General features: G+C 35.2%; 9 protein-coding genes and 1 long non-coding RNA gene across 12 annotated transcripts; 5 read left to right on the forward strand and 5 right to left on the reverse strand.

Annotated features, from left to right (window-relative positions):
- The first annotated feature begins 90,005 nt into the window (after positions 1 to 90,005).
- On the forward strand, positions 90,006 to 105,483 carry LOC123553330 (uncharacterized). Its single transcript, XM_045343068.2, has 6 exons — positions 90,006 to 90,180; positions 91,231 to 91,423; positions 91,738 to 91,857; positions 102,336 to 102,464; positions 104,765 to 104,876; positions 105,228 to 105,483. Exons 1-6 carry the CDS (start codon positions 90,130 to 90,132, stop codon positions 105,247 to 105,249), a joined length of 627 nt encoding a protein of 208 aa, XP_045199003.2. The 5' UTR covers positions 90,006 to 90,129; the 3' UTR covers positions 105,250 to 105,483.
- Positions 105,484 to 115,929: 10,446 nt separating this feature from the next.
- Positions 115,930 to 117,864, forward strand: LOC123553329 (alpha-(1,3)-fucosyltransferase fut-5-like). The gene has a single exon (XM_045343067.2). It carries the CDS (start codon positions 116,022 to 116,024, stop codon positions 117,453 to 117,455), a length of 1,434 nt encoding a protein of 477 aa, XP_045199002.2. The 5' UTR covers positions 115,930 to 116,021; the 3' UTR covers positions 117,456 to 117,864.
- Positions 117,865 to 134,391: 16,527 nt separating this feature from the next.
- Positions 134,392 to 149,800, reverse strand: LOC123551383 (uncharacterized). The gene is made up of 5 exons (XM_053542117.1): positions 149,759 to 149,800; positions 149,533 to 149,719; positions 148,013 to 148,080; positions 139,822 to 139,938; positions 134,392 to 134,460 (listed from the first exon to the last, which is right to left on the reverse strand). Exons 1-5 carry the CDS (start codon positions 149,798 to 149,800, stop codon positions 134,440 to 134,442), a joined length of 435 nt encoding a protein of 144 aa, XP_053398092.1. The 3' UTR covers positions 134,392 to 134,439.
- Positions 149,801 to 149,946: 146 nt separating this feature from the next.
- On the forward strand, positions 149,947 to 165,296 carry LOC123551382 (acetyl-CoA acetyltransferase, cytosolic-like). Of its 2 annotated transcripts, none has more exons than XM_053540865.1 (9): positions 149,947 to 150,093; positions 152,923 to 153,057; positions 154,588 to 154,769; positions 155,674 to 155,791; positions 156,723 to 156,866; positions 157,869 to 157,991; positions 158,339 to 158,493; positions 162,851 to 162,961; positions 163,591 to 163,839. In XM_053540865.1, exons 1-9 carry the CDS (start codon positions 150,045 to 150,047, stop codon positions 163,822 to 163,824), a joined length of 1,251 nt encoding a protein of 416 aa, XP_053396840.1. In that variant the 5' UTR covers positions 149,947 to 150,044; the 3' UTR covers positions 163,825 to 163,839. The 2 variants fall into 2 exon arrangements, with proteins under 2 accessions (XP_053396840.1, XP_045196222.2); XM_045340287.2 differs by lacking the exon at positions 163,591 to 163,839 and adding an exon at positions 164,835 to 165,296 and having other exon boundaries at positions 149,948 to 150,093.
- A 3,065-nt stretch (positions 165,297 to 168,361) lies between these two features.
- Positions 168,362 to 351,999, reverse strand: LOC123551381 (diacylglycerol kinase zeta-like). Its single transcript, XM_053542118.1, has 29 exons — positions 350,878 to 351,999; positions 302,947 to 303,052; positions 301,117 to 301,200; positions 296,485 to 296,559; positions 274,981 to 275,007; positions 269,498 to 269,566; positions 262,975 to 263,007; positions 255,862 to 256,014; positions 254,974 to 255,230; positions 252,238 to 252,412; positions 242,625 to 242,695; positions 238,177 to 238,325; positions 233,374 to 233,429; positions 230,983 to 231,045; positions 230,188 to 230,261; positions 225,137 to 225,245; positions 224,121 to 224,320; positions 219,199 to 219,223; positions 215,187 to 215,219; positions 214,827 to 214,859; positions 214,092 to 214,214; positions 209,285 to 209,357; positions 207,668 to 207,917; positions 206,628 to 206,705; positions 201,868 to 201,971; positions 201,187 to 201,345; positions 189,577 to 189,613; positions 185,759 to 185,922; positions 168,362 to 179,444 (listed from the first exon to the last, which is right to left on the reverse strand). Exons 1-29 carry the CDS (start codon positions 351,993 to 351,995, stop codon positions 179,392 to 179,394), a joined length of 3,951 nt encoding a protein of 1,316 aa, XP_053398093.1. The 5' UTR covers positions 351,996 to 351,999; the 3' UTR covers positions 168,362 to 179,391.
- LOC123557831 (uncharacterized) lies at positions 323,067 to 325,983 on the reverse strand. The gene is made up of 2 exons (XM_053540866.1): positions 325,616 to 325,983; positions 323,067 to 324,901 (listed from the first exon to the last, which is right to left on the reverse strand). The coding sequence occupies exons 1-2, from the start codon at positions 325,731 to 325,733 to the stop codon at positions 324,360 to 324,362; spliced, it is 660 nt and encodes a 219-aa protein (XP_053396841.1). The 5' UTR covers positions 325,734 to 325,983; the 3' UTR covers positions 323,067 to 324,359.
- Positions 337,806 to 343,446, forward strand: LOC123563786 (uncharacterized). The gene is made up of 3 exons (XR_008370542.1): positions 337,806 to 338,592; positions 341,498 to 341,588; positions 342,949 to 343,446. It is a non-coding gene; the product is annotated as an uncharacterized LOC123563786 (long non-coding RNA).
- A 162,364-nt stretch (positions 352,000 to 514,363) lies between the features above and the next one.
- On the reverse strand, positions 514,364 to 536,021 carry LOC123551379 (protein downstream neighbor of Son-like). The gene is made up of 10 exons (XM_045340272.2): positions 535,598 to 536,021; positions 534,633 to 534,755; positions 533,841 to 534,026; positions 529,154 to 529,269; positions 528,209 to 528,265; positions 527,590 to 527,765; positions 525,133 to 525,235; positions 524,350 to 524,475; positions 521,846 to 522,041; positions 514,364 to 518,266 (listed from the first exon to the last, which is right to left on the reverse strand). Exons 1-10 carry the CDS (start codon positions 535,874 to 535,876, stop codon positions 517,820 to 517,822), a joined length of 1,809 nt encoding a protein of 602 aa, XP_045196207.2. The 5' UTR covers positions 535,877 to 536,021; the 3' UTR covers positions 514,364 to 517,819.
- A 53-nt stretch (positions 536,022 to 536,074) lies between these two features.
- LOC123551380 (microsomal glutathione S-transferase 3-like) lies at positions 536,075 to 549,301 on the forward strand. Of its 2 annotated transcripts, none has more exons than XM_053540869.1 (6): positions 536,075 to 536,266; positions 541,081 to 541,148; positions 543,903 to 543,960; positions 546,226 to 546,298; positions 546,454 to 546,567; positions 547,860 to 549,301. In XM_053540869.1, exons 1-5 carry the CDS (start codon positions 536,141 to 536,143, stop codon positions 546,558 to 546,560), a joined length of 432 nt encoding a protein of 143 aa, XP_053396844.1. In that variant the 5' UTR covers positions 536,075 to 536,140; the 3' UTR covers positions 546,561 to 546,567; positions 547,860 to 549,301. The 2 variants fall into 2 exon arrangements, with proteins under 2 accessions (XP_053396844.1, XP_053396843.1); XM_053540868.1 differs by lacking the exon at positions 536,075 to 536,266 and adding an exon at positions 536,323 to 536,508.
- Positions 549,302 to 553,896: 4,595 nt separating this feature from the next.
- Positions 553,897 to 562,083, reverse strand: LOC123551376 (uncharacterized). The gene is made up of 2 exons (XM_045340262.2): positions 561,922 to 562,083; positions 553,897 to 555,544 (listed from the first exon to the last, which is right to left on the reverse strand). The coding sequence occupies exon 2, from the start codon at positions 555,461 to 555,463 to the stop codon at positions 554,138 to 554,140; it is 1,326 nt and encodes a 441-aa protein (XP_045196197.2). The 5' UTR covers positions 555,464 to 555,544; positions 561,922 to 562,083; the 3' UTR covers positions 553,897 to 554,137.
- Positions 562,084 to 576,716: the final 14,633 nt, after the last annotated feature.

Genomic DNA, 576,716 nt, shown 5'->3' on the forward strand with positions numbered 1-576,716 from the left:
TCTTTGTTTACAAATGTGCCGTGAAAAGACATTGGTCGAAACTGTATTTTCTAGGAACAAATAAATCACTCTTTGTATTTCTGACAGTTCATTCTCTTCAATAAATTATAAAAGAATCGCTATTATGTGGTGGCACATGTGGTATTGCCTATATTAATCTTGTCTTTGCAATTTCAATTATAGGGAACAAATTAGAAAGCAGTAAAATCTTTCGACGTTCAATATCATTTATAGCATTATTCTGAACATCAACTTTTTAATAGGACAATAAGCAAATGTATAAATGTTAGCCTTTACATTTAATATGTGGAGATACGAGTTTCAAGAAGGTTTAAATCTGGAATGCAATTATTTTCATAATTAAATTAACAGCCTTCATTTGACCTTCGTTCTAAGGCCCGATCTGTTGATATTTTTCAATGAATCATGACATTTATAACAAGTCTGAGGTTCGCTTTCTCTTTCTGTAAAAGGTTCTGAAATCAAAGCGAATCAGTTGTAAATTATCCGGAACGTTCTTGTGTTATTTGATAAGTAATGTGCATAAACAATTTCTATATAAATACTCTGAAAGATGTACATTTACAGATAATCTCATACCGCTTAGTATGTATACCTAGAAATGTGATGTTTCTGACAAATTTTCAATAACGATCGAAGCTAAGTCTGAGCTATTAACCTGCAGCAATATAGAAAGCAATGTATATCTCTATAAGAAATTCATTTGCCCGACGTGTCTTATTTTACATATTGAGTTCTGACCTTTGTGTCGTTTACAAGTATTTAAATGGTTTAAGAGCACCATGTCATTTAGAAGCTTCTACCTCTTACATTCTTTTCTACAATAGGATAAGTTTTAACAATTGATCTTTGCAAACGTTTTGATTTACACAACCTTCTTAGAGAAAGCGAGATAACTGAGATATTTTGATCGAACCAATAAGGCACTAACTGCATGGTTGAATGCTGAGCGATAACTCACTTTATAATTGGACTTTAAAAAGTTATTTTATCCAATACAGGAACATCAGCGTGCTGCCAAGCAAAGGATATTCACAATCAAAGAATTTTTCCTATATATTTTTCCAAATTGTGACAACATACTTATTTCACTTTAAAACCATTTTTTCATTTATTTTCAAAGTTATGACTTCCCTTTGGTCGTGAACTAAAGGTGAAATGCATTATTGATATCTGGCAATTGCAATTAAATTACTGTAGGCAAAACTGTCATTACTTCCAATTTATTTTTATTTTAAAAAATCATTTACTGATATAAAATGACTTTAACAAAATTCACGTTTCTTTTAAACCATAACTGGTAACAGAAGAACAAGCGATCATTTTTCAGATATGGTAAATGGAACAATATACAGTTTATTATCCGTAATATTTGTCTTTACAGGCGTGTGAACAATGTTAGATTCATCTTTTGCTACATAAAATGATTGATAATTGTTCCTAAAAAGGACTACTTAACCATGCAATAACTGTGCATCTAGACTAAAAATAGTCAGATTGTACGGAAAATGATTGAATAGTTCTTCTAATCACTTAAGACATGAGACTGGTGTATGGCTTCTGTGTCATATTAATTCCAATCGTGATGTCTGTGACAGATGATAATGACTTTTGTTATGTCAACGACATTGCTTAAGAGACTGAAATATACTTATACAATATGTAGGAGTTGTATAAAAATTAGCATTGCACATCATAACACAGTACAAGGTTATTGTTATTTCACGGAATATCGTAGCAAACATGTAGCATAAATTCTGAAGATAACTGAATAATTTATCGTATCTTAATACCTACATTCATCAAAATATGTTTAGAGTTTCTTTTGATTAAGGTACCTAATGTGTTTTCTACTTAATAATACATTCTGTTTCTGTACAAGATCATTAAAATTAGTAAAAGTAGTTAAATGCTACCCAGTATATCCTGTTGGTCTTATTTTCTTGTACATAATATAAGATTAAATGCAACGTTACTTTTAGGTGACTGTAGTATATAATTATATAAAAGACCATTTGTGCGTGTTTATCATGCACAGGATGCTTTATAGGTTTCATTTATCATGGTAGTTATGTTTAAGCATATGGAATTAAAAACATTACTGGAGTCAGCTATATTTTAGAAATTCAAATTAAACGCATTTAATTGCATTAGCGAAAAATGAAAAAAAAATAGTGTTGAACATGTTGTTGGTTAAAGCCATCTTCCTGACTATTTAATTGACATTTATAAAACATTTGCGAGAAACAGAACAAATTATGTTACGTGTAGAACATGTGAATGATGCATAATTTTGTGAAATCCTGCAGCACGTGACAGTGCTCTGACTGATATAAGTGCAATTGCAAAAACAAACAATTTAATAAAATTTTCAGAAAGGCATATCTACATCTTTTAATAATTATTATAACTTTTGTTTCCACAAAAATGCGATAAGTAAATCAAATGTGCACAATATCTGTAGAGATGCAATGAAGCATGTTCTTTCAAATTTTCTTTTCAGACTAAATCAATTGATAAATTACATTGTTCATTACACAATATCTTCAAAAAATAATTAAAATCTGGCAAATAATGACATGACGTTGTAAAGGAGGGAAGCCACCCAAAAGTAAAAGAAGAAGCTACTTTGACACGATGGCTTACTTAACGCTACATTTCGAATTGATATAAAATGGATTTAGTTTGAGTTGGAGAAAGGTAAGTATGATTAGCCTATTTTTTAATTCATTAGAATTTTTAAAAAAAAGCTATTGATATCAATTGTTGCAAAAATCACATGTACAAAACAACAGGTTATTTCCCTAACACAACTTCTAAGAGGCAGAGGAAAATAAAACATATTCATTCGAGCCAAACGAGAACATTTATGATAAATAAAATGTTTCGTAAATAATCGCAAAAGTCATTATTGGCTGAATGTCTTCTAAATCAACTGAGTTTTGGTATATATATATATATATATAAAAAATTAAAAACTATTCCTTTTTTATGTTTTCTATTGTGCAGTCTGAAAGGTTTAACCTTCGAACTTGTTGCAGTTATATTGCTTTAGTGGCGTGATTCCGCTTTTACCTCATTGTTAACAACTGTGTTCTAATCCTTCATCTAACTTGAACGATAAAGACATGCGAAGATTGGATTCAATTTTTTAACTTCCCTCATACGCTGTTCAGATGTATTTTACATTTCTTTTGAAATATCATTGATTTTTTCTGTTGTGTTGACCATTTCATCTTTAAAACATTACCTGATTAAAGCTGCATTACTAATCAGTCTGAGTACGATTTTACAGCGTATAATATTGTAGACTTAGAAAAATAAACTACTAGTAGCGTAAAACATGAGATCCTACAAAAAGGTAATAGGTGAGGGTAGATTTCTCGGAAGCACAGAGCACCAAAAACATTAAAACTGTTAGAAATAGAAACTGATACTAACTCAGTATTTCGACATTTGAAAATGTTATACCGTGTCATAATAGCATTTATCTTTCATTTGCATGGTTAAAGATATAAAAACTTATTGACTGTAAGGAATGTAGAACAGAACCTTGAAATAAAGTATTTAAATATGTTTATTTTCATTCTCATGCATTACAAATTCTTCTTTCACTGCATTTAGTTATATACGTTTGCGTCAACACATTAACTACTATAAAATTTAATCATTTTAAGGAAACGCAGTCACAAGAAGTCATCTAGAATTTAGAGAAGAATCAATTTCAGAATTAAAAGCAAGACCAATTATATATAAATAGGCCTGATGTGCCTTCATGACAACGACTTCCAGACATTTGCACTAAACCTCAGAAACATATAGAATTGCATGGCTTCGATAAAATAAGTGCCTACTAATGGTATATTATAATAAGTCTTCTGTCTAGATTAATAAAACGGTTATTTCTCTGTAAGATGTTTGGGATAAAAGCGACGTTGTCAATTTATCTTATTCATTGATAGAGCTGGATAGCAAAGGGAGACATTACGATTTTCTTATAGTTTGGAATAGTGTACAAGAAACTATTATGCACAAAGTTGTCAGTCCTATAACTGAATGGTAACTGTCAGTTTCTATCTGTTTAGATGCACATGAGAGACGTGTTTCAGAAACGGTTTGGCAATTCCATGTTATTAGCCATATGAGTGATCGGGTCTGAAACAAACGTCTAGATGTATTAAGATTATGTAAAAATTGCTTCTTTACTAACACTCTTGTTCATTTTACAATCATTGACATGAATTTGAATTGAAAACACATACGAAGCCAACATTCTTAATTACATATGGAATATTTTCTGACATTGTCGATTGTATGAAATGTAAAATAAGCAAAAAGACAATAAAGGCAGTTTGAATCAAATGGAGAACGATCATATTTCCTCAGGAACTTCAGAAATAGACATTCTTTTCACTGTCCGAAGAAATCCGGCTCTGAAAGATATTAACTTTAACAATCTATTTGAAGTATTTTAGTTTGACTGTATAACTAAAGCAATATAAATCGTAATGAAATTTGACGCTCTGTTAATACCCTTCAACAATATTATATTTTGTGTCTTATTTCATTTTAAAAAACAAAAGCCCTGTCTCCAACAGGAGAAAATAACAAGAAGCAAACATTACGCTTTCCTTTCAATTTAATAATTTACGATTTATGGGAGTGCCTTGAGACATGAGAAAGAAATTAAATTCATAATAATGCTGTACGCCCTGAAATGTTATTCTAACTGCTTCCGATATGTAACAAATATCTGGATTCTGTAGCGTGTTACTTAACATCTCTGTCTCTCTGTTCAGACGTTGTATTGCTTTCCTTTCTGAGATTCAATAATCTTTTCTGTTGTGTTTTCTGAATTTCTTTATTGCTTGATGTAAGAACCAATGTTGCTTATGTTTTTCAATATATCTGCATGCGATCTTAAAATTATTTCTTTATTCTTTATGTCGGTAAAATGGCTTCATGTCATTCTAATTTACTTAACGATACTCAGTATAAATTATGCAAAGGATTAATTTACCATATCATCCATTATTACACTATACGTGTCCATCGAGTACATTACAAATGGACAAAATATATCTATATATTATGCACCTACACAAAACCATGAATAACCTGCAACTGGGGTATCTAGTTCAATATCAAAATTATCGCTGGAAACCCGTCCGATTAGTACATGTTCATCTTCTAAAAATTTGCCAAGAGAACGCCCTATCGAATAATGTAATGGAATCTTGCATATTTGGCTCTTTTTCCAAACCGTGACTTTACAGAGACTTTGAAGTATGCCGCAGAATCCATATTTGATCTCGATCATGCAGATGCACAACGAAAATTATCGACAGAAAGGACTCTTTTTAAATGGAAAGATGTGCATTTGTAGGGATTTTTCTAGAGCTCTAAAAAAAGGCAGGGTGTTACTAAAAAGGGGCAGGGTGCATTTTGCGCATTGCACACCTTTGTCTACAAAAATCAAACGGTAGATTGCCATGGTTTTTGGTTACAAATGTCTATTTTGTAAGTTATTACATTGTATATAAGGGTGTGCAAAACAATCTTTTTACAGAACTTAACATTTAACGATATTTCTAATCAAGAAAACTTGCAAGACGAAAATAATGAATGTAATCATAAAGCAGTTTGTATTTATTAACGATAAGCATGTTATATAAACAAACAGGAATAATGTTTTGTTTTTTCAATGAATGTCATTTATACATTCATCAAATTACTGAACATACCGTGGATACTCATGTAAAATGCGCAAGTTTATGACTCCCGGGACCCCTCCCGAATCGTGAGTGCGAAGTATTCACGGGTTTGGACAATTTTCCACCTTCAAAATAAGTCTATTTACGATTTTCGCCATTACGGTAAAGGGAAACTACTCTCCGCGGTAATTGTCTACGCGTAAATCTAAGATTGCCGTTACATTCCGTAAAACATCTAGTGTTTGTTGTTTTTATTAAACAATTTTAATTTCATATAGATTTAATATTATTTTGATGAACGAAAGATAATTTTTTTTAGATATTATGATACTAATTAAAGATCGAGTGTTATCTCCAACAGAGATCAAACTGTGAACAACAAAAATGACACGAGGTGTCACGCTAATTGCCGGTAATTACTGGCCATTTTATAAACAGCAGGCTGTGTTTTCATTTCTGTTTTCTCTCCCTTTTTATTCTGTTTTCCAGTTTGCTTTGATTGCAGACCTCTCTAATTGTTGACTTTTGCGCTTCAGTTGGTCATCTTGATCGTTTTATTACCGTTACTCTGCATACATGTCTCGGGTAAATACACAGCACCTGTGTGAAGTCGCCGAGTGTCATATCTGCATATCGAGTGACAGTTTTTTAGACATCTACTTTTTTAACAAATAATTGGCGGGTAATTCAAAGGGGTGGTGCTGAAAGGGCAAAATGGCGCTGAAGAAAGGCAAAAGGGCGGCGATTCGGGCAGAATGGCGGCGCTATAAAAGGACAGGGCACGGCGCTTTTAGCGAAACGAACGAAATGGCCGTTTACAATTTTATTTTCTCTTGTGTTCACTCCGGACTATCGGCGGGGAAAATAAAATTAAAATTAGCGAAAATCACTTTTATTTTTAATTCAAAATCGAAAAAATTGGGTCGGCGCTACCGAGAACCAGAAGATAAAAAATAAAGGCCTTACTATCATGCAGACATAAACAATGAGAAGCAGTTATATGTATTACTCATGATAAGAAATTAATACTGGCGAATTTATCGATTTAACTAAGCAAATATTGTCAGTAAGAAACTATTCGATAAAAAAAGTCGGGACATTAGGTATAGAACCCTTAATGCTATGAATCTTTGACAAATTTTTACAAACATTGTACGCTGGAGAAGCGGAATACAAATGAAATAAGTCAATGAGCCCTTTGACTATTGTTTGATGTATATTCAGGCAATGTTCCTACTTTTTCGTATGCTGACAAACGCTTGGAGTATTAATTGCATCCAAGATAAAAGCTGAACCATGCTGTAAAAAGCTAAAACAATTCTAATATGAAATGTAGGAAATCCCCCGAAATTGCTATGAAATATTTATAAAATGTTGTATAAATATGTTGCGAAAGAAATTGTCAATGACATCGATATATTGATAAAGTTGTGTAATTAATCCTAATAGTTTTAATTTGAACTTTCCTACTTTCTACATTAACCAAATAAACGTGTGGCCATCTCATCATACGAAGTTAGAGTTGTTTTAGAGATCTCACCCATAGTCATTTCGAATAAAATAATTCATCTTATGCATCGGTGTCAGGAATAAAGATCATTTATTTTCCTTTAGAAGGAAAGACTGTTTCAAGTTTCAAGTTTATTTACAAATAAGCATGAGTCCCACTTTATGTGGGCAGCATCAGCATATACATTTCTATAATACATACATTCAGTAATATATCACATGACAAAAAGGAAAACGGCTACAAATTGTTCATATATAGGGCTATATACAATGATTGATTTCTTATATGTATACACAATAATATACTTTACAGTAAAATATCTTCTTTGCTCTATGAAAAATAATTGTTTCTCTAAGAAAGAATCCGTATGTGTTTCTTCTTATTATTATTGTTGTTGTGCGTATCATTATTATTATTATTTAAATGTTTACTGTATTATAAATATGCTTTATTATAAATATGTATTGAACTCCTAGCTGCCTAAAAATGAAGAGACGAAAGCTTTAGACGAGCAAGAAAGTTAAATACAAGAGAATAGTCTGAAATAACTTGACCAACTGTGAAAGCAGTCTAACTGTACAATCGAAAGTCAGGCTAGACTGCTGATGTAGTCAGTTATTTTCTACATGTATATTTTTAAAAAGCGCTAAATAATATATACTTAACTGATGAGATATATATATGTGTGAAGTCAATTGGTCACAGGTATGTTTGAAAATTAATTAGATATTTCATTATCTTGTCACACATTATACTAAGTTTTTTCAGTTTGATATGGTTATCTGTCGTAAACAAGTCAATAAACTTTATCATATTAGGTCTTGTTCTTATATGTCTATCAATATATTTATCTCGATCAATATTAAACAATGGACAAATTAAAAGATAATGGTACTCATCTCCTATTTCGTGACAATTTCTACATTTTCTTTCGTTTTGTGGTATATTTCTCCACCGACCAGTTTCTATTGGTAAACGATGATTTCTAGTTATAAATCTGACCAAAGTTTTACTGAAGTAAAGTGATAGTTTACTAATATATGGGCTACGAGAGAAACTTGTTTTATAATATTTGTAAATGTTGGTTGCTGAAGTATTATTTATTTGTGAAAACCAGTTTTGAATAAACGTATCTTTCAGTTTTTGAAAAGTCGCCCTAATAAGCCATTTACTATTGATAAAGCTCTGACTGTACCATATTCCCGAAAACCCAAGACTACATAAGTTGTGTTTAACATTGTCTAGCCATTGTGACTTAATACTATTTTGTGAGTGTAGTTCGTATATAAGATTGTAAATTTTTGCTGCTAATTTAGTAGTTCTGTCGCTCTCAATATTTTCAATGAGTCTTGCCCAGTATGCAATAATTCTGTTTTTAATGTTAATTGAAAGTGGGGTAATCTCTAGTTCTCCGTATATCATGTACGATGGGGTCGATTTCTTTAAATTAAATATATACTTATAAAACTTAAGTTGTACTTTTTCTAATATATCTATATTTCCATACCCCCATATTTCACTTCCATATAGAAGTACTGGTTTTACTGTTTTTTCAAATAGCTCTATTTGCATATCATAAGGGAGAGAAAGGGATTTTATTTTTCTTAGCAAAGAAAACATTGCTTTTGTAGCTTGATCTGCTATATATTGTTTTGTTTTATTGAAACTGCCATTTTTTGTGAAGAATAATCCAAGATACTTATATTCAGTTACTGTTTCTAATTCTGTGTCACCGATTTTAAAATTAGCATTGTGATACTGTCTCCCTTTATTAAATATCAGAACTTTTGTTTTACTGGTGTTAATTTGGAGTTTCCAATGGTCACAGTATTCCTTAAAATTATTTAAAGCATGTTGCAAGTCGTTATGGTTATCACTAAATAATACAGTGTCGTCAGCATAAAGTAGAATAAAAAGTTTCAGGAATTTACGTGTACCCTCTTTTATATAATCCTTAGAGACACCAGATACATTTCTATCATTCAAAAATTGTTCCAGATCGTTTAAAAATATAGAGAATAAAAAGGGGGAAAGGTTCTCGCCCTGGCGTACACCAACTAAACAATCAAAATATGGTGTTGATCCTTCTGAAGTTGAAACTTTTGACTTTATATTATTGTATAAACTGTAGATTACTTGAAAACATTTACCATTGATACTTTCGTTTCTAAGTTTTTGCCAGAGACCGACACGCAAGACTGAATCAAAAGCTTGTTTGAAGTCAATAAAACAACAATATAATTTTTTCTTTTCAGAATGTACAATATCTATAAGGCTTTTAAGGATAAAAATATTATCAACAGTAGAAAAATGTTTTCGAAAACCCGCTTGTGTTTCATTTATCAGATTTGTTTTTTCAGCATATTTGTTTAGACGATTGTTCAAAATACATGTAAATAGTTTACCAAAACAGCTTAACAAAGAAATGGGTCGATAATTCTCTGGTTGTTTTGGGTCACCTTTATTTTTATAGATTGGCTTAATTATTCCGACAGTCCAATTTTCTGGGATTATCCCTGTATCAAAGACAATATTGAAAAGTTTCATATAAATAGGCAATATATATTGCAGTGAATATTTTATCTGTTCGTTAATGATATCATCATTTCCTGGAGATTTATTATTCTTCAAACTTTTCACTGCTTGCGTAATTTCGTATTCTGTTATGGGACAATTAATTTCATCAGTATGATTATTGTTATTATTATTATCATTGTTATTATTGTTATTATTGATATTATTATTATTATAATTATTATTATTATTATTATTATTATTATCACCATCATTATTATTATCATTATTATTATTATTATTATTATTATCATTGTTGTAATTGTTGGTGGTGGTGGTGCTACTTCCTGGGACATGTTCATTACTTAAATTTTCATTAATATTTCTGAAAAAATCATAAAAGTCAGCTAAAGAAGCACTTTGTTCTACCTGTTTTGTTTGCGTGTTTATTATGTTCCAGTACTGTTTGGGATCTTTAGTTTTTAATTTCCTCAGTTTCTCAATTCTTGAAGCATTAAACGTATTATTTGCTTTCCTTAAAGTAGTTTTATATTGCTTACTCACGTCTTTTAAAAGATGTTTATAATATAGCGTTTTATGCTTATTATATAAAATTCTTGTTTTGTGATAGGTGTTTCTCGCAATTCTGCAATTTCTATTAAACCATGGTTTTTTATTTGTTGTGGTGTGTGTATGAATATGCATTTTTTTAGTTCCAAATGATTTCCTAGAAGATTCCTTAAACAGTTTGGATATATCTAATACTGTTTCGTCAATTTCATTTTGTGATATATTATGTTCATTTGACATTTTATCGAGTCGAGTTTCTATTTCGGATATTTTAATTATATCTAAATTTTCTATAAACATTTCTGCCTTTTTTGTGTCCCAAAGTTTTGTTTGTTCAACATGTTCTGTGTCAAATGTAGTTTCATTACACATAGATATTTTTGTTTTTAAAGAGATATGAACAGGACAGTGTACATCAGAATATAAGCTACAAAAATCACCAATATTAAATTCGACGATATTTTCAAATACATCAGAGGATGATATAAAGTAATCAACAGTGCTGGATTCTTTACATGTTAATTTCGACTTTTATGGTCCGTTCCCACTCTGCCATTTAAAATGAACATATTATTATTTTTGCACAAATCTATCAATTGCTTACCATACTGATTAACAGTTTTATCAATACAGTTTCTGTCTATAGGAATATTATATAGCTCAAAATTCATAAAAACATTCGATTCTTCATTCTGTATAGATTGAAGATCGTACATATCAGAAAAAATATCATCAATATATGTATAATCGGTTAAATTTCCACATCTTGCGTTATAATCTCCAAATAACAATACATGATTACTACCAGCACAGTATCTAAATACCTCTTGTTGAATTTCGAAATAAGGATCAGTGTGCGAAAATTTTGAACCCGCAGGCGGTATATAAATAATACCACATTTCAGATCTTCGTTACTTTTACTAACATTTCGTCCGTATATTTCATTTGAAATTGTAAAAAATTTTATGAGGTTACTTTCCGAATAGTTTTCGACTTTAACATATGGAACAAGGTTATTTTTTATCAATAACGCTATTCCACCTGAACGGTATCTAGAAAGCTTTTCTCTACTAAATACATAGGCTTTAAAACCTGGAATATCAATATAGTCTGTATCATCAGTTTTTACTTCCTGAAGACCAATTATATCAAAATTACTAATATACGTTACAAATTCTGGACATCTCAATTTAGATATTAAGCCACATACATTTAATGAAAGTATTTTCAAATAATCTTCTAAATTATTTACAGATGTATACTCATCACTGCAATTCATACTGCAATTTTCTTGCACAGAATTATTTACAGTATAGTTACTATTCGCAGTATTCGATATAGTTTGCACAGAAGTATTTACAGAATTACAACTATTGTTGATGTTCGGTCTATTATATACAAAGTCGTTAACATTCCCTCTCTTATAACAGTTACTTGTTATCAGTTCACAAGATATGTCACTATTGTTATGGGCACTTAAGCCGCTTTCCACTACCCGTTATAATTTGGTCACGTGTGACCTTTCACCCGGGTTATCTTGTACTGGTGTAGTAGATTGCTGGTGCGTAGCCAGAGTGATACATGGCGAAGCGGGAATAGTAGTTGTTACTGCATATGTAGGAGGCTGTGTGCTGTACACCGGAGGTGGGGTCTGTGAGTTATTTAAGCTTCCATGCGTGAAGTTTACTGCACTATTGTAGTCCATTTCATTTTCAGATTGGAAGCTTTCCTGTTCATAATGTTGTTTTTTAAATGTTTGATCATAGTCTATAGGAGATCTGGCTTTTGTTTTACCAGCGTACACACCTCGTTTGTTTTGTGGTGTGTCTTGTCTTGAAAACGTTGCAAGTTTAAATCCTCCTTCCAAGAAGTCCAAATTTTGTTATAAATTTGCTTCGTGAAACAGGATGATATATCTTTACACCCTGCTGTTATAAAACAGGGAAAGCCAAGCGCGGCTTTCAATAGAGCGCCTCTATGTCTCACCTCACATCACATGTTTAGGTTGCATTTAATATGCTTGACTTAACTTGATTAGAATGATTATGATTAAAATATCACGCTAAATTACCTAACAGTTTTTCTCTACCGATCTTTAATTTGTACTTAATCATCAGCCAAAGTATGACAAATTATGTATTTTATATCGTAAAGAATTACACAGTTATTTGATGGTGTAATTTTGTTGTTTGTGAGAAAAACCCAGCTACTTTGATTAATATGAACGGACTATGCACGTGTAACCGTTTAGATTCCACTGTAATTTTAAAATAATATGGCGTTTCTTCGTAAGTTCATATAAGTAATTCAGGGCAATAAAACGTTTGCAAATTAGATAACTTTTACTGAGAGCATTGTTTTCAAATGAGATGTTTAACTACTTCCTGTCTGATTAAATACCAAAATGCTCAGAATGTATTTTCAGGATTTTGAGGATCTTGTTTAGTAAAAATTAATAAAATATTACTACCAGAGAATTCTGAAAATAGTGGCAATATCTTTGGTCGGTTACGCGTGACAACCGTGTCACAACAGCTGTGTTTTCTGCTCAGGATGCAAAGCAAAGATAAATTCAAAATTATGAATACGCTACGTGTTCTGCTCTGTGTTCTATTCGATCTGCCCTTGGAACACTAGGTCGAATTATTTCATGTACGGATACATTAATCTTGGTGCTCGTCCATACTTGAAATTAGGCCTGCTGTATGATACTTTTACAGTGCTGTTGCGAGCTGTTTTATGAAAATAGCTCAGAGATATTAACGTCACTCTTGTCCCTGAACGATAAAGACCAATTATTACCATGTTCTTGATAGTACAAATTATGTTAACTCTCCACAGACAGTTGGTAAAACATTGTTTGCCAATTTGGCCAAGGAATTACATCGAAAAAGCTTAGAATAATCTAAAGCCTTTTTCCATAGCATCAAAACATCGTTGTCAAGAATTTTCTTTGATAGATGGTGATTCGTCTGTTTCATTTACAAAGTGTAATTTATTCGAAACAAGTACTAGGCGGTACCAGTAGGGTGTCTTTGCCAACTTCCTTTCGATACATACTGGTAACAAAATTAACTGGAATAGGTATAAAAAAACAAAAAGAACAAATTATATATATAGCAGTTATATATATAGCAACCGGTGCAAGGGGGCGTGAGAGGTGTTGCACATTTCATTACCTCTCATGAACAGACTCAGTCAAACCGAGTCTGCTATTATTCTTCTTGGTTGCATTCTTTGCTTCCAATGGATCTTTTTACAAATTTTATAAACTATCACAACAGCAATCTTAAAGTGCCGTGTGGTGGCTGTAAGAGGTATCCCAGTACTTGGATTCAGTCCTGTTATATTTCTGGTCCTTTGGGATCATGGAGTCCATTCAACATATGTTGAATAGAGTTCCGCTTGAGCCGGTGCTAGGGGGCGTGAGAGGTGTTGCACATTTCATTACCTCTCATGAACAGACTCAATCAAACCGAGTCTGCTATTATTCTTCTTGGTTGCATTCTTTGCTTTCAAAGGATCTTTTTACAGACTTTATATACCAAAATTATTTAACATTAAGTGGTAATGCAGGAGATTACATTTATTTTAAGAAAGAATAACCCATGTCAATGGTTAATATATTTACAAATTGAAGTGTTTAAACGGGATATTTCACACACGTACGTTCCAGCTTTCTCTACTTTCATAAAGAACCCAAGAAATATTATTTCATGAAATAAATGATCGCATGCAATTTTCTGAAGGGGCATGACAGAAGCATCCAATATAACTCTATAATTCTTATGATCTCATTAAATCTATAACACAGTAACGCCATACAACTATCAATTAAATTCATTACTTTTGTTATCTGCCAGAATATGTTACATTTTTACGGTGATTAGACTGATTCATTTTAATTTCCATTCGAACATGGGAAAACTAGTTAAAATGTCCAAATTTCAAATTGTTACGTTGAGGAAGACTCTCAAGAAGCATAATTACTCTTGATGTCTTGATAGCAAACATCACCTACAGATAATACTGTAAGTTTGGAATCTCACTGGTGTTGTAGATCTACTTCGTGTGAGGACGTAATCCAGTTGGCTAACGAAGTATCAATGGTTCTACTCTGGTGTCCATCAATGTCTGAAATAATACTCGAAAGGGCACCTGGGATATTCAACCACGAAGAAAAGTAGCTATAGGACTTAAAATTGTGATGATGTATGGTTAAACCCAACACAAACTAAAAGATCTGCAAAATGCACTTCAGTGATTGAGTTTTCTTAATATGACCATTCTTTACATGCACGCAGATGTCCTAAAAACTTAAAAGTACAAGAGTCGGTCCTGCAGTAACCAAAATATTACGATTACTACAAATTACACAGTTACATTATTTTTACAAAGATTAGTAAATCAAGGGTACGATAATAATAGAGAGGTTACTGCAAGAAAGCATAAATGATCAAGGTACTGTTATATATAAAACTGCCAACAGGAATGACCGACAGCAAAATGTTTAGGAAGTTTGATATTCATATATTTCCACCGTCAGAAACTACTTGTGTCGGGAGATGACAAAGTATTTATTGTAGATTTTACTTTCTGAAATAATCATCGTTACTGATAGTAGTCAAAGTAACTGACGTGGTTAAGGTCGCTGGCTTTGAATCACTTGCTCCTCACAGATGTAGGTTCAAACCTCTGTTTGGTTGTAAAATTCTTTGTGTGAGGAAGACATCCAGCTGGCTTACGGAAGGATAGTGGTTCTATGCACGTGCCCCCTCATACTTGAAGGCACCTGGATAGTTGCCACATAACCTAACTCTTAAACCAAGCAAAACCAAAGAAAGTAACTGACAAATCGTTGCTATTTGCAGCGTGTAATATAACTTGGTTTAAGACCTAAGCTCTTACAGAAATTGTAAATTTCTATGTCTATTAAAAGATAACTATATTACATCAAGAAGGATTCAACGGAATTTATCATAGTAATGCCAAATGACATCCAAAACTTAGATAATAAGAGACAAACATGATTTTCATTCTGCAAAGCATTGCTTTTTCGGCCATTATGAAATATCCACTTGTATTGATCTTCATAGTAAAAGTATTCGTTGTAAATGGAAACGTTTTTTGTTATTTCCATTAATCTACGGAGTACTCGTATTTCCATGATATGACAGACGCTTCCTGAACTTATATTTTAACTAGTTTTGAGTATTTTAGCGATTGGAATTACTATGACGATAATTGCTTTTGTGTTTACAAGATAGTGATGTATATTTAAACAGACTTAAACCGAACCAACATATTAATCTTATGAGATTTATATTCTGTTTAGCGGGATTTATTTGTTTTGAATACATAAACACTCAATATGGAAAGAGATGAATTGGTAGAATAGTACCATTTAGGGGGCTAGTTGAATGGCACCTTAGATATGAAACTTATATTTCTGAGATTGATATTTTGTTGCAAATAATGTGCTTTAAATACCATATTTGAATTTCAACGAACTCGAATTTTTTTATAAAAATAATATCATTGCATTACCTCATTTTGTTGACATTTCAGTATTTTATTAAAACATATTTTGTTAACGTGGGAGAAATTCATAAAATGTATCATTTGTAACATGAAAGATAATGCAAAAGGGGAGCGTTAGAAACTTCTTTTAATATATTTCGGATTTCAATACATATAAACGTAACATTAATTATTTGTCCTCAAAAATAACATGTTACTAATTTATCTATACCAAAACTATTTAAAAACCTAATTATAATGTCCGCATGTTATGATGAAACCTATAGCATATCTGGACACATCAGTTTTAGATATTGTCTTTGGCAAATTAATAAATCTGTCATTTTTCCAGTCTAGAAAAAAGGATAAGTACGCAAAAGAAAAAAACACTTTCAAATCGTAACCATACAGCAGGGTTTGTATGAAAGTGTACATGATATTTGCATATAAAATGCATACAGATAAAACATTAAGACAACAAAGATAAAATGAACAAAACAAGAACACAGTGGGGAAATGCCTTAGAAGTCCAGACATGTCATCCATCACATCTTTCAGCCTTTATATTGTCTAAGTTGAATCATAACATAGAGTAAGTAAGTAAGTAAGTAAGTAAGTAAGTAAATTCTTTATTTATAGAGGGTGACTCATTTAGCTGACGCTAATCTTCCATGAGGACCTCTTATAGTACAAATATTTACAAATATGGTTCAAATGAAAACAGAAAATAATATCATAAGTACCCCATTAGAAAGTAAGATACACATGTATAACAAAACTAGAAAACATTGCTATTCCATAATCAACATTACATACATATTTCATGGCATATTTATCCATTTACTACATTTTGATTTAAACACTGTAGTGAGCTGGACGCTTTAATATCTACAGGTAAGATATTCCAGATAACTGGACCTGAATACAGTAAACTTCGTTTGAACATTTCTGATTGCGTATTAGGTATATGAACATTTCTGTTCGTGTTTGATCGTAAAATTAAATTGTACATATCACAAATATAATTTGGTAACAGATTATTTGCGAATCTGAACATAAATCATGCCCTCTGATAAAACAGACGCTGATCAAACCGTTGCATGTTCAGACAATTTAGAGCAGTAACTTGATCCTAAAATAGTTCTACATGCACGTTTTTGTAATCTAAGAATTTTCTGAATATTTTTATAAATTGTACTTTCCCATAGTATACACTGTCAGATATAATAATTATGCGGTTGAATATAAGCTTTATAAAATAAGATTCTATATTTTATATCAAGAAATTCCCTTATCCTTGATAGTAACCAAAAGTAAGAGGATATCTTTTTGCAAATTACTTTAAAATGCAAATCCCACTTAAGATCATGCTATATGTAAATACCAAGGAGTTTTTCACTTGTATATTGTTTTAGCATAACTATTTTAAACAAAACTGTTAATTCCCTATTTTCAAGAAAGTGCCGCCTTTTAAAACAGAGAGTGCGGAATTAAGATTTGCTTCCAAAACACTTTTTTCATTTTGTATATCGTATAATGTTGTATCTTCTGCATATAGATCTGTAGATGATACTATATTTCCAACTGTGAGCGGCAGGTCATTTATATATAAAAGAAATAACAGATAGAGGCCCTAAAATAGACCCCTGTGGCACGCCGCATGTAATTTCATTATAGAATGACAACAGGTCTACAAAAGAAACTCGAAAATATCCAAACGTTGATCATTTGTTTGTTTTGTTTGTTTTGAGTTTAACGCCGTTTTTCGACAGTATTTCAGTTATGTAACGGCGGGCAATTAACCTAAACAGTGTTCCTGGATTCTGTACAAGTACAAATCTGTTGTTCGTAAGTAACCGCCAACTTCTACACATGAATCGGAGGTGGATGACGAATGATTTCAGAACAATGTCTTTTATCAAATCGTCACTGGGAATATATGCTTCGCCCGAGGATCGAACTCACGACCCGGCGATCCGTAGATCTGCGTTCTCCCTATTGAGCTAAGGGGGTGCTCATGCTTTATTGTAGTCTGAATGTTCCTGTAGTATTACAAACAATTCTGTTTTTTGTTTTATTTTCCTATTTATAATATCTAAAATGTCCAGAGAGGATTTTAAGAAATCAATCGAATGATACGTTAATTTTATATTGAAATTAATGGTAAACACAACATATACTTTGAGTGTTGAACAACGCTTTTGTTTTCCTTCCGTAATTAATCGCTTCCACTGAGTAGTTTATCTGAAGGCGTTAGAGTATAGTCTCTTTTTATATGATATACTTATAAGCGGCCAATTATGTTATTTTAGATTTAAATAAACTTATGGCTGGATATCATTAAATTTGCCTTCTTAAGAAAATATCGTCTTGCCAATATGTTTTCATATTTAACACTTGCCTGAGTTTAGTTAATGACACGAATTGTAGGCGGCCGAAATATGTTGTCTGACGTCGATATCAATGTTAACTAATAATGCATGATATTGATCCAAATTTAATAAAAACTTTTCAGTGCAGATTGCCACACATGGCTTTTATTAAATATGGAAAGACGAAAACTTGCGAACAGTATACTTACCAACTTTCCAAACATGTTTAAAAGATTAAACTGCCATGTGTAATAAAGAATAAACATACATGCTATGTTACTTTAACTAGACATAATATTATTGCTTTTAGTTCAATGATTATGGTCATGTAACAATTTGATGCGTTGCTTCAGATATAAAAAACTTATACTATGACAATCTATCTCTGCAGAAACGACACGAGGACATCATAATGTAGGTATAAAAATATGGTATCGAAAGCATACAACAGATTGCTTTCAAAATGTAAAACATCTGTTAAGAAATAAATAGATGTGATAAATGTAAAAACCAGTAAAACTTAAGCAAACCTGGGAGATTTGGCGGAGCTTTGGTGCATCCATTTTACTCGTTGTAATCAATGCATATATTGTTGTTCCAAATGTTTACACTTGTCGATCACATTTGTCTTCATTGTAAACTTATATATCAATTTTGGACAGCATATTATATCATCGATTAATTATGATTGATCTAGAATAAAGCAACCGGCAGCCATAATGACAGCTATTCTTTTAAGATAGATGTCTTTAATTGATAGACATGTAATCTGTTTTAGTGAAATCGGAACTTTTCGCATGATACTAATTTTTCATTCTTTTACATTGATAAGTTGAAATCCCAACGAAGTAGCTGATTTAAACAAAGCTAAGATTTTTCTACCCACGAAATTAGAATATTCACAGAAGATATACACTTGTGCGCTCTTTACAATTTGCGAGTCTGTAACTTAAGATTTTTAGTGATCTGGTAATATATTTATTACAGAAAGAGCATTTCCTTTCCTTTGTTAAATATCTCGTTTATTAAAACATTTTACTGTTTCGAGGTAAAGGGCTGTACGAATAAATATTCAAGGCCAACTAGTGTATTGCTCTTTCATGTCGGAATGTGTTAAGAACTCCGACAATTATAATGATAGTATTACTTAAACATTCTATCCTTATTACGTTATGATGATGTTGCACTGCTGTTAATAGATCTTTTGGCATTCATCAACTACCTACAACAAGACGAGTTTGTCATATTTATATGTTTGCTAATGGGCGTAAAACGTTTAACATTTCTTATATACACCAATATACAGAAAGGTACTGCATGTATTATGTTCCATGAGTTTTAAACAAAGAATATTAGCGCCCATTAAACTGAAAATTATACGTATAGGAGCTCATCTCTGTCGGAAAATGGAATTGATACCCCGTTAATCCATCATATCTTAGGCAAATATCGGAAGTAGCGTGTGGTATGCAAAGCGTCCAAAATAATTGCACAATACATCATAAAATAAAAGCTTATGCTTGTATTTCCCCCGGTGATCTATGGAAACATATTTCAGCTTTTCTCAGCATCTATTGTCATAAATCATTTTGCAAATAAATCACAATATCATAACTTTCTATTTATTGACTGCTAAATTAATTATGAACCAAACCAAATTATCCTAGTATTTAATGAATTTCTGTAACCGATGTTCAGATCATTATTGCCTAGATAATATATCAAAATATATAATAGCCAATTTGAAACAATAAAAAATAAGGGTAGATTTTCCGAAAGCACTGTGCACAGCAAACACAGCCGATCACAAAAAAAAACTTTAGGTATAGCACACGGATTGCTTCAGAAATCAGCAACAAGTACATTGAAAGAAATAGATAATGCGAAGAACTAACTCCAGAAATATACTTTTTACTTCAAAACTAACATGTTTCGTCCATTGGACTTCATCAGAGTATAATAACAAAATAGTATGACGTCACAGGAAAGTACGACGTCAATGACGACGTCAAAAGACGTTACCCATTTTGGCGTAATATTCACATATAGTATAGGATCAAAAATAGATACTTATTCCCTGCAAAAATTGCAAAGCAAAAATAATATTAATACAGGCAAGGAAAACTAACTTATATGCAAAAATACATTAGGAAGAATCTGTGTGAAAAAATGAAAGACTAAAATAACATTTTAGCATTCATGCCATGAGGCCAGGCTGTATTCAATGTATGAATCCAACGAGTCTCTTTCAAGAGCCTAAACCAGTCATTTTTTACCAAGTCGATTGGCATGAAAGAAAAATCACTAACAGAGTGATTTTCAGAATTGAAATGTTCAGATACATTTGTAGGAGTATCAGGAAAGTGTCTGATATCAAATTTATGGCTGTTCATTCTTTGAGAACATTTCTGATGTGTTTGTCCCACATATTGTAACATACACTTTTTGCATGTGATTAAATAGATAACAATTTCAGACATGCAGTTAAGATTTTGTTTAACATCGTAAGTTTTTAAAGTTTGAGAGCTTGTAAACTGTACAGATTCAGTGATATTAGCGCAATGAGAACACCGTGTTCTATTACATTTAAGAACACCACCATTTACATCCGAATACATCAGGCTACTGTGAACCAAGATATCACTAAGATTTGTAGGTCGCTTGTAAGCAATAATTGGTTTGCATTTAACCAGGTTGCGTACACTGCTTTTCTCAGATAGTTCAAAAAGCCCCCAATATTTATTAAGGATCTGACCAATGTTTGGTAGGGATGGGTTGTATACGCAAACAAAGGGAATAATATCATCTATGTTCTGCCTGTGATTGGTCATGGCTTCTTCGGTTGACAATGTTGATGCTTTAGCTAAAGCATCATCAAGGATATGACTTGGATAATTACGATTTTGGAAATACGTTCGCAATTTCTCCAATTCATTTGTGAACAAATCATCATTAGAAGTGAGACGCCTGTATCGCTTAGCTTGGCTATACGGGATCTCTCTTGCATGAAAGAGGGTGACAGGATGAAAATTCAATGTATTGATGTGTATTGATTGCTTTTTCATGAACAGAAAAATCAAAATTACCATCTCCTGTTCTACCAATATTAACATCAAGAAATGTAGCTGTATCTCTTGAATAACTGTGGGTGAATTTTATATTGGGATGGACATTGTTTAAACTGTCAATAAATTTAAGTAGGTCTGCTTCACTGTGTTCCCATATAAAAAAATGTCATCGAGGAAACGTAACCAAAGTGATGGCTTAACAGTAGTATTAGCTAGGAAATCGCTTTCCAGTTTACCCATAAAAAAGTACATTGTAATCAACAAACAACAGCAGTGAAAGCATGGACGTGTGCAAAAACAACACAGATGCGCGAGCGCACACTCACACACAAACATGCGCGATCGCATATTTTAATCCAACACTTTGATATCTGTTCAATTTTCGTATCAATACAAAATATATATTAGACTGTAACACTGGACATATTTTACACAATTGACCATATATTTTTATCTTTGTAAAATTGTAAAATTTAATAAGAAATGCTTTTTTTGTTGTTGTTCTGGTGCATATTCTGAGTTATTGACATAGACCTATTTGTTCAATATGTAACGGCCCATTTCCATTAACGTAACATTCGTAAAATTGCTAATTTAGTATTCCTACAAAGGCTCTTTTGTTGTGCTTTCTTAAGAAACTGCTATTCATTGCTGTCTAATTCGTATTGATCTAGGGTAATAGGAGGCTATCTTTTATGTTTTATTATAACAGCTTGTCATTTGTGTCAATATCAGTATAGACTCGTAGAAGGAAGTATTGCCAAATCTCCGGTAGATTATGATTATAACGTCAAAAGCATAAGATGTTTGGTATTTTCAGAATATCATGTTGGCAGGCTTAAATTAGTTACACTCACTTCATGATGCATACAGGTATCACACTGTTATTCACTGGTTTATCTTGACAAAAATCTGACTTGCTACCTCTTTGCTTAAAGCTAGTCACACATACGGATATGTCCGTGCGTTGAGGTACGGTGCGGATGAGATTGATCTGTGGTGGGGGCGGACACGGATAAGTACGGTGCAGTACGTCTTAGTACGGGAAAAATGGTGAGAAACGGGGAACCAAAAAAACAGGACGCGAATAAGTACTACGTTGAACTGCGTTTTACTGCGTCTGGCAATTTGCCAGCGCGTGGACGGGTCTGTGGTGGACTATGCATTATTACGGGCAGCCTCGGATAACTACGTTCAGTACGGATAACTATGTTTTAGTACGTTTAACTACGGATGAATAAGTTGCAACCAAGTTGGACTAAAAACACGCTCAAATGGCTACAGATCGCTCAAACTTTTGTGCATGTTCAAAAGTTGGAGAAACTTGCAAGTTTGGGATAAGTCTTGAATACGCTTTTAATAATTACTTTTGATATAGCTGTGTCCTACTTAAAATAAAGATATGGGTTTATGGGCTTATGCTACTCAAGAAAAGGGACATTGAAGACCGTTAAGCCTGATTATGTTGCTGCAGATCTATATGATATAGCTGGTGCGCGTTTTTCGACATGCAAATGATCACTACTCTGTATTCTTTAAAGAAAACAGAAAAAATTCTAAAAATATCTGCCTAGACTGTTATCAGATTTGTTCAATAAGAAAAGTGCATCTAATCATTTTGTTCTGATGAGTTTTTTCATACTTGCTTTGAAACCATAATGCGGTATTGATAGTACTAGTATGTTTATTCATTGCAATTGTTCGCTTATGTATAACCTTACGTATAAGTAGCCTTTTCAGCTCAATTTCATTGTAACAATTGAAACTGGCGTAAATATGACATGCAGTTATTATATGTTTGTGTGTGTGTGTGTTCGGGTTTAACGTCTTTTTCAACATTTTTTCAGTCATATAAACGACGGTACTATATGTTTGTATCTGGAAGCGGTATCTGGAAGCGGTACAAGTAAGACTGATAAGGAATAAGGTCAGTATTTTGGTCGAAAATGTGCTTCCGTGATGTAGACGAAAGAAGTCTAAAGTAAATAGATCCTAACTTCCCCCTTTTTGCCCAAATTCGTTCAAAACATAGGCTTTAATCACACTTTAGCACTGCTAGAGTATATCTGCATATGATGAGATGGTTTTCATATCTATACTCCAAGGAGGGCAAATTTTGCTGATCAAAACGAAAAGCAGGAGTTCATTGTGCGGACATGAGAAAATATGCACCATGTTTTAGGGTAGCAGAAAACCACTGACTGGCATTTCACTAGGAACTACTCAACCCCCTATTTTCTTTTCATTTTTTCGTTAATTTATGATAGAATTTCCATGAAAAATATGTGTAGGAAAACGTGGTTCTTTGAATATACGTAATACGACCTAAAGTTGTTCGAATTAGTGACCTTCAACCTACATGTATAAAACGTCATTTTTCGAAACACATCACAGTTAGCCTTAATAGTCATGAGTCTGTTGTATACGTTATAAAATGGCATTTCCAGTGCAAAACAATTTTGAGATTTGAAATCATTTGATTTTTGACCATGTTTTGGATAGGTGCGCCTATTTCTGTTGTGATTTCTGGGATAACAAATGCTATTTTTGTCTCTAGAGTGTCAGAAAATTTCAATAATGCATCAATCTGGCTCGTATTCATAAAGGAATGATTCATATTTCAGAATGCAAGCAAACAAATTCGAACAGTTGACACTTTTACCAAAAAATACAATAAAACGACCATAGGGCGTATATTTAGCCCAGTAAAAAGTAATTAAATGTCTATATTTCTGTACAATATTGAATGTGCACGATGAAACTTGGTAATATGTATGTCATTACATCTTTCATGAAATTAAAGCTGAAAAAAGTATAAAATTTGATAAGAGATAGCTTTATAATTTTACAATATTTTAGGCCGAGTATTACACTAATGAAAATATTACAGAGCTGACATCCTGTAGGCTCGTGATGACTCTTGACATAAAATTACATGCCGTAATCATGACATAAAGTTACATGCTGTAAATATGACAAAAAGTTGTTTTCTGTTATTATCACATAAAGTTACATGCCATAAATACATAAACTTTTAATGATAAATTTACATGTATTAATTATACAAACATAGGTTCCTTAATACCATTATAACGATCACCTGTCCGTAACTAAAAACATAACAAATGAATTACATTTCATATCTTCAATAATTTCTACCTTCGAATAACAGCCTAAACGATTGACGATTTCCAAAACTGATATGCAGTTTGTGAGAAAGTAAATAAAACCGGTTTATATTTCCCAGCGTCGTTGATACGATTCCAAATAAATTAACAATCGGACATGTAACGCACGTTTCAATATATTAAATTTTACTGTTATCAACGAGACATTAGTTGTCTTCTTTTTCTTACGTCGAATTCGAGGGTATACACTGGGTGTAAGCAATGGGCATTTCTTCATGGCATTACAAAGCAGGTAAACAACTTTAAATTGTATCGCAACTTTTATGCTGCAAAACGCGACTTTAATAAGGATGAAATAGACGAAGATACAAAAGTTTATTTTCGCAAGAAAACAAATTCGACCGTGGCATAGCATTTGAAACAAATGAATGCATAAATAGCATAAACAGCTGGTTAACTGCCTTCCTTATGTACGATTTTACTCCTGTTAATACTTCACGGATGCCGTGAGAAAAGTAGTTTTTCTGCAAGTTTTTATGACTATTATTTATTTCATTCAGATATTTGCTGAAGAAAAATATTACATGCATTAATTTGTTTGCATAATAAATAGAATGCATGGATGGAAATCTATATAGACTAGTGTTTCTCTGAAGAATTATTATTGCAAATAAAGTCTAGCATGTTATTTGTTTTCTCATACATAGTAAGGCTAGTGTAAAATGAATCAGCAAAAACATTATTGCCTCAGTCATTAAGTTTTCTACCAGACTGCTTATTACCATGTACATACAATAAATCTTATAAACGCCACAGACGGAAGCTAATAGTTGTATGGTTTGGATTCTTTAGGGATATTTCTTTCTATGGAGAGTTATTTCCATGAACGGTTATAACCTCTGGTACAGTACTTCATTAATAGCCTTGCATAAATGATTTAAATCCTAATGTCTGTACATTTCCAACTACAATGACTTATTGGTCCCTTAAGATTCTACTGTACATAATGATTGTATATTTTAGCGCATTCAGCTATGTGGCACTAGAAATTAGAAAAAAATAATTTGGTCGATGCTAAAAGGGGCCTGGAACAACTGATACGGGGACTCGTATTAGACCTTCCTGAAGGAGCCTAAAATAAGAGATAAAACATTATTTTGGGTATGAAATTATTCTTGTGATATTCAGCGCTTTCGGCACTAAATATTCGAAAACAATGAATCCGGTGAACGCTAAAATGAAGTAAAACATTATTCAGGCTGTAAGATTAACCTGTTATCCTTGTGATTTTCAACGATTTCCATCTAAGAAAATTTCAAATATTTCAAACAAAAAAATGGTATATTCTCCTCCGTTTTTTAAATGTCAGTTATCATTTCTTTAATTTACAGAAATTTGTATATTCTCCTTAATCATTTCTTTAACTTACAATATCAATAACTTTTGAAATATCAAATAGCTACATCAGTTACAAAATTTAATAATAAATATTATCGTTAATAAGCTTGATTATTGTTGATATATATAAATAGAATGTAGATGACATCTTTTATTATACCTTATCGCTCAGAAATTAAAATGGGGCGTACATATTCGAAGAACAATGTAAAGAGGACATTTTTTTGTTTTAGCGTGAGATCAGAAACACTGAGTGCAATAGGCCTATTTTATACGAGTGACGTAGCCAAGAGAGAAAATGTTAGACATGGTGTTCACTTGAACTGGAAGATAAAACAAAACACATTTTATTTTATTTTTACTATAGTGTACGCATTTTAGAGATTTTTTTTGATTTTTTTCACAGTGAAATAACTATTATTTTTCACTCTATTTTTTGATAATTCACACTGAACATGTATAGGTACAATTTATGTGTATGAGATAAACATACCTTCAACAACCGGCAATTTGCGAACAGGTGAAATTTATCTCCTTGGTCGTACGAAGGTCTACGATATCGTGCGACGGTCGTACAAGGGTCGTCTAATGGGCGTACAATGGTCATCCTAGACCTTCTTTTCAACATTTCAAAACATGATTTTTTCAACCTTTCTCTAGCCTTGGAGACCAAAAAGAAATGTTTTTCGACGCATACTTAGTTCCAGGATTCTCCACGATCATCCACGATCCAACCAGCGCAGACCATCGTATACAAACGCAGGCTCTTTGGGACCAAGTTTAAGTCGATGCATAGGGAATCAACATATTATTTCAATCCAAAGACTGAAGCAGCTATCGATTCAGTTTAAACTTGAAAAGTTAGGTTCCAACAACTTAAAGAATAAACGTTTTCTGTATTCTATTTGCTTAAGTTTGATATTTCGTTTTATTATTTACTGACCAAGGCCTATCTAAATGTTCTAGTGTCATATGCACAAAATAAAGACGGTTTTAATTTATTTAGTTATATTTACATTCGCCCTATTCTTTACCATTGACAATTGTGACGTTCATTTCGTATGAACAGCAAAAGTAAAGGCGCGAAAGTAACGTCATCTCTGCTTAGTGATAACCGACCGCTGTTTTGACGACGTTTGCGTATTATCAGGGAGAACGTTCCTTAGATGACGTCGTAGTTGTTCCGTCTGGTGAACAGAATGGCCGGGAAGCTGATTTTAATGTTGAATGCCACAAAATATGTGCAATTTATGATATAATCTTGTTTATAAATGGAAAGGAAATATAATGTAAATATAAGAAATTAAACTATATTTTTCGGTGTTCATGAACGACAGAATAGGTTCGGCAAATTAAACATGAATCGCTAGCGCATGGATTTGCCGATCCTGTTCTGTCGTTCATTTCGCATGAACACCGAAAAAAATCATTTCATTTCTTAAATAATTTGTGTCGGATCTCCTAATTAGGACAGTGATACTCCTAACTAGGACTCAGTTACTCCGAATATGGACAAAGTAACTCATATTTAGGTTTAGTATCGCTTAATTAGGACTGCCTTTCTGCTAATAATACATTGTAACTACATAATTTCTCGCAGTTAGGAGTAAATTTCTCCAAATTATGATTTACATCTACAATGTATAGCACTAAATATCTCATAAAAAGGACATAGTATGCCCTATTTAGAATGTAGTATCTCTTAATTAGGACATAGTACTTGGTTTCTTTGTGATTCCAAGGCTAAGAGATGGATTGTGTTGTCAGCTGGCCTCTGATACGCCTGTTTAGTCGTGTGTCAACGTTGATGCTGCCGTCGATAAAGCGTCAATATTTCAGTCGGTTTCCATGGTGTCAATGTTTACTTCGTGTATATTAGTCGTCTACTGTGCTCTCATATAAGCATTTCTTTTGGAAAATCTTCAAATGTTTCTGCATGTACTGACATAAGAAGATGAATACATGCACTTCGAAACTTTTATCTTTCTATTCTCAGTTTAATGATTTTACTTTTTTTTTTAATTTATATACAATTTATCGCAGGGAGACAAGTATATCGATGTAATTAGTACATGTTGTACACATGTCAATCTTCTCAGCCAGATCATTGTAACTGTTGTCGTTGAGATGTTGTCACGTGTTATCGTTTTTGCCTGACACGTTGTAGCGTACCACTCCTGCCCCCCCCCCCCCCCCCCCCCCCCCCCCCCCCTTTCCACTAACGTTCTCAAGTCAAAGTCTCAGCTCAAGTCTGACAAAAATCTCAAGTTTGATTCTCAGCTTGAGACTTTTCTCAGATTGGCTTTCACTAAAAATCTCTCAGTGAAATCTCAACTTCCGCGCTGAGATTTTTTCTCAGATTTCTTGAGACAAGGGTATGGCTGTCTCAGAGCTTTTCTCAAAGAAACAAAATGGCGACTTTCGACGATACAATATACGCCGCCGCCGTAGTCGGTGCCAGTTTCACGTTGAGTTCACCAACATGACATGGATGACAACAAACTTCGTCGGAGACGGTAATTTCTTAATTTCAAGGGAAGTAATCCAAGTAAAACTAAAATGGCCGATTGTTACTAGGGACACTTTGTACGCTTTTAAAACACATGCAGCAATTAATTTACCACAAGAACAACATTTTCAAACCTTTTTTACTGTCTCTAAAATGTTTCTTTCTCGTCTTGAATGCTACACAACTTTGAAGACAACATTAATTAAGTATGATTGACATTTTACTGTGCCTATGTTTCGTACCAAAAACGCTCGTACCGAGATATATTGTGACTTGTGCAGTAACGTCACTAGAAGTCCTTATTCCTAGCACACAACAAAATTATGAAATTTTATTTCACAACTTGGCGGTTATTATCAAGAGGTGAGAAAAATGAGCTGTTAGTCGTTGGCGCAAAGCCGGGACCCCTTGTTTACATGGTGTGCGCACTATCAACTGAAGTAACCAGCTGCTGACACAATTTTCCCGTTTGTGGTAATTTAGTCCTGTACCATAATAAACTCCCCTGCTATATAAAAGTCGTCCTCTTATTTATTATACAGTCGCAGTCCAATGTTGTGCACCTAGTTAATTTAACGGATTGAGTAAAATGTGCAGTCAGTCTACTGTAGGGCTCAATCTTGGGGACCCCCTCTTAAAAAAGGACGTACTCTACCAACTAAGCTAACTTACTGCTTAAACAAAATCTCCACTTTGTAGTAATCAAGTCCTGTTGTCTCAACGGCCTCAGTAACCAAGTGGTAGAGGGCCCACCACTTCAATGGGAGATTGTGGGTTCAGTCTCTGGCCATGTCGAGTGACACTCATTAGTAAGCATTTGGAACTACTAGTATTTTGTTCTGCATTTTGAAGTGCTGTTAACTATTAACATCTATACTTCAGATATTTCACATTTAGCAAGTGGCAATTAGCATGATGTAATTGAATAAAAAGCAGAAAAACTGATGGACACAAAGACAATGAAAAAGTTGACAACAGTTTCATTCATTTATAAATAAATATGGCATTTCACAATTTGATCTAAAATATTGGTTGAACATTTAAAGTACAATGTTTTTCATATCTTTTCAAAAATATCAGAAAATCTTAACTCTATGCTATTGATAAAAATTTTATTACCAGTAAGTTGTTAGATTTCAGTATGTTTTACAACAATAATTTTAAGTAAAATTTTATACTTCACTGTCATTGTCTTCTCAGATAAATTTGATTTTTTAAAAGAACTATGAAATGCCAAAGAGTACAGGTTTTCATTTATATTATAATTTTCATTTGACTGAGGGCAGGGTCAATGAAATCGATTGTGTGACAACATTTTCAGATTACAAAGTTAAATATGATTGGATATCGCATCTGTAGATATTCTTTCTCCTTACTGCTTGGGTCTGTTAAGCAGCGAATCAAAATTACCTTCAGAGCAACCTGTCAAACTCGAACTGTTAAAAATCGTCCGAATTTACCCGGACGCCCCCTAAGTCTCGACAATATCGTCTGAACATTTCCTTAAGATATTCTTTGTCGAACTTTTCTTTTGAAATGTCAGATATTGTGCTCTGGTATTCCCATGCGTTTATCTCATTTTATTCTCTGTTGAAAATCAAAGAACACATTTTACAAACTAACATGAAAATATTGTTTGTTTGATTCTATAATTTGACAGTTATAAGTCATGGTTCGTGTGTCAGAATTGAAGCGTTGATTTCAATAGTAATGGGGAGCCAGGAATGTGTTAAGCTTAATAACATCAGGCTTCAAAATGTTTCTATATAAATCTAACAATGCCGTTTTACTATTTGTAACGACATGATGTGTGTATCATTCTGCATATTTTTGCAAATTAACGTAATAAAAGATATACTCAAATGAATAGTACTTAGTCGCGATTTATTGATTACATTAATCAAACTGTATTTTTATCTGACATATGAATATTTTTAGATTGAAAGAAAATTGACATCAGAACATAATTTAATCACAAAAAGCATGAAAAAGTCTTACAGAGTTATTATTGACCTATCATCCTAAAGGTCTATGGCCATAGTTTAAAATAAAAATCATCTAAATATATTCGTGTTTTAAATGTTAAGGGGTGTGTATTTCGAACGCATCCATGTAGTACATACCAAAATGGAAACTACTAATTTGATATTTATATCATATAAGTACATGTTTTTATTTGTTTTTCTTTAACATTGTTTACACTGATTCAGTTTTGCATTACTTTAACTGTTTTTATAGATAAACATTTCAACTTACGGCATATATTTATTCTAGCATGCATGATCATGTCTTATGACTAATGTCCAGTGTAATCACAAAAGAATGACGACGCGACGTCTGTAAGCATCGTACATCAAAACGTTCTGATATTTGTAGCCCCGTTTTGGAAAGCCAATTAACTTCGGTAGAACTATTTACTTCATTTCATTTCATCAAATGCAATCGTTTTAGAGTGCTAAGTTGTGTAAAAAATGCTTATGTTCATCTTACATTCCCTTTCATTAAGCAATAGACTGTGGTTAGTTGATATGAAACATATGGACGTGTTTCGTTTATAGAGGGCGGTAGTCTTCACACGTGCTTTACATAATTTATTTCATACCAAAATATAAATTTGTAAACCACGAGGGTGATGTGTATTTTTATAACTACTACTTGAAATATTCAGTCTAATTTTACATATTGTGGGAGTTATAATTCTCGGGGAACCCAACAGCAAATGTATTAATGTGATGTCACAATGCAGTTTTCCCACTGGTCACATCCGGTAACATACACATTTACCATACCGCAATTGTTCCACCTTTACGTAAAGTCGTAGTAATGTACAAAGGTTTATCGTTTATAATGCAGAAGCAATTTTAACTTATACTAATGAGGTAGCCTGTCCAAATTGTAATGTACTTTGTTGACTTAGAAACATATGTAAAAGTACATTTATAAATATTTTGTCTACAGTCATACGAAAAACTAGCACAGTATATCATCTCACTGGTGAAATGCAGTTTGATATAAATATGTTAGATCAAAGTCGCCACACAATAAAAAAAACATTAAGCAAGCATACTTTTTTTTCTCTCATTAATTTATATAATAAAATAATGTATCTTTGACAGGTAAAAACACCCCAAAAATGAAATTTAGTAAGGAAATCGTTTCAAACCTGCGCAAATGTTCATTCATCAGTTGAAAAGTATATTCGGATGAGTACCCTCCCCCTCTCGGCCCCCCCCCCCCCGCCACACACACACACACAAACACACAACACACCTTCTTTCCGGATATTTTACTTTATCGGGATCAACTTGCATTAGTCCCTGTCAAAACATTATCTCACATGCCACTTTTAAAATGGAGTCTTAAACAAATGTTTTAAATGACTACAATAAACAATACAATATGAGCTAGAAACTTAAATAGATGTATTAAGTTTTTTTTATTGAGCTGTTTCTAAATGGGTTGAGGCATTGATGTGAATAAAAGTATTTAATATTGCATGTTTGAATTAGCTGTAATTTTAACCTTTCACTAACAATATACTTTTCTAAATGAGTAAACATATGTGCGTGTAGTAATTCGAAATTTGTTTGAAAAAGTCTTAGTATTACGCTAGAAGATTTGGTAAGTTCATGTTGTCATACATACCGTTTACAGCTGTATGCAACATCGCGGTACAAATAAAATCTCTCTGACATATCCCTACAAATATTCTTTAAGCGAATATTTCTTCTTTCAGTTTTATATACGTTCCTTGCTTTTTAACAATTAGAAACAGTCTGCTTTTCTTAGTACTTTATATGCCATCCCTTAGCCTAGCTCTGTTGCGAAATAGTCATGAAATTAACCACTCTACATAGTCCTTCATTATGTTATATCAAGTAATATATCGTTGGAAAAGTATAGAAAAGTATTTAATTCGAATTAAGATCTACGTATGAATTGATTATTACATAAATACGAGGTTTAGTTCGTATCCACAAGAAAGAAATATACAACATTTAGAATGAGCAAAATATGAGGCATCTCTCCCGTATGTGTGGACAAGTTTAAAAAGACCCGAAAAGGCATTTATAGTCTGAAGAATTCTAAAGCGATATAATCTAATTATGAACACATGCTCCTTCTTTTTCATAACACTATTTTATAAAAATGTTGTCTTTGTTTGAAAACAAGATGTAAAGTTTACGAAATGTGATACGTCGTTTTAGATAATTTATCCCTGTTCGTACAATTTGTACAAATTATTCCAAAAGTTACCTTTCTTTTAAAATAATGTAACTTTGAGAAGCTCTACATAGCCTAATTGATTTGTCACCAGGTTATTAGAAATTTCGAAAAGGGCGATAAAATGTTATACGTTGCTGAACATGATCAAAATATTTTTACGAATTCAATAGTCCTAATGATGACGTCATAAAACAGTTTGCCCATGCTTTCATGGTTGACTGATTCGAGTGTTCCATATCCAGAATTTATCTTCTGGTATTGTTCTTTAAGAAATGTATTATCTTAAGTCTCTACTAAAATGTGCAAGGTTCGGCCATATTTTAGGATTTATAAGCCGGGCTATTAATAGTTAAAAGTGGTAATTTTATCGAATCACATAAATAGTTGAATGTGACACTCACAGTCTAATCTGTTCGCTTATCGGTTAGTTTAGTTTAGTTTAGTTTATACTAATTCATTTTAGTTCGATTGTGATGAAAGCTTCAGGCTTATTTGAATCACTCTCGAGTCCGCTCCCTGGAAAATCCAGTTCTGGTGTCATATGAGAGGGCGTGGTGACCCCAGTAGGTTAAATACAAGTGCTGACATTGATACACGAACAGTATGGATTTGGGGATAAACGAACATTTTGTATGTGCAGTTAGTGGCAAAACCTTTGCTGTGGTTTTCGCACAGCCGGTGCTTGTATGTGTCGTTCAATAATTTAACACACATACAAAATATTGCAAAAGATGTTGCCAGCCTTTACACAAAGTTAACTCAGTTTTACAAGAACAAAATATAACTATTTTCCAAAACGTCATGAAACATGAAATAGATATCCACTGATGGGGATCACAAATATTTAAGTTTATCTTGCCTCCTACAAGTTTCTTGCATTTCTATTGGTCAACAGACGTCACGTGGAGACAGGATATATTCCATATCCTGCTAGTATGTTTCAGATATGAATTTTGATTAAAACAAAATGGCTGCCACACTGCTGGCTTAATTGAATCAAGCCAGATTATTTGTTAGTTCCAGTGATAGTATCGTTTCCGAGAGTAAATTTAGTGTTTTCTTGCCGATTTACTTAAGTTGAGGCTCATGAAGTTTGACAAAAGTTAGCCGTAAAAGCGGAATAACTACTCTGTATGGAATACACGGACGTTGAAATCTATCTTGTTTTGGAAGTTAAATAGTTAAATCATCGTGAAATAAAGGAATTGACAAATTTGTTGCTCAGCAGTTTGTTGTAGGATCATTTAATCTACGTGTAAGATAAATGTTTAAAACGGGAAACGGGATGAAAGCCGTGTATCAAGACATTTATGACATCGTGATATCCGGTAACTTTCGAAGGGATGGAACAAGAAGTTCTTTAGTGTTTCTGATCTAAAGCAGTTCATAACCTGTGTAAATGAGCTTTTGTGTTTTGTGATTTAACCAAAACACAGGTCATTGTGCATTTTATGGCTGGTGTAAATCAACTAGTGATGACCAAACAAATGACTTGTAGGATTCCAGTCTGCACTGTAAGTAGCTTTGTTAATTTACAAAATGTGTTGATTACTGTATAGCATGTAAGTAAAGGGTAGTCGGCAAGATAAAATCGTTACACTGCTTGTTGGTGACAGGATACGGGATATACGCTGTCTCGAAAATCCATATCAAAACGATAACGATACGATATAATACGTCTTCATCTTTTGAATTTAATTTACGGAAACACATACGACGTGCACTGGTATATCTCACTTGTTATCTTAAGATACAGCAACTGTGACAGTGTATAGGTATAAGACGACATATCACATTTTCACTTGAAATGAAAAATTAAGAGCATGTATTATCTGTGAAATCTATAGGAGTTAAGTAACACTACAGTAACTGTAATTTAGCACATATTTTCGCTGGGTCAAAATTTCGCGAGTTTGAAATTTTGAGAATGTTCGCAAAGCTTAATATTCGCGAAATTATAAAAATGGTTTCATACTTGAATTAGAATTATGCTAATGGTGAATAGTTCCGCGAGGATTAGTTTTCGCGAGATGTAGATCCTCGCGAATATAGCGAAAATTAAACCCTCGCGAACATTTCTGCTTTTACAGTATACAGGATTATGTACCTTTTGATGAATATATTTCGTTTCAATAGTGAAATTTATAAGCGTAAGGAAAGGTCCACAAGTGCATGTATTATTCCATAGACGAAGTATTATTTTTTCATACTTGTATTTCTCTTTAGACAAATATAATGATCGCCAGAATTTCATTTATTTAAGAGCAAGTTAAACTGCCTTATTCATTGGAAGGTATTGAAAAAAGGCATCTCTATAGTATGTTTTTATTATCATTTGTGACTAGCTACAGTATATACAAGCTTACAAATGCCTTAGTTAAAATATGATTCATTAAATGTGCTACTTTATATAACTTTGCGAGACCAAAACATTTAAACCATGGTATTCATGATGTGTTACGCACTTCCTTGATATGGCTAAAGCCAGTTGTAGCGATAATTTATCGTACCAGATCGATAATATCCTTCCAGAAAGCGACTTTACCTCAAGAAATTCGTGATTGATATTCATAACATATTCTACTTTATCGAACTTTTTTTTTTCTAAAATACTAGTACAGAAAAACTGATCAGCGTCGAATCGAAACCATTGCTTCTAAATTTGAAGTTATGTCAATCAAGTAAGCAGTTTTCATTTAGAAACTGTCTGTCTTTTTCAAAATTGTCAGAGATTGGTGCATTTAAATCTCCTCAATTCATTCAAAACCCTGTTATTTCACATGAATATGTTTACCAGAACGTACTTGTGATCAGATCGAATGTAATCTATAGTAATATTGACATAAATGATGTGGTGTTATAATGAAAAATGGGAAATAGCCTCTTGTTGTCCTAGATCAATACGAATTTGACAATAATGAATAACGTTTTCTTAAGATGGCAGTATTAAAGGGCATTTAGAGGAGAACCAAATGTAGAATTATATAAAATCTATAAACTGTTTTCAGTTGGTTACTGCCGCGTTATAATATGGAATTGACCGTCAGATATTGAAAATATCAATATCAAAAAAGCCTAATTTGTTATGTTATGTACAAGTATATTAAATGAAACAAGATCTAAACGACTGAACATTTTTGCAGACTTTTTAGGTATACAGGTATATGCTAGAGATTTGAGTTATTTTACTAAAGGAAGGGTCACATACCCATGAGTTAACATGGAATTGAAACTGTCTTTAATATAATAGGGTTATTTTAACAGATTCTTAATCTGCAAGGTTGCAAGGCACGATCGAATTTGACACATAGAACGTCGAGACGCCATCATTTAGTAATTTCTGACATCATATTTTACGCCAAAACTAAAGCAAGTAGTATGTCCATTGAATATTTTCCGTATCCGATGGGAGTTAAGTACAGGGTTTGTATTCGTTAGTGAAATACAGGCTATATTTCAGATAGAACCTTTGTATGTATATAATAAATACAATCATATTGAAGATATCATAATTACAGGAGTTAACGATAATCACAGATTTTGATTATCAATGTATATTTTCTATAAGCAAGCAAAGTTAATGATACAATGTACATGTAGTAGAACTTTGCCTATAGATAACCTGATACACCATTTCCAATACGATGGTAAAATTCAACAACAACACGTGAATATTTATCTTTTATCAACGTTTCGGCGCTTACGCCTTCATCAGGATAAATACATAATAAAACAACGGACGTGACGTCATGAAGTAAACGTTACGTTGAATGGCGGAAAAACGTATACCGTTTTTTTTAAATATTACATAAATTAGTGTGAATAATAAATAGCAAGTTTAGTACATTACGGATATAAGAATACAGGATTTCCTATAGCAGTATATATAAAAAACCATAAATAGGAAAAAACGCAATAGTACTAAACAAACACATATACATGTAAAATTCATTACATATTAAACAATGTTTTTGAATTAAGTCCATCAGGATTGAGTGTTTTTAACTTATGAATCCAGAATGTTTCCTTGCATAACCGGTTAATTTGATTATTTACTACATCAATAGGCATAAATGTGAAGTCATCAATACTATGGTCATCTTGATTAAAATGACCAGCAACCAACGTGGAATATGCAGGATCTGTAAAGTTAGATATGTCAGATTTATGGCTATTCATACGCCGTGAAACCTGTTGCATAGTCTGCCCAACATATTGCATATTGCATCTTTTACACGTTATTAAGTATACAACATCTTTAGATTGACAGTTTGTATCATATCGTAAAGAAAATGTTTCTCCTGTAACTGTACTGCTAAATGAGGATCCAGAGTTGATTCGTAGACAGTGGGAACATCGTTTCCTGTTACATTTCTGCGTGATGTATGTTTCAGTGTTCAGATTGAAGTCGGAACTTACTAAGTAGTCGCTTAAATTTCTTGTACGTCTGTACGCCGCTATAGGTTTGTATTCGTCATGAACAAATTTAACATTTGTATTCTTTGCAATGTTCAGAAGATCCCAATACTTGTGAATTGTTCCACCTATATTTGGTAATGATGGATTATATTCTACGGTGAAAGGAATAACACTTGTTTTATTTTTATCTGAAGGCGTCAGGGCTTCGTTTTGTGACGACTTCGACACCTTATTGAATGCACTGTCTATCACAGAATCCGGAAAATTTCTATCTTTGAAGTAGCTCCGTAAATCATTAAGAGATGAGTTGAATTTTTCGTCATAAGAAATAATATACTTTCTAAAATAATGTTTTAGAACTATGCACACATATATAAAGATATGACATCACCTAAAATAATAGACATTTTTATTGACATTATTTGAAATTGCGGGAGATGTTAAGAAATATAAAAATTACAGGTTCCTAGAAATTTCATCTTTTCAAGGCACATTGAATTTCATACTTTATATATAAATGATAAGAAGGTACTAGTATATAAAGTCGATATTTCATCGACCACAATTATGCTATGGAAGCCGTTATTCAACAATACGCAAAATCGCAAAAAAAAATTGAAGTTCAAAGAAATATAGTAAATCTAAAAAAAAATTGGCGACAAAGTAAGAACTATTCAAAGAGGAGTTAATATAATATTAAGCTGACAAAATTTAAAAGAAATACACCTGGATATCATCCTTGTTATAATAAAAGATTTCTGTTATGTGTCTGCCAACAAAATTGACATGAACACGACAGTAAACTATCTAGACATCACTTTTCCCCTCTTTAACACTATTCTTATTTAAAGACGATCTGAACATATTCTTATTTAAAGACGATCTGAACATATTATTATTTAAAGACGATCTGAACATATTCTTATTTAAAGGCGAATTGAACAAGAATCTGAGAAGTTAAATTTAGTTTTATTTGCATAACAGATAACATAAATATAATTTTACCTTTACTAATCTTACTTGTCCTGTGTTAAAAAAACGTGTTCTATTGTGACGTTTTGATACAAGCAAAACTGTATTATCTTCACTATAAAATACTAGTACTTATTGGTATCTTATTTTACCATCGGCATGTTAAAAGTTATTTTACCAGAAGTAAGCTGACAAAAACATATGAAGCAGATTTCTAAAATGGTAGAAGAAACGCTTATGAATATATCCTAAAAGTTTTTATTGTGTAAAATGTATGATATTGTGTCTAAAACCGTTTTCATTTTCCACTCAACTGTGTAATTGCATGGGAAGTAAACTAATGGACAACTCTGCTTGTAAATACTGGTCTAAGACAAGAACTGTTATATTTTGCGGCGGATCACAACTTTAAATCAAATGTTAAAACTTCTGTTATTGATATAAACAAAACTATCATAAATTTCTCATTTGTAAAATCAATTATTGGTTATTTGAAGGACTTAGAAATCAATTTTTACACATTATCTAATGTTTTTCTATCTTTTAAAAGTTTAGGGTCTATCTCTATCTTATGTGTATCCATACATAATCGACTTCACCGAATCCACTTCTTTTTCTAAATGTGTGTTTTGCCAAACTGTCATATCAGTGTGCATAACAATATTGAAATCAGTGTTAACTGTTTCTATACATGCAAAATTTATATTGATTGTCGTAGCACTTTTTTCAGAATGTTTAAATACAATAGAACATTAGTCATGAACTTCTGAAAGCTCAAAATAAGCTCACTCGAAGGTAAAACAAAATGTATAAGACTTAATTCACGTCCTTTGACCTCATATACTGTAAGTTAAACTCCCGCTTAGGTCTTTACTAGTCAGTACCATGTGTTCTACATTTCATGTACTCTCGTGAACAAACTCATCCAAACAGAGTATGTTATTGCTTGCGCGTTTAGATTTGCTTGTCTCCCAGTGTTACCATTCCCTTCCCTCCTCTACTCTTGTAAAACTGTGAATTATGAATTATGAATATACAAATTTCAAGCAGCATCTATGTTTTCTTACATTCCATTCAGACAAACATAAATAATTTACCATCTAGCACCAGTAACCTTTGTACAACAAGAAATATCTTTTAAACAGATGGTCGGCGAATTGTATTAAGACAATAAGGTTATGAGGTTTTCATGTCATTTGTGTTATTCTGTCATCTATCTAACATTTTGAAAATAGCAAAACTAAACACAACACTTAAACAATTTAAATGGTTCTCTTATAATTTTTCACAAAGGTCTCGTAACGGTGCAATATTGTTTCGTTTTTTTCTATGTCGAATAATTACAGCAGTGGTCTTGAAGTCACTTCTCTACCTAGTAGACATTAATCGATCGGCTAATCACACCCTCATTCATGTGATACGCAGACCGTATTCAGCTCTCCCTGTAAATTGATACATATTGGAATTTGAACAGGTTTCTATTACATTTATTAAACTTACTTATCATTTTAGATATATCAATATTCTTGCTAAATAGATCTATACTGGGCGAAGCGTAGCTTTAAAACTGTAAACAGCGTCATTAAACACTCCTTGTCTGACATTTCACTTAGCGTTGCACAATCAGGAGAGTGAAAATCAAGAACAATCTTTAAAAAAGATTGTCGGCTAATTGTAGTAAGACAAGAAGTATATGAGGTTTACAAATCGTGTCATTCTATCATCTATCTAACAGTTTGCAAATAGCAAAACCAAACACAACACTTAACAACAATTTAAATGGGTCTCTTTAAAATGTTCACAAAGGTTTCCTTATGTGCAATTTTTTGTTTCGTTTATTCTACGACAAATAATTACAGCAGCGGTCTGGAAGGCACTTCTCTACATAGAAGACCCTAATCACACCCTTATTCATGTAATACACAGACTGTGTTCAGCTCTTTCTGTAAATTGATATATGTTGTTATTTGAACAGGTTTTTATCATATTTATTAAATTTACTTATCATGTTTTAGATATATCAATATTCTTGCTAAATATACTGAGCGAAATTTAGCTTTAAAACTGTGAACAGCGTCATTTAGCATAAATGCTTTGTCTACATTTCAGCCAGCGTAGCAGAATCAGCAGAGTGAAACAAATCGACACTCTCGTCCAATCAGGCAAAGTGTTGCATAAATCTTTCATTTTGATAAATTATCTATAATGCGTTATCGAGTAGTCTAATTTGCAAACCGAAATCACGTGGCATGATCACGAATTCGTTCTTAATACGGCATTCACCGAATAAACAACAAACAATAAAGAGGAGCAGTCAACGAGCAAACTTATTTATTTCAATTATGAACATATTAATCACTCTTACATGATGGTATTGGATGTAAAAAATTATATATCCGCAGAATGTGTTAAGCGTGTCCATGCACTTATTCAATTAAATCATTCTGAATAAAAATGATACAAAGTGTATTAAAAACATCTGTCCTAGTATACCATCATAACTCACTAAACACATTTAAATCGATGGCTTCTGTATCCAAGAAAACACTGGCTGTGTGGTTCTGTCCGTGCACTTAACACTAATCGAGAAATAAAGCTAATGAAAATATAATAAATGAGCCGCACGATGAGAAAACCAGCATAGTGCATTTGCGACCAGCATGGATCCAGACCAGCCTGCGCATCCGCGCATTCTGGTCAGGATCCATGCTGTTCGCTTTCAAAGCCTATAGCATTAGAGAAACCGTTAGCGAACAGCATGGATCCTGGTCTGGAAGGGTAGGGCGCGGGTGGTGGGGTGTGGTAGGGGGATGAAACACTTGACAGATCATCCGTATGTGATTTAAAATAGGTCAAAACTGCTTATGCTTTTCGACAAATCAGGTGAACTTATCAACTACTATTGAAGGTAAAATAAATTTATTTCGTTGTCTCTACCTTGTCACTGTATTTGTATTTATGAAATCTCAGTTTTGTTAAATAAAGATGAGACTAGACAATAAGGATATTTACAGTTTGCCCAAGTTGCTCTGCCAATGAAATTGCTCCATTTCATTCAAATCTGGCCATTCTATTTCACATACAGTTGTCACATCAACTGTTACGATTTAATAGACTCCGTCCAATAACACTGTAACTGTAAGCCGGTAAAAAGTGGAATAAAGCAGTTTTTTATAGTAACTACCTTTATATATAATAAGGCGTTATAGATTATAACCAAGATTACATTTTTGTTTTGTTTTTTACTTTTTGCCATCTTTTCATTTAAAATAACTATCTACACTGTCATGTGATACTGCACTTGCTTACAGACGCTTATCACTGGGTAACTGATTCTGAAAATCAGAATTCGGGTTGTAGATGAAACTGCCTTGAATTCCACATGATATTCAGCAAAGGTTGTTCGGTTTTGGATCAAAAGAACTTTGTCATATTGGTTTTACTTTATTATTGCATGAGCTAGACAAGAAAGGTTTCGTGAGTAATACTAGGGATATTTCATGAGTTATACTGAATTACTTGATGTGAAACACTGAATACTGAGGATAGTTCATGAGTAATACTGAGTTACTTGATTTGATACACTTAATACTAGGGATATTTCATGAGTAGTACTGAATTACTTGATGTGAAACACTGAATACTGAGGATATTTCTTGAGTAATACTGAGGATATTTTTATTGGTATAAGATAATGGATAAATATTCATTTTTACTAAGGGTGAAGTTACATTCAGTGAACTTAAAATATGGTATTTTGGTAACGGGTGAGGGAAAAGAGAATATAAGTTCTCTGGCAAGGATTTTCGCACTACATCTGCTTAAAAAGTACTTTTGGCGAAATCTATTCAATGTACAAGTGTGTGTAATATAACACTTGACAGCTAACCAGAAACACATCTTTCTACTGATTGATGAAAAATGCGAAGTAGTCAATTCTGTCTCGGCAATGTCGTTTAAATATCTCTTAAGATTTCCGTTTTCTGACAGTTTTTCATATTTGAAAGGTCATCTTTCACACTTATGTAAGAGCAAATTGATGTGCATTGTGGCCTGATATTTCCCTTATGTGTCTGCGTCTCGTTTCAAACCGTAAATATTCAAATAACATAGTATGTTTGCATTTGCATTTAAATGGATGAAAGACATAAGATTGAAGGGCGACTGGATTAAATTGTATATTTTGAGATTTTGCAACAGAATAGCGGTTTATCTGTCAAAACTGACGTGGTCATTGAAACTGTTATATATTCAGCCTTATGCGACGTGGAAAACTAGTAAGTAGCAAATATGGATGAAAACATTTGTTAGGAACAATATTTGTGCGTTGTTATTATTTTCGTGCCCTTTTGGTATCAAGAAGTTCATTCAATGCTTATATGTTAAGATATCGTTGTGCTAAAGCTGAATAAACCGAGTCCAACCGTGTCTGCTTTTATTTTTCTCTGTTACTTTCTATGCTTCAAACGCATCATAACATATATTTGGAAAATCTTACGAAAGCGTTTTAAGTTATTCAGTTTAAAAGAGTGTAGAAGGGAAATTTAATGATGTAGAACCAATAGAAATCAAAAACATGCTACCAGACAATTCGTTAAATGTTTCAATCATGTTGTAAAAGAATATTGTATTTTATTAGATACCTATATAAATTCTGTTAAAAAATCGGCTTGTACAGTCCCTGGCTCGCGGATTTTTCAAAGTCCGCGCTTCCCCCCGATAGGATCATTTATGAGCCGCGGGGATGCGCGTTTTTTCCTGCATAGAGAATGACGATATAAATGCTATATACAGTGTAGAATGCATATGAACTGACAGGAATTTCAACATTAATTATTTAGAGGAAAAATGAAAAGTAAATGGCTTTTCATCATCTTTAATAATAATAATTTCAAACATATTTTGCAGAGATTATTTCAGTTATACGTGTTTTCATAATATAAAATTTATCTACTGACAAGATTTGATAAAAACTATCTTTATATAAAATAATGCATTCTTTGTCTTACCATTTATAATATGTTAAGTTTGTTTTTTAATGTGGCCGTATTATGTCACAAAAAAGTAAATATCTGCATATAGTGAAAACTTTTTTTTTTTCAGTATCATAATTAAATAATGTAAAAATGTTACGTCAGTGTAACTGATTTTTTTATAACACAACAGGATAAGATCAGATTACTGAGTTTCACCTATATATGAAATGTTATAACTGACGATAATAAATATGAATGAATAGGGAAGATAAATCGCATATATATCAAAGAACCTCTCTTAGATTTATGATATGTATGCAGTTGCTTTAAACTGCAATACGAACAGTCTATGCGCTTTTAAAATTAAATCAGTGAATGTAATGTGGCATTCCGCTAGATACATGTATAAATACAATTATAATTAAATTTACAATAATTGGGCAAAAGCAAACCAAAATTATTACAAAATTTACATTTGACAATTAAAAAATTATTATTAACTAAATTTTAAGGTAGTACATCAATATTACGAAATGAAATAATCTCTAAAAGTTTAAAATATAGAGAAAATTTTGAAATAAAGGAATGTAAAATACAAAAATACCTATTAGTAACATTTTTTTCTTTTCTTGTTATTGCAATAAAATAACAAGGTAAACCTTAAATTTGGCGCATAAACTCTTTGTTTTTGTATAGGGATGTACTTGTTGAAATGATAAACAAAATTATAAGAAAACGAATCAAAAAATTGCACGAATATACGCAAGAAAATCTACATGCAGGCGTTAAATTGTCCTTTTAACTGAATACGTGGTTGATAGATAAATTCAGCAGTAATATTATAATATTTAAGTAAGTGTAAATTCTGCAGGTTTGTCAGTGTACTGTTACATTGTACATGTATTAGACCGGCTACGTGTTTTACCTTTCGCAGTGACGAGATATTTCAATGTTGTTTTAACGCGTGTCAATATATAAGGGGTTAATTGACAACTTTTGCCGGTATATGATAACGTTTAAAAAAAACAGATACACGTGGTATGAAATGCACATTTTATATATATATATATATTTATAAACTGGAAATTACGTATTAACAGTGTAAAGATTTAATTGGTGTTCAAATTTAGCTTGATATAATATACTGGTTAAATTAGTATATATAAGAATCTATTAAATGTTAAATCTAGATACACTATTGAATAACTTTCATCAATTCGTAATGTGTGATTTGTTCAATTATAGCTAAAAAAAAATAATGTTGCAGACCGTTCTTTATATTTATATGAAAATAAATAAAATACTACTTTTATATACCAAATATAATTGTAGCAAACCAATTTTAAAGGAAATAGACTAGATTTGAAATAACGGCGCCGCTTTATTTTAATTCCTATTATAGTCTACGTTTTCGTTATTAAAGTAAAATTATCATTTTAAATATTATTGCATTTAAGTTATAAAAAGTGTATTTAATAAAAGTAAAAGTATATAAAGACACATCAATTAGTTTTTAAGATATTTGCAATAAACGCGGTTGCAAATAGTTCGAAAATATCATTCGTTAAGTGTATAAACGCAGTCAAACCTGTTTTAAAGACCACCTCTGAACAGAGACCACCTGGCTCTAAAGACCACATGTTTTGTTTCCCATTTAAACATTAACAGTGTATTTTAACCTGTAAATAAAGACCACCTCCCAATAAAGACCACATTTTGGCTCTCCCAAGGGTGGTCTTTATAGACAGGTTTGACTGTATGCGCCTTAGAAAACCTTACCTGGATATCGTGGCGACTGCCTGTGATTCGCCGCGATCCATCGCAATTCAGCGCGACCCGCTGATATTTTTCATCGCGGGTCGCGGTGGAAACTTTATCTATAATAGATCGCGGGGTCTTACAAAGTCATCGCGATTTATCACAGTCTTCATTAGTGATTCAATGTGAAAAATCATCGCGATTTTCACTCAGTGTAAATATTTGTGCCGGTGATAACGCGGAAAAAGCAAAATCCGCGAGCCAGGAACTGTATTTAACAATTAAATATGAACAGGCAGAAAAAATCCGTATTGTACCTTTTAATATCCGTATTATACCTTCCCTATTTTATGCTGCCGGACTACTTTTATTAATATTCATGACCTGACACAGTTCTATAAATAGCGCGCATAAAAACTTCACTTATTTCCATTTTAATATCGATAAACATTGAAGATTTAGTTCAATAACAAAACAACAAACAAAAAGATAGAGCTAGATTGCTTGCGCGCCTCGTGAGCTCCGATCTGGCAAAAATCCACTCGAGCCGAATAGAGCTACTGTTAAAATATTAATAACCCTATTATATTGGTATTTCATGTGCTTTTACCCAGGCCTGAAGACTCTAAATATATTTATAAAAACTAGTGATTCGTGCTTTGATTATATATTGTTTATGTAGAATAGGGCGAATGTTTCGAAGTCAACGACCTAAACAATTCATCCAAGAAGGCCCATTTTCACTGAAAATGTTGAAATGATTTTTAGGTAGAATAATATAAATATTATAATTTATACCGATTCTTTGAACTGGGTAGGTTAAATATCTCAAGATGATGAACAATTATATAATACATGACTCACATTTAAGCACAATATGCGGTCAAATATCTTTGCTTTAGAACAGCATTTTGAATTTTTAGCGGCATTGGGTTTAGCTTTCTTTAATATGTCTCTGTAATAATTCACAAGCTGTATAAAGTCAAAACAATAATGTATATGCACATTCCTGAGATAATGAAATGGAAAATTGCAACTGTTGAATGCCTAAGATAGTGAGAATAGAAGACACCATGCAACTGATGAATACAAAATACGATATATAAGAAGATCTTTTGGAAGCATAGAATGCAAGCAAACAAACCGATAGCAGACTTGGTTTGATTGAGTCTGACAAGAAAATATAATAACACAGGATCCAAGGATGAACAGATAGTAAAATATGATTAAGTGCTTATATAGATTATCATATTTACGTTGAAATTATTTTTGTCAGTGTAGCAAAGAATGCAAACACTCACCTATTAGGCGAAAACAATTTGTATTGGTTTATTTTTATAAAGACTGAAACAGCTTGACTCTAGTTATTCCGTACATAAGGGATAAAATGCTATTTCTGTTTATTCTACTTGAAAGCAATAGCATTAACATGGTTAAATATTGGTACAGAATTTATAAATAAAGTAGTACAAGAATTGATAAAATAACAACCTTCTCCAGCATTCCATAGAAACGAACATTATCTTTCTATGCAAAATGTATATGAGCCGTGCCATGGGAAAACCAACATAGTGGGTTTGCGACCAGCATGGATCCAGACCAGCCTGCGCATCCGCGCAGTCTGGTCAGGATCCATGCTGTTCGCTAACAGTTTCTCCAATTCCAATAGGCTTTAAAAGCGAACAGCATGGAGCCTGACCAGACTGCGTGGATGCGCAGGCTGGTCTGGATCCATGCTGGTCGCAAACCCACTATGTTGGTTTTCTCATGGCACGGCTCAATTATAATGAAGAATTTCCTCTATTTATTTGCAATTTTGATTAAAACCTGTTTTGTTTTTAGCTGGACATCATCCTTCTTAAAAGATAATTAAATGCCTAAGATTAAGGACGTATGCTAGAATTTGGTGCGAAAAGTTTCCCAATAACAGAATTTCTTCAAACTTTGGATGTTGAAGGACAATCATCTAAGAAACAAAAAAATGCAATAAAGATCATAGGTCACCAGTATCGAAAAAGATTTATCTGCCCTTGAAAACGGCATTTCCTCCAAAAATGACGTTTTCAAGGGCAGATAACTCTTTTTCGAATCCGGTGACCTATGATTTTTATTGCATTTTTTTGTTTCTTAGATGATTGTCCTTCAATATCCAAAGTTTAAAGAAATTCTGTTATTGGGAAAATTTTCGCCCATCTCATATACAGGGAATTCTAGCGTACGCCTTTAAAGAGGAAAAACAGAAATATTTGGCTTAAACCTCATTGTTGAATACTCATAATTGTATGACAATTGCACTGCTTACTCAAATCTATCTGCATTTCAGAAAATAAACATAGTCCATGAAAATATAATACTTGTTTTTTTTTCTTGATATTGTTAAACTTTCGGACATGCCACATTGTCTATCTCAAAGAAATATATATACATATATACTTAACATATGTCGACTGTTGATATCAAATGCAAGTCATAAACATAAAGTAGTTACGTTATTTCTTATTGTACATAATAGATACCTCATTTCTTTGATGCGTTTCAGAATGATCATATACATGTATTATTATGCGCATTGTTAGTCCTTGTTTATTCATCAGTAAGATCTCAGACTTTTCTCCTAAAGCCTCGAGAAAATTGATGGCATATGGTTAAACATTTGGAAAATTCAGCCTCTAATTCCGGATTCCAAAGTCTTTGATTGGGCTGACATGTTAATTCCATAAGACATAATACAATGTTTATCTAAGCGGAATGAATGCGATATTCGGATAACACTGTTATTCGTATGTTGTGATAATGTAGGGCAAATCTATATAGCGAGAAAAGTGTGTTTGTATTAGAATAACCCTGAAAAAAAAATTGGAAAATTAAGTTTAATAAAAGTCTGCCAAACAGTTTGTTGATTTATAGTTTACATCATCATTTCGACAATACATAGACACAAAAATCTGATAGACACACAAACTTGATATCAGAATCCAAAAAAAAAAAGAAAAAGTCAAACTGACAATTAGAATGTTACTTGAAACTGGTTTACTTGAACTTTTTAATTTTAAAGTAGATAATTATTAATAATATTGATTGGGAGCTTCCTATGATCATAAGGCACTTGAGATCTGTTGCTAAGACATCCATATTTACCGAAAGAAATGAGCTTTTTCCTGGTTTGTCCATATTTAATTGAAGATGTAGTATACCTCGCTATAACAATAACACTATTTTGGAAGATTATTTGATCAATAAACAAACAGTAAGACCTTAAGCAAATATTGCATACATTTTTGTCTTGGCTGCGCTATACATCATAACATAATTGCTCTCAACCAAATATCCCGAACTAATGCCAACATGTTATTCCATTTGGTTACTCATGTCAGTGACAACTAAGTTATAAACCATTCTGGAAAATAAGATCAGCTGCTGGCGTATCAGCTAAATAGGCACAAGACCACAGTTACGGAAGTGGTTACGCGGAAAATAGTTCCTCTGTTTGATGGTGAATATTGGTGAATTTTTGAGTGAAAGACCTGCAATAAATGGCATGATTTAATAGAGGAGATATGAAATAGTAGGTACATGTACAATTTGACAGAATGAAAATGTCAGAATATGCATAACATGACTTTTTGATAGGGCCTGATTTGCCTGTTTGCGGCCATCTAGAGAGTATTCTTCATACGCATGTGATTTGGTTCAAAATGATGGAAAAAAGAGCCGGTCAACCCAATGTTTACTGCGGCTGGAATGTTTTCTCTTGAATAGTTCTGTTGAGTTCAGGTATTTTTATAGGGGTTGAAATTCATGCAAAATTGCTATAGTGTCCAGTGCATATATAGAACATATAGTAAAAATAACTGTGGTCTTAGGCCTGATATAATGTCGAAATATTGTTTATGCAAATTTGTCTCAGTATTATATTTGAAACCATATTAATATGTAATACGGTTGAACCATAGTAGTGTTCCAGTATTCCCACCTTTGATACATACGTGCAGCATTTTTCTGAATTCCGTTTTTACAAAAAGACGCTGTTAATACAAGTAAGCAGTTTTATAACAGATAACATACAGTACTTCAAACAGCAACATTAATTTAATTTTTCTTTCTCTCTTACTCATATTTCATATTACTCAAAACCTTCAAATTTATACGCGATTTTTATGAACCTTTAACCATAAAATTCATTTCCGCAACATTCAAGACTGTATATGCGAAATATTCGTCTTGTCGTCAGTTACATAACATTTCAGGAACAATAACCATCCCAAAAAGTATATACAAAAGGATAAAATCAATAGAGCAAAGCTTCTCTGCATTCACCTAACAGGCAAAAGTAGCGTTTGTTTCATTTTATGTTGCATGAAGTTGTCAAAAGTAATTTTCGTTGCTGATGGAAAATTTAATAGAAATAAACATAGATTCTAAAATCGTTGCGCGATTCAACAAATTGGATTTAATTTGGGTTAAAAACTAATGAAATGTGAGAGCACGTAAGATAAATTTCTACGAAATTGTCTAGAATAGCGTGACTCATTTGTAGCACGATATTTCAATAAACTACATTCCAAGTTTTTATATACACTGCAATTCTAATTCTATATAATTTTTGTCGTGGAATTTCCAGTTATATATTTGTCCCTGCTATCATAAGGATTTTATATTGCTTTCTACGTGTTTTGTCGATTCTGTCAATTAATTATAAAGTAGTAAAATGGAAGATATAGGGAACATAAAAGACGTTATTCGTTACAATAAATATCAAACAATACATAATTATGTTTTAGTATGATAATGACGTCGTTTGTTTATTCCTAAAGAGAAAAGAATTCTTTGGCACTTATATATGGCACTTGTTTCATGTAAAATGACCGTTTTTCTCTACAAATTAACAAGCAGTAGTTTATGAATAGTACGATGTTTGCCAACTGATGAGCACACTTCAAACAATACTTATAGCTGTCAAATTAGCATATGTTCCGGTATATTATATTAACTGTAGTATTTGACTGATGTCCACTGAAAATAAGAAACATCGATCAGACTGGAATACTCTCTGTCGGTATATATACACAAAGATATAAAGACATTAAAGAAGGTATTCGTAACAATAAATGTCAAACAGAAAATGCAAGTTTGTTGATGACGTCGTTTTTGTTTATTCCCCATTTAGAAACGTCATTTGTCTTCTGTAAAATGACTTTTGTTCTCTACATCGTCTTATAAACTCACAAATAGCAGTTTCTGTATTTTTCTTGAGGAGTGAATTATTCTACGGGACATAAATCCAATTAGGAGTGTTTAAAAACACCAGAACATAGGTCAACATTTTATTTTAATTCAAATATGTCTTTTATGTAATCAAAGAAGCACTATTTCTTGGCGCAAGGAGTAGGTCGACTTGACATCAACGTGACTATGTTTTAATGATAATAAAGCGCAATTATTAAGGTTGCGTAGACGTCTATTGAATAATTCTGTGTGCCTGATACATTGTGTAGTCGATTCAGTGTTTTGATTAAATGTTACACTGTTCCTTAAATAAACTGCACGACACAAAATAATATGTCGATGTAACGTCACTATTGTCGTGCTTTAATAATAGTTTAATATACGGTTTGATTGTGCCTTCATGTAATAATGGCAACCCTAGTGTCATAATTGCTCGACGGCTTTAGCCCGAAGGCAATTATAAAACTATGTGTGCGGTTATGACTGGAAGGCACGTACCATCTGTTTATTGACCAATCTTGGTATTTCTATTTTATATATTTTCTACATTTTAAGCAGAATTTATACTTTTCTGTAATCAACATTGTCATCCTTGTTGTAGAATCGATCTGAAAATGATTTTAGCATTCTTTCACCAGCCATAATGCTTCATGACGCCAACGTTAGACAGTGCTGACGTTCCGGTTGGACGAGGCATTATGATTATGGCGCGCGAGGTACACTGCGCCATTATGGATCTGTCAATGGCGGCCGTGATTTTACGTTATTACGCCTTTTTGGTACTTTTTACGGTAAGGTATATGATAAGTTAACAAGATCTTTTAGTATTGATTATTATTATAGTCAAATTGTTTAAAAAGCCGATAAGAATTTTATTTGAGTTGTATGTGGTGTGTATTACTTGATTTAATTTCATGCCATAACATTTTTAAATGTTGGTACTTTTTATTTTATTCAAACAATAAAAAAACTGATCGCAGGACTTATGGTCACTAATGGAATAAAATGGCTTGCCCACTAGTAATATATGCACAAGGCTAGCAAGAAGGAGTATCTCCTATAATCTATCCCCTATAATCTAAAGTATTGCTGCATTTTTACTTATCCTTGATACAGGGAACACTGACGAGGAAAACAAATGTTTCAATCGTTATAAGGGGTTATAACCATTTACTGGTTCAAGCCGTAAATTCGGCCACTTTTTGTGGTTGTCATAAATATTTCGTTCTTTATACTATTGACTTATACAATATTTCTACCATATGTGCTTTAATATAAGCAACATTGACTGTTATCATTAACGGCCATTTACAACATGGTAAACAATAAAACCGTGCTGCAAATAGCGGACAGGTTTATCCTCCAAATTCTACCTTCTAGAGGTTGTAAATATTCGGCCACTTTTAAACATAAAGTTGGTTATATTTTCAACATTGTCTTGGAAATAAATTGTACTACAGCCAAAATCGTTCTTTTTCAACAAACTGCAATAAATTTTCATTTGGATACCTCATGGGAAATATTTGCCGACAGAGATTTAAAAAGCGCCTGTTATCCTTCTCACACCAGCATGACGTAGCTTAATTTTTACGTCACTGTTTATCACACATTCTAGCATAAAACTGCTGTTCTTTGTCACTTTTCGGTGTCGTTTTAACAGGAGAGTAAAGAGATTCTCGCGCTAACGTACGTGCTGTTATAACACCTTTTTATATATGCGCGTTCCATGGCAAAGCATAAACGTATTACGGCCCCAAAACGAATAATTCAAAAGGAAATGACGTCAACGTGAAGAAACAACGTAGACACGGAAATTCAATGACGTTGACGGACAATATATTCATTTACTTGGTTTTAACGCGTTTAATGCTAGTAAGCGCATGTTCTTTTCGTGTTATAAAGTTTAGATTTGAATAAACTCTAACCACGCCTCAGCATAAACGAGCGCGTCCGATGACGTCACGCGACCCGCGAGACAAAATATTTGCTATTTAGAGTACACAACATTTTGGAATGAAAACTTTTTTTCTACTCACCTCAACTTGTTGTTTTTTGCCGACTTGTTGCTAACGCAAGTGCTTGTGATGACACAGATGCGTTTTCAAGCATCTGGCTCGAAAAAAAGCTTTAAAATGGGCGGCCGAATATTTACGACCTGGGCGAATTTACGACTCGAACCAGTATTGATATCAGCGCTCTAAGATACAGTTCCCTCCAGCATTGAATGCTGTTTAATGCGTTACACATTACGGTCTTCCGAAAAAGTAATCCTTGATTAAATAAATGTTAATGATGTGTAAGACACCTTATTCCCATTAGTGATCTATATCATTTATATTCATAATTATTATACCAGATTTGTATAGCGCCCTTTTCATGATCAATTTCACGTTCAAAGGCGCTTTACATAGTTCAAATGTAGCCACACAGGGCGCATAATTCATCCTCTACTAGTCCAGACACAGAGCGATCTGACTAGAGGTACAGAGTGAGACAAAGCCCTCACGACAGAGAGATCAGAAATGAGATACAGGCTTGTCCGGCTAACTTAGCCTAGCTCGTTGCGAATAGACAGCCTGGTTCTTTAACGTGTCCAGTGATACACGCAAGGATTGCCTGGGTTTCTGACCAGTACACCTCTAGCTGGGTGGGAAAAACTGAAAAGCGTTTCTGAAAATTCCCGAGTAGCTGCCGGGGATCGAACCCCCGACCTCAGGATTGGAAGGCCAGTGTGCAAACCACTGAGCTATCCGTCCACCACAAAAGCAAGTACTCTGTATAAATGGACATATTCTTTTTTCATTGTTTATATTACTCTTGGGACCATCATCTGTAGACTCTATTCCTCAAAGTAATGTTCAGCATTTGCAATCATAAAGGATACAACATTTTATTTGTTTAAGCTATAAACTGTTAACGTGTTTAGTTAACTCCAATATTAAACGTAACTTTCGAGGTATTAAGCGACAATCTGTCTATATAGTCTACGTTTGCTCCTTTCCTTGACTTACTACTTAATAAAATATGTAAGATTTGGTTGGGTGTTTTTTATTTTGTGGGGGTGGGGGGCGTTTAACGTCGCACTGATACACTTACAGGTCATATGGCAACTTTCCAGTTTTGGTGGTGGAGGAAGACCCCATGTGCCCCTCCATGCATTATTGCATCACGGGCGGGCAGCTGGATGGCTTCAGAACTCAAAGCCCCGAGTGAGGCTCGGACCCACATTGGTGAGAGGCAAGTCATTTGAAGTCAGCGACCTTCACCACTCGGTCACGGAGGCCCTAATTATGTAAGAAAACCCTTTTGAAGTGTTTAATGCAACCAATCAAATAATAGCAGACTCGGTTTGACTGAGATTGTTCATGAGATGTAGTGGAATGTTCAACACCCACCAGCTTAGGCTGATGCTAGGGGCGTGAGTCGTGTTTATATTTCATAACCTCTCGAGAACGGACTCAATGCTGGTTTTATGCTAGGTTGCGTTTTATGTCTGCATAAGATCTTTTTTAAATTTTATTTACACTTATTCATTAAGGACAAAAATAAACACTTAAAACAATATCACTATCAGTACTATAATTGCAAAGTTTTATATACCCCATTTTATCTAACGTTGTTCAGTTTTTCTGAAAGGATTTTTTATAAAATTATTGTCATTTATATAACTTTTATTTTCAAAAATCTTTCAGTTAGCTTTGATGGCATATTCCTGCAGAGATAGACTGTAATCGATGGTTGAAGATAGAACAATCCTTTGTTTACTAGATAGTGCCCTGACATCAATTGATATTGCGTGAACATTCCGAAATGTTCCCATCTAATACCGCATTTCCTTTCCTGATAAGCTTGATTGGTTAATTTCGAATGACATAATACAACCAGATATGTATTTAAGTGGATTTTCCACGGTATCTCAGATTACTGTTACTCCTTTTTCTGGAAAAGTAGGTCAAAGCTTTTGGTTCTGGAAAATTACACTATTGATATAGCTGTCTCAGTGTGATTTTTAGGAGAGACAAAAGTAGGAAATGAAAACACTGCATATAAGAAAGAAACAAGAGCTGCTTTTGAGAAAAGCGTATGTCTCCTACAACTGCCTACTTTATCTAAATAGTAGTATATGAGTCAACCATACACCAATACCTCAACTGCCTAATCATCTGACATGATTAGGTATTTGGGCATAAATGACTCGTATACTACTATTCACATTTTTAGTAGTATATGAGTCATTTATGCCCCAAGACCTGAGCGAGTTTCTGTAATTCAAGGGGCATAATTGGCTAGTTATCAAACTTGGCCGAGGACTTATTGGCAAACACATTTTGTTCAAGTTTGGTGAAGATCGGATGAGAAATGTTCGACTTAGAGTGCGGACAAGATTGTGAAAGACGGACACGCACGCACGCACGCATGCTCACACACACACGCACACACACACACAGAGGAGTAAAGAGTGTCTCCCATCACAGTTTTGTGGGGACCCAATAATGACTAAAAACAAAGGAGCTAAATGCACCATTTTACTTAGACAAAACATGATTTAAAAGCTATAAAACTCTACAATAAATGACTTGTAAACTTGTAAATTGTATACATTAATATATAACTTCAAAAGGAATATTATAGATTAAAATGATTATAAAAATTTAAATGTAGTTTTGCATATGTGTGCATATCTAATGCTGTTATCATGATTTTGATGTCTTAAGAAGAAAACAAGAGAAACACAATATAGGGCAGGATGAGATTGTTCAGAAAACAAGTTTGCGAGCGACTGCAAATGGTCTTTAAGAACTCTTCCACTTGTTCCTTTAGACACAATGAAAGGCAAACATTGCTAGTTGATGGATATAGAAGAAAACTATATTTAGATCAAAAGTTTTTCAAACTCCGCTAAACTGAACATTTAATACGGCTTTAGTAATAAGGTGGTTCCAAAATCAAAGCGTACTAAACAATTATATAGGAGATACTACTTGTTCAGTAATTTCCGTTTGACTTATGGAACGCCAACCTTGCCTTTCAAAGAACATTTTAAGCGTTTAAACTATATGACAATTATGCAAGGATATTTTCAACATAATTCAACATGTCTCTGTAAGCATTCATCAGCTGTCTACAACAAGCAAAAGCAATAATTTAAATAATCACATAAGACAGTAAATATATAGGGGGGGAAATGTGCAACTGAAGAGAGCGAAATCAATTTTGTTCTGCGGAATGTAGATTAACAGCTATTCGGTCGAGCTTTGTGAAAGAAAACTTTGTACATTTCACATATCAGAAAAGGATTCAGTTCATGTGTTCAGCTTCATCTCTAGCTTACCGGTATAATCTTAGAGGTAATAAATAATACGTAACGCATAATACATCACACATAAGAGGTAATGCATAAAAACTAAGACAAAATATCCCTAATAGGCTTCCGTACTATTTTGATAGTATTGTCCTCCTTTATTCTTTAGTTGATCCTCAGATATTCTTTCTCTAAGCCCCGGGACAATTGATAGCATAAGGTTAATCATTCAGAAAAGTCTATGTCTAATACCAGATTTCGAATTCTTTGGTTAAGTTGACTGGTTAATTCTGTGAGACGTGGTATATCCTGATGTTTATCTATTAATAACTGAAATCAATACGATATTTGGATAGCTGTTATTTGTATGTTTTTGGAATATGTTGCATAGATTTAAGGCCAGAATATATATTTTTATGCCCCCCTTCGAAGAGTTTGCAAATGTCGGTCGGTCGGTCCGTAGACTAACCCGTTTACGGATGATATCTCAAGAACACTTTAGCCTGGGTTCATGACATTTGATAGGTATATTGGTCATGCCCAGCAAATGATCCCTTTTGATTCTGAGGTCAGTAGGTCAAAGGTCAAGGTCATAGTGACCCGCCACAGTTAAACGGTTTCCGGATGATAACTCAAGAACGCTTAAGCCTATGACCATGAAAGTTGAGGGAGGTTACTTATGACCAGCAAATGACCTCTATCGATTTAGAGATTAGTATGTCAAAGGTCGTGGTCACAGTGACCCGGAACAGTTAAACGGTTTCCGGGTGATAACTCAAGAACGCTTGGGCATAGGATCATGAATATTGATAAGGAGGCTGGACATGACTAGCAGATGACCTCTATTTATTTTAAGAACAAGGTCACAGTGACTCGGAACAGTCAAACCATTTCCGGACGACAACTTGAGAACACGTAGACCTAGGATCATGAAACTTAATATAAAGGTTGGTCATGACCAGCAAAAGACCCCTATTGATTTTGATTTCAGTAGGGTTAAGGTCAATGTCACAGTGACCCAGAACATTTAAACCGTTTCCGTATGATTACTCGATAACGCTTGGGCCTAAGATCATGAATGTTGATAGATAGGCAGCTGACCCCTAATAATTATGAGGTCAGTAGGTCAAAGGTCAAGGTCACAGTGACCCGGAACAGTTAAACCATTTCCGAACAATAACTTGAGAACGCTTGGGCCTAGGATCACGAAAATTGATAAGGAGGATGATCATGACCAGCAGACACCCCCTATTGATTTTGAGGTCAGTGGATCAAATGGCAAGGTCACATTGACCCTGAACAGTAGAACATTTTTGCCGAATAACTAGAGATTGATTTGGTCTAAGATCACATTAGATACGAAGGTCAATTATGAGCAATTATTATTGATTTGAGGCCCGTACGTCAAGCGTCCAGCGCACAGTGATCAAATAAGTTCTTTTCCTTGTGCAGTTACTGAATGCATCAAGGGGGCATTTCGTGTTCTATGAGCTCTTGTTACGTAGTTACTTTAGCAAAGACTTTTTCAATCCCCCGCCAGAGTAGCGGGGGTTACAGGAATGGTTTCCGTGCGTCCGTCCGTCTGTCCGTTCGTAACATTTCGTGTCCGCTCTGTATCTCCTAAACACCTTGAAGGATTTTCATGAAACTTGGGTCAAATGATCACCTTATCAAAACAATGTGCAGAACCTATGAGTCAGCAATGTCGACTCAATGTCAAGGTCACAACTCTGTGTCAAATGTTTGAGCCTTCCATTTTGTGTCTGCTCTGTATCTCCTAAACCCCTTGAAGGAATTTTAAGGAACTTGGGTAAACTGATCACCTCATCAAGACGATGTGCAGAACTCACGAGTCAGCCATGTTAGCTTAAAGGTAAAGGTAACAACACAGGGTCAAATGTTTGAGCCTTCCATTTTGTGTCCTTTCTGTATCTCCTTAACCCCTTGAAGGATTTTCATGAAACTTGAGTCAGTTAATCACCTCATCAAGATGATGTTGGCTCAAGGTCACAACTCAAGATCAAAGGTTTAGGCCTTCCTTTTAATGTCTGCTCCATATCTCCTAAACCCCTTGAAGGATTTTGATATGACTTGTCTGTAATATTCCCCTTATCAACACAATGTGCAGAATTTAAATTTCACCCCTGTCAGCTAAAGGTCAGGGTTCCACCAAATACCATACAACCTTTCACTATCCATAACAATGACGGAGATATAGCTGTCTTTCAGACTGCCGTGTTAAAAAAAGAAAGACTTACCTGCATTAAGTTGGGACATTAAAAGTTTACATGACACAAACATTTGATATCGGCGTCCCAAATGAACAGGCCCATAGTGCAAAACTATTATTCTGAATAAATTGGGGGAAAACCTTCTGCTTTGTGTCACTGTATTCCTTGTCATATTGTAACCTAACAGGTAATGTTTTTGTACATGGACAGTGTTGACTGATCTTAATGTATTTGAGCAATCGCTTAATCGCATTATTTAAAACATTTGAAGGAAGGTCCTATGTGCCAAGACATTATATTATAATATTTATCATAACATCACATACAATCAATAATACTGGATCGTGACCGGCAGATATGACGTATTATCAGAAAAATAAATTAGTCGTTTGTGACAATCAGTCATTTCATTATAAATGAAGTTTTATTTTTTTTTTTCGCTGCTGTTTTCTTTTTCTTTCTTTTTTTTTCTTCTTCTTAATAATCAGGGTCACACATATATTATAAGGTCAGTTTATGGCTCAGCTGGAATAAAGGAGTATAATGTTTTGCTATTATTTACAGCCTTATTTTTCGAGGGCATCGATATAAAATACTTTAATTAAACATGTGACATAAATTGTGTAACTTTATAAATGATTCTACAAGCAGAAGTATCTGTACTGTAAATGACTAATCCTTTACTGTTTTGATTTATCAGGAGCTTCATTTTCATGGTTTTATATTCTAATACTAAGACATTTACGTTTTCTGAAAGAAATTAGACATTACTGAGTGTGTCGAACGCTATAACATAAGAAATGTTATCGATATAGAAATAGACACACTGTAAGCAAGTCCGGGATAAAGGTCGACTATAAGAATACCATACATCATAAGAAATTGCTCTAAACGGTATTTCCCGTGGCAAGATAATTATTCCTCATGGGTATGCTTGTCAATGTCTTTTATTGTCACTTTAAGGTAAAGTAACGTACATCATTTTGGAAATTGACTATAATACCGAACGTCTGTCTTTACCTGTTTGGATATTAAGATTGACTATATTTGTATGTTTGTTTGTTGGATTTAACGTCGCACCGTTACAATGTACGAAATATGGCGACTTTTTGAGCTTTGAGTGCGTAAGGAAGACCCCAGGTGCCCCTCCTTTCATTTTATCACGGGCGGGCACCTAGATAGAACCACCGACCTTCCGTAAGCCAGCTGGATGGCTTCCTCACATGAAGAATTCAACGCCTCGAACCCATATCAGTGAGGGGTAAATGATTCGAAGTCAGCGACCTTAACCACCCGGCCACAGAGGCCCCTAACTACACTAATTTCAAACTGATCTAAGCATTATTAATTGAAATTTTAGCGATTATTATAAGTGATCAAGCTGAATAAAATGCAATTAGCATTATATGCTTGCTTGAAAAAGATGTAGATATGTAATATATTTTGCTTTATACCATATTGAAAGTAAATAAATGTTAAAGGAACTTGGCTTCTTTTGTAATAGACTAAAATACAAGTTTGAATTCTTCGTATTCTGGACTTTTCGTATTTTGGTTAAACTGACGCATATGGATTTGTATACAGTTTCTATCTTGCAATCACCTACAATGTACGGCGTTCATTGTATGAGCTTAACCCTTAGCCTGCTGCAGGCGAATTTAACAGCCTATGCAAACAGCTTGGAACCAGATCGGCGTCTGATCAGGTTCCAGGCTGTTTGCTACTCTGATAATATTTCTTCCAATTTTGGAGCAAATTGAATGAACTTTACAATTTTAGCAGACGACATTTCCAGCAGACGACAATTTATCTGGCATGCTAAAGGTTAATACTCAACAGGAAACTTTTCTTTAGCGACAAGCCAATGACGACTCCGTGTAGCTTATTTCTGCTTTTCCCAACGCCACTTTTAACAAGGAAATACAATGTACAGGTATGCACCTATGAGCAGTATCACGTAAAATATGAAGTATTTTTACTTGGGTACCTTTTTTTTAAAAGAAGAGATAGGTGTGTTGTATACGCATTTATATTTAATTGGCTATTTATTATGTTTGTTGAACTAAAATTTCTCACGAATGCGGAAGTGTTTAGTAAAATAAATTAATGCTTGAATCAATTTCTCCAGTCTCCTAATGACTCAAAAATATTATTTGAGATATTCGAAGCTGCTCACAATCGAAATGATCATTCATCCATCTACATTAATCACAAGTCAAATGTGCGAAAAAAGCAAACGACATTTTTTTAAACCATTGTTTACGTCTTAGTCTCTTGCTATTAAATTATACATAACTTATAGGTCAGTCACTTGCAGATAATATAGGAAAAGTTTCACTTGGATTCAATTTGGACCATTTGTACCTCAATTTAGTGTCCTGAAACCATATTTTACTTGTTTTAATCGTAAAAAACATCGGAAAGTCCTTCGATACAGTGCAAAGTACATGCAATATATAAGCTGGTAATTTTCAAAATTGTTTTTATTCTATAGATCTAGTTTTGTCACATCAATTATATCAAAGAATTTCTCAGAACTTTTAATTTATAATCCCATTCTCCCCATAATTTACATGTCCTGAGTGTCTTATTTACATTCTAATATTCTGTAAACAATACTTGCCTGTCTGCAAGTAAAATGGCCATATAAAAAATTGTTTCCAGCGATTCAAATTCCAAGAAGATTACAATTATAAATTTACTTCCATGATTATGAAAGCTTTATACTCATATGGCTGTCCTTGGCTCTCCCTTACCTGTAGCGCAAAATCAAAGATGTCACCGTGTAGCTTATTCTTTTCTCTTTTCAATGACACCTATTGCATTTAAAAAGACGTTTGCATTCTTTAGCAGTTTTGCGTGAGATATGGCGTATTTTGGTCAGGAATCGTTTTCTTAATAGAAGAGATGGATGTATTGTATACATGTACGCATTTATACTCAACTGTTTATTTTCTTAATGAGTATTTGTTTTGTAAAATAAATGAATGCTTGAATCGAATCACATAGCCCCGTAATCACTTACATATCTAAAACATATTACCAGAGGTATCGGAAGCCTGTCAAAACGAATCAATTATCCATTCGTCTACATCAAGCACAACTTGCGAAAAAAATAAACTGTAACGAGACACGTTTGTTAAAAACATTGTTTACGTCAATTAACCCTTATCCTGCTAAATTTCTAAAATGGACTGGTCCATCATTCAAATTTTGACAATACCATTTATTATTCAAATTGGTGTTCACTGAAAATTTACTGACTGAATAGCGTACAGTGCAGACCATGATCAGCCTGCACGCACGTGAAGGTTGATCTTGGTCTGCTCTAGTCGCAAAGACAGAATCACTTGCCGCCAGCAGGCTAAAGGTTAATCGACTTCATATTCAGTTTATACCTTGTCAATATTGGCATTTAATATTGGAATGAATTTGTATTTTTATGCACGTGAGTAGTTGCAGATGACTTTTTTTTATAACTGCCTGTTCAATAATTAAATAAGCAGCCTATGTTAATGTGAAAATAATGGCAAACAGGATGAATAAGTTCTTTAAATGTGATTATCTTCTTTATGTTTTTTCTTCAAATAGAAAATCAAACATGTATTTTTTCAACTCAAGTGAATAACGTCCTCTGATGCATTTCCGCACATTATTTCTGTCGCAGGTGAGCACCTGGTTAGATGCAATGATTTTACATTCGACAAAGGTTAGAGGCATGTGATTCGGAGCCATTGAACACAACCATTGAGCCACAGAGACTGTATTTCATTTCCTCATATATTTATTGATACCATTGAAATAACTCATTGAACACCTAACATATTTCAATCGCAAAATAAAACATTTATTGAAAATATGACTATTAAAAGTCTCACCATCTAATAATTGTATAACATCATCAAAGAAATCAGTTAATTCATAGTTAACTATAATTCAACAAAGGTGTTCAATTGTTCATCATGTCGACCATGCATGTGTCTGAAAAAGTAAATCAACTTGAAAATAATTAAGTGTTATATTTCTGTCGATTACTAAAAACATAAACACTTCTCTTCTGAATATTTAACAATCAAAATATTTGAAAATCCCTTGAGAGCTCCGAACACGACCAAACACATAAACGCCGTTTGAGTAAGATGTAGCTGAAAAGTTTAACAGCCCGACACAATGATAGCAATTAACCGCGAAAATGTGACAGAGATTCGAGTAACATAAACATCATGGTTTCTAATGATTTATACAGTATTTGAATATACAGCAATATATGTTTCAACTGCACTAGTTTTGAGAAGAACAAACTGTCAGAGGAAAGATATTGTATGATCTCTATGAAGCACTACGTCAAGACATGGCAAAAACAAACAAAATGTATGTGGACCAGCAATTTACAAATGGATGCTCCTATAACTGGTATAACACAATTTTTTTCGTACAATTTAAACATTCCTCAAACCTCAAAGTTCAAAACTTTATGGTGACTTCTATTAAGCTTTCATAGATATTGCGTTCATGTTTGGTTCTTGCAATATTGTAAAAACTCAGGGCAAACACTTTACTTGAACATTAACTTCACCCCCTTTATAGATACTTGTGTATAAGAAATAATTCGTAAATTATTGTCAATATTTCGGGAAGAATAAAATTTATCCGATACGGTTTAGACATGTAGGTTAAAATCAATAGGACAATGCGCCTATATCTAAAATATCTACTTTTAAATTCAATCAGCAGGCAAAAACATTATTTGTTTTATTTAATGCTCCATTAAGGTGTCAAAAGTAATTATCATTGATACTGGAAAATTTAATAGAAATAAACATAGATTCTAAAATCGATACGCGATTCAACAAATTGATTTCAAACAAATAAAACGTGAGAGCACGTCAGGAAAATTTCTTAATCAATCTCATTTTTTACATAGCAACATAGAAGCATTCTGGTACATAGAAGATTTGATCTGATACAGAAAATTCTTAAGAATGGCATATATTCATGGTACTCATTTTTTAAATAATTTATCAGGGATGAAAAGGATGTTCAACACCTAAAGACATAATTATGAAGTCATTTTTGTTGAGATGGGGGTTAACGTCACACTGACACAAGCAAAGCTTATTTATATATGGACTGTCTTGCTTTTTTAGATTGAAGAAGACCCCAGGTGACCCGCTGGGAACTACTTCATCACGGGCGGGCACCTGAGTAAAACCACTGACCTTCTCAAAGCCAGCTGGATGGCTATAAATCCATTAGTCAAAGAGAAATCATTGTTCTGGTACGTCTCTATGGTTCATTTTTGTACTATACGAAACGAAGAATATCCTTTATGTCTTGTTTATTTACGAATTTAGATAAAATGTGTTATTAACTTAAAACCTTTGCTCTAAAGAAAATGGTTTATTTTCTACAAAAATTGAAAGTGTGAAGGGTTATGTAAATAAGATATAATTCCTCCTGCTCTTGATTTATATTATTTTTTTTTAATATATATTAAATAAATCAGAGGAAATCAAAGAAACAAACAAAAAATATTCGCCTTGCTTGAAATACAAAATGAATTATTTTAAATTGTTCAAGACCTATGTTCAACCCGAAATTTAATATTTCAAAACCTGTGTCTTAATTATGTTACTTTCGTGAAATTTCAGAAAAAAAGATATAACACCAGATTTGCTTCCATTGCAATCACATAAACCATACATTACCTTGTTCATAGTAGACAAAAATAATAATTGTTACTATGCAAATCAATGCAAATACGAGCGTTTTGTAAATGCACTCAGTTTCCATTACTCTGGGGACCAAGACTTGTAGACATTTTTACTCTCAAGGTAATTTTTTCCAAATTATTTTGTGAGAGAATGCAGAACTTGGACGACAATAGTTTTTTAACTTTGCAAATAATAAACAAGCCACAAGCTACAATTTGAAACAGATTGGAATTTAGCAAACACGATTTTGAGTTATTTAGAATGATGGCTTATGTGTCACGCCATATACTGGTGATAAAACTGTTAGAATTAAGAACTTTGACATCTTATTATTATTAAAAAAAGTTTACTCAATTTGGTTAGATACTGCAGTAGTAGATTTTGAGATAAACTAACTCTGAGCCTGTTTACTCAATTTGATTATAAATTGCTATAATAGATTTTCAGATAAACTAACTTTGAGCCTGTTTACTCAATCTGATTATAAATTGCAATAGTAGATTCAGACTAACTCTGTACCTGTTTACTTAGTTTGATTATAAATTACAATAGTTGATTTTGAGATAGACTAACTTTGAGCCTGTTTACTCAATTTGATTATAAATTGCAATAGTAGATTTAGACTAACTCTGAGCCTGTTTACTGAATTTGCCTATATTGCAATAGTAGACTTTGAGATAGACTAAAACTGAGCCTGTTTACTCAGTTTGCCTATATACTGCAATAGTAGATTTTGAGATACACTAACTCTGAGCCTGTTTACTCAATTTGATTATATATTGCAATTACAGTAGATTTTGAGATAGACTAACTCTGAGCATGTTTAATCAATTTGATTATAAATTGCAATAGTAGATTTTGAGATAAACTAACTCTGAGCCTGTTTACTTAATTTGATTATAAATTACTATACTAGATTTTCAGATAAACTAACTTTGAGCCTGTTTACTCAATTTGATTATAAATTGCAACAGTAGATTCAGACTAACTCTGTACCTGTTTACTTAGTTTGATTATAAATTACAATAGTTGAGTTTGAGATAGACTAACTTTGAGCCTGTTTACTCAATTTGATAATAAATTGCAATTACAGTAGATTTTGAGATAGACTAACTCTGAGCATGTTTACTCAATTTGATTATATATTGCAATTACAGTAGATTTTGAGATAGACTAACTCTGAGCATGTTTAATCAATTTGATTATAAATTGCAATAGTAGATTTTGAGATAAACTAACTTTGAGCCTGTTTACTCAATTTGATTATAAATTGCAACAGTAGATTCAGACTAACTCTGTACCTGTTTACTTAGTTTGATTATAAATTACAATAGTTGATTTTGAGATAGACTAACTTTGAGCCTGTTTACTCAATTTGATAATAAATTGCAATTACAGTAGATTTTGAGATAGACTAACTCTGAGCATGTTTACTCAATTTGATTATAAATTGCTATAATAGATTTTCAGATAAACTAAGTTTGAGCCTGTTTACTCAATTTGGTTATAAATTGCAATAGTAGATTTAGACTGACTCTGAGCCTGTTTACTGCATTTGCTTATATTGCAATAGTAGACTTTGAGATAGACTAAAACTGAGCCTGTTTACTCAGTTTGCCTATATACTGCAATAGTAGATTTTGAGATACACCAACTCTGAGCCTGTTTACTCAATTTGATTATATATTGCAATTACAGTAGATTTTGAGATAGACTAACTCTGAGCATGTTTAATCAATTTGATTATAAATTGCAATAGTAGATTCAGACTAACTCTGTACCTGTTTACTGAATTTGCCTATATATTGCAATAGTAGACTTTGAGATAGATTAACTCTGACCTGTTTACTCAATTTGATTATAAATTGCAATAGTAGATTTAGACTAACTCTGAGCCTGTTTACTCAATATGCCTATATATTGCAATGTTAGATTTTGAGATAGACTAACTTTGAGCCTGTTTACTCAATTTGATTATAAATTGCAATAGTAGATTTTGAGGAAGACTTACTCTGAAAGTGTTTACACAGTTTGAATATATTCTGCAATAGTATATTTCGAGATAGGCTGACTTTGAACGTGTTTTCTCTATTTGATTATATACATGCATAGTAGATTGGGAGACCAATTAGGAACATAAGCTATCCTTTTGTTGAATTGCATTGTGCCCTAAACCTTTTTGTCTAAACTGGTCATAGCGGCATAACGATAATACTTGTCATAACAAATACTTTTCATCTGAATTTCGTGACTAACTAACTAACTAACTAACTATATGTATATTTTACTAACTCCGTCAGTGTTTCTTCACCTCAATTTTATGACAAACACAAATACCAACCATTGTCTTCTAGTATAGGAAGGGAATTCGTACAAGACCATTCTTTTTTATTTTAGGGTTTGGAAAAAATACGGTTATAAGATACGAAAAAATATCATAAAACAGTACTGTTTGGACAGTTAAGTATTTACTTGATTTCATGTTCATAAACGAACAGCACATTTCCTTGCCATTCATCCGAATGGTATTAACTAGTTTTAACATTTTAGACATTCACCATGTAATGGTATGTTTATTAAGCGTCAGTTTTCTGCTTTTATAAGGAATGAGAAGTATAACCCCCATACATGTATATCAAAATACAAATAGTAACTGTTTAGGGACTGCTCTTGCATGTGATTTGAATCTTACGATAATTATTGTAAAATCATTAACAACCACTGTGCTATGTAAGCCTTCACGTCATTAGAATACCTTTGAAATGTTTCTAACATATAGATCTGCAGTCATCTCAGTATGTATGAAGAAAGGAACTGTTTCCTTTTTACTTTTGAGATTTTGATTAACAGTACTTATGATAACAATTACCTCCTTTTGTTAATTTAAGATGATAAGACCAAGACTGTTACATTCCCGCTGAGCCCTTTAACCGCAAGCCTATGTTCAAAACTGAGAAATGACAAGAAGCCACAAAGGAAACAGCAATGTTAACATAAGTGTTAAGAAACTGTTTCAGTTACACAAAAGACTAAACCGAGTAAGTATTTAAGTAGATTAGTTTGTAAACATATTTAGATAACTGACACTCTTGGGTAATTACAATGTAGGCCAATGCTTTTATTTCTGAAAATTTCCACTATTCGGTAAGTTGCTCACAGGGGAGTTGGACAAGAAGGCAGAAACAGAAAGTAATTTAAACAAATACTTCGTAAGATGTAGAACACGTCCCTAGCTATAACGTTTACAAGTAATTATATCGTCGTGATGAATGTACTTTATCTGCATGTTGCAAAACACAAAACCTATTGTTACCATGACTTTTCTTTCATTGTTGTTATGTCAAACCTAGCTGCCTAGTTTAATCGCTTAATTTCACAAAAAAAAGGACTTTATACTAGGCATTTGCTGATTTATAATTGTATGAAAATGGGCACAGTGCTGTTCAGCTTTATTTTGTTTGTTGAATGCGTTGAAATTAACTAACTCGTCTATAACATAGACAGTAAGATAAAGATTTATCAGTTAGGTAAACAAAGAATTATATCGGAATAAAGTTAGAGTTTAGAACACTAAAATGACATGTGTTATCGGCTAATTCTTATGTTTAGGACATAGACCGTTGTACTAATGTCATTATTTTGGTATAGTTACAATTAACATAAAATAAGTATCATTTTATACGTAAGTTGATTAAACCAGAAAATGTATACATCGCAGACACATACTATTTCAACGTAGTCCTCGTTTGTTCGGTCCTGAGACAATCGATGGTATATGGTTAAACACTATCTAATACTGGAATTAAGATTATTTTGCTATGGTCGGCATGTTAAATCATTCAGACAAAAATATAACTTAACGTTTATTTAAGTAGAATGAACGCGATATTTGGATTACTGAGAGTCATATGTCTTTACAGTGTAGGATACAGCTTTATTGCAAAAGCATTCAGTTTTCAATGTAGTTACTGCCAGGAAGAGTCAGAATAGAGAATAAAAGTCAGAAAGAATTTTGCTTTATGGTTAATATTGGAAATTACCAAAATACATTGACAAAGAAATGTCAGACGAAAACATTTCTATCTTATAAACGTTTACAGGAAAAAGTGTCTAATGATGTTGATATTCATATGGATACATTTAACTATTTAGATGGTTTTCATCATTCCGTTAACACGGAGAGTCAAAATCAAAGTTGTTGCATCGTCCAATATCAAATACAGAAATATATTAAATGGTCGGGTCGTACAATTTCGAATCTCTAATATGTACAGCATAAAGCATATTTTTACTAAGTATCCACAAAACCTGATTAGCGACAAAACAAAACATTTGCTACAAACACTGTACAAAAATAAATCGATATAAAATATATACAACCATGCTCTAGCTGTCACGTAGAAAAGTCATTATTTGGAAAATATTCCAAATTATCAGAAAATGACCCCTTTAAAGTACCAAAAAATCTTCTTAAACCCTCTGTGATTTCCGTTAGACAATGGGCCACAAAAAGCTAGAACGCAATAATTCTTCATTATCTACTATTTTCTGATCAAAAGTAATCTGTTTTGATATTGACACATGTGACAGGATGCAATAATGAAACATAGAAATTACTATTGCCCTAGATGAATATGAATTGAACAATTATGAAGAACATCTCTTCTGAAGATGCCGATATTTAAGACATAATGATTAAAAGAAGCCGTTTCAAAGACAACAGTTGTACTAAGAAAGTCGTAATCTAGATATATGCAAAACCACGAAAAGAAAAACGTTCAGTGAACATTCTAATACTCTTACAGGGTTTGACAGCAGCATAAGGCTCTATCGAAAGATAAAAGCGTATATTTCAATCTACAGCTGTTGCTCTTTTACATCATCGTAACCTTTCAATCATTGGGTAATCGCTTCTGAAAATTACTGTTTTTCTGCGCAGAGTTCTGGTTGGAGGTCAAAAGGAAATGATCCAGGAGAAGTTGTCTTAAATACTATACTATGGTCCAGTGAATATCTTAAAGTTTCCTTAAATACAGAGCAAGGCGCTTGTACAGTCCATTGCATGTGGTCAACACATGCCTGTATTACAGTGTATTACAAGGAGACATTGGTTTAAGATAAAATGTCGAAATAAATTCCACTGAGTAATTCCTAATGCAGTATTTTCACAAGTGACGGACTAGTGTCGCCATCGAGATCATGTAAAAAGACTAGAACAGTAGATAACATTAATTATATTATTTATGCAAATAAGTGTTCTTTTTATTCCCATCTTCATTTAAAATGAAATAAAATATTGTAATATAATCCATTGTCACATCTCGGCAAACCGCAGAAAAGCATGAAAACTGGACACTTCTAGTTAAGTAAGAGGCGGAGATAATGTACCAGTATGATGAAAACAAAGATATGATACAAACACTGCGTGCAAGCTTCAGTACCGCTTAACAGAGTGAAATATATACACTGTTCAAATGCATAAATCATTTCACTTGACAGCCAAGAAGTAAGAACACAAATCGTTTCTTCTGACTGAATGAAGAATTGTAAATTATCAATTCCGCCGTAGATTTGTCGTTTGAATATCTCTTAAGACTTCCGTTTACTGACAGTTTTTCGTACTTTACGGTCATATTTCATAGTTAAGTAAGAGTAATCAAATGTGTATTGTGATCTGGTATTTCCCGTATGGGTCTGCATATTAGTTCAGGCCGCAAATCACACAAAGAACACATATTTAAATAGGAAGAAAAGAAGATGCAAGTATGATTTGATTAAGTATTTATTGTGATTTGATTCAATAACAGTTCATCTATCAAAACTGACACGCTGATTGGAATAATAACGATGACTGAGTGATGCATGCCATCATGCAAAATGCTTGAATTTTTCCTAATTCAACGGTATAGGTCAGAGACAAGATGAAAGTGAAATATATCAAGATAAAATAGTTTTTACGTTGTTATCATTCCTTGTCTTTTGTGATCACGGAATCCATTAATCTATACTTTGTTCTATACTGGAGATGTGTGGTTGATTCTGTCTTGCATGAATAGAATCGGCCAACCCGAGTCTACGTCAATTTTTTTTAAAGGTTTTATTAAGCTTCAAAAGAGCAATTTTTATTTATTCATAGATTTGAATAACTAATCTTATAATAAGTTTCTCATTTGTAAGTTACACTAGTGTTTAGCAGCTTGCCAACAGGTTGAAGGGTAATATTGATATATGGAGCACTAAGTGTGATATATATATTTATTATATACCTTTACAAATTCAGCTTAAAGCACAGTTTGTGTTTCACAAGTAAATATGAACAGGCAGAAAAAATGCGTATTGTAACTGTTGTATTGTATGTTGCCGGAATACTTTCATTTAATATGCATGACCTTGCACAGCGCACAAAGCGCACAAAAAAGCTATACTCATTACTATTTTATCATTGAAAAAATTTCCGTAACAAGGTTACGAACAACAAGCAAAAAGGTGGAGGTATATAACAAACTGAACATTACAACAATATATATATATGTTTATTTTTATTTCCGTCTCTTCTATATATGTCATTCATAGTAAAATACAATAAAACAAATAAAACACAGTATATAGCCGTATTTTATAAAAAGCTACAGGAGACATGTGCACCCCAACACAATTACAAATGCACTCTTAAAACAGCATGTGTAAGTAACTTTTAAAATGACAAATAATTAACATGGAAAACAGTTGCATGCATTTACAGAAGTCAAATGGTAAAGAATATTTACATTAAGTTGAAGCCGCTGGTTTCCATGCTAATTCTATACAATAAGAAAAGAAAATGATATTATATCGATATGATACCATAACGTTTACTGCCTAATCCCTTGGTCGGTATTACGGCGTCAAACAAATAGAAAATACTAAAATCTTGAATAAGCTAAGAAGTATCACCGGGCCATTTCTATCAAACAAACTAAACATGACGTTCTTTGACCCCCTATTAATAAATTCAAAAATGAATGTACAATTGAACAATACAAAACGGGAAATGGTTCAGTCATTCCCGTCTCTACATTTAAAAGTGTATACATTTGTCTTGCCTTCAACCGCCAAAATGAAAAACAAAATTTTATTATTGTGAACATTTCAGGAAAAATATTCATCTAATAAAGTTTATACAAAAGGTTAAAATCAATAGAGCCAAGGTTATTTAAGTTCACCCCGCAGGCAAAAATATCATTTGTTTCATTTAATGCTGCATTAAGTTGTCAAAAGTAATTATTATATCCACTGGCAAATTTAATAGAAATAACAAGAGATTCTAAAATCGATACGCAATTCAACAAATTGGTTTCAATTTGAGTTGAAAACACATAAAACGTAAGAGCAAGTAAGACAAATTTCTGCGAAATTGCCAGGAACTGACTTAAGCAGGATATTAATAATTCATGTCGCCCTCTGTAATTTCATTTTTTATATAGATTATAAAGATAGTATGCATCTGCTGTTGTAAGACAGGGTTTTCCATACCTGAGAGACAGTTTGGAAGAATAACCGATCGTTAACGAGGTTTTTAGCCACTGTCCCCGAGGGCTGGGAAGACAACTGGCATTCACAGATGGACATATAACAATGTAAGGTATCATGTTTCCTGCCCATCACGTTCAAAATAGATCTCCATGACTAATAGATTTGGGTATTTTGCTGGCATTACTTATTTAGCAAATGACGTCAAAATAGTGCTAGTATTAGATCTATTTGCGACACAAGTGCATGTTATTTTAGTCAATATTTTCCCTAGAGAAAGACTGGAATACATCTATCCCAGGTACGTGATCGGACAAAAATGTACTTTCACCGCAAGGTCGGTATGAATATATAAAAATGCCCAGCTGTCTTTGATAAACTTGTTGATAGACAAAGGCTATTTACGTTATTTTGGTACATATAAAACGTCTTTTTGCCTATCGTTCATCTCATTGCAACACATTAAAAACATGGCGTACAGAGCTTGCGACGTCACTATTTGCAAAGATAAGATGATCTCCTAGGGCAACTTAGGTAGGCAAGAAATTCAACATAGGCTACATATGCATTTTTTTAACACCATTGGTAAAATAGCTCTTTTGACATTTTATGTTCCTGGTTATTGACAAAACACTACGGACTTACTAAATCAAAGCATGTATGCACTTTTTCTATCCCAGGCAACTGCGATTAGATATTAAAGACTTTATTACCTGATAAAACTAGAAAACATAGAATTTTTAGACTGAATGAGAACAGATTCTCCAAAAAACAATCCACAATTAGTTCCAAGGAATGATTACTGATAGCACTGAATATAGATTTTCAAATGTATTGTTGCACTATATCCCCTCACATTAAATAAGGAACATGTTTGGCTGTCTGAAAAAACCTCCAATGCTAACATGTTTCCATTAATTAACCTTTTGGATCATTCAGATATGTGACACAACATCCAAACTACACAAAAATGTTATATTATATATATAGTGAATATGACACTATTACATTGAATGATACTCATTCTTTCCATTTTCGACAAGAAGAGTTATATATTGCTGTCGTTATCGACACCGTGTCGTTCACATTTTGTTGAAAAACGCATTGAAATACTGAGCAGAAATGCACAGCCTGGACCGACAAAAAAACTGCAGTTCATTGTTTTGTTTAATGTTATCATTAAATATTTAGGCTTCGGTTTCAAAACATCTAAATGAAGCTTTATTTTCACAGAAACATGCGTGTTCATATTTTTCATGACATGAAAGTCTAAAATATCACATTTGTTCCCGATTTTGATCGTGCTTAAACTTTTAATTTCGGGGCTTCGGATTAAACATTTTTTCAGATTAAATTTTGTTTTTAATTAGGCTGGGGAAAATGCCTGAAGTTATTTTATTGCCAAGTTTTATGAAGGATTTTATTCGCATCCAAACGTTCAAATGCTGTGAAAATTAATTGTAACAGCACGCATAATCAGTTTCGAAAAGAATAAAACAATGCAGTTTTGTTTTACACCCCATGAATCTGATTATAAAATCAGTTTGAGTTTAATGTTATCAGATATAACAATTATAAAAATCAATTCTTCATTAATTTCCAAAAAAAAAGAACAACATAAGGATATTTTTTAATTTGTTATTCATTAATTCTCTGCATTCTTATCTGACATTATATGTCCTTTAGTTACTTCTATGGACTTATTGCACATGCTTAATTCTGACTATCTTGATACAGAAATTCGAAGAAGTGTCCAAAAGCTGAATTAAAAAAAAATATTCGTTCTCGAATTTGTACAATTTCTCAAGTATAGACAAACATAGCGGCTGTATTTTTGGATACAAAATCCCGGATTTTTTTGTTATTTACTTAGATCTGTGTGTGCATCCAGCTACGTAGGTGTAATGGTCATCTGCAATAAACTGGCAGCCATTTTCAATGTTTCCTACACTGCTTTCCAGAAGCTATTTGACAATGCTATTCATGAAGTGTTGAAATCATACAGACAAAATTAAAGGCAAGTTCACGTGAGCTGCATAAGAGGAGATGTTAAAGCTTCACATGTAAGATCCAAACAGATCAGGTAAAACACACGCGATAAGGGAGCAAAAGCAGAATATTAGCAAGGCAATCTCTCATCTTCCAACCGCCATCTTGTCATCCTACTGTTGCTATCCTACCATCGCACCGGCTTGGTCGATAAGCGATTGAAGGGAATGAACAACAGGCTTGCGTAGGGTAAGTATTTGGTTTAAATCGTATTGTAAACTTCGCCATGCTGCTAAATCAAGAGCATAGAACTCAGAACACCTTGTCTGTCCTGGCCATTGATCGAACATGACCTTATAGGTACGACCAAAAATAACATTCTGTATAAATGAAATAAAAGTTCCCGAATCTCACCCATAATTATACTCGACCGAGATTTTAAGGTAATTCAAATTCTATCTAAATATTTTCATAATTTGTGAAGAAGAAAGGCACATTCGTAGTAGCTGGAGTGTATGTGTGGATGGGGATGTGTGGATGGGGATGTGTGGATGGGGGGGGGGGGCAGTAAGGTTTCCCTCAACTATTCATAACTTTTTTGTTTAATATTTTCATTAACTATTGACTGATTGATGATAACGCTTAAACTGAGGGAAATGCATCGCGTTTCTGGAAAAGAATTGATAAATTACCGCTACAAACTACTTAAATGTTGTTGTGACGTCATCGACGATTCATGGAAAGGCAAGTCAAACTGTGTCGCGCGAAATTAATTAAGATAAATCAGCTTTGTCCCTGATTTTGTTAATTTTGTTATCTTGAAAGCAAGCTTTTAGATAAAAGAGTATTTCAATGATTGTTTCTATTAGACTTTGAAATTGCTTTGTCACAACTTACATCGAAAAAAAGTTAAATCGAAGTTTTATTCAATTTTCTTACAAGTCACAAATTGTCTAACGTTCACATTGACTGGTATTTGTGAACGCAACAGTAGGTGCAATTTTCAATTAGAAAGTTGAAGTAAAGCTATGTAACCTTTCTATCCAAGTTGGGAAAGTTTTTGCTTTTGCTGCGAAAACAGGTTTTGATTTAACTTTACAGTATGCAGAACCTTAAATGTATTAATTTTATGTAATTGCTGATTGCGGGTTTTTTAAGATGATTTTATATCTATTTATTTCATAACATGTGATTGTCTGCTTATATACTAACTAGCCCTAACTAAATATAACAATGTTGATATAATTTCCAACACAATATAGTTTAAATTAATTGTTTAAATACAAAATTAATACAAAAGAAAAATCTCAAATAGAAAGAACGACATTAGTAATTAACATAATGACAGAGATGTTATGCATGACACGTCGTCTCATTGTGAGTAACATTTGTGCCACGTAATATTAAAATCCTGAATACATGACAAATTTTTGGACCGGACAGGAAAACCCCCTTTTGACCGTTACCTCCAAGTGTGACCTGGACTTTTGAGCTAGGGGTCCGGGTGTTGCGCAGTGCCACCTCAACCGCAATCTTCGGGATTCCTTGCTCACATCTAAAACATCTTGTCAAAACCATTCAGTTATAAAAACAATAGAACATGTTATACAGACATACTAAAATAAGCACGTTAGATAACTATTGGTTTGATTTTTGTCTCAAATTATGGCCCTTTTCAGACTTAGAAAAGTTGGTGGAGGTTTTTCATGCAAGTTGTTTTCATTTCTATAGTAAAGTTAAACTTTGTCATAAGATTGTAATAAAATAGTCAAGTATATTTTCAACTAGCTCATATCATGCCAAAAAAACATATTAAAATATTCTGCTTATATAAAACATACAGGACACAGAGCTCGTTCAAAACAGCTGTTAGATTTTAGGATGTTTTCATTCATTAATTAATAAAAGTATACATATTTTTTGTAAAAATACAAAAAGGCATCTCCTTACAATCCTAATATGCCATAACAAATGTATTTTTCCAGAAATATGTATGTTTTGTATACTTTTATTGATGTCATTTTTTTCAAAAATTCAAATCAATAAAAGACTTGAATTCAAACATTTTTCTGATACTGTTTGAGTAGGCTATAGAAGAGAATGTGATTTCATAAGAAACTGATATATATATATATATATTAAAGTCTCAGCCATATACATTCAAGTTATAAATAACATTTCAAGACATGGACAATGTACATGGCCATTCCAATCGGAATTACAAGAGACTATGATATACAGCTATAAAAATCACCACATATTCAAAATATCACAAAAAGCTCTCATATTTCATACAATATACACCATTTATATTATGCACATGCTTACAGATAAAAATGAAAAGTCAAAACTGACACAAACTTAAGAAGTGTTCTAAAACTACTGCTCATCCCCAGTCAGATCAAGGATAACTAAATTAGCAGTTACTTCTAAAGTATAGTAAAAAAGTTTTAGTTTTTGTAAAAACAGAATAACTATTTACATGAGAAAAATTGTCTTCTTTGAAGAATTAAAAAACAGGTTTTGGCTAACATTCTTTATAAAATAGCGAAAAGTGGAAACTTCACAGGTCGCTCAACACGATAAAAACGAAAATGTTGCAGGCTCGGTTTGATTGAGCCTGTTCATGGACGGTAGTGGAAATGCATGCTACCGTCCACACCCTCTAGCCCCGGGTTAAGCAGAACGCAACATTTACACATGCTAAAAGTACAAAAAGCAATGTAGAGACATCCGCAGATGTATTCAAACGGCGGTGAACATGGAACCTTCAATGATACACGTGTTGAGGCGTGTAATTCCATGAAGAGCAGCGTTTGGTCCCCAGATAAAGTAAAGTGTTTGCCCCAAACGAGAAAACAATGGGCAGAAGTAAACAAACTGGAATTAAGGAAATGGATCTGAGGTTATGGAGCCTGCGTACCACAGGAACTGTCAAAAGACAAAATTAAAAAGCAGGCACCATAACCAAGGGGTGATTAAACAATACCCAAGGCTATGAAAGCGGGAGTATTGGAACCACCCAGGCCGAAATGGTCATTTTGAGAAACTAAACAGTACCAATAACACGACATAAAAGTCGTGCTGAACAATCTGTGAAGATCGAAATATAACAGCCCTGATTGAATGTACGGGGAGACATTTTACGGCCGCCACACGGCACAAACAACGTTGCTGTGATAATAAAATAGCGAAAAGTGGAAACTTCACAGGTCGCTCAACACGACAAAAACGAAAATGTTGCAGACTCGGTTTGATTGAGCCTGTTCATGGACGGCAGTGGAAATGCATGCTACCGTCCACGCCCTCTAGCAGCGGGTTGAGCAAAACTCACCATCATTTGTGAATAAATATTTAAGTTTGTCACCACTAGACATGTTCAAAAAATTTGGAGCAGAAACTTCAGCTTGTTCAAAAAGGGCATTTCTCAGATCATTATACATGCGACATTCTAGTAATGCATGACCTTCTTTTTCAATTGTGTTGACTCTACAAAATGGACAATAGCGTCTGTCAACAGGCAGACCTTCATATCTTCCTGTCTCAACGCGTAGTGGGACAACTCCACACCTAAATTTACACAATGCAGATCTATGATTCCTAGACATAATAGATGTGCAGTAATTCTCTACAGAGTATTCTTGCTTAAAAGTACAGTAGTTTCTAAGCTTATTTCCGCATCTACCAGAGGTACAAGTATTAGAGTTTATTTTATCTAACCACTCAAATTGTACTCACTAAACATAAAACTTTCAACACATTTAACAATATCATACTTAGAGATCGGTCTAGTTAACTCGGAATAAAGAACAAGATCACAATGAAATAGCTGTTTACGTTCAAATGAAAAGCAACTTTACAACTTGCAGGCTTGGTGTTGGCCCATAGTGCTATCCGTTTGTTTACTCTTGAAGAATTGGTCGTAGATAACGGGGCCCAGTAATTAGCCACAATTTTCCGTTGGCGAATCAAAACCGGAGTCCAACCCATTTCTCCTGAGGCAACCAAATTAGGAGTATATTTGCCAACTCCAAGATAAAACCTCATTGCTCTGTTTTGGACCGCCACTATACAGGAGAAAGCTTTGTGTCCCCAAATAGCTGCCCCATAAGCTATTGCTGGCCAAACCAACGGTTCATAGAGTTTAGTAAAAACATTGTACGGTACGCCACCAATCACTTTCACTTTGGCGATAAGCAAACTTAATGCCCGAATAGCGCTCTGGGCCACCATCTTTGCAGTAACTTTAAAATCTAAAAATTCAGTTAAAACCAAACATAGATTTTTATAGAAGCTAGCATATTCTATAACTTAGTTACCACATGTAAATACAACATTAGATCTAGGTACAGATTTTGTACGAAAGAGAACAATATTGCTTTTGTTTATATTGATATCCATACCATTTGAGCTACACCATTCTTTCAGTGCATTTAACAGAATTTGAAGATTTTGCTCATTGTCAGCTAAAAACACAATATCATCAACATACAGTAAAACATATACAATATCATCACTAATTTTAACACCAATATCTATATATAAATATATCAAAATAAGCAACTGAAAATGATATATCAATACCAATATCAAAATAAGAAACTGGAAAGTGATATATCAATTAATATATTAAAATATATACAGATCAACAAACGACATATTATTAATATATGATATGTAGTTGTTGTTGTTTTTTCTTTTCTAACCAGTATTGCACTCTTCCTGACAAAAGCAGTGGTTAAAATGACAGTATTTTTATAAACATCTATAAAACTGATGTTATATTATATACACACTCGGTAGACTGAAATGACATGTCTGCTGACGGCAATTTTACTTATTTTCAAGACAACATGCAACTCCTGTTTAATGCACTATTCTACCATCATTAAATATTTAAAGTTTTGCAGCGAAATTTTGGAATAACGAAGCGCGTATTTCAGAAATACATTATTATTTTGGGAAACAGCGATGTTTACGTGAGCGGATCGCCTGCAACATTTCTGCATTAAGAAAAACACATATATAATTAAAGTTTACAAAAACAAATTTAAACAAAATGTATGCAGACCTCAAGCGCATATGTTTCGTTTTTAAAACCTTCCCTAGATGAGTAACCTCTCTTTAGTGACAACAGACATGTATGTGCGACAATACCAACGCAAATATATTGCTCATTTTCAGTTGTATGATTTATTGTGCGGATAGAAAAAAGTCTACTTAGAGTATGTGTATGTGTGTATCTGTTGTTTAGAATCTTTTTTCAACACTTTTTCGTCATATAAACGACGGTGTCTGCATGTAGCAGTGAGCACAATGCCCGACTTTATAGTGCTGCCTCACTGGAATATCACGCCATAGACACTTGACATGATACCCCAACCAGTCACGTTATACTGACACAAGACTGCAGGCCCGAATCCAAGGCTGGGCCCAGGGGGGCGTCCATTCTTTTGACATGAAGGTTCCTAAAGATCCAAAAATGCTCTAAAGCGGCAGGAAACTGAAAGGGAAACTTGCGATTGTATTTCAGTGATCGTGTGTCATGTTAAAATTGACAATGACACAACTTAATCCCAAAGGAAGCTTCTTGCACTGTTTCTTCCAACATTGTCACGCCAGATATGATTCCTTTAACATCAACTTTGCCTCCGATTTTGAGATATTTAACCCTTAGCCTGCTGGCGGCAAGTGATTCTGCCTTTGCGACCAGTGCAGACCAAGATCAGCCTGCACATCCGTGCAGTCTGATCATGGTCTGCACTGTTCGCTATTCAGTCAGTAAATTTTTAGTAAACACACCTACAAATGATAAATGGTACTGCCCATATTGGAAGATGGACCAGTCCATTATAGAAATTTAGCATGGTAAGGGTTAATAGGGTACTCAGTATTATTAAAGCGTTAGCTTTTAGGTATTTTCCCTTGAGTTGTTTTCACTCGATGTAAGCTGAAATTGTCATTAAGGGGTGGATGTCCTTTTGTAGTCTTCATTTTTTGGTATGAAATACTTTGGTGTCGTGTAATTAATATCAAAACGGAAACAACAAAGCCCAGAATTCATCACTTACATTATATTTGCAGTTTTATTTTCTCTTTCATTTTCTTTGTTTTAACTTATCCAATTCTGTTTGCCTTTGAAGTAGTCTTAAAAAAGCAATACAGTTCCACTAACGACCATTGTTGGAACACCTCATGTCCAAACGTCGCACAACATTGCAAGGTTCCATAGGCAACGTGCGGTGATTTTTAAACAAGTAATACCAATCGGGAGTTTTTGCCTCAGAAAAGATCAAGTATAATGCAATATGTGTGTATATTTTCATTGATAGAAATGCATTCTAACTGAAAATGTATGGATGCCGTGTGCAGTTCTCATTGCATTTCAGTTTTTATCGATTGTCATCTACTTTCACTTTCTTTTGAACAATCTATATAAGTGGATACTTGGAAAGTTTTAGACTATTTTATAACCACAAGATACCGATATTTAAAGTTTTGCAGTGAAATTTCGGAATAAAGAAGGCGTATTTAAGAAATACATTATTATTTTTAGAAAACAGCGCTTTTAACGTTAATAACGTGGTCTCCGGCTAAAACAAATAACGTGCCCACCACAGTTCTGCATTTGTGAAATGTATTTAGCTTGAACATTTAAATATATATATATTAAGACCTCCTCAACGGCATATGCTTCGTTTTTACCTGTCTTCTTAGCAACGAGAGAAATCAAAATTTATATTATTTAGTGTTACCAACGCGATCATATTAGTGTGCTTAAATTGTTCCCTATATACAGTATGATTTTATTGTGCGGATAGAAAAAAAAGATTAATTAGAGGTGAGGTTCAAATTATGCATATTTGATATCTGAGTGATACATATATTTCTGTATGTTTAAATGTAGGCATAAGGATCAGTCGTTTGTTATAATTCCTCAGTGATCACTCGATATGCAGTAAGTCCTCTTCTCAGTTTACTTTCACCAGTTTCTTGATTTGATACATGTATCACGTCAGTAAAAAAAAACTAAAACAGCCTCATGTGCTACAATAATCATGACTGTGCACTCATTGACAAGAGCATGTTGCTATTAAGATGTTTTCCCTGCGAGTGATGAAAAATGAGAATACCATCCTTTGAGCTATAATTGTTTTTTCAACATCAGTGGTTTGTGGGCATTTCTGAAGACCGTCATGCAACATAAAAATTTGATTTACGATCAGTGTGAACGTTAGAATCATTTCTCTGAATATAAACAAGCACGAACTTCCTGATTAATTCTTGGGGGTATTTTGGTGCACAAATCTGCTTTTAAATTAGCTTAAATTCATGCTATTTGATGCAAGAAAGTTCTTCATTCAAATTTCAAATATCAAATATTATACACTTTTTTCATTGCAATATGTCTTTTTTACGAAAAATGCAAGACAGGAAATATTCACGTAAATTTTTTCTTCAGTAATATTTTAGTTATGTAATACAGGTAATTAACCTAGAACAGTGTTCCTGGAGTAAGTATGAATTTCGTCAAAAGAATCAGCATAAAAAAATAGCATTGTCAACACTTAATTAAACCAACATTATGCTAAATTTATTACTTATACATTTTACTACGTTTAAACTCAAGAGTTGTCGCAACGTAAGCACAATTTAGGGCAATAATGCTTATGACGCAAATCTGAATGGTGTTCTGCACAAAATTCAAGTAAAATTAACATGTCTCACTTCTGTGGAAGCTATTATCCAAATACTATACTCTTTGTTTTCCCGTAAGTCGAATTCTTTAGAAAAAAGAAGAGAAAATGGGCTTATTACCAAGACAAAGGGCAGACTGAAATTACACGACGGTATGTCTGTCAACGTCGTTCATAAACTCATAATCTTCTAATTTTTAAATTTTAGGATGAAGAAGACAAAATGAATTTTCTCTACATCACCTGCTTTTTACCTCGAACTGCAGTCCGTTGCATGTGAAGAAACTAGAGCACAATTTTGCAGCTTAGCCTTTCATGACTGATTATGTGTTCTGTTGTTTTCACGATTACGTCGTCTTCGTTTATACCAAAGGTCAGAACTGAACCAGAATTGATTTCTAGTGCACTTGATTGGAAATATCAAGCAATCCCATTCTTTCTTAAACCACTGACAGAAGAAATAAGCTCTTGCTGCACGCTTTTAGTCGTAGAATATAAGAATGATGATAAAAATCTTTCGACCAGTTTTATGATCCTAGTTAGTGTATACTTTCTTCTACAAATTTTTCGACCTTGACATTTTACAGTTTCAACACGATATGACCTAACAATAATCCAAAGTTTTAAGCCTGTTGGCGGCGATTATTTCTGCCTTTGCGACCAGTGCAGACCAAGATCCGCCTGCACATCCGTGCAGTCTGATCATGGTGTGCACTGTTCGCTGTTCAGTCAGTAAATTTTCAGCAAACACCCCTTCGAATAATAAATGGTACTGCCCAAATTGAATAATGGACCAGTCCATTTTAGAAATTTAGCAGGGTAAAGGTTAATGTGCTATTTGTATAGCTGAAATATTTTCATCAACAAAATATCAAAAATGTTTTAACTCATTTTCACTTCCGTGTCAGGAAACTGAAGGGGAAAGCTGCGATTGTATTTCAGTGATCGTGTGTCATGTTAAAATTGACGATGACACAACTTAAGCCCAAAGGAGCTTCTTGCATGTTTCTTCACATTGTCACGCGATAAATTCCTGAACATACTGCCAATTGGATATTAATAGGAAAGTATTTAAAGAGATTCTTTTAGGTATTTCGCTGAAAGTTGTTTTCATTTGATTTAGCGAAATTGTCATTAGGGATGGATGTCGCTTTTGTAGTCTTTATTTTTTTGGTATGAAATACGTTTGTGTCGTATAATTCATATCAAAAGGAAACAACTAAGCCAACAATTATCAATAAATATGTTGCAGTTTTATTCACTTCTCTTTCCTTTTCTTTGTTTTAACTTATCCAGTTCTTCTTGATTTGAAGTAAGCAGTCTTAAAAATCAATACAAATGTTCGCTTACCACAGTTGTTAGAACACCTCACGTTCGAAAGTCGCGCCACGACGCACGGTTCCATATGCAACTTCCGGTAATTCAATACATAAGTATCATTTTAATCCGATTTACGTGTTTACCAAGTATCCGAACAAGATATATCAATCTTGGTAGTTTTATTATAAAATTATGCATGTCGCATGAATTCTTGCATGCCGGACAGGATTTTCAGTGTTTGCGGGTACTGAAAAAAAAATCGTCTTAAACCGGGTAATACTCACGACTGTATTCATGACATGAATGAGTAATTAGCTAGATAACAAAAGTGCACTAAGGTTTTTTATTTTTTCTAACTAATGAAATGAGTCATGCTAATGAAAAAATAATCTATCACATCTGGATCTGTGTAATGATTGCGGTAATCGGCAGAACTCGTTAACGCCTTAACATACCTTGACCAGATATTTTCTACTCAACGTGCTGCCGTTGCGCTTTCATGCATTTCAGTTTTATGACTTATTACTTGATGTCTGCTATAAGGTGTGACTACCAAAAAGATACTGATTGAATAGCGAACAGTGCAGATCTTCATCAGACTGCACGAATGTGCTGGCTGATCATTATCTACACTGGTCGCAAAGGCAGAATCGATCGTGTCCAGCATGATAAGGGTTAACTGGAAAATCGTTATGATGCAAATCATGTATAGGTATTTAGTGACTGACGTATGATAAACATTTTGAACAGTACATGATGGGACAAATGGTAACATTCCTAACAGCAATCTTTCTTTTTATGAATATTACTTATCTATACAAAACAACCATAATACATCCATAATGAAACAAATCTGACCAAATACTTGGAATATTATATATATTTGTGTTATCATGTTTTAAGAATTAACGCTTACCCTGCTAAATTTCTACAATTAACATGTCCATCTTTCAAGTTGGACAGTACCATTCACTGTTAAAAGGGGTGCTTACCAAAAAGATACTCGGGCTGACTGAATAGCGAACAGTGCAGATCATGATCAGACTGCACGGATGTGCAGACTGATCATGATCTACACTGGTCGCAAAGGCAGAATCAATCGTGTGCAGCATGATAAGGGCTAATAAAGATTTTGATTTGAACAGTGTTACTGAAATATGTAGTCTTGCATTCTAATATCTTATAATAATAAAAAACGAAGGGTAAAAAACTAGGGATTCTCTTTCGCAATCGTGCCTGTAAGTTGGCAGTTTGGTGATATAATATTGAGAAAAGATGCTGGTTTCCTAGAAACAATAGTGTTCAATATTGTTACGTCAGAAAAAAGTCTCTTAGGATCAATCTTGCTCTCAGTTTGTTAACACCTGATAGATTGCGTATAACAGTTAATGGAAATTTGTTTCTAAGCTTTGAAACATGTTTTGTTTTAATTATTCAAAGTTTCAAGTATAATAAAACTATCCTTGTGTTTCGTTTGTTAAGGTTTTCGTCCAAATTCGAAAGAAAATAAGTTTTTTTATAGCGATACAGATATACATACACTGAACTCTTCTACAACCATTATCCGCTTACTTTTAGATGCGAACTCTGTCTTACTTTAACATTGTATGTGATTGGGTATCTAGAAGCTATTAATTGACTATTATAATTTTTTACTTGATTTAATGCGTAGAAACTAACATTAATAAAATTGTAAATATGCAAGGAAAATTTGTTTCTTTCAATAATGCTACATTATTTTTCGGTCCGATTTATATATTGTATACATGTAGAAACTTCCTAGTTTTGATCAAACATATACCTCAAGTTTTTCCTACGCATATCTCTTAATTTTGTTATCTCCCTTATTTTTTAAAATTTATTTCTAAAGGTTTTCGTCGTACATGTTACCAACTGCATTCTGGCATAGAATATTGGTGATTTTCCTCTGAATTATCTTTTTTTCTTTTTTTTTCTTTTTTGCAAGAAAAAATAATCTGTTTCAGGAGATAAATAACTTGAAAGAAACTTCTAGAGAACTTATATATATAAAGATCAAACCCTTGATTTATGCTGCCTCAGAAATTAGTTCCTTGGTTTTTCTATCTATTTTCGGAGCCAGACGTTCGAATGTAGTCATAAATAAGGAGCTAAGTATTTGGTCTGATATATAGGTGTACTTGCCGTCTGCAATGATTTCAGTTCAGTGTTCTACTCCTACGAAACTATATATTTGCATGTGTATTTCGTTCGAGTCGTGTCTGGTCACGTTATTGCGTAGTCTTTGGTTACAAGAGTTAGGGAAGTTAAAATTATATTTTTATAAATAATTACAATTGTAAATAATACATGTAACGAAAACACTGTAAAGATATATATATATATATATATCCATAATGTTCGTTCGGACTGAGTTTTTGAAATTTTCAGTAAGCCTCAAGTATTGGCGCTTGATTTAATGACCTTAAAACAGTAAATTCCATGAAAGAAATATATCCTGTGGTCAGATGACTTTCCACTGCTGTAAGTCTAAGCATTCTCCAGTAATTTATCGTAGACCGTTTAATCCCCGAGGTAAATGAGGCCTTGAGTTCTGTAAAGCAACAAGAGTAAATTATTAATAGCAGGTAGTCAAACTATAGGGTTAATAGTCCTAGGACCATCCGTTCTTACGTTTTTGATCGGCCCCATTTTAAGTCTTGAATATACTACAACCTTGACCTATGACTTACTGACTCCAAAACAACAAGGGTAACTTACTGACCACTTGCAATCATCCAATGATGGGCCCGAGCGATAAGGAACCGTTTTCAGTCTCGATGTTACTTATTAAACGCAGGAGACATTTACTGATCAAATAATTTAATCTATGAAGCTTGGTTGAATTTTAGCCTTCTCAAGGTATTGACCGGAAACCAAATGGCTTTCCGAGAAACTGACCGGCCGGAATGAGCAAAACAATACATCCCATTGTCTTCGAGAGAAATAATATTCATATTACCTCAATATCTTATCATAACGAATCTTTGCTGAATTGTGTTGTTTCCTCTTCCATTTCTTTCCTTTGTCCTTAAACCCCTACTGATTATTGTTTTCTTAAAAGATAATTTTGATAGTATTTTTGTAAAATTTCTTTCTCGAAACACATGCCTTTGTCTCCCATGGGAACACCAGGGAAAAAAGAAAACTATTTGTCCGAGGTATCCGCTAAACAGTTCTGACGAGTTGTTTCCGAACTGAAAAGTTTACGTTATTTAATTGCAACAAAACAAAAGAAACTAGAGAAATGGACTGATAAATTCGCAGGTAACAATGCAAAATGGTGAATTTCGTCATAAGGCATTTAAATCTTGACAGATACAAAATTACATATTTATCGTGTCATATAATAGAAACAAATTTCAATTCGGAAACTTGACGATGTAACAGTAAAGATTCAATATTTGCACCTCTTCATCTTCTAAATGATATTTGCTCGTTGGATAAAACATGCATCCGTGCTTTTGAAATATTGGAAAAGGTCATAGAATGAATAAAATGATATATTTGTGCTATTCTATTATTTAGAAATTTTCAGATATTTTTAATGAGAGATAGATATCTAAGAAATGTCCTAAATGCTCTATTATTATTTAGAAATATATTACCAAAACTATCAAGTGTGCGTTGGAAGTTTCGATAAGTCAATTTGAAGCCATATATTTTAATTTAGACATTTATTTGGGCGGGCTGTATATAGCTAGAGCCAGGAATGAAACCCAAACTGACACAACAAAATACCGCATCTTTGTAGCACTGTCGACTATTCTAACGATTGCTTTACACACCAGTTGCCTGAAAATTGTTGCATAAATACCATATAAAAGAGTATCATTTTACCGACATGATATTTTATAGATGCGAGGCGGCCCTATCCTTTTGGTTTAATTTAGCTTTATATGTCTGGATGGGCGCTGCAGCATTCTTGTGAATGACGTTAAACGAAAAGACGATATCAGTACGAAAATTGCTAGAATAATGAGTATGTCAAAATCATTTCAATCTGAAATAAACGCAACCAAAATATAAGATAATGCATAAAAGACTTCGAGAACAAAAATCTCTCTCGACCTTTCTTCTCCCTTTTTTCTCTCGATGTGTTCTCATAACTGTTGCTTACTGCACAGTCTCTTGCGCAAAATATGTTAATTTAGACACATCTTCTAACTGTAGCCTCTAGTCATTTATTACTTCATGGCGAAGACATTAGAGAGAGATCCTGGAGTTTTAATGTGTTTTATGTCATAGAATCATTAAATATTTACGGTTGTGCGACAAAACTGTAAACAAATTGCCATTATCTGCGGATACTTTATGATTAAGAGGGGAAATGCAGTATATTACTTGACATTTTCTACAAAGAGAAAACACGCAGATAATAAAGCTGTTATTAGAAGAAATGTTTCAATAGAAAGATGGAAATGAAAACGTTTTTGGGTTAAATAATAAAGAAATATGCAATACGGAAAACACTTCCAATATTTTCATAATTTCTCTGTGATTGACAAACATACAACTTGTGCCTGTTATTTTTTAAGTTAATTTTATCCGAATGTACATATATCCCTTTCTTCATACTAACGAAAATATCTAAAATATATTGATTGTTTTTGTATGGTCCTACTTTACTTTTTCATGTTAAAGTATTCCAGTCCAGATGTTTTATCAAACAGTTTTTTTTCTCATAGGATAGTGGCTATGATACGGCTTTTCGACTTGTATAAATAGAACAGCCAAAAAGACCCGCCAATATTTAATTGTAATTTGCCTTAATCTGTCTCTTAATAAAATCCGCCACTGTGAAAAGGCTGATGTGTATATGTTGTACAATAAATATCTTGCATGTGATTCGTTGAACAAAATTTGACAAAAGCAACTACACGTGTATTGGTACAATCCCGCCGTTACATGACTGAAATACTGTTGAAAAATGGCGTTAAACCCAAAACAAATAAAACAAGAAATATCTTTAAAAATGATGGTCGGCGAATTGTATAAGGAAAGAAGTTTATGAATTTTTCATCTAACATTAATCTTTCATCTAACATTTTGCAAAACTAAACACCGCACTTTAACAATTTAAATGGTTCTCTTTTAATTTTTCGCAAAGGTTTCGTAGGGTTGCAATTTTGTTTCGATTATCCTTAGACGCATAATTACAGCAGTAGTTTGATGAAGATTCATGAAGCGGTTCATGAGAAGAGGTCATTAAACGTGTTTATATTTTTAGCTAAATTGGTCCCTATCCCCATTTGTAACAAAATAGCAAGAGACCTTACGATATTGTTACACATCGAGTTTGATAAAATTCCATTACATTTTAGTGGTTAATGCGAAGAAAGGCATATCTACTTTTAGCTATTGTGGTCCCTAATAGGGCCCAAGTTCCTATATAAATAAATTTGGAAGAGGACCTTATAATGATGCTCCAGACCAAGTATGACAAAGATCCACCAAGCTGTTCATGAGACGCTGTATAAAGGCATTTCTAGTTTTAGCTCTAGCAGCCCCTAAAAGGGGTTAAATGTCCCAGCTGAACAAAGTTGGCTGCGGGCCTAATAAAGATGCTACAAATCAAGTTTGATTAGAATACATGAGAAAAAATCAATTAAAGGATTTTTTTATTTATTATTTTTATTTATTTCTAAAATAGGCCAACTGATCCCGCTTTAACAAATGCATATTCGCTATTCATGAATCTTTGGACAATGACGTCACACCTATAAAAAAAAGTGAAGGTCAAGCAAAACATACAATTGTAATTATTTCAATATTTCTGTTTCATAAGCAAGTTTGACCGTAGCCATATCACATAGATAAACTGTATGCAGCGTACCTTCATTTCAGTGTAATGAGATTCAGTCATTATATAGCATATATATAATAAAACAGATTTCAACTGAGTTCAATATTTGCATACCATACTAAAGAAAGATATTCATATATAATAAATCAGTTAAATAATTTATAACAAATATATCAAAGCAAACAAGTACTCAATTTAATATGTAATCTGAATAAGTCACAAAAGCAAGAAAACTTTTCATATACAGACGACAATTGTAACAAGGAAAATCTTTTAAAAAACACTTCTCTACATAAATGACTTTTATCACACCCTTATTCATGTGATACGCAGACCGTATTCAGCTCTTTCTTTAATTTGATATATGTTGGTATTTGAACAGGTTTTTATCATATTTATTAAACTTACTTATCATTTTGAGATATATCAATATTCTTGCTAAATATACTGAGCCAAAGTTAGCTTTAAAACTGTGAACAGCCTCGTTTAGGATAAACGCTTTGTCTACATTTCACTCAGCGTAGCACAATCAACAGAGTGAAAGAAATAGACACTCTCGTCCAATCAGGCAGAGTGTTGCATAAATCTTCCATTTTGATAAATTATCTATAATGCGTTATCAAGTAGTTTGATTTGCTAACTGAAGTCACGTGGCATAGGTAACGAAAACGAATTTAGACGGCGTCGCCGAAAAATGTATTGGTAGAAGGGAGACAACTCTTAATAGATCATTGCGAAACGAAAGATGAATTCCGCGCTTTGTACAGAAAAAAAATCACTGAAGCAGGCAAAGCAAAATTCATTTTCAGCATCTGAATAAGCATGCAGAAGGAATAGAACTAGATAGGGAAACGAAGTTGTTTTGCTTGCATATGCTTACAAGAAACAGTGTAACAATGATTCAGTAGTGTTGTTATTTCTGGTAAAGTTTGAAGTCATAAAAGAATGCCTTTGAAGCTGGTGCTAGTAGGATAGACGGTGTTGGGAATTTTGTTAACTCACATGAACATATTCCATCAAACCGAGTCTGCTATATTACACAATAAAGTGGTACTACAATTTGGTACCTAAATGCGGCCGTACCAAATTGCGTTGGAAAGCAGCATACGATCTGTCAAGAAACGTGGAACGTTGAATGAAACGTACTTTGGTACATGAAGGCCTACAGCTTAGATATTTGACATGTAACATTGTGTGTAGTTCTCTGCCAATTTTGTTCAAATCATGACTCTGAAATCAAATTTTGCGCCGACCAGCGGTTTGTTTGTTTTTGCATAGACTTATGTAGGAAAAAACTTAAAAATAATATCCATATCTGAAACCGGTATTAGCCATGTAGAATGGTGAAAAGGTCCTCAACCATGTTTGTTTAAATTATATCACTGGGGTCAGAATTGGCCCCACTTGTGTATATGAAAAATCTTTTTGTTTACTAAAAACTTGAAGCCATGGACCTTAGAACTTTAGCTTGTAGCATAATGTAGTGATCATCTAGTTTTTTCAAATCAAATCTCTGGGGTTAGAATCAACCTTCTACCACTTGTTTTACCTACACTTACATAAGAAAAAAAAAACATAAAGGTCTTCTTGTCTGAAGCTGCACGAGCCAGAGTTTCATACGTACTAGCCGTCCTTTATCATGTTCACTCAGATCTAGCCCCTTGAGTCAAAATTTATCCTGCCCATGGAATTTAATTGTTTTATATAAACTTATGTAGGGAACACTTTCTGCCTAGAACATTTTATATGTAGCACTGGGCTGAAGTCCTCTGCTAAGAAATAATGTAACTATTTTAGCCAGTGAGCGATTTATGGCCATCATGGCCATATTAGTATATGAGCCGTGCCAAGTGAAAACCAACATAGTAGGTTTGCGACCAGCATGGATCCAGACCAGCCTGCGCATCCGCGCAGTCTGGTCAGGATCCATGCTGTTCGCTTTCAAAACCTATTGAAATTATAAAAACCGTTAGCGAACATCATGAATCCTGACCAGACTGCGCGGATGCGCAGGCTGGTCTGGATCAATGCTGGTCGCAAACCCACTTTGTAGGTTTTCTCATGGCGCGGTTCATATAAGTATATCTGAACTTTGTTCAAAACCATACTGAGCCGCACCATGAAACAACCATCATAGTGCATTTGCGACCAGCATGGATCCAGACTGTTCGCTTTCAAACCTTATTACAATTAGAGGAAATGTTAGCGACCAGTATGGATGCGCAGGCTGGTCTGTATCCATGCTGGTCCCAAATGTACTATGTTGGTTTTCTCATGGTGCGGCTCATTATATTATAATGTTTTTTTTCTAGTAATAATGAACTTGTTTCATGATAATAAAGAAAATCTTTCAAATGTAAAGACATCAATTACAATTTGTGAAACAAAAACGATTTATTTATTGCGGTTTACAAATAAACCTAGTTTATATCTTTTTTTGAACTCCGAATTCGTCATCCTTTTTTGTTTGAAAAAGAGATAATTAAAACATTAATTTTTCTGTTCTTGTCTGTTCGTGCGCAACCTTAACTATCATTTACTTGTATTTTCATCTGTTTCGGCAATTCAGATGATACTGCTGTGTTATAAATAGTACTAACAATGAAACAGTAAATACTTGAGTTTTAAACAACAAACAAAATGTGGAAGTTGGCATTCATTGTTAGTTGTTTATTGTTTTGTTTAATTGAGGTAAGTTTGACTTTTGTGTAGGCCCATATCCCTTTTACTACTCTGAACATTCCGCGCATAGTCCTTTTAACCCTCATCATGCTAAACACAAAATAGAGTTACTTTAGCATAAACATTTAAACATTCTTAGCTTAAGAAAGGGTATGAATATAAAATGATTTTGTATTGTATTTAAATCATGTCTTCCGTGCAATTTGAAATATTTTATTGGTGCCAGACCATTACAATTAAAATGGCACTAGTGAAAATATCACCATAAAGATCACGTATAAATGACAATAGTAGTTTAGGCATAAGTAGACAAATTTAGAAAAATCAGTATTTTCATTTCGGCTGCGATATGTACTCTTTAAAGGCACTTGCCTCCAGTTCGTTCGACAACAACATTTTTTTTGTTAGATATCTGGAAATTAATGCTATATTTCTTAAGAATGCGTTGAAACTTAATAACTGACAGACTTTGTATTACACAAGAATTAGTTGTTTTTACTCATTTTTACGATGAAAATCGAAATGCGTTTGTAACGCTTTACTCGAGATAAACTTCCTCGATTATAAATATGTATATGAAACGTTTATTATACACTAAATCCTCCCTAATAGCGCTATTGGTAGCGACAGCGGAAAACTTCTTTATTGCCGCGGTGGTCCGGACCTAAGTCCTGACGCGGTCATCTTTTTTTCTTGATTTGGCATTTTTAAAACAGTTTAGACTTCTAATGTTCATAATATGACCAAAGTTCAATATTTAAAAGTAATTGCCAAAATCTGGAGGTCAGTGCCTTTAAACGAAGAAATTACCTCTAGCATGATGAAGTTTATCTACAGATGTTTGTACTTCTTTGACTAATCCCGCATTGTCGGCATACAAATAAAGTATTCATGTAGTTTTACTACACCTTCAAGTATAGTTACTAGTATAGTTACTGCTACCATATAATTTGTCTAGAAACAATGGAGTCGGCATGAGGGCTCTTTCGGCTCTCTCTCTCTCTCTCTCTCTCTCTCTCTCTCTCATTTAATCATTAATCTTCTGTTCATTTATCATAGGCACAGGAAGTTGTACCGGTTCCTGGTCATGGAGCATTAAAAGGTTACTGCAACACAAATTCAGACTGCGGTCAAAAAGAATGTTGCGTAAGCTTCCCTACACCACGAAGAAAATATGATGTAGCAGAACCATCCGCTTATATCAGGCAATTTGCGAAAGGAAAATGTGAAAAGCATGGAAAATCGGGTTCCGGTAAATCCTCTTTGTAGTAAATAAAAATATACCATTGGTTAACATTCCTGTATGAGAAAATATTTAAAAATCTAAATTTTGTTTTTGTGCTAGTTGACGCGCGGTCGTTGACTACTGCGCACGTGGAGCTCGTGCTGTAATTCATGTCATATGATTCACAGCTTGAAATTGCAAAATGAACAGGAACTATAATACCATTTTTAAAGTTGATACCAGCTCATAAACAGTCATTTTCAAAATTACAAAAAAAAAGTTAAATGCTCTTCTCTTCCGTTTAATGATATCCCGTTTTGTCTATTTACTTTACTTTTCAGAATGTCTTCTCAGACATTTTTCACCTATGCCAAAATACATATTTTACCACTCCTGTCCCTGCAGCGATGGCCATTTGTGTAGAAGAATCGGACAGTTTATCTCACCCCTTAGAGAGCTAGGTACGTGTTGGTAAATGGTTACATTGTTATGATAATACTTACTGTCAGTACACATATACACTTGTTAATATTATATCATGTTACATAAACTGTCTTCAGATACAAAACTTGGGTCATGTTTACCTTTAAATATAAGTGACTTCTAGTATGTAAATACATATTTTGATCAAACAAACAGTATTGTTATAAAACGAGCTTGTTTAAAATAATTCAGACGCACAACTACTACTGCAGGCTTTATATGAATACTTCCAGGCTTATGTTAAGGATATATGTCGGTATGGAATCTTAAAGACGCGCCACGAAATAACTGTATTATTTTGTTATTATATATGGATCGTATAGACGTAATTATACATGAATTGCCTGAAGAAAAAAAAAAGAGAAATAACAAATATATAGTTACAAATTGACAGTGACATATATTAGGCCAAGACAACGTGCTTAATGTTTAAATACATGTATATCATTAAATTAATGTAGTAGTTTGCACATTACTTGATGTGTTAAGGTGAGTTTATACCACACTTTGTTTCTACAGTACAATATAGTTGTTATTCTGTTTTTAAAACTATACTCAAAAGAGAATGACTGAATAAGTTTGCAGATGACTTTGTGAAGACACATTATTTCAGGGAGGGCCTAAACTTTGTACATGTCATTTTGTAGTATATCTGTATTAAACCAGTATTTTCAGAATGATTTGCACGAAGTTCATGCGGGAGGAAAGAGTAGGTCACTAGGTTGTGGTGGGTCTTTAAGATAAAGAGACACTGTTTCATTTGTTGTACTGAAAACTCGAACCATGATGTAAAATAACCACAGTTTTGCATACTAGGCCCCAAGACTGACTATGGAATGCCTTTCATTTACTTTAAGAACTCTGGGATAGAAACATTTATGTGAACATGCTGCGTAATCGTGTTTTTAAAATATGATATATCTGTTTTTATATACCGCTTTTTACTTAAATTTCAAGTCGATACATATTTTCATATTTATGTTACAGTAATTCATTTAGCATTTTGTGTGCAACATATAAATACGGGTTGGCAGCATTTTGTTTGTATTGTAACATGTCACTAAGGACTGACCGCATTGTGCAGGTACAATGGCTGCCTGCACCTTGTGTCTACTTTAGCATATAATAAGGACTATTCTGCATTTTTTGTCTACTTCAGCATGTAAATAACAGGCCGTAGGAAGCATTTTCAGATTGTGTGTGTGTGTGTGGGGGGGGGGGGGGGGGGGGGGGGGAAGCAGACATTATAAAAATCAGCCGACTGAAATAGAAAAGTAGGGGACTAGCTAGGAGGGTCCGGGTGCATGCTCCCCCTAGAAATTTTGAAATTCAGCGCTTCATTTCCTGCATTCTGGGGCATTTTGGGAGCATTTAAGAACACTTACCGCTGCAATTTTATATACAATATACCCCATGTTTTTGCCGTTTTCAAATGAGTACTGTATAATGAATATAGTATAAAACCCCTCACCTTTTTCTCGAGCTTGGGTCTGACAAAGAAACGCTTTTCTAAGGCTTTTTTTATCATTAGCTCACCTGTTACAAAGTGACAAGGTGAGTTTTTGTGATCGCGTGGCGTCCGTCGTCCGTGCGTGCGTGCATGCGTGCGTGCGTCCGTAAACTTTTGCTTGTGACTACACTGGAGGTCACATTTTTCATGGGATCTTTATTAAAGTCGGTCAGAATGTTTACCTTGATGATATATAGGTCAAATTCGAAACTGGGTCAAGTGCGGTCCAAAACTAGGTCAGTAGGTCTAAAAATAGAAAAACCTTGCGACCTCTCTGGAGGCCATACTTTTCAATGGATCTTCATGAAATTTAGTCAAAATGTTCAGTTTGATGATATCTAGGTCAAGGTCAAAACTGGATTACGTGCAATCAAAAACTAGGTCAGTAGGTCAAATAATATTAAAACCCTGTGACCTCTCTAGAGGCCATATTTTTGGGATCTTTATGAAAATTGGTTTGAATGTTCACCTTGATAATATCTAGGTCAAGTTTGAAACTGAGTTAACTGCGTTGAAAAACTAGGTCGGCAGGTCTAAAAATAGAAAAACCTTGTGACCTCTCTAGAGGCCATACTTTTCAATGGATCTTCATGAAAGTTGGTCTGAATGTTCACCTTGATGGTATCTAGGTCAGGTTCGAAAGTAGATTACGTATGCATGGCGTCCGTCCATCCGTGCGTGTATGCGTCTGTCCATAAACTTCTGCTTGTGACCCCTCTAGAGGTCACATTTTTCATGGGATCTTTATGAAATTTGGTCAGAATGTTTATTTTGATGATATCTAGGTCAAGTTTGAAAGTGGATTACATGCAGTCAAAAACTAGGTCAGTAGGTCTAAAAACAGAAAAACCTTGTGACCTCTCTAGAGGCCATATTTTTCAATGGATCTTCATGAAAATTAGTCAGAATGTTTACCTTGATGATATATAGGTCAGGTTTGAAAATGGATTATGTGCGGTCAAAAATTAGGTCAGTAGGTGTAAAAATAGAAAAACCTTGTGACCTCTCTAGAGGCCATACTTTGCATGAGATCTTCATGAAAAATGGTGAGAATGTTCAGCTTGATAATATCTAGGTCAGTTTAAAAACTGGGTCACGTGCCTTCAAAAACTAGGTCATTAGGTCAAATAATAGAAAAACCTTGTGACCTCTCTAGAGGCCATAATTTTCATGAGATGTTCATGAAAATTGGTGAGAATGTTCATCTTGATGATATCTAGGTCAAGTTTGAAACTGGATCATGTGCCTTCAAAAACTAGGTCATTAGGTCAAATAATAGAAAAACCTTGTGACCTCTCTAGAGGCCATATTTTTCAATGGATCTTCATGAAAATTGGTCAGAATTATTATCTTGATAATATCTAGGTCAAGATCAAAACTGGGTCACATGAGCTCAAAAACTAGGTCACTATGTCAAATAATAGAAAAAACGACGTCATACTCAGTTCAAAACTGGGTCATGTGGCGACAGGCGAGCGATTCAGGACCATAATGGTTCTCTTGTTTTTACATGTTTTCTGTTTTGATTTGACACTAATAAGGTTAACAATACAATTATAAAACTGCATATCTGGTGACAGGTCACAGCTAAAATGGACAGGCTGTCAAAAAATGATTAATTGCTAAGATTATTACCATAATCGGTCAATCTGCACCCAGGTTTGGCCAAGAAATACGCTAATTCGGGGTATTTTATGTACCCCACCCACTTTATATAATGCGAAAAATGTATAATAAAAATATTTGACCAAAAATCAATGAGATATATTCTTTTTATCAAGTATACAATATAATCTATATTTTTGACCATATAAAGCTGGATGAGGGGTATTATAAAGATTTTAAATAGAAAAAGGGGGTAGGAACCTATGTATTTTACAACCGATAATTAGAATTAACAACCCGTTATTAAATAAGAGCAACACTAACGGAAGACGAAGAAACCTTTACTTGCAAACTATTCATTTGGAAAGTAATTTATTTAGATACTCTATAGTGCAATCGAGTTCATATTTGGCTCAAAAATACGCAAATCCGGGGTATTTTATGTACCCCATCCACTTTATATGATGCAAAAGAATAACAATAAAAATATTCGACCAAAATAAAGGAGATATATACTTTTTTTCACGCATACAATGAAATGCATATTCTTGACAATTTAAAGATGGATGAGGGGTATTTAAAAGATTTTAATAGAAAATAGGAGTATGAAAATGATGTCTTTTACAACCGACAATTAGAATTAACTACCTGTTATTTACCTTTTGATAAATACGAGCAACACTAATGAAAGGGATGAAACCTTTACTTGCAAACTATTCATCTGAAAAGAAATTCATTTTAATACTCTTTCTTGCAATCTAGTTTAGGGTTGGCGACAAAAAGCGCAAATCCGTGGTATTTTATGTACCCCACCCACTTTATATACTGCAAAAAATGCATAATAAAAATATTCGACCATCAATCTAGGAGATATATTCTTTTTGTCACATATACAATATAATCTGTATTTTGACAACTTATAGATGGATTCGGAGTATTTATGAGATTTTAGATTAACTAAAATGTGTCTGTAGGACACAGGGTGTGCCCCACTGGTACATTTGTCACATATAAGTGGTAATAATTCAAATGTTTGCAGTTCTAATTGGGTATAGCCTCAACCAACATTTTATGAAAAGGATTCATTACTCTAGGCCTAGTGTTATTTCTAGAGCTCAAAAAGGGCAGGGTGCTGCCAAATATTTTTTGAGCTATGAGCATCACAAACAAAAAATTCAGTATTTTGGCTATTTCAAAGGCCATAACTCTGTAATAAGCGCTAAGATTCTCAAGAAGAATGCCAAGTGTGCAAGGACACATTATGATAAAGACCAAAGCAAAGTTTCATGAATTTACATCAAATACTTTTTGAGCTAGGCACACAATTATGTGAAAATGTGCATTTTTTACTATTTCAGGGCCCATAACTTTAACAATGGAGGGTGGAGCCAGCCAAAAAATAGGAAGTGCACAAGTTTATATCATGATAAAGACTCATGCAAGTTTTCAACCATTTATATTTTACACGTTTTGAGCTAGGTTCGTCAAAAGGTGAAAATGTGCAATTTTGACTATTTCAGGGGCCATATCTATGAAGATATGGGGCAGAGGCAGACAAAAAGTAGGAGGTGCGCAAGTTCATATCATGATAAAGACTCGTGCAAGGTTTAATCAATTTATATGTAATACTTTCTGAGTTAGGCGCACTACAAGGTGCAAATGTGCATTTTTTACTATTTCAGGGGCCATAACTCTGAAAATAGGAGGCGTAGCCAGATAAAAAATAGAAGGTGCGCAAGTTCATATCATGATAAGGACTCATGCAAGGTTTAATGAATTTATATTAAATACAATTTGAGCTAGGCGCGTCAAAAGGTAAAAAATAAGCTTTTTTGACTATTTCAGGGGCCATAACTCTGAAAATAGGGGGCGCAGTCGGACGAAAAATAGAAGATGCGCAAGTTTATATCATGATAAAGATTCATGCAAGGTTTCATGAATCTATATCAAATAATTTTTTAGCTAGGCTCGTCACAAGGTGAAAATGTGCATTTTTTGACTATTTCAGGGGCCATAACTCAAAAATTAGGGGTGGGGTCAGACGAAAAATAGGAGATGCGCAAGTTTATATCATGATAAAGACTCATGCAAAGTTTCATCAATTTATATCAAATACTTTTTGAGCTACGCGCGTCGCAAACTTTGGACGGACTCACGCACAGACAAGACCAAATCTATATGCTCCGACCACTCATGTGGGAGGGGGGGGGGCGGTGTCAAAACCCTAAAACACAAGTAACTGATTTACCCCCAACCACCTTGAATAAGGCCACTGATTATACCATAGGGCCAAAAAAAGTGAAAAATGCACAGAAAGTGATATTGATAGTCCGAGGTTCTCTTCAAATGATTATAGTTAAATGCTGATTTATTTGGAAAATTCGTGACTGCAAAACTTAACCAACTGCTAAATGAAAAGTCAAGGGCCGTTACTCCTCACTAATTTTTAAAACACGTCTTTAATTATTATTAAGGTGATGTGCGCTAAATATGAGCCACACCATGAGAAAACCAACATAGTGCATTTGCGACCAGCATCGATGTTATCTGAAATGATAAGACTCTTGTATAAATACTTGGACCATAGCACTTTGTTGTTCAATTCGTGAAAAAATACAAAAAAAAAGTGTAATTCTAATTTCATGTAATAAAACATTAATTGAAGGGCTTGCCTATCAATAGTAAAAAATATTTGCTGTTTGTCACCCAGACATAGAGCAATATACTAGGCAATTTATAAGTAATGACAAACAAGCCATTCAATAAGTTTATAATTTAGATTATCTAAGACTTATACTAACATTTTCTGAGAAAAGGGGGTCATGCTGACCCTACAGACCATATCAACGAAGAGTCATGTGGTCTGTTCCAGGTAAACAGATAAACTGTAGCTCAACCCAAGGCAGTTCACCTGTTAAACTTGGCCAAGGGATCATCAAGATAATATTACCCCAAGAGTGTTAACAGGCTTTTCGCTTGATTTCAGAGGGTAACCTAGTTTTTAATTCCATATGACCCAGTTTCAAACTAGGCATAGGAATCATCAAGACAAACATTCTGACCAAATTTCATGAAGATAGCGTCATTTATGTGGCCTCTATGGTGTTATCAAGCTTTTCCTTTGATTTGACCTGGTAACCTAGCTTTTGACCCCCATAATCCAGTTTCAAATTTGGCCTAAAAATTATTAAGTTTGCAAGTTTATGTCAGATCGAAGCATAAATGAAATCTCTTTACGGCTGAAAGGTCAATCAAACCGGTTTTCGAACTGAACGGAGATCGTATTGTGACTTAAGTTGTAAGTGTGGTTCAAGCAAACGTAAAATGTCATTTCTAGCGTGTTCATAATGTAACAATTTACAAATTTTGGCACTTTCAGGGTTCAAATAGGGGCCGTTATTCTGCAACCTATGACTTGATCTGATGAAGTCATCATGGAATGCAAGATTTATTGCTGTTAAAGATATTTTGCAAGTTTGTTTCAAATCAAACTACAAGTGAAGTGTCAGTATGGCTACAAAAGCCAACATGGAAAATTATGGCCCTTTAAGGGGCCACCACTATAGAACACACCACTATAGAACACAACAGGGGATCTCGTTTTCGACAGGAACCGAGATATTATGCCAATAGAATTGGTGTACAAGTTTGATTAAAATCAATTACAAAACGTGGTCTCTACCCTGTTCACAAGCCAAAACAGACACTTTTGGCTCTTTAAGGGGCCCTAACTCTGGAACCCATTATAGATTTTGGCCTGGTAGCCTCTAACCTTTAAGGATTTGTCCTCGCTAAGGTGAGTCTCTTGGATGTAGCAGACTTGAATGTCCTTATCAAACAATATTTTCTCTTAGTCCATTTTCTTATTGAGGAGTCCTTCTGCATTCCAATGCATAACCTTGAAAGGTTGCATTGACTTATTTTTTTTTTTTTTTTTTTTTTTGTTCCCATGTGGCCAGCAGATTTCCTCCCTCCTCTCCTAGCTGTTATACAAGTTGTGTGCAAGTTGCATTAAAATGGATAGTAAAATGTGGCCTCTATCATGTTCACAAGTAATTGTGGATGGACGTACTGACGGACAAAGGCGATTACAAAAGCTTACATTGTGTCACTACGTGACAGGAGGGAATCTACTTGAATTATATATGTTTGGGTGATATAATTACTACTGTTTTTGCACAATTTGTAAAATTTCTTGAATAGTGATATAATGAATTATCATTACATTAATTAGTTTTAAAATTACAATCATTAATTCTTCTGAATAGCAAAGATTATTCAAAATGTCTCATTTTATAAACATTAAAGTTACACATTATGTCAAATTTCTACATTACATTCAACATATTGGAACTACATTCCATCTTCTAGTATCTGTTTATTATAAGAAAGGTAAAAACAGGTGTATACAACACCGAAGCAAGCATTTATACTTAATTTGTGAAAACTGTATGGATCGATCAATCACATTTTATACATAGTTTTAGATGGGTGGGGTAATGTTCATACCCCTACATTTTCTCGATTTTGACAAAAATGCGCAAAAGAGTATTTAAATAATTTACTTTCAAATGAATAGTTTGTAAGTAAAGATTTCGTCGCCTTTTATTATTGTTTATAAGCCAAATCTTATAATAAAATGTATATAAAATAAGTACATTTTGCGTATTTTTCAACCATAAGCCTTATGCGTAAAAGCAATGTTGAAATATATACATTTGAACTGATTTTAGTAACATGATGCCATGTTTGGTTCGTAAAAACCGATCTGAATCTTAAAAAAACTGCAAATATACAGAGTTATCTCCCCTTGATATTCTCAAATTTCGCAAGAGCTTTTGTTTTGCAGGCCCGATTTTTCTGATCCGCGAGACTTTTTTCTTTCATAATATGTATAGAAACTGACTATAGCATGACCCGACAGGTAAATCCATTTTTTTATGCCTTGGCTCCCCGGCTACTATGTAAAACATAACGCTAAAAGTTCCCCGCGCTCTGTCGGTTTTTTTACTCCTGCACTTTACCGGGGAAAAAGACACTGATGTATGGTGGCTGATTTCTGCCATTTCGTGTGTTCGCGTCCGCGAAGCGAAATATCGAAGTAACGAAAACACGAAAGGTCGAAATTTGGCTTATTTGTCGTGTGTTCGCCTCTCGGCTTTCGAGGCGAATACACGAAGTAAAGAAACATTGAAGTCGAAATAATGAAATTTCAGAAGCGAACACAGGAACTTTTGTTTTAATCACTTTTCGTGTCGGCGGGTATTAAAACTTCGTGTTTTCGCCCTTCTTTTGTCGTGTCTTCGTGTATTCGAAAGGCGAACACACAACAAATAAGCCAAATTTCGACCTTTCGTTACTTTGACCCACCGACACGAACACACGACAAATGTTTCGTGTAGGGTCTGCTTTAATGCAGAAATGTACAGTAATGTAGCAATATTATGCGCAATGGAAGAGTGACATGTTTTATTGTATATGAAATATTTTCTATTATAAATTGAGAAGATCTTTTTTTGTATAAATGGTAAAAAACATTACCCAGATAGCATTGAAAGCTCAGGTCGGCGTAATGATATGCCCCGTAAGACTGAGAGAAGCTTAATGTATGTACAAATTTAATACCAGTGATAAAATATTTCATGATTATAAGACATATTTCATGGAATACAAATTATTATCTTCATAAATTAATGACAATTATTATTGTATAAATTGTAAAACACTTTATTTAGATAGCATTTAAAGCTCAGAGTGGCGTAATTGTGCCCCATTAGACTGATAGAAGCGTATAAATTTAATACCAGTTAAAGCAGCATAATTATGTGTAATTGTTATGCGCATGCCTACCGGAAGCCGAATACACGAAAGGACGAAATTGCACATTTGTCATATGTTCGTGTCGGCGGGTCAAAGTAACGAAAGGTCGAAAGGTCGAAAACTGTTTATTTGTCGTGTGTTCGCCTTTCGGCACGATAAAAGGCTACAACACGAAGTTTTGATACCCGCCGACACAAAAAGTGATTAATACAAAAGTTCGTGTGTTCGCCTCTGAAATTTCGTTATTTCGCCTTCAGTGTTTCGTTACTTCGTGTATTCGCCTCGAAAGTCGAAAAGCGAACACACGACAAATAAGCAGTCATGACCTTTCGTGTTTTCGTTACTTCGACATTTCGACCCACCGACACGAACAAATATGCATTACTTCGACCTTTCTAGTTTTCGTTACTTCGACATTTCGCCTCGCCGACACGAACACACGAAATGGCAGAAATCAGCCACCATACTAAAAATGTAGCGTTGTAGTGAAAAATATCTAAAAGTTCTCGTTCCCATTTGAAACTCTGTTTTAAAAAGATACAAGGATTAGCTGCTCAAAAAACGAAAATCATATTAAGAAAGTGTGTCAGCTGATGAAACATGCAAGTTTTCTTTTTCTTTTTAAATTCAAGACATAGCAAACATTTTATGATATGATCTGAAGAAAGTACAAAAATTCAGCCTGAAATCATGGACAAACATTTTCAAAATAAAGATATGGACATATACATCATAGATTATTTGACCATATTATATAAAATATGTTGATATGCAAATTGAACTGTGTAAAGTTTCATCAAAATCTACATCGCATACTTTTCCGATAAGCGATAACGCAGTCAGAATGTATATTACAGAAGATTTCCATAATGAAAATTTGCTGTAGGCCCACAAAGTTCAAATTATCAAGCATGGGAATCTGTCTTTTTGTATGCTAAAAAATTTGAGAGAGAAAAAAAAATGTTTTATCATATTTAACATTGTTGAGCAAAATTTAATCGACAGGTGTAGCACTGCATTAATTCTGCAAAAAGAAAGAGATAGTTATCTTAGCTTTTGGTGTATTTTTAATACCTGGTGCAGTATCTCTTGTTTCAAATTTATTGTCACTTTTATTTCGTTTTACATCGGTATTTTCATGTAACGTAAGCTTATATAAGCTCCCACCGATAAGCCATATATTGGGCGGCTTCCCCCGATGATTGCTAGTGATATTTTGGTTGGAATATAGCATCTATACAAAAGACGCACCGATTCAAGAGGTTTCACTGGACCTTTCAGTTGCTTGCCCGTACGCAGGACTCTAACTTATCCGGACGTTGGAGAAGCGGAGTGTAGTCATATAGTGTAAGCACTGGACCACTGCGTGCGCTCTAGTAGCTGTAGGAAAACCGATGATTATATAATTTAGGTCCTTGAATCTACTCATGTTATTGAGAGTGCATAAGACATATGTTTATACTTCTTATTTATTCAATCAGATTAACGCAAACGTTTTTATATAAATTTCTGAATGGCCAGGTATCTGCGAAGAACATTGTACCTCTAGCGCTAACTGTGGACTTTCTGAATGCTGTGTAAGCAGTGTTGCTGTAAGAGGTAAAAGAGCCCCCGGCGGTTACTGTAAACCGATGGGAAAACGTGACTCAGGTAATACTGTACTTTGTATTAGTTCGTGTCCTTCATGTAGTGTGAGTTGGATGATGAAACCGACGTTTTACGCGGAATAACTGAAAATTGTGAAAGAGTATACCGGAAGTTTGTGTGTTCTTCATGAGAGGAAATTCCGCTTTTAAGTAAAGAGGCATTTTTAAGTTTAAGAACAGTTTTGCATCCTATATTTTTCTAGGTGAAACATGCAACATGCAGCTACAAATTTTCAAGTCATCAGCGCATGATTTGCTTATTTATCCCCCCGCCAAAGGCGAAGGGGATATTAGAAATGCTCTCCATCTGTGCAAAGCGTGCGTCCGTCCGTCCGTCCGCAACGATCTTTGTCCGGAGCATAACTCCAAAAGTACTCGAGGGATTTTCTTCAAACTTCATACACTGATAGAACACATTGAGAGAAAGTGCAGTGTGCAAGAACAATAACTAACTCTACCTTGCCTATTTTTGAGTTATTCCCCTTTATCTTATTTTCTTCAAAAAATTTGTCCGGAGCGTAACTCCAAAAGTACTGGAGGGATTTTCTTCAAACTTCATACACTGATAGAACACATTGGGAGAAAGTGCAGTGTGCAAGAACAATAACTCTACCTTGCCTATTTTTTGAGTTATTCCCCTTTATCATATTTTCTTTAAAAAAAATTGTCCGGAGCATATCTTCTTCATGCATGGAGGGATTTTGATATATCTTGGCACAAATGTTCACCACCACGAGGCGGAGTGTCATGCGCAAGAATCAGGTCCCTACGTCTAAGGTCAAGGTCACACTTAGAGGTCAAAGGATACAAGAATGAAAACCTTGTCCGGAGCATTTCTTCTTCATGCATAGAGGGATTTTGATATAACTTGGCACAAATGTTCACCACCACGAGATGGAGTGTCATGCGCAAGATCCAGGTCCCTAGGTCTAAGGTCAAGGTCACACTTAGTGGCCAAAGGTCAGATACAATAATGACTTTGTCCGAAGCATTTCCTCTTCATGCAGGGAGGGATTTTGATGTAACTTGGCACAATTATACACCATCATGAGACGAAGTGTTATGAGCAGTTCCCTTCTTTAGAATTTCTTCCCTTTGTTGTTACTTTAAATAGCTTTTATTGTAACTTTTTCATTACAAGTCGTAGGGAAAAATCGAGACCACTATTCTGTAGTACAACATGCATGCTACATCCAATTTTGAGGTGTATTTTGACCAATCTCTACCTGGTAAAGAGTTTTGTGTGGACTTACAAATTTTTTTTAAGATTAACTTCCCTTAGTTGTTACTATAAATAACTTATATTGTAACATTTTTATAATTGACCGTAGGGAAAAAACAAGACCACTTTTCTGTGGTACAACATAGATGTTACCTTCCAATTTTAGGTGTCTTTTAAGGTATCTCTACCTGGTAAGGAGTTTTTTTGTGGACTTAGAAAAACAAAAGACTTACAATGATTACTAAACAACCACAAAATTAAAATTCCATTTGCAAATACAACTGCTAGAGTAAAGAAATTTGCTGTGACGGGCGTATATTGTGACATTCTGGCACTCTTGTTCCCTGTTAGCTTTCCATTCCTTCTTTTTACAGTAACCATATAGAAAAACATCATAGCTATACTGTTCATGAAAATTAATAAAATTTAGCAGTACACCACCTCACCACTGACTTATTCTTTCTTCCACATCTTTAAAACACCTGATGCGGACCACAACTAAACGGTTCTTCAAAACTTTCCCCAAAATTAATAATTTCTGACACTAACTTGCCAGGATCTTTAGCCTTCAATTATAATATGCCCGGCGGGGGGATTAGCCATGTGTAACATGGCTCTTGTTATAATTCGATTACATTAAACAGGATATAAATTGGTACTGACGATGTAATATGGATTATTTCTTCTATTTTTCGAACCTTTACTTGAAGATATCGAGAAATATGCACGAGTTTTGTAGCGGAATAATAGGTTGCTTAAACTAGCCCAGTTATAAATTATAAAAGTTAAAAGCCGCTCGAATAAATGGCGTTTTTTCCAAGGTTTCAAATTATCCATAGTAACGGATTATTCTCGTAAACACATTGTTTCTATTACATGAAATTAGGATTAATGACCTTAATACATCAAACCAGAGTCCGCTTCTTCGGAAAGTTGGTACTGGCTTCTTTGTGGGAGACCAGTCTCAGGCCGGGGGTTGCGGGCAGTAACGCCTACCATACATCCCTCAGGATATTATTTCATATGTACCTTATTTGACTGGGTTCCAAAATGGTAACTATGTTGATCATTTTTTATTGCAGAATGTCTTGTTAGTAACGGTTCGGGTAGGCCGCATAGGTTTGTTTATCATTCATGTCCATGCGAAAATCCCATGACATGCGTCGAGACATTCGGGTATTCTGAAATCGGAAGGTGCGCTTTTTCTTATCGGTCCTATACTTTTTATAATTCTCTTGTTTAAGATAAGCTTGTAAGGCATTATCTAGGTGGCATTTTTTAAAATGATTTTGGAAAATAAGGTTCTAGATGTTATGTTCAAAATAGTTTGCTGTTTTCTTGATCAGCCATGCAATAGGTGGCGTTTTGAAATGAACCGAAACGTTCGACAAGGTGTAAAAACCATAAAGTAAGCCACGTTTAAATTATGACAATATATTCTGTAAAAAAGACAAGAAAAACATCTTTGCAAACAAATCCACTCACATTAGATGAATCATCTGTACTTTCTCTTAAACAACTAACCACGAGGACGTCTTTTTTCAGGTGCGGACATATTCAAGGATAATAGTTACTACTTTGCCCATCTAGAAGATACCTTTAAAAAGCATACAGCTCATGCTACTACAATGGACGCTAAATAATATGGTTCTTACAAGTAGAATTTCTTGGAAAACACTGTATTTAACAGCATATATTAAGACCAGAATTCACATTACTTAATGAAGGGCATTTATCGAAATATTCATGTTGTTTTTCATTAATAAAGCATTTCTAATCACAAAGCTGACGATTAGAATTCTGTTTTTGTTGTGTGTTTTTCCTTACTGACAGATGAGAAGTTTTGATCAAGTTGTTGAAATTTGCGTAATTGAAGTCCACTCGAGCAAAGATAATAAGAGCAAAACATTCTGTTTATAATAAAGCAAAACAAAGCATAATTTAAATTAAAATAAACTTGATGAGCTTGTAACTTAACATGCATAAATTAGCATTATTAATGAATAACTTATATTATTTATCTTTAGACTATATTTATCACATTTATAATTGAGCCACGTCATGAGAAAACCAACATAGTGGGTTTGCGACCAGCATGGATCCAGACCAGCCTGCGCATCCGCGCAGTCTGGTCAGGATCCATGCTGTTCGCTTTCAAAGCCTATTGCAATTAGAGAAACAATTAGCGAACAGCATGGATCCTGACCAGACTGCGCGGTTCTAGATTACAAAACCATTCTGATTGGCTAATGTGAAAATGTATGTCAATCATCATTTTACTACACGTGTTCGCTAAAATGTGAAAATGCGGCATAAATGTGCAAAATGAATAAAATAAACAGAACAGATGCAGAACAATATACGATTTCAAATTAAAGATCATATACAAGATGAATTTCATTCATCATTTCGAGTTTTATTGTAAAAAGGTCAAGCAAGGTATTTCTGTAACGCTGACGAAAGCATAAAATATGTTGATAATCTCAGCAATACGGAATATTGAGACAATGTGACTGGTGCACGATGGAAGATAAATTATCGCTTGTTCAATATACTAGGTACCCATTCACCGAACTGTGCGTTTAAGTTGAGAAATTTACGATTGAAACGGGTTAGTATATTTTCCCGTTCATGACCATGGTTCTTATAGAATACCTATGGGTAAGGTATAACATGTACAGAGGCATTTTCTTTCTGTTCTGGTGCCAGTGGTCTGATATGCATAGTTAATGGCCATAACGATGATATTATGTGCAGGGTGGGGAACTTGATGTTTTATTTATTGCTCTGCCGAACTGCCGATTAATCACGTCGTTGCGTTTCCGGAGCGAAAACCACAAAACAGAGCAGATTTAGAGCACCAAAAATCCGCGGACACGGCAAGACATTCCATTGCATTTTCGCCCTTTCGTAGTTTCGTCCTGTCAAGACCCTAGCCAAAATTCTAATGATATATGTACTGAACAGAAAATTTTTTTAAGAAATTTGTTTGAAAGCTCCACATCTTCTTAATCACTGGAAGATGTTCAAGAGCTGTTATCAACTGTTAACCTCATGATACATACAGACGATGTACAAAGCGCACAACCTATGCCACTTGGTCCAAGGACATTGTCACACTTTGAGGCCAAAGTCACTGAGATATAGAGGATATTTGTTTGTTTTAGTGTAAGATCGAAATATATTTCACCGAGTGAACATTTGTATCAGTAAAATATCTCAATTAATTAATACAATCCATATAGTTAACTAATGGCACGGTTGCGTAGTGGTAAGCTCTCCGACTTCTATGCACGTTACCATGGGTTCGAATTTAGTTCAAACCATATTTTTTTAATTAAGGTAATGTAATTATATCAATATTACTTTTATTCTGAAAATTTTATGAAACATCTAATTTTTCTCGTGAACTGACACCAATTCCTTGAAAAGTCCGTTGATTGAACGAACACTTGTCCAGCCCTGAAGATTTAAGTCGACATTTTATAAAACAGATTACGGACAGGTACGTAGAGGTATTTTGAATAGTAGAGTATTTCTTTCAATAAATGAACGATAAATCATGATAAATGTGTCAAGTCTCCCGTCTGTTAAGTTGATAGATGAAGTAAAAAATGATACGGAGAATCAGAGGACTCGAACCCACAACCTCGAGATTGGTACCTGAACGCTTTCACTGGTTAATTTATTGGTTTTCAATAGTAATACAGTTCGGAAACCGAAAATTAATTTACGGAAACACACGGAATATTCATGAGTGTCAGGTCAATACGGACAAATACTATTGAAAGACATTGTGTGTACCAGCTCGCTCTACCTACATATACAAAAGAGTTTTAAATAGATAAGTTAAATATGTTTGTCTACCTGTACATTTTGATATTATGTCCGAGTAAATTCATGCAGGTAATTCAGGACTGAATCTGATTTGTAACAAAAAAAAAAATAAAATACATGTACAAACCTAAACCTTGTTTTAACGACCCAAATGAACGACCAGCACATTTCTGGCAGAGATGTGGGCATCAATGAAGTGCTGTAACTGGGGGATTTACGTCAAGTACTGGAGTGGTGAATTAGCTAGTAGGCCTACGAAAGCATCATGTGTAGCCAGGCCATCTTACCGCAACGTTGGTGAATCTGAATGAATTTCAATCCAAAAAAAATACAATGTCAAAACTCGTAAACGCAAGATGTTAAAACATTTGATACAAAAACAACGTATGTTTCGAGTTCCTTGAATATTGTTACACAAGACAGCCAAGGGACTTTGTGCGGATCTCCAGACGATAAACGAGATAGCCAAGTGATATTGTGCTGTTCACAAGACGATAAAGAAATAGCCAAATGACACTACGCATGTCTCCAGACGACAAACAAGATAGCAAAGTGACATTGCGCGGATCTGCAGACGATAAATAAGATCGACAAGTGGCATTGTGAGTGTTTCAAGACGATAAACAAGATAGCCAAGTGACATTTACGTTTCTCCAGACGATAAACAAGATTGTCAAGTGACATTGTACGGATCTCCAGACGATAAACAAGATAGCCAAGTGACATTGTGTGGTTCTCAAGACGATAAACAAGATAGCCAAATGACACTGTGCATGTCTCCAGACGATAAACAAGATAGCCAAGTGACAATGCGCGGACCTCCAGACGACAAACAAGATAGCCAAGTGACATTGTACGGATCTTCAGACGATAAACAAGATTGTCAAATGATATTGTTCGGAACTCCAAACGATAATCAAGATACCCAAATGATATTGTGTGGATCTCCAGACGACAATCGAGATAGCTAAATGACATTGTGCTGACCTGCAGACGATAAACAAGCCAGCCAAGTGACATTGTGCTGACCTCCAGTCAATAAACAAGACAGTCAAGTGACATTGCACTGACCTGCAGACGATAAACAAGATAGCCATGTGACATTTTGCGTTTTCTAGGCGATAAACAAGATAGCCAAGTGACTGCATGGGACTCCAGAAGATAAACAAGTTAACCAAGTGACAGTGCGGATCTCCAGAAGATAAACAAGATAGCCAAGTGACTGCGCGGATCTCCAGAAGATAAACAAGATAGCCAAGTGATATTTTGCGTTTTCCAGGCAATAAACAAGATAGCCAAGTGACAGCGCGGATCTCCAGTAGATAAAAAGACAACCAAGTGACATGGCGCATATCTCCAGACTAACGTCGATGACATAGTTTTTTTTTTTTTGTTTTTTGTTTTTTTATTTGTCTTTTATTTTATGATGATACACGTAACCTTTTAACTTTCTTGCCCAGAAATAAAGGTTGTCTAAAATTAAAGAGCCATTTGAAATGTAACGCTTTTTAAAGTACCGCTGATATTTCTACTGCAAGATTTTTGTTTTACTGTTAGTTTCTATTAAAGGGGATATAATACAGGTTGAATAATGGATGAAGAATTTGAAATCCTTTCAATAAATGTAGAAACAGTATTTCTGATATTTCACTGATCTGTTTAGTTAAAATAAATTATTTCCTGCCTGTTTGGCAACACAGGTGAGCAGCCTTTCATGTTTTTGGCTAAAACTGACCTTTGCATGGCAAGTATGAGAACACCTGAAAATTGCTATAAAATGTCATACAGTTATCACACCCTATAAACGACTGTATTCCCCCCCCCCCCCTTCCCGCCCCCCACCCCCTTTCTCTTGCGACCGATCAAAACAATAAACTGACAGCTAAAAGTTGAAAAACAGATATGCTTTGATGGTATGTATATTGGAAGCTGAACATGATTAGTTTCTGTATATAATGTGTAAGTCTGATTACAGGTAAAATTATAGCAAAAAAAAAAACTGATTGATCACTGATTTTGTCCAGAAATTGTACATTGTCGGCGTCAAAAGTGCATATTTCTTGCTTGAAGAATGATCTACATGTAAATCCCGCTGTTTCATGGATAAAGAAACAATACTAGTTTGGTAAAATAAAATAAAATCATTGCTAAAATCTCCAATTTGTTTTTAATCGTCAATGAAAGAAGATTCGGTGTGATTTCCTGACTGTATGCAAGTTTGCTTGAGTACTGTACAAATGTTTGCGACTTTAGTAAAAGAGACTGTATGCCTGTTAGCAACTGACTTATTTATAAAGTATCGGCGGCTTTTCCCCAACTCCTGTAGTATTTCTTCATAATTATAACCTGCAAACGAAGTTTGAAGGAGGGTGGTATATAGGAGTCACCATGCGGTCTGTCTGTTCGGTCTGTTTGTATGTGTGTCCTCATAAATTTGGTCGTGCAATTGCTTGAGTACTATTACACCTACCCCTCTCAAACTTTAAACACAAACATCGGTAATATGTAGTTAATGTCCGTCTTATTCTTTTCCTTTTCTCTTTAATGTGACTCTTAAAAGGTATAACAGGGTCTATTATTATTTTTTTTATTATATATTATTAAATGGGGAATATTTATGACAAGTAATATTATTATCCCTTGATGGATGATAGAGTACTGGACCGGACATGAAAACCCGCTATTGACTTCTAACCTCCAATTGTGACCTTGACTTTTGAGCTAGTTTTTAAAACATGGACGGAATGAAGCTCATAGACACCATGACGTTGGCCCGGACAGACGGACGGGGGTCAACCAATAGTCCCCTCCTGTCTCATCTCATCGACATTTGGAGTCGTCAGGTAACATTTCTTCGCGTGACTTCAATAGGGAATCGACAGACGGTTAATTTCTTGCATGACATAGTAGGGACCCTGTGTATACTTTCAGTTTCTAATTCCGTATTTTATGATAGCATATGTCTGTAAAACCAACACGGAATACTTGCATGCAAACGATTCTGAAGCATTCTTCACCCCGCCCTAAACGGATAAGTACATGCATAGCACGAGGGGTTTGACATTAAATGACATTACATACATGACGACTGATCAATAGAGACAATTTGGTATGTTTTTTTTTTTTTTATTATTTTATTTACGCCTTTATAGGACATAAATAGCCTACTGTAGTCGCAAAATGGAATACAGTGTCAGTCGCAAATACGAGTTCAGATCAAATATCAAAATTGGCAAGTCGGCATACAGTGAATGTTTTTTACCGACTAGATAAAAAGTAATTTCTTTCAAAAACGCAACAGATATGCAACATCTTATTTACATATATTTGTGGAGTATGCATGCTTATTTCAGAATTGGATTGCAAATCAATTTGACGTGTTATTCATCAGTTTCGTGACTTGGTCGAGTGAATTTTCATGCAATGAGTGTGATCAGTAAACATTTTGTCATCATTTCGTAAAGATTACTTACAAGTCCGTTTCATCTATTATATCACCAAATACACATATTTATGTTAGACTTATCGTTAAACTTAAATACACATACCGTGTAAAGCAAGACAATTAATTTAAAGACGATTTCTTACCTTCGGCCTGTCTGTTTATTGTTTTGATCGGTCGCAACAGGAAGAGAGAGAGAGAGAGAGAGAGAGAGTGTGTGTGTGTGGGGGGGGGGGGGGGGGGGGGGTTACAGTCGTTTATACTGTCACTAAAGGGTTGGTTATTTCATTTCTAATGTTTCTCATTATATAGAGATAATTTGAGTTTGCTCGATATAATATTGACAGCACCTTTTGTCACACAGCCTTTCAATTTCGCATATGGGGACTCTTATTCGATCAAATAGTCTGTTTATGTATCACTTAACCTTTACCCTGCTAAATTTCTAAAATGGACTGGTCCATCATTCAATTTGGGCAATACCATTTATTATTCGAAGGGGTGTTCACTCAAATTTACTGACTGAATAGCGAACAGTGCAGACCATGATCAGTCTGCATGGATGTGCAGGCTGATCTTGGTCTGCACTGGTTGCAAAGGCTAACTCATTTGCCACCAGCAGGCTAAAAGTTAATCAACTGAGCACACTTATATAAATAACTCGTGCACATCTTGCCTGAAAGAAAACCTCAGAATATCTTTCAGCTGAGTACTAGTATTTCAAAATTTCAATATTTTATGTGAAAATTAAATAGCGACAAAATGAGATTGAAAAACTTTAAAATGTTTTTTAAGGTAGTTACCTTATATCTGCATAAAAGACCCTCTGTAAATTGATGGCATGGTATCCTATTTTGAAGATGTCTAGCTTGACTCATCTGGGTCAGTTGGTCCTTGAGTAGGTATTAAGGTACCATCCATAAAACCAACAACATTTGGAAATCGTCCACTTTGCTTTATAAACGCCCTTTAGGTCACTCAACAGTTTGGCCAAATGGCATCCTATGATGTGGCTAGTCCTTGAGTAACTAAGAATTAATTTGCCATCGATAAAACCAACAACATTTGAAAATCGTCCAGTGTAATTAAACGCCCTTTAGGTTCCTGAGCACTCCGACCGGATGGCAACCTAATGTTATTTAAAGGCCGAGGTATTCAGATTGAACATACGGTGTGTTACGAAGATGGTCGAAACGTGTCACGTGACCCAAGTTTTTTTCTTATTTTTAAAAAAATGATAATATATATATACATAAATATAATATTTTATCATTTAAATAAAGTATTAGTGTATCACACATGTACGAATAAAAAAATCTGTACAGTATCGAAAACCTGTCACGAGACTTGCTCCATGTCCCACAAAATTTTTTTAGCATAGCAATAAACCCACCGCCTCCTGGCGGCGGGTAATTACTACAGTAACAACGCATAATATATTTGATCTATATCTCACTCGCATGTTGCGCACCAGCATTTACATGCAGCAAAATATATTGCTGCTATGCATAGGCGAAGGAGCAGGGGGAGGGGACGGGGGGACGGGCCCAACAACAAATTTTGAGGTTGGTGGCGCATGTTTTTGCCCCCCCCCCCACCCCCGCGCCAATTTTTGCCCCCCCCCCCCCACCCCACCCCGCAAAAAAAGATTTTTCTTAGTGATAACAGTAGATAAAGCCAGAAAAGCCAATTTTAAAGAGCATGTATATACACTGATCAGGCTTTGGTGTGATTTCTACGGTCAATAAGGGGAAGAACGTCTTTCTGTTGTTGTTTTTTTTTCGGGAGGGTTTGGGGTGGGTACGTGCTCAAAACAATTTGAGGAAAAATACTTGTATCCCCCGCCCCTCCCCCAATTTGAGATCGCTTCTATCCCAGTGTTTGAAATCATTGAATGTCTTGAATAATTCTAAATGATAAATCTATCATGTACAAATTCAATTTTAGAGTCTAGTATATTTTTAGAATTAAAAAAAAAAAAAAGAACACACACACACAAATTTGTTCCATTTATTATAGAAGATCTATCTTATTAAGAAATATATCGTTTTAAACATAAGTTAATGTAAATAAAAGCAACCGCCTGAACGAAGTTCTTCAAAATTTTCTAATAAAATTAACTCTCATGTGACTTGATAAGGACAAAAGGCAGACCTTCAAAATAGCTATATACATATAATGAAGTTCACCGACACTTTGGATTAGCCCCCCTCCCCACCCCGCCCCTTAACACCCACTTTCAACTGCTCGCCAGATTTCCTTTAGAATGAGCATAGATAATGATTAATTGATCATAGAACATGTTTTATTACAATTTAAGCATGTTTTAAACATTTGCTTTAAAAATCAGCTTCAATCAACTTGAAGTTTTTGTGCCTGTATTATTTACGGTTAAGAATATCAATCAAAATAGTGCATGTAAATGTAGCTGTTAATTTATATTACTTAAATCATACTTTCTCCGATATTATGATTTTTTAAAGTAAAATTACTTACCTAAAATTTCTGGTTCCTCGATCCTTAATTGGTTAGACAATATGACGGTTTGATTGCTCTTGATATTATGTAAGTATCTTTGTTTTCTGTTTAACCTAATACTTTGATATTTTCATGTTTACGAACTGAGCACGTGTATAAGTGATACATAAACACGTCTGGGAATGTCAGACATTTTCAATCAGCTCAATGTTTTATTGTTAATTTATATATCCAATCTATTTTATGTCGATTGTTAGGAATGTCCTACAACTAATATTACTCACTCTCAACACATAGTTCCTGGTAGAACCCACTGCCACAGACGTGTGGTAGAGAAACCAGTTTCCCTTTAAACGCTGATCGCCTAGCAAGGGAGCTAGTACCATTTTTCATGTATTTTGGTATGACGCGGCCTGCCGGGGTCGAACCCACAACTTCCTGCACTCGAAGCGGACGCTCTTCCACATAGCTATCATGATCAATTCAAAGGTAGATCGGGAGGCTAACAAATCCCTTTTATGACACAAAGAAACAAAGAGGGAACTCTTAACCAGGGCATAAGATAATTTTAAAATATCTTAAAATCATGAGTAAACGCAGAGAGTTTCTTGAAGCTTTATTCAATAATGTTAGAATACTACTCTCGTTACATGAAATTTTATTTACATTGGTATTTTCTGTGAAAACAGCACATTCTAAACTGTGCAATATCTTCAAATTCAACAGCAAAAAAAAACGAGGGTTTACTTATAAAATGATACTTAATTTTATTACATTCTTTAAACTTTCCTTCGTTTAAATTTTAATTCATTACATTGTCTTCCATGTTATTTTAAATAACTTTTTTTGTTTGTTTTCAGTGTCCCAAACAGGAGATGACTTCGTATTGCTTTGCAGTACTTCTTTCCCTTTTTGAGTAATGTTACAAGTGTCAAAGTATGGCAATTATAGTCTTTTAAAAAGTATTCTAAACAATGGCATTGGTCTACGGATCGCGCCGGGGTCGAGAGTTCAATCCTTATTTTTATGCCATCGATAAAACCAAAATTTTTATGGAAAACCCATGTTTCAGTGTTGTATCAGCCTTTCTGAACTTTCATTACTTTGATTAAATAAACACATGCAAACAGATCACGTGACTAGCACTGATTACATGAACGGGTTTTAATGTGTAAACTGTTGCAATTCGACAAGAGCATATACAATCATATATACACTTGCGTTTTGTTATTATTTAACCACCGTATTACTTCGAATAGAATCCTGCACATCCATCCAAATTTAGGACAGTCTAAAATGCAGCATTCTAATAGAGGGATAAGCAAACATATAAATATATAACAAAAATATGTAATAGAATGCATTTTTTTCTATTTTATCCCGGAAGACGGTTTCTCAGCTCCATAATTTCTAAATACTTTTTGTATGAATATAATGATATGTGAGCAAATACTGTTTCTGTCGGCCGACGGTTTAAACATAAAAATCCGTCTAATTGAAGGTCATGAAAACATATTCATAATTTTAACATAACCGAAACAGGTTGGTTTTTTTTTTTTTTTTTTACATGAAAATGACCTTTGACCTTTAGTATCAGGTTTGACGTTGTCTTATTTTTAATGATGTCTCCACCAATTAGATTGTCTGACATAAATAGATTAAAATTTAAAATGAACAATAATCAATACTTTTAAATACAAAAAGTATTTACGAAAAAAAGATGTATTTTTGCAACTTTTCACACAAACATTACATTTGACCTTTCACATCAGGTTTGACCTTGGCTTTTTTGCGATAAGATCTGCATTGCTGACTTTGTCCGATATAGAAGCATTACATAAATATCAGTGACTTATGATAACAAACTTTTTTTGAACAATAAAACATATCAAATAAGTCAATTATTGTATGTTTTTTTTACACACATTTGACCTTTGACCTTAAAAGCCAGGTTTGACCTTCACTCCGTTTTGGGGAACTCTTTATCGCTTACATTGTGTTATATTATATACATTTACTGAGAATCAGACAGCTACTGTAATCAAACAGTGAAAAGTCTAAACTTTACCCTACCCCCTGATATTTTAGAAGCGAGTGTAACCACCCATATCACAAACATATCTGAACAAGAAATATAGATACACGTTCGCACAGCTAATGGGTTTTCATGGAGGATATGAAATGTTCTTTCCAAAAATGTATAAACTGTCTTTCCATCAATTATTGCAATAAAAATCTGTGGGCTCTTGGTAACAGACATTACTACCCGTTCGATACCAGAGTGGATAATAGAGTAAATTTATTTTCAAATCTCAGTCATATTTTACTTTTCAGTATTGTTTACAACTTATGTGGAATTCAATACTAAGGTGACTTATAGGTACAATTGGTCGGGTGTTTTTTGATGTAGTTGGAATTTATGTATATATGCGGCATAACAATTACGAAACGCAACTGTAAGTGCTTTTTAACACGACAACCTCGTGCACATTGCACTTCAGTGATTATCAATACACCTCAATCCACTTGTGCACTTTACTGGATAAATATATGGTGTAAAGTGAATTTGTTCAGTGATTAGAATGAGACGTAAATTTTCTTTGAAAACTTGTTCAGTGGTTATGTTTAGGTTAGTCTTTGGAATAACAATATTTGCACTATTCAAGACTATTTTATTTCCTCCTACGACCACCGTCACTAAAATAATACATCGGGATGGTTTGCAGAAGAAAGAAAGTGTTCCCCAATTCAGCAAGCCTAGTAAATACCCAAATGAAGAATTTCTCCCGGAAAGGTCACTACGGAGAAATGAACTTGAAGATTTTACGATGCACAGTCTCTTGGATCCAAAAGAGCAATTCGACACACCGATAAAGAAATTTGGAGAAAAAGAAAAAAGGAAGGTGATTCTTTTATTCAACAAACAAAGCTTCGAGAACGAGATATCAACAAATGAAAAGTATAAAACATGTGAATATAATAACTGCTGGATTACAAGCAATAAATCGCACCTCCACACAGCAGATGCGTTATTGTTTGAGATATGTGCCAGTGGTATGGGCACTAAACCCCCAATTGATACGACGGAAAGAAGTCCAAATCAGGCATGGATATTCAAATGTGGGGAAACGCCAATACATCACATCTACGGCGACTATAAATCTTCTGCGTGGCATAACACAATGAATTGGTCCATATCTTACCGACTCGATTCAGATATGCCTCATCCGTACGGATACCTAAAAACGAGGACTGTCCCGAGAATTTTGGACTACGAATCTATCTATGAATCTAAAACAAAAACCGCGCTTTGGGTTGTAAGTAACTGCCGCGTGCAAAGTGCACGTGACTTGTATGTTAAAGAACTTATGAAGCACGGTGTAGATGTCGACATTTACGGACGCTGTGGGCCTCACAACCGCATAGATAAGGAAACCTTAGAACAGATAATACCAAAATATAAATTTTACCTTGGATTTGAGAACTCATTATGCAATGATTACATCACAGAAAAGTTTTTCGTATATTACGACTACAACTTGATTGTCGTAGTCCGAGGTGGTGCCGACTACGATCGTCTGCTACCGACCAAAACTTACATAAACACTGCTCACTTTCCAAATGTGTCGCATTTGGCTGAATACCTTTTAAAGCTCGGAAGTGACAAGGAAAGATACATTGAGTTATTGCGAAGCAAAGATCGTTATGAAGAAAAGTATGAGTATGGCCATAAACAGAGCATATGTGAGCTGTGTAGAAGGCTCAATAATGTGTCAAAATTTAAAAAAACATATTATAATATCAGGGACTTTCTTGAAAACGGCCAATGTAAAATGCCTACGGATGTAAGAGATTCGACAAATCCTTCAAGATTTGCGAATGATGAACGTGTTTTCAATATGATGAACACGATGTCTGTTTCAAGTGTTTCAAGTTCCAAGCAGAACGGAATTTCTATGTATGAAGTAGCATTATATTGTTTTATGATTGGACTTTGCACTTTTGCTTCGAAATAATTGTACAAGTCATGTTTGCACATGCATTTAGGAAGAAACTTGTAGTTATTGAAACTAAGCTGTTACACTTAAAAAGTGACGATATATTCCACGTGTTTTTTGTAGCTTTTCAAAGCTATTGCTAGTTATCATTTCTTTACTAGTATATTAATCTAAATTTCTAACGCTACACCTACGTATATTTTTGCAATATCTTTCATACTACAAATAGCACATTTGTGAAACTTATCATACGTTTAGAAAAATATGTTATAAATATCGCACTGAAATTTCAACAAAATCGAATTATGCTATAATATCATTTTGATCATTTTAAGACTGCTACCGATTTTTGACATTTCACAAAAAGTACATCTGAAAATATAAGTAAAGTTCCACAGGGCTAAAAAGTATATGTTAAAATAAAAACAGATGACACTGCTATTCAAATAGATGTTTTGCTTACTTACATGGTTAGAAAAGCGCTACTTTTAATACTGCACATGAACTTTTACATGTAGGGCCTTAAAGGGATGTAATCAAAAACAACAGATTCAATAAAACTTCAATATTCAAATTTTTGACAATTACTAGAGAAAACAAGTAATGGAAATAGTATTGTCAAAAAAACTTATATTTTATGTTCATAACGGAAAATGTCGCTGCCGCATTTTAGTGAAAGGCATTATGCGTCATTAAAGGAAAATGAGTAGTAGATATTGAATTATTCCTGATATATGATCAAATATTAAATTATATTTAATTATTTTCTAAGATATGTCAGGATAAAAAAGTCAGTTTGCTTTTGCCATGAATTAAATTCATTTGTTCGTTTATTATAGACATTTATCTGATTTTTTTTCAATTTTTGAAATTAGATTGTGAAAATGAATGAAAAGAAAACACAGCCTTTTTTCAATTTCATTGAAAATTGAATATATTATTCAAAACTTACTGTTCTAAGCATGTGTAAAATTTCGGAAATGTATTTTCTGTAATACGGAAGAATTTTTTGCAAATACATCGAGTGAGCGTTAGAAGTTTCATTTAGTTTTTTTTATTTGTTTTGATTTGTTTTGATCTGATTTGATTTGTTTTTTATCTGTTTTGATTTGTTCTGTCTTCAATGCTCGTAAATGTTACAGTTTAGCACTATTAGCGGTATTGTTCTTTGTCAGTTCCATTCATTTTTAGCTCGACTGTTTAAAGAATGGGTAGAGCTATTGGACTCACCCATGCTTCGGCGTCTGCGTCTGCGTCTGCGTCCGCGTCCCGATTTGGTTAAGTTGGTAAGCTGGTATCACAGTAACCATTTGTGGGAATGGATTGAAACTTCACACACTTATTCACTGTGATAAACTGACTTACATTCTACAGGTTCCATAACTTTATTTTGTTGGGTTTTTTTTAACAAAATTTTGCCCCCTTTTAGCTTGACTTTTCGAAGAATAGGTAGAGCTATTGGACTCACCCGTGCGTCGGCGTCCGCGTCCGCGTCCCGATTTGGTTAAGTTTTGTTTGTAAGCTGGTATCTCAGTAACCACTTGTGGGAATGGATTTAAACTTCACACACTTATTCACTGTGATAAACTGACTTACACTGCAAAGGTTCCATAACTCTATTTTGTATTTTTACAAAATTATGTCCCTTTTGCGACTTAGAAATTTTTGGTTAAGGTGTTGTATATAAGCTGGTATCTCAGTACCCACTAACGGGAATGGATCGAAACTTCACACACTTGTTCACTGTCATTATCTGACATGCACTAAGCAGGCCCTATAACTCTACTTTGCATTTTTCAAAATTATGCCCCTTTTTCGACTTACCAGTTTTTGGTTAAGTTTTTGTATGTAAGCTGGTATCTCAGTATCCACTAATGGGAATGGATTTGTTCACTGTCATGATATGACATGTAGTGCATAGGTTCAATAACTCTACTTTGCATTTTTACAGAATTATACTCTTTTTCAACTTAGCTATTTTGGTTATTTTTTTATATGTAAGCTGGTATCTCAGTACCCATTCATGGGAATGGATTGAAACTCCCCACACTTGTTCACTGTTATGATCTGACATGCAGTGTCACGTACCATAACAGTTACTTTACTTTACATTTTTACAGAACTATGCCCCTTTTTTGACTTAGTAAGTTTTGGTTAAGGTTTTGTATGTAATCTGGTATCTCAGTAACCACTAATGGGAATGGATTGAACACTTGTCCACCGTCATGAGCTGATAATCACTGTGCAGGTTTTATAACCCTATTTCGCATTTGTACAAACTTATGCCCCTTTTTCGACTTTCGTATTCATTCAGTTGACAAGGCTGTTGAATAGTCGAGCGTTGCTGTCCTCCAACAGCTCTTGTTCAACTTAGAAGTTGTTGGTTAAGGTTTTAAATGCTGGTATTTCAGTATCAACTGATTAGAATGGATTGAAACTTCACATACTTGTTCACTGTGATGATCTGATATGCAGTGCACAGGTTCCATAACTCTATTTTGCAATTTTACAAAATTATGCCCCTTTTTCGACTTAGCAGTTTTTGATTAAATTTTTGTATGTAAGCTTGTATTTCAGTACCCACTAATGGGAATGGATTGAAACTTCACATACGTGTTCACTGTGATGATCTGACAGGCAGTGCACAGGTTCCATAACTTTACTTTGCATTTTAACAAAATTATGCGCCTTTTTGACTTAGCAGTTTTTTGGTTAAGTTTTTGTATGTAAGCTGGTATCTCTGTACCCACTAATGAGAATGGATTGAAACTTCATACAATTGTTCATTGTCATGAGCTGAAATGCACTCTACAGAGTTCATAACTCTGTTTTGCAATTTTACAAAATTATGCCCCTTTTTGGACTTTAATATTCATTCAATTGACAAGGCTGTTGAATAGTCGAGCTTTGCTGTCCTGCGACAACTCTTGTTTTTTTTATCTTCATAATAAGAGAAACATTGGTCGCAGCAAGTAGGACAGCCTTTACAGAGAGGTCGTCGTGCTTGGAAATACAACCTTTTCTCGTATTATATACTTAAAACACAACATGTATTTCTTTTACCATATCTTTCATGTCAGATTATCATTTTGGATGCATGGCCCTTTTTTTTCCTAGCTTTGAAATTTTACAGCTATATTTGTACCTTTTTGAATTAACTGCTCCCAAAATTCACGTCCAAATGAAACGATATTTGGTACTATCATCAACAACACAAAATGAGCCGCGCCATGAGAAAACCAACATGGTGCGTTTGCGACCAGCATGGATCCAGACCAGCCTGCGCATCCGCGCAGTCTGGTCAGGATCCATGCTGTTCGCTAACGGTTTCTTTAATTGTAATACTTTGAAAGCGAACAGAATGGATCCTGACCAGACTGCGCGGATGGTCTGGATCCATGCTGGTCGCAAATGTTGACTTTCTCATGACGCGGCTCAAATAGTCATAACCATGTTTTCGGGCTTTTATGTCCAGATACTTTTTTCTGCAGTTACAGTTCTCGCACTTCAGTCTCTTACATTGTGCACAGTTTCTCCTATTTGTTTTGAAAAATTTAGGTGTAGCCTATCAATAATGAAGAACCATGGTCAATTAAGTTTACAACTTACTTGAAACTTATGTATATAGTTTATTCGAATATGCATCATATGCAATTTTGTTAGCGATTAAAACTTTTTTTTTTATTAACAGAATATTGTTACTTTTATTTTTCCTGTTCTGTTATTGACATTGTCATTCTGCAGAAAATGATTTTTCAAATTGCACTGCTCTAACCGAATACTAATAATGTAATCTTCCTGCCCTGTAACGTACTGCCCTTACACTGTATTTTCCCTACAATGTATTATTCATACAATTCCCTCTTTCTGCTTTATATACAGCTTTGACTACTTACTGCTCCTTATGTGTATTTCTCCTAACGTGTACATTTTCAATCATGTATTGCTTCAACATTGAACTGCTCCTACCATGTACTGCTTACTGCTGCAACATTGAACTACTGAAGTGTTCTGCATCTACCCTGTACTACTAACATGTATACTGTTCCTACCATGAGTTTATATTACATGTATATTATATTATTATATTATTTATTTTGCAATTACATAGATCACAAACATTATCACATATTACATGGTATAACAAAATAAAGTACTTTTAACAAATAAAATAGATTAGGTAGACATTAAAATAAACGGATTAAATTGGTTAAATTGCATTTAAAACAAGAATAATAAATAAGAGTATCACTACTTAAGAGCAATAAATGGTTAAGAGCATATTTTCAGACTGTGTCAGAAAAACTTTGGTACTATAAATATGATCTATGATTGTATGGATAACCCATTAAGCCCGAAAGCTTATTTCCAATGGGGTCCAGTTTACCAAAAAAGAATTGTTGCTAACATGCACTGCTCCTACTGTGTACTGCTCCTACCATGTACCAACTCTACCATGTACCGCGCCTACCGTGTACTGCTCCTAACATGTACCATCTCTACCATGTACCGCTCCTACCGTGTATTGCTCCAAACATGTACCGTCTCTACCATGTACCGTTCCTACCGCGTATTGCTCCAAACATGTACCGTCTCTACCATGTACCGCCCCTACCATGTACTGCTCCTAACATGTACCGTCTCTACCATGTACTTCCCCTACCGTGTACTGCTTGTAACATGTACCGTCTCTACCATGTACTGCCCCTACCGTGTACTGCTCCTAATATGTACCATTTACTGTTTTACCATGTACTGCATCTACTATGTACTGCACCTACCATGTACTGTTCTTACCATGTGCTGCACCTACCATGTACTGTTCTTTTCATGCACTGCACATACCATGTACTGTCCTTACCATGTACTGCTCCTACCATGTACTATCCTTACCATGTACTGCTCCTACCATGTATTGTTCTGACCATGTACTGCACGTACCATGTATTTCTCCTACCATGTACTGTTCTTAACATATACTACACCTACCACGCACTGTCCTTACTATATACTGCTCCTACATTGTACTGTTTCTACTATGTACTGCTTCTTCCATGTACAGCTCCTTATATGCACTGTTTGTATCATGCACTGCTCCTACTATGTACTGCTTCTTCCATGTACCGTTCTTACCATTTACTGCTCATACCAAGTTCTACCTCTACTATGCATCGTTCCAACCATGTTCTGTTCTTACCGGGTACTGCTCCTATCACGTACTGTTCTTACCGTCTCCTGCATCTGCCATGTACTGTTCTTACCATGCACTGCTTCTACCATGTATTGCACCTACCATGTACGGCTCCTATCATGAACTGCACCAATACTGTCCTTATCATTCACTGCTTCTACCATGTACTGTCCTTACCATATACTGCACCTACCATGTAATGTCCTTACCATGTACTGCTCCTACCATGTACTATCCTTACCATGTACTGCTCCTACCATGTATTGTTCTTACCATGTACTGCATCTACTATGTACTGCACCTACCATGTACTGTTCTTACCATGTGCTGCACCTACCATGTACTGTTCTTTTCATGCACTGCACATACCATGTACTGTCCTTACCATGTACTGCTCCTACCATGTACTATCCTTACCATGTACTGCTCCTACCATGTATTGTTCTGACCATGTACTGCACGTACCATGTATTTCTCCTACCATGTACTGTTCTTAACATATACTACACCTACCACGCACTGTCCTTACTATATACTGCTCCTACATTGTACTGTTTCTACTATGTACTGCTTCTTCCATGTACAGCTCCTTATATGCACTGTTTGTATCATGCACTGCTCCTACTATGTACTGCTTCTTCCATGTACCGTTCTTACCATTTACTGCTCATACCAAGTTCTACCTCTACTATGCATCGTTCCAACCATGTTCTGTTCTTACCGGGTACTGCTCCTATCACGTACTGTTCTTACCGTCTCCTGCATCTGCCATGTACTGTTCTTACCATGCACTGCTTCTACCATGTATTGCACCTACCATGTACGGCTCCTATCATGAACTGCACCAATACTGTCCTTATCATTCACTGCTTCTACCATGTACTGTCCTTACCATATACTGCACCTACCATGTAATGTCCTTACCATGTACTGCTCCTACCATGTACTATCCTTACCATGTACTGCTCCTACCATGTATTGTTCTTACCATGTACTGCACGTACCATGTATTTCTCCTACCATGTACTGTTCTTAACATATACTACACCTACCACGCACTGTCCTTACTATATACTGCTCCTACATTGTACTGTTTCTACTATGTACTGCTTCTTCCATGTACAGCTCCTTATATGCACTGTTTGTATCATGCACTGCTCCTACGATGTACTGCTTCTTTCATGTACCGTTCTTACCATTTACTGCTCATACCAAGTTCTACCTCTACTATGCATCGTTCCAACCATGTTCTGTTCTTACCGTGTACTGCTCCTATCACGTACTGTTCTTACCGTCTCCTGCATCTGCCATGTACTGTTCTTACCATGCACTGCTTCTACCATGTATTGCACCTACCATGTACGGCTCCTATCATGTACTGTCCTTACCATGTACTGCACCATTACTGTCCTTATCATTCACTGCTTCTACCATGTACTGTCCTTACCATATACTGCACCTACCATGTAATGTCCTTACCATGTACTGCATCTGCCATGTACTTCACCTACCATGTACTACTCCTACCCGTGGACTGCACCTACCATGTACTGTCCTTACCATTTACTGCATCCTTACTGTATTTACTGCTTCTACCATATATTGTCCTTACCATGTACCGCACATATACTGTCTTTACTATTTACTGCACCTACCATGTACTGTCCTTACCATGTACTGCATCTGTACTGTCTTTACTATTCAATGCTTCTTCCATGTACTGCCCTTACCATGTACTGCATCTGTACTGTCTTTACTATTCACTGCACCTACCATGTACTGTCCTTACCATGTACTGCATCTGTACTGTCTTTACTCCTCAATGCTTCTTCCATGTACTGCACCTGTACTGTCTTTACTATTCACTGCACCTACCATGTACTGTCCTTACCATGTACTGCATCTGTACTGTCTTTACTATTCACTGCACCTACCATGTACTGTCCTTACCATGTACTGCATCTGTACTGTCTTTACTATTCACTGCTTCTTCCATGTACTGCACCTGTACTGTCTTTACTATTCACTGCACCTACCATGTACTGTCCTTACCATGTACTGCACTTGTACTGTCTTTACTATTCACTGCTTCTACCATGCACTGTCCTTACCATGTACTGCACCTACCATGTACTATCCTTACCATGTACTGCACCTACCATGTACTGTTCGTTTTATGCACTGCACCTATCACGCACTGTTCTTACCATGTACTGCACCTGCACTGTCTTTACATTCACTGCTTCAACAATGTGCTGCACCTACCATGTACTGTCCTTACCATGCGCTGCACCAACAATGTACTATCTTTACCATGTATTGCACCTGTACTGTCCTTAGCATTTACTGCTTCTAGCATGTACTGTCCTTACCATGTACTGCTACTACCATGTGCTGCTTTTACCATGTACAGTCCTTTCCATTCAACGCACCTACCATGTACTGTCCTTAACATGTACTGCAGCTACCATGTACCGTCCTTCCCATGCACTGTACCTACCATATATTGTCCTTACCATGTACTGCACCTGTGCTGTCTTTACTATTCACTGCTTCTAACATGTACTGCACCTACCATGTACTGTCCATACTATGAATTGCACCTACCATGTGCTGCTTTTACCATGTATTGTCCTTTCCATTCATCGCACGTACCATGTACTGTCCTTACCATGTACTGCACCTAACATGTACTGTCTATACCATGCACTGCACATTTATTGTCCTTTTCATTTACCGCTCCTACCGTGTACTGTCCGCATCATTCACTGCTTCTACCATGTACTGTCCTTATCATTCACTGCTTCTACCATGTACTGCATCTGTACTGTCCTTACCATTCACTGCTTCTACCATGAACTGTCTTTACCATGTACTGTACCTACAATGTACTGTTCTGTCCATGCATTGCACCTACCATGTACTGTTCTTTCCATGCACTGGTACCATGTACCATGTACTACACCTGTACTGTCCTTACCATTCACTGCTCCTACCATGTACTGCACCTACCATCTCCTATCCTTACCATGTACTGTTCTTACCATGTACTGCACCTACCATGTACTGTCCATACCATGTACTGTTCTTACCACGTACTGCGACTGCACCTACCATCTACTATCCTTACCATGTACTGTTCCTACCATGTACTGTCCATACCATGTACTGTTCTTACCATGTACTACTCCTACCATGTACTGTCCATATCATGTAATGTTACTACCATGTATTGCTCCTACCATGCACAGCTCCTACAATGCACTGTTCGTATCATGTACCGCTCCTACTTCATATAAGTACTGCTTGTACTACGTACCTCTCCTACCATGTACTGTACTTACCATATGCTACTTCTATTATGTACTGCTCCTGTTAATTACTAAACTCATTTGTGAGTAAAAAGCAGCCAGAAACGATAGAAACATCATTAAACATCATTTGCACCTGACAGTTTGCGTTTTGTGTCAAGCATTGCATTTTAATTAAGTTTCACACTTACAACTCCACATATTATATTTATAGTACTCCCCGGTTAATTAACCGAATACTGAACAATGTTTAACGACTTTGCCCTGCAGATTTTGGAATTTAGTGCCATGTTTCTTCAAGTTTCAACCATAATATCTCGTAAAACAATTCGGCAATACATTTTTTTTTTCAAACAAGTCGTCCTCGTTTTGTTAAATTACCGATAAAATATGTGTATAAAAGGAACAAACAGTCTGTCAGGGAAACATGAACATTTCAATGATTTGACACTTAAAGCTTGTTGCAAACAAGTTAATTAAAATACGACAAAAATTATAGAAACAAAATAGAATAGCACAATTTCAAGACAGTCTTAAAATTGCGTTTTGGTTAAGGCACATGTCTGGACATGCAATATCATTCTGGTCTTAGCAAAACGCACTAAAATGTTGTTTAGCAAAAAATATCGACAATACCTTTGTCCTTAATTAACTCAGAGCAAATGAAATGAAATGCTACTTAAAAACAGTAATGTTCATGATTTAAACAACAGCCACCACATTTTAGGGTTCTGTATAACGGACACATTTGCGTATTTAAATCACATGTTCAATCTCTTTCCCTTCCCCCCCCCCCCCCCACCCCCACCCGCGGGGATCTTAAATCACAAGTTCAGTCGTTTTGTCCCTTTTTATAACGATCACCTTAGTAACATTGTCCGGCAAATATGACTGTAATGCGTAGGCTCTCGGATAAGAGAATTTGCACTCGCATTTTTGTCACGATCTGTCTCAGATTTTACGTCGATGACTTTTCTTCCTCAGGATGAGATTTTACATCTGGTGGCGGTGCGCCCAGAGTATTGCTTATATCTCTGAGAATTTTGAATTGCTCCCGTTAGTATGTTTGTATACAGCGTTGCTGCGACGATGACTTGTAGACTTCGACTAGTCACAGCTTTAGCCGTGAAACCTTTGTTATAATGTTGTGCAACACATTACACTTCCAGAATGGTTTGAACTATTCCTTCCCGTTGTAGTAATTCTTGCTTTAAAACATAATTGCGACATCTGATTAACGCTGATCGAACTTGCACTGAAGCGAGGTCCAGTCCCTAAAGGCTTCCTGTAAAAAAAACAAACATAAAAAATCATTGCAATGCTATAACAATAGTAAAAAAATAGAACATACATGTTCTACACTATAGCTATTTCCAAATTGATAAACTAATGACCAGACTTGAAGGATTTACAGTCATTTAATGGTAGAAGAATACAATTATTTTTTTTAAAGAATAATGTTTTCTAAATGTTTTGATGGTCAAATGATATGCCTACTTAATGATATGCTAAAATATATAACTGGCCAGGACCTTTGCTAGGAATCAGACTGAGATATGGTTCAAACACGAAGGTTGGTTGAATCTTCATACTGTAAGACTGGAGTAACTTCAATTCAGCGATGTTTATAAGTCCACACTGGACATTTTTCGTGATTCTAGATGTATATTTGACAAATTTGTGATTGTACAATTTGAAAATGTACAGCTGTTTACGGCCTATGCTCCTCCATTCATTCCACGAAAAGCAAAAGTTTTCCCATTATATAATGTACACACTTTCGCAGTTGGACGAAATGTTTTGAGAAAAGTACTGGGAATTGATGACATACGCTTTGTGCGGAGAAAAGCATTCATTTTGCTGTCTTCGACGCTCCCTATTTTATGAAAATCTGTTGAGTAATAAGGAAATATAGGCAAAATGTCACATGAATCAGGACGTTTTTTCCGTGTGTACGGTATCAAAAAATTTTAGGAAGCTGAGATGTTTGGTGAAAACTACAATCGTGGGCACATGCACATTTCAAAAGCACGTGTCCTGTCCTGGAGAATGTGTTAACTACGCATCTGCACCCAAAATATGCAACTGAATTTGAAATTAAATTTATAACACAGAAAATGGATATACTGCAACATCGTTTGTCTAAAACAGTTGTTTTTATGACGATAAAATTACAGAATTAGCATAGAAATTCCCCTGTGCATTTTGATCAATAATTAGCAGGCTGGTGATCATGTTATTTATGTCCAAGAGTATTGTCTAAATCTTAGAACTATAACAGGAAAGTTTCATTCAGTTTAATCTTTATTCGCGACAAACAAGGCTTTTTATATACAAATATTCAAACCTGTCGCAAAGAAGACAGTCGACATGTATTAACCATACATTTTTCTTTTGTTTCAAACTGCTCTTTTTTCATGATTTTGTTGCTGGTGCCAACTATGAAACATAGTTTGGAGACCAGTCTCAAAGCTAGCATCTGAATGAATAATTCTGAGCTTAAAATTGGAACTGGCCAATGACAAGGCTGTATTCCGAGACTGGTCTCCTAACTCAGTCATATAACTGCCTGAGATTTTGGACCAGTCTCGGAAGGCAATGTTTTGAACACGAGGACAGGAAAGAACGAACACTGCTGATTTGTCGTGTTTTCTTGTCCTCACATGCCGGGACGATGGTACTAAACGTTTAAGGCGAAATTATTTTATGGGTGAATACACGAAATATTATATTGCAGTGAATTTATTTTCGTGGCTGTTAAACGATTGTGGGTGACGCTAACATCATGCGGACGGGCATTACCATGTTGAAAAACAACATGGGTACTTCTTTGCATAAATGAAATTGTTTCAACATTTAAAATGCAATGCTGCTCCACGAATGACAATGAGTTTTGTCTTTTAACCACCCATGATTCCACCCAAGTCCATTACCCAACCCCCTCCAAACTACTTAGTAACACAAAACTTGTGCACATCGTTAACCTCTTCAGCTAGCCACCGTGTCAACATAAACGGCGGACAAACGTTACAGAGAGAAACCGCTAATTAAAGTTGCCGGTCTAAACCGAGCGGAAAGATACGTCGAGACAATGGCCCAATAATCCAGTTTAGTCAGTTCATAAATTGTCCTCCGATTACAAACAAACGTCCTACTGATGTCAACTGTATAAACGCACCCTTCTGACAATCTAGGCACTGCGATGTTGTAAACTGATATATGTAGCAACAGATGCATGTTACAGTTTTACCTGGCCAAGTTTTGCGCGCACGAGGTCCTCGTGCAAAATGATAAAATTTGAATCTAGCCAGATTTTGAGATAACTATAGTTACAGGGTTCAAACACGTGTAGTACTATATAAGGCCATATTCGTACAAAGATTAAAGACCTGCTCCGCTGCTATTCAAATTCTTTTGTGTGTATGCAACCCATGATTTCAACAAGGAAACAGTTAACGGCCACGTGGCACACTGTAGCATGCAAAACCACAGGTATTTCATATAGAATTATATATAAAATAAACTCTATTTTGACAGGCGTTACTGTTCATAGTCAGGATTTCATGCTTTTTCTGTTAATATTCAAGGTTAAAAGGTAGGACGGGAGCAGGGTTTTAGAGACACGCCACAGAATAACTGTATTCTATTTTCTCACTTATCGGACAGAAAAATCTCTATTTTTAGAAATGCTGGAAAATCTTATCTCACATGGGTTATCCCACACTCCTGTGACGGACTTCTTCATGCACTGAATATACATATTATTTATGTAAAATAGTTAAAAATCAAGTACCTTTATCTTTTCTCTCCATTCCTTATAGTGTATTTCTCGATTCAAAATTCGTTACTTTATTATAAGAACGTACCGTTACGCTACAAACGATAAAACTAAAGCGGAACTTTGTTATTGTGCGTCACTGAAATGTCACGACGTCACTTCTGCTTATGGACGTCCATTATCCGCGTTTTAAATAGTTTCATATTTTCATGCTTGTTTTTGTTGTTTCTATTGTGGTAAGTGAGAAATAGAATCCATCATTGGTGTTCGGTGAAAGATCTGAAATCCCAACCCTCGGGCGCACCGCTAAAGTCTTAGACTCGGCACAGCCTCGTTTAAGACTTGAGCGGTGCGCCCTCGGGTTTGGATTTTCTGATCTTAACCGAACACCAATGACAGATTCTCTATTTCTTGCATACCAGACTGGGATTTCCGGTATTTTTACCAGTGCTGGAAAAATCCATCCCGGGGTGTAAGATGACTCTCGTGCTGTCAATGACGTATTACGAACTACATATGTGTAGAAGATATATGTAGTAATTTATATAAATTGAATAAAAATTCAGTACCTTGACAGTTCCTATTGGTTCCGATAGTATATTTCGCGATTCAAAACACATTATTTTATCAAAAAATCATAACGTTGCGCTGCAACTGATAAAACAAAACCGGAACTAAACGTTGTTATTTGTTTTGAAACGTCATGACGTCTTTCCTGTTTACGGACGTTGGTTTCCCGCGCTTTGTTTAAATACACTGCTATAAGAAAAAGTTCTAAAAAGAAAGCCGTTCAATTGATTTTATTTTTATTATTATTTAATGAAATCGGTATGCAAGAAAAATATTCTATTACTGGTTATAGGTGCAGATGGAAATATTCGGCTCTCGGGTAACTGTTTAGGCGGTAGCTCGGCAGGGAGCCTCGTTACCGCCTAAACAGTTACCCTCGAGGCCGGATATTCCCATCTGCACCTGAAAGAATCTTATAGTATATTCACGATGGTGATTATACATGGTTTGCATGAAAAAAAAGAGAAATACAAGTATCTACTAACAAATTGACAGTGACATATATTAGGCCAAGACAATGTGTTTAATGTCTGAACATTTTATCGAATGAATGTAGCATTATGCACAGCATTTTATGTATTAAGCTGAGTTTAGACCACACTTTGTTTCTACAGAGCAGGATAGTAATTTATCTATATTTTAAACCTATACTAAAAAGAGATTGAACAAGTTTGCCAATGAAGTTGTGAAAACACACTAATTCCGGGAGGGCCTAAAATGTCCACCTATCGTCATGCAATATAGCTGTACTATATACTGGTATTATCAGAAGGATTTTCACGAAGTTCATGTGGGAGGAAAAAGAGGGCCAGTTTGTTGTGGTGGGTCTTTAATGTCGGTGTCGGTCACGAGTTGTCAGTCTCGGTAATGGATTTCGGAGCGAAGTGTCACGGAATTCAGGACGAATGCTTTGAACGAAAGTAGGTTGGCATATTAGGTCAATACATCAATACAATCTCTAGCTTATTTTTGATAATACATGTATAGTGATATTTTGCCTTGATCAGCTTAGTTAAAGACCCGCCACAACCTATTGACCTACCTTTTCCTGCCAAAAACATATAGATAAATGTAGAAACTAAGTGTGGTCTAAACTCTGCTTAATATATCAAATACTGGCATAATGCTACATTCATTCCATAAAATATTCAAACATTAAACACTTTATCTTGGCTCAATATATACTGACGAGATACGGGAACGCCACATCGAAAGCTGGCTGTTTAAATTTGTTGGGCAATTTCAGAAGTTACATGTACCCTGACCGACAAATAAAGCCAACCGAAATTCGTACGATTTTATGTAGCCCATTTGTTAAATTCATGTACCTGCTCATGATTTCCTTGTGCAGCTCGTCGTGTGTGTCAACCATGTGGTTTCATTTAGCGAATTTTACATAGGCTCATGTGTTAGTCGACCTACGACCATATTTTCAGAGATCTTCTGACAATCAGTTTATGCTAATGCAGAGGCTAAATTTCGAAGAGAGAGCCAAGGTTTTGACCATATCAGATTGTGGGTGAACGCAAGAACAAGTCGCTAGACGTTTTAACGTCTCCCGTTCGACAGTACTGCGTCTCGTTCGACGTGACAGAGACACGGGAACGCTTGTCGATATGCCTCGTTGGGGTAGACCATGAGTAAGGTCAATTACATACGTCATTGCCACTTGCGTGACAGATTTGTGACGGCTGAATCCACGTCAAGTTAAGGTAGTTCTGCACGTTCGGATCGAAATTCTTAAGTGGTAAGTAACCGTGGACGACCTTAAGTTGACATACAGTAAGAAACTGGCTTAGAGAGCTGCAGGCCCTACCGCGGTCTTGTTCTTACGCCACGTCACCGTCACCAACGTCTAATTTGAGCCCGCAACCATCGTTGGCAGAACGGAGTGTTTAGTGATAAGTCACGTTACAACTTGTGGAATTCCGACGGACGTATCAGTGTCTACAGACAACGTCATGAACGCTACACTAACAATTGCGTTCTGCAGCATAATCCTTATAGTGATGGCGGAGTTATGGTCTAGGCAGCCATCAACTATAGGTTAAAGTCACAACTCGTCGTGTGCCAGGGTAATCTCACAGCCAGGCGTAACATCGACTAGGTATTAACTTGTCATGTGACTGGCCTTATACTCCCGTCAACGTCGTCTTGGTCTTTCAGCACAACGTGCGACCTCACTTTGCACTTGTCACCGGGAACTTTTTTACAGACGAGCAACATTGACGTTTTGCCTTGGCCGGCGTGCTCACTAATCAAGTTCATGCGTTCTGCACATCGTTTCACGACCACCTATCTATATGCCAAGTTTTAGGTCATTACCTTGAATGGTTATTTAGATAGGCTCTAAACATAAAATACAACAAAGATCTGACCTTGTTGTGACCTTAACCTTTAATCTACTGACCTGGTTCCTGCACATAGTCTCAACGCCATCAAGCTATATTACGAGAGTAGATAGGATATTTAATGTTGAAATGTTGGCGGGGTCAATTCTCAACGTTGAAAAAGGACCTTTTGATCAAAATGTAAATGTTAAAATGTTGACGGGGTCAATTCTCAACGTTGAAAAGGGGACCCATGGGGTCAATATTTAATGTTACACCAGAAACGAAATGTGGAAGACAAATTTGTTCTTTGAGCTCCAGTTTTGATCTTTATCTTTGTCCCGGTGTGCTCATCGTTTCAAATGAGCAGAATTAGAGCAAGGTTTCTTCAATGTATCTTGATAAGATGAACTTTCAACTATTCAACTACATTTTCATACATTTCCTCAGATTTCAGAATATGGATTACACCTTGGATGTGACATTTTCAATATGGGGGTGGGGATGGGTACAAAATTCTTTATACCATTATCAATGATTATGTGCTTAACAGAACTCAAGAAAACTGTATTAACAAGAGGGTCTTAACGGACTTGTGTCAAATCGCTTGACCTAGTTCTTACCCTATCTACTCTGGCCTCTTTTCACCCCAGGGGCACAATTTGAACAATCTTCATAGAGGACCATTAGATGATGTTACATGCCAAATATCAAGGCTCTACACCTTGTAGTTTTGGACAAGAAGATTTTTAAAGTGTTTCCTTTCGGTTGCCATGGCAACCAGAGTTCTGCATGGAATTCAATTCTTTGAACAATTTTGAAAGGGGACCACCCAAGGATCATTCCAGTGAAGTTTGATGTAATTCTGTCCAGTGGTTTTCAAGATTTTTTAGAAAATGTTGATGGACGCACAACGGACATCAAGCGGTCACAAAAGCTCACCATAAGCCTTTGGCTCAGGTGAGAGCTAAAAACACATGGATAGATATTGGAGACCTACTGGAATGTGTACACATGCAGAAGGCATCTAAAACCAGGTCAATATCAGTGGGTAATTTTGAATGAACATCCTTATTTATGAACATTCTTAATATGAAATCAAAGACTTTTATCTATAGGAACACTGATATTTTCAAGGATTCCAGGAAGTGCCCGAATATGCCTTCTAAGTTCGAGCTGATATACTTGGATCAACTGGAATAGCCTCTAGGAAGAGGGTCGTCAATGGATCAGGTGTGTGGAAATATTTTAAAATCCGGCCAGCTGTGACTAACTTTACACTGTACACCTACAGGGAAAAGAATTCACACCCTCTAGTTAGTTTTTGACTTATCATAATATCTTGGTAAAGGTTCACCAAAGGAACTTATGTGTGGAATTGTTTGATTTCTCACAAGATTTATTAAAACTTCCATTATGTATGTATATAAATGTACGAGACCAGATCAGAATAATTTCAACAATCTTGGTAAGTGTCAAACATGGAATATTTGTGCAAAATTATTTTAAACCAAATAGATTGAATTCCCCACACACTCCTACTTTTAGCTCTCAACATGTTTTATAAACTTCCATCAAAATTTTCAGAAATATTATGTATACAGTTATTGGTAAATAACAGTGAGTGATCTTTAGCATTCTCTGCACAGGTAAGCTAAAATTGGCATTTCTGTTGACTTCTCTAGACAAAATATTTTGGAATATACGACCAGTTCAAGATAACAACTTGTAAAACTTCCCCATTTAGTCATTCACTGCACAAGACAATAAAATGTAGGTTTTTTCTCTTTATTTTTTTTATATTTTACAGAAAACTTCACAATTAGAACTGGATCATCTGGCCCTGGAAAAGAAACAAGATAACATATTACAATTACATTTTGGTAAGATGCCATGTATTAAAATGATTTCTTTTAACCTTTACCCAGCCATATTTCTAAAATGGACTTGTCCATCATTTAATTTGGGCAGTACCATTTATTATTTGAAGGGGTATTCACTGAAAATTACTGACTGAACAGCAAACAGTGCAGACCATGATCAGCCTGCACATTTTGGTCTGCACCAATTGCAAAGGTAGAAATCACTTGCCGTCAGAAGACTAAAGGTTAAGTATGTTTGTACGTTTGGTTTAGGGGTGTAACAATAAGCTAGTCTCACGATACAAAACATATCATGATACAGATGCAACGATATGGTACGTATCGCGATAAGCATTGAGTAATCATGTGACAAAATGAACAAGAGCTGTCTCCATAGGATGACACATGCCCCGATGGCACTTTGAATGAATAGTTATGCCCGATGTTAGAGTTTAGGACCTTTGACCTACGGATCTGGGTCTTGCGCGCGACACATCATCTTACTGTGCCACACATTCATGCGTAGTTATTTTAAGATCCATGCATGAATGACAAAGATATGGACCGGACACGCCCATCAATGCACTATCATGAAATATGACCTTTAACGTCTAAGTGTGACCTTGACCTTTGAGCTACAGACCTGGGTCTTGCACGCGACACGTCGTCTTACTGTGCCATACATTCATGTGTAGTTATTTGAAAATCCATCCATGGATGACAAAGATATGAACCGGACACGCCTAACTATCATGAAAAATGACCTTTAAGGTCTAAGTGTGACCTTGACCTTTAAGCTACGGACCTGGGTCTTGCGCGCGACACGTTGTCATACTGTGGTACACATTCATGCCAAGTTATTTGAAAATCCATCCATCGATGACAAAGATATGGACCGGACACGCCCAACTATCATGAAAAATGACCTTTAAAGTCTAAGTGTGACCTTGACCTTTGAGCTACGGACCTGGGTCTTGCGCGCGACACGTCGTCTTACTGTGGTACACATTCATGTCAAGTTATTTGAAAATCCATCCATCGATGACAAAGATATGGACCGGACACGCCCAACTATCATGAAAAATGACCTTTAAAGTCTAAGTGTGACCTTGACCTTTGAGCTACGGACCTGGGTCTTGCGCGCGACACGTCGTCTTACTGTGGTACACATTCATGCCAAGTTATTTGAAAATCCATCCATCGATGACAAAGATATGGACCGGACACGAAAATGCGGACAGACCGACGGTTCAAAAACTATATGCCTCCCTTCGGGGGCATAAAAAGAAACTAGAAATGCTTTTGTAAAAAAGCGCATGTCTCCCCCAATACAAAGTCCTATAGGCAAGAAGTCAATAGGGATAAGGAGTGAAAGTCAAAGAGACACTGATGGTTGGCTGCAATAGGGATCATCTACTTGGCATGTCCAGTCATCCCGCTAAATTTCAACACTCGTGGCCTAGTGGTTCTCAAGTTACTGTTCAGGCTCCTGTGACCTTGACCTTTGATCAAGTGACCTCAAAATAAATAGGGGTCATCTACTCTGCATGTCCAATCATCCTATTAAGTTTCAACATTGTAGGTCAAGTGGTTCTCAAGTTATTTCCAAAAAATGATTCTACATGAACAGGCCACTGTGACCTTGACCTTTAATAGACTGACCCAAAAATCAATAGGGGTCATCTACTCTGCATGTTCAATCATCCTATGTTAATGAAGTTTCAACATTCTGGGTCAAGTGGTTCTCAAGTTATTGATCGGAACTGTTTATCAATGTTCAGGTCCCTGTGACCTTGACCTTTAACGGAGTGACCCCAAAAACAACAAGTGAATGAAGTATTGCCATGCAATACAAAGTCCCCTACTGGAAGGCACCTAATTTTTTCTACTGCAGTATAACATAATGAACTGATATCTGTCAATGATGTATAAACAATATTGTACTACATATACAATATGTTATAACATTATAACAACACACTTGGATTAAAATGTGCATATATAAAAACCCACAGTTGTTTTCATATTGAATTTTTTTGGCTGATTATAAAAATGTTATCATGTAAGTTATTTATAGTAACAACAAAGGGAAATTAATCTTTAAAAAAAAAAAAAAAAAAAAAAAAAAAAAAAAAAAAAAAAAAAAAAAAAATAATAATAATATAAGTCCACAAGAAACTCTTTACCAGGTAGAGATAGGTCAAAATACACCTAAAAATTGGATGTAACATGCATGCTGTACCACAGAAAAGTGGTCTCGATTTTTCTCTACTGCCAGTAATAAAAAAGTTACAATAAAATCTATTTATAGTAACAACAAAGGGATGTAATTCTAAAAACAAGGGTGCCTCATGGTGGTGAACATTTGGTCCAAGTTACATCAAAATCCCTCCATGCATGAAGAAGAAATGTTCCATACAAAGTCATTCTTGAATTTGACCTTTGACTTCTAAATATGACCTTGACCTTAGACCTAGGGACCTGGTTCTTGCGCATGACATGTTGTCTCATCCAGGGGAATATTTGTGCCAACTGATATCTAAATCCTGCTTTGTATGACAAAGTTATAGACCGGACAGGAAAAAAATCCTCTTGACCTTTGATCTCAAAGTGTGACCTTGACCTTTAAGCTAGGGTACTGGGTGTTGCGCATGACATGTCGTCTCATCATGGGAAACATTTGTGCCAAGTAATATTAAAATCCCTTCATGGATGGCAGAGTTATGGACGGGACAGGAAAAAAACTCTGTTGACCTTTGACCCCCAATTGTGACCTTGACCTTTGAGCTAGGGGTCCGGGATTTGCGCACGACACGTCGTCTCATCATGGGGAACACTTGTGCTAAGTAATATTAAAATCCCTTAATGAATGTCAGAGTTATGGACCGGACACGAAACAGACCCTGTTCATGCTATGTTAACATTTGACTGCTAAGTGTGACCTTGACCTTTGAGCTAGGGGTCTGAAAGTTGTGCATGACATATCGTCTTATTATGAGGTACATTTGTGCGAAGTAATATTAAAATCCCTTCATAGATGGGAGAGTTATGGACCGGACAGGAAAAAAACCTTGTTGACCTTTGACCTCCAATTGTGACCTTGACCTTTAAGCTAGGGGTCCAGGTTTTGCGCATGACACGTCGTCTCCTCATGGGGAACATTTGTGCCAAGTAATATTAAAATCTCTTCATGGATGGGAGAGTTATGGACCGGACAGGAAAAAAGCCCTGTTGACCTTTGACCTCCAATTGTGACCTTGACCTTTGAGCTAGGGGTCCGGGATTTGCGCACGACACATCATCTCATCATGGGGAACATTTGTGCCAAGTAATACTAAAATCCCTTCAAGGATGGGAGAGTTGTGGACCGGACAGGAAAAAAGCCCTGTTGACCTTTGACCTCCTATTGTGGCCTTGACCTTTGAGCTAGGGGTCTGGGTTTTGCGCATGACACGTCGTCTCATCATGGGGAACATTTGTGCCAAGTAATATTAAAATCCCTTCATGGATGACAGAGTTATGGACCGGACACGAAATTGCGGACGGACGGAATGACGGAAAAGAGCATTCCTATAGTCCCCAAAACTGGTTTTCAACCAGTAGGGGACTAATAAGGGTCATTTACTCTCATGAACAATCATTCTATGACATTTCAACATTCTGGGTCGAGAGGTTCTCAAGTTATTGATTGGAAATGGTTTTCCATGTTCAGGCCCGTGGCCTTGACCTTTAACAGAGTGATCCTAAAATCGTTAGGGTTCATCTACTCTGCATGACCAATCATCCTACGAAGATTCATCATTCTGGGTCATGTGGTTCTCAAGTTACTGACCGGAAATGGTTTTCAATGTTTGGGCCCCTGTGACCTTGACCTTTCACAGAGTGACCCCAAAATCGTTAGGGGTCATCTACTCTTTATGACCAATCATCCTATTAAGTTTCAACATTCTGGGTCAAGTGGTTCTCAAGTTACTGACCGGAAATGGTTTTCAATGTTCAGGCCCGTGACCTTGACCTTTAATGGAGTGACCCCAAAATCGATAGCCTATTAGAGGTCATCTACTTTGCATGTACAATCATCCTATGAAGTTTCAACATTCTGGGTCAAGTGGTTCTCTAGTTATTGATCAGAAATGGTTTTCAATGTTCAAGCCCCTGTGACCTTGACCTTTGACGGAGTGATCCCATAATCAATAATGGTCATCTACTCTTTTTGACCAATCACCCTATCAAGTTTCAACATTCTGGGTCAGGTGGTTCTCTAGTTATTGATTGGAAATGGTTTTCAATGTTCAGGCCCCTGTGACCTTGACCTTTGACGGAGTGACCCCAAAATCAATAGGGGTCATCTACTCTTCACGACCAATCATTCTATGAAGTTTCAACATTCTGGGTCAAGTGGTTCTCTAGTTATTGATCGGAAATGGTTTTCAATGTTCAGGCCCCTGTGACCTTGACCTTTGATGGAGTGACCCCAAAAACAATGGGGGTCGTCTACTCCAGCAGCCCTACAACCCTATGAAGTTTGAAGGTTCTAGGTCAAATGGTTCTCCAGTTATTGCTCGGAAATTAAGTGTGACGTACGGACAGGGCAAAAACAATACGTCTCCTGGGGGAGACATAATAACAAAGTTCCTACACTTGGAAAGTACTTGAAATTTTGTTTTAAAGTTAAAGAGACTGTTAAAAATGACAAATTTGTTTAGTCACTACCTTTAACACTGATTTTATAAAAGTTTTCATTCAATGTTTTTACTTTTCACTGTATCGTGTATCGTGAAACAGGTCTATGCTACGATATGCGTATCACCAGACTCGGGTATCGCGATACAGCAAGTTGCAATATATCTTTACACCCTTAGTTTGGTTGATTTGGATTTAGCACCATTTATCACAGTATTTCAGTTATGTAACAGCAGGCAGTTAACCTAACCAGTGTTTCTGGATTCCGCCCCAGCACTAACCTGTTCTTCACAAGAAAAGACCAAAAGTCAAACATTTGTGGAGAACATATGCCTCTCCCTGTGATAGACCTCACTATCTACAGATCTGCGCTTTCAATCTCAAACTAAGCATGCAGGCTTCATTTTCCGCAAGTTGCTTCTCAATATACCAACAAAGTACAACTAACTGATAGACTTCTTTCATAGAAAGCTCAAGGGATTGCATTTTTTTATAAAGACAAGACTTCTATAATTCTACATTGAACCCACATATGGAGGAACAAGTGATTTGAAGTCAGTGACTTTTACCACTTGGCCATAGGGGCCCCTCATATTCTCTTTGAAATGGGAAAAAAAAATTCATGATGATTTCATTTATAATACCCCTATATTACGTACCTTCCTTTTTTTGTCACCTCCAAGTTCAAAATGTTTACATCTTTTGATAGACAACTGTTTCCTGTATTTACAGGTTGTGCACTCCAGTCTCAGTGTGATCTTCTTTGTGGTCTTGGCCTGAAAACACAATTAATTCTATAGTAGTCTTTTTTTCAGCTTGATTCAAAATATTACTATCATTTTGTAGAAAATAATTAATTACAAATACGTTTGCATGAACAATTATTCAACATGAATCCCAGGCACTTGCTGCTTGACTTGAGACATACACAAAACTAACGATTCTTCAACATGAATCAGGCATTGCTGAATGACTTAAGACTGACACAATGAACAAGAGGGTCATGAACAAGAGGGTCATGATGACCCTGGATCGCTCACCTGATTAATATGAGCTACATGTTTCAAATGTCAAACTGATGATAAAATATTAAGAATGTCAGTAGGTCATATTCATGGTCAATGAAATTCAGTTTTACGATTGGTGTGCAAAACTGTGTATGTCATCAAAATTTCAAGGCTGTATCTTAAGAAACAGGAAAGTAGGTCAGGAGGTCAAGGTTACAGTCAAGTGACATCAAATTACTTGGGGTCATCAGGTAATTATAATTAAACAGTTTTGGAAATAGGATCAGATGATTTTTTAAGTATTTTTTCCTATATAACTTGCATAATAAGGCCTAAAAAAAATATGTTTGTTTCCTGTAACCCGACCGACCGTAAGTTTTTACCGCCGACCGCAATTTTTTTATGGGCTGAAATTTGAGATTCTGATCATATCTTTATTGATTATAGGGATAATTTAGTTGCACCCGACCTCGTCGCGCATAGTCACGAACGTTCCTGGTTCTGTCGACATGAAACAACATGGCGAAAAGCCTGTTTGTCGGTAGACTCGAGGTTCCGGGTTTTCACCCGCGAAAATCGAGAAGTTTTCTTTGATGCATATCGAGTTCAAAAGTTCTGCCCCTAGTCAATCAAAATCTCGGTGAATTTCAATACTGTTCGCCGCCACAAGCGGAAGTATGGCAGTAGGCGGAGCGTCATATACTAATTAGCTACTGACAGATGTCAATCACGCCACGCGCCGACTGACACGTGGTTATCTCGCGGTTTGTATTTAGTACTTCATTATGAAAGGTGTTTATTGATCAAGGTGTAAACGTTAATTGATAAACAATTCGTAGAAGAGCAGTCTATTATCATGTTTGTACCACTTGTTCAGGGGTCACGCTGTCGGTTGCACTTGAGCCATTTGCGACAAAAGATTAATTGTGGCCCCGAAAATCTCTAATTGGCAAAAACGGCCCGAAGCTATGTCTGTCTGCAAAACTATGAACTTTGCCTGTTACACAATGTTTACTGAACGAAAGGAATCACTGTAGAAAAAAAACTTGTATGAACAACATCTGTTATTGAAAGGCGGGAGCAAATTTTCAACAATTTTATTTGATTAGTTATTTAATTTATTCGACCTTAGCGGTGGACCGTTGGACCGACGCCACCAAAATCGGCAGGTCCACTATCAAAAGTTGGGTAGACCGACTGTCAACCAATTTTCAGTCACGGTCTGCAAATAAAATAAAACCCTTAAAAGTGGAAAAATAGGGGTGATGGGGGTTTGGGGGATCGTACCCATATCGGCGAATTCACAAAACGAAAGTTGATTTTGCCTTAGTACGGCATTCTACAGTTATAAGCATTGGCGAGTTTATGGGCTATATTCATAGACAAAACCTCAACACCACTCATTGAGTATACTCAAATAAATTGCCGAACGGGCACGTCTTCACTCAGGAAAGATTCCATTTGTATTCATAAAGGCGAGTGACAGTCGAGTCAACTCCCAAGAGTGAGTGACTGTTAAGGGAGGTCCTGGGGACCCTTGAGAGTTTCTCAAGGTCTCATAATGTAATGTTTAGATGATAAATTTACAATATTTAATTAATTTGAAGGTAAGATAACAGCGTCATTTAAAAGCGAAAGTTCATACTTGTGCAAGGTATTTTGGAAAAAATATATTTAGTTCTTTTTTTAAATACATGTTGTTGAGGACGACGAAAACGTAAAATTACCCAACAAATTAAAAGACTGTTGAATTAATAAAAACAGTTAAAGATAGATACAGGAAATCAAATATACATCTACTAAACCTAATCTGACGGGGCTCATCAGTCACTCTCAGAAACACACGTCTTAGTAACTAATATTTACATTTCACAACCCTAGATATCGGTTATTTTTTCTTCTTCAATAATTCATACTGAAAAAATATAACAATTTAATGTCATGAAGAACCCATCATTACGGAAACATTTATTTTATAAAAGATATGAGCCGCGCCATGAGAAAACCAACATAGTACGTTTGCTGTCTGGTCAGGATCTATGCTGAGAATAGAGAAACTATTAGCGAACCGCATGGATCATGACCTGACTGCGCCGATGCGCAGGCTGGTCTGGATCCATGCTGGTGGCAAATTCATCAGTCAATCCAAAAAAAACAAAAAAACACACGTCCTAGTAACAAATATTTACAAGCCTAGATATCTGAAAATTCATACTGAAAAATATAAATATTTCCCTCCGACTTAATGTGTCATTAAAAAAAACAATATTCACCAAATCTCATTCGAAAACATTTATTTCACAAATGATATATATGTAATGATTGGAATTTACGTGGAATGGCTTTCGGAAACACCAACAGTTAAAGGCACGAGTATTATTCAGTTGTAATCAGCATGCCCATTCACGCACTGCAGTACGTGAATCACGCACAAAATATCAAATGCACGCATAAAAATCACTTGTTGGGGGTACATGCACGCAGAGATTCGGAACTCCTGTTCAGCTGGCAAATCGCTGTTTATTTCATCATGCACTTGCCAATTGTTTGGTACAGTCTTAAACGCAGATCCGGTCCAGGGACGTGATAATTTCGTTTCCATCACCGAATTCTCGGCGTAATTGTCAGCCGCATAGAGGGGTTTCGTAAGTGTTTTAGTCAGACGTCACATGGGTCGTGTGCAAAAAAAGTATGGATACAAAATGCAAAAAGGCATTTTAGCTTTTATAAACTCAACAAAAGGTTAACAGTATTTTATTTTTGGATATTTAACTGCAATTTTGATACACATTGCATATCTGTAATAGTTTGGGCATTTATTATTGATTGGCGATTTTTATCAGTCTTCAGTTGACTGTACGTTATTTCGGACAAATCATGTTCCGTCCACGAAATCGGGAATACATGAACCGTGCTGAAAACTTATTTATATTTAGTATAATATTGGGAGGGGTCCTATGATTCAAAATTTCCTATCTTAACTTTGGAAAAAACATTTTAAATTTTCTAAAATCTCATCTGTTATACCCCACCCACGAGAGTTCTGCATGAAAAAAAAGCATGTATATACAAATTTCAGTAGTTAAATAGAAAAATTTCAGATCTACCATGTAGTGTACCCCCAGATTTTGAAGTGTACCCCTATTTTGCAAAAGCAGGGGGTACATGTACCCTTAACTTTAAAAATGAGTGGGCATGCTGTGTAATAAAATCTCAATACAGCAGGAAAAAAACATAAATTTTATTCTACTAACATGACCAATAATACTAATATTAATACGTTATATAAAACAAATAGACGGACGGACAAACATTCAGACAGCCAATAAAACGACAACTTCCGACTTGGCAAATAGATCTGCAAAAATAACGATTAACACTTTTGCATACCTTCGATGTTATTGTCATATATACCGTTATAATCCTATAAATATATTGTGTACAATGAAACCAATACTTGAGTTACTAATAAACTTTGATAATGTGGCAGTTGACCTCAATACAATCGACACTGTTTATTTTCCATTACAGGTAAATCCAATAATTGCTTTACAATAGATCTGTGATGGATTATCTTTGAACACCCCTGAACTTATTGGACTCAACTGCCACATTATCAAAGCTTATTAGTACCCTTCCGAAAGTTAAGATTGAGTGGGATTTATGAATATGACATTCGACTTCCACTCACACTCCCGCAAGGTCTACTCGAGGCCTACTTGAGTGATACTTACCCAAGTTTGAGTCAAGTGTGAGTTTGAGTGGCGACTATGAATATGGCCCAAAGTCAGGATAGCACGAATGGACTACTCCACCGATCGGGTGAGTGGTTTTTACGTGGTAACTTTACCAAATTGAGTAATTACATCAGGCAAAATTACCTGGATGACTGGAATTTACCCGCGAATCGTAAAAATATCAAAACGTCATGCTGGTAATTTTCCATTCCACAAGCACGTGCGCCCTACGTAATACTTAATTTACATCGCAGTTACTTCTGACACAAAAAACGCGCGTAGTGCATTCATTTTTCAATATATTCGCTTCAGATATTCAACACCGCTTGAGAACTAATACAGTTTGAATTCTATAACAATTTTAATAAGATATCGACAGGAATGTAGGCAAAATTCTTTTAAAACGATCAAATTTTCATATGTTTTGTAAAATTTCAAACAGCGCGATCTTGATTATTTATTTCTTTTTTAAAGTAAATAAACGGTACATACTATGGTAATAAAATTCAGACTTTTGATTAGAAAGTACAAAAAACACAATTAAAAAATCTTAAATAATGAAAAAGCGGCAGCAATTTAAATACATGGAGTAAAACGATTTTTTGGCAAACAGATTTCTGTTAGCATGGCAGAATAGGTTACGTGACCTCATGAACGTAAATAGAAATGTGGTTTTAAAATGAGGCAGTATGATGTCGTTGCGATTTTTAGTAAGTTTTAAATGAGTCTTCGTACATATATTTTTTGACACAACACTTTGTTAGATATTCTTCTCAAACAATAATGTAAATTTCTTGAGGGCAAATAGGTCAGTATCGTTCACGATCTGACACATTTACATGTCAGTTTATTCGGGATATTGCACATTCGCTTTTAAAAAATTAAAGAAAAAACTTTTTTACTGATTTCTTCTCAACAATTAAAGGAATCGAGAAAGTACGATCAGACAGTGATGTGTCACATGGCGCGAAAACATGACGTATTGCAATGACAATCTCGTGGAAACTATACCGCTTTGATCTCCACTGCAGATGCCACAATAACCGACACACTTCTTTTAGATCTTTGAGGGGGTGTTAATTGATGATGAAAACGAGGTCAATTACTTAGTTTATCATCAGAATGATTACCGATAATTGTTGATGTTTTTTTTTTTTTCACTTTCAACACTGGTGCTGATTGTGTCCATATTTTGGGACACTTTTCAAAATAATTATTTTTCGGGATAACAGATTGCTACAGTGATCCATTTTTAATTATTTAGAAATAAGTCCTGTTTCTTTGAGTCATATGAAGTTATGACGTTTACAGCATCACAATTTATGAGATAGAATTGGAGGTCCACTAAAGTCTGAGCAGGTCTACTAGACTTTAGCAGTTGGTGAACCTGCTGGCAACTGCTGAAGAAAGTTAAGGTTGAGGCCTGATTAGGCAGTTAATTGGCGATAATAAGGTTACTAAACACTGAAATGTTCTGACACCTACTAAAAAAAAAAATTAAAAAAAAAAAAAAAAAAAAATTCCCTACCTACCGACCCCCATTTTTTTCAGCATGTTACAGGAAACAAACATATTTTTTTTTTATGCCTAAATAAGTGACCCCAGGGCGGGGCCTCTTTTAACCCCAGGGGCATAATTTGAACAATTTTGGTAGAGGAATACTAGACAATGCATCATACCAAATATCAAAAGCCTAGGTCATATGGTTTCAGACAAGAAGATTTTTTAAAGTTTTTTTCCTATATAAGTCTATATAAAACTTGGGACCCCCAGGGCAGGGCCTCTTTTCACCCCAGGGGTAAAATTTGAACAATTTTGGTTGAGAACCATAAGACAATGCTATAAACCAAATATCAAGGGTTTAAGTGTTGTGGTTTTAGAGAAGAAGATTTTTAAACTTTTTTTTTCAGTGTAAGTCTATGTAAAACATGGGACCCCCGGGGCAGGGCCATATTAGACCATAGGGGAATAATTGATATCTTGGTAGAGGACCACTAGATGATGCTACATACCAAATATCAAAGCCCTAGGCCGTGTGGTTTTGTACAAGAAGATTTTCAAAGTTTTCCCTATATTGAGTCTATATAAACCATGTGAACCCCAGGGCGGGGCCATATTTGACCCTAGGGGGATAATTTGAATAATTTTGGTAGAGGACCACCAGATGATGCTACACACCAGATATCAAAGCCCTAGGCCCTGTGGTTTTGGAAAGTTTTTCCTTTCGGTTGCCATGGCAACCAGAGTTCTGCAAGAAACTCAATTCTTTGAACAATTTTGAAATGGGGCCACCCAATGATCATTCCTGTGAAGTTTGGTGTAATTCTGCCCAGTGGTTTTCAAGAAGATTTTTTTAGAAAATGTTGACGGACACACGAAGCACGACAGACATTGACCGGTCACAAAAGCTCACCATGAGCCTTTGGCTCAGGTGAGCTAAAAACGCGTTGTTTTTTAAAAAAAACATATTCCAACCAAAAGTCTTAGCAGATCTACATTGTAATTATGTAAACCGTACCTTTTAAAACAGAAAATATTTATGAAAAACAAAATGATTTTTCCTACTTTAGTTGCTATGGTGCTATTTTCCCCTCCTAACAGGCTCTTTCATCATTTCCCCTAAAACTGAAAAAATTTTTCAGGCCTTTTTCTGCCTATTTAGGGAAAAGTACCTAGTAAGAAAACTTTTAGTAAATAAATTCCCCAAATGGGGGAAAAATTTATCTACAAAATCATTGTTTTGGAAAATATTTTCAAGGTATTCTGATTTTGTTAAATGAATATATTTGCCTACATCAACTGACATAAAGTGGTAGTTTATGCATTACAAAATGTAAATAATTTTGTTGTTGTCAAATTTGCATTGGGGCACTGCCAGGTATGAATAGCTTCTGATTAAGACTTAGGGTGACTAGTAGAAGGGTCTAGTTCTAGATTTTGAACGAGACAGCTTTCAGTGTTCAAAGGCAAAGACTTTTGACATTCTTGAACATTGTGACCAATACCTGAGATTGTCCACTTGACAAACTTCTGTATTCTCAGGTACATGTTTCAGTGTCTAGACCGACAGGTACATTAATAGGAGACTGACTAGTTTCACTGGCAGTGTCTAGACCGACAGGTACATTAATAGGAGACTGACTAGTTTCACTGGCAGTGTCTAGACTGACAGGTACATTAATAGGAGACTGACTAGTTTCACTGGCAGTACATGTATCTTTTCCCTACAGAACATCATGTTTTTGTGTACCCTTGGCTTGAATTTTTACCCAGTTTTGAACAAATAGATAAACATCCTGACAGAGCTTTACGTACATGTAGATCAAGTAGTAAATGTGGCACTCGAGTGTGAGCAACGTTTTTCTATGATTTGACCCGGTGATTTAGTTTAAGACCTTGGGCTACCCAGTTTTGAACTAGACCTAGATTGTACAAACAGTCCCACTAAAATTTATGATGAACAAGTAGAAAATGTGGTCTCTGGGTGTTAACAAGGTCTTTCCATGATTGACCTTGTGACCTGTTTCTGACCCCACATTACCAAGTATTGAAACTGACTAGATTTGATAGAAACAAACATGCTGAGAAAATTTTAAGATGATCACACACAAAATGGACCACTAGTGTTAATAAGGTTTTTCTCTGATCTGACCTGGTGACCTCGTTTTTACCTCAGGTTTCCCAGTTCGGAACTTGCCCTTGACCAAAGAGACATTCTGACAAGGTTTCATAAATTTGAGGTAGAAAATGTGGCCTCTAGTGTTAACGTTTTCTTATTGACTGACCCAGTGACCTAGGTTTTGACCCTAGATAACCCAGTAATAAACTCATAGAGATTTAACTGAAGGTAGTATTCTGACCAAGTTTTATTAACGTTTAGTTAAAATGTGATCTCTAGAATGGCAACATTCAAACTGTTGCCAACGCACAACAGACACAGGGTGATCACAACAGCAGTGCTCAGGTGAGCTAAAAACTCATTATCCTATGAGTAGATACCTTAGATGGAATTAGAGTAACTGTACATATTTACTCCAAAAAGTTTCGAACAATTCCCGGACATGTTCAAAATCAGAACATCTTAATACTTAGCAGCTGAACAATACCTTTTTACGGAAGATGACTTTCGTCTGACCACCATAACCACTCTGTTTTCTGTCATAACGTCTTTTACCTGAAATAATAATTTTAAAGTCATGGCTTTACATGTAATGATCCGTCATTTTCACCCTCAAAATATTGTTTCATTTCTCTTTCTTGTTGTGATAAAGCATGTTTTGTGATGTCACCCAAGTGTTTTGCAATGTCTGGTAGGCAACTTTAGGTTTGAACTTAAAAGCTTGCATACTTGCAAAATTCCAGTGGAAAATGAAAAATGTGAGTACTTAAGTCTTACCATAAATTTGCAATTCATTTGTGAATGCAAGCATTGACAAGGAAATGAGGGTGCTTTAGTTTACAGCTGTCTATATATACATATTAAGAATCCAATAATGACATTTTTAAACAGTGCATATACTGATATGATACACTATGTTGACTGATTTTAAGATTTCCATCATATGGGATTGGCATTCATTTCACATTTGTTTTGCAAGGCAATCCAATTCGTGACTTGGCAAAACAAATTAAGCAGATAATATTCATGTATATAAAACTTCTATACAAACCTTCAAAGCCCAGTTGCAAACCGTTTATGCTATACTACCGTTTTTACGCCGTTGCTCGCTCGCGGTGCATAAACGGTTTGCAACTGGGCTTTGAAGTAAGATTTTTCTGAAAGAGAATTCACTAGCCGAAAAGGCGGCCAACCATTTGTAAAGAAATATTTTTATGATAAAAATTACGGATCTGGAAGCAATGTACATGTCAAAATGCTCATAACCACCTTTCTAATGGCTCATTGTCACAGGGGCAAAAAAAATTCAAAATGACTTTTTAGTTTTTTTCTTAGAAAACAGTAATTTTAATATATGTAAGTGAGGCTCACAGACCCATACTGTATCCTAGGTATGCTACTGTCACCTGTGGTTGCTATTAGATGGCGTGTTCATAAACACCAAGAAGAAGAGACGGCGTGTTCAAATTATAATAACCAATTGCAATCAAGTAATTCGAAGGTGGTCAACTTCATCATCTGTCCGAGTTTATCATCAGTACCAGTATATATAAACAGGAAAACATTAGCTACGTATAGCTATTTACCAACATAGCTAATGTTTTTCTGTTCAATATTATATGCACAGACTTTTTAAAAAATATTAGGTAGGGAACTGTTAGTCCAAATAATTAGACGTGAAAAAATTAAATCACTCAACGTTCAACATTTGATATCCTGACATTTTACATTTTTACTATCAAAGCCTTTTTCTGACATAACATGGAAAATAAAAAATATAAAATATCAATTAAAATGAACTTATAAAAGTGATATGAGTTATCATATGTCAGGTCTTATATTTAGGACTACAGATCCTTCAGCATCTGCCATCAGGTTCTAAACTATACTCATCTCCACATTTATTTTCCATCTGGACACCAAAATATGCAAACATTAAACACGCAGCATACTACCATTCCATTTCACAATTTATCATACATATATTTTTAGAAAGCAAAAATTTACCTTGGGCAAACAGAGAATCTCTGCCCTTTTTGTACTGGGTAATTTTATGTAAAGTGTGTTTCTTGCATTTCTTCCCCTTGCAAAAGGTCTTCCTCGACTTTGGGACGTTCACCTTAACGAGAAATAAAAATATATCAATGTAGGCAATTAGAAATCGACTGAAACAACTTAAATATTCGTTTTGGGACTAAATACACAGGGCTACCTCAACTTTATGATTTAATACGGACTTCTCACATTTATTGTATAACGCGACAACAGCTAACATGTAAGATTATTCATTTCTACTGATATTCACATTGAACAGAATCTTAAAACTGCTCTAGTTTTCTTGATTCTGGTGGATTTTTTATTAATTTCTACGAATTCGTGAATTTACCATTTTGACGGAAACGGAAAGGACGATGTAGTTGGATTGGTTCCCGAATAGAATTTTGTCTGGTTCCCAGTCCGAACAGAAACTAAGAATCTAAACAAACTCAGAAGTTGAAAGAAAATTTCGAGAATAAGACATGGCAGAAAAAGAAATTCTTATTGTTTCAGCAGCAAGAACACCTGTCGGTAATATTTCACTACGAAAATCCAACTGTTATCCGTCTTTTTCTGTTAAATATTTCAAAATTGTAAGTTATATACTTTAATTCGGATTCTTCATATATTCGGATAAAATAGATTATTGGCTGTGGCCAGGGCGAGAAGGGGTCCGGTAACCGCCTCAATAGCTTAGAGATAGAGTGTCCGCTTTGAGTGCAGGAGGTCTGGAGTTCGATCCCCGGCAGCGTCATACCAAAGAGGGGAAAAATGGTACAGATAACTCGCCAATAGAGGGTCACTATCATTGCAAATTGTTTTATACTTAACAATTCATGTATTTATCATCTCTTACAGCTCTTTCTACTTTTTATTTTGATTATGTTTTTCTTTGTTGTAAAAGCTCATAATTAAGGGCTTATGTTATGTCGACTCAAAATAAATCTTATCTTACAAGGTCCCAGAAAAATTGCAAATTAGCTATATAGCTAAATCTAGCTATATATATTAGAAGTAGCTATAAAACCAATAACAATAATGCAAAATATGTCAAAACAAGATGCAAAATAGTCATAATTATGTCCAAAAGGTTTATAAAATGAAAGACAATAACACAAATCCAAGACCTTTGTAGTCACATTTTCAATAACTGTGGCAGTATTTTGCGATAAATCATCACTGAATTTTTCACTTGTGATAATTATAGTTGTATAAGACAAATTTATAAATGACCAGTCACAGAAATTCGCAACATGTATTGAAACTGAAACTGCATAGATCTACATTCTTTGTGATTGTCTTCTAACTCATAAACCATTTAAATGGGATAATAATTATTTTACATTTAATATACACATATTTTGAACAATTGTTATTGGTTTTATAGCTATTTCTAGCTATATATATAGCTAATTTGCGATTTTTCTGGGACCTGCTTATATCTTATCTTACACTTTTAGCATGTAGTGAAGGATGTTTAGACTTTCATGATATCTAAACTTACTAACACTTACAACTATTGCTCGCATTCATATAAATATAAAAATGTTTGATTTATTTGAATCTATCTTTTACCGAAAGATTACGTACCTTAGGTCTACCCACACTAGGGTACAGAAGGGTAAGAGCCGATATGATACAATTACAAGTACAAAACCTTAAATAAAATAGATCATGTTGAAAATAACGAAATGTTTAGTCATGTCGTCTCCAGGAATACTAGAGGTCATAATAAGAAATTATACAAAAAAGGGCTCGTACAGAAACTCGGTTAAAATGTTTCAGTCTAAGGGTGGTTGATACATGGAACAACTTACCAGACCAAGTGGTAAATGCACCCACTCTAAATACCTTTAAGTCTAGACTTAACAAGTTTTGGGTTGTGGCAAATAAATTTTCGCCTAACTGTTATAGTAAAGGGGTTAACTGGGTACTATAAGCCTCAATATAAGACAGTGTAACAGTGTACATAGTTTTAAACTAGTATGAACAGTGTTGTTTTAAGAAATATAGACGGTATGAAGCAGCTAGTGTACATACTTTTAAACTGTTGAGAATTGTGTTGATATAATAACTATAACTATAATATAAATGAAAAAGATAACATAATAGTCATGTGATAAAAATAAGGAAACTATAATATAAATGGAAAATAACAAAATATTATGTTGTGAACTACAAGAAGAAATAAATATATATACACATATATATATTGTGTACTGGAAGTGCCAAATATCATTCGGGAAAACACATATCAAAAGGACCTAAGAAACAACATTGATTTGTTTATACAGCTCTTCGCTGTATGGTTTCTAAAACTACATGAACTGATGTCTGAAGTTATGAAAAAATATTTAAACTTGTCTAATTCACCAATAGGGGATCACTTTTGCCAATAGGGGGTCACTATCTACACTTTTAGCATGTAGTGAAGAATGTTTAGACTTTCATGATATCTAAACTAACACTTGGAACTATTGCTCGCATTCATATAAATGTTTGATTTATTTGAATCTATCTTTTATGTCTGAAGTTATAAAGAAATATTCAAACCTGTCCAATTCACCAATAGGGGATCACTTTTGCCAATAGGAGGTCACCTAGTTTTTCATATTTTCTTTCCATTTAAAAATAAGATTTTTTTTTTTTGGCAAAACATGACTGTGGTATTAGAAATAAACATTTCAATCAAAGAAGTATAAAATACATTTATTTTTATAGCTCTTTGTTTCAATGCAGGATATAATGAGAATCAGTATGTTTACATTTCAAACAGGAGATACTAGGTAAAAAAGTATAGCGCTAGTTTTCACAGTTGTATAATTTCTATGCATAATTAGCACCAACTATATCTAGAACTGAAATCATGCAAGATATCGATGCACAGAACATTAATTAATTTATTTATCTTAATGTGCCAGTTCAAACCATTACAACATAAAATCGAGCATTTATTTGTATTTTTAAGCAGAATAAACAACCTTTTGATTATCCCTGAAATGGGTGATCCTCTATTGGTTGAATGGCCGCCTCTGCTTGGTGGCACTTTTTTTCATCGAAGTCAATCAAAAATTCAAAATAACATGGACTGATAATTATGTCACACTAACTGTGTTTACTACTTATCAGGGGCCAAATTCATAAGGACATTGTTCTTGCAAAGTGGGAATTGTGCCTGTTATCATGAAAATGAAATTACTTGGATTTTCCTCTTTTTGGGGATTATCATGCTATATATTTTCCCCTTCAGAAAGCCACATGTTTTTTTGAGAAAAAAAATGTAATTATGTGTCTTGCCTTTTTTGCCTTATACCACTGGTTGAAATAATGCATTTTGTATTTCCAAAATTCGTTTTACAGGTAATCTCAATGGTTGTTTGTCAAGTCTAGCAGGCCATGACCTTGGTGCTATATGTATACAGGAAGTGTTGCAAAGAGCAGGAGTTGTACCAGGAAGTGTGTCTGAGGTCATCATGGGCCAAGTACTCACTGCAGGTTTGAACATTATATTCTTAGAAAGCAGTTTTTGTACACTGATATTCGTTTGAAAGGTGAATCTATGATGAAAGAGGTGTAGAGATGGCAGTGGAAGCACTCGATCCAGTTTTATTCATTTGGGGGAAGGGCGGCTGGGTTCATGCATATAAAAGGGAGAAAATTGTGCCGTAATAATTGAGAATGAGAAAGTTCACACCAAAATTAAAGTCGCATTTTCGATTAGATTTACAGTTATCAGAAAGAAAATAAAATTCTGTAATGAGAAAATTGAATGCATTGTCTTACATTTCAAATGTTTAGGTTTTCATACTGTGGTAGGAATTTGATTGAATTCTGTAAAAAATAATGTTAAGGGGAGATATAGTGGTTGAATTTTTGCCAAGTATTTTAGTTAGAAAGCACTGCGCCTTAATGTATTAAAATGATTTGTCAGTTTAACTTCTTGCATTATTGATTTGAAAACCTTGAATGGTTTGCTTAAAATGTCAAAATATAAATCAACCTGAGAATATTCATTTATCATAATATTTATTTATTGCCAGGCCAATCCCTTTACTTTTCAGGGATTGTAACTTACAAGGACCAGGGCCCTCTAATAGGGAAATTTTCAAGGGAAATGAGATTTTTTTCTGCACAAGTTTTGTTTTTAAATGGTCATGGGGCACCAAAATTATAAGCTGGTGGGCGCTTTAAATACACTAGGTATGGAGTGGTAGTAGGGGATTTCTGTGTAAAACATGAAATGCCCAAATATTTTTACTCTTTCATATTTACCTGTAGTAATATATTGTAATTTCATAATGAAATTGACTTTTCAGGTACTTTTTTCTGCACTTTTCATCGTCTCAGTTTTTTCTTCTAATTTGTCACCTATGAGACAAGAGTGTCCTGAATAAAATACTGGTGTTAGTGAATGTTATCTCTCAATTAAATGGTAATCAGGGTTAAAGATAATTTCAGTGGACATAACAGTGACAAAATATAAGAATCTTTCACTGGTTGAAGTCAGGGGGAGGGGGAGGGGGGGGGGGGCAAATTCAGTTGTCTGTATTGCCAAGGTTGTCCCAAAGCTTGTACGGACAAGTGATGTTTGACCAGAATTTACTATATAACTATCATATGGACAAGTACAAAATAGCAATTGACAAAAACGGACAAGTAATTCAAAGTCAGATTTCGCCACCCCTGAAAATATCTGGCTTGAGGGTAACTGTTACATCAGTAACGAGGCTCTGCCAAGTTACCGCGAAACAGTTACCCGAGAGTAAGATATTTCCATCAGCACCTTCAACCAGCAGTAGATTATTTTCTTCCATACTGTATTCTTTAAAATAGGAGAAATAAAAAAAAAACGAATGTTTTTCTTTTAAGCACTATTTTGTTATAGTAGCATATAAATGTATGCATTCATGCATTAAAATAATATAAGAATGGAAGTCATATTTGAGGCTGAAACTGATAAACACAATATGAATATGGGAATAAATGAACAGAAACACTCAATTATACAAATTATTTTCATTCTAGGTGATGGTCAGAATCCAGCGCGACAAGCCAGTGTTAAAGCTGGCATTCCTTATGACATTCCATCAACAGGTGTAAACATGCTCTGTGGGTCTGGACTTAAAGCTGTTGCCATGGGATACCAAGCAATCAAAGCAGGAGACTCTTCAATAGTTGTTGCTGGAGGTCAAGAAAGTATGAGTAGGGTAGGTAATTTATGTCTTTGTAATTTTGTCATTCTGTTTTAATCCAAACCAGAAAATAGTCATTTGATAAGCCTCCAGAATTAACAGAAGGGGATGATTTTGTTCTTTGAGGGTCTGGGGGATATTTTATGTTTGCGGCAGCGTTTTTTCAGCAATTGCAGGTAATTTAGTAGATCTCGTAACCATCTAGTATGATCTACTGAGTGCAGATTTTAAATTTAACAGGTAGAGCTATTTACAAGAGTTCTATTTCTGATGTATTTACTAACTGACAGTATTTGCAAAAAACAAAATGTTTGCAAAAATACAAAATGTTTGCAAAAAACAAAATGTTTGCAAAAATACAAAAAAAAGTATATTATTACTGTTATAAACAGCTTTTTACTTCTCTAAATATTTCTGTTTTACCTTGCAAGTATTCTGAAACAATTCTAATTTTAAACTTAGCAAACTTTTAGCCACGAAGAAATATTCCAATTTTATTGCACCAAGCCGCGTGATGTCATGGACTTAAAAGTAATTATTGCCCCCACACCCTCAAAATCGCATTATGTTATTGAAATAAGGTGTAAATAGATTTTAGAGTTTTGCTGACAATTTTGCTTTGCTTTGAAATCAGTAGGAGAGTTCAAATGTCTTTATATATAGATTTATATTCTCATTATAAAAGTTGTGTTTTTACCATATTTAGAGCTTAAACTTTCAGTTTCAAGTGTAAAACTTCTCAGTTGTAGCTAAAAAAAATGCATATACATGTAAGTACATTCTTGTGCAAACACCTTAGTTTTCTGTTCATTTGATTGGTTTTTGTTCAGTTTCCAATTTTTACCTGACCTACACCCTACTTGGCTGAAAAAGGAAAATATTACAGAAAACAGTGTAAATTTTATGACTTCATTTACAGGCACGTCATTGTGCACATTTGAGAACGGGAAAGAAATTTGGTGATATGACATTTGTTGACTCTATGATCTCAGACGGGCTTACAGATGCATTCCATAATTATCATATGGGTATAACAGGTAATTTTTTGTACTACTTTAGATATAATTTGATTGACAATATGACTATAACAGATTAACCCTTCACCTTTTTAGCTCACCTGAGGCAAAGGCTCATGGTGAGCTTATGTGACCGCTCAATGCCCGTTGTCCGTTGTGTGTCATGCGTCATGTGTCGTCCATCTGTTAACATTTTCTAAAAAAATCTTCTTCTTGAAAACCACTGGGCAGAATGGGTGACACCCTTTCAAAATTGTTCAAAGAATTGAATTCCATGCAGAACTCTGGTTGCCATGGCAACCAAAAGAAAAGAAAAAAATTTAGAAATCTTTTTGTCCAAAACCTAAAGGCTTAGAGCCTTGATATATTTGGCATGTGACATCATGTAATGGTCCACTATGAATATTATTCAAATTGTGCGCCAGGGGTGAAAAGAGGCCCTGCCCCCGGGGTCCCAAGTTTTACATAGACTTAATAGGAAAAATCTTCTTGTCAGAAACCACAGGACCTAGGCCTTTGATATTTGGTATGTAGCATTGCCATGTGGTCCTCTTCCAAACCAAGATTGCTCATATTATTACCCTGGGATGAAAAGAGGCCCTGCCCTGGGGGGTGGGGTCTCAAGTTTTACATAGATTTATATAGGAAAAAACTTTTAAAATCTTTCTGTCTGAAACTGCAAGGCCTAGGCTTTTGATACTTGGTATGTTGCATTGCCTGTTAGTCCTTTACCAAGATTATTCAAATTATGCCCCAGAGTGGAAAAGAGGCCCCACCCAAGTTTTACATAGATTGTTCCTAGCATAATATTTATAAGGCTTGAACCTGCATTTGTAAGAGGGAACCTTTCTCACTTTTCCCAATACAAAAGTGGGAACCAGTAATGAAATATACTATAAAATTTGCTAAAAGGCATAAGACAATATACATGCTCACATTTGTACCATTTTAGCTGAAAATGTTGCACAACAGTGGAACATATCCCGAGATGAACAAGACCAATTTGCACTCCAGTCACAGCAGAAATGTGGGGCTGCCAGGCAAGCTGGATTCTTCCAAAAGGAAATTGTTACGGTACCAATAAAATCTAGGACTGGTTAGATATTTGATATTTTTGCAGTTATATATAAACTTTTTATTTTTCAACAAGTGTACCATTTGATTCTTATATTCCCTAACCAGGCTTTTTCCCTCAGTGTCTTTCTACGTAATGGAAAAATAATTTTCAGGATTTCGTTGTTGCATCAGTCCAAGAAATTAAATCCTAACAAAGAAATAAAATTTTCATTTACTTCATCTGTAAATGTTGAAATCCATGGATTCATAAAATTATTAACCGAATCATAGCACTGAATTAACTGCAGCATTTCCCTCCTAAATTTCTCTCCCACTACTTTTTGTCGGGCTAAACTGAAACGTTTGTTTGTGTATTATTAATCAATTGACACTTACTTTTTGCCAAGAAAACTTATACGTATTCAAAAACACTGGCAGAACACGATAATTCTGGTACAGAACCGCTGAAATGTCATCATGTGTACAACTTTTAAAGTTGACAAGAAGTAAATAGTTGATCGCTGCATGTAACATCGTATGTCTGTAATCACAGTTACATTTGCAGTAATATTAGAAAAATACAAAAGATTTGCTTACCAGTGTCAATGTTTTTATACTAGATCCATCATAATGGGAAATCACAAATGTTCTGGCTGAAACGACAAACTTTTAGTGCCCATGAAAATAAATGATCTTACAGTATACTTTTATCTCAGTAACAAAGAATTATTTTATTGAGTTTAGTCGTGAATTTATCTTCAAAAATCTCATTCTAATAGGGATTTTTTATTATTAATCGCAGACTTAAAAATCTCCAAAATATCAAGTTGTCAATATAAATTATGAGCTGAGAATCAACCAATGAGTGGCCAGAGGTTTTAGACTGGTCTACAAACTGAGATTTATAACCTTGCACCTAGATCTGAAATGACTGATGTGAGATATTTAAATGATCAGAATTTGAGGGAACAATGTACTTCAACATGCTTGTCATTTCCTCTAGTATTATGTGCTTAATGGGTAATGAATTCTATTTTTAAAGGGACTGAAGAAGTAAAACAAGATGAGTTTCCGAGACCGAGTACGACATTGGAAGGTTTACAAAAACTGCGTCCAGCATTTGTTACCGATGGTTCTGGTACAGTGACTGCTGGCAATGCATCCGGTAATGTAAGATTATTTGATTTTGATGAAATGGGTTTTAATCATTTTTAGGGTGGCTGTTCTTCATCTAGAATATCAGTTACATTTGCTGTTTTCCATAAAAGTAATATGATGCAATAGTACAATATACAAAATGAAAGTAGCTAGTGAATTTACTTTCTTAACAGCTTCATATATTGAAAAAATCAACAACTTTCTGTCACCATTTTAGTGCCAAAAATAATCACTGAACAAGATTATATACCCTGTATATTTTGATGTAATGTTACAGTATAAATACAAAGCAGTTTTCTTCAGTCCGTGAACTGGAAATTTTTTATATAAAAGTATCATTTTATGTCATATCAGGTATCAATGATGGTGCAGCAGCTGTGCTGTTGATGTCCAGAGAGGATGCTGGAAAATTAGGGCTGGTTCCTCTTGCAAAAATTGTATCCTGGGCCCAGTCTGGTGTAGACCCTTCTGTGATGGGTACTGGCCCTATTTCTGCTGTAAGAAAAGCTGTAAGTAAAATGATTGGAATAGTTATCGTTGTGTTGGAGAAATTGCTTAGAAAACCCGTCAGCATTTATACTTGTTATCAGCATTTATCTTAGTTCAGTTTCACATTTCATACAGTTTCATCTAATCTTTAAATGCAGCAAACAGAATGTTTTTTTGAAAGTCTGTGATGTATTTATGTCTCCCACCACACAGTGGTGTGGGAGACATATTGATTTACTCCTGTGTGTCTGTCTGTCACAAATCTTGTCTGCACTCTAATTATACCCTCACCAAACATGTTTGAGGGGGGTATATAGGAGTCAGTTTTGTCACGTCCCGTCGCGTCCCGTCCCGTCCCGTCGCATCACGAAATCTATTATCTCAGTTATTACCAAATGGATTTGATTCAAACTTAAAATACATGTTCCACCTTATCACCCACATCATGTGACACAACGTGCATAACTCTTGACACCAAGTTTTCATGAATTATGTCCCCTTTTACTTAGAATTTAAGGTTAATTTTGTTGTATTTTCACTATATCTCAGTTATTACTAAATGGATTTGATTCAAACTTAAAATAGATGTTCCACCTCATCACCCACATCATGTGACATAAGGTGCATAACTCTGACACCATTTTTTTTATGAATTATGCCCCTTTTTACTTAGAATTTAAGGTTGATTTTGATGTATTTTCACTTTATCTCAGTTACTACTGAATGGATTTGATTCAAACTTAAAATAGATGTTCCACCTCATCACCCACATCATGTGCCCACATCATGTGACACAAGGTGCATAACTCTGACACCAAGTTTTCATGAATTATGTCCCCTTTTACTTAGAATTTAAGGTTAATTTTGTTGTATTTTCACTATATCTCAGTTATTACTAAATGGATTTGATTCAAACTTAAAATAGTTGTTCCACCTTATCACCCAGATGATGTGACATAAGGTGCTTAACTCTGACATAAAATTTTTATGAATTATGTCCCCTTTTACTTTAAATTTAAGATTGATTTTGATGTATTTTCACTATATCTCAATTATTACAAAATGGATTTGATTCAAACTTAAAATAGATGTTCCACCTCATCACCCACATCATGTGACACAAGGTGCATAACTCTGACACCAATTTTTCATGAATTATGCCCCTTTTTACTTAGAATTTAAGATTAATTTTGATGTATTTTCACTATATCTCAATTACTACTGAATGGATTTGATTCAGACTTAGAATTTGAGGTTAATTTTGATGTATTTTCACTATATCTCAATAACTACTGAATGGATTTGATTCAGACTTAAAATAGATGTTCCACCTCATCACCCACATCATGTGACACAAGGTACATAACTCTGACACTATTTTTCTTGAATTCTGTCCCCTTTTTTCCTAGAATTTAAGGTTAATTTTGACGTATTTTCACTATATCTCATTCTGATTGGCTTAGAGCCAAAGGGAAATAACCTTTTTTTAACCTTTGTACTGAGTTTCTTCCCCTTAAATTCCAGGAATTAGTCTATTTTTAGAGATCCTATTTTTAGATTTTCAATATTTTAGGTATTTTTCTAACTTTTTTATTAAAGTCCTTTGTAAAAAGTAAAAACATTTTTCCGTGGTAACATGGGTCGGTAAGACACTTTTTTGTATTCACTTTTAGTGTATCTCTAATATTAGAGATTTAATATATTTACTAGTATTACTATACTAGTATTATACTAGTATTACTTATATGTGGAAGCCCAGGATGAAGTACTCCAAAGTATTTTTAAGATTCCTTATGGTTGCCATTCTTCTGTGACAAGACCGTATGGTGGGGGTATGAGTCACTCCTGTGACAGTTCTAGTTCGAACAGTTCTCATCCGATCTTTACCAACCTTTAACAAAATGTGTTTGACAATAAGTTCTCGGCCAAATTCTATAACTAGCTAAATCGGCCCAGGCTCTTCGGAATTATGGCCCTTGAATTACCAAAAATACTGATGCCAGTGATACATGTCTTGGTGCATGGTTGACACAGATACATAATGAAAGGCCATCTACTCCAAAATAACTCCAAAAGTATCAAAGGTATATTTTCTGTGAGTAAACAGTATATAAAGACAGACTTGCTATTCATATGATTAGGCAGTTGTGGGAGACATGCACTTTTCTCAAAAACAACTCTAGTTTCATTACATTTTGTTGTACACCAAGCACAACTCTTGTTGGTAAGCAACAAGTGCACACATTCAAAACAAGACTGTTTTTCCAAGAAGAAAAAATACTACTAATCAAATACAGTCGAATACCTTTACCTCGATATTCAAGGGACTGTAAAAATTGCATGGACATATCTGAAGTTCGACGTAACGATATCGACTATCTGGGACTACTTTGTACTTGCGTCTGACGTCTATATTGTCATTATATCCAATGCTTTTTTTCAGGGGGGAGGGGCTTGAAAGGGACAGAAATCATATAAAACGGAAATACGATTTTAATGTTAATGTCAAATACATACATACAACTTTTTAATTTTTCAAAATATACATTTAAACATCAGCATTTTTATTCCTTCCGTAATCAAGTCTGATTGCAGTGGTAATGTTCCTAGTTGAGTAGTTATTTTGACTGTACTTCGATAACGAAAATTTACCAGTTAAATACGCATATTGTTACTTAATCCTAAATGGTAGATTTTTACTTTGTCAAACAGAAAATATTTTGACCAAATTAGTTGTTACATTGGAAAACAGCTTTCTTGCTTGCACGGTATTTTATAAGACTAATTATTGGGAATTAAATGCAAACTTCCTGACATTTAAATTGGATTAAAGATTACATAACAAGCAAAACAAACACACCGAAACTAACTTGAATGTGATTAATACATTGCCGGACAATAATAGGTTGATTTTCACACCTTACAACATGGATATCTTTTGACAAGCTGTGATATTGACGAAACAATGTGTAAAAACAGTACAGGTAAGTTGACGGAACTGAAAAATCTCAACGAGCTAAACAAAATATCGAGCTAAACATATCGAGGTAATGATAAATAATTACATTAAGATAAATAGGGAAAAATCGGGACCGACTCAAACGCGACGTGCTAACCGGAGTATCGAGCTAACCGATATCCAGGTAACGATATTCAACTGTAATGTGTGAATGTTTAGTTTTTAACAAAGTACTATGAAATCATTATAATTTTTGGATGACTACTTTTTGTGGATTTTATGGTTTAGTCAATCCATGAAATTAAATCCATACAAACTAGTAAAATTCCCATTTGTTTTATGCTAAAAGATCAAAATCCATGAATTGTTATCTTCATGAAATAGCTGTTTTGGCCAAAGCCATGAAATTTCATGACCACGAAAGTAAAGGATCTTACAGTTTTCAAAAGGTTATTCTGTACTGAGTAGACAATCATTTATTATGAAATTACACCAGGATTAGTTCTACTATTCCAGGTTACAGTTTGATTCAAGTTGGTTTTAGCTCATCTGATTTTTTGATTTTTTGAAAAAAAAAATGATGAGTTATTGTCATCACTCGATCGGGACCGGCGTCGGCGTCGCCTGGTTAAGTTTTACATTTAGGTCAGCTTTTCTCCTAAACTTGCAACACTTGTTCACCATCAATAGCTGACTCTGTACAGCAAGAAACATAACTCCATCCAGCTTTTTGCAAGAATTATGCCCCCTTTTGGACTTAGAAAATATCAGATTTCTTGGTTAAGTTTTATGTTTAGGTCAACTTTTCTTCTAAACTATCAAAGCTATTGCTTTAAAACTTGCAACTCTTGTTCATCATCAAAAGCTGACTCTGGACAGCAAGAAACCTAACTCCATCCTGCTTTTTGCAAGAATTATGGCCCCTTTTAGACTTAGAATTTTTTTTTATTTCTTGGTTAAGTTTTGTGTTTAGATAAACTTTTCTCCTTAACGGTCAAAGCTGTTGCTTTAAAACTTGGAGCAGTTATTTGCCATTAAAAGCTGAGTCTGCACAGCAAGTACCATAACTCTACATTGCTTTTTGAAAAAGTTATGGCCCCGTTTGGACTTAGAATATCATGGGTTGGACAATATTTCTATTATACAGAGACAAAAAAATCAAGTGAGCGTCTGCACCCGCAAGGCAGTGCTCTTGTTAGATCTTGCTTTATTGGTGTAAATGACTGCTAATTTTTATTAATTGTCCATCTTTCAGTTTGGACAGTACCATTAACTTGTAAAAGTGGTGCTTGTCAAAAAGATATTTACTGAATGGTGAACAGTGCAGATCATGATCAGACTGCACAGCAGACTCAATCATATCCAGCATGGTAAGAGTTAAATGAGTTGTCAGATTTTTCCAGTGTATCTATTTACAGGTTGAGAAAGCCAAGTGGACACTTGAGAGTGTTGATGTGTTTGAACTAAATGAAGCTTTTGCTGCACAGTCTTTAGCTGTGGTCAGGGACCTTGGAATAGATTCGAAGAAGGTAAACACTGCCCAGCTCAGTCCTTTGTTAGTTGAGTTTCTTTTGTGTCACACAGATTCTGTTCAGATGATACGGCAGTAGTCCAGCTTTTAATGATATCAGAATACAGATGTCTCTGTGGACAATATTTCAAGCAGACATCTGGTTAGAACCACTGACCTTAACCAAGTTAACTGGATACTTCATATTGATAGAGGATATTACACGAGTGTCTTTTCATATTGAATTTATTAAATGAGTTGAATAAAATAATAAAACACGAGGCTCTGCAGAGCATTTTATCAATTTTATTCAACGAGTTTAATAAATTCAATGTTGAAAGACACAAATGTAATATTCTTTTTATCACATGTAAGCTTTTCTTGTGAACACATCAAAATTTCTTCTTTCTTTACCTTTTATAGACCATCATGGCGTTCTCTCAGTACAATAAACAATGATGTAGATAATTACTTGAGATTTGTCATTTTGATAAAGGCCTTAAGGCCGAAACGTTATGGAATAAAACAGAGTGAACACTATAGAACCTTTGAACATTCAATTATAGTTTTATATGCATAACCTTTTTGGGGAGGGGGAGGTTAGAGTTACACTGTCACAATGTAGATTATAATGTGCAACTTTTTCAGCTTTTAGTAGTGGGGAAAAAAACAGGTGCCCCTTTGGGCACGGGCAGGAACCTGGGTACAGCCACAACCTTTTGTAAGCCAGCTGGATGCCTTCCTCACATGAATAATTTCTTACCAAAAATAAGGTTTGGAACCCGCATTGATGAGGGGCAAAGTGATTCAAAATCAGCAGCCATTTCCACTCAGCCACTGAGACCCTGTTATATCCATGATTTTTACCTTGTTATAAGGTAAGTTACAATACTGGTAATAGTAAGAGGGTGTCAGTGGATTAAGGTTTATGGCATGCCACATACCTTTCATTAAGAGTATTTCAGGCAGGTGAGCATCTAAACCTGTTTTCTAACAGAGATGTGCTAGTTCCCTTCATAAATCAAGTAAGGACTTACACACGGGAATGAAACTTGATTCCCATGTTCACTTTACCTTTAACAAAGTCACTTGTTATGATATAACCATATTTTACTATATAACACTTGGCACCTCAGTGTAAAAAGGGGATAACTGCATTGACATAATGCAGTTATCCAGTTCTTGTGCTGTGAATACGACAGCAGTGGGTATAATGCTCATTTATGGATGCTTTCCTGGTAAGCTTTATATGTGTAAGTATGTGGCATGGCATAAACCTTAAACCGCTTACATCCTCTTACTATTAACAGTGTTGTATGAATTTACCTTAAAACTGGGTTAAAATGGGTGACCAGAAGAGCACAAGACCATGAGGATAGATCACTGGGTGCAGGTTGATGTTGTATGATGATTTGAAAGAAGATATTTTGTCTTCAGTCTCTGATACACAAACATGCGAAAGTTTCCAGTTGCTTGCCGAGAACAAGTTGGTGCTGGTACTTAATCCGGTAAACTGGTTAAATATAGCGGCTGCTGATACACAACTGAAATGCTGTTAAAAACAGTATTTAAAGTAAAACAGCTGTCAGTGAAAGTTATATATGATACACTTACTTTTGCAATAATCAGATATTTAAGTATATCTGTGTATATAATCAAAATTGCTGGACCTGCAAGACTTCCTTGTGAGAAATGGTAAAAAAGGTTGACAGTTGCTTTGTCACTGTAGAGAATCATGACGAAACAGCCACTACCAGAACAGTCTATACAAGCCTCTCTCTGAGTTTCTCACTCAAATAGTTATTTCTGTTGTTGCTCTCTGCAGTGAGTTAATAAATCGTCCGAAATTCTATGGTATCAAATAAATCAGGGTTTCCTTTCCTATTTTGCAGGTAAACATTAATGGTGGAGCAGTAGCCTTAGGTCATCCAATAGGGGCTTCTGGAGCCCGAGTTCTCGTCACTCTGTTATATGGCATGGAGAGGTCTGGAGCTAAAAGGGGTGTGGCTGCTTTATGTATTGGAGGGGGCATGGGGATTGCAATGTGTGTTGAAAGATAACTGTATCTACAGAGGTTGGGGCCAAGTGTTGAAAGAAAGAGCGATGTAAAATGAGGAACAGGCTGATGGTTTGTCAGAACAATTAAGGCAAACAAAATTTCAAACCCACGTTTGACAGCCAGTTTTAGACTCGTGTACAAATGAGAACATTATACACACAGCTTTGTTATGTTAAGGTTGTAGGACAAAAGGGGAAGAAACTTTTTACCAGTATATACAGTTTATTGCAAACAGTAGTACCGGTATGTTAAATAAATATTGAATTTATTTTTATTAAAAATTATGAAAATACTGGACTTGTGTACTTACAGTTTATGAAGTTGAAAGAAACAGAAAGAATATTTGAGCACAGGGTTTAGAAACATGGCAAATAGTGTAAGAAATGTTAAGACGGTTTGATTTAATTAACTTCTAGTTTTAAGTTACATGCCATTATCCCGCAGACTTTTTGTTTGCATTATGGTTTTCAGATTATACATGTTGCTGGTCTTCCGAACAGTACACCTATTTATTAGGATTTCTACTGTCATAGGCATCGCAGAAGTTTATAATCACAGCTTCTTGCAGAATGAAAGCCTAGCGGGTCTTCTGATTCCAAAGGAAGATAGGGAGGTCATCTAGGGTAGAAATATTCCCTGCAGGTAATAAGGTACAGTTACCTGCCCTTCGTTACCCAACTAAAGGAAGTGTATCAGAGAGAAAAGAGGTCCCTCATTTCATGATGGATTTGATTGTAAATAGATATCCTGAGCTTCTGAAAGTAGTCAATTTTTATAGATCTGATGTAAATGAAGAGAAAGTGGTAAAACATTGCAGGAAAATCATGTTTTTTTTTGGCAAATGACTGTCTGCGGATTTGTACAAAAAGTAGGCTGAACCGCTTCACTTTGTAAAAATGCAGTACACTATTCATTCTGACAGATGTGAGGAGAAAAGTAGCAGGTCAACAGGTCACTTAAAAGTGATTTTTGTGTTTCTCTTGGATAGATTTCTAAAGAGAAGGTATTTGCATTTGTCTTCAGAACATTGTGTCAAAGCCTTGCATTGATATATTTGTATGTAACCCTATGGGAAATTAATTGTACTTTTGGGCCTGCATGATCAGAAAGGTTTAGTTAAAATTCTTGTGACTTCCTTATTTTCGTTAAAATTCTTGTCACTTCCTTTTGACACGGCCATATTCTAATTCCACATGTACATAATGGAGACTGTGGCTGCCAAACTGGTTTACAAGAATGAATTATGTTTTAACTGGTTCAATGTTTTGCTTAATCACGACCTGTAAATATCGACACCACCTATTTGGAAGTGAATTGAAGAAAAGAGTCAGAGATACTTCCAAGGTAGTGCTACTTGACACTAAAGATAAACAAAGAGGGCAAGTTGATATGTTCTGTAAAATGTCTGAGCCAGATTTCAGAATATGGGCAATGTAGATTCTACCTTACATATATGAGCCGTGCCATGAGAAAATCAACATAGTGGGTTTGCGACCAGCATGGATCCAGACCAGCCTGCGCATCCGCGCAGTCTGGTCAGGCTCCATGCTGTTCGCTTTTAAAGCCTATTGGAATTAAAGAAACTGTTAGCGAACAGCATGGATCCTGACCAGACTGCGCGGATGCGCAGGCTGGTCTGGATCCATGCTGGTCGCACACCCACTATGTTGGTTTTCTCATGGCACGGCCCATATGCAGATTAATTTGCAGGGGAAACGTTTTTATATGTGTACCTTAGAAAGTGGTGAAATAAGGCTGATACCCTAGTTTAAAACTAAGGTGGACTGGTGACCACATTGTAAAATACAAGAATTTCTAAGAAATATGATCTTTTGTTTAGCAGGCATACTTTATAACAAAATAAAATAAATGTGGTTTGTTCATGGTTTTTACTCAGCTGTGTGTGTTTTGATGCAGGAGATGGAGCCTTCCGCTGAGGTGGTGGTAAGAACCAGAGATGGAGCCAATGCACATTTAATATTATTAAGGATGGCTACCCATAATAGGCCTAAATTTCACCAAAGGCATACAACTTGATAATGTAAACTTTGAAAATGTCAAACGATAGAAATAAGGTGCATATTGACAAGTTATATAGTGACAGTTCTCAAAAATATCCATTAGATAACCTCCCTTGATAATTTTGGTTTTTCATGAGTTATCTCCCATGCATACATTGACGCATTGAAGCCTACCAGGTAGTAGCATTAGTTCATGTAAACCCAATATAGTAATCGTCCTTAACAAGAGCTGTTGAAGAACAGCAACGCTCAACTATTCAACAACCAGTTGAATAAATAAAAAGCCAAAAAGGGGCATAATTTTGTAAAAAAAAAGCAAAACAGTTATGGAATCTGTGCAGTTAGTCAGTTCTTCAGAGTGAATAACTGTGATAAGTTTCAATCCATTCCCAAAAGTGATTAATGCTTACATACAAAAAAATTTACCCAATTCGACGCACGAGTCTAACCTATTCTACCTAAAGGTAGACACTCGTACATTGTGCTATAGACAGTTAAACACGAGCATTAAACCATATATTATATAAGACTGAATGATACATTGCAATTTTATTGAACTTTGGTACAAAACAGTTACAGAAAATAAATCAAACTCCTTTGTTTTGTGTTCATTACTGTCACCTGGGAAGTAGCTCTTTTTTTCAACACTACCAAAGGAGGTGGAGCCAGTGTTAAGGCAGTATATCATTAGCCGTTATCACTGTAATCACTACAGAATTGGATGGTACCAGTAAGAGGCATTGTTGACTCGTACCAGGTTTTAATATCTGCTGTAGCTTGTAAAGTTTTAAGTCGAACATAGCAGTATGTCTAGTTTCTAGTGTTAATGGTGATGGAAAATCTGTGTTACCCCTACATACTCCTTCCAGGAAATGGCTGGCACCTAGCTAGAACCTCGACTTTTCAACAAACTAGCCAGACAGTTTTCCTCATTCAGTGACCTGAGCAGGGCTCAAACTGCACAGAGGAGAAGGAAAGTGACTCCAAAGTGAACTTTTTTTTTTATATTTGGGTTTTACAGCGCACCAACACAGTATAGGTTATATTGCGCCAAACAGGACTACAAATTTTGGTTTCACATCTCATTTACATCGAAATAAAAATGTGAGGTATGGAATCAAAATTTGTATACCTGCTGGAATCACCGAGTTACAGCAAAACCAAGTGTTAAGACCCTATTAGTCGCCTCTTATGATCATGCAAGGGTAAGGCAGTGGTTCCAATTGATTATTCTTTTCATACACAGATGGCCCCAGAACCACATGGGGCTCTAAAGTGAACAACCTTAATCACTAGACCCATCTGGTATAACATGACAAAATAAACATTAAGAACTTCATAAGATTTCAATCTTTTATTTTTTATATTCAATGATATTTCTATAAATAAATATGAGAAAAATATTCCTTAATAATTAACAAAGGTGCAAGTTGAATGATATAATCAAGAGACAAATAAAAGAAACAATATAAATGGTTAATTAATACAAAATGATCTTGCATGTCTGAATATATTACAGTCCTTGGGGGGGACTTGTGTTTACATAGTGCACTCTCCTTGGTGGATATTACAACAGAACAGCACTTTCGTTTTAAAGACAGATTCTGCTCGAATTGTGGCCCAAAAACACGAAATCACAAAAATAAAAGCATGTTGTTTTTCACCTCATTGTAAACTGATTATCTTTCCCCAAGATTAATTAATTTTCACACTATATCAGGACATTACCTAGAAACTGCCGCAGCATAAACAATAATCACTTTTTTTTCCGCCTTATCAACAAGTAAGTAAGATGTACAGATGAACCTGCTTTAGTGAGTTAGTTGAGCGTTGCTTGCCTTATAGAACCACTCTGCTAACTTCCTGAATTGACTTTTGGTTTCAATTTCAACCTGCCTTAAGCATCCACCTGCCTTCACAAGCAAATTGTGTTGCTCACTTGCTTGGCTGGCTGCTGAACATGATGTCAACACATACTGTCAGATACTTGCTTATATAGCGAGATACTGGGAAAGCATTTAATTTCATGGGCAAGAAATTCTCTTAGTTTAGATCAAAACGGCTATTTCATGGGGGTATGAATTTGTAGGATTCTAACTTGGAATAAGATGAAGGTGAAATTTATTTGTTCATTGGAATTTGATTTTTTGGATTCACTCAACCACAATATCCACAAAAATTAGTGCCCCACAAATATTAATGATTTTACAGTACAGTTGATATTACTACTGTCTGTTTCTTATACGAATAGTTTAAGGATAGCCATGGTTCAAAGTCTATTAGATCTTATTCATTCAAAAATACCTATAATCTTCTTTTAAACCATAGGAAATTGTCAAAAAAAAAAAGGGCTGCCACCTGTTGTGATATCCACAATGTCTTGCAAAGTCATTTTTTTGTGACACTGAAGCTGCTGCAGCAGTTTAGAACATGAACTACAGTTTTATTATGCTAGTCTTTGCAATGGGATCTTGAGGGTTACAATCTACTATGTGGTGAATTTTTAATCCTTACCATGCTGTACACAACTGATTCTGGTTTTGCGACCAGTGTGAATCATGATCAGCTTGCACATTCGTGCATTCGATCTGCACTGTTCGCCATTCAGTCTTTTTGGTAAGCACCCCTTTTAATAGTTAATGATACTGTCCAAATTGAAAGTTTGACAAGTTCATAATTAAAATTTAGAAGGGTAAGGTTTAAAAGTGAAAAATATAGTGATAAACAGCTGAATTCTGCCAACATATGTAAATGCAAATTCAAATTTGGAGATAAGCTAAACTGCAAAATGTTTACATTCACAAATTTAGCTTTACTATAAAACACAATATCACAAGATGAAAATTATATGAGCCGCGCCATGAGAAAACCAACATAGTGGGTTTGCGACCAGCATGGATCCAGACCAGCCTGCGCATTCCCATGGCGTGGCTCATATGTATCAAAAGCATCAGTTCTGGTCCTTTAGGCATTATGAACATGTGGCGTACTGTATAGGAGTGCATCAATAAAAAATAAGTATGGTATATTCCATACATTTCCTTATTCTACATCACACAGTTTACAATAAAATGCTGTAGATTTCAATCAGCCGATACTATGTCAGTGAGTCACTTTCATTACACATGTCCCGTACTTTTTTTGGTCCTAGTCTATAAAATTAATAAAGATGTTGCTAAAAAAACATCATTTAAATATTAAGATACTATAAAATAGATAAAAACTAATGTACACAACATAACTACTGATGTTACTGTTTAAACTGTTTCAGGGTAATGTACAACGATTGTTTTGTAGAAGTTAAATTTCATGAAATTTTTTGTTAAAGATTCTCGGCATAAAGCTAAATTTTACTGAAGAAAAAATAACTGAAGGGTCATGCGGCTGTAAAAATAGATCAATAAATTAACAGCTTTGAATTTTGATATGTCAAACTGAAGTTAACCTTTAGCCTGCTGGCGGCAAGTGATTTTGCCTTTACGACCAGTGCAGACACCAAGATCTGCCTGCACATCTGTGCAGGCTTATCACGGTCTGCACTATTCACTGTTCAGTCAGTAAATTTTCAGCCAACTCCCCTTTAAATAGTAAGTGATACTGCCCAAATGAAATGATGGACTAGTCCATTAAACATACCCTTAACAACTTCGGTTCCATTTATAATTGATATCAACTGAAGAGCAAATGTGAACATATTTATATATCTGACAGTTCACTATATCTGTGAATCATGTATTTACTAGCTATTTTTAGCTTGCAATTACTGGTGTAGCTTTATATAGGAGCTGGCTATTACAATCACAAAGGCCAGTATTCACCAACACTTAAAAGTACAACACTGATACAGAGAAATTATTGATATTCAGACAAATTTTTGTTGATAATGTGGTTTTGCCACTCCACAAAATTTATTCCCTTAAAGTGCAACCTTGCAAATTGGTACTGAGAAATTATTGACAGGCAATTTTTTGTTGGTTCTGTGAATTTGCCACTCCACAAACTTTCATCCCAAATAAGTACCATTCATTTTATCTTTTTAAGTTGAAATCCACAAACATATATCCCAACAAAACAGCCATTTTTGCCAACCTCACAAAATTTTCATGCCGACAAAAATAAAAGATTTCACTGTATTCTATTTGTGATAGTTTTGATCATGAATCAGCCTTACAGATACACTTACTAATAACAGGTAGATACATACATTTTTTTCTGACAACTTTCAACAGAATGATGGATAAGAAACACAGAGAATGGGAAGCCTATATGTTACAACTGAAAACATTCTCTGTCAGGTTGGTGAACAAACTGTATGTTAGCTAAACACTGAATTGGAAATGTTGCTAGTTTTAAGTCAGTAACTTAAAATGGTGGTGAATACTGGCCTAGTTCTCGTTTAACTGTAACTTGTAGAATTATAAGTGACACAACAATCATTATGCAGATATTAATGAATATTTAATAACTTACACAATGACATATGTAAAAAAAATGTTCACACAACAAAAATAATGGAATGTCGCTTTAAAAAACAAAGAAAAAAATGCGAATCATAAAAAAGAGTGACATAAAAATAAGTCATACCAATATGTTGAAAAAAAAATGCATCAAGCATTATATTCAAACAGTTTCGATGACGGGGAAAATTCACAATGATATGTATGAATATAGGTCAATTATTACAAGGTATGAAAATAAGCTCCGTTGAGCCAACATAAAAAATATTCAGTTTGCATACTGGCAAAGTACAGTATTATAATGCACATAAAAAGAGCACTGGGAACAGTAAAATTAGAATTCTCTAATTTTGAGGAAAATTAGAATTTTCTAATTTTGAAATTGAAAACAATACATAGCCATTCTTATGGTAACAACAATGAAATAAACATGAAAACAACTGTAATATGTCTAAATGTATAAAATGAAGAACACTGTCATGGTACTAAAAAGAATAATCTAAAGCCTCAAATTTGGAATCTTGACCTTTTTCAACAACGGACTTGTGACACTCCCCTGGGTAAAATTGATGTTTATATACATATTTTTTTTACTTTATGCTATTTTCAAGTATTGGAAATGATACTTTGAAAATGCATTGTTGCAATATGTAGTTGTTTTTTTTTTTAAAGTAGCAAACGTTATGAATGTGCCTTAAGGTCTAACCTTCAGTCAATAATGTTTTAAAAATGCTTTAAACCAGTTACAGGTCTACTTGTGTTGTAGATAGTATTTTTAATATGCTTTTAGCCAATAACATTTCTTCCTTGAGTCACTTTATACCGATCTTTCCAAAGACATGTTTTTAATATGCCTGTTGCCTATTACAGGTCTATTCAAAGCTAACTGAAAATTTTAAATATGCTTGATGCAAATTATTGTTTGATTAGTCAATGTTTTGAATATGATTTAAGTCAGTTGCAGGTCTTTCCAAAGAAGATATTTTAAACAGGCATTATTCCAATACCTAGCCTTTCCAAAGTCACAATCAGCTGACCACATTTCAGTCTTGTCATCCCAAAATTGATGAGGTTTTAAATATGCTTGGTGTAAATTACATGTCTTCCAAAAACGTATAATGTTTAGAATATGCTTGTGGCCAACAATACTTGGTGCAAAAAAAAAAAAAAAAAGATTCCATTAAGTTCAAGTGTCTTGAAAATAATTTCATAAATTACACTAACACAACCAAACAATAATAAAAAGCAAAGCCCAAGCTAAGCTTAGATGTGCCTTAAAGAAGGTACACGTCACCTTTACATTAATAAGGTAAAGACATTTTCAGTCTCTTTATTTATACAACATGTACATGTCTGTTTGATATTTTGATATTTCTTGAAAGGTATTAAACATATAAATAAATGTAAATAAATATTGTGCAAATTATTTGAACATTCTACAGGTGTTGAAATAAGATTTTGTTGAACATGAAGAAACTGAAACTTATAAGTTTATATAAATTTTTTTTTTTTATCCGCTTATTTTTTTTTACCACTCTGACCTTGACATTTAAATCTCTTTATTGATGAGATTGCATTTTGGGATCACTATTACATGAAGCATTTTACAAACAACAAAACAAGTTTACAGACAGGATGATTTTACTTCAAAACAACAAGAACAGTATGTTGGTAACAACCACTTTTCAAAATTGTTTTCTGTTTCACAAACAAAACACTGCTGTGACAAAACAAAACGAGAACAATATTTCGTTCTATAAACTCAACCTAAACAAGAGCACCGCCTTGCGGGTGCTGACGCTCATCTGATTTTTTTTGTGTAATAGAAATATTGTCCTACCCATGATTTTCTAAGTCTAAAAAGGGCCATCATTCTTGCAAAAAGCAGGATAGAGTTATGTTTCTTGATGTACAGTGTCCACTTATGATGGTGAAAAACTGTTGCAAGTTTTAAAGCAATAGCTTTGATAGTTTATGAGAAAAGTTGACTTAAACATAATACTCAACCAAGAAAATGATTTTCTAAGCCCAAAAGGGGCAATAATTATTGCAAAAAGCAGGATGGAGTTATGTTGCTTGCTGTACAGGGTCAGCTTATGATGGTGAACAAGTGTTGCAAGTTTCAAAGCAATAGCTTTGATAGTTTAAGAGAAAAGTTGACCTAAACATAAAACTTAACCAAGAAATCTGATATTTTCTAAGTCCAAAAGGGGCCATGAATCTTGCAAAAAGCAGGACAGAGTTATGTTTCTTGCTATACAGGGTCAACTTATGATGGTGAACAAGTGTTGCAAGTTTTTAAAGCAATAGCTTTGATAGTTAGGATAAAAGCTGACCTAAACATAAAACTTAACCAAGAAAACTGATTTTCTAAGTCCAAAAGGGGCAATAAATCTTGCAAAAAGCAAGATGGAGTTATGTTTCTTGATGTACAGGTCTGCTTATGATGGTGAACAAGTATTCCAAGTTTCAAAGCAATAGCTTTGATAGTTTAGGAGAAAAGTTGACCTAAACATAAAACTTAACCAAGAAATCTGATATTTTCTAAGTACAAAAGGGGCCATAAATCTTGCAAAAAGCAAGATGGAGTTATGTTTCTTGCTATACAGGGTCAGCTTATGATGGTGAACAAGTATTCCAAGTTTCAAAGCAATAGCTTTGATAGTTTAGGAGAAAAGCTGACCTAAACATAAAACTTAACCAGGCAACGCCGACGCAGACGCCGACGCCGACACCGACGCCGACGCCGACAACCGCTCAAGTGATGACAATAACTCATCATTTTTTTTCAAAAAATCAGATGAGCTAAAAAAGGGAAGCATTAACACCCTCTCCCTGCACGTAGGATCGAGACTATTGTGAAATCTCTGTCAGGGAGTGAGCATTTGGTGATCTGCAGTTTCCTGATGAAGGTTTCAATTCACAGCCTCTATCTGTCGCAGTATTTTTTTCTACTTTCTCTCTGAAGCTCTAAGTAGGTCAGTCCCTAAATAACCCTTTTCATCGTGAGGAGGTTCAAAATATATGCATGTTGAGCACATTACAGGAATGGATACTGGAAAACTTTGCCTGTGCTCGGATGGAAAAGTAGGGTAAGCACTTAACATTGTTGCTTGAATTACTAAAATATATCTAGCTCTGCATTTGAAATGAAAAATTTGCATTTTGTTTGTCTGCCTATTTATGAAAGTTAGCTAGCATCTGCTTCAAGTTTTTTTTAGCTGAGAAAAGTTTGGAGGATACTCTTCAGTACAGGTTAGGGTCTTCTTGATTGCAAATATCAAAGAATACGTTCTTACTGTTGTTTTATTAAATTTCGCTGAAAATCAAACACAAAACGACAAAACAATATTTGCAAGGAAAGGTAGATAAATATAACATCTTTTACTGAATGAAAAGAACTTCTTTCATCTGTCTGGTGGTTCTCTATTTTGGGAGATAGTATTCCTAATTTTATGAATTTTGTTTTTCAGATCACTATGTAAAGTTTGTAAATCTTTAATTCTTGCTGATTAGCACTCTGAACTATTTTGCTTTAAAAAATTTCTATCATTTTTACAATCATTTTTGTAACTCCCAGTCCTTTTGACAGCTGGTGGGCTCGACATGTTGCCTGTGGGCATCTATTTTAAGAACTCGCGGATTTTTGCGGCCTTGCATATAATAAACTTCAATCAGGCTATACCAGAAAAAAGCTTGGAAATCCATTTTAGTTTTTGCCCGATTTTGTTTTGCGCACCGGAGACATTCATGAAATTAATCTTAATATGAACATATCAAAAAAACACATCGTAAATAAAATTCTCATTTTAGACAAACCATTTGATTATTTTGGCATAACTGTGAAATTTAACAGACTGGATTCATGCACATCTCCCGAGCGTCTCATTTCAAAACTGTCAAGTAAAAATTTTCAAGTGCGTGGAATGAGTATTCTATGCAATGCTGAGATAGAATGCATTTATTATTAATATTCTTTCATCAAAACTGTTACAGGCATCTAATAAACTAATCTCCTGTCAGTAGATTTCTGAAACTCGAGTTTATATTTCCAATAATTAAAACAAAAAACTCAGCTCATAAAATGAGCCGTGCCATGAGAAAATCAACATAGTGGGTGTGCGACCAGCATGGATCCAGACCAGCCTGCGCATCCGCGCAGTCTGGTCAGGATCCATGCTGTTCGCTTTTAAAGCCTATTGGAATTGGAGAAACTGTTAGCGAACAGCATGGATCCTGACCAGACTGCGCGGATGCGCAGGCTGGTCTGGATCCATGCTGGTCGCAAAGCCAATATGTTGGTTTTCTCATGGCACGGCTCAAATATGTACGAGTTAATGTTAACAAATGGCTGTTTATATTTCCAATATAATAATTGTGTTTATCTAAGTGTTTTGCAAGTACATCACATTTGCTTATACTTCTTTTGAAGATTACCGAGTGTTATTTTATTGCACATTAGGGTGATTTTCAAATTATCTCAACTGTGCAAAGCCCTTTTGGCTTCATAAAATTGTGTACAATACGTATTTCATGTCATAAATTTGTGCAAAACTCAGTATATTCCCATTCTTTTTGACTGTGTAAACTGCCAGTACAACTATCTTTTAGTTTTAGATTACTTCTACATAATATTGCTGCGTTTATCTGCAAGTTAGGTACATTTTTCATTATATCTGAATTTAGTATGTTTCCTGTTAAACTTGTGTATATTTATCTCATGTATTCATGTTGCCTATTTATCTCATGTATTCAAACTGCCTACTTATCTCATGTATTTCATGTATACATGTTGCCTATTTATCTCATGCATTCAAACTGCCTATTTATCTCGTGTATTCATGTTGCCTATTTATCTTTAATTCAAACTGCCTATTAATCTCATATATTCAAACTGCCTATTAATTTTATCTCAAGTATTCGTGTTGCCTATTTATCTTGGTTGTGTATATTGCCATTTTGTAACTTCTGTGCACACTGCCATTTTATCTGATCTTTCTACATTGCAATTATACTTTTACCCTGTCCATTGTAAATTCATTTCAGTACACTTTCATTCTGTCTCATTTTTTCTTTTCTATTATATCATTTTACTTTATCACACTACCGTAAGAACAGACTTTCTGCTTAAATTGTGAACATGTGCATTTAAATGCTGTTCAAACAGTTTTGTTATTACTCAAAACTACAAAATCGTGAATAATGAAAATAAACTGTGCCAGTAAAAAGACATAAAATCCTTTTTACAGGGATTTGGAATGAAAATCCATTAAGGTAGCAAAATAATTCAGCAAAATTATATTAAAAGGACACTGGCTTCTACAGGAATAGAGACAGAATTAATTCTAAAACCACAAAATGATCAGGAATTCTTTTAAACTGCCATTTTCAATTTTATAAATTATTGTAAATACAGTACTCTTTTGGAGAAATATAGCCCAAATGTTTTGCCTTCTAGTTGTATGATATTGTTCACTCCTAAGTAGAAGAGGCATGTTTTGCCGTTTCATTGCTAAAAGCAATTTCTCCATTTGGATAGTATTTCTTCACCATTAATAACTCGAATATTAAATTTGAAATTGTTATTGCGCAATCTATTCTGAGCTTAATATCATATTGTAACAGGAGTAAACAAGGCAGTCTGAAAGACAGCTAAATCCCCCACCACTGCTATGGATAGTGAAATGGTAAAACCTTTGATTTTAGCTGTGACCTTGACCTTGAACTGACATGGCTGACTCATGAATTCTGCACAACGTCTTGATGAGGTGATCATTTGACCAAAGTTTCATGAAAATCCTTCAAGGGGTTTAGAAGATACAGAGCTGAAACCTTTGACCTTGACCTTCAGTTGTGACCTTGACCTTCAGTTGACATGGCTGACTCATGAGTTCTTGATGAGGTGATCATTTGACCCAAGTTTGATGAAAATCCTTCAAGGGGTTAAGGAGATACAGAGTGGACACCAAATGGAAGGCTCAAACCTTCGACCCTTAGTTGTGACCTTGACCTTGTGCTGGCATGGTTGACTCATAATTTCTGCACATCGTTCTGAGGAGGTAATCATTTGACCCAAGTTTTATAAAATTCCTTCAAGGGGTTTAGGAGATATAGAGCGGACACGAAATGGAAGGCTCAAACCTTTGACCTTCAGTTGTGACCTTGACCTTGAACCGGCATGGCTGACTCATAAGTTCTGCACATCGCCTTGATGAGGTGATCGTTTGACCCAAGTTTGATGAAAATCCTTCAAGGGGTTTAGGAGATATAGAGCGGACACAAAATGCAAGGTTCAAACCTTTGACCCTAAGTTGTGACCTTGACCTTGAGCCGGCATGACCGACTCATGGGTTCTGCACATCGTCTTGATGAGGTGATCATTTGACCCAAGTTTTATAAAATTCCTTTAAGGGGTTTAAGAGATATAGAGCGGACACAAAATGGAAGGCTCAAACATTTGACCTTCAGTTGTGACCTTGACCTTGAGCCGGCATGGCTGACTCATGGGTTCTGCACATCGTCTTGATGAGATGATCATTTGACCCAAGTTTTATAAAATTCCTTCAAGGGGTTTAGGAGATATAGAACGGACACAAAATGGCAGGCTCAAACCTTTGACCTTGAGTTGTGACCTTGACCTTGAACCAACAAGGCTGACTCATGGGTTCTGCACATCGTCTTGATAAGGTGATCATTTGACCCAAGTTTCATGAAAATCTTTCAAGGGGTTTAGGAGATATGGACAGGACACGATTTTGTTACAGACGGAAGGACGGACGCAGACCATTCCTATAATCTCTCCGCCACGGCAGCGGATTAATTACAAAACTTTGGGTCCAAGGTTAGGAAACTTTAATCAAGCATCTCACTTGTTCATACTGAGCCTGAGTCTTAGAACTGTCCAATTGCAAATGTCATTGCAAATCGCGAAACAAGTTTTATAACATTTTAACTTTGGGATATAAATCGGAACAGACATTACTACATACTCGTTTCTATTCCCCGTTGAATTATACTGGTATTGAATTCAGTGTGTGCTGTTGCACTATTTTTTTCTATTTTCTTCAGTATTGCCAATCCTACTCAGGCTATTGAACATATTTATGATATTTACATTATATTTATACGTGTAGATGCGTATGTAATAAAAAGGTTATTATCTTTGCATCGGAAAATATGCACTCGTTTTCAGGGGAATGCCAATATTGCGCTCCTAAAGTCATGCAATATTTCCGCTGAAGAACTTGTGCATATTTCCCGATACAAAGCTAATAACCTATAAGTATCCCCCACATGAAATTCAGGCAAGTGACAAAATGATGTTAAATAAAAATGGTTCCAATCATATCATCACAGAAAATAGAAATTTTTCCAGGTATTGAACTCATTACCTAAAGGCTGGAAATTCCATGCAATAACAAGTGCTAAATCACAGAGGTTAAAAGTTTTGTTCTCTACCCTAAGCTTTGAAATTCAATGCTCTAGAAGAGCTATTCAGAGAACTAATTTTTTAGCTGTTCCTAGCAATCACTGTTAAACATGTAAGTATTTAACTGAAAACTTTTTATTCTTTCCACACTACGAAAATACACATGAAAATTTTTTTTTTCTCCAAAAACTGACACATCAACAAACTGATGCACCAACAAACCAATGCACTGACAAGCTAACGCAATAACACATAACAAAATTCCTTAACAAACAAACTGACGCATCAACAGAAATACGTTTACGATCTGTCGGTAAATTTCAACAGATCACATTTAAAATTCTGTGAGCTTGCTTTTGTAAGAAGACAAAGTTGCTTAGATTCTAAACGGGGAATGTGTCACTCTGCAGTTTCTTCCTTAAAACTCTGTGAGCTTGCTTCTCTGAGACGAGGACGTCATGTAAATTCTAAGCGGGGAATGTGTCACACTGCGGTTTCTTGATCTTCGGAAACGACCATCTGGAAGTGTTCCTGGCCTGAAATCAGAAAATATGTTAAATTTAAGAGGTATTACAATAGTCATTCTATGGTACTTAAAAGCACATAATTTCACTAGGTCAAAATTTCGCAAATTTGAAATTTTGAGTATGTTTGTTAGGTTTGATATTCACAAAATTGTAAAAATGGTATCCTATTTGAATAAGAATTATACTAATGGTGAATATTCATTTTCCCAAAGATGTAGGGCCTCGCGAATATAGCGAAAATTAAACCCTCGCGAAAATTTCTGCTTTTACAGTATGCAACATTTTCAGCTCCTGAAGTTTGGTTTACATCATGTCATAAACGAAATATAAATACCATGTAATTGAAACATTAAAAGTAGCAAATGTGTAATACACATTGTAGAAAAGCTATGTACCAAAATTAGCCTCGACAGAATGTTGACTGAAATTGATAATTAGCTTGTGAAGGAATTTTTAAAATGTTTACAGCTTTCCCTCCTTCGGTACAAAGTTTTAATGTGACTTTAGTCTAAAGGTAAATATAAACCCATCACATTCTGGGTAAAATAGTAAAAAAAAAAAGTTATGGTGTAATTAGTTATGAAGATACTTGAAAACTAGAAATTCATTAACTTTTAAGGACTATTTTTCTATAAGACTGCTCTAAGATACTTATATATCTAACTACTCACAAATACTAAATACATAAAATACATATTAATTTCACTTTATGTCTTCTATACTTGTTAGTTGCTGTGGAATTAAGACAGTAGAGCTTATGGGAGGAAGTCGTGCTTATATGCTGTTTAAAGCCATTCCTTGCTAGATTAGGATTCAAGGCTGGAGACCAATCCAGGTATGCAAGTTTGTCATTGGTCAATTTCAAGATGGTAGTCAGAAATAACCAATCAGAAGCCAGAGTTTTGAGACTGGTCTTCAAATCTAATTTTTTTAACCTTGTTCCACTGTTGAAAGTGGCAAAAGAGTAATGTCCTTCTGGCCCACACTTTTATCTCTTGTCCACTAGTAAACCTAGCTGCAGCAGAACAGCTGAAGGTTCTACCATAAACGGCAGACATTGAAAGAAAACAAAATAAACTGTGGTGATAGTTTGCAGCAAGTGTTGATTCTTTGACTGTCTTGGTGCAAGATAAAGGAAGCAGATCTAAATAAATTCACAGGTTGCTGGTAAAGAAAGTGGATAGTCCAACTTTGAAGGTAAGATGCCAGTAAGGAACACAAAATAACAAAAACAAATGCTTAATTTTCAGAAAGATTGATAATACATAAAAAATTCTTATTTACTACAGGTCGGTGAGGTATATAATTTTGTCAGATTTTTAGACAACACGCAATGGTGTCAATTATACATATGTGAAATCGTATTACTCCGAGACTATGAAATTTTAAAATGGGTGGAAATAGGAATTGGTGACACGAAGAACAACAACTCTGTTTAGGAAACTGCCGATATGACAACAACATTTGTGACATGAAGAACAATAATCCTACATAGGATATTGGTGACATGAAGAACAGCAACTCTGTATAGGATTTCAGTGACAAAGAATGTCCATTCTGTATGGGAAATTGGTGACACAAATCGACAATTCTGTACATGGAGAACAACCACCCTGTATGAAAAATTGGTGACATGAAGAACTACAACTCTGTATGGGAAATTTATGAAATGAAGAATCAACTCTGTATGGGAAATTGGAGACATGAATAACAACAACTCTGTGTGAGAAATTAGTGACATAAAGAACAACAACCCTAAATAGGAAACTGGTGACATAAAGAACAACAATTCTGTAAAGGAACTGGTGACATGAAAAACAACAACTCTGTATGGGAAATTGGTGACATGAAGAACGACAACTCTGTATGGTAAATTGGTGACATAAAGAACAACAACTCTGTATGGGAAATTGGTGACATGAAGAACGACAACTCTGTATGGTAAATTGGTGACATAAAGAACAACAACTCTGTATGGGAAATTGGTGACATGAAGAAAAACAACTCTGTATGGGAAATTGGTGACATAAAGAACAACAACTCTGTATGGGAAATTGGGGACATGAAGAAAAACAACTCTGTATGGGAAATTGGTGACAGAAAGAACAACAACTCTGTATGGGAAATTGGTGACATGAAGATGGATAACTCTGTATGGGAAATTGGTGACATAAAGTACAACAACTCTGTATGGGAAATTGGTGACATGAAGAAAAACAACTCTGTATGGGAAATTGGTGACATGAAGAAGGATAACTCTGTATGGGAAATTGGTGACATGAAGAAGGATAACTCTGCATGGGAAATTGGTGACATGAAGAAGGATAACTCTGCATGGGAAATTACAGACATTCATAAAGGAAGTATTATCTGAAAATCGAAAAACCCAGACAATTTACATCTCCTGTTGTTTTTTTTGGTTGAGTTTAACATTGCACCAACACAGTTATTGGTCATATGGCAACTTCCCAGCTTTGATGGTGGAAGAAGACCCGAGGTGACCCTCCATGCAGTATTTCATCCTGAGCGGGCACCTGGGTAGAACCACCGACCTTCCGTAAGCCAGCTGGATGGCTTCCTCACATGAATAAAATTCAATGCCTCGAGTGCGGCTTGAACCTACATTGATGAGGGGCAAGTGATTTGAAGTTAGTGACCTTAACCACACGGCCATGGAGGCTCCCTCTCCAGATTTGTATTTGGCAAGCAATAAATGTGGAATGAAGCAGTTATGAGACCTATCTACAGTTACTGCAATGCATGTATTGTAGAAAACTAGGACTGTTAAAAAAGCGTTCTGGACAACAAATAATAATATATATTCCAAGAATTAATGTCTGCACGAATAAGGCATTTTAGACAAAACTAAAAAAAAAAGATTTTGCACAGTAAATTGTTATATCAAAGTTAATTAGACAGACTGGTTAGTTGTTTGTGACATAGAATAAACAATAGGTGAAATGCAATTTGAGAATCACTTTTTGAAGTGAGCAGTCAAACATACCATACAATTTTAACAGGCAACAATGAGCTCCAATAACACAAGAGGCCTTAGCAGGCCAAATACCCTCACCTGATTGATAAGACATTTAAATAAATTCTATTTTTAGCTCCTTCAAGAGTGGCCAAACTGACCCATTTGAAAAATATTGAGGTGCACTAAAAGAATAGCTACAGACTAAGTTTGGTGAAGATCCATCAGACAGTTCATGAGAAGTTGTCTGAAGAAGTTTAAGGACAAACAGTTGACGGACACTCGGGGCGATCATAATGGCTCTCCCTGAGATTTGCTCAGGTTAGCTAAAAAGCTGCAAGCATTTTAAATAAATTAAAGTAAACAAGAGGACCATGATGGTCCTGAATCGCTCACCTCTTCCCACATGACCCAGTTTTGAGTATGACGTCGTTTTTTTCTATTAATTAACATAGTGACCTAGTTTTTGAGCTCATGTGACCCAGTTTTGAACTTGACCTAGATATTATCAAGATAAAAATTCTGACCAATTTTCATGAAGATCCATTGAAAAATATGGTCTCTAGAGAGGTCACAAGGTTTTTCTATTATTTGACCTACTGACCTAGTTTTCGAAGGTACGTGACCCTGTTTTAAAATTTATCTAAATATCATCAAGGTGAACATTCTCACTAATTTTCATGAAGATCTCATGAAAAATATGGCCTCTAGAGAGGTCACAAGGTTTTTCTATTTTTAGACCTACTGACCTAGTTTTTGACCGCACATGACCTTGTTTCAAACTTGACCTAGATATCATCAAGATGAACATTCAGACCAACTTTCATACAGATCCCATGAAAAATATGGCCTTTAGAGAGGTCACAAGGTTTTTCTATTATTTGACCTACTGACCTAGTTTTTTGACGGCACGTGACCCACTTTCAAACTTGACCTAAATATCATCAAGATGAACATTCAGACCAACTTTCATACAGATCCCATGAAAAATATGGCCTCTAGAGAGGTCACAAGGTTTTTCTATTATTTGACCTACTGACCTAGTTTTTGAGGGCACGTGACCCACTTTCGAACTTGACCTAGATATCATCAAGGTGAACATTCTGACCAATTTTCATGAAGATCTCATGAAAAATATGGCCTCTAGAGAGGTCACAAGGTTTTTCTATTATTTGACCTACTGACCTAGTTTTTGAGGGCACGTGACCCACTTTCGAACTTGACCTAGATATCATCAAGGTAAACATTCTGACCAATTTTCATGAAGATCTCATGAAATATATGGCCTCTAGAGAGGTCACAAGGTTTTTCTATTTTTAGACCTACTGACCTAGTTTTTGATTGCACGTGACCCAGTTTCGAACTTGACCTAGATATCATCAAGATGAACATTCAGACTAACTTTCATACAGATCCCATGAAAAATATGGCCTTTAGAGAGGTCACAAGGTTTTTCTATAATTTGACCTACTGACCTAATTTTTGACGGCACGTGACCCAGTTTCGAACTTGACCTAGATATCATCAAGGTGAACGTTCTGACCAATTTTCATGAAGATCTTGTGAAATCTATGGCCTCTAGAGAGGTCACAAGGTTTTTCTATTTTTAGACCTAATGACCTAGTTTTTGTCAGCACGTGACCCAGTTTCGAACTTGACCTAGATATCATCAAGGTGAACATTCTGACCAATTTTCATGAAGATCTTGTGAAATCTATGGCCTCTAGAGAGGTCACAAGGTTTTTCTATTTTTAGACCTACTGACCTAGTTTTTGAAGGCACGTGACCCAGTTTCGAACTTGACCTAGATATCATCAAAATGAACATTCTGACCAACTTTCATAAAGATCCCACAAAAAATGTGACCTCTAGAGTGGTCACAAGCAAAAGTTTACGGACTGACGCACACAGGCACGCACGCACACACGGACGACGGACGCTGCGCGATCGCAAAAGCTCACCTTGTCACTTTGTGACAGGTGAGCTAAAAAAAAGTCATCTGCTAGTATGAAATGGAAATTAGCACAGCTTACATGAGTTTTCTAGAGAAAGATTTAAATTTTTTTAACAAAACCATGTGGTGTTGTGCTTTTCTTTGTTGTTTTTTTCTGTTTTTTTCTTTTTGTCTTTGAATCCAAAGTTTGCTGAAAAATAACATCGTTGTCCAGAACAGGTGGCAATACAGTTGGCATTTAAAACAGGGTATCAGGTACATTAAACCATCTGATTAAGTACATAGTGCAATATTAAGCGTCCTAATTTTGTGCAGTTTGCATGTATAAGAAATTTCAAGACATTACGCTATAGATGAGTCTTGTTTTTCGGAGGCACCTATCCATAACTGTTCATATTCTGAAAACATTAGACTGGTTAATTACAACAGAACCTTTTCTCAACAGACTGTATTTCAATCAATCTGAAGTCAAAACTCTCAGCATCAGACAGAAACTTTCTTTGAAAAGTCATTCTTAAATCGGCAGTCAAAACTTATACAGTTCTATCTCAATTTCCCTCCCAGAATCATAAGTCTTTTAAAATTATTTTGTCAAGTTTAATTTTCTAACCAATACTGTAAAATCATTTAATTTAATTTGGGCATGAAATTTCGTGGTTTTGGTCAAAACGGCAATTTCGTGGGGATATGAATTCGTGGATTTCAACTTTTGAACATAAAATGAATGGGAATTTTACTTGTTCGTTGGGATTAAATTTCGTGGATTGACTCAACCACGAAAATTAGCCCCCCACGAATATTAATGATTCCACAGTATCATTATAAACTTTAATGTTTCTGAGCCTTACTCACGCAGATTTGTTTTATGATGTATTCTGTGAAATCATTTATGGGCATGTATTTCACGGTTAAGACCAAATGGCTTTTCTGTAGGAATGTGAATTCATGGATTTCAAGTTGAACATAAAACAAATTAGCAGTTTATATCTACATTGAGATTTAAATCTGTGGATTCTCTCAACTGCGAAAATTGGTCTGCCATGAATATAAATGATTCCACAGTGATATAATTTAACTCCAGTTATTTCATAACTATATTGAATAATGGCACTGAATCTTGCCGGTCTGTTTGTTGTTGTTTTCAGATCTATAATAGTTTACTTGAAAACCCAATTTTTGAAACAAACTATGAATTTTCAAATTCCTTGAAACCAACTTAAATGAAATTCCCCCATCCACCCATATTCCAACAGATCACATGGTACACACACAGATAATGATGATGTCATTAATAAAGATGATCATGTCATCATTTCCTCCTACACTCTGTTAGCACTTCTGTTAAAACCGAGAAAACAAATCTGACAATACAAAAAAGCTGAAATTCCAACTTACTTTCTAAATATGCGGCTAATTCTCTGTCGTCTGCCCGCAAGGCCTGCATTCTTGGCGTGTTTCCTTGGTTATCTTTCCTGGTGAGACAAGCCCGTGCCTCCACGAGTACACAACATATAGTTCTTCGTTGATACCATGCAGCTTTGTGTAATGCTGTCTGACCTCTGAAATATAATTTACCTCAAAAGTTGAATTAGGTTAAAAAGCCACAAAAAAGAGGCTGTTTCCTTCCTTTAAGAGTATGCCTCCAGATTTATGTTACAAATATATATTTTTTTTCATTTATAAAGTGCCTTCTTTAGTTGGTAACTGCATATAACAAGCTGTTAGAAGAGACTACATCTTCAACTATGTTGATGTTGAATAGTGGAACAGCCCGGCATATCTGAGGAAACTAGAGCTATCACTGGAGTAATACACCTGCAAGACACGTAATACGAGTTAATACCTATATCGTGGCCTCAACGCGAAACTAGTCTATGTATATATAGAAATAGAAGCAGATAGACCAGTTTCGCATTGAGGCCACGATATGGGTTACTGATGGCGACAATAAACTTAGTAATACATACAAACAAACGTCATAGCAATAGCTTTTGTGACATTTGTCACTGCAAACTAGAAAGTGTAGAATTCCCCTGAAAATTCAAGAAAATTTCTTGTGTTTCTACAATTGTAAATAAAGCCAGTTCTATAAAGGAACACATCAAATCATTAAACAAGAGATCACAGAGTGATCTTGGCGCCCACCAATGTGCCATTTTTGAGTGTTCCAAATTTCAAGACTTACTGACTAGCTCAAGGTCAAGTTTCATTTCCATACACAACACTGCGCATGTGGTCCAAATTCGAAAGCTGTAGCTTGAGAAATGTGAAAGTAGGTCACTAGGTCAATGTCAAGGTCAAAGTTTGTTTCGGTACACAATCCTATGCATGTGGTCTAAATTTGAAGCCTGTAGCTACAGAAATGTGAAAGTAGGTCACTAGGTCAATCTTAAGGTCAAAGTTCATTTCGGTACACAAAACTGTGCAAGTGGTCCAAATTTGAAGGCTGTAGCTTGAGGAATGTAAAAGTAGGTCACTAGGTCAAAATCAAGGTCAAATTCTATTTCAGAATACAAAACTACGCATGTGGTCCAAATCTGAAGCCTGTACTTTCAAAAATGTGAAAATAGGTCACTAGGTCAATGTAAAGGTCAAAGTTTCATTTCGGTACACAAAACTATGCATGTGGTCCAAATTTGAAGGCTATAGCTTAAGAAATGTAAAAGTAGGTCACTAGGTCAAAATCAAGGTCAAATTTTATTTCGGAATACAAAACTATGCATGTGGTCCAAATTTGAAGCCTGTACCTTAAAAATGTGAAAGTAGGTCACTAGGTCAATGTAATGGTCAAAGTTTTTTTCGGTACACAAAACTATGCATGTGGTCCAAATTTGAAGGCTGTAGCTTGAGAAATGTGAAAGTAGGTCACTAGGTCAATATCAATGTCAAATTTCATTTTGAAACACGGAACTATGCATATGGTCCAAATTTGACGCCTGTACCTTCAAAAATGTGAAAGTAGGTCACTAGGTCAAAATCAAAGTCAAAGTTTTTTCCAGTGCACAAAACTATGCATGTGGTCCAAATTTGAAGGCTGTAGCTACAGAAATGTGAAAGTAGGTCACTAGGTCAAAATCAAGGTCAACTCATGTCAAGGTTCATCTTGCCACTCAAAAATATACACGTGGTCCAAATTTGAAGGCTGTAGCTAGAGAAATGTGAAAGTAGGTCACTAGGTCAAAATCAAGGTCAACTCATGTCAAGGTTCATCTTGCCACTCAAAAATATACATGTGGTCCAAATTTGAATGTTGTAGTTATTGACAAGAACATTTTAAAAGCTTTTCCCTATATAAGTCTATATGAACCATGTGACCACCGGGGCGGGGCCATTTTTGACCCTAGGGGGATAATTTGAACAAACTTGGTAGAGAACCACTAGATGATGCTACGTTACAAGTATCAAAGCCCTAGGCTTTGTGGTTTGGACAAGAAGATTTTCAAAGTTTTTCCTTATATAAGTCTATGTAAATCATATGACCCCCAGGGCGGGGCCATATTTGACCCTAGGGGTATAATTTGAACAATCTTAGTTGAAGACCACTAGATGATGTCACATACAAAATATCAAAGCCCTAGGCCCTGTGGTTTTGGACAAGAGGTTATTCAAAGTTTTTCCCTATATAAGTCTATATAAACCATGTGACCCCCAGGGCGGGGCCATATTTGACCCTAGAGAAATAATTTGAATCATCTTGGTAGAGGACCACTAGATGATGCTTCATACCAAATATCAAAGCCCTAGGCTCTGTGGTTTTGGACAAGAAGGTTTTCAAAGCTTTTCCCTATATAAATATATGTAAAATATAGAAATAAACAAAGGGCCATAACTCACTCATAAATTCTTGAACCAGTCTGATTTTCAGGGGGACACAACTAGGGTACCAATACATCATTCTGACAAAGTTTGGTCAAAATCCCCCCAGTAGTTTCTGAGGAGATGCGATAACGAGAAATTGTTGACGGACGGACGGACGGACGGACGGACGGAATGACGGACGGACGGACCACGGACGCAGAGTGATTTTAATAGCCCACCATCTGATGATGGTGGGCTAAAAACTAGAACTATCACTAAAGGTGATGAATGTACCCCCCGCATGCACTGACACAGTACATTGCAATTTGACGCACACAAGATTGCATAATTATGTGGACTGTATGTATATAGACTGTATGTATACAGTATAGTAACAAAAAACAAAGTTCCATAACTCTGCAGAATATTTACCTAAAAGGATGTAACATGCACCATGCACAACTAGGGTTGGTACTGATCACTTGTGTGAAGTTTCATTAAATTGTGTGTAAGGGTTTGGTAGATTAGGCACGCACAAGATTGCATATGCAGACTGTATGTACATAGTATGTTAACAAGAAACAAAGTCCCATAACTCTGCAATTTTTGTCGCTGAAAGAACCTAACATGCCCCATGCACAACTACTGTTGTTACTGATCACTTGTGTGAAGTTTCATTAAATTGTGTCAAGGGGATGAGGAGAGATGGTGCGCACAAGATTGTGTCTATGTATATAGTTTAGTAACAAAAAAACAAAGTCCCATAACTCTGCAAATTTTTTTTCTGAAAGAACCTAACATGCCCCATGCACAACTACTGTTGTTACTGATCACTTGTGTGAAGTTTCATTAAACTGTGTCAAGGGGATGAGGAGAGATGGAGCGCACAAGATTGTGTCTATGTATATAGTATAGTAACAAAAAAACAAAGTCCCATAACTCTGCAAATTTTTTTTCTAAAAGAACCTAACATACCCCATGCACAACTTCTGTTGGTACTGATCACTTGTGTGAAGTTTCATTAAATTGTGTCAAGGGGATGAGGAGAGATGGTGTACACAAGATTGTGTCTATGTATATAGTATAGTAACAAAAAAACAAAGTCCCATAACTCTGCAATTTTTTTTCTAAAAGAACCTAACATGCCCCATGCACAACTACTGTTGGTACTGATCACTTGTGTGAAGTTTCATTAAATTCTGTCAAGGGGATAAGGAGAGATGGTGCGCACAAGATTGCGTCTACGGACAGACGGACAGACAGACAGACAACCTGAAACCAGTATACCCCCCCTTACAACTTTGTTGTCGGGGGGTACAAAAACACCTTTTGAAGTGATCTGTACTTCCTAATACTGGGACTTTAAATTAATCAATCATACAAGAAATAGGAAAAAGATATGTAAATCAACTTACTTTTCATAGTCCACCATATCTAATATCACAGGAGGTGCTGAAATAGAAAACAAAATTGTCACAATAAGTACATGAGGGTCATAGTGGCCTTAAGTCCTCTGAGTAAACTGACCCCTGTGCGATCCCTGAGTGCAGTAACACAGGACCATATCTGAACAAAGCTTAAGGAAGTACAGGCTAAGTAAATTAAGACAAGTGCATATTTTAGGACAAATATGGTGTTTTCTAGCATTTTCAAGAACTGTTTTTGAACTGATGGAAAGTTCCTTTCACTTAATCAAACTGGTATGCAATTAATTTCTAAGTGAGCTTCTGTACGTAAAAATACCATCTCTTGTATAACTTAAAGGCTGCATTTTCATGGTCAAAAATTATAAGATGGATGAATAGACATTTTCAGTCTTGCTTCCATTTAGCTTACACAAAGTCGCTTTTATTTTTAGAAGATGCATTTCAGTCTTGTGTTCTGTAACCTTATACTTATTTTTAGTAACTTATTTTCAGTAACCAAGTGCTAACGTTGTTCTATTTTTGTTTTGCAGAATGTTGAAATAATTTCCTGTGATCCTATATTACTTTATGAATATGTGGATGGAAATGAAAACTCTTTTTACATGTTGAACAAACCTGGTATGTTCTGCTGATCATCCACATGTAAATATCGCCCAATGGAATAGAGTGCAACAATATCTGGTATTGATACATGTAAGTAGATCCATATTGTAAAACAAGAGCACCGCCTTGCGGGTGCTGACGCTCATCTGATTTTTTTTGTGTAATAGAAATATTGTCCTACCCATGATTTTCTAAGTCTAAAAAGGGCCATCATTCTTGCAAAAAGCAGGATAGAGTTATGTTTCTTGATGTTCAGTGTCCACTTATGATGGTGAAAAACTGTTGCAAGTTTTAAAGCAATAGCTTTGATAGTTTATGAGAAAAGTTGACTTAAACATAATACTCAACCAAGAAAATGATTTTCTAAGTCCAAAAGGGGCAATAATTATTGCAAAAAGCAGGATGGAGTTATGTTGCTTGCTGTACAGGGTCAGCTTATGATGGTCAACAAGTGTTGCAAGTTTCAAAGCAATAGCTTTGATAGTTTAAGAGAAAAAGTTGACCTAAACATAAAACTTAACCAAGAAATCTGATATTTTCTAAGTCCAAAAGGGGCCATAAATCTTGCAAAAAGCAGGATGGAGTTATGTTTCTTGCTGTACAGGGTCAACTTATGATGGTGAACAAGTGTTGCAAGTTTTAAAGCAATAGCTTTGATGGTTTAGGATAAAAGCTGACCTAAACATAAAACTTAACCAGGAAAACTGATTTTCTAAGTCCAAAAGGGGCAATAAATCTTGCAAAAAGCAAGATGGAGTTATGTTTCTTGATGTACAGGGTCTGCTTATGATGGTGAACACACCCGTTAACCGGTTGTGAGCAAAACAGTTCGTGGCGGACAAAACAGTTCTCAATTTTTGCCGGCATCTATATTGGGGTAAGTATTTTCGATCCAAGAATCGGTTAGTGCAAGATATGTTAAAGATCTTATTTTCTATAAAAAGTAGCATGAACAAAGGACATGCCATGTGTTTCCCGTTTAAAACTAACGTATATTGAGTAAGTTATGGCCAGTTAAAAGTGTGATTTTGTTGAAAAAATACGAAAACAAAAGTTTATCGCAATATATTTAATTCAATTTTCAACATATGGCCATAGTATTAACGTCAACCTTTAAAATAATGTTTGCTCTGAATATTGTCCAACTTTTAACCGACAAAGCGGAATATTCAACGAGTTATAGACATTCAAATACGACATGGTCTAAAAAAAGTGTTGCGGCATTGCACAGTTCAAAATTATTTGTGTGGCGAGACAGAGCAGTCCTGTGTATCTTTTTATTTTAGTTAAATAAATAGTGCCTAAATAGTGATATCGAGCATGTAACTATTAAAAAGTAATATTTATATTCTGACAACTGCAGATCATTTATTGAATATCTAATAAATTTACATTTTGCAGTAACGGACGCACCGAAATGAAAGCAATAGCTTAATCAATAACGAAATCAATAAGTGTCTTTGCTGACTCACTAGGAACTCTGTAACCTGGCATATTAATCCAATAAGTGATAAAAAATGGAAATATTTGGCAGCTTATTGGATGTTTAAACTAATTAAATTATAAGAATCCTTATATAAGCCAATCCATAGTTCGAACAAAGACCACTCACTTAAATCATTAGGGAGAGCTATACATAACGAGTGTGAGTTCGAGTTCAAGTCCCCGGACGGCACTTGCGTCCTCTGTGACTATTTGAAAGAAGACAATGTTACTAAAACCTTTCTTCCTCCCACTGCGATTCGTGGGGAGAAGTTGACAGGTTTTTTGGCTGAGAACAGGGTAGAACCACAAATTAAGCTCGCCGTTATATAACTGAAATACTACAAGAAACGACACTAAACCCTGAACCAACAATAAACAAGAAGTGTTCAGTATTTAACAAAACTTGAAAATCTATTTCAGATCTCATGTTATAAACTATTTATAGATTGGTTGCATTCAGACCTCGGGCAAATAGTAATGATTATTAACTAACAAGCCCTATTTATTCCGTAAATGTATGCTACTGACCGGCATGGCATTACATGAAATCCAAAAATTATCCTTTATTTCAAAATATACTTGTAAAATAGTAGCAACTATGGACTGGCGATGTATATAATGAATATACGCGTATTTTACATCAGTGTATGCATAAGAAATGCATAATGTTATCTCCGCTGTACTATTTAAACATTAGAAATAATCAATCCTTAAACAGACACAATGCACGTTGCTTTACCGGTACCGTGGCTATTAAAACTATGCAAATGTCGGTACTAAATCCAAGGTTTACGTTTGTCTAAATTTTCATTCACTGAGACATTGCTGAGCTAGTACCGATTTCTTTTGTCAGCTTACAATGAGTAACGAGCTTGATATCACTACTTATACTATTTATTAAACTAAAATCACAAAAGACACGAGACTGCTCTGTCTCGCCACACAAATAATTTTGAACTGTGCAATGCCGCCACACATTTTTTCAACCATATCATGTTTGAATGTCTATAACTCATTGAATATTGCGTTTTGTCGGTTAAAAGTTGGACAATACTCAGAGCAAACATTATTTTAAAGGTTGACATTAATAGTATAGCTGTAAGTTGAAATGTGAATTAAATATATCACAATAAACTTTCATTTTCGAATTTTTTAACAAGATCACACTTTTAACTGGCCATAACTTACTCAATATACGTTACTTTTAAACGGGAAATATATGGCATGTTCTTTGTTCATGCTACTTTTTATAGAAATAAAGATCTTTAACATATTTTGCACCAACCGATTCTAGGATCGAAAATACTTACCCCATTATAGATGCCGGCAAAAATATCGGAGAACTGTTTTGTCCGCCACGAACTGTTTTGCTCGCAACCGGTTAACGGGTGTGGTGAACAAGTATTCCAAGTTTCAAAGCAATAGCTTTGATAGTTTAGGAGAAAAGTTGACCTAAACAGAAAACTTAACCAAGAAATCTGATATTTTTTAAGTACAAAAGGGGCCATAAATCTTGCAAAAAGCAAGATGGAGTTATGTTTCTTGCTATACAGGGTCAACTTATGATGGTGAACAAGTTCCAAGTTTCAAAGCAATAGCTTTGATAGTTTAGGAGAAAAGCTGACCTAAAAATAAAACTTAACCAGGCAACGCTGACGCCGACAACCGCTCAAGTGATGACAATAACTCATCTTTTTTTCTCAAAAAATCAGATGAGCTAAAAAGGTAAAATTTCCTGCCCTAATGACTTGAAAAAGCTAATTATCTTGATTAAAACTGCAAAAGTGTGTGAAGAAAGAAGTAGAACTTAGTATATTGTGAGAAATACTTGTTGAAAAGTGTGTTTCATTCCAATGATAACTGTGTTTTAACTGTAATATTTTTGTTCTACAAAACTGAACCTTATAATTATTTTGAACTGTTCAAACATGCAGGCATGCAATACTACGTTAATTTAATTGGCACATCGCAAAATTGCTTTTTCTCATAAATGTACCAGTATTTTGTAAAGAAAATAATTAAAGTTTGTTTCTTCATATAACATTCAAATGATTTTTTTCTAATCCTGTAAATTGTGTGTGAGAAAAACATTTCTTACTCTTATCTTAATTAAAAACATTTATACTGTCAAAATTATTTGTGTAAAATATATACATGATGCGCAAGTATTTTGTCATTTTCGTCATAAATTCTGAAATGAATGTATCAATTTTTAAGTGAAAATTATATTCATTTCTGTAAGGAGTGGATCTAGTTTATGGTTTAGGGGTTTGTGAGGGGGTGGGGGGGGGGGGGGTGTCTAGGGCATGCCACCATGGAAAATGTTTGGTAAGTTTATCTTAAATGGTGCAATCTGACCAAGTTGATTATAGTATTGACATAAAGCAGAAAGTTTTGTAAAGTGAAGCGAGCTGAAAATTTGGACTAAAATGACTGATATCTCAATTTTAGGATATCTAAAGTGTATGCTCACCAGATTTTGGGTGTAAGGGGCAGCACCGGCTCTGCCCAACCCTTGGTCATGACAACAGAATTATGATAACAGAATTATACTGCTCAATTGGTTGAGCACTAGGTTCTGCTCTCAAAATTGCTGTTGAAGTAAGGCTTCATAAAGCTAAAGACGCTATTGTTTAATTTCTTTATCCACGAATCACAACCAACCGGAACAATGTTGTTGTTATCTAATTCCTAATAAAAGAGTTATTATACAGAAAACGGCAAACATCTGAGAAAATAATTTGCTGTCAAAACTGGGCAATAAGTACAATATTTTAATATTTTATGGTGTAAAGAATTTATGACTGTCATAAATTTATTTCTTGAAAATGTCAGATTAGGTTTTAGGGAAAATTTGCACTGTTGCCATGGTAACAGGATTATAATGCTTATAATGCTTAAACTTAAAAAGAGTATTTGCAAGCATGAGTTAAAATGTTAAATTCCATTTAAGAGAGGCTTCATCAGACTTAAAAACAAGAGGACCATGATGGTCCTGAATCGCTCACCTCTTCCCACATGACCCAGTTTTGAGTATGACGTCGTTTTTTTCTATTATTTGACATAGTGACTTAGTTTTTGAGCTCATGTGACCCAGTTTTGACCTTGATCTAGATATTATCAAGATAAAAATTCTGACCAATTTTCATGAAGATCCACTGAAAAATATGGTCTCTAGAGAGGTCACAAGGTTTTTCTATTATTTGACCTACTGACCTAGTTTTCAAAGGTACGTGACCCTGTTTTGAACTTTACCTAGATATCATCAAGGTGAACATTCTCACTAATTTTCATGAAGATCTCATGAAAAATATGGCCTCTAGAGAGGTCACAAGGTTTTTCTATTTTTATACCTTCTGGCCTAGTTTTTGACCGCACGTGACCCAGTTTCGAAACTGACTTAGATATCATCAAAGTGAACATTCAGATCAATTTTCATGAAGATCCATTGAAAAATATAGCCTCTAGAGAGGTCAAAAGATCTTTCTAATTTTAGACCTACTGACCTAGTTTTTGACCGCAGTTGACCCAGTTTAAAACTTGACCTAGATATCATCAAGATGAACATTCAGACCAACTTTCAAACAGATCCCATGAAAAGTATGGCCTCTAGAGAGGTCACAACGTTTTTTTTATTATTTGACCTACTGACCTAGTTTTTTAATGCACGTGACCCAGTTTCAAACTTGACCTAGATATCATCAAGGTGAACATTCTGACCAATTTTTATGGAGATCCATTCACAAGTATGGCCTCTAGAGAGGTCACAAGGTTTTTCTATTTTTAGACCTACTGACCTAGTTTTTGACCGCACATGACCCTGTTTCGAACTTGACCTAGATATCATCAAGATGAACATTCAGACCAACTTTCATACAGATCCCATGAAAAATATGGCCTTTAGAGAGGTCACAAGGTTTTTCTATTATTTGACCTACTGACCTAGTTTTTGACGGCACGTGACCCACTTTCGAAACTGACCTAGATATCATCAAGATCAATATTCAGACCAACTTTCATACAGATCCCATGAAAAGTATGGCCTGTAGAGAGGTCACAAGGTTTTTCTATTATTTGACCTACTGACCTAGTTTTTGAGGTCACGTGACCCACTTTCGAACTTGACCTAGATATCATCAAGGTGAACATTCTGACCAATTTTCATGAAGATCTCATGAAATATATGGCCTCTAGAGAGGTCACAAGGTTTTTCTATTTTTAGACCTACTGACCTAGTTTTTGACCGCACATGACCCAGTTTTGAACTAGACCTAGATATCATCAAGATGAACATTCACACCAATTTTCATACAGATCCCATGAAAAATGTGACCTTTAGAGAGGTCACAAGGTTTTTCTATTATTTGACCTACTGACCTAGTTTTTGATGGCAAGTGACCCAGTTTCGAACTTGATCTAGATATCATCAAGATGAACATTCTGACCAATTTTCATGAAGATCTTGTGAAATATATGGCCTCTAGAGAGGTCACAAGGTTTTTCTATTTTTAGACCTACTGACCTAGTTTTTGATGGCACATGACCCAGTTTCGAACTTGACCTAGATATCATCAAGGTGAACATTCTGACCAATTTTCATGATGATCTTGTGAAATATATGGCCTCTAGAGAGGTCACAAGGTTTTTCTATTTTTAGACCTACTGGCCTAGTTTTTGAAGGCACGTGACCCAGTTTGGAACTTGACCTAGATATCATCAAGATGAACATTCTGACCAACTTTCATAAAGATCCCATGAAAAATCAGACCTCTAGAGTGGTCACAAGCAAAAGTTTACGACGGACGCACGCACGGATGGACGACGGACACCGCGCGATCACAAAAGCTCACCTTGTCATAGGTGAGCTAAAAAACTATAATATGCATGAACTTTGAAAATATTTTACCAAGAAAAATCGCCTTTTTAGTTAGGACTTTTCCAGAAAACGGCCATGACAGAAAACTGCAACCATTGCAGAATTCCATTGTTCTTGGGCTAAATATCAGAACTGAGAATTAATAGTCAAATTTTCATCATATAAATGGATGTTTATAATTGTGTTAAAGGCATTTTTTGTACATTAACTTAGCAAACATAGCTCATAATTGTTGCAAAATACCATTCTTTGTCATGGTAACATAAATTTGACTTTAAATTTGTTTGTTTGTGTAGACAGCATGTACTCTTATTTGATCAGACTACACTATGTAAGTAAGTATCATCACTGTATCAACCAAACACTACGTCACCACCCAAATCTGTCTGAAAAGGACACCATGTTACCACACAAATCTGCCTTACAATCACACTAAGTTACCACACATATCTGCCTTAAAATAATACTATGTTACCACAAAAATCTGCCTTAAAATGATACTATGTTACCATGAGAATCTACCTTAAAAGAACACTACATTACCATAAAAAACTCTCTTGAAAGGACACTATGTTACCACACAAATCTGTCTTAAAAGACTATTATGTTACCATGCATATCTGTCTTAAAAGTACACTACATTACCACAAAAACTGTCTTAAAAGGACACTATGTTACCACACAAGTCTGTCTTAAAGGGACACTATGCTACCACAGAAATCTGCCTTAAAAGGGAACTACGTTACCACACAAATCTGCCTTAAACACTTATGTAACCATACAAATCTGCCTTAAAATGACACTAGATTACCACACAATTCTGCCTTAAAATGAAATAATGTTAGCACAAAATCTGTCCTAAAATGACACTATGTTACCACACAAATCTGTCTTAAAATGGCACTATGTTACTACACAATTCTGCCTTAAAAGGACAATATGTTACTACACAATTCAGCCTTAAAAGGACAATATGTTACTATACAATTCTGCCTTAAAAGGGCAATATGTTACTACACAATTCTGCCTTAAAAGGCCACTACCTTACCACACTACACAAATCTTCCTTAAAAGGACACTATATTACCACAAAAATCTGCCTTAAAATGGCACTATCTTACCACACAAAACTCAGGGATATACATTAGCAGGGGCCCAGTAGCCCATAGCCCCTAGATTTTGGACTGGGCCCCTAAATTGTTGGAGAAAATGCCCATATACCTAATTTTAAACATTTTTTTTTGACAGTCTGGGCCCCTAAATAAAAATAGCTAGTTAATATCTCTGAAACTGCCTTAAAAGGCCACTACCTTACCACAACACACGAATCTTCCTTAAAAGGAAACTATGTTACCAAAAAAATCTGCTTTAAAAACACAATTTACCAGGCAAATCTGCCTTAAAATGGCACTATGTTGCCACACAAATCTGCCTTTGCCACACAAATCTGCCTTTAAAGGACACTTTTGTTACAACACAAATCTGCCTTAAAATTGAACCATGTTACCACCACATATCTGTCTTAAAATGGCAGAGTTGTACTGCAGACAGGCATACAAGTCTTAAACAAATTTGAATTACTGATTGTTAACTTTCATACATGCTAATAGACTGTATATGGTATAAATATAAATCTGTACTGAACAAAAACCTTAAAGGTCCAATACTAAGGAAAGTGAACATTTTAATTTCTTTTAAAAAGCGCAGAAACTATTTCATTTTATTGGAAAATGAAAGTTGGTATGTAAAAATTCGGAATAAATCGCAGTATATGTACAATTATTTTTCTATGAAGTATGAAGAAAGTTAAAAAGACCTGGGGGGTCATTCTGTCGATTCATTGAAATTTCAACATAATACACATACATTTCTTTGAGTTCCAAAGACCTTCTGTAAATTTTGACCTGCCAATCTTCATTATTTAGTGTCTTGCAGAAGTCTATGCACTGGCTATGAAAAAAATTGCCAACTCACTTTCCCTTAGTAATGGACCTTTAAATCTCCTAGATTATTTCAAGAAAATTGACAAAAATGTTATCAGTTTTCGTAAGAAAATAATGCATTGTTGCCATAGTAACGAAACCACTGGTATGTATAATGTCTGAAATTTTAGTTAAATCACAGCTGATAATATTTCTATAAATTTATGTTCTTGTCTGATTATGTCTTTTATTCCAGTTACAAAGAAAGACGTCAATCAAATAGGTGTGTATAACATCTAGGTTAATGTCAAGGTTTTGTAACGTTATCTAACTCGATATCAAATGACATCAGAAAAGATACAAAATAATGTCATAAAACTTCTTACAGAAATTGTCCACGAACTATGGCTATACTAGCAAAATTTAACTGTTTGTTTATTTCACGTTTAACTTAATTTTTCAAGGGACTTTTAACCTTTAGCATGCTGGCGGCAAGTGATATTGCCTTTGCGACCAGTGCAGACCAAGATCAGCCTGCATGTCCATGTTTCTTGGTTTGCACTGGCCGCAAATGCATAATTACTTGCCGCCAGCAGGCTAAAGGTTAAATATTGCATTTGGACCCAAATCTTTTGTTCTGTTACAATGTCATATTATTCCCATATTCATGTCTAATCTTAAAATATTCTCATCCCAGATGTTTTTATGTTCAATAATTATGACAGAGAAAATTTAAAGTCAAATATAATAAAATGCTGTTCTCTTTGCTCAAACTTTTATTAGAAATTTATTTTTTACAGAAATTTTATATCTTGTCAAAATAGAATCTAATGGGAAAACAGAAAAACATTTGTATTTTTAGAGTTATGATTCAAGAAGAGAAAATTGTGTTGCAATTAATTAACCATTTCTTGCCTCAAAACACTAAATCTTTATGAAATGAGTTGTTTGTTTAAAATAATTATTTCCAATTTCGGTAGAAGGTTCAAACAATATTACTTTTACAAATTCTGAAATTAATGAAACATCTTGGAACAAATACCTACACTATAGGCTGTCTAATGAAGAGCTTTACCAGAATAGCTTTATTCTGTCCAACAACAAGTGGTGAACAATTCTTTAACACTCAAGTGATCCTGATAGGATTCCAATGGAGCAAGAGGAAAACCTTCCAATCTAATATCATCCATTATGAAAGTCCTCCTCTGTCTTTTTAATAGCAAAACAAGGTTTTAAGCTACACAGTCCAGTGTCAAGTGAATTTCTGTTTTAAATTGTTCTTTTTTCCCTTTGCTATTTTTGCCTAGCTTAATGTCACATCAATTAACCCTTATCATGCTGGACATGATCAATTCTGCCTTTGCGACCAGTGTAGATCATGATCAGCTTGCACATCCATGCAGTCTGATCAAGATCTGCACTGTTCGCTATTCAGTCAGTATCATTTTGGTAAAACACCCCTTTTAACAGTTATAATGTTACAGTCCAAATTGAAAGATGGACAAGTTTATTATAGAAATTTAGCAGGGTAAGGGTTAATCACATGGTGACTTTCCAGCTTTTCATGGTGGAGGTAGACCCATGCTTGAAGTAGACCTATGGTGACCTTCAAAGAATTATTTTAGACACGGGTAGAACCACAGACCTTCCACAAAGCAGCTGGATGGCTTCCTCACATAAAAGAATTCTACACCCTTAGCCAGGTTAAATACAAACCCACTGTAGGAATGGGCAGAAGATCCAAACCCAAGTCAGGAGCTTTTACCATTCTGACATGGAAGCCCCTATACCATTCTAAAAACTTTAATTACTCTGAGGATTTAGACAGGAATTATTCCCTGAAACTGATCTTAAAATTGTTTCTTCATGACCTAAATTTTTCGAATAAAATGTCAGATAATTTTCATTTTAATATATCATAGAGCAGCCTTAATTACTGCTAAAATCTTCTCTAACAGTCTCGCATTTCAGGAAAATTACATTAAAGAAGATTTGTTTCATTGTTACAGAAAAACCAGGAAGCACTTTTACTAAATGTCAGTAACTGTAAATCAAAGATGAAAAACACGGAGGATCTGTTAGATCTTCTAACAGATTTGATTAACCTTCAAAACAACCATATTTAGATAGCATGTGGCAGTTGTAAAAAGTTGGACCTTTAATTTCTGATGTTCCGGGATTAGGAAGTCCATTCAGTATCTTATGTAGTATAGTTCAGTTTAAAGACCCACCACAACCTAGTGACCTACTTTTTCCTCCCACTTGAACAAATTAATTCTTTACAAAGAACATGATTATTTCCTCGTAACCATTTCATGCAACATAGAACAAATCACAGGAATAGGAGATAGAGATTTAAATTAGTTTATGATTATCCAACCTCATATGCCTTCAACCTCAAATATTATTACGTAACTTCAACCTCAAACTACCTAACTTCAACCTCATGGACAAACTAAAGTTTATGATTATCCAACCTCATATGCCTTCAACCTCAAATATTATTACCTAACTTCAACCTCAAACTACCTAACTTCAACCTGGACAAACTTAAGTTTATGATTATCCAAACTCACACTTGACCTTTTTCCAACATCATGTTTATGGCTATCAAACCTCACACTAACCCTAACTTTAACCTCATGGACAAACATAGTTTGTCTTTTTTTTTTTCAACCTCATACTCTAATTTAACCTCATAGACAAACTTACCATTTTTTACAAGGTATCTGACAATTTCTTTGTGACCAAATCTTGCAGCATGATGTAATGCTGTCATACCATACTGATCAGTGCACAGAAGATCAGCACCAGCTTCATGCAGTTCCGCCAGCTTCCGTAAGTCGCCTCTTTTTGAAGCATCAATCATCACTGAAATTCAAATCAATATTTTAATGCCGACTTAATTTTCAGGTATTTCAAAACTTTGTGTTTTTTTTTTATGATAAGCCACAATGCCTTACTGCTGAATTTGATTTTGTTTTTACTTTTGAAAGACGTGAAAATATTATTTACCAATCAGTAGTCAGCATAATATAAAGGGTTGATCTAGAAGTAATGTCACTGCATCTGTGGTGAAATTATTTGTTGTTGTGTTATCAATGATCATTCAATCCTGACTACACAAGTAAATATTGTCATCATATTTTCATTTTTTTCCAGAAAATATTGCAAACAGATCAAGGTACATGCATATGAATTTTTGTCACATTTTTTTTTTCTTTTCACATTATGCCTCCAATGACATAACTTTTGGATCAACCCTTGTATCACCCGATCTCTTACCGAAACCATGAAATAGACAATTAGAAGTAATACTGTATAAAAAAATAGTACCCTATATAATTCCTACACAGAAATAACTTACCAAATAACACATGCAGTTTGACTTACTTTTGTCAGCGGGTGAAAGGGGTTTTGGTTTTTCTCCAGTAGTAGTAAAATGAAAGGGTCTTGCAGGGGTGACAATGGGAGCATTCGGGGAGCCGGGCTCAGAGCTGAAACATGCATAAATTATTTGTTGTTATATATGGGAGCAATGCAAAAATTTATTACAATTTTTTATATTCAATATATGAGCCACACCATGAGAAAACCAACATAGTGCATTTGTGACTAGCATGGATCTACTAGCCTGTGCATCTGCACAGTCTGGTCAGGATCCATGCTGTTCACTTTCAAAGCCTATTGGAATTATGGGAACTGTTAGCAAACAGCATAAATCCTGACAAGACTGTGCGGATGCGCTGGCTGGTCTGGATTCATGCTGGTTGCAAATGCACTATGTTGGTTTTCTCATGGTGCAGCTCATATCATGTCTATTATTCAGATTTGTATACAATTCTTTAATTAACATAATTCTTGTAAACACTGAGTACACGCAAATTCAAAAGGCAATTCATTAAGTTGTATTGGTGGATGAAGCGTGTTGAATTTTAAGACATTGCTGTTTCAATATCATTTTAATTGAAGAGAGGTCATTCAGCTATTGTAACAAACATGTGTAAGGTGTATAGGTTAGTGCAGACCATGATCAGACAGCAAAGATGTGGCAGGCTGATCATGATCTACACTGACCGCAAACGCAGAATCAATCGTGCCCATCACGATAATGGTTAAGTTAAGACTTATTAGTAATTTTTAAAGATATCCAATGGCTACCTTTCACTAAAAGACTTTATATTTAGATATTCACTTCAAATATAGAAAATCCTCATCAAATATATTAAACTTTACTAAATATATAAATTAACTGCGTATGTAGAGCTCTATTCATAATTAAATGTCATGCAGTTACAGTCAATTGTGTAAAAATTCCCAATTTTTAGCGGTAGTACAAATTTATACCGTGTTTGGCCACACGTATACAGCAATAACCTAATGCATAGCACTTGTTAATTTTATGTTTACATAAACTACAAACAGTATTTGTTCATGTTTTCAAATATGAAATCTGGGTCTAGTATACCTTATAATACAAGTTAAAAATAAAATGAAGTGGATTTGTGTTTTTTTTAATAAAAGAAATACATGCATTGTGTGTTGAATACAGAAAAAATCTCTAAAAATTGTTAGTCATACAATATATTATGATGCAAGGAAATTAGCCTTTTTTTGTATCATAGCTATAAAATACCAACTAAATAATACAGTTTAATGAATTTTGATAATCATGTAACTTTTTCATAAGTTAAATCAAGAGTCCAAGACTGTCACAAAATACATCCGTCATAAAACTTGGCCTAATTCAAGGGGCATAATCCAAGAGTGTCTCGGGCGATTTGGCTGGTTATCGAACTTGGTTGAGATATTATGCCTACAAACATTGTCAGCAAGTCTGGTGAAGATCTGATGAAAACTGTTTGAGTTAGAGAGCGGACAAGGTTAAATTTGCAGTTTTTCGAGAAATTCAAGGGCCATAATACAAGAATGTCTGGGGCAATTTGGCTAGTTATCGAACTTAGCCGAGATATTATGCCCATAAACATTGTCAGCAAGTTTGGTGAAGATCAGATGAAAACTGTTGGACTTAGTGGACAAGGCTAAATTCACTGTTTTTCAAATAATTCAAGGGCCATAATCCAGGAGTGCCTGGGGCGATTTGGCTGGTTATCGAACTTGGCAGGGATATTATGCCCACAAACATTGTCAGCAAGTTTGGTGAAGATCTGATGAAAACTGTTCGAATTGGAGAGCGGACAAGGCTAAATTTGTTGTTTTTCGAGTAATTCAAGGGCCATAATACAAGAGTGCCTAGGGCGATTTGGCTGGTTATCAAACTTGGCCGAGATATTATGCCCACAAACATTGTCAGCAAGTTTGGTGAAGATCTGATGAAAACTGTTTGATTTAGAGAGCGGACATGCTTTGGACGCTGCCCGCCGCCGCCCGCCACAGGTGTTCATATGATACATCCACTCTTTCAGAGACGGGTGTATAAAAATCATAATAATCCGATTGTAATCGTGTCTGCCCCATTAAGTCAGATCTTACTCTTCTCACTATTTTTTTCTCAAAATGTTTCATCTTTTTAAAGCCGAGATGCTTAACATCAGTAAAGTCCTAGAACTCGACTTCTAATCAATGAAATTGCAGAAAGGAAGCTGTTGCCTTTGTTTTGTTGGGTTTCAAATCACGCCAACACATCTTAGGTCATATCTGCGACTTTCTGCCTCTAATATTGCTGTAGGATTGCATGTTAGAAGCATTAATCATGTGCAAGCCAAATGAATAGCTTTCTTTTATGAAAAATTCTACGTCCCAAGTACAGTTTCTATGATAAATCTTTAAGGGGTAAGTAATCTTAGTCTCCCAGCAAGCTTACGCGCTGCAATTCTGGCGAGCAAACTTTACCTTGCTAAATATCTAAAATGGACTGGTCCATCATTCAATTTGGGCAGTACCATTTATTATTTGAAGGGGTGTTCAATGAAAATTTACTGACTGAACATTGACAAAGACCATGATCAGCCTGCACAGATATGCAGGCTGATCTTGGTTTGCATTAGACGCAAAGGCAGAACAACTTGCCGACAGCAGGCTAAAGGTTAATACCTTATCATCTATAACTCTTCAAAATGACGTTGCTGTAAAAGGTCACAAGAATATTCTTTGTGAAATGGCTGGAATGGGAGTATTACTGTTGAGTGTGAGTTATACCTTATTTAAGCATCTTAATGGTTAGTTGTGCAAGCAATTGTTTACATATGCTTTAGTTTACGAAAGGGACTACCCTCAGTTGTGGAAGGGTAGGGGGTTAATCGCTGGTTTAGACAGCCTGAAAACTTCAGTTTATAATAATTATCCACTAATTTCCTAACTGTCTGCTGCTATTCTCTCTAATTTTATTTTAAAACTAAACAAACAATTATAACACCAGTTGCAAAGTAAAATTATCTTTGACAAAACACCCCTAGAGATTGGTTCTCTACAATTTTATTTAAAATTACTCAATAGTATAGCAAGCCACCTGATGCTCCTGGTTAAGGAGGAAAATTTATCACCAGAAAATGTAAGTTTTGTTCTTGTTTTTGAAGAATGGCCAAAGATGTATTTTGCTTCAATAAAGTGTATGTATCATACAGGAGTGTGTATCATACATTTTTATAGTAACCTTTACCACAAGGGCATTTTTAAATCCGGCTCTAAGCATCTTCCAGTAGAATTAGTAGTCACAGGAATCACATGCATCAGATAAAGGGAGATAATAGATTTTTTTGTCCAACAGACCAATGACATATTTATGCAGTTGATAATTATAAAGAGCAAAAGGTCATTTAATCTAATATAAAAGCTTGTTTTAGGAGCTGTAAACTGTTAGTCCGTAAATTTTTGAGTAATCAGTTAAATCCATTTTCCTTCCTTTTACCGTAAAAACTCGAAAATATGACGCAGTTTTTTTTTAACAATTTTTTTTTCATTTTTTCTAAGGGATGCTTAATATACCAAGGTAGAGCTTCAAACATTTTTTCCCAGCTTGAAAACACGAAAATATCGGCGAAAATCGGACAATTTTGTCAACTGTCATGTGTTTACATTTTGGGCCGTGCTTTTTTAACCTCCTCTTGAAGAGCTTTTTATTGGGCGGGTCTAAAAACACGTACGGAACAGAACCTCTGATGATATATGGTAAAGTTGATTTTATTTTTGAGTTTAACTTTTTTATATTTGTAAATTTAATTAATAAGTATCGTACATATCCAGAGCACCGGATAATGTGTCAGTTTAATAATTAGGCAAAATACAAAATTTCGTGGTTCTGGGTTGTAGGTGTTTGATCATTAAAATCATTATCTTTCAAGGACGCTGAAATAAATTGCAATTAAAACAGATCGTTTGTTATTTCTTTATTTCCTGCAAATTATTACTGATCAATACAGCAGCTCGTACATTGTTAAACAAACACAGTAATTAGCCGCGATTTTCTCATTTGATGTGCCCATAATTATGAGATGTTTGTTCGCACGTCTGTTAAAGTGTACTTAGGTGTTGACAGCATACTTTAGAAAGAATTTGTCTGTAAGTTATTGTCACTGTTGTCTGTAATCGATTATGCAACAATTGCGATTTTCACGAGAAATCGTTTTTACGCATGCCGCTAATGGCCGATTTCGACTTTGTAAACAACGTTTTCGACTGATTTTTCAGTGCATGATATAATCCAATGTAAGCATTTTTCCCAAGATTTTGATACAAGATCGGGGGTGCGTAATATACATGCTAGTATGATATATTCGAGTTTTTATGGTATTGTGTTATCCACCTTAGAGAATGCATGAGAATGCAAATTCGTTGAAACTGTGAACATTTCAACATTCTGACAATAACCATGTAGTTTAGACCACAGTCATCTGAAGGCATGCTGTTGTATGAACATACTTCTTATTATTAACCCTTACCCTGCTAAATTTCTATAATGAACTTTTCCATCTTTCAATTTGGACAGTACCATTAACTGTTAAAAGGGATGCACACCAAAAAGATACTGACTGTATGGCAAACAGTGCAGATCTTGATCAGACTGCATGGATGTGCAAGCTTATCGTGATCAACACTTCGCAACAGCAGAGTTAGTTGTGTCCAGCATGATAAGGGTTAAGCATTTCCTGTTGAAGAATACTCATGGAGCAGGTAAGAAAAAAAGAAAGAAGCACCTGTTATTTGAGCCAGGCTGGTTAGGTGGCGATAATAAGTTTTCTGTGCTTTCTGGTCGTATGAGAGTTTGCTCAAATCTAAAACATAATAAAGTAAGACAAGACATAGAAAGACAGAAATTTCTCTCTAGATACGAAGATGTAAGAATCAAAGTATTTTAAGACAGAAATTATTCTGCATAATGCAATATAATGTGCTTTGGCATGTTAAAAAAAGACCGTCTCACTGAATGAAACTTGTTGAAAAACAACATCCGTAGTTTGTTAACTTTGCAATTTTTGTGTATGATTCAAAAGGTAATCTTTTCTTTTTTCTGCTTAAAATTTGGTGTCATAAAACATGTAGAATACAATAAGGTTTATGTTTTCATATGCAGGAAATTTCAAATGGATCTTAGGAGACGGTCTTCTTTAACATGACAGCTTATAAATGCCAAAATACTTTACAATGCTAACCTATTTTGAGCTACTCCCAAATTCCTTATTCTATAAAACAAAGGATTTCACAAAACTGAGAGTGCGTATTTATGAACTGACTAACACAGTTAGTGAACTTAATGCAACTGTATTAGATTTATGTGCTTAAATGTGTCTAGGATACTTGAACGATTTCCTTCACCAGAAGAAATACAGTCAAACTTCGTTCCCTCGAACTCAGATGATTCAAAACACCACCCTTCACTCGAACTCATCGTCAGGTCCCGGCAAAGCCCCTATAATCTACACTGTTTGATGACTCGAACTACCGATACCATGAACAAAATTTGTTGGCCCCAACGAGTTTGAGTTAACGAGGTTTGACTGTACCATGGTGCATGATCAAACCAACTTTTCTTGTATAAAACTTGCTTCTTTACCTCACTTTTATGGATAACACCCAGCTTTCACTAAATATTTGGGATAAACAACGCAAGTCGGTCATGTTGTAACCTTAATTATCAACCATTTCTATGATAAATCATCTTTATTTTCCCCCGCATAAATCATCACATATTGTTAAGTGATATTTAATAATAAAATTTTACATGCTTCATTCTTACCTTGGAGATTTCGGAGGCGTCACTGGCATTGAGAACGTAAAAACAAGTTCACTATCTTTGGAAGATGTGAAATTGTTTTCCTTCACAACCGATGTATTCTTGTCCACTATGGTCTCCAGGTTGTTGTTGTTACGACCTTTAGAGGCCATTTCAGGGTCAAGAATGTAAAGGTCCTCTGATGATATGTCAGTAATGTAGTGTAAGTTTTCCTGAGAACGATCTATTCGGAAAAACCTCTCTGCCGTTGTTGCTATAAAATAAAGATCGCACAGACTTAGTATTTATGACAAACTTTACCCTGCTATATTTCTAAAATGGACTGGTCCATCATTCAATCTGGGCAGTACCACTTATTATTCAAAGGGGTGTTCACTGAAAATTTATTGACTGAAAAGCAAACAGTGCAGACCATGATCAGCTTGGTCTGCACTGGTCGCAAATGCAGAATAACTCGCCGCCAGCAGGCTAAAGGGTAATCTAAGAAACGTTATAAATGTTACTGTCTGCAAAAATATTGAAGTCCCAGAAATATAAGGTCGTAGCTGTAACTTAAGACCTTTTATGACCTATACAGTTTTCGGAAACTGCATTAAAGTGCCATAACTAAACATAAAATCATAATTGTGTGACCCTGTTTATTGGGCAAAAAATCACATTTTATTAATAATGTAAGGCCAAATCTGTTACTTATGACTCAGTTTTTGGTAAGCTTTAGAGATATCTACTGAAGACAAAGGTCGTACCTGCCACTAACAACCTTACAACTATTATATGAGCCGTGCCATGAGAAAACTAACATAGTGGGTTTGCGACCAGCATGGATCCAGACCAGCCTGCGCATCCGGTAAAAATCTAAATTTAAAGTTTAGTACATATGGCAACATTTGACGGCTGAGGAAGACCTGAGCTGACTCTCGGAGCATTGTTTCAGGCAAGGGCAGGCACCTGTGTATAACTAACAACCTTCTGTAAGCCAGCTGGATGGCTTGCTCACATGAAGAATTTTACACACTAAACAAAATTTCTCACCCACATCGCTGAACATCAAGTCAGCAACCTTAACTACAGAGGCCCCTAGACAAGGGTGACTACAATATAGCTTTGCATCTTAGGGTATAATAAGCACAACATTCAGTCAGGATCCAAAAATAACTCCATCAGCATAATTTTCATCCTCTTGAAAATTAAAGTGTTCTACATACAATATTACAAAACTCAAAGCTTAATAATCTGAAACTATCCCTTTGAAACAGAAGCTGTCTATCTTCCCATAAACAATAAATGAGCCGTACCATGATAAAACCAACATAGTGCCTTAGCGACCAGCATGGATCCAGACCAACCTGTGCATTCGCTCAGCCTGGTCAGGATCCATGCTGTTCACTAATGGTTGTTCTAATTGCAGTAGGCTTTGAAAGCGAACAGCATGGATCCTGACCAGACTGCGTGGATGTGCAGGCTGGTCTGGATCCATGCTGGTCGCAAAGCCACTATGATGGTTTTCTCAGGGCGCGGCTCAAATCTCTCTGGCAATGATTTATGTTCCTTGATTTTTTCCAGCAGCTGTCCACAGGAGCTTGGGTTCAGAACCTGTGACAGGTTAAAATGAATACTTACAGTCAAGGAAGCACCATTTAGATGAGAGTGAGGAAAGGGTTGAATCTGTGGCCTCTAACGTGGCTATATGATCCTGAAATAATAACATTTAAACTTAAAACATATAAACTTTTCAAAGTGACCTAAAAGTTTAAAATAATAACATTTAAATAATGCTTTTTGAAGTAAGAGATCAATATGTGAAATAATAATATATACAATGAGCAAAAGAGAAAGTAGAATTAGTCAACTGAAATAATTGCTAGCTCTGAAATACAGCTGAACCTGTGTTAGCAGCAACCTGCATTAAGCAGTCATTTGCCTTAAGCAACCAGTCAAGTAACGCCAAAACTGAATCTTATTTTTCTAACTTGTCTAAAGCTGTCCCCTGCCTTAACCCTTATCATTACCACCAGTGCAGATCATGATCAGCCTGCACATCGGTGCAGTCTGATTAAGATCTGCACTGTTTGCCATTCAATCAGTATCTTTTAAACAGTAATGGTACTGTCAAAATTGGAACATGGACAGTTTATTATAGAAAGTTAGCAGGGCCAGACTGTGTTGTTCCCATGGCTGGCTACTTAACACAGGTTTGAATGTAATAACATTTGAAATAAATATATCAGGACATAGTCTAAGCAGTTTAACCTTTTTTTGGCAAAGCAGTGACAAGACTAAAGTAATGGATACAATGGACAAGAGAACAGTAATTTTGGCTCCATGCAAACAGGTCATGGGTTTAAACACCACCCGTTGAGGAAGTTCTAAATGGCATTTACAGATCCTTGTAATGTGCAAGCACTGGAACCTTTTACCGTGTAAGCATCTGAACCTTGTAATGTGCAAGCACTGGAACCTTGTACTCTTGTGTGTATTGGAACCTTGTAATGTGTGAGTATTGGAACCTTTTACTGTGTGAGCATTGGATCCTTGTTATGTGTGAGTATTGGAACCTTGTCATGTGTGAGTATTGGAACCTTATGTGTAAGTATTGAACCCTTGTAATGTGTGTGTACTGGAACCTTTTACTGTGTGAGCATTGGAACCTTGTTATGTGTGAGTACTGAACCCTTGTAATGTGTGTGTACTGGAACCTTTTACTGTGTGAGCATTGGAATCTTGTTATGTGTGAGTACTGAACCCTTGTAATGTGTGTACTGGAACCTTATAATGTGTGAGTATTGGAACCTTATAATGTGTGAGTATTGGAACCTTGTCATATGTGAGTATTGGAACCTTGTCATGCGCGAGTATTGGAAACTTGTTACGTGTGAGTATTGGAACTTTGTTATGTGTGAGTATTGGAACCTTGTCATGTGCGAGTATTGGAAACTTGTTACGTGTGAGTATTGGAACCTTGTTATGTGTGAGTATTGGAACCTTGTCATGTGTGAGTATTGGAAACTTGTTACGTGTGAGTATTGGAACCTTGTTATGTGTGAGTATTGGAACTTTGTCATGTGCCAGCATTGGAACTTTGTTATGTGTGAGTATTGAAACCTTGTTATGTGTGAGTATTGGAACCTTGTCATGTGAGAGCATTGGAACCTTGTCATGTGTGAGTATTGGAACTTTGTTATGTGTGGTGTTGGAACTTTGTTACATGTGAGTATTGGAACCTTTTACTGTGTGAGCATTGGAACCTTGTTATGTGTGAGTATTGGAACTTTGTTATTGTGAGTATTGTAACTTTGTTATGTGTGAGTATTGGAACCTTTTACTGTGTGAGCATTGGAACTTTGTTATGTGTGAGTATTGGAACCTTGTTATGTGTGAGTATTGGAACCTTGTTATGTGTGAGCATTGGAACCTTGTCATGTGTGAGTATTGGAACTTGGAACTTTGTTACGTGTGAGTATTGGAACCTTTTACTGTGTGAGCATTGGAACCTTGTCATGTGTGAGTATTGGAACCTTGTTATGTGTGAGTATTGGAACCTTGTTATGTGTGAGCATTGGAACCTTGTCATGTGTGAGTATTGGAACTTTGTTATGTGTGAGTATTGAAAACTTGTAATGTGTGAGTATTGGAACCTTTTACTGTGTGAGCATTGGAAACTTGTTATGTGTGAGCATTGGAACCTTGTTATGTGCGAGTACTGAACCCCTGTAATGCGTGTGTACTGCTACATTATACTGTGTGAGCATTGGAACCTTGTTATGTGCGAGTACTGAACCCTTGTAATGTGTGTGTACTGGAACATTATACTGTGTGAGCATTGGAACCTTGTCATGTGTGAGCAATGGAAACTTGTAATGAGTATTGGAACCTTGTCATGTGTGAGTACTGAACCCTTGTAACGTGTGTGTACTGGAACATTATACTGTGTGAGCACTGGAACCTTGTTATGTGCGAGTCTTGGAACCATGTTATGTGTGAGTATTGGAACCTTGTTATGTGCGAGTATTGGAACTTTGTTATGTGTGAGTATTGGAACCTTGTCATGTGTGAGTACTGAACCCTTGTAATGTGTGTGTACTGGAACATTATACTGTGTGAGCACTGGGACCTTGTTATGTGCAAGTACTGGGACCTTGTTATGTGTGAGTATTGGAACCTTGTTATGTGCGAGTATTGGAACTTTGTTATGTGTGAGCATTGAACCCTTGTAATGTGTGTGTACTGGAACTTTTTACTGTGTGAGCATTGGAACCTTGTTATGTGCGAGTATTGGAACCTTTTACAGTGTGGGCACTGGAACCTTGTTTTGTGTGAGTATTGAACCCTTGTAATGTGTGTGTACTGGAATCTTTTACTGTGTGAGCATTGGAACCTTGTTATTTGTGAGTATGTGAACTTTGTTATGAGTGAGTATTGGAACCTTGTTATGTGTGGGAACATTTTGCTGTGTGATTATTGGAATCTTGTTATGTATGTAATTGGAACTTTGTTATGAGTGAGTATTGGAACCTTGTTATGTGTGGGAACATATTACTGTGTGAGCATTGAAACTTTGTTATGTGTGAGTATTGGAACCTTGTTATGTGCGAGTATTGGAACTTTGTTATGAGTGAGTATTGGAACCTTGTTATGTGTGAGCATTGGAACTTTGTTATGCTGTGTGATTCGTGAATATTGAAAACTTGTAATGTATGAGTATTGAAAACTTGTAATGTGCGAGTATTGGTTACAGTCACTGCGGATGGTTAACAAACGCTGATTGAAATTTCTATGGAATGCATCCTAAATAAATAAGGAATGGTTGAAAATGACCAATTGCATGTCTTCATTATTCCTGGGAATGCTGGTAACAATCACTTTGTCTGAGCAAGTCAACTAAGGATGGCATCCTTTCCAATTTATAAGTAGAGAACAAAGCTTAATCTGTGAAGCACAGTCAATAAAACAGCTTTAGAATAATTGCCTTTCCTTTACTTACTAATTAACTTATTATTTCAATTTCCGAAACCAAGACGACAAAAAAAAAAGCTTAATTGAATAATACTTATAATCAGTACATTAGAGAAGAGATAAATTACATTATATGAAGTCCCTGCAGAATGAAATAATCACTGTGTTAATTGTATCTAAAGTATATCACAATGGAACATAATCAAATTGTCTCGAAACTTTATAAATAATTCAGTGTACCAGTCTATGCAGGCAGACGTATCATGTTTGAATCAGTGACTATGCGAGTAAATCATTTATCTGCAGCTGAAACCCTATATGTGACCGGTAGATTTTAAATGAGCCACGCCATGAGAAAACCAACATAGTGGGTTTGCGACCAGCATGGATCCAGACCAGCCTGCGCATCCGCGCAGTCTGGTCAGGATCCATGCTGTTCGCTAACAGTTTCTCCAATTTCAATAGGCTTTAAAAGCGAACAGCATGGAGCCTGACCAGACTGCGCGGATGCGCAGGCTGGTCTGGATCCATGCTGGTCGCAAACCCACTATGCTGGTTTTCTCATGGCACGGCTCAAATTATTAAACAGCTTTATAATTAAATAAATACTAAAGTTAATTAACCAAATTACAGCCTTTCATAAACTGTGTGCCATATCCAATCAAGTCTGTATAGCTGTATAAAGCAGCCACACAAAGGGACAAATTATGGTTGCTTTAAACAAGTGGCAGCTTAACACAAACTAAAATTACTACAAACCGTAAGTCCATTTAGGAATTTAGGTAAACATCTGCTTAAGGCAAGTGGCTGCTGAATACAGGTAGACACTAAGGCTGGTTCAACTGTATTTGAAATTTCAAGTTTACCTAAACTAACACAATTTAACTTTATGCATTAATAAATCCATCATTATCATCAACAAGTACTTGGTAAAGAATACAAATTTAGGGCTCAAGTTTGAACCCCAGGCAAAAGTTGTTTCAGCATTACTGGAGATGTCTTTAATTTGTACAATAATGCACGTTTTAGTAAATGTTATGCATTAAAAGTATTTTGTCAACATGAAATGGTTGCAACTTTTCCATACTGCTGCCACATTCTATTGAAACTATTAAAGTATCCATGTGGAATAAAGAAAAATACACCTAGAAAAAACACCACTTGCTCAATTTTACCAAAACTGACAAATCCCACCTTTCATATTTCAATTACCTCCAAATTTTTCACTTTACTTGGTTTAAAATCGATAAGGAATACCTTAAAAATGTAATTTCTTAAAATTTATGTTCTTTTTTTTTTTTTTAATTCTAGCATTTTTATCCAACAATATCAAAATGGGAGGGGGGATTTTGTCGGCTGTGGCCAAACTGAATGAGGGGGATTTTGTGGTTGTGGGGGGGAGGGGATTTTGTTGTGGGGGGGGGGGGGAGGAGGGGGATTTTGTTCTACATTCTAAACCAGATGGATTTAATACCTCATGAAGTCTGTTGATATGAGTTCGAACCTCCTCCAGATTAGCGTTGTTGTCCACCACAATGATTCCCACCGGTACAGCTGCCAATATACAACTTATATAATAAATATTGTTCCCGTCAAATCAAGTTTTGATACGACAGTCTATACTTCTGAATAAATATTAATAAAATTTATCACCATCAAAATCAATGCTAAAATTGTTATACTGAAAATATATAATCTTCATTTTTCATAACGATTATGTTAAAAAAATGAACACATAGTAAATTGATTGGTAAAATTTACCTATTCATATGTGATGAGAAATTCATAAAAAAATTGTATCAATCAAATAACAAAGTACATTGGAATCAAATGATCAAAAGTGAAATTTACTCTTTTAAATTAAATTTTATATTTCAGTGCACCTCAGTACTCCTTTACGAGCCTAGCATATTAAATTTCGTCTTGATGTTCTGTTTCGCTTTTTTAAAAATACTTGTAAAAAGTTTATTCTCTTTCCTTGGAACATCATCAAATGGCAATATATGCTATTATCATACCAGATTTATATAGTGCCCTTTTCATGATAAACACCTTCAAAGGCGCTTTACATATAGAAACGCAGCCACACAGGGCGACATAACCAAATGGCAATGTGTGCCATTGTAACATAACCAAAAGGCAATAATACCATTGTAACATAACCAAATGAAAATGTGTCATAGTAACATAACCAAAAGGCAATACATACCATTGCAACATAACCGAATGACAATGTATGCCACTGTAACATAACCAAATTGCAATATATGCCTTTGTAACATAACCAAATGGCAATGTATGCCACTGAAACATAACCAAATGGCAATGTATGCCATTGGAACATAACCAAATTTCAATATATGCTATAATCATACCAGATTTATACAGCGCCCTTTTCATGATGAACACGTTCAAATGCGCTTTACATATAGAAACGCAGCCACACAGGGCAACATAACCAAATGACAATGTATGCCATTGTAACATAACCAAAAGGCAATGCATACTATCGTAACATAACCAAATGAAAATGTATGTCATAGTAACATAACCAAACGGCAATACATACCATTGCAACATAACCGAATGACAATGTATGCCACTGTAACATAACCAAATTTCAATATATGACATTGTAACATAACCAAATGGCAATGTATGCCATTGTAACATAACCAAATTTCAATATATGCCATTGTAACATAACCAAATGGCAATGTATGCCACTGGAACATAACCAAATGGCAATGTATGCCATTGTAACATAACCAAATTTCAATATATGCCATTGTAACATAACCAGATGGCAATGTATGCCACTGAAACATAACCAAATGGCAATGCGTGCCATTGTAACATAACCAAATTTCAATATATGCCATTGTAACATAACCAAATGGCAATGTATGCCACTGGAACATAACTAAACAACAATGACTGCCAAAGAAACATTAATAAACAGCAATGTATGATGTCGTAACCTAAGTATTCCAGTCTACTATAACTAAATGGCAATCAGATGGCAATATAAGCTAGTTTAGAAAACAAGGTCAATTTAATCAACATACAGCAGTACTGAGATGCACACATTATGTACAAACCTCACCAAACAACTGCAAGTGAATTGTGCAATAAGTAAGCAATGTGTATTAGTGATAAATGAACCACATCATGACAAAACAAACCCTTTAATTTTGAGGTAATTTTTTCTTCTGGTAAAAAAAATGGCAAAAATAAGTATTGATGGTTTTTTGACATAAAAATGTCTAGACACCAAAAATGGTAAGTTTCTGAGGATATAATCATCTATCAACATATTGCAGTAGGAATGATGAAAAGCATGAAATCAAATTCTGACTTCAATCAATATATATACATCATCAAATCCTAGACAAACCACAACTTTAACTGCTCTTCTGTCACTTCCAGAGCATAAAGCAGGCATAATCGAAGTTGGCAGTCATAAAATTTTGTTTTTCATCACTTTTTTCCCCCAACAATCATCAGACTGCTATGTCTATAAAACTGATTTTTATTACAATGCTCTTCATAAAATTGTGGGAATGCTCAGCAACATTCTACTATGAAATAGAAGTAAACGACTGACTTAAAAGCACCAAGTACTTAATTTGTAGTAACTTTTATAGCACAGCTTTCTGAATGAATATGGACTATCGTCATGCTATCATTCATTCAAATTTATTTACTTAACACATACAGCAAAGTTAAAATGGTCTGCAGTGTGCTATAGATTTGGTAATACCTGAACGATTTCAGGGTTCATACAGACCATCCATGGAAAAATGTCGTGACTTTTTAAGGGATTTTCCCCTTAAATATCAGGATTACTTTTTCACAGTTTTCAAGGATCAATAAAAGATTCTAAATTTGAATTTTCATGGTTGGCAAAAAGTCTGGAACATGTCTTTCACTTTTTATGACTTTTACTCACCGGCATGTTTCCACTGTTGAATTGTTTTTCAAACAATTTATGTTTTGACTGTAGTAAAATTAACACATTTCACTGTCACCAGATTCACAACAAATATTTTCTCTTTCTTTTTCATCATCATTCAAGTGTGTAATAAATGTTATGAAACTTCAATGAATTCAAAGACTTTTCAAGCACTTATTATTCAAGAATCAAGTACTTTCCAGGACATTTAGATTTTTTTAGGACTTTTTAAGTTTGAGCATCAAATTTCAGTACTTTTCAACAATAGTATGAACCCTGGATTTTGCTTTCTGCTGATATTTCCAAATACTGCCATATGTGAAACCAAATTTTGAATATTAATCTACATGAAGTCCTATAAGATAAACATTCATGTTTCACGAATCCTTGACATCAGAGACAAGGCTGCTAACATGAAATCACTAAATAATACTAGGCAAAATAATCTGACCTATAGTTCATTTTTCATAATAAAAAGTATCAAATGTTTTCAAAATAATTTACATAATGAATATAACATAGCTTGCATTTTTGGAAATCAAACTTTAATTCTTCTTATTCATTTTTGCTTGATTGTGATAAAAGGTTTTACTCTGGACACAAAACATTTTCATTGTACTGTTGTAAAGACTGATTTAGACAAAAAATAGTAATTAAGAATTAGGGATAGAGCAGAAAAAATATAATTACAAAAACTTTTTAAGTTCAGAATTGTGAAAACGATGCTCAGACAATAAATAATAATGATTAATAAGTAATAAGAAAACGTTAGTGAAAACATTCAAGAACATAAATAAAAGTCATCAGAAAGAATTATAAAAATATGACTTGACGATAAGTAATTAATGATATATATGTCGTACAGAAGGTCATTAGTAAAAAATGCTAGAAAACAACACTGTGTTATGATTGAACAACCTCAAGCCAGCATAAATGATGTCTGCACAAATGATCAACGGGTTGCAAAAAGATTCTTTACATAGATGGAACAGATTTTCAAAAATATTTGCCCAACCAAGATAGTCCAGTATATTGGTTAAGGTTCGGTAAACTATTATCTTGTCATATCTAACATGTCTGCCTATCCAAATAGTATGCGACACTTCTTTGGCGTAACATAACTGAATCTTGCCCATTACAGGGAAATGGTGCTTAGTACAAGAAGGGTCAACTAGATCTTTCCCATAAAGTGTGAATCATTCAATTATTTGTCAAAACAGATGCAAGGGCGTAAATTCATATGAAGGGTAGTATATCTAATTAAATCTATTACCACACAGAATAATGGTGAAATTTATCAGCTTCGAATACTCTATATTGTCATAAACTGTTGCACAGCGGGATAATTACAATAAATGTGAAGGTATAGCACTAGTCAATGTAAACTTCTTAATAGGTTAGATATTGCGCCGCGCATGACAAACCAACATAATGGGCTATTGCACCAGCATGGATCCAGACCAGCTGACAGTCACGTCATCTGGTCAGATCCATGCTGTTCGCTACGGTTTCTTAATTGCAATAGGCCAATGAAAGCGAAAGCATGGACCCTGACCAGACTGCGCGAAATGCGCAGGCTGGTCTGAATCACAATGCTGGTCGCAACCCACTATGTTGGTTTTCCATGGCGGCTCATATCTTTAATCCATATACGTTTAAGTGAATAAACTTTGTTACTAGGTCAATAGTCATGTAATTCTATGTTCCCACAGTAGATAATTTGGTGAACATTATAGTGCAAATATATAAATACATTTGACCTACAGAACAGATGGTGAAATATTCCTTAATGAGGTAAAATATGTAACTGTCTTTGCCATACCAGGGTAAGTGGAAACCTTGTGTCCAAAGTGTAATTAACTATACATAGAGATTGAGTTTCAAGAGTTTTTATGAAGTACTGTTTGCTAGTACAAGATTTATAGCACTACAGTAACTGCTTAGTGTCTTTGAGGTATGGAGGAGGCCTATGTACCATACATTCCCTTAATTACTAACACCTCCCTTACATTTTGAAAAAGGGGTGCATTTATTACAGCCTGAAAAATGTTTTTTTCTTTCTTTTTTTTATTAAACATTTTTTTAAGTTCAGATGAACTATAAATCTAATTTCTAATGAATTACAGCTTATCATGATGTTTTATGGGAGGGCACAAATTGGAACATAAGGTGATATGTAAAATTTCTATATTGGGAATGACATTTTGAAATCTCATCTCTTTAATATTAAGATTCTACGTCCTCTTCAGGAATTTATGATCAGAGTTTTTCATAAGCTAATAAATATTATACGTCTTTAAAGTCCTATTGTTCAAACCCAATGACTTTAAATGCAGTAAAATCCCAATTCTTAAAAAATTTCCCTAATATAATTTTATGAGAATCCTGAAACATGGCAAGCATGTAATATGCACTGTGTAAGTTTATGGTAATGAGTTAAATTATTCCTTAAAAGCTAAGAAGCATGATTAGTAAAATGGATCAGAGTGATAGGTGGCCCATAATCCCATAATTGCTAGGTGTGGCATGTCAGGCACAGATAGAACTTACAAGCGCCCGAAGTCATCTTTATCAGTAATTCAACAACCTCGTTGTCCCGCATTTGCGATGCGGCTCACTTGTATACGAGCCGCTTGGTAACTGATGGTGGACTGAAAAAGCAATCAGGACTGAAGGCTGGATGAACAAACCGTCCCGAACCAGGCAGGCGCCCAAATAATACATGCTCCCAAAAATATTATTATTGCAATAGTAGAAAATCAAGTAATTAAAATTAACGGTAGTACCTATTTTTAGAGTTGGTCCCTTAAATTTTACTTTTTCAAAACCTAATATATTTTTAAGATGTTCAACTGTTAGCAAATTTTTGTTTAAAGCATTCACTACTTTTGTGATTTAGGAAATAATTCATTTAATTAAGGACCTAATTTAAAAACCAAGACAATTTTGTACAGCATTCTCTTTTTCAAGGAGTCCCAGTAAAGAAATTTCTCCGAATATTTTTATCCACAACTAGAAAGATATTTGCATACAGGTTTTAACATGTTTCTACAATTCTATGATAATACTGTAAAAGCACATATTTTCGCTGGGTCAAAATTTCGTGAATTTGAAATTTTGAGTACCTTGGCGAGGTTTAATATTCGCGAAACTGTAAAAATGGTATCCTACATGAATTTGAATTACACAAATGGTGAATATTTATGCAAGGATTAATTTTTGCGAGATGTAGGGCCTCGCGAATATAGCGAAAATTAAACCCTCGCAAACATTTCTGCTTTTACAGTAGCACACAGATATGCTTTTTCTTTTCTTAATTAATTTACTTTGTATATAGCCATTATAAATCTCCAGAGAGTCAAGTTATTATTTTTCAAAGTCACAAATAAATATAATCTTAATCAGAAGAGTAGATTCTCCTTTAAGGGTACTGGTAGTTTCGATCTTCAAGCAGTCAACAAAGCAAGTATATTAAATGTGCCTCAGGAATAGAAAGCAATCTAGGGTTGGGTATCAATTTACAATCAATTTTTTGCCATGGTAATTCGTGATAATTTAGTCGGTACCATAGTAATGTACAATAACTATAATCGGCAAAACTATGTGTAACATTAACAGGAATACAGTCCCCCATTTACATGTTTTTTCCAGCCCCATGTTGGCAGCTACATTTTCATGAAAGTGAAAATATATTACCACTCTTATCTAATTATCTATGGCATGTCGGATGAAATATCTGGAACAGGGCCCGGCAAACGTGTGTATTAAATTTAAGTCCTATTCCATTCCCTCACTAATAACAGACTTTTTGCCTCGTATAATGATGTTACCGCTTTTCTAAATTTAATCAACAAGATAAAAGCGTCTCTTGTTTACTTCCATAAAGAGAAGTTAAAACCTTTTTATTTGATAAAACCATGTTGGTTATTTTCCCACTGGCGAAAACTCAGTTAGACTTTATTTTATTATACAATATGTTATTTGGGTATCTGCAAGTCATAATCACAAATCAGATTACTCGAAAGGTATTTTCTGGTACTGTTTGAGTCACCTTTTCTGTAACATGGTTTTCTTTGACTTCTCTGTCAATATACGACTGTAAATATTTCGGAAAAACTGTCAAGTGAGGTAATAAGAACATTTTAATCCTTACCCTGCTATATTTCTATAATGAACTTGTCCTTCTTTCAATTCGGACAGTACCATTAACTGTTAAAAGGGATGCATACCAAAAAGATACTGACTGAATAGTGAACAGTGCAGATCATGATCAGACTGCACTAAGCTGATGCAAATTTTGAATTTTGGAATCTATATAATCATTTGTACAAGTATCATTGCTGAAGGGAAAATTTAAGAAAGTCAAGTCAGATTGTGACAAACTGACTTAACTTTCTTCAACTTTCACTTAATAAATACTCAAGACAGAATGACTATTTCTGTTACATTTTTTTCTCTTTTCCTTATCTCTGAAGGCCTACTGGTTTCCCAGTAGTTTCCGGACCCCAAGTACTTTTCCAGACCTTTTACATTTCATGCTATATAGACTACACCATGGTAAAGAATCTGGGTAACAATATCAAATCATCTAGATGTTTGTTGTCTTTCAATAGCAGAGAAAACTGGCATTACAGAGTCTCTAGGTTATCTGAATATCCCGGTTGTTTTCACTTGCTTAGTTGTTATTGTTGCAGAAATTGAGGCCCCTTGAAGCTAAATATCAGTCAATTGATGCTCCCTTTTGCAGACAATATAATAAAAATATCCTCACAGTATTAAAGTAACAGTGAAAGTCAAACAAAAATCGACCTATTCAATACTCAACTTTAAATTATCGATTAAAAATAAGAGCCAAAACTAAACAGGGATTTACCTAAGATACCGTCTCTGCATTTAGTGCTTATATATTTTTAGCACAGCTGATTTTTAGTAGTAGTGTCCATGGCCGAGTGGTTAAGGCGTCAGACTACCAACCTTGTGGTCTGTGTTCAACACCTAGTTTCATTTCTTTTTTTCTTATATTGCAAGTTATTAATTTCTTTTTTAGCCTGACGTGCAAACGTCATTTGACTTAACTGTAATGAGCGTTTTATAAATCTAGTATTTGATAAATTCTTGAAATATACTTTTCAAATCATTATCATGCTTTAGAACTATGTTATAATTTTGAATATATATAACAAAATCATAAATATTTGCTTTTACAGAAAGGTTACAACTGTTCAAATGAAATGTCCCGAAAACAACTTGGACTAACTGAGATATTAATGGAATTAATTGCCCCTTTTGAGGCCTCATCTACATTCATGTTATAAAACGCAGGTGTAATATGAAGACTGCATGGTGTAAATGAAGAACCTAGCTTTTTTCTGCGAAAATTTCATGTTTCTATAATGTTTTGTTTGAACGTTATTGGCAAAAAAATAGCAATCTCGGTCCGTAAACTATTTGGAAACCTGTGAGTATATTGATCTTCTACACAGACAACCGTAAAAAAGAAACTACCATCAAAACAAGCATAAATCTTGCACAAAAATAAGCAGGAACAACTTCCTTATTTTCTGTCTCCTAAATTGTAAACAAATATCCCTGTTTTCATTGTACTTGCATTTCCTTTTAGTTGGAAACCAATCTTTTTGCTTTTAACCAACTAAAAGCATTTTCACACCTAGTTCGTTTCAATTAACACGAGAATGCCACTCGCAACTATTCATCTTGATATAATTTAATCCCGAAGGAGAATCAGAAAGTAACTGGACAGCATCTGCACTAAGGATTGCTGAGCAATAATTGTTGGAAATGTCCTTACTCTTTTTTTTTACAATTTTCTGTGCTAAAGGTTTCTAAGAAACAACTGTAGGAAATGCCCTTAATTTGTTTTTTTTTCTTCAATTTTTGAACTGACCATCAAAAGGCAGATGTTTTTTAATCTAAAATTTTGGTAATTTGTGGTAATAAAATTTCTATTTTGACTAAATTAATTGTTGGATCTATATGCAACTTTCAGAAAGATTTAGCTTAACATCTGCATTTTTTTTTAATTCTGGAAAAAAGAGAGAGAAGAAACAACAAATTCATTGGTCAAAATTTTATACAGACATATTCCTATGAAAAATACATTTCTGTCCATAATACTGAAATAATTCAAAATACCTTCAAAAGTCAACTAGATGTGTGTATACTGAAAGTGATCAACATATGATTATGTTCCTTGTTGATAAAGCACCACAAAATTTTCGCCCCTTAATTTACATTTTTGACTAAGTCAAGGGTCATAACTTTGGTCTTGTGGAATGAAATCCCAAACAAAATCTCAGAAGCAAAACTTCACATGCTGAATAATATTAGCATCAAGTTTCATGACTCCAGGTCAAGTACTTTTTGTGATACCTGCAACACAAACTTTAGGCATAGTTTGACTAAGTCAAGGGCAACAACTCTGCTAAAACTGAGGGAAATTCCAAACAAAACCCTAAATGCACAACATGCTGAATAATAATCCTATAAGGTTTCATAATTCTAAGTCAAATACTTTGAGAGACACATTTCACACATACGTTAGGCCTTTTATACACAATCCCATACTTCTGCCAAATTAAGGATCTTACTGAATGAATTCCCAAACTTAACACTGGGTATACATCTCTGCATGTTGAGTAACTATCCTATAACGTTTGACGATTCTAGGTCAAATACTTTCTGAGATATACATGACAAATTTGGGTAGCGGGTGGACAGACATATGATTAAGGGTTAATCTAGGTGTTCCCCCAAAAATTTTCTAAGTTGGGGGTGGAGATGGGGGACAAAAACGTTCCTACCATCACCACTGGAGATCTATAGAACCATGTTTAACTTATATATCTGGGTCTTGCAAAATGAAGATAAACAATATTATAGATACAGTGCACCAAACAGTAGGTCATCTGTCGCCTTATAAATAATTCATACACTTCTAAGTGGTTTGTCAGGAAGCTGCAGAATTAAACCAATGGGGACTCATAAATTTAATTAAGTATTAATGACAAGGGATTGTTTCAACTCTGTATATTTAATCTACCAATATGAAGCTGGTATCAGCAAACATTTGACAAACATTGTAGTTTCGAATAAATTTGATTTTTTTTTCAATTTTTATAGAAAATGATTGAGTGCCTTAGCATATTTTCAATACATGAAACTTTAACATGAAACTAAGCATAAAAATAAAATATTGTAAATCTGCTCATATTTTACAAGTAGACCTAAATCTTGAAATTTTAGTAAGAATTACTATCCTGCATATGGTATTATATAATTATTCTTTAAAATCAGGATAAATTCTAAAATTTAAAATCGATAAACTGCATGTATATAGTCTAAAACTGTTATTATATTGCAAAATTCTCTGACTTGTAATCTTTTATTATAAACTGTATATGCTGTAAAACTCAAAATTTCAAAAAAATGTTTTCATACATTATATTCTGAAATTATACTTTCATCCAAAAAGAAGCATTTTCACTGAAGACAACTATCTAGCCACATTTCACCAGAATAGAGACTTACTCATTGGTTATCGGTACAGAGCCCCGCCTCTTTGGTTTCATAATCATATTCACTTGGTTACGAAGACTAATTCGTATCACAGATGGCGCTAGGCGACAAGGTTCGCCGTCCAGCTGCATTGGTATTGGTTTGGTCGTCGTCAATTTCACTTCTCGACATTGCACTAACCTCTCGCCGTGGCCACCTATCTGCAGAGTTGCCTAATAAAAATATTCTCATTATAGAACACACAATGATGACTGGTAACATCCATGTGATTATGTATTTTTGAATGCTATTTCGGAAGTATTCAACATTTGAATTAAAGACGCCTGAATTACTTACAGAAAACACTCAAAGAAAAATTTAATGGCAAAATGTAAGTTCAAATTTTGTATCTTACACATATTGCAAAAGAAACATTAAGCACAGCAATGTAATATCTTGTTTCCTATTTCAAGCCCCTTCTATACAGTAATTGGAGAATACAGAACATTCATGTTACCTACCCTAAAATAATGTTTAGACTTAATAAGACCTAAAGTTTTTGTTCAAGGGACACAGAGTAACAAAGTTAAATTCCCTTTTCAGCATTTTGATCCCAACCACTGTATTCAGAGTTTAAACTCTATATATTTACTCATAAGTATGCATTTCCCTGATTTTTTTAAGACTTATTTTCCCTATCTGGAAAACCTGGGGATACCATGATTATATTTTGTCAAAAACTTGTTTTTTTGACAAACACCTTCAACTGTTCAGAGTCCAGAAATTTACCCTTACTTTTTATTCATCCATGGCAGAGACTTTACTAAGTTAATCTTTAAGTAGGATATGACAAGGAATTTCATGGATTTCAAGGCTGCATTTATTCCAAACACTGATGTTATCCTTACTTTTGATATCTTTTTAATTTAAAATCCACAGATGTCTGATCAATATAATAGTTTTGATAAAACCACAACAAAATCGAATGATTTAAGAGTATTTTAACACAAAATGAGACAACGATTATAAAACTGAAAATAACTACATACCAAAGAAGAGTATGTAAAACCTATCACTTCTAGATAGCCATCGTCATGTTTCTGGGGTTCAAACCCTGCAGCATTTGGATTGCCCCAGGGAACTGTTCCACTTGCATATCTGGATGGAAAGAGAAAAATACAGTTTTGTTACATTACTATGTACTCACAGCACTAAAAAGTCAAACATGCTATACATGCCCCTTTTTTACTAATAGTTGCCTTTACTAAAAGATATACTGCAGCTCTTCACCTATAAGACAACAGATTTCTCCCCTTAGAATCAAGTTCCCACTGTAAACTATATCCATATATCACAGTCAAGGTCATAAAATGGTGAGAAAAACTTTTTCTAATCAGAACCTATCTTATACAAGAAACTGCTAATTCTATTCAAATTTGAGACCCTGTCTTATAAGCGATCTGCCTTACATTTAGTGAATATATACAAGAGGGCCATGAAGGCCCTGTATCGCTCACCTGACCTATTGACCTAAAGATCATCAAGATTAACATTCTGACAAAGTTTCATTAAGATATGGTCATAAATGTGGCCCATAGGGTATTAACTAGCTTTTCCTTTGACTTGACCTGGTGACCTAGTTTTTGACCCCACATGACCCAGATTCGAACTTGACATAAAGAGCATCAAGATTAACATTCTGACTAAGTTTCATGAAAATAAAGTCATAAATGTGGCCTCTAGAGTGTTAACAAGCTTTTCCTTTGATCTGACCAAGTGACCTAGTTTTTGACCCCACCTGACCCAGATTTGATCTTGACCTAAAGATCATCAAGATTAACATTCTGACCAAGTTTTATTAAGATCTGGTCATAAATGTGACATCTAGCTTTTCCTTTGATTTGACCTGGTGACCTAGTTTTTGAGCCTACATGACCCAGATTCAAACTGGACCTAAAGATCATCAAAGTTAACATTCTGGCCAAGTTTTATGAAGATATCATCATAAATGTGGCCTCTACAGTGTTAACAAGCTTTTCCTTTGATTTGACCTAGTTTTTGACCCCAGATGACCCTATATCAAATTCATCCAAGATTTTATTGAGAGTAACATTCTGACCAAGTTTCATTAAGATTGGGCCAAAATTGTGACCTCTAGAGTGTTAACAAGCTTTTCCTTTGGTTTGACCTGGTGACCTAGTGACCTAGTTTTTGACCCCAGATGACCCAATATTAAACTCGTCAAAGATTTTATTGAGGGTAACATTCTGACCAAGTTTCATTAAGATTGGGCCAAAATTGTGACCTCCAGAGTGTTAACAAGCTTTTCCTTTGATATGACCTGGTGACCTAGTATTTGATCTCAGATGACCCAATATTGAACTCGTCCAAGATTTTAATGAGGGTAACATTCTGACCAAGTTTCATTAAGATTGGGCCAAAATTGTGACTTCTAGAGTGTAAACAGTCAAATTGTTGACGCCGACGGACGACGGACACAGGGCGATCACAAAAGCTCACCTTGAGCACTTCATGCTCAGGTGAGCTAAAAAGATGTGAAATTTCCAATCTAACTGAAAGATTTAAATTTGAAACTTTTAATGCAAGCGCAGTTGTTACATATCCTTCTGAAAACTGCAAGACCAGTAAAAAATATTTCATTTCAATTAAGCTTTCAAACTCAATTTCCAAACTAAAGAAAATGCGAGAGAAGCAAACACAGAAACAAGTTTCAAGCACGTACACAGAAATGTTGAGTTAATGGACAAAACCATTTGAGCTGCACCATGAGAAAACCAACATAATGCATTTGCGACCAGCATGGATCCAGCCCAGCCTGTGCATCCGTGCAGTCTGGCCAGGATCCATACTGTTAGATTTCAAGCCTTATTGCAACTAGAGAAACTGTTAGCGAACAGTATGGATCCTGACTGGTCTGGATCCATGCTGGTCGCAAATGCACTATGTTGATTTTCTCATGGTGCGTCTCATTTACTGACTTTGCTTCTTAAATATTTTACTGCATCACATTCAGCCCGACTTTATATTGTATATGTGACAAAAAATCCAGTTCATTTATTCTTAAACACGATTTAATGGCTCCTATTCTATCACCCTGGGAATATCTTATGTAATATAACTTGATAAAGTTCGGAAAATGCTTACAACTTTCGGGATGATGAGGTGAAAAAGACATTAGCGGAAAGCCCGGTATTTGACAATCTGACAAATCTTGTTTAACATACTCCTATCATGAGAGAACTATCTAAATATAAACTGACCTAAACATAACTAGAAGAAAGTCTACAGGCTGACACATTAACTGACTTTAGAACCCATGAAAATGCCAGCAATCCAAAATACCAAATGTCAATATATGGTATTTTCATTTATGACTTCTTTAAATTGCTTTGCTGGATTTCAAAGGGTCATAATGACTTTAATTAAAATGTGGCTGCCACATTTTGTGTTATGAACATGAAATATACTATTTTCTTGTTAAATCCAATGTTTGATCATTGTTTTCTTTTTAATTTGTCAAAAGTTTGACTTGATGATTAACATCATAGAAAGTACTATAAAATGCATGGTTCTGATTATCTCCCTTTATGACCTTGACTTTATAATTTCATGTGTAATATTGAAAGAGGCGTTTTTCTAACTATTCACTTATGTGTAATCTCTATTTGGACAGCAGCATAACCTGGTTTTAACATAAAATTAAAAGCCTTATGGAACTTTAAAATACATCAGAACAGTTACGATCATGTAAAAGACCTAATTGGTGGAGGAGGATCCTAGGTGTCCCATTGGGCATTACTTCCGACATGAACCCCCAGTAGATCCACTGACTTTTTGCAAGCAAGTTATGCGATGATTCCTCACCTAACCCAAGCAAGGCCCAAAAGGGAAGCTTTGCTCTGAGAATTTATTCTGCACTTTGTACCAGTAAAACCAATCCCAGTAGGATACTGGGAGAAAACTTAAATGAGCCGTGCCATGGGAAAACCAACATAGTGGGTGTGCGACCAGCATGGATCCAGACCAGCCTGCGCATCCGCGCAGTCTGGTCAGGCTCCATGCTGTTCGCTTTTAAAGCCTATTGGAATTGGAGAAACTGTTAGCGAACAGCATGGATCCTGACCAGACTGCGCGGATGCGCAGGCTGGTCTGGATCCATGCTGGTCGCACACCCACTATGTTGATTTTCCCATGACACGGCTCAAATCGATTAAACAATAATAATGGTCCACCACACCAGAGAAATGGGAGAAAACAAATCAATTGCTCTCCCTTATACAACTAAATGAGCCGCGCCATGAGAAAACCAACATAGTGGCTTTGCGACCAGCATGGATCCAGACCAGCCTGCGTGGATCAGGATCCATGCTGTTCGCTTTCAAAGACTATTGCAATTAGAGAAACCATTAGTGAACAGCATGGATCCTGACCAGACTGTGTGGATGTGCAGGCTGGTCTGGATCCATGCTGGTCGCAAATGCACTATGTTGGTTTTCTCATGGCATGGCTCAAATGAAAACTAATAGAACTTTAATTAAATATTTTCAATGAGATTTATGTTCAAATTAACAGTAATTATTGTTCAGGTGGCATTTTCTTGTATGGAATTTAAATTGCATCTCAACAACTAATGAGCGAATCATGTGAATTCCATGAAAACAAACTTTTCTTTCTCATTACTGTGATTAAGACATAATACGGTGAGAAATCACAAGATTACGTATAATTTCTGCAGTTTCATATGAAAAACCCAGCACATGTTTCTCTGTGATCAGAAGCAGGAAGGAGCATTATTATTATCTGTATTAATGACCCTGGCCATGGGCAAAGACAGCACCAAACTAGAGCTATCATTAAAGGGGGTTAATACTTTTAGACGCTGCTTTGATACTGGAAAAGTAGAATATTGCAATCACAACTTTTGACCTTAATGTCTGGCCTTGACCTTGGACTGAGTGACCTGGCTTGTACACTGTAAGTTGTGTTGATGAGGTTTACAACTGATTCTAGCTTTATGAAAATCCTTCCTGTGGTTTAGAAGATATGGTGTGGACATGAATATGTTGTCTGACCTCTGACTGAAGTGACCTTGACCTTAAACACAGTGATCAAAGTCATGTCCTCTGCATGTTGTCCTGACAAGGTCAATGATTGATGCTACTTTTATGAAAATCTTTCAAGAAGTTAAAAAGCGAATTCAAAGTGAAGACATTTGACCAATGACCTCAGTGTGACCTTGACCTTGGAGCTAGTGACCTGTCTTGTTCACTACACATGTCATTTTGATACAGTTAAGAACTGACGCTAGCTTCATGAAATCTTCCCAATGGTCAAAATGTCCTATGGAGCAGACAAGAAGTTAAGGTTTTTGACCTTCAACCTCAAAGCAGAAACTTGTCAATGGACCTAGTAACCTTGGCCCTGAATGTTGTTTTGGTAATGATAACAATTTTAAGTTAGTTTAATCAGAAAATATGCAGTGAACACAACAGATGGATGAACGGACCAATCGCCAGGAGAACATAGCCACCAACGGGTATAAAAATGTTTTTCCCTTTCTACAGCAATCAAGACAATTCAACACTCGACAATTCAACAGCCTTGTCAACTGAATGAATATAAAATATGAATATATAGAGTACTGCTTGTCATAATATATTCTCACAATGAACAAGTGTGTGAAGTTTCAATCCACTCCCGTCAGCAGATACTGTGATACCAGATAAAATATAACAATTTAGTTTTGGAACCTGTGCAGTCAGTTTATCACAGTAAATAAGGGTGTGAAGTTTCAACCCATTCCCACAAGTGGTTACTGAGGAACCAGCTTACATACAACTTAACCAAAACGGGATGTCGATAGAAGGGTGAGTCCAATAGCCGATCAAAAAAACAAAATTTCTATGTTTAGCAACAATGGCCTTGATAATGATCATTGAGAACTCCAACCTGCCCTTCCATTTTTATCAACCCACAAGTCTCACTTAAATATAAACCCTGTATTACACATTACTGAAAAGTATCCAAAATCTATTTTTAGTAACTCTGACCTTGACATTATATATAATTACAGTGTTACCTTGGAATGTTGAGAAATAAGAGAGAATGAAGCTTCATATCCACAATCTTCTGTGTTAAATCAACACCATCACACTGTAAACATAAAATATCACATGGTTAACATGAAAAATATTGCATGGTAAACAGTTAGTACAAAATATATCACATCTGAAATATTAATGTCAAGATAAAATTCTCTTCCAAGCTGAGAGAGAGAAAGAGAGGTTAGATGTTTGGATGTAATCAAGATGCATTGCTGAATCTTTACAGTCTGGTGTGAGAAGGACAAATTCGTGAATTTGACATTACAGTATGGTCTCGGAAAACCAAAACTTGCTTGTCGTAGGGAGATAGCACCGGTTAATCACTAAGAAACTTGTCAAATGGGAAAGAAACTATCTGCTTTTTACAGAGGCATTTGCTCCTCAATTTTTTTCTGTCTGCCTTGATTTCCAGTATATCAAACATGCAGAACTACCTTGACAAAAGTTTAACTGTAAAACTGAGCTTAAAGTTGCTTACTGATCATATTATGCCTTACTGATATATCAACTTAATGAAAATTACGACTGAACTTTCCCTGAAATATTATTTACAGCACCGTGAGAGCAAACTTCTTGCAGCTGTGAGAGTAAAGCAATTTGTATTGTAGTCCAATTCGTTATTGCTAAGCAAAGCATAAAGTCAATTTAGCTTTGACTCCTAGTTATGAATTGAAAGTTTTATTCAAATTTAAACAGATTATGTATCTTACTAGAAATATTTTTTTTTGTAACGCCCCGCTGATATTTCAAGGCAATTTTATCATACTTACGACGAGTTTAATCTGTTCGGAGAATCCTCTCCAACTCCTTTTCAACATATCACGACCCCCTGCCTGAAAACAAGCAATTACACTATTAGAAGTTTAAGTCTGAAAATAGGTCTCAGGATCATACTTTAATTTTGTCAGTTTTTCCTTTAGCAGTACTTTCCACTTAGCAGTTAACAATTCATTTTATTTCAAACAGTAACAATGTTTACAGATTGCACAATTTTCAGCTCAATAAATCGTCACACACTCTTTCCTTCTCTAACCTAAGTCACCCAACACATGTCACATGACAATTTTCTAGCTCATTAAGAACTAGAAGAAAACTCAGACATCACTGCTGGCATTATTTTGAGAATGGATCGGCCACAGAAAAGGATCTTATGCAATTCAACCTCCCCCAGCTTGACTCAAAACAAATATATCTTCATCTTTTAACAATTTTCTCATAAAGGCCATAACAAATAACCTGTTATTTACACCCCATTTTTTCATGAAGCCACAATTTTTTTTAAATATAAAAATAACAGTAGATGACTATATTTGACCTTTCAATTTGCACACTTACTCTGTGCAAACTTTTCATCATTTCATGGTTTAATCCTCAGCCCCTCTCCCTTTTGACAAAAAATTTTGATGATAATCTAGCAAATAATTTATAATGGCCTACAAAGAACAAGACTTAGTAGAATGTGTCTGTAGGACACAGGGTGTGCCCCCACTGGTACATTTGTCACAAATATGGGGCAATAATTCAAATGTTTGCAGTCTTAGTGGGTATAGCCTCAACAAACATTTAATATATAGGATCCATTATTCTAGGCCACATATTTTTTAGCTATGAGCAACAAAAACAAAAAATCCACTATTCTGGCTATTTCAAGGGCCATAACTCCGTGTACTAAAATCTCAAGAAGAATGCCAAGTGTGCAAGGTCACACATGCAAGGTTTAATAAATTTACATCAAATACTTTTTAGCTAGGCATGTCATTAGGTGAAAATATGCATTTTTGACTATTTCAGGGGCCATAACTCTGGATATAGGGGGCGGAGCCAGACGAAAATTATAAGCTGCGCAAGTTCATATCATGATTAAGACTCATGCAAGGTTTCATCAATTTATATGAAATACTTTTTGAGCTAGGCATGTCACAAGGTGAAAATGTGCATTTTTGACTATTTCAGGGGCCATAACTCTATATATAGGGGGCGGAGCCAGACGAAAATTATAAGCTGCACAAGTTCATATCATGATTAAGACTCATGCAAGGTTTCATCAATTTATATGAAATACTTTTTGAGCTAGGCATGTCACAAGGTGAATATGTGCATTTTTTTGACTATTTCAGGGGCCATAACTCTGGATATAGGGGGCAGAGCCAGACGAAAATTATAAGTTGCGCAAGTTCATATCATGATTAAGGCTCATGCAAAGTTTCATCAATTTATAACAAATACTTTTAGCCAGGTGCATCACAAGGTGAATATATGCATTTTTGACTATTTCAGGGGCCATAACTCTGGAAACAGGGGGCGGAGCCAGAAAAAATTAAGCTGCACAAGTTTATCATGATTAAGACTCATGCAAGGTTTCATCAATCTATATGAAATACTTTTTGAGCTAGGCATGTCACAAAGTGATATGGCATTTTTTTGACTATTTCCGGCCATACTCGATATAGGGGCAGAGCCAGACAAAATTATAAGTTGCGCAAGTCATTTCATGATTAGGCTCATCTAAGTTTCTCCATTAAATCAAATACCTTTTAGCAGTTGATCACAGGGAATATGCTTTTTGACTATTTTCAGGGGGCCGTAATCGAAATAGGGGGCGGAGCCAGACGAAAATTATAAGTTGCACAAGTTCATATCATGATTAAGACTCATGCAAGGTTTCATCAAGCTATATGAAATACTTTTTGAGCTAGGCACGTCACAAGGTGAAAATGTGCATTTTTGACTATTTCAGGGGCCATAACTCTGGACATAGGGGGCAGAGCCAGACGAAAATTATAAGTTGCGCAAGTTCATATCATGATTAAGGCTCATGCAAGGTTTCATCAATTTATAACAAATACTTTTAGCCAGGTGCATCACAAGGTGAATATATGCATTTTCGACTATTTCAGGGGCCATAACTCTGGAAATAGGGGGAGGAGCCAGACAAAAATTAGGAGGTGCGCAAGTTTGTATCATGATTAAAGACTCATGTAAGGTTTCATCAATTTATATCAAATACTTTTTGAGCTAGGCGCGTCACAAACATATGCATGGACACACAAGACCAAAATCCATATGTACCCACCACTCATAGTGGGGGCACAGAAATACCATTATATCATATGCTTTAGTTTACTTATTACTTATATCTTTCCTTAAAGCTTCATACATACCCCTGCATAAAACATTTTATTCCGGAACCGACTGTTGAACTTTTCTGGGTTGGCCTCTGTAATAACAAATTACAGCTGTCAGAAATGTGATCTATTTTCTAGGTTAAATCGTGCTACCATCAATCAGGCTGTGGTAAAATGCAGAAACCACAAAACAGATCAAATAAGATATTGTAATCTTACAAAACAAAGCTGAGAAAGTTTCAGAAAATGTATCATTTCTGCTATTTTCTAGATGACGTAAAATGTCTCTGAAGAATTGACTTAAAATAAGTACAGCCTGGAAAATAATAAATTTTACTGGTAAAAGTGTCCTCTATAGCAACAGTGACAGTGAAAATTTTACACGACAATTCTAAGAAATTTTACAAAAACTAAATATGGTTACAAAAACTTCCTTTTCCTGTTTCCATGGAGCAAGCCTTTTGTATAAATGATGTACTGTACTTTAATATTTGTCATGCAGGGTTGCTACAGATCAAGTCTGGTTAAAATCTATTCTGGAATTTTCTAACATAAACTTAAAATGATGACTTAAGCTAAAGTCATAAATTAATATAATCACACTGGTGACTGTCGACAGCCAATTCTATTTGCTACTATAATCTGTAAGTTTGAAAAATGACTGCTACTATCAGCTTTAAGTGATAGTCATGATTTCTACATGGAAATTAAAGTTTTCACTTGCCCAGAAACAAATTCTATCAATATGGTAAAGCCCTGCTCGATCAAGCATGAATAGCTAAAGTTTCAGGGCTGACAGAAGCAATTCTTCAAGTCAATGACCGTTGCTATTTATTCTTCATGCTCGAAAGCCTGGAAAAACTTAAGTATTTTGCTCCTTCAAGACTTAAAATGACTAGTGTTTGACTGCACAAAAAATGTTACTTTCATACCTTTCAAAACTGAAGGTTTTGTTTGTTTGAACCTGATCAGATGCAGATTTTCAATATTAAAACTGTATATGAGCCCAATAGTCAAATAATAAAAGCATGTCTTAAGTGTTTCTTAACAGTACTAAATGGTAAACTAGTATTGTTGACCTTTTGGTAGACTAAATAATACCCTCATAACATCAGCCTTCTTTTAAGAAATGAAGAACAACTTAATAGCTGTAAAATGTCTGATCTGATTTTTACTATAACATGACTGTGTAAAAAGTTTACTGGGTTATAATGAATTCAAGTTGAAATGAAACCATGTTGTATTAAGAACAGAACCATATAGTAACAAAGATTAAAATCATATATCTGTGTACCTAAAATGAATTCAATTCATTTATCCTTTCAAACTTTCAAATTAATAAATTTAACTGTTATTAAACTGACACTAGCATTTTGCAAACTTAAAGTCAAAGAGGGGCCATAACTCCATCAAAGTTGGTGGACAGTAACTAAAATTGAACTTGACCCGATTTTAATGATCATATCCCTATGTACCAAATGGAATTCAATCTATTCAACCTTTCCAGTTTTCAAAGTATATCGACACTGCAAATTCAAGGTCAGAAAAGGGCCTTAATTTTGTCAAACAATAGTGGACTGTGACTGAAAATAAACTTGTTATGCATGTTATAATCAGGCACCTGTTTACCAAAAACATACATGTGATACGTCCCGGATTGTCTGGGATTGTCCTGGAAATTACATACTCGTCCCGATGTCCCGGACAGTCTTGAAATGTCCGGAAAAAATAACAAGGACCATGATGGTCCGAATTGCTCACCTGCCACGTGACCATTTGAACCGAGTGAACATCGTTTATTCTATTATTGACTAGTGACCTATATTTGACCAGTGACCCAGTTTTGAACTTGACCAATTCATCAGTAAATCCATGAAAAATAGGCCTCTAGAGAGGTCACAAGGATTTTCTATTATTTGACCTACTGACCTAGTTTTCATCGGCATGTGACCCAGTTTCAAACTTGACTTAGATATCGTCAAGGTGAACATTCAGACAAGGTTTTTCTATTTTTAGACCTACTGACCTAGTTTTTGATCGCAGTTGACCCAGTTTCAAACTTGAACATTCTGACCAACTTTCATACAGATCCCATGAAAAATATGGCCTCTAGAGAGGTCACAAGGTTTTTTTATTATTTGACCTACTGACCTAGATTTTGATGGCATGTGACCCAGTTTCAAACTTCACCTAGATATCATCAAGGTGAACATTCTGACCAATTTTCATGAAGATCCATTGAAAAGTATGGCCTCTAGAGAGGTCACAAGGTTTTTCAATTTTTAAAACTACTGACCTAGTTTTTGACCGCACGTGACCCAGTTTCGAGCTTGACCTAGATATCATCAAGATGAACATTCTGACCAATTGTCATAAAGATCCCATGAAAAATGTGACCTCTAGAGTGGTCACAAGCAAAAGTTTACGGACGGACGCACGCACGTGACAGGTGAGCTAAAAATACAGGAACAAATAAAAATATTCCCCAAAAAACTTGTTTTTTGTCTATAAGTTGTTGATTTTTACACAATAAACAGTCCAAGGTGTCACATTGTTTATTCCTAATTATGCAATATTAGTTTCATGCCCTCGAGCGGGACACGTGTTGATTCAGCCAGCTTTGATCACGTTGGCCGTAATGCTACATGTAGCATTTATGGAAGAGATTAATGAAAACGGTCAATTAAACGATAAATATTTTATAAGGTTGTAATCATTTAAGATCTAGATTGACTGTCACACATATTCTAAATTAAAATGTTGAATGCCTTTGCCGACCGACCCATGAAAATTGACCCGACTCCAATTATTTTATATTGTCAATTTTATCTACAAGATTTATTTTATTCCTTTAAGGATTCAAGTTAATTATTAGATAAACATTTAAGCTTTAGAATGATACCAAATTAGCTAGAATCTAAATCATGATGACCAAGTCTCCTAATTCTGTTCACCTTGGGAACACAATAAATTCACGTGCTGAATTATAGATGTGTATTACCCGTACATGATGTATTTACCTCCCTTAGAAAGCTAGACGACATTTGCAAGTGAGTGAACAATTTTTATCTCAGGAAACTACATGTAATATTATGATATTTTTGCATGAAACAGATGAATACCAATGTCACGGTGTATGTCCCAGACAAAACGTAAAAATCCCGGAAATTTTAACTCAGAATCCGGGAAACATTCTGAAAAATTATGGCATGTATGGCAAAAACAAATGCCATTCATTCATCCTTTCAAGAGCTATCGAATGTCTGCTGAATTTCAAGTTGAAAAGGGCTGTAACTTATAGCATCAATGACCTGTATCTTATGATCACATACCTGTGTACCAATGCAACCATCCTTTCACGAGTTATTACAGATGCATGCACAGACAATTGCACCAACATGTCCACTACAGTATAACCCCTCCCAAACTTTGGAGGTATAATTACAACTTCCACACAACACTCATTTTCAGACGTCCTCATTAAATTTTCACAAAACATTTTATTAGACAAATCAAATCAAGCCAAATTGCAAGATTCCAACTTTTTCCCTGTTTTAAAAAGTTCCCTTTTTTTTTGCAGAAGGCAACTGGGCAGGAATAAAACTTGTGTAATTCATCTTTAAAACAAAACAAAATTGGAGACAAACACTTTTATAATTGATGAGTCTTGTTTTTGAACTGAAATTATTGTTTCTGTGAACATAACTATATAATTATCTGTGAGAATTAATTCATAAAGAATGTGGGCAGATTGCTGCAAAAAAATTAATATCAAACAAATAGTTATTCTAGGATATAATTACTGCTATTTAGAAAGCAAAAATTTGAAATGCATTATTCCTTCAGTTCCAATTAAAACAATGATATCAAATTTTCAAAAAAAAAGACAATGTTCTATTCCAAAAACATTGTGTTTTGAATAATGACAACAAATGCAATTTATCGTTATCCCCTGGAAAACAGGATAAAGGTTTCTCCCTTACAAAAACATTTCTCTTCCTGCAGAAAGCACTTTCCAGAGTTTCCAGAATGGATGCTAGTTTGGTCCCAATTTATCATTCCTTACTAAAGTTATTTAGCTGAAACAATTTTATATTTTTAGCAACAGTGACCTTGACCTTGTCCCCACTGACCTGGATGCATACCTTGGTCTCCAAGAAAGCTACACTATATTAAGTACTAAGCTTGGATATAATATCCCCTACAGAAATGGACCTATCATTTGCAAAGTAATACCCTATACAGTACATATCACGTAAGTACAAAGGGCCATAATTCTCGTCTTCATCTGGCTATCAAATGAAAATTGCAGGGCCGCATTTCCTGCAGCAGTCAACATTTCTCTCAAGTTCTACTGAAATTCTTCAAACTATGTCTGAGATATGACTCTTCACAGAAGGAAATTTAGGTAAAACCCTTTACAGGAACAAAGGGCCATCTCTTCCTAAAACATCTGACTGAACCATGCAGAACCTCATTTTCTTACAGCCACATTTTATTGAAATCCTTCAAACCATGTCTGAAATATGATTCTGAATGGAAGGAAAATTGAACACAACCACTATAGTATATGTGTACTACTTACACAAAGGCCCATAAATCTGGTCTTTCTCCAGAAATCTGACTGAAACTTACAGGTTGCCATCTCCAGATAGCAGGTAACATTTGTACCATTTATTATTTAATACTCCAATCCATGTCTTTGGTACAGTTCTGGACATACAGATGGGGGGCCTGAAAGATGGCTAGACAATGCCAAAAATTTATCCCTCCACCTTCCGAAGGGGACAATAATTATCATTTAAAAACATGAGGTAAAAACAACAGAAATAGAAAAACCTCGAGATTCATGGAACTCCAGGGCCACATGAGCATCAGCACCCAAACTAAAATAATTGTTGAATACGTCAAGAGGTAATTTATCCTTGACCTCTTCTTCAATGGGTTCTGGCTCTGCATGTGTGTTTGCTGTTACTGTGACATTCCATCTGCAATAAGAAAAATATTCCACTTTACAAATAAATGAGCTGCACCATGAGAAAACCAACATAGTGCATTTGCGACCAGCAAAATTTACCCTGCTAAATTTCTAAAACGATCTGCACATCCGCGCAGTCTGGTCAGGATCCATGCTGTTCGCTTTCAAAGCCTATTGCAATTAGAGAAACTGTTAGCGAACAGCATGGATCCTGACCAGACTGCGCGGGGATGTGTAGGCTGGTCTGGATCCCTGCTGGTCACAAAGGCACTATGTTGGTTTTCTCATGGCGCGGCTCGAATGTTTTGAAATGTGATTATCAATGACTGTGCAGATTAATCTGTGTGGAAATTTTAACTGATTCCTAACCCATATCTCTCTTTTTTAATGAACAGTCATAGCTCATCATAGTATCTATGTAACAGATATCAAATAATACATATCCACAGCATACCATACAAATCACACACAGGTATAAATCTTCCAAGAACATAATTAAAATAAATCTATCTGTTAACTCAAACTAAAGGAAGTAAAACCTCCAAACCTAAGTGAAAAAAAAACAAAAACAAGTTGGTAACAATAGTGATAATCTAATTTCTATTGCAAAGTCCATAAATTTCTGCTACGAAAGCAGTTATGTTATTTTATAAAACAATTCAGGAAGAAAATGAAACTGCAAACATTGACTGAGAAAATGTCATAAAATGTTGCGGCACTCTACTGGGAAACTTAAGTCTTCTTTGCAACTGTCATAAGCCACGTATTAAGTTCGGTCAATAACCTTTGGTGGGATTTTACGCATTTATTTGTTGTATCTCATGGAATCAAAGGGAATGACCTCATGATCATATGACATTAAAGAGAAATTTATGGTATCAGGAAATCATTGCTATATTTCTTAAGAAGGCTTTGACACTTAGTTACTGACTGTGTTGTTCAAAATTGAAGAAGAGTTTAATGTCATTAGGTACCAAAGATGAACTGCCTTAAATATAAAGCTTAATATAAACCGTCTTCGAACATGAATTCCTCCGTGGTGTATTGGTCAAGATATTAGGAAAGTTTTTATTGCCGAGATAACCAAAGTTTGATTCCTGACTAAGACATTTTTTAAGAAACAAGAACTTGTGTTCTAATGTTCATTTTATGACCAAATTCAATTTTAAAGAAAGATCATCTTTAAACCAAAGTCTGCAGTCCAGTCCCTAATAAAACAAGAAATCTTTTGTACGAAAAAAATCCTCTGACAATTCTACTGTAATTCATATTTGACATGAAATTATAAAGGAGGAAATAGATAAACCCTAATTCTCTCATAAGCATCCCAGTAGGTTACTGGTCGAAGGCATAAATTCTGACCAAAGATATATAAAGATAAGTCAGATCTGACATGCAAAAACTTCATCATTTTGTGACTTACTCTATGAATTTCTTTTTCAGCCTCTTGAGGTTTATCAATGTGTTGCGCATTTTATTAACCCTTACCCTGCTAAATTTCTAAAACGATCATTCAATTTGGGCAGCATCACTTATCAGTCAAAGGGGTGTTCACAGATGTGCAGGCTGATCTTGGTCTGCACTGGTCGCAAATGCAAAATCACTTGCGGGTTAGTAATGCAAGTGATTTTATGGGGAAACAAAGTTTGGATTCTGTTATCATTGCCCTTGATTGAAGAAGATCTTTCCTGAGCTTTGGTGCTTACTTAAAACATTCAACAGATACTGTACTTCCATTCATATTCATAAATCCAGAAAATATACCATGTTTCCTTCTTATTCTTTATTTTCATTTTGATAAAACTATAATTCTTTTACAGCAAAGTATCTCCTCAAATTAGAAATAATGTTACATTCCTACTTTTGGAAGTTTGACAAGAAAATTTAGTTTGTTGTAGGTTTGAATATGTATTTAGTCTGTTACAGGTCTGAATATATTTTTGGTCTGTTATTGATCTGAATCTGTATTTAGTCTGTTATGCGGCTAAATCTGTATTTAGTTTGTTATGCGGCTAAATCTGTATGTAGTCTGTTATGGGTCTGAATCTGTATTTGGTCTGTTATGGGTCTGAACATATATTTAGTCTGTTATAGGTTTGAATCTGTAATTGGTTTGAACCTGTATTTAGTCTGTTATGGGTTTGAATCTGTAATTGGTTTGAACCTGTATTTAGTCTGTTATGGGTTTGAACCTGTATTTAGTCTGTTATGGGTTTGAATCTGTAATTGGTTTGAATCTGTATTTAGTCTGTTATGGGTTTGAACCTGTATTTAGTCTGTTATGGGTTTGAATCTGCATTTAGTCTGTTATGGGTTTGAACCTGTATTTAGTCTGTTATAGGTTTGAATCTGTAATTGGTTTGAATCTGTATTTAGTCTGTTATGGGTTTGAACCTGTATTTAGTCTGTTATGGGTTTGAATCTGCATTTAGTCTGTTATGGGTTTGAATCTGTAAATGTTTTGAACTGTATTTAGTTTGTTACAGAGATCTGAATCTGTATTTAGTCTGATATTGGTCTAAATGTATCCTGTTATAAAAACTGCTTTCAACATACCTTAAACAGAAGTGGCAGGCTGTCACAAAATACGCCCGTCATTGTATTTGGCCTAATTCTAGGGCCATAATCCAAGAGTGCCTGGGGCAATTTGGCTGGTTATCGAACTTGGTCTAGATATTTTGCCAATTACCATTGTCAGCAAGTTTGGTAACGATTGGATGAAAACTGTTTTTTTATTTAGAGAGCAAACAAGACTAAATTTGCAGATTTTGAGCAATTCAAGGGCCATAATCCAAGAGTGACTGTGGCAATTTTGCTGGTTATTGACCTTGGCTGAGATATTATGCCCACAAACATTGTCACCAAGTTTGGTGAAGATCAGATGAAAACTGTTCGACTTAGCGGGCGGACAAGTCTAAATTTGCAGATTTTGAGTAATTCAAGGGCCATAACTCGCGAGTGCCTGGGGGGATTTGGCTGGTTATCGACCTTGGTCGAGATATTATGCCCACAAACATTGTCACCAAGTTTGGTGAAGATCGGATGAAAACTGTTTGTCTTAGAGAGCAGATATGCTTTTGGACGCCGCCCGCCTGCCCGCCACCATGGGTGTTAACATAATACGCGCCGCTCTTTCTGTCCTAAAAAGAGCAAAGACATAGCCTCCTGCTAAAGATGGAAGGATCCCATCATAAATTTTCTTGGCGCACTGCCAAGATATAGGTCAGTAACAGATTTAAACATGTCAACACGTGCAGTTTTCGGGACAATAACCGCAAAGATACAACTATTTCCTGTGTCAATGATCTTGGTTAAACTGATTCTTAACAGAAATGTGGAATGTCAAGATAACATAAATATGATCCTTATGTCTGGTATCAAACAGTGTAATCAGATCAACCTAGCAGTATTAGAAATGCTAAGATTATATTACTCAGGTTACCAGATAATGATAAATTCTGAATATTTGACATGTCATTCTATAAGTGCAATAATGGATATAATAAAGACTGGAAAAAAATGTAGCTGTTTCAATCAAACTGTATTATCTACACTGGGGAAAACATTTTTAATTTTAAATTATTTATGCCTATTTGTACAAGGGGAAATCTTGTCTGGCACTCCTACCCTGGAAATTGTATAACAAGCTGAGGAGTGGCGAATTGTAAAATTTATTTCTGACAGAATGTATGATATATGAAATAATTTAAGGCACTGCCTCAATCGGGAATCGATCAGACTTCAACTCATTCCATAACATTTGAAAAGAATTGTCTAATGATAGCATGGAAGGACGCATTTTTTTAAATTAAATAGTAAATATCTCATGGTACGGTAGAGGGAATGATCCCGTTTATCATCGCTACGCATAGGATCAATTCCCTATCAATTTAAAGGTATAATTTGGAATAAAAACAACACTGCCCATATTGTATTGTATTACAGGTAATATCCGCCTCTTGGATAGGCGCACCCTCCGAAGAGGTATATATATTTATATGAACTGTGCTCACTAGGTGTTTTTATTTACAAATGCACACTATGTGTACATGTTGCATAATTATATCCATATTTGTGCAGATGTGCAAGACGTTGCGGTTCAGACATTTATGTGGTCAAGGAAAAGGCATATTCTTCCAAAAATCCAAAGTCAGTTGCTCTGTGCATGTGCCAGAAGTACACATTTTTTAATCCGATAGTATGTATCTCATTCAGTATACTGCATGTTACCATAGAGGGATCGATTCTAGTAGGATCGATTCCCTATTAAGGACAACAGAACATTACTGTTTGTGAGAAAGCATTTTACCTGTCTAGTTGAACCACTTGGCCATCTTCAACATTGCATAATACCTTACTGATAGGTTCGTCCGTATAACCCTGAAAATATATACATGTATAACATAATAAATTATATTTGATCAACATAGTTTTGTTTTGGTATAACAGTCAAAGCAACAATGAAATTTTTATGATATGGACAACTAAACCTGCCTAAAGGACACAAATTTATATTTAGAAGCCAAGATTAGCTGATAAATCAAAGCCTATCCTTTAAAACAACTTGACACCTGCTACTTTTCTATTTCGTAAGAGAACATTTAGATATATTTCAGTCAGCATCTTCCACCTGTGACCTTATATATTTTCTGTCTGCCTGATTTTCCATTGATGTGTGTTTGTTTGGGTTTAACGTCTTTTTCAACATTTTTTCAGTCATATAAACGACGGTGTCTACTTGTAGCAGTGAGCACAATGCCCAACTTTATACTGCTGCCTCACTGGAATATCACACCATAGACACGTGGCATGATATCCCAACCAGTCACATTATACTGACACCTGGCTGACCAGTCCTAGCACTATCCTCTTAATGCTGAGCGCCAAGCGAGGAAGCTGCTAGTACCATTTTTTACGTCTTTGGTATGACGCGGCCAGGGATCGAACCCACGACCTCCCGCTCTCGAAGCGGATGCTCTACCACTAGGCTACTGAGGTGGTTCCATTGATAAAAGATCTAGAATAATATTTCAAAGCTAGAATTCAGTTTCAAAACCAGACAGGAAAGTGAGAAAAATATTCCCTGATTTTAGCACCGAGTTCAACCAGGAGCAGGGATGACAGCCCAAGTCTCTTAGCTTAGAGATTAAAAGGTACAGCATGAAGTTCATTAGAACAAAAAACAAGAGGACCATGATGGTCCTGAATCGCTCACCTGCCCCACATGAACTGAGTATGACGTCGTTTTTTTTCTATTATTTGACAAAGTGACCTAGTTTTTGAGCTCATGTGACCTACTTCTGAACTTGACCTAGATATCATCAAGATAAAAATTCTGACCAATTTTCATGAAGATCCATTGAAAAATATGGCCTCTAGAGAGGTCAAAAGTCTTTCTATGTTGAGACCTAGTGAGCTAGTTTTTGACCGCAGTTGACCCGGTTTCAAATTTGACCTAGATATCACCAAGATGAACATTCAGACCAACTTTCATACAGATCCCATGAAAACTATGGCTTCTAGAGTGGTCACAAGGTTTTTCTATTATTTGACCTACTGACCTAGTTTTTGACCGCATGCGACCCAGTTTCAAACTTGACCTAGATATTATCAAGATGAACATTCTGATCAATTTTCATGCAGATCCCATGAAAAATATGGCCTCTACAGAGGTCACAAGGTTTTTCTATTATTTGACCTACTGACCTAGTTTTGGATCGGATGTGACCCAGTTTCGAACTTGACCTAAATATCATCAAGATGAAAATTCTAACCAATTTTCATACAGATCTCATGAAAAATATGACCTCTAGAGAGGTCACAAGGATTTTCTATTATTTGACCTACTGACTTAGTTTTTGACCGCAGTTGACCCGGTTTCAAACTTGACCTAGATATCATCAAGATGAACATTCTGATTAATTTTCATGCAGATCCAATGAAAAATACTGCCTCTACAGAGGTCACAAGGTTTTTCTATTATTTGACCTACTGACCTAGTTTTAAACCGAACGTGACCCAGTTTCAAACTTAACCTAGATATCGTCAAGATGAACATTCTGACCAATTTTCATGCAGATCCCATGAAAAATATGACCTCCAGAGAGGTCACAAGGATTTTCTATTATTTGACCTACTGACCTAGTTATTGAAGGCACGTGACCCAGTTTCGAACTTGACCTAGATATCATCAAGGTGAACATTTAGACCAACTTTTATGAAGATCTTGTGAAAAATATGGCCTCTAGAGAGGTCACAAGGTTTTTCTATTTTTAGATCTACTGACCTAGTTTTTGATGGCACGTGACCCAGTTTTGAACTTGACCTAGATATCATCAAGGTAAACACTCTGACAAAATTTCATAAAGTTCCCATGAAAAATGTGACCTCTAGAGTGGTCAAAAGCAAAAGTTTACGGACTGACAGACGAACGCACGACGCACGCTGCGTGATCACAAAATCTCACCTTTGTGACAGGTGAGCTAAAAACTCCTTGGACTTTATTTTTTTTCCCTCTCCTTATTTTGAGCCCAGTCAAGCAGAATCGTTTGAACAAACTTGGACAAACTCTATGCAATGCTTGATGGTACTGACCAAGTTTAATAAGTACCCCTCATGCGATTCATGAGCAGTCGTTCAAGACTATTTTATACCATGTTTTCAGGGAAGCAAGATGCATACATGTTACTGAGCAGTTTTTGCTGATTCTCTATCAAATGGTTTCTATTTTTGGCACTGGCAGCCATTTTAGAAATTTCCATGCGAGGATGTATCTGACTGAATCTGGTGAATATTCATCAAACAGTTCAAGAGATAGAGGATATTTGTTTGTTTGCAGTGAGATATCGAAATATATCATCACCCATAAGGGAGACAATTGAATATTTTCACGAAGGCGGAGCCTGAGTGAAAATATCAGAATTGTCTCCCTTATCGGTGATGATATATTTCGATATCTCACTGCAAACAAACAAATTTTCTTTTTATTTTATGCTAGTTTGTGAAGATCAACGAATTTTCTGTTTATTACGTGCATAAATGTTCATATAAATCCAATATTTCATGACGAAATTCGGATTTATTTAAGCTACCGTGTTACATATGATACATCCGCTAAATTACCATGGACACTTATACACATTAATATCGAATATTAGTGATTAGGTTCATTAAATCAACACGACGCCATTTTGCTTTTAAAAACAAAAACTGCATTTAAATATTTTGTGTAAAAATACACAGTCCGCGGCTAACAGAGACATTGACAAATGCCGGTAGTTAAGTAGAAGCATATTTAAAACTTTTCGGGTCAATCCGTCAGTTCGTTTAATAACAGGAAGCTTGCTTTGTTTACCAAAACCCACGCTGAAGGTCAGATTAAAAAAACAACACTAGAAATCTAAACAACTGTGGAATATGCGTAAGTCCTTGGAAAATGAAGCTGCAGAATTAAATATCATCATGGATTCAATAGAAATAGCTAGGAAATATTGATCTAGGAGCTGCATAGCATAACAAAATGGATGGAAGTTGGAACACAACTGGCTGGGCTTGGAGTTGGAGTGGGAAAGTACTTCGACGAAAATGCTGGCATATTGCGTAAGGTTGAGTTGATGTCTTGTGATAATTAACTAAGACAACAACCAACTAAATGTGTTGTCGCCAGTAAAATCTACCACACGATAGTGAACCAATGGAAAAAAGTAGAGGAAACACACATGTCTGTAGCTACATGAATGGCAAGGCCTAGCAACCAAGCTGACAAAGGTAGCATTATTTCTTTTGCAAATTTAATTATATAGCTAGCCTGTTCTATATAGGATTGTCTAGCAGTTCATGACTCCTGTATTGCTTGAGTATTAGTATAATCCAGTAATTTTAAAGGCAGCAAATGGAGGTAATTAAAGAATATATTTCAAGGGAGATCATTTATCTGGAAAAAAAAGAAGTTCGGCACTGTGAGTGATATCGATTTATATCTCACTGCTATTTTCCAGTATTTCACCAATAAGCATAAAATAAAAGCATAGAGCAACCACTGTAGTGTGAATACTACTGTGAAACAACTGGTAGCTGCTCTGAAGAAATTAATTTATAAAGAAATCTGTCTAACTGGAAGGAAAAGTTCTTGTCTTTGTAGATAGGTTTTTGTGAAGTTACACTGTAGTCTTTGGAGGTTTTCTAGAGCTGCAAGATTTTTAATTCAAAATATTCCAGAAGAAGCAAGACCACATTATAGCACTTGTGTACTTCTTGCATGTTTGTGGACTCTTACCCTGCTAAATTTCTATGATGCACTCGTCCATCATTCAATTTGGACAATACCATTAACTGTTAAAAGGGGTGTTTACCACAAAGATAATGACTGAATTGCAAACAGTGCAGATCTTGATCAGACTGCATGGACGTGCAGGCTGATCATGATCTACACTGATCGCAAAGGCAGAATCAATTGTGTCCAGCATAATAAGGGTTAAACAAGATTGCATTTCAGTCTTTGTTACAGAGCTAGAAAAATGTCAGCCAGAACTGGACTTGAACCTAAAGCCCTGGATAACTGTTGAATAGCCTTGGATAACCATTCTGCTAATCTACCTACAGGGCCGTCAAGCCATTTACATACTGTACAAGCAGAAATTTTCGAGAGTTTAATTTTCGCTTTATCTGCAAGGCCCTACATCTCGCGAAAATAAATCCTCACATAAATATTCACATTTAGTATAATTCAAATTCAATTACAGTCCACATAAAAGCATTTGAGCCGTGCCATGAGAAAACCAACATAGTGGGTTTGTGACCAGCATGGATCCAGACCAGCCTGCGCATCCGCACAGTCTGGTCAGGATCCATGCTGTTCGCTAACAGTTTCTCTAATCGCAGTAGGCTTTTAAAGCGAACAGCATGGATCCTGACCAGAACAAAGAAATTAATCAAATGAGACGCGCCATGAGAAAACCAACATAGTGGGTTTGCATCCGCGCAGACTGGTCAGGATCCATGCTGTTCGCTTTCAAAACCTATTGGAATTAGAGAAACTGTTAGCGAACAGCATGGATCCTGACCAGACTGCACGGATGAGCAGGCTGGTCTGGATCCATGCTGGTCACAAACCCACTATGTTGGTTTTCTCATGGCATGGCTCAAATGCTTTTATGTTTCTTATCACAATGCCAGCCTCGATTTAGCAGAAAAAATTAAAATGAATAAGCAATAAAACAAATCTTTTGACATCAAAACTTTAAACACAGCTCTCCTGACATTTAAACCTCAAACATTAATCCAATCAAAGCAGAGTTTAAATCAAAGATTCAAATCAAAAGGAAAATTTATTTACAAAATTGATGCCTACATTCATTTCCCTGTCTCCTGTAAATATCGGCTTCAAATTTGTTTTGTGTTTAAGTCTTCTTCCTTATAATCTATATACATTAGCAAGACCTTGAATGCAGACAAAATTCCAAGACAGGCAAAATTCCACTCCTCATTAACCTCCATGTTAACTACCTGCCTTTTAAATGAAATTCATGAAAATACAAAAATTCACTATTTGCTATGTATATGTTAAGAATTGACCTTACGCCAGATAGCCTATAGCCACGCCTACCAGTTTTCAGGGGGGACAATTCATGCTAGGCCCGACAAACAAAGGAATCAAATGGCGACGGCAGAAATATTTTGCCGGACATTCTAGTTGATTTCGGCGTACGCTACCTCAATTCACACGTATTTCTAAAGTGAAAAGACAAAACACAGTCATTAATAAGTGGATGTTCTGTAGCGAAACATAAATTCTACAAAAAAACAACGATACGTTGTTGTTAAAAGCCGAGAACTGCACCCGAGTATGAGGAAAACTAAACAAGGCAGGGGGCCGAGCGGAAAACACGTAAAAAAGACGGAAATCTCTGAAACCATTATAGCTGATTTTGTGGGTTTTTTTAATTGTCCGTTTTTTTTCATTATAGAAACGTCAAATTTCGATCTCCCGGAAATCATGTAGGGTATGACTATATTAAGCAGACTAGAACATTGATTTTTATTAATTAAGGATGAAATCAGACTGTGGATTCTGAATCCTATTTCAAAATAATTAGATAAATTAAATAAGATAATTTACATGTAAAAATTGTCACTTGTGTCATTTAAGAAACGTCGGATTTCGAAATACCGGAACTCATTTAAGATGCTCTTATCATTGTTCAACATTATTCAGATACATAGCATTTAATGTCTAATACTTAGACCTGTTGTGTTTTAAGTATAAGTAAAGAAAGTTCTCTTATTAGAATTAAAACGTGTAAATGATAAATAAATAAGATATAGTCCAAGGCGATGATATAGTCCATACTCATATTTCAAGACATATACCGGCGCATCGCAGCTTAAAACAATGTTGGAGCCTACCAAATTTCTTTATAAAGTATACAGAATGAATGTATAATTTTTTGTTTAAGAACATATCTTCTTTTTACGAAATATGCTATTTTTTCTGGAATTTTAGACGAAGTTTACGCTGTCTATTAAAATGAAATTTAGAATGAAAGCACACACCGAGTGCTAAGTCAAAACTTTGAGCGCCTGGAAAATTGTTGATTACACTCATTAAAAATAATCTTATATTAATCATAGATTTTTATCATGTTTATTATTTGTTGTATTATCACCCAGGTATGACTTAACATACACCAGTGGGAGATTGATGTAAACCTTAAAAATGCATAAATCATGTTTCCGGTACATTATGGCATAATAATTTTACACGTTACCATTCAAATAATATAAAACACCAAATACTTGTGTTTTATCAGTACATACCAGTTACTCTGGTAACTGATGGAATATTTTTACTATTGAATAAAGAATACTAGGCACTTTTGTTAAATAAGAAAGTTAATTTTCATAGAATTTTACACTGATTTAAATTAAATAATTAAAACGTTATAACACAATGAGTGCTAAGTCGAATTGCTTTGCTTTTAAACACTCTTATAAGATTTTTAAGATCAACTATTCTTGAGGACGTCCACAGAGCCTGATACATCGTTGACAATATTTGAGGTCTGAGAGTGGATTTGGAAAAGGGAAGCGCTCTAGTATTACATTCTCTTCCCTGTGTCTGATGTAAAGGTGTCGTAACGTCACCTTTTTACCATTTTGGACGATTTTTCGGTGGTATTTATATTCTTTGACTGGCGAGTCCGGCACTAAGTTTGACGGACAAAATGGCGGCTAACAACAAGGCTTATCAGTTCTGTTATCTGATTGGTCAGTTGGAACCTGTCAATCAACACTGGCGTAAGGTCAATTCTAAGACAATAAAGTGTTAAAAAAAATCCTGTTTCAAATGTTACAAGATTTTGTCAACAATATCAATATTCAAAAGACATCATTTCTGGATGCATACTATTACAGCGAGGTGCATTAAATTGGAACTTGATTCTAACATCAGTGTAAATCAAGACAATCAAGCATATCTAACTGACAGAGCAGGAAGTGCGTTCTGCACTAGATTTACAAGGAATGATTCACTGGAGATGTTTGTGTTTTGTTTACAAAAAAAAGCTCAGAAATAGATGTAAGGGTCTGTTACGCATACAATATTCATGATGGTGTAACAGTAGCTAGGAGTGAAGAGAGAGAAGTAATGTGTGAAAACTAATCCACGTTCCAGCATTTGACATTGTGGTTCTGCTGCATCTTCATTCATGTGTCTCAAATTGAAATAAAAACAGTTACATTTTACAAGACAGTGTCATAATGAGTATGTTCTACTGAGGAATAAATTCTGCAGAAGTACATCTGACATTTCTGAGTTGTAAAGCCAACAGAAACCAAAGGAAATTTCTTTTATTTTTCGTAACAAGACAACAAATTTATGGTCAAATCATGAAATCAGCATCACCAATCATCAGTTGATCAAACACTCACTTTGTAATGAATAGGGCAAAGAGTTCATACTACAAATGTAAACATGATTTCCTTTTAGTTATTTACTCTATGCTTATTTTCCAGTTACAGATCTGTTTTGTTTGTTTAGTTGGTTTCGAGTCACATCCACTCAATTTTAGGTAATAAGCATCTTTACAGCTTTTGTTCATTGATGGAGACCCAGGAATCCCCTTAAAGCATTATTTCAGGCTCAAGCAGGCACCTGGGTAGAACCATCAACCTTCCGTAAGCCCCCTTGGTAGCTTACTCACATAAAGAATTCTACACCGTGTTTTCAAACCCACTGCAGCAAGAGGCAATTCAAACTCAGCAACCTTAACCACTTAGCTATGAAGGCCCTATGTTATAGATCTTTGCAAATACACTCGAAACCCGTTATAACGCTACTCGATATACCGCGGTCCTCGGTATAACGCTGTATGGCCTTGGCGCCCAAATTTTACAGTGTAAAAAAAAAAAAAAAAAAAAATCCGCTGATGTTACTTAATTTGATCATAACTAGCATTAAAACTACAAGTACCTGGGTACTTTAACACCTTTCCATGACAACTGTCACAAAAATCAATAATCGTCTGCTAGCTACTTGTTTGCGTATCGCCTTTGTTAAAGTTTCAATACATGTAGACATGTGACAATTAGGCAATCAGTACCGTGTCAAAATTAGATTGTTTGCATAACAAGCGTGAAACATTGGTCAGTCAACTATCAAACCGTTTAAGTTTGCACCAATTTAGCAGATGACATGATCACTTGAGTGAATAAAAAATCGAATTTTGTAATAAACTGCAGCCGTTTTTCATAATCATCACACTCAATTCATCGGAAATAACGAAGATTCGACGCACTGAAAGCCTTACTGAGAATGTGCTCCCTTTTTAATATCGTATATCAACGACGGTGATTTAAAAAATTTCTATCTTATTTATCGATTTCCTTCGAAATTAATTTTTTTAAGACTGTCCGTGTTTTTTCTCTTTTAGTTACATAAACCCCAGTGCAATTGCATTGCATATTGTAATTCTCATGACCGCGCACTCCTCACACAGCGTTATATATGTTTACTTCCGGGATACACAAATCCAATTTTCTTTTATAATCACGACAAAATGAGAAGATGACACAGCGTTATAATTCTTTTAATGTATTTTTCAGTAGCATTTAAGGTAAATAAATGTCCCGTTTATACGATTCTTATTTTTTATTAACATAAAACAGCGTCCAAAATGCATTACCGGTGGGTGGGGTATTGCGTATACCGCTGATACGATCAACCCGCGTTATAAATTTAACCCCGCTAGATCCGCAGGTCTCGAACTTTGGACCCCGACGACAGCGTTATAGTGGGGTCCCAGTGTACTATTGCCTTAGGCCACAGACAGTCTAGAGTTAAGTATAACTCTATTACTCTAATGTAACTTACAGGAGGAAAGGAAAACCATTACTAGAGATTAAAATGTGTCAGGGGTTTACACAGACTGGGCACACTTGATCACTGCCAAGGGGTCTAGTCAGAACAAGAGGAAGCCATCCAGCTTGTCTGTGGAAAATCTGTGGTTTTCCCAATATTTCTGTCTTTGCTAAAACCAAATGGATACCTCAGTTTTTCCATAGTAAAAGCTTGAAAATTAGCCAGTACAGTTAATGAACACCTTACAAACATTTCAATGCATCTTAAAAAGTATGCTGATTAATGTAATTAAATTTTACGAATATAGATACCCCTACATGATTCCATTTTTCGGAACTAACTAATTCATTACACAGAAACATCATGGATGAAACAAGCAGACAAAAACCAAGCAATTCAAGTGGTTTGCCTCCATTTTCCTAAAATTTTCTAACTTTAGTTTCTTAGAAACTCAGGATAATTTATGCATTTTGCCATCAGTGTTTATGAATAAATTGGTATTTTTAAAGAAGCATTTCAGTAAATGTTCAAAAATTTATTTACTTATGTTTTTGAAGATACTCACCCCACCCCAGTTGAGGGTTCGAGCCAAGTCGTTGCCTGTGCCAAGAGGCAATATGGCTACAGGTGGTGGGTTTGATAGGTTTAATGTATCAATGGCACTCAGGATCCAGCCCGCTGTGCCATCCCCACCACACACCAACACTCGTAGATTAGGCACTTTTTTGTAGAGGTCCAGCCTAGAAAATATTTTGTACACTATATTTTGGCAAGTATAAATCCCAAAATAGTGGCTGAATTTTCACACCTGTATGGGTAAGGGCACATGTAGAAGTTTATTATTCAATTGTAAAACTTCCAAACTTTGCAATTTTCAAATAGATTAACCATATTCTTTTAAAATTTACTTGTAAAAGCCGTGTACTCAAGCTTTTTAATTAGTATGCAGCAAGCAACTGAACTTTCCAAACAATTCTAAATGGACTAAGTATAGGGGTTTTCTGCTCACGCAGGTCTTACAATATCAACCTCTCTACAAGTATAAATCAAGATTTACTCTAGACATAGTGATATATAAACTGCATTTTTTTTTAATTAAAAAGAAGAGTGGACACGGTGGTCCAGTGGTGGTGACTATGAAACCAGAGGATTGAGTTTGAGTCCCTGCTCAAACTTAAAATTACTAACATTGGGATAAGAGTCCCGTGGTTGGGTGCTTTACACCTTGCCCATCAAAGAACCAGGGAAGCTTCTAAAATTGGAGCATCACTATCATCCTACTTACATTACTAACAGTGTATTGGAGGAGTCACCCATATGGGTTACTGGTGGAGACTATAAATAAGCTTACATACATTCAAATTACAAAATTTAAAAAGATTTCATAACCAGTTTAATAAAATGTCCTGATAAAAGAAAATTGTTTCATAAAATATTTGTAGCATAAACGCTTGAGCATGAATATGACCAGGCAGGTATTTACACATTGTCAAAATGTTCGGAATGACATTTGACAGATCTTAAGTGACAAACATACAAAATAAGTCAGTTTTACATAGGGGAAAAATCCCAAATTAATCAACAGACATCATCATAACAAACAAGAGGGCCAAGATGGCCCTAGGTCGCTCACCTGAGAAACACACCATAACAGTGTAAACATGTTTGACCTAGTGATTTCATGGAAACAAATATTCTGACCAATTTTCAAAAAGATTGGACCAAAAATGTGGTCTCTTAAAGGTAAACAAGCATTTTCTTCAATTTGACCTAGTGACCTAGTTTTTGAGCCAAGATGACCTACATTCGAATTTGATCTAGTTTTGATCAAGGCAATCATTCTGACTAAATTTCATCAACATCAACTGAAAAATACAGCCTCTATCGCATACAAAATATTTTTCTTTGATTTGTCCTAGCGACCTAGTTTTTGACCCCAGAAGACCCATATTCAAACTTGACCTTAATTTCATCAAGGCTTTCATTCTGACCAAATTTCATGAAGATCAATTGAGAAATACAGTTTTTATTGCATACACAAGGTTTTTCTTTGATTTGACTTAGTGACCTAGTTTTTGACCACAGATGACCCATATTCTAGCCTGACCTAGATTTCATCAAGGCAATCATTCTGACTAAATTTTATGAATATCCAGTGTAAAATGCAGCCCCTATTTAGTACCCAAGATTTTTCTTTAATTTGAGCAGGTAACCTAGTTTTTGACCCTAGATGACCCATATTCAAACTCCACCTATATTTCATATAGACAAACATTCTGATTAAATTCATGAAGATCCGGTGTAAAATGTAGCCCCTATCGCATACACAAGCTTTCTCTCTGATTAAACATAGTGACCTAGTTTTTGACCCCGGATGACCCATATTCGAAACTGACCTAGATTTCATCAAGGTTATCATTCTAACCAAAATTCATGAAGATCGATTGAAAAATACAGCCTCTATCGCATACACAAGGTTTTTCTTTGATTTGACCTAGTGACCTAGTTTTTGAACCCAGATGATCCATTTTTGATTTTGGCCTAGATTTCATCAAGGTAATCATTCTGACAAAATTTCATGAAGATCAGTTGACAAATACAGCCTCTATCGCATACACAAGGTTTTTCTTTGATTTGAACTAGTGACCTACTTTTTGTACCCAGATAACTCATTTTCGAACTTGGCCTAGATTTTATCAAGGTTATCATTCTGACCAAAATTCATGAAGATCAATTGAAAAATACAGCCTCTATCGCATACACAAGGTTTTTCTTTGATTTGACCTAGTGATCTAGTTTTTGAAGACAGATGACCCATTTTTGAATCTCGCCTAGATTTCATCAAGGTAATCATTCTGACAAAATTTCATGAAGATCAATTGAAAAATACAGCCTCTATTGCATATACAAGGTTTATTTTTGATTTGACCTAGTGACCTAGTTTTTAATCCCAGGTGACCCATTTTCGAACTTGGCCTAGATTTGATCAAGGTAATCATTCTGACAAAATATCATGAAGATCGAGTGAAAAAAACAGCCTTTATCGCATACACAAGGTTTTTCTTTGATTTGACCTAGTGACCTAGTTTTTGATCCCAAATGACCCATTTTCAAACTTGGCCTAGATTTCATCAAGGTAATCAATTTGTCAAAAATTCATGAAGATCAGTTGAAAAATACAGCCTCTATCGCATACACAAGCCAAATGTTGACAGACGACAGACGCCGGACATCCAGCGATCACAATAACATAGAAGAATAATAGGAGAAAACTTGTGAAAACAATATAATGAACTGTTACCCCATTTTTGGTCCGCCGTTACTCAGATCAAAGACTTGTCTCGGATTTAGCAACCAACAAAACTTATGGAGGAGTTTTCCTCCTTGGTTACCACCAGATTTCGGGTTGATGAAGACAAGAAGAGGTTTGAGCAATGGAGATGGAATAGGTTTGATGATGAATGGACGGTGAACTTCACTCGTCTCTTTACAACTCCCCTTTTTACGCTTCAGTGATGATTTTCGACTTTTCTTTCGTATAGAAGATTTAAATGATCCCTGAAAAAAAAAAAACAGAAATAGTTATCGAGTTAGATGTTTAGAAGGAAAAAGAAAAGCTTTCAAATTTTGCAACACTAAAGAAAAAGTTGGTGTAAACATTATCACATTTTTTTTCTCACCAAAACAGATCCTGTATTCTGTAGACCAACCATCTCATAAACTCTACGGCAAAGCGGCCAAGCTTTGACTCATTTGTCCCTCATCTATGTGGGTTCGAGCCCAACTCAAACAGTCATGTGAGGAAGTCATACAACAAGCTTGTGAAAGTCAGTGGTTCTACCAATGTGTCTAATTCATCTAAAAAACTGGGAGTTTCCATTAAAACTACAGGGTAAATTGTGTCAGTATTAACTACTATTTTAAAGCTGTGACATGCAAGGGATGTCATCCATATTAAATAATTTAAACACAGAATGCTTGAAGCTTATCTAAATTACTTTTAAATCTTTTTTTCAAGTGTTAAAATCAGCCTCGAAATTAATCAAAGTTTTAAGTCTAGAATTAGCAACAACACTTTAAAATATCTCTTTAAAATCAAGCTGCCATGCATGACTTCTTACACCAGTACATTTTATAATGTACAGACCTTCTCCTTAAACTTTCAAAACCTACAAACCAGCAATGGTACCTTTTTTGGAAGTTTAATGATCCAAGATGGAGGTACTATGATTCCAGCATGTACTCCCATTGGACATTGTTCTTCAATCTGTTGCATCATAAAACAGGATATCTTGTTGTGGTAGGCTGCTTTGCACCATGAACAACTTATTGCTATAATCTCCTGAAATATAAATGAAACAGGATGTCTTGTTGTTAAGAACAGTTAAACATCAGACAGGATATCTTGTTGTGGTACACTTCTTTGCACCATGAACAACTTATTGCTATAATCTCCTATAATGTAAATAGAACATGATGTCTTGTTATTAAGGAAAGTTTAACATCAGACAGGATATCTTGTTTTGGTTGACAACTTTGCACCATGAACAAATTATTGCTATAATTCCTGAAATGTGAAATAAAACAGGATATTTTGTTATTGAGAAAAGTTTAACATCAGACAGGATAGCTTGTTGTAGTTGACAACTTTGCACCATAAACAAACTATTGCTACAATCTCCTGAAACATCTTCTTGTCTTCAAAGATTTAGATAAAACAGGATATCCTGTTGTGCTTTATCCAGCTTGACATCAAGATCATTTCTTATGTTACTGTATAATCTCTGACACTGTAATGTAGAATTATGTCTTGTTGTCTCCAAAACAAAACAGGATATTCTATTACTATTACAGTGGGATATGCTTTGTACCAGGAAGTTCTCAATGCTATAGTATACAACCTACTTAAAATAACAACTAACAAAGGTTATTACAACCAGATACTGTAAAATGGTGCTAATCAAGAACAATTGGGACTGACAAAAACAACATAACTTTGGTTTACATCTGGAACATACAATTGCTACTTAAGATTTTGTACTGAGCAAAACAATGCCCTTACACCAGGAACACACATTTATACAATGAAAAAATAGGATACCATGTTGTGAACATGAAAAAGATAAAATTCTATTGAAATTTAACCTCTATCAAGTGCCTCCTAAATTTTTCACTACATTCAAAAAAGTACATAAATGCATCAGGTTTTCTTCAAGAGAGGTACTTTTTTCAATCCAAAGGCACTTTTGTCAATCCAAAGACTTCAAATTACTGCACTGATTCTATAATGGTAACCAAATTCTCAATGGGACATTGAATTGTTAAAACATCTGAGCTGAGGTCATGATTCAGTCTGGATTCTTGTCATTAATCTTTATAACAGAACCATAATCTCTGCTCTTATGATCAACAAGACAGTCATAAAAGTCCCCTGCAATGGCACACTCCACTAAGGAAATGCACCATCCATAAAACAACTATTTTTCAAAAAAAAATAAATAAATGAAGGTACTCCAAATCAATTAGTCTCAATCAGCTATTATTCTTCACATTTGTCTTAATGTCACTAATGTTCCCAAGTCCAAGCTGTGACAAAATACCAAACATGTACAGAGGACCATGATAGCCCGGGAATCGCTCAACTCTTCCCACAGACCATTTTGAGTATGAACGTCGTTTTTCTATTACTACATAGTGACCTAGTTTTTGAGTCAGTGACCCAGTTCTGAACCTTGACCTAGATATAAATCAAGATAAAAATTCGACCAATTTTCATGAAGATACCATTGAAAAACATATGGTCCTAGAGAGGTCACAAGGGTTTTTTTCTATTATTGACCTACTGACCCAGTTTTTTAAGCTCAGTGACCCAGTTTCAATCTTGACCTAGATATCATCAAGTGAACGTTCTGACCAATTTCAATGAAGATCTTGTGAAAATATGGCTCTAGAAAGGTCACAAGGTTTTTCTATTTTTAGACCTACTGACCAGTTTTTGACGCATGTGACCCAGTTTCACGAACTGTGACTCTAAGATCATCATAACACAGATGACACTGACCAGGACCATACATTTCGACTACATACAGGATCCCATTGAAAAGATATGGCCTTTAGAGAGGTCACAAGGTTTTTCTATTATTTGACCTACTGACCTAGTTTTTGAAGGCACGTGACCCACTTTCGAACTTGACCTAGATATTATCAAGGTGAACATTCTGACCAATTTTCATGAAGATTTCATGAAATATATGGCCTCTAGAGAGATCACAAGGTTTTTCTATTTTTAGACCTACTAACCTAGTTTTTGACCGCACGTGACCCAGTTTCGAACTTGACCTAGATATCATCAAGGTGAACATTCTGACCAATTTTCATGAAGATCCATTGAAAATTATGGCCTCTAGAGAGGTCACAAGGTTTTTCTATTTTTAGACCTACTGACCTAGTTTTTGACTGCACGTGACCCAGTTTCGAACTTGACCTAGAATTTACCAAGATGAACATTCTGACCCATTTTCATAAAGATCCCATGAAAAATGTGACCTCTAGAGATGTCACAAGGAAAAGTTTACGGACGGATGCACGGACGCACGTACGCACGGACGACGAACACCGCACGATCACAAAAGCTCACCTTGTCACTTTGTGACAGGTGAGCTAAAAACAAATCAACTAATGGTGCAAATCACCATGTACAAGTCAAAGAAATGTCTCTCAAAATAGCATCGCTAACAAGAATTCAGAACTATTATTTTAGATAAAGTCAAGAATCAAACCTAAATATAAACGTACTGAAAGTCCCTAGCAAATATAAATCTGTCCAATCAACTTTGACCTCCATTTTCTTTATGGCTGTCACTAAATACAGAGTTGGTGTGCCCGTGATATATTACAGACTCCAGTATATACCGGATTAACTAAATCAGAACAAAAATACCTTAAATGTATATATTTTGTAACCATGGTGATTCTAACCCTAACCTTTAGTCAGTATATTATGCACATTATACACTAAATGCGTGCGGACATGCAAAAAAATGAGTATTTTTGCCGTGCGTTCCATTTGATAATAATTCCGCGCATGCGCAAAACGGCTGCACCAACTCTGCAATGAGAAACATTCTTTCTTTATTATGACCTTGAGGGGTTTGGGCGATTCACATGAAAAGTTGTCATATTATGGTGTACATTTGTGCCAAGTTATTTAGCCATCTACCCTTGCAAAGAGACATGACAGTGACCTTGAACATTGACCATCTTGTTATGGTGACTTTATGCTCATCTCTGAATGCCAAAGTTCAAATGGGCCAGACTGACTGACACATGGACAAAAAGGTTGGAGAGTATGTTGCAAGCTTATAGTACATGTACCTAAAACTGTTTAAGTATTGGATGTAAAAACTGGGTTCACAATTATAACAAGAGGACCATGATGGTCCTGAATCGCTCACCTCTTCCCACATGATCTAGTTTTGAGTATGACGTCGGTTTTTCTATTATTTGACATAGTGACCTAGTTTTTGAGCTCATGTGACCCAGTTTTGAACTTGACCTAGATATTATAAAAATAAAAATTCTGACCAATTTTCATGAAGATCCATTGAAAAATATGGTCTCTAGAGAGGTCACAAGGTTTTTCTATTATTTGACCTATTGACCTAGTTTTTTAAGACACATGACCCAGTTTCAAACTTGACCTAGATATCATGATATCATCAAGGTGAACATTCTGACCAATTTTCATGAAGATCCATTCAAGGATATGGCCTCTAGAAAGGTCACAAGGTTTTTCTATTTCAAGACCTACTGACCTAGTTTTTGATCGCAGTTGACCCAGTTTCAAACTTGACCTAGATATCATCAAGATAAACATTCAGACCAACTTTCATACAGATCCCATGAAAAATATGGCCTCTAGAGAGGTCACAACGTTTTTTCATTATTTGACCTACTGACCTGCTTTTTGGTGGCATGTGACCCACTTTCGAACTTGACTTAGATATCATCAAGGTGAACATTCAGACCAATTTTTATGGAGATCCATTCACAAGTATGGCCTCTAGAGAGGTCACAAGGTTTTTCTATTTTTAGACCTACTGAGCTAGTTTTTGACCGCACATGACCCTGTTTCAAATTTGACCTAGATATCATCAAGATGAACATTCAGACCAACTTTCATGAAGATCCATTGAAAAATATGGCCTCTAGAGAGGTCACAAGGTTTTTCTATTATTTGACCTACTGACCTAGTTTTTAGTGGCACGTGACCCACTTTCAAACTTGACCTAGATATAATCAAGATGAACATTCAGACAAGCTTTCATACAGATCCCATGGAAAATATGGCCTCTAGTTAGGTCACAAGGTTTTTCTATTATTTGACCTACTGACCTAGTTTTTGATGGCACGTGACCCACTTTCGAACGTGACTTAGATATCATCAAGGTGAACATTCTGACAAATTTTCATGAAGATTTCATGAAATATATGGCCTCTAGAGAGGTCACAAGGTTTTTCTATTTTTAGACCTACTGACCTAGTTTTTGATCGCACGTGACCCAGTTTCGGACTTGACCTACATATCATCAAGATGAACATTCAGACCAACTTTCACACAGATCCCTTGAAAAATATGGCCTTTAGAGAGGTCACAAGGTTTTTCTATTATTTGACCTACTGACCTAGTTTTTGAAGGCACGTAACCCAGTTTCGAACTTGGCCTAGATATCATCAAGATGAACATTCTGACCAATTTTCATGAAGATCCATTGAAAATTATGGCCTCTAGAGAGGTCACAAGGTTTTTCTATTTTTAGACCTACTGACCTAGTTTTTAACGGCACGTGACCCAGTTTCGAACTTGACCTAGATATCATCAAGGTGAACATTCTGACCAACTTTCATAAAGATCCCATGAAAAATGTGACCTCTAGAGTGGTCACAAGCAAAAGTTTACGGACGCACAGACGCACTCACAGACGCACGGACGACGGACACCGCGCGATCACAAAAGCTCACCTTGTCACTTTGTGACAGGTGAGCTAATAAAACGCAAGTTTGCTGACCAATCTCAGAATGCAGCCTTGCCATTGGTTCGTTTTAAACTGGAGATCAGAATCAACCAGTCAGTTTCTAGAGCTCTCAAACTGGTCTCAAAAGTTAGTTATATAACCTTGGGCCTTAAATAGGTATCCATTTGTGAAACACAGATTCATGCTGAGAAATTATTTCCGTTTTTCCCTAGAAAAAGCCAAAAATGAATAACACAGCTTGCCATGATTTGCTGCATTTAAACCAGAGACGTCCTAGGAAATTGCAGTATCAAATTTGTCCTACACTTTTTTTTTTGATATTATATGCTGTGGGAGTCTGGAGAAAATGAACACTCTGTCTTCATCAAAAGTGCTTCAGGAATGACATTGACAAAAGGGCATAAAAACAGAAATCTATCATTAACGCTTTTGAGAAATGGAGAAGCTTTGCAGCCCTGTTTTAAGGACATAAAAACCTTCCCAGTAGCATTCACTGCCATCACATCTGCACTGAAGTTCTCATATTGTCAGTATTTCTCACTATAAACATCAGGCAGCCTGCTTCGACCTCAGCAGTCATTTACATCTGTTTTTATGAGACAATTTGCATAAGACACAATATGACTTTGTAAAATTCATTTGCTTTACTGTCAAACTGAAAACTAAACACTACCTATTCTCAGAGACTACCTGTTCTCCGATTTCTATTACTAGACATATATATCTAAAAGAAATTACAATATGAGCATCAGATACTTAAAGATATCCAATCCGTATCCTTCACTAAATTTTTCATCTTTAGATATTTACTTCAAATGTAGAAAATCCTCATTAAATTCATTTAACTTTACTAAATAATTGAGCCGTGCCATGAGAAAACCAACATAGTGGGTTTGCGACCTGCATGGATCCAGACCAGCCTGCGCATCTGTGCAGTCTGGTCAGGATCTGTGCTGTTCGCTTTCAAAGCCTATTGCAATTAGAAAACCTGTTAGCGAACAGCACAGATCCTGACCAGACTGCGTGGATGCGCAGGCTGGTCTGGATCCATGCTGGTCACAAAGCCACTATGTTGGTTTTCTCATGGCGTGGCTCAAATATGTTAATTAATTACATATGTCATAACTAAATGACATACAGTAACAGTCCTTTGTTCAACTAGATGCCCATGAGCAACATGGTGAGCCTGCCCAGAAAGTACCCAACAGTACGGAATGAACAGAATTTACCATTACCTGTTGTCCTCCGTACCCAACAAATGTTCTCTCAATTGCTCAGACACACGCACTCTCGCACACACATACACCAAACAGCCATTTCGCTTCCACAAACAGGCTCCACAAAAACTTTCAGATTTTTAGTGGTAGTGGCCTTCACATTTACACTGTGTTTAAATACATGCATGCATTGAATGTGTTTTATTTTAAAATGTTGGAATTGTAATTATTAAAGTAAAAGGAAGAGGAGGGTTGGAGGGTCCAACCATTCATTTACTACTTGTCACAGGAAAAGTAGATAGGGCTTCAGACCACTAATATAGAGCAGAAGGAAATCTCTCTCCTGCCAGTTTATTATTATACAGGTGAACATTTCTTTAATCTTCAGAGAGGAGTTAAGTTACCCAATGAGTACAACCTTACTGTTCTGTTTATAAGTTTTACCTTCAAAGGTATCATGATTGTGATTTATTGCACCTTAGCACACCAAAGTGAAAAATATTTCTTAGACTTTTCATAGACCAGGTTGTTTTTTTTTCTGTTGGAAGATTGACAAATCTCTACTCTCAATGGACATAATTATAAGAAAAACACGTTTGTAGCAAACGCTTTTTCAATATAACGAAATTCTGAAATCCAGCATTAATTTTCAATCATATAATTCAACATTTGTTGAATATTTCTAGACATTACATGGGAACTTTAAAATGCTTGCATGTGGACACATGTTTCCTAGAAATGATATGGTAAAGACCTAATTAACCTTTATAGACCCTGCTAGCAGCAAGTGATTTTGCCTTTGCGACCAGTGCAGACCAAAATATGGTCTGCATGTTCGTGCAGGATGATCATGGTCTGCACTGTTCGCCATTCAGCCGGTAAATTTTCAGTGAACACCCCTACAAAAAATAAATGTTATTGCCCAAACTGAATGACAGACCAGTCCAACATAGAAATTTAGCAGGGTAACGGTTAAAATCTCGCAGATGGAGCATTAGAAAGGGACTACTTGATGGGTGAGCTGAGGTGAAGTAGAAAACAAATACATACCTTGCTTTGAAATGTAAATCTTTGCTGGAATGACTGAAAATAGAAGACATCAGAATGTAATTACAACATGTAATTCAAGATACATAATTCACAGGTGACTACAAACTATTAAAAATATTTCAGAACATGAAGCAGGCAATTTCTTGGAAGATGAAACTTCTGAAGGAAATTAATTCTTGGAAGATAAAACTAGTAAGATTTTAGAAACTGTTTTTGTAACTGGGTGTTTTTTATGGATCAACAAGAGCTGCCGGAGGACAACAATGCTCCACTATATTCAACAGCCTTGTCAATTGAATGAATATATCACTTAAAATAGGGGCATAATTTTGTAAAAATGCAAAGTGGAGTTATGGAACCTGTGCACTGCATGTCAGATCATCACAATGAATATGTTACATGTATGCGAAGTTTCAATCCGTAAGTACATGTATGTGAAGTTTCAATCCGTAAGTACATGTATGCGAAGTTTCAATCCGTAAGTACATGTATGTGAAGTTTCAATCCGTAAGTACATGTATGTGAAGTTTCAATCCGTAAGTACATGTATGTGAAGTTTCAATCCGTAAGTACATGTATGTGAAGTTTCAATCCATTCCCATCAGTGGTTACTGGCCGTTTCCATCAGTGGTTACTGAGATATCAACTTACATATGAAAACTTAACAAAAACTGATAAGTCGGAAAAGAAGCAAAAAAAAAAAGAGTTATGGAAACTGTGCATTGTTAAAGTCAGTTTATTATGTGACTAAATGTGTGAAGTTTCAATTCAATCCCACTAGTGGTTACTGAGATACGTACCAGCTGTAACATACAAAAACTCAACCAAATTGGGATGTGATGTGGTACCAACACATGGGTGAGTCCAATAGCTCTACCTATTCCTCGAATAATCATGCTAAAAACTAGATGAAGTCTATGTATAGGGTAAATTAAACATGAAATATTTCATTCAAACTAACTTGCTGTCTTGAAACTGTAACAGACAACTGGTTGATATTTTATACTGGTTGTAGTTGGATTCCTTCACAAGCTTATTGATCATGTTGTTTGAACAATTAAATTTTCACACACTGTGCAAATGCATAAAACATGTAACATACTGCATAATGTAAAAAATATTGTTTAATGTGTTATATATTGTTTCAATCCATATTGGCATTAAAGAGGCATACCTCCTATATATTTTTTTTTTCTAAAATGCATCAAGAGCTGTTTCCGAGTTCAGCAATGCTTGACTATTTTAACAGACATGTCAACTGAATGAGTAACAGAACCTGTACAATGCATGTCAGCTCATCACAGTGATCAAATGTGTGAATTTTAAGTTTCTATCTGTTCCCATTAATGGATACAGAGATACAAAAATTAAACCAAAAAAAGCAAAAGTTAAAAAAGGGGCATGATTTTGCAAAATAAGAGTTATGGAACCTGTGCAAGGTAAGTTGGTTTATCACAGTGAATAATTTGTGTGTGAAGTTTCAATCCATTCCCAAAAGTGGTTACTGCCAGATTACAGCTTACACACAAAAACAAAATAGGGATGCAGACACGACACTAGGGCTTAGTACCAACGGCTTGATCCTACCTATTCTTTAATTGTGTTGTAGTGCTAAGAAGTAAATACAAATTTATTCACTGGGCTCTGGACATAGCAGCCATAATGATTAAAATCACACATATGGAAATACAGACAATGGTCTCGAAAACCTAGTCCGATAAAAGAGAAATTTGACAAAACAAAACAACTAAATTTATATTTAACTCTGAAACATAATCAAAATGTAATCTTTGAATTGTACTTGTATATCACTTTTGATATTCGATCAAAAGTTCAGTAATTTAAAATATTAATATGAAATTTCTTTTTTCTTTTTTCATGGTGGGGGTGGGGGGGGGGGGGGAGAGTATGGCTTCCTAACATGAAGAATTCTACACCCTAAGCAGGGCTTCAAACACACATCATTAAGGGGCAAGTGATCTAAAATCAGCAACTTTTAACCCCTATGAATTTTAATTATCATCTGCAAGGCATGCCTCTTTAAATCTGGCCAATAGCGGATCCTATAACCAGCAGGCAAAATGTAATTAGTAACAGATGGACTTTATAGCTTGTTTGTAAATGCACTTTTTTATTCTTAATGTTTTCCAACTCAACACACTTACGTAAACACTGACTTACATATCACTCCGAACTTCAATATTTATTGAACTTACAGTTTGTGAAAGTGCAAACTATTGAACAAACCAGTTACATTCTATTGCATAAATTTTGCAAAAAGTAGATATTAACTTCAGAAGCTTTGAGAAAGATTTAATTTCAATTATCAAAAAGATATACTTTTCAATTAATTTCACACTCATTACACATTTTAAGCAACAAATTTCAAATTGATTGACAATGTCTACTTTTTGTCCTTGACTGATCTACTTTCAGACAGAAGATAAACATATTATTATCTTCAACTTGTCTTTTTTTTTTTTAAACATATTTATTCGCCAATAATTTTTACAAACATATAGTTCACAACAGATAATACAATGAACTGAAGAGTGGAAATTGAACCGGAAGCAAATTGCTTATTGAAAGGTTCGTTCCACTTGTCTTTAGGTCTATATTTAAAGTAACTTTTGACCTTTGACCTAGTTATTCAAAACATGGACAAATTTCATTACTCTAACACTGAACCATTCACCGATTCAGTTACTGGATTCTTCTACACTAAAATAAAACAATGTTATTCTAGTATAAGACGATGCCTTTCAGTATGAAGTATTAACTTAATCCTCACCATTCACCTTGTAACCTAGTAGTACATTTTTTTTCAAATTTTTTGGCTGAACATAGATCAGCTAAAAACTGAGGCAGAAACTTGTATTCTACCCTTCTGTTTCAAGTTGTGGCACATTAAAGCGCTTTCAGCGTTGCTACTTAGTTGAGAAAATGAAATTCCCTGACTTCTCCCTCACTAAACCATTCTTTTCACTGACCAATACCACCATATTTTTACAGCATCCTGAGGCCTCCCCTACAGCCGTCCAATCCACCCTTTTAAGGGTTGCAATGCCTTTGCAAAGTTAACATAAAAATGAAATTGATTCAAACACATTTAAATTATGTTTATACCAAATTTACACCAAAATGTGTTTTGAAATACTAACAAATACTGCTTAAGACTGCCATAGCCACTGAACATTTTAAACATCGACCTAGAATTTCTTTTTTCCCCGACTTTTCCCTGACTTTTCAAAAATTTGATTTTTCACTGACCATTAGCATTAGATTTCCCTGACAATTCACTGACCATGAAGAAAAATTTACTTTTCCATGACTATTCAAGGTATGTAACAGGCAACCCTGACTTTTTCACTATCAGGCCATTATTTCTTTAAAAGGAATTACTTGAAATGTGTTACAATGATATATTCATCAGACTCAAATCAGGAAGATAACTGTATAGGCGATTTGATTTAAGACATTTTTCCTGTCTGTCTCCTACAATTACATATAAAGTTCCTTGCTAAACTTTGTCTCAGAATAAAGTCTGACCAAAATAATACTGTCAAGCAATCTATATAGGCCTAAATGCTAATGAATCTTGTAGACAGTATTTAATAGAGATAATCAGGTATTTTTTAGTTTAGTTTATATTAATTTATCTTAGATTGATTGTGATGAAAGCTTCAAGCTTATTTGAGCCACTCTTGAGTCCGCTCCGTGGAAAAGCCAGTACCGAGTTTCAAATGAGAAAACGTGGTCGTGACCCAAGTGAGGCTCCAACCAATGACCCCTGGGTTGGGCAGACAACACATACCTTAACCACTAAACCATCGTTCCCGCTAAGTATTTTTTCAAGATATAGATCAATGATTTATCTATTCCTTATGACTCAGCCCACTAAAAGAAATCTTTATCAAATTTATTCTTACCGTGACAGTCACTATATTGCTATAATATTATGTGAAGTCATGGAAACATGTCACCAAACATCCAAACAATAATCTTACAGATACCATAATACTCTAATTATCTTACCTTGTTCATCTTAAAAATTAATTACATTAAAAATGGAAAGTGAAATATGACATTTTTTATAGCAGTTTTCAGGTGTTTTCTTAACTTGGCATACATAGGTCAGGTTAGCAGAATAATGAAAATTGTGCAATTACATAGTCAAGCTAAGAAATAATTGATCTGTTTTATCAAAACATGCCAGTAAAATATCAAAAGTATTGACTTCACAATAAGTAAAAGGATTCTAATTTTTCATCCACTAGACTAAGTCCCCTGTGTATTACAAGCTATTATTGAAAAAGTATTGTGGTAGGTAAAAGAGGAAAATTTATTCTTTGACAGAATGCTGACTTGTGTGACTTTGGAAATGTAATGCACAAGAGGAATTTCATTCTTTGAAAGAATGCTGACTTGTGTGACTTTGATCTAGTAGTAATACCTTACTGCACTTCAGTTTTGCAGCGGCTTTATGACAACCTGGTAAGTTTTCCTGAATTCTCTACCATGTTTTCTGCATGTAGCAGTCAAAACTTCACTATGACACTCTGAGGAGAAGCAAATATGACTTGAGACACAATGCCTTCTTTAAACTGCTGTCATGTAGAGCATGCTCTTTGTCCAGGAAGCAAACTCCTGACCTTTTGTCACTTGCTATAATGTACTAGATAATCCTTTCTTTTTAAAGTGGAGACATAGAAATGTTCTTCATTCAAGCTACTTTCTTTAGAAACAAAGATTTTACCACATGCTGCTTGATTATCACACAAATGCTTCTCTACCACCAACTTATTAACTTCAACTGCTTTACTGGTGCTGTGAACCTCATTAATAAGTCTTTACTATTACATACCTGTACAGGAAAGACTTTCAAAATTTACCAATGAAAATTTACTCAAGGGGAGGTAACCCAACACATTAAATTAACATTAACACAAATTTACGTGAGGGGAGGTAACTCTACGCCTTACATGAACCTTAATGAAAACTGAACAATGTCAGTCTGCATTTGTCTCCATGTCAATACAATTCCTAAAATTCGGAGAACCTTCCGTCCCAGGAGAAGCTTAAGAAAAAACAATATACAATAATGGAACTAAAAAAGTTGACAGATAAATGTCAATAGAAATCAGACCATCTCAATAGCATGAAATACATAGGGACTTAGAGATATTAATCCAGTAACAACATACATCATCAAATATTGGCAAAGCCTGTCTAGATATTGCCTTTGAATAATCTATCAAGATAATGCAGTTCATTCAATTGGTCTCTGTATGCTTTAATATATATGTATTAAAATATTTCAGTTGTGAATGACGTCCCCCGCCTCCAGTGGGAAAAACAATAACAACAAAAGGGAGTGAGTGAAAATTAGTATTTGAAAGCGTTAAATTGTTCATTTTCTCTATTACTTCAAAAGTGATGCAATGGCATACTTCCTTCTGCACAATATGTTTTTGTAATTTTTTAAGATATATTGCAAAAGTATTGTCTCACTGGTCACTTTCACAGTACCTACATTTTATGGATGTTTGAAAGAAGAAAAAATCTCCTAAAATGTGTCAACAAGTCACTTGAAAGGTAAGTTGTATTTTTTAATTCATCAAACTTAAAACTTGTACATGTAAATTAATATTCAATTTGTAATAACTAATTTTATTTTACCTTATGAAAGTTTACAGGGTTCCTGTTGATCACGAGACTGGAGTGTTGAAATGTTTTTATTTCTATTGTTTGGTTTAACATCACACCGACACAAGTATAGGTCATATAGTGACTTTCCAGCTTTGATGGTGGAGGAAGACCCCAGGTGCCCCTACGTGCACTATTTCATCATGAGCAGCTAATGGGTAGAACAACCGACCTCCCTTAAGCCAGCTGGATGGCTTCCTCACATCAAAGAATTCAGCATCCCCAACAGAGGATCTAACCCTGGTATCGTTGAGGGACAAGTGACTTGAAGTCAGCGATTTTAACCATTCGGCCATGGATGGCCCCCCTGCCCCACCCTCGAGTTGTAGAAGATTAATTCAAGCAAAGCTAATACAATCTGTGCAAATTTATAAAGAATGAAACAGAAAAAAACAATAATATAACAAAAATAAATGTTGAATCTTAAAATTTCAGATGGAAAATGAGTTCTGTATACATTAATTAAAAATGCTAATGAGGGAATTATGACTGACCAATCATAAGCTGAATGTCAATGTCCCAACACAGCCTAACTCAGGACATTTTACTTATTACATATGAGAGATCAACTCTGACAACGTTGCATCCCAGATGGATTACTGACGGACACCGCATAAACACTGAATATTCACATTTGATGTGATTCAAAATCCATCTTGTAGGATATTACATCACTGAATATATCAGGGTGTTTTTTTTATAAACAATCTGAGTCTCAGAGATTTATATCCCAGTTTTGAAGAAAAACGGACATATAATTTGATGGCATGTGCGTCTGTCCATCAAGTTTGTTCAGAATTAACTTGCAAATTTTTACCTTTCCGCACTGTTTACATTTGCCATCTTGTCGTCGTCGATGAACCCAATGATGCCTCATTAACTGTTGCTGTAAACAGAAAAAGGAAAATCATCAAATTCAAAATACTGTAACATCGTATAATGATAGTGGATCAGTTACAACAATCGGGAATTTCTGTTTGATTACATTTTCTTCAAGATTTGAGCTGCGCCATGAGAAAACCAACATAGTGGCTTTGCGACCAGCATGGATCCAGATCAGCCTGCGCATCCGCGCAGTCTGGTCAGGATCCATGCTGTTCGCTTTCAAAGCCTATTGCAATTAGAGAAACTGTTAGCGAACAGCATGGATCCTGTCCAGACTGCACGGATGCGCAGGCTGGTCTGGATCCATGCTGGTCGCAAAGCCACTATGTTGGTTTTCTCATGGCATGGCTCATTTTATGCTGTTTGCAACATTCTCGGGTATGAACAGATTGCCAGGTGCTTGCATGAGTTACAATATTGTCCACAGAATATTGAAGCGCTATACGATAATATGTAGATCTAATCGCACGGAAATTGCCAACTACCATTTCAGGTCCACTATCTCAATATTAAAATGCGAGACGTTTTGTCAAAAGAGACCATCTGGACAAAATTTTTCAATATCTTTAAATTTCTAACAGATATTTTTTTTTCCTGTTGTAGAAAGGAATTCTCTTTATATGCCTTTGGGATTTATTTCTTCCTGAAGTGTATGAAGTTCCTTAAGTAAAATTACTTTTGGCGTAGTTTCGAAACAAACTGGCATAATGCATGATGGTCTTTTTTTTTGTGTGACAATTAAAGCACCCGTTACCTTGTGATAAATGTAACATGCACAGGAAGTCATACCTTGAAATTATTGAGCACCATGTATGAATTCATGCAAGCATATTTTCTGTCTATGTGTTTATAATTACGAGTACTTAATTTTGTTACTATAATACTAATATACTTCTATAATGTGGCAGTTGACCTAAATACAATCCCGATACAGGTAAATCCAATATTTGTTTTACAATGGATCTATGACGGATTACCATTGAACACCCCTGGACTTATTGGACTCAACTGCCACATTATCAAAGCTTATTAGTATCATTCAACAACCAACACAGCACAAAAATTGGTGAATAAGGAAAATACAGCTGAAAACACAATGAATTATAGTCGTAGAAAGGGAAAAGTTCTCTTGACTTGTGTGCTACCCATTTAACGTGTACAGCATTTTTCCAAGACCTGTTTCAATGTCATGCAGCTCTATGTAATTATCCCCGAATGCATTCAGCTAGACTATTTTATGAGCTTAGCACTTCAGTTAAATGCCATTTTCTACAATAGATGCTTACGCATTTGGCTCAATTATTCCCCTATGCATCATGTGCATGATAATGTTTCTGGCATAAAACAATTATTTTGTTAGGTCTAGGTGACTGCCAGTTCTTTAATTGGATCGAAATGTCATTTTGTGCTGACTTTAAACCTAGAATGCCATATCGCTTTTATGTATTTTTCGCTAAAGGCTATGATATCTTTATCGGAATAGCTACCCCAAGCATCACTGATTTAATTTCTTTCAGGAATTTGGACAATCTCTTTCCCTCGGGTAAATAATGTGATTAAGCGTCAAAAGACACTATTGTCGGCAATTTATTTTGGCATGCAATTTGTCATTTTGACCAAGCTTGTCAACACAACTACGTCAAGGATTTAAATTTCCTATCTCCTACAGGCTCCGCGACTCCTAATCCCTTCTCGGTTATCTTCTCTCCGACACGAAATAGGCAATATATCACAAGAAACAGGCAATAAAATCTACATAATACATCTAATAATTGGTAATTTTTACATCACGAGAAAACACAAACTGCTAGCTGTATCGTATAGCTTCTGAAAGAAGACCTAATGTATAATAAACGCATACGTCACTTTCATATTCAAGCAAACAGGATAAACTCAAGTCAATTTCTGCAATGAAAAATTAAAGACTTCTCAAATGAAATATAAATCAGTGCCTCCACAGAATACTTTATTTACGATTTGCTTATTTAACTACATAACAGTATAAAAAATTTTGTTCTTTAGCAACAAGATGGACAAGACTTATATTAAAGGTGCGAAATGACCAATAATACGTTTCAAGCAATACCATTAAAGTAACCTTCGATTTTTATATTCTAATAGTTCTGAAAAATAAACGTAAAAAAAATTCTATTGCAAAAGAATAAGGTATTTTTGTATGATCAAAATTTTGCCAAATTTACTAACAGGCTAATAACATTAAATCTTCAAGTATGTCATAAAGTTTTCCTTAAAAATAACATTTGTGTCCAAATACTTGTTTTCACAAACCTACCAAAAAAAGTGAAATTATGAAAAACAAATCCATCGCATTTATTTATGAATTTTAGAGTAGTGAATTCTGAATTTAAACGCTAGTGGTGTTTTCTTCCACAGTAACTCCTGGGTCAACTTCAGGATGGGCAACTGCAAGATGAAATAGAAAATAGGAGCTGCTATCACAAAACATTTCCATTTCACAAGGAAAATGGGGGTATTATTTTTGAGCCATTCAGGAGATTTTCCTTTACGATTCTGATCAAGATATGCCAAAAATAACTATCAGCTGAAATTTACACAGCTAAACCTTTCCCTGCAATTCTGTGACCACTCCTTTTCTGTCGGGGTTATCTATAGACCAATTAAGCCTCTTTCTAAGGACATCTAGAAAATCCAGGGCAATAATAAACAGTCTGCTAAAAGAATGAAATGCAGCTTTAATAATAATCCAGGAGCTTATGTAACTGCTGTCTTTTTATGCTCCACTATATAATTCAAACTCTTTAAAGATTCCATTTATTTATTTATTTATCTATTTATTTATTTCAAGGGCAGTAACTCTTGTGTCACAACAGTTTTCTGTGTTTCTAGCTTTTTAGCTACAAAAAAGTATTCATTTAAATTTTTTTTTTACTTTTTTAAGACAAATTAATGTGTTTTCTATGGTACTTTTGTATTCGCCTAAACTTAACATTGCCATTTTTCTTTCTTGAGTGCAAAGTAATAAACTCTATGTTTTCTACAATGCTTTAAATTTGTATCTAAATCATGGGACCTAAAAAACACAATATTTTGGAAAACTTTAATTACAGCAGGGTTCACAGCTAGGCACAACTGGAGCAAAAGTCAACTCTGAGCTTCAGACTACATAAAAGCGATATTTAAAATGCTTCATTCTTTTATTCTTCCTCACTGCTTTTTAACAACCAAACTGTTGACAATTATATAGGTTCACACTTTGTCAAGATATGGCTCCACCTACATAATAGTACTTGTGGGATTTTCCTGAGAACTGTAAGAGCGAATCAAATTGTCTGTTACATCAGAGGCAATTACATTCAGCCAATCAGCAAATTTTTTGACATTTTTTACATAAAATGCTCATCATGCTTGTTTGACAATGCATTAGAATATGCTTGTTGATATCCAGGCTATTAAAGGAGCCCTTGAAAGGTATTACTTTCACATCTCCTAAACCTTTAAAGTTTTAGTTTGTTCAGAAAGTACATCAAAGTACATTATTAGCACACACACTTAAAATGAGCCGTGCCATGAGAAAACCAACATAGTGCGTTTGTGACCAGCATGGATCCAGACCAGCCTGCGCATCCGCGCGCAGTCTGGTCAGCATCCATGCTGTTCACTAACAGTTTCTCTAGTTCAAATAGGCTTTGGAAGTGAACAACATGGATCCTGACCAGACTGCATGGATGCACAGGCTGGTCTGGATCCATGCTGGTCGCAAACGCACTATGTTGGTTTTCTCATGGCGCGGCTCAAATAATGCTTTTATTATTGATAATTCATCAAGAATACAATTCATAGAAAAGGAAACTAAAAAATCTGACAGACTTGGAACAAAATCTATTTTAAGTATACAACAGTAAGTTACTTATATATCATTCAGTCAGTGATCAATGAGAACGTGAACTGCTACCACACAAATGTGAACATGTGCAATAAAAAATTACATGTCAAAGATAATTAATAATTCTAACACGACCAGCAAATAACCTACATACATGTAGAACAAAATCTCTCGGGTTATTCTGCAATAACCCACACGTATGCAATGATATGCGTAGCATGGTCGTAAAAAGTAGTTACAATTTTTTCTAACACTGTTGATACTGGTATGTCGTGTTAGAATTGAAATAACAAAAAAAGTTCCCAAGAGTGATTTATCGTAGAATAACCAGAGTTTTTGCGTTCTTATACAAAACAATATATCATTCAGGCCTACGGCCTTGTCATATATTCTTACACATTAGAACTCAAAACAAGGGTTATTCTACGATAAACCACTATTGGGAACTTATTATTTCTTAATTATAGGGAAAAAATTGTTGACTGGTAAATACTGGTATGGATCATTTAAAACAATTTCTAAAAACTTAAACTAAAGGTTTTAAAAATGCTTTGAGGATGAGTGCTTTCTTGAAGGAGGGTGACAGGGGTGTTGGGAATGCAGATGACTTCAAAGGAAGTGCCTTTTTTGAAATACAAAGTGTTCTGTTTAAATGAAAGTCTGTGAGGGAAATGATTTCTTTATTGAAAGAGTAGAATGTCATTTAGATAAAATTAACTAATGGGTCTTTTTTTAAGTTGGGTTTACAGTTGAGGACACTGTGACACTTGCTGCAGCGAAACATTAGACCCAAGGTGCCCCTCCTGCATGTGCCAACACTTTGGCAGACCCATCCACCTTCCAAAAACTACTAAAATGGACTGCTTCGCCACATGAACTGAACGCGAATCCAAGAGAGATGAAAGAGCGAGTTATTCAGTCACCAGCCAACATGCGGGCTCTAGAACAAGCTTAAAGACCTGCTCCAGTCCTACCTTTTAACCTTAAATTGTCACTGAAAAAGCATGAAAATCCTGACTATAATGAACAGTGACACCTGTCAAAAAAGAGTCTATTTTATATGAAATTCTATATAAAATACCTGTGGTTTTGTGTGCTAAAGAGTGGCCCGTGGCCGTTAACTGTTACCTATTGTAATCATGGGTTGCATATGCACAAGCGAATTTGAATAGCCGCAGAGCAGGGCTTTTAAGTGACTGCTATGATATTAAACTGTGGTCGGATATTCAATAAAGTTCTAACACAAAGTGGTAATTATTTTGCCGACTATAAAATCATGAGTGTCTAATGATATAAACATTAGTGATAACAATTAGTGAATGACATTCAACCCACACTGAAACTAGAGGATAGAAAAAAAACACTGATAAATATTGTTAAAAGCGTAATTATTAAAAATTTAATTATTGGTTAAATGTCACTCAAGTAAGCTGTTAATTTAAAGAAGACACATCAAAAATTTTAGCACGAAGTGCCAGACCTTTCTAACAAAGAATTACTACGGAAAACCACAAAAAATTGCTGAAACTTCTACAAGAACTTAAACTTACATGATTACATGTATCTGGATTCTGGAGCTAAAATGGTAGTACATTGTATATATGTGAAGGTAAAGGGAAAAACAACTCCTGTGCTTAAAAACTGCTTTTGTGAGAAAACAAAAATTACATACACTTCTTGCTGGCTAAAAATTAAAGAAAATAAAACAACTTCAAGCAAAGTAGAAAAAAAACAACTAATGAATCAAAAAAGTAAAATTGCATATGTTGAGCCTCTTTTAAAAAAACAAACAAGAAGCTGCGTTCAATGAACACTTGATGCCCCCGGTGGCATCCTTGTCGATACAAAGCAACCTAAGTCCAAAACAAGGTCAAGGTCAAACTGAGGTCAGGTGATGTTTGAAGATGATGAATGGTCACAGGTTACATCTGCATTAGTATCAAGTCATTCTAGTTAGGGGTATGATGCTAGACGAAACGGTCCCATTTGGTTAACCAAGAGATGGCCCATACAAAGCAACCTCAGTCCAAAACGAGGTCAAGGTCAAGGTCAAACTGAGGTCACGTGATGTCTGAAGATGAGGAATGGTCACAGGTTACATCTGCATTAGTATCAAGTCATTCTAGTAAGAGGTATTGATGCTAGACGAAACGGTCCCATTTGGTTAACCAAGAGATGGCCCATACAAAGCAACCTAAGTCCAAAACGAGGTCAAGGTCAAGGTCAAACTGAGGTCACGTGATGTCTGAAGATGAGGAATGGTCACAGTTTACATCTGCATTAGTATCAAGTCATTCTAGTAAGAGGTATTGATGCTAGACGAAACGGTCCCATTTGGTTAACCAAGAGATGGCCCATACAAAGCAACCTAAGTCCAAAACGAGGTCAAGGTCAAGGTCAAACTGAGGTCACGTGATGTCTGAAGATGAGGAATGGTCACAGTTTACATCTGCATTAGTATCAAGTCATTCTAGTAAGGGGTATTGATGCTAGACGAAACGGTCCCATTTGGTTAACCTCGAACGGACGGACGAACGGACAGGACAATCGCTTTATGCCTCCCTCATCAGTAGATGCCGGGGGCATAAAAAATTGTCAGCTGGTCTTTACAGATGTACTTATTATAATGCTCATCTTCACTAAAATATATTTTATCATCAAATATTGATTTAAATCTTAGAAAATCCCCATCAAAAATACATAACTTGGCTCAATGTATAAAACTAACTGCATGCTGATTAACCTTTACCATGCTGGACACAATTGGTTTTGCCTTTGCGACCAGTGTAGATATGATAAGCCTGCACATCCGTGCAGTCTGATCATGATCTGCACTGTTCGCTATTCAGCCAGTATCTATTTGGTAAGCACCCCTTTTAACAGTTAATGGTACTGTCCAAATTGGAAGATGGACAAGTTCATTATAGAAATTTAGCAGGATAAGGTTTAAGGTAGAGAACCTGCAATGACGATTGGTAATTCCTGTTCAGCTATGTTTTCTCCGTTAGCATAAATGTCAGCATTCTCCAGTGGTGAGGAAAACTTTAGCTCATACGAGCTTCATTTATGTCCGAAGAAAGTTGAAATAAAAAGTAAAAATACAAAATCGCGCAGAAATTGCTGACTGTCATTTGGCGTCCACTATCTTAAATAACAAATACAGCAACAGCCATTCATTAACAAAATCCAGTTTTGAGTAGTATTATATATTCACATCATTTTTTACTTATAATCCCAAAACACTGTACTGTTTACACAAAAAAAAAAAACTATTCTGTACTCACATAAATGTCATAACCCAGTTGTTCTATTTTCAAATATGAACGTGATCTATCTTTAAAGAAGATGATTCATATTGTAAAGATCTCCAGAAACAGAAGAAAAAAACCTTCTGAAAAAACAATTAATCCTTTTTTTTTCAAAAACTCCATTTTCTGGAAGTTACCATAAAAACCATTCACTCTTTTCTTAATGTCAACCATTAAAATTGTTAATTAGCTTAAAAAAAACTATAAGAAATATATCTCAAAAGAAAAATGCTTGACCTATTTTTATCATTATTTTGTGATTCTATATGCAGACAATTTTTTAAGAAGATTTTCCTACAGAACACGTTTTTTTTTCAGCATTCAATAAAAGCAGCTTAAAACTTCAGTGAAATGGAAACAAATCCTTTCTTTCTGTCTCGGAAATCTTTAAACTGATTAATTAATTAATTTTCTTAACAAAAGTTCCAGCAAACTAATGAAACGAAACAATAAAACAAACCAAATCAAATTGCAATCTCTCCAGCTCTAATGCACACAAATGGAGAGAAATCGGGTATACATGTTTCATCCAGTGAAAGATCAAAATTTAAAGGTATCCACTGCCCATCCTCCATTATAAAAAATTCATCTTTAGAGATTTACTTCCAATGTAGAAAATCCTCAATAAATGTGTTTAACTTATACTAAATATGTAAATTAATTAGGTATGTCATAATTGAATGCTATGCAGTAACAGTCCTTTGTTAAAAAAACTTCCAGTTTTTTAGTGGTAGTACACATTTACACTGTGTTTAAATATACATGTATTGAATGTGTTATACTGTTAATGCACATATAAATGTGTTAATGTTATGTTTACATACACTTTTATGTGGTGATTGGACAATATTTTCAAACATGAAATTTAGGTCTAGTTTATCTTTAAATCAAATCATAGTTTTTAGGAAATTACTGAAATATAACTTGTAAGGTAGCAAATATATTCATGTAAAATTGGAAACCACTGAAAAAAACATAAAATAAACAAAAATGACTTATACGTTAGATCAGATTTTAATTAATTTTCACTCTCAAATCAGATCTTACATTGTTTGGTCATGGCTATTGTCATTCCTCGTGATTATATGTCATCTTGTGTTTAAAATTCACTCAGTGAATGATACTTCAATCTTACACTGAAACAAGAGTGCCTGACTGTCACAATATATGTCCATCACAGGAATAAATTTCGACTTTAAAAATTATCTACTTTATAAACCGACACTTAGTTTTGCAAGTATGATTAATCAAGGACCATAACTCTAGAAATATTTATTCAAACTGTCTGTTTATTAAATTTGACCTAGAATTTACAGAGACACATATTTCATATAAGTATGCTTGAGATCAAAGAAAATATAATCTAGTAATTGAGCAAAAACATTCAGTTTTTGCAGTTTTGATAAATTCAAGGGCCATAACTCTAAAGTTCTCACATTCTCAACTGAATGCAACACTACATCAAATATCTTACTTTTGCATTACATTCTATCTGGTGTATCACTGACTATTTGCCTTTAAAATAGAGCTGTTAAGACTTCAATATATATATGCATGCAACATGAATGTTAAAATTACATAATTTGTCAATCCAGAGTGGTATATATACACTGTTTTAAATGGCAACATCTCAGTTTTATGAAGGCACAGGTCTAAATATAGTGAAAATTGCATTCAATATGCTCATTATGCTATTGTAGAAAACAGAACCCAACCCCACCCCCCACAACACCCCCATAAAAATATCTTATGTTTCCTAAGTAATGCAAACTGCAATCTGAAGACTGTTATAATATGTGTAATTATATAAGAATAATGTCACTGTGCCCATAATGTACAAGCATATTACACCCACACAGCAATCATTGTATCCCAGCAGAAATAATAATACAGTATCACTTTAAATGGACACTTTCTAGCCTGATCCATTTCTGGTAAATTTTACAGATTATTGGAAATGAATACCCTTCCTTCGCAGATAGTGCCCTCCAAAAGTGTGGAGAGAAATTAACAAGAGCTATCTGTAAGACAGCCAATCTGGATTATTCAAATTGTTGTCCCAGAAGCAGGAATATTACCCTAAATGTTAAAGGTGGTCAATCACATTTAAGCAAAATTTAGTGACATTTTTTACTTTTTGTTTATTCTGTTAGAGATTTATTTAAGAAACAAAAATACCCATTACTTAGAGTTAGATCCCTGTTAGAAATGTATACTTTATTGACTTTCATAAAAATTTGTAATTACTCCCCTTTAATATGAAAATATTTAAAATGCTTGGTATTTCTTTTTATTTCCATATAATTCCGAGTTTTACATTCGCATTGGATAGATACACCAAATATTTAACAATCTGAATCAAAAGGTGGGTTTTAAGATGCATGTAGCTTCTGAATTTCATTTTTATCTTGGTTGCGCAACCAAGATAGGCAAAGGGAGGTAATAATAATTTTTCAAACTTGCATTTCTAATGAATTCAATCTATATATGTAATTGTTAATGCAATTATTTTACGAATATAATACAATATATCGGTAAGTTATACATTTTCTTAGGTAAAATATGTTTATCACATTTATACTTATGATAAAATAACTCGATCTTGGTTGGGCAACTGCAATAGGAAAACCAATTATTAAAAATATCTCCAGTGAAAACCTAACTTGTATTAAGCGCTAACTGAACATAAATGAGTGTAAATGATCAGATGTTAAAGTTTAAAACAAATCCATTACTTAGCCAAAATCTGATTATCCACCTTTAAAGTATCTATAGAGTTTCAATCCAGTATCTGCATCAGTTATGGAGAGTTAACTTGTATACAAAACTTTACCCAAGATAGGATTTCCTAAGAGCTATGGGACTTGATGCTATCACCTAGTTTTATAACCCTGGAGACAATGTGAAGTTTCAATTCAATATCTACATTAGTTTTGGAGATGGGAACTTGCATGTAAAACTTTAACCAGGATTTTCTAAGTCCAAAAGGGGGCATGATTTGTCCAAAATGCATGTCAGAGTTATGAAACTTTTCAATGACATAGACTTTAGGCTACTACAGGTTATAGATCACTAACTGAAATCCTTCTTCATTTCATATAAACTATGGTTTCTTCTTTAATTCCTACTTTTCATGAAAGTTTTATCCCAAACTGATGAATAGTTCCTAGTGAAAAGCCTGTCAATGGTGGTCTGCTACCCTAATTCCTAGTGAAATGCCAGTCAGTGATGTTCTGCCACCGTAAGAAAGATGGGTGATGGCTCTAGTCAGCACATCATTTTGGTTCCAAAATACAGAGCATGTTACCATAGCAGGAATATAACTATGAAAACAATCTCATTTCTTCTCAAAATGAAAAAGCCTGATTAAAGCATCCATCTGAGATGAAAATAAGCAAAATATGGAAAAATTAGGATCTATTTTCTTGGGACTTCTTCTCACTACACCATTGATGCACATTTTTTTAAACAAATTAGTGGTCTTATTCCTATAGTTTATAATAGTTTTAACACAGAGTAAGTCTTTTACAGCATAAATCAATTATTAATTTTATAGCAAATATAATTATGATTGTCTTTGTTGCAAGACAAAATTCCCCTCTTACCATTTTCCTTTGATTATGAATAACACCATTATCAAACACATGGTTCATACAAGACTTGGCCAAAAAAAATTCAAGGACTTTTCAAGGTCTTTTTATTGATTTTCAAGGACTATTTTAATCGCTTTAAATCTTAAATTACAAAACCATTTAGGCTCTTCATAAGGCATTATGATAGAAGAAAAGTTACAGAACAGTTTTATTTTCCATAAGCTACAATAGCATATCTTAACCTTTATGAGATCTTCAATGGGATTACCTTTTATGAGCTATATTTGCCTGTATACATACTATAGTACATGTTTCTTATAAGTCTTTCAAGCTCTCAAGACTTGTTTTCAATTTGTCCTCAAGGGACTTCACTTCTTCTTGTTTTTCTTTCGCCACTCGTCTCATAGCATTTGCCTGGGTAACGAATTCAATTTTAGATGTAGTTTCAGCTTTTTCGTACAAATTGTTATGCTTGTCCGACTTAAACTCCTTTAACCACAATGACTAATCATCCTGTGTAAGCCATTTACTGGCGAAACTACATTTATTTTTGGGGCCACTCATTGTTGTTGATAAGTCACACTACAATGACCATGCACATAATATTTTAACATTGTGAAAATCGCTAATTGCGCATAATATTTTAACGTTGTGAAAATCGCTATTCCGTATCGAACTTCCGTACCGAAACGGTGTTCAACTAGCGTTCCCTCCGTGGGTGTGCATGTATTTTTATTTTACACCGTTTTTTCGCTCGTTTTGATTTATTTATTATTTATTTTTTGTATTTTTCCCCTACAATAGGATTGCACCCCCATTTTTAGCAAAATTTAAGGACTTTTCCACCTTTTTTCCCAAAATTCAAGTACTTTTTCAGGGGATTTTTTGGAAGAAAAAAATCAAGGACTTTTCAAGGACTTGGGATCAAATTCAAGGACTTTCAAGGACCTGTGCGAACCATGAAACAAAAACGATTATCATCTTTAAGAATTAGAATTTCCAAAACGCACAAAAAATTATATTGCCGTTTTTCTCGCACAAAAAATTATTGCCATTTTTCCACAAACAGTTTTAAGAAATTCATTGGCAGTCAGTCAGTCTATCCTGAGTGCTCTATAAATTTGTAATTTTTAACAGTTCCATCTTCTCCACTAGCTACTCCTAGCTTCCCCACATGACAGCAGAGGTGGAGACTGAATAATTTTAGATTGTATGTTATCTACACAGAACTTTCCTCTTGTGCAGGACTAAAAACTTCAGACCTCTTGATTTATGCTCAACAAGCAAGGTGTTGATAAAAGTGCAGCAATGATTAAAACATTAAAAGTGATCTATGTCAACATAAAAATCATCTTTCGCTGTGGCAATCAACATTAAAAGCTTGTCAGAGCAATCATATACATTTGAAGTTTGTTAATGAAATTTTTTTTTTCAATCTTTCATCTTGATAATATTTTGATCTCTGGCATTCTAGAAAGCATAAAATCTAGTTCTTTAGTAAAAACACTTTGAAAATTTTAACACAATACTTAAGGGAATTTAATTCATTGATTTTCACTACTGCCTACTGTAAAATTCACTATGATCTTATTTAGAGGAAGAAGTAAGTACTTTGTGGCTTTGAACAAAATACTGTAAAATCATTTAATTTCATGGGCATGAAATTTCATGGTTTTGGTCAAAACGGCAATTTCGTGGGGATATGAATTCATGGATTTCAACTTTTGAACATATAATGAATGGGAATTTTACTTATTCGTTGGGATAAAATTTCATGGATTGGCTTAACTACTAAATCCATGAAAATTCATCTCCCATGAATATAAATGATTTCACACAAAGCTTTGGTTACAAAAATTACTTTTTGAATTTTTTCACCTTTTACTAAACTACACTGGACTCTCAAATTACGATTTCATCTGACCTGTATTAAGCCTGCTAAATTTCTAAAATGGACTGGTCCACGATTCAATTTGGGCAGTACCATTATTATTCAAAGGGGTATTTACTAAGAATTTACTGACTGAATAGCGAACAGTGCAGACTAATGGGTGATCTTGGTCTTGCATTGGTCGCAAAGGCAGAATCACTTGCCGCCAGCAAGCTAGAGGCTAATGAAATAGTTGCATCTAACAAACTGGATTATCTACCTTGTTTTAAGACTCAATAGAATATTCTATTATTGTGATAGTCACTGATTTTTCTTGGGGGACCAATTTTCATGGGTTTTTTCCCAACAAAGCAGTGGAAGCAGGGGAAACAACTAATTTTTTTTTCAACAATCAAAATCCACAATATAGCAGTTTAACCAAAGCCATAAAAAAATTTTTCCACAAAATTACATAATTTCACAGAATTCAACGTATGGTCATATAGCGTACAGTAACAAAATTTTGATCAATCAACTTTTCCTTGATTTATCAACAAGAGGACCATGATGGTCCTGAATCGCTCACCTCTTCCCACATGACCCAGTTTTGAGTATGACATCGTTTTTTCTATTATTTGACATAGTGAGCTAGTTTTTGAGCTCATGTGACCCAGTTTTGAACTTGAGCTAGATATTATCAAGATAAAAATTCTGACCAATTTTCATGAAGATCCATTGAAAAATATGGTCTCTAGTGAGGTCACAAGGTTTTTCTACTATTTGACCTATTAACCTAGTTTTCGAAGGTACGTGACCCTGTTTTGAACTTTACCTAGATATCATCAAGGTGAACATTCTCACTAATTTTCATGAAGATCTCATGAAAAATATGGCCTCTAGAGAGGTCACAAGGTTTTTCTATTTTTATACCTACTGGCCTAGTTTTTGACTGCACATGACCCAGTTTCGAAACTGACCTAGATATCATCAAGGTGAACATTCAGATCAATTTTCTTGAAGATCAATTGAAAAATTTGGCCTCTAGAGAGGTCAAAAGATTTTAATAATTTTAGACCTACTGACCTAGTTTTTGACCGCAGTTGACCCAGTTTCAAACCTGATCTAGATATCATCAAGATGAACATTCAGACCAACTTTCATACAGATCCCATGAAAAGTATGGCCTCTAGAGGGGTCAGAATGTTTTTTTATTATTTGACCTACTGACCTAGTTTTTTAAGGCATATGACCCAGTTTCAAAATTGACCTAGATATCATCAAGGTGAACATTCTGACCAATTTTCATGAAGATCCATTCAAGGGTATGGCCTCTAGAGAGGTCACAAGGTTTTTCTATTTCAAGACCTACTGACCTAGTTTTTGGTCGCAGTTGACCCAGTTTCAAACTTGACCTATATATCATCAAGATGAACATTCAGACCAACTTTCATACAGATCCTATGAAAAATACGGCCTCTAGAGAGGTCACAATGTTTTTTCATTATTTGACCTACTGACCTACTTTTTGATGGCACGTGACCCACTTTCAAACTTGACTTAGATATCATCAAGATGAACATTCTGACCAATTTTTATGGAGATCCATTCACAAGTATGGCCTCTAGAGAGGTCACAAGGTTTTTCTATTTTTAGACCTACTGACCCAGTTTTTGATTGCACATGACCCTGTTTCGAACTTGACCTAGATATCATCAAGATGAACATTCAGACTAACTTTCATACAGATCCCATGAAAAATATGGCCTTTAGAGAGGTCACAAGGTTTTTCTATTATTTGACCTACTGACCTAGTTTTTGATGGCATGTGACCCACTTTCGAACTTGACCTAGATATCATCAAGATGAACATTCAGACCAACATTCATACAGATCCCATGAAAAATATGGCCTCTAGAGAGGTCACAAGGTTTTTCTATTATTTGACCTACTGACCTAGTTTTTGATGGCACGTGATCCACTTTTGAACTTGACCTAGATATCATCAAGGTGAACATTCTGATCAATTTTCATGAAGATCTCATGAAATATATGGCCTCTAGAGAGGTCACAAGGTTTTTCTATTTTTAGACCTACTGACCTAGTTTTTGACCGCACGTGACCCAGTTTCAAACCTGACCCAGATATCATCAAGATGAACATTCAGACCAACTTTCATACAGATCCCATGAAAAATATGACCTTTAGAGAGGTCACAAGGTTTTTTTATTATTTGACCTACTGACCTAGTTTTTGATGGCACGTGACCCTGTTTCGAACTTGACCTAGATATCATCAAGGTGAACTTTCTTACCAATTTTCATGAAGATCTTGTGAAATATATGGCCTCTAGAGAGGTCACAAGGTTTGTTTTTTTTAGACCTACTGACCTAGTTCTTGATGGCACGTGACCCAGTTTCGAACTTGACCTAGATATCATCAAGATGAACATTCTGACCAATTTTCATGAAGATCTTGTGAAATATATGGCCTCTAGAGAGGTCACAAGGTTTTTCTATTTTTAGACCTACTGACCTAGTTTTTGAAGGCACGTGACCCAGTTTCGAACTTGACCTAGATATCATCAAGATGAACATTCTGACCAACTTACATAAAGATCCCACAAAAAATGTGACCTCTAGAGTGGTTACAAGCAAAAGTTTACGGACGCACGCACGCACGGACGAGGGACGCTGCGTGATTACAAAAGCTCACCTTGTCACTATGTGATCACCTTGTCACTATGTGACAGGTGAGCTAAAAAAAACTGGAGAACTTAGCTTTTTGACTTTGTATAAATCTATTTTAATGTGTAAACAAAGCTTTGGAGCTTATGAAGCCCTTAAGTTCTACAAGTTCTTATGTTTGTATTTATGAATGCTTACAGATATCTATATCTGTCAGTTGTGTTTCTATTAATATTATATACTAGCCATTGATAACATAAGCTCAACGCATGCTGAATATGGCCATCTGGGTAATAATTTCCAACTTACAATGATTCTGATTTTTCTGATGTCCGGCATTGTGTATTTTTGACAGTTATTTTGCTATTTTTTTCTATTACGTGGTTCGCACATTGTTTCAGTTTCCTGTACAAAGGCAAATGATGTCACGCGTTACGAAGTAGTGAATAGTTTCACTGTCTTATGACTGAAGCGAATAGTTTTTATTTCTTTTCACCTTAAGTTCGAAAAAAGAAAAAAAATTTCAATTTAGACTCAAATCTCCTTATTCATAATGGGATATGATGAAAACCATGCAAATAGATGTATCTGTGCCAATCAGTAACATGCTCAGAATGTTAGGACCAATGAGGCAACATGCTGTAGTCAGATGTGCATAATTATTCAGAACAGTATAGAAAACTTGTGTCAGTAAAAATAAATAGATTAACCAAGCAGTACAAATAAAGGGCACTCCTATTCAAACATTTCGTATTTTTTACCTGGAACAAAAATTTATTTGCCTGCAGATTTTTTCCCAGAAATCTTAGGAAATATCCTCTAATAATTCTCAAGTTGTTACTTTTTCTAACCGTCTGACTGATGACATTTCGAACTGACAATACAAGCTAATTCTCCCAATGGAATTTGTTTAAGCTAGTCGAATTTTTTTCTAAACTAATGACTAGATGAAAATAATTGATCGTTACCTTAATACAAGCATGACAATTCTGAAATCTTACACGTTAGGATAATCCAAAAACAAGTACAATTCTATCCAAATTGTATGTTAAGTTATCCACAACTATGTCCAATATTGCATGTTGATCAAACTTTCAACTGATTTACAGTGATAAATAATTTGATACATTGTTACCTTATGATTAATAGTCTATTTTAAAACAGCCATAAGTAACTTGACTTGATAAGCATTAACTACATTCTGTATGTGGCTATTTAATGCCAAAATGCAAGTATTAATACTATTCATTTGTATTTAAATAGTTGAAATCCAGATTCATACTTACCCAATCAACAATTGCAATTTTGACCAAAATTCCGAGATACAGTTCATGTGCCCAGGTAAAATGATTTTGACAGTAATGTTTAAACTGAGTCGACTTAATTCACAGTTTACACTGTATACAAAAATGTGTCACTAGAAGTTAAAGTTTCACTGACTAGTTTGAATATTTATTACTAAAAAAGTTCTTGAAAAAAGAAACATAATCTCAGATTTTCAATTTTCAGATAATATGACATCTTATGCTGAAGTTTATTGATAGATCACCATGTAATTCATACATCATTCTTTGCATGGCATAAATGCTGAATTTAACTATAGGATTCTTTGAGTCAGAGGACCATTATTTGAACAGAAAGAACCATGAAATGATTAAATCAAGAAATTCACCAAGCATGGAAGATAAATGGGCATCCTACATGTTACAAAGCTTGTTCCTTTGATTGACCTGGTGACCAAGATTTTTGCCCCAGATGACCCAAAATATCAATACTCTCACAACTTATTAATGCGAACACCACTGACCAAGTTTTCATAATATTGGTCAAAACTGACACTAAGTTTAACAGCATTTCCTTGACTACTGGTGACCTGAATTGACTCCAATGACCCAATATCCAAATCGTTCCAAGTTTATATTGAGCGTACATTTTGACCAATGTTTCATTAAGATTGGCAAATTTCTGACCTATAAATGATTTAAAAGCCTTGTCTGTGATTTGACCTGGGACCTAGTTTATGACCCACAGATACCCAAAATCAACTTCAAGTTTACGAGGTAACATTCGACTAAGTTATACATAAAATTGGCCAATTGAACCTCGAGATTTAACATCAAATGTTTTACGACGGAACGGACGACGCGACGACACTGACGACACGACGCGACACAGTGATCATAAGTTCACCTATTGACACTTCGCTGTGAGCTAAAAAAAATGTGTTGAAAAAAAACTATCTCAGCAATTAATTTATTTTCAGAAAATTATAGACATCTTTGCTGAGTTTATTGCAGGCATCGAACAGCAGTTTTAATCCATACATCCATTTCTTTGCATGGATAAAGCTGGAATAATAACTATAAGGATTTTTGGTCAGAGACCATTATGTTGAAAAGAAAGAACCAGAAAGATTAAATCAAGAAATGCCCTGCATGGAGAAATTGTGACATTTCGTCAAAAAATATATAATTTTTCATAAATCCTACACCAAACATCTTTACAAGATGAATTTGTTGAAAAACAAAACCTCTGTTGTCAAAGTGGACAACAAATTTCAAGAAACATGAGAAAAATGAAGGAAAACAATTTGAGAACTGGTAGAAGCACGACTATGCTATCCTCTATTGCAGGTAACATAGATAAATAGCTTTTCCATTGCTTTCATTTAAAAAAGGCAGGAACGAGAACAAGAGGACCATGATGGCCCTATATCGCTCACCTGTTATCATTGCACTTGAGGACAAGAAGGTCCTCAGAAAAAATATCTAAATCCAAAGGACAGGAACAACAAAGGGAAGAAATTTAACCAAAAAGAAAAAAAAATCTTACAAGGTATAGATATGTCAAAATACACCTAAAAATTGTAGGTACCATCCATGTTGTACCACACAAAAGTGGTCTCGGTTTTTCCCTACGGCCAATAATAAAAAATTACTAAAAATAAGCTATTTATAGTATCGTAAAAGGGAAGTAATTAAAAAAAATAAATATTGTAAGTGAACAAAAGAAGGATCTGCTAAATAAATCTGTTGACATAAATGAAATTTCATATCAGTATCTTCATTAGTTATGGAGATATACCCATTTTAATTTGAAATAAAGGGAGGTAATTTGACATAAAATCAGTCCATAGTTATCTACCCTGATTGTCTCAGTCAAACTAATAACAATAATGAAATTTCAAATAAGTCCTATAAGGACTTACTGATATAAATCCATTTTGATTACAATCAGTGGAGGTAATCAGATATAAAATAATTCTGGAACCTACGACTGGATCTGATTTGCCATGGAATCCAAGATTTATTGTTGTTGAAGATATTTTGGAAGTTTGTATCAAATAAAACCATAAATAAAGTCTCTATGATGGAATCTGGCCAGTTCAAAAAAGGAAGCAAGATCTTGTGGTGATACAAGTTGTGTGCAAGTTTGGTTTAAATCAAATCATAAATAAAGCTGATATTGTGCAGACAAGGTCAAAATAGCTAATTTTGGCCCTTTCAGGGGCCATAACTCTGGAACCCATAATGGGATCTGGCCAGTTCAAGAAAGGAACCGAGATCTTATGGTGACACAAGTTTTGTGCAAGTTTGATTAAATTCAAATCATAAATGAAGCTGCTATTGTGCAGACAAGGTCAAAAAAGCTAATTCTGGCCCTTTCAGGGGCCATAACTCTGGAACTCATAATGGAATCTTGCCAGTTCAAGAAAAGAATCAAGATCTTATGGTGATACAAGTTGTGTGCCAGTTTGGTAAAAATCAAATCATAAATGAAGCTGCTATTGTGCAGACAAGATCAAAATAGCTATTTTGGCCCTTTCAGGGGCCATAACTCTGTAACCAATATTGGGATCTGGCCAGTTAAAGAAAGGAACCGAGATCTTATGGTGATACAAGTTGTGTGCAAGTTTGGTTAAAATAAAATCATAAATGAAACCACTATCGTGCAGACAAGAAATTGTTGACAGACGGACGGACGAACGGACGGACTGACGACGGACGACAGACAAAAGCTCACCTTGTCACTAAGTGACAGGTGAGCTAATAAAAAAGTGTGAAATCAACAAATAAATTCTATATAATTATAAGAAAAGTATGAAAAAGGCAGAATCAATCATGTCCAGCATGATAAGGGTTGAGACAATGTGAGCAAATAGTTTCTGGACTGGAAAATTTGTCATTATTACTAGATGTCACAGCACACATTGAAAAAGACTTCAGTACTTAATCAATAACCAGTATTAACGCTTCTAGACTCTTGAAAAAAAAAACATTTAACAATTACGTTCAAGACCATACCGTAAAATCACATAATTATTTTCGCTGGGTCAAAATTTCGCGAATTCGAAATTTTGAGTATGTTTGCGAGGTTTAACATTCACGAAACTGTTAAAATGGTATCCTACTTTAATCTGAATTATAATAACTAATGATCAATATTTACACGAGGATTAATTTTCGCGAGATGTAGAGCCTCTAGAATATAGCGAAAATTAAACCCTTGTGAAAATTTCTGCTTTAACAGTAATAGTCTTTGGGTTCATTTTTGTACCATATGTATTACACAGCTTTTTACAGAAAAGACAAAAAGCACAATATAAGTAACTGGTAATGGATAATCGTCCTAGTGCCATTGTTTAACGGGAAAAATGATAACGCAAAGATCTAAATCAATAATGTTAACTGTTTCCATGAAAAAACGTCTTCAGTGAAATGAGGTATACCATTATTGCAATATTGTAACTAAACAAATCCATTTCATCCACATATGGAAAGCTTGATTGTAATTGCCTTGCTAATATTGAATGTAAACAGGATCCATGCCTGTGATCACATTTTTAACCATTTACAAACAGCAAACATGCAATATAAAACCATGTTCTTTACATGATCAACTTTACTTTTAATTGCTGTGAAACCATTTATGGTCATGGGGGCCTAATTTTCCTGGATTTTGTGGTTGGGTCAACCACGAAATTTTATCCCAACAAACAAGTAAAGTCTCCATTCATTTTAAGTACAAAAGTTGAAATCCACAAATTCATATCCCCACAAAATTGCGGTTTGACCAACACCACGAAATTTCATGCCCACAAAATTAAATGATTTTACAGTATCTTAAATGAATAGTTTTGACAGTATACAATGCCATGCTTTGAAGACCTTCAACTGAGATCTTTTGACCCGTAAAGGTCCATCACTTGATATTGGTATAACATTATGTTCAATGATCAAGGGTCCCTGAATAATATTGTTTGTCCAACTTTCTAAAACTATATATTATATCTCAAACTCGCAAATACTTCAAAAGTCCTGTCCCAAAACATGAGAACAAAATATCATTTTAAGTCAAATTTTGGTTATCTCGAAGTAAATTTTTGATCCCTTGGAACTCTCTCTCTCTCTCGAAAAACAACTACATTACATGAGTTACATAATATTTGCCTACCGGTTTCGTTTATTACTCATCAGGGCAAATAATACAATATGGCGTCTTAAAATGTCATTATAGAAGTGAAATTTATCACTGGAGTAGTAATATGCGATTAAACAATCGGTAAAACCAAATGATGCTCCCCAATGCATGTGCTTCTCCCAATATGGGGAACAACGTATTAGAAACCCCCCAAAAATAGTGATAAAAAAGGAAGAAAACTGAATAAAAGGAGACAATTCAAAAACTAGTTTAGGTAGAGTTATGGTTCTTCCTTTGACACTGCACTTTCTGTCAATGGCCGTTATCATTTTGTGAAGTCTCAATGAAATGCCATTAATACTTCTCACGCAATGCTCTGGATAACCCTTATTTTGTAAAAAGAGAGATAATTAAAAAACTAGGTAAGACAGAGTTATGATTCTTTGATATTGCACTTTTTTCTGGCCTCTTTGATTAAGTCAAGTTTCAATGAAATGCCATCTGAATCAATACTAATTCTCAAGTTATATTCCGGACAAGTCTTATTTTGTACATTGAAGGGAGATAATTCAAGAACTTGGTAAAGTAGATTTATGGTTCTTTGACACTACACTTCCAGTCAATATCCTCTATCAAATTGTGAAGTTTCAATGAAATGCCATTAACACTTTTCAAGTAATGCTCCAGACAAGCCTTGTTTTGTATTATAAAAGGAGATAATTCAAAAATTAGGTAAAGTTGATTTATGGTTCTTTGACACTGCACTTCCAGTCAATATCCTCTATCATTTTGTGAAGTTTTAATGAAATGCCATTAATACTTTTAAGTAATGCTCCGGAAAAGCCATATTTTGTATAATAAAGGGAGATAATTCATAAAGTACGTAAGGTAGAGTTATGATTCTTTGTCACTGCACTTTGTCTCAATGACCTCTATGATTACGTTAAGTTTCAATTAAATGCCATTAATACTTTTCAAGTTATACTTCGGACAAACCTTATTTTGTATAATAAAGGGAGATAATTCAACAAGAGGACCATGATGGTCCTGAATCGCTCACCTCTTCCCACATGACCCAGTTTTGAGTATGACATCGTTTTTTCTATTATTTGACATAGTGACCTAGTTTATGAGCTCATGTGACCCAGTTTTGAACTTGACCTAGATATTATCATGATAAAAATTCTGACCAATTTTCATGAAGATCCATTGAAAAATATGGTCTCTAGAGAGGTCACAAGGTTTTTCTATTATTTGACCTATTGACCTAGTTTTCGAAGGTACGTGACCCTGTTTTGAAATTTAACTAGATATCATCAAGGTAAACATTCTCACTAATTTTCATGAAGATCTCATGAAAACTATGGCCTCTAGAGAGGTCACAAGGTTTTTCTATTTTTAGACCTACTGGCCTAGTTTTTGACCGCACGTGACCCAGTTTCGAAAATGACCTAGATATCATTAAGGTGAACATTCAGATCAATTTTCATGAAGATACATTGAAAAATTTGGCCTCTAGAGAGGTCAAAAGATTTTTCTAATTTTAGACCTACTGACCTAGTTTTTGACCGCAGTTGAACCAGTTTCAAACTTGTCTTAGATATCATCAAGCTGATCATTCAGACCAACTTTCATACAGATCCCATTAAAAGTATGGCCTCTAGAGAAGTCACAAGGTTTTTTTATTATTTGATCTACTGACCTAGTTTTTTAAGGTACGTGACCCAGTTTCTATATTGACCTAGATATCATCAAGGTGAACATTCTGACCAATTTTTATGGAGATCCATTCACAAATATGGCCTCTAGAGAGGTCACAAGGTTTTTCTATTTTTAGACCTACTGACCTAGTTTTTGACCGCACGTGACCCAGATTCGAACTTGACCTAGATATCATCAGGATGAACATTCAGACCAACTTTCATACAGATCCCATGAAAAATATGGCCTTTATAGAGGTCACAAGGTTTTTCTATTATTTGACCTACTGACCTAGTTTTTTAAGGCATGTGACCCAGTTTCAAATTTGACCTAGATATCATCAAGGTGAACATTCTGACCAATTTTTATGGAGATCCATTCACAAATATGGCCTCTAGAGAGGTCACAAGGTTTTTCTATTTTTAGACCTACTGACATAGTTTTTGACCGCACGTGACCCAGTTTCGAACTTGACCTAGATATCATCAAGATGAACATTGACACCAACTTTCATACAGATCCCATGGAAAATATGGCCTTTAGAGAGGTCACAAGGTTTTTCTATTATTTGACCTACTGACCTAGTTTTATATGGCATGTGACCCACTTTCGAACCTGACCTAGATATCATCAAGGTGAACATTCAGACCAACTTTCATGAAGATCTCATGAAAAATATGGTCTCTAGAGAGGTCACAAGGTTTTTCTATTATTTGACCTACTGACCTAGTTTTTGATGGCATGTGACCCAATTTCGAACTTGACCTAGATATCATCAAGGTGAACATTCTGACCAATTTTCATGAAGATCTCATGAAATATATGGCCTCTACAGAGGTCACAAGGTTTTTCTATTTTTAGACCTACTGACCTAGTTTTTGACCGCACGTGACCCAGTTTCGAACTTGACCTAGATATCATCAAGATGAATATTCAGACCAACTTTCATACAGCTCCCATGAAAAATATGGCCTTTAGAGAGGTCACAAGGTTTTTCTATTATTTGACCTACTGACCTAGTTTTTAAAGGCATGTGACCCAGTTTCGAACTTGACCTAGATATCATCAAGGTGAACATTCTGACCAATTTTTATGAAGATCTTGTGAAATATATGGCCTCTAGAGAGGTCACAAGGTTTTTCTATTTTTAGACCTACTGACCTAGTTTTTGATGGCATGTGACCCAGTTTCGAATCTGACCTAGATATCATCAAGGTGAATATTCTGACCAATTTTCATGAAGATCTTGTGAAATATATGGCCTCTAGGGAGGTCACAAGGTTTTTCTATTTTTAGACCTACTGACCTAGTTTTTGATGGCACGTGACCCAGTTTCGAACTTGACCTAGATATCATCAAGATGAACATTCTGACCAACTTTCATAAAGATCCCACAAAAAATGTGACCTATAGAGTGGTCACAAGCAAAAGTTTACGGACGCACGCACGCACGCATGGACGGACGACGAACGACGGACACCGCGCGATCACAAAAGCTCACCTTGTCACTTTGTGACAGGTGAGCTAAAAACTAGGTAAAGCAGAGTTATGGTTCTTTGACACTGCACACTTCCCATCAATGGCCTCTATCATTTTGTGAAGTTTCAATGAAATGCCAATTATAATAGATTGCAAGAAATGCTCCGGACAAGCCTTATTTGATAAAGGGTGATAAAATTAAAAAACTCTAGGTAAGATAGAGTTATGATCCTTTGACACTGCACTTTGTCTCAATGGCTTCTTAGAATAATCATTAATTTATGTTAAGTTTCAATCAAATGCCATTAATACTTTTCAAGTTATACTCTGGACAAAAGCATGATGGACGGATAGAAGCAACTAGTTACTATATGCTCGCCCTTCGAGAAACATAAAAAATTTCCACTGCCAACAACTATTCTTGACCTAATAAGACACGAGGAAACAGCATTTCTTCCGTACCGCTGTGGAATCATTTAATTTCATGGGTGTGAAATGTTATGCTTTGCATCAAAAACTCCTATTTCACTGGCATATGAATTCGCTAATCGTAAGTTTTATCTGGTTTTTATTTCGTGGTTTTTTACTCAAACAATAAATCATACATGCCATAATTTTTCAGGACATTTCCGGGATTCTGAGTTCTGAGTTCAAATTTCCGGGATTTTTACCCTTTGTCCGGGACATACACCGTGACATTAGTATTCGTCTGTTTCATGCATAAATATCATAAAAATGCATGTAGTTTCTGGAGATAAACATTGTTCACTCGCTTAGGAATAAATTGCTGCAAATGTCGTCTAGCTTTCTAAGGGAGGTAAATAGGGTAATTCACGTCTATAGTTCGGCACGTGAATTAGTTTCATTCCCGAGGTGAACACTTTGGAGACTTACGAAGAATTAACCTGGTCATCGTGATTTAGAATACGACTAATTTGGTATCATTTTAAAGCTTAAACGTTTATCTAATCATTAACAAGAGCTGTCCATAAGACAGCCAAGCTCGACTATTCGAAATATTGTCACAGAAGCTGGAAATTATTACCCAAAATGTTAAATATCAAAAGAGTTTTAAGTTCAAAAGGGGACATATCAGAGTTATGGGACTTGATGCTATCAACTAGTTTTATAACCCGAAGAAACATGTTAAGTTTCAATTCAATATCTGCATTAGTTTGGGGATAGTAACTTGCATGTAAAACTTTAACCAGATTTTCTAAGTCCAAAAGGGGGCATAATTTGCTCAAAATACATGTTAAGAGTTATGGAACTTGACCAGTGAGGTAGGTAATTGATCTAGAAAAAGAATAAATAAGTTCCAAATCTATATGCCTTTTAGTAATAGCTGTATGTACTTGCACGCAAAACTTTAACCAGAATTTTCTAAGTCCAAAAGGGGGCATAATTTGGCCAAAATACATGCCAGAGTTATGGGACTTGACCCAGTGAGGTAGGTAATTGATCTAGAAAAAGAAAAAATAAGTTTCAAATCTATATGCCTTTTAGTAATAGCTGTATGTACTTGCACGCAAAACTTTAACCAGAATTTTCTAAGTCCAAAAGGGGGCATAATTTGGCCAAAATACATGCCAGAGTTATGGGACTTGACCCAGTGAGGTAGGTAATTGATCTAGAAAAAGAAAAAATAAGTTTCAAATCTATATGCCTTTTAGTAATAGCTGTATGTACTTGCACGCAAAACTTTAACCAGAATTTTCTAAGTCCAAAAGGGGGCATAATTTGGCCAAAATGAAGGTCAGAGTTATGGGACTTGGTGCTATCAACTAGTTTTATAACCCCGAAGACACATGTGAAGTTTCAATTCAATATCTGCATTAGTTTTGGAGATAGTAACTTGCATGTAAAACTTTAACCAGAATTTTCTAAGTCCAAAAGGGGGCATAATTTGCTCAAAATACATGTTAGAGTTATGGAACTTGACCCAGTGAGGTTGGTAATTGACCTAGAAAAAGAATAAATAAGTTTCAAAGCTATATGCCTTTAAATGATAGCTGTATGTACTTGCATGCAAAAACTTAACCAAGGTGTGACGCCGACGCCGACGCCGACGCCAGGGTGAGTAGAATAGCTAGACTATTCTTCGAATAGTCGAGCTAATAAAATGAAATCCTCAAAGGAATAAAATAAATCTTGTAGATAAAATCGAATATAAAATATTTCGGGTTGGGTAAATTTTCATGGATCGGTCGGCAAAGGCATTCAATAGTCAAAATTTTATTTAGAATATGTGTGACAATCAATCTACATTTTAAAAGATTACAACCTTTTAAAAATAATTATCGTTTAATTGACCGTTTTCAGCCATTTCTTCCATAAAGGCTACATGTAGCTTCACCGCCTACGTGCTAAAAACAACGAGATTTTCGGCCATTGTTCCTAATATTAAATTATCATAAAACTGTTATTGATTGCATAATTCTGTCAATTCATAATCAGGGTCATCAAAATAGCTGACTGTAAATTAATCTGGGTCATCAGAAGATCGCAGAGCGCGTTCAATACGAGTGTTGATTGGAGCTGGCTAATCAACATGTGTCCCGTCGAGGGCATGAAAATGATATCGGATAATTAGGAATAAACAATGTGACACCGTGGACTGTTTGTTGTGTTTTATTAATGTAAAATTCAACAATTTATAGACCAAAAAACTAGTTTTATTTGGAGTTATTTTTGTTTTCTGTATTTTTAATTTTCCGGGACATTTCAACACTGTCCGGGACACCGGGACGAGTATGTCATTTCCGGGACAATCCGGACAATCCGGGACGTATGACATGTATGAATAAATCCACAAAAGTTAGTCCCCCACGAATATTAATGATTCAACAGTATGCGCATGTCAAACTATATCAATAAGGCAATCCAAGATTTCTTATAGTTGGACTAGACTACAATAAATAAATTATCACCCGTTACCCTAGATGAAACAAAAGTTTTCTTTTACGCAACCCATCACGAAATGCCGTCAAAAACTTACAACTTCTAAGATTGGAATACATCCTATATGAGTGACAATCTTGCAGGCCATGCATTTCTTCCTTGGACCAGTCTTCTGTAAAAATAAAGAATTATTGGTTATTACATACGCAATAGTTCTGGGCGGAAATACCGTGAAAGAGCAAACAAAATATTTCTGTGTGCAAATAAAGTTAATAATCTTTTTTATTACATAGTCGCATCTGTTGATATTATTAATACTTCATTAAATGATACAAATCTAAAATTGAAAATTGTGGCTAATGATCTTTTCAACACAAAGATAAATATGGAAATGATACCACACATATGTTCATACGGGAAAATACTGACATTTGCGGTTCCACTGTAACTTCACAGAGTTTTAAAAGTCATGTAATAAATATGATACATAGCAAGCCTTTACAAAATATTAAATCAAAAGTACAGGTTATTTCTAGTCTCCTATAAGGCCTGAAGTCAAAGAGTCAAAACTGCAGCATCTGATTGGTTGTTTCTGAACACAATTTTGAAATTGACCAATCACAGCAAGGCTGTATTTTCAAATAAATCAGCAATCACCCAAATTTTACTAGTATTGACAAAAAGTGAGTCTATGGTATACAAGAACTTATGGGGCACATACATAAATCGCATTGTGTATTGCTACCCGCACTAAGGAAAATATTATCCGAGTACACAGCTGTTTGGGTATGATGACGTAATGTGTAATGTCGCGAGCGTGTCACGGAATACATGAGGTACCGTATTTAAATGCATAATTTTAAGACACACTGCATTAAATTGGATGCCAAATAATTACGTTTTGGGGGAATTAAACAACACAGAAACACTTTACAGTTGGTTTGAACGATGTTTTTAAGTTTTGTGAAAATTTTCATTTTTTATTTTTTTACCTCAAATGAACGCCCCCTCTTTGGAAAATGTAACGCCCCCGGGGGCGTATATTCGGGAAAATACGGTAAATATTTTGAAAAGAATTTATCATGTTCATTTTCAAGAACAATGACTATACTTTTTATTTTTACTTTGTTGCTAATTTTACCTCAAAAATAATCTACCATTTACATTTTTTGTGAATAAAAGTCGGTAAATTTATGCAACTTATTTAATATGCAAAGCCTGTTGTTAAACATTGATTTTAATTTTAACTTTAAAGTTAATTAAAATTCTGTCGATCAATTGTGATCAACAAAAAAGACGCAATCAGTGCAGGACAACGAAGCAGTTTATTTGAGACGTGCGTGCAACTTGACTCGTAGCATTTAAGAATTCTAACTTTAATCACTGATTGTTAATTAAAAAGCTTTAAATTAAATGAGCCTAAATTGAAGTCAGTTTTCAGGAAAACAACAATAATAAGTGTGTCACCATTTGAAATGATTATTACACAAAGTTTAAATTCTATCGTATTTATTGGTTAGCTCTGTATTTTAAAAATAAAATTTCAAACAACATAAAATCCTAGAAAGACAGCATTGTTTTATATTAAGATTGAACTGCATAACAAAAAATGTAAATTACTCTGCGTAATATATATATGTACTGAATTCTGGAAAAGAACTGCATAAAGGTTAACACTTTTGGGCTGTTCAACGCCTTTAAAAACTCACAGTTACATATCTTTGTTTTTATGCATTTATCCCAGTACTGAAATTTCATATAACTAAGTTTAACGCTGTTTTCAACAATATTATTTCCTTACAAATGGCATTCATTTTTTAAAGGGGGATAACTTTTTCAAAATACTTTAAGTATCCAGTGTATTGGACAGTATGGTAAAACATGTACTGGACAGGTAGATTGTTGGTATAAAGATGCTGATATTTCTACCCGTAATATACCACTTAACCTAATAAAGAGTTAAGACTTTGGCTCTGTCAGGCTACATTCATTTGCTGTATTCATGTGAGCTCTATTAACATGAATACAACTTGGCTCATCTCAGGAACAAATTAGAGGGATGAACTTCCATAACAACAAAGGAACAACTCCCATTCATAAATTCATTAGGTATTCCTCCCCCAAGTTCGACAGATTAGCAATTTGAATGATATCAAGATGGATTTTCTCAGCAAGGGGGCAGGGCTTCATTAACAGAAATTGCTGCCACAATAAGAAAGGCTCAGACTATCTTTTTAAGATATTCTTAGGATGTGGTGGTGGGGATAATTAGAATTTTTAGTGTCAATTTAACAGAATCAAAGGAGGGATTTTGTCCACCTTGATCAGAGAAGTGACAATTTTGCCAACATTGTTACTACTACAGACAAACTTCATTTGCTTGAACTCGACGGGACAGGCAAAATTAATTTTGAGTTAAGGGTTATTCAAGCATTTAAACAACAATTATACATTATATAAGAATTTTGCCAGGACTTGACGATGAGTTTGAGCAAAGGGTGGTGATCGAATTATCTGAGTTCCGTCACTTTAGTTTTGAGTCGCAAGTGTGTTGCTAAACCTTAACCTCATTATCACGTCTACATCCAATGAGTGAAATTTTTTACCTGACTTGACTTGGAACACTTCTTCAGAAAGAGATCAAAGAATCTCAAGCACACATCCTCTTGTTTAATCAATCAATCAGCCGAACAACCTGATTTCTAGTACAGTCGAACTATGTTTCCTCAAACTCAATGGGAACAGCAAAATTTCTTTGACTTAATTCTGTAGTTCGGGCCATCTAACAACAATATACATTATGTAGGGATATCGCCAGGACCGACAGCAAAATTTCTTTGACTTAATTCTGTAGTTCGGGCCATCTAACAACAATATGCATTATGTAGGGATATCGCCAGGACCGACAGCAAAATTTCTTTGACTTAATTCTGTAGTTCGGGCCATCTAACAACAATATACATTATGTAGGGATATCGCCAGGACTGACAGCAAAATTTCTTTGACTTAATTCTGTAGTTTGGGCCATCTAACAACAATATATACATTATGTAGGGATATCGCCAGGACTGACAATGAGTTTGACTGAAGGGCGATGTTTGAATTATCCGAGTCCAAGTGAACGAAATTCGTCTGTAATTTATGAACTGTACATTTATTTAGACCTGAATTTGATATTGATACCAGACACATAATAAGATATCTTTCATTATTTCTTTTGCGGGAGTACTTTGCCATCTTCGTATAATATTGGAAAACATTAAATGGTTATTTGGGAAATGCTGTTTTATTGCATTATTAGATTACTACTCTGTCTAGTAGACTGACATGATGTGAATAGAAGTAAAGTTGTTGTAGCAAAAAAAATTGTGCAGAGTTTTTGAATATCATCTTGCACTGTTTTAAAAATTTCCTTACAGGTTTTCAGTAGCTGACCTATTGGCCTAGTACTTCAAGGGATTTGAAAATTAGATGAATGCAATAAAAGGGCACTTCTAGAGTTTCTATTTGCTTCATGGCCATCGTATCCATAAAGGTTACCTCAATTATGCTTCAGAGGAAAAACGTCATTGCCAGGACATATCATTTAAGAAAGAATATATCATCATAATTTTAGTGCTGAATAAAATCTCTGTTTTAACCTTCACTCTGGTAAAATGGACTGGTTCATCATTCAATTTGGGCAGTACCATTTATTATTCGAAGGGGTGGTCACTGAAAATTTACTGACTAAATAGGGACCAGTGCAGACCATGATCAGCCTGCAAGAAAGTGCAGACTGATCTTGGTTTGCACTGGTCGCAAAGGCAAAATCAGTTGTCGCCAGCATGTTAAAGGTTAAGTATATGGGTAAAGAGATAATATCACAAGGGTAATTAATCTAGGACTCGGATGATTACAAGATAATCGGATCCAATTTGATTACTAGGTGAAACTGGTCTCAATTTTGCAAAGCCGCTAATCACTTGCAAACAATAAACACTATTTTCAATCTTAAGGATGTCATGAATCGAACTTTTTACATTTCTGTAATCAGCACACATAGACCCGTACTGTCCCGCAGTATATTTCCGCTAAAACACATCAACATAATCAATAGTCTCTGATTTGCCTGTCGTGATATATTTAAAATAAAATACACCAAAATATGACTTATTAATTATCACACTGTTTGCAATTGATAAAGTCCACAAGTTGCTGATGAAGTCAGCTGCCGGAAGTACCTTGATACGGTCGTCAGGAAAGAAAACAGCATTTTCAATATGGCGACCAATTTACCGGTTCGATTCGATTTCATACAAACAATTAACTGGTTTCAAAATTTTCAAATTGTCCCAGCCCTAGTTTATTCCTAGCAATATAATGATACCCACAATGATTTAATTGAACATAAAAATCACTGTTTGCGGGTTCTGACAGACATGCACCAAAAAACTAGTTCTGTGTAGTATTCATGTCCAGCACCCAACGTACGTGCAGGAAACGTTAAGTAGAGTCAACTCCTGGAAGAGTCGATTACCAGAGATATAAACAATGATTTTATCATATAATAACGTCACACTCTGAGCCTTCTTAAAACAAATCAGTTTTTCTAACAACTGATCATTTAGGATGGATGGATGAACACAGACAGACAGAGTTAATACTACTTATGTCTGCATCAAAATGGAAGAAGATACTACTTATCAAAAGATTATCTTACTGACAGAAACACAATCTTGATACATACGATGCAGTCCTGTTCCATGGCGTAGCAGAAATCCCCTGAGGCATTTGTGTCTAACCAAATATGCTCACTGTTAACTGCATGCTCCTGTAAACAGACAGAAAATATAATAACTTTTCCTCCAAATTTCTGTCTTTAATAATTCCGAATAAAGATTAACATCATAATGAAAGGGAGGTATTTCTAGATCTGCAGTAGACTGTGCAATATTTTGGGGTTGGTGGGTGTGTGTGGGGTGGGGGAGTAGGGGTGAGGTTTAAGCTCACACTAACACAATTTTCAAGCTTATCATGGTGGAGGAATATCCCCTGCTGCCCCTCCAGACCTTATAAATTATTTCACATGGACATGCACAATACCGCAGAAGCACTGACATCCCATAAGCTGCCTGGATGGTTCAAGAAAGAATTCTGCACATCAAGCAAGGTGGTGTCAAGGGCAAGTGAGTATTTGAACAAGGGAAGTATACTTCATTTGTAGATGGCTATCTGATTATATCAGAATAATCTACATGAATATTTGAATACTACTTTCAGTATCCCTTCCCATCCTTATTAGGATATAATCTGATATTACATTTCTATGCTAGGTAAGACAACCTGGATTTATAACAATCCATCTACAAAAAAAAGTCAAAACTGAAATTTTGGAACTTTTTAGTGTCCAAAATAGCTGAAAGTTATATTGAATTTTTACAATAAATAGAACACTGATCAAGATATCTTTAAATTTTTACTAGTTCCTATTACCATCCTTGAAGTTGTCTAGAAGGATTGTCTTTAAGCCCACACCCTGCTCAATTTCTACAATGGACTGGTCCATCATGCAATTTGGGCAATACCATTCATTATTCCAAGGGGTGTTTCACTGAAAATTTACTGACTGAATAGCGAACAGTTGCAGACCATGATCAGCCTTCACAGATGTGCAGGCTGAACTTGGTCTGCAATGGTCGCAAAGGCAGAATTAATCATGTCTGGCATATGATAAGGGTTAAGAGAAATAAAGGAAAAAAAACTATTATAGAAAAGGTAGAATCTGATATCAAACAGGAAAGATGATCGAAATACTATATTCCATAATATCCCTATGGACTCACTGCCTGAACATAAAAGCAGATAAACAGTTTTTAAAATTAGTAACGATAATATCATATTAATGAAGATGTCAAGATAAATATTAAACTTAATTAGTAACAGAAGTCAAGGAAAGAATAATAACAAGAGCTGTCTGATGACAGCGCACTCAACTTTTCTCAGGGCTTGACTCCGAATTAGAGCTTTGCCAGTAAAAACTTTAAGCAAAAAATTTAAGTTAAAAAGGGGCATTACTCTGTCAAAATTCAAATCAGAGTTATGAAAATTGTTTCTCCTGTTGTAGATGGCGATATGCAATAGCTCTACTTCTTCTTCGAAAAGTCGAGCTAAAACTAATTTTCTACTTCTTCTTCAAGTTTACGGCAGACCCATAATGATTACTGCAATTTCCATTCGATTTATATGTATACCCAATATCTTTAGGAGTCACCTGAGCACAAAACAAACTGAATTTTCAAGAAGGGTGGGATGAATCAAGACTTAACACAACATGTTATCATCGCCCAACTTAAATAGCAGTATTTTGCACTATCTATATCTAAGTGATTATGCTGTAACATTTTATTATTTTTAGATAGACCAATTTTCAAGGATTTTGTTGTTGCATCTAAATAAAATCCACATCTTTCTTAATTTCTGCAAAAGAAAAGCTTTTCCATTGGTGTTGCAAGCCATCAGCGGTCTATAAAAAAAATACTGCCCAATGGCCTGGTAAAAGTTTGAAAAGTTCACACACCGTCCAGTCCACACATGAACTAATCTGTCTCCTTGACGGTTGACTCTCGCCATAGTGCGGATGAAGATATGTTGAATGGTTCAATGCATTCTTTGATATGGCTTTCCTGAAAATATACAAAGAAGAAAACATTTCAAAACTCATAAAAAAATTTCAAAGTCCCAATGCAAATAAAGGTCTGACAATTCAACACAATGTCATGGTCTTGGTTGCAGGTGATGTTAAATCATTGGTGGTAATCAATTAATTAACTTATTATGACCTAACTCATAAAGTAATGAAGCCCATAAAGATGGCATGGACAGAATTTGTAGCTCCTTAACTATGCAGACTGATGATGGACTTCCCAACAGCTGACTATTAGACTACATGCTTATGTGAGCTAACAAGACTATTTTCTTTAAATCATTTGGTGAGGAGTGAATCATCTAGGAACGCCTTTTTTCTTTGTCTCATCAATAAAATCTGAGGTCATTTGACGACATTCCAGTTTTAAAGGTGGTCAATCACATTTAATCAACATTTAATGACATTTTTTACTTTTTGTATATTCTGGTAGAGAATAATTTAAGGAACAAAAAGACCGATTACATAGAGTTAGATTCCTATTTGAAATGTATATTTCATGATTTTTATAAAATTTTGTAATTACTCCCCTTTAATGTGAAAGTATATAAAAAGCTGGGTATTTCTTTTTATTTCGATACAATGTCTAGTTTTACATTTGCATTTGATAGACATATCAACTATTGAACAATCTGAACCAAAATGCAAGTTTTAAAGCTGTGTGTAGCTTCTGAATTCATTTATTTCCAATCAGGTAATAATATTTTTTCAAACTTGCGTTTCTAATGAATTCCATGTAAATACATAATTTTTAATGCAAATATTTTACAAATATATTACAATATGTCTAATATTTATACATTTCCTTAGGCAAAGTATGTTTATCAAATTTATACTTATGACAAAATAACTCTATCTTGGTTGGGCAACCAAGATAGGAAAATGAAATTTTAAAAATACCTCCAGTGAAAATCTAATTTGTATTAAGTGTTAAGTGAACATAAATGAGTGTAAATGATCAGATGCTAAAGTTTCGAACAAATCCGTTACATGGCCAAAATCTGATTATCCACCTTTAATACTGGAGGAAGACTCCAGGTATTATTTGAGGCAGGAAATATCTTACAATGCCTAGTCTAGCAAGGTAAGGTTATCAGAAGTAATTAAATGTCCGTATTTACATTCTTCCTATTTACAGTCTATTCATTTTGTATGAATTGCAAAAGCATCCAGGGAGAATTTTTCGTTTGATGACCTTGCAGTCATATCATTCTGTCTGGTGAAGAGAATGACCAGGAAGTCAATTCTAATGTTGGATACCATAAAATAAGTGCAAGTTTAACCTAAAGAACTTGTAAGCAAATGGAAAGGAAATATTATGTAAGTACAATTTTAGAAATGAAATTATTCTCCTTTCTTTCAGGGTTCATGAGAAATGAATGACAGAATATGAACGGCAAATTAACCAAATTTCTGAAATGTCAGAAAGAAGCTTTTCCTTAACCCTTAGCTTGCTGGCAGCAAGTGATTCTGCCTTTGCGACCAGTGCAGACCAAGATCAGCCTGCACATCCGTGCAGTCTGATCATGGTCTGCACTGTTCGCTATTCAGTCAGTAAATTTTTAGTAAACACCCCTTCAAATGATAAATGGTACTGCCCATATTGAAGGATGGACCAGTTCATTATAGAAATTTAGCATGGTAAGGGTTAATAGCAGATCAAGCCATCATCAATCTTAAGTATAAAAACTTATTAGGCAATTATATGAGCCTCAGTTGAGAAAGTTCTCTCTGCATATGTTTTGAAAATTAACTGATAGTAGTGCATGGATTTGGCAATCATTTTCTGTCATTCATATTGCATGAACTCCCCGAAAATATAATTTCATTTCTTGTTTATTTTTGAAAAAGCAATTCAGACAATTTTATCAAATTCTGTGTTTCTAATCAGCTCCCTTTAATCAATATGACTTTCTTATGCAATTGAAAACATTGAAAGAAATATACTTTTCTGGTCACAGCAAAAAATTATGATAATTCTCCCAGATATTACTCATTAAATTTTGTATCAGATCAAAAGCACTATGAAACTAAAGTAACATTTTCATTATACCTGGTAAGGCATATAATATCTAAAATAAATTGTATTCATCATCTTCATCATTAACAAAGGTGACAAATGTTTAATCTTCCTAAGGCATATTAACAAAATATAATTGTACATGTCAATGCATTCTTTAATACCACATGGTGAAACTTTTTTTTATCTAAAAGACTTTAACAACACTTCTTAATCAGTCAGAACTTTTGATTCCTTAATCAATAGGCAAACAGTTTGTCGAGAAGTGTTTCTTTGAATGTACGTCACAGGCGCTGTTAAAGCGCTTTAATATTACGTTACATTGATTGTTTCACAAATGCAGTAAAAACAGCAAGTTTATTTGATTTCTCTGTGTAAATACCAATTAAAGCTCGCCATTTTTCAGAGACACGATGCCAACCTCAGTTACGTCTTTTTCCTGGCGAAAATCTCATAAGACAATATTTTATTTCTTAAAAAGGTCTGCATGTGACATTACAGAATCTGAATTGAATTTCTATGAAGCTTATTGAAAGTCTAACACAACAAGCATTTTTCGATCAGAGTCTGAACACTCTTAAAATTTCAAAAGAATGCTTCTGTAAATAAAAAGGCAATATGGTGGCCTAAATAAAGTCCATTATGTCATAAAGCACTGTACCTAGAAAGATAACACGAAGCTATTCATTTAGAAGTAATGTTTTATCTATTTTTTAGTTTATTCTTTTTTTAGCTCTGTCTGCCCTTAAAAGGGTTAAGTAAGGCCATTTGAAGTAAACTGAAAGAGGACTAGGGTTGGATATCGTTAAGGACGAAGCGGTCCGATACCGATACCGATACCAACGAAACGATACGGTATTTTTAACGATACCGATACCGATACCATGCTTTGTAGTGCATTACATAAGCAATGATTTGCTTAGTATTATATACACCTATGTAAGTATATATACATGAAAATTTGCTGTGATAAATAAACATTTTAAATCTGTTAATGGAATGTTGTATGTATTAGATTATGAAAGAGTAAAAAATAAATCTTACAGACTAGTTTTCCAAAATAAAAATCTAGAGCAGATACCTCGCTCACTATGCAATTTAAATCTATGAATACACTCACTGTAGTAATGCTTTTAAAGCTCAGTACTGTCTAGAACTGTTAACTAAACACTTATTAGCTTTCAAATTACCCCTCTAACAAGTCAGACTAATTCTCACTCATGATTTTTAAAGTGAAACACTTTGCAACACATTTTTAATTGAACACTAACCTTCAAAACACTTGAAAGAACCAACATTCCAACAATAACATTATTTCTAATGGTTCGCGAAAACCGATTATTTGTTTACGTAGGTTACAGCTTAGTCTCGTAATTTTTTTATTTACATCATTTTTTTTATTGGTTTTAAAAGAAAACTACAAAGAAAAATAGTGTCGTATATTTTGAAATTATGTATTGGTTTGCGTTGTTTAAAACGACAGGAAAAGAAGTATTTCAAGTAATATTTAGCATACAAATCTATTCGCACGGTTAGCTCTCCATGTCAAGGGAGGTTACTCTGAGTGAGCGGTATCACAGTAAACAATGTCGATCGCGTTATTACGCTATTTGCTTAAATTTCTGCTTTATTTTGCCGCAGATTTTGTAAGAATTTTGTTTTTACTTTTATGGAAATACCGAAATCGGAACCGGTTCTTTTACGAAACGGTATATACCGGTACTTTTCGAAGTGATTATTCGGTATTGTACCGATACCGGGAACCGGTATCCAACCCTAAAGAGGACCTTATATGGATGCTTCAGACCATTAGTTTGACAAAGTTGAAACCATCTGAACAAAGTTGAACAAAGTTGAGCGGATGCTAGAGACCGTCAGGTAGGTTGGTGTACGAGAAAAAGCCTTCTTTTAGTGGCCAAGCAGAACCATTTGAGCCATGCCATAACCGTTCGCTAATGGTTTCACTAATTGCAATAGGCTTTGAAAGTGAACAGCATGGATCCTGACCAGACTGCACGGATGGACAGGCTGGTCTGGATCCAAGCTGGTCGCAAAGCCACTATGTTGGTTTTCCCATGGCGCGGCTCATTTGAGGATCCAACAAAGCGGCTTCAGACATACTGTTGAAGGTCCATCAGGTAGTTCATGAAAAGAGGTCATTTAAAAGTTTTTCTATTTTCAGTTATGGTGGCCCCTAAATGTAGCTAAGCAAAGTCTTTGAACATATTTGGAAAAGAACTTTTCAAGCATGAAACACACAGAGTTTGGTGGAGATTCACAATGTGGTTCAAGAGATGGAAGTTGTTTGAACATTTTTCTGTTTTTAGCTCTGGCAACCCTGTATAAAAGGTCCAAGTAGAACCATTTTAAAAAACTTGAGAACCTTAATTACAATGTTGCCACAAGACCATGCAGCTTGGTGAAAATGCATCATGTGGTTATGAAAATCATTCAATTTGGGCAGTACCATTTATTATTCAAAGGGGTGTTCACTGAAAATTTACTGACTGAATAGCAAACTGTGCAGACCATAGATCACCCTGCATAGATGTGCAGGCTGATCTTGGTCTGCACTGGTTGCAAAGGCAGAATCACTTGCTGCCAGCAGGCTAAAGGTTAATGTTTTATCCTTCAAGTTTTAGCTCCTCTAAAGGGAGTTCAGTAGGCAAAGCCATTTGAATACACTTGAAAAAGGATCTAACATTGATTAATTTTGGTAAAGATCCATCAAGTGGTTCAAAACTGACTTGTTATGTTACTTTCAGATTTTTAGTTTTTATATGTGGTGGTACTACCTAAAAGGGTCAAGTGAAGCCTTTGAACAAACTTGAGACAGGGCCTTACATTATGCTACAGACAATGTTTGGTGAAGATCCATCAAGTAGTTCACAAGTAGAAGCCATCTAAATGATTTTTTTCTATTTTTAGCTCTGGTAGCCTTGTATGCAAAATATCAAAGTTGCAATACTTCTTCTATATTTACTTGTTTTCACCAATCAGGGTCTGACATTTTATCAACTGATCTTATTAGCTTTACTTGCTTAGCTAATTCTGTACCTAATGATGTAAACAAAATTGCAAATTGATGAAGGTCCAGCATATCAATTGAAGACCAAAGATATTCCTTTATGCATTTAACTTCTCCATAGACAGGGGAAGAGCTCTCCAAATTGAAACTCTTCAAGTAAGGAGGCTGAATTTCTTCAATGAGTGAAAGTATCCCCTGTGAAAAAGGTTCATGAACTTCATGAATTTATTCATGATCAAATTCATGAAATAGTTCATGAATTAATATTCGTGAGAGACAAAATTTATGTTTCATTAATTTTGATATTCATGAACTTGTTCATGAATTTAAAATAATACATGAACAAGTTCATGAATATAGAAATTCATGAAACATAAATTTTGACTCTCATGAATATTTATTCATGAATTTTAATTCATGAATATTGAAATTCATGAAACATAAATTTTGATTTTCATGAATATTTATTCATGAACAAACTCATGAATATTGAAATTCATGAAACATAAATTTTGATGAAACATAAATTTTGATTCTCATGAATATTTATTCATGAACAAATTCATGAATATTGAAATTCATGAAACATAAATTTTGATTCTCATGAATTTTTATTCATGAACTCAATATTCATGAACTTGTTCATGAATTAAAAATCATACATGAATTTTAATTCATGAACTAGTTCAGGAATATTCAAATTCATTAAACATAAATTTTGATTTTCATTAATATTTATTCATGAACTATTTTTGTAAAGAAAAAAAGTTCATGAACTTATTCATGAACAAGTCAAGGAAACCTGGTAGGAGTGTAACACTATGAAACCTGACAGATCTGCATGTAATGGAATTCTTTTAACAATTCTATTAGAGCTTGATACAAGAAAAAATCCTGTAGGTCAAAGTGTTGTTCAGTTAGCCTGGCCAGAGACTGTTTTTTTTTTTAGTCTCTGCTGAGTCACTGTGACAATGACATTTTCCACCCTCGACAAATGACATGTGGAGTTAAACAGTAAACTAGAGTGGGATAGGGAGCATAATAAGAAGTAAACAATTGCTGTATAAAATACAAAACATTAAATTAAACAATGTATAATTTACTTTAATCTCAATATTGAAATTCAGATACATGTACTAGCTTTGCTTCAGGGTCTTGAAAACTTGTGACATTTTAAAAGGATTGTATTTTTTTTAAATGAATGATTTATGACAACACCATAATTACTTATTTGATTTTCAGTATACTCATGTTCCTTTTAAACAATTCCTACATGTAGTATGATAATTATTTCCTTCTTATTTGCTGCAAAAACTTCTCAAAAGTTGCTGAATCACGTGCAAAACATTTCCCAGCATGCAACAAAATAATGGAAACTGATCATGTGACATTATGAATTTAATGTTCATGAACATTCATGAAAAGTTCAATCATGAACTTATTCATTTATTGTAAAAGGTAATAAACCTAAGCTTTATGTTTAATGAATGAACAGTTCAGAAACTCACAATTGGGTTCAAGAACTGGTTACACTGAACTAGAAAAAGGTTTTGAAGTTTAGTACTTTTAATGAACCTGCATGTGTTCATGAACAATTTTGGTTCTTAGTCTTAGTCTAGACCAACAGTAACTGTTTAGGAACTGGTAAAGTTCTATAAGTTATTGAAATTTTGCAGTTTTTGAACCAATGTTCAAGAACTGTCATTGTTCTAGAATCACAGTCAAAGAACTGTTATGCTGGTTCAAGAACAGTTCTCTAAGTTCTTCAGAAGTTCTTGAATGTTCAAGAACTTAATACTAGTTCTAGAACATTTTTGTACAGGGTCATAACCCTGTAGTTCCTGAATCACAATTTCAATCATTATCTCAATTTCATTTTCAAGTTCATGAATTTCTTAAATCATTTAATGGATTTTCTGAAATGTTCATGAAGTACATTTACAAGTTCATGAAATGAAAGTAATATTCTTGAACTTGAGACTTCATGAATTTAAGTTCGTGAACTTTTCCTTGTAGTTCATGAACTTTTTTGATAATTCATGAATTCTTACAAATTCATGAATAAATTCATGAAGTTCATGAACCTTTTTCACAGGGGATGGAAGCTGAAGCTGTTCAAAGATGGAAAATGAGGGTAAAACAGAGATCTGTACTACAGCTGCTTTTGAAAAAGCGCATGTCTCCAACAACTGCCTTATAAATCATCTGAATAGTTAGTCTGTTTTTATTTATTGTTTACTCAGAAAATATACCTTTGATAGTTTTGGAGTAAGTTTTGGAGTAAGCAGCCTATCGGTACGTTTTGGAGTAAGCAGCCTAACAGTAATTCAAGGGCCATAATTCTTAAGTGCCTGGGCCGATTTGGCTAGTTATCGAACTTGGCCGAGAACTTATTGGCAAACACATTTTGTTCAAGTTTGGTGAAGATCAGATGACAAACAATCGACTTAAAGAGTGTGGACAAGATTTGTAACAGACGGACGGACACACAGACAGACAGGAGTAAATCAATATGTCTCCCACCTCACAGTGGTGTAGGAGACATAATTACTGTAAAAACAGAAATTTTTGCGAGGGTCTAATTTTCGCTATATTGGCGAGGCCCTACATCTCACGAAAATTAATCCTGGAGTAAGTATTTACCATTAGTATAATTCAAATTCAAGTAGGATACCATTTTTACAATTTCGCGAATATTAAACCTCGTGAACATACTCAAAATTTCGAATTCGTGAAATTTTGACCCAGTGAAAATATCACTTTTACAGCTTTTCTTTTTAACAGGAGAACAGTTTCCAATTCATCTGTGTTAGTGAGGTACAATGGAAGCCGGGGTGTCACAAACAGTCTTTGGCACATACATCACCACTGCAGGAACTGCCATGTTAGACAACAATAATTCAATTTTTGAGAAGCAGCTAATATAGTATGACATGTCAAACAACAATTTTGTGGCAGAAACAAAAACGCAAATGCCAATGGTTCATTCTGCATGCTAAGATAGTCAGCCTCACCTAATGATATATCATTATTTCAATGTCTCACCTAATGATATATCATTATTTCAATACCAATTTGACAAAATATTCTTTTTTCCTATTGCACTGAAATTAAATATTAAACTGGTATCATACAAAAAGAAATATAAAACTTCACTCAGAAGTATTCCCGTCAGGCCCCCATATAATCTGAAACAAATGTTTATCGATAAAAAATATTGTCTGTAATGCTGTAAACTTACCCAAAGTCATGATTTTCATTAATATTTTCGGAATGTATTTGATCAGTTAATGACAGGCTGTGAAATAAAGAAGACTGAAAAATCTACTATCTATGAAGTATTTATTCTTGGTTTATGATTACATAGGCAAATCATGCTGCTCTTGGTGTGTGACTTATCATTGTCTACTACTCATTGGAAGAACAATTTCAAGAAATAACTCTATGATTTATTGACTGCAGTTAATTGAATGCCTTATATAACTGTTGTCTACATCCATGCAAACCTGTATAATAAAATGGAGGGAAGGCAACAAAAATATTTCTCTTGTTCAACAAACAAACTGTTTGGGAAAACATTTTCTCTTCTTATATCATTTTTATTGAATTGTACTTTCTGTACACAAAAAATCGGCATGCAACAAAATATGGAGTGGAGTCTTGGAGTGACCTATAGGTCAGTCTAATTTTGGAGTGAGATTTTGGAGTCAAGTTGAATATGGTTTTCCATGTTATTTAGATTAAAACAATTGGTTTTATTAGTGAAATCAATATATCTTTTTCATGTCAATGTTTTATATGTTCTAAGTGTTGTCAATAAACTAATTAAAATCTAAATCTCTGTGTCAATAAACAATCTGAAACAAGCAAAATTCTCCACATCAATTAACAATCTGAAACAAGTTATTTTCATAAATAAACAACTTGAAACAAGTTCTTACTGTCAATAAACAATCTGAAACAAGTTCTCTTTGTCAATAAACAATCTGAAACAAGTTCTCTTTGTCAATTAACAATCTGAAAAATGTTTTATTTGTCAATAAACAACCTGAAATAAGTCCTTTGTCAATAATCTGTTTGTGAATAAACAACTTGAAACAAGTTCTCTTTGTCAATAAATAATCTGAAACAAGTTCCCTAAGCCAATGAACAATCTGAAACAATTCTATTTGTCAATAAACATTTGAAACAAGATCACAATCATGCCAATAAATAATTTGAAACAAGGCCTCTACATCGCTGGACAATTTGAAACAAGTTCCTTTCATGAATAAACAACTTGAAATAAGTTCTCTTTGTCCAAAAGCAAATTGAAACAAGATACCCATGCCAACAGACAGTTAATAAATAATATGAAACAAGTTCTCTACATCACTGAACAACTTGAAACAATTAAGTTCCTTTCATGAATAAAGAACTTGAAACAAGTTCTCTACATCACTGAACAACTTGAAACAATTAAGTTCCTTTCATGAATAAACGACTTGAAACAAGTTCTCTACATCACTGAACAACTTGAAACAATTAAGTTCCTTTCATGAATAAACGACTTGAAACAAGTTCTCTTTGTCAAAAACAAAATGAAACAAGATACCCATGCCAGTAGACAATTTAAAACAAATGCCAATAAACAATATGAACTAAGTTCACATTGTAAGTAAACAATCTGAAACATGTTCTCATTTGACACAAGTTCTCATTGTTGATAAACAATCTGAATCTCAATTAACAATTTGAAACATGTATACTATGTCAATAAACAAACTTAAAAAAGAACTGCTTGTCAATAAACAAATTGAAAATCCCTTTGTCAATAAACAATTTAAAAACGAACATCTTTTTAGCTCTGGTTGCCCTTAAAAGGTGCAAGGCATAACCATTTAAACAAACTTGAAAGGACTTTTCAAGGATGTTACACACCAAGTTTGGTGAAGTTTCACCATCATTCCTTGATTTTTCACAGCCAATTTTTTAAGATGATAGAAATCCTATATTTTTGCTTGAAATTTTTTATTTTTCCCCGACTTTTTTGACATTTAATTTTTTTCCTCATTTTCAAAATTCTCTCGCAGTTCACTGACCTTGAAAAAATATAAAAGTTTCCTGAATTTTCAAGGCTGATGGCAACCCTGAAAACAAAAACTGGTGCAATTCCGACAAGCTCTATAGTCTAAGATGCAAAGATGTTTAAGACAAAGGACTTTTCTTACACTAACAAGTCACCCTGAACCTTAAGTTTATACCAATTTATTTAAGCTTGATTACAGTGAAAGCTTCAACACATATTTTGAACCCCTCCCGAGTCGGCTTCCTGGAAAACTGGTGTCATATGAGAAGGCAATGGTTGTAACACCAGTGGGGCTTGAACCTATGACCCCAGGCTGAACGGCCAACACTTTTAACCACCAGACCACCACTCCCCTAAAATCCTGAATCTTTGGGTGACTAACAAAAAAGTAAACATTTTCTATATGGGTTGCTCCAGAGAATTATATAAAAAGTCCTTACATATTTGCCATTTTTCATCTGGTTGCTCCAATCTCCAACCCAGGTTTTTACATTTCAATTGACACAGAATAAATAACATTGTCAAATCAATAAGTCTGTCCAGTTATACTACAATGGAAACAGGAAATAAACAGCTTGTTGTTGCTTTACTGTCAATGACACTCTACTCTCTAAACTCTCACCAGAGAGACTGTGCAAGTATAATAGGTGGAAATTAGAAATGAAAACAATAATAAAAACTGTTGTTTGCTGTCATAAACATTATGGACTGCTATTCTGATGTCAAAGTTTGTGCAAACTGCTATTGACAAAGATTTTTTTTGGTGCAGTTAATTTCCTTTCTGAAGCATTTACCGAAGTAAAAGTAATTTCAACTAAGCTGCAATCTACACCAAGGTCATCCGAAATAACCAAACAATATGGCAGTCATCTGGAATATAAAAAACTTTGCAGAGATTTGGAATGAACTAAGCAAATTACTACAACAATCTGGAACGAAACCACCCATATGCAATACACCAAAACAAAACAATACAATACATTTCACTATCTGGCCCTACACTCAACTGAAGTGCACAAACCTACATTCACACATCTGGAGAAGGCCAGTCTCTCATCTGGAATGTATGAAACCAAAACTGCATTCTGTTTGAATGTACAAGCCAATATAGCACTCATCTGGAGTGCACCATGCCACAATGCACTCATCTGGAATGTATAAAACCAACACTGCACTCATCTGGAGTTCACCATGCCGCACTGCTCTTAACTGGAATGTATAAAACCAACACTGCACTCATCTCGAGTGCACCATGCCACACTTCTCTTATCTGGAATGTATAAAACCAACACTGCACTCATCTGGAGTGCACAATGCCACAATGCACTCACCTGGAATGTATAATACCAACACTGCACTCATTTGGCGTGCACCATGCCACAATGCTGTTATCTGGACTGTATAAAACCAACAATGCACTCATCTGGAGTGCACCATGCCACAATGCTCTTATCTGGAATGTATAAAACCAACACTGCACTCATCTGGAGTGCACCATGCCACAATGCACTCATCTGGAATGTATAAAACCAACACTGCACTCATCTGGAGCGCACCATGCCACAATGCACTCATCTGGAATGTATAAAACCCAACAATGCACTCATCTGGAGTGCACCATGCCACAATGCACTTATCTAGAATGCATAAAACCAACAATGCACTCATCTGGAATGCATCAAACTACACTGAACTCATCAAAACACAATCTTTACTTCACTTATTTGAAATGTACCAACCACAAGTGCATTCATCTTGTATACCTTTACTGAACTGAACTGAAATGTACCAATCTAGATTGTGCTCATATTTGAATGCATCAAACTTTACACTGTACTTGTATTGGATTTAAGGAAAGCTACACTGCATTCTTAATGTACAAACTCATCTTGAATATACAAATCTAGACTTCACCTGTACCGAATGTATCAAGCTACACTGCATTCATCTTGTATATACTGACGTACAACACACTCCTAGATACACTACATGCACTCATCTGGAATGCACAAACATATACTGCCCTCATCTGTAATAGATGGCAATAAAATGCACAAAACAGGAAAGCAACAATATTACACTGCCCTCATCTGTAATATATGGCCATACAATGCACAAAACTGGAATGCAACATACACTGCCCTCATCTGTATTATATGGCCATACAATGCACAAAACTGGAATGCAACATACACTACCCTCATCTGTAATATATGACCATACAATGCACAAAACTGGAATGCAACATACACTGCCCTCATCTGTAGTATATGGCCATAAAATGCACTAAACTGGAATGCAACATGCACTGCCCTCATCTGTAATATATGGCCATAAAATGCACTAAACAGGAATGCAACATACACTGCCCTCATCTGTAATATATGGCCATAAAATGCACTTAACTGGAATGCAACATACACTGCCCTCATATGTAACATATGGCCATACAATGCACAAATCTGGAATGTATCAAGCTACCCCACAGTCATCTGGGATGAACTCGGCACTAATACTGAAGCATCTATTATAACTGTACACTGCATTGTAATTTCATTTAATTACATTTTGTCATCATCATCCCATTCTATAATCTACTCAACAGTTACACCAACAATAATGGTAAATCGAAGACAATAAAGCTTTATGTATTTAATTAAAAGACAGTTTCTGTTGACAACTATCAATTAGCACTCAGTATAAAGGCAATATATGACTCTACCACAAGTCATGAATAATTCCATGGAACAGAGGTAACATTATCTGAACTTATAAATATGCAATTCTATTCAAACTAGAGCTATCACTATCCCAACTAAAAGCCCTGTTTGAAAAGGTAATAATGGTGATAAATAATTCTCCTGTATCAGATTTGATATTACTCAATGTACCTTTTTTATGTTCAATCTCCAGGGAGATAATATTATATTCATACAACAATTAAACTGAAGAGTGCCAGAATGCTTGTCATAGCAAATTACTTTACACTAGGGCCTGTATTTGCAAATCTGTAGAATTTAAATTTTCCTCTTTCATTCTGACGAAGGTTTATGATAATCAAGTAAAAAATGTGGTCTGTAGAGTGTTAACAAGTTTTTCTATGATTTGACCTAGTTTTAACACTCATGTAACCTAGATAGTTTCAAACTTGACAGAGACTTCATAAAGACATTTATGAAGATGAGGTAGAAAATGTACCTTCTAGAGAGTTAACAAGGTACCTAGTGACATAGCTTCTGACCCAAGATTACCAAGTAATAAACTCATCCCATTTTACAGATGGTAACATTCTGACAAAGTTTCATTAATATTTAGCCAAATTGTGACCTCTAGAGCGTTAACAGTGAAATTGTTGACAATGCAAGCCACACAACGCACATAGGTGATTGCAATTACAGTTCACCTTGAGCATTTCATGTTCAGGTGAGCTAAAGAAACATGTATGGTCTCAGTTCAGTGATATCTGGATGACTGACAGGCTATATTTAGAATTTGACTGATATTTTAGAAATATATGTTTATACATTATGCTTTCAATACATAAATACCTTGTACTTTTCTTATTGTTGCTTGTTAATGGACAGAATATTTTAATAACCAAGGGACCAAAATAAAGACAGTTTCCCATAAATCTATCACATTGCTCACTCTTTGCACACTATATTGAAGCTTTCTAATGTATCTTAACCCTTTCCCACATGGATACGTTTATCACCGTATCTATCGATTACCGAACAGAAACGTATTGACCCGAGTCTATCGGTTCCCCGATAGAAACGTATTATACCGATTAACGGCCATTTGAACAGAATCGTTTTATCCCGTGTCTCATAATCAATCGCTTTATTTTCGTTCTTTTCCTAAAGAAACAAATTCCGGATGTTTACTAACTCAAAATATGGGATTTCGTCATCATTATTTACGTACAAGATCATGTGGTTACTATTTAAATTTATCGAGTACTTTGCAAAGAAAGACACCGGGGTTTTTTCCTACATGTGCACGACGCTACGTCATGGAAAATTACTGAGAAAACTGCTTGCAACTGGCCGGTTCGCGGGCTTTCCTCGTTCTAAAAATAACAACCATTTAACATCAAAGTATTTTTAAATGTGTTAGGTCATGAAGGTCACGCGTGATACATGCGGATTTCCCCTAAACAACAATTTGTGTATACGATGGCTTGGAATTTATGGCCTTACATAACGGGAAGTGTTAATCAAAACAGAAGGACCGCGGCTTTCAAATATTTTATGACACCCCAAGAGTTAATTGCTGCGGAAGTCACCCGTGATGTACCGACGTTTGATCATCAAAATATTACGTAATATTATCTTAAAATTTTTAATTTTTAGCACAAGAATACTGTAGTCGGTTACGAGTCTCGATCTCAGCGATCTTTTTGCACTTTCAGAAATTTTATGATCCGTTATTTTTGTAGTGTTATTCAGTTTGATGGTTGTTTTTTTTATATAAATACTTACCGATTCCGATTCGGAAGATAAGTCTATTAACTATAAATCAAACTTTCAAACATCAAAATGAAATTGTATATGAATTTCAATGTGAAAGTAATCCAAAACAGAATTTTATGCCTAAAAATATATATTCCCGTACTTTAACACTTTATATCTTCGAAACTCAAAGAGAAACTACAATAAATTTTGTATCATCGGAAAGAGAATTTAAATTGCTACAAACTTTATATTGACAAAAATAATGTCAAACTTACAGAAAATATTAAAATAATGACATTTTTAACATAAGTGTGTGTAATCACAAAATAATGCCGACACCTCTGTTCAGATAAGACAGTCACCTTTATCAGCCATATACCGATTATTGATTATTGATTATCACTTATCAGTGTTATGTAAAAGAGGTTACTTTGGCTTCTGTTCTGTGTGGTAAAGGGTTAACATTTCTAACAGTAAATTTGAGTCATCTGTCATCATTTCCCAACAAAAACCTGACAGGAGAATGGACAATGCAGTCACATAAGCCATAATATCCCAATTTATTCCAAGGTAAAAGATTTCCCCCCTCCATAAAGCAACAATATATGTGTCTCTTTACAATATATTGCTAAGACCAATGAATGTTACTACTGACAAGCTGTGATAAAGTGGAACAATATTGCCAGTTTAGTGCTCTTTCCTTTTTTGGTCAGACTCTGGGACTGAGGAAACGTTTCTTCATAATGTGACATAAATACTGGTAAGTTTGTAAGCTACTCACACTGTAACACTTCTGAAAAATGAGGTCATGTGAAACCATTTTGTAGCTCCTACACTGGTAAATGTGGAATATTTTTGTATGCTAAGTGCTCCTCTATTACTATATACTGACAAGCTTTTGTAGAGTGAACAATTCTTTACATACACTTCATCATTACTATGCTGATGTGAAATAATATCACAGACAAATGCACAGGTTTTCTATTGCCAGTTATTTAATGTTATTTTTAGAACGATACAAGTTGTTATTTTTATGTGAATGACCTACCAATTCATAAGTTTGCCTGACATAATAAATTAACAACCTACAATCTACAAGGTAACTAAACTCATAATTATTCATCTCTGATTAGACAAGCAATTTTCTTAACATTAAAATTACTAGGTACCTTTCAATATAAACTGTATTTTAAACTAACAAAGGAATTAAGTCCTCCTACAAAAAGTTGTGACTTTGTACGATGTACAGTATGTTAGACAGCAAGTGTTTCCTTAGTATTCAATTAAAACTTGTCTAATTTACTTTGCCTCTTACTATGGCTAGTGCCTAATCTACTTTGCCTCTTACTATTACTTTGCCTCTTACTATGGCTAGTGTCTAATTTACTTTGCCCCTTACTATGGCTAGTGTCTAATTTACTTTGCTTCTTACTGTGGTTAGCTGGGGCCTCCGTGGCCGAGTGGTTAGAGTCGTTGACTTCAAACCATTTGCCCCTCATCGATGTGGGTTCGAAACCTCATTTGGGGCGTAGAATTCTTCACGTGAGGAAGCCATCCAGCTGGCTTACGGAAGGTCTGTGGTTCTACCCAGGTGCCCGCTCGTGATGAAATAGTGCACGGAGGGGCACCTGGGGTCTTCCTCCACCATTAAAGCTGGAAAGTCGCCATATGACCTAAAATTGTGTCGGTGCGACGTTAAACCCAACAAAATAAATAAATACTGTGATTAGCTGCAGATCGACACTTACGTAAATTTATACCAATATATCTGGAACAGACTGTATTTATGTAAGAAATGTCAAGAATCTTGTTTACTTTGTCTCCTACCTGGTGGATTAAAATGTGCAAATAGGATAACTATGGCCTGAATGTCACTTCATCATAATTCCTGTGGGACTGATAAATACTATGTCATCATTAAATCCTTTATTTGAGATTCCAGTGAAAACTAAAGCTGTTTGTAAAACACCATGATAACTGGGTGTATTACTTTCAGTCTCAATATGCACTATGTCCTTGACTTATTATCACCCGAACAACAACTGGGGTCACCTCTGGTATATGAAGATCAATAGAAATAGATGGTCTTATAATAATAGCTACAGATCTAGTCTGGCTACCAACTAAATTATCTTTTTTAATTTTTCTTAATCATTTCTCTTAATATATATTCTGACCGACCTTTCTTGGCTCTGATTATCTAGTGTTTTGAGAAGAAAAGGGACATAATAACATAAAATTTGAATAGTCTCCTACTCCTATGAACAAAACATAGGATCTGAACACAAGACTACCACAGACCTTAAACCAGCTAATTGTGACTTTGAACTCTGGCCTCCTAACTCTGACAAATCAATAGGGGTCATTTACTGACCAATGGCAGAAATTCAATAAAGTTTGACCATTGTTACTGAGGCAAATTTGCAAAGCAGTCTCTCCAATTTTACTGTTTACCAACAGAGTATAAGACTGACCTGACATGCTCCATTTTTTTAAATGAAAATGTCGTAGGGCGCCCCACATGGTCTCGCTGGTTCAATGGGGGGGAATTGGGCTTTTAGCTCGGGTAGTGCCCCTGTGGGTTCCTTTTCCGCGTTTTAACGACAAGCTGCCCAGTGACAGGGGGGTCAGCCCAAGACTGTAGGGCTTACTCAGTTTTGTTGATTGATAACAGTTCTTAAAGTTTCTATAAATTTATTCCGTGTTCTATTCAGCAATAACAATAACAATGATATAACATTAAGTCACAATTTTCTCTTGTACTATTCTTAAAGTCCTCAAAGTTGTTTTAACTATTTGTATTCCTGTGTTTTACTATTTTCCTATATGTTTCAATGTATTCCAATGTTCCATATATTTGAGTGTGGCAGACTGTTATACAAGTCTTAAATTATGCCACTGTGGCTAAGTTATGCCACTCAAACAATACAAGTCTTTCTTTCCTAAAGTCTAAAAATCAAGTCCCCTCAAAATAAAAAATCTAACATTTTATTTAAGTTTCTGCCAAAAAAAGTAACCAATCTGATAGTTATGGGTTGTACCCTAAAAATTATTATCCAATGAAATTCTAGATTAAAAACAATGCTTATCTGACAGATAAGTAAATCTTGAGAATTTCTTAAAATGCCTAAAGTTGTCAATGAAAGTTGACACATATTATCAAACAATAAAAGTGCTAAAACATCTAAGATTGTCCAGAAGCCAAATTGATTAAAGTCTTTTTAAGATGAAATATTTGTCTACATTTTATCAAAACAGAATCAGCTTTATCATAGTAAAAAATTTAACAACAAAAAGAAAAATTCCTGCCCACAGGAAAAGTAGGATTTCCTGCATTTTACACTTTTGATAACAAATTGAAATAATTCTTTACTGTAACAACAATTTAATGTAAAGAAATCAGAATAGCATTTTAAAGAACTAATATAGATACTGATATTGTAATTCATACATAAACAAGCATTTCTATAATAATTATAATTTGAAAATCTGATGTTTGAAATAAAACCTAAAATAAGCCAAAAGAATTTGACCTTAAAATTTACAGTATCACAAAAGAAATAAAAATTTGGTATTTGCAACCTTTACTTTGTGACCCAATTTTCCTATGCTGAAAACTGTTAGCTATTTCAAACTTCCCAAGTGTGAACAGAATCGGACTAAAATATCCATTAAGCCTAGGACAAAAGCTAAGGTTGATGACAGACTTAAAACACATAATAATTATGACATTGTCCATGGAAAAGTTTGGTGAAATTCCATCTAGCTAAACCCAAGTCTTTAAACTGGTTAAAAAAAACCCAGACATTAACAGCTCATAACAAACTGCAGCAGATCTCTAAAACCACACTGTAAACAAAGCTGTAAACCTTGAAAACAAGAATTTATTTTTTCTCCAGTTTTTATCATGAAAAACAAAACAATAAAATGTGAATGCCTTTTGTCTTTAAAGACTACTGAAAGAAAACATGGTCATACCTTATTTTTTGGTCTCTGGGAAAGTCTTAATTGAATTTTCTGGCAGAATAATTAGATTTTTTTCAAGTTCATTTTCTCCATGTTTCCAGTGGGACCTATTCGATTTCCTTAATAAAAGTAATTTGGTTTACTGTCGACAGTCTGTTACTCGACACAATCTAAAGTAAATTCCCAGCCACAAAAATAGTAGGAGCTTCAAGTAAGCCCTCTGCTTCAAATACACTTCTGATGTACTTTAAAGGTACTTCCAATCACACAGACCTGCTTCGCATTCAGTCCCGGAGACTTCAATTGTACTTCTGCCTCATACTTCCCCTGAAGTCTCTGGGGCCTTAATTGTGCTCCACTTTTGTGCATGGGACTTCAAGGAAGTACTAGGGGACTTCAATGATACTTTAGAATCTTTAACAAACAACTGAGGATTCAAGTGGAACTTCAAATATACTTTCTTAACTTTGAAAAATACCTGCATCTAAGGAACTTAAAATGTACTTCTGTGACTTTCTATTTTTAAACTGATTCCTTCATTTTATGTGCAGTGGTTTTTTATACTATGAAAGTGCTAAACTTTGTATATTTGTAATAAACAAAGTTGTATAGATATTTTGTCATGCTAATCTTAAAGCCCCAGTGCCACATAATGTAAATTTTACAGTTGATTTCAACTGGATTCTTTTTGCACTAAAAATAGTATCTGCATATTCTAGCTCGTGCTTTTTGACACTATCCTATACCCTCCTTAATTTTGTTATATCATTGAAAAAAATACCATTTACGTAATACTCAAAACACATATATGTAAATTACACAAGAATAGAATAATTCCATGTAAATGAAAGTCAGCTTTGTCCATTAGGGTTGACATCTGACAATTTCAGCCTCACTTTGGTAAAGTGTAATAGTCCGTTTCTCAGTTTTTGCTAGAAAACAGGTTGTTTATTTCCAATACCAAGTCTGACAATTCTGATGTCACACACATATCCACAAGATATCAGTAGTGGCGGGGTACAGCTTACCATACTTGTACCATTTTAACCCTTGCACCGGTAGCATGGAGTTGGCCTAATGAAGCGGTTTTCATCTAGGGGTGAACTTGTCTGTTTCTTTCAATAGTTGTTCAAAATTTATAATGAGAGAGACTAGATGCCATAGAAGAAGTTGACCATGTATTTTCTGCAGATTAGTATAAGAATACAAAAAAATGTATTTAAACTGGAAATGAGTTAGTTAAGTACATAGGTACCATGGGGGACAAGTCTACTGGCAAGGACTGTACATAACCATTTATAGGAGGTACCAGGCACTGGCAACGGAAAGCATACATAAAATAGATCAAAAAAATTTCTGTGAGGACCAGAGCAAAGGTGGACACAGACCTTAAGGTTTGACTCTTGGTGCGTCTAGTTCATGGAGTCCAAACTACAATAACTGTCAAGTCAGTCACAGTTTTCATATTTTATTTTCTGCTCTGATCTTTTATTTACACAAGTCTTTAAGCATGTTCTATTAATTTTAAATTTCAAGCACCAAAGGCGTGATACAACCTCACGACCTCCAAGCTATTCGCAGAAATTACCTTCCCTGGCGTTCATTAGTTACTGTAATGCAAGGGGAAGTAATCGCCGTAGAGGTTGGCACGACCTCTTGATTGACAGTCAAGCGCCTAAAACCACTTCAAACTTTGACCAAGGTCTGTTTGAAAAACTTAACCTGGAGATATGTTGATTTTAAAAAACTTAACCGAAAAACTTACTAACACGCGTTAAGGCAGACAATGAGTGACAACCCCCTGCGAAATGTGACCATGTTCAACCATGGTTCAACATAGCCATTCCATGTTTGACCATGGTTGGACCAGAAATTTTGACATGGTTGACTATGGTCAAACAATGGTTGAAAAAAAGGCCACCATGGTCAACTGATGTAGACCATGGTTGAGATATGACTGACCATGGTCAACTTTGTTACCATGGTTAAAAATTACAACCATGGTTAAAAACAAACTGACACAGACATTATGTATGTAAACCATGGTTGGAAAGGATACAGACCATGGTCAGAAACAAAGATTTTTTACGCACTTAAAACAAGCAGAAAAAATATCTGGCATGAACTTTTCATAAAATTTATACTGAACAAAATTTCTAAACATCCACCTGCTTTGAGATAATTTTTATTGTAATAACTGTATGTGCAGATTTAAGCATGATCATATAAATGTTTAGCATACAAAAGCGTTAAAATTTTATCTCATGAACTGTACATATATATCTTGTGCCCCAAAGGCTGATTTGGGCCTGTGCTGTCATAGATACTGCTAGGACCCTTTTTTATGAGTAATCGTGTAATCCACTTTCTTTCGCTGAAGGACAGACGGAATTTCTGTTATCATAGCAACCAATAATTTTAGTCCGACTGAAAAAATAAAATGATGTGCATAATCTACATATCGTCCTGTAACTACACACCAAGTTTCATGAACCTAGCTTATGTACTTTTTTGAGTAATCGCATAATCCACTTCTTTTTCGCCGACGGACAGATGGACAGACGGAGGGTAAACCTATAGTTTCTTCCGGTTTCACGGTAGGGGACTAATTATAACCATATATATTGTCCGGTTATTTTCTGAAATACACTAATCAATACTAATTTGCTAGAGTACTCTTTTTTAATGAAAAGTATTTTATTGGTCTAACCACTGGACAGGGGGGCATTCGTGTGGACTGTTTGTACCTTACTTAAACACACTTCTGGCTAGAATGTTTGGCATACATACAACATATACAGCATTGTCAATAGCTATATAGAAAAGTTTATCCATGATCTCAGACACATGAATTGTTTTCAGACATTCAGTTGATACAACTTTAAATATATGTCTGCCACTAGATCTAAGGATGTAACAGTCATCAGGTATTTTATATACTTTCACAACAGCAAACACTTTCTTTTCTTTGTTAACAAAAAAAAACTTGACTGAAACTACTTCACCTGAATGACAAACCACAAAATAACAAGTTCTTTTTTTCATTCGCTGATATGCCTGACTGGAGTACTTTTGTCCATTAATTTCAACATGAAAACACTTTTTTAAATTCAATGCAGAAGTTGAGTTTGTTGACTGCAGAAGACCTTCACAGCATTCATCTGGTGAGACTGGTAAGAGTCTTCCTGCAACTTTACAAGACACCATTATTTTTGCTGTTGTCCACTTGCTTCTACACTTAAGCATCCTGTTCAAAAAGTGTTTGCATTTGTAGCTAGACTCTACTGAACCTGAAACAGATTAGGATTAGACGATCAGTAAAACCAAATGATGCTCCCTAAAGCATGTGCTTGTCGCGATATTGTCACTAACCAGATTAACACAAGAAAGGGAGACAACTACATGTAGAATTATATTTCTTGAAAAGGCATTTCAGTTCTCTGTGTTTGTACTCTCCTCCCAATAGAGCCTTACTGCAACCTAAATTTCATCTAGACAAATATTCTAATAAAGTTTCATGAAGATCAAATAAAAAATGCAAGCTCTATTGCATACACAAGGTTTTTTTTTATCATTTGATCTGTTGAACTAGTAAGCAGTCTTTTTACCTCAGATGATGCATATTAAAACTCCAACTAGATTTCATCAAGACAATCATTCTGACTAAATTTCATAAAAAATCCAATGTAAAATATAGCCTTTATTGAATACACAATATTTCTCTAAGATTTCACCTGGTGACCTAGTTTTTGATCACAGATGATCCATATTTGAACTTGGCTTAGATTTCGTCTGACCAAGTTACACGAAGATTCAATGACAAATGCAGTCTATAGCTTGCACAAGGTTAAGTGTGGACAAAAGATAGACAGCTCAGGTAAACCAATAACAAAAAGCATTTATTTTACACATTTTCCTAAGTTTTTAGTGGTAAAACAGGCAGATTTCGGTATTTCAAGTGGATTTCAGTTCATTTTCAGTAATTACAACCGAATTAGACTTACTTCTGTTATGATTTGCCTGCATATGTGTCTCAAGTCGCTTCCTTGAAGACAGATTCCTGCTACAGATGAGACAGTCAAACTTTGAAGCTTTGCCTTTTATCTGCACATTGGCGGGCATAACTGCTGAAATACAAACATTCACTTCATTTTACATTTACACATGGAGAAAAGAATTTTAAACAAGTCACTGTGCATAATCTCCATATTGCCATCAATTCACATACTAATTTTCATTAACCAGGTAGCCCTTAATCTTCTTGAGTTATCAAAGGACCCATTTGTTAGAGCCATATTTTGACTATTTCCATTACCATAGCAACCACAAACATTCTGACCATGTTTCATAAAGATTGGAGTAAAAAATGCAACCTCTAGAGCGTAAACAAAGATTTGCTATGATTTGCCCCTGTGACCTAGTTTTTAACTGCACTTGAGATTTCATCAAGGCAAACATTCTGACCAAGTTTCATAAAGATTCACTCAAAAAATGCAACCTCTAGACTGTAAACAAGGCAAAATAGAGCAAATTTTATAAAATCAAGAGCATTAACTCTGGCCCTATTATAAGTCCAGTTGTGTTTATACAGGACTTACCTGTGTATTGTAGTGACATGTTCATATATAAATAAAACAAGAGGGCCAAGATGGCCCTAGGTCGCTCACCTAAGAAACACTCCATAACAGTGTAAAACATGTTTGACCTAGTGATTTCATGGAAACAAATATTCTGACCAATTTTCATTAAGATTGGACCAAAAAATTGGTCTCTTGCGATAAAACAAGCATTTTCTTAGATATGACCTAGTTTTTGATCCTAGATGACCCATGTTCAAACTCGACCTAGATTTTATCAAGGCAATCATTCTGACCAAAATTCATGAAGATCAACTGAAAAATACAGCCTCTATCACATACAGATGTTTTTTCTTTGATTTGACCAAGTGACCTAGTTTTTGACCTCAGATGACCCATATTCAAATTCGACCTAGATTTTATTAAGGCAATCAACCTGACCAAATTTCATAAAAATCAATTGAAAAAAACAGTCTCTATCGCATACACAAGATTTTTCTTTAATTTGACCTAGTGACCTAATTTTTGACCTGAGATAACCCATATTCAAAATCGACCTAGATTTCATCAAGGCAATCACTCTGACCAAATTTCATGAAGATCAATTGAAAAATACATCCTCTATTGCATACACAATGTTTTTCTTCGATTTGACCTAGTGACCTAGTTTTTGATCCGAGATGACCCATTTTCGAACTCGGCCTAGATTTTATCAAGGTAATCATTCTGGCTAAATTTCATGAAGATCAGTTGAAAAATACCGCCTCTGTTGCATACACAAGGTTTTTCTTTGATTTGACCTAGTGACCTAGTTTTTGACCCGAGATGACCCATTTTCGAACTTGGTCTAACTTTCATCAAGGTAATCATTCTGACCAAAATTCATGAAGATCAATTGAAAAGTACCGCCTCTATTGCATACACAAGGTTTTTACGTGATATGACCTAGTGACCTAGTTTTTGACCCCAGATGACCCATTTTCGAACTCGGCCTAGATTTCTTCAAGGTTATCATTCTGACCAAAATTCATGAAGATCAATTGAAAAATACCGCCTCTATCACATACACAAGGTTTTTCTTTGATTTAACCTAGTGACCTAGTTTTTGACCCGAGATGACCCATTTTCGAACTTGGCCTAGATTTCATCAAGGCAATCATTCTGACCAAAATTCATGAAGATCAATTGAAAAATACCGCCTCTATCGCATACACAAGGTTTTTCTTTGATTTGACCTAGTGACCTAGTTTTTGACCCGAGATGACCCATTTACGAACTCGGCCTAGATTTCATCAAGGCAATCATTCTGACCAAAATTCATGAAGATGAATTGAAAAATACAGCCTCTATCGCATACACAAGGTTTTTCTTTGATTTGACCTAGTGACCTAGTTTTTGACCCCAGATGTCCCATTTTAGAACTCGGCCTAGATTTCATCAAGGTTATCATTCTGACCAATATTCATGAAGAAGAATTGAAAAATACAGCCTCTATCGCATACACAAGGTTTTTCTTTGATTTGACCTAGTGACCTAGTTTTTGATCCGAGATGACCCATTTTCGAACTCGGCTTAGATTTCATCAAGGTTATCATTCTGACCAATATTCATGAAGATTAATTGAAAAATACCGCCTCTATCGCATACACAAGGTTTTCTTTGATTTGACCTAGTGACCTAGTTTTTGACCCGAGATGACCCATTTTCGAACTCGGCCTAGATTTCATCAAAGTTATCATTCTGACCAATATTCATGAAGATTAAATGAAAAATACAGCCTCTATCGCATACACAAGGTTTTTCTTTGATTTGACCTAGTGACCTAGTTTTTGACCCGAGATGACCCATTTTCGAACTCGGCCTAGATTTCATCAAGGTTATCATTCTGACCAATATTCATGAAGATTAATTGAAAAATACAGCCTCTATTGCATACACAAGCTAAATGTTGACAGACGACGGACGACAGACGACAGACGACGGACGACAGACGCCGGACATCGAGCGATCAGAAAAACTCACCTGAGCATTGCTCAGGTGAGCTAAAAAACAGTGGTCAAGTTTGAAGCTTTCTTGTAATTTTGACAATAAATTTTTAAGGAAAGTACTACTCTTCTGTACACTGAACTGACATCCTGTCGACCTAAATATACACAGATATGAAACAGGCCGGTCCAATAACATTAACAAGAGTCTCGTTTTAATCTTTCGCTCGCGAGAACTACGCGAAATTTGAAATACCTGATACAGCGCCATTTCATTTTCCTCTGCTATGAATCCGGTTTATCATTGATAACAACATATTTATTTCAAAAAGTGAAAAAATGGATTAATTCTCATAAAATATGCAATACCCTATCGCATTTACATTTTTAAGAATGCTTATGTTGGATTTACCTCCAGATCTAATTAGATTCAGCGGACATAGCAAAAGGGGTCAGTCATAAACAGTCATATAAGGTAGGATTTAATATTTCATTAAACACTGTCATAATTTGGCCCAGTGTGCATTTTTTGAAAAGAAGACATATTTTATCATACAATGGAATAAGAATTGCATTCACGATGTTTATTGGACAAGAAATCGAGTTTTGCATATTGTTCGTATCACCCGTGATAACGTTTTTCGGGAAACAAGATCTTGTTTCCGCCGTGAGCTCTACCGCGACTTCGCCTAAGTGGTGCATCTGTGTATATTTAGGTCTTTGTTTGAACTAATAACAAGTAAGAAATATATCTCCCAATTTTGTAATAGTTATGTATCAGGTGGCCCCAGTAGCTCAGTTGGTACAGTATTGACATGGTAAGCAAAGGGGGGTCTGAAGCTGAAGCTACACATTTTTCTCCTCAAAATGGTTTCATTGGTGGCCAGTTTTAAGGCATCGCCTACAGTGGCAGCCATTTGACTCAAAATTTTACATGCAAATTTTCATAAAAATAAAAGATGACTAAGTGGTAACTATAAAGTCAATAAATTTGTCATAATTATGTTTTAAATATCTATGTGAACATATGCAAGTAGAAGGATGTGCATTTCACTACCTGTATTATGCCTTTATTCGATATTTTTATGACAAAATTTTGCAATTTTATCTGCAGTCAAACTCAATATATATTCAATACATTTCAAAGATAATTACAGCCAATTGTAAAGCAGACCGTGAAGAATAAAGTCTTCAGAAATTATTTTGAAATTTTACCTGATTACTGAATTATACACAAAAATCCCAACACCATCAATTTATCCAATTTGTGTTATCTGTTCACACATAATTTACATGTATATAAACAGGTGATATTATAGGATTATGTATAGGTTTACCTGGCTACCTGTGGTCAGTAATGCATGTACAAACAACATTTTAAATTAAATTTACATGGGGTTGTCTTTTTGTGTCTAATGCAATAACCAGGAACAATTTTGACAAAAATCCGTAGGAGTTTGCAGTATACATATTGTACTATGAAATTAACTAAATTTTGTCTTTGTAATATTTTTTATATTGGAGTTCTACTGCACATAAAATTTCAATATTTTGGGGTAAATTTTCGGTCTAAACAAGACTCAAATATTTTACAAGCGGCATATGTACTATAAATCATCATATGCTTCTTATGTTGATGATAATTTGACCAGCTGTTAAGGCTTTAGTGCAATTTTCAAGAGAAAAATACTCGGCCTGAAAATATGAACTGATACCGAGTTGTGACTGTGGCGATGCCTTAAATTGAAGTACCCCTTGGAGCTCAACTGGGTGAAGCACTGGCTGGGGTATTCGAGGCGAACCAGGATTTGTTTCCACATTTTCCAATAAATTACAAATTGGAAATGTCACTTAAAAGTGGGGAGGAATGTAGTAGTTCTCTTGTCGGGTAGCCATGGTAATTGATTGAGTTGACACAGTAAGCCAAGGGTCCCAGGTTAGAATCCTGATCGAGGCTACATATTTTCCTCCTCAAAGCAGTTTGTTTATTTCCAGATCCTCACTTTACGACTTTGATTTTTGTTTGATAACTATGCTATTTCACAAATTAGCACTTACAAGAGCCGTTCGGCCGTTAAATTCTCATGTAAATTTTCGACTGGTTGAATAGTTTTTCGCCGAGCACTTTTCCTGGATGTTTTTTCCTATCCGAAAATCAGTGCACTTGTCATGAAATGTTATTAATGCTAGATCGTTTTAAGGGGAAATGGCGTAGCAATAATACAATTTTCTTACCAAATTGCTAGCTGAACACCAAAACTGTCACATAGACACTTACAGTCAACGTAAATTGGTGTTAAAGCTTAGTTGAAAGGCATGCCGATGTTGACTTCCGGATAGCTTTGGTCGCTCACATCCTCACAAAAACGAAATTCGTGCATTGCTGAAATATATCGCTGCTTCTGGTGTGCATATTATTATACTGAAAAATATATTTTTGAAAGCATTAACCAGTGAACATCAATAACATCTCGTCTCGGCTATTTAGAAAGACCGCGAATCATAATTTCTATGATGTAAGCGGCTGTTCCGGAAACGGCTGATTTTAAACGCGGCAGAAATTGCAGACGATTTAACGTATTTCTTAATCCAGTGGGAGGATCGCTTTATGTCCGTCATCGACATAAAGCACATCGTCAGACCAGTAATAGTAGAGCAGCAAACCCCCAGTTTTAGCATTCAACCTGGCCACCAAAAGTTACAAAATATGTCATATACCAAAATGTTTGGGAGGGTCTGAAGTTTATTGGACTGCCGGCATAAATTGCAAATTTTTGGTGCGGACCGAGAAATCCAAGATGGCGTCCAAGATGGCCGCCATTTTAGTCTTTATACGTAGATTTGAAAATAAGGCTAGTAAATATTTATAAAGAAAACACAAGTGACTTAACCACATACAAGTATCTAAACTAAGAAAGTGTTAAATAATTGTTATATTCTCGAGGTCACTCAAGGTCAGGTCAAGGTCATACTTAAGGTCAAAAGGTCAAAATCGGTGTAAAATCACTGTTTTAGCTACAATCATTTTTATTTTCTCCAAACTGAATTACGTAATATGTCATTTCTCATATCAGAGTAGATCTGTGTGTACTGCAGTTTCATTTGCAATATTTTACAGGAGTACATTTTGGTTACTATGGTTACCATAGTTGAAACTAAATACGTTTCAATATAGCCGTTATTTCAGATCTATTTGGTGGATTCATGTGCAAGTTTTTGAAAAGAGCAAATGTTAAAAATTTACTTCTGTTGTGTGTAGTAAGAAGAAGTGATATAATTTTGGTACTGGTCAATGTCATTTCAAGGTCAAGGTCAAGGTCAAAATAGACCAAAATTACTTTTTCACTTACAAATTGAGAGGATAGATCTGGTAACTATAGTAACACCAAAATTATGTTCTTCACTATAGCCGGAGTTTTATATCTATTAGGCAGATTTAGATATACTTATGAAGAAAAGGCATGTAACAGAAAACCTGTTTTTTTCTGAAAGACAGTTTTTAACATACAGAATATTCTGGTCCATGGTCAATGTCATTGCAGTGTTTTAAAATGGCCGCTATTACTGTCCTTTTAGGTCGCGTCAAAAATAAGGCTATTAAATATCAATGAAGAAAACACATATGACCTAATGGCATACAAGGTCATTCACAAGGTCAAATAGGTCTAAAATCACCGTTTCAGCTGCAACTTTTCTTCATTCCGAGAATATTATTACAGTTTATTTTTCATATGTCAGACTAGGCTTGTGTGTATGGCAATTCATTTGCATTATTTTAGGGAGAAAAATTTTGTTACCATATACAGTTACCATGGTGAAACCAAATGCGTTTCAATATAGCCACTAGTTTAGATCTAGTTAGTGGAAACCGGTCACGGCCATTTTCAAGGTCATATTCAAAGTCAAAGGGTGAAAATAGCCTAAAATCATCTAAACCCTATACACATTTTCAATATTTTAAATTCCGCGAATTTTCATATTAAAGATTGTATATTTGTTTAAACATATATAATGATACATATTTTGCTTGTTTGTCTGTGTAGAAGACAATTATTGTAGACGTCAAGATCACGAATTTAATATATGATTTGCGGTGAGCGTTCTGGCCATAATGATATATTACAAAATATTGCAGATATCACTTCCTTTAGCATTTTTAACCACATATTATAAAAGACATTTTCCAATCCAAAGGAAGTATTTCTTTGTACTGTTAGTTGATATTTCATCTCAGCATAAACATTATCTTCAAATCTTTTTTAGCTTATCTGATTTTGTGAAAAAAATGATGAGTTATTGTCATCACTTGATCGGCGTCGGCGTTGCCTGGTTAAGTTTTATGTTTAGGTTAGCTTTTCTCCTAAACTATCAAAGCTATTGCTTTGAAACTTGGAATACGTGTTCACCATCATAAGCTGACCCTGTACAGCAAGAAACATAACTCCATCCTGCTTTTTGCAAGATTTATGGCCCCTTTTGTACTTAGAAAATATCAGTTTTCTTGGTTAAGTTTTATGTTTAGGTCAGCTTTTCTCCTAAACTATCCAAGCTATTGCTTTGAAACTTGCAACACTTGTTCACCATCATAAGCTGACTCTGTACATCAAGAAACATAACTCCATCCTGCATTTTGCAAGATTTATGGCCAATTTTGGACTTAGAAAATATCAGATTTCTTGGTTAAGTTTTATGTTTAGGTCAACCTTTTCTCTTAAACTATCAAAGCTATTGCTTTGAAACTTGCAACACTTGTTCACCATCATAAGCTGACCCTGTACATCAAGAAACATAACTCCATCCTGTTTTTTTCAAGAATTATTGCCCCCTTTGGACTTAGAAAATCAGTTTTCTAGGTTGAGTAATATGTTTAAGTCAGCTTTTCTCCTAAACTATTCAAGCTATTGCTTTGAAACTTGCAACAGTTGTTCATTGTCATAAGTTGACTATGTACATCAAGAAACGTAACTCCATCCTGCTTTTTGCAAGAATTATGGCCCTTTTTGGACTTAGAAAATCATGGGTAGGACAATTTTTCTATTATACAAAAAAAATCAGATGAACGTCAGCACCTGCAAGGCGGTGCTCTTGTGATATCTATCAATTTCCGTCGGCTTCAACATCTACAAACGTAAAATGGTTGTACAAAGGCAGATCTTTTGTGGTAACAGATGTCACCAGCATAAAATATTTTGCAAGTCACTGGAAATTGACACTGCTAATGGCTTTTCACCTTCAAATTGCCACTTGTTCTATTTATAGTTAAACTCTGGTAGTTATTTACATCCAACTTAAATTTGCAGTTTCAGGATACATGAAATCAAATAATAAAGCAAATTTATTAGATACCAAGTTTCAATTTGTATTGGCCAACAAATCACCATAAATTTTCAAACAAGAAAAGGTTTTCAAAAACAGAGGGTCTATATTTTTCTATTGTAACATTGCCAGTATCTCAATATTTCTTAAATCCTAATTGGGAGTATTGCATGGTCTAAAAGTGCTAGCTAACCTTAAATTAAGAAAAAGCTTCAGAATAAGACTGTATTCACCCAGTTGTTCTTAAGCGCTTTGGGTAGAAATTGTTGATGTTCTGGTAATAATTGTCCAAACCTCTCTCCTGTGGTTATTAGCCTAGCGGATTAGTCCCACTGCTCAAAGAGGGAGACCCAAGTAACTTAGCAGACTATTGGCTTATGTCTATGTTTTGGTTAAGCTTTCGCTCACCTTACGTAACACAACATTCTTCATGACCTCCAACATGGCTTTCATGACAAAGTATTGTCTGACTCAGCTGATCGTATTTAATTTAACAGATGAAATGATTAGAAACATTACCATTTATAAACAAACTAACTTGATCTTGCTAGACCTAAGTTTAGTATTTCAAAAGGTAAACCACTAAAACTTCTTCTAAAGGCGTATGCCTACAATTTCTCGAGTGGCCTGTGGCATTCCTACTCAATAGATTCTCTTACTTCATACAATAGAAATAAGTTTGTAACATTTGTTCTTTTCAAAACCTTGTACATGAATCCACCAAAGCTATATATTAAAAAGTTTAGACAAAATATGGAATGGTTTGCAAAAGTTAACTAATTTCTGTGTCAAAGAAGGGCCATAACTGAGCTACAGTACTTGTCCTAGCTATGTAGTCTTGCCTACATTTGTAGCTATGATGGGAAACAAGTGGTCAAAGCCATTTGACAAACATGTTTGACAAAATATGGACCGGTATGAAAAATTTAACTGATTTCCAAGTCAATAAAGGGTCATAATTCAGCCGAAATAGTTGAACTATTGCCTAAAGATGGAAATCATGATGAAAAGCAAGTGTTCAAAGTTTCAAAACCACATGTCAAATACAAATAGTTTTGACGAAACATGTACGATGTACGAAAACCGAACCAATATTCAAGTCCAAAAAGGGGAATAATTCAGTCAAAATGTAATAGAGTTAAGTACTCTTGCCTACAGATAGATATAATCTGAAAAGTAAATCCCTCGAAAGCACCGAAAACAAAGCAAACAGTGAAAATTGCAGACTCGGTTTGATTGAGTCTGTTCATGAACAGTAATGGAAAATGCAACACTGCCCACGCCCCCTAGCACCGGCTTAAGCAGTATTCAGACTAATATAATAAAGAAGTGTTCAAAGTTACAAAGCCACATGTCAAATAGATGATGCAAAACATGGACTTGTACGTAATCTGAACCAATTTCAAAGATCAAAACGAGCCATAATTCAGCCAAAATACTTGACAGAGTTATGTACTCTTGCTTACTGGTAGGTACTGTTATAATAAACAAAGTTACAAAGCCACATTTCAAATAGTTTTTACAAAACATGGACTTGTACGAAATCTGAACCAATTTTTAAATCCAAAAGGAGCCATAATTCAGCCAAATTACTTGACAGAGTTATGTACTCTTGCCTTCTGGTAGAAACTAATATATTTAAACAAGTGTTCAAACTTGTAAAGCCACAGTCATGTCAAATAGTTGTTAGAAAACATTGACTTATCATTAGAATAGCTTCAAATGCAAATTTAACTTTAGGCTTCATAAAACATCACAACAACCAGTGAAAATGTCAAAACTCTAGGAAATAAATATGAATATAATAGAATAGAGAAAAGTGGAAACTTCACAGGTCACTCAACACGACAAAAACGAAAATGTTGCAGGCTCGGTTTGATTGATGTCTTTTTGGAAACGAAACAATTTAATAGATAAAAATGATATAAATGATAATGGTTATTTTGACATTTTATTCTTAATATGTATGACCTTAAAAATTATCTTGATAAACCTAAAATATAACATATTTTAAACATTTGAGTATACTGCAAATATATCTTAATTAAGATTGCAAATGAAATTGTAAAACACTTAGGTCTATTCTGAAATGAAAATCTGTACCATTTGAAAAAGAATGAAAACGTGTGTATGGTGTCACGGTACGAACTTTGTCACGTTAGGGGAGAAGATGTTTCCGGCAGCCAGTTAGCTCGGTTGGTAGAGCACTCGACCTGTAAGCGGGGGTTCCCGGGTTCGAGCCCCGGACTGACTGCATTTTTATCTCACCCTGTGACATAATGGCGTCCAACATTGGACCGTGGCATGCTTGCTTGGTCAGTCTTACGACGCTTGCAATATTATATACCTCCGGAATTCGAGGTCGAATTTCCATTTTTTTTTTTGGTGGGGGTGTGTGTATATCACGGTACGAACTTGGTCACGTTAGGGGAGAAGATGTTTCAGACAGCCGGTTAGCTCGGTCGGTAGAGCTCTCGCCCTGTAAGCGGGGGGTCCCGGGTTCGAGCCCCGGACTGACTGCACATTTATCTCACCCTGTGACAATGGTATATTAAAAAGTGTTTTTATGTGTCCTTTTTGCTATTTTGACCAACTATCCTTGAATGACCTCAATCACTTTCAACAATGTAACATTTAAAAGAATCTTTCACTACAAACAATTAAAAAGGAGTTTGTAAAATGTGTTGTTTTTTCACATTTGTATGTGATTGCACCAACTAGATCTTAATAACAGATATATTAGAACCAATTTTGTTTCACCATGGTAACCATGTTAGGCAAATGTACACCTCTAAAATATTGTAAATGAAATTGTCATGCACACAAACTTGTTCTAATATGAAAAATTACCAGTTATGTCATAGAATTTGGAGAGAATGTAAAACGATTGCAGATAAAATAGTAATTTTAGACATTTTTGACCTTTTGACCTTGCCTACGGCCTTAAACTGACCTTAAGTGACCTCAGAAATAAAACATGATTTTACACATTGTTAGTTTAAATACTTGTATACAGTTAAGTTACATAGTTTTTCTTCATAAATTATTTACATCCTTATCTTTAAATTTACCTATAAAATCTTAAAATGGCGGCCATCTTGGACGCCATCTTGGATTTCTCGGTCCGCACCAAAAATTCGCAATTTATGCCGGCAGTCCGATAAACTTCAGACCCTGCCAAACATTTTGGTATATGACATGTTTTGTAACTTTTTGTGGCTAGGTTACTCATTAACTAAGCCATTTATTAGGTTTTGCTGCTCTACTATAAAGAACAAGTTTGCCTACAAGGAGGGAGAGATCATTAGGGCGCAGTTTGGCAAGAAAAACAGCTACGAAGCTGTCATCTGTGAAATACATCGTAAGTATAGATCTGTCAAAAAAGTTGGAAACACGTTTGTACAATGGATCTACAGGTGTATTTCTGTATGAAATTTGACGTGATAAATGCGCCCCCGCCCCATCCCCAAGAAATATTCTGTTACTGCCCTTGCTGCCAGGGCTTTTTTCACAGAGGGGAAGGGGCCTAGGCCCTTGATTTTGGGGAAAATAGGCTAGAGCAAAGGAGGCAATTATCGACCCCTTAAGACCAAAATCTATCGTACATATTCTTACTTTCACTTTCGGAGACAAAGTGACACATATATTTGAGACAAACTATCATTGGTCGATTTCAACCAATAAAAACACTTGTTACATTACAGAATACGGTATGGTCTAATATTCTGTCTCGTGACATGTGTCTGCCATTATCGACCCACTTCTGCTATTATCGACCCCCTAGTTGTTTTTTTTTTTAAATTTGAAAACACTGAAAATCAAGCATAATATTATTATTAACTTAATATTAAGTTAATTTTTATTTGTCCTTTATTGTCATAATTGCAATTTGAAATTACGCAACTGAGCATATAAACAAAGCATAACTTTACTACGATTTCATGGAAAATATTATTTCATGTGTGTTTTTTTTTATTTATAAATTTGGTCTTTCATACTATCACAGTTTCATATTTGGTCTTTTGACTGACAAATTGTAACTGTTAGATAATAGTTATTTGTAATATAACATTAGCCACACACAAGAGATAAATAATTCAAACATTCAAACAAAGTTGATTATCCATTATTATCTACAGCCTTAACAACATATTTTAGCACTCAATTTTTATACATTTAAAATTAACTTTTTTTAAGTCCTCTGGAGTCAACAAGTGAAGTTCTGGTTGCTTAGTACATTTAATGTGCCACCTTCCTGGGCATTCGTCACAGCCTTTTCACTCATTTGGCTTCCCATTAGACTGACCACACCCTGACATTGGTCTAAGCTGTCTGCACTGTCCATCATCATTTTGTCCATCAGAGGAATCGTCAAAATCGTCATAACTGTCACTATCATCATAAATGATAGAAACATCAGACTATGACGAACTTTCAGAGACTCTGCGCTGTTTTTCTTTTTATTTTAGGAGATTTTTAATCCTTGTGATCAACTAAAATGTGCATTCATAACTTTATCATGAGTCATCACAGAACATTAGGGTTTCTAACTGACCAATCAGAGAGCTGCATTTTAGAGTACCTGCCAGTTTCCACTTTGGTATAACAAAGTATATTTACAATGAACATAATAGTGACTTTAGAAATAAATATCACACTATTTTAAAAATAAAATCAAGATTTTTCACTGCACATGCTTCAGATGATGCTACAAACAACAAAACTTTGAAGTTTCATTGAAATGTTATATTGATTTAATACCTTTATTTTAGTTAAAAGTTTGAGATTTTACACTGAGAGTCTATGATAAAGTCCGAGTAAAATTTAATCAATACCCAAGTGAAATAAGTATCATTCCACAATGTTTTGGACATGTTAAAGTTATGAATTAAGTGCTTTTCTCAAAGCAACAAGAAATTATATAAATTTAATTAATTGGGGGTCGATAATAGCAGAAGGTCATATTTTCAATCTGCTATTATCGACCCCCACATAATCTTTCCAGAAGTTGCAAGAGACTACAAAAATGGCTGATAGAAATGAGTTCTATATGTGTATAGTAGGATTAAATACAAAATTAAACTGATTCGATCCATAAAAACGGTAAATTTGATTTAACAGAAAGATACCTACCTTAACGGACGATGTAGTGGTTGGCACTGAAATTTATCTCATGCAGTCACACTGTATGTAAACATTCAAAATGGCGCATGAAGAAAATTTGTGACGTAAAAATGACAGTGAATGACATGATCACATGATTTCTAGTAATAAATGTGATTAAGTATCAATTAAGGGTGGGGGGTCGATAATAGAAGAGGGTCGATATTAGACTCCTTTGCTCTACATGTTTTGGTAAAAGGAGAATAAAAATCTTGAGGTAAAGACCAATTTTGGGGAAAACTGCACAATTCTAAAGAAATTTTCTGAGGGGAAGGCACCTGTAAAGGCCCCTGCTATAGAAGGAAAAAAAGCCCTGGCTGCTATTTTACACATGTTGAATTACCAGGTTGGCTTGAGTACTGTAATTATCATGAATGTGCTTTAATTCCAGTATGACTGTTAATCCAAGTAAGTTTTCATTTTAAATTTCATATTTTAAAATATAAACGTTTGTAACCAAAGGAAATTTTCTTGTGTTTCGTCTGTGGATACACAAGTTCTTTAACTCTAGACTATATATATAGAGTCGGAGCTAGCTAAAATAATTCAGCTCAGAGATGTTTATATGTTGTTACGGATCTCTGAGCTGAAACGAACCGCGTATTGAAACCTAACCAGAAATCGTGCCAGAAGTCCGTCAAGCTATAATTTTATCAAATCAAATGGCAGAGACTCACCTTTTTATTTGATATATTCTTAATCCATTTTTCTTTTGATTTGGCGTAAAATGAACCAAGCAACACCAATTGAAAACAAATTATACCCAAAAGTTTCAAATGGGTACCACTGCCTGCAATATTTTGCTCACCATTGCAGTTGTCACGTGATCGAGGTACTCTTCATTTGAAAATAAATCTAACCGTAAAGAATTATTATTTATGGAAATTCTGTGAATTTAAACCTTCTATGGTATAATTTTATGAACCTTGTGAAAAATTATTACATTTTTAAATCAATTAAATTCATTAGATATAAAAAATTTGTTCCTGAAATTCAAAAATAACCATGTGCTAAGAACTTCGCATGACGTCATCAGTTTCTCGCGAGAGTCAGTGCGCCGATGTTGCTGGTTAGGTAAACAAATGGGGTTACGCCATAACTTAATGGACGCGACCATCAGACTATAAAAATAGCGTCAGTTAAGTTATGGTAGCCAGAACTAAGTCGGAGCTAGAGTTACAGTCTAGCCACTGCCTTTTAATAAAACCACTGCACTGGTACACCAATTGCGAAAAAGACTTGATTTTTGTAGAGTATGCTGGACCAGGCAGTAATGTACCTCACGATCCATCTTTACTGAATGAAAAGCATGTGTGCTGTCAAAATGAACTGTGCCGTATTGTCTGTATACAGTGTAATTGTACAGACAGGAATTTACTATGTATTTATTTAACGAACAAGTGGAAAAAAACTAAGAATTAAGTCCAAATCCGGTTCAGGCAGCTGCATATGGTTGGACATCGCCACCAAAATTAATTCATTCAGCCGTGGTAAAAATATTTATGCTCCGGCATAAATACGATTTTAGCCGCCGCATAAATATTTAACCCCCGGCATAAATATGATTTAATCTGCGGTTAAATTATTTTAGCTCCGGTATTAAACTACCGAGCATAAAATATTTAATATTGAATGACATTGGCCGATAATTAATTTAGCCGCGGTGTAAATATTTAAGCTCCAGCATAAATGTGATTTGACCCGCGGTTAAAATATTTAGGTCCGGCAAAAACTGCAAAATATTCAGTGGCAAAGCAGTGTGTGAGCGTATTCGTCACTCCTGTGACAGAGCTCTAGTTTTATTTGTGACTGATTTATGCCCCTTTTTTAACGTAGAAGTTTTTATTTTCTGTGCGAGTTCATATCTCCAATACTATTGCAGATATTCGGTTGAAATTTCACATGTCTCCGTGTTAATACACAGTATCATACCATCAAGGCTCATAACTCTGTAAGGCATTTTCTAGAATTATCCCCCATTTTGAACTCAGAAAATTTTAACATTTTGTATGTAAAGATTTTAGTTTTGACAAGTATTTGAGGAATTATTCTCTGTTTTCAACTTTTAAAATTAACATTGAAAGCTTATATTAAACTATCCAGCACTGAGAATAGTTGAGCGCACTGTCTTCGGACAGCTCTTGTTAAGGGTAGTTATACCCATGTGTGCGTATAAGAGCTGTAGCGAGTTCTCTGGCATCCAAGAGTCTGTCTTGAAAAATGAGCACAAATATTGTTAACCACAGAGAATCAGATCGTTATATCACAATGGTTTTGAAGATTGCTTTTAAAATTACAAATGTAGTAAGTTTTCGATTAAACACATACACCACGGCCTGAAAAATATACATTTCATTCTGTCGATTCTGTGTATGCATCAACAAGAAAAAGAGTAAACATTACCTTACGTAAAACTGGTATAGACACGTACATGGGCTTACTGAATTACCATTAGACTCTAGTTTGATATAGATTACAGTTTGAAATATTGTAATGTTTGTCAGTTTAAGTTGGGCTTATATTCATAAAAGTAACAGGTGAATCAAGGTTTGATTTGTGAATTGTAAGCATGGACTCGTAGGTCAGATCTGATCATCACATGCCTAGCAATCCACAGTCCTAGACTGCCCCTAGTATTTTGGAATACTAAGTTTACTAACCATCTTCATGTTGTAAGACTTAGTAATATTTTACCCCTACTGTACCCATGATGGTGATATTAAATGGGGTTGCCTAAATGGGGCTTGAAACAAACAAAAAAGTGAGAAAAAGAGTAGTAATATGGGGTGATTTTCATCTAATGGTGATTTTCATTGAATAAGGGTTATTACTTGTCATATTTCAGTTACTATTGTTGAAGACAGTAAGGCTGGACATCTCATGAAGCCAAGACCAGAAAGTATTACCAGCATGGAAACTGACAGTGTTAAAAAAAGGTATTATCTAGGTTTATATACAGGGTTTTGTTGTGTACTTCTGGATATGTACTACCCTGTCTGTACTGTATGTTCAATGTCTGAGCTAGATACATGGCAAAATTAAGTTTGTCAGACTATATATATAATACTGGTAGTTATTTATGCTACACTTCAAAGAAGGTGTATGTATTGCTTTGCACATGTTGATTGTTAGACCAAATGGTCTCCGATAAAGAAAAACTAGAGAACGCTTGCACCTAGGTTCCTCAAACTTGGTAGGCAGGTTGCCGTTGGTCATGGCCCGTATTGTTTTTGAGGCCAAAGGTCAAGGTCACAGTGTTTGTCATGACTGGTAGATGTAGATGACCCCTATTGTTTTTGAGGTCGCCAGGTCAAGGTCACAGTGACTTGAACAATAAAACAGTTTCCAGTCAAAAACTGGAGAATGCTTTGGTCTAAGCATATCAAACTTGGTAGGCAGGTTGGTCATGATGTTAGATGAACCCTATAGTTGTTGAAGTCAACAGGTCAAAGTCTGAGGTCACCAGGTCAAAGTCACATTGACTGATCAGTTAATTGGTTTCTGGTTAACAACGGTGGGTGTTGAGGGATACTCTATGATCAGGGTTGCCACCTACCTTGAAAAATCAGGGAAATTTGTTTTTCAAGATCAGTGAATTGGTAGAGAATTTTGAAAATTGGTAAGTCAGTGAAAAATGAAAATTTCAGGAAAGGTGGGAGGGGGATGATTTTCCTGAATCAGATACAAAATCCGGTGACTGTTGCAGTCTCCAGGCAATATAAGTAAGTGTTGACTATATATGTAAATGTCTCTCGAACTTAGTAGACAGGTTGGTCATTACCAGTAGATGATCCCTATTGTTTTTGAGGTCACAAGGTCAAAAGTCAAGGTCACAGTGATTTTGAACAGTAAAACCGTTTTTGATCCACCAATAACCAGGGAAAGCTTGGTCCTAGGTTCCTTAAACGTGGTAGGCAGGTTGGTCATGACCAGTAGATGGGCCCTATTGTTTTTGAGATCACTAGGTCAAGGTCACTGACATTGAACGTTAAAACACTAAACGCTTGGGCCTAGGTCTCTAAAACTCTATAAGCAGGTTGGTCATGAGCAGATGAGGGGAGCATATGTTTATTAAACGTTTCTTGCTTTGCATTATTTTGGGAAGATTGCATTACAAATCTGTCTTATGAATGCTGGTGTGCAAGAAAAAGTATCTTTGTTCAGATCAGATTATAGTATTCATTACCTCAGGTATTAATACTTCTGTACAGGAGAAAATTTTGTATGTGTCCCCGGGATGAGTACATTAAGTATGTATACATGCATTGTACTGATTAAAGTTTTTCTTCTGTTTAGGGATTTTGACGAACTTCAAGATCAGGTTAGGCGCTTAAAGAAGAGGGTTCGGGAACTCGAAAGGTTCCAAGATTCTGCGAAATCCAGCAATAAAGCATCTAATCTGCCTGAAGGACCAATCCTGTCCAGCCATTCAGAAAGTCCTAGTAGCCCTTCACAGAAACCGTGTGAGGAGTATAATGGCTATACAGAACAACAATTGAAGGATATGATTTGTCACGAGGACAGCCTTTTTGAGTGCTGTAAAAAAACTTCTGGCTCTGTTTTCCACTGACTACATTACTAGCCATAGTGTAACTGGTAGGAGAGCAAACACCAACACAGAGCCCAAACCCAAATTTGATCCAAGATTGTATGCTTGCTTAAGCAAAGTGTTAAAAGAAAAGTTTCCTGGCACTAAAGACACAGAAATAACATTGAAGACAGCTGTTCAAAAGAAATGCAAAAAAGCTAATCAGTAAAATGAAGGTTTTATGGAATAAATTTTTGATTGTTTAATATTGTTACAAGTGTAGATTTTTAATCCTCAAAGCAGCCTTTATTATTAATGGTGAAGGTGCATTAAGCGTTATAAATACTTGTTCATCTGTGGGTATCAAAATTACGGTATGTGTTTTGGTCAAGATGGATTGAAATTTTTTCAAAGGTTGAAAACCTAATTTTGGAGGCATTTTCTGCTGCAAAGCTCTGAAGCCTTTGTATTTAGTGCTCATATACAGTGATCAGTAGTTGTCTGTGTTCTAATAATTATATTCAAATAGCACGTCCATTAACCATGGTTGAACCAAGTTCATTAACCATACTCTCACCATGTTTATTCATGGTTAACCATGTTCATAGACCATGTCCTAATCATAGTTTGACCATGGTTCTCATTTAACCATGTTCATAGACCATATCTTAATCATGGTTGAACCGTGTTTATTCATGGTTAACCATGTTCTAATCATAGTTTAGTTTGACCATGGTTCTCATTTAACCATGTTCATAGACCATATCTTAATCGTGGTTGAACCATGGTCGGCAATTTGTTATTTTGTTAAACCATGATAAACGAAGGTCATACAACCATAGGTTGACCATGGTTGGCAATGGTCCATTTCGCAAGGGAGACTTTTGTGCTTTACCTAGCCTGTTTTTAGCTCACCTGAATTGCTCAGGTGAGTAATTGTGATCCCTCGATGTCTGTCTGTCTGTTGTCTGTCAACATTTAGCTTGTTAGTCGGGTTTGTCTGGTACATGCTCAGTAACAGCTTCAAGAGGCTTAAAGTTTCTTCGATAGTGCTTTAAAGGTACTTCAGATGGGACTTTATCCATGCTTCTTGATATACTTAAAAGATACTTCTTTACATGAAGCACATTTGAGGCACATAATGCTACTTATTTAAGATGGAACTTTAAATGTACTTTAGTGGGTGAGACTTCAGTTGTGCTTTCCTGAACGAAGCGTATTTGAGGCATAATTTCCATATTTTTTACAGCTGGGACTTCAGGTGTGCTTCATTAGAAGCTTCAAAGATACTTCCCTGACGAAGCACATTTGATGCATAATTAGCATATTTTAGACGGGCCTTCAAGTGTACTTCTTCCTATTGATTGCTAATACATAGTTATTGCCGTCAAGCTGAAGTACATTTAAAGCGCCAACTTCAATGACGCTAACTTGGTACTCCAGAGGGGAGCTTTATTTATACTTCTTATATACATCAAATGTACTGATTTTGCGGGTGGGTTAACAGGGCTTTTTTCTAGTCCACTCTAAGGCTAGCGCTACAAATTTTTTGGCTTTCTCCAGTAAGTGTATAATACTGTCCAGAATTAAGATATCTCAGATTCTTTCTACCCATAATTCTTACCAGTACATAGTTAACAAGATTCATTCTTCTCTCCCCTGAATCTGTATTTACCCAGATTTTAAATATCCCAGATTCTTTCTGTAGCTACTATATGCTTAACAACATGTCTAGTTATCTCCCCTGAATCTGCAACATTACCCAGAATTTAGATGTCCAAGATTCTCTCTACCCTTACTCCTTTCTAAGATTTCCAGTTCTCTCCCCTGACTCTTCATCATTTCCCAGTATCTGATATCCAAGAGTCTTTGTTACCAGTTAATACATTTTAAAAAAAGATTCCTAGTTTTCTCCCCTGAACCTGAATGCTTACAAAGAATTTAGATATTCCAAATTCTTTGTTACCAGTATATGTTTATCAAGATTTATAGTTATCTTCCTTGAATCTGAAATATTACCCAGAATTTAGATATCCCAGATTTTTTCTACCAGTATATCTTTTGTAAGATTCCTAGTTCTCTCCCCTGAATCTTTGAAATTAACAGGAATCTGCAATATCCCAGACACTTTCTACATATGAAGTCCTAGTTATCCCCCTTGAAACAGTGACACTGTAAGCCAGGATTGAAGATTCTTTCCAATGACAAGTGTTTTCTTAGCAGGATTTCTGTTTATCACTCTTGGAATTTGTGACACTGCCCTGTATCTGTAACATTACTCAGGATTATATTCAAAATAATGCAATTTACAAATTCTGGGAAACATGAAGTTGCATAAAATAACAGATAATAACTGCAAATGTTCAGGCACAGATAAATGACTGTACCACGGAATGATGACATTTCAGGCTGAATACCAGGAGACAACAAACTAACTTGGCAAAAAGGCCGTTCCACTTGCTCATACAGATTTTTAGCAATGAGCGTTCAAAATGTACTAGTAAAATCTAAATCTAAAGCCATCTTTCAATCTAGATAGTACTATTAACTGTTAAAAAGGGTGCTTAGCGAAAGATACTGACTGAATGGCGACCACTGCAGGTCATGATCAGACTGCATGGATGTGCAGGCTGATTATGATCTACACTGGTCGCAAAGGCAGAATCAGTCATGTCCAGCATGATAAGGGTTAACTGATAACTAGTCTAAATATACATATATATATATATATATAAGTATATATATACACATTGATTTCTGTAAAGCAAACACTTATAAAATTTACAAAGTACTATTATTACAAATATCCTTTCTGTTCACAATGACATTAAGGTATATGCATTGGTTTTTGTTGGGTTTAATGTCACACTGACATAATTATAATTCATATGAAGACGGTTTCTACCTTAAACCCCAAGGCAGCCCCTCTATGCATTATTTCAGCACAGGTGGCTCCTGTATTTATATAGATCCAAACACATTCTGTAAGCCAGCTCGATGGCTTCCTCACATGAAGATTTCAATGCCCTGAGTGAGGCTCAGGAATCCACACTGATTAGGGGCAAGTGATTCGAAGTCAGCGACCTGAACCACTTGACCATGGAGGCCCCTTGGTGCATGTGCTGAAATCTTAATATTTTTATTATTCGCGTACAGACTACATAATGAGGAACATAAGCTTGTTACTTCCCTTGAAAAGTTGTATGATAAAGTGCAAGGATAACCAAATATAACATTGATCCCTTTCAGTTTGATTCTGACTTTTTCGTTAAAACCTTTGTTCAAAATGTTGCGGTTGGTCAAAATAAATATGCTTTTTATGTGTAAGTTTTTAAAAAAAAAAAGATTAATCGAACCTAAATTTAGCAGACAGCCACTAAAAGAAAACCAGTGAAATTTAGTATAGATATTGCTTTTGAAAATTACAAAGAAGTCAACGATAAAAACAGAGGAAGGACCAATTTACTTCTTGGATATAATCAGGGGAAGTAACTGACTAATGTGCCCCATTATCAGATAAGTGTCAGTCAGCCATGACCTTTTAACTAAGTAGTATTTTGTCCATTTTGACACCTTGAGATAAAATACTCAGTAAACTGAATTACCTCCCTTTTTTTAAATATGACTTAATTGATAATAATATTATGGCAGGTGACTAAAAAAATACAAAGTAAAAGCATTTAAAAACTTAACTGAAATTCAATAAAACAGGACAAGAATTAAAAGTTTCTACAGAAACTCAGACAAGCCAAAAAAAATCAACCTTTGTTTAAATAACAAGTTCGTATCACTCAATCAGACACATATAAAATGCAATTCTGAACAGCTCTCTCATATTGCAGAGACAAAATTGTCCACTTTATTGCAAACCTCCTCTTTTATTGCGTGTTTGTTCCAAGAAGGCACTCCTGAACAATTTCAGTATCACTGTCAATCTATTTCCAATGGTGTTTTTTTTTTTTAAGAATACAATAAACATTTGGGTCTCCTTGACAATATTTGCATAACTATTTTCATTTATTTAATCTTACTGCTCCTGGCATTTTCAATCAAAAGCCACTTAAACTTCTGAAACATGGAGACAATCGGATCATAAATATCAAAGAAGTACCTTTTTACATCATTAATAATTCAGTATTTAAGTAGAAACTTTAATTTTCATTACTAAATAGATTAAAAATATTTTTGCAGTGATAATTAATAGAGAAAAAATAACAAAGTGCACTTAGTCTAATCAACCTTTCTAAAGAGACTCAATTATGAGACAAAGACCACCTTTCCATTTGCTAAAGAGACACAATTATAAACACATTTCCATTTGCTAACCATTTGCTAAAGAGACACAGTTATAAACACATTTCCATTCGCAAAAGAGACACAGTTATGAACACATTTCCATTCGCAAAAGAGACACAGTTATGAACACATTTCCATTCGCTAAAGAGACACAGTTATAAACACATTTCCATTCGCAAAAGAGACACAGTTATGAACACATTTCCATTCGCAAAAGAGACACAGTTATGAACACATTTCCATTCGCTAAAGAGACACAATTATGAACACATTTCCATTCGCTAAAGAGACACAATTATGAACACATTTCCATTCGCTAAAGAGACACAATTATGAGACACACGAACCACCTTTCCATTTGCTATAAAATTTAAGAGACACTATTATGAGATACAAAAGAGACATTGTTATGGGACATAGAACGCCTTTCCATTTGCTAAAGAGACATTGTTATGGGACACAGAACACCTTTCCATTTGCTAAAGAGACATTGTTATGGGACATAGAACACCTTTCCATTTGCTAAAGAGACATTGTTAGGGGACACAGAACACCTTTCCATCTGTTAAAAAGAGACACAATTATGAGGCACACATACCACCTTTCCATTTGCTAAAGAGACACTGTTATGTATGGTATTCTGTTAAGGGCTAATATTGTTTCATCCATTCACCCTGTAGATTTCTTACAAGAATGACAGACTGGTAATAAGACGTGAAGATGCAATCATAAGATGCTATACTGCATGATATTACATGGCAAAAATGTGAAAACACAATGCAATTAAGGTGTGACAGCAACATTGCAATTTTGCATTATTGCATCATATAAAGGCAACATCGCTCCTCGACCTATATGCACAAAACTAATACGTGACAATGGGAAATAGTGCATACATGTGTACTTTTGCCATTTAGTACGTCAGTCTGCTTTCGCGTTTTCACATCGTATTATCAAGCAATCACATCACGTCTTCACATTTTCGCATCATATATTACCACAATTTCAACTGTACAATCTAAAAGGATGCAAGAGTGAGACAACAATGGCTATGACAGAACACCATGATCATGAGATATAAATTATCATTGGAAGCGATCAACATGATATACAAAATATGTTAGAAGATATATTTCCAAAGGAATTCATCAATTTAAAATATAAATCACTTATCAACTAGGAGAAACCATCATTTCAGTCTGTCATTAAGACATTGTTTGTCACAAGAGTCAAATACAAGACACAGCAGTCTTTTCCCTGTAAGCATCAAACATAATAGGTGTTCATCATGGAGATATGAATTAAAGAAGTGGCAACATTTCCCCCAGGATTATGTTTATAACTAAGATTTCCGTTTCCACCTTTGTGGACTGTAAAACCATAATTCTGAATAAAACAAGACTTAGAGTTATAATTCATGAACAAGGATAACCACATTAAAACTGAAAAACCAACAATGACGGAATTTTCCCACTCTAGGGGCATTTAAGTACTTGAAAAGAGTCATTAATCACAGTATCAGACAGTTCTGGGAGGATTTCAGTTCAAATACAATAACTAGGGCAATGTGTGGGCACAAACTGAAATAAATTCTAAGGACAAAATGGTATTGCAACTAAATCCCAAGTTTAATTACACGAATTAACAACAGACATCATATTTATTGTCCCACTGTTTGTAATTCTATCTGGACTGAGAAAATTCAGAACGTAAATAAATATTTATGCATATAGTAAAACACAGTTTGATTGAAATTGCAAAGGGACTTGTAAAATAAATAGAGAATATTGCATGAGTGATTTTCATACCAAATTTATTAAAGTTGAATAAAAACAAGAGCTGTCGGAGGACAGCAACGCTCGACTATTCAACAGCCTTGTCAATTGAATGAATACAAGTTGAAAAAGGGGCATAATTTTGTAAAATGCAAAGTAGAGGTATTGAACCTCTGTACTGCATGTCATATCATGACAGTGAACAAGTGTGTGAAGTTTCAATCCTTTCCAATTTGTGGATACTGAGATACCAGCTTACATACAAAAACTTAACAAAAAAGTGCTAAGTCAAAGGGGCATAACTTTGTAAAAATGCCAAGTAGAGTTATGGGACCTTCACACTGCATGTTAGATCATGACAGTGAACAAGTGTGTGAAGTTTCAATCCATTCCAATTAGTGGATACTGAGATATCAGATTACATACAAAAATTTAACCAAAAACTGCTAAGTCGAAAAAGGGGCATAATTTTGAAAAAAAAGAGAGTAGAGTTATGGGACTTGCTTAGTGCATGTCAAATCATGATAGTGAACAAGTATGTGAAGTTTCAATCCATTCCCATCAGTAACTACTGAGATACCAGCTTACATACAAAACCTTAACCAAAAATTTCTAAGTCGAAAAAGGGGCATAATTTTGTAAAAAAGCAAAATAGAGTTATGGAACCTGTGCAATGTAGATCAGTTCATCACAGTGAATAAGTGTGTGAAGTTTCAATCCATTCCCACAAGTGGTTACTGAGTTACCAGCTTACATACAAAACCTTAACCAAAAATTTCTAAGTCGAAAAAGGGGCATAATTTTGTAAAAAAGCAAAATAGAGTTATGGAACCTGTGCAATGTAAGTCAGTTTGTCACAGTCAATAAGTGTGTGAAGTTTCAATCCATTCCCACAAGTGGTTACTGAGATACCAGCTTACATACAAAACCTTAACCAAAATCGGGACGCGGACGCGGACGCAGACGCCGACGCCGATGCCGACGCATGGGCGAGTGCAATAGCTCACTATTCTATGAATAGTCGAGCTAAAAATTAATCGTGAGGCTCTGCTGAGCATTTTAACAATTTTATGCAACGAGTTTTAATATATTCAATGTGAAAAAGACACATTAATAGTATTCTTCTTATCACATGTTAGCTTTTTTTGATGAAATATTAAAATTTCTTCTTTCTTTATATATTATAACCACAGTCATATCGACCAACATCTCTTTATAATATTTAAAATGATGTCAACATCAAAGTTTTATTATACCAGTGAAATTCCAAAATCATGTCAAGAGGACCACAGGGAAGATTGGGTAAGCCCCAACTGTGCCTTCCTCTATAAATAAAGTTATTATTATTATTATTATTATGTAACGGCTTTATTTCACTCCCGTGACATCATAGATTATGGTTTTACTAGAGTTATACAGAGCTTAGAGTCATACAAACAGAAAGTATAAAGGAAAACTGCTGAGGGACGCGTCATTTACTCAAATGAACCTGGGTGCCCAAATCATTCAAGTTTGAGTGTTTTCTGTTGCACTGTGTAACAGAATATGCAACAATCCTGAAATATAAGGTACTTTTTTCTTGAGCCAATTAGAAAAAAAAATACATACAAAAGCATAAAAACCTACCTTGAATCCGAATGTGGTATAGCTACATAGCATGACTCTTGTTCAGTCGGCAAATTAACATCCACAGAACTAGAACGAGTCTGCATTGGAACATCTAACATATCGCCATTGTCAAATGACTTTTGTCTTTGCACTTGTTTTGATCCTGGAGATGTCCCTAAATCTTTCATAAAACAAGCATCCATTGAAGATGAACGTTGTTGTTTTATATTAGGAACAGTTAATGTAACAGCATTTATATAATCCTCATCATCATCATTGTCATCATCTTCATCAGTTATATCATCAACTAAATCATCAAGATCTTCTTCATCTTTACTATCAATGTGTGGTAGATTATGTCCATTGAGAAAATCCAGGATGCTCCTTTTCTCTGGATTAATACTGCTATCGTTGCTGTGAAAAACATTCGGAAATGTTTCACACTGAGTGGTATTATGGGTAACTTTACAATCAGGCGAATCAAAACTGTCCTCGCAATCTGATTCATTACCTTCATCTTCTGAGTCATTAAGATAATAAAATCCTGATGGGTCTGACAAAGAGTCTTGCGTTGTTGACGTGTAACTTGTACTTGATGTAAACGAGAAACCATCACTGTCCTCGTCACCTACAGATGCCGGTTGATAAATCTTCAGTGCCTCTTCCCGTTCCACACTCTCCTGCGCCTTTGCTTCCATATGCATACAGTGTATGCATAATTTTGGAATGTCTAAAGAGGATCGTCTCCCTTGGTACTTCGGAACTTTCAAACTCCAGTTACTTAGCGAAACATCTGAAATGCTCTCGTCAGAAGTAGCGGGACTCATCTGAAGTGTACATGCAGAGTCGAACGACTGACATCTACGACCCTGCTTGGTTGGAACATGTAGTAATTCCTTCGTTAACGAATCCTGTCTTAATGAGCTTGAGTCAAAGCTGGAAGAACGTACCCTGGATTCGTTCGGTACTTTCAAAGTTTTACTAACATCTAAATCGTAACCATCGTCAATACACTCAGACTGCCGCGGCAAGCAGATTTTAGGTATTTCAAATGACGGCGAGATGGATCTTGACTTTTTAAATATTCTATTCATCGTTGCAAATTTCACCTCAGTTCTATATAATATTATAGTCATTCATAATGATCAATTTCTTTCACTAGATACTGTATTCATCTTCTTTTGTAACACCTGGTGCTATATCAATAGTATTCAGTCACAAGTTACTTTACGTCAAACATGACAAACAAAGCAGACATTTTTTTTATTTCTTGGAACTCAAAAAAAAAAAAAATTTTAATTAATGAAAAATATCTAAATTAAAATTACAAGGTATTCTCTGAACGTTAACCCGATAGTGTTTCAAATTTAGTAGAAAACAGCTTATTTCTGTAATTCTATGTTAGAGAAAATAGTAAAACTGACCCCAATAAAATCAGTATCAGTAAAGACATGAAACGAAACTGTTTCTGAGAGTAAGGTGTTTGCTGTTCTTTTTTTTAAATAATTTATTGTAGAAAATAAAGCTTAGACTACCCACCACTAAAGGAACGTAATAAAGCAGGTATTTCAAATTAACTCCCTTCCATTTTATTGTTAAATTATCTCCCTTCTGTTATACTCTCAAATTATCTCCGTCCTGTTACACTGTCAAATTATCTTCCTTCTTTTATACTGTCAAATTATCTCCCTTCTTTTATACTGTCAAATAATCTCCCTTCTGTTACACTGTCAAATTATATTCCTTCTTTTATACTGTCAAATAATCTCCCTTCTGTTACACTGTCAAATTATATTCCTTCTTTTATACTGTCAAATTATCTCCCTTCTTTTATACTGTCAAATAATCTCCCTTCTGTTACACTGTCAAATTATATTCCTTCTTTTATACTGTCAAATTATCTCCCTTCTTTTATACTGTCAAATAATCTCCCTTCTGTTACACTGTCAAATTATCTCCCTTCTTTTATACTGTCAAATCATCTCCCTTCTGTTACACTGTCAAATTATCTCCCTTCTTTTATACTGTCAAATCATCTCCCTTCTGTTATACTGTCAAATTATCTCCCTTCTTTTATACTGTCAAATCATCTCCCTTCTGTTATACTGTTATATATAAATTTCTGAGTGCTTTAATCATCATTAACAGTCCAGTTCTGATTAACAAAAATTAATATTCCACTCCTACCAATTAATTCAACACCCACAAGCCAAAAAAAAACTATGTTTTTAAAACAGATAATTATTAACTGATATCCAATTATGTCTTGGACAAAAATATGATAATGTCTGGTAACTGGAGACAATATTCTGTAATTTCTCAACAACTCCAGGCAAATTAAGCCCTTAGCTAAATGTGACTACATAATTACACTTGATGTACAAAATGGCACCACTACTAAAGAATCCTTACAATATAACTGACAAAATCGGGTTCACAATATTATGACAAATTTTTCCACGAAAAAAATATCTTGATATGATTTTCCATAGTGTATGTACCATAATCATTAATATTTGATGTACAACAATAAGTGGAAATGGGCAATAGTGGGTAGGGCATGTGTGACTGGTCATTAAGTCAGTGCAAAATGATTTGTACTTAGGTTGATAGGTGATTAGGGCACTGATCAGAGAACAAAATTAATTTCCACTGTGACGGAGGGGGGTGGGGGGGGGGGGGGGATCAAGGTAATGAATGTTCTTTGAACTCTTAGAGCATAATTGCATTTCAGGTGTCTGTTATTACCATAATGGACTCTATAACAATGCTGATGAAAATTCTTACAAATACAGTCAAACTCGCTTTATACGAACTCATCCGACCTCAGAAATATGTTCGTATCAAATGAAATTCGTTTTAATAAATGTATGACTCCCCGGATAATTGGTCTGAGCAAGTTGGGCAGTATCACCGGTTCATCGGTGAATATATTCCAATATATGAAAGTAGTTAATAGTTTTAAACTGATTAAGTTAATTTATTCAGGTAACATTGAAATTACTCAACAAAAGTCATACTTAAACAGGTAAAACAAACATATTTAAACAGGTAAAACTGTATTAATTTAAATTTTAATGTGTGGTCGATGTCTAAGAGCGCCAAATTATATCCAACGTCAACATTGAAGCTTGTACTATATAACAATCATTCTAAGAGGGATAAAAGTTTGTATATTTTGTAAGACACAGCCTACCTCTATCGACACTAGAACGTCAATAATGTGTTTAAAAATATTTACACCTCTTTAAATCATGACCTGTCAACTGATTAAATTGTTTTATATTGACATGATGCACAAAGGACCGAGTGTTTGTTTGTGAAAAAGTGTGAACTACTCCATTGTCCAATTACCACGCGGCACAAGGCTGACCATGTTATTATTTTCAACACATTTTATAACAGCCCCGACTTCTAAAATTAATTTGTATCAAAAGATGGAAAAGTATTATATTTAAGCTTACTGGGACTTCAAAATGTGTTCGTATCTACCGATTATTCGTATGAAGCGAGTTCCCTATAACCGAAATAATTTGACAAAGAACATAGAAGGACTCGGACGGGGAATTCGGACTTTGTTCATTTAATCCGATAATTCGTATCAAGCGAGTTCGTATTAAGTGGACTCGACTGTATATACATATACAGTCCAACTGAACTCGCGGGGCTGTGGAAATTTAGAACTCGTGGGGCTGTTGAAATCTGTTCAAGCTGCCGTCAGTTTGAGCCAACCAAGTTTCCAGTAACGAAATAGTTCAACCATTACCATGCTAAATTTCTGTAATGAACTCGTCCATGATGTGCATGCTGATCGAGATCTACACATATTGCAAAGGCAGAATCAACTGAGTTTCCAGTAACGAAATAGGTTAAAGAAATGATAATCTTCAAAGTGGCTTAGATTATGTGCAGCTGACATAAAGTTAAGCTATTTAAGTGTGACTTGGCCCTAGTGGCAAGGATCATGCGCTCTGCTTGCTGTCATATGATAAGATTATAACAATTGGTGCTAGTTTTATGAAAATCTTCTTAGCAGTTCAAAACATTTGCAGTGAACACAATGAATGCAAGGACGGATGGACAGACATCTATACAGGAGACACAGAGTGATCAAGTGAGCTCACATGAGTTCAAAATTGGGATAAACAGAACTCATAACAATTTCTTTTAAAAAAAGAACAAGTCCAAACGACAGATTCAAACAGAACCCATGAAGACAACTTGCAATGATGAAAGATCAAGAGAAATAATAGTGAGTTCAAAAAAGAGTGATCAAAAGAGATCACAGTTGCGTTCAAAAACAGTGACCAAGAAAGCTGAGACAATGCATTCAAAACGAGAGGCCAAGTGAACTCTCAATTAGTCCAGAGAGTTCAAAATGAGTTCAAAAAGAGAGATGAAGAAAACTCACAATGAGTTCAAAAGAGAGATGAAGAGAACTCACAATGAGTTCAAACAGAGAGATGAAGAGCTCACAATGAGTTCAAAAAGAGAGATGAAGAGAGCTCACAATGAGTTCAAAAAGAGAGATGAAGAGAGCTCACAATGCGTTCAAAAAGAGAGACGAAGAGAACTCACAATGATTTCAAAAAGAAAGATCAAGAGAACTCACCATGAGTACAAAAAGAGAGATCAAGATAGCTCACAATGAGTTCAAAAAGAGAGATCAAGATAGCTCACAATGACTTCAAAAAGAGAGATGAAGAGAGGTCACAATGAGTTCAAAAACTGACCAAGGTTCTGCTCACATAGAGATCAAATACAATGCTTTAGGACATTACAGAAACACAAATAATATCACTAACATCAGAAAATGTTACAACAAGCTTTCTTAAGCTTTCTTGTCTCTGACCCGAGGGTCTATTTCCTAAATTGTTGGCTGGAAAACCTTGTTAGGAGAAAATTGTAATGTCACAAACCATTAATTACTACATGTTAGGATCATTGCAGACTTGAGCATACATCATTCCTGGTTGCTATGGTTAATGATGGCAGTCAAGAATTATAGACTATGTAAAGTTGCTTATTAGTCGCCCAGTTGAAGAATTATATACTATGCAAAGATGCCCATTAGTCGCAGAGCTGAATGTGAAACTATTTTTGATGGAAATTAAGTAACTGCAATTTTTTAATACTGTACTGATAGATTATGTCATTGACATTTCCATTATTTACTAACAGACTGGTCACTTCGTTTATAGTTGTTTAATGGTGACTCTTTAATCGACTGATCTTTACCAATGTTTCCAATCTGACTAAAGTACATCTCCTATTACGCTACGCATAGGATCTGAGAACGACCTATTCATAGCCTCGTTCTGACGACCCTTTCGCTAGCCAATCAGAGCTTAACTTACAACATTTTGCAAGCCTACCTGTAGCCTTGACTTTTGATATTTACAATTCTTATCTCGTAATGTGTCAGAAAGCCGGGTAGCTCAGTCGGTAGGCCACTGGCATTGTAAGCGAGGGGTCATGGGTTCGAGCCCTGGAATGACTGCGCATTTTTCTTACTCTTTGACATTCGAACAAGTCGTCTCATTGGTTAAGATAAAAATAGCAATACTGGAAATCCAAAATATACAGAAGACGTATGTGAATGGGCTGTTCTCAGATCTTCGTTTAGAAGATCAAGTACTTAAGTCAGATTGCCAATGTTTCAACACTATTTATACATGTAGTTATGCATCTAATAAATGTTTTTTTTTGGAAAAACATTACATTCTAATATGCATATGCCTGTTTCATATAAAACACGTTTACACTTAAATGATGTCACGTAAACGTGCGATGACGTCAATGTCTTTGTTGTGACCAAGAAAGAGTACTACTATATTTTTTACTACTGTTTTAGATAAAGGGCAAATTAGAATCAAAATAATGTATAGGAAAAATTGTGCTTTACATAAATTAAAACACTCAAATGCATTTATATATTTCGTGTATTAATAACGTTAAAACACAGTTTTTCTATATATATTATTTCTTTATCAATGCAGTTCATGTCCTGGGTATTGGGTTGACACTGGCCCAAGATTGTTTGTCTGAAGTGTTCTGCGGCACATGATTTTGCAGAATGTTTGATTAAAATAATTTTCATCTATAGAAGAATCATGTAAGAACATAGTATATTTCAAACAAAAAGACCTCAATAACTTACAGCAACACATAACACATTTATCAACAGTAGCAAACACCCATTTTTTTCCGAGAAGGTGATAATAAATTTATTGACCAAGATGCTACCAAACGCATCAGCACAACTATCAAGGGAGATGGCAGTTATCTAGTTGACCAGTTAATCTAATTTCCATACAGCCAAACCCACTCTGAATTTATTAATACCTGAATATATTTGTCAATATGTAACCTAAAATATTCATGCTGGCAATAAAATTTCATAATTTTGCATTATTATTAATAGCTGTGTTTGTAATCTTTTGATCTTATATCATCTTCCATTGCTTTATTATTCACTGAAGTCCCATATGAATATGACAGTAATTGTAACAATATCAGAACAACATTTTTTAGTACTATGGTGGCTGATAAAGACCATAAGTACACCTCAAAGCTTTTTTTCAGGCACAGGGCAGCATGTGTGTTAATCCCCTTAACCTTCCGCAAGCCAACTGGATGGCTTCCTCACATGACCACCTAAGCAAAACTCTTACCAAACAGAGCTGACGAGCAAGCACCCTAAACCTCTTGGCAACTGAGGCACCTTTAATGTTATAGAGTGAAAATATTCAAATATCCAAATATCTTCCACATACATGCAGTGGTTGAAAAATCCCCTGAAAAATTGTCTAATAACAAATGACTGCTTATTAACGCAATGTAATGTTTACATCAAACAATTATCATTATGGCACGTGCAAACAAGTATGACATCATCTCACATTGATCATCGCCGCAACTTTGATATGTCGGTATCACAGCTTTCTGGTTCGGCAATAAACATGGACATGTGTTAAAAACCAACCACATTCACAATGATACGTGTGAAATTTTATCGCATATTTTTCTCACTTCGACTTACCGAGTTTACAATGCATTCCAATTTTAATGATGGGATTGAAAATCCCTTTCGACACATCCGGAGTCTCGAAGTCAAATTTTGACGTAACCGAAGCTAAATTACATATATAAAGAAGGAAATTTGACTTAAGCAGAATTTCGAGGTAAGCGAGTTTGAGATACCGAGTTTCGACTGTAATTTCACGAAAAATTAATATTTAAGCCAGAGATATCTAAATAAATTCCTAATTTCTCAGTAAGCAAAAGCAGTAATCAATTAAAAGAGTAACTTTATAATCAACTGCTGATGAGTGGAAGTAATGAAATACTAAATTTGGATATTAAAATTTAACAAAGGATAGTGGGTTTTTATTTTTCAAAATGATAAAAAAATAAAACATTCAGATATAATTTTCAAGTTCTTTTCAAACTTTTAAGTAATTTATCTATTAATATTACATTTGAATATAAAATTGTAGCCTTTGAAACATCTGCTGTTGGATTATGGGTTAATCATATTTCTGACCGGTGACCTTCAGACAGAAAACTATACTTATTCATACACAGCCTTTATATCTAGTAAAAGATCATTAGATGCAATTGATAAAAAAAATTCCCCCATTGCCCTAATTATCCCAGTGAAGATAACTCATTTCACAGACAAAAATAACTCAATACCAGCTACTGATAAGCCTTTGGCTGTTTAACAGTTTAATCTGATCAGCCTATACAAATATATAGATCTATATTCTTTTCTAGAATTTCTGAACCAAAATAGAAATTTGCGAAACGATTTCCAGGCACCAGGTACCTATCACTGTGAATATCTTGATAAAAATCATTCAACAATGAAAAAAAACAGGCTTTTAGAAGTGCAACTGATCCTTTGTGTATGTTTTTTATATCATTTCCATACTTTTATATATATATATGTGTGTGTTTCTACTATCTCCAGCTAGTACATTAGACTAAACTGCTTCTCCCGCTAGTTCATTGCTGTCAAAGGCAACCCTTATGAAAAACCTTCCCTATTGTCAGTGTGTGGTCAGTTTATGTCCAGTGTGTTTCCAGTCAATAATACTCTAAAATCCAGTTACTTGCCAGCCTATTTCCAGAGCTGACAATAAACTGATCCAGTGTGTCCATGTGCTTGTCAGCTGATTTCCAGACCTGAACACCAGCTGTAAAATTTAACTTCCAGTCTGCTGTCAGTTTATATACAGTTTGTTGTCAGTGATGTTTATAATGACGTTTTAACAAAATTTCATTGATTTTTCATATAAAACTATTTGAAGGAGCTAAATTATATAGAGGTATCTGGAAATAAACACTGACAACAATCTGGCAACAAACTGGTATGCAATGTCAATCTGGCAACACACTGGATACACAACTGACAACAAGCGGCTTTTTGGACTTTCCAGTCTGTTGTCCTTGTATTGTCAGTGCACAGCCAGTCAACTGGAAATATTTTTCTGACAACACACTGGCATATTGCCAGTGTGTTGTCATTGTATTGTCAGTGTATAGTCAGTCACAACATGCCAGGCTGTCTTACATGGACAAGAGAAACACTTTAGCCAACTATCATTATTTAAAGTTTTAACTAAATTCCTTTATGCAGTACAAAGTTATGAGCACTTATACATTAGTGTTTTTTTTGTTTTGGGTTTTAACGCCGTTTTTCAACAGTATTTCAGTCATGTAACAGCGGGTATACATTAGTGTGGCAGATGGACTAGTTTTGTTTGTTTGTTTTGGGTTTAATACTGTTTTCAACAGTATTTCAGTCATGTAACAGGGGGCAGTTAACCTAACCAGTGTTCCTGAATTCTGTACCAGTATAAACCTGTTCTCTGTAAGTAACTGCCAACTTCCCCACATGAATCAGAGGTGGATGACTAATGATTTCAGACACAATGTCATTTATCAAATAGTCACGGAGAACATAAGCCCCGTCCTAAGATCGAACTCGCGACCCCATGATCCGTAGATCGACGCTCTACCTACTGAGGTAAAGATGGACTAGTATCCCAATATATCGCTTTTTTTATTTCCCCCTAGGAAAATTGTCTTTATTACCATTGTATTGTCATAGCATTGTCAGTGTATGGGAAGTTTGTTTCCAGTTTAGTGTCAGTATATATTTTTTTCTATTTATCCTTATTAATGTTTAATATGAATTTTAATGTGACTTAAAACCTTCATTTGCTTGTGACTCAATTTTAATACCAATTAAGATTTGCAATATTTCAGTTATCAATAATATAATATTGAAACCAAAGGAAATTTGACAAAGATTATGGTAAATCTGCAAGTTTAATTTTACAGGGTAGCGAAAATACATGACTTTTAAAATTTCTGTATCTGTTTAGCAAAAATACTTGTTGCAGACAGAATCTGTGTTACAATGAAAACAAGTAACTGTAAAATGATGAAAAAGTACCTTTACAATGTGCCCATCAGTGCTGGAAAACTATTGAAAACTGAAAATAGTTTTGGAGGGAAAAATGCAACACTCGGTCATTTTGATAAGGTGTCTTGTAATATTTGTTTTGCTGTGAAAATTGCTAAGATGGGTATATTGCCAGTGTATTGCCATTGTGTAGCCAGTGCATTGTCAGAATCTGCTCTGAATAAATTTATATCCAATGTACTGTCAGACAGACAGAAAATCCATACAATATTGTCACTTATGTAATTTTTGTCTCGATTATTCAAAGAATAGAAGTTATTGGACATGCCCCTATGTTTTTTTTTTTTTTTTTTTTTTTTTTTTTTTTTTACAAAATTATAGATTGAAACTAATTACACACTTGTTCAATGTCATGACCTGACATGTACTAAGCAGGTCCCATAACTATACTTTTTTCCAAAATTAAGCCCCTTTTTCCACATAGCATTTTTTGCTTAAGTTTTTGTATGCAAGCTGGTATCTCAGTACTCATTCAATTCGATTATAGGAATTAGGTTTTTTATTTCCAGTTTCTTGCCATTTTCCTGCCAGATTTCTTCCAGACACTGGAAACAAGCTGACAATATTGTCAGTGTGTTTACATGCTGATTGTTATGAGCCAGTTTATTGTCATATAGTTTGCAGATTGTTCCCAGAAACTGGAAATAATATGGAAATAGTGTCCATATTATTTTCAGCTAAACTTTTTTTCTTGGAAGTTTGTTCCCATATAGGAGTCAGATTATTTCCAGTTACCTTTTTTTTTGACAGACTGTTGCCAGACCATTGACAGTTACCTTGCAGCTTAATGCCAGCTTGTTTCCATATTTCATTTTCGTAAGGGAAAGGATAACAAGATGCCACTCTTTGGCTAGTAATAATTGTCTCTGTTTGAGCAAAAGAAGACCAAAAAAACGCATCTTTGGCTAGAAGTCATTTCCGGTGCTTAAGACACTCCTCCTCAGGTGGTGCATTTCTAATATGGGCAAAGGGACACTAAAGATGCTTCTCTTACTGGTACATTAGGAAAACCGAAGATGCCTCTCTGACTGGTACATTTCTGACTTTGGCAAAGGAAGACCAAAGATGTTTCTCTGACTGGTACATTTCTGACTTTGGCAAAGGAAGATCAAAGATGCTTCTCTGACTGAAACATTTCTGACTTTGGCAAAGGAAAACCAAAGATGCCTCTCCGACTGGTAAATTTCTGACTTTGGCAAAGGAAGACCAAAGATGCCTCTCTGACTGGTACATTTCTGACTTTGGCAAAGGAAGACCAAAGATGCCTCTCTGACTGGTACATTACTGACTTTGGCACAGGAAGACCAAAGATGCTTCTCTAACTGATACATTTCTGACTTTGGCAAAGGAAAACCAAAGATGCCTCTCTGACTGATATATTTCTGACTTTGGCAAAGGAAGACCAAAGATGCCTCTCTGACTGGTACATTTCTGACTTTGGCAAAGGAAGACCAAAGATGCTTCTCTGGCAAGGGCATTTCTAACTTTGGCAAAGGAAGACCAAAGATGCCTCTCTGACTGGTACATTTCTGACTTTGGCTAAGGAAGACCAAAGATGCCTCTCTGACTGGTACATTTCTGCATTTGGCAAAGGAAGATCAAAGATGCCTGTCTGACTGGTACATTTCTGACTTTGGCAAAGTAAGACTGCAAACATGCCTCTCTGACAGATACATTTCTGACTTTGGTTAAGGAAGACCAAAGATGCCCCTCTGACTGGTACATTTCTGACTTTGGCAAAGAAAGACCAAAGATGCCTCTCTGACTGGTACATTTCTGACTTTGGCAAAGGAAGACCAAAGATGCCTCTCTGACTGGTACATTTATGACTTTGGCAATGGAATCCCATAAGCTTCTCTGGCTGGTACATTTCTGGCAGTGGCAAAAACCTGGTTAAGCAACAAACTACAGCTGCATAGCTTTCTTCTAGCCGAAACATCTTCAGTTTCCAACACAAACAGGTAAGAGACATGTTATTCAAAGTCAGTACTTTTAACAACTGATCCCTTGAGACTAGGCACTACTACTCACGGAAGATTTTGCGTATTATCACCTTTGGTAAGCTGTCCTTCTAAATAGCATCACTCCTTCAATACAAAATTAGTGCAAACTTAGACCTGTCCTTTATTTCAAACTTGACGATGGAACCAATAATGATGTATTGCCTGTAAAATACATATATTACTTTTAAATACTTCCTGAAGAAATTGCAGTATGAATGATCATGTGATTTCAAATCACCTCTTTAAACTCGCCTTCTATCAACTGCTTTAATTGACATATCCAATTTTGGTGAAATTGAACTTTAGACATGGAGCACTTAAGCAGAAGAAGTATCTGACTTGAACAGTAATAGGCCCATTAAGGATTCCATAATGTTTGATTAAATCCAATTTCTGAAAGTTAGACTGCTTCAGATATGTTGCAAATATCTGTAATTTCTGAAACACGTTCTTGTCCATGATTTCTTGAGGTTATTTGCATGGAGTATAATACACATAAAAAGACCTCTACTCTCACTTTTACGGAAAAATGGACGCGGTTGTTTTAAGACTGCAACTGAAGGTAAATGTCCATTTTAACCTTTAGCATGCTAGATAAATTGTCGTCTGCTGGAAATGTCGTCTGCTAAAATTGTAAAGTTCATTCAATTTGCTCCAAAATTGGAAGAAATATTGTCAGAGTAGCAAACAGCTTGGAACCTGATCAGACGCCGATTTAATCGGCATCTGATCTGGTTCCAAGCTGTTTGCAAAGGCTGTTAAATTCGCCTGCAGCAGGCTAAGGGTTAAATTACGCTACATGTTAAGTATCCACGAGTTGGGTCTACCAAGATATATACTGGGTGTATCAAATTTTCATTTGGTTGAGCTTCATGATCATAATACTAACCCATACCCTGCTAAATATCTAAAATGGATTGGTCCATCATTTAATTTGGGCAGTACCATTTATTACTCGAAGGGGTTTTCACTAAACATTTACTGAGTGAACAGCGAACGGTGCAGACCATGATCATGCAACCCGCACACAACTGTTATGTGCAGGCTTATCTTGGCCTGCGCTGGTCGCAAAGGTAGAAACGCTCGCACCAGTAGACTAAAGGTTACAAAGTACCTTCCTCAATGAAAGTTTGTTTAAAGCACTTAAATATAAATAGTGATAGGAACAATTGTAAATCACAATTCTGTAAAATTTCAAAATGCCATTTCGTTTGGAAATCAATTTTACATTTATTTCAAATTTCTAAGAATGTTGAACATTAGATTTTTTATTTTTAGTCAGTAATTGAAAGAAGCACAAAATTACAAGACTTTAAATTGGTTAATCCAGGAATGAAAGAATCTAAGATAAACAAGGAGCTGCATTCAATAAACGCTTGATGCCCCCCGGTGGCATCCTTGTCGATACAAAGCAAGTCCAAAACGAGGTCAAGGTCAAACTGAGGTCAGGTGATGTTTGAAGATGAGGAATGGTCACAGGTTACATCTGTATTAGTATCAATTCATTCTTGTAAGCGGTATTGATGCTAGACGAAACGGTCCCATTTGGTTAACCAAGAGATGGCCTATATAAACCAACCTAAGTCCAAAATGAGGTCAAGGTCAAGGTCAAACTCAAGTCAGGTGATGTCTGAAGATGAGGAATGTTCACAGGTTACATCTGCATTAGTATCAAGTCATTCTAGTAAGGGGTATTGACGCTAGACCAAGCGGTCCCATTTGGTTAACCTCCTACGGATGGACGAACGAATGGACGGACGGATGAACAGGACGATCACTATATACCTCCTGCATCAGTAGATGCCAGTGGAAATAAAAATTAAATTTGTTGATTTTACGTCAAAAATAAAAATAAATAAAGACTTGAGCAACTGAACAACAGAAGGTTCCGAGAATATCAATCAATCCAGGATTAAAACAAGAGCTGTCCGTAAGACAGCCAAGCTCGACTATTCGAAATATTGTCACAGAAGCAGGAAATGATTACCAAAAATGTTAAATATCAAGAGTTTTAAGTTCGAAAGGGGACATAATTTGACCAAAATGCATATCAGAGTTATGGGACTTGATGCTATCAACTAGTTTTATAACCCCGAAGAAACATGTTAAGTTTCAATTCAATATCTGCATTAGTTCTGGGGATAGTAACTTGCATGTAAAACTTTAACCAGAATTTTTTAAGTCTTAAAGGGGGCATAATTTGCTCAAAATACATGTTAAGAGTTATGGAACTTGACCCAGTGAGGTTGGTTATTGACCTAGAAAAAGAATAAATAAGTTTCAAAGCTATATGCCTTTTGGTAAAAGCTGTATGTACTTGCACGCAAACTTAACCATTTTCTAATCCAAAGGGGATATTTGCCCAAAAATGTCAGAGTTTGGGACTTGATTAATCAACTAGTTTTATAACTCCAAAGACACATGTGAAGTTTCAATTTAATATCTGTAGTAGTTTTGGAGATAGTAACTTGCATGTAAAACTTTAACCAGGATTTTCTAAGTCCAAAAGGGGGCATAATTTGCCCAAAATACATGTCAGAGTTATGGGACTTGACCCAGTGAGGTAGGTAATTGATCTAGAAAAAGAAAAAATAAGTTTCAAATCTATATGCCTTTTAGTAATAGCTGTATGTACTTGCACGCAAAACTTTAACCAGAATTTTCTAAGTCCAAAAGGGGGCATAATTTGGCCAAAATGAAGGTCAGAGTTATGGGACTTGGTGCTATCAACTAGTTTTATAACCCCGAAGACACATGTGAAGTTTCAATTCAATATCTACATTAGTTTTGGAGATAGTAACTTGCATATAAAACTTTAACCAGAATTTTCTAAGTCCAAAAGGGGGCATAATTTGCCCAAAATACATGTTAGAGTTATGGAACTTGACCCAGTGAGGTTGGTAATTGACCTAGAAAAAGAATAAATAAGTTTCAAAGCTATATGCCTTTAAATGATTGCTGTATGTACTTGCATGCAAAAACTTAATCAAGGTGTGACGCCGACGCCGACGCCAGGGTGAGTAGAATAGCTAGACTATTCTTCGAATAGTCGAGCTAATAAATAGAACATATTAGAACACAGCTATTGTTTGCCAATCTGAATAATCATTTGGGTATTAAATGTCCGAAACGAAACAATCATATCTACAAAATATCCGATGAATGAAAAATGGAAACTATCTCCGATATACAGAAAATTTCTATATGTAATAACAGAATTAGTCTAGGTTCTAAAGCAATCAGTCGTGTCACACCACTATCAGTTTCTATTCAATTAACTCCGCAGTAATAATATGATTGCCATTTGAACAATTTTTTCCAAACTTAGTTACGATTATACATTTAGATTACCGGAAATGATATGACCATCATATTGAGCTAAAATAATTATCTAAATGAGATACGCTCATATCATATTTCTTGTTGGGATAATGTGTGTCCCAGAACAATGTTCTAAAAGGTCCTGGGAAACTTGTTATTTAACCCTTACCCTGCTAAATTTCTTAAATGGACTGGTCCATCATTCAGTTTGGGCAATACCATTTATTATTCGAAGGGGTGTTCACTGAAAATTTACTGACTGAATAGCGAACAGTGCAGACCATGATCAGACTGCATGGATGTGCAGGCTGATCTTGGTCTGCACTGGTCGCAAAGGCAGAATCACTTGCAGCCAGCAGGCTAAAGGTTAATAGCAACAGTGATTTTTTTTCTTGTTTTTCTTCCCCTAACCAAAAATTTCTCTATTTCCCCACCTCCACTCAAAAGGTAATAATTTTCCCGTTGGAATTTTAAACAAGAGGACCATGATGGTCCCGAATCGCGCACCTCTTCCCACATGACCCAGTTTTGAGTATGACGTCGTTTTTTCTATTATTTCACATAGTGACCTAGTTTTTGAGCTCATGTGACCCAGTTTTGAACTTGACCTAGATATTATCAAGATAAAAATTCTGACCAATTTTCAAGAAGATCCATTGAAAAATATGGTCTCTAGAGAGGTCACAAGGTTTTTCTATTATTTGACCTATTGACCTAGTTTTCGAAGGTACGTGACCCTGTTTTGAATTTTAACTAGATATCATCAAGGTGAACATTCTCACTAATTTTCATGAAGATCTCAAGAAAAATATGGCTCTAGAGGTCACAAGGTTTTTCTATTTTTATACCTACTGGCCTAGTTTTTGACCGCACATGACCCAGTTTCGAAACTGATCTAGATATCATCAAGGTGAACATTCAGATCAATTTTCATGAAGATCCATTGAAAAATATGGCCTCTAGAGAGGTTAAAAGATTTTAATTATTTTAGACCTACTGACCTAGTTTTTGACCGCAGTTGACCCAGTTTCAAACTTGACCTAGATATCATCAAGATGAATATTCAGCTCAACTTTCATACAGATCCCATGAAAAGTATGGCCTCTAGAGAGGTCACAAGGTTTTTTTATTATTTGACCTACTGACCTAGTTTTTTAAAGCACGTGACCCAGTTTCAAACTTGACCTAGATATCACCCAGGTGAACATTCTGACCAATTTTTATGGAGATCCATTCACAAGTATGGCCTCTAGAGAGGTCACAAGGTTTTTCTATTTTTAGACCTACTGACCTAGTTTTTGACCGCACATGACCCTGTTTCGAACTTGACCTAGATATCATCAAGATGAACATACAGACCAACTTTCATACAGATCCCATGAAAAATATGGCCTTTAGAGAGGTCACAAGGTTTCTCTATTATTTGACCTACTGACCTAGTTTTTGATGGCATGTGACCCACTTTTGAAATTTACCTAGATATCATCAAGGTGAACATTCAGACCAACTTTCATACAGATCCCATGAAAAGTATGGCCTCTAGAGAGGTAACAAGGTTTTTCTATTATTTGACCTACTGACCTAGTTTTTGAAGGCACGTGACCCAGTTTCGAACTTGGTCTAGATATCATCAAGGTGAACATTCTGACCAATTTTCATGAAGATCTCATCAAATATATGGCCTCTAGAGAGGTCACAAGGTTTTTCTATTTTTAGACCTACTGACCTAGTTTTTGACCGCACGTGACCCAGTTTCAAACTTGACCTAGATATCATCAAGATGAACATTCAGACCAACTTTCATACAGATCCCATGAAAAATGTGGCCTTTAGAGAGGTCACAGGTTTTTCTATTATTTGACCTACTGACCTAATTTTTGATGGCACGTGACCCACTTTCGAACTTGACCTAGATATCATCAAGATGAATGTTCTGACCTATTTTCATGAAGATCTTGTGAAATATATGGCCTCTAGAGAGGTCACAAGGTTTTTCTATTTTTAGACCTACTGACCTAGTTTTTGAAGGCACGTAACCCAGTTTCGAACTTGACCTAGATATCATCAAGGTGAATATTCTGACCAATTTTCATGAAGATCTTGTGAAATATATGGCCTCTAGAGAGGTCACAAGGTTTTTCTATTTTTAGACCTACTGACCTAGTTTTTGAAGGCACTTGACCCAGTTTCGAACCTGACCTAGATATCATCAAGATGAACATTCTGACCAACTTTCATAAAGATCCCATGAAAAATGTGACCTCTAGAGTGGTCACAAGCAAAAGTTTACGGACGAACGCACGCACGGACGGACAGGTGAGCTAAAAAAATGTTCTGTATTTAAAAATTGAAAATTAAATATCGGAAGGGAAATGAATAAGTTTTGCAGCTTTTTAAAAGTTTCACAATTAAAAACAGAAAAACTGACAGTTGCCACCCCCTGAAGCAAATAAAGGTTCATTAGGACTTTAAAAGAGATTTCCCAGTTATATAATTATTTCAGCTTCATTTGGGAAAAAGAGAAAAGATAATGAGCAGTTTATACAAAATTAATGAAATATCTCAGCTTGGTTTTTTTGTATCAGATTGGTTGAGATTTTTTTTATCTTTTTTATGATTTTTTTTGTCATAATATTGAATTATCACAAAAATTTAACGGTAACAAACAAATATGATGTAGTGCATGCGATCGAGCATTCCTGTTGCAAAGTCTCATTGAGGTGACACTGTGACAGTTATATATACTAAAACCAGATACTCTTTTCACACTAACAGACTTGTTGTTTTTTTGTTGTTTTTTTTGGGAGGGGGGGGGGGGGGGGGGGGGGAAAGGGGAGGGGCGGGGGTGTAATCTATCCTTTATGAAGCAAATTGTAAGCCCTTGTGTAATGAGTCTTCCATTCCAAACAGGGTGGATATACACAGGTTGTTTTGTCAGTTTACACAGTTTGACAACTGTTTTAGCATGTGATAAAGCCTGCATTAAATGCTGACACTCCCAAAAGCAACTTTGGAGAAAACAAAAGCAGACTGACATCATAAAATGGGGAAAAAAAACTCAGCCTCCATTAAATGGAAAAGCCTTGAGCAGCCAGAATGTATCACTCCCTTCGCTTTAAACCCCTGCGAAATGCAGTTCTTAAAAACATGAACACTTCAAACCATTAAAGAACTGTTCATGAACTAACCTTCAACAGTTCTTGATTTGTGTTCAAGAATTTTTGGACATGAACTGTCCTTAAAAAATGTTCATGAACAGTTCATAAACTACGAAAGAATCACACAGAGTTCTTGAATTGTCAATGATAAAAGGTTAAAGGAACAATCATGATGTTATTTTCTTGAATCTTTCATGTACTACTCATGACAGGTAGTTCATGAACTAATGAAGAATCATGTTCATGAACGATTCACTGCTAGTTCGTGAAGATAAAATGGCACAATAAAAACATATAGCATGAAGTTTATGAACTATTCATGTTCAACAAAATATCAAGAACTATTCATGAAGTCAATAGTTCATGAACTGTTCATGTATATTAGTTCTTGAAGTCATCTTTCACTTTTCATGCACTGTTCATGAACACAGTCTTTAAGAATGTTTCAAGAATTTGTGCCATTTTATCTTCACGAACTATTCATGAAGTGTTCATGAACTCCATTCATGGGGCCAATTTGTTTTTTTCTTGAAAATTTAATCTGTTGTCAGATGGAATGCTTTGCAACAGATCAAACCTTAAGATTTATATCAAGAATGCATTGAGAGAAGGAGTTTTTGTCAAATGTTGAAAAAGTAAACAAGAGGGCCATGATGGCCCTATATCGCTCACCTGTTATCATTGCACTTGAGGACAAGAAGGTCCTCAGAAAAAATATCTAAGTCCTACTGATGGGCAAATCGGTTAGATATGCCAACCGATTAATCGGCATAATCGGACAAGCCAACCGATTCGATTAATCGGATATAATCGGATAATCGGTTGCTCTAGTTGCGTATCTATAAGTTCACCTCACAGTGTCTGATTTTATGTCATTACTTAAATAAATGAACCACACAGACATCAAATACCCTATTTCTTTTGTATCCCTTCATAAACACGAGTAAGTTTACAGCATAAAAGTAAAGTATTTGTGAAGATAGTAAACTTCAAATCAGGTACTCGTCTTAATTTCACAAGGGACTTTTTCAGTGATATTGTGTTATTAAATTAAACTTATTTATTAATCCTTAGTTAACAAGTGGAATGATTTCAATCCCACAAAAGCAAAAAATAAAAATTCCTTTGCTAATATGCTTGCGTAAGTCTTATGGCATGCAATGCATACTGCCATACTAATGTCAAGAGTTTAGGTTGTTGGTTTTCCCGACTTAATTTTGTAAAAGCCATATATCTTCCAAAATCTGGGTGATCACAGATGACTTCAGTTTCTTTCGAGACTTTGGAGGAAGCCATTTTACGTAGAGTAGTTTCCCTTGGCGTAACTTCCCCTAAAGAACCGTAAATACCAGAAAGAAAAAGGTCAGAAACAACTAAATCATCCGTTCAGGGTGCCAAGTAATTAATCGGTCAGGGAAAAAGTGAAGTCGGCGATCGCGCTCACGAATGCAACGCCGACGATTATTCGATTGTCGCCGATTGTCGGCCCATCACTACTAAGTCCAAAAGACAGGAACAACAAAGGGAAGAAATTTAACCAAAAAGAAAAAAAATTCTTACAAGGTACAGATATGTCAAAAAACACCTAAAAATTGGAGATACCATCCATGTTGTACCACAGAAAAGTGGTCTCAGTTTTTCCCTACGGCCAATAATAAAAAAGTTACTAAAAATAAGCTATTTATAGTAACGTAAAAGGGAAGTAATTAAAAAAAATTATTGTAAGTGAACAAAAGAAGGATCTGCCAAATAAATCTGTTGACATAAATGAAATTTTAGATCAGTATCTTCATTAGTTACGGAGATATACCCATTTTAATTTGAAATAAAGGGAGGTAATTTGACATAAAAATCAGTCCATAGTTATCTACCCTGATTGGCTCAGTACAACTAATGACAATAATGAAATAACAAATAAGTCCTATAAGTACTGATATAAATCCATTTTGATTACAATCAGGGGAGGTAATCAGATATAAAATTGATTGGATCTGATTTGTCATGGAATCCAAGATTTATTGTTGTTGAAAATATTTTGGAAGTTTGTATTAAATAAAACCATAAACAAAGTCTCTATATGGCTGCAAAAGCCAAAACTGCCAATTTTGGACCTTTAAGGGGCCATAACTCTGGAAACCATAATGGAATCTGGCCAGTTCAAGAAAGGAACCAAGATCTTGTGGTGATACAAGTTGTGTGCAAGTTTGGGTAAAATCAAATCATAAATGAAGCTGCTATTGTGCAGACAAGGTCAAAATCACTAATTTTGGCCCTTTCAGGGGCCATAACTCTGGAACCCATTATGGGATCTGGCCGGTTCAAGAAAGGAACCAAGATCTTATGGTGACACAAGTTTTGTGCAAGTTTGATTAAATTCAAATCATAAATGAAGCTGCTATTGTGCAGACAAGGTCAAAATAGCTAATTCTGACCCTTTCAAGGGCCACAACTCTGGAACCCATATTGGGATCTGGCCAGTTCAAGAAAGGAACCGAGATCTTATGGTGAAACAAGTTGTGTGCAAGTTTGGTTAAAATAAAATCATAAATGAAACCACTATCATGCAGACAAGAAATTGTTGACGGACGCACGCACGACGGACGACGGACGAAGGGTGATCACAAAAGCTCACCTTGTCACTATGTGACAGGTGAGCTAAAAAAAAACAAAAGCACTGCCTCGCGGGTGCTGACGTTTATCTGATTTTTTTGTATAGGTGGACAGATAGCTCAGTGGTTTGCACACTGGCCTTCCAATCCTGAGGTCGGGGTTTCGATCCCCGGTAGCTACTCGGGAATTTTCAGAAACGCTTTTCAGTGTTTCCCACCCAACTAGAGGTGTACTGGTCAGGAACCCAGGCAATCCTTGCATGTATCAGTACTATACACTGGGCACGTTAAAGAACCAGGCTGTCTATTAGCAACGAGCTAGGCTAAGTTAGCCGGACAAGCCTGTATCTGATTTCTGATCTCTTTGTTGTGGGGGCTTTGTCTCACTCTGTCCCTCTAGTCAGATTGCTTTGTGTCTGTAATAGTAGAGGATGAATCATGTGCCTTGTGTGGCTGCATTTGAACTATGTAAAGTGCCTTTGAACGTGAAATTGATCATGAAAAGGGCGCTATATAAATCTGGTATAATAACATAATAATAATATAACAGAAAAATTGTCCTACCCATGATTTTCTTAGTCCAAAAAGGGCAATAATTCTTGCAAAAAGCAGGATGGAGTTATAATTTTTGATGTACAGAGTCAGATTATAATGGTGAACAACTGTTGCAAGTTTCAAAGCAATAGCTTTGATAGTTTAGGAGAAAAGTTTACCTAAACTTAACCAATAAATCTGATATTTCCTAAGTCCAAAAGGGGCAATAATTCTTGCAAAAAGCAGTATAGAGTTATGTTTCTTAATGTACAGGGTCAGTTTATGATGGTGAACAACTGTTGCAAGTTTCAAAGCAACAGCCTTGATAGTTTAGGAGAAAAGTTGACCTAAACATAAAACTTAACAATAAATCTGATATTTCCAAAAGGGGCCATAATTCCTGAAAAAAGCAGGATGGAGTTATGTTTCTTGCTGTACAGGGTCAGCTATTGATGGTGAACAAGTGTTGCAAGTTTCAAAGCAATACCTTTGATAGTTTAGGAGAAAAGCTGACCTAAACATAAAACTTAACTAGGCAACGCAGACACCGACGCCGATCAAGTGATGACAATAACGCATCATTTTTTTCAAAAAAATCAGATGAGCTAAAAGCTATATTTTTGGTGTTACTGGAAATTTCAGCTGAAACTTAAAAAATTTTAATCCTTCCAAATGAGAAGCATGGCACTGAATAATATTCAAACATTTAAAAAGATTGCAAAGTTCTGCATCCAGGATTTTTTAAAAATAAAGTCTGTCTTAAATTTAACATTTCTGTAAAAAGGAATCTGAATTTACATGCAAAATTTGGCTTTCTTAAGCACTCAAATATGGAATTAAACCATTTCATATTCTTATCAAATCTGCATCAGTACAGGATCAAATCTGTGAGCAGCGCATAGCAAGTTAAAACTAAGATCTGCTTTCATTAAATGTAACCAGAAGATATGCAATAAATTCAAAACAATGTCATATTCTCTATAATTTTAAATTCATTTGTAGAAGTCAACAAATAAGAAAAAAATCAGAAAAATCTGTCTGCTTAAAGGGCATTGGCTTTTTGGGTCATTTTCAATTTTATTGGGTCATTTTCTGTAATTATTATTTACGAGCCAGACATGCACAGCTTGGATAATGTTTACAGAAAGAAGCTAGTCACATTCTGTTAAAGCAAGACTTCAGGCAGGAATTTTGCAGAAAGACCACACAGCGGTTTCTTCCTGCACAATGCAGAAGACAGAAAATGTTTTTTGGGATCATACTGTCCAATAGTTTACCTTCCGTCATTTGATCTTGAGGTTAACAGATTTTAAACTAAGTTGTGTACTGTTGTTACATAGTATAAATCACTTTCTGAATATAGTAAAATTGTGGTCACATTTAATCCACACTGATATGAGAACCTGGTGAATGCTTACAAATAACAAGACTGGATAAGAAAATTTGCTTCCTCAAACATTTGGCTGTAAGTCCACCTGCTTCGTCAATGATGCGTTCAGAAATGAGCCGCACCATGGGAAAACCAACATAGTGGGTATGCGACCAGCATGGATCCAGACCAGCCTGCGCATCCGCGCAGTCTGGTCAGGATCCATGCTGTTCGCTAATAGTTTCTCCAATTCCAATAGGCTTTAAAAGCGAACAGCATGGAGCCTGACCAGACTGCGCGGATGCGCAGGCTGGTCTGGACCCATGCTGGTCGCATACCCACTATGTTGGTTTTCCCATGGCATGGCTCAAATATTTTTGGGGTCATCTGGGAATATGGTGTGCTAAAATGCACAAATATGTATGCCAAAGAAAACCCTGGCTTAACTGCCTACAAAGTGTGGTGATTTTCTGTTGAAGATGATAAGCTACTGATAAAGTTGGTGAAGATTTGTTGAAGATTCTAAACTTCAGACCAAGTCTGGTGAAGTTCTGACCAAGTTTAGTGGTTTTATTGAAGATACTAAGTTACAGACCAAGTCTGGTGAAGTTTTATTGAAGACACTAAGCTACAGACCAAGTTTGGTGAAGTTTTATTGAAGACACTAAGCTACAGACCAAGTTTGGTGAAGTTTTATTGAAGACATTAAGCTACAGACCAAGTCTGGTGAAGTTTTATTGAAGATACTAAGCTACAGACCAAGTTTGGTGAAGTTTTATTTGAGATACAAAGTTACAGACCAAGTCTGGTGAAGTTTTATTGAAGATTCTAAGCTACAGACCAAGTTTGGTGAACTTTTGTTGAAGACACTAAGTTACAGACCAAGTCTGGTGGTTTTATTGAAGATTCTAAGCTACAGACCAAGTCTGGTGAAGTTTTATTGAAGATACTAAGCTACAGACCAAGTTTGGTGAACTTTTGTTCAACATACTAAGCTACAGACCAAGTTTGGTGAAGTTTTATTGAAGATTCTAAGCTACAGACCAAGTTTGGTGAAGTTTTATTGAAAATACTAAGCTACAGACCAAGTTTGGTGAAGTTTTATTTGAGATACTAAGTTACAGACCAAGTTTGGTGAAGTTTTATTGAAGATACTAAGCTACAGACCAAGTCTGATGAAGTTTTATTTGAGATACTAAGTTACAGACCAAGTTTGGTGAAGTTTTGTTGAAGGTTTACAAAGCCTGTGAGAAATGCCTGAGAGTAAAATATACCTGCACACACAGTGCCAGCTGACCTTCTATATAATGTAGTAAGTGAAATATCATGTCTTGTAAAACTAAATTACATTGGTACACGACGTCTGAGCCAAAAACAGCAAACCAAAATGACTGCGACGAGTACGGTTCTGTTTGAGCTCGTAAATCGAATTTAGTTCCTTCATCATGCAATGAGTACATACTACTTAAAGCAAATTCCTACATATATATTTAAAACTTCCTCAGCAACTCAATAAATTTAGGTTTGAAACAATGACAATTTGTTTGAAATGTAAATTAAGTGGACAGTCAATAAAATAATATTTTTCATATACATTACTATAATGTTAAACAAAGACAGTTTCTAAACATAATAAATAAGCTGTTTTCTACTGAAGAATTGTTGCTTTTTTTTTTTTTTTTGTAAATACATTCACATGTTTTGTTCTCAATTTTAATAAAAAATCATCAGCAAATAATTATAATGTTCCTTTTTTTTCTTAATTAAAAATCTGTCATGTTTACGTAAACAAGTTAGTTATACACCTTACCTTATCCAATTTTTTAAATTTATCTACAACATCTAAAAACACAATAGTACAACTTTTTTATAAATTAACTCCATTGAATTTAAAATGTTGACCGACGCTTTTCCAATTAAATTCACTTTAGAAAATTTCAATTAAAACTACTATACAAAGCAAGATGTTTTCTCGCTCTAGCAGAAAAATCCAATTGAAACTCAGTTCCATTATCAATTTTTATCCCAATGTTGTCTTTTTCACGAAAAACGATATATGACAAAACAGTCTTATAGCGCCATTCCTTTATATCAGTGACTTGTGACGGCCTATATCAGCCAATTATAACAGCTAGTATGATTTCCTTCTCAAGTGGGCATCAGTTTTGCTGCTTTGCTGCCAATAATGGCCTGTATCCGTTTGGTGGCCACAGGCATTTTCAAGCTCAGAAAATCACCTGGATCAGTGAAGTTATAGGGAAAAACTGTCAGAAGACACTGTAGCATTTGTTTCAGAAATGTCAATAGCAAAACGGATTCTCTCCAATGACATTCTGCACTTCAGAAAGTGTGTATCTGTGTAACGCATTATAAACTGTTTTTTTCTGCAGAGTTAATCATGATTGTGGTGAAGACTTTGGTTTCTTAATCTATTTATTTTATCAAGGGATATTGATAGAAAATTTCTGAAGCTTAAGAAATACTTAGGTAGTCCTTTCTTGTTACCTCACACAGTCAATTTTCAGTTATTTAAATTTATAATAAACAGTGTCTACTTGTAGCAGTATTAAAGCACAATGCCCAACTTTTAGTGCTGCCTATTTGGGCTATCACGCCGTTGATCAGTGACATGATACCCGCCCCCCATACAGTCACATTATACTGACACCAGACTGACCAGTCCTAGCACTATCTTCTTAATGCTGAGCGCCAAGCCCAGATTTCTACTAGTACAATTTTTTACGTCTTTGGTATCATGTGGCCAGGGATCGTACCCATGACCTCCACACTCGAAGCAGACACTCTACCACTAGACTACCGAGGCGGGATCTACAAAACTGATTAATAATCACTCAGTAAAACCATGGTGGCATAACAAAATGCAGTTCTAGACTGTTTTTAAACAGTTCATAAAGAAAATCATGAACAGTTTAAGACTAGACTACCGAGGCGGGATCTACAAAACTGATTAATAATCACTCAGTAAAACCATGGTGGCATTACAAAATGCAGTTCTAGACTGTTTTTAAACAGTTCATAAAGAAAATCATGAACAGTTTAAGAACAGCAAAATCCTTGAAAAGTTCTTGAGCTTTTCAGCAGTTCTTGAACTCTGTTCATCAACTGCTGGTAAAACTGAACCTTTGTATTAAGCTTACGAATGTATTCTTTGGCTGATTATATTACGTATTTGATTTTATTGTTACACAGCAGAATTTTGAAAGACTTCTTGCTGAATTTAGGAGCAGAGTTACAGAACTAGTTAATTTTAAAAAGCCTTAAATTTCTAAGCAATGTTTAAGATCAGAGTAATGCCATATTAATACAGGTGTATCATCTTGGTAAATGTCTTATCAACACAGGAGCATCTTTTTGGCATAATGGTAAACTGATATTAAAATATATATAAGCATCAGGTAAGTAATGTAATATCAACATAGGAGCATAATCTGAGTAATGCAATATCAACATAGGAGCTTCATAATGGTAATGTGATATCAACATTGGAACAATATATGAGTAATGCCATATAATGTTTCATACAAATAATGACATACCAATATAGAAACTTCAAATTAGTAATGTGATATCAATAGAGGCTTCATATCAGTAATGTGAGATGAACAATGTATGAAAAATGGCATTACAATACTACATGGGAACAATATCTTGGTAATGTCATATAAACATAGGAGTTTTTATCTCTTTCCTGTCAGATCTACACATATACATTTTCTGAGTAATATCACATCAACTAAACAGCACTGTTTGAAAGAGGTCATATCAACACAGCAGCATGTATAAATAATGTCAAATCAACATGGCAATCTTCTGTGAGTGATGTCATATCAACTTAGTAGCAATTTGCATGAAGAATGCCATATTAACATAATTTTATAGCAGCATTATATGAGTGATGTCATATCAAGTTAGTAGCAATTTGCATGAAGAATGCCATATTAACATAATTTTATAGCAGCATTATATGAGTGATGTCATATCAAGTTAGTAGCATTTTGCATGAAGAATGCTATATTAACATAATTTTATAGCAGCATTATATGAGGGATGCCTTATCAAGTTAGTAGCAAAAGGAAAGGCGCAAAATTTACGTCATTGCTGCTTAGTGATCACTGACAGCTGTTTTGACGACGTCCGCGTGTAGTCAGGGAAAACGTTTCTTAGATGACGTCGCAGTTGTTCCGTCTGGTGAACAGAATTGCCGGGAAGCTAATTTTAATGTTAAATGCCACAAAATATGTGCAATTTATAATACTATCTTGTTAACAAATGGAAAGGAAATATAATGAAAATATAAGAAATGAAACTATTCTTTTTCAGTGTTCATGCCCGATTCATGTTTAATTTGCCGATCCTTGCTGTCGTTCATTTCGCATGAATACCAAAAAAAAATAATTTCATTTCTTAATTATGTCACCTTCCGAGTTAAATCATATCAACATATCAGTGCCATCAAAGTAATATATAATCATCATTATGTCACCTAAGTTAAATTATATCAATATGAGTGCCATCAATGAACTATATATAATCATCATTATATCACCTTCTGGGTTAAATCGTATCAACATTTGAGCGATATCAATGAAATATATAATCATCATTATATCACATTCTGGGTTAAATCGTATCAACATTTGAGCGATATCAATGAAATATATAATCATCATTATATCACCTTCTGGGTTAAATCGTATCAACATTTGAGCGATATCAATGAAATATATAATCATCATTATATCACCTTCTGGGTTAAATCGTATCAACATTTGAGCAGTATCAATGAAATATATAATCATCATTATATCACCTTCCGAGTTAAATCATATCAACATATGAGTGCCATCAATGAAATATATAATCATCGTTATATCACCTGGGTTAAATCATATCAATATATGAGTGCCATCAATGAAATATATAATCAACGTCTAGATACCTGGGTTAGAGTCAGTCAATATTGAGTGCGATCAGTGAGTCTCAATATTCCCGTCCCGGTAAATTACAACATTGACGTATCAAGAAATGTTACAGTATTCCCTTGCTTGTGCAATCAGCATTAATAAGGGCCCAAGAAATGTATTCTCTTCATATCACCGTGGGATGATTCCATCAAATGAGGTGTCATGAAATATGATATATATATACGTTGTAGAATGTTCCTTTACGATCAATGAATATAACCATATATCAACTTCCAAGTTATTGTATCAACATTGACATATCATGAAATTATATCATCATATATCACCTTCCTGGTTAAATCGTATCAACATTTGAGCGATATCAATGAAATATATAATCATCATTATATCACCTTCTGGGTTAAATGGTATCAACATTTGAGCGATATCAATGAAATATATAATCATCATTATATCACCTTCCAAGTTAATTCGTATCAACATTTGAGCAGTATCAATGAAATATATAATCATCATTATATCACCTTCCAAGTTAATTCGTATCAACATTTGAGCGATATCAATGAAATATATAATCATCATTATATCACCTTCCGAGTTAAATCATATCAACATATGAGTGCCATCAATGAAATATATAATCATCATTATATCACCTGGGTTAAATCATATCAATATGAGTGCCATTAATGAAATATATAATCATCATTATATCACCTTCTGAGTTAAATCATAACAACATATGAGCAATATCAAGGAAATATAGCACTTTATGGGTAAAATCACATAAATATTGGAGCATGGTCTGCTCAGTGTCAGTAAACAGGAGCTACCTATCTTTGTGTCAAGACTATATTAAATCACCATGAGAGAAATTAAACAAGGTCAGTGTTTCACATATTATACAAATATTATACCCACAGGCTGTTGTCTTTGATCGATTTGAAGATACAGGTGTATTGCCCAGAAATATTCAGAGAGCACATTTCTACATCACAACTTTACAAGCTGACAAAAGAACCATTAGTGCCTGAGAATCCTATCAGTATATAATCTCTCTAGAGAGTCTAAGATCTGTGAAAATCAAGAGCTTTTTTCATTTTTTCTTTCTTCATATACCTAATGACAGTACAACAATCTTTCATTTGTAAAACACAGACTAATGTTCTCATGTATAAGTAAATAGATTCAACACTGATGTCGCCTACAACAAACAAGAGCTGTTCGTAAAACACAGATGCTCCCCCCAACCCCACCCTGGCTACCCTTGATGGCGTGTCTGTAAACGAGATACTGACTCCCAAACAAAAGGATCGGGAAATCATCCCAGAAAGCTGACAGTCATAGGCCCAGCATAGACATGTATAAGGCATAGACTAGTAACTTCAGAACCCAGGTGCCATTATCCAGGCACTATTTTAGGTATAGACCAGCATCTTCAAAACCCAGGTGCCAATCCAGGCACTATTTTAGGCATAGACCAGCACCTTCAAAACCCAGGTGCCATTATCCAGGCACTATTTTAGGTATAGACCAGCACCTTCAAAACCCAGGTGCCAATCCAGGCACTATTTTAGGAATAGACCAGCACCTTCAAAACCCAGGTGCCAATTCAGGCACTATTTTAGGAATAGACCAGCACCTTCAAAACCCAGGTGCCAATTCAGGCACTATTTTAAGCATTGACCAGCAACTTCAGAACCCAGGTGCCAATCCAGGCACTATTTTAGGCATAGTCCAGCACCTTCAGAACCCAGGTGCCAATCCAGGCACTATTTTAGGCATTACCTGCACCTGGAATATCCCCAACCTTCAGCAAGCCAGCTGGATTCACAGACAGATGAAACACAGTACAGATGCCCTTAGAGTGAAAAAGTTTATTTCAGGCAGATACATCTATTAAAGTCCTTAATATGTCATCAAACAATCCTGAAGATGAAAGCAGTGAAAGAGGACACCAGAATCTATTAATAGCTCTAAAAACACTAAAAATATGATCCCCACGTAAATCACACTCACTTGTACTTTGTGTTCTATTTTCTTCATTTCAAATATGACAAATTAGTTTCATTTCTTTCATATAAAAGCATACAGAAACTGATTTTAATGATTAATGTCAACAGATTTGTTTAGAAACAAACAGCAGAAGACAATATCAATAATCTTCCTTTGGCTCAAAATAGAAATTGTCTAAAAATAGCCTTCCTACATCTATAAATGGCACATTATTATGATAAAAATGATAATAATTCCTTTGATAAACAAGAAGTCTGACAATATTTACACCTGTAAATAGAATAACATTGAGGAGTAAAATAGCATCACATTGAGAATTCTACAGTCTGTTTCAATGTTATTGATGTGCAAAGTTGCTTAATTTTACTGTGAATTTCATTTAAAGCTACTTGCCCACAGTTTTGGTGAAATTTTTCAACATGTTCATTTCCACCAAGTCTGGCATAGAATATATATATTTATGCCACTGAGAAATGTTAAGAGGGTGAAAATAAAAATTAGATATTGGTATTAATGCAAGAAGAATGTTAATTTTCTGCATTATTTCAAAAGCGTTGCAATGGTTTTCTACCTTCTGCACAACATTTTTGGTTATTTATAAGAATATCTTGCAAAAATTTTATGTCAATAAGTTTGTATCACCAGTCACATTCAGAGTACTCACTTTTTATGACTTTCTGAGAGAAATTATTTTTCGTCTAATGTGTGGGTTAGTCACTTTAAAGGCTCATGTCTTTCTGCCACATTTTTTTATTATAAGCATAAAATATATCTATTCCTTTTTAAGACATATTTTCAACAAGAGCTGTCCGTAAAACAGCGCGCTCGACTTTTCTCAGTGCTTGACTCTGAATTAGAGCTTTGCCAGTAAAACATTTATAAAACTTTAACCAAAAAAATCTAAGTTATAAAGTGGCATAACTCTGTCAAAAATCAAAATCAGAGTTATGGGGTTTGTTTCTCCTGGTGTAGACTTTGATAGTTAATAACAATTTTAAGTTTCAAGTCAATAGCTTTGATAGTAACAGAGATATTTGACAATCAAAAACTTTTACCAAAAATTCTAAGTTAAAAGGGGGCATAACTCTGTAAAAATTCAATCAGAGTTATGGGGATTGTTTCTCCTGGTGTAGACTTTGATAGTAAATAATTATTTTAAGTTTCAAGTCAATAGCTTTGATAGTAACAAAGATATTTGATGTTATCAAAAAGTTTAACCAAAAATTCAAAGTTAAAAAGGGGCATAACTCTGTCAAAATTCAAACCAGAGTTATGGGGATTGTTTCTCCTGGTGCATACTTTGATAGTAAATAAATATTTTAAGTTTCAAGTCAATAGCTTTGATAATAACAGAGATATTTGACTTGATCAAAAACTTTAACCAACGGCAACGCCGACACCGGGACGAGTGCAATAGCTTTACTTTTTCTTCGAAAAGTCGAGCTAAAAGTTGTTTTCTCATAAAACTGTTCTAGGTTTGAATGCGGAAATTTAAATTGTATAAGTTCATTTAAACAAAGAGAACCAGTACAAACTTGAAGCTGTGCCAATATTTTGTATTATTCCAGGGACAAAACCATGGTTAGTCACGCCAGAAGACAAGAAACAAATATTCCCTTCAGTCAATAAAATATAAACCGAAACTGTTATCACCATTTCCAACAACACCCACTCTGTCAGAAGAACACCTCCGTCGACCAGTACCAGAGCACTGACACTAATTGCCAAGATTAAAAATTTATTTTGTTTACAGTATCTTAACAATTTTTAACTTATACACTTCATTTTAACAAACCTTCGTTATACTTATTTGACTATTAACTATACAATATTTACATTCGCCCTTTTCTTTTCCATTTGAAACTTTTGACGCTCATTTCGTATGAACAGCAAAAGGAACAGCGCGAAATTTACGTCATCGCTGCTTAGTGATAACTGACCGCTGTTTTGACAATGTCCACGTAAAGTCAGGGAGAACGTTCCTTAGATGACGTTGCAGTTATTCTGTGTGCTGAACAGAATGGCCGGGAAGCTGATTTCAATGTTAAATGCCACAAAATATGTGCAATTTATAATATTATCTTGTTTACAAATTGAAAGGAAATATAATATAAATAATTATAAGAAATGAAACTATTTCTTTCAGTGTTCATGCGAAATGAACGACAGAATAGGATCGGTAAATTAAACTGCTAGCGTGATTCATGATTTGCCGACGTATTCTGTCGTTCATTTCACATGAACACCGAAAAAAATCATTTCATTTCTTAAATAACTGCTCCCGAATATTTACTACTATTCTATTTTTAGAAACATACCACATGACACTACCAATTTTTTATATGTAAGTAGATATTTTTTTGATATTCTTTACTCTGTTGGTTGTTATGTCCATTATCCTATTTTATTAGATCTTAGTATTAAACAAAGAGATATTTGCTTGTTATATCAAGACCAACCATTACCTGAAGTTTGATGATATATTTAGAGACAGTAGTTAGGAAAACATTGAAATTGAGAAGCTAATACCATTGTTACTTTAACCTGAAAGCGATGGTGTTGGTGAGTGACAGAATGGCACTAATTGTTCTTATAATGAAATATTCAAACTAAAACACATTCAAAGCATGTTTGCTTTCATGTTAACACATCCCTGAGCTATAGGGCTTACAATTAATTCTTTCCATCATCCAGTATTAAGCAATATAATTCTGCTTATGGAAATGAGTATCATTTTTCCATTTCATATTGATGGAAACATTTGCATATCAGGGTTTATAACCACTTATAAGTTTACACTCAATGCCATTATTCCAAGTGAATAAAGATTTCAGTACTAAATTAATACTGGTATTAATATTTCCATTAAAATGACAACAGGGAGAACAATTTATTTGTTTTGGGTTCAGCACTGTTTTTCAGCAGTATTTCAGTCATTTAGGACAGCTAGTTTACCTTATGCTGCGTTTACACTCTAAGCCACGCGATGACCTGGTGACCATGTCCACAATTTAAAACAAGAGATCACAGAGTGATCTTGGCGCCCACCAATGTGCCACTTTTGAGTGTTCCAAATTTCAAGACTTATTGACTAGCTCAAGGTCAAATTTCATTTCCGTACACAACACAGATCTATGCATGTGGTCCAAATTTGAAGCCTGTACCTTCAAAAATGTGAAAGTAGGTCACTAGGTCAATGTCAAGGTCAAAGTTTGTTTCGGTACACAAAACTATGCATGTGGTCCTAAATTTGAAGCCTGTAGCTACAGAAATGTGAAAGTAGGTCACTAGGTCAATCTTAAGGTCAAAGTTCATTTTGGTACACAAAACTATGCAAGTGGTCCAAATTTGAAGGCTGTAGCTTGAGAAATGTAAAAGTAGGTCACTAGGTCAAAATTATGGTCAAATTTTACTTCGGAATACAAAACTATGCATGTGGTCCAAATTTGAAGCCTGTACCTTCAAAAATGTGAAAGTAGGTCACTAGGTCAATGTAAAGGTCAAAGTTTGTTTCGGTACACAAAACTATGCATGTGGTCCAAATTTGAAGGCTGTAGCTTGAGAAATGTAAAAGTAGGTCAAAATCAAGGTCAAATTTTATTTCGGAATACAAAAACTATGCATATGGTCCAAATTTGAAGCCTGTACCTTAAAAATGTGAAAGTAGGTCACTAGGTCAATGTAAAGGTCAAAGGTCATTTCAGTACACAAAACTATGCAAGTGGTCCAAATTTGAAGGCTGTAGCTTGAGAAATGTAAAAGTAGGTCACTAGGTCAAAATCAAGGTCAAATTTTATTTCAGAATACAAAACTATGCATGTGGTCCAAATTTGAAGCCTGTAGCTACAGAAATGTGAAAGTAGGTCACTAGGTCAATGTCAAGGTCAAAGTTTTTTTCGGTACACAAAACTATGCATGTAGTCCAAATTTGAAGGCTGTAGCTTGAGAAATGTGAAAGTAGGTCACTAGGTCAAAATCAATGTCAAATTCCATTTTGAAAACACGAAAACTATGCATATGGTCCAAATTTGATGCCTGTACCTTCAAAAATGTGGAAGTAGGTCACTAGGTCAAAATAAAGGTCAAAGTTTTTTCCAGTGCACAAAAATTATGCACGTGGTCCAAATTTGAAGGCTGTAGCTACAGAAATGTGAAAGTAGGTCACTAGGTCAAAATCAAGGTCAACTCATGTCAAGGTTCATCTTGCCACTCAAAAAAAATACATGTAGTCCAAGTTTGAATGTTGTAGTTACTGACAAGAACATTTTAAAAGCTTTTCCCTATATAAGTCTATATGAACCATGTGACCACCGGGGCGGGGCCATATTTAACCCTAGGAGGATAATTTGACAAACTTGGTAGAGAACCACTAGATGATGCTACATTACAAGTATCAAAGCCCTAGGCTTTGTGGTTTGGACAAGAAGATTTTCAAAGTTTTTCCCTATATAAGTCTATGTAAACCATATGACTCCCAGGGCAGGGCCATATTTGACCCTAGAGGTATAATTTGAACAATCTTAGTTAAAGACCACTAGATGATGTCACATACAAAATATCAAAGCCCTAGGCCCTGTGGTTTTGGACAAGAGGTTATTCAAAGTTTTTCCCTATATAAGTCTATATAAACCATGTGACCACCAGGGTGGGGCCATATTTGACCCCAGAGAAATAATTTGAATCATCTTGGTAAAGGACCACTAGATAATGCTTCATACCAAATATCAAAGCCCTAGGCTCTGTGGTTATGGACAAGAAGGTTTACAAAGTTTTTCCCTATATAAATCTATATAAATTATAGAAATAAACAAAGGGCCATAACTCACTCATAAATTGTTGAACCAGTCTGATTTTCAGGGGGACACAACTAGGGTACCAATACATCATTCTGACAAAGTTTGGTCAAAATCCCCTCCAGTAGTTTCTGAGGAGATGCGATAACGAGAAATTGTTAACGGACGGACGGACGGAATGACGGACGGACTGACCACGGACGATGATGGTGGGCTAAAAAGCACGGAGCTCCACGATTTATTGCATGAATTTTGTATTACTACCCTTTCTTACGCTCTCAGTACGTTTTGTTACTACCTGTAGTGTTTAGTTACGAAACCAACATGATTCTGGTCAAGATCTGCCACAATTTTCACCACGTTCTCTCAAGTTCTCTTACGATGACCACGATATGCTATCATGAACCATGTGACCACCGGGGCGGGGCCATTTTTGATCCTAGGGGGATAATTTGAACAAACTTGGTAGAGAACCACTAGATGATGCTACATTACAAGTATCAAAGCCCTAGGCTTTGTCGATTGGACAAGAAGATTTTCAAAGTTTTTCCTTATATAAGTCTATGTAAACCATATGACCCCCAGGGCGGGGCCATATTTGACCCTAGGGGTATAATTTGAACAATCTTAGTTGAAGACCACTAGATGATGTCACATACAAAATATCAAAGCCCTAGGCCCTGTGGTTTTGGACAAGAGGTTATTCAAAGTTTTTCCCTATATAAGTCTATATAAACCATGTGACCCCCAGGGCGTGGCCATATTTGACCCTAGAGAAATAATTTGAATCATCTTGGTAGAGGACCACTAGATGATGCTTCAAACCAAATATCAAAGCCCTAGGCTCTGTGGTTTTGGACAAGAAGGTTTTCAAAGCTTTTCCCTATATAAATCTATGTAAAATATAGAAATAAACAAAGGGCCATAACTCACTCATAAATTGTTGAACCAGTCTGATTTTCTGGGGGACACAACTAGGGTACCAATGCATCATTCTGACATAGTTTGGTCAAAATCCCCCCAGTAGTTTCTTAGGAGATGCGATAACGAGAAATTTGAATGGACGGACGGACAGAATGACGGACGGACGGACCACGGTCGCAGAGTGATTTTAATAGCCCACCATCTGATGATTGTGGGCTAATAAATCGGGATAATCGTAGAAAAAATTTTGACTGTCAAAAATTTTGTCTTGATCCTTACGATCATCACGACTCAACCAAGTTCCCTAAAGATGATTCACCACGATTCGATCCCACGACACCCCACGCTTCTCTCAAACCATGGACATCTTGACTAAGTGTAAACGCAGCATAACCTGTTTTCCTTGATTCTGTACAAGTACTTACCTGTTATTAGCAATTGTAACTGCTAACTTCTCCGCCAAACACAGATGGTGGACGGATGATTTTAGACACAATGTCTTTTACTGAATTGTCACAGAGATCATAAGCCTCACTCAGGGATCAAAATGTTGCAGCCCCTTGATCTATAATGCCATATAAATATAGAAAGATGACTTGGTTTTGTGGCAGTTAATCAATCAAGCTGTGATCTTTATTATAATAACCTCATTTCAATGATCTACGTCCATCAATTCCTGAGAAGATAATCCAATTATCAAAAAGTTTTCTTTTAGTCAATAATTCAAACTGACTTGAGATTCATGCTTAAGTGTTTGGGTACCAGACCACTGACAGGCATTTTTTTTTATTTTTAGAAATATTACGCTCCCTACAGCTCTTCAGAATATATATAATTCATATAATAAACTAATAAATAGTAAACCAGGACTGGGAACCAGATTAGAAATCCTAAAATGACTCCAACTGTAGAAAAGATTTTTTCCAAAAAATTTAGTGACTCGAAAAAGAAAGACATCAACCTAAAATAATATGAGCCGTGCCATGAGAAAACCAACATAGTGGGTATGCGACCAGCATGGATCCAGACCAGCCTGCGCATCCGCGCAGTCTGGTCAGGCTCCATGCTGTTCGCTTTTAAAGCCTATTGGAATTGGAGAAACTGTTAGCGAACAGCATGGAGCCTGACCAGACTGCGCGGATGCGCAGGCTGGTCTGGATCCATGCTGGTCACATACCCACTATGTTGGTTTTCCCATGGCATGGCTCATATGTAGTGCTGTACAAAAATAAATCTTAGGGAGATCAAACTATTCCAAGAAATAAATTCCATTGTAACACATTTTCACTCCTTAAGTATTACTATTACGTCATACTTCATTGTAATTTCTGAGCTTGCGGTGTAACAAGATTACCTACAGTGCTCCATTTCTAAAAAAGAAAACAGTCGTCTTAATATAGGATACGTTGAATTTAATTAAGGCAATGAGATTTGCGACAGAAAATTATTCTCACAAGATTTCACTACAGCAACAACTGAATATAGAATCGGCACATACTTAACCGAGTATATATTTCATAAAATTTCTTACGCTTGAAATAACTTTAATCGCGACATTATCTATATTAGAAATAAAATTTGTACTACTTCTGTCTCTATCAAAGGCACTGGTTTCTTTGACATTAGTTCTATTTTTATGCTGGTAACAGAATATTGTAATATTTATAGTATGGTATTCTGTAATAGTTCCATATAATACTCACTCAGTGTCCGACGTTTGTACCAGTATTATATGAAACCGGGTTTCATATAATACTGGTACAAATGTCGGATACCTTGGTGTAAATATGTCAGCTTAGAACGGGTAAAAGAGCTCATAAAATAACAGTGACTGTCTGCAGAATGCTATATAGTTATTAGAAAAGATTTTGGCACATAAAGCTCCCTAGAGTAAGGAACCGCTATCTTTATGACCACTGATCATATATATATCACTTTTATATGTTACAGTAAAGTGCTATACAAGCTGCATGACTTGGACAGGTTACATTAAAGTGTAATACAGGCCAGGACTACTTTTAATGTCACAGTACTTAAGGACTACTTTTACATGTTACAGGAAACTACATTCATATGTTACAGTAAGGGCAGTGATGGCTTCATGACTGACTTTCATGTTACATAAAGGACAATAACAGCTTCAGGACTAAAAAGTTATTCTTTATGTTACACTAAAGTGTAATACATGCCTCATCAGGACTTCTACTCGGAAATATTTTTATCATATACAGAAATGGAAATTGTAATATAGTCCATTTTTTTAAATCTCTTTGCTTTAATCAAATGTTATATATGACATTTACCCCTACCAAATCAAGTACATCCATTAGTTGAAGATTAAGTTCATGAGTTAGTGAACTATCATGTATAGTTCATGATCATTTATTCAATCCCCTTCCAAAGGATCGCTTACTGCATTTCATAATATTCATAAATGAATCATAAGCCAAAAGAGTTTCTTCAAAAATAATTCGTTTCATGAGTAAACCTAATAGGTCAGTTACACTACACCATATAGCGTTAACAGACATCCAACGTGTAACAAAATTTTCAATCGTTCATGTCCGTTCGCATGTGTTTTTTTCTGTTTCTTATGCAGCATCTGCGCTCCTTGTCCGGCGATGTTTGTTCCATTGGGTGGAAGGTTTTGAGCATGTTCAAAATTTGAAACGTACACCACCACACAAAGTTGTCCATGAGATGTTTGGTACCAATGTGCTGGTATGCGTTTTGTGGGTGATGAAAAAATTTGTCCGCAACATTTCTCAGTCATTGTATGCCAGAGTTTTATCAGACCTTGTTATTATTATCATCATGAAGTTATGGCCCTTTATTTGTTTCAAATATGAACAGAGTTACACCGGAAAAAAACTTTTAAAATTTTTCTAACATATTTCATATGCACTTAAGTATAACTAGTTGATGACCCTGTAAAAGTGATTACATGGTCCAGTGACCATGACCTTGACCTACTGACCTACTTTCTCCTTTTTTAAGCTACTGCTATGATTTGGACCACTTGTACAGTTCTGAACACACATCTCCAAAATGACTTTCAGTGACCTTGATTTTGACCTACTGACCTACTTTCTTCTTTATAAGGTACAGCAATGAAATTTGGAGATCTGATACAGTTTTGCACATTTTTGAGCATCTTTGAACATTTTCTGCCTGTACAATATACAAAAGCAATGTATCATATTTTCAATACCCCTGTTACTCTGTCTGGGGGTATTCATCACCATTATTGATAGGTCTTTTTTGCTATAGATGAGTAGCTGGGGGTTCGGATCATAATAGCAGGTGGGATATCCCTGTTCCATGGCCCTTAATGAAACCCCTGAATACCATTAAATAGGATGTGCTATTTTGAGCAAGCGTAACTGTGACCAAAACTCAGGTGAGCCAGATAGGATCATAATAAAGGTTATTTTGTTATGGAGTTAGGGAACTGGCAAACTTAAGCATTGATCTGCGATAAACTTTGACGTCACAATGTTGAATTGAATTCTTTTTAGCGCTGTCATTTTTGTATACAAATTAATGAAGTAAATGAAGCTGATTTAGGTCAATGGTTAAATTGCTTAAGACTCTTTGACACTGCAACTTCATTAATGGATAAAACTAAAAAGATTTAAAATTGATATAGTCTTGTAAGTTTTCTATATTTTATTACAATATTGGGAATGGAAGTAATAGATGCATTGACAGATTGTATTTGTTTATGTGATTTCTGTTATAAACCTTTATCCCTAGAGATTGTCTGAAACTTTCATATCGCAGAACAACACTTTGTTTTCCTGCGCAGGAAAGGGTTATAGTACACTGGTTCAGTTCAGTGTAGGTTCATATTCAATTGAATGACATTGATACAGGTCATATATACAGGGGAAAAAACTATATTGATAGTAAACATGAATATCACAATTATTGTTTTTCTGTGGTTAAGTCCCTTACCCTGCTAAATTTCTGAAATGAACTTGTCCATCTTTCATTTTGGACAGTACCATTAACTGTTAAAAGGGGGTGCTTACCAAAAAGATACTGACTGACCAGCAAACAGTGCAGATCATGATCAGACTGCATGGATGTGCAGGCTGAACATGATCTACACTGGTTGCTAGGGTTGGATACCGGTTCCCGGTATCGGTACAATACCGAATACTCACTTCGAAAAGTACCGGTATATACCGTTTCATAAAAAACGGTTCCGATTTCGGTATTTCCATAAAAGTAAAAACAAAATTCTTACAAAATCTGCGGCAAAATAAAGCAGAAATTTAAACAAATAGCGTGATACCACTCAGAGTAAACTCCCTTGACAGAGAGAGCTAACCGTGCGAATAGTTTCGTATGCTAAATATTACCTGAAATACTTCTTTTCCCGTCGTTTTAAACAACGTAAACCAATACTTAATTTCAAAATATACGACACTATTTTTCTTTGTAGTTTTTCTTTTAAAACCAATGAAAATCAAAGGCCTGAAGGACCTGATAGTCGGCTAATGATTGCCATTATACAAGTATTTAAAACCCAATATATTTCTCTAAAATTGAAGAGTGGTTCGCAAAAAATAAAAATGTTGAAAGTATAAACTACAATTTGACAGGCGACACTAAGATACTGCGCATGACTATAAATATTTTTCCAGTAAACATTTGCCTCCGGCATTACCAAAACAGGCAATTATCGACTGGTATATATTCGCACATGATAAAATTTGAATATGAAAATTTATATATTGAAATTTTATAGCGCGGATTGCCACATACATTTGTAACAGATGGACGAAAGAAAACTGTTCAGATATTTTACAGATAGGGGCCTGGCAATAACCGTGACACACGCTAGGTATTGTTCAATCATATTATAAGGGATGTGAATTTAAAGTATACTTACGTTTGCGTTTAAAGATATGTAAATGTTGCTGAGTGTCAATATAAAGTGTCATGAATGTTTACACTGACAGGAAAATTGCGCATTCAAAACTAAGAGAAGTTACTCGGACTAGCTACCAATTTCGGAAAAAGATAACCAATATTAATAAATGCAGTTCTTTTTTAGTTAAAACCATCATTTATTCTATTTCAGACTGTTAACCCCTTCAAAACCATGTCAGTAGTCCCCAAGTCTATGTACTTTCAATTATCGTTTTGATTCATGTAGACAGACAGGCCCAGACTGGGCTGAACAAATGTTTGAGCCATTTTACGTGGTCGATAGCAGGGTGGGTGTGGGGAGGGGTGTTCCTTCCCGCTTTGAACTGCAGTCAGATTTTGAAATGGGCTTTGTGGCAGGTGGTAAAAGGGCAAATGTATCAAACTGTAAAGTGGCAATATGGGGGGAGGGTGTGGGAGGATACCCCTCCTGCAAGTAGGGTTTGGGTATCACCACAAGGAAATTTTGAAAATGTAGACCCTTGATACAGCCTTTGGTGCGATTTCTAACTATAAATTTTATGTTTCAATTTCTAAATATTACCTAGATTCTTTTTAGTATTACAATATTCAAAGTATGAATGACTGTCACTTCATATTTTTACTTTCAGGTCATGCCTCAGCACTAGAATATAAGTTGATATTGATTATATGTATGTATTATAAAAAATAAATTCTAGAATCATTTCTGTTACAATAATATCTATCATGTCTGTCACTTTAATGTTTAAATTTCATAACACAGCTCGATATTACCAAAAATATTATATCCGGATATGATTACACTTTCTTTTATACTGCCAAAATCTCCAGTTTCAACAATACGTTTTACAAATTGTGATGATATGAAGACAGTTTAGCAGCAATTGGCAGTATCTGACATTGAAGTTTACGGTGAAATTATTATATCATTTCATAAAAAAAAATTGTTTCGTTTCGTCAAAGCACTCTAACATAGACGATCTACTTTCGATTTCAAAAACTACAAGAAAATACAATTAAATGTTTCGCCGATTTGTTTATATCTCGAAAAAATAAGAATTAATATCATTTTTAATATCAGTAGTAACTAAACAAACCAGTAAGAGCTTCTTCTTCCGATAATTTATCCGTTTACTGACTACAAAATTCTAACCCACATAAAGTCGTAGAAGCATTGTTATAAAACAGGTCACGCGTGTTCGCCAGAGAAGTGTCCAGAATGTAGTTAGGATTCATCCGCGAAGTCTCGCGGAAGAATTAACGTACTGTACATATCTTATTCGGGTCATTTAGAATGAAGCTGTCATAACTTAATTTCATCGATGTGGTAAACTCTTTGATAAGAGACATTCCAATGCTTTCAGAGGTACCCACTCAATAAAATACTAGCAGTATGTTCTGGAACTATATTTTGTCTTTCGCTGGATGTTACGCAAGCTTTGTAAGTCTGCGCAATTCATAAATGCACAGCACAATAAATTTGTTATTTGCGCAATGATTTTAAAGATTATTTTTTGAAACGGACAGGGTAACAAATGGATAATTTGGCTAATAAGTTAATATGCAGTTTTTATTTGAATTTGTTAACATCTATTTGCTATTTTGTGACAAAAGGGCATAAAATTCGTCACCATAATAATATGCGCAAATGTATTACCAAATCCGCAAAATCGTTATGCGTGTGTAAGCTTAATGAGTTACCGCGGAAGAAAAATACGTGGCTTTATTCGAGTATTGCACAATTACAAGTCATAAATATGACAAATTACATCGTATATTGGTCATAGCAAATAGGATTGACATAAATGAACTTCATTCGATCAATGAACTCTTTGAAATTAGGAGACAATCCAATGGAACTACATCACTTCGCTGTGTTGTGAGGCCATTTATAGAATGAGAAATCGTGCGATAGCAAGGACTCGTCAAACGCTTGACAGCGTTTAGCCGACTCAAAATTATGTAAATAAAAAATTACAAGACTAAGCTGTAACCTACGTAAACAAATAATCGGTTTTCGCGAACCATTAGAAATAATGTTATTGTTGGAATCTTGGTTGATTCAAGTGTTCTGAAGGTTATTGTTCAATTAAAAATGTGTTGCAAAGTGTTTCACTTTAAAAACATTACAAGTCAACCTAGTCGAGATTATCATGAGTGAGAATGAGTCTGACTTGTTAGAAGGGTAATCCGAAAGCTAATAAGTATGGAAGCCCTGGAGGGACAATTGATTTCCGTACTTCCCACTTCTCACTTCTAACTTTTGCACTTCTCACTTCCTACTTTTTGACTTCCTACTTCCTACTTCTAACTTCCACACTTCTGACTTCTAACTTCCGCACTTCTGACTTCCAACTTCCTGACTTTCGACTTCTTATTTCCAACTTCCACACTTCTTACTTCCGACTTCTTGACTTCTTACTTCCTTCTTCTAACTTCCTGACTTCTGACTTCCAACTTCCGCACTTCTGACTTCCAACTTCCTGACTTCCGACTTCGGCACTTCTGACTTTCAACTTCCTGACTTCTTACTTCCGACATCCAACTTCAACACTTCTTACTTCTATCTTCCGCACTTCTAACTTCCTGACTTTCGACTTCTGATTTCCAGCTTCCACAATTCTTACTTCCGACTTCTTACTTCCCTCTTCTAACTTCCGCACTTCTGACTTCTAACTTCCACGCTTCTGACTTCTAACTTCCTGACTTCCGACTTCCAACTTCCGCACTTCTGACTTCCAACTTTCCTCTTTGGAAGTCGGAAGTAAGAAGTGTGAAAGTTGGAAGTTAGAAGTCAGGAAGTTGGAAGTCAGAAGTGCGGAAGTTGGAAGTCGGAAGTAAGAAGTCAGGAAGTTGGAAGTCAGAAGTGTGGAAGTTGGAAGTCAGGAAGTTAGAAGAAGGAAGTAAGAAGCCAAGAAGTCGGAAGTAAGAAGTGTGGAAGCTGGAAATCAGAAGTCGAAAGTCAGGAAGTTGGAAGTGAGAAGTGCGGAAGTTAGAAGTCAGAAGTGTGGAAGTTAGAAGTAAGAAGTAGGAAGTCAAGAAGTTGGAAGTTAGAAGTGAGAAGTGGGAAGTACGGAAATCAATTGTCCCTCCAGGGCTTCCATAAATAAGTGTTCAGTTTAACAGTTCTAGACAGTACTGAGCTTTAAAAACATTACTACAATGAGTGTATTCATAGATTTAAATTGCATAGTGAACGAGGTATCTGCTCTAGATTTTTATTTTGGAAAACTAGTCTGTAAGATATGTTTATTTTTTACTCTTTCATAATCTAATACATACAACATTCCATTAACAGACTTAAAATGTTTATTTATCACAGCAAATTTTCATGTATAGTGGACGCAACTTGACCCCGATGGTTGACCTTTGCATTATAATACATAATGAGGCTCAACCTACTATTGAAAAGGAGTGTACGTAAAACACGTAAAACACGAGCTCCACGAGAAACTGGAAATATAAATTTGTGTAAATATAAATAAGTGTATTGGAAAGTTTTAACTGATCAAATGTAAGTATATATATAGTAGACGCAACTTGACCGCGATGGTTGACCTTACGCTGATTATTCATATTGGTTATTTCATTATAGAAATCAAGGGTGCTTAGGGTAGCCGTGTATATTTATATGGAATTAGTTTGTATACAGTGCAGTATCAAAGTATATATACTTACGTTTGATCAACTGAAACCCTTCAATACACTAATTTGAAGCCTGTAGCTACAGAAATGTGAAAGTAGGTCACTAGGTCAATGTCAAGGTCAAAGTTTTTTTCGGTACACAAAACTATGCATGTAGTCCAAATTTGAAGGCTGTAGCTTGAGAAATGTGAAAGTAGGTCACTAGGTCAAAATCAATGTCAAATTCCATTTTAAAACACGAAACTATGCATATGGTCCAAATTTGATGCCTGTACCTTCAAAAATGTGGAAGTAGGTCACTAGGTCAAAATAAAGGTCAAAGTTTTTTCCAGTGCACAAAATTATGCACGTGGTCCAAATTTGAAGGCTGTAGCTACAGAAATGTGAAAGTAGGTCACTAGGTCAAAATCAAGGTCAACTCATGTCAAGGTTCATCTTGCCACTCAAAAATATACATGTAGTCCAAGTTTGAATGTTGTAGTTACTGACAAGAACATTTTAAAAGCTTTTCCCTATATAAGTCTATATGAACCATGTGACCACCGGGGCGGGGCCATATTTAACCCTAGGAGGATAATTTGACAAACTTGGTAGAGAACCACTAGATGATGCTACATTACAAGTATCAAAGCCCTAGGCTTTGTGGTTTGGACAAGAAGATTTTCAAAGTTTTTCCCTATATAAGTCTATGTAAACCATATGACTCCCAGGGCAGGGCCATATTTGACCCTAGAGGTATAATTTGAACAATCTTAGTTAAAGACCACTAGATGATGTCACATACAAAATATCAAAGCCCTAGGCCCTGTGGTTTTGGACAAGAGGTTATTCAAAGTTTTTCCCTATATAAGTCTATATAAACCATGTGACCACCAGGGTGGGGCCATATTTGACCCCAGAGAAATAATTTGAATCATCTTGGTAAAGGACCACTAGATAATGCTTCATACCAAATATCAAAGCCCTAGGCTCTGTGGTTATGGACAAGAAGGTTTACAAAGTTTTTCCCTATATAAATCTATATAAATTATAGAAATAAACAAAGGGCCATAACTCACTCATAAATTGTTGAACCAGTCTGATTTTCAGGGGGACACAACTAGGGTACCAATACATCATTCTGACAAAGTTTGGTCAAAATCCCCTCCAGTAGTTTCTGAGGAGATGCGATAACGAGAAATTGTTAACGGACGGACGGACGGAATGACGGACGGACTGACCACGGACGATGATGGTGGGCTAAAAAGCACGGAGCTCCACGATTTATTGCATGAATTTTGTATTACTACCCTTTCTTACGCTCTCAGTACGTTTTGTTACTACCTGTAGTGTTTAGTTACGAAACCAACATGATTCTGGTCAAGATCTGCCACAATTTTCACCACGTTCTCTCAAGTTCTCTTACGATGACCACGATATGCTATCATGAACCATGTGACCACCGGGGCGGGGCCATTTTTGATCCTAGGGGGATAATTTGAACAAACTTGGTAGAGAACCACTAGATGATGCTACATTACAAGTATCAAAGCCCTAGGCTTTGTCGATTGGACAAGAAGATTTTCAAAGTTTTTCCTTATATAAGTCTATGTAAACCATATGACCCCCAGGGCGGGGCCATATTTGACCCTAGGGGTATAATTTGAACAATCTTAGTTGAAGACCACTAGATGATGTCACATACAAAATATCAAAGCCCTAGGCCCTGTGGTTTTGGACAAGAGGTTATTCAAAGTTTTTTCCCTATATAAGTCTATATAAACCATGTGACCCCCAGGGGTGGCCATATTTGACCCTAGAGAAATAATTTGAATCATCTTGGTAGAGGACCACTAGATGATGCTTCAAACCAAATATCAAAGCCCTAGGCTCTGTGGTTTTGGACAAGAAGGTTTTCAAAGCTTTTCCCTATATAAATCTATGTAAAATATAGAAATAAACAAAGGGCCATAACTCACTCATAAATTGTGAACCAGTCTGATTTTCTGGGGGACACAACTAGGGTACCAATGCATCATTCTGACATAGTTTGGTCAAAATCCCCCCAGTAGTTTCTTAGGAGATGCGATAACGAGAAATTTGAATGGACGGACGGACAGAATGACGGACGGACGGACCACGGTCGCAGAGTGATTTTAATAGCCCACCATCTGATGATTGTGGGCTAATAAATCGGGATAATCGTAGAAAAAATTTGACTGTCAAAAATTTGTCTTGATCCTTACGATCATCACGACTCAACCAAGTTCCCTAAAGATGATTCACCACGATTCGATCCCACGACACCCCACGCTTCTCTCAAACCATGGACATCTTGACTAAGTGTAAACGCAGCATAACCTGTTTTCCTTGATTCTGTACAAGTACTTACCTGTTATTAGCAATTGTAACTGCTAACTTCTCCGCCAAACACAGATGGTGGACGGATGATTTTAGACACAATGTCTTTTACTGAATTGTCACAGAGATCATAAGCCTCACTCAGGGATCAAAATGTTGCAGCCCCTTGATCTATAATGCCATATAAATATAGAAAGATGACTTGGTTTGTGGCAGTTAATCAATCAAGCTGTGATCTTTATTATAATAACCTCATTTCAATGATCTACGTCCATCAATTCCTGAGAAGATAATCCAATTATCAAAAAGTTTTCTTTTAGTCATAATTCAAACTGACTTGAGATTCATGCTTAAGTGTTTGGGTACCAGACCACTGACAGGCATTTTTTTTTATTTTTAGAAATATTACGCTCCCTACAGCTCTTCAGAATATATATAATTCATATAATAAACTAATAAATAGTAAACCAGGACTGGGAACCAGATTAGAAATCCTAAAATGACTCCAACAGTAGAAAAGATTTTTTCCAAAAAATTTAGTGACTCGAAAAAGGAAGACATCAACCTAAAATAATATGAGCCGTGCCATGAGAAAACCAACATAGTGGGTATGCGACCAGCATGGATCCAGACCAGCCTGCGCATCCGCGCAGTCTGGTCAGGCTCCATGCTGTTCGCTTTTAAAGCCTATTGGAATTGGAGAAACTGTTAGCGAACAGCATGGAGCCTGACCAGACTGCGCGGATGCGCAGGCTGGTCTGGATCCATGCTGGTCACATACCCACTATGTTGGTTTTCCCATGGCATGGCTCATATGTAGTGCTGTACAAAAATAAATCTTAGGGAGATCAAACTATTCCAAGAAATAAATTCCATTGTAACACATTTTCACTCCTTAAGTATTACTATTACGTCATACTTCATTGTAATTTCTGAGCTTGCGGTGTAACAAGATTACCTACAGTGCTCCATTTCTAAAAAAGAAAACAGTCGTCTTAATATAGGATACGTTGAATTTAATTAAGGCAATGAGATTTGCGACAGAAAATTATTCTCACAAGATTTCACTACAGCAACAACTGAATATAGAATCGGCACATACTTAACCGAGTATATATTTCATAAAATTTCTTACGCTTGAAATAACTTTAATCGCGACATTATCTATATTAGAAATAAAATTTGTACTACTTCTGTCTCTATCAAAGGCACTGGTTTCTTTGACATTAGTTCTATTTTTATGCTGGTAACAGAATATTGTAATATTTATAGTATGGTATTCTGTAATAGTTCCATATAATACTCACTCAGTGTCCGACGTTTGTACCAGTATTATATGAAACCGGGTTTCATATAATACTGGTACAAATGTCGGATACCTTGGTGTAAATATGTCAGCTTAGAACGGGTAAAAGAGCTCATAAAATAACAGTGACTGTCTGCAGAATGCTATATAGTTATTAGAAAAGATTTTGGCACATAAAGCTCCCTAGAGTAAGGAACCGCTATCTTTATGACCACTGATCATATATCATATCACTTTTATATGTTACAGTAAAGTGCTATACAAGCTGCATGACTCTGACAGGTTACATTAAAGTGTAATACAGGCCAGGACTACTTTTATATGTCACAGTACTTAAGGACTACTTTTACATGTTACAGGAAACTACATTCATATGTTACAGTAAAGGGCAGTGATGGCTTCATGACTGACTTTCATGTTACATAAAAGGACAATAACAGCTTCAGGACTAAAAAGTTACTTCTTTTATGTTACACTAAAGTGTAATACATGCCTCATCAGGACTTCTACTCGGAAATATTTTTATCATATACAGAAATGGAAATTGTAATATAGTCCATTTTTTTAAATCTCTTTGCTTTAATCAAATGTTATATATGACATTTACCCCTACCAAATCAAGTACATCCATTAGTTGAAGATTAAGTTCATGAGTTAGTGAACTATCATGTATAGTTCATGATCATTTATTCAATCCCCTTCCAAAGGATCGCTTACTGCATTTCATAAATATTCATAAATGAATCATAAGCAAAAGAGTTTCTTCAAAATAAATTCGTTTCATGAGTAAACCTAATAGGTCAGTTACACTACACCATATAGCGTTAACAGACATCCAACGTGTAACAAAATTTTCAATCCGTTCATGTCCGTTCGCATGTGTTTTTTTCTGTTTCTTATGCAGCATCTGCGCTCCTTGTCCGGCGATGTTTGTTCCATTGGGTGGAAGGTTTTGAGCATGTTCAAAATTTGAAACGTACACCACCACACAAAGTTGTCCATGAGATGTTTGGTACCAATGTGCTGGTATGCGTTTTGTGGGTGATGAAAAAATTTGTCCGCAACATTTCTCAGTCATTGTATGCCAGAGTTTTATCAGACCTTGTTATTATTATCATCATGAAGTTATGGCCCTTTATTTGTTTCAAATATGAACAGAGTTACACCGGAAAAAAACTTTTAAAATTTTTCTAACATATTTCATATGCACTTAAGTATAACTAGTTGATGACCCTGTAAAAGTGATTACATGGTCCAGTGACCATGACCTTGACCTACTGACCTACTTTCTCCTTTTTTAAGCTACTGCTATAGAATTTGGACCACTTGTACAGTTCTGAACACACATCTCAAAATTGACTTTCAGTGACCTTGATTTTGACCTACTGACCTACTTTCTTCTTTATAAGGTACAGCAATGAAATTTGGAGATCTGATACAGTTTTGCACATTTTTGAGCATCTTTGAACATTTTCTGCCTGTACAATATACAAAAGCAATGTATCATATTTTCAATACCCCTGTTACTCTGTCTGGGGGTATTCATCACCATTATTGATAGGTCTTTTTTGCTATAGATGAGTAGCTGGGGGTTCGGATCATAATAGCAGGTGGGATATCCCTGTTCCATGGCCCTTAATGAAACCCCTGAATACCATTAAATAGGATGTGCTATTTTGAGCAAGCGTAACTGTGACCAAAACTCAGGTGAGCCAGATAGGATCATAATAAAGGTTATTTTGTTATGGAGTTAGGGAACTGGCAAACTTAAGCATTGATCTGCGATAAACTTTGACGTCACAATGTTGAATTGAATTCTTTTTAGCGCTGTCATTTTTGTATACAAATTAATGAAGTAAATGAAGCTGATTTAGGTCAATGGTTAAATTGCTTAAGACTCTTTGACACTGCAACTTCATTAATGGATAAAACTAAAAAGATTTAAAATTGATATAGTCTTGTAAGTTTTCTATATTTTATTACAATATTGGGAATGGAAGTAATAGATGCATTGACAGATTGTATTTGTTTATGTGATTTCTGTTATAAACCTTTATCCCTAGAGATTGTCTGAAACTTTTCATATCGCAGAACAACACTTTGTTTTCCTGCGCAGGAAAGGGTTATAGTACACTGGTTCAGTTCAGTGTAGGTTCATATTCAATTGAATGACATTGATACAGGTCATATATACAGGGGAAAAACTATATTGATAGTAAACATGAATATCACAATTATTGTTTTTCTGTGGTTAAGTCCCTTACCCTGCTAAATTTCTGAAATGAACTTGTCCATCTTTCATTTTGGACAGTACCATTAACTGTTAAAAGGGGTGCTTACCAAAAAGATACTGACTGACCAGCAAACAGTGCAGATCATGATCAGACTGCATGGATGTGCAGGCTGAACATGATCTACACTGGTTGCTAGGGTTGGATACCGGTTCCCGGTATCGGTACAATACCGAATACTCACTTCGAAAAGTACCGGTATATACCGTTTCATAAAAGAACCGGTTCCGATTTCGGTATTTCCATAAAAGTAAAAACAAAATTCTTACAAAATCTGCGGCAAAATAAAGCAGAAATTTAAACAAATAGCGTGATACCACTCAGAGTAAACTCCCTTGACAGAGAGAGCTAACCGTGCGAATAGTTTCGTATGCTAAATATTACCTGAAATACTTCTTTTCCCGTCGTTTTAAACAACGTAAACCAATACTTAATTTCAAAATATACGACACTATTTTTCTTTGTAGTTTTCTTTTAAAACCAATGAAAATCAAAGGCCTGAAGGACCTGATAGTCGGCTAATGATTGCCATTATACAAGTATTTAAACCCAATATATTTCTCTAAAATTGAAGAGTGGTTCGCAAAAATAAAAATGTTGAAAGTATAAACTACAATTTGACAGGCGACACTAAGATACTGCGCATGACTATAAATATTTTTCCAGTAAACATTTGCCTCCGGCATTACCAAAACAGGCAATTATCGACTGGTATATATTCGCACATGATAAAATTTGAATATGAAAATTTATATATTGAAATTTTATAGCGCGGATTGCCACATACAATTTGTAACAGATGGACGAAAGAACTGTTCAGATATTTTACAGATAGGGGCCTGGCAATAACCGTGACACACGCTAGGTATTGTTCAATCATATTATAAGGGATGTGAATTTAAAGTATACTTACGTTTGCGTTTAAAGATATGTAAATGTTGCTGAGTGTCAATATAAAGTGTCATGAATGTTTACACTGACAGGAAAATTGCGCATTCAAAACTAATAGAAGTTACTCGGACTAGCTACCAATTTCGGAAAAGATAACCAATATTAATAAATGCAGTTCTTTTTTAGTTAAAACCATCATTTATTCTATTTCAGACCTGTTAACCCCTTCAAAACCATGTCAGTAGTCCCCAAGTCTATGTACTTTCAATTATCCGTTTTGATTCATGTAGACAGACAGGCCCAGACTGGGCTGAACAAATGTTTGAGCCATTTTACGTGGTCGATAGCAGGGTGGGTGTGGGGAGGGGTGTTCCTTCCCGCTTTGAACTGCAGTCAGATTTTGAAATGGGCTTTGTGGCAGGTGGTAAAAGGGCAAATGTATCAAACTGTAAAGTGGCAATATGGGGGGAGGGTGTGGGAGGATACCCCCTCCTGCAAGTAGGGTTTGGGTATCACCACAAGGAAATTTTGAAAATGTAGACCCTTGATACAGCCTTTGGTGCGATTTCTAACTATAAATTTTATGTTTCAATTTCTAAATATTACCTAGATTCTTTTTAGTATTACAATATTCAAAGTATGAATGACTGTCACTTCATATTTTTACTTTCAGGTCATGCCTCAGCACTAGAATATAAGTCTGATATTGATTATATGTATGTATTATAAAAAATAAATTCTAGAATCATTTCTGTTACAATAATATCTATCATGTCTGTCACTTTAATGTTTAAATTTCATAACACAGCTCGATATTTACCAAAAATATTATATCCGGATATGATTACACTTTCTTTTATACTGCCAAAATCTCCAGTTTCAACAATACGTTTTACAAATTGTGATGATATGAAGACAGTTTAGCAGCAATTGGCAGTATCTGACATTGAAGTTTACGGTGAAATTATTTATATCATTTCATAAAAAAAAATTGTTTCGTTTCGTCAAAGCACTCTAACATAGACGATCTACTTTCGATTTCAAAAACTACAAGAAAATACAATTAAATGTTTCGCCGATTTGTTTATATCTCGAAAAATAAGAATTAATATCATTTTTAATATCAGTAGTAACTAAACAAACCAGTAAGAGCTTCTTCTTCCGATAATTTATCCGTTTACTGACTACAAAATTCAACCCACATAAAGTCGTAGAAGCATTGTTATAAACAGGTCACGCGTGTTCGCCGAGAAGTGTCCAGAATGTAGTTAGGATTCATCCGCGAAGTCTCGCGGAAGAATTAACGTACTGTACATATCTTATTCGGGTCATTTAGAATGAAGCTGTCATAACTTAATTTCATCGATGTGGTAAACTCTTTGATAAGAGACATTCCAATGCTTTCAGAGGTACCCACTCAATAAAATACTAGCAGTATGTTCTGGAACTATATTTTGTCTTTCGCTGGATGTTACGCAAGCTTTGTAAGTCTGCGCAATTCATAAAATGCACAGCACAATAAATTTGTTATTTGCGCAATGATTTTAAAGATTATTTTTTGAAACGGACAGGGTAACAAATGGATAATTTGGCTAATAAGTTAATATGCAGTTTTTATTTGAATTTGTGAACATCATATTTGCTATTTTGTGACAAAAGGGCATAAAATTCGTCACCATAATAATATGCGCAAATGTATTACCAAATCCCGCAAAATCGTTATGCGTGTGTAAGCTTAATGAGTTACCGCGGAAGAAAATACGTGGCTTTATTCGAGTATTGCACAATTACAAGTCATAAATATGACAAATTACATCGTATATTGGTCATAGCAAATAGGATTGACATAAATGAACTTCATTCGATCAATGAACTCTTTGAAATTAGAGACAATCCAATGGAACTACATCACTTCGCTGTGTTGTGAGGCCATTTAAGAATGAGAAATCGTGCGATAGCAAGGACTCGTCAAACGCTTGACAGCGTTTAGCCGACTCAAAAATTATGTAAATAAAAAATTACAAGACTAAGCTGTAACCTACGTAAACAAATAATCGGTTTTCGCGAACCATTAGAAATAATGTTATTGTTGGAATCTTGGTTGATTCAAGTGTTCTGAAGGTTATTGTTCAATTAAAAATGTGTTGCAAAGTGTTTCACTTTAAAAACATTACAAGTCAACCTAGTCGAAGATTATCATGAGTGAGAATGAGTCTGACTTGTTAGAAGGGTAATCCGAAAGCTAATAAGTATGGAAGCCCTGGAGGGACAATTGATTTCCGTACTTCCCACTTCTCACTTCTAACTTTTGCACTTCTCACTTCCTACTTTTTGACTTCCTACTTCCTACTTCTAACTTCCACACTTCTGACTTCTAACTTCCGCACTTCTGACTTCCAACTTCCTGACTTTCGACTTCTTATTTCCAACTTCCACACTTCTTACTTCCGACTTCTTGACTTCTTACTTCCTTCTTCTAACTTCCTGACTTCTGACTTCCAACTTCCGCACTTCTGACTTCCAACTTCCTGACTTCCGACTTCGGCACTTCTGACTTTCAACTTCCTGACTTCTTACTTCCGACATCCAACTTCAACACTTCTTACTTCTATCTTCCGCACTTCTAACTTCCTGACTTTCGACTTCTGATTTCCAGCTTCCACAATGCTTACTTCCGACTTCTTACTTCCCTCTTCTAACTTCCGCACTTCTGACTTCTAACTTCCACGCTTCTGACTTCTAACTTCCTGACTTCCGACTTCCAACTTCCGCACTTCTGACTTCCAACTTTCCTCTTTGGAAGTCGGAAGTAAGAAGTGTGAAAGTTGGAAGTTAGAAGTCAGGAAGTTGGAAGTCAGAAGTGCGGAAGTTGGAAGTCGGAAGTAAGAAGTCAGGAAGTTGGAAGTCAGAAGTGTGGAAGTTGGAAGTCAGGAAGTTAGAAGAAGGAAGTAAGAAGCCAAGAAGTCGGAAGTAAGAAGTGTGGAAGCTGGAAATCAGAAGTCGAAAGTCAGGAAGTTGGAAGTGAGAAGTGCGGAAGTTAGAAGTCAGAAGTGTGGAAGTTAGAAGTAAGAAGTAGGAAGTCAAGAAGTTGGAAGTTAGAAGTGAGAAGTGGGAAGTACGGAAATCAATTGTCCCTCCAGGGCTTCCATAAATAAGTGTTCAGTTTAACAGTTCTAGACAGTACTGAGCTTTAAAAACATTACTACAATGAGTGTATTCATAGATTTAAATTGCATAGTGAACGAGGTATCTGCTCTAGATTTTTATTTTGGAAAACTAGTCTGTAAGATATGTTTATTTTTTACTCTTTCATAATCTAATACATACAACATTCCATTAACAGACTTAAAATGTTTATTTATCACAGCAAATTTTCATGTATAGTGGACGCAACTTGACCCCGATGGTTGACCTTTGCATTATAATACATAATGAGGCTCAACCTACTATTGAAAAGGAGTGTACGTAAAACACGTAAAACACGAGCTCCACGAGAAACTGAAAATATAAATTTGTGTAAATATAAATAAGTGTATTGGAAAGTTTTAACTGATCAAATGTAAGTATATATATAGTAGACGCAACTTGACCGCGATGGTTGACCTTACGCTGATTATTCATATTGGTTATTTCATTATAGAAATCAAGGGTGCTTAGGGTAGCCGTGTATATTTATATGGAATTAGTTTGTATACAGTGCAGTATCAAAGTATATATACTTACGTTTGATCAACTGAAACCCTTCAATACACTAATTTATATTAACACAAATTTTTATTTCCTTTTTCTCGTGCAGCTCGTGTTTTACGTACACTCCTTTTACATAATAGGCTGTGCCTCATTATGTATTATAATGCAAAGGTCAACCATCGGGGTCAAGTTGCGTCCACTATACTTTGATACTGCACTGTATATGAACTCATTCCATATAAATATACACGGCTACCCTAAGCACCCTTGATTTCTACAATGAAATAATCGATATGAACAATCAGCCTAAGGTCAACCATCGCAGTCAAGTTGCGACTACTATATATCTACTTACATACGTGTATATAATACTAAGCAAATCATTGCTTATGTAATGTACTACAAAGCATGGTATCGGTATCGTTAAAAATACCGTATCGTTTCGTTGGTATCGGTATCGGACCGCTTCGTCCTTAACAATATCCAACCCTACAGTGGTTGCAAAGCCAAAACCAACTGTGTCCAGCATGGTAAGGGCTAACGAAGTTGAAATTTTTCAGACTTAGTTTACCAAAGTGTAACGAGGGATGACCCATTAAAGGTTATATTTATGTTGAGATATGAATTTTAAGTGAAATGTTTATCTTGAAAACAACTCTTTTTTTTTATTGATTATACATTTTATAAAATAGTTTAGAAGCAAATAAATGTTCTCAAGTTCATAATATGAGCTGGGCCATGAGAAAACCAACATAGTGGCTTTGCGACCAGCATGGATCCAGACCAGCCTGCGCATCAGTGGTCAGGATCCATGCTGTTCGCTTTCAAAGCCTACTGCTATTAGAGAAACCGTTAGCAAACAGCACAGATCCTGACCAGACTGCGCAAATGCGCAGGCTGGTCTGGATCCATGCTGGTCGCAAGGCCACTATGTTGGTTTTCTCACGGCATGACTCATTTGACTGAACAAGATCATTTTAAGCCAAAATCTGGAGTTCAGTGCCTTTAACATTTATTTTGAGGGAGGGTCACTTAAAGGTTAAGGAAAAAGTGAAACAGCTCTTTTACTTGTGTGATTGTATTTGCGATAACAAGCTGTCTTATATAAAAAAAATATTAATAACCGATAGCAAGCATTTAACTTGTTGCTTTATTTGAATGTCAGAATATGCTTTCTTTGACTCAGATCTGTTTGCCTGAGGAAATGTTAACAGATGGTTTAGTTTGACTGTAGCAAACATTAAATTAGAAAAGTTAGAACAAATATTTTCTACAAAACATCATGCTGCCGTTTCAGTAGCAATATTTCTTAACAAATGAAAAATTCACCCTATGTAACAGGTACCACTGATTAGCGGTGACAACACTGATAGAGTGCAGGAGATTTACCCATGCAAAAAAAGTCTTTTAACTATTCAAGAATATTAATGTGCTTGAATAGTTGCATGTATCGGTATTGAAATTGGAATTAATCTGATTCATGAACACATTTTAGGATTTGTCCATATAGAAAAATCAGTACTTTTTTCATGAACATGATGATAAGTGTTCCGAAATTTAAAACGAACTGAAAAGTGGGCTGAGATACAATTCATCAAACAGTTCATAAACAGGTCAACAGATTCTTTTTCATATAAGCAGTTCATATGAAGAAAAAATTAATCAAGGGCCATAACTGACTGGGAAGCTTAACTGGCCGAAGTGTCTAACTGAAATACTATGGAAAACACTGTTCATTTATAATTGAGCCACACCATGAGAAAACCAACATAGTGGCTTTGCGACCAGCATGGATCCGGACCAGCCTGCGCATCCGCGTAGTCTGGCCAGGATCCATGCTGTTCGTTAACAGTTTCTCCAATTCCAATAGGCTTTAAAAGTGAACAGCATGGATCCTGACCAGACTGCGTGGATGCCCAGGCTGGTCTGGATCCATGCTGGTCGCAAAGCCATTATGTTGGTTTTCTCATGGCACAGCTCAACTATTATTTTAATTCAAATAAGATGAAAGCTTCATAGTATTATCTGAAACAGTGCCTTTCTACTCCGATTCATCAGAAAAGCAGCACTAAAGTATGTGCAGCAGTGACTGCTGCAAGGCTCAAACCAATATGATTTTTGGGCTGAATAGCTTTCCCTAATACACTAGACCGCCATTCCTCTACCAAAGCAATGCTGAAACCTAGTTTAATAGAAATACCCCACAACTATCACTGCAAAGAGATTCAGTAAAACCCTGAAAGAAAAAGAAAGTTTTAATTTAACATATAAGAGATCAAAATAGTAACCACTCATGAACACCAGATCTTGTATTTTCACTTACAGCTATGATATACGTACTTGAAGAAAGTGATTTCTATAAACATACAGTAAAATCGCGATCCTACGAAAAGGCAAGGGACCAGTCGTTTTTTTTCGTAATATCGCATTTTCGTTTGAGCGTAGAATTGGAAATTTCGCGATTCAGCATCTTAATATCTACAAGTTGTGAACCATGATATTTAAAAATGTGATTTATTTAAGTACATGTATACCAATTTTTACATGTACATCTGGGTTTACTACAAATCTTATTCGAATCTGTCCTCAGGTAAAACGGATTGCTTTTTTCTTCACTTTTTACTCACTGTACATAATACATATATAAGGTACATTGTTACACAAGAAAAACAAGAGCTGTCTCCGTAGGATGACACATGCCCCCGATGGCACTTTGAATGAATAGTTATGGCCAATGTTAGAGTTTAGGACCTTTGACCTACGGAGCTGGGTCTTGCGCGCGACACATCGTCTTACTGTGTCATACATTCATGCATAGTTATTTTAAAATCCATGCATGAATGACAAAGATAAGGACCGGACATGCCCATCAATGCACTATCATGAAAAATGGTCTTTAACGTCTATGTGTGACCTTGACCTTTGAGCTACGGACCTGGGTCTTGCGCACTGCACGTCGTCTTACTGTGGTACACATTCATGCCAAGTTATTTGAAAATCCATCCATCGATGACAAAGATATGGACCGGACACGCCCATCAATGCATTATCCTTTAACGTCTAAGTGTGACCTGACCTTTGAGCTACGGACCTGGGTCTTGCGCACTGCACGTCGTCTTACTGTGGTACACATTCATGCCAAGTTATTTGAAAATCCATCCATCGATGACAAAGATACGGACCGGACACGCCCATCAATGCACTATCCTTTAACGTCTAAGTGTGACCTTGACCTTTGAGCTACGGACCTGGGTCTTGCGCACTGCACGTCGTCTTACTGTGGTACACATTCATGCCAAGTTATTTGAAAATCCATCCATCGATGACAAAGATATGGACCGGACACGAAAATTGCGGACAGACCGACAGACCGACAGACTGACAGACCAACAGACAGACAGACGGTTCAAAAACTATATGCCTCCCTTCGGGGGCATAAAAATCGCAATTGCATATTCCGATACCCTCAGCAACCCTTGACTGAATTGTTTGGTATAATAAAACGACAATATACAGACGATCAGGACTTGAATATTTCTTTTTTTCTTTTATGCAGTAATTGTTTGAGACGTATAGATATCGAAGTGTGTGACTGGTATGCCATCCGATCTAATAGTTATAGGAGAGAAAATTAACCACTTACTTGTGTCATAGTGCAAAATGTATATGTTTCGAATTTAATTACTAAGTTTACACACTTTAATTACTATTTACGCCCAGCTAAATGATATTGACACTTTCAACTCCAAAACGTTTTCACACCATTATGGAAGGTGTGAAAACTTAGACAATACAGGTATTGTAAAATTGCAACTAAAACAAATTGAAAACAGGTTTTAAGGGCATAACAATACATTCATAGGAGCGCATTTTTCGTAAAATTGCATTTTCGTAAAACCGTGACTTTGTTACATTGAACAAGAGGGCCAAGATGGCCCTAGGTCGCTCACCTAAGAAACACTCAATAACAGTGTAAAACATGTTTGACCTAGTGATTTCATGGAAACAAATATTCTGACCAATTTTCATTAAGATTGGACCAAAAAATTGGTCTCTTGCGATAAAACAAGCATTTTCTTAGATATGACCTAGTTTTTGACCCTAGATGACCAATGTTCAAACTCGACCTAGATTTTATCAAGGCAATCATTCTGACCAAAATTCATGAAGATCAACTGAAAAATACAGCCTCTATCACATACAGAAGTTTTTTCTTTGATTTGACCAAGTGACCTAGTTTTTGACCTCAGATGACCCATATTCAAATTCGACCTAGATTTCATTAAGGCAATCAACCTGACCAAATTTCATAAATATCAACTGAAAAAAACAGTCTCTATCGCATACACAAGATTTTTCTTTAATTTGTCCTAGTGACCTAGTTTTTGACCTCAGATAACCCATATTCAAAACCGACCTAGTTTTCATCAAGGAAATCACTCTGACCAAATTTCATGAAGATCAATTGAAAAATACATCCTCTATTGCATACACAATGTTTTTCTTCGATTTGACCTAGTGACCTAGTTTTTGATCCGAGATGACCCATTTTCGAAATCAGCCTAGATTTTATCAAGGTAATCATTCTGGCTAAATTTCATGAAGATCAGTTGAAAAATACAGCCTCTATTGCATACACAAGGTTTTTCTTTGATTTGACCTAGTGACCTAGTTTTTGACCCGAGATGACCCATTTTCGAACTTGGTCTAAATTTCATCAAGGCAATCATTCTGACCAAAATTCATGAAGATCAATTGAAAAATACAGCCTCTATCGCATACACAAGGTTTTTACGTGATATGACCTAGTGACCTAGTTTTTGACCCCAGATGACCCATTTTCGAACTCGGCCTAGATTTCATCAAGGTAATCATTCTGACCAAAATTCATGAAGATCAATTGAAAAATACCGCCTCTATCGCATACACAAGGTTTTTCTTTGATTTGACCTAGTGACCTAGTTTTTGACCCGAGATGACCCATTTTCGAACTCGGCCTAGATTTCATCAAGGCAATCATTCTGACCAAAATTCATGAAGATCAATTGAAAAATACAGCCTCTATCGCATACACAAGGTTTTTCTTTGATTTGACCTAGTGACCTAGTTTTTGACCCGAGATGACCCATTTTCGAACTCGCCCTAGATTTCATCAAGGTTATCATTCTGACCAATATTCATGAAGAAGAATTGAAAAATACAGCCTCTATCGCATACACAAGGTTTTTCTTTGATTTGACCTAGTGACCTAGTTTTTGACCCGAGATGACCCATTTTCGAACTTGGCTTAGATTTCATCAAGGTTATCATTCTGACCAATATTCATGAAGATTAATTGAAAAATACCACCTCTATCGCATACATAAGGTTTTTCTTTGATTTGACCTAGTGACCTAGTTTTTGACCCGAGATGACCCATTTTCGAACTCGGCCTAGATTTCATCAAAGTTATCATTCTGACCAATATTCATGAAGATTATATGAAAAATACAGCCTCTATCGCATACACAAGGTTTTTCTTTGATTTGACCTAGTGACCTAGTTTTTGACCCGAGATGACCCATTTTCGAACTCGGCCTAGATTTCATCAAGGTTATCATTCTGACCAATATTCATGAAGATTAATTGAAAAATACAGCCTCTATCGCATACACAAGCTAAATGTTGACAGACGACGGACGACAGACGACAGACGACGGACGACGGACGCCGGACATCGAGCGATCAGAAAAACTCACCTGAGCATTGCTCAGGTGAGCTAAAAAAGAAGGCAAGCAGCCGGGACCACAACACCTTTTCGTAGTATACCAGTTTTTCGTTAAATTGTGATTCGTTGCATCGCGAATGCACTGTATATATATCGTATATGTATCATCTATGTACCTGACTTACTGCAGATAAACAACGAAACAGAAACAATTGCTTAAAAACAGAATTTAACCCAATAAAAAACTATCATCTTGCAGTATATACATTAACAGCAGATGTTTTCAGTATCACATAGCAGCCAGAAATCAATCAGAAAAGAACAGAACATGGAAAACACAAGCTTCTTTACTGATGACTAGATCTAATTACTTCATTCCATTTTCCTCTTTGTATTTCGGCAATGGGCACATGTTCTGATGGTGGTCTCCGTAATGTAATTTTCTTCCTGGTAATCAATAAGGTAAGGTTAAGGGTAATCTCTAATTGTATTAGCAGACAATTATGTCAGTAAACTGCTACAACTTGTTCGCCAAAACAGTAATTTGTCAAATTTCAACATATGAGCACTTTTCATAATGTGTGTGTTCACGAGGTCTTTTTCAACAATTTTTCAGTCAAACGATGGTGCCTACTTTCTAGCAGGGAGTATAATGCCCATTTTAATAGTATTGTCTCACTGGAATATCATGCTATAGATATGTGACATGATTCCCCATCCAGTCACATTATACTGACACCAGGCTGACCAGTCCTAGTAACTATTCTCTTAAACGCTGGTGCTAACTAAAAGAGGAAGCGTTACCTGTTTTCACATCATTAATATCACGCAGCCAGGAAGTGAGCCCACGACATCCCGCACTTGATGAGGTTATCAACTGATGCTTGTTCATGAAAATCCTTCCAGAAGATATGAAGCAGACACACATTACGGAGCAGACACACATTTGAGCAAATCACATGATGGTGGTACAACAATGTGATCCTAAAATGGCGACACACTTAGCAACGCCTGGTAAATCAAATGCTTGCCATAATCTACAGGCAAATTGACATTTATGTTACAACCTTTGAAAACATAATGAAAGTATCTAAATTTTGCAGTATGCCATTCATCAAATTCTCTTACTGTACTCAAAATACGGTCAAGTGATTTCATTGTTTACATTTTCAGCAGGTGCGTGTCACAACACTAGAAAAAGAAGTAATTTTAGTATTACTGCAATTTTTTTTATAGTTTTTTGCTCGTTTTGCAAACAAAATATATAATATTTAATATTAATCAATTCAGTAATTAATATACTGAGAAAACACTTTGTACAACAAAATTAAAATACTGAAAAATATAACTCGGCTGAAATTCAGCCCAATTTATACATGGTGGCAGTGTCTACTGTACCGATAAGGGGAAGTAACACTATGATGGAGTTTGACATTTGAGCTACTTCATATTTGACCTCAAAATGTGACCTTGACCTGGCCCTATTGACCTACTGACCCAGGAAATGTGCACTCTGCATGTCATCTTGAAGGAGGTTAGAAGATATGGCGCAGATAATTGGTCAAACTATTAAACCAATGACCTCCAAGTATGACCTTGACCTTGAACCTAGTGAACTGGGTTGTGCGCTCTGCATGTTGTATTGATGAGCTTATTTATTAAAATCTTCCAAGCGGTTTAAAAGATATGAGGTGGACACCGTCTTCAGCTATTTGACATTTGACCTTCAACATTGACCGTGACCTTGAACCGAGTGACCTGAGTTGTGTGCGCTCAATGTCATCTTAATAAAGTAAGCAACTTAAGTTTATTTTGTGAAAATCTTCCCAGCAGTTATGAAGATATGAAGCTGACAATAATGTGAACAGATAATCTGACGTACGGACAAAAGGATGGTTGGACATGGATGACTCCAATATAGATCCCACATACTTTGTATCTCAGGGCATAACGACTTTGACATATCAACAACACATTCCCTTTTCTACATTTTACAAATAATTCACTGAGTTTTGACAATACAGAGCTCCAGATAAGCTTTTGGTGCAATTGGGTATTTACCCATCACTTTTTGTCTGAATTGGGTATTGGAAATTTGAATTGGGTAAAAATAATATCATTACCCAGCCTTTTCAGAAGTAATTGGGTATTTGCTAAAACCAATTGGGTATTTTACCAATCTCGCACTAACAATTGAGTATTTTTTTGCTTACAGTATACATGGTATATATCATTAAACAGGACTGACTAAGTATTTTAATGGCGCCCTTCAATGTTTAATACAAAAATGTATTTAAAATTGTAATGAATGTTTCATACTGTTGTTTTCTTTTTCACTTTTAATGCAGTCTGAGATCAGTTCATCCACAATATCCCGAACGATGTGGTCACCGCAATATGCATTCTCCCAAAAGATGTCATCCAGTATTGGTGACACTACATCGTCACAAACAGATAACTGTCATTGTTGAACAGCAAAATATCCCACTAATTTGTTTGTTTGTGCTGCAACAATGTTTTTTCCTGCAACCTCTTTACATTTTATCGGCGTAAAATTGTTTACAAAGCGTCCAAATAACACCGATCAGCCGACTGAATGGTCCTGTTATTTTTCCGATAAATTGCAACCTGTTCTGCAGTAACGTATAACCAGTCAGTCAAATCTAGCATTAAAGTCTCGTACCCGTTCTAGTTATAAGGAAAATGCGATACGCAAGCTATTTTTTACGAATTGGGTATTAGGAATTTTAATTGCCTTTCAGTACACACACTGTATGAATTCAATTGGGTTTTCTGCAATTTTAATTGCGTAAATACGCAAATACGCAGCTTATCTGGAGCTCTGCAATGCATTTTTTCAGGTTTTTATTGACCACCCCTTATATTAGTTAATACATGCACAATATCTAATACTGATGCACACAATGTAATATGTGTGCATGTAATAACCACCAGGTGTGCATGAAATAAGCAACAGGTATGCATGTAATAACCAACAGGTGTGCATGTAATAACCAACAGGTGTGCATGTAATACACAGAAATTAGCTATAACATGCTACACTCAATAGCCATCAAAGACAAATAACTCTGGTTTTCTAACCATTATGTTTATAAAAAGTTATGTTTCCTACTAGAGGCCTATGCTGCAATATACATCACCATCTTTGACATTTTCTGCATCTAATAAATGTAACCTTTAGCCTACTATTAAATTTCTAAAATGGACTGGTCTATCATTCAATTTTGGCAATACCATTTATTATTCGAAGGGGTGTTCACTGAAAATTTACTGACTGAATAGCGAACAGTGTAGACCATCTTGGTCTGCACTGGTCGCAAAGGCAGAATCACTTGCTGCCAGCAGGCTAAAGGTTAATCCTCTTTATAAAGATAACAACTATTAACAAACTCCCACGTTTTGATTCTTGCTGTTTAGGTCCACACGATGGCCTTATGACAATGTTTGTGACTGCAGGCTTTCTACTTGTTGTCAGGCTAACAGTTTTTCACAACATAATGCCTAACGACTACAAAACGCCTTGACATTTTTTGTTATTGACCAAGACAGCAGAAACGCTAATTATTTTATATTTGTTTATAAACTGACCTCTGTTATAAATCTACCCACGCAGTATTACCTTTTTAAACAATGAACTGATCATACTAATATAAATGCATATTCTTTCATCATATACACAAGTTTAAATCTTACCATACTAAATTTCTATAATGAACTGGTCCATCTTTCAATTTGGACAGTACAATTGACTGTTAAAAGGTGTTATTACCAAAAGATACTAACTGAATGGCGAACACTGCAGATCTTATTCATTTTCCTATAAAACAAAGAAGACTGAAATCTATGAATTATCATACAAAATTCATTTTTCTGATGTCACAATTATTATGCCATGGCGTCAAACGGCATAACGGCGCAATGGAAAAGAAACCGGCAAATATTTAATGAATGTCGTCAAGGATGTACTTTAAAATCCTTTGTAACAATATTGTTAGAATCGAAATAATATATCTCATTTAGTGGTTTGCTCTTGAAGAAAATCATTGTTTGTCGTTCAAATACTTATTATTATATCACTAGGGCACGTGATATAATTCCTTCGCATCTGAACTCCAAACAATGATTTATTCAGCGACAAGTCACTAAATGAGATATATTATTTCTTTACTCTTTCATCATATATACACGAATGTCATCGAAACATCAACAACAGTGAAAACTGATCTACTTAAGCACATGTACGACACTAGAGAAAGACAAAAATATTGCAGGAGCATTCAGCAACGCTTACAGACATCAATATGTTTATTTTGTTTCTTTTTGTTTGGGTTTAACGCTATTTTTGAAACAGTATATCAGTTATGTAACCTAACCAGTGTTCCTGGATTCTGTACTAGTACAAACCTGTTCTCCTCAAGTAACTGCTAACTTCCCCACATGAATCAAAGGTGGAGAATAAATGATTTCAGACATAAAGTCTTTTATCAAATCGTCATGGAGAACATACACCCCGACTAGGGATCGAACTCACAACCCCACGATCTGTAGATCTGTGCTCTTCCTACTGAGCCGGCAGGTAATTAACTTTTGCAACTTGCATGAAAATAAGATGAACATATTCATTTCTCACTAGAATATTTTGAAGAAATTTGACTTATGCAATTCAAGTAATTTTCACAAATTTCGTTTCACCTGCAAAACGAAACATTAAAAGGAGTATCTATGGGGTAAAGGGTTAAGTTATGTTTTGTACCAATATTTTGAATGGTAGCATAATATTATTACAGTACACAAAATATATTTATCTAAAGGTTAAAGAAGCTTCACAAAGATCACAATTCAACAAGCTCAGAGGTTAAGGATATTCCAACTCAATTTTCAGGTTTAACTTGTGGATATCTCTGTAATTCTGACAAAATGGTAGTCAGCGTAATAGTTCTATACACAGATAAACAAGATTTCAAAGCTATATATCATAGTGATCCTAAAAAAAAAAATCTTAACCAATGCCAACAATGACGATAAGAAAGTCACATGAGCTAAAACAAATAAATAAATTAGATTTACTTACTTAATCCAAATTTTTGCCATTCTTATTGTACTAATTTCCTTAAGACAAGTTAATAAACAACTGTTTGCTACAACACTTCAAAAAACAAGAGGGCCATGAAGGCCCTGTATCGCTCACCTGACCTATTGACCTAAAGATCATCAAGATCAACATTCTGACCAAGTTTCATTAAGATATGGTCATAAATGTAGCCTCTAAAGTGTTAACTAGCTTTTCCTTTGATTTGACCCGGTGACCTAGTTTTTGCCCCCACATGACCCAGATTCGAACTTGACCTAAAGATCATCAAGATTAACATTTTGATTAAGTTTCATGAAGATACAGTCATAAATCTGGCCTCTAGAGTCTTAACAAGCTTTTCCTTTGATTTGACCTAGTGACCTAGTTTTTTAACACACCTGACCCAGATTTAAACTTGACCTATAGATCATCAAGATTAACATTCTGACCAAGTTTCATTAAGATATAGTCATAAATGTGGCCTCTAAAGTGTTAACTAACTATTCCTTTTATTTGACCCCCGTGACCTAGTTTTTGACCCGACATGACCCAGATTCGAACTTGACCTAAAGACCATCAAGTTTAACATTCTGACTAAGTTTCATGAAGATATAGTCAAAAATGTGGCCTCTAGAGTGTTAACAAGCTTTTCCTTTGATATGACCTAGTGACCTAGTTTTTGACTCCATCTGACCCAGATTTAAACTTGACCTAAAGATTATCAAGATTAACATTCTGACCAAGTTTCATTAAGATATGGTCATAAACGTGGCCTCTACAGTGTTAATTAGCTTTTCCTTTGATTTGACCCGGTGACCTAGTTTTTGACCCGACATGACCCAGATTCAAAATTGCCCTAAAGATCATCAAGTTTAACATTCTGACTAAGTTTCATGAAGATATAGTCATAAATGTGGCCTCTAGAGTGTTAACAAGCTTTTCCTTTGATATGACCTAGTGACCTAGTTTTTGACCCCACCTAACCCAGATTTGAACTTGAGCTATAGATCATCAAGATTTGACCAAGTTTCATTAAGGTATGGTCATAAATGTGGCCTCTAGTGTAAACTAGCTTTTCATTTGATTTGGCTTGGTGACCTAGTTTTTTATCCTACATGACCCAGATTCAAACTGGACCTTAAGATCATCAATATTAACAATCTGACCAAGTTTCATGAAGATACAGTCATAAATGCGGCTTCAACAGTGTTAACAAGCTTTTCCTTTGATTTGACCTGGTGACCTAGTTTATGATCCCAGATAACCAAATATCGAACTCGTCCAAGATTTTATTAAGGGTAACATTCTGACCAAGTTTCATTAAGATTGGGCCAAAAATGTGACCTCTAGAGTGTTAACAAGCTTTTTCTTTGATTTGACCTGGTGACCTAGTTTTTGACCCCAGATGACCCAATATCGAACTCGTCCAAGATTTTATTGAGGGTAACATCCTGACCAAGTTTCATTAAGATTGGGCCAAAATTGTGACCTCTAGAGTGTTAACAAGCTTTTCCTTTGATTTGACCTGATGACCTAGTTTTTGACCCCAGATGACTTAATATCGAACTCATCCAAGATTTTATTGAGGGTAACATTCTGACCAAGTTTCATTAAGATTGGGCCAAAAATGTGACCTCTAGAGTGTTAACAAGCTTTTCCTTTGATTTGACCTGATGACCTAGTTTTTGATCCCAGATGACCCAATATCGAACTCGTCCAAGATTTTATTGAGGGTAACATTCTGACCAAGTTTCATTAAGATTGGGTCAAAAATGTGACCTCTAGAGTGTTAACAGTCAAATTGTTGACGACGGACGGACGGACGGACGGACGGACGACGGACGACGACGGACGCCGGACACAGGGTGATCACTCAAGCTCACCTTTGAGCACTTCGTGCTCAGGTGAGCTAAAAACAGATGAGAAAATCAACATAGTGGCTTTGCGTCCAGCATGGATCCAGACCAGCCTGTGCATCCACGCAGTCTGGTCAGGATCCATGCTGTTCGCTTTCAAAGCCTATTGCAATTAGAGAAACTGTTAGCAAACAGCAAGGATCCGCGAAGTCTGGTCTGGATTCATGCTGGTCGCAAACACACTGTGTTGGTTTGAAATGATATTTCCAGGCTCGAAAAGAGGATACTCAGGTATCCGCTAATAATTACAATTAAATGGATAATAAATACCAAATATGAAGTAACAATGTCATTCTAAGAAAAGTTTGTTTTTTTTTGAAGTTAAATCAATAAAGTATCCATGAAAATTCTTGTCTGCAACATTTTTTTTAAAGTTATTAAAATCTGGATCTCATTAAAGTCAACTTTTTTTTTAAAATAAGGTAGTTTTGCATGTTTATTACAAGGGAACTTGCGTCTTAATGAAAAGATAACCTCGAATAAAAACTATATAGGATAAAGCCTGAAGTGGTAAATGGTATTTAAAACTTATAAGAGACATTACAAGTTTTATCAAAATCTACATTACAGAATCATCAAAGTTGTGATTTTCCAATGTTTTCCAGCAAACAATCTTAAAAGAAGGGACTCAACTCAATTATATATAACAAATATTCAATGAGAGATTGTTTTCCCTTTTCAAATTCAGGTGTAACGATACAAAAATTCAGAGGTTTAAGCCACATCAAATATATCATATCAAAGGAACCATAAACACTTGGACTTTAACAGTGGTAGACGGAAGAAGGGATGGCTTAGTGGTCATGGGTTCCAGCCCTGCTGGGGTCACAACCATGCCTTCTTATAATACAGAAGTGCTTACTTTTCGGGGAAGCAAACTCGAGAAAGTGGCTCAAATAAGCTTAAGCTTTTATTATGAAGCAAATATTTTTCATTTTTTTATAAACAAGAGATCACAGAGTGATCTTGGCGCCCTCCAATGTGCCATTTTTGAGTGTTCCATATTTCAAGACTTAATTAATGACTAGCTCAAAGTCGAATTTCATTTCCGTACACAACACTGTGCATGTGGTCCAAATTCGAAACCTGTAGCTTGAGAAATGTGAAAGTAGGTCACTAGATCAATTTCAAGGACAAAGTTCTTTGTACACAGAACTATGCATGTGCATCAAGTTTGAAGGCTGTAGTTTGAGAAATGTGAAAGTAGGTCACTAGGTCAATCTTAAGGTCAAAGTTTATTTCGGTACACAAAACTATGCAAGTGGTCCAAATTTGAAGGCTGTACCTTGAGAAATGTGAAAGTAGGTCACTAGGCCAAAATCAAGGTCAAATTACATTTCAGAACACAAATCTATGCATGTGGTCCAAATTTAAAGCCTGTACCTTCAAAGATGTGAAAGTAGGTCACTAGGTCAATGTCAAAGTTTGTTTCGGTACACAATCCTATGCATGTGGTCTGAATTTGAAGCCTGTAGCTACAGAAATGTGAAAGTAGGTCATTAGGTCAATCTTAAGGTCAAAGTTCATTTCGGTACACAAAACTAAGCAAGTTGTCCAAATTTGAAGGCTGTAGCTCGAGAAATGTGAAAGTAGGTCACTAGGTCAAAATCAAGGTCAAATTTTATTTCGGAACACAGAACTATGCATGGTCCAAATTTGAAGCCTGTACCTTCAAAAACGTGAAAGTAGGTCACTAGGTCAATGTAAAGGTCAAGGTTTGTTTTGGTACACAAAACTATGCATGTGGTCCAAATTTGAAGGCTGTAGCTTGAGAAATGTGAAAGTAGGTCACTAGGTCAAAATCAAGGTCAAATTTCATTTCAGAACATGAAACTATGCATGTGGTCCAAATTTGAAGCCTGTACCTTCAAAAATGTGAAAGTAGGTCACTAAGTCAATGTCAAGGTCAAAGTTTTTTCAGTGCACAAAACTATGCATGTGGTCCAAATTTGAAGGCTGTACCTACAGAAATGTGAAAGTAGGTCACTAGGTCAAAATCAAGGTCAACTCATGTCAAGGTTCATCTTGCCACTCAAAACCATACATGTGGTCCAAATCTGAATGTTGTAGGTTATTGACAAGAAGATTTTATAAGCTTTTCCCTATACAAGTCTATATAAACCATGTGACCCCCAGGGCGGGGCCATATTTGACCCTACGGGGATAATTTGAACAAACTTGGTAGAGAACCACCAGATGATGCTACATTACAAATGCCAAAGCCCTAGGCTTTGTGGTTTGGACCAGAAGATTTTCAAAGTTTTTCCCTATATAAGTCTATGTAAACCATGTGACCCCTGGGGCGGGGCCATATTTGACCCTATGGGGATAATTTGAACAATCTTAGTAGAAGACCACTAGATGATGTCACATACAAAATATCAAAGCCCTAGGCCCTGTGGTTTTGAACAAGAGGTTTTTCAAAGTTTTTCCCTATATAAGTCTATATAAACCATGTGACCCCTGGGGCGGGGCCATATTAGTCCCCAGGGAAATAATTTGAATCGTCTTGATAGAGGACCACTAGATGATGCTTCATACCAAATATCAAAGCCCTAGGCTCTGTGGTTTTGGACAAGAAAATTTTCAAAGTTTTTCCCTATATAAATCTATGTAAAATATAGAAATAAACAAAGGGCCATAAGTCATTCAAAAATTGTTGAACCAGTCTGATTTTCAGTGGGACACAACTAGGGTACCAATACATCATTCTGACAAAGTTTGGTCAAAATCCCCCTGGTAGTTTCTGAGGAGATGCGATAACGAGAAATTGTTTACAGAAGGACGGACGGAATGACGGACGGACGGACGGAAGGACGACGGACCACGGACGCAGAGTGATTTGAATAGCCCACCATCTGATGATGGTGGGCTAAAAATGCATTGTATAAAAAAATGACAAATATTTGCTTCATAATAATACAATGCATTTTTTAAAAAATTTAAAATAATATTTATATTTATAGAATATTGACATGTTTAGTATCAAACTGTTTGTCTTTTAAAGTTAGAGTTGATTTAATAATTAGTTTTTGTAAATTCTTATGTTTATTTCAGTCATTGGAAATTTTCATTTTCTTTTACTATAGGGAATTACTTAAGTGTCAGATTATGTTAAGCTGACTCTCAAAGTCTCAAAAAGATTGTTAAGCCAGAAAGACAGCTTACTCTCAAAGTCTCAAAAAGATTAATAAGCCAGGAAGCCAAGCTGTCAACTTGTAAAAATGCTTTTATTTGTTTTTCCTGTTCTTCTGTTTAATCATCAAGTACCAGCCAAATATTGTGTTATAATAACTAAATAATTACTTAAGCCATATGTGTAAAAATGTCACATGTCATTTCACATAACCAATGAGAATCCTTCATATATTTTAACGTTATGTTTCTTTTAATCTTAAATAGCATATTCTTGCACTTTACTTGTAGATGTTAAAGTAGAAGGTGTTCCTTCATAAAGATTAACTTTACTATTTTTATTTGTGGTGTTCCGCATGGACTTTAGCATTTAAATTTGTGTTTGGTGTTCCAACATATTCTGGTGAACCAGATAAAATTTCTGTTGTGTTAAAATACTGGAACTTTAGTAAATTAAAACTGATGAACTACACAGTACTTGATTTATTTTTAATATAGTGCAAATCGCCGCATAATACTTTCATCACAACAATGCTAAAGTAGAGACAAACCTTCTAAAAGTATCAGAACTGCTGCTACTGAATGTGCGTCGACGATGTGACCAACAAAACATAACATAATCTGTACAACTCTCTCACTGAACTTACCTGAAAGTAGAAAAACAAGCAAAAATCAGTAATAACAATATTCATTTTTAATTTCATCATTTGAGTCGCACCATGAGAAAACCAACATAGTACATTTGCAACCAGCATGGATCCAGACCAGCCTGCGCATCCGCGCAGTCAGGTCAGAATCCATGCTGTTTGCTAATGGCTTCTCAAATTGCAACAGTGTCTGAAAGCGAACAGTATGGTTACTGACCAGACTGTGCGGATGCGCAGGCTGGTCTGGATCCATACTGGTGGCAAATGCACTATGTTGGTTTTCTCATGGTGCGGCTCATTTCAGCTTTTCAGAACATTAATTTCATCTATTGGTAACACATTTGTATCCTTCTGCAAAAAAGTAAAACTGCTAGTTAAAGTAAAAACATTATCTTTAATCCTTGCCAAATAAAAAAAAATTGCTAATTTTTAACAAAACAATCCTAAAAAAAACCATGAAAAACACAAATTTATATATAAATAAAGCATAACATGATCAAACAATTAAATTGTGTAGAAAAAAAGGCTAACTGTTTATATGCATGTGAGAAACAGTCATGATATATGTCAGTCTGGACCATTTACAGTAATCCTAAAATAAACTGCTGTCATAAACAAATCACACACACAAAAAGATTTTTATAGCAAGTGTTATGTCATTTAAGAATTAATTAAACATGTTCATAGAGGTTTTCATGGCTGAATAATTGAGGTTACTGAATTCTGACCTAACCAATCATGACTGGGGCATAGATTTTTTCATGTCAGGAGTAGTCTAAACCAAATACCATGCAGTGATGGTGACAGAATTCATCAAAGAACACTTTTTTTTCCCTGAAGATTATAACATGGAAGATTTCTTCATGATTTACTGACAGCAGTTTTCAGCATATCATTACAATTAAGAGCACAGCAATGTGGAGCAATATATGCCCGAAGGTATGACCTTTGACCCCTAAGTGTGACCTTGACCTTGAAGCAAGCCATCCACAACATGCGCTCTGCACGTCCTCTCGATGTGGTGAATGTTTGTCAAGTTTCTTTGAATTCCTTCAAGGTGTTGAAGAGTTGCAGAGCGGACACTAAATTGCTAACAGACGGACGACACTGGGGATATAACATACTACGTCCCTTTGGGCGTATTATAAGACATGTCTGATAAAAAAGTGGTTTAAAACATCTTATTAATTTTAAATTTTACAAGCATTTCTGCATTCTTGGCATAAATGGAGCTTTCACAGCTATATCAGATCATATGCCACACACTACCACTCAAAATGTAAAGTTCTTTCACGAGAGTAATTGCAGAGTGACTGACTTCACCTATTCTACCCTGCTGGCTTCAGGTGCTTAAAAAATACCTATGGAAGAACTTGAGGTCCTTTATCTCCACCATTAAAGCTTAAATAAGTCCTTGCAACTAAGTACTGGCATAAATAAAACCCAGTTTCAACCAAGTTCTGAAATAACATGTAAATTAAATCATTCAAAAGTTTAAAAAACTTACTACAGGCTCTCCAATTACAGAATATTCTATTTTTGTATCAGCAAATTTCCAACACATACAGCAATCATGTTTAAACCATAATACATAAGGTGTATCATCCTTTAAACATGTATTCAATTACAATATTAAACATGTACATTGCAATTTTACCCACTATTTTTTACAAACTTTTCAAGAACACTGGATTTTTTTGTATGCACTGTATTTTTCAGGGTTTGGAGGAGTATATGAATATAGGAACAGCTAATTATTTAAATGCAATAAAGATTTAAATCTAGATCGACTGTCATATTTAGTAACATACTATGGCTGTGTTTCAATGTGTGAAATGTGAATCACCACCAAAACTTTGTTTACTCTAATCTCAATTATACATCATATATCATACTGTACAACGTGAACAAATTGTTACCAGTTGATTTTGAGATAAGTGTATTTTACGCAATTCAGCCAATCTGTTTGTTTGACAGACTAAAAGCGATTTTTTAATTACAGGTTTGAACATGTGACCGCTCCTTTTGAAGTCTTTTCTTCTTATTATTTTTTTAAATCCGAGTTTTAATATCAGGAGGGACTAACATTAGTCAAAATGCAAATAATCATGATCTTTTAGTAATACTAATTTTTAAACTTGGTTAAGTTACAATGACACTGATTATGTAATAGTATTTTTTTCATAATCATGTTCAGCTTTCATAATTAATGGTTGCATGAAGTGATTATAGTGTCGTCGCATTAAAACATTCATTAACGATGATATTTTTAGTATTACTCAGGCTAAAATAACAAATTTTATATCATTTATGAAATATTAAAACTGTAGATTAACATATGTTAAAGGCATCCAGAAAAATGCAGTTATCCTCTTGCATGACTAAGGAGCAAAATATTATTCCATGAAAGTTCCACTACAGGACTCATGCATGTTCTAGCATAAAGCCAGTTGCCTTTGTCCTTAGATCCAGGACCTTTAACATGTATTAATAGAATGATTCTTGCACTAACGCGCTGTCAACATACCTTTTTACATATGCATATTCCTTATCCAAGCATAAAGTTATTATGACCCTAAAAGTGACGATTCAAAAAGGAAATGACTTCAATGTGATCAGACATCGCTGAAATTCTAGCAGCTTTCATGAACATTAACCTTAAGCCTGCTGGTGGCAAGTGATATCAGCCTGCACATCTGTGCAGGCAGATCATGGTCCGCACTGTTCGCTATTCAGGCAGTAAATTTTCAGTGAACACCAATTTGAATAATAAGTGGTGCTACCCAAATTGAATGATGGACTAGTCTATTTTAGAAATTTAGCAGGCTAAAGGTTAAATGATGCTGATAGTTAACATATGAAGTTTTTAGTGTTTTACATGTTTTTATGCTAACTAAGGCAATTGTCTGTTCCCTGATAAAAGGTCTACAGAATACCTAGGGATATGTTAGTACCCTTGGTTTGCCAGACTCGGCACCAACCAATCCCTGTGGATTCTGCAAAAATCATGGCACTATTCCTACAATAATGTTTTTTATAAGCTCTAACTAAATTCTACAAAATTTATCTGCATTTTCTACAACAGTATAAACTTTATTTCATAATAAATATTTTTTTTTTATAGTTTTACAAGTCATATTAAATATATTGCTATCAGTTATAAATATTTTAATATTTGATAGTAGCTAGGGGCATGTGCCTTTAAAAAATCGGATCTGTATTGTCTTTCATATACACAAGCAACAAAAAAAAACGAAAAAAGATAAAGAAGGCAAACAATCTTGCAACGCAAACAAATCATGACTGTAGTGTACTGATTTTATTGTGCAGGATACCATTCCGTTACCTGATATCATTTAAAAATAGCACAATTCATGATTTAACAAAGATTTATCAAATTACTAGAAAAAAAGCTGAAGTTTGAAGAAAAACAAGCAAATTCGATGAATTGGTATCCCCCGCCGAAAGGGTTTGTGGTGAGGAATGGCAAAAAGATATATCCGGCAAAAAGTTAAGGATGTTAATAAGAAGCAAATAATTTCATTAGTCAAAATCAATTTAACAGAAAACAAATGTTTAATTAAAGAGTACATAATAAATGTATGATACTTTGATCCTGACTTAAGAATTTATTTTGAATGGGATATGCTCATTGCTTACTGTAATAAGCTTAGCTTTTAAAATTAAATGCAGTTAATTGAAATGTGAGCTTGAAGTTTAACTGGAATGAAATATTGTCTTTGAGTGGTTTGGCACCAGGTGTTGCTGTTTTACATGTACATTTGAACTTAAAAGATCAGATGTCCTTAAGAGAACACAGGTAAGATATCTTGAAACGGCTGAGGGCAAGGTTTGTGCAGTCACAACTTAACATGTTGAAGGTTTGAACATTTAAAAAAAAAAAAAAAAAAAGGAATGGAAATATATATATATCTATATATAAATATATGTATATATTTATTTTTTAGGGGGTGGGGGTGCAGGGGAATGGGAGAGGAAACAAAATTTCACATGTTGATTATAAATATTGATTGAAAATTAAAAATTAAAAAAAAAAAAAAGGTAAAAGGGTGAAGTTGGAGTGGGGGGGGTAGTCAGAGGATGCATGATCAGTGGTGGGCATGACTGGATGGGGAAGTGAGGTGGGGGAATGGTACAACTTGGAAGGTTTGAAAAAAATCTAAAATAAGAAATGAAAAAAAAAATAATTTTTTTTTTGGGGAGGGGGCGGGGGGGGGGGGGGGGGTGGGAGGGGGTGGTGACCAAGGCAAGTGGGTGACCAGGTGTGGGTGCGCAACTTCACATGTTTATAATAAATGTTCACAGAAAAGAATGAAAGAAATTTAATAAAATTCTGCGAAATGGTAAGTTTGTAATGTACAAATATGTGGATTTTTAGACAATTAAAGGGCAATAACTCTGAAGTTACAAAAAGAAATCCTTACAAAATTGTCTGTGCACAACCACATTATAGTGCTCTAAATTCTGTTAAAGTTTCATAGTTCTAGGTCAAATATGTCAAAAGTTATGATGCAGAAATTGGCATATCTATAGATCTATAGTACCCTATATAGTTAACACTAGAAACTTCTAAGGGCCATAACTCTGGTGTTACTTGGGCAATCTGTCTGAAACTTGATGGGCCCCATAACCTCATCGTGGTGAACATGTATATGAAGTTTGTTTGAAAAAAATCTAAAATAAGGAATGATCTTTTTTTTTTTTATTTTGGGTGTGTGTGTGTGGGGTGCGGGGGGTCAGGGGATAAGGGGGAGGTGTGTGATCAAGGTAAGGGGGTGACCAGGTGTGGGTACACAACTTCACATGTTTACAATAAATGTTCATGGAAAAGAATGAAAGAAATTTAATGAAATTGTACCAAATGGTAAGTTTGTTATGTACAAATGTGTGGATTTTTATACAATTAAAGGGCAATAACTCTTAATTTACAAATAAATCCAAATGAAATTGTGTGTACACAACCACATTATGGTGATCTAAATTCTGTTTAAGTTTCATAGTTCTAGGTCAAATATATCAAAAGTTATGATGCAGAAATTGCCATATTTATAGTACCCTATATAGTTAACACTAGAAACTTCTAAGGGCCATAACTCTGGTGTTACTTGGACAATCTGACTGAAACTTGACGGGCCGCAAGAACTCATTGTGGTGAACATGTATATGAAGTTTTAAATAAATATTCCCAACCATTTCCTAGATATGGCTCCGGACGGACGGAAAGACGGACGGACGGACGGAAAGACGGACGGAAGGACGGACGGACGGACGACGCCAAAACTATATCCCTCCGACTTTCGTCGGGGGATAAAAAATGACTACCATAAACCTTTCAATAAATGTCACCTGGGTGTCTTGTTATGAAAGTTACCAGTGGACCTACAAGCACAATTGCATGTGCAAATTTAAGGAATACCAACACTGACTGCACTGTCAGTGACAAGGTTTTTCCTTGATTACTCTTCAAATATTATCCCTTACACTGCTAAATTTCTATAATGAACTTGTCCATCTTTTAATTTGGACAGTTCCATTAACTGTTAAAAGGATTACTTACCAAAAAGATACTGACTGAATGGAGAACAGTGTTGATCTTGATCAGACTGCACATATGTGCAGGCTGATCAAGATCTTCACTGGTCGCAAAGGCAGAATGAACAGTTACCATCATTTTCTAATGACTCTAAGGAAGGTAATAGGTACTTTTTTTTTCTTTTTTTTTCAAACATCATCAAATGATTCTGATATTGTATTTTCCAGTCAATTGCCTTTTTGCAAAGAAATAGATCCTACTATCAACCCTGAAAAGTTTTACAGAGAGGTATAACTTACAACTGTCTGGATAAGCACCGTTAGAGATTTGTGAATCAAGAACAGAAAAAAACCTACATCATTCAGTCAATCTGAAAGTATAATGCATGTTTAGAAGTTACCAAAGTTTCGAAACCAGTCTCAGAATGCTGAGTTTTGCCATTGGTCAATGTCAAGAATGAGCTCAGAGTTAGCCAATCAGATCACAGAGTTTTGTGGCTAGTTTCCAAACTCCCATTGGTCAATGTCAAGAATGAGTTCAGAGTTAACCAACTGGATCACAAAGTTTTGTGGCTTGTTTCCAAACTCCCATTGGTCAATGTCAAGAATGAGCTCAGAGTTAACTAACTGGATCACAGAATTTTGTGACTTGTTTCCAAATTCCCATTGGTCAATGTCAAGAATGAGCTCAGATTTAGCCAATCAGATCTCACGGTTTTGTGACTGGTTTCCAAACTCCCATTGGTCTATGTCAAGAGTGAGCTCAGAGTTAGCCAATCAGATCTCACAGTTATGTGACTGGTTTCCATGTGACTGGTTTCCAAACTCCCATTGGTCAATGTCAAGAATGAGCTCAGAGTTAACCAATCAGATCTCACTGTTTTGTGACTGCTTTCCACACTGATAATCTCAGACCCAGAACAAGGAACTTCTGTAAGCTGAGCAGATGGATTCCTTTTTTACTGTAGGCAAGGTCTATGACTGCAACATGGCAGGTTTGATTCTGGCTCCTTGAAGGTGAAACAAGTCTCTTTAAGTACATTATTTTCAGTTACAATTGGACTTAGCTGTCTACCCATATTTTTAGAAGAAATATGATTACTTTTTCTCAAATGAATTAAAGGTAAATGGGCGAATTATTTGATATTCTAATATGTGGTATATAAGGATAGGTCACATCCTGATTGAAAAGACACAACTTAAAACTAAATTCTTTTAAACAAGAGGGCCAAGATGGCCCGAGGTCGCTCACCTGTGTAACACACCATAACAGTGAAAACATGTTTTACCTAGTGATTACAAGGAGACAAATATCCTGGCCAATTTTCAGTAAGATTGTACCAAAAAACATGGCATCTTGAGTGTAAACAAGCATTTTCTTTGATTTGACCTAGTGACCTAGTTTTTTTTGACCCAGATACAAACTTGTCCAAGACTTCATGATAACAAACATTCTGACCAAAATTTATGAAGACAGAATCAAAAAAGTGGTGTAAACAAGCTTATTCTTTGATTTGACCTGGTGACCTAGTTTTTGACCCCACATGACCTAGATAAAAATTCATATGACATTTCATGCAGATAAACATTCTGACTTCATGCACATCAAATGAACAAGAGTGTTAATATGCTTTTCCTTTGATTTGACTGGGTGACCTAGTTTTTGACCCCATATGACCCAGTTTCAAACTTGGCCTTGGAACCATCAAGATAAACATTCTGACTAAGTTTAAAATGATAGGGTCATAAATGTGGCCTGAAGAGGGTTAACAAGCTTTTCCTTTGATTTGACCTGACGACCTAGTTTCTGACCCCATATGACCCAGTTTCAAACTTGGCCTAGAAATTATCAAGATAAACATTCTGTCCAAGTTTCATGAAGATATGGTCATAAATGTGGCCTGAAGAGGGTTAACAAGCTTTTCCTTTGATTTGACCTGATGACCTAGTTCTTGACCTAATATGACCTAGTTTCGATCCAGGCCTAGAGATCATCAAGATAATCATTCTGTGCAAGTTTGTATCAAATCAAAGCATAAATGAAGCCTCTATAATTATGGCTGAAAAGGCCAAATTAGAAAAATTTGCCCCTTTCTGGGGCAGTAACTCTAGAACCCATGATGGAATCTAGCCTGTTTTCGAAAGGAACCAAGATCTTATTGTGACTTAAGTTGTGTGTAAGTGTGGTTGAAATCAAATATAAAATGTCACTTCTATCGTGTTCACAAGGTAAAAATTACCAAATTTTGGCTCTTTTAGGGGTCAATCAGGGGCCGTAACTCCGGAACCTATGATTGGATTTGACAAATTCATCACGATATCCAAAATTTATTGTTGCTGAAGATATTTTGCAAGTTTGTATCAAATCAAACCATAAATGAAGTCTCTATATGGCTGAAAAAGCCAAAATAGCAAAATTTGGACCTTTAAGGGGCCATAACTCTGAAACTCATGACGAGATCTGGCCAGTTTTCGAGATATTATGCCAATACAAGTTGTGTGCAAGTTTGATTAAAGTTGATTGCAAAATTTTATCTCTATCATGTTCCCAAGCCAAAAAATTGCAAATTTTGGCCCTTTAAAGGGCCATAACTCTTGAACCCATGATGGGATCTGGCCAGTTTTTAAAAGGAATTGAGATATTATGCCAATACAAGTTTTGTGCAAGTTTGATTAAAGTTGATTGCAAAATGTGGTCTATATCATGTTCACAAGCCAAAAATAGCAAATTTTGGCCCTTTAAGGGGCCATAACTCTATAACCCATGATGGGATCTGGCCAATTTTCGAAAGAAACCGAGATGTTATGCCCATACAAGTTGTGTGCAAGTTTGATTAAAATCAAATATAAAATGTGGTCTCTATCGTGTTCACAAGGAAATTGTGGACGGGCGGACGACGGACGAAGGGCAATCACAGAAGCTCACCCTGTCACTATGTGACAGGTGAGCTAAAAACCACTGATTTCATTTACTGCCTGTCTGATTTGTCTTATTCTATTAATTGAGCCGCATCATGAGAAAACCAACATAGTGCATTTGCGACCAACATGGATCCATACCAGCCTGCACATCCGCGCAGTCTGGTCAGGACCCATGCTGTTCGCTAATGGTTCCTCTAATTGCAATAGGCTTTGAAAGCGGACCGCATGGACCCTGACTATACGTACTGCGCTGGTCGCAAATGCACTATGTTGGTTTTCTCATGATGCTGCTCAATTATCTTTTATATGTCCATAGTCTAAAAGTAAAACAAGGACTAAAGACTATCATAATAAATATCTCGGTTTGCTAAGGAACTGTTGTTGCTATCTTGGCCAAATGGTAAATGGACAGATTTTGAGTCAGGCTTCAAGACATGAATTTCAAATGTAATGAAACTTATTACATGTATTGTCAAAACTTTTAGATAAATCTGATGCAAAAATAACCTCTGTTACCAACATCTTAAAACAAGAAGGCCACAAAGGCCCTGTATCCATCACTTAATTTTACTTGGGATTTCAGCTAGATGTGTGTCTATAGGAAACTGGCGCCCCTGACTTTCGAATCTGACCTAGATTTAATAAAGACAAACATTCTGACAAAGTTTTATAAAGATAAGGTAAAACATGTTACCTGTAAAGTTTTTAAAATATCACTATATAATCTGACCTAGTGACAAACTGGATCCAAAATAACCCAGTTTTAAATATGACCAAGATTTCAAACAAACATTTTGAAAAAGTTTCATGAAGATCAGGTAGAAAATGTGGCTTCTAGAGAGTTAACAAGGATTTCCTATGACCTTAGAAGTGACCAAGTTTTCTTAACTCAGCTAATTAACCCAGTTTCAAACACACTGCCAAAGTTTGTTAAGATTGGGAGAAATTAATGCCTCTGGAATGTTGACAGTCAAACTATAGACACAGCTAGACAACAGACACAGGGCGGTCACAATAGCTCCCCTTAAGCACTTAATGCTCAGGTGAGCTAACAAAAGTACTTTTCAACAATTGCAAATTTATATTTCAAACTACACAATTTGAGTTTCTGGTATAAAAAGTCATCCAAGAAGAAAGTGTAATATGATATGTTAAAAATTATAAATGCAGCAATTAAGGAGTGGTCAAAAGTTTAGAATAATAAGGAAATAAAATACAAAAATAACGCGATATGAAGCGACAAAAATTTACAGATAAATCTCAAAATTTTAAAAAGAAGAAACTTCTCACCCCATTGAACTTATCCCATCTCCAGAAGTTACTCCAGAAATTACAATCTCACGTTCCAAACACATGTATATCACGTTTTCCTAGAGAATCATGCTCCCTTTCAAATAGAATACTATCCCTGGTTTATAACAGGCCTACATGACGGCTATCATATCCGATTCAAATTTAATATAAATTTCAATGATTTTTATTGTCTGAACAATTTTCACTTTCAGACAGAGAAGTAAATCAACCCAAGTTCATGCTTTAGTTTCATAAATATAGAAACAGTAACACACAGGTCTCTCGGAAACTCTTGTAGCGTAATCATAACAAATAAATAATAAATTGTACTTTTCCTGATATCCTATTTAACTATCTTTCCAGAAAATCGTGCCATAAAATGTTGTTTTTTTTTGTTCAAAATCAGACAGGGAAGTCTAAAGTTTTTATTTTTATCTGTCCTTTACATGCCTTGTAGTTCAATCTACTTTTGATCACCTAGGGTATTATACAGATCTAAGATGGTAACTTGGTCGTAGTTTACATTACTAAATAACAGATAAAAACACTGTTATTTTCTTATTTTAGGCCTAACTTTGACTGTCCAAACCATCAACTACTGCTGATAATGGAAAATTGGCATCATCAAATATGAAATGAGTTTGCCTAAATGAAACTTCTGGAAACTGTACCAGCTTTCTCTTAGCCTAAGATCAGGAACAATTAAACACTGATTTGAAATAAAAGAAATTTTCTGATGGTGAAATTGGCCTAATTTTAATGACCACTACAACAGAAGAAAACATAATTGAGGGCCCTGGAAGTCCGGTATGGCTCACCTCACCTAGTTCTTACCCTCAAGATAGTTTTTAATTTGACTTACATTTCATTAAAACATTTAACATTCTGACTATATTTTATGTACATAAAGAATATCATTAGCCAATTAAGTTTTTCAAAGATTTGACCTACTGACCTACTTTTTTTTTAGCAAAGTGAAACATTTCAAATATTCTAACCAAATCTCAAGAGCATTAGGTATAAAATGTTGAATCTTGGGTGTTAACAAACTTTTTCATTGATTTTTGTTTTTTGACTGATTTACCTATTTTATTTTTTTTTTTACTATGTATGATCCAGTTTCAAACTTAATCTAGATCCCTTAGAAACATTCATTCTAAAAACAATTTCAACATTGACCTAAATTTCATTGAAACAAACATTCTAACAAAGTTTTATGAAGATCAAAAGAGATGTTTCTATGATTTAACCTCGTGGCCTAAAGTTTGATCTTAGGTAAACAAATTTTGAATGTGACCTGTATTACATAGAGACAAATTTTCTGCCAGATAACCAAGGTATGAGCAAAGACGTAATAAACATGAGCAAACAGCTAAATCCACCCTACTGCCATTATGGACAAATCTAAGTATAGATGAGATAAGTTAAATGTTATCTGAAAAAAAAAAAACATATTACTATTATCATTCAAAATATATTTCTAATTTGATGAAAAAAGACTTTCTACATCTAGCATGGTATTTGACTTGGCCATACACCTTTTTGAGTGTCAAATTCTCACTGCATACCTGTAATGTCCCTTATAATCTATAATATACTAAAAGAGCTTTGTGTAAATACAAGAGTAGATTAAAACCTTGAAAATGATCCTAATTTAAGCTTTGTATACTTAAATTTCTTTATTTCACTGTAAACTCTATTTATCCAAAAATCAATATATACATATATATACACCATGCAATCAGCCATGTATTAACATTGTAAAAAGTGACCATAATGAAAATTAATGTCTATAAAATCTTGAAAATTAATCATTCCGTGTCTTTTTTCTACAGTTCACTTTATTTTTTTCAACAGCAAATTATAAATTTAATTAGCGTATACATCATATTAGGTATTACTTTCCAAATACAGGCTGCATAAATTATAACTCTCCCATATGCTAGAAATCAAAACATAGTTGTTGTACTTTAATTGTTTATTCTCTATGTTGTTATTTAAAAGGACTGACAGTACCCATTTATTTTTATTTTTTTAATAATTTGGATAAATATTCACAAAATGGACTGAAAAGACTCTTAAACATTACACTGCCGCAATTTAGGTGATACGGAGGCTTTTCCAGCTTTTGACGGTGAAGGAAGAATGCAGGACCTGGTGCCAGTTGGGGTGTTTCAGGCATGGGCCGGCGTCTGGGGAGAACCACCGACTTGCCATAAGTCAGCTGGATGGCTTCCTCACATGAAGAAATTCAACACCTCCAGGCAAGGTTTCGAGCCCACAGTGGTATTAGGGGCAAGCAATTTGAATAACATATCTTCATCTGAAATAAGGCATAAAGTTGGTTAATCAGGTTTTGGTCATGTAACGGAATTGTTCCAAGCTTCAGCAACTGATTATTTACACTTGTTTGTATTCACTGAGTGCTTAACATGTGTTAAATTTTTATTTGAGTATTTTTAAAATTTAACTTAGCTTAGTGGGGGGAGGGGTATCATAAAATTTTGTAAAAAAAAAATAAACACAGGAGTCTGGTAGTGATCCAATACTCTTAATTTGTTCCTGAATAAAATCTCTAACAGAATATACAAAAACTGACAAATGTTTCTCATTTATGATTGAGCACCTTTCATCTACACAAAGTTTTGAAATATTACACTGTGAAGTATCAATAAATTATTATCACTAGTTCATTCAGATCAAAGATATTGTTATCTGATGATGGCTATCATAAATTCCTAGTAATTGTATTCCAAGGAAGAAAACTCATGAGCAACTATGAGTATAAAATTTTATTCTAATTGCCTCCCTTACACTAGCTAAGCTAGTCAGTCTCCAGGGTTAAGTAAGACTGAAGCGATTATGTTAGTTCCTGATGTTCCAGTCACAAACAGTATTTGAGGGATAATCGGGCAAAATCTTTCAGCGTCAGCCTAGTGGCAGGTGAAACTGGACAGTGGCAGGTTAGTTTTGGCTCGTCAGATGGCGTCTGAAAAGTTCTAATTCAGTAGCTACAGGATGGTTGTTCGACCTTCTGAGAGCCAGTTAACACATTGTCAGAGCGTCTTCCGACTGCCTAAAAGGGCCCTGACAGCACTTTCTTTAATGGGCTGATAAAGGTATGATATTTTGTTCCAAAATTTACCTTCAAAATTGCCTGCCGATGCACTGTCACCGTCCAAGCATCTGTAGGAGCCCTAACAGGTCCCATCCAATGTACAATAATCGTCTGAATATCAAATAATGTTTGTAATATTGCCTGGCAGCACAGATTTTTGTTGTGCAGAGTTAATACTTCCGGCAGTGGCAGGACATTACATTTTCGTGCCCCATAATCACAACATAGGTACCTAATCCAACAAGAGAGATCCGCCGTAGCTCGCATAATACATATAAGTAGCGGACGATGAGGGAGCCTTTAATACACTAAGATTAAAAGATGTCCACCTGATTTCCTGTATATTCTGCATGGCCCCACCCAGTCCCTGTCAAGATTTCAAGACTTCCCACCTGGCACTTCCGAGCAGTAAAGCCGTCTGGTGCCCGCCTATTTTGCAACCATGTGTAAAAAGCTTCAAAATCATCAGATGTCAGTTATAATGAGATATTCAAAGAATTTAGCTGAATTTTGTAAAAGAGGCATAAATTATCAACATATAAATAATACTCATCGGTGTCTTTGATATTGATTTAACCCTTAGCCTGCTGCAGGCGAATTTAACAGCCTTTGCAAACAGCTTGGAACCAGATCAGACGCCGATTAAATCGGCGTCTGATCAGGTTCCAAGCTGTTTGCTACTCTGACAATATTTCTTCCAATTTTGGAGCAAATTGAATGAACTTTACAATTTAAGCAGACGGCATTTCCAGCAGACGACAATTTATCTAGCATGCTAAAGGTTAATACATATTATTGTTAGTTCACTTTAAAAGCTCTTTAAGTGCCTTTGTTTATTATGTGGCTGCCGCACTTCTGTAAGGAACAAGAAATATATTAATTTCTGGGAAATTTTATTTCTGATAAAAAATTTTTGTTTTCTTTACTGGTAATATTTATTAAATGGTTTGGATGCCAATTAGTATAGCTGAAAGTATAACTGAATCAACTGTTAGTGATTACCTCCCTTTATGAACTGTGTAATTTCATAATTATGCAGTACTGAAGTGCATAATAAACATCTATTTTGGCAGTTGTTCCATCAATTTTTAACATGAAATTTAAGGCATTATGGAACTTCATATAGTCTGAAACTAGAGCCATCACTAAAGGTGATGAATGTACCCCCCGCATGCACTGACACAGTACATTGAAATTTGATGCACACAAGATTGCATAATTACGTGGACTGTATGTATATACACTGTATGTATACAGTAAAGTAACAAAAAACAAAGTCCCATAACTATGCAGAATATTTATCTAAAAGAATGTAACATGCACCATGCACAACTAGGGTTGGTACTGATCACTTGTGTGAAGTTTCATTAAATTGTGTGTAAGGGTTTGGTAGATTAGGCATGCACAAGATTGCATATGCAGACTGTATGTACATAGTATGTTAACAAGAAACAAAGTCCCATAACTCTGCAATTTTTGTCGCTGAAAGAACCTAACATGCCCCATGCACAACTACTGTTGATACTGATCACTTGTGTGAAGTTTCATTAAACTGTGTCAAGGGGATGAGGAGAGATGGTGCGCACAAGACTGTGTCTATGTATATAGTATAGTAACAAAAAAACAAAGTCCCATAACTCTGCAAATTTTTTTTCTGAAAGAACCTAACATGCCCCATGCACAACTACTGTTGTTACTGATCACTTGTGTGAAGTTTCATTAAATATATCAAGGGGATGAGGAGAGATGGTGCGCACAAGATTGTGTCTATGTATATAGTATAGTAACAAAAAAACAAAGTCCCATAACTCTGCAAATTTTTTTTCTAAAAGAACCTAACATGCCCCATGCACAACTACTGTTGGCACTGATGACTTGTGTGAAGTTTCATTAAATTGTGTCAAGGGGATGAGGAGAGATGGTGCGCACAAGATTGTGTCTATGTATATAGTATAGTAACAAAAAAACAAAGTCCCATAACTCTGCAAATTTTTTTTCTAAAAGACCCTAACATGCCCCATGCACAACTACTGTTGGTACTGATCACTTGTGTGAAGTTTCATTAAATTCTGTCTAGGGGATTAGAAGAGATGGAGCGCACAAGATTGCGTCTACGGACAGACAGACAACCTGAAACCAGTATACCCCCCCTTACAACTTTGTTGTAGGGGGGTACAAATATGTTTATGAATAGAAAGCACAAGAGGCCGACAGAGGCTTCACTTGATCACCTGAGGCCAGAACCACAACAGTTCAACACAGCTTCTGACCCAAGTCTGGTAAAAAAATTCAAATATTCATTCCTTCTTACTTTTAGATATGGCAGTCCAGCTGAACCATTTGAACATCACTGAGAAAGGTTCATTTCAGGATGCTTCTGACTAAGTTTGGTGAACATTCTGTTTAGTGAGAAAATGTTGTTTAACACTTAGCCTGTTTGTGGCAAGGGATTCGAAAAGAATTTGAGTAAACATTAGACTAGAAGTCCCCTTCTGCAATAATAAAAGACGGACCCACTTTTTCTGACTTTAATAGACATTCAGATGGAGGATGGGGAACAAATTGCAAACTGTAGGTCCCCACTAGTGAAACACCGGTAGATTTGTTTGTTTGTTTGTTTTGGGTTTAACGCCGTTTTTCAACAGTATTTCAGTCATGTAACGGCGGGCAGTTAACCTAACCAGTGTTCCTGGATTCTGTACCAGTACAAACCTGTTCTCTGCAAGTAACTGCCAACTTCCCCACATGAATTATCAGAGGTGGAGGACTAATGATTTCAGACACAATGTCGTTTATCAAATAGTCACGGAGAACATACGCCCTGCCCGAGGATCGAACACGCGGCCCCGGGATCCGTAGACCAACGCTCTTACCTACTGAGCTAAGCGGGCGGGCTGAAACACCGGTAGAGAACCTACAACAATTATACAACTAGACAAAAAGAGAAGAAAGAATGCCCAGTGGGAGCACTGCTAGTCTGGTGTTACAGATTTGCAAACTTGATACTTTCACTGGGAACCATTCTGCTGATTATTTCCAACAGAATTAAGTTATTAATCACAATAGAAGCATGGCGAGAAATTCAATCTAGCTTAATATCGACATGTGTCACCATGAACTTTGTGTACCATTAGTATGAATTAAAACACCTTTTCTGGTGTTGAATCTCATAAGGTGCAGGACAAAAAACGCTCCCTATAAATATTGTTTGAAGCGGACAAAATCAATTGGGGCATTTTGTTCAAACTGGTCATATTGAGCGGGGGTGGGGGGTGGGGACGTCCTACATACATATATTAACCAACTTTTTTTTAAATAACAGAAGCCTCTCCTTGTTTTCTAAACACCTCTTCTTGGAGGTGTTGGCAATATCAATTACATGCAAATATTCACACCTATTTTTTTTCTGGAGGTGTGAGCAAAGTCAGTTACATGCCAATATTCTTCAATGAAAAACAGATACAGGCAGAGATACCTGTAAATTAAAAAGCAAGAGGGTCATAATGATCTATATCGCTCACCTGTTAAACTTGGCCTTGGAATGATCAAGATAACCATTATTATTGTGACTTAAGTTGTGTGAAGTGTGGTTTAACTCGAATGTAAAATGTCACTTCTATTGTGTTCACAAGGTAAAATTAACAAATTTTGGCTCTATCAGGGGCTGTAACTCTGAAACCTATAATTGGATCTGCCGGATTCATCATGGAATCCAAGATCTATTGTTGTTATAAGATATTTTGCAAGTTTGTATCAAATCAAACCATAAATGAAGTCTCTATATGGCTGCAAAAGCAAGAATAGCAAATTTTAGCCCTTTAAGGGGCCATAACTCTTGAACCCATGATGGGATCTGGTCAGTTTTCGAAAGGAAGCGAGATATCATGCCAATAAAAGTTGTGCACAAGTTTGATTAAAATCAATAGCAGAATGTGGTCTCTATCATGTTCACAAGCCAAAAATAGCAAATTTTGGCCTTTTAAGGGGCCGTAACTCTGGAACCCATGATGGGATCGGGGCAGTTTTCGGAAGGAACCGAGATATTATGCCAATACAAGTTGTGTGCAAGTTTGATTAAAACCAATTATTGCAAAATGTGGTCTCTATCGTGTTCACAAGCCGAAAATAGCAAATTTTGGCCTTTTAAGGAGCCATAACTCTGGAACCCCTGATGTGATCAGGCCAGTTTTTAAAAGGAATCGAGATATTATGCTAATACAAGTTGTGTGCAAGTCTGATTAAAATCAATTATAAAATGTGGTCTCTATCATGTTCACAAGCCAATAATAGCAAATTCTGGCCTTTTAAGGGGCCATAACTCTGGAACCCCTGATGTGATCAGGCCAGTTTTTAAAAGGAATGGAGATTTATGCCAATGCAACAACGTGCAAGTTTCATCAAATTTGATTGCAAAATTTGGTCTCTATCATGTTCACAAGCCAAAAATAGCAAATTTTGCCCAATAATGGGGCCATAACTCTGGAACCCATAATGGGATCTGGCCAGTTTTTAATTATGCCAATACAAGTTGTGTGCAAGTTTGATTAAAATTGATTGCAAAATGTGTCATTAGAATTTGTTTTGTTTTTTTGAAGCTCTGATGGCTCTAAGAATTCATTTGTTTGTTCATTTGTTTTTGATGGGTTCAGACTAACTTTAAATCATGGTCAACCATCAAAAACCGTGGTGACCATGGTCAACCATGGTCATCATTTCATTTGGGTCTCTATGGCTGCATCATAGAGACAATGGAATCAAAATATTTTGGATGACAAAAAATGAGAAGAAAATGAACTGTCCTTATTGAGTTTTGAACCCACAGATCTGCTGAGCATAATCAGTGTCTCTCACTATACCTCTGATTAATTTAACCCTTACCCTGCTAAATTTCTATAATGAACTTGTCCATCTTTCAATTTGGACAGTACCATTAACTGTTAAAAGGGGTGCTTACCAAAAAGATACTGACAAGGGTTCGACACTAACGGTGTCCCGAGGATCCCAAATTTTGAGGAGGAACACCAACTTCTAAAAGCTGGGATTCAGGCTGGATACCTATTTTTTTGGTCAATGATATCCAAAAAGTAAAAGATAAATACCTGTTTGAAAAATATTTTAACCCTTTCCCACATCGATACGTTTATCACCGTATCTATCGATTACCAAACAGAAACGTATTGACCCGTGTCTATCGGTTACCCGATAGAAACGTATAATACCAATTAACGGCCATTTGAACAGAATCGTTTTATCCCGTGTCTCATAATCAATCGCTTTATTTTCGTTCTTTTCCTAAAGAAACAAATTCCGGATGTTTACTAACTCAAAATAATGGGATTTCGTCATCATTATTTACGTACAAGATCATGTGGTTACTATTTAAATATATCGGGTACTTTTCAAAGAAAGACACCGGGGTTTTTTCCTACATGTGCACGACGCTACGTCATGGAAAATTACTGAGAAAACGGCCGGTTCGCGGGACTTTCCTCGTTCTAAAAATAACAACCATTTAACATCTAAGTATTTTTAAATGTGTTAGGTCATGAAGGTCACGCGTGATACATGCAGATTTCCCCTGAACAACAATTTGTGTTTACGATGGCTTGGAATTTATGGCCTTACACAAAGAAGTATTAAATATATTTATTTTTATAGCTCTTTGCCTTACATAACGGGAAGTGTTAATCAAAACAGAAGGACCGCGGCTTCCAAATATTTTATGACACCCCAAAAGTTAATTGCTGCGGAAGTCACCCGTGATGTACCGACGTTTGATCATCAAAATATTACTTAATATTATCTAAAAATATTTTAATTTTTAGCACAAGAATACAGTAGTCGGTTACGAGTCTCGATCTCAGCGATCTTTTTGCACTTTCAGAAATTTATGATCCATTATTTTTGTAGTGTTATTCAGTTTGATGGTTTTTTTTTTTTTTTTTTTTTTTTTTTTTTTTTTTTTTTTTTTTTTTTTTTTGGAACCACGTTTAAGGCCCGTTTATTCATCACAAAATTTACATTTATATTTCAATATGTAACATATACAACATTAAAATATTCACATATTACATATAACATTCAAAGATTTCTCCTACTTTTAACATATATAACATTCAAAGATTAACATGTACATGTCTTTTTCTAGAAAAACGTAGTTCAACTTTACTTTAAAAGGAAAAAGAAACCTCTTTAATAAGTACTATCAGGTTATTGAAACATACAAAAGAAGTACATAGAAAGAAGAAATGATTAAGCTGTATTGATTATTCTAAATAATTGAAAAACAATTTACTAATCTAATGGCAACAGATTATAATATTAAATGTTGATTAATTATGTGGACTGACAATAAAAAGCTGTACAACTGCCCAGTTATCTCTTTCTATTTCTTTTATATTGGTGCTTCTGTATACTTGCCAGGCACAATTCAAATAACCTTTTAAACCATAAAAACTTGGTACAATCTCTTTTCTTTTACAAGCGAAAATATATTTCTTAATTTGTAAGAACAAAACGTAAAATTTTTTAATTTTTTTTTCACAGTTTCCTATAATAAAGTCTTCTGCTCTTATTTGAATAGTTATTCCATTATTCAATAAAACATTTTTCACTTCTTGCAATAAATTTTGAATACAAGTACAAGACCAGAACAGATGTATAATTGTTTCTTCCTCTTCTTTACAAAAAGTACAAAGATTATCAGTTACAATATTCATATGATATAATAAAGACTTAGTACCAATAATTCTGTGGAGTATTCGTAATTGTAACCACTGAATGTAAGAATCTCTTGTCATGAGAAATACAGATTTATAGGCATACTTCCATTCAATATTATTAAAACATTGGTTCCATTTAACTTGACTAGTAGGTATATCATTGTTTGCAATCAGTACATTATACACATGCTTATTTGCCATATTTGAAAATAAAACTTTTGAAACATAACAAGAAACAACAGGTCCATAGCAACTACAATTACCACTTATTCTAATATTACATGTTCTTAAATAGGATTTTATAGTACTTTTTAAACCTTCATAAAATACAAAATTTAACCTTTTACCAATACACTGTTCTAAGTAAGATATATCTACAAATTCACCTGTGTCTGATATTAAATCTTTAACAAATCTAAAACCTCTATCAAACATACTTTTATCAAATACACCTTTGTTACCAATTTTAAAACAGCTGTTATAAAATAATGGCATTGCAAGAAGTTCATCTACAGTTTCAACAGGCATCTTATCCATATAAGAGATAAAACTTCTTAACACATCACACCAGAATTTGTTTCCTAGCCTTTTCATTATATTTTCGCAATACAAATTTCCAAGATTAACAATTCTATGTAAGTCAAATATTGATTTTAACAACACATAACACTTTCCAGTTCCATTAAAAGCTTTTCTTATCCATGACATTTTCATACTTTGTTCATATTTATAAATATCCACCATTTTTAGCCCTCCTTCTTCATAATTTTTGACAACAACAGAGCACTTTATTTTATATGGGCCATTCCATACAAAGTCATATAACAATTTGTTTAAATTATCCATAAATATTTTAGGTGGTGTTGGCAAAATTATAAACAAATTTGTAAAGAGAGGAACTAACAATGATTTTACAACAGTAATTTTTCCAATAGGAGTAAGTAATCTTCTGTTCCAGTAGGATATCATCCTTTTAACATTTTCTAACTTATCATTGAAATTAAGCATTATCATATTATCAAGATCTACATCAAAAATAATACCAAGTACTTTAAACCTTGTAGTACCCCAAGATAGTTTGTACTTTGTCTTTATAGATCGGGTACTGTATTTCATTGCACCTATCCAAATAACATTAGTCTTCTCAAAATTAACTTTTAGACCAGAATAAAATGAAAATTCATGTAGCATATCTAGGGCTGCACGTAAAGACTCTTCCGAGCCATCCAACAAGAGTGAAGTATCATCAGCAAATTGAGATATTTTATACTCAACTTCATCAATAGTTATACCTTTTATTTTCTCAGAATTTCTTATTTTAATAGCAATTATTTCGGCACACAATATAAAAATATAAGGACTAATTGGATCTCCTTGGCGGCAGCCTCGTTCTACTTTGAAGAAATCTGATAGGAATCCATTAAGTTGTACTGAAGTCATAGTATTATGTAGAAACAATCTAAGCCATTCCTTGAATGTGGTTCCAAAATTAAAAAAATTGAAAGCTTTTTCAATGAAATTAAAGGATAATGTATCAAATGCTTTCTCATAATCTACTGTAATTAATAGTCCAGGAATCTTTCTTTCTTCTGTTATTTTCATTATATCATACAGTAGCCTAATATTTTCTCCTATGTATCTACCCTGTAAAAAACCAGTCTGGTCATGATTTATTAGTTTTGGTAATACAGACTTCAGTCTATTTGCAATAGATCCAGAGGCTAACTTATAGATAACATTTAACAATGTAAGAGGTCTGAGGTTTTTTAAAAATTTTCTGGGTTTATTTTCTTTTGGGATACATGTTATTATTCCTTGTTTCTGAGTAACAGATAGGGAACCAATAGTAAATGCATAATTAATAGATCTTACAACAAAATGACCAAGTTTCATCCAAAAAACTTTTAAAAATTCTACAGTAAATCCATCTGAACCTGGAGACTTATCATTTTTCATTTTTTTCAGGGTGTTGAGCATTTCACTATAAGTTAATAGACCTTCTAAACTATCTGCTTCTTCTCTAGACAACTTCTTAACAGCAATATCTTTTAAGTCATTTTCTATATCATACAACTTTTCTAAAACATTTTTAGAATACATATTTTTATAAAAAGAACAAGCTTCATTTAAAATATCTGACTGATTTGAAAGCACAGTACCATCTTCTTTTTCTATAAATGGAATAACTTTGCTTGTACAATACTGTTTTTCTAGATTGCAGAAATAACTTGAAGGCTTTTCACCCTCATCTATGAACTTTGCTCTAGATCTTATTACATATCCTTTCATATTTTCTGCTCTTATTATTTGCAATTCATTTTGTAAATTCAGTAATTCTTCTTTGTTATTCTCATCTAAGTTCTTTTCTATATTTTCTATTTTGTTTACTAAATTTTTTTCACGTGAAACTCTCTGTTTCTTCTTATAACTTGAGTATGCAATGGTTTTTCCCCTTATTTCCATTAACAAAGTTTCCAGAAATAACTGATCATTTATAACAAACTGAATATCATTGTTGTCTATACTAAGTACATTCTCTAAACAATATACAGGTAAACAGTACTGCTTTTTAATCTCGTCAATTTTATCATTTATACACTCTAAATAATTTCTATCATACAGCAATGAATTATTAAATTTCCATAGAGGTTTACCATGTTCAATCTCATTGAATACCAATTCTAAACATACAACAGAATGATCAGACCGGTAAGAGATTCCAATAGAAGACTCCTTAATTTTTGACAGCAAGTTTTCTGATGTTAGAAAAAAGTCAAGTCTACCTTGCTGTGTAGAATTCATCCGCCTCCAAGTAAAACGTTTTTCATCACCATTAATAATTCTAAATGTATCAACTAAATTTCGTTCCCTTATAATTGTACAGATTTTTTCCCTAGCTTTTCTATTATTATCAACAGATCTGTAATTCATATAATCTTTGTCAACATCTAATACAAGGTTATAGTCTCCACAAACAATGTACGAATCATTACCGATTGTATCTATACGATTAAATACATCAGAATAGAAACTAGGTTTGTCAGCATTTGGACCATAAATATTACATAAAGTAAATCTTTTCCCATCATAACTAACATCTAAGAATAGACAGTTACCAGTAGTATCTCGCTCAACTGAGTGTACAACAGTTGGAATATTCTTTTTCAATAAAATGCAAACAGTGTTTTTTTTTTATATAAATACTTACCGATTATGATTCGGAAGATAAGTCTATTAACTATAAATCAAACTTTCAAACATCAAAATGAAATTGTATATGAATTTCAATGTGAAAGTAATCCAATATAGAATTTTATGCCTAAAAATATAATTCCCTTACTTTAACACTTTGTATCTTCAAGCCTCAAAGAGAAACTACAAAAAATTTTGTATCATCGGAAATATAAATGCCAGGTAATATTAAGATTTTATATTTTAAAATATATGAAGAGAAGTCAAGAATTTCAAGAATTTTTTTTTTTTTATATTATAATTTTTAGTGGTTGTCACAATAGACTTGACCATAATTATATCTATAAGATACAAGTGTCTCCAAAGTCGAGACCTTGTCTTGACATTGGCAAACATGTAAATTGATATCAGTTTGGATACATTCTTCTGTAGGAGTTAAGGTGTCAGCCACTCAATTCAGCCACTCAATACAGAGGTTGCAGGTTCGAATCCCACTGGGGTCACGACCGTAACTTCTCATAAGACACCTGTTGTGATTGTTTTTATATATCATATTATGAGGGATCCCAAAGCCTGAGGAGGACCCCCAGATTTAAAAAGTAGAGATTCCTTTGGGAACCTTGTTCAAATAAGTTAGTGTCTAACCCTGCTGACTGAATGGCAACCTGTGCAGACCATGATGTGCAGGCTGATCTTGGTCTGCACTGGTTGCAAAGGCAGATTCACTTGCAGCCAGCAGGCTGAGGGTTAATTTATAGTTTGAATGAAAACTTGACATATTTAGATTTTGAAAAGTAACAGAAAAGTTGAATCATTTAAATCTATTGTACATCAAGTTATCAGGTGATATGGTCACTTTGGAGGAAAATCCCTGGTGTCCTTACAAGCACTGTTTCAGACATCGCCAGGCACCAAGGCAAAACCACAGAACTTCCATAAGCCAACTGAATGGCTAAGTTACATGAATAATTATATACCCCATCCATGTTTTCGAAACCTACTTTGGGGAGAGCAAGTGATTCCAAGACAGCAACCTTAACCACTCGGCCGTGGAGGAACAATATGAAATAAACTTGAAGTGGTTTCGCGTATTCTGCGCAAAAAAAGAAAGTTCGGATGTGAAGACTTTTAAAGATTTCTCTACTTCTAGCTCATGCATCAACCCTAAATGCAGTCAAGTAGAGCCATTTAAATTAAAACTTGGAGGAAGCAAGAAAAAAAACTTAATGTAGCTAATAGTTGGAAAAGCTTGTTATACAGCAGTTTTAATAGTGATGGAAGAACATAACTGCCCTTAAAACCATCAATCTTCCATCAACTGTCTGGCAAATTTTCCCATACAGATAGACATGAACCTGGAGGTGGGTGGCAAGTATTATGCGTGTCAGAACTCATACCCACTCAGCCATAAAAGCATAGTTTTTTTTAAGAAGGATACATAGTTAGAGAAGGTCATTTCCAAATCATGTGCCAAGTAATTGCAGCACTAACAATAAAAGACATTATCTGCTTAAAGTCCCCTCTATTTATGGAATCAAAAATAATAAATGGAGATAAAAAAACATGTCGATTTAAGAACCCTTCAGACAGTTCAGACAGTTCTAATTAAATATATGAGCCGTGCCATGAGAAAACCAACATAGTGGGTTTGCGACAAGCATGGATCCAAACCAGCCTGCGCATCCGCGCAGTCTGGTCAGGATCCATGCTGTTCGCTTTTAAAGCCTACTGCAATTAGAGAAACCGTTAGTGAACAGCACAGATCATGACCAGACTGCGCAGATGCGCAGGCTGGTCTGGATCCATGCTGGTCACAAAGCCACTATGTTGGTTTTCCCATGGCACGGCTCATATATAAGTTTGGGAGGCACTTGCAGATTGAGGCAGATATAACACACTTCATTCCTAGAGGGAACTATAACCGGATAATGCCCACATGACTGTTATTGATAGCCAATTCTCTGAATGAGCTCTGACATTCTAACAATACCTCTTTTATATCCCTTATGCTTCATAGATTGCCCAATTAACAGCATTGCTGTTTATGAAAACAGTTAGGACTTAAATCAATCAGTCAATGGTTTTATGTGCAAAATAAACAAATTATCAGTTACTTCACCATCTGTAATTCGCACACAATCAGCTGTGCCAAAGCTAGTATATCTAATTTTCTCCAACTGTCAGTCTATTTCTGAACTGAATAATCAACTTGGGACTGCAACTATACTGAAATTACTTGCAAGGCATATTTCCCAATGCTAAGATGATCTGAAACAGTTTAAGGTTTGTTGCTTGCATCAGTCCTATTTTGGCGATGACTGGTATTACTTAATTTTAACAATGATCAATCTACTGTAACTGTAGTTTAGAACTGATTCTAACATGACCGGATTCATGTTCCTATTAAACAAAGAAGGCTGAAAATTGTGTTAATATACAACAATTCATGTTTATGACGTCACAATTATTACGTCACAGTGTCAAACGGAATAGCGGTGGGCCGAAAAATATACCTACCGAAAACAGGTAAATATTTGATGGATGTCGTTAAGAATCTACTGAGAAATCCATGGTAACGTGTTACAATTGAAATAATATATCTCATTTAATGATTTGCTGTTGAATAAAATCAATGTTTGTCATTCAGATGCGTATTATTATTTCACTCGGGCTGAACCCTCGTGGTATCATTCCTTCGCATCTTAACTTCAAAGATTTTATTCAACGACAAATCACAGAATGAGATATATTATTAAACAAGTATGCCCAAGGGCAGAATGTCGAGCCCACCAGCACCTTTGATCTCTAAGTGTGACCTTGACCTTGGACCTAAGGACCTGGATCTTGCGCAAAACAGTCTGTCTCATAATGGTGAACATTCTTGCCAAGTTACATCAAAATCCCACCATGCAGAAGAAGAAATGCTCCGGACAAACTTCAATTTGACCTTTGACCTCCAACTGTGACCTTGACCTTTGAGATAGGAACATGGGGTTTGCCCATGACACACCATCTTATTGATGTAAACATTCATACCAAATATAAACAAGATTGGTCCATGCATGTCAAAGTTATGGTCCAGACAAAATCGGACAGACGCACCTGCACACATACACCGGAAGTGGCGACTATATCGAGCTCACCGCAAGCGGGCTCGACAATAAAAAATCAGCTCAGAATTGTTACATGTTACAGAGGCTGTGATGATCTCTAAATATGAGTTGCTTAGGCCCATTTTGGCCATCAATTACTGGTTTTTATGACTCATCTACTTCCAGGCTATTTAAAACCTGATTCAGTCAATTTCAGAACTCAATTGTTTACTTTTAAAAGAACACTGTAGTAACCTGTAAGATGTTAAAATGATCTATAGCTGTAAGTTGCATGGACCCATTTCGGCCATTATTGATTTATTTTGGGTTTAGCGCCATTTTTCAACAGTATTTCATTTATGTAACTGAGGGCAGCTAACCTAGCCAGTGTCCCTGGATTCTGTGCCAGTACAAACTATTTCTCTGTAAGTAACTGCCAACTTCCCAACATGAATCAGAGGTGGAGGACAAACGATTTCAGACACAATGTCTATTACCACATCGTCAAGAAGAACAGGTACCTCGCCTGGGGATCGAACTCACTTGTAACCCCATAATCTGCAGATCTGCCCTCTCCCTATGGAGCTAAGCGGCCAGCCCCGCCATTAATAGTAAGGTTTTTTCAGAACAGACTAATTAAGAACACTGTAGTTGCTTGTAAGGTCTCGTATGTTTCCAAATACTGAGATGATCTTTAACTGTAAGTTGCTAGAACCCATTTTGGCATTCACTTTAAGTCTTAAGGCTATTTCAAAACTGATCGATCAATTAACTTAAGAAAACTGTAGTTATCTGTAAGAAGTTTGTTTCTGAATGTTAACCCTTAGCCTGCTGCAGGCGAATTTAACAGCCTTTGCAAACAGCTTGGAACCAGATCAGACGCCGATTAAATCGGCGTCTGATCAGGTTCCAAGCTGTTTGCTACTCTGACAATATTTCTTCCAATTTTTGAGCAAATTGAATGAACTTTACAATTTTAGCAGACGACATTTCCAGCAGACGACAATTTATCTAGCATGCTAAAGGTTAAGATGACTTTTAACTGTTAGTTGCTTGGACCCATTTTGGCCATTACTGTTATTTATGATTAATCCACTTTCCGGCATTTTCAGAACTAATTTATTATTTCAAGAACACTGAAGTTACCTGTAAGAAGTTTGCTTCCGAATGCTTAGATGTTCTCGAGGCAGGGGTATATAGTCTTCTTCATCACTGTCACAAATACCCAGATTGGTCTCCGTATGTGACCAATGTCCCTCTGCCATTCCAGCCAGACATCTACAATATTACATCACAGTCTGAAAATACAGAACAAAGGTCTTCCATTACACTAGACATATTCTACAGGTCTTCCGTTACACTAGACATATTCTACAAGCCTTCCGTTACACTAGACATATTCTGATAGTCGCAGCTTGGAATCTCAGGCAGTCAAAGATTGTTTCATTAATTCCTGTACAGATGCATTCATTTCATAAGCCTTCGCCATACTTTAATCACAATTCATTAACCTTATTTTACAAGAACACAATAAAAAATCAAATAAAAATTTTTTAATATGGTTTTAGCGATAAAAATCACAAATTTTAAGTGCCAAGGCTTGAAACATGAAAACAAAATTTTTTTTCATCAAATAATTATATAAAAAATTCCAAAATTTCATTTCTGTTATCAAACAAACGAGATATCCTTTAAAGGATCTTATTTGGAGCAACCACCATATTTCCTCGGAAGTTTAAACTTATTTATACATTTCAGGGAAAAAACACTTCAATCTTTATCATTATTTTAATCATTATGTTCTTTAAACAGAACAATTTGCCTCATGTTTTGGATAAAATTTTACCTAGTTCCTATCCTTTGAATTCAATTTGAACTTTTTTAATGAAATCTGAAAGTTCAGTTATGTCAAGCGCACATTCTGTAATCTTGTAGACCAAATCTTTAAATAGTCTTGAAACAAACAGCCAAGTCTATAAACACTGATCATTACAAGATTGACTAAAATTTCTTAATAGTTATGTATGTAAACAACACAACTATAGTTCATTTTATGATATTCCAGCTTTTGATGGTGGAGGAAGACCCCAATGCCCTGGTGCCTCTCCATGCATTATTTTATCACGAGCAGGTACCTTGGTAGAATCTCTGACCGTCTATAAGCCAGCCTGATGGCTTCCTCAAATGAAAAGTTCAAAGCCTCCAGCAATGCTCAAACCCACATCGGTGAGGGCCAAGTGATTCAAAGTCAGTGTCTAGTTAGCCACTGAGCCCTCTTGGTCATACTGCATCGACTCTCCTACACAACAAAACTTAACTAGTTTGTAAAGCTTAGAATCTGCTAAATAATGTGATATACTGCTGAACCTCCTACACACACAACCTGAAATGGTTGATAAAGCCTAGAATCTCCTGCACAACACAACCTGAAATGGTTGATAAAGCCTAGAATCACCTACACAACACAACCTGAAATGGTTGATAAAGCCTAGAATCTCCTGCACAACACAACCTGAAATAGTTGATAAAGCCTAGAATCACCTACACAACACAACCTGAAATAGTTGATAAAGCCTAGAATCTCCTACACAACACAACCTGAAATAGTTGATAAAGCCTAGATTCACCTACACAACACTACCTGAAATAGTTGATAAAGCCTAGAATCACCTACACAACACTACCTGAAATAGTTGATAAAGCCTAGAATCTCCTGCACAACAAAACCTGAAATAGTTGATTAAGCCTAGAATCTCCTACACAACACAACCTGAAATAGTTGATAAAGCCTAGAATCTACAACACAACCTGAAATAGTTGATAAAGCCTAGAATTTCCTGCACAACACAACCTGAAATAGTTGATAAAGCCTAGAATCACCTGCACAACACAAACTGAAATAGCTGATAAAGCCTAGAATCTCCTGCACAACACAACCTGAAATAGTTGATAAAGCCTAGAATCTCCTACACAACACATCCTGAAATAGTTGATGAAGCCTAGACTCTCCTGCACAACACAACCTGAAATAGTTTATAAAGCCTAGAGTTTCCTGCACAACACAACCTGAAATAGATTATAAAGCCTAGAATCTCCTACACAACACAACCTGAAATAGTTGATGAAGCCTAGACTCTCCTGCACACAAAACCTGAAATAGTTTATAAAGACTAGAATTTCCTGCACAACACAACCTGAAATGGTTGATAAAGCCTAGAATCTCCTGCACAACATAACCTGAAATAGTTGATCAAGCCTAGAATCTCCTACACAACCCAACCTGAAATGGTTGATAAAGCCTAGAATTTCCTGCACAACACAACAAGAAATAGTTGATGAAGCCTAGAATCTACTACACAACACAACCTGAAATAGTTGATGAAGCCTAGAATCTCCTACACAACACAATCTGAAATAGTTGATGAAGCCTAGAATCTCCTACACAACAACACAACACAACCTGAAATAGTTGATAAAGCCCAACCACAGTTAAAACAGCCTATAATATTTCCTGCAGAACACAGTCTAAAACAGCCTAGAATATTTCCTGTAGGAGAAGTATATAGCAGAATATCCTGCATCACACTGTCTAGAATATTTGTGATACCGTGATTCCTTGCATCACAGTTGTAGATACCTGTGATACATTCAAGACTATCCTGCACAAGCAATCTGTGACACTGCCTTGAAAGTAGTCCTACACAACACCGATACACAGTCTAAATCTAAATATTTCTAATACAGTCTAGAGTGTCATGCACAACACAGTCTAAAATATTTTAATTCATCCTAGAACTTTTTTACACAACACAGTCATTCTGCAAGAATACTTATATACCTTGGAGAAAAGAATGTGCAACATAGTATACCAGTACTTCAAAGTACAATAAAAAGACATTTAACTTCAATAACCTACAGCTGAAACAGATCATAACGTTGTATATTGCAGGTAATATTCACCAATTACCAGCTGCAGCTGTGAAGGTTGACAATTACCTGTCATATACATATTATTTACTATTGATTTTTTTTTCATTAGGCAAGACATTTTCAATAACAAAATTTGCCAAGTCAGCAAATAAATAAAAAATTTTGGGTCCAAAGATGTAATAAGATTGAAGTCCATGGGAAAATTTACACTTGTTTTCCCACGATCTCAAGTTAACTATAATATATTGATAAATCATAAAACAGTTATTGTTAGGGATGGTTATTTTACTTGGTTTCAGCAAAAAGTCCTGCCAACCATAAATTCTTTCATTAGTGCCTATCCTCCTTAAAAAACAGCCCACGCCTTTCAATATTTAAGCAAGTACTATTGCAACATTGTATGACACATGTCCCCTGATAATTATGCTTGATACAAGATCTTTGTCAAAAAGGAGCCAACTCTCCTCAAAATAGTCAAGAAATAAAACTCTTATAAATAATTATGTGTATGTCTAATTGATGTAAACAATATATACAAAGTTTCATTAAAATATGAAAGAAAACGTAGGAGTTGAGTACACAGGGGACACACTGTAAAGTCAAACACATCACCAGAACTCAGACAAAATATTCAGAAGTACCAGCAACATACATAATATATGAGCCACGCCATAAGAAAACCAACATAGTGGCTTTCCGACCAGCATGGATCCAGACTAGCCTGCGCATCCGCGCAGTCTGGCCAGCATCCATGCTGTTCACTAACAGTTTTTCTACTTGCAATAGGCTTTGAAAGCGAACAGCATGGATCCTGGCCAGACTGCATAGATGTGCAGGCTGGTCTGGATCCATGCTGGTCGCAAACGCTCATATGACCATTATTACATCTTGATATGATGCATAATTATCATGTTTCATTTAAAATGGATGGAAACTGCAGGAGATGAGTACAAAATAATGTTGTTGAAATTATTAGTAAGGGTAATCACAAAAACATAATATAAAAATAAATAATACATAAAAAAGAATAATGCTGATGTTACATTTGAACTGAATGAAAACTGATGGAGGAGTCAAGATGTACAATTGTAGTTATATTTATTGTTTAGTCCAGAAATAAGTCATTGACTAAAAATAAATCGTACAATAATTACCAAACTGTCACTGTGAGTATACATACTACTGTCACAGCAAATTGCTAAATCATACTCTACTTATTGAAAAGACAAGCTCTCAACCTAGATGCTATATTAAAGTATACTACTGTCACAGCAAATTGCTATTACTTACTCTACTTATTGAAAAGACAAGCTCTCAACCTCAACTTACTCAAGGGAAATAATTCTAGAGATACTTGTAAATAAACTTGACTGCATGTTCTATGTAAGTATGGGTGAAACCAAAGAAAAGATAATATAATAATTTAGTAGCGATGCTATTGTGGGACCAAATTACTTAATAAATAAATTCCCTACAAATAAGGTTAAGTTTAACAAGAGCTGTCTCCGTAGGATGACACATGCCCCCGATGGCACTTTGAATGAATAGTTGTGGCCGATGTTAGAGTTTAGGACCTTTGACCTACGGAGCTGGGTCTTGCGCGCGACACATCGTCTTACTGTGTCACACATTCATGCATAGTTATTTTAAAATCCATGCATGAATGACAAAGATATGGACCAGACATGCCCATCAATGCACTATCATGAAAAATGATCTTTAACGTCTAAGTGTGACCTTAACCTTTGAGCTACGGACCTGGGTCTTGCGTGTGACACATCGTCTTATTGTGGTACACATTCATGCCAAGTTATTTGAAAATCCATCCATCGATGACAAAGATATGGACCGGACACGCCCATCAATGCACTATCCTTTAACGTCTAAGTGTGACCTTGACCTTTGAGCTACGGACCTGGGTCTTGCGCATTGCAAGTCGTCTTACTGTGGTACACATTCATGCCAAGTTATTTGAAAATCCATCCATCGATGACAAAGATATGGACCGGACACGCCCATCAAAGCACTATCCTTTAATGTCTAAGTGTGACCTTGACCTTTGAGCTACGGACCTGGGTCTTGTGCACTGCACATCGTCTTACTGTGGTACACATTCATGCCAAGTTATTTGAAAATCCATCCATCGATGACAAAGATATGGACCGGACACGAAAATTGCGGACAGACTGACAGACTGACAGACTGACAGACAGACAGACGGTTCAAAAACTATATGCCTCCCTTTGGGGGCATAAAAAGACTTTAGTAATTTCGTGGACACTGAATTTTTGCAATATGAGAAATGCAAGGGTAATAACTCCACAACCCCTAAGACAGTCTGGTTAATTACTGAATTCAGCTATTAGATATCATGCTCATAAGCAAAGTTATGTTAACAGTCTGGACAAGAGCTGCTAAAATATTAAGCAGACACTAGCAATGTGCAATACTAAAGATATACCAGTTTATTACAATCAGGCTAGACAAACATAAGCATCATGGTATGTAATTTCCATACTGATATGTCATGATACAAATTTGGGTAGCAAAAGGGCCACAAGGGCAATCGAACTGGTTATCAAGCTAATGGCCAGGATATTATACTCGCAATCCCCATCACGTAAACACTCTGACCACAGTCTGGCAAACCTAAGCTAAAAATTGAAAGTCTTCTGAGGAAACCAAACAGTATCTCATTTTAGGTTACAAGTTCTACATGTTTGGATCAAATTTTTTTCTACAATGTAGAATTTAATTAAACTCTGATTTTTCAAAACTTCAGAATATACATAGAAAATTCAGCAAACAAAAATGATAGGGTCGTGTGCTTGATTTTTTGCTAGACTGATTTGAAAAATTTGGACCTCATGCAATATTTCACAATCAGAGGCTATGGGAAAATCATAACTTTCATAACATTTTCGTGAATAGAATTTTTTCTACAATGTAGATTTTGATGAAACTTTTCACAGTTGTAAATAAACACAATGGCCTATAATTTGGTGAAATAAAATGTATAGGTCCGTGTGCTTATTATTGAGATATCTGACCAAGATTAAAGTGAACTGGACATTTCACACTAATTTTTAGACATACCGTATTTTCCCGAATTAAGGCCCCCCCTCTAATCAACGCCCCCCCGCCCATTTTGGAGGGGAAAAAAGTCAACAAGAACGGGAAAAAAAATCACCTACCTCATTTTTATAAGTCCATATAATAAGTAATTTACAGTACAAAAGTCCAATGTATTGAAAATTAAACACACTTTTAAACAGTCCATGTACCGTAAGTCCAAAACATTTGTACTAAGTACGGTACGTATCCAATCATCAAACAGAAAATTAAACGGTAAATACATTTTTGATTTGTTTTTGCACCACTCGCGCACACGCTTCCTGCCGACTTTAAACAAACTTGCAGCAATGTGTGTACGATATACCCTTTTCTTCGGCAGTTTTAAGAACTTTTAATTCAAAAGCAGGCACAGCAGCGTGTCAAACCATTGACATTGTGTATTGGGCTTTTAGCTACCCGCATGTACTAAAGAAAATGTTATCGGAGTACACAGCTGTTTGGGTCATGACGTAATGTGTAGTGTCGCGAGCGTGTCAAAAAGCCAGACATGGAATACACGAGGTACCGTATTTAAATGCATAAAAGACACACTGCATTAAATTGGATGCCAAATAATTACGTTTTGGGGGATTTAACAACACAGAAACGCTTTACAGATAGTTTAAACGATGTTTTTAAGTTTTGTAAAAAGTTTCGTTTTTTATTTTTTTTACCTCAAATAAACGCCCCCTCTTTCGAAAATGTAACGCCCCCAGGGGCGTTAATACGGGAAAATACGGTAATTTTGAATTCTTTAACGAGCCATATGTTTTAATATCATATTTTGACTTTAGAAATATAGAAACAGTGCCACTGAAATAAATTTACTATCAGGTTTTGAATAATTCATAAAATGATTTTCATTTCCGTATGCCGAATCCAGGCTTTATTCTACGTTTTTCGTATAAATGATGTAACACCATCACTTCCGGTTTATCAAACGTGCAGAACTACCTTAAGCAGCACATAATTATAAACATAATCAAAACAAAGTAACAACTCATTTTTCTCTTCTCAAAAGAAAAACAAACTAATTTTTTACTTTTACTAAAAAAGTAGGTATTTTTCTTCAACAATGAAGTTCATATTTCATCTTTTACAATCATTTTAATAAAAAAAAAGAAACATGCCTGTCATTATCTATGATCAATCCATCTCATCTCAAAAATAATCAATTTATCTGGCACGAATTTTCACAGCCATTAATTAATCTGTTTGAAATTAATTAACTGAAAATCCTTCTTTAAAGCCTGATTAAAGGCCACAGGAGTGGTAATATTCCTTCATTTAGATGTGAGAATTAGTTTTTGAGCTGTCAAACTACAATCAATATTTCTTTCACCTCAGCATTGAACTGAAGTAACTAAATATAAATTCAGAAGCAGATGCCATTATTTTGTTATCAAGTCATAGAAGTGCCATCAGCGGCTTCAGGCAGAAAACAATTTTTTTTTATTGTTTTGGTATGCTGACATGTTCAATACTGGTTTTTATACCATTTTCGAATACAAAATAGTTTTAAGTCAGCAGTCAGTTAACCTAAACCAGACTGTTTCTGGATTGTATACGTTTGTTGTATCTTATTCCCCTCCCTCCACTCCACACCCAACTCCCCTCTCCCCTGAGGTAAGTATCTGTAAACTTACCAATATGATGTTGGAGGTTCTATCTAGGTGCTGCATGAGCTTCAAATAAAGCAGGGGGACACCTTAGCTAGGGTCTTAATCCACCATCAAGTCAGAAGTTGCTATCTGACCCGTACCCAACAAAAGTGCATTGTATGACACTGTAAGCCCCATGACAATGCCTGATAGAATAAGCAAGAAAGGAGCAAATTCAGAAGAAAATCTGACATGAAATGTCAACAATGGATGCAATGTGCCTACTTCATGTTGATGATGGACAACAAGTTCCATATGAACTGGACAGAAATGACACGAGATGAGTACACTAGATACAGAGGTAGCTCAAATATAGCGAAGTTAAAAAAAAACACTAATAATCAAACATGCACATGTCTACTTCATGCTGAGGATGTATACCAAGTTCCATTTGAACTGGATAGGAACTGTAAAAGATGAGTACACAAGAACTGAATGATATATACAGCCAAACAAGAGGGCCATGAAGGCCCTGTATCGCTCACCTGACCTATTGACCTAAAGATCATCAAGATTAACATTCTGACCAAGTTTCATTAAGATATTGTCATAAATGTGGCCTCTTAAAAGTGTCAAATAGCTTTTCCTTTGATTTGACCCGGTGACCTAGTTTTTGACCCGACATGACCCAGATTAGAACTTGACCTAAAGATCACCAAGATTAACATTCTGACTAAGTTTCATGAAGATACAGTCATAAATGTGTTAACAAGCTTTTCCTTTGATCTGACCTACTGACATAGTTTTTGACCCCACCTGACCCAGATTTGAACTTGACCTATAGATCATCAAGATTAAAGATTAACATTCAGACCAAGTTTCATTAAGATACAGTCATAAATCTGGCCTCTACAGTGTTAACCAGCTTTTCCTTTGATTTGACCTGGTGACCTAGTTTCTGATCCCGGATGACCTAATATCAAACTCGTCCAAGACTTTATTGAGGGTAACATTCTGACCAAGTTTCATTAAGATTGGGCCAAAAATGTGACCTCTAGAGTGTTAACAAGCTTTTCCTTTGATTTGACCTGGTGACCTGGTTTTTGACCCCAGATGACCCAATATCGAATTCGTCCAAGATTTTATTAAGGGTAACATTCTGACTAAGTTTCATTAAGACTGGGCCAAAAATGTGACCTCTAGAGTGTTAAAAAGCTTTTCCTTTGTTTTGACCTGGTGACCTAGTTTTTAACCTAGATGACCCAATATCGAAGTCGTCCAAGATTTTATTGAGGGTAACATTCTGACCAAGTTTCATTAAGATTGGGCCAAAATTGTGACCTCTAGAGTGTTAACAAGCTTTTCCTTTGATTTGACCTGGTGACCTAGTTTTTGACCCCAGATGACCCAATATCAAATTCGTCCAAGATTTTATTTAGGTTAACATTCTGACCAAGTTTCATTAAGTTTGGGCCAAAATTGTGACCTCTAGAGTGTTAACAGTCAAATTGTTGAAGATGGACGATGGACGGCGGACGACGGAGGACTGACGGACAACGTACACAGGGCGATCTCAAAACCTTTGAGCCCTTCGTGCTCAGGTGAGCTAAAAAGGGGCATAACTCAAAAATGATAATTGGACATGGAAGTCCCCAAAATATACACATGTCCACATCATGCTGATGAAGTATACTAAGTTTCATACAAACTGGATGAAATTTTAGGCAAAAGTTGAGTACACAAGAAAGTGTTTCAGATGGAGAAACAGATGGCCTGTCCGAATGTAAGACTTACAGACATTTCAAACACTATATGCCTTCATGGATCTCCTGGACCTGGGGCATACAAAACAAATTTACCTAGAAGAACCAGGGGAGGTCACCAATGCCTTGTCCAAAAATCAAGATCAAGACTCTACTAACTGTAGCCATAACTGTGCTCTACATACTAAGCTAAGGTGAGCGGCTTTGGTCGAGAACTACAACACACACATCACCTTGAACACAGCTTTAATCAAGTCAGCCAAGATGTCTTTTAAGTAACAAGAGCCATGTTAGACATGGCCAATCCCCCCGCCGGGCATATTATAATTGAAGGCTAAAGTTCCTGGCAAGTTAGTGTCTGAAAGTATTCATTTTGGGAGAAGCTTTGAAAAACCGTTTAGTTGTGGTCCACATCAGGGGTTTTAAAGATGTGGAAGAAAGAATTATTCAGTGGTGAGGTGGTTCACTGCTAAATTTTATTAATTTTCATGAACAGTATAGCTGTATGATGTTTTTCTATATGGCTACTGTAAAAAGAAGGAATGGAAAGCTAACAGGGAACAAGAGTGCCAGAATGTCACAATATATGCCCGTCACAGCAAATTTCTTAACTCTAGCAGCTGTATTTGCAAATGGAATTTTAATTTTGTGGTTGTTTAGTAATCATTGTAAGTCTTTTGTTTTTCTAAGTCCACAAAAAAACTCCTTACCAGGTAGAGATGTCTTAAAATACACCTAAAATTGGAAAGTAACATCCAGGTTGTACCACAGAAAAGTGGTCTTGTTTTTTCCCTGTGGTCAATTATAAAAATGCTACAACATAAGTTATTTATAGTAACAACTAATGGAAGTTAATCTTTAAAAAAAAAAAAAAAAAAAAAAAAATGTAAGTCCACACAAAAATCTTTACTAGGTAGAGATTGGTCAAAATACACCTCAAAATTGGATGTAGCATGCATGTTGTACTACTGAAAAGAGGTCTCGATTTTTCCCTTCGACTAGTAATGAAAAAGTTACAATAAAAGCTGTTTAAAGTAACAACAAAAGGGAAGTATTTCTAAAGAAGGGAACTGCGCATGACACTTCATCTCATGATGATGTATAATTGTGCCAAGTTACATCAAAATCCCTCCATGCATGAAGAAGAAATGCTTTGGACAAAGTCATTCTTGTATCTGACCTTTGGCCTCTAAGTGTGACCTTGACCTTAGACCTAGGGACCTGGATCTTGTGCATGACACTCTGTCTTGTGGTGGTGAACATTTGTGCCAAGTTATATCAAAATCCCTATATGCATGAAGGAAAAGTGCTCCGGACAAGGTTTTCATTCTTGTATCCTTTGACCTCTGTGACCTTGACCTTAGAACTAGGGACCTGGTTCTTGCGCATGACACTCCGCCTCGTGGTGGTGAACATTTGTGCCAAGATATATCAAAATCCCTCCATGCATGAAAAATATATGCTGCAGACAATTTTTTTAAGAAAATATGATAAAGGGGAATAACTCAAAAAGTAGGCAAGGTAGAGTTATTCTTCTTGCATATTGCACTTCCTCCCAATGTGTTCTATCAGTGTATGAAGTTTGAAGAAAATCCCTCCAGTACTTTTGGAGTTATGCTCCGGACAAAATTTTTAAAGAAAATATGATAAAGGGGAATAACTCAAAAAATAGGCAGGGTAGAGTTATTTTTATTGCACACTGCACTTCCTCCCAATGTGTTCTATCAGTGTATGAAGTTTGAAGAAAATCCCTCCAGTACTTTTGGAGTTATGCTCCGGACAAAATTTTTTAAGAAAATATGATAAAGGGGAATTACTCAAAAAATAGGCAAGGTAGAGTTACTGTTCTTGCACACTGCACTTCCTCCCAATGTGTTCTATCAGTGTATGAAGTTTGAAGAAAATCCCTCCAGTACTTTTGGAGCTATGCTCCGGACAAAGATTGTTGCGGACACATGGACGGACGTACGGACGGACGGACGGAGAGCATTTCTAATATCCCCTTCGCCTTTGGCGGGGGGATAAAAAAGAAGTCCATGGACCGTGAAAGTTAACCTGCTGCTGTTCACAGTAAAAGTGAAGATTGTGAAGTTGTAAAAGTGAAGACTGTGAAGATTTTCTGAATCACTTTATATTTCATTATCTCTGAAACACTGGGGATATTTTGAACCTGTAGCACCCTACACTTGGAAATTTTGGCAATGATACTGGACTTTAACATAAACTTAGACAGCTGATGGATATTTCCTGCCACTGCCATGAATAAATCATGGGGTAAAGTCTGATAACAGATGTACATACAACTCATGGCTTGGCAAATTTCTTCCAAAAAAAAGCTGTTTGTAAAAGTCCTGTGCAATCATTAAATTTCGTGAGCATGAAAATTCGTGGGCATGGAAATTCGTGGGCATGAAATTTCATTTGTACAAAATTTCATTGTTTTGGCCAGTATGACTATTTCATTAGACAGAAATTCATGAATTTCAACTTTGAACATAAAATGAATGAACCCTTTTTGGACTTAGTGGTCAACGTTTCAAAGCCAAATGATAAACAGGTTAGGCATAATATGGACTGTTATGAAAAACTGATTTCCAAGTTAAAACAAGAGCACCGCCTTGCGGGTGCTGACGCTCATCTGATTTTTTTTTGTGTAATAGAAATATTGTCCTACCCATGATTTTCTAAGTCTAAAAAGGGCCATCATTCTTGCAAAAAGCAGGACAGAGTTATGTTTCTTGATGTTCAGTGTCCACTTATGATGGTGAAAAACTGTTGCAAGTTTTAAAGCAATAGCTTTGATAGTTTATGAGAAAAGTTGACTTAAACATAATACTCAACCAAGAAAATGATTTTCTAAGTCCAAAAGGGGCAATAATTATTGCAAAAAGCAGGATGGAGTTATGTTGCTTGCTGTACAGGGTCAGCTTATGATGGTGAACAAGTGTTGCAAGTTTCAAAGCAATAGCTTTGATAGTTTAAGAGAAAAAGTTGACCTAAACATAAAACTTAACCAAGAAATCTGATATTTTCTAAGTCCAAAAAGGGCCATAAATCTTGCAAAAAGCAGGATGGAGTTATGTCTCTTGCTGTACAGGGTCAACTTATGATGGTGAACAAGTGTTGCAAGTTCTAAAGCAATAGCTTTGACAGTTTAGGAGAAAAGCTGACCTAAACATAAAACTTAACCAAGAAAACTGATTTTCTAAGTCCAAAAGGGGCAATAATTCTTGCAAAAAGCAAGATGGAGTTATGTTTCTTGATGTACAGGGTCTGCTTATGATGGTGAACAAGTATTCCAAGTTTCAAAGCAATAGCTTTGATAGTTTAGGAGAAAAGTTGACCTAAACATAAAACTTAACCAAGAAATCTGATATTTTCTAAGTACAAAAGGGGCCATAAATCTTGCAAAAATCAAGATGGAGTTATGTTTCTTGCTATACAGGGTCAGCTTATGATGGTGAACAAGTATTCCAAGTTTCAAAGCAATAGCTTTGATAGTTTAGGAGAAAAGCTGACCTAAACATAAAACTTAACCAGGCAACGCCGACGCAGACGCCGACGTCGATGCCGACGCCGACGCCGACAACCGCTCAAGTGATGACAATAACTCATCATTTTTTTTCAAAAAATCAGATGAGCTAAAAAGGTCAATAATTCGGACAAAATAGTTGACAGAGTCATGTACTCTTGCCTGCAGATGGGGATCATAAAGATAAACAAGTGTTAAAGTTTCAAAGCCACATAATATGTCAAATAGTTTTGACAAAACGTTGACTTGTATGGAAACTAAGCCAATTTCCAAGTCCAAAAAGGGCCAATAATTCAGCCAAAATTCTTGACAGAGTTATGTACTCTTGCCTACAGATGGAAATCATGATGAGTAGCAAGTGTTCAAAGTTTCAAAGCCACATGTCATATAGTTTTGACAAAACATGGACTTGTACGAAAACTGAACCAATTTCCAAGTCCATAAACGGCCATAATTCCGCCACAATAATTGATATAGATTTATGTACTCCTGCCTACAGATGGAAATCAAGATGATAAACAAGTGTTCAAAGCTTCTAAGCCACATGCCAAATACTTTGACAAAACATGTATATTTGTACAAAAACTAAACCAATTTCCAAGTCCAAAAAGGGCTACAATTCAGCCAAAGTACTAGACAGAGTTATGTACTCTTGAATAGGTAGAGACAAATATAATAAACAGACGGATTTACAGACGGACACATGGATGGATGGAAAGCATTCCTACAGTCCCTTTCGGTGAACCGGTAGGAGACTAACAAGGCAAGATCAAACTTGATCGATTTATTCAATCACATTAGATCTGAGTAAATTCCTACCTAAGGCCAGACAGAACTGAAACTAAATTTGGGCGACCATCCTAATATTTGCTTGCTTCAATGTGAGCACTACCAATATTACATAATTTAGAGCCCTAACACAGACAACATGTAGGAAGTGCCGATATGTCATATCGTACAGAAGAGCTTTTACAAAATAATACTGTTCCTGTTCTATACATCTCTCTGAAAATCAATTAACTTAAAAGCAAACCATTATTTCCATAATGATACAATATAAAGTCTTTCTGAAAGTTTCATTTTGCTTTTTACATAAATAAGTCTGAAAAATGGATTTTCAAATCGTTGCTTTTCAAACTTGCACGACAATAGTACGAAAATAACAGAACTGAAAACTCATTCAAAGACAATTCTAACACAGAAATCGTTTTAAAAAAGATTGTTGGCATCTTTGCTTTAAAATAACAACTTCTGTTCTGTGCAGATTAACAAACAAGAGCTGTCGGAGGACAGCAACGCTCGACTATTCAACAGCCTTGTCAATTGAATGAATATAAAAGTCGAAAAAAGGGCATAATTTTGTAAAAATGGGAAAAAGAGTTAAGGAACCTTCACAGTGCTTATCAGCTCATGACAGTTAACAAGTGTGAAAAGTTTCAATCCATTCCCATTAGTGGATACTGAGATACCAGCTTAAATACAAAAACTTAACCAAAAACTGCTAAGTCAGAAAAAGGGGCATAATTTTGAAAAAATGCAAAGTAGAGTTATGGGACCTGCACATTGCATGTCAAATTATGACAGTGAACAAGTGTGTGAAGTTTCAATCCATTCCCATTTGTGGGTACTGTGATACCAGCTTACATACAAAACCTTAACCAAGAATTTCTAAGTCTAAAAAGGGGCATAATTTTGTAAAAAGGAACAAGAGATCACAGAGTGATCTTGGCGCCCACCAATGTGCCATTTTGGAGTGTTCCAAATTTCAAGACTTACTGACTAGCTCAAGGTCAAATTTCATTTCCGTACACAACACTGTGCATGTGGTCCAAATTCCAAAGCTGTAGCTTGAGAAATGTGAAAGTAGGTCACTAGATCAATCTTAAGGTCAAAGTTTAATTTGGTACACAAAACTATGCAAGTGGTCCAAATTTGAAGGCTTAGCTTGAGAAATGTGTAAGTAGGTCACTAGGTCAAAATCAAGGGTCAAATTTCATTTCAGAACACAAATCTATGCATGTGGTCCAAATCTGAAGCCTGTACCTTCAAAAATGTGAAAGTAGGTCACTAGGTCAATGTCAAGGTCAAAGTTTGTTTCGGTACACAATCCTATGCATGTGGTCTAAATTTGAAGCCTGTAGCTACAGAAATGTGAAAGTAGGTCACTAGGTCAATCTTAAGGTCAAAGTTCATTTCGGTACACAAAACTATGCATGTGGTCCGAATTTGAAGGCTGTAGCTTGAGAAATGTGAAAGTAGGTCACTAGGTCAAAATCAAGGTCAAATTTTATTTCAGAATACAGAACTATGCATGTGGTCCAAATTTGAAGCTTGTACCTTCAAAAATGTGAAAGTAGGTCACTAGGTCAATGTAAAGGTCAAAGTTTGTTTCGGTACATAAAACCATGTATGTGGTCCAAATTTGAAGGCTGTAGCTTGAGAAATGAGAAAGTAGGTCACTGGGTCAAAATCAAGGTCAAATTTCATTTCGGAACACAAAACTATGCATGTGGTCCAAATTTGAAGACTGTACCTTCAAAAATGTGAAAGTAGGTCACTAGGTCAAAATCAATGTCAAATTTCATTTTGAAACACGGAACTATGCATATGGTCCAAATTTGATACCTGTACCTTCAAAAATGTGAAAGTAGGTCACTAGGTCAAAATCAAGGTCAAAGTTTTTTCAAGTGCACAAAACTATGCATGTGGTCCAAATTTGAAGGCTGTAGCTACAGAAATGTGAAAGTAGGTCACTAGGTCAAAATCAAGGTCAACTCATGTCAAGGTTCATCTTGCCACTCAAAAATATACATGTCCAAATTTAAATGTTGTAGTTATTGACAAGAAGATTTTAAAAGCTTTTCCCTATATAAGTCTATATGAACCATGTGACCCCCGGGGCGGGGCCATATTTGACCCTAGGGGGATAATTCGAACAAACTTGGTAGAGAACCACTAGATGATGCTACATTACAAGTATCAAAGCCCTAGGCTTTGTGGTTTGACAAGAAGATTTTCAAAGTTTTTCCCTATATAAGTCTATGTAAACCATATGACCCCCAGGGTGGGGCCATATTTGACCCTAGGGGTATAATTTGAATAATCTTAGTTGAAGACCACTAGATGATGTCACATACAAAATATCAAAGCCCTAGGCCCTGTAGTTTTGGACAAGAGGTTTTTCAAAGTTTTTCCCTATACAAGTCTATATAAACCATGTGACCCCCAGGGCGGGGCCATATTTGACCCCAGAGAAATAATTTGAATCATCTTGGTAGAGGACCACTAGATAATGCTTCATACCAAATATCAAAGCCCTAGGCTCTGTGGTTTTGGACAAGGAGGTTTTCAAAGTTTTTCCCTATATAAATCTATGTAAATTATAGAAATAAACAAAGGGCCATAACTCACTCATAAATTGTTGAACCAGTCTGATTTTCAGGGGGACACAACTAGGGTACCAATACATCATTCTGACAAAGTTTGGTCAAAATCCCCCCAGTAGTTTCTGAGGAGATGCGATAACGAGAAATTGTTAACGGACGGACGGACGGACGGACGGAATGACGGACGGACGGACCACGGACGCAGAGTGATTTTAATAGCCCACCATCTGATGATGGTGGGCTAAAAATAGAGTTATGGAACCTGTGCAATGTAGGTCAGTTTATCACAGTGAATAAGTGTGTGAAGTTTCAATCCATTCCCACAAGTGGTTACTGAGATACCAGCTTACATACAAAACCTTAACCAAGAATTTCTAAGTCGAAAAAGGGGCATAATTTTGTAAAAAAGCAAAATAGAGTTATGGAACCTGTGCAGTGTAGGTCAGTTTATCACTGTGAATAAGTGTGTGAAGTTTCAATCCATTCCCACAAGTGGTTACTGAGATACCAGCTTACATACAAAACCTTAACCAAATCGGGATGCGGACGCGGACGCGGACGCCGACGCATGGGTGAGTCCAATAGCTCACTATTCTTTGAATAGTCGAGCTAAAAACTGCTTGAATGTCCAGAATAAAAACTGTGCATTGATCTGCTACACTGGCTTTCAGCCTGGAAAACTGAGTAACATTCAATATACATGTATAGTTAGGACTATTTCTTAATAAAATAACAATCTGCTAATTCTTCATTATAACTCTGGCAAAAATACATTTTTTACCCATTCTCTTCTGTCAGTTTGGTAGACTTCTAAAATTTAATGGTGCATCTTAACTAAGGAAAGCAAATCTGAGTATCAAATAACATACTAGTAATTCACTACAATCAGTATCTGGCAAAAAGTGACCATTAGTTCTACAGTTACTATGGCAATGTTTCCAGGATCTTATTTTACATTTTTATATCACCATTTTTTTTCAGCTAGAACACCAAAGTCAATAGATACTTCAGCAATGTCTCATCTTGTCAAACTGAGAGACAAATTTACCTCCCAGATCACAGTATCTGACAGAAATCACCTAAAGCATTTAATCCAATAATCTCCCTACCATTTATAGCACAATGGTCTGGTGTACTTCAGCTTTAATATAATTGGTCTTTGCAGGAGAACACATATATCATATCTGACATAGCTTTTCTTTTAGTAAACTGTAAGATGGTTTCAGCATTGGACAACCAGTATGAACGCCCCTGTGAAATAGGTTCATGAACTTCATGAATTTATTCATGACTTTGTAAGAATTCATGAATTATTTCATGAATTATCAAAAAAGTTCATGAACTACAAGGAAAAGTTCGCTACTTAAATTCATGAAGTCTCAAGTTCAAGAATATTACTTTCATTTCATGAACTTGTAAATGTAGTTCATGAACATTTCAGAAAATCCATTAAGTAATTTAAGAAATTCATGAACTTGAAAATGAACTTCAGATAATGATTGAAATTGTGATTCAGGAACTACAGGGTTATGGTTTTCTCCTGTAAAAGATTTTCTAGAACTAGTATTAAGTTCTTGAAAATTCAAGAACTTCTGAAGAACTTAAAGAACTGTTCCTGAACCAGCATAACAGTTCTTAGACTGTGGTTCCAGAACAATGATGGTTCTTGACCATTGGTTCAAAAACTGCAAAAGTTCAATAACTTACAGAACTTTACCAGTTCCTGAACAGTTACTGTTGGTATTAGACTAAGAACCAAAATTGTTCATGAACACAGGTTCATTAAAAGTACTAAAATTCAAAACCTTTTTCTAGTTCAGTACCAGATCTTGAACCCAATTGTGAGTTTCTGAACTGTTCATTCATTAAACATAAAACTTAGGTTTATTACCTTTTACAATAATGAATAAGTTCATGAACTGTTAGTGAATGTTCATAAACATTAAATTCATAATGTCACATGATCAGTTTCCATTATTTTGTTGCATGCTGGAAATTTTTTGCACATGTGATTCAGCAATTTTTTAGAAGTTTGTGCAGCAAGTAAGAAGTAAATATTTATCATACTACAGTTAGGAATGGTTTAAAAGGAACATGAGTATACTGAATACTAAGTAAGTAATTATGGTGTTGTCATAAATCGTTCATTTTAAAAACTATAAAATCCTTTTAAAATGTCACAAGTTTTCACGACCCTGAAATAGTTCATGAATAAAAATTCATTAAAATCAAAATTTATGTTTCATGAATTTCAATATTCATGAACTTGCGTTCATGTATTATTTTTAATTCATGAACAAGTTCATGAATATCGAAATTCATGAAACATAAATTTTGACTCTCATGAATATTTATTCATGAACTACTTCATGAATAAATTCATGAAGTTCATGAACCTTTTTTCACAGGGGCGGTAGTCAATGAGCAACATGGAAGACAGACACTCTATTTTTCATGTATATTCTAGAATGCAATATAGTATGGGTGCTATTTCAAAGTATTATGGGCATGTTCAGTGTAGGTCTTTAATCTTTACCCTACATGACCCAGTGGTTAAGGTCACTGACTTCGAATCACTTGCCCCTCTTCAATGTTGGTTCGAAACCTCACTCGTGCAGAATTCTTCAGGTAAAGATGCATACCAACTGGTTCAGGTAAGCGCTTTGATTTTACTTAGGTGCCGGCCCTACATGAAATAACGACGGCAGGGGCAACTGGGGTCTTCCCCCACCACCAAAGGTGGAAAAGTCACCATCTTACCTATACTGTTCCCGTGTGAGACTATGACCATAAGTAAACCCATCAAACTCTCTCAGGGGTCTTAAAACTTTCGAAATGATTTTGCTGCACACATTATGTACTTGTAAAACCTACATCTGAAGTTTTGAATGTCTAGATTTAGATAAAGCAAGCAAGTGGATTAAAATCTGAAACTTCTCATCATGTACCAAGATTTGAGTATGAAATCGAGCAACCTGTGTATGGCTTGGTGTTTTTCTAATATAAAAGCATTACCTGTTCAACAGATTTTGGTATTTGTCGTTCCAAATTCTAAATTCAGGTTTCTTTCTTGCCCTAGCTTAGCATCAACCTACTTGTCATCACTGAGAAATATTGCTATCATTTCAGATCTACTAGCTGACAAAGTAAAGATCTTTCAGGAAAGTGACTCTAGGTCAAAATCAACACAAAGCATTTGATTTGATAATCTTTCAGCCATGTACAACATAATCATGTTTAAAGAAATTAATAAACCTTTTTAAAGCTAACAGAACCTTTAAGTCAACAAAGATCTTTTAGAAATAACGCCTTACGTTCTCAAGCTAATGGATAAATTTGCCTCATCGCAAGTCAACAGAATCTGCTAGCAATCAATTAATGCAAAGCGTTTAATCCAATAATCTCTCAGCCATATATGGCACAATGGTCTGTGTCCTTCAGCCTTGTTATAATTTGTCTGTCGACCGGAATACAAAAATCATATTGAGAAGACTTGTGTTCTTCCGGAAAGATTACATAAACCAAGACGGTTTCTGAGAGGCTGTCAACAGTATGAAAGAAAATCAATCTGAAACAAAAAAAAATGGCTTTTTCATGTTCCATACAAAACATAATGCCTAGCAACTAGTGGTTTTACCTGCATGTACATTGTATTAACAGTCCATATTACTTTAACAAAAGACAACAGGAAGAATTTCTAGCATTGTCCTCCATCTTTTTTACTTTTAAAATACTATTTCAACAGAAAATACAACTGGGACCACCACAGTTCCTGTGAGTCTGTGTGTCTGTGTTCGGTTTTAGTGTTTTCTTCAACAATTTTTCAATCATATAAACGACTGTGTCTACTTGTAGCAGAGAGCACAATGCCCAACTTTATAGTGCTGCTTCACTGGAATATCATGCTTTAGAAACGTGACATGATACCCCACCCAGTCACATTATACTGACACCAGGCTGACCAGTCATAGCACTATCCTCTTTATGCTTAGCACCAAGCAAAGAAGTGACATGTACCCCTTTTTTACACCTTCGGTATGACGAGGCCAGGGATCGAACCCACGACTTCCCGCACTCAAAGTCACAGGCGCTCTACCACAAGGCTACCGAGGCAGTTACAACAGTTTCTGTAAATTGGAAGTCTCAAAACATGCACAACCAGTCTACTCAAGCAGCCGATTGGTTGTTCCTGGGCTCAGTCTTGAAATTGACCAATAGAAAATTACCAATTCTCAAACTGGTCTCCTTAGTTATGTAACCTTGAATCCAGTACTGTTCAAGAAAAAATTCATGCTTTATCATTTAAAAAGAAATACTTCTGACAAAACCGGAACAAAATCAATTCACAATATATAGAGTGGCAGCAAGAATATAAAATTAACTACAGACTAATAATAGCTTTCAGCTGCAGAAATAACAGCTTACAAAGCATGGAAATTGCTCAGTTTCCGATTAAATAATTAATTGGGGAAAAAAAAGAGACAATTTTGTCTGAGAAAACTTCCCACTGACATAATCTGCTGGCATATCATTTGAAGTAAATGTTTCACCACAGAAGTTAACTTTAAATGAAAAAGTTGAAACATAGTTATCGACAATTTTTTTTCTGTATGGTAGAAGGATTTGTATAGCGCATGAATGTAGAACTGACTACTTTGTCATCAAATCCTGCTTTCAAAAGCCTGCTAAAAACCCACTTCTTTGTACAATATTTTGTTAATTGATTTAATTGATGTTTTTTTTCCTTCTTCATAAAAATGCATAGAAAAGTATTTCATCCTAAGGTAACTTAAATACTTCTAAATATGTATGTATGTTTATCTTGTTTAATCTATACGTTTTACATTTATGAATTTTGTTAATGTGGAATGCATTATTTTTGTATGCGTATTTGTTAGTATTTTTGCAATTTTTCTGTGAAGCACTTTTGAATGTGTACATGTGCATGAAAAGAGTGCTATATAAATGTGGTATAATAATAATAATAATAAAAACCCAAGAAAACTTTGCAGTAAAGGAGTCTTGTACATGGATACATTGTGTTTAAATGTATCAAGATAAGGTTTAGCAGTATATCACAAAACCAAAGACATTTTTAGAAAACGAACAACATCTTAAACAAGAGCCTTGATGGCCCTATATCGCTCACCTGTTATCATTGCACTTGAGGACAAGAAGGTCCTCAGAAAAAATATCTAAGTCCAAAGGACAGGAACAACAAAGGGAAGAAATTTAACCAAAAAGAAAAATAAATTCTTACAAGGTACAGATATGTCAAAATACACCTAAAAATTGGAGGTACCATCCATGTTGTACCACAGAAAAGTGGTCTCGGTTTTTCCCTACGGCCAATAATAAAAAAGTTACTAAAAATAAGCTATTTATAGTAACGTAAAAGGGAAGTAATATAAATACCGATTTTGATTTGAAATAAAGAGAGGTAATTTGACATAAAATCAGTCCATAGTTATCTACCCTGATTGGCTCAGTCCAACTAATGACAATAATGAAATTTCAAATAAGTCCTATAAGTACTTACTGATATAAATCCATTTTGATTACAATCAGGGGAGGTAATCAGATATAAAATAACTCTGGAACCTACGACTGGATCTGATTTGTCATGGAATCCAAGATTTATTGTTGTTGAAGATATTTTTTGAAGTTTTTATCAAATAAAACCATAAATGAAGTATCTATATGGCTGCAAAAGCCAAAATAGTCGATTTTGGACCTTTAAGGGGCCATAACTCTGGAACCCATGACGGAATCTGACCAGTTCAAGAAAGGAATCAAGATCTTGTGGTAATACAAGTTGTGTGCAAGTTTGGTTAAAATCAAATCATAAATGAAGCTGCTATTGTGCAGATAAGGTCAAAATAGCTAATTTTGGCCCTTTCAGGGGCCATAACTCTGGAACCCATTAAGGGATCTGGCCGGTTTAAGAAAAGAACCAAGATCTTATGGTGACACAAGTTTTGTGCAAGTTTGATTAAATTCAAATCATAAATGAAGCTGCTATTGTGCAGACAATGTCAAAATAGCTAATTCTGGCCCTTTCAGGGGCCATAACTCTAGAACCCATAATGGAATTTCGCCAGTTGAAGAAAGGAACCAAGATCTTATGGTGATACAAGTTGTGTGCAAGTTTGGTTGAAATAAAATCATAAATGAAGCTGCTATTGTGCAGAAAAGGTCAAAATAGCTAATTCTGGCCCTTTCAGGGGCCATAACTCTGGAACCCATAATGGGATCTGGCTAGTTTAAGAAAGGAACCGAGATCTTATGGTGATACAAGTTGTGTGCAAGTTTGGTAAAAATAAAATCATAAATGAAACCACTATCGTGCAGACAAGAAATTGTTGATGCACGGACGGACGCACAGACGGACGACGGACGAAGGGTGATCACAAAAGCTCACCTTGTCATTATGTGACAGGTGAGCTAAAAACAACCAATCTGTCCAATACATTTTTACCATTCCGTACTGTAGAATTGGATACTTAAAATATTCTAAGAGTTGTCCCCCTTTAAAAAGGAATGCCATTTGTAAAGAAATAACAGTAAACAATTGTCAAAAACTATGTTTAACCTAATTATGTAAAGTTAAAGCACTGGTACATTGTTACAAATGCATCAAAACAGAGACATGTAACAGCTTTTTTTAAAATGGTGAGTTTTTCGTGGCGTTGAACTGTCCAGAAATGCGGCCCCTTCATGCAGTCCCTTTCTGGAATTCAATAAATATATGTGTAAATTGACAATGGCTTTGCAGAATAACATAAATGCTTTATATGCTGTGTAATTTTCATGTAAAACAATTCTTTCTTTCTATGATTTGGTGATGTTCAAACTTTTTTCTCTTAAACATGGACCTAACTCTTTATAAAATAACTTATTTTTATGTCCTCCAGCAAAACATTAAAATTTTTTTTTTACTACTATGACTGCTCCCTTGACATTAGGGTAGGTTAAGATACTTACAATGGCCAGAAAAAAATACCTTAAACTATTTTCCCATTCAAATGTGACTTTTACTTTGCTAAGTCCATCACTTTTGAAATTGCATCAACACAATGCCATCATCTATTTTCCAACAATATGACATTTATAACAGGATATGACATTTACAAAACAGGATATGACCTGGAGCATCAAGTAACAATTTAAAGAATCAAGCTATAAGCATTCACTAAAACGAACATAGATCAGATCCATTGCAATATAACTTTAAACTTAAAAATATAACTCCGGTATGCAGGGTTTCAGAAATATGCAAATTTATTGGTAGCCCATTGGGCTACCAAAATTTTAATCTGGTAGCCCGAACATTTAAGTTTATTTGGCAATGGCCATTTCGGTTTATTTACTATGTGCTTCTATACTACAGTGGATGGAATGATAAATTATTAGAGGTTTCATAATTATATTTGAAGACTAAATGATTGATTTCCGGGCTACTCGATATGGAGTTTCAAGGTAGCCCGCCGGGCAGGCTCTGAAAAAATTTAGTAGCCCGACAGAATTTTCTGCTAGCCCCAGGGCTCCGGACATGGGATTTCTGAAACCCTGGGTATGGTAAAATAACATGAGCTGAATATACAACATTTCATATCAATCTTCTGTTGTAATCATGCACTCTATTATTATATTACATTCAAGTACTGAAAATTATTTCAAAAAGTAACACTGACTGCAGGTGATATCTTGAAACTGAAATCTTTCAATTTGTATGCCTTTGAAACATCATGATATATATACAGATTTAAACGAAACAAATAAGGAAATTTCATCATCAACAGTTTAAAATTTTAGGTTTAGACAGGTTCTATTAAGGCTAGCTTTTCAATTTTGTTTAAAACTATTTATAGAACCAGATCATGAATATTAATGAATCATGTCTATTCCACATGTATGTTATTTTGTTTTTCATCAGTTTGCATTTGTTCACAAAATACAAGCTGTACAAAATTCTGCAGATTATTTATTATAGGCATAAAATAAAACAAATGATATCTCAGGAATTATTCTACTAGGCACTCCTTAAAAAATACTTTGCCGACAATTTTTATGACCATGAGAGATATAAAACAATGATGTCTATGCACTTTGATGGCAAGTTATTAAAATGCTTTTAGCATACAGTCATATGTAAGCAAAATACTGCAAAATGTATCTGTATGTTTGTATGGAGCCTACCTAAGGGGAATGCGATGATATCAAAATAGTATCAAAACAAATGAGGGACTGGCCTTAATCTCATGCTTTTAAGTTTGAAACCTTTTAACGTGTTCTCTGGTTTCCGAAGAAAATTAATATATTTTGTCAAAAACACACAGAGACCTGGACATGACATGCCATGGTGAACTGAACTTAATATTTAGGATCATATTCAAGGGAAATAATCCCAAAGCATTACTCTGTGCACTGTAAAGGGGAGTAATTACATTGCTGTGACTCTTGGCTTGAAAGGACAAAGAGAAAATCTCATAGAAAATGTGTGAAGTAAAATACTGTTCATAATAATGTACTTTTTAGCATTACTTAAATTACCATACAGAACAGGATTTTGTAAGCAAAACTTTGGAAAAATTGATTACTGAAATGCTTTAAACAAAAAGGGGAATTAATTCAAATGAAATACACAATAAATAGAGGCTCCACTCATTTCTTAGCTGATCAGCAAAGCTTTAATCACTTTTAAGCAGAATAAGTGGCTTCAGCTGCCAAATTTCCCACACTTTCTCAACATTATTTCAGTAAGTAAAGCATTTTCTTTCAAAATATTTCAACAATGTTGCTGCATTCAGCAAGTATCAATGCCATTCGAAATTTCTTGCATAGCACCTCCGCACAAAAAAACTACAATCATTCCGGAACAATGTGCCAAGATTGAACACAACAAGAGCTATCTCAGTGACAGTGACAAATACCCTGGTAAAACCTCGTTGTCAGAGGAAATGAAACATTTGTCTCTGTCCATTAGTGTACATAATTTAGCAATGCCACAAACGACAATGAAATTATAGTGGTCACTATCTATATATCATACTGTTAATGATAATTACAGTCAAACCAGTATGAAGGAGCCAGACAAAGAGACTGACACAATTAGGCTCCTCAAGACAAACTTGAAATTGGAACAAAAGTCTATTTCGGAAGTTTGCTTACTCCAGGTTGCTAAAGGCAAGTAGATGCTTAATGCAGGTGACCCCCTAAAACAGGTTCAACTGTAAGTGTATGAAGTTTCTATAACTTCCACATTATACATATACCAGGAATGCACTATGATACAGTCTGTTTAAAATTTAGATCAAGGGCACATAACTCTGTAATATCTCACCTGTCAAACAAATCTACACTTCATCCATTTTCAAAACAATTCTATAAATATGCAAATTGGACACTTGTAAAAATAAAGCATCAATATCAGAAGCATTAAAATCTGGGAAAAAAAGTGATTTATGTAAGAAACATTTATACCAACCCAATGAGAAATGGAATCTGTGAAAGAAGTTATAAGAAGCTCTTAACTTTAATATTCCCAATCTCAATATTTTCCACGCAATAAATCAGGCGAAATCACGAAAAAAGCATTTAATCCAAGCAATCTCTGATTGAATCTGAGCCATGACACTGAATGTATAAGTTTCAATCAAGAGGCGCAATATTAACTTATTTCTTCTCTGATCAATTTAGACAAGATATTTTAGATGTTTTATCCATCTCTGGACATTTCTGAATTTAATGTATTTCAAAGCAATCGGTGAATATGCATTTGCTAATATTCCTCTGTAGGTTTAAGCAAAGAAGTGCATCATGTTGAACAAGGAACTGCTCTCTAATCAGAATAAGGCTGTTGAAAAGTTTGGTTGTTGAACGGTTCATGCATCGTCTGATTGTCACAAACATTGAATTGGTCAAAGCCTTGTGATGTAATTCTTTGCAAACGTTGCAGGAATTGCAATCTATAAAGGTGTTCCTTGGGCTCACATTGAATGCTTCAGTGGGGTCTCTTTGCACAAACATTGTAGGTATTCAAAGTCTGATCCTACTGTATTTTCTTTGTGCAAAGACTGATAATGCTTCAGTCATGCAAAGTGTTTCTTTGCATAAACACTGAATGCTTCAATTCTGTAATGTGTTTCTTTGCACAAACATTGAACACACTTCAATTTTGTAATGTGTTTCTTTGCACAAACATTGAACACACTTCAATTTTGTAATGTGTTTCTTTGCACAAACATTGAACACTTCAATTTTGTAATGTGTTTCTTTGCACAAACATTGAACACTTCAATTTTGTAACACGTTTCGTTGCACAAACATTGAATGCTTCAATTTATTAATGTGTTTCTTCGCACAAACTTCTAATGCTTCAATTTTGTAATGTGTTTCTTTGCACAACATTGAACGTTTCAATTTTGTAATGCGTTTCTTTGCACAAACATTGAATGCTTCAATTTTGTAATGCGTTTCTTTGCACAAACATTGAACACTTCAATTTTGTAATGTGTTTCTTTGCATAAACACTGAACACTTCAATTTTGTAATGTGTGTCTTTGCACAAACATTGAACACTTCAATTTTGTAATGTGTTTCTTTGCACAATCATTAAACATTGTGTTTCTTTGCACAAACATTGAACACTTCAATTTTGTAATGTGTTTCTTCGCACAAACTTCTAATGCTTCAATTTTGTGTGTTTCTTTGCGTAGCATTGAACGTTTCAATTATGTAATGCGTTTTTTTGCACAAACATTTAATGCTTCAATTTTGTAATGCGTTTCAATTTTGTAATGCGTTTCTTTGCACAAACATTGAACACTTCAATTTTGTAATGCGTTTCTTTGCACAAACATTGAACACTTCAATTTTGTAATGCTTTTCTTCGCACAAACTTCTAATGCTTCAATTTTGTAATGTGTTTCGCACAAACTTCTAATGCTTCAATTTTGTAATGTGTTTCTTCGCACAAACATCTCATGCTTCAATTTTGTAATGTGTTTCTTCGCACAAACTTCTAATGCTTCAATTTTGTAATGTGTTTCTTCGCACAAACTTCTAATGCTTCAATTTTGTAATGTGTTTCTTTGCTCAAACATTTAATGCTTCAATTTTGTAATGTGTTTCTTCGCACAAACTTCTAATGCTTCAATTTTGTAATGCGTTTCTTTGCACAAACATCTAATGCTTCAATTTTGTAATGCGTTTCATTGCACAAACATTTAATGCTTCAATTTTGTAATGCGTTTCTTTGCACAAACTTCTAATGCTTCAATTTTGTAATGTGTTTCTTCGCACAAACTTCTAATGCTTCAATTTTGTAATGTGTTTCTTTGCTCAAACATTTAATGCTTCAATTTTGTAATGTGTTTCTTCGCACAAACTTCTAATGCTTCAATTTTGTAATGTGTTTCTTCGCACAAACTTCTAATGCTTCAATTTTGTAATGCGTTTCTTTGCACAAACATTTAATGCTTCAATTTTGTAATGGGTTTCTTCGCATAAACTTCTAATGCTTCAATTTTGTAATGTGTTTCTTCGCACAAACCATTTTAATGCTTCAATTTTGTAATGCGTTTCTTTAGACAAACATCTAATGCTTCAATTTTGTAATGCGTTTCTTTGCATAAACATTTAATGCTTCAATTTTGTAATGTGTTTCTTCGCACAAACTTCTAATGCTTCAATTTTGTAATGTGTTTTTTTGCACAAACATTTAATGTTTCAATTTTGTAATGTGTTTCTTCGCACAAACTTCTAATGCTTCAATTTTGTAATGTGTTTCTTCGCACAAACATTTAATGCTTCAATTTTGTAATGCGTTTCTTTGCACAAACATTTAATGCTTCAATTTTGTAATGCGTTTCTTCGCACAAACTTCTAATGCTTCAATTTTGCAATGCGTTTCTTCGCACAAACATGTAATGCTTCAATTTTGTAATGCGTTTCTTCGCACAAACATTTAATGCTTCAATTTTGTAATGCGTTTCTTCGCACAAACTTCTAATGCTTCAATTTTGGAATGAGTTTCTTCGCACAAACATCTAATGCTTCAATTTTGTAATGTGTTTCTTCGCACAAACTTCTAATGCTTCAATTTTGTAATGTGTTTCTTTGCACAAACTTCTAATGCTTCAATTTTATAATGTGTTTCTTTGCACAAACATCTAATGCTTCAATTTTGTAATGCGTTTCTTCGCACAAACTTCTAATGCTTCAATTTTGTAATGTGTTTCTTGGCACATTAACATTGAATGCTCCAATCTTGTCATTAAGTTTCTTTGCACTAACAGTGTAAGAATTCAAATTCTGATCCTATGTTTCTTTGTATAAACACTGAGGCCTCGGTCATGTCATGTATTTCTTTGCACAAACTTTGGAAGTTTCACAACCTGGTGATAAGTTTCTTTGCATAAACACAATCTGATTATGTGTTTCTTTTGGCAAACAGAGAGTTCACAACATAGTGCTGTGTTCTTGTAAAGATGTTAAAAGTTTCACAACCTAGTGACATGTTTCTTTGCACAAACATCACACAGTTCAAAGACTGGCCATATGTTTCTTTGTACAAACATTACACAGTTCAGTCTGTTCTTCCCTCAAACAATTAGAAGGAATCTCAAACTATGCATGTATTTCTTTGCACAAACACTGAAAGAATCACAATCTATAATGTGTTTCTTTGCACAAACATTGAAGTGAACACAGCCTGGTAAGATATTTCTTTGCAAACACTGAATGGTTCAAGATCTGGTGATGTGCTTCTTTCATGAAACATATAATGCTGGGTTCACAGTCTGCTAATATGTTTCTTTGCACTAACATTACAGGGTTCACAGACTGCTAATGTGGTTTTTTGCACAAACACGGCAGGGTTAACTGTCTGTTGATGTGTTTTTTTGTATTCAGTGGGATGACCCAATGATGTGTTTCTTTGCACAAACATTGAAGAGTTTACAGTCTGGTGCTTTGTACCATTGCACATACAAAACTCATTGCTAAGTAACTTTCAATCTCAACATATGGATTTTTAGTAATTTTTCAACAGTATACTGTAACTGTTGCTTAACAAATAAAAAAACAACATATAGGCATAGGAAATAGAAATCAATATAATTGCACCTTTACTAATCCTTCCAGGTGTTCTGTATTACAAAATGTGGATCTATTGTGACATTTTGATACAAGCAAAACTGTATTATCTGCACTATTATTTACCTACTGGTACTTCGTTTTATTATTGGCTTGTTAAAAGTTGATTTTTTTACCATAGGGAAGTTGACTGAATCATAGGAACCATGCCTTGAGGGGTAAATCAAACACAAATGAATAAATCCTTAATGATTTTGTTGTGCAAAAAAGTATGATATTGTGTCTAAAACAGTTTTCATTTTCCACTCAATTGTGTAATTGCAAGGGAAGTAAACTAATAGATCTCTACTTATAAGTACTAGCCTAAGGCAAGAGTTGTCATTCTTTGTGGATCACAACTTCAAATTAAAAATTAAAACTTCTGTTATTGATATTAACAAAACTATCATAAACTCCACATTTGTGAAATCATTTTTGGTTATTTCAAGGACTTGGAAATTATTTTCTAGACTTTATTTAATGAAATATTATCAATGAAAATTTGCATTAGGACTGTAACCTCCTTTTACTTGAGACAGATTTATAGGTGAAACTACATGCAGATGCACTGACACAGTACGCCATCCTCTAAATAGCAAAGTTTTTAGTAGACCATCTTTAAATTAAACTAAAAGTTTGAAGCAAATAATTGTTTTCAGATAAGGTTGTGTATCTGAGCAACTTTGAATCCATTCCCTCAAAAAGTGTATGAGGATGCATGGAATGAACTGCCTGAAAGGGTTGTAAGTGCTCAGACAACTGAAACATTTAAAAAAAAGCTTAGACCACCACTGCAATTTAGCTAAGAGACATGGGACACAGGAGGCTTTGTCTAAACCTTAAATTCCCATAAAAATTGTACAACCTCTCCGGATGGGCCCTCTCTTAAGCAAAAACCTCTCTATAACAACATCATCAAAATTTCCCTAAGCTGAAATATACTATCAAATAAAATTTCCCTAAGCTGAAATATACTATCAAATAAAATTTCCATAAGCTGAAATATACTATCAAATAAAATTTCCATAAGCTGAAATATACTATCACATTTACCTCTCTAGAGCAACAACCTCTACATAACAGTCAATATTTGTATCTCCCAAAGGGTGCTGCTCTACAGAGGTTGCACGTTAAATGTAAATGAAAATGTAAATATATGTGTATAATATAACCATGGTTAAAAACCTAGGAACAATCAAACATGTGCACTTTCTTTAAGGCATGTTACTTGATATAGGACATAATCCCCATTGAGAGAATGAGAAATATAAGAGCTGGGTTAATGAACTTATGAAGAACAATTTCTGGAGATTAAATTACAACACCTAGAAATCAGCTGCTTTGCTTCTACAAGAGAACTTCTTTCCCGGCATCAGACTGTTAACTGATTCTCACTTCAAAAACAACATTTTCTTTTCTGTGCTAATTTAAATTATCAAAGTAACAATAATTCTACTATACAAGATTTTCCTTTCTTTTCTTGATTAGAATTCAGCAAAAGTAATTTAACATGTTTAAACAGGATACAATTTTCTTACCCAACATATTTTACAAAATAAAGCATTATTGACAATGTAAATAGAATAAATATTTTCTACTCACTTTATAAAAAAATTTAATCACACTATCCCCAGAAAAGAGAACAAAAACTGCTTGTGGTCAATATCCTAGAATTTTTTTCTCTCCCCAGCACTTTGTGAAACTGTTATGATATTATGTCTGCAAAATGTTATCAGTTAGAAAAGATCCATAATCCTGACATTTAATATTGGAATGTTAAATCACAGAAGTATAAAATAGATTAATGTTCCTAATTGGTCTCGAAGCTTGAAAATCGCGTATCACTATGACTGAGCGAGACGCTCCGGAAAGAGGCAGCATGATTTACTGGATAATCAATGTGCAACAACAATTCCTATTTTCTACAACTGTTCTGTGAAAACAAAAAATTAATTCTACGATTTCATAATGCCGCACTCTGTCAGGTATTTGGAAAGTCTGGGCCCATTATAAATAGCAACAATACCTCTTTAAGGACGCAAAAAGCAGTGACGGGGTGCCTTACTTAAACATGGTTTTCTTCCACATTTCAAAAGAAAAGGCATGCAATGTAGTATACCAAAATGAACGTCAAAGATCAAAATATACCAATGGTTGTACAGATAACAAAATATGTAAAATTCTATTGTTATCTTCAAACAGATTCAGCTCTCTCATTAGTAGATCTACTTCAAATGAACCAAAATTTTGAGTGCACTGTGGGAGACCCATAAACTTAGTAACCAAAGTATATCACAATTTTTCTCTAAAGTGTCAGAAAAAAAAAAAGAGTTACAAAGAAATCAATTACTTTTGGGTCTCTGATTCCTTCTTCTACATATAATTAAGGAATGGGTTAATTTATTACAAAACTGTGATACACTTTTACAGACCACCCTTCAAAAAAAAAAAAAGTCTGCCAATTTTTACACAATTTCGAAAATCCATGGTACCCATGGCAGGGCTAAAGCTTTTAAAACTCACCATTCAGTGACCAATTTCATAACTCCAGCATCAGTCTGGTTGATAATGAATGAGGGCACAAATTCAAACTGACAGACCAATCCAAAAGTCACATTTTAAGACTAAGTTTCAAAACTGTTAAATAAAAACCTTGAATTTTAAGAGCCAGCTTGCTATTAGAAATCCAATTAGTCAAATTTAAACAACAAGGAAGTAATCTTAACTTTCTATCTGACATTTTATCAACATACAAAATATAGATAAAAATCTCAACATACATGTAGGGAAGAAAATTCAACTTCTCAGTTATCAAATTAACATAAATTATATCGCTATTACAGACGGTTACGATTCCGCCACACAAAGGTACATGTGTATTATAAAAGTGCACAATATTGACACTTCTCTTTGCGTCATTATGAAAACAAGAGCACTGCCTTGCGGGTTCAGACGCTCATCTGATTTTTATGTCTCTGTATAATATAAATATTGTCCTACCCATGATTTTCTAAGTCCAAAAGGGGCGATAATTCTTGCAAAAAGCAATGTAGAGTTATGGTACTTTCTGTACAGAGTCAGCTTTTAATGGTGAATAACTGCTCCAAGTTTTAAAGCAATAGCTTTGACCGTTAAGGAGAAAAGTTGACCTTAACACAAAACTTAACCTTAAGTGCAAAAGGGAGCCATAATTCTTGCAAAAACCAGGATGAGTTATGTTTCTTGCTGTACAGAGTCAACTTCTGATGGTGAACAATAGTTGCAAATTTAAAAGCAATAGCTTTGATAGTTTAGGAGAAAAGCTAACCTAAACATAAAACTTAACCAAGAAATCTGATAGTTTCTAAGTCCAAAAGGGGCCATAATTCTTGCAAAAAGCAGGATGGAGTTATGTGTCTTGCTGTACAGAGTCAATTATTGATGTTGAACAAGTGTTGCAAGTTTCAAAACAATAGCTTTGATAGTTTCGGAGAAAAGCTGACCTAAACATAAAACTTAACCTGGAAATGCTAATGCCAACGATGATCAAGTGAAGACAATAACTCATTTTTTTTTTCAAGAAACCAGATGAGCTAAAAAAGAAATAGATCTACTAGGTCTGTTCACAGTAAGATACTGTATAATAGATTCTTTTTGATGCTGTGGAAGTTGAATGAATTAATGAAGTAGAAACAGATATTCTTATTTTAACTGACAATTACAACAAAAGAAAAAGTAAGCTAACGAACCAGTCTGAGATGATTTTATCTTATAAAAGGCAATTTTTCCTAATCAGATTTCAAAAAAATTGCAAAATTTTGCAATGTGTTGATAGCTATTTCTAACTGAATTCAATCATAATGATTTTATATATACTCGACAAAATAGCTAATCCGCCATTTGTAAAAGACGACAGATGTCTGACGACACATGAGCGGAAAAAGCTCATTTTATGCCTGTGGCACAGAAGAGCTAAAACTGCTACACGTGTCCTGAGAGGCATCATTTCCTGAACAATTTCCTGGCAGGAATTTCCTGATTTCTCAGCGACAGTAATTTATTTAACACTATGAAGCATGAAACGCTCATGAATGATTTAAGAAGTTAATCCAACTTGATTAAACAGCCATGTTTAGCTTCTTGCAGGAGAGAACGGTGACCTTAAAACAGCCTGCAGTCAGTATTTCCTAATATCTACAGACATTCCCCGTAGCCGACAATAAAGCCAGAAATCTCTTGGATATAACATTTAAGAAATGCTTTGATCCATGGCGAAAACAATTACTTATGTACCTAAGCCAAACAGAGACTGTCTCACAATGGGCAAAAAGAAAGAGACAACAGTTTTAAAATTACAAGATGTTACCTTCAGGAAATAAGTTATATTATGATAGGGGTAAAAAGTTAGCGTAATAATGAACTGGATGTGTTTTTGGACTGTTTTTGGTGCCAGTATTCAGTAACATTCCAAGAAGTCTGTTTTTCCACCTGTATTTAACACATTCTCTTCTCAACAAAAAAATGTTTTCTTATATATCCCAACCAACTCACATATATTAATAGAAAAAGCATAACATTTAAACCAGTCAAGACAATGTGCTTTTAAGTCATTTTCTTTTTAAGTGTAACTCAGTTAAAAAACAACATTGTTTTCACTATCCATATTTTATTCATTACGGCACAATTTTCCTGGTGTAAAGGGCCCTGCTGCAGCTTCCCATAAAACTGAAAAAACAACAACACTGGAATGCACTGAATTAGACATTTAAGCTAAGAAAAAAAACTTGAAGACCTAAATAGACCTGCCACTCACCTGAGAAACCATGACCTTCAGATCTTACTTTTGATGAAATTTGATGAAAATCCGACAAATGGTTTATTAAAAGTCATGAAAGGTGGGTTTTTTTTTTTCATTTATTGCTGTGGCAACCCCTTAAAACGGCCAAGCAAAATCATATGAACAAATGCGAAAGACATCCATACACAGATGCTACAGACCAAGTTTAGTGAATATCCATCAAGTGGTTCATGAGAGATTCAAAGGTTCTATCTATTTTATTTTTGCTCTCACAGCCCCTAAAAGGGACAAAGCGGAACCATTTGATTAAACTTTAGAGAAGACCATACAAGATACTAGAGATCAAGTTTTGTAATAATCCATAAAGCAGCTCCTGTGTTGTTTATTGTTTTTTTCTATTCTTATCTCTGGCACCCCTTAAAAGTAGCAAAGTTAAACTATTGAAACAAATTTGAAACAGGACTGTACAAAGACCAAGTTTGATAAAGTTCCATCAAATGGTCATGAAAAAAGTCATTTCAAAGTTTTTTTTCTATATTAAGCTCTGGTGACCCCTAAATGAGACCAAGTAAAACCTTTGAATTAACTTAAGGGAGGATCTGAACAAAATGCTACAAACCAAGTTTGGTGAAAATTCATCAAATGGTTCATGAGAAACGTAGTTTAAAAGCATGTTTTTTCTATTTTTAGTTCTGGTGGCCCCTAAGAAGGGACCAAGCAGATCTGGTGAAGATCTATAAAATAGATCATGCAAAGAATTTGTTTAAAGGATTTTCTATTTTTAGCTGTGATGCCCCCTAAAATTATTTAAGCAGAACCATTTGGAAAAAAATACAGAGGCCAGTAATTTTGCTGATGATTCTGCTTGTGGTCAATGCAAAGTTAAATGTTTTGCAATTTCAAGCTCAGTAGCTAAGCAGCCCCTAAAATAAGTGAAGCAAAATCAATGAATAAAACTGAGAATGGCCCTTACAAGAACACAAAGTTTGTAATGATTCATCAAGTGTTCATACGAAGTCTTTCAAGGGTTTTTCTATTTTTAGCTCTGGCAGCCACTTACATCATTTAAATAATACAGAGAGAGGCCCTTAGTATGATGCTTAACACAAAGCTTGATGATGATCTTCCAAGTGAAAAGGACCTTGCCGGAATGCTACATGCCAAGTGTAGTGTAATTCTGACAAACATTTCCTGGTTAACTTGAAAATTGGAAAATCTGCTTTCTTTCATCCCTGTTATGCTTAAACCAAGTTTATTTAATCTATCACTTTTAATATTGAACAACAAGAGGACCATGATGGTCCTGAATCGCTCACCTCTTCCCACATGACCCAGTTTTGAGTATGACGTCATTTTTTCTATTATTTGACATAGTGACCTAGTTTTTGAGCTCATGTGACCCAGTTTTGAACTTGACCTAGATATTATCAAGATAAAAATTCAGACCAATTTTCATGAAGATCCATTGAAAAATATGGTCTCAAGAGAGGTCACAAGGTTTTTCTATTATCTGACCTATTGACCTAGTTTTCGAAGGTACGTGACCCTGTTTTGAACTTTATCTAGATATCATCAAGGTGAACATTCTCACTAATTTTCATGAAGATCTCATGAAAAATATGGCCTCTAGAGAGGTCACAAGGTTTTTCTATTTTTAAACCTACTGGCCTAGTTTTTGACCGCATGTGACCCAGTTTCAAAATTACCTAGATATCATCAAGGTGAACATTCAGATCAATTTTCATGAAGATCCATTGAAAAATATGGCCTCTAGAGAGGTCAAAAGATTTTAATAATTTTAGACCTACTGACCTAGTTTTTGTCCGCAGTTGACCCAGTTTCAAACTTGACCTAGATATCATCAAGATGAACATTCAGACCAACTTTCATACAGATCCCATGAAAAGTATGGCCTCTAGAGAGGTCACAAGGTTTTTTTATTCTTTGACCTACTGACCTAGTTTTTTAAGGCAAGTGACCCAGTTTCGAACCTGACCTAGATATCATCAAGGTGAACATTCTGACCAATTTTTATGGAGATCCATTCACAAGTATGGCCTCTAAAGAGGTCACAAGGTTTTTCTATTTTTAGACCTACTGACCTAGTTTTTGACCGCACATAACCCTGTTTCGAACTTGACCTAGATATCATCAAGATGAACATTCAGACCAATTTTCATACAGATCCCATGAAAAATATGGCCTTTAGAGAGGTCACAAGGTTTTTCTAATATTTGACCTACTGACCTAAATTTTGATGGCACGTGACCCACTTTCGAACTTGATCTAGATATCATCAAGATGAACATTCAGACCAACTTTCATACAGATCCCATGAAAAATATGGCCTCTAGAGAGGTCACAAGGTTTTTCTATTATTTGACCTACTGACCTAGTTTTTGAAGGCACATGACCCACTTTCGAACTTGACCTAGATATCATCAAGATGAACATTCTGACCAATTTTCATGAAGATCTCATGAAATATATGGCCTCTAGAGAGGTCACAAGGTTTTTCTATTTTTAGACCTACTGACCTAGTTTTTGATCGCACGTGACCCAGTTTCGAACCTGACCTAGATATCATCAAGATGAACATTCAGACCAACTTTCATACAGATCCCATGAAATATATGGCCTTTAGAGAGGTCACAAGCTTTTTCTATTTTTAGACCTACTGACCTAGTTTTTGAAGGCACGTGACCCAGTTTCGAACTTGACCTAGATATCATCAAGGTGAACATTCTGACCAATTTCCATGAAGATCTTATGACATATATGGCCTCTAGAGAGGCCACAAGGTTTTTCTATTTTTAGACCTACTGACCTAGTTTTTGACGGCACGTGACCCAGTTTCGAACTTGACCTAGATATCATCAAGATGAACATTCTGACCAATTTTCATGAAGATCTTGTGAAATATATGGCCTCTAGAGAGGTCACAAGGTTTTTTCTATTTTTAGACCTACTGACCTAGTTTTTGACCGCACGTGACCCAGTTTCGAACCTGACCTAGATATCATCAAGATGAACATTCAGACCAACTTTCATACAGATCCCATGAAAAATATGGCCTTTAGAGAGGTCACAAGGTTTTTCTATTATCTGACCTACTGACCTAGTTTTTGATGGCACGTGACCCAGTTTCGAACTTGACCTAGATATCATCAAGGTGAACGTTCTGACCAATTTTCATGAAGATCTTGTGAAATATATGGCCTCCAGAGAGGTCACAACGTTTTTCTATTTTTAGACCTACTGACCTAGTTTTTGACCGCATGTGACCCAGTTTCGAACTTGACCTAAATATATTCAAGGTGAACATTCTGACTAATTTCCGTGAAGATCTTATGAAATATATGGCCTCTAGAGAGGTCACAAGGTTTTTCTATTTTTAGACCTACTGACCTAGTTTTTGAAGGCACGTGACCCAGTTTCAAACTTGACCTAGATATCATCAAGATGAACATTCTGACCAATTTTCATGAAGATCTTGTGAAATATATGGCCTCTAGAGAGGTCACAAGGTTTTTCTATTTTTAGACCTACTGACCTAGTTTTTGATGGCACGTGACCCAGTTTCGAACTTGACCTAGATATCATCAAGATGAACATTCTGACCAACTTTCATAAAGATTCCATGAAAAATGTGACCTCTAGAGTGGTCACAAGCAAAAGTTTACGGACGGACGCACGCACGCACGGACGCACGCACGGACGGACGACGGACGACGGACACCGCGCGATCACAAAAGCTCACCTTGTCACTTTGTGACAGGTGAGCTAAAAACAAGCAAAATCAGGGAATTGTAACATGTTTTTCATATCAGCTATATATCATCGTTTAATTGCGTCTAGTTTGTCTGTGTTTTTTTTTCACCCTGCTAAATTTCTATTCAATTTTGACAGTACCAATTATTATTCAAAGGGATGTTCACTGAAATTTATTGACTGAATAACAAACAGTGCAGATGCAATGGTGATCAGCCTGCATGGATATGCAGGCTGATCTAAATCTGCACAGGTCGCAAGGCAAAATCACTTGCTGCCAGCAAGCTAAAGCCTAACTTCAATCTATTAAACAGATTGATTTACATTTCTCATCCTGACAAACCTTTGATTAAAATAGCCTTCTTTGCACAGATAATAAAGTTTTCCAGTTAATTAAATGCCTATATATACAGAAATGCAGCTCCACTGCATCTATTTATGTCCTGCTGTCAGCAGGACTGAACTGGCCCCTAGGCTACAAAACTATCTTTGGTTTTGTTTGTTTGTTTTTTGGTTTAACACCATTTATTCAATAGAATTTCAGTTACGTAACGGCAAGCGGTAAACTTTACCAGTGTTCCTGGATTCTATAACAGCACTGACCAGTTCTCTGCACGTAACTGCTAACTTCCCCACATGACTTTGAGATCTCCTCACATGAATCAGAGGTGGAGAATGAATGATTGCAGACACAATGTCTTTTATATCAATCAACAAAGAGAACTTTATTATAATATCTCTTGTGATGGACGTCTCAACCCCCCTCTCCGTAGATCTGCGCTCTCCGTAAGTAGGAGGACAAAACTGTATTGGAGTCCAGTGTCAAAACTTAAGCATTTGATTTATTATTTGTGAATAGGTTATTTTTTAGCCGATTATATGAAATTGGGCCACCCATTCCCCTATGCAAACTGGAACACCCTTAGTATGTTCTATTCAGGCATTTCTGGTAGTAACTTTCTCTTTTTTGCACTCAATGACCTCATTATGGTATTTCTGTACCTGGTCAAACTCTTTCTTTTAATTTTTGTTTTGGTCTAATGAATTTCTACAATACTCACCGTAAGAAACCATATTCTCCTTTCTTAACGATATTCACCGTAAGAAACCATATTCTCCTTGCTTAACAATATTCACCGTAAGAAACCATATTCTCCTTTCTTAACAATATTCACCGTAAGAAACCATATTCTCCTTTCTTAACAATATTCACCGTAGGAAACCATATTCTCCTTGCTTAACAAATCTGCCATTTTACTAAGACAAATTTCTCAATTTCCTTTCAATATATTAAAAACACAATGTAAATTATATATATGTGGACATGTCATGAAATTTTTGAGACAAAATTCTTTTTTCTTTTTGTTGATTTCTGAGAGCTATCGGCTTAAATTGTTATAAAAGCTGAAACTATTATGAACCCATTCCCATGAACAAAAATATTTGCTGATCATAAACAAGTAGTAATATTGATTAGGAAAACATTTTAGAGACTTCAAGAGTTTCAGATTATCATTAGCTGCGAAATCATTAATATTCAAGATGGACTCATTTTTGAGAATTTCAATGGTAATTCTATTATGGTGGCTGATTTCTGCCATCTCGTTCTGGCGTGTTGGCGCGTTTGCAGGGCGCCAGAACGCCAGGACGACAATGATACACGCCAAGACGACAAACAAGGCATTTGTTGTTCTGGCGGGGGCGCCAACACGCTAAACTGGGAAGTTGTCGACATGGCGTACTGGCGTCTTGGCGCGTTTGCAGGGCGCCAACACGACAAATTATACGCGCCAAGACGACAAAATCCATATTTGTCGTTTTGGCGCGTTCACTTGTCGTCTTGGCCTTCAAGTTTTAAGTTTTACATTCAAGTTTTATGTAGATGCAGTCATAAATGTGGCCTCTGGAGTGTTAACAAGCTTTTCCTTTGATTTGACCTGGTGACCTAGTTTTTGACCCCACCTGACCCAGATTTGAATCTTTACCTATAGTTCATCAATATTAACATTCTGACTATAAGTTTCATCAAGATATGGGCATAAATGTGGCCTTTAGAGTGTTAACTAGCTTTTCCTTTGATTTGACCTGGTGACCTAGTTTTTGACCCTACATGACCCAAATTCAAATTGGATTTTGAGATCATCATGATTAATATTCTGACCAAGTTCCATGAAGATACAGTTATAAATGTGGCCTCTACAGTGTTAGCAAGCTTTTCCTTTGACTTGACCTGGTGACCTAGTTTTTGACCCAAGATGACCCAATATCAATCTCGTCCAAGATTTTATTGAGGGTAACTTTCTGACCAAGTTTCTTTTAGACTGGGCCAAAATTGTGACCTCTAGAGTGTTAACAAGCTTTTCCTTTGATTTGACCTGGTGACATAGATTTTGACCCAGATGACCCAATATCGAACTCATCCAAGATTTTATTGAGGGTAACATTCTGACCAAGTTTCATATAAAGATTGGGCCAAAAATGTGACCTCTAGAGTGTTAACAAGCTTTTCCTTTGATCTGACCTGGTGACCTAGTTTTTGACCCCAGATGACCCAATATTGAACTCATCCAAGATTTTATTGAGGGTAACATTCTGACCAAGTTTCATTAAGATTAGGCCAAAATTGTGACCTCTAGAGTGTTAACAGTCAAATTGTTGACAACGGACGATTGATGACGACGGACACAGGACGATCACAAAACCTCACCGTGAGCTAAAAAACCCACAAAATTAAATTATTTCACAGTAATGGAACATTTAGTGTTGCGTGCCCACATACTTTATATAATTATTCTCTTCAGAAAACCATCACGAATTTTAACGTAGTTATAAAGGGGACAAAAAAATTTCAACAGAAACATTTGTATAAGAGAATACCACTCCCATTATACACAGAATATCTTCCATCAAACAGCTTGTTGCTGACAGTACAAGAGTCATAAATCAGCCAACAATCTGAAGAAATGACATAATGACTTGTCTCTTACATCAATGAACAAATTCTAAGAAAATGAATCCTTAGATCAATGAAAAAACTCCAGAAAAGAATAATTATTGCCAAAGGGTGCCACAGGTTAAACATAAATCATCAGTGATCATCAGCTGAAAGAATCTTTATCTAGGAACTTGTATAAGGGCCAGTATTAACTACAGCTATCATTAAAGGTAACTAATACCCCAATACACAGCTTTGATACAGGGTAAATAAAATTTTGCGATCATGACCTTTGGCCTTCAAGTGTCATGTACGTAATGACCCGAGTGTGCATTCTGCATGTTGTCTTGATGAAGTTAACAACTGATGCCAATTTTAAGACATCCATTTCAGTGGAGAAGACACAAATCTAAGTTAACTGATCTCTGACCTCTAAGTGTGACCTAGATCTTGGACCTAATGACCCGAGTTGTTTACTGTGTATGTAACATTATCTTGATGATGTTAACAACTGTCGATACTTTTATAAAAATCCTTCTAGTGGTTGACAAAATAAAGAATGGAAACAAACTTCAGCTGATCATTTTCCTGTACCTTGACCTTGAACCTAGTGACCTGGGTTTTGCACTATCTTGATGAGGTTACCAATTGATGCTAATTTTTATAAAAATTGTTCCAGCCATTCATATAGAAGATTTGGAGCATTCAAAAATTATAAGCTAACTAATCTCTGACCCCTAAGTGTGACTTTGACCTTAGACCGAGTGACATGGGTTGTCCACATTGTCTTTATTAGCTAAATACCGGTATCTGATGGTAGTTTTACTTTTTAAGAAAATCTACCCAGCAGTTTAGAAGATATGACACATACACAAAAAGTTAAGCTATCCCCAAGTGTGACCTTGACCTTTGACCTAATGACCTTGGTTGTGTCCTATGTGTGCCTTCTTAATGAGGTTAATACCTAATGCTAGTTTTATGAAAATCTTCCCAGTGGTTAAGATGATATGGAGCGGACTTGAATTTTGACCCGACAGACTTGTGATTCCAATATAGCCCTCGTATACTTTGTATCTCGGTGTATAATTACAACACTGAATTATCTCACCTTTAAAATATTTTCAAAACATGATCAATGTTAATTTTCATGATTAACAAACATAAAAATAAACCTGGATCAGCTCTTCAAAATTAATGTTGATTTCTAACTGTACCAGTTTGATCCTAACTAGGGATGGCAATGAATATTCGAATATTCGTTCATGACACGAATATTCCAATACTGTTTCACTATTCGAATATTCGGAAAAAAATATAAAATCGTAAGAAATAAATAAAAACCAAATGCATGAACCAGTATGTTCGTTTATCTAATTTACCAAAATTCGCTTTCATAGTAAATACGCGTGAAAATGGCTTCCGCTGCTGTCAGACGTGTCACTTTGTATATAAGCGGGCCGATATTGTACATCGCTATGGTGATGACATCGTAACCTGTAGTAAGTACCGCTAATTGCTTACCTTTAGAAATTTTATTAGTCCCCAATTGATGTTAATCCGTTACAAATCGCCTTGTTTTCGGTAGGTGCGAACCGCATATAATTAAAAATCATCAGAAAGCACTTGAACTGATGACTCGGATTTCAATCAAAGTCGATTCATGATGTATTTCAGTAAAGAAAAATGCCGAAAAGTGTTGTAAACAAGTCAAATGTGACGAATATTATTTTTATGTAAAACGGATTCCTCTTGATAATAAATGCATTTCATATGAGAAAAAAAATAATTGAATATACTCAATATTCAGACAAAGGTAAAGTTAAGCAAAATATATCTTTTATAAGACTCCCCCACCCCACAGTCTTAATTTTACATCCCGTTTAATCGAAAATATTGTTCATGCTATTACGTGAATCTACTGTCAAAATGCAAGCAATGCTGCCTGTCTTTTTAAAGTATTTCACGCGATCATCCGATAAGAAGTCGGCTACGTGTAATATATGTGGAGAGAACCTTACTTACGGGAGGGCTACATCCCTGTACAAACATGTAAAAATAAGTAAAACCTATATAGATTATATGTAAATGGAGGCAATAACAAATACTTTATATTCAAAAAGATGAACAAGCGATGAGAACGATAAGTCAGTCTTAATTCATTAATGTCTAAATTACTTCCGGTGTAAACGAAAGTAGAATTAATGCAGACCGCTGCTAAGGGTACGATAAATTCATAAGATTTTGAGTTGATTTGTTGATCATTTGATGACCGAATATTCGAATATTGGTTCGGAAGGCTGACCGAATATTCAAATACCAAAACTGCTATTCGTTGCCATCCCTAGTCCTAACCTAGCAGATCGTCTACTTTCCAAAGTATTCAGCTAAAAGAGTCTTCTTTACAACAAGAATATCACCTATGGGCAGGGCACTTGACTACTTTTGGGGACAGGTACCCATACCCTCAGGAAGGGGAATTTTTTGTTGTTTAAAGACAAAAAGGTGAAGTTTTTAGCCATATATATGTTACTACTTTTCACAGTCTTATTATTACTGTTTTCAGTCATTTCTAACTAATGTAACTATATTGCAGCAATAACATTCCTTAGAGGCACTATAATATAACTTGAAACATAGTTCATATCTAGTTGTGTCAAACAACCTATTATCAGAGGAATTTTATTCTGAGAAAGGGGGAAAAAAACATATTATTTTTATGAGGGGAATGAGGCCCATATTTGGCTCCAAAAACGGCCAAATGAGTGCCCTGCCTATGGGTGCCAACATTGCTCTGAAAATGTTGATATTAGGCAACATGCACGACAAGACTTTCCGAAGTATTCAGCTAACAGAGTCTTCATTACAACAAAAATATCACCTATGGGTGCCAACATTGCTCTGAAACTGCTGACATTAGGCAATATGCAAGACAAGACTTTCCGAAGTATTCAGCTAAAAGGGTCTTCATTACAACAAGAATATCACCTATGGGTGCCAACATTGCTCTGAAACTGTTGATATTAGGCAATATGCAAGACAAGACTTTCCGGAGTATTCATCTAAAAGGGCGAAACCATTCAATTCTCAAAGGAGCAATATCCAAACATAGTGGGCTTAGCCAACAATTTCTCTGAAACTGCTGACATTAGGCAATATGCAAGACAAGACTTCCGAAGTATTCAGCTAAAAGGGTCTACATTACAACAAGAATATCACATATGGGTGCCAACATTCCTCTGAAACTGCTGACATTAGGCAATATGCAAGACAAGACTTTCCGAAGTATTCAGCTAAAAGGGTCTACATTACAACAAGAATATCACATATGGGTGCCAACATTCCTCTGAAACTGCTGACATTAGGCAATATGCAAGACAAGACTTTCCGAAGTATTCAGCTAAAAGGGTCTACATTACAACAAGAATATCACATATGGGTGCCAACATTCCTCTGAAACTGATGACATTAGGCAATATGCAAGACATTAGACTTATGCTTCATGACTTTCTAACTCTCCAACTGTTGATAAACAAACATATCAACTCTAATAGTATTCAAGAAAACATACCTGAACAAAAATATAGATTTTCTTAAATAAAAAGGGCTATAAAACTGTTGCTGTAAACTACCATTTAGCAACGCATAGGACACAGATGCCCCGGCTACGTGATGTTAGGACACACAAGTGTGAGTCTATGAAAAATGCACTTTGACACTAAAATGTATTGAATGAAGTAGTATGCTGGAAAGGAAAAATCACTGTACATATTTATTTCAACTTTAGATAATTACATATTATATCACTTTGTTATCCATCTATCTCTTTACACTGTAAACCTCCCTCGCTGTTAAATACAAATGCTTAGTTCAATAACCCTTACCCTGCTAAATTTCTATAATGAACTTGAACGTCCATCTTCCAATTTGGACAGTACAATTAACTGTTAAAAGGGGTGATTAACAAAAAGATACTGGCTGAATAGCGAAAAGTGCACATCATGATCAGACTGCACTGGTCGCAAAGGCAGAACCAATCGTGTCCAGCATGATAAGGGCTAAAAGGAAGCATGATTTTAGAACAATTATAGTAAGAGTTATGGAACCTGTCATTCAGCTGGTTTTTCCATGGAGAATAAGCATATGCAGTTTCAATCAGTTGTGACGTGAAATTACAGAGATAGCCTTAATAGACTATTCTTTGACAACATGATTATTTAGTTATTCACAGCTACAAGATTTTGACGTTTCACTGTAGCAAAAAAAATTCATTGATTGTAAAGTAACATATGTTGTCACTTTTTAACTTGACCTTTATAAAAGATGGTTAAATTAGTTAATTAGTAAAACAAAATTACAAGCTTGAACCAATCATCAACTGATCACTGCTATATAAAGTAAAAAGTTGTCAAAACGCTGAACAATTTTTATTTTAAAACAGAAAACTTTAAGTCACATCAAAATGTGCAATGTGTTTGATGCATTTTACTGAGAAACCAGAAGCTACGTTCAATAAATGCATGATGCCCCCAATGGCATCCTTGTCGACAGATTTTGCACCTAAGTCCAAAATGAGGTCAAGGTCAAACTGAGGTCAGGTGATGTTTAAAGATGAGGAATGGTCATAGTTTACATCTGTATTAAAGAGAATTCCGATAATTTTTTTCCTTTCATAGAATTTTTTTAAATTCATATATATGATAGAAAAATGTGTGCTGAATACAATGAACAAATAAAAATAATAGGTCACCAGGCTTGTTTTTGTGAAAAATTGCTTTGAACACACCCACTGTTGCTGAATATGCCATCGATTTTTGAACATTTTCATAATTTTCTGCTTTTTTATAAATACCAACCAAAATATACATCCAGGCAGCACAATACGGTTTTTTTCTTATTACAGATTTTATCATATACTTACTTGATATCATAGTCATATTTGTAATACTCTATCCTTACAATGATGGGTACAAATGAAAAAAAAATATTGTTTCATATTTACTTTTGTGAACTTTTTCCAATGAAAAATACCCATAGTGAAGAATATTTTTTTAAATTTTGAAAAAACTCTTTCATAGAATTTTTTTCTTTTTTTCTTGTGTATAGATAATTGTATTGTGAGCATAAAAATGGCTAAAAATGTATAGGTCACCAGGCTAAATTTTATGTTAAGACCGCTAGAATACAAACACCTGTTCGGACGGAAATGGCGCGAACCTGCCCAAATTGATTACATGTATTACATGTATGTCTGCTAAAAGTTTAAAAAAGTTTTAAAAATTCTTAATTCTTTCTATAATTGCATACTAAATAATCTGAAAGGTGATATTGTCTTATCAGTACTAAGTCAATTATCATACATTATATGAACAACACTGTCTTTATACTAAAATGCGATGTGAAAACACAACCACAAAAATAGCAAAATACCTGTCAGGCATGATACTTGTCAATACAACATAAACCAGTATCAACATTTGATTACTGATATAACTTATCAAAAATGTTATTTCATTCAAGATTCTTCATATTTAAGATTGTCTGTAACATGTTTCAACAAATGTTGACTTCAGTTCAGTTTTCCATAGAAAGTGTCGGCTGCGCAGAAAGATGCGCATTAAAAACTATAGGAATTCCCTTTAATATCAATTCATTCTTATAAGGGGTATTGATGCTAGACGAAACAGTCCGATTTGGTTAACTAAGAGATGGTCCATATAAAGCAACATAAGTCCAAAATGAGATCAAGGTCAAGGTCAAACTGAGGTCAGGTGATGTCTGAACATGAGGAATGGTGACAGGTTACTCTGCATTAGTATTAAGTCATTCTAGTAAGGGGTATTGATGCTAGACGAAACGGTCCCATTCTGTTAATCTTGTACGGATGAACGAACGGACGGACGGACAGGACAATCACTATATGCCTCCCGCATCAGTAGATGCTGGGGATATAAAAAGTCCATTTAACAACTTATACTCGTCTACACGAATGTTACAGGACCACTGATCGCAAGTAACAACAAAGTGGTCAACAAAACTTTTCAGAGTTAAGACACTGGTAGTTAAACTGATTTGGATATTTATCATAATCAACAATTGGTCACCTTGCTTGATTAACATCTAGACATTCAAAAAAGTAAATCAAGTATTGGTCACCTTGCTTGATTAACATCTAGACATTCAAAAAAGTAAATCAAGTATTGGTCACCTTGCTTGATTAACATCTAGACATTCAAAAAAGTAAATCAAGTACCAGGGTTAACTTTGACAGGTCACAGGGTGTAACCAAAGTTAAAAATAGAGTGAAAGTATGTTAATACGTGGTAGAAAGTGTGAGAAATATTCTATCTGGAATTTCTATCAAACATCAAATTAAAACCATGCATTAAACTTAGCTGACTTACAGAAAAGAATACCACTAAATTTAATATGGCCGCTAGATTTTGTGAAATTCATCACCTACCAAAGTCTTCAAAGCGATGCTAAATGTTTTTGAACTGAGCCAAAACAATACTAAGGTAAGTGATCTGCACCAACCATATGTAATTTGTTACATAGATTATAGATAAAAAAAATTATTTAAAGTTTTGTTCGAGAGTTGACACCATTCAAGAGGCTACTGACTTGTAAATTCCAGAATTTTTTTTATAGTGCTGGGCAGAATTTCATCAAAATGAAAAGAAGATTTACAGAACATAGATGTCATTCAGTTTGAAATATCATGGGTAAGTTATGTGAAAGTTTCATTCAGCTGTGATGAGTAATAACGGAGTTACAAGCTTGCAAGGTGTCTACACAACTTGTGTCACAAGATGCCAATGCCAGGTTTATAGCAATAGCTCTTGTGACATGTCACAACAGGATTTAAAGTGAATGTTGAGACAGCACAACTGTTACTTTACCATACTATATATGGGTATGACACGTAAACGATACTGTTAATTAAATACTTTCTTCTAGTCTGCTGCTAGTTTTTGCTATACCTTAACTTAACTCACGCTAGTTATATTTTCTGATGATTGCGTCCATTAAGTTATAGTATAACCCCATTTGGTTACCTAACCAGTGTCAAACCGTAACATCTGCGCATTGACTCTCATGAGAAACTGATGACGTCATGCAACGTTAATAGCATGTGGTTATTTTTGAAAATCAAGGTTAATGTTTTGTATATTTATGAATTTTATTGAATTATAAGTATGAAAATTTGCAACAAAGTTCATGATCAACCCAGAAAACATGTCTTAGATTTAAGGTTTAAATTCACAGAAAAGATCAATATAACGATTCTATATGGCCTTTTTGTTTTCAAAATGAAGAGTACCCTGGCGGGCAAAATATTGTATGCAGCAGCACCCATTTGAAACTTATGTGCATAACTTATATTCAGAATTTGTTGCATGGTTTATTTCAATATCAGGTCAGATCAAAAGAAAAATGGATTAAAAATATTTTAAAATGAAAGGCGAGTCCATGGCATTTCATTTTAGGTAATAATTGTTTGATTTTTGATTTGTTTCAGCTCAGAGATCCGTGACAGCATATAAACGTCTCTGAGCTGAGCTGAAATATTTTAGCTAGTCTGCTGTCAGTGGTTAGCATTGAAAAGTTCTGCAACTGAAACAGAGCAAAATTATGCTGACAAGGAGTGTATTCAGCAAAAATTATTGTCTTTTGAGTTTGATAAAATATCATAAAGTTTAAAATTAGTTGCCATCTACATACAATCTCAAACATATTAGCCTAACAACAGCATCGTTCGATGTGACATTATCCGATGTCAAATACTGAAATTAGTCAATAGTGACAGATACGACACATTGTTTACCGGAATTTGCTACGGTTATTCAATCATCTGTCCAAGATAATATACATCCGCACCATGTGGACATCAAACAAAACCACTTGAAAACATTATGAATCGACATGATGCCATGTCAAAACAACTTACGAAAAAAGTTTTTGAAGAATTCGTTTCGTTACTCAGCCAGGAAGCAATGTTTACAATCTAGCCGCCATGTTGAATTGTAGGGGAATATGGGAAAATTGTGTGGGCGTGGGCGGAGTCTTACCTGTAAAATTTATCGGCTAAAGAGAAAAACGTTTTTATATCTTAATTAATGTCACCACATGTTATTAAAATTACAACTGGTTTACACTTAACAATTATATTACGAAGAGCAATCAGTGACAAGCTGTTTAATCCGAAACGATTTTGATAAATTCCCGCCATCTGTCAGATAGATGAAACACGGAGAAAATACTACAAACGCGGTGGAGCTGTACTTATTCTCAAATAGCAACATTTCGGAGCATTCGCTAGCAATATTCTGCGGGGGTAGCTATCTGAGATGTTTGTGGCTATCTAATTTGCTTCTAACATATTAGGTGGGCTAAATTGTGTATCCCTTTTTCTTCAGATACACCGATTTTGCCCTATGTACTCGTATCAGTTACGTGCGCATCAATACAACGAAGACACTATTTTCTGAGTTAAGATCCTCTGGAATTCAGAATCTGGTGTTTACAACTTACAAAATAAGCAGATGGAGTAGCCTGAAAGCCCACATCCCACACACACTATACTAAGGAAATGGTACAACCCTTTACAAGGAAATTCATTGATGCAAGCATCAAAGACGCCGCCAAGTGTTGTGTCTGAAGTACATTTATTGCAATATGAGAACTCACCTAATCATTACTTTATTAGTCTGACTGGCTACAAGTTATAACATTAGCACAAAAAACAATAAAATGTTATAAACTGTTTAAAAACAAGAAGAATAAACATGATAGAAAAGTTTACCATGCAATACAAATCCTCTACCTGCAATGACATTAACATTGCGAGTAGGTGGTCCCTTTACATACACAATTAAAGTAATTATTTCACTAACTAGGGTCACCTCCTGTGAAAAGTTCTTATATGCAGGACGTGGTATGAAGTTTCACCAGAAATGCAGTTTGTTTGGGAATGAGGGAAAAGTTTGAAATTATTTCAAATTTGTGGGTTCACAGAAACCATTATTTTTATTTTTCATGTAATGTAATGAGTGTTTTCTATTTACTGTTGAAGTTTTATGGACCTTAGTCCCCCTACATTATAGATTTCAGAATGCAGATTATACACAGCAATTTACTGTTCCGTTGCCAAAAACAACCAAAAATTTTGTCCAAGAAAAGAATGTATAACATAAATAATCCTCTATATTGCATGAATCTTCTTATATACTTTTGAATATCATAGAATTCATTTTTTTTTCCGGACGAACGATAAACTTAGAAGTCCTCGTTGAACTGTAAGGTTACTAGGAGTATGGTCAGTGTCTAGATTCAAATCTAATATTACAAGAATTTAGCAAGCATAATAACCCACTGCCAAAGTGTAGAAAATATTTCAATGAAAATGTTTTTTTTTTTTTTTTTTTTTTTTTTTTTTTTTTTTTGTCAGGAATGGACAAATACAAAAACTATCTATTAAACTAAAAACAAAAAAGAAAAAAAGAAGCAAGTGACAAGATATAATAAAACCAGGGCAACTGACTAGTCATATAAGATCAATGAACATATAAGTTCAACAAGGAATTCTATTTTAAAGTCACTGATACTTTGATAAGTTATGGTCCCATGGCTTTTGATATTTCGATCTAACCACATTTAAAGAAGTATTTACTTGTCACTGACAAATTCAGCCAAATGCTCTTTAGCTTATTGTACACCTTAGTTGACAGTGTATATCTGTAAACAATGAGTAGATCTATATGACACATAAGCAAAAAAAAAAAAACAAAACAAAAAGAAAGAAAAAAGAAAAAAACAAACAAAAAAAAAAAAACAAATAGAAAAAGGAGTTTGCAAAAGTGTGCGCATTCTGAAATTACATCACTGTACCTATCAACAAAGAAAATAAGACAAAAGGTTAAAAATAAGTTAACAGCGGCACTTCCTTCGTTCATTTCAACATATCTATGCTTATTGATCCCTTTATTTACTTTGTAAATACGTTTTTTTTTCCCAAAGAATTTTTTATGCAGGCAAACTGTAGTTTTCCATATTTTTTTTTTAATATTCTCTTCGAAGTTTACTGCAAGATTATTGTAAAATACACGAAAAGCTTCCTTGTCCATGCGATTCGGTATATCTGCGATGTGTTCTATTTATAGAAAATGAGATAGGTAAGTAGGTCATGCTAAGAATAGAAATAGAAAACTTGACTTACAGAGTAACCTCCCTTATCAATAATCGGATCAACATTTTTGACGAAATTGTAAATAAAAAAATATGTTCTGCTCTACAAATAAGGAGAGGAAAGACAGATAGCATTGTTTTAAATCACATAATAAGTTGCATTACATACATTTTTTATGTTTTCTTTTTGCCATTTTTTTATTTATTCACCAAAATGTATTGTGCAATATCGTTGATCCTTTTACCAACTATTCACTGTGTTCAGTTTATCACTCCGAAACTATTCATTACCATCTTTACAGGGTCCGAAATAAAAGTGTATCCCATATACTCGACACCGCCTTCAGGGCGGCATCGAATAAATTTGTTACAGGTAGTAAATGCCATTAAACACTTAAAAGATAAGAAGCACAATGTAAATAACGTTATTTTTAACTTTAAACTCTATATGACGAATAAAAGAATTCTTTAGGTAAGAACGGCACACAAACACTTGTAAAACTTCTGTTTATGATATATTCCTCTCACAACTCACCAAAACGCAGTACTTAAGAGTTCGAAATATCAAAACTTTCCGCGGAAGGACCTCCGATATCCCCACCTTATAATGGGGTCCAGTAACCCTGCTCCTCATAACGTATACACCGTCGGACTCAGGGGGGGATGGGGACGCATCCAGCGCGCCTCATTATGCTTGGCAAGCAGACAATTTTGATAGCCTACAATCATTTTAGAAGATTTTTTCTGTTTATTACGCTCACAAATCACGGTATCATTAGTATTTAAAAGAAGAATAGGTTTATGGCTACAACTTAGGCAGACCGCCCGCTTAGCTCAGTAGGTAGAGCGTTGGTCTATGGATCGCAGGGTCGTGAGTTCGATCCTCGGGCGGGGCGTATGTTCTCCGTGACTATTTGAAACGACATTGTGTCTGAAATCATTAGTCCTCCACCTCTGATTCACGTGGGGAAGTTGGCAGTTACTTGCGGAGAACAGGTTTGTACTGGTACAGAATCAAGGAAAACTGGTTAGGTTAACAAAATACCGTTGAAAAACGGCGTTAAACCCAAAACAAACAAACAAACAAACAAATACAACTTTGGCGTGCAAAGCTAACCATCTCACCGCTGATCTACAATACTCATATACTGATGGTGTTTCGTCTGTAATAAAGTACATGGAAATGTAAACACTTTTGCTTCCATTGTTGATATACACGTTACCTTTTCCAATTTAGTTCTATTTTATCAATACAACAATCTCTTCATTAAAGATTTTAATGACCATTCATTGTAATTACATATGGAAACCTGTATCATAATTTCAATACGAGTAAATAAACTAAACTAATTTATCTGAATACTGTTTTACCTTCTCTTATTTACACAGACTCCTGATTCTGCAATCTTGTCAGCCTACCAGCCAGCCAGTCAGTCAACCAATCAAGTCAGTCTCAACCAATCAAGCCAGTCAGTCAGTCAGTAATTGTTTAATATATAATGGTATAGGTCAATTGTAACACCTTTTCCAGGAAGAAACTAATAAAAAAGAATCTTATCTGTTGCTGTCGAATTTGATTCATTTAATACATTCCTAATTCATAAATTAGAATGAAGTGGCTTTGTCAAGGTGGGAGGTTAACAGGCAAACATAGCATACCCTCTATTTTATGGTGTGTATTGTGCGAGCTGAAGTAATAGTATTGTTTAGACGGTGCAATTTTGTGGCTTTAAATGAACGGCTGAATTAAAAAAATGTAAGAATTCTGCTAAATTCATAAAAATCAGATATTTTGCTTCCTCTCCCTATCTTTACCAATCTACTGGATTTTACTTACCTTGGAAAAGACTACTTGTAGCTTGCATTAGCTATAGATACACCATTTACGCGTGGCTTAACAAGTACATCTATACCTTCTTTTAAGTACTCGTTCAAAATAATATCTAGACAACATGCTTTCATCTCTGCCTGATAATTTAATAGCTTGACAAATTTCATCAACTATAAAGGCTACATCTAATTTCTGAAACGCTCAGCTACTCGAATGGTGTGAATCAAAATCATTTAAAAAGTCTTTACACTCTGTGTTACCTTCAATTTTAAATTCTGATGTTAACTCTTTAAAACGAGCATAAAAATCTTCAATGCTTATATTTTCACCTTCATCTGCTGACTTTTTTTCTTCTAAACATTTTCCAGAAATCTTTAGGCTTCCTGTTTTTCATTTCTTCCATTTAAAGGATATATTCTTTAAATATTTTCTTTTAATTACCCTAGAGCAGTACTTAAAATCAAATTTTCTATCATAAAAAATGCGTTTATTTTCAACACTAAATTAAATTATAAAAGTGCTTCTTTATATTTTTCTTTTTTCCCTCTACATTCTTCATGAAACCATTTACTTTGTTTTAATGAGTTTTGATTATCATTAAAATACGTACATGGTTTCTTTTCACGATGTATTTCAAAATATTTGTTGAAATTCAGAAAAGTAGTATACCATGGTATCGGGATCAAGGCCGTTTTCTACAAAACAATTCATCAACATCTCGCGATACGTCATTCAGAAAATCAGTTTTATGCTCTTTGTTCCATTTATGAAACACGCGCTCATATGCATTTTTGTCACGCGATACTGAACGTAAGTGGAAAGAAAACGAAACGGGTGCGTGATTTGAATACATCGTAAAATCATGAACATAAAAATGACTAATATTTCTAAAATTTGAACTGTTTGTAATAAGCAAATCAACGAGGCTTTCACCACTATGCGTATAGCATGTGCACTATATTTGCCCAAAAAAAAAAAAAAATAATAAAAAAAAACTAAGTAGAGCTACATATTGCTATAGTGTTGTAGCTTTTTATGTGTGTTTTAAACTGTCTCAAAATTATGTATACATGTCATTTTCGATATTTATGTAACCTGTACTCTTGAAAGTTCTCGGATAATTTGTTCAATGGCCAAAGGCTGGCACTTCATTTAATAATATATTTGGAGAACTTTCATAACAATTCTATGACAGAATTCTTACTATCAAAAGTGTTTTTCTTAAAGTCACAATTGTCAACGACAAAGAATATATGGCGGCCATTCACACAGTTTTTTGAAATAAAGACACTCTAACTAGAGAACGGTTTCTGTATACGAGCCGTGCCATGAGAAAACCAACATAGTGACTTTGCGACCAGCATGCATCCATGCTGTTCGCTTTCGAAGCCTATTGGAATTAGAGATACTGTTAACATTAGCGAACAGCATGGATCCTGACCAGACTGCGCGGATGCGCAGGCTGGTCTGGATCAATGCTGGTCGCAAAGCCACTATGTTGGTTTTCTCATAGCACGGCTCATACTATTTTTAGCTATCTGATTCTGATGGGCTAGAAGTAGTCTATTTAAATATATAACTCGTGTAAGGAGTATTTTAGTTCTGTACTTCTTGATGTTGAATGTATATAATACATCGACTGCAACTTGTAAATGTTATTAGTTATGCCCACGAATAGCTGCAGTAGGCAGTTTGTGGATGTACGCATACATGTGAGGGTCGAGCACAAGATTCTGTGACGAGTTGAGAACGTGACTGTCCGAGACATATTCAAATTGCCACTCTCGCTTTCCGCCGAAGGACCCAGATCAACCAACGTAGAAAACGTGGAATGAACTGGGTCTGGCCTTGCCAAAAAGATCTTGATCATCAAAAGAAACGGCTACTGATCTTGCTATGTACTCGTTTCATTGACAATAGCTCTATTTCTGGATGTGTGTGATTTTTCTTTCGCATTTGTCAATTTATTTAGTACAATGTAGGTAACATGTTTTCCCCAATAGTATTTACAATATCGATATAATTTGCATTGAGATGTTTTGTGTAACTTTATTGCCGAATTTAAACGTATATGAAATATTGTAAGACTTTTTGATTGTTGTCTGTAATTTTTCACCCACAGAGCATTGGCCTCTTTGATCAGCTAATATTTGCGATTGCCTCAGTTTCTTGACAAAAAACAAAAAGGCTTTTTTCCCCTATAAGGATCATTATAATTTCTAGTTATAACTAGTAGGAACGTTTGTTTATTTTCAGTCACATTTGACTCTGTTGCTTTAGCAACAATAATCGTTTCGTCGATCCAGTGTGTCCCTACTATCACAATCTCTTTACCAAGATGCAAAGTCAGTCTATGTCAAAGAAATCACGATCATCATATGAAATGCGATCTCGAATGGTAGAAAAGACTGTTGTATAAACGGTAGGAAACATTTTGCCACCGTACGTTTAACATATCACACATAGTTTCCATATTGTGCTAAGTTGTGTTACTGGGGCGTAATGTCGGTGTGATCAGACATGTGTTTCATACAGAGGTTAAAACTGTAAATGCTCCACAGACGTCATGTCAGTTTTCACTGGATGCTGTGTATATTATACGGAAGAGTGATGTTTCATGGTTAAAGGATTTCGCGACACATCTAATTAAGAAATGATATATCTCATCCAGTGATTTGTCGTTGGATAAATCATTGTTTGGAGTTCAGATGCGAAGGAATTATATCACGAGGGCGCAGCCCGAGTGATATAATAATACGCATCTGAACGACAAACAATGATTTAGTCAAGAGCAAATCACTGAATGAGATATATTATTTCGATTCTAACACGTTACCAAGGATTTTTAAGTACATCCTTGACGACATTCATTAAATATTTGCCCGTTTTCAATCGGTTTCTTGTCCAGCGCGCCGCTATGCCGTTTGACGCCATGACGTAATAATTGTGACGTCAGAACAGTGATTTGTTCTATAATAATTCACTGTTTTCTGCCTTCTTTGTTTAATAGGAAAATAGCATGATAAAAGCTATTTTAAACATCTCTGTTGCCATGGTTACTTTAAAATTTAAGCAAGATAGGGTACCATGTAAAGTGCATGGTATTTTGCTAATAATATTACCCAAATATTCCCTGATGGTTATTAACAGAATGGCACTGAAGCCGTCGAAAACCCCTTTTTTATACATAGTTGTTTAAAAATGAAAGAAAATGCGTTACCATGGAAACACGAGCCCCGCGACATATGCATTTTAAGCTTATATTAGAAAGCTAACGTGCATACTAGTAAAATTATCAATTTCTACGGATATCAATGAAACTAAAATAGGCCTACACTGAAAAGTGTTAAATTTCCGTATTTTCCTTCTTCTTTCAATATGAAATACGTTTAGAGGGTCATGTTCTTCAAACCTGGATAAAAATTGAACTTGAAGGGACAGAGACAAACGAAATTGAAATTGTAGCAGTTAAAACTTCATATTACACGATATACAAAAAATGCTGCGGTTCAACTCATTTGAATTTACCCTTGTAACAAGGTAACCTACCTCCTCAAGTGGAACTTTGCTATTGTGCATAACGCAAAACATCATGACGTCACTATTGCTTACGGACGTTAATTTCCCGCGCTGCATTACAAGAAAGAGTGATACAAAGAAAATATTTCTACCTGTTATTTGTAAAATACGGTATGCAAGAAAAATAATCTGCCAGAATAAAATGCTAATATGTAGACGATATGCAAGAAAAAATATCAGTCATGTGTTTACCAATTGGATGGAAATATCCGTCCCTCGGCCACCTGCGCATTGGCGGTAATTCGGCAAGCCTCATTACCGCCCAATGCGCAGGTGCCCTCGGGACGGATATTTCTATCCGATTCGTAAACACATGACAGATATTATTAGTATGTGTAAGATGTAAACTACTTTTAGCATCAAAATCAAACAACTCCAATCAATCATTTGAAGATGACGATGGTTTTAATTTTAAGAAAATGGCCGCCATTTTGATGACGTCATAACCTGGTCCGTGGCGACATGGCTTAGATTGAACTTCAGACATTACGGAACAGTGTGGTATATGTCACCATTACTCTTTTTTCCAGTCACACGGGACCAAAAATATGGCTCAAAGCGAACACACTATAAAAGTCAGTGTGCCCATACCACGTGACTTTGACGTCATTTTATAGCTAAGACGGCAAGCCGAATTCCGTCGATTCAATTCTTCAAAGTAGCGTAAGTTCTTTATTTCTTGATCAAATATGACCAAATAAAGCGCAGGCTAAGGAAAAAAGTGAGTACTTCACTCACAAGTAAACGGTTTTATCAACAGATGAACAGTTTTGGCCTGAAAACTGGAAAACTGTTTTGTTTAGAGAAAATGAGCGTGGTAAGACGGCAAGCAAGAGCCCTTTTTAACAGAAAAACGGATGATTGTACACATCAGAGGTATCGCACGTATTACCGATTCACAGGAATTTAATGCCGGCTTTGTGGGAGGCCTTAATTGACAAAAATGTAGCAGAATTATTTAAAAACTTTTTAAAAATCCAAAATATGCTAAGACGGCAAGTCCGCTAAGACGGCAAGTCATTTTTTATAGTAATATCGTCTATGGAGTCGCACTTCTCTACAAGCGGCCATTGGATGTTTACCAATAGTAGGTCATTCTACTTCTTGTCAAAACTATAGGAAAACATCAAAGAACCGTTATATAAGTGAAGTCATATGATGTTTTAAACTACGTTATATGCATTTTTTTTTGGTACAATTGCTAAATTGTGAGGCTTAATAGATAAATTAAACGAGAATTATGATTTGTTCTAGCAGGATTGGCATATAAGTGAGAACTGTTCTAGAAAGGTTAAGAATTCAAAAGCTACACATGTATACCATTTTGGATGTACGTCTGCATGTCGGTCTTTGATTAAAGTATTATAGCGTTTCGAAAACTAAGAACAAATATACAGTTGGCAGCAGGAAACAACAAATAATACACATTTTTGACCTAATCAGTACTACTTTATATGTTCACAAGTCTGTTGTACATATAATGTTTGAGTGAATGTTTTCTTGACAAATCGTTATGTATTAAAAATAAGGCTACTTATTAAGAAGAGCCATTTTGTCGACTTCCAAAAATCAAAAACACAATTTTCAGATATATAGAATAATGTTTTGACAAATAAGAATCTTATTCTTAACTCAGTCTATAAGCCTAGAAGACATGCTTTAAAAAGTATTTCTATGAAGCTGTGTTCAAAGTATTGAGTAGAATAGAAAAATCTAAAGCAGGCACCATATCCAAGGGGTGATTAAACAATACACAAGGCTATGAAAGCGGGAGTATTGGAACCACCCACAAGTACACCAACTTTCACAATTCTTGGAGAAAGGGTTGTATAATTCTACACATTTCTGCAAAATCAACTTCTTGTTTAGCCGAGCCTAGAAATAAAATGTACTGATGTCACGACTTAAGTAATCGTGACACCAAAACATTAAAAATGTTGCAACCATACTTCTTTAATTCATGGGTTGTTGTCTTTAAACTCCACTACCTTGTTAAAAATGTTTGTACAAACGACCGACCCTGCTACAACAACAGTAGAAGTCAGTGGGGTCCGCCAACCTGGAAACTAGACATGTATCTACCCCAAGATCCTGCTGTTTCGACTTCCGTGCAGTTTTGAGATAAGAAAAAGAACCATGCACATGAAAATCATCGGGAGAAGACGCAAATGCCCCGTTGATATGCTTTGATTCAATTTTGCTTAAAAGAAATCAAACAGTTTCATTTATCGGGCACACATACTTAGAAACTTCACATCAGGCAAACACCAACATTTGATATACTAAGATAAGATTTATTAATTGAGTCGGAAAGTCAAATTACAAGTAACATTAGCTCTGATGAGATTTTTAACCGACTATAAATTCTCGTTATGTACTGTTTTGATTCTATTTTGCTTCATAATCTATTTTAAAAACTCTGTAGCTTTTACTCTGTTTTATTGTTTATCAAAATGACAACTTTCATGTAAATTTTTCAATTCAATAACAATTATAATAATCCGGAACTGATGTAATGTTGTTAAAAGTCATAGTAAAGTACCCCTAACATCTAAATGTATTCAGGATTTGCAAGGAATGTCAATTATTTATCTTGTAAGTATTAATATAGGTTATTATATTAAATATCGAGACAAATAGGTAAGTTAACCAGACGTGTACTTGCAGCACGATCATTTTCCTTAAAGCCCTGCTCCCGACCTACCTTTTAACCTTGAATTGTCACTGAAAAAGCATGAAAATCCTGACTATGAACAGTCACGTCTGTCAAAATAGAGTCTATTGTATTCTATATGAAATACCTGTGGTTGGCACGTGGCCGTTAACTGTTACCTATTGTAATCATGGGTTGCATACGCACAAAAGAATTTGAATAGCCGCGGAGCAGGACTTTAACCTGTAACATGTAGCTTTCCATGTTACAGGGGAGCACTGTAGCAATTAATATACTACAGATATAATTATTTATAAAAAGGAAATCTTAAACAAATATTTTGACTCAATTTTGCATCAGCCTTACAGAGATATTAAAACGATAAAGTAAAATGTTAAGTAATAAATAATATGAATCGGTCGTTATAAAAGCTGTACAAAAATAAGGATAAAATAAGAATAAAGGGAAGTAATTCAGAAAGAAAATCTATTTTTAAATGAAATAAAGCAGTTTATCATTTAGCTTACTCCTACACAGTGATCTCCCTTGTCATTCGAATCAGGACAGGTAGAAAGAATCGCATGCAGATCTATATCCTATACAACTAGAAAAAATGATTCAGATCATATGCTGTTTTATTACTGACGAGTGCATTATGTATTAAGGCTAAACTAGAGAAATCATTCTTATACATTTTGAACTATTTTTTTCACGGCATATTTTCATGCGCTTCGGTCATGTCTGCGGTTTTTCTGAATTGTTTTAAAGGAATACACCTTCGCTTTTCAACTTAGTCATGCTCGATGGATCAACAGACTTAAAAACATAATTTTAATACGCATTCTTTAACCTTTTTGTATTTACATATGTATGAAAATATCAACCGACTGTAGAACAATGTTCAGAAAACATCAATAAGAATATCTGTCGTTTAGCCCGAAGAAAAAAAACGGGCAAAAACCTTACAGCGGATTAATCTGTCTTTCAGTGAAAATGGTTAGTCTGATATTTTTGCAAGCTCTGGAATACGGTAAGTACTAGTTATAGTATGTGTGAGAGTGTGTTACCAGGATATATCAGAGCTAGGGGTACATCGAGGGTATTTTTCTCTGCACATATCGTCGAGGCCAGTAGGCCGAGACAGATATGTGAAGAGAAAAATAATGAGATGTACCCCTAGCTCTGATATATCCTGGTAACACACGAGCACTACATATTATAACTGTTTTATCGCATAGTTTATCATTAAAATTTATATATTATTTTCATTTAAATTTGTTTATTATTATTTTTACTATTTTGATTCCCTTTCTGTGCCTCGCTGACTGAAACACTAAAACTTCTGTTTTAGAAAATGTGTTCCCCAGATAAAAGTACCCAACAAACTTCTGCATTGGTTTTAAATCTTTGCATTTCATTGGCCAGACATATGGTAAAACTTGTTGTTTTGTTTGTAAAAAAAAAATCAAAGAAAAAGAAACATTTGAGAAATTCAGAATTTCATATATTTCATTATTTCTGAATTTGGCAATAACTATCAAGTTTTTGAAATATTCTAGTTATTTATTCTTTTACTTTATAATGTAGGTGTTTGTGACAATTCTTTCTCTGTGACTGTAAATTGGAGCTAAAATCATCTTTTCTTTGAAAGGAAAAAATTATACTCCCTTGATAGGACCTCAATAGAGAAAAAGTGTTCCGATATATATCGGAACAGTTTTACTGTGCTGATATATATCGGAACACCTTTTTTCTTATGAAACTCAATAGAGATTTCTGTGTTGATATATATCGCAACAGTTTTGTAAGATATCAGCACAGTTTTGTAGTAATAATGTGTGTTACTATGTATAACATGCTGCAAAGATCAAAGGAAAATTGCCACACTATGCGATAATTATAGGTCTCAACCACTTCGTGGTTTCAACCTAAAAATCAATTTAGCAACATCCGATGATGTATTCATTCGGCGATGCATATGGCAGCTTCAGTGATAGTGTGTAATTCCACCAAAAACGGTGTATGGTCAAAAGTTAAAATAATTGTTTTGCCTTAATGAGAAAACAGTGAGATAAACCGTTTATATCTCTTTTGCCCAGCACTAGTGATTCAAGGAGAAGATGAAAGATGATCAATGAATGTCACTGAAAATTTTATGTAAGTGTTCATTGAAGGTTCCATGTTCACCGCCGTTTGAATACATCTGTGGATGTCTCTAAATTGCTTATTGTACTTTTACATGTGTAAATGTTGAGTTCTGCTCAACCCGGGGCTAGAGGGCGTGGACGGTAGCATGCATTTCCACTACCGTCCATGAACAGGCTCAATCAAACCGAGCCTGCAACATTTTCGTTTTTGTTGTGTGGGCGATCTTTAAAGTTTCCACTTTCTCTATTTTATTTCACAAGCATTGATGAAACATAGTAAAAATGTTACTGACGGACGGATTGATAGAAGGATGGACGGCTTGTAACCACGGAAGTGTTTAATTACGTAAGTTGGTGGCAACCAGTATATCTAATAAAAATGACTTGCCGTCTTAGCGGACTTGCCGTCTTAGCATATTTTGGATTTTTTAAAAGTTTTTAAATAATTCTGCTACATTTTTGTCAATTAAGGCCTCCCACAGAGCCGGCATTAAATTCCTGTGAATCGGTAATACGTGCGATACCTCTGATGTGTACAATCATCCGTTTTTCTGTTAAAAAGGGCTCTTGCTTGCCGTCTTACCACGCTCATTTTCTCTAAACAAAACAGTTTTCAGTTTTTCAGGCCAAAAAATGTTCATCTGTTGATAAAACCGTTTACTTGTGAGTGAAGTACTCACTTTTTTCCCTTTGCCTGCGCTTTTATTTTGGGCATATTTGATCAAGAAATAAAGAACTTACGCTACTTTGAAGAATCGAATCGACGGAATTCGGCTTGCCGTCTTAGCTATAAAATGACGTCAAAGTCACGTGGTATGGGCACACTGAAAGTATTAGTACTCTTTTTTCTTCTATGGAACGAAGTATGCTATATGCAAAAAAAAAAAAAAAATGGTGTTCAATGTGCGGGTGGAACTATCTGTCTCTCAGGTAACTGTTTCGTGGTAACGCGACTACTACATTAACAGTTAGCCTCGAGCCAGATATTGCCATCCGCACCGTCAACCAGTGAAAGATTCTTATAAGATACAATATCAAGAAAATAAAATGAAAGCAAAAAAAAAAATAATAATAATAAAACAAAAAAAAAAAATAAAAAATAATAATAATAAAAAAATAATAAAGAAAGAAAAACGCTACGGTGGGGTAACCTTTTGACCTTGACCTGTGAGCCAATTACCCCAAAATCAATATGAATATATGAATCTTACTCAAGTGATACTCAGTAATTTGTGTACAGTTTGAAAACCGAAGCTATTAAACTTTCTGACGTGGAGCCTGGATACGAGCAAGTAACCAGAAATTAACTCAGGTCCCTGTGTCCTTGACCTTTGAGCCACTTATGACAAGATCAGCAGGGATCTTCCTCATATGTTACATGGTCACTGTGTACAGTTTGAAAGAAGCCACAACTTTGATATTTTTAATTAACAATTTTCTGGTTTACTGCGACATTAATTTTGGACATATTGACCAAAACAACCATAGGGGTTCTTTTCGGGTGTTGCTTAGTCGCCATGTAATGTCTGAACACTATTAGTTATAAAGGTTTTTGGCGGGGTATACGGTGGGCTTATAGCCTGACTGTGATTCATATAACCCGAGGCGATATTATAAGCAAGATTATATACTTTGACTTAGCGTCTAGGAAAGAAAAAAAAAAGCAACAAAAGTTAAGTCAGGTGACATTTCGAGTTACTTTCTATGATAATTTACGTTGATGTATAGGCCCTTGCCAAGATAGGTACCTGGTGTATCCTTCGGGTAGTCCTATAGGGTCATATGATTAAGATGACCGGGCAGCGTTTGCTCATAAAAATATAACTATTTAAACCATGAGGGGAGGTCATAGAAGGTGACCGGAAATTATTCAAACTTAGAATATTTCACCATTTTGACCATATCTGGAAGGTTCCCGACCTAGTTCGAGCCGCTACCACCTGAACATCTTATACATGTAAATGAAGGTATATATCCTGGATACAGTTTGAAATCTGGAGTAGCTAAAGAGGCTATGGGGCTATGGGGTAGGTCATACATTAATGTATGGTAGTTTATGTTCAAGTCGCTATATGTTGGGTACAATAATTATATGGGTGTGTAGATAGACGATTCCATTTCGAATAGTTTGTCCCTTTGACAAACGGACAGACGTTCAAATTTTGTGGATAAAAGAGCAAGATACGAAGTCGAAATTTCGAGTTATTATTAACTCGAATTTTCGAGTTACTAACTAGAAATTTCGAGTAAGTTTGTAGTAATTTTTAAGTTACGTAAATCAAAATTACGAGTTAGTATCTCGAAATTTCAAGTTAATAAATAAAACTCACCTGGCATTAATGCTCTTCCGTAGTATTCACACGGAAAGCTGTAGCTGATATAATTTATGACTATTAGTCTGGAACCCATTTTAAATTCCAGGTTACTGTGCCCTCAAAACCTATGGTGGCTTCCAAAATGAGCCTAGTGGAACCATTCGAATAAAATTGAGAGAGCACTTTACATTGATCATTTTACAGACCAAGTCCGGTGGTGATCCATCAAGTGGTTCATAAGAAATGTTGTTTTAATATTTTAAACTATTTTTAGCTAAGGTTTGCGTCTGTTTCATTACATTTAGGAAGTATAACCTATTTCTTCTTTAAGCTCTTGCGGCCCCTTCTTCTTTCAGCTCTGGCAACATCTGAAAGGGGCAAAGTGAACTACTTCAATAGATTTAGGAGAGAACTTTAGATGAAGTTTGGTGGTTATCCATTATGCAGTTCATGGAAAGTTGTTAAAATGTATTCCTATTTTAAGCTCTGGTTGTACCCAAGAACCACGTGAACAAAATTGAGAGAGGACATAACAAGAGCTGTCGGATGACAGCGCGCTCGACTATTCGAAGAATTGATTGAAGAATGGCGTCAAAATATTTCCATAGATTTTCAGACAAAAGAAAAAAATGGATTAAACAAAAAATTTTCCTCTATTTGTGGATTTCGATTAGTCTTGCACTAAGTGGCAATGTGTGACCATGATGGCAAATATGTTATTAAGTTATATGTTAGGCAAACACAGACTTGTATGAAAAGTTTAACTAATTTCCAAGTCCAAAAAGGGTCATAATTCAGTCAAAATAGTTGACAGAGTTATGTACACTTGCCTACAGATGGAAATCATGTTGATATACTAGTGTTAACAGTTTCAAAGCCACAGTTCAAATATTTTGACAAAAATGTCAAAGTCCAAAAAGGCCCATAATTCAGCCAAAATAGTTGTCAAGAGTTATGTACTCTTGCCTGCAGATGGAAATCATAATGACAAACAAGTGTTTAAAGTTTAAAAGCCATATGTCAAATAATCTTGACAAAACATGGACATATACGAAAACAGAACCAATTTCCAAGTTCAAAAAGGGCCATAATTCAGCCAAAAAAGATGACAGAGTTATGTACTCTTGCCTATTGATAGAGACTATAATACTGAACAAGATATAAAAGTTTCAAAGCCATATGTCAAACACTTTACATAAAATATAAACTGGTACGAAAAACTTAACCAAGACTTCTAAGTCAGAAGGGCCATAATTCAGCCAAAATGCTTGATGGAGTTATGTACTCTTGCCTACAACTGGATATGGTGATGGTAAACAAGTGTTGAAAGTTTCAAGCTTTATCTCAAAAGACTTTGTCAAAATGTAGACTGGTACGAAAAACTTAACCAAGATTTCTAAGTAAAAAGGGGCAATAATTCAACAAAATGCTTGATGGAGTTATGTACTCTTGCCTACAACTGGACATGGTGATGGTAAACAAGTGTTGAAAGTTTCAAAGCTTTATCTCAAAAGACTTTGCCAAAATATGAACTGGTACGAAAAACTTAACAAAGATTTCTAAGTCAAAAGGGGCCATAATTCAGTCAAAATGCTTGACAGAGTTATATACTCTTGCCTATAACTGGACATGGTGATGGTAAACAAGTGTTGAAAGTTTCAAAGCTTTATCTCAAAAGACTTTGTCAAAATGTGGACTGGTACGAAAAACTTAACCAGGGTGTGACGCCGACGCCGACGCAGTGGTGAGTAGGATAGCTCTACTTATTCTTCGAATAGTCGAGCTAAAAATGCTACAGATCAAGTTTGCAAAGGGTCTAAAAGGCATTTCATGAGAAAAAATAAACAGATTTTTATTAGCTCTAGCGACCCCTAAAATTCGCAAAGCAGACCCATTTGAACAAACTTGTGAGGATCTTACAAGAATATTACGGACCAAGTTGGATGATCATCCATCAAATGGTTTCTAAGTTGTTTCAAGATTGTCCTATTCTTAACTCTGGCAGTGTCTGAAAGATGAGTAGGACCATATGAACAAACCTTCCAGGATAGTAAAAAGTTGGATCTAATTCTCACAAAGTTTCAATAACTTGTGGACGATGGATGCAAGAATATCTGTCTATACTAAAAGCTCGCCTTGAACCTTTCAAATGAGCTAAAATGGAGTAACTAAATCCAAAATATGGTGAGAGAAAACAAGAATTTAAAATTTTCTGTAAACTATATTTAAATATTGATAACAATGAAACATAAAAATCAGGGAACAAGTTCACAATTAGCACAGATATTACCATATCACAACATATATTCAACTCATCACACTCAAATTTATTATAAAATATAAAACCAGGACAAGAATGTTCAAAATCTACATCAAAATTTTGAGCCACAACATGACAAAACCAACATAGTGCATTTGTGACCAGCATGGATCAATACCAGCCTGTGCATTTGCGCAGTCTGGTCAGGATCCATGCTGTGCGCCGACAGTTTCTCTAATTGCAAAAGACTTTGAAAGCGAACAGCATGGATCCTGACCAGACTGCGCGGATGCTGGTCTGGCTCCATGCTGGTCGCAAATGCACTATGTTGGTTTTCTCATGGTGCAGCTCAAATGCTTTTCTGATGATGTAATTTACCAAAATCTAATGTATCACTTAGCTTTCTCTTAAATAAACAACAAAAAACAAAATACTTTTTAATTTCCAATACTTTTGAATAATATTTTGAATGTGCATTCTTTTTTTCTGTAGAATACTATCTTCTGAGAATAAGGCTTTGATAAATTTCACCAACCAATCAAAATTTGACCCCACACATGACACCTGTCAATCTTATGTTTGCTCATTAGTTCCTGTTTAATCAGATAGATGTTTCCAGAGAGAATTTTCCCGACTCTGGATGACCCATACCAATAGAACAGGGAATTCTTCTGATTAATTTGCATGTGATTAGTGTTACATGTACCAAATCTAAAATGAAGTCGCTGCAGTGATTACCAGTATGTAGACTGGGCAATATTTGTGAAGTAGTTACATTGTGGATTTCGGATAATTGTATAACCCATTTGTCAGAGTAAAATATTCAAATAACAGGAGTATTCAATTATATTTTGTTTTGTTGGGTTTAGCCTTATACTGACACAGATACAGGTCATGTGGTGACTTTCTTTTTGGTGGTGAAGGAAGAACCCAGGTGCCCCTCCGTGCATTATTTCATCAAGGGCAGACAGACGCCTGGGCAGAACCATTGACATTCCGTGAGCAAGCTGGATAGCATCCTCACTTGCAGAACATGATGCTCCAAGAGAAGCTTGAATCCGCATCGGTAAGCGGCAAGTGATTCAAAGTCAGCAACCATAACCACTCAGCCAAAGAGGCCCCAGAGTTCTATACACTAAAAATCATGAACTGAGCGATTCTTGAATTAAAAAAACAAAAAAAAAAACAAAAAAAAAAAAACTCAAACAAACAAAACTTATAGATTTTGTTCAAAAGTATAAAATTAAAATCCTCAAAAATGTGAATATACTCCTTGTTTATAGTGAAATGAAACCAACATTAAAATGGTCCAGTCTAATATAGTTTCAACATATTGTCAATGGACTTCATTTTACAGCTGTCCTAACCCCGTGTTCACAAAATATTTTTCAGCCTCAGCTGAGTTCGAGTTTGAAATTTTAATATCAATTTTACCAAAACTTCAAGGTCAAATTCAAACTGAGGCTGACATCAATACCGTATATACTGAATAGCCACTTGAAAATAGTTATTAACTTAAAATTTAGTTTTAAACATGCTATTTAGATATAAATGACAAATAAAAAGTTTTATTATCAAACTCAGCCGAGACTGAAAATGTTTTGTGAACATGGGTTTTATTTTCAGGGTTGCTGCCTATTCTTTCAAAGGCTTGATACAAAGTCATATTTATAAATCATATAAGGTGATAAATAAATTGAATAACATTCTATCTTCATAGTCGAGAAAAATAAACATAAATTGCCAATATAGGCAGTATTTTTTATCAGTTTTAGAGAAATTGTGGTGGCTGGGCCGGTAAGAAGAGGAAAAACATCCGATAGCAACTCAAATATGGGAAAATCTACATCATAAAGAAAACTTTTTTTTTAAATAAACATGTTACACTTGAAAAGAAAATGTCCTGCATTTTGCATACGTTTTAAATGGCATGCTACACATAATTATGTAGATCTACTATTTGAAGTATTTGTTCTATATGTTAAAAAGAAAAAAAAGTTCCATTTTTTGTCAAAAAAATGGGAGAAAAACATACTTTTTGAGAGGAGAATATGGTTAAAACCCTTTCCCTCAAAACACTACTACGTCTTGTTTTCTTTTCTTAATAGTGTTTTTACTCATGCAGTGCACGCAAGTTAGACCAAAGTGCTAGCGACCTTGGTTCAATTTCCTGTTAACATTGATATCAGAACTTGTGTTCAGTGATAGGTGTTTACTTCAAACGAGTATCATTAAAAATCCTACTGGCCTAGACTGGGTGCTGATGAGGTAAATTTAACACCTAGCTGGAGTTTGACAAGAAATATCTGAGCCACGCCATGAGAAAACCAACAGTGGTTCTGCGACCGCATTCGTGCAGTCTGGTCAGGATCCATGCTGTTCGCTTTCAAAGCCTATTGCAATTAGAGAAACCGTTAGCAAACAGCATGGATCCTGACCAGACTGCCCGAATGCTGGTCTGGATCCATCTAGTCGCAAAGCCACTATGTTGATTTTCTCATGGCGTGGCTCATATTGTTCTTTCCATTTGAGATGGGGATTATACTTCTTAAGTAAAATGAAGGATCAAACCACACAATTTCTCAGTACAACAAGGTTTCCAAAAGAGTTTTGCAAGGGAAACAAATTTACAAACTCTGCTTGTAACATTCTGAGGAAATTGTGCCCCTTCCATTATCATATTAAAGCAATATGATCTGTACAAATACAAAACTGTCATCATATAATCAGTTAAAAAATAACCAGAACATTAATGAAAAAAAAAATGAAAAGAAAAAAAAAGCCAACAACACTGAAATCAATGGTAAATTTTTCACTATTTTGTTAAATAAGTAATCGTTTAATGCACACATTTATGATCATGAATGGCAATTTTGCCTCAAAAACAGTCATGTTTCGCTGACGATCATGTCATAAGAGTTTTTGTGATTCATTAATGCCCTAATTACAAGCACATCAAAAATAAATGGATCACAAAATGATATATGAAACACAAACAGTTTTCTATAATATTACATTCTGAGCTTCCAGTAGGTTCTGAAAAAATGTTTTAACAAATCTTTTTCTGGTATTATATCTGAAATTTCAAGGAATCTCACTTTATGACTTTGTTTTAATTTTTGAACAATTAGAAACGTCCCTGGCATTGCAAATGTTTACTTTACCTTTAAGAAGAATTCATTATGTTTTTTCTGTAATTATTTCTGTACTGACTTACAAACAGAAGATGTTAATTGACTTGAACTAATTACCTGTGTCTGTGATAACTGTTCAACTATACATCTGAACACATACAGAGTAGACCCGAGTTTATAGTTTCCCTAATATTTTCTACCAGCTGTGGTATAAAATCACTCTACATATTTTCCAGTTGCTTAAGAAGAACTATTCTTGTTTAAATATGCTAAGACGTCCATGTAAATCCCTCTGGAGTACAGACAATTTCTTTTATAGCACAAATTCGATCCTCGTCCACTGGAACAAGTTTATGAAATCTTTCTGCATCTAACTGCACAACGTTACCCTCTTTCTCACTTTTTGCGCTGGAACTTCCGTCCTCAATACTATCCAATATCGTACTTGTGTTACATTTTGACTCGTTTTCTGATAATTTCTCGCTGTTTTCATACTTATCAGCGTTAGAACTGTGAATCAATTTACTGAGAACATTAAACGGTATAGTTGGATCGTGATTGTTACACACCATGCCATAATCGGCATTCTGGGTACGGTGGAGAAGTGATACAAGTCCTTGGCAATGATGCGGGAGGATTGGACCCGCAACTTCCACTATGTGTGCCTGAGTTACATTTCCTTCTCTGTCACTCTGTTTAACAGCTGTGTGTTTCACCTGAAATATTGAAATTGTGTTAATTCATGATACATTCAAAACCAGGGGCAACTTTGTCTTTCTATAGTTTAATTAAGATATGATTTATAGCATAACCGTGTTAACACTATCTTCACATGATGGGCAGTTATTTGTCGAGCCCAATAATTTCATAAGGGCATAGCCAGAGTGAAATTATTTTGTAGGACGTATAACCACCTTGCCTAGTCATATTAGAATATAAAGTCAATGCCATTTTCAAACAGTTTATCAGTTACATAACTAGAGCTGCTTTTGAGAAAAGTGCATGTCTCCCACAACTGCCTAATCATTTGAATAGTAGTATCAACCATGCACCAAGACCTCAACTGCCTTATCAGACTTTCAGAGCTATGATTATCAAAAACAAGTTTGAAGGGCCATAATTCCGAAGTACCTAGGCCGATTTGGCTAGTTATCGAACTAGGGACAAGGACTTATTGGCAAACACATTTTGTTCAAGTTTGGTGAAGATTGGATGAGAAATGTTCGACTTAAGGTAGTTCTGCACGTTAGGATCGAAATTTTTTGTACAATGTAGAATCTGATTAAACTCTGATTTTTCAAAACTTCGGAACATACCAAGAAAATTCAGCAAACAAGAGGACCATGATGGTCCTGAATCGCTCACCTCTTCCCACATGACCCAGTTTTGAGTATGACGTCGTTTTTTCTATTATTTGACATAGTGACCTAGTTTTTGAGCTCATGTGACCCAGTTTTGAACTTGACTTAGATATTATCAAGATAAAAATTCTGACCAATTTTCATGAAGATCCATTGAAAAATATGGTCTCTAGAGAGGTCACAAGGTTTTTCTATTATTTGACCTATTGACCTAGTTTTCGAAGGTACGTGACCCTGTTTTGAATTTTACCTAGATATCATCAAGGTGAACATTCTTACTAATTTTCATGAAGATCTCATGAAAAATATGGCCTCTAGAGAGGTCACAAGGTTTTTCTATTTTTATACCTACTGGCCTAGTTTTTGACCGCACGTGACCCAGTTTCGAAACTGACCTAGATATCATCAAGGTGAACATTCAGATCAATTTTCATGAAGATCCATTGAAAAATATGGCCTCTAGAGAGGTCAAAAGATTTTTCGCATTTTAGACCTACTGACCTAGTTTTTGACCGCAGTTGACCCAGTTTCAAACTTGACCTAGATATCATCAAGATGAACATTCAGACCAACTTTCATACAGATCCCATGAAAAGTATGGCCTCTAGAGAGGTCACAAGGTTTTTTTATTATTTGACCTACTGACCTAGTTATTTAAGGCACGTGACCCAGTTTCAAACTTGACCTAGATATCATCAAGGTGAACATTCTGACCAATTTTCATGAAGATCCATTCAAGGGTATGGCCTCTAGAGAGGTCACAAGGTTTTTCTATTTCAAGACTTACTAACCTAGTTTCTGATCGCAGTTGACCCAGTTTCAAACGTGACCTATATATCATCAAGATGAACATTCAGACCAACTTTCATACAGATCCCATGAAAAATATGGCCTCTAGAGAGGTCACAACGATTTTTCATTATTTGACCTACTGACCTACTTTTTGAAGGCACGTGACCCACTTTCGAACTTGACCTAGATATCATCAAGAAGAACATTCTGACCAATTTTTATGGAGATCCATTCACAAGTATGGCCTCTAGAGAGGTCATAAGGTTTTCCTATTTTTAGACCTACTGACCTAGTTTTTGACTGTACATGACCCTGTTTCGAACTTGACCTAGATATCATCAAGATGAACATTCAGACCAACTTTCATACAGACCCCATGAAAAATATGGCCTTTAGAGAGGTCACAAGGTTTTTCTATTATTTGACCTACTGACCTAGTTTTTGATGGCACGTGACCCATTTTCAAACTTGACATAGATATCATCAAGATGAACATTCAGACCAACTTTCATACAGATCCCATGAAAAATATGGCCTCTAGAGAGGTCACAAGGTTTTTCTATTATTTGACCTACTGACCTAGTTTTTGACGGCACGTGACCCACTTTCGAACACGACCTAGATATCATCAAGTTGAACACTCTGACCAATTTTCATGAAGATCTTGTGAAATATATGGCCTCTAGAGAGGTCACAAGGTTTTTCTATTTTTAGACCTACTGACCTAGCTTTTGACGGCATGTGACCAAGTTTCAAACTTGACTTAGATATCATCAAGGTGAACATTCTGACCAATTTTCATGAAGATTTCCTGAAATATATGGCCTCTAGAGAGGTCACAAGGTATTTCTATTTTAAGACCTACTGACCTAGTTTTTGAAGGCACGTGACCTAGTTTCGAACTTGACCTAGATATCATCAAGCTGAACATTCTGACCAACTTTCATAAAGATTCCATGAAAAATGTGACCTCTAGAGTGGTCACAAGCAAAAGTTTACGGACGCACACACGCACGCATGCACGGATGCCGGACACCGCGCGATCACAAAAGCTCACCTTGTCACTTTGTGACAGGTGAGCTAATAAAAAAGACAGGGTCGTGTGCTTGATTTTTTGCTAGACTGATTTGAAAAATTTCGACCTCAAGAAAGTTTTCATAATTGGAGTCTATGGGAAAAACGCAATTTTCAAAACATTTTTGCGAATAGAAATATTTCTACAATGTAGATTTTAATGAAACTTCTCACAGTCATAAATAAACATATGGCCTATAATATGGTGAAATAAAATGTATAGGTCCGTGTTCTTATTTTTGAGATATTTGGCTACGATTAAAGTGAACCGCCTATTTCAAGCTAATTTTAAGACATTATTTTGAATTATTTAACGTGTATGATGTTTTAATATCATATTTTAACTTTAGAAAGAAAGTAACAGTGCCATGTTAATACATTTATTCACAGGTTGCCCTTAATTCATAAACTGATTTTCGTTTCCGTACGCCGAATCCAGGCATTATTCTACGTTTTCCGGATAAGTGACGTTACGCCATCACTTCCGGTTTTTCAAACGTGCAGAACTACCTTAAAGAGTGCGGACAAGATTTGTGACAGACAGACAAACAGACAAGTAAATCCATATGTCTCCCACACCACTGTGTGGTGGGAGACATAATAATGGTCAGTTAACTGTACTGACATAATATTCTGCAAGCAAATAAATTTTCCCAACATGAATTGGAGGTGGAGGATGAACAATATCTGACACACAGTACATTTTGTAAAATTGCCTGATTCGCCTGAAGACTGAACTCAAAACCCATGACCCCTAAAACTGACACACCATGATTTCCACTAAACTTACTGGATGAAGTTTCTCATTCCAATCTGATAATTTCATTAAAATTTAATAGTGGTCACTATACGAGCCGTGCCATGAGAAAAACAACATAGTGGCTTTGCGACCAGCATGGATCCAGACCAGCCTGCGCATCCGCACAGTCTGGTCAGGATCCATGCTGTTCACTAACAGTTTCTCCAATTCCAATAGGCTTTAAAAGTGCAGGCTGGTCTGGATCCATGCTGGTCGCAAACCCACTATGTTGGTTTTCTCATGGTGCGGCTCATATTTATTTGGTTTACCTTGTGAGATTTCAGAGTTGCTCCTTTGAAAGGTGCTGGGCTGAGTATGGTTGGGGGGAGACCGGCTTGTATTCCACTCATGGCAACACATGTTCGACAATTGAGGAGGAAATTGAAGAATGCTTGCACATCTGGACCCTCAATCAGAACTAGAGATTCAGGTCTGTGATCTATCACACGAAAACCCTCACGCTGACTTAAATGTGTCAAGGAAACAACTGCAATATTCTAAATGTAAGCAATTTTTACAAATCCAGTCTATTGTGAATACCAGATACTACAGATTCTAAGTAATTTTCACACTGTTTGAAATCATAATTTGATATACAACAGACCTATTGGCATTGGTAAGACATTCTCACTACTTAAATGATGCCGACTGATAATTGTGTTTTGAAGTCACATCTCGCTTTGTTTGCAAATATTAACAAAACATCTGACATGACCAGCAAATAACCTACATATACATAGAAGTAATTAAATCCACAGTATTTTGTGTTAACCCATGCATGTGCAAAAGATTGTTTTCACTGTTCTGTATACCGCCAATCCCCCGTGTGCAATTCTTTTTACGAATGAAAGTCACGTGACGTTTGTAAATACTAGAGTAAAAATTGGGGTAACTGCGTATAACAACAACAAAGTTCGGCTGCAAAATGGCACAAACAACTAATCTGTGGCATATGGGAACAATCTGCGAGATTCGCCGTGGTTTTGGGGTCTGGATGGTAAGTGATGAAATGTTTGATGGCAATGTTACACAATATGTGCTGCAATCCTTAAGCAATGGGGAGAATACATGAAGGAAATTGCCAAATACTGGTGCGTAGCAAGAAGTGTAGTTCATGTCATAACTAGAATGTAGGACACAGGGTGTGTCCCCCACTGGTACATTTGTCACAAGACTCATGCAAGGTTTCATGAATCTATATCAAATACTTTTTGAGCTAGGCATGTCACAAGGTGAAAATGTGCATTTTTGACTATTTCAGGGGCCATAACTCTGAAAATAGGGAGCGGAGCCAGATGAAAAATAAAAGGTGCACAAGTTCATATCATGATTAAGACACAAAAAGTAGACCTTTTCCATTTTTTCTAACACTGTTGTTTCAAGTATGTCCTGTTAGAATTGAAATAACAGGTTCCAAAGTGTGATTTATCGTATTCTTACTCATAAGAACTCAAAACATGGGTTATTCTAAGATAAACCACACTTGGGAACTTATTTCTTAATTAAATCATTTTGTATTTTACAAATCTATAGTAAAATATGATGTAGTGAAACCCCTCGATAGTCATCAAACTACAAAACAGACCATGTCTAAATGCAACCGTCTATTAAATAACTTCAGGTTCCTGCTTTGTGTCCTCCATCATGTTTTTCAAGGTCTTAATCATCAAAGCACATTTATGCCCAAGTAAGTACAACCATTCAAAACTAAAGGAAAAACTTGATATGTGTCAATAGGACACTGGTGCTCCCACGTGCTGTCTTATGCTGACAATGTAAGACTAAGTAAAAATTCATAGTACCATAGTATAGAGTGGGTGGGGCATTGAGGAGGTGTGGGGATGTAAGGATACTACAATATTTAGCAAAGCGTGTAAAGGGCCATAACTCCAGTCATACCAAGAGAAATCCCAAACAAACCACAGGATGAGGTGCACAACTTCACATGGTGAATATTATTCCTATATATGGTTTAATGACTAGGTCAAACACTTTTTGAGATATGAGCAACACAAACTTTTAAGCCCTTTATGTTTTTTTTTCCTACTAGCTTGAAAGGCAGTAACTGGTCAAGTTGAGTGAAATCCCAAACAAAACCCAAGGTGCACTAATCCATATGCTGAATAACAATCCTAGTACATTTCATGACTAGGTCAAATAGGTTTTGAGATAAATGCAACACAAACTTTCAGGATCTTGTGTATATTTCTGACTTAATCAAGTGTCTCCACTCTGGTTTTACAAAATGAAATCCAGAGCAAAGCCTCAGGTGCACAACTTCACATGTTTAATAACAATCTTATGAAGTTTGGTGGCACTAGGTGAAATACATTTTGAAGCATGCACAACAAAAATATGGGGAGACAGACATGCATCTGCACGGATGGCTGTATGGACAAAGACAAATCTAAGTGCCATCTTCCAAAATTTAATCTGCTGCCAGAACATCCTCTAAAATAAGTTCAAACATCATGATTTAAAATAAAATTAAAAAAAAAAAATCATACAAACATAATTTAAGGTCTTATGGGGAATTCCAAGAATCTGACAAGTGAGGAAGAGGTGCCTCTATAGGCTTTATTGCAGGCATAGACCAGCACCTGTTTTGAACCATCAACCTTTACATGTCAACTAGATGGCTGAATTTCACACCCCAAGCAAGACTTCAAACATTCAGCTGTGAGAGGCAAAGAATTCAAAAGTCCCAACTTAGCCAAGAGACCATCTCTGCATTACACACTTCATGTTTACATCTTTCGTCTAAAAAGGATACAGCTTAACTTTCTTCGGGTCGAGTGATGGAAACTGTTTCTTATCTAGCCCCATACTCTCCAGCCAGCCATGGGCAGCATCGTCTGCATCTAGAATGTCATCAGGGTCCTCATCTATATCTTCAGGGCTAAAAGACATGATTTTTTTTTATCTCTCATGCTATTACATTATTTTTCTGCTATGAACTGAAAGGTTTTGATGGTAAAAATATTTTTAGTTTGGTTGTATCTTTAAGCTGCAAACTTTGAAATTTTTATATTGATGGGAAACTTATTTCCAAAGATTTTCTTAAGCAATGACATTAAACCCTAGGCTACAAGGAAATTCCCATTTTTTTCTTGAAAAATACATTACTGTCAAATAATTTGATTTTGGTGGAATAAATTTTCATATGCTTTGTGGCATCACAACAAGAATTCATAATTTGAGCCGTGCCATGAGAAAACCAACATAGTGGGTATGCGACCAGCATGGATCCAGACCAGCCTGCGCATCCGCGCAGTCTGGTCAGGCTCCATGCTGTTCGCTTTTAAAGCCTATTGGAATTGGAGAAACTGTTAGCGAACAGCATGGATCCTGACCAGACTGCGCAGATGCGCAGGCTGGTCTGGATCCATGCTGGTCGCATACCCACTATGTTGGTTTTCCCATGGCATGGCTCATTTCAAGTTTTTAAGATTAAACAACATAACAAAGAAACAAACAAAACTTTCCATCCCCTAATGCTGTTCCCAATAAGTTGATGAGAATCGAAAAAGTACAAAAAATCAGAACCATAACTTACTTATCCACATTCATGCCTTTACTATCATCATTTTTCCTTGATGTGGTTTCTTTTCCATCTGGGCTTTGTGACTTATTGCTCACTGGCAGCTTAAACTCTATTCCTGCAAAATAAATGAGGCATCCCTTGGAAACTAGTTTAAATTGCTTTGGATTACTTAACCCTTACAAGCCTTGATTCAAATCAAAGCAGAGGTCGATTTCTTTTTTTTTTCATTTTAGAAAGTCATCAAGCTTGTTATTGACTGCTTGTCACGTTTTGAAGTATAAGGTAGCGTAATATCATAATGTTATATTCAATTAATTTGCAAGAAATTATAAAGTTGAAATGCCAGACAGCTTATAAGTAAAAGAAGGGCTACATGTATAACGTGCCAAGACTTACAAAACTGACTTTAAATTTTATTAACTTGCATACAAAACTTCAACAACATTTTCTCAGTCAAACAATTGCAATAATTTTGAATAATATCAAACATGAGTTCTCTAATTTGGGTATGTAAGTACATTTGATCAGAAGAATGTCTGGTGTGAAGTTTCCATCCTATATATGGAGTCTAAATGTAATTTTCAGGTAGTTTTTTGTTTTGTTTTGGGTTTAACGCCGTTTTTCAACAGTATTTCAGTTATGTAACGGCGGGCAGTTAGCCTAAGCAGTGTTCCTGGATTCTGTACCAGTACAAACCTGTTCTACGAAGTAACTGCCAACTTCCCCACATGAATTATCAGAGGTGGAGGACGAATGATTTCAGACACAATGTCGTTTATCAAAACGTCACGGAGAACATACGCCCCGTCCGGGGACCAAACTCGCAACCCTGAGATCCGTAGACCAACGCTCTCCCTATTGTGCTAAGCAGGCGGGCTAATTTTCAAACAGAAAAAGGGTCAAAATTGACATTAAATCTGATGTTTTCTAACTTGGTTATTTCAGTATATCTGACAACCTAGAACAAGAGGGTCATGATGACCCTGGATCGCTCACCTGCGTAATATGAGCTACATGTTTCAAATGTCAAACTGATGATAAAGTATTAAGAAAGTCATTAGGTCACATTCATGGTCAATGAAATTCAGTTTTATGATTTGTGTGCAAAACTGTGTATATCATCAAAATTTCAAGGCTGTATCTTAAAAAACAAGAAAGTAGGTCAGTAGGTCAAGGTCACAGTCAAGTGACATCATATTACTTGGAGTCATCAGGTAATTATAATTAAACAGTCTTGGAAATAGGATCAGATGATTTTTTAAGTATTTTTCCTATATAACTCACATAATAACTAAGTGACCCCAGCGTGGGGCCTCTTTTAAACCCGGGGGCATAACTTGAATAATTTTGGTAGAGGACTACTAGACAATGCATCATACCAAATATCAAAAGACTAGGTCGTATGGTTTCAGACAAGATTTTAAAAGCTTTTTCCTATATAAAACTTGGGACCCCCAGGGCAGGGCCTCTTTTCACCCAAGGGGTACAATTTGAACAATTTTGGTTGAGGACCGTAAGACAATGCTACAAACCAAATATCAAAGGTCTAAGTATTGTGGTTTCAGACAAGAAGATTTTTAAACTTTTTTTCCCTATATATTATAAAACTTTGGACCCCCGGGGCGAGACCATATTTGATCCTAGGGGGATAATTTGAACAATCTTGGTAGAGGACCACTAGATGATGCTACATACCAAATATCAAAGCCCTAGGCCATGTGGTTTTGTACAAGAAGATTTTCAAAGTTTTCCCTATGTAAGTCTATATAAACCATGTGACCCCCGGGGCGGGGCCATATTTGACCCTAGGGGGATAATTTGAACAATCTTGGTAGAGGACTACTAGATGATGCTACATACCAAATATCAAGGCCCTAGGCCATGTGGTTTTGAACAAGAAGATTTTCAAAGTTTTCCCTATATAAGTCTGTATAAACCATGTGCCCCCCGGGGCAGGGCCATATATGACCCTAGGGGAATAATTTGAAAAATTTTGACAGAGGACCACTAGATGATGCTACACACCAGATATCAAAGCCCTAGGCCCTGTGGTTTTGGACAAGATTTTTTAAGTTTTTCCTTTCGGTTGCCATGGCAACCAGAGTTCTGCATGGAATTCAATTCTTTGAACAATTTTGAAAGGGGGCCACCCAAGGATCATTCCTGTGAAGTTTGGTGTAATTCTGCCCAGTGGTTTTCAAGAAGAAGATTTTTTTAGAAATTGTTGACGGATGACGGACAACACACAACTGACGACGGACATCAAGCGGTCACAATAGCTCACCTTGTCACTTCGTGACAGGTGAGCTAAAAACTGTGTTTAGTTTCATTCCAATATATGTATAATTCTAACTGAGATACAGCTTTTTAGTTGCAAGCATTACTTATACCAAAAGTTATAGGCTTGATGACATGGGAGTATTGTATGAAGTTTAAATTTATATTTAAACATTTTTCCATAGGTTTTACCTTCATTTTCAAGCAGCTCCCTAAATCCCCTTGTTGTAGGTGTAACCATGACAACAATACCAGAATGTGACTCTGATCCATTGTAAAACAGCACTGTAAACTGATGTGTACAGAGATAGAAATAGGGACACAGTCTAGATCTCAGCTGATGGTACGCAGATGTAAAACTTTGTTCCCTGTAAAAAATTATGTGAATGTGAAATATGATTAGAATTTGGATATTTTTGGTTTTTAAGTTAGTAAGTCCTTGTCAAACACAAACTTGATATTTAACTTGGACAACTCAGATAACTCTTCTAAAATATGAAATCTATTACTTCCTGTGTGATACGTATTTTCTTTACAGTCTGCACACTATCTTCCACAAGACAACAGCATATTTGAACTCTATTAACAAAATTCAGTCTTTCACCTTAAACTTGCCTTTTAGCTGTAGATATAGTTCTTGTAAATAATGAAGTGTCGATCATTTGAGCTATTAGCTAAGTTATTTCAAAATCCCATCATGTATAACCAAGTTCTTGGCCTGACGAAGTTCCTAACACAAACATGGACACAGATAACATTACATGCCTTTCCCATTTTTGAGGTGGGGAATACAAAATCTTTTCAGACATACCAGTCCGCTTGTAAACTCTTCTGAACTTCTTCCTGCAGAAGATACGAAGCCACAATACTGGAAATAAAAGTAAAGGGTTTAATACAAGATGTTGATCCTCTGTCTTAGTCACGCTCACTTGCAGCAAAGGTGGTATGGCAATGTTTCAGCAATGGTGGTTGATCAGGGCTCTCGCGTGTGGGCGACTTGAGCGAAATAGGCGCTCTAAAACTTCAAACTTCGCTCAAATCTAACCTCAAAGCGAAATGCAAGTCACCCGATTTTCTTTGATTTCCGCACTCGCTAATTACTGCTACCTGGACTGTTGACAATTTGCACGGTGTCATAACGAGTGCCGAATACACAAACACACGGCGGTAGCATAATTTAAGCTCTGCCTACTTCTCATACACTTGTTTCACATTGTACAACCTCTTTAACATACTTCCATTACAAAATTGTCCATAATTTGGTCAATATTTGTGCAATTCTGATGAAATTTTTTCAGAATGTAGATTGGGAATTTTTGCATTCATTTTGGGAAAAATACATACTTTTTCGGCATTGGGAATGTAGCCGTTATTCGGCTATAAAAACGGCCGAAAAAAAAACCTGTTTTCTATTACCTCCCTTTGTGCATCTAACTTTAACAGTTCATGAGCAATATTAAAAATACCGGTAGTGCTTTTCGAATCATGTAACTGCACATAACATCTATTTGCAAAGCTATTTCATCTGTTTTTAACCCTTACCCTGCTACATTTCTATAATGAACTTGTCCATCTTTTAACTTGGGCAATATCATTTATTATTCAAAGGGGTGTTCTCTGAAAATTTACCAACTGAATAGCAAACAGTGCAGACCATGATCAGCTCGCTTGAATGTGCAGGCTGATCTTGGTCTGCACTAGTCGAAAAGGCTGAATCAATTGCAGCCAGCAGGCTAAAGGTTTAGATAAAGATTACCTGGATTTTGCATCATCTATAATTCTAGGGAAGAGCTTCATCCAGGGTATATTCGGATGGATCCAGTACATGCAACATCTATGGAATTGTCTTTTGTCACTAATAGTTGAATCACACTGAAATATTACAATCATACAATATTATGTAAGATTATTACTTCTGGATTTTGTTTTTGTTTTTGCTGTATCAGGGCTCTTAAACTTTCCCCTCCAGTAAAAGGACGCAATCCTAAATAAAAAAAGTATGTTTTTTTTCCACAATTCTGTCCTTTAAATTCACAGACATCTATCAACTTTCAAGGTTTTTGCTGTTTCATAATAGTTTCGCTACTTTCCATGTTTATTTAGTTACAAGAAATGTAAGTAAACAACAGAATGTTCATATACTGTTGAACAATTATCAAATTTCCACATTTGCAAGTAATACGCCCAGCAATATCTTTATATACATTATGGTATCTTCCAATTTTTCCCAATTTCCAAGAACATTTTCCCAATTCAACTAGTGCTGGTGGCATTCCAAAAATGATGAAAAAAGACCTGTGTATGTTTGTTTTGTTTTATTTGGCTGTTTTCAGTTACACTGACTCCTTGTAGGTTACATGGCATTTTTCCAGCTTTTATAGGTAAAAGATTATCCCAAGTGTCCATCCTGGTATTATGTCTGACACAGCAGAGCACCCAGATAGAATCATAAACCTTCAGGTAGCCTGCTGGATGACTTCTTCATAAGGAATAAGTCTACATGTATACTTTGGGGGTTTCAAACTCACAAGGGTAAGAGGCAGGTATTTGGAGCCAGACATGCAGCTTCAACCATATTCGAAAGATGGATTTGCCTGGTCGCTGTCACTTACAATAACAAGAGGACCATGATGGTCCTGAATCGCTCACCTCTTCCCACATGACCCAGTTTTGAGTATGACATCGTTTTTTCTATTATTTGACATAGTGACCTAGTTTTTGAGCTCATGTGACCCAGTTTTGAACTTGACCTAGATATTATCAAGATAAAAATTCTGACCAATTTTCATGAAGATCCATTGAAAAATATGGTCTCTAGGTTTTTCTATTATTTCATCTATTGACCTAGTTTTCGAAGGTACGTGACCCTGTTTTGAACTTTACCTAGATATCATCAAGGTGAACATTCTCACTAATTTTCATGAAGATCTCATGAAAAATATGGCCTCTAGAGAGGTCACAAGGTTTTTCTATTTTTATACCTACTGGCCTAGTTTTTGACCGCACATGACCCAGTTTTGAAACTGACCTAGATATTATCAAGGTGAACCTTCAGATCAATTTTCATGAAGATCCATTGAAAAATATGGCCTCTAGAGAGGTCAAAAGATTTTAATAATTTTAGACCTACTGACCTAGTTTTTGACCGCAGTTGATTCAGTTTCAAACTTGACTTGCTAGATATCATCAAGATGAACATTCAGACCAACTTTCATACAGATCCCATGAAAAGAATGGCCTCTAGAGAGGTCACAATGTTTTTTATTATTTGACCTACTGACCTAGTTTTTTACGGCACGTGACCCAGTTTCAAACTTGAACTAGATAACATCAAGGTGAACATTCTGACCAATTTTTATGGAGATCCATTCATAAGTATGGCCTCTAGAAAGGTCACAAGGTTTTTCTATTTTAAGACCTACTGACCTAGTTTTTGACCGCACATGACCCTGTTTCGAACTTGACCTAGATATTATCAAGATGAACATACAGACCAATTTTCATACAGATCCAATGAAAAATATGGCCTTTAGAGAGGTCACAAGGTTTTTCTATTATCTGACCTACTGACCTAGTTTTTGATGGCACGTGACCCAGTTTCGAACTTGACCTAGATATCATCAAGATGAACATTCAGACCAACTTTCATACAGATCCCATGCAAAATATGGCCTTTAGAGAGGTCACAAGGTTTTTCTATTATTTGACCTACTGACCTAGTTTTTGATGGCATGTGACCCAGTTTCGAACTTGACCTAGATATCATCAAGGTGAACATTCTGACCAATTTTCATGAAGATCTTTTGAAATATATGGCCTCTAGAGAGGTCACAAGGTTTTTCTATTTTTAGACCTACTGACCTAGTTTTTGAAGGCACGTGACCCAGTTTCGAACTTGACCTAGATATCATCAAGATGAACATTCTGACCAACTTTCATAAAGATCCCATGAAAAATGTGACCTCTAGAGTGGTCACAAGGTTTTTCTATTTTTAGACCTACTGACCTAGTTTTTGACCGCACGTAACCCAGTTTCAAACTTGACCTAGATATCATCAAGATGAACATTCTGACCAACTTTCATGAAGATCCCATGAAAAATGTGACCTCTAGAGTGGTCACAAGGTTTTTCTATTTTTAGACCTACTGACCTAGTTTTTGACCGCACATGACCCTGTTTCGAACTTGACCTAGATATTATCAAGATGAACATACAGACCAATTTTCATACAGATCCAATGAAAAATATGGCCTTTAGAGAGGTCACAAAGTTTTTCTATTATCTGACCTACTGACCTAGTTTTTGACGGCACGTGACCCAGTTTCGAACTTGACCTAGATATCATCAAGATGAACATTCAGACCAACTTTCATAAAGATCCCATGAAAAATGTGACCTCTAGAGTGGTCACAAGGTTTTTCTATTTTTAGACCTACTGACCTAGTTTTTGACTGCACGTGAAACAGTTTTGAACTTGACCTAGATATCATCAAGATGAACATTCTGACCAACTTTCATGAAGATCCCATGAAAAATGTGACCTCTAGAGTGGTCACAAGGTTTTTCTATTTTTAGACCTACTGACCTAGTTTTTGACCGCACGTGACCTAGTTTCAACCTTGACCTAGATATCATCAAGATGAACATTCTGACAAACTTTCATGAAGATCCCATGAAAAATGTGATCTCTAGAGTGGTCACAAGGTTTTTCTATTTTTAGACCTACTGACCTAGTTTTTGAACGCACGTGACCCAGTTTTGAACTTGACCTAGATATCATCAAGATGAACATTCTGACAAACTTTCATGAAGATCCCATGAAAAATGTGACCTCTAGAGTGGTCACAAGGTTTTTCTATTTTTAGACCTACTGACCTAGTTTTTGACTGCACGTGACCCAGTTTTGAACTTGACCTAGATATCATCAAGATGAACATTCTGACCAACTTTCATGAAGATCCCATGAAAAATGTGACCTCTAGAGTGGTCACAAGGTTTTTCTATTTTTAGACCTACTGACCTAGTTTTTGACCGCACGTGACCCAGTTTCGAACTTTACCTAGATATCATCAAGATGAACATTCTGACCAATTTTCATAAAGATCCCATGAAAAATGTGACCTCTAGAGTGGTCACAAGCAAAAAGTTTACGGACGGACGACGGACACTGCCCGATCACAAAAGCTCACCTTGTCACTTTGTGACAGGTGAGCTAAAAATTTGAGCCGCGCCATGAGAAAACCAACATAGTCTGGTCAGGATCCATGCTGTTAGCTTTCAAAGCCTATTGCAATCAGAGAAACTGTTAGCGAACAGCATGAATCCTGACCAGACTGTTGGTTTTCTCATGGCACGGCTCAAATTCTCAAACTATGGTATATGAAAAACTGAGTAAAAATGTTAGCTCATATAAATCTACAGAACAGGATTTGGAATTAGCAATCTGGCCTAGCCAAAATGCACTTGCATTTAGCAATCAAAAACTTTAAATATATAAATTATTATCCCCAAGTTTCATATAGAACAGTTTATACACAATCTCTATGTAAACATAAAATGAACACAACTGTATGCATAAAGAACAACTGTGTGTTTGGTTTAAAATATCATACAAAGTTAAACACAGTAAAATATGCAACTAAAAAAAACTAGAAGTTGTTTTAACAAGTGGATTTTTCTGGTAATACATTTAACGGTATCTGCAGATCAACAAACTCATTTTATATAATTATATATTTATCCACTGGCAAATAAATAATATCTGCTGTGGATTTTTGAAGATTTAAATCAATATCATGTGCTAAAATATTTTTGGTGAGAGACGAGTATTGTTAACAAAAGCACTGCAGGTGTTACAATGACCTTGGGTAGACACTATTTTGTCATAGTGACCAGAACATCATTTTGCAACAGAATTTTAGTTGTATAACGACGGGCAGTTAATCAAACCAGTGTACCAGGATTCTGTACCGGTACAAACCTGTTCTCAGCAAGTAACTGCCAACTTCCCCACATGAATCAGAGGTGGAAGACGATCGATTTCAGAAACAATGTCTTTTACCAAAGCGTACAAAGAACATACGCCTCGCCTGAGGTTCGAACTCACAACCCAGTGATATACACTCTCCCTACTGAGCTAAGCTTTCTCGAATGATTTTGTTTTCACTTACAAGAGTACATTGTATATTTTACGATATTGAGATTCTATAACTTATAAATTGCTTTACGGAAGGTTTCAGCACTTTAACAATATCGTCTTCTTATGAAGGTTACTCATTTTAAGACTGACATTTTCTGTATATCTGGTGTCCGGGGCACCTGTCAGCTTTCGTGATTTACTGGTCCCCACTGCAAATCAACTGTCTGTGGGTCAGGGAACCACAGCGTCAACCGGTGGTCAACTTGCTATGGTTTTACATATAGCATAGAATGGCAAACTTACAGCACTTTTGGAGTTCTTAACAAAATGTTCCATTCCATATGCCTCATCTGCGGATTTTAGTTGGGTACACCAATTTAATGGCTGACTGGAGACTACTCGAACTTTGGTCTTCAATGACCAGTCTACAGGCAGGAAAGGTGACACTTCATTGTCCTTGACCTTCTTTTCGTCTGATGATGTACTTTGCTAGAACAACCAAGTATTTAGCAAATAAAACAAACATACAGTAGAATTTCGTTCTCTTGAACTCGAAGGGACAGACAAGATTTGTTCAAGTGATCAGTAGTTCGAGCTATTAAACAATATTTATTATAGGCTTTTTGCCAGGACCTTAAGACGAGTTCAGCGTTCGAATTATCCAAGTGCACAAGAACAGAGTTCCACTGTATCCTTGTATGCTATAAAGCTATTCAGGCAATACTTTATAATTTCATAAATGACATTCATTACCAATCATGATTTTTGTCCTACACAGTGCACACAGAAACTGTTTAAATGTACAATCTGAGTATCTCAGTCATGTCTTAAAGAGTTATTTGCAATTCAAGTTAAATGTAAATCAATTTATATTTGAGCCGCACAATGAGAAAACCCACATAATGCGTTTGCGACCAGCATGGATCCAGACCAGCCTGCGCATCCACTTTCAAGGCCTATTGCAATTAGAGAAACTGTTAGCAAACAGTATGGATCCTGACCCGACTGTGCGGATGCGCAGGCTGGTCTGGATCCATGCTGGTTGCAAACGCACTATATTAGTTTTCTCATGGTGCGGCTCATTTTTATGGTTACCTTATTCAAAGGTTTTGTGATGTCTTGTTTCACCACAGACTGTCTCTGCAGGTCATTGTACTGTTGTTCTTTAAGAACCTCTGCTGCACTCTGTACTTGTTTTCTGTTATCTTGTTCCTTTCCCTGCAACAAATTTACTTAAGAAATGAATTTTTTCAGAGTTCATGCAAAATGAACGACAATGTAGGATTGGCAAATCCATGCATCGTGCTAGCGATTCATGTTTAATCTGCCAATCCTATAAAAGCATAAATTCATATCTTTTACTTACATTATATTTCCTTTATAAACAAGTTTTATTGTAAATTGTACACAGTTTGTTGAATTTAACATTATAATCAGCTTCCAGGCCATTCTGTTTACTTGACATAAAAACTATGACGTCATCTCAGGAACGTTCTCCCTGACAATACATGGATGTTGTCAAAACTGCGACACGTTATCACTAAGCAGTATTATCATAACTTTGGCACCTTTCCTTATACAGTTCATACAAAATGGATGACATAATTTCCCTTTTAATAAAGAGTGTCAAGCAAGAGAGCAACTGATTCCTTTTTTTCATGTCCATCATATGATGAGGCCAGAGATAGACAGCCTCCCACATTCAAAGCAGATAATCTGCCTGGGTGGTTTCCATTTCCTAGCCAATAACCATGCAAACGTGGCAGACAGCTATGGCATGAATTACTTAAATCGCTACATTGCAATTTTTCAATACAAATTTCTTTGATTTATCATATACATGAAAAAATCTGATACGGCTGCCATAAATATCAGTACGACTATGAGGCACCTACAGCTCTTTACCATTTTCTTGTTTATTATAAGAACGCCCATCGCTTCAGCCCCCATGAGCTTTGACTATAGTTTTTTTTACAGATTTCAACAAGTCAAATATTCAAACAGTTTATGTCGGATCAATTAAAGGGCTAAAACTGTATATAAGAAAGAGGCACATTAACCTCATTTACTGTATCCAGAAGAGTAAAAAGCTGGCAGCTCAAAGGTTCGTGTTCATCTGGCTTGTTTTCTTTGAAATCTATCTGCTGTCGCTTTGCAGGGAAAGGATGAGGGCTGTCTTGATGAAAAGGATTCTTTCTTTTCACAGATTTTGAGGGAGATTTGTAAATAATACTGGTCCGCTTATCTGGGTCTGATGTAATGCGTCTCTGTGACACTGATTTTCTTCTCCTGTGGATTTTCATCACATCCGATGGTTTTTTCCATTCTGAAGGGTCCATTTCAATTCTCAACGTGTAATGTAAATATTTATTTAGTTTAAAGCAAATGAAGGCTTATGTAAAATACCGACTTATGACCATAGTCATTCATTGTTCCTTTTTTGACGTTGACAGCGTTTCGTTGAAATTTCGCGCTTTAAATACACAGATTTACTTGTACCGAGCTTTCGGTTAAAACTTGCCCAAACAAGAGGAGATAAAAGGAAACCAGTCCCGGTGTGTCAGTAAACAATTGAAAATTGACTTTCCGTACCGAAAGTGAGAATGGATATGAGAGTGACAATATCGGGCGATTATGGTTATGTCATTTTAGTTTTTTGTTCCTCTTGGTTTCTGTTAAACTGGCTTGAGTCTAGGACATTCCAGGCAAGGAGAAAATATGAAATTCCTGTAAGTGAATATACACTTTTTACCTCGCTTATTTCATCTGGGACCAATTATATGTCCTAGATTATTACCTGTAATACAGTAGGAGTCAGAGGCGTCCCAGTTCTGTTTTAAAGATGGCCGGATTTGCAGTTGAGGTTTCGCCTGATTATGGCTATGTGATCTTGGTCTTCATTGCATCAATTTTTCTGCTCCAGTGGTTGGGCATTCGTGTTGGTATGGCACGCAAGAAGTATGAAGTGAAGGTAAGGTTCAAGTAAACACCGTTGAGACCACCCCTCAGGTAAATTTTCATTTTGGAAATCATACCTGACAGACCCGTAATATTCATAACTTATATATACAGAATTGTTCAGAAAGGGTAGAAAATAATTTCTGTAAAGGTTACCTTGTTAGGTAGTCCTAAAGAGGGTGTCAGACGTTTCACCCCCAAGACTGTTCCTCCCAAGATTGGGGGTGAAAAGTCTAGGGTTTGTAAAATTGGGGGTGAAAAGTCTTGGGAGGAAATGTCTTGGGGGTGAAATGTCTAGGGGAGGAAAAGTCTTGGGGGTGAAACGTCTGGAATTCTCCTAATATAAGACCTGACATAACTCATATCACTTTATAAGTTCATTTTAATGGATATTTTACATTTTTTATTTTCCATGTCGAAAAAGGCTTTGATAGTAAAAATGTAAAATGTCAGAATATTGAATGTTGAATGTCAAATGACAACTTTTTCACGTCTGATTGTTTGGACTACCTTGTTAGGTAACCTGTATTTGTCTTACAACACATGTTCTTCGACTGTCTACATTCTATTTTGTAGAATATATCAAACTTCTTTTTCAAACATATTTTTTCTCTAAATTTGTTTCTGTTGTGTGTCTAATATATTTACCTAGGTACTCCGGGAAATAAAAACTGATTAACTGATATATTTTTGGAAATATTGCAGTGTTTGGTCATTTTGACAGCTCTACTTTCACTTTCATATTGCAACTTTTGTATTTTTTCAAAAATTTCCTTTGTTTATAACACTTTCAACTCCCGGAGTACACAATAATAAAAAAAAGTACTGACAAAATACTTTTGAAAAAGAAACTTGATATCTTAGAACTACAAAATAGAACATGAACTGTCGAAGTACATGTACATGTATGTGATATAGGACAAAATGTGCTGTTCAATAAAATATAACCTGTCTTGAACGTTTCTTCTACTTATTATGAATAGTTTGGTATATTCTGTATGATAAATCAAGGTATATGTAGCGTAAAAAACTAAAACAAAAATTCACACGAGCGGTGGTTTCAAAAGACTTGACACGAACCGTAAGTATTGGCAGAAAACTTAGGTGGACTGAGCAGTATATTATATGATTATCAATATATGCTTACTTGACCTGGTAAACTGATTTGGAGTTGTTACTTTTATGTAAAGTGCACACACACAAAGACACAAGGTCAGTCCTCAACCTCTCTCTGCCCTAGACAAGCTTATATACTGTTGCTGAGTGTCGCTGATTTTTAATTTCTGACATTTACCATCACAATATTGAACAAACTGTATGCGTTGGATCAGTTTGACTACTCAGTGCCCCTGCCTAGTCAAACTTTTTAAAGCATACAGTTTGTTTTATATTGTGACGGTCAAATGTCAGAAATTAAAAAGCAGCCACACAGCGACAGTTTGCTTGTCTATGCCCCTGCCATATGTCAGCAAATATTAAAACACGGATAGCACTGTTAGCACTCATAGCAGGTCTTGATAATCAGATATGTTTTGTTACAAATTCAACATTTTCCATTTACTATCGATGCATGAAGAAGTAAAGGCAGCTTTGTTCCAGTGGTTCAACACATTTAATATCCTTGTCAAAGGAATATGAGAAATGATCAGAGTAGTCAAATTTACAGAGTATGGACACAGATGATATCATAAATGGTTTATAACAGAAAGAATCACCTCAGAATTTAAATTTCCTGGTTGCATAGAGGTCTACAGTGCTGGTTTATATGCCCAACTTTTTTGCCAAGGCCGTAGGTTTGCTTCCCATTACGGGCAATCTTTTTGTTTTCAAATGTAATTTTTTCTTTTTAGCTCACCTGTCACAAAGTGAGCTTTTATAATCTTGTATTGGCAATTTGGCATAATATCTCGGTCACTTTTACAAACTGGCCAGATCCAATCATGGGTTCCAGAGTTATGGCTCTTTAAAGGGCCAAAATTTGCTAATTTGATTTGTGGACACGATAGTCACATTTTGCAATCTATTTTAATCAAACTTGCACACAACTTGTATTGGCATAATATCTTGGTTCCTTTCCAAAACTGGCAAGATCCCATCATGGGTTCCAGAGTTATGGCTCTTTAAAGGGCCAAAATTGCTATTTGGGCTTTTGCATCCATGTAGACACTTCATTTATGGTTTAATTTGATACAAACTTGCAAAATATCATTATCAACAATATATTTTGGATTCCATGATGATACCGTCAGATCCAATCATGGGGCCTCCGTGGCCGAGTGGTTAAGGTCGCTGACTTCAAATCACTTGCCCCTCATCGATGTGGGTTCAAGCCTCACTCGGGGCATCGAATGCTTCATGTGAGGAAGCCATCCAGCTGGCTTACGGAAGGTTGGTGGTTCTACCCAAGTGCCCTCTTGTGATGAAATAATGCACGGAGGGGCACCTGCCACCTGGGGTCTTCTTCGACCATCAAAAGCTGGAAAGTCACCATATGACCTATAATTGTGTCGGTGAGACGTGAAACAAAAAAAAAAAGTTCCAATCATAGTGTCCGGAGTTACAGCCCCTGATTGACCCCTGTAAGAGCCGACATTTGTTAATTTTAACCTTGTGAACACAATAGAATTGACATTTTACTTTCCATTTTAACCACACTTATACACAACTTAAGTCACAATAAGATCTCGGTTCCTTTCAAAAACGATGGGTTCTAAAGTTAGTGTCCCTGAAAGGGTCAAAATTTTGTATTTTGACCCTTTCAGCCATATATTATAGAGATTTCATTTATGGTTTGATTTGATACAAACTTGCACAGAATGTTAATCTTGATCTTAAGTGAGTGAATTACTAAAATAAGAGATAAAACAACAAAAAGTGAAAACTGAATATTATGCCAATATGGTAAAACAATTGCTAAAAGGGCCTAAGAAGCTAAGTAGCTTAGCATCCAGAAGAGGATGTTCCGGCCTCAACGACTAAGTAAGGATGTTTATTTTGATGATTCCTAGGCCATGTTCAAAACTGGGTCATGTGTGGTCAAAAACTAGGTCACCTGGTCAAATCAAAGGAAAAGCTTGTTAACACAGTAGAGGCCATATTTATGACCATATCTTTATGAAACTTGGTCAGAATGTTTATCTTGATGATTCCTATGCCAGGTTCAAACTGGGTCATATGGGTTCAAAAACTAGGTCACCTGGTCAAATCAAAGGAAAAGTTTGTTAACATTCTTAAGGCCACATTTGTGACTGTATCTTCATGAAACTTGGTCAGAATGTTTATCTTGATGATTCCTATGTCAAGCTCAAAACTTGGTCATGAGTGGTCAAAAACAAGGCCACCCCGTCAAATCAAAATAAATGATGTTCACACACTTTAGGCCTCATTTGTGACCATATCTTCATGAAACTTGGTCAGAATGTTTATCTTGATGATTCCTATGCCAGGTTCAAAACTGGGTCATGTTTGGTCAAAAACTAGGTCACCTGCTCAAATCAGAGGAAAAACTTGTTAACATTCTTGAGGCCATATTTATGACCGTATCTTCATGAATCTTGGTCAGAATGTTTATCTTGATGATTCTTAGTTAAAATTCGAAACTGGGTCATGTGGGATCAAAAACTAGGTCACAACTTAAATCAAAGGAAAAGCTTGTTTACACTTTAGAGGCCACATTTAAGACCCCATCTTCATCAAGCTTGGTAAGAATGTAAGAATTTTTATTTTGATGATTCCTAGGCCATGTTCGAAACTGGGTCATGTGGGGTCAAAAACTAGGTCACCTTTCAAATGAAAGGAAAAGCTTGTTAACACTGTAATAGCCATATTTATGACCCTATCTTCATGAAATTTGGTCAGAATGTTTATATTGATGACTCCAAGGCCAAGTTTAACAGATGGGCGATATAGCGTCATCATGACCCTCTTGTTAATGGCATAATCTCAAAATTAGATAGCTCACAAGTACCTATGTAGACACACATTCGAAAATGCAAAAGGGCACCATCATACCAGTTTTCACTAACCTGTGCAAAAAGGAGAAGAACCAATAAATTATACTGATGGCTGTTGTTGACTGCATGGCCTACCATAATTATGCACTATGCAGGAGTACGATTTATCTGTCCCCAATCTAAGAAGAAGAAAAAAAAGACCCAATAAACGCTACCAAAATCGTTTTTCAGAAGCATGTTGTTAGCTTAATGTAAATATAAGAAATGAAACTATTTTTTTCGGTGTTCATGCGAAATGAATGACAGAATAGGATTGGCAAATTAAACATGAATCGGCTAAACATGAATCGCTAGCGCGATTCATGGATTGGCCAATCCTATTCTGTCGTTCATTTCGCATAAACTCCGAAAAAAGAATTTTCATTTCTTAAATAAACACCACAAAAACTGCATTAACATGAATAGGGTAATGGAAACCTAGATAATGTAAATGTGTCAGTTTATAGCAAACACAATGAAACTCTAATGAAACATATGATCAGGGTTCAAACTCTATGTCAAAATTTCTGTTGGTAAATTTTCACAATCAGTTTTGTGTTTTCCGGCTTGTGAAGATTTCTTTTGTTTTTCAGTATCCAAAGATGTACGTAGAGCCATATTCTCATGTTTTCAACTGTATACAGAGAGCTCACCAGAACACGTAAGTTCACATAGAAACTTTGAAGATTATAACTCAGGTGTTCAAAGGTACTATGATGAGTTCATGTGTTCAGCTGTATACAACATGTACAGCGAGCTCACCAGAACACGTAAGTTCACATAGAAACTTCGAAGATTATAATGTAGGTGTTCAAAGGTACTATGATGAGTTCATGTGTTCAGCTGTATACAACATGTACAGCAAGCTCACCAGAACACGTAAGTTCACATAGAAACTTTGAAGATTATAATGTAGGTGTTCAAAGGTACTATGATGAGTTCATGTGTTCAGCTGTATACAACATGTACAGTGAGCTCACCAGAACACGTAAGTTCACATAGAAACTTTGAAGATTATAATGTAGGTGTTCAAAGGTACTATGATGAGTTCATGTGTTCAGCTGTATACAACCTGTACAGCGAGCTCACCAGAACACGTAAGTTCACATAGAAACTTTGAAGATTATAATGTAGGTGTTCAAAGGTACTATGATGAGTTCATGTGTTCAGCTGTATACAACATGTACAGCGAGCTCACCAGAACATGTAAGTTCACATAGAAACTTTGAAGATTATAATGTAGGTGTTCAAAGGTACTATGATGAGTTCATGTGTTCAGCTGTATACAACATGTACAGAAAACCCACCAGAACACGTAAGTTCACATAAAGGCTTTGAAGATTATAACTCAGATGTTCAAAGGTACTATGATGAGTTCATGTGTTCAGCTGTATACAACATGTACAGAAAACCCACCAGAACACTAACTTCACATGATGGCTTAAAACATCAAAATGCATCATCCATGCATTCAGATATAACTTGTTGAGTTCAAATGTTGAGCTATTTGCAGAGAGCTAGCACAGTCAAGAACACATTGGTTTTGATGAAGGCCTTATACCTCATAGAATATCAAAACACAGGTGTTTGGAATAGGTTTAAGGTGAGTTCAAGTGATAAGCTGTATACAAGTAGCTCATCAGAACACCTAAATTCACATGAAGGCTTTAAACTTCTAAATTATCAAAATGCATGTGTTCAGGAGTAGCTTAAAGGGGAAGGACTGCCAAAAAGGAAGCTGACTTTTCATGTGTTAAGCTGTATACGGAGAGCGCACAGGAACAGGTTCATTTACATGAAGGCCTTGTATCTCATAGAATTTGATCAAAATGCATACTGCAAGGTGAATTGATCTGTTCAGTGTGTACATGGAGCACACTCACATGAAATCTTTTATACATGGAGCACACTCACATGAAATCTTTTATACATGGAGCACACTCACATGAAATCTTTTATACATGGAGCACACTCACATGAAATCTTCACATGGAGCACACTCACATGAAATCTTTTATACATAGAGCACACTCACATGAAATCTTTTATACATGGAGCACACTCACATGAAATCTTCACATGGAGCACACTCACATGAAATCTTTTATACATAGAGCACACTCACATGAAATCTTTTATACTATCAAAATGCATGTGATCAGCAGAAGCCTTATTGGCATTTACATGTGTTCAGCTGTATACAGAGAACATACCAGAACAAGATAAATACATGAATGCTTAAGATAAAAATAATGTGTTCAGGGGAAGCCTGGTGTATCAGTGTGTACAGCTGTATACAGAGAGCTTATCAGAACACATACTTTCACATTCCGGCTTATTATGTCATATTAAATGTATTTTGTTCAGAATTCATGTGTTCAGTTGTATATAGTGAGTTCATCGGAACACGAAATTTCGCATGAAGGTGAGGCAGGTGTTCAGGAGTAACGTGATGTGTTAATGCATTCAGTTCTTTACATAACATTGTACATATCACACAAAATTCATATAAAATGATCTTTTTCAATAAGGCACAATAACAATGTTAAGTTTGTTTCTGTTATCATTTTCTTCTCTAATATCATTTTGTACTGGTTTGCAAATTCTAGACATTTCAATGTATTTTTGAATTTTTTATGACATTTCAGAAATAGGTTGCAGTTTGAAAAGCGGTAAATTTATATGCAGGGTTTTTTCTCGGGAATTTGGGGACATAGCCCATGCCTCCCGAATTGGGAAAAACATCAACAATTTGAGTGTAATTGGGAATAATATCTGAAATATGATATATCTAATTTTTGCTTATAATATGTTTGTGTATGCTAAACATGCAGTTTAAATAGCATTACCATTAACATTTCAATTACAAATGTGTTTATATTCAGTATTTATTGTTTCAGAGATATTTAATGATTTTAGATCCTGGCATTGGGAATTTTATCCCCTAAATTGGGAAAATAAGATACTATTTTGGATTGGGAATATAGCCCATAAACGGCTATAAAAATGACCAAAAAAATTCCCTGATATGATGTCATTGTTTGATTTTGTTGAATGTTTGAAATGTTATCAGCAGCATATTTTTCAATGCATAAGCTAAATTTCAAGGAAGTACTTTCAGTAATTTATGAGATAGTGGCAAAGTAACAAATTGCAGGTTGATTGTTTTGTTCAGTATAGTTTAATCGTAAATTACATTTTACAAGTTTAATCGTAAATTACATTTTACATCTTTAATCATTACAGGTAATTACATTTTACAACTTTTATGGTTACAAGTTCAATCGTTAATTATATTTTACAACTTTAATAGTTAATTGAATTTTACAAATTTATTTGTTAATTACATTTTAAACGTTTAATCGTAGATGATATTTTCATTTTTGTAAGTTTAATTGTCCGATATATTTTACAGGTTAGAAAGTTATCCTATGTTTCTAGTGCTCCTGCTACTTGGTGGTATACTGTACCCAGTAAGTATGAGAGAGTAAATTTTATATTTGCTCTTTAAAGTTATTAAATACACATTGATTAAAGAGAAAGCTCTGAAAACTAACTCTGATAGAAGCTTCACAGACTTTAGCAGTACTGGTGCCACAATTTGTTGGCTTTAGACCACCAGTGTCTGGTTATCTGGGTAAACAGTCTGATGATGATGGTGATGATGATGATTATTATTGTTATATCATTATTATACCAGATTTATATAGCACCCTTCTCATGACAAACACGTTCAAAAGCGCTTTACATAATAGCAAATGCAGCCACACAGGGTGCAAAAATCATCCTCAGCTAGTACAGACACGGAGGGATCTGACCAAAGGGACAGAGTGAAATAAGCCCCCAGAACAGATAGAGAGAAATCCTTCTTATTGAAATTATTTTGAAATTATTAGTTTGGCAAAAACGTTCTATTGAGATCAGTGACTGATATTTTTTTGAGATTATTAGTTTGGTCAGAATGCCATGTTGAAATCTATATCTGAAATTATTTTGAAATTATTAGTTTGGCAAAAACATTCTGTTGAGATCAGTGACTGATATTTTTTTGAGATTATTAGTTTGGTTAGAATGCCATGTTGAAATCTATATCTGAAATTATTTTGAAATTATTAGTTTGTCAAGAAAGTCCTTTCGAAATCTATGACTGATATTATTTTGAGATTATTTGTTTAACAACAGTGTCTTGTTGAGATCTCTATCTACAGATTATTTGTTTGGCAAGAATTTCCTGTTAAATTATTTCAACGTTATTTGTTTTTGCAAAAATGTCCTATTGAGATCTATGGCTAAGATTATTTCCTGAACCAGATTTATTTGTTTGGCAAAAATTATCTATTGAGATCTATGGCTGAACTTATTTCCAGATTATTTGTTTGGCAAAAATGTCCTATTGAGATCTACGGCTGAAATTATTTCCAAATGATTTGTTTGGCAAAAATGTCCTTTTGAAATCTATGGCTGGAATTATTTCCAGATTATTTGTTTGGCAAACATGTCCTATTGTGATATATGGCTGAAATTATTTCCAAATTATTTGTTTGGCAAAATGCTCTTTGAGATCTATGGCTGGAATTATTTCCAAATTGTTTGTTTGGCAAAAATGCTCTTTGAGATCTATGGCTGGAATTATTTCCAAATTATTTGTTTGGCAAAAATGCCCTTTGAGATCTGTGGTTGGAATTATTTCCAGATTATTTGTTTGGCTAGAATATCCTATCGAGATCTATAGCAGAAATTATTTCCAGATTGTTTGTTTGGTTAGAATTATTTCCAGATTATTTGTTTGGCAAAAATGTCCTATTGAGATCTATGGCTGGAATTATTTCCAAATTATTTGTTTGGCAAAAATGTCCTATTGTGATCCATGGCTGAAATTATTTCCTGGACCAGATTATTTGTTTTTGCAAATATTTCCTATTGAGAACTATGGCTGAAATTATTTCAAGATTGTTTGTTTGACAAAAATGTCCTATTGAAATCTATGGCTGAAATTATTTCCAAATTATTTGTTTGGCAAAAATGTCCTATTGTGATCCATGGCTGAAATTATTTCCTGGACCAGATTATTTGTTTTGCAAAAATTCCCTATTGAGATCTATGGCTGAAATTAATTCCTAGACCAGATTTTTTGTTTGGCAAAAATGTCCTTTTGAGATCTCTGGCTGAACTTATATCCAGATTATTTGTTTAGCAAAAATTTCCAATTGAAATCTATGGCTGGAATTATTTCAAAATTATTTGTTTGGCAAAAATGTCCTATTGTGATATGTGGCTGAAATTATTTCCAGATTACTTGTTTGGAAAGAATGTCCTATTTGGAGAGATCTAGGGCTGGAATTATTTCCAAAATATTTGTTTGGCAAAAATGTCCTATTGTGATCTATGGCTGGAATTATTTCCAAATTATTTGTTTGGCAAGAATGTCCTATTAAGATCTATGGCTGGAATTTTTTTCCAAATTATTTGTTTGGTAAAAATGTCCTATTGAGATCTATGGCTGGAATTATTTCCAAAATATTTGTTTGGCAAAAATGTCCTATTGTGATCTATGGCTGAAATTATTTCCAGATTATTTGTTTGGCAAGAATGTCCTATTGAGATCTATGGCTGAAATTATTTCCAGACTATTTGTTTGGCAAGAATGTCCTGTTGAGATCTATGGCTGAAATTATTTCCAGACTATTTGTTTGGCAAGAATGTCCTGTTGAGATCTATGAGTATCATCTTTATTTCAGAAATTGAGTGCAATTAGTGGAGTTTTATGGATAGCTTCCAGGGTTGTCTATGCAATGGGATACTATACTGGTGGTAAGTTTGATGTATTTTTTTGAAATTGTGTTTTAGGATGAATACCGTATTTTCAGTTTATTTATGTTCAGTCCAGTAACAAATATAGAAGAACTCGACATTGCTTGTGAAGATCGTTTAACGTCTGCAATAAATTATATATATTTCTTTATCAGATCCGGAGAGGAGAAGATTTGGAGCTTTTGGCTATATTGGACTTCTTACAATGCTTGTAATCAATGTGGTGTTTGCTCTCAAACTGCTTGGAATTATCGCTGCATAAGAAACACGTAAGTTCAAAGGGAGTGTTATCCATATGGGTCCACTTCTCATGCCATGTCTTTTCCCGGGAAACAGACTTTAGAATGTGATGTAGGTTTCAAACCTGGCCTGAGGAGTACAACTTATGTAAGAAAGCTTTCCTGCCTGCTTAAGGAAGATCACCAATTCTAACCAGGTTTCCAGAACAGAGTTTTAGTCTTTACATAGTCGAAAATATGTATAAAAGGACATAAAAGTTTATGCAACATGCATTGCAAAAAGTAGTCGACTTTGAGTCATTAAACATTAGAGGACTGTTTTATAGCATGCAAATTTGTGCACCATGCATTCTTTTTGGGATGTTCCTCAGCCAGACAAAAGTTATGGTCCTTGATTTAGTTGAAAATAGACATAAAGTGCTTTTAAGTTTATGTTACATATGTTTTAAAAAAATATTTCTTCCAAGACAGGAAGTGGGGCAGCAGTGTCCTATGGACACACATCTTGTTTTATATAGTTAACCTGCCTGCTAAGCTAAGTAGGGAGAGTGCAGATCTACGGATTGTGGTATTATGAGTTCGATCCTTGGTTGAGGCTAATGATCATCGTGACAATTTGATAAAAGACTTTATGTCTGAAATCATTTTGTCCTGGCAATTACTTGCATGGATAGGTTTGTACTGGTACAGAATCCAGGAACATTTGTTAGGTTAACTGCCTGCTATTACATATCTGAAATACTGTTGAAAAATTGCATAAAACTCAAAACAATCAAACAAATTAAAACATTTTTTGACAACATTTGGGATGGAAACTGCCTAAAAAAGGAACGGATCAGAGAGTTGAGAAAACACGGACAATAATTATCCACTTGTCTCTACCAGTATTCACTAGACCCATGTGGTTCTGGGACGATCTTAGTATGAAAAGAATTGGAACCACTGCCTTACCCTTGCATAATCGTAAGAGGCGACTTATAGGGTCTTAACACTTGGTTTTGCTGTAACTCTATGATTCCAGCAGTTATGCAAATTTTGATTCCATACCCCATGTTTTTATTTCGATGTAAATGAGAACTGAGACCAAAATTTGTTGTCCTGTTTGGTGCCATATAACCTATACTGTGTTGGTGCGCCGTAAGACCTAAATAAATAAATAAATTGTTTTACAATAATTATTCTTAGAAGACAGTGGAGTTTTGGGAAAAGGGCAGTTTATTAAGATTTTACTAGACAGAAAAAAATTAGATCCAGTATGTATATACAAATACCCTAATAAGTGTTATTTATTTTTAAAGTTGGTATTTTTTTTTAAATTTCAGATTGAGGAAAGAGATTTATCATGGTCTGAAGAATTCTGCTCAGTATACCAGAAGATTATATGTTAACTAATGTTAAATGTATACAAAGAGAAAATATGAGTGTCCTGGCTCAAAGTCACTGTTTACAAATAATGTTTGATTGAATTGTCATTATGCCTCTCACCGCACAGACCTATTGATTTACTCCTGTCTGTGTGTATGTGTCTGTCAGTCTGCAAAATATTCAAAATGTTTTGATTTAATACTCTGTTAACTCTCACAAATTTTCCAATAATCTGAGCTTGTGCATAAGTTTGATTTATTTACATTCATTACTGCCAGTTACCCATTTATACCAGTCAGTCTGAAAAATGTAAATGATTTATCTTTCCCCGAAGATAAGATGTATAAGTAGTTTCCAATTTGAAAAATTTCCAAATATATTTTGTGCGCCACATGTAGAGTAAACTTACACAGAGTCATACATATGAGCCATGAGAAAACCAACATAGTGGCTTTGCAACCAGCATGGATCAAGACCAGCCTGCGCATCCGCGCATTCTGGTCAGGATCCATGCTGTTCGCCTTCAAAGCCTATTGGAATTAGAGAAACTGTTAGGGAACAGCATGGAATTAGACTCCAATATGTGGCCCTTGGTTTCATAACCTAGCTTGTGTTTTACACTTGAGCTCCATGACAATTGCATCACTACTCGTGTTAAAAGCCAGTGCACTTATATTTTCTTTTAATTTTTAACACTTTTATTTCTTTTAGAGTTTGTATTGTATTTTTTGCTTGTATGATATTAGCCATTTCAATGATAGTACATGTATTTTTATGCTCCCTGAGTGAATGAGTGAGTTGGGTTTTACAGCGAATTGACACAGAAATATGCTCCCTGAAAAGAAGCATATAGCTGGTGCTCTGTCTGTCTGTCCGTCCGTCCGTCCATCAATTCTTGTCCAAAGTATTTCTCAGCAACCACTGATTGTAATTTAGCCAATCTAACTATCAGGAGGAGATATGCACATTGTCTTCGTGTTGCAGTGGGATGATTTTTTTACTGTGTTATTGCCCTTTGATTATTCAAAATTACTTTAGTACCATTTCTTGCCATTCCTGAGGAAGCACTTGATTGAATTTATCAAAACTTCATAGGAAGCTTTACTTTTAAGAGATGCGCATATTGTCTTCCCGTCTTATGTTTGATTTGGATGATTTTCATTGAGGTATCACCCTTTGATTATTCAGCATTAGTAAACTATATGTGCCCAGTTTAAATTCCACTTTTGTTCTTTTTATATGCACTTTTCATATTTCAGGGAGCATCCATCGGTTTGTTATGTACAGTAACTGTAATATACACAGTTTTAATTAAATTCCATTATACATGTAGGCCTATTTAGCCGAAATCCCAGTAGTAGTTTAAATATTGTTGGGTAAATAAAAAATATAAAGATTGCTTTCATTTTGTTTTCTATTTATTACAGGTCTGCATGATCTCTGAAATGTGGAATGGACTTTATTAGTCCCCTACTGGTTGAAAACCAGTTTCGGGGACTATAGGAATGCGCTTTTCCGTCCGTCCGTCATTCCGTCCGTCCGCAATTTCGTGTCCGGTCCATAACTTTGTCATTCATTAAGGGATTTTAATATTACTTGGCACAAATGTTCACCATGATGATAACTGTTAAAATGGGGGCTTACAAAAAAGATACTGACTGATAAATGGCAAACAGTGCAGATCATGGGTTGCATACACACAAAAGAATTTGAATAGCCATGGAGCAGGGCTTTAAATACATTGCCTTAACCCTATATCTGTTACTGTCAAATTGTATATAGATACTTGTTATTTCTCATTTCTTCATATAAAATTGTATAATTACCATCATGGAAATACAAAAGATAACAGTTATTTTGTGGTGTGTCTTTAAGGTAACTTAACAATAGCCACTACTTACCTTGACATTTTATAGGAAAAAATACAAGTATATATGACTCTCAAAATATACTAAGCATTTAGAATTGAAGCTCAAATAAGGGCTGGCACTATTAGTGACAAACGCCCCCGAAGTGTGCCCAAATATGCTACAGCTGTCTGCGCAAAATATGCCAGAATAGTTTAGGTATGACTCATTTTGCGGCCAGATTAAACAAGTTCAAATTGGAGCTAGGGGTGTGTGGTGCGGGGGGGGGGGGGGGGGGGGAGGTGCTGGGTCTTGCACCTGACACGTCGTCTCATTAAGATAAACATTTATGCTAAGTAATTTCAAAACCACTTGATGAACTGCCAAGTTACGAACCGGACACGAAACAGACCCTACTAACGTTTGACTTTTAAGTGTGAAATTGACCTTGTAGCTAGGGGTCTGAGTATTACATACGAAACGTCGTCTCATTAAGGTTAATGTTATGTCAAACTATTTCAAAATTCCTTCATGGATGACAGAGTTACAGCCCGGGCAAGAATTTACAAAATTACGGTCGGACGGACCGACGGACAAAGCGATTTTGATATGCCCACCTTCGAGGCATAAAAATCAAAGAACATACTGTAGTGTATATCATTATACCTCACATAAATCTAAAATGTCCAATGCAAATTTCCCATTAGTTTAACTTGAATAATATATCATATTCCCCAGTGATTTTATATCACATGCGCAAAATCGTTATTTTCAATTTCTGCGCAGGTGATATGATCCATAATTTCATATCACGTGCGCAACAGCGTTATTTTGTTTTTCTGCGCATGTGATATTATTTTTTCATATCGCCCGTTGAGAGATTGATACTTTCACATTGATTAAAAGAGTGAGTCGATAAATTTTTCGGACGAGGCGCTTATATAATTATAGTTTAGGACTAAATTACCCTTTTCTGCTGCTCTTGCATGTGCAAACTCGGCCGTATTTTTAGCCCACCATCATCAGATAGTGGGCTATTCAAATCACTCTGCGTCCGTGGTCCGTCGTCCTTCCGTCAGTCCTTCCGTCCGTTAACAATTTCTCGTTATCGCATCTCCTTAGAAACTACTAGGGGGATTTTGACCAAACTTTGTCAGAATGATGTATTGGTACCCTAGTTGTGTCCCCCTGAAAATCAGACTGGTTCAACAATTTTTTAGTAAGTTATGGCCCTTTGTTTATTTCTATAAATTACATAGATTTATATAGGGAAACACTTTGAAAATCTTCTTGTCCAAAACCACAGAGCCTAGGGCTTTGATATTTGGTATGAAGCATCATCTAGTGGTCCTTTACCAAGATGTTTCAAATTATTTCCCTGGGGTCTAATATGGCCCCGCCCCGGGGGTCACATGGTTTATATAGACTTATATAGGGAAAAACTTTGAAAAACCTCTTATCCAAAACAACAGGGCCTAGGGCTTTGATATTTTGTATGTGACATCATCTAGTGGTCTTCTACTAAGATTGTTCAAATTATCCCCCTAGGGTCAAATATGGCCCCGCCCCGTGGGTCACATAGTTTACATAGACTTATATAGGCAAAAACTTTGAAAATCATCTTGTCCAAACCACAAAGCCTAGGGCTTTGATATTTGTAATGTAGCATCATCTAGTGGTTCTCTACCAAGTTTGTTAAAATTATCCCCCTAGGGTCAAATATGGCCCCGCCCTGGGGGTCACATGGTTCATATAGACTTATATAGGGAAAAGCTTTTAAAATCTTCTTGTCAATAACCTACAAAATTCAAATTTAGACCACATGTATGGTTTTGAGTGGCAAGATGATCCTTGACATGAGTTGACCTTGATTTTGACCTAGTGACCTACTTTCACATTTCTGTAGCTACAGCCTTCAAATTTTGACCACATGCATAGTTCTGTGCACTGAAAAAAACTTTGACCTTGACATTGACCTAGTGACCTACTTCCACATTTTTGAAGGTACAGGCTTCAAATTTGGACCACATGCATAGTTTCGTGTTCCGAAATGAAATTTGATCTTGATTTTGACCTAGTGACCTACTTTCACATTTCTCAAGCTACAGCCTTCATATTTGGACCACATGCATGGTTTTGTGTACCGAAACAAACTTTGACCTTTACATTGACCTAGTGACCTACTTTCACATTTTTGAAGGTACAGGCTTCAAATTTGGACCACATGCATAGTTCTGCGTTCCGAAATAAAATTTGAACTTGATTTTGACCTAGTGACCTACTTTCAGATTTTTCAAGCTACAGCCTTCAATTTTGGACCACTTGCATAGTTTTGTGTACCGAAATGAACTTTTACCATAAGATTGACCTAGTGACCTACTTTCACATTTTTGTAGCTACAGGCTTCAAATTTAGACCACATGCATAAGATTTGTGTACTGAAACAAACTTTGACCTTGACATTGACCTAGCGACCTACTTTCACATTTTTGAAGGTACAGGCTTCAAATTTGGACCACATGCATAGATTTATGTTCTGAAGTGAAATTTGACCTTGACATTGACCTAGTGACCTACTTCCACATTTCTCAAGCTACAGCCTTCAAATTTGGACCACTTGCATAGTTTTGTGTACCAAAATAAACTTTGACCTTAAGATTGACCTAGTGACCTACTTTCAAATTTCTCAAACTACAGCCTTCAAACTTGATGCACATGCATAGTTTTGTGTACAAAGAACTTTGTCCTTGAAATTGATCTAGTGACCTACTTTCACATTTCTCAAGCTACAGCTTTTGAATTTAGACCACATGCACAGTGTTGTGTACGGAAATGAAATTTGACTTTGAGCTAGTCAATAAGTCTTGAAATTTGGAACACTCAAAAATGGCACATTGGTGGGCGCCAAGATCACTCTGTGATCTCTTGTCTTTTTTATGCTACGTGCAAAATATTTCGAAAACAATTTTTCATCAAATATTGAATCGAAATTACCACAATAAGTTTGGAAATGATCTAACTAAGAAAATGAGTGCTCACATTTATATGTTTCGTTTAGAAAAAAGAAAGTTATCGCCGTTTTTTCGAACGCTACTGATTGACACAATGTTGAAATATTAGAATAAATATAGGGGTCAGCTATATGTAAACGTCTCGATTAAATCTATCAAAAAAGTCCTATTACATGGCAAAGTCAGCACGCACAAATTATGAGTGCTAACAAGTAAAGACTTTAATTCTGTCTTATTTTGGTTAGTAATTACTTTTAATGTTAAATAAATTATTATGTTGATTTTCAAGTAAATGCTTTGACCCTTATAATCTTTCGGTATAATAAAATAAATATTGCATTCCTGAGAGGGTGATATGAAAAATGTTCACCCCTCGAAATATGAATATAGACCTCGGCTGGCGCCTCAGTCAATATTCATATATCTCGCGGTGAACATTTTTCATATCACCCTCTCAGGAATGCAATATTTATATATTACTAAGAAGTTATTTGCTGAAACATCGTTAAAAGATGGAAGCATTGATGACAAGGCTAATAGTGAATATTGCAGACTTGATTTGATTGAAACCGCATTAGCTGTAGTGTGTTTATTTTGTATAGTCAGCAGTGTACATGTATCTAGATAATTTGCAACCATGCTTTGCACGGAATGTCACGGATCAGAGGGATAGACTGGCTATATTCATCACTACAACCCGGCAAACTGTATGAAATCTAAAGTGGTAGTATATTCATGGCATGTGGACGTGGCATCGTCAAGCATAATGTTTGGCTTTACACTAGATGGCGCTGAATTACGCCTTCGAGAGAGAGAGAGAGAGAGAGAGAGAGAGAGAGAGAGGTATGATCGAAGCTTTTCGCCCGATCCGCTCCATGGTCCTATATTAGTATACAATATCATTTTCATGCCAGATATTATGCTTTTTCAAAATTTTGCAAAGAAAAATGTATGTGGATGATTTGGGTAAAATGAAAGTGAAAGAAGCTACCTACGCAATATCAGCATATTATCACGCGCTTCCGTCACGTGCTAATATTACATGTATAATTACATTATGATAAACCCCATGTCAATAGTATTCCTGATGTCCTTGTAAGACAAGGATAATCTCGCAAGAAGTGAAAGGCTGGAAATGCCAATTTAGAGATATTATATATTGTTATTTTTACATAGAAAACAAAAACAGAGACACGCATTACCACCGATACAAGTTACATGTACATGATTATTGTCTTGTAAACAAACGGTTTCAATTCACACAGAAACCACTTTGATTATAGGTAAATAACGTACTCTCGTAAGAACCAAGAGGCCTTACGCTATTTTCAATAAATTTGCCATTGTTTAGATATTCACTCCGTCTTTCACCCCTCGCTAATCGTCAATTCTTGCTGATTTCAATTCTGAAATGATCTCCGACGATGGGCTTCGAGACCTCTCCCTCTTTGATCCAGTTTGAGGAAGATTTATACTTGTCTCATCCAAACGTGTACAAAGAGACTTGATGCTAAGTGGTCGAAGAGCACACATGACCGTCTTGGTGTTTAGAAATTCGTCAGGGGAGATTCTGTACAAGTTTTCCCAGCTATCACGTGGGGGTGTCCATGTTGCAGACGACAGGTCAAATTCAGGTGCAGGACTTCCAAATCCACTTGCCAAGTCGAGCGCCGTTTTCGAACAAAACTCAATGAGGAATATATTTATTTTTTCAGCCGGGCATTTTCCACAGCCTCTATGTATAAAGGCTTTTTTTTTAAACAATCTACTAAAATACTTCTCCAACTCTTTGCGGTTATCATCGAACGACCTACAATTTGCAAACTTGCTGTTCACGGCCTTGTACACAATGTTGTTCACAAAAAACGCAATGACGAGCTTACTATTTTCTCTAGAATTTGTGTTATCGACACAACAGCCCGACAATGGTGATTCGTACAGACACGAATACATTAATTCTTGAAATGATACTCTCTGGTTTCTATTCCTAATTGCTTCAATCGCTAGTAGTTTCACGTCTCTGACAGTTTGGTACAATTCCATTTGAGCTTCGATTACATCTTTCGCTTTTGGCTCGTTGGTCTTTGAATTAGGACGTCTAAACACTTCCGTGTAACCAATTACAGTTATTTTGCATTTTATTCCGGCTCTATTGTTATAGTCAGCAACCTCCTCAGAACAGGAATAAGGGCAATTGGAAATGTCAGCACAGGGAATATAGTAGGAGTATAAATAAACCCTACAGTTAGCGTTATCACCATTTTCCTTGTGAAAATTGTTTATAAGCCTTTCTATTATACCTTCATGTACCAGCATATATTCTCCATGCCATTCGTGTTCTTTGTACTTTTCTTCATCTTTCCAAATGCTTCTTTTCCAAATTTCTTCGCTTTCTTTGTTCAAAATCACGGCACTTGTGCTACACTCAATCAATTTTCCGGCAATATCTGGTCCATTTGTCGGACAACCGTTTAAAAGTCTTTTAGATAGCTCCTTGGGCTTATCAAGCGCAGCATCTGGAAGCAATGCCGCAACTAGATATTGTCCTTTATCAGACGTTTTGTATTTATTCTCTATAATTCTGAAGATTTTTTCTCCCCAGTCTTGCATTTGACTTAGAATAGCAATTTTGTCATTTTCTGAACAGAAAACAATGTTGAAAAAAGCGAAAACCGCTAGAAATTTTAGGTAGGAGTGAATCATGTTTTATTCCGCAGACTTGATGGAAGTGAAGCACGAAATCAAGGTTGAAAGTCTACCTTCTGTGGTGAGGTATTTCATCAACTGAAGAAGAAAAAAAAAACACTGATAAGACGGAACTATCCTTAACTGTGTGAACTATAGATGTTCAAGAATAAAATCATAATATAAAATCTTATGTTTATGGACTGGAGGGTTTGCTCTCACATATGAAACAAACACATGTTAATACCTTTATTACCTAAATTTTATTCTCAACACGTTGTAAGTAATGCATAAAGACATTACGTCATAACGTTAATTACGTTTTACATTTTCACATTGTAGTGTTCGTATTTCTTATATTAAGCCTTTCCGTTGTGAATTTACGGTTATTTATAATATCATATTCATCCGTGTTTAAATATAAATTATGTCATTCTAAGGTAATTATCATATATTTTCGCGTCGCTTTCATTTTCGCAAATTTCCAGCAGAAAAGGACTATCAAAATTTATATATAGCTTTTAATGCAATGATTTACTTCATAATCTATGTCTGCTAAAAAGAACAAACACGAGAACGAATGCAGTATTGAAACGTATAATAATAGATGAAACATTAATTATCTAGAAGGTCGAAAATATCTTTGCTAATCTGCTATAAAATGAAAAGTGTAAGAAACTGAAACTTGAAATAGTTGTACACGCTAGTTAAGAAATATATAGTACTATAAAAACTGTATGCCCTCTGAGAACTTGATTAGCAAAGGTGTTTCAGCACATGCATAATGCTTAAAACACTGTATGAACTAGAAGTGTATTATTACAAAAAGATGTTATCTACCTTTATATTGCATCACAATTGTAAAAGAAATTAAGTTTCAATATTTATAATTTTTTTCCGGTATTTGGTCGAATATTGCCAATGTGCACATTTATTTCCAATTCTAATATGCTTGTCTCTGTTAAAACACTCTTACGCTAGAATGACGTCACGTTAACGTGCGGTGACGTAAAAGTTTTTGTTGCGAGCAAGGAAGAGCGCTTCTATATTTTATCTACGGATTTGAAGAACGTTTGTAACGTGTATGTATGATAAAAACAAATAGAAGAAGGAACAAGACAATATGTGTCACAATTTATCGGATACTATTAATATAACAAAATGCCCAACTTGCTACGAACCTGTAAATATATTTGTTAGCAATTAGAACATGACATTTTGTATTGCATGCAAAATCCGTGCACAAATTTGAAATAGTCTGTCTCTGAGATCATCCATGTGTGTCTAGTCAATTAGTCAGAATTTGACGCGGATGGTATTTTATAAGTTTTTTTCATAATTATTCTGTGAAACTTTAATTTATTCAGCTCTTTAATTTGACACTTAAATATACATTGCCATATAAAAAGTATTGATACAGATTTATCTTTACATTATCACAAGAAATGCGTATCATAATATAACCTGATTTTGGCAAACGCCAAGAAGACACAACGGAATGTGCTAAAAACTGCGCAGACACCATCGAGAAGATATAAAAACCTTCAGTTTTCTTGACAATGAAAGTAATGAGTACAACTAACTTAGAGGTTGGTAGTTCGAGGCCTCTGTTTTGATTGACATGGCATCGATTTGAATAAACATTATATAGTTTAAGGGGACGCATACTTTGAAATTAGAAAAAAGTGGGTGGGGTACGATAAAATTTACCTGCAAAAAAGTACAAGGTTTTGGTACATGAAATGGATACTGTTTCAACTGTTATAAGTACACAAAGGATTGCTCACCAAAATAAAAATGAGAAAACTGAAACAAGAAAGTTATTGTTGAATTACATAAGACTTATTGTGTACATTCAAAGTCAACAATTAATACTTTTTTGTGCGAAAATGATAGTGCTTCACCTTGTCCAAACATTTATCAATCTCCTACAGATTCTGATTTAAAGAAAAAATGTGAAATAAGTTCACTGTCTTGCTTTTCATTTTGCATATGTAAGCTAAAGCACATTATTTAGTTTGTTTACAAAGTAGTGCATAAGAAAAGATACGGTGGTCAAGGAATGCCACATTCCAAAACTATAAGAGTATATTCCCCTTAATACATTAAACATTTATCGTTACAGAAGTCGAGTGGCTTACAATAAGGGCCTAGAAATGTTGCCATTATTAATTTTCAACTTGGTATTCATGAACTATAATGCACTTAAATATCAAAACACATTCAACAAACTTTTGAAAATGTATTGTCTTAAAAATCCCTAAAATAAGGTATGAAATTTGGTTGAGAGGTCCAATCAATGTGTATATCACTATATGTGCAAAAGTAATATTCTAATCTTGTTCACAAAACTTACTGATACACAGCAGGAATGTCAATGATCAAAACTGGACGAATATACAGTTATCCTCACTTTAATGTCATTTATAATTTGTCCTTGAATTCTCCACCATACTTTTCATAATTCTGTTTGCACGGGTTGCACGAGAATGCTGTCATTCACGTAAAAACGGGGTCAGATAAGTTGTAAATGCAATATCATCTAAACGTAATTAATGGATTATGCAGCTCAAGATAAACTTTATATCATAACGTAATGAACAAGTATAATGTCGTAACAACAATTTTACTTACACTGATGTAAGTAGCAGTCGGTTTATAAGTGACTTTATTGATTCATTTTGTGTTTTGTTATTGTTGTCAAAAAGTATAACGGAAGTGCCTCACAACTGAAGCGGAAACCAGTTTGATGCGCAAAGTAGTCCACTGTAAGTAATATTTTTTGATAAATGTCCACAGAAATTAATAATTTTCTAATATTAAAGACGAATATCTGAATAGGATTCATTATTTGATGAGAAATTATAATCATCGACATGCTTTTTTAAAAATCATATACGTGCTGACACCTAAGTTGTCTCCCGTTGTTTATTAGAGTTACCTTTCGTCCGGCGCAGTAATACTTTTGCAGTGAATCGCCGAGAAGTCGTGGGAAAATTAAAAATCATGTAAATAAACTAAAATTAACCACCTTTTCAAGATGAATTTCAAGTAATCGACATTATGCATTTAACCCGCCTGACCTGTGTAGCATCTTAGATATCTGTTCTAAGGTATTCATTGTGTAGAATGTCATGTTATGCCCTTGCAATGCTAATCCCACTCTGATTTTTTGTTTACATTTTTTATCAATGAGAAATATGGCGTCCATCCCGAGCTGAAATGACGTGGCGTTAAATTTTTACATGTTTAAGCAAACCTGGTGTGTTAGAAAGAAAATGTCATCCCTTCAACATTATTTGTAACACTGTTATTGTAAAAAACCTGTTTTTTCCTTATACAAAAGCTTAATATTTTGTGTTGAATGTACTTTCACAAAGACCTCTGTTTTCCTATTACATTCATGGTACCACATCCCTATCTACAAAGTACTGAATAATATGAACTAAGGCAAAGCCTCTAAGCGAGCTCAAAGAAATCGGATTTATCTAAAAATAGTATGCATCATTTATTTGTCACAAAGAAACTATTCACTAATCACAAGAATTCAGGAGAACGTATTCACTTGAAAAAGTCTACATTTAGTGTCACCATGCCTATAACAGTGAATATCATACGTTGCAAAATTTATGGGAAGCCGGTGTCACGGTGACGTCATTACCGCGTTCCCGTTTCTTTCTGCTGATTAATGACATTTTTTCCGTTTTCTGGCCAATGCTTGATCTTTTAAATGCAAATAAAATTTTTTCAAACAACTGGAAATCATTCTTTCATTATTGTTGAGTGATGAATAATTTTTAGCAATTAAATGAAGTTCTGTATTCACTCCGGAAAGAAGTACTTCCTGTGAGCACCAGTCCGCTAGGGTGCGCTTTTTTAAAACTTCCGACGAAACTTTTCAAATCCATCACCAAGTGTGAAAGTATACTTGCGTTACCGTAAAGCTCGATTCTCGAGCAGGCCCTTCGGGCCTGCTCTTCGAGCTCGCTATTACAGGTGTCCATCAGTATTATATCAGTTTAGGAATATGTGTTTTTATCTTCCCACCATCAATTTCTTGAATATGCACCCCTTCCTCATTTCTGTATGAACTGTGAATGTAGCAATATGCGTCCCCTTAATGTCGTTTTGTTCTTCGCACCTGATTCACGTGAGGAAGTTGTCATATACTTGTGGATGTCAATACAAGTATAGAATCAAGGATACCTTGTACAGAGCAAAATATCTAATAATATTTAAAGGCATAAAAATGTCAACTGTTAATTCGATATGAGTTAACGACATTCAGCAAAATTAGAACATTTTTCAGACTACAAGAAATGTACTTTAAAAAGTTTCCCACTAATTACCACTACCTAAAAACTGCCTTTAAATATGTTTAAACTCTCAATCTTATTTCAGACACGCTCGGAATGCATTACAATAATTTAACTGTGTTATTTTCAAAAATACAACTTCATTACTTATGTTCCATGTTAATTGTACAGAAAATCGTCACAATTTTCATTAGCAGATTATTAATTAACTTGGAGGAAATTTGTGTATATAGTTTGTATTTTTCTGCAATTATATAATTCTCAATATTTTTCTTTGTAAAATAAAATGTCCTGTTTCATGAAGCATTCTCCACTCTGACGGAAAACTATTTTTCTGACGTAAGCGACCGGAAAAATGCAGTAGAATCATAAGAAGTCCGTGCATGACATTTAAGGTGAACGCGTGATTGACTTCGTAAATATTGTATCATTTGTTTCAAAAAAGTACGTTTTAAGTGAAAAAATCCGACCAGTTTTACATATCTTGAAAATTGATCTTAGCATGACTTTACTGTAAAGTTTTAACATTCAGTTCTGAATATGTCTTGGTATTTGTCTGAAAGTAATTACGGGCATACTCCTCCGTCAGATGTACAAATGTATTCAAAGTAAAATTGTAGAAAGTAATGAACGTTAATATTTCTAAATTGTTAAAACGTTACGCTTGTCTGTTGAAAAGTAAATGATTTCAGCCTTATAATGTCAGGTAAATTGCTCACTACACCTTCCAAAACGATAAATGTTTAATAAATTGAATGACTTTTCTAGGCCCTTTTTAAACATTTTATCCAACACAAGTCGTTGTAAATTTTGGCTACATCCGTAACGGAAAAAGTAAATTTCTTGCACCTTTTTTCCCTTTAATAAGAGCATTAAAATCTATAACGGGTCCGCACGCCTTAGCATACATGTATATTAAGCCTCCCATGTCTCAGATAGCAATCTATTTAATCATGCTTTGATGAAACATGATAAAATGGAAATTTCCTTGTTCATTTCGTAATTTAGAGGTTTAAAGCTTTCCTATATGCAACAAACTGCCTTTATTTCTTAGTAGGTCTTAAGTATTTGGTTACATTTGTATAGACTGTCTATTTGAGAAGAAAGAAAAACGTCTGCAATAATGCGCCATGTCTTATTCAAACAAGTCCGCTTACACGAACTTTAATTTTGTCACAATAGTTTGGACTTTGTGCTCGTATTTTATATTTGAGCCGTGCCATGAGAAAACCAACATAGTGGGTTTGCGACCAGCATGGATCCAGACCAGCCTGCGCATCCGCGCAGTCTGGTCAGGCTCCATGCTGTTCGCTTTTAAAGCCTATTGGAATTGGAGAAACTGTTAGCGAACAGCATGGATCCTGACCAGACTGCGCGGATGCGCAGGCTGGTCTGGATCCATGCTGGTCGCAAACCCACTATGTTGGTTTTCCCATGGCACGGCTCATTTATTCTGTGCTTTCGGCGAAATACTGAGAAATATCTTAAAAATATATTTAATAATTTCACAGTGAACTTTTCACTGTACCCCAGTTGGGTTTCACAGTGAATTTTTTCTCTGTACTCTAGCGTGACCCATTGCGATAATAACAGTAGTTTTAAGTCTACAAATCAAATTTATATACTTTATTTTATCTTCTGCCTCGCTATGCGCGGGGCATTGGCAGAAACGAAAATAGTATCATTTAGTATGGCAACACAGTGTAAGGGTTCGTTCTGCCAGTCTTTTTAGCGCTAAATGTGAAGATGTTTTGGATATATTTGTGTACAGCCCAGCAAAAACTATCATTGAACTAATTTACAAAACAGTATATTGCCGGATAGTTAATTAAAAAAGAACACTTATTTTCCCATTAAGCAGCTTTAGCAAAATATACAATTTGTTTTTCGAAATGGCAAACAAATTCTTTCCTCGCTTCTTACTCTTGAGAAATATCATCGATGAAATAAAATTACATCTTACACTAAAGCCAGGACCGTAGGAAGCATTCTCAGATTGAGGGGTGGGGAGCACATATTATGTCAAAAAATTGCTAACAAGATTACCATTATTGGCATGCATTTTCAGTAGATTGCTACAAAGACTAGTAAGTTTTTTTATACGTTTACATCTAGTCATTTTGTATTTTTAAAATCTATAACTAGTAAATGTAAGCTTACCGTATAATATAGTATAATTATTATCACCTCAGGCTTCCCAAAACAACAAATAAAAGCGAAAACTTTATGAAAAATCGTATGAACAAATAAATTAAAAACATCCGCATATTGATATCCGCATGCTAACGTAATCGGATGCAACACAAGTGCATTGATTTATCAGTAGTGGCTTTGGGGGACTAATGTTTACTTATTCTCCATGAATAACTTGTTGTATTTTTCATCATTTACAATTATTCTGTGTAACTTGGAAATCTCTCACTAATCCTTTTTGTAAATTATTTCAAATGATCTTTAAGAACATTGTATACCGAATGATGCTCACTTCACCGTATTAGGTTACAAACAGGTAAATAGTTTTCCCTATATATTCTATATAAAACTGACATTTTTAAAGAGCTACCAAACATAGCTAGACCCATTTCAGAGAACAAATCCTTACCTCATTTTAAAGAGTTATGATAAAACTGATAATGTCAAAAAATACATCCAAAATGAAATTTAAACAGAAACTAGCTTTAATTTAGACCTCTGATGCCATGCCAAGTGAAAAATTAGTGTTCAAATACCTGGCAGCCATTAAGCGACTAGACCAGATGGCTCCCACGCTGGTTCCTTTAGTTTAGTTAGGCCTGTAAAAAACTGTTTTTCTGTAATAGTCTCAATTTCATTTGTATATTACCAGTAACATATCTGCATGAAAAATACCAAGTTTCAGCTTGATTAAATCAGTTTTCAAGGTTTTATGGTATTTTCAGTAACGCGGGTCCCTGCGCCAATTTTCCTTCGAAATTGATGTCGCGACATAATTTTTAACCAGTTCTTCTAGCCAGAGCTGGTTTTTTGCCCTATTTCATAAATTTTCACTATAATTTGCTAACACTTTGAAATATACCAAATGTCCCCTCTGAAAGGTATAAATGGGCAAAATTTATAGTGTAAATGTGCATTTGTTTAAAAAAATACACCCAAAACATTGAAAATGTGATTTTTTTTTGTTTTTTATCAATTTTTTTCACATTAAGATTGAAATATCTTTCATTTTTGAACACTACAAAGATGACATTTCAGGTTTTTTTCAGGGAGCAAAACATGCAATCAGTCAGCTAATAAGGCAAGCCAAGATAAGTTCTAAAAAGGCTTCAAGTTTATTGATAAAGTAAAGGTCCACAAAGAGTATCTGACAACACAAAAAATAGACAGCAACAAACTATAGGAACGGCAAAAGGAATGAATGTTATCTAAGTGTGACAGTATAAAATATGACATATACAAATCGAGAATAAGAATATACATGTCAATAATTTGCATACCTGTGGACATTATATGTTTACAGAAAGTTGACAAATTTATCAATACTGCTGTGTCATTTCTATTCATTAGATGTGAAAATTAAACAGCATTTGGATTTTTTTAATAATACTCAATACTGTTCGCCAACAGTTTCGCAATAGGCTTGAAAGCGAACAGCATTGGCCCTGACTTGACTGCGCGGATGCACAGGCTGGACTAGATCCATGCTGGTCGCAAATGCACTATGTTGATTTTCTCATGGTGCGGCTCAAATTATTTCAACAATTTTTGTTCGATGTAGTGTTAACACCACATAAACCCTATCATACCTATTTAAATGTACAAGCTTCTTGTTTCTGACGTAAGCTTTTCACACTTGTGAAAAAGAAAATGGAACAAAGAAAAAAGAATGCCATATTGGTTTTAAATGAATTGAAAAAGTATGACATGTTTCATTGTTGCAGTACCTTTTGTCATCTACTTAGCTCAGCAGGAAAAAACAAAATACTTAAAATCAGGAAAGTGTAGGTTAACATCAATACAGATCAAATGAAAATTGAAAATCTGTTTCATTGTTACAGTATATCTCACTCATCTACTTAGCACAACAGGAAAAAACAAAATACTTAAAATCGGGAAGTAGAAGGTTGAGCAACACTGATACTGTATATACCGTATGTATATAAAATTCAGTTTAAACCCATTAAATAATCAAATAACATCACTGGGAAGACGAAAATGTATTTGAGCCGTGCCGTGAGGAAAGCAACATAGTGGTTTTGCGACAAGCATGGATCCAGACCAGCCTGTGCATCCACGCAGTCTGTTCAGGATCCATGCTGTTCGCTTTCAAAGCCTATTGCAGTTAGAGAAATCGTAGCGAACAGCATGGATCCTGACCAGACTGCGCGGATGCGCAGGCTGGTCTGGATCCATGCTGGTCGCAAAGCCACTATGTTGGTTTTCTTATGGCGCGGCTCATTTGTTGTACAGGGATTGTTGCTCTTAAGAAGTTAAACTACTATGAATTATTTCAAATGAGAAAGAAAATATTGTTTTAATAGGGAGGTCTTCACTCCTCGGAGGGTGCCATTATCAGAGATTATACTGTAGCTTACCCATTTAAGATAAATTTTACGTAGGTCGGAAGTAACTATACTGTTTCGATATATTTAGCTAAGAAAATCATCTTTAAACAAATTAATGTTACAATGGCAATATTTAACCAGATGTTGTATGTAAAGGAGTGTCACATTCTATTACATATATTTTATGTCATATAGGCAAAAGAAAAATGAATACATATTAGGTTAAATTGTCGTGTAGAATTTACTTGTATAAGTGATAAATGAGTGATTTATTATATACATTTGTACGTACAGAAATTCTGTCTAAAATACATGTTGTATTTCACAAGGAATTACGGACAGACAGAAAAAAATCTGTATTATACCTTTTGTATTCATTATACACTTCGCGGTTAAACCCCATAACCTGTACCAAATTCAAACAATATCTAGGGATGGGCATTTCTTAAAACTTATCTTGGAATACACACATCAAGAAAGACAGCACAACAGACGAAAAAGCACTATCGGGGTTCATCCAAAGAAACCTTGCTTGAAAAAAACACTTGTTCACCCCAAAATTGGGTACGCATTAAGCATCTGTCACCTCACACTAAAAAGGACATAAATAACCTTTCGATGGTTCCACAGGCCCTATCTCAAGGTATCCTTGTGGTATGGCATTTATATAGTAATCCTTATGGTATAGCATTTTTATAGTAATACTAAATAAATGCCATACCATAAGGATACCGTTAGATGGGTCCTGTGGATGGTACAGCGCCGTGCAATACGATGGGTAAAATTGAGTAAAAAAATCAGCATATTTCAGTGTTTCCAAAATGCAGCTTCAATTAAGTTAGATGCCCCTTGAACACCATAGAAATGATGCTAGGCTTATTATGTTTTATAGAAAAATTTACAATAACAAGGCCGTTACATAACCTCCCCCTTTTCTCCAACCTCCTATTAGAATAACCCGTCTTATGCACCCTTATTGTCTCCGCCAGGTTCACGTTAGTAAGGCAATTTCAAATTCAGTGGTATGACAGTAACCGTATAGATAGATAAACAAACTTCTCTTTTTATTTATTTATTTTCACACATTTCATCTTCGTTTGGACTTATGTCAACTGATAAAACAAATGTAACGATAAAAAAAGCAATGGAATATACCTACGTCATCCCGTGGTCCGTATGTTTTTTTATGCACAAACCTGTGTTCAGGACGAAAATTTTGTTTTTCTGAGCCCCCTATCGTTTGAATTTATTGTTTACAATAGCCCTAAGTGGTTCTGGGACGATCTGTATATGAAAAGAATTGGAACCACTGCCTTACCCTTGCATGATCGTAATAGGCGACTAATAGGGTCTTAAGACTTGGTTTTGCAGTAACTCTGTGATTCCAGCATGTATGCAACTTTTGATTCCATACCTCATGTTTTTATTTCGACGTAAATGAGCTGTGGAACCAAAATTTGTAGTCCTGTTTGGCGCCATATAACCTATACTGTGTTGGTGCGCCGTAAAACCCAAATAAATAAATAAATATTGTTTACAACAAAGAGTGACCTGTGCGCGCATAAAGAGGGATACGTTTTCTCATTTTTCATAGAGATGGAACCGATATGTATATACACCGTGCTGTATGAAGGAACTTCACGTAGGACGAATCTTTCGAGAAGATTTGATAAATCATATAGCATTTCAGCCTCAAACAGTTTAATAAAAGTGAATTCAAGATTCATATTGTTATCTTGTATCCCAAGTTATACCAAATTTATACTACATCATATCTTGATAAACATGTTGAAAGGAGCTTTACATACTTGCCACTAGAGGTGCGAAATTCAATGTGGAGCGAGCTGACAAGAGAAATCACCAAGAACAGAGGAGAAAGTTTAGATACAGACATTTCCAGCTTTTGAACTGACAGCCTGCTTCTTACAAGAGTCCGGTGAAGAGGTACGATAGTAGTAATCCGCCGGAAGTGACTCCATGGTCCACTCGAGTGAAGTGAGTATCAGTATATATATTGCCATATTTCTCAACTAGTATATGCCAATTTCATGGCTGATATAAGCTTTAATGAAGATAAACAGTAAAGTGGAATGTCTGTTGATGATTTTAAGGCATTCTATTTGCTTTCAAGTTTATTCCGAAATTTCCGGGTAAAATGAAAACAAAAGCAGGTGTTTTTTTATGTCTACCTACGCAGTATTAGTGCTTTTATCACGTGGCTTAGTCACGTGATCAAGTTATCATTGCATTATAGTCAACCCTATATGTTTTTTTTCCATATTTATGACGACCTAAAGACAGACCTTCTAGACAAAGGACAGACACGCAAGAAATAACGAGCCAGATGTGCCTATAAAAAGAAGTTTATGTCTTGTTAATTTTATGTAGAAAATAATAGTGGAATCATTTATTGCCGTCTAAACTAGAGCACATTTGCACGTTAAAGGCACAATAATCTGTAGTTTGTGCAGAAATTTTCTTTGGTTTTACATTTAATCAACAAAAAACTTTTACGAGTATCAAGAGATCTAATACTACTTTCAGTAAGTTTGCAATTGTGTAAATGTTCCGTCACCTTTTACAACTCTCTAGACATCAATTCTTGCCAATTTCAATTTCTGAATGATATTCGATGGGCTTCCAGTCCTCTGCCTCTTCGATCCCATTTGGTGTAGACTCGTCACTGTCAAACGTGTACAAAGAGAAATCAGTGCTAAGTGGTCGGTTAGCACACAAGATGTTGTTCAGAAATCCGTCAGGAGAGACGTTGTATAGATCTTTTTACAGCTGTTACCTAGGGTGGACCGTGTTTCAGACAACAGGTCATTTTGATATTCAGGACTTAGTCTTGCAAATCCACCTGACAAGTCGAGCGCCGTTTTCGAACAAAACAAAATAGAAACGCATTATATTTATCAAACGGACATATGCTACAGTCTGCATGTACTTGACTTTCAAACCATTCAAGAAAATACACAAAACCTTGCGTTTTTTTATTTGAAAACGATTTATTTTCAAACATTGGGTCGTTCACGGTCTTATACACAATATTGTTCACAAAAACGCTAAGAAGAGCTTGCTATTTTCTCTAGAACCTGTATCATCGACACAACAACGCGATAACGGAGATTCGTAGAGACACGAATACATTAATTAACTCTTAAAATGAAACTGGCTGATTTCTATTCCTAACTGTTTCAATCGCATGCTGTTTCATGTCTGTGACAGTTTGGTGCAAGTCCATTTGAGTTTTGATTACATTTTCCGCTCTTATCATGTTTGTTCTCGTAGTATTAGAAAGTTTTCCCGGCTCTATTGTTATAGTCAGCAACTTGGTCAGAACAGGAATAAGGGCAGCCTGGAATGGCAGCACAGGGAATAAAGTAGTAATATAAATACACCATACAGTTAATACAATTTTCCTTGTGACAATTGTTTATAGGCCTTTCTATTATACCGTAATGTACCAGCATATATTCTCCATGCCATTCGTCGTTTTCATCAAGTTTCCAAGGACTATTTTCTCAAATTCCTTCCCTTGCTTTGTTCAAAATCACGGCACTTGTGCTACATTCTTATATTTTTCCGGCAATATATAGTCGATTTTCCGGATAGGCTTTTAAAAGTATTTTAGAGAGCTCAGTAGGTTTATCAGCATCAGACAGCAATGCCACAACTAGGTATTGCCCTTTTGCATGCGGATTTGTAGTATTCTTTATATTTCTGAAGATGTTTTTACCTCAGTCTTGCATTTGACGAAGTATAGTTTTATCGTCTTTTAAACAGAAAACCATTTGGAAAAAAAAAACAACACGAAAATAGCTAGAAATTTCAAGAAGGAATGAATCATGTTGATAGGCTATAAATTTTATTCCGGGATCTTTATGGAAGTGAAGTACAAAGTCAATGTTGAAAGCCTGTCTTCTGTGATGAGGTATTTCATCAACTGAGGAAGAAAAAAATGATACTAAAATACAAAATGATTTAGACCGAACTATCCTTAACTGAGTGAACGATAGATGTTCAAGAATGATCATAAAATCTGATGTTTATGGACGGGAGGGTTTGCTCTCACCTATGAAACAAACACAATACAATTTACAAATTTTTACAATTTTATTGTCTATTAGAGTGTCACATGTATAACTATACAAACGACCATCAGTGATATAGCAACAAGTCTTGACAATGCGGAACAGGTTGACGCCATTCTATTGGACTTCTCTAAAGCTTTCGACAAAGTTCCTCTTAAGCGCCTTGCGCTGAAGCTGGACCATTATGGTGAACGAGGGAGGCTGCTCGACTGGATCAAAAGTTTCTTGAGCAACCGCAACCAGCAGGTAACACTTGAGGGTCCCCCAGGGTACAGTTCTTGGCCCCCGGTCCCCTCCTGTTCTTGGTCTATATCAATGACATGCCCCGGGGCGTCCAGTCTCCTACTAGACTCTTCGCAGATGACTCCCTGTTGTATCGGATCATCAAGACCACTGAGGATGCACAGATCATACAAGAAGACCTCAACAAACTACAGGAATGGGAAAAGACATGGCTAATGGAATTCAGTTGTGACAAGTGCGAAGTACTCCGAATCTCCAACAAGCGGAAAAACATCAAAGCCGAATACACCATCCATGGCAAACAGCTAAAACAAACGAAACAGTCAAAATACCTAGGGGATGTTCTAACGGACACTATATCTTGGAACGCGCACATCAACATGATCACCAAAAAAGCCAACAACACCACAGCCTTCCTCAGTCGCAACCTCTCATCTTGCCCCAAGTCCACAAAAGAGGCCTGCTACAAAATATACATTCGACCTCAAGTTGAATATGCTGCCACTGTATAGGACCTCCACACACAGGCCAACATCACCAAAGTTGAAGCGGTGCAACGCAGAGCTGCTACATTCCTTCTAGGGGATTACTCTCGTAAAAGCATCGTCACCGCGATGCTCAATACTCTAGGCTGGGAGAGTCTCCAGCAGCGAAGGAAAGAGGCCAAAGCCGTTATGTTTTACAAGATAGTCCACAATCTCATTGCCATTATACCAAGTTGCATACTTTAACCACAGGGTGTGTCAACGAGAGGCCACTCAATGAGATACAGGACACCATACTGCAGGACTTCGGTACTGAAGGAGTCTTTCTTCCCTACCGCCATAGTTCTATGGAACCAGCTCCCACAGAGCCTCGCCGCAGTACCCACCTTGAAAGCCTTCAAGGACGGGATCGCTGCTGCCATTTAACTACATTACTTATTGTTTTTATCCTGCTTTTTATTTGGCACTTGGGACCCTCCCTCACTTGTGTATATAGTTACCACGATGCGAAAATGTTATCGGAAGAAGAAAAAGAAGAATAGTATATACATTTTTCGCCATATATAGTAAAAACTAAAAGAACCACATCTTATTTTTTACAACCAGCCAGATAATTATTTCTTATGTGAACAGTATATACATAGTTCGGCATATATATCTAAAAGTAAAAGAACCACATTTGTTATATGTCTTATGCAAACAATAGATATGCTTGTCTGTCCCTTGTTTATCCCCCCGCCAAAGGCGAAGGGGATCTTAGAAATGCTCTCCGTCTGTGCGTGCGTGCGTGCGTCCGTGTGTCCGCAACGATCTTTGTCCGGAGCATAACTCCAAATGTACTGGAGGGATTTTCTTCAAACTTCATACACTGATAGAACACAATGAAAGGAAGTGCACTGTGCAAGGGCAATAAGTCTACCTTGCCTATTTTTTGAGTTATTCCCCTTTATCTTATTTTCTTAAAAAAAATTGTCCGGAGCATAACTCCAAAAGTACTGGAGGGATTTCCTTCAAACTTCATACACTGATAGAACACATTAGGAGGAAGTGCAATGTGCAAGAACAATAACTCTACCTTGCCTATTTTTTGAGTTATTCCCCTTGATCATATTTTCCTAAAAAAAATTTGTCCGGAGCAATTCTTCTTCATGCATAGAGGGATTTTGATATAACTTGGCACAAATGTTCACCACCACGAGATGGAGTGTCATGCGCAAGATCCAGGTCCCTAGGTCTAAGGTCAAGGTCACACTTAGAGGCCAAAGGTCAGATACAAGAATGACTTTGTCCGAAGCATTTCTTCTTTATGCATGGAGGGATTTTGATGTAACTTGGCACAATTATACACCATCATGAGACGAAGTGTCATGCGCAGTTCCCTTCTTTAGAATTACTTCCCTTTGTTGTTACTTTAAATAGCTTTTATTGTAACTTTTTCATTACTAGTCATAGGGAAAAATCGAGACCACTTTTCTGTAGTACAACATGCATGCTACATCCAATTTTGAGGTGTATTTTGACCAATCCCTACCTGGTAAAGATTTTTGTGTGGACTTACATTTTTTTTTTTTTTTTTTTTTTAAGATTAACTTCCCTTAGTTGTTACTATAAATAACTTATATTGTAACATTTTTAAAATTGACTGTAGGGAAAAAACAAGACCACTTTTCTGTGGTACAACATAGATGTTACTTTCCAATTTTAGGTGTATTTTAAGTTATCTCTACCTGGTAAGGAGTTTTCATGTGGACTTAGAAAAACAAAAGACTTACAATGATTACTAAACAACCACAAAATTAAAATTCCATTTGCAAATACAGCTGCTAGAGTAAAGAAATTTGCTGTGACGGGCGTATATTGTGACATTCTGGCACTCTTGTTCCCTGTTAGCTTTCCGTTCCTTCTTTTTACAGTAGCCATATAGAAAAACATCATAGCTATACTGTTCATGAAAATTGATATTTAGCATTAAACCACCTCACCACTGACTTATTCTTTCTTCCACATCTTTAAAACCCCTGATGCAGACCACAACTAAACGTTTCTTCAAAGGTTTCCCCAAAATTAATACTTTCAGACACTCACTTGCCAGGAACTTTAGCCTTCAATTATAATATGCCCGGCGGGGGGATTAGCCATGTCTAACATGGCTCTTGTATTACAATGGGGATACCGTTTGGACCGGAAGTGATACCCCTTACGATTTTTTTCGTGACATTTTCCGTCGATTCGGTGAGTAAATCTTGATTTTTCTTTGTTATGTAAGGCGTTTGAAAAAAAATGTTTGCTGGCCAAAGTACCCGGTCTTGTCTCTAGTTGTAGGCCTTAGTCCATTTTTCTGTCGAACACCTACAGTTAAGGAGGAGAATCGCTTCAAATGCGGTTTTGGTTCCTGCACCCCTGACGCAATTTCTATAATGTTTCACTTTTCTGCAGATTTGCCTTGTTTACTGGTAATTGGTCGTGTCCGCTTGATCATACATTTATTTATATGTATGTATTTTGACAAATAATTGGGGTACTGTCATATTTTGGGGTAAAACGGAAGGAGGTACCGCGAAGACACCCCTGACGATTGCTGTCATGGACGGATACCCCGCACGATTTATTATATGTTATATGATAAATTCAATGCTCGTCTACCTTATTTGCTTAATAATACACGTGAATGATGAAGATACTACGGGTTATATTAATAATAGTCTGAATATTTTCTATTGTAAGAACGTAATCCCAAGTTTCAATAGAGCTTGTAATGTATACTATCGATTTTCTGACCAGCGTCTCATTGCAAAAATAATAATTATGTACCCATACTACGTGACTTTGACGTCCTTGTTTTGGCTAATTGACAACAACTTCGTCTATTCAAAACTTTAAAGCAATGTAAGTTCTTTACCCCTTAGTCCAATTTACTCAAATATAGCGCAGGCTAAAGCAGTCGTCAGGGGGTATTCTTGCTGCACCTTCTTCCGTTTTGCCCCAAGATATATCAGCATCCCAATTATTTGTCTAAATACATACATATAAATAAATATATAATCAAGCGGATACTACCAATTACCAGTAAACAAGGCAAATCGGCAGAAAAGTGAAACATTATAGAAATTGCGTCATGGGTGCAGGAACCAAACCCGCATTTGAAGCGATTCTCCTCCTTAACTGTAGGTGTTCGGCAGAAAAATGGACTAAGGCCTACAACTAGAGGCAAGACCGGGTACTTTGGCCAGCAAGAATTTTTTTTCAAACGCCTTACATAACAAAGAAAAATCAAGATTTACTCACCGAATCGACGGAAAATGTCACGAAAAAATCGTCAGGGGTATCACTTCCGGTCCAAACGGTATCCCCATTGTATTATATGTCCCAGTTTAATGGGATATTCATGCTAATTTCTTCAGTACTGTTGTCAATGTTGCAAATTTTTAAAAAACGAAACACACAAAAAAGTGCGAGTATCTATTCAGGTATGCACTCAGACTATAAATGCAAATTGTCTTTCACATAAGATATTGTTGTCTCTCCTGTAACAGTTACATAAAACCCCGATAGTTTCCATGCATGTAAGTATAACTTTTCTGATTCAAATTTTGAAATAGTACAGATATTCACTGCTTATCATATTGTAAATTCAGTTTGGTTCAGATACCCTCAATGGTATAATTTTTATATTTACAAACTGGACGTCTTTCCGTTATACTCTGGACGTCTCTCCTGTTACAGTTTTCTTGTAAATACAGTTTAAATAGCAGACTCCTTACTGTTAAAATGAAACATAACAGTTATTTTGTAAGGAGGCAACACGTATTCAAATACAACTTATGTATGTGTTATTAAGGTGCATATCTGTTAAAATATATACAGTTGTCTTTTCTGTCACACAACATGTCTCTCCTGTAACAACAAAACTAAATATACGGCGGGAGAATTAAAGATATTAGCGCTATGCTTGCTGATGTATGTTTTTTATTTGGATTATGAAGTAATTGAAACATGTTTGAAGTTAACTAGATCTACTTTTCATATAGTTTTATTTTATTCGCCGCTGTTTTGCAAATAGTTTCATTCTTGTAACAGTTTGCGTCTTTACTGTTATCAAAATGGCCGTTATATGAGTGACTGTTACAGGAGTGAATTATTTTGCGTATTTGCATATTAAAAATAATAATGAATCCCTTAGAGATGCCCGACGTGTTATTTTTGGAATTGTCGCTTTTGAAACACTTACCTTACAATAATGAAGCCTCGCATGTTTTTTATTGTAATGAATTATTACTGTTACATGAGAGACAGAAAAAATATGCATCTACTTACCAACTTTCAAATGGTATTTCCTCGATAAAGAAAAACGAATGTCCGCCGTGGCACCTCAAACGTTATCTTGAAAAATGATACTCTTCCAAATGGCGGCAATGCATAGATAATATTTATAGGATCAGCTGTTATTTTGATTGAACAGCTTTCTGTTACATGAGGGACATAAAAGTCGGGTACAAACTTTGGAATTAAATTAAGTGATGAACTTAAAAAAGTGCGTCAATATACTAAATTACTCATATATTTTTACCCAAAGCAGATTCTAATGTCATATATTTAAACTGCTTTGAGAAGTTTTTCTGGGACAGAAAATGTTGCGAAAATATAGAATGAAAATTAATTCATAAAATATATCTTCAAACGACACTAGTAATAGACGTGCTTAAGGAACCCAAATTTAAATTCTTCATTGATTACAATAACAGGGTAGTACAGTTAACAGTGCCCAATCGGATATGACATTGTTTTATATATGGTTGGTTTACACATAATTGTTTCATTTGTGTACATCTCATTATAATCAGACAAGAAGAAAGTATTTGTTCTCAGTCAAGTTTTAATCTTTTGGTGAGCAATTTGGCAAACTATCTGGAAAATATTTCTCTAGTTCACCATAGTTAAGTCAAATGAAACATAAAATTACTTCTTCAGAATTTTTCAGATTTTGAAGAATTTATCCGATTTGGCACCTTTGGTCCCCATGATTTTCCTATGCAATGACTATACATTCCTTTCAGCGGAATGTCTTTATGTGATAAGTTGTGGGATGACAAGTCGGCGACCTTTACCATCCCAGATAGGCGATCTCGCTAAAAAAAGGCATGCGTTATAGGTCAGAGTAAATGGTAACTTGTAGACGTTTTTTATGCCCCCGAAGGGAGGCATATAGTTTTTGAACCGTCTGTCTGTCGGTCTGTCGGTCTGTCAGTCTGTCCGCAATTTTCGTGTCCGGTCCATATCTTTGTCATCCATGAATGGATTTTCAAATAACTTGGCATGAATGTGTACCACAGTAAGACGACGTGTCGCGCGCAAGACCCAGGTTCGTAGCTCAAAGTTCAAGGTCACACTTAGACGTTAAAGGATAGTGCATTGATGGGCGTGTCCGGTCCATATCTTTGTCATCCATGGATGGATTTTCAAATAACTTGGCATGAATGTGTACCACAGTAAGACGACGTGTCGCGTGCAAGACCCAGGTCCTTAGCTCAAAGGTCAAGGTCACACTTAGACGTTAAATGATAGTGCATTGATGGGCGTGTCCGGTCCATATCTTTGTCATCCATGGATGGATTTTCAAATAACTTGGCATGAATGTGTACCACAGTAAGACGACGTGTCGCGTGCAAGACCCAGGTCCGTAGCTCAAAGGTCAAGGTCACACTTAGACGTTAAATGATAGTGCATTGATGGGCGTGTCCGGTCCATATCTTTGTCATTCATGGATGGATTTTCAAGTAACTACGCATAAATGTGTGGCACAGTAAGACGACGTGTCGTGCGCAAGACCCAGCTCCGTAGGTCAAAGGTCAAGGTCACACTTAGACGTTAAAGGTCATATTTTATGATAGTGCATTGATGGGTGTGTCCGATCCATATCTTTGTCGTTCATGCATGGATTTTAAAATAACTATGCATGAATGTGTGGCACAGTAAGACGACGTGTCGCGCGCAAGACCCAGCTCCGTAGGTCAAAGGTCCTAAACTCTAACATCGACCATAACTATTCATTCAAAGTGCCATCGGGGGCATGTGTCATCTTATGGAGACAGCTCTTGTTGCTATATGATTTCCACAATATATAATTCTGAAAGTTTCGGAATATGCGCTATCCTATCCGCACTAAAAGGTCTGTACTGGATCTTCCCAGGAAAGACGGCTTCGCTTGTATCAGTGCTTTACACCGGGTATTTTTAAAGAATCAGACTGTCTATTCGCAATGAGCTAGGTTTAGTTAGCCTCCTTCTAAAAAGAATTTCTCTCTATCTGTTCTAACTCTGTCCCTCTGGTCAGATCGCTCTGTGTCTCTACTAGTATACAGAGGATGAATTTCGCGCCCTGTGCGGCTGCGTTTGTTATAATATGTAAAGCGCATTTGAACGTGTTTATTATGAAAAGGGCGCTATATAAATCTGGTATAATAATGACAATAATAATAACACCGAGTCTTAAAACTTGATTCTCCCATAATATATTAGGCATTCGTACCGGTTAGTGTTTAATTCGGCGAATGCCGTTATAAGAACGAATTCGAGACCTTGACCGACCCATGCCACGTGACTTCAGTTTGCAAATAAACTACTTGATAACGCATTATAGATAATTTATTAAAATGAAAGATGTATGCAACACTCTGCCTGATTGGACGAGAGTGTCAATTTGTTTCACTCTGCTGATTGTGCTACGCTGAGTGAAATGTAGACAAACCGTTTATCCTAAACGACGCTGTTCACAGTTTTAAAGCTAACTTTCTCTCAGTATATTTAGCAAGAATATTGATATATCTCAAAATGATAAGTAAGTTTAATAAATATGATAAAAACCTATTCAAATACCAACATATATCAAATTAAAGAAAGAGTAGAATACGGTCTGCGTATCACATAAAAGGGTGTGATAAGAGTCTTTTATGTAGAGAAGTGCTTTTTAAAAGAGTTTCCTTGTTACAATTGTCGTCTGTATGTGAAAAGGTTTCTTGCTTTTGTGACTTATTCAGATTGCATATTAAAATGAGTACTTGTTTGTTTTGATATATTTGTTATAAATTATTTAACTGATTTATTATATATGAATATTTTTCTTTAGTATGGTATGCAAATATTGAACTCAGTTGAAATCCGTTTTATTATGGATATGCTATGTAATGACTGAATCTCATTACATTGTAATGAAGGTACGCTGCATGCAGTTTATTATTCATTATTATTATATCAGATTTATATAGCGCCCTTTTTCAATTTCACGTCCAAAGGCGCTTTACATAGTTCAAATGCAGCCACACTGGGCGCATAATTCATCCTCTACTAGTACAGACACAGAGCGATCTGACCAGAGGGACAGAGTGAGACGAGCCCCAACGACAGAGAGATCAGAAATCAGATACAGGCTTGTCCGGCTAACTTAGCTTAGCTCGTTGCGAACAGACAGCCTGGTTCTTTAACGTGCTCAGTGTATAGCATTTATACACGCAAGGATTGCCTGGTTTCCTGACCAGTACACCTCTAGTTGGGTGGGAAAAACTGAAAAGCGTTTCTGAAAATTCCTGAGAAGCTACC

This window comes from Mercenaria mercenaria, chromosome 4 (assembly GCF_021730395.1).
Source record: "Mercenaria mercenaria strain notata chromosome 4, MADL_Memer_1, whole genome shotgun sequence".
Taxonomy (NCBI): Eukaryota; Metazoa; Mollusca; class Bivalvia; order Venerida; family Veneridae; genus Mercenaria; species Mercenaria mercenaria.

Excerpts from the sequence above, each read along its gene's own strand:
- LOC123551381 (XM_053542118.1), bottom strand. The coding sequence starts at position 351,995 with ATGACTATAATATTATATAGAACTGAGGTGAAATTTGCAACGATGAAT. Across the intron at positions 209,358-214,091 it reads ATATCAACAGACTTCATGAG|GATCATATAGCCACGTTAGA; the intron begins GTATTAAATCCA and ends TTATTATTTCAG. Across the intron at positions 201,972-206,627 it reads CAGCCTGGCTCAAATAACAG|CTCTGAGCCCGGCTCCCCGA; the intron begins GTGCTTCTTTCT and ends TGCATGTTTCAG.
- LOC123553330 (XM_045343068.2), top strand. The coding sequence starts at position 90,130 with ATGTGGAAGTTGGCATTCATTGTTAGTTGTTTATTGTTTTGTTTAATT. Across the intron at positions 91,424-91,737 it reads GCATGGAAAATCGGGTTCCG|AATGTCTTCTCAGACATTTT; the intron begins GTAAATCCTCTT and ends TTTACTTTTCAG. Across the intron at positions 91,858-102,335 it reads CTCACCCCTTAGAGAGCTAG|GTATCTGCGAAGAACATTGT; the intron begins GTACGTGTTGGT and ends CTGAATGGCCAG.
- LOC123551379 (XM_045340272.2), bottom strand. The coding sequence starts at position 535,876 with ATGGACCCTTCAGAATGGAAAAAACCATCGGATGTGATGAAAATCCAC. Across the intron at positions 524,476-525,132 it reads AAAGGCATGAATGTGGATAA|CCCTGAAGATATAGATGAGG; the intron begins GTAAGTTATGGT and ends CATGTCTTTTAG. Across the intron at positions 518,267-521,845 it reads CAACTCTGAAATCTCACAAG|GTGAAACACACAGCTGTTAA; the intron begins GTAAACCAAATA and ends TCAATATTTCAG.
- LOC123551380 (XM_053540868.1), top strand. The coding sequence starts at position 536,380 with ATGGCCGGATTTGCAGTTGAGGTTTCGCCTGATTATGGCTATGTGATC. Across the intron at positions 536,509-541,080 it reads GCAAGAAGTATGAAGTGAAG|TATCCAAAGATGTACGTAGA; the intron begins GTAAGGTTCAAG and ends TTTGTTTTTCAG. Across the intron at positions 543,961-546,225 it reads TTGGTGGTATACTGTACCCA|AAATTGAGTGCAATTAGTGG; the intron begins GTAAGTATGAGA and ends TCTTTATTTCAG.
- LOC123551382 (XM_053540865.1), top strand. The coding sequence starts at position 150,045 with ATGGCAGAAAAAGAAATTCTTATTGTTTCAGCAGCAAGAACACCTGTC. Across the intron at positions 150,094-152,922 it reads AGCAGCAAGAACACCTGTCG|GTAATCTCAATGGTTGTTTG; the intron begins GTAATATTTCAC and ends TTCGTTTTACAG. Across the intron at positions 157,992-158,338 it reads GACTGCTGGCAATGCATCCG|GTATCAATGATGGTGCAGCA; the intron begins GTAATGTAAGAT and ends ATGTCATATCAG.
- LOC123557831 (XM_053540866.1), bottom strand. The coding sequence starts at position 325,733 with ATGCCCGCCAATGTGCAGATAAAAGGCAAAGCTTCAAAGTTTGACTGT. Across the intron at positions 324,902-325,615 it reads GCAGGCAAATCATAACAGAA|GTTCAGTAGAGTCTAGCTAC; the intron begins GTAAGTCTAATT and ends AATCTGTTTCAG.
- LOC123551383 (XM_053542117.1), bottom strand. The coding sequence starts at position 149,800 with ATGTTAGCTGTTGTCGCGTTATACAATAAATGTGAGAAGTCC. Across the intron at positions 148,081-149,532 it reads AGATTCTCTGTTTGCCCAAG|GTAAAAGACGTTATGACAGA; the intron begins GTAAATTTTTGC and ends TTATTATTTCAG. Across the intron at positions 139,939-148,012 it reads AAGTCATCTTCCGTAAAAAG|GCCAAGACCACAAAGAAGAT; the intron begins GTATTGTTCAGC and ends TTGTGTTTTCAG.
- LOC123551376 (XM_045340262.2), bottom strand. The coding sequence starts at position 555,463 with ATGATTCACTCCTACCTAAAATTTCTAGCGGTTTTCGCTTTTTTCAAC.
- LOC123553329 (XM_045343067.2), top strand. The coding sequence starts at position 116,022 with ATGAGACGTAAATTTTCTTTGAAAACTTGTTCAGTGGTTATGTTTAGG.